Raw genomic sequence first — 576,716 nt, 5'->3', positions numbered from 1 at the left:
AGTTTTTTTTTCTTCCTGACTGTATAGTGCTTCTCCATCTTCAGCTGCAAAGAATATAATCAATCTAATTTCAGTATTGACTATCTGGTGATGTCCATGTGTAGAGTCATCTCTTGTGTTGTTTAAAGAGGGTGTTTTCTATGACCAGTGCGTTCTCTTGGCAAAACTCTGTTAGCCTTTGTCCTGCTTCATCTTGTACTCCAAGGCCAAACGTGCCTGTTACTCCAGGTATCTCTTGACTTCCCACTTTGCATTCTAGTTGCCTGTGATGAAAAGGATATCTTTTCTTGGTGTTAGTTCTAGAAAGTCTTGTAAGTCTTCATAGAACCATTCAATTTCAGCTTCTTTGGCATTAGTGGTTGGGGCATAGACTTGGATTGCTGTAATAGTGAATGGTTTGCCTTGGAAACAAGCTGAGATCATTCTGTTCTTTTGAGATTGCACCCAATAACTGCATTTTTCACTCCTGTTGACTATGAGTGCTACTCCATTTCTTCTAAGAGATTCTTGCCCACAGTAGTAGATATAATGGTTAACTGAATTAAATTCACCCATTCCCACCCATTTTAGTTCACTGATTCCTAAAATGCCAATGTTCACATTTGTGGAAGCGTCCTAATGAGAGGGACTGGCTGTGGGGAAAACTGGTCTTGCTTCTGTGGGCAGAGCCACGTTCAGTAAATTTTTAATCCAATTTTCTGCTGATGGGTGGGGCTAGGTTCCCTCTCTGCAGTTAAATCTGAGGCCAAACATGGTAGGGGTAATGGCAACCTCCTCCAAAAGGACTTACGTCAGCATGCTGTGCCTCCCAGGACTGCTGCAGTCAGTGTCCCTGACCCTGCGGCAGGCCACTGTTGACCCATGCCTCTGCCAGAGACTCCCAAACACTCACAGACAAGTCTGGTTCAGCCTCTTGTGGTGTCACTTATGATTATACTGTGGAAGTGAAAAATAGATTCAAGGGATTAGATCTGACAGAGTGCCTGAAGAACTATGGACAGAGGTTTGTAACACTGTACAGGAAGCAGTGATCAAAACCATCCCTAAGAAAAAGAAATGCAAAAAGCCAAAATAGTTGTCTGAGGAGGGCTTACAAATAGCTGAGAAAAAAGGAGAAATGAAAGGCATATGCAGAGTTCAAAAGAAGACAAAGAAGATATAAGAAAGCCTTCCTAAGTTAACAATGTAAATAAATAGAGGAAAACAATAGAATGGGAAAGACTAGCGATCTTTTCAAGAAAATTAGAGATAACAAGGAAACTTTTCATGCAAAGGTGGGCTCAATAAAGGACGGAAATTGTATGGACCTGGCAGAAGCAAAGATATTAAGAAGAGGTGGCAAGAATACACAGAAGAACTATACAAAAAAAGACCTTAATGACCCAGATAACCACAATGGTATGATCACTCACCTAGAGCCAGACATCCTGGAGGCAAAGTAAGTGGGCCTTAGGAAGGATCATTACAAACAAAACTAGTGGAGGTGATGGAATTCCAGCTGAGCTCTTTCAAATCCTAAAAGATGATGCTGTGAAAATGCTGCACAACTGGACACGGAACAACAGACTGGTTCCTAATTGGGAAAACGGGATGTCAAGGCTGTATATTGTCACCCTGCTTATTTAAAATTATATGCGGAGTACCTCATGCAAATGCTGGGCTGGATGAAAGTCAAGCTGGAATTAACACTGCCAGGAAGAATATCAATACCTTCAGATATGCAGATGACACCACACTTATGGCAGAAAGCAAAGAAGAATTAAAGAGCCTCTTGATGAAGGTGGAAGATGAGAGTGAAAAAGCTGGCTTAAAACTCAACATTTAAAAAGCGAAGATCATGCCATCACTTCATGGCAAATAGATAGGGCAGCAAGAGAAACAGTGACAGACTTTATTTTCTTGGGCTCCAAAATCACTGCAGACGGTGACTGCAGCCATGAAATTAAAAGACGCTTGCTCCTTAGAAGAAGAACTGTGACAAACCTAGACTGTATTAAAAAGCAGAGACATTACTTTGCCTACACAGGTCAGTATAGTCAAAGCTATGGTTTTTCCAGTAATCATGGATGGGTGTGAGAATTGGACCATAAATAAGGCTGAGCACCAAATATTTGATGCTTTCAAACTGATAAAACCAGTCAATTCTAAAGGAAACTAACCCTAAATTTTCACTGGAAGGACTGATACTAAAGTTGAAGCTCCAATACTTGGGCCATCTGATATGAAGAGCCAACTCATTGGAAAAGTCCCTGATGCTGAGAAAGATTGAAGGCAGGAGTAAGTGGCAACAGAAGATGGTTGGGTGGCATCATTGATTCAATGGACATGAGTTTAGCATCTTTACTCAATGGACAGAGCTCATGAGATGGTGAGGAAGAGGGAAACTTGGTGTGCTGCAGCCCATGGGGTTGCAAAGAATTGGATATGACTGAGTGACTGAATGACAAAAGTGGCCATTGACTAGATCCTGTTCATCTTTGTTTTACTGTTAGCACTATGACAGCAATGAAGCTCAAGAGAAATACTGTTACAGTGACCAAATCCCACTCCCAAACTTCCATGTCACTTAATGCCTAAGATACTGATCTGATACGCATATCCTTTAACATTATTCCGTAAATTCTTTAATAGCTATTCATATCTCCGTGGATAAAATTCTAACTTAGCTCAAGGAACAAAGCTTCCACTGATGTGGACTACCTAGGTCTCTGGCCCTATCCCAAGGTAGGATTCCAGTTCATGCCCTTCACCTCAGATGTGTCAAACTTATTCTGAGTTTCTTAAATGCTCTCTTTAGGCTCTTTAATATTCTGAGCCATTCTGTGTGCTGTTCCCTTGGTACAGAATATTTATTTCTTTCTAAATACTTTGTAAACTTTAAAGTTGATTGAAAGTTTTTCAAGAATGCCCTGCCTTGCCTAATGAATTTGGTTCCCTGTTGTAACACCCCAGGAGTTTCCCAGGTGGCACAGTGGTAATGAATCAGCCTACCAACGCAGCAGCCACAGGAGATGAGTTTGATCCCTGACTCTGGAAGGTTTTCTGGAGGAAGAAATGGTGAACCATTCTAGTATTCTTGCTGGGATAATCCCATGGACAGAGGAGTCTGGCAGGCTACAGTCCACAGGATGGAAAGAGTTGGACATGACTGAGCTACTGAGCGCGCGCACACACACACACACACACGGCATAGTCTTCCCTAGGAATTTCCTTTGTATGTATCTTCTGTCAGTATTTTGTAATATAATATAGTTGTTGGTTTCCATTATTATTTCTCCTAGTGGAATACAGAATTCTTGAAAAGTTTATGTAACCTGGTACTTAGCAGAGTATAGTCACATAATAGGTTCTTGATAAATAACATTGAATAAATAAAAACTGTATTTTGCATAAATCAAAACATAGCAGTCATTCAATAAGTAACTCTCAGAATAGTCAGAACACTATAATAGTATATGAAATGCCTTATAAACAGAATAATTATAGTAGTCAATCTAATTGTTTTTAGTGTAATATATGGGATTTGGGGAAGCAAGTTTATTGCTTTTAACTTAGCTTGAATGCTGGTACTGAAATCTTACAACTGTCATCTGCCTCCCTGCCACAGGACATGGGACCCAGAATAATGAACCACAAGGCAATGGCACCCCACTCCAGTACTCTTGCCTGGAAAATCCCATGGATGGAGGAGCCTCGTAGGCTGCAGTCCATGGGGTCGCTAAGAGTCGGACACGACTGAGCAACTTCCTTTTCACTTTTCACTTTCATGCATTGGAGAAGGAAATGGCAACCCACTCCAGTGTTCTTGCCTGGAGAATCCCAGGGACGAGGGAGCCTGGTGGGCTGCCGTCTATGGGGTCGCACAGAGTCGGACACGACTGTAGTGACTTAGCAGTAGCAGCAGTGTCTTGTTCTATGTGTATCTCCAGCACTATAGAACCTGGATCTTCATGTAATTCTCTTTTATTAGTTGTAAGATTTACTACTGTCTGGGCTATGGACTGAATTTGTGTTTCCCCCAAATTCATATGTTCAAAATTAAACTTCAATGTGATGTTATTTGGAGATAAGGCCTTTGGGATGTGATTAGGTCTTGAGGGTAGAGCCCTTATAACGAGATTAATGCCTTTACAGAAAAGACTCACAGAAATCCCTGGTTCTTTCACCATGTGTAGGACACTGGAAAAAAAAAAAAAAAAAAGTAGGTGGTGGGGGAGAGTCATCCATGAACCAGGAGGCAGGACCTTGTCTGTGTGTGCGCTCCGCTGTGTCCGACTCTTCGCGACCCCACCAGGGACTGTAGCCCGCCTGGCTCCTCTCTCCAAAGAATTTTCCAGGCATGAGTAATGGAGCGGGTTGCCATTGGCTCCTCCAGGGGAATCTTTCCGACCCAGGGATCTAACCCACGTCTCCTGTGTCTCCTGCACTGGCAGGTGGATTCTTTACCACTGCATCACCTGGGAAGCCCAGGGCAGGACCTTACTGGATACCAAAATCTGCTAGCTCCTTGATCTTGGACATCCCAGTATCCAGAACTGAGAGAAATATATGTTTGTTGTTTATAACCACACAGTCTAGGGTATTGTTATATTAGCCCAAATGGACTGAGATACTCTGACTGCCTTTATTTCTCTGATTCTCTGCTGAGAACAAGCTAGCTTTGTCAAGCTAGCTTGCCCATGAATAAAGTACTTAAGATTTGTTTAGCAGTTGATTGTTCATATAAGAATGGGAAATAAATACTATTTAGATTATCAAATAGTTAATACTAAAATTGAAAAATAAGATGTCGTTTTTAGCAAGAGCAGATGTTTGGGGCACATCTTTTTCAGTGCATCTGTTTATTAATGAGGGGTTAGCTAGAGTTTGTGAACATGCGGCTTTATTTATTTAAAAAAATATTTCACTGACTTTCAATTTACATCATAACAAAAGTGTGTATAATGTGGCAGAACTGTTTTATGTGATTAAAAACTGTTTATCCTGGATTTATAATTAATTTAATTGTAACATCTACAAGACTGCAATTTTGAAAAACTTTCAATCCTGATTGCCTATTATTCACATGACAACAGTGACATAAATTGACATCATGAAAAATGGAAACATAACAAGCAGTTGTCCTGATTTAATAACAATTTTGAAATAAAAATCTGTAAATTTTTAGTATAAATCATATTTATATTTAATACATATGAAGAAAATTATTTTGCCTTCAAATTTTGCATCAGAGCTAGAAAGTTCACAATTTAATAAATATCTTACAAATATACTTTCATTTAAAACCAGCTTGAGATATTTCATATCTTGATAAAAATAGAATGAGGAAAAGAACTAATTTAGTTGCTCCATCAAATGATTTCCTTAAACCCAGGTCCCATTTAAGGTCAGTGACACACCTTCATTTGTTTGAACTATGGTTTTTACCAAATTCAATCAAACATTAAAAGGAAGTACTTAATTAGTTATGCTGCACTAACAAAGAAAAATTATTACACCATACTAATCTATGTTATAGCAAAACCCTGACCCCACAAAAATGATTGGTGCTATTAAGCAGATTGATTGAAATACATAGGAATTATAATTCATAGAATTGGTGTAGAGAAAGCCATCAGATTCAGACTGCATTATTTTTCTACTCAAATGCTACACTAAGATTCCATATAAACTTGTTTCCAAACCTGAATTGCTTTGTAGAAAGTGTTAATAAGATGGTTATGGAGTAAATGTGTGGTTTCCACTTCCATTTAGTTAAATGCACTTCAAATAAATTATAGCCAGTAAGTAGTTTTTAATTCAAATATAACATCTTTGCCAGCTGAAATACTGAGATATAAAGATTTCTAAAACAAAAATCTGTTTGTGGGATAAACAAGATGAGATTCTGCCCAATTACACCATCAATGCCCAAATCCAAATTTTAATGTGATTGTTCTAGAATTATTTCAGGGAAATTTTAAAATTGGTAAAAGTGGGAAAGAACTTAAGGAAAACTCCACCCTCAAATAACTGGTATTCACATTTTTATATTTTCATCTCAACATTTTTTATGAAAGTGATTTTTATTATTGTTGTCTCTCCAAAAGATATTTTTATTAGACTTTGTCCTAAACATGTGAAATGCCTTGATCTTTCTTACACAAAAACGCTTTTGAGTTCTTAGTATTTGTACATTAGATCATAGTTATAGAAACTGGAAATTTCATGCAAAACAAGTAATGTACATACCATGTATCTATTTTTTATTAATCATTCTTTATTTTTCCCTAGATTAAAGTTTGTGATAGACCATAAATAAACTCTAACGACTAAGTGGCCATAATTCACATTATAGATTCTCCTCCTATGTCAGAGCATTCACAGAAGGTGAAAAAGTGTTTGAAAATATTTTGTTTTTCACCTGTGATAAATGATGAAAATACTTCTAAGTTTACATAGACTTTGAACATATGGTATTAAATATTGTACTATTATACAGGAAGTTCATGAGGTTAATACATAACATCTGAAAATCAGTGCAAGTAAACCTACCATGTGAGGTATACAATAAACCTATATATTATTCACTGATGGGGGTGCAGAAATTTAGAGAGCTTACATTACAGAATGCTGAATTATGCCTACCTCTTAGGTACAGTCTCTGATGTTACCTCTTTAGGTTTTCATACATGATTGTATTGGTATTTTTCTTTACAATTAAAATCAATTGACTCAAGTCTAGTGAAAATATAAATGAGGTTAAAGACTTGTAGCTTTTAGGCTACTAGTGGTTTCAAACTTTGATCAATTTTAATTTTATGAGGTCTTTTTCACGACTAAGATGTATTGACAGTATTAGCATTTCCATGATATAGTTACAGTTAAGGATGGAAATTGCATTCAATGCAAATAATTGTATAAATTCTGCTGCTCAAAAGTGGCAACAACCTATTTGATAAGGGCAAACGTTTCTTTTTGATAACTAAAAATAATCTACATATTAACTGGATTTTCAAAAATGAAAATTGTGCATGTGGCTTAGAGAAACGAATATAATTCTGAACGGTTCAAAATAAATTATATGAGTCAGAGACCATGGAATAGGTATGGTATAAGGATTTCAAAATCAGTCATACAAAAGTCAAAAGCCTTTGCGTTGGTAAATTTGTTACTTGGAGGGAGAAAGGATAGCTTGACAATTCAGGGTGTGGATTCAGCAGTTAAACTGCTTGTAAATAGGTGTTGGCTATTTTACCTCATGACTATGTGAACTGGGGTATTTCAATTAATTTCTCTACTGCTCAGTTTCCTTGTCTGTAAAATGGGAGTAATTACAAAATTTATCTCATAAGGAAGTGTTGAGGAATAAGTTATGCATAAAAAACATTCATGAGTGCTGAACACATGGTGAACACATCATAAGTGCTAGCTTATTATTATATGTGGTGAAATATTAGTCTTTCTGAATTCCTGTTTCATTATTCCAACTACTAGTTGTATGTGTATATATATATATATATATGTATATATATCTCCACATAAATCTGTGTGTATGTGTGTATGTGTGTATGCGTGTGTATACCAGACTACTTCATTAGCCTCCTGAGAAACCTGTATGCAGAACAAGAAGCAACACTTAGAACTGGACATGGAACAACGGTCTGGTTCCAAGTTAGGAAAGGAGCACATCAAGGCTGTATATTGTCACCCTGTTTATTTAACTTCTATGTAGAATACATCATGCAAAATGCCAAGCTGGATGAAGCTCAAGCTGAAATAAAAATTTCCAGGAGAAATATCAATAACCTCAGATATGCAGATGACACCACCCTTATGCAGAAAGCAAAAAGGAACCAAACAGCCTCTTGATGAAAGTGAAAGAGAAGAGTGAAGAAGCTGGCTTAAAACTCAACATTCAAAAAACAAAGATCATGGCATCCGGTCCAATCACTTCATGGCAAATAGATGGGGAAACAATGGAAACAGTGACAGACTTTATTTTTTTGGGCTCCAAAATCACTGCAGATGGTGACTGCAGCTATGAAATTATGAGACGCTTTCTTCTTGGAAGAAATGACAAATGTAGACTGTATTAAAAAGCAGAGACATTACTTTGCCAACAAAGGTCCATCTAGTCAAAGCTCTGGTTTTTCCAGTAGTCATGTATGGATGTGAGAGTTGGACTCTATCGTGTTGGAGAAGACTCTTGAGAGTCCCTTGGATTGCAAGGAGATCCAACCAGTCCATCCTAAAGGGAATCAGTTCTGAATATTCATTGGATGGACTGATAACTGAAGCTGAAACTCCAATACTCTGGCCACCTGATGTGAAGAACTGATTCATTGGAAAAGACCCTGATGCTGGGAAAGATTGAAGGCAGGAGGAGAAGGGGACGACAGGGAATGATATGGTTGGATGGCATCACCAACTTAATGGACATGAGTTTGAGCATGGGACTTGGCAATGGACAGGGAAGCCTGGCATACTGCAGTCCATGGGGTTGCAAAGAGTCAGACATGACTGAGTGACTGAACTGAACTGATGTGTGCGCATGAAATAAATCCCATGAGAGGATAGATGACATTTACTCATTTTACCTACTCATGTTCACAGTGGTTACAAGTTATGCATGTAAGTGTTTTTGCTGAATATTATGGAGGCATATTGAAGTCTAATATTTTCCTCCTGTGGAAACTCAGAAAATACCCATCTTCTATTAGAAAAACAAAATAAATTCTATCTCCCAGAAAAAAAAATTATTTTTAATCTCTGTAAGAGCTTCCTTAATATTGATATATCATAAAATTAATTAGGAAAGTATTTAAAAAGCAAAACCAAAATGGATCATTTCTCTTTACAATTACTAAATTTTATGTTGACAAAATGTCACTAAGCTTTTTGTTCTACAGTGAAGCCTACTTATTTATTTTCCTGTTTGCTCCCTTTGCTCACATAAAATTTACATGAGGCATTTAGTAGATGCTTAATAAATAAAAATCATTCTAAAGCCAACATGGGTTACAGCTTTTCTAAAATTAAAGTATTGTAAATAACTTAATCTTTCTCCACACTGAAAATAAAGATTATGGATGATTTTCTCAGAGAATTCTTCTGAAATTCCTATAGTGCTCATTGGAATTGGAGTGCATTAAGCTTGTGAAAGGACTGCAAGACCGTCAAAGCTTACCTTCTGTTAATATATGTAAACAGTTATCTCTAGCATCTAACCTTTACCAAAGTGTTCATCTTGCAGTGGTTTGGACATGTAGCGCTCCATATAGAGTCATTCATTGTCCACTACGTTAGTGGATGATGTATATTTTGTAGTTAATGGAGTTGAATAGATCTTCACATTTCACAGCTCAGTGAATGTGTACTCCATTTTCTCCCTGGCTTCTGCTGCTAGATTTTTTTTTCTAAGAAAGCAACTTTATACATTAAAGATAAATTCATGACTTTGAGAAATGAATAAAATCTGCTTGAAAATGATCATAGCAGACTGAAAAGTTATGATTAGAATCATATAATTATTTATGCTAACATAACCACTGAACCAAATTCCTTGACATTTTAAAATCATTTAATTATTTCTTAATTAGAAATGGTGTGTGAAGTGAAAATCCACAGTTTGCAATTATAAGGAATTGCATTATATTATGTGCTCATTATAAGGAATTCCTAAGTCACTGATGAAGAATAGAAGAATATAACATTAGCATACCAAGAAATCAAAGATGCCCCAGGTAGCCATCTAATATAAATTGAGCATGTATTTACTTCACCTTGATAAGATAGCATTTGGAAAATATCATCAGCTGCTAAATTTATGATTTCTGATATTTAAACTTTCCATTTCTAAGACCAATAGTTTAAGAACTTTGAATAATCACGTGGATTTGTTCACCAAAATAATTCTATGCTAACTTTACATAGTACTTCACAAGTGATAAAAATTTTTACATGTAGTAATTACATTTTCACAAAAGACAAAGAGGTAACATATTATCCTTACTCCACAAATAAGAAAATTAAGGCTAAGCATTTATATGAATTATAATAGGAGATTAAAGTACTTTAAGTGCATAGATTTAGAATAATAATCGGATATTTGTCCCAGATCAAAAAGGCTAGTACAATATGATTGGAAGTAACACAGGAAAAGAAGACCCGAGAGTTAGCAACCCATGAAAGGATGACCCCAAATTCAATCTCCCATCTGTTTTTCTAAATAAAGTTTTATTGAAACACAACAATGTCCATTCCTTTAGACATTGTCTGCAACTGCCTTCCTTCTATAATAGTAGAGTAGCTGCAACAGAGACCACACAGATTGCAAAACTGAAAATATTTACTATCTAGCTCTTTAACTTTCTGCTGCTGCTAAGTCACCTCAGTCGTGTCTGACTCTGTGCGACCCCATAGACGGAAGCCCACCAGGCTCCCCCTTCCCTGGGATTCTCTAGGCAAGAATACTGGAGTGGGTCGCCATTTCCTTCTCCAATGCATGAAGATGAAAAGTGAAAGTGAAGTCGCTCAGTCCTGTCCGACTCTTAGCGACCCCATGGTCTGCAGCCTACCAGGCTCCTCCGCCCATGGGATTTTCCAGGCAAGAGTACTGGAGTGGGGTGCCATTGCCTTCTCTGCTTTAACTTTCTAGAGTTTGACAATCCTTATTCTAAACCAGCGGGATTGTCTATACCATGGAATGTACTTGGGGGAAGAATCCAGAGACCCTGAGGAAGTCCTAAATATAAAATGAAAAAAATAGAACCATGTTGAAGTAGATGCATGATTGTCCCTAATACCTTTCAATAAATCATCATTTAGTGATACTATAGATCAGAGCTAAAGAGGGTACATAGAACTGGGAAGAAAAGCCAATGCAATCATTTTATCTCTCAGTTAACAAATATTTTTGGATTTCTGAAAAGTATAGAGTATTCTACTAGGCTTTAATCTATGAACAACCTTCCTAACTGGGTATTTTAATAATCTTCTAAGTACAGGTATTTGAAGATAAAAATAACATGAACAAACAAGTATTAAAACTATTGAGGAAATCTAAGGGCAAGAGGAGAAGGGGACAACAGAGGATGAAATGGTTGAATGGCATCACTGACTCAATGGACATGAGTTTGAGCAAACTCAGGGAGATACTGAAGGACAGGGAAGCCTGGCATATTGCAGTTCATGGGGTTGCAAAGAGTCAGACATGACTTAGCGACTAAAAAACAACAGCATGGATATAAAAAACCCCCATCAGTTGATATTAGTGTCTTTGCTTCCTTAGATAACCTCACTTTATTTCTTATCAAGCCAGTTATTGTTTCAGGCAAAGGAAAGAATCAGATAGAGTTGCTCTGCAAAATGGCTTCTAAACCTGTATACTAGTATTTCAAAGAGAAAGCCACAGTCCAACACGAAAGTCTCAAAGGAAGGAAAAAAAATGACTTAGCATATTAGATGCATTTATATATTTTTAACCAGATCCAAACTTCATGACTGAACTGAATGGAAGATAAATAGCTGGCAGATTGGGAGGACAATTTATAATCCTGAAAATGTATCGATGTTCACTAATTCTTTTTTAAAAAAACTTGTTTTCAACACCTCCCCTGTTTATGGTGCTTATCTGGCATTATGGAAAAAGAAATTCATGCCCTCGAGAATCACAAAATTTAAGGGAGAAGACAGACACCTATATAAATAACTATATTGTAACTCTTTCTATTACTGCTGGAGGTTGTGAATGGACATGAAGGCAGAAGAAAAATACATAACCATTGTGTGTAACTAACACTGTCTGGATTCAAGACACCATGTCTAAATGGCAGGATGCAGAAATCATTGGTGTAGTGTAGCCAAGGCAAGACAGAGTATTTTATAAATACATATAAAGTACTTCAGTGAAGGCTGTTCAGTCAAGAAATTCAATTTTAATTAGTGAAACGGTAATATTAGAAGTATTGAAATCAAAGAAGGACTCATGCATAGTTGTCTTGGGGCCCAAAATTAGAGTCTCTGGTTTCTTCTTCTGTTCTTCAATCCCAGAGTTTTGCATTGAACTATATTCCCTTCATTGACTTACATCAGATAAAATGCTACACCCCTTTTGATGGCAGCAGCTGAATCAGCAACTTGAGCTGAGCTTTTAGGCCATCGCTTTACATGGTTGAATTGTACAGACACAGTGGTTAGGGCTATGGTCTTGTTCTAAGTCATGAGTCTATTAATACATGAAAGTCACCTTTATGTTCTTTGCTAATAAACATAATGGAATGTGCTTAATATATGAAATTACTTGTTTAGAAACTCTGAGGACTGATTTTGTTTTAGTTAATTTGGTTGTACTGGGGTCTTGGTCGTAGCATGCAGGATTCTCACTGTGTCATGTGGAAGTTTTCGTTGCAGCACAGGACTCTCTAGTTGCCCCGTGTGGGCTTAGCTGCCTCTTGGCTTCTGGGAGCCTAGTTTTCTGACCAGAAATCAAACATGTGTTCTCTGCATTGCAAGGTGCATTCTTAACCACTGGACCAGCAGGGAAGTTCCTAAAAGACTAATTTTTAAAGAACTTACTTTCATAATTTTTCACCTTTAATTTCTATTGATTATATTAGCCTCAGTTTTCTATAGAATTGTTAAGTTGGATGAGGTGACCTATAGAATCCCTCTCAGCTCTACAAATATGTTTTTATACAACTTTCCTAAACAAACAAGTCTCTATTGAATTTAAATGTGACCTAATAGTCATGATTTCCTGTCCCAGAAGGTTAGTGACCCTGCTGATATCAATGGGTAGTTTGCTCTTATTAATTCATTTCATTTATACTAATTACATGTTCAATAACATTTGATAATGATAATCACGACAGTTGGTCAAGAGGATCTAATATCTAAAATAACTTGGAAATTCTTCAACTTGCTATTTCCTGAAATGGCAATATTTTCTAGGACCTCCTAAATGGAGAATGTTAAAGTATTAAGGTAATAGAATTATCTGAAATGTGATATCTTTAAGACCAATATGATTTGATCCTCTAATGATCCTTAATTAATTTAGATCAATTTCTTTTGATAGTAATATTGGAGTTAATTATTGGGCACAAAATATATGTTTAATTAATGAAGTAAAAAATTATCTGAAATTTCATTTTAGAGGAACAGACAACCCTACAATATTTGTATTTCATACCCTTCAGTAAATCAGATCACTGACATTGATGTTATAACTATTTTAGTTAGGAATTAAAAATGTGCAGAGCATTTATGACCATCAAGTTGTTTGCATGAAAAAAACAGCACTGTTTACTCACATGTGGATAAACTGAGTCAAGGGCTAATTGAGAAGGGGGCTAAGGCTAGAATTTAAATCAACGGGGCTCAGATTACTATTTCATTTGTTGAATCTTTATTAAAAAATGTAATGCACTGAAAATGCTTCACAAATTTAATTTTTCTCTCATCAATACATAGAACATTTGTGAACTGAATAACCTGCATGTTTAAATAGAGAGAAATAAATTAGTGTTAAAAAAAGAGAAAAAGCCAAGTTGCTAAAATGCACACTATATATTCATTTTTACTATCTCTTAACAAAATGAACATTTTAAATGTACCTTTTGTCTTTGACAGGGAAAAAGAGAAAGACAAGGAAATTAATATTTTTGTAATATAGATGTCATCTTATATTTCATGCCTGACTCATTTGAAAATGTAGATTAATTTGCAAACAATTTAGAAAGTTGGACTATTGAATTGGGTCCTCTAAGATTTAGGATTTGTCATCTTTTAAAGTTGACACCCAGTGAGAGCTTGTCAATTACAAAGAAGTGAAATGAAGTGAAAATAAGTCTAATCTTCATCTTCTTGTTATATGCTTGGTTGGTTATAGAGAGACACCATTTACAGGCTCAAAATAATTATTCAGAAAGTTACGCTTCACTTTATAGCCAAATTTAAGCAGGAAAAAAGTGCCATTCCATGATGGTTATTTTATTCAGTGGGTGGGGAGGCTATGTGGAGAGTAGGAAGTGCCATATGGCCTTGTAAGGCCAGTGTTTAGACCATCGCTTATGTTTTTCCACTTCTTTTCATATTGGTGATAAACAGAAATGACTCCAGATTATTGTTTTTAAAACAAACAATCCTACTTGAATACTGCTGTCTTACTGTTCAATGAAAGTAAGGATTTGGGAGAAATGTTATTTACATGTTTTATCAACATGTGAATTGAAACACTCATGGCAATTCCACTCCATCTCTGAAGTCACCTTTTAATTGCTTTTTATTCCACCTATACACACATATAGCACCTATACACACATATAGCACAACATCCTAATTATCTTGTTAAATTAAAAAAGATGAGTTATTTGTTGTAGTTAGTAGATACATTTACAAAGGCATACTTAAGTGAAACTATCTATGATCTAACTCCTGGCTTTGATCTCAAGATCTACTGCTAATAAGCAAGGTCGGTTACCTTGGGAAATGGATTAGTATTTAGTAAACATAGAACTCCAGCAGATGGTGATTGCAGCCATGAAATTAAAAGATGCTTACTCCTTGGAAGAAAAGTTATGACCAACCTAGATACCATATTCAAAAGCAGAGACACTACTTTGCCAACAAAGGTTTGTCTAGTCAAGGCTATGGTTTTTCCTGTGGTCATGTATGGATGTGAGAGTTGGACTGTGAAGAAAGCTGAGCACCAAAGAATTGACGCTTTTGAACTGTGGTGTTGGAGAAGACTCTTGAGAGTCCCTTGGACTGCAAGGAGATCCAGCCAGTCCATCCTGAAGGAGATCAGACCTGGGTGTTCATTGGAAGGACTGATGCTGAAGCTGAAACTCCAATATTTTGGCCACCTCATGTGAAGAGTTGACTCATTGGAAAAGACCCTGATGCTGGGAGGGATTGGGGGCAGGAGGAGAAGGGGACGACAGAGGATGAGATGGCTGGATGGCAATACCGACTCGATGGACATGAGTTTGAGTGAACTCCGGGAGTTGGTGATGGACAGGGAGGCCTGGTGTGCTGCGATTCATGGGGTCGCAAAGAGTCAGACATGATTGAGTGACTGAACTGAACTGAACTGAAATTCATTCTCAACTTTTGCTCAGCCCAGAAGACTCTAAGCTGACTTTGAATACCTATCTCTGAGAATGACTGGTAGGGATTAATAAAACCAAAGTATCACTTGAAGTTAGGAGGAGAAAGAAGTATGTTCTAATAGTATTTTCTTCCTGCACACTCTTAAGACCATTGAACCACACATGCTCTTCCTTCCTAGAGGAGAGGAGAGAAGGAGTGACTAGACTGTCAGAAAAGGTATGTAATAAAGTTAAGTCTTTCAGAATAAAGAATTGAGACTATATTTCTTCTCCACTGCCTCATCTTAAGTCCATGGGCTAATCTTAGTTCCATTATAGTGAGAGGACAAAGGTCCCAAGAGAATTATTTGATATGTAAACACTTGCTCCTTCTTTTTTTTAAAAAAATGATATATGATGTTTGACATCACTTCATAGATATATTTGGCAAAACCATAGACATGATTTGTTTGTTTTTCAAGGCCATACTTTATGGGTCCCTTGTAACAATGACAATGATTATTTTTTTGCTTTGTCTCAAAATCTAAGACATTGTTTATGGTACACTTTGGCACTTTTTTGGTCAGTTGTATGTTAATGCTTATTTAGAATAATTACAAAAGCAATAAAATAACATTGTGTTTGAACAATAGAGAAAAACATCATCATAATTCAATGCCCAAGTCCAATAACTATGATCAATTATGTAAAGATTTTCTTTTAATTTTTATAAGCTTATTTTTTATATATTTGCAAAAATACTCTTCATGCTGATTTTTACACAGAGCTTTTATTAAATATTAAGTCATAAGTATTCTCTACATCACAATAGTCTATGAGGACTTCTGGCTAATATTTCATTAAGTGGTTATATCAAGATTTATTTAACTATGAACTATTGCAATGCCATTAAACTATATACAATATTTTTATTATATTTCATGCCATTTCAGATATCTATATGATTATGACTTTTAAAATATTTAGATTATCTTTAAGACAAATTCACAGAAGGGAAATTACTGGCTCAAAAGATGTAAACATTAATAATGTAATAGAAAGACTATAAGCTTTAAAGCCATGAACCTGGATACAAATTTTAATTCACTCATTTATGTGGCCTTAAGGATATAATTTAATCTCTTTTAGACCCAGTTTCTTATTGCATAATACCACCTACTATGTATCATTTTTCTAAAGATTATATTAGAATTTAGCACAAAGCTGAATAAAGAGTGATCATTATTATGTCTTTCCAAAAGTATTAATTTAGAATGCTTCTAGCTATGTGTAAGAATGTCATTGTTTTCATAGGCTTGCTATTGAGATGTTGTGTATTTAACCAAGTTGGCTGAGATAAAAAGTGATACCATATTGTTTCAATTTGCAAGCGTTTGATTGCTAGAGTAACTATATACTTAGTAGTGAATTCTCACTTTGAATCATATGTTGATGATCTTTACTTATTTTGGATTGAAAGTTGTATCTTATTTAATCTTTATAACTTCTTAATATTTTTGTGACAAGGATTTAGATATTTGTATTTTTTTTTGTATTTAAATTGATCAGCTTTATTGAGGTACACAGTCTTGTATAATTTTAAGGTGTACAGCATAATGATTTGACTTACATACAGCATGAAGTAATTATCACAATAATTTTAGTAAACATCCACATCCATCATCTTATATAGACATACAATTTAAAAAAAACAGAAAAAATTTTTTCTTATGAGAGCTCTTGGGATTTGTTCCCTTAACAACTTTCATACATAATATGTGCTTAGTCACTTAGTCGTGTCCGACTCTTTTTGACCCCATGAACAGTAGCCCACCAGGCTCCTCTCTCCATGGGATTCTCCAGGCAAGGATACTGGAGTGGGTTGCCATTTCCTTCTCCACATATGTAACATAGGGTAGTGCTAATTGTACTCTCGTGGTATACATTACATCCGTAGTACTTTATCTTGTAACTGGAAGTTTGTACCTTTTGACTACCTTCATCTAACTCTCACTTCCTTGACTCCCCCACCTCTTGGTAACCACATGCTTGAGATCTTTTTCTATAATTTCATTTGTTTGTTGTTTGAAGTATAATGGACTTGCAACTCTATATTAGTTCCTAGTGCACAACATATCAGTATTGTATTTAAACTGTTTTAAATATGTTTATGAAGACCTGAAAAGAAGCATATACATTAAAATAACAGTTCATTTCAAAGTGAGTAAATATGGGTACATGTTTACTTTTTATCTCTACTGTTCCATGGATCCATATTTTCTAGAATGAACATTCTTATTTTTGTAATGAAAAAAATTGTTCAAAATGGAAAGTGAATGCAAAAAAAAATTCAGCTTTCTAATTCATGGTACAATAGTGTATTTGTAATAGTTGATACTCATGCTACTCGGCATATCTAGAATGTTACCAAGTTCCTGGAATTTGTGCTGTAGGTAGGCATAAAAAAGTGTCACATATGATTTCTGATGAGCAGTCTTTCTTTTTTGTTTTTGTTTTTGTTTTTTCTTTTTAAAATATGCATTTATTTTTATTTTTTAAATTTTATTTTATTTTTAAACTTTACATAATTGTATTAGTTTTGCCAAATATCAAAATGAATCCACCACAGGTATACATGTGTTCCCCATCCTGAACCCTCCTCCCTCCTCCCTCCCCATACCGTCCCTCTGGGTCGTCCCAGTGCACCAGCCCCAAGCATCCAGTATCGTGCATCGAACCTGGACTGGCATCTCATTTCATACATGATATTTTACATGTTTCAATGCCATTCTCCCAAATCTTCCCACCCTCTCCCTCTCCCACAGAGTCCATAAGACTGTTCTATACATCACTGTCTCTTTTGCTGTCTCGTACACAGGGTTATTGTTAGCATCTTTCTAAATTCCATATATATGCGTTAGTATACTGTATTGGTGTTTTTCCTTCTGGCTTACTTCACTCTGTATAATAGGCTCCAGTTTCATCCACCTCATTAGAACTGATTCAAATGTATTCTTTTCAATGGCTGAGTAATACTCCATTGTATATATGTACCACAGGTTTCTTATCCATTCATCTGCTGATGGACATCTAGGCTGCTTCCATGTCCTGGCTATTATAAACAGTGCTGCGATGAACATTGGGATACACGTGTCTCTTTCCCTTCTGGTTTTCTCAGTGTGTATGCTCAGCAGTGGGATTGCTGGATCATAAGGCAGTTCTTGTGATCCACAAGTCTACAAATAATAAATGCTGGAGAGGGTGTGGAGAAAAGGGAACCCTCTTACACGGTTGGTGGGAATGCGAACTAGTACAGCCACTATGGAGAACAGTGTGGAGATTCCTTAAAAAACTGGAAATAGATATTTGTATTTTTAATGTAACTGTGTACCTATATAGACTATATATGCATATACAAATATACTGATTTAAGTTCTGGTGCAATGCCATTTGCTTTTATTTTGTCATTTAAAATAACTTGCATAGTAAACTGCATGTTATAGGTACACAAAAAATATACATCTTAGATAGCAGATGATGTCATTCGGTTCTTTGAAAAATAAATGAAATTGGTTAGGTATATCCAATAATTTCCCCAAGATTACAGAAATTTTAAGATCCTAAAGTTGTTATTGTTATTTCAGGTCATAAGTTTCTGTTCCTGCTGAATTCTAGATCTCATTGGTATATTGCCCCTCAGAATAATTCTTTTTCCTTTGTTTTATGTCCACTAAAATGTCAAAGTCACTTCATTTTCTTCTCAAAACATTCATGTTTGGAAGAGACTCTGGTGAATGTTGGGAAGTTTTATATTGGAGTAATAATTTAGCAATGAGTATTAGTCATTCCTGATTCAGCAATATCATATTGCTACTGTACCATTCTCTGGCATGAAAGCAATATTTGTCCTTCAACATTTTCCATTTCTCAATTCTAGTATTTTATTATTCATAAATGTATGGTTCAGGCACATATATAAAGATGATCTTTTAATATAGGTGTTTCATTATATGTTTTATTAAATGTAAAATTCAATCAGTTGTATAATACACTATTATTTTATGTACCACTCAAAAAAGAAAAGAAAAAAAGTTGCCACTTAAACTATGATAATTTTTTCATTGTAAGAATGAAGTCATGAATGTTTATAAGAATACAAAAATATCCAGCACACACCATGGTAAAATTAACAATGTCTAGCATGTAATCAAAGACTGCCAGGCATGCAGAAACATATCAAGATAATATAACTTATAATGAGAAAAAAAAGATCAACTAACTGAAACAGAATTTATACAGATGTTTGAATTTGCAGACAAGAACATTAAAACAGTTACAACTACATTCTGTATTTTCCAAAAGGTAAGTAGACAAAAACAGTCAAAATGGTTTACAGACAGAGCTAAAACTATAAACTTCTTAGAAGAAAACAAGGAGTAAATTTTAACAATCTTAGTTAGGTGAAGATTTCTAACATAAAACACCAAAAGCAAAAGCTACAAAGGAAAAAATTTTTAAAAACTTGTCTTCATCAATAGTAAAAGCTTTGGCACTTTAAAGCATATCACTATAAAAGTAAAAAGGCAATCCAAAGACTTAGAAAAAATAAATTCATACATTCAATCAGGGACTTGTGTCCAAAATATAAAAAGAAACCTTATAACTCAAAATAATAAAAAAACATTAAAAATGAGCAAAAGATTTGAATGGATATCTCAAACATATACAAACAGCCAATAAGCACACACAGACTATAATAGAAAAAAAAATAAAAAGACAAACAATAACAAGTGTTGGTGAGTATATAGAAAGACTCATATTGCCGGTTGAAGTGTAGACTGGTGCAACCACTTTAAAAATAATTTAATAGTTTCTTAAATGTTAAGCATAGAATTATCTTTTAATCCAATAATTCCTCTCCTAGGCATCTTAACAAGAGAAATGAAAACGTAAGCCTATACAAAGTACTAAAAATGATTGAACTGTACTTTTAAAATAGGTGAACCTTATTGCATATAAATTATACCTCAAAACAAGCTGCTTAAAAAATAGAAATATGAAATATATAAGAAGACCTCAAAACATTGGGTGTAATTAAGGGCATATTAGATATTACAGATAAAAAGATGGGTGGACATGAAGCTATAGCAGAAGAAACTATCCATAATGAATAAAAAAGAAAAAGATTTTTAAATAAGTTGAATACTACTGGGCTATGGGACAACTTAAAGTAAACGTCATTGTTGTTGTTTAGTCAGTCAGGCATGTCTGACTCTTAGCAACCCATAGACTTAGCCCACCAGGTTCCTCTGTCCATGGGATTTCTTAGGCAAGAACACTGGAATGGGTTGCCATCTCCTTCTTCAGGGCATCTTCTCAACCCAGGGATCGAACCTGCGTATCCTGCATTGCATGTGGACTCTTTACTGCTGAGCTACCAGGGAAGCCCCAAAATAAACTGCTGTCTGTGTGACTGAAGTTCCCAAAGGATGTGTGTGTCAGTGGTGGGTGGAGGGATAGTAAAAGTCTTTGAAATCATGGTGCTCATTATTTCTTGTACAGATTTATATAAGAAATAATGAGGACCAAAAATGGTAACTATAAGGACAAATGTATCATATTTTTATGTTGTTCAAATTTTTTTTTAAGATAAGCTCTTAAATAAAGGGCTTCCCAGCAGCTCAGCTGGTAAAGAATCTGCCTGCAATGCGGGTGACTTGGGTTTGATCCCCAGGTTGGATGATCCCCTGGAGAAGGGAAAGGCTACCCACTCCAGTATTCTAGCCTGGAGAATTCCATGGACTGTATAGTCCATGGGGTCACAAAGAGTCGGACACAGCCAAGCGACTTGCACTTACTCACTCACTTAAATAAAATCACAAAATCACAATGTGTTTTGAGGTTCACTACATTTAAATAAAATCAGTCCTGAATATTACACCACATGTAAAGGAAATCGCATGTGGTTTACACCACATGTAAAGGAAATCAGTCCTGGATATTCATTGGAAGGACTGATGCTGAAGCTGAAACTCCAATACTTTGGCCACCTGATGCAAAGAACTGACTCATTGGAAAAGACCCTGATACTGGGAAAGACTGAAGGCAGGAGGAGAAGGGGATGACAGAGGATGAGATGGTTGGATGGCATCACCAACTCAATGGATGTGAGTTTGAGCAGGCTCTGGGAGTTGGTGATGGACAGGGAAGCCTGGCGTGTTGCAGTCCATGGGGTTGCAAACAGTTGGATATGACTGAGAGACTAAACTGAACTTAACATGTAAATAAGTAGAATATATCACAGCAATAATAAAAAAGCTGGGAGAGAAATACATATATACTATTGTAAAGTTCTTATTCTATATGTGAAGAAATATAACGCCACTTAAAGATAGACTGTGGGCTTCCCAGGTAGCACTAGTGGTAAAGAACCCGCCTGCCAATTCAGGAGACATGAGATGTGGGTTCAATCCCTGGACAGGAAGATCCTCTGGAGAAGGAAATGGCAACCCACTCCAATATTCTTGCCTGGAAAAATCCCATGTACAGAAGAGCCTGGTGGGCTATAGTCCACAGGGTTACAAACAGTTGGGCATGACTGAAGCAACTTAGCATGCATGCATAAAGATAGACTGTGATAAGTTAAAAGTGTGAGTTATTATCTATAAAATCAATATCAAAAATAAATGTTATAACTAATAAGCTAATAAATGAGATACAATTGAGTAATTAAAGATACTTGATTCATCAAAGAGAATTCAGTTAAAGAAGAATAGAATAAATAAAGGCAAATAACAAAATAGAGATTTAAACTTAATCATATCAATAATCACATTAAATATAAATTGTCTAAACATACAATTATAAGGCAGAGACTGTCAGATTGGATAACAAAGTAAGACAATTATATGTTACTTATCAGAAGCCTAGTTTACATATGGAGATAGAACTAAATTAAAAATTAAAGGATAGGAAAAGATATATCATCTCAATACTGTTAAAAGCTGAAGTGGCTGTACCAATACGAGAAAAAGTAGATTTCAGAGCCAAGAATATTGCCAGTGATAAAGAAGTCCATTTCATAGTGAAAAAAGTGTCAATTTATCAAGAGGACCTATGATCTTATATGTTTAATTAATGCTCTGTTGAGCATCACAATACATAAAATAAAACTTAAGGTGCTGTAAGAATAAATAGAAAACTCCACAGATATAATCAGGCTTTCAATAATCCTCTCTCAATAACTGGCCTGAGTGATGGATACAACAATGATACAGAAATTTGAGCAACACTATCAATCATTTTGACCTAACTGACCTCTATAGAACTCTCCAAACAACTGCAGAACAAACATAATTTTCAAAATTGACCAAGATACACTGTATTAAAGGGACACAACATGAATCTCAATAAAGTTTAAGGGATTTAAGTAGTACAAAGACTGTTTTCTGACTACGATGGAATTAAATCGGAGACTGTGCTGTGCTGGGCTTAGTTGTTCAGTCATGTCCAACTCTTTGTGACACCATGGACAGTAGCCTGCCAGGCTCCTCTGTCCATGGGATTTTCCAGGCAAGAATACTGGAGTGGGTCGCCATGACCTCCTCCAGAGGATCTTCCCAACCCAGGGATCAAACCCAGGCGTCCCGCATTGCGGGAGGATTCTTTACCATCTGAGCCACCAGGGAAGCCCAACGATGTTGTACACTATAAGCCAGTCAGGAGTTAGACTGGTCAGCAATATTAGAGACTAGTCAGAAATATTCAGAAAACTCCCAATTATTTGGAAACTAAATAGCATGACTTCTAAATAATCACTGGGTAAAAAAAAAAAAAAAATCCAAAGGGCAATTAAAAATTATTTTGAACTTGATGGAGAAGAAGACAGAATATCAGAATGTGTGAACTAGCTTTAACACAATATTTAGAGGGACATTTATAGCTCTATATACATATAATGAAAATAAATAAGGCTTTGAATAAATACCTCAGTTTCCAACTTAAGAAACTACATTGGATTAAAACCAAGCAGAAGACATGTAATCATAGAGAACAGAGTGGAAGTCAAGGAAATAGAAAATCAGTTGAGGAAATGAATGAAACTAAACCATGGTTCTTTGAAAAGACTTATATAATTGATAAACCTCTAACCAGACTGACTGGGAAAAAAACAGAGAAGACACAAATAAGGAGTGAGAGAGTTGGTAACACTACAGAATCTACAAATATTGTGAATGGTTTTATGCCAATAAATTTGACACTGTAAATAAGATAGTTCTTTCTTAAAAGACACAAATTATTAAAGCTCACTCACAAACAAATAGGTAACCTAAATAGTCATACATCTATTAAAGCAAGATTTCTCAAAGTTGACACTATTGATATTATGGGCCAGATAATTCTTTGTTGTAGGGACTATTCTACACATAGGATGTTTAGAAGCATTCTTGGCCTGTACTCATTCGATGCCTGTAGCAGTCCCCCTTGTGAAGACATAAAAATTGAAGCTAAATGGTATCAAGAGAGTCTCTGGTGAATATCCTAAGCTCTGAATGGACCTCCTAAAGAGATATACCTTAGTACTAAGGGAGTACCAGAGATAAACATAGCCTTAGGAAATCTTAAGTTTAATCTTGAGTCAAATTTCATTCAGTTCTGATGATTTGCCACTATTCTTTCAAAATGCCAGAGGATAGGTTAAGTCATCTCTTGAGATTAAATAAATCACCCAGATCTGCTACAGTTTTTCATGCCAGTTATGTGGCATTCAAATCAAAACTATGAGGCCCATAAGAAAACCAGGAATACGAGCAAAATCAGAAAATAGAACAATAGGTGGCTCTGACTCATAGCTACCAAATAACGAGTTTAACTATGTTAACGTTCTGAAGAAAACAGATGATTCAGTTGGATACAGTCATCAGAGACTGTGATTTAAAGGAAACATTTCTAGAATTGAAAGCATAATAATTAATAGTCATGAATATAGAATATGCATGCTCCGATCTGGCTTCTTTCCCTCATCTATGTTATTGTGCGTATCAATAGTTGCTGTTGTTGTTTAGTTGCTCAGTTGTGTCCAGCTCTTTGCAACCCCATGGACTGCAGCACAGCAGGCCTCCCTGTCCCTCACCATCTCCCAGAGTTTGCCCAAGTTCATGTGCATTGCATCAATGATGCCATCCAACCATCTCATCCTCTGATGCCCTCTTCTCCTTCTGCCCTCAATCTTTCCCAGCATCAAGGACTTTTCCAGTGAGTCGTCAGTTCGCATCAGATGACCAAAATACGCAAGCTTCAGCTTCAGCATCAATCCTTCCAGTGAATATGCAGGGTTGATCTCCCTTAAGATTGACTAGTTTGATGATCTTGCTGACCAAGGGACTTTCAGGAGTCTTCGCTAGTCTTCTCTAGCCTCACGATACAAAGGCATCAATTCTTTGGTGTTCTGCCTTCTTTACAGTCCAGCTCTCACAACCATACGAGACCACTGGGAAGACCATAGCCTTGACTATATAGACCTTTGTTGGCAGAGTAAAGGCTCTGCTTTTCAACACACTCTCTAGGTTTGTCATCGCTTCCCTGCCAAGAAGCAACTGTCTTTTGATTTCATGCCTGCAGTCACTGTCTGCAGTGATTTTGGAGGAAGAGGAAATCTTCTTATTTTAATGGATCAATAGTACATTACATTTTTATTGCTGAGTAGGATTCCCTTGTATGGATATACTTCAATTTGTTTATGTATTCCTTTGTTGATGTACATTTGAGTCATTTAGTTTGGGGGAATTACAAAAAACTTGTACAGGAATGCTTACAGCATTTCGAGGGGTACAATTCAGCTCAATAGAACTGCACCCATCTCACTTGCACTTAAAGTTATATTGGTTGATATACAATTCATGTAGACAGAACTAAATCATATGAAGATGACATTATACAAAGTGTTACTTCATAATCTTGACAATTTTGAGTCCTGATCATTTATTCTCCATGTTAATCCAGGAGCACTGAGGTCTCTCCCTACTTCAGATGGTAGCTTCTCCATTGGTAATACTATTTTTTCTTACCTAAGTATTCTAAAGAGTCTGGGGTTTTCTTCACTAAATAGCTTTACTGTAGTCATTCTGTCCTTCATTTCTCTCAGTCACCTGAAAATTCAAGTTATAGTCCACTTGATTAAAAGATGAAAAGATTCTGTGTTAGAGTATAGGAAGGGAGAAGTGTTGCAAGAAATCTGTCTTCCTTGTGCCATCCTGCCCTCCTCCAAGTTTCTAAGAAAAGAAAGGACCAGGCTTTATAGCTATCAGTAAATTTCATAACGAAGAATTGGACCCAGTTCACCAGGGAACAACAGAAGGCACTCGAAAACATAATCTTTTCTTTCACAAAGCTAGGGTACCCCATACTCTTCTCCACTTCTAACCTGGCTTACCTCCCTCATATTCTCAGGCTGGTCTACAACGTCCACTTTTTCAAGCATCTTGGGGCAATTTCCCACCATGAGGCAATTTGCATCCTTTATATCAATGAAATATCACATTTCTCTGGTCTTCTCCACCTGTAAGGGAGGCATTCTTGATAATTATTTTTGAATATCTGACTATTGAAGGTAAGTTGTCTCTCAAACATAAAAAAAAAAAATCAGAAAGAGTATACTATTTTTGAAGAAAAAATGATCTTACCCATCCTCAAGCAGACATTCTTACCCTTAGAGTCAATGGATCCCTATTGCCTTCTGAAGAGTATTTGGTCTTTTCTGCTCTAATAGAAAGCTTAGAAAATGAAGAACAGAAACTACTCTAGTTTGCAATGACTGATTTTTCTGTCATCCTTTGGATTGTGGCAATGTTTAATAAATGTTTCTATTTGTTTGAATAAATGTTTCTATTCACTGATTGCCTACCCCTACTCCATAGAGGGAGAGTGCAGTTAATTCTTCTTACTACATTATTTCTACAGTAATACCTAACTACTACATTATATACCTAATTGCATTATATTCTAACTCAAGATTTTACAAAGACAACAAAAGAATTTCACTTAAACTTTGAAAAGATACTGAATACACTTTATTCTACATGGACTTTAGCATGCTACCATTCAATAATGGGGTTCTATCACTTTCAGTTCCTTCATACCAAGGATCAGCCGGGGACCCCCTTCTCCAGGCACTCTCCTGATTATCTTGAAATTCCATGCATGTTGCACAGAACAGCATCCTACCAGTGTGCTGGGACTCTATTTTTGCATTTAAACCCCCTTATTACTAAGTTCATAAACCTTACATCCGCCATCACTCTAAATTCACTCCAAGCACAGGGTCACTGCCCTCTTACAGGATATTTTTTGGAAGGTTACTGGCTGCTCTACCGGCAGCTTTAAGAAGATTTCCTCTGAATCCAAGATCTCTATATGTATTCCTCTTGCTGGTCCATCTTCTGTTTGCTGTTGGTATTTTTCTAGTGTCTCTTTATGCTTATAAAACTAAATATCAACATATTCTTAATCTTAACCCTTTAATGTAAAAGACAGTGCACATCACACAAGGTCTGCACCTGGTGTTTTTTTTTTTTCAAGTAAGCAGAATGAATTGGGAAAAAATTCTCCATTTGTGCAGTGCTGTGACTTCCTGTAAATATTATGAAATGCTGTCCCTATTTACTTTACTTTCAATCATTGTGTGTCATCCATAATGTGGTATAATTATTTTAAATTAAATTTATGAAAAAAGATGTTTAAATGATTTACACAAAATATGTCAAAATTTAAAAATGGAAATAGAAAAGTCAAAGTAGATATCAGTACCATTAATGTGGGAAGAGTTCAAGGAAATTTCAAGTTAAAATCTCACTGTTCTGTTACTACTGAAAGTTAAAGTCTAAAATTAAATATCTTAATTCCCTAGGTTGTCTTTTGTTTCCCCATAAATAACCAATTTGCCATAATAGAAAGATTCTAATTCACCTGTTGAGAAATTTTGTAAGAGAAAAGTAATGTGTTTTGGGATAGGGAGTGCTTGTTTTTATTAAACATGTATGCCAACTATTGATTGAAAATTCTTTCCTTTGGAAAATCATGACATTAGCCTACTTTCTATCAGGAAAATTTTGTTCCCCACTAGCTGTATAAGAACAAAATTCTTTGTTGAAGGAGAAAAACTAGAAATCTCATGTTAATCTATTAAAATTCTTATAAACCAGCATTTTAAAAAGATGGCAAAATATATAAAATGAAAATCAACAACTATATATCATTACTTAGCCATAGTCCTGTTTATTTATATTTAGAATCTCATCCTTCCTATAAAATATTCCTTTCTGTGATTTTAACAAAATACCTGAAAGTGCTCTATTGGAAAAAAAAATGCTAAGAGGTTAGTTTTCTCTTGTTTCCCTTGCCTTTCTGATTTCATGACTTAGTACTATTACCTCCTACTTTAGGATCCTCACTGGCCTCAGATACAAAGTCATGTAATTGTTTGAGAGGCTTGGGAAAATATATTTTAATCTGTGAGATAAAATTGAATGGATATTTTTTAACTCCTCTATACACAATCTGGGGCTTTCCAGGTGGCACCAGCAGTAAAGAACCTGCCTGCCAATGTAGGAGACAGACGTAAGAGACGTGAGTTCGATCCATGGGTTGGGAAGATCCCCTGGAGTAGGAAATGGCAACCCACTCTAGTATTCTTGCCTGGAGAATCCAATGGACAGAGGAACTTGGTGGGCTACAGTCCATGGGGTCACAGAGTTGGGCATCCCAAAACCAACAGACACAATCCGAGGTTGGGTGGTCTTGAGATCACAATGCATGGTACACACCTTCTCTAGTACTTACTAAATCACTAACCATCACACACCCAACACCTTTCTCCTAACAGAATCATCCTCTGGGTTTCCTAATTTCTATCAGCTTTCCTAGGCTTCTTTGGCAACAAAAAAGCAACAACAAAATTTATAGTTCTACCTGCCTTTTGCTTTCTTTGCTACTAGGAAAAAGCTGGAAACAAAAATCAAATCCAAATTAACTAGCATTTTGGGTAAGAAAAACTCAGTGGGGAAGGGATAACTGTATATGTTCTATGTACAAAGCATGTTCCTCCATTTTACTTTGGAATAGTGAAATTCATTGTCTTTCTTGTGTTTCAAGCAACTCAAAAGAATAGCATTGCAAATGCACAGTCATCTGTGAATAACTGTGTCTATATTTGAGCACAATAGAGAATTATGAATCATTTCCACTCAGTGTTGTAAATTTAATTTTCAAAAATATTATAAAATGAAGTCATGATTATTATAAAGATGCTTTTAGATGACATTTAATTACAATGCAGGGTAATTTATATTACCAGCTAGAGTATCTTGGGCTAATTGCATTTATTTATGTTTTATGCTTTTGCCATCATAACAAACAACCTATCCTATATGTTCATTTCACTATTTTTTGCTCTCAAGAGATATTCTGGATTTTCCTCTAAATTTTGGTAATGCTTCTTAATTATAAGGGGAATATTTCTTTGCTCTTACACCTCCCTTGTGGAAGAATGCTTTGATCTCCCTGGAAGTTTAATTGCATTTCATGGAATAGTTCCTCTTTGCAATTAGGTCTAGGCTTGGATGCTGAGCCTGTTTTCTTTCATGTTTCTATTCAATCACTTGTGGCAAATTTTCTCTCTCACCAATATGTGCTTTCATCCCAGCCTCTGGGTAACAGTAACTTCTGAGTAGCCACATTCTTTCATCTGATAAATCTAGGCTCTCTGATCGCCCTTGCAGTGTTCTGGCAAGTTTGCCTTTGATTATTTTAATTATCCTTCCCTTTTACAGATAGTTAATGAATAGTTCTAGTTAAAATATTGTCATATCTCTTGTTGGGCCCACTCTACTAGGGAGGTGATCATCACTGATAAGGTAAATACAGTCTTAAGTCTCCCTGCTCATTAAATAAAATGCATTATTTAAATCTGAGTGGCATTATTCGGGTTCACTTCTCTGAAAAAAATGAAAATAAAACATTTTGTGGCAGTGGTCTATCCAGGGAGAAGGCAATGGCAACCCACTCCAGTACTCTTACTTGGAAAACTCCATGGATGGAGGAGCCTGGTAGGCTGCAGTCCATGGGGTTGCTAAGAGTCAGACACGACTGAGCAACTTCCCTTTCACGCATAGGAGAAGGAAATGGCAACCCACTCCAGTGTTCTTGCCTGGAGAATCCCAGGGACGGGGGAGCCTGGTGGGCTGCCATCTATGGGGTCGCACAGAGTCGGACACGACTGAAGCGACTTAGCAGCAGCAGCAGTAGGTCTGTCCAGATTTCTGCCCAAAGACTCAATAGTGAAGATCTATCCAAATGACAACCTCCTTCTTGGTTCTCTTTGTAAAATTTTTATTCTGTATTCCCCTAAGGACTCAGTTAACATTAGTGTCATAGTCCTCTCACACTAAGAAAGCAAAGGACCATATATCTCAAGAAAAGAAAGAAGCCAAATAAATAGCCCTGTGCACATTACTTTGTTCTCTTACAATATCAAATCGATTCTGTTCAGAAAGTGTGGCCAAATGGTTGTAGCTGAGCCAAGACTTTCTTTAGTTATTGTGAATAGAGAATGAATGACCCTAGGTGGAGAATACCAGCAATATTTGACAATCACTCGTATATCAGTCCATCTATCTGTAAAAACAAAAAAAGAAAATCAGAAATGTCCAAGTACCTTAGAAGTGCATAAACTGTCCCAAGTCTCAAATATATTTATTAAAAGGATATTATAATTTCCTGAAAATATCTTATTTAGTAAAGGTTTTAAACTGAATAAATGCTCAACCAGTAAAGTGCTTCAGTTCAGTTCAGTTCAGTCACTCAGTCGTGTCCGACTCTTTGCGACCCCATGGACTGTAGCATGCCAGGCCTCCATGTCCATCACCAAATCCCAGAGTTCACTCAAACTCATGTCCATCGAGTCGGTGATGCCATCCAACCATCTCATCCTCTATCGTCCCCTTCTCCTCCTGCCCTCAATCTTTCCCAGCATCAGGGTCTTTTCCAATGAGTCAGCTCTTTGCATCAGGTGGCCAAAGTATTGGAGTTTCAGCTTCAATATCAGTCCTTCCAATAAACACTGAGGACTGATCTCCTTTAGAATGGACTGGTTGGATCTTCTTGCAGTCCAAGGGACTCTCAAGAGTCTTCTCCAACACCACAGTTCAAAAGCATCAATTCTGGGGCACTCAGCTTTCTTTATAGTGCAACTCTCACATCCATACATGACTACTGGAAAAACTTTGACGAGACGGACCTTTGTTGACAAAGTAATGCCTCTGCTTTTCAATATGCTGTCTACGTTTGTCATAACTTTCCTTCCAATGAGTAAGCATCTTCTAATTTCATGGCTGCAATCGCCATCTGCAGTGATTTTGGAGCCCCAAAAAATAAAGTCAGACACTGTTTCCACTGACCAGATGCCATGATCTTAGTTTTCTGAATGTTGAACTTTAAGCCAACTTTTTCACTCTCCTCTTTCACTTTCATCAAGAGGCTCTTTAACTGTAGCTAATTTATTTAGTTGTTCTTTTATCTATTTATCCATTCATCTGTTCAAAAATGTTTGTTATACCCCATCTAAGTGCCTGAAATTATACAAGGCAATGTAAATACCGCAATGAATGAGGAAGCCAGAGTTTGTGCTCTAGTGTAGTCTGTATCATCATTGTGGTCTGCGGACAGAAAACATCTGAAAGGGTACGCGACAAGGGTGGGGAGAGGGATTTCTCTTTGGAGTAATGGTTAGGGAAGTACTTTCTAAGAGGTTAATGTTTGGGCTTATCAGAAGTAACAAAGATTGGTTCAGGCAGAAGAACATCAGCTATACGTCCCCTAGGGAAGGAAACCGCTTATTCAGTTTAAAAACAGAAAGAAGATCAAGGTGGTTCAAATGCAGTAAATGTGATAGAGTTTGAGAAGACATTTCAAAGTAGAAAGGAATGCATAACATGCATCTTAGAGAAAACAGTAGTGATTGCAGAATTATTCTAAATACAGTGGGATACTTTCATAGAGTTCGGCAAAGATGCATCACAGTCTGATTTGGTATCTTCTATGTAGACACTGAATTATAAAGACCCAGAATAGAAGCAAAGAGAACAGGTAGAAGACTACTAAAGCCATCTTCATGACCAGAGATGGCTGTAGTGGTTTTCTTAAAAAGTTTTTGGATTTGGGATACATTTGAGATAAAGTTCATGGTTTCATAATGGTTTAATTTGGGATTCAGATGTGAAAGAGAGAGGGCTCAAGATGACTTGCAGTTTTCTTGGTTTGAACAACTGAGTGGTGGTTGGCGACAATTCTCAGATAGGAAAGAAGAATTAGGAGAAGTTAGGGCTGTGCATCAGAGTCTAGTTTTACCCCTGTTAACTTGAAAGTTAACTAAAAAGCCTCTAGATGAAGGTGAAAGAGGAGAGTGAAAAAACTGGCTTAAAATTCAATATTCAGAAAACTAAGATTATGGATCTGATCCCATCACTTCATGGCAAACAGATGGGGAAAAAGTAGAAACAGTGAGACTTTATTTTCTTGGACTCCAAAATTACTATGGACAGTGATTGCAGCCATGAAATTAAAAGATGCTTGGTCCTTAGAAGAAAAGGTACAACAAACCTAGACAGTGTATTAAAAAGCAGAGACGTCGCTTTGCCAACAAAGATCTGTCTAGTCATCAGTTCACTTCAGTTCAGTCGCTCAGTCATGTCCGACTCTTTGCGACCCCATGAATCACAGCATGCCAGGCCTCCCTGTCCATCACCAACTCCTAGAGTTCACTCAGACTCACATCAATCGAGTCAGTGATGCCATCCAGCCATCTCATCCTCTTTCATCCCCTTCTCCTCCTGCCCCCAATCCCTCCCAGCATCAGAGTCTTTTCCAGTGAGTCAACTCTTTGCATTAGGTGGCCAAAGTATTGGAGTTTCAGCTTTAGCATCATTCCTTCCAAAGAAATCCCAGGGCTGATCTCCTTCAGAATGGACTGGTTGGATCTCCTTGCAGTCGAAGGGACTCTCAAGAGTCTTCTCCAACACCACAGTTCAAAAGCATCAATTCTTCAGCACTCAGCCTTCTTCACAGTCCAACTCTCACATCCATACATGACCACAGGAAAAACCATAGCCTTGACTAGACGGACCTTTGTTGGCAAAGTAATGTCTCTGCTTTTGAATATGGTATCTAGGTTGGTCATAACTTTTCTTCCAAGGAGTAAGCGTCTTTTAATTTGATGGCTGCAGTCACCATCTGCAGTGATTTTGGAACCCCAAAAATAAAGTCTGACACTGTTTCCACTGTTTCCCCATCTATTTCCCATGAAGTGATGGGTCTAGTCATAGCTATGTTTTTTCCTCAGTAGTCATGTATGGATGTGAGAGCTGGACCATAAAGAAGGCTAAGCACCAAAGAATTGATGCTTTTGAATTGTGGTGCCAAAGAAGACTCTGGAGAGTCCCTTGGAGAGCAAGGAGATCAAACCAGTCAATCCTAAAGGAAATCAACCCTGAATATTCATTGGAAGGACTGATGCTGAAGCTGAACCTCTAATACTTTGGCCACCTGATAATAATAATTAAATATTATTCAGTTCCTTTTCATGTACAAGGCACTGTCCTAGACTCTTGGACTTATCCTTATTGAAGAAGGCAAGCAAAAATCTTTTCGCTCAAGTATTAATAGGTTAGATTTTGGTGGGAGAAACAACAAAAAACCAGAAATAGTAAATAAGTATATTATGGTAGTCTAGAAGGTAATAAGTGCTTTAGAAAAATACTGGATGTAGAGCAGAGTAAGAGGGACCTGAAGTGCTGGGATTGCAATTTAAATAGTGTGGTCAGACTAGATCTCATTAAGATGATGACATTCTGAACAAAATAATTGAGGAAGGTGAGAGTTTAGTCAGGTGGCTATCTGAGACAGAGCATTCTCAGCAGGAAGATCCACTAGTGCAAAGGCCCTGATGCAGAGGTAAAGAAGAGAGAGACGAATACTCCAAAGTGAAGTGAATAAGAGGATCAATGCAGGAAAAGTGGTGAAAAGAGTGGCAGGGTCACCTTAGGGATATTTTACTCACTCTCAACAAAACAATGAGCAGTGAATTGCAGAGTTTTGAGAAGGGATCTGTCTCATAATAATTCAGCTGGAAGATGATGGTAGGAGTGGAAGTGGTGAGAAAAGATAGCTTCTGGAACTATTTTGAAAGCAGAACTAATGGGATTAATTCATGCATTTGGTGTCATATATGAGAGAAAGAGAAGAGTCAAAAATGACTACAGGGTTATTGGACTAAAATTTAAGATGCTCAAGTTGCCAACAGCAGTGATCCCTAAAGTGGGAGGTGAAGTGGTGAAGGAGGTTTAGGAGTAAAGGTTCATGATGTCTGAGATGAGATATTCAAGTAAAGACATCAAGTAGGCAGTGGATACACAAACCTGCAGTTTAGTACCTTGCACAGTTTCTGTTAAGAGCTTTCAGAATCATGATAAATTGATTAACACAATTTCTTCAGGTTAACTTAAAGACTATTCAGATAAGTCTTCCCAAACATACCAGATCAAATCCTATGGGGATGTCAGGGCAGACATATGGTAAGCACCAACAAATGTGTTTATAGACCAAGAAGATATCAACCCTGAATATTCATTGGAAGGACTGATGCTGAAGCTGAAGCTTCAATACTTTGGCCACCTGAAGCAAAGAGCTGACTCATTGGAAAACACCCCAATGCTGGGAAAGATTGAAGGCAGGAGAAGGGGATGACAGACGATGAGAGAGTTGGATGGCATCGCTGATTCAACAGACATGAGTTTGAGCAGACTCTGGGAGATTGTGAAGGACAGGGAAACCTGGCATGCTGCAGTCCATGGGGCTGCAAAGAGTCAGACATGAATGAGCAACAGAACAACAAAGACAACATGGGTGATGCTGATAACACTGCAGACTAATCAGCTGTATTTAATAGTTTCAATAACCCACACTAAATTTTATATAACTTTAAACCTCTCAGTTTGGATGTGTAGAATAATTGAAAGAAGCCTTTCCCCCATATAATCCCCACATCAAGCTCTGCATATTAAGTAAATGGCCATGAGAGAAAGGGTTTTCAATAAATAATAATATGTACTTAAACACTGGATACTGTATATCATATTCTGGCAATCCAAAGAAAGATGCCCTTGATCCAGTTTATCTTTGGCATATGTCTCTGTGTGTATGTGTCTTTCATAAAATATGATAAGGGCAAAGAGATAATGACTGGTACAGCCAACCCCTCAGAAAACTGCAAGTTTTAAAAAATAAAAAGGAAAATGGGCAATGACTAGACCTCTGATTTGAAATACCTGATGCAATTAGTGATTGTCATTACATGTTCCCTATTAGCCTGACTTTCCTAAGCACAAGGAAAAGTTCAGGGTCTAGGAGCTAATCAGGAAAAATATCATCAAGCTTTGGGGTCAGTTAATTAACAGTAAAGTCATATTTTTCACAGATTAAGTCAGACTCTTCCTTTTGACCTCATTTAATTGCGGCTTTTAAAGACCACTGGAATAGTAGTCTCTCACACAAAAATGTATTGAAATTCAGTGTTCTCCTGAGGTGTGATGAGTCCAGAACTTCCAAGCACTGGGGTGTGAATTTAAATTGGCACAATCTTTGTGGAAAGCAATAGATACTGTGTATTATGAGGCAATGTATATTATTGTGTAACTGTATATATGATAATACGTATTAAGTTGCAGATAAATATTGATACTTTTGCATACTCATAAAGTCTGTCCTACAGAAATGTGGATAATGATAAGTATATAAAGGTATTTATCATAGCATTATTTGTAACAGTAAAAACTTGGGGTCCTAAATGCCCCAAATCATTCAAATCAATTAAAACACTTTATCAGTTGTTTATATAACACTAACAAGGTGAAAATACAAGTGAATGACAACTTTTCTGATTTAGAGCTGAGGTTTATTAAAACAGCACATAAAATTTTACATTTGAATTATGTAAAAGCATTCATGCATGCTTCTTATGTATACAGAAATGAAATACTTTAATAATAATTATCTCCATATTATAGATTATGGTTAGAATTTGTGTACTGAGTATTTAATATTGTATTTTGATCGCAAATATATTTTAATTTCCATTTTATTTTATGAGAACAGTAAGGATTATGACTTTCTGTAATAGAGAAATGCAGAAATTTTTTGCCATCAATATTCAATCCTTATGACTCTTGCCTCCACCATGAAATATATGAAATAATTTCTCATCACATATAATTACTAAAAGATTAATAAAATTTAAATTTTGAAATAAATTAAGGTCCAGGAGTGTTAAACTATGAAGCTCTGAAATACATCTGCAGCTTCCAGTTTCAATGTGGTTTTTCTGCTCATTGGAATAAGATCAAATTATCAGAGCCTGTCACCAATTCTGCCTAGAAGCAAATACTTAAAAGTACCTGTTGACAGATGGAGCTGGCCTGATAAAATCTATCACACAAATATTTTTGCATAATATACCCGAAGAAAGAAGATGTTACCCTTTTTAGTAAGTGAAAGGGTAATTTTTCATTTCAAACAATGAGTATTTCTTTAATAATGTAAGTTAAGGAATACTTTAGCAAATATAAAATGGGCTCTCTCTGAGAGGGCTAATTTATATTTAGAAAAGGTATCTAAACTTATTTCTGTTTTCATAGTTAGCACTTAAAAAGAGACAAGGATTTTTAATGACCAATGACTGTGATATTATTATGTTAAACATTTTCATTGCTCCTTCCAATATGTAAATTATTTATTGATTTTTAAGGAGCTGAATGCCTGAGTTAGGCACTACAGTATTTTAAAATATTAAAAGCTCCAGTTAATCAAATCTTGCCTAGACAAAGTACTAACACTTATTAACTAGCTTGATCATAAGCTTACCAGCATTGCTGCCAATAATTGATCATCTGTAAAACTAGCAATCCCTACACAGGTATAGATAGTTCTGATTGGTGTCCATCTAAATGGAGGCATGTCTTTTTAACAATAATCTTCACGATCCTCTGAGAGATCTTGAACGCTCTCAGATTCTTGAGCCTCGCACTGTACATACTGAATTTGAATTTCTGGGCATCAGTACCTCTCATGCATGCCAGGTGATATTTATACATGCTAAATTAAGCAAAAGATAGTGAATCAATATTTGCATAGTTTTTAAAGAAATAAATAAACTAATTTTCCAAATAAGGGTGAATTACTTTACATATCTATATATCCATATATAATATGTTATATTGATATAATTTTATTTTGACTGACTACTAAAATCTATGTATATAATATGTTTTTAAATGATAATAATTTTAATAGTTATTAGTATATATTAATAAGTTTTTAAATGCTTTGAGATATAGAAACAGAATATACCCCTTTTTATGGGCAGATGAATCCCCAAAAGGTACTATGTTATAGACAAAGAAGATGCTCCTGGTAATTCTGACACCATCCACCAAGAAATTCCTGGACCAAAAACTCACCCCAGCTCCAGATGTATCAACAGTGCTAAGGATATTTTTTTGTCATAATATCTCTGTGCCTATGCTCACGTGCATATCCATTAAGGCTTTAAGATGTTATTTATTAGAACAAGGAAAGCCTAATGAAATATTAAGCCTACATTTCACTTTACATGGATATGAAAGATTTTCTGGGCAACTATGTAGTCTCCCTACTCATTTTCCTATTGCCTTAAGGCTATGCCAAATTTAATAAATAGAGGGAATAGAAAAGAAAAGCTTCCCCAAACAATAGAAAATTGAGATAGAAAACCATTTTTGAGCTAAGAGAGGTGGGCATTTTAGAAAACCTCTAAATCTCTATACCTACATCCCTGTGGCCTATTTTGGCAGGACCAGTCCTTACTGGTGCAATGTTCAATCTTAACCCTCTGAAGGCAGGCATTTAATAAGCATTTTTCAGATAAGAATACCACAAAGGACTATTTTGCACTATGACTTAACATTTCTTGTAGTTTAAAAATCACTGTTTTGTCTATAGGAACTTGGGAAATAGCACATCTCTACCTTTGGAGGCTTCCCTGGTGGCTCAGATGGTAAAGAACCCATCTGCAATGCGGGAGACCTGGGTTTGACCCCTAGGTTGGGAAGATCCATCCCCTGGAGGAGAGCATGGCAACCCACTCCAGTATTCTTGCCTGGAGAATCCCCATGGACTGTAGCCCCGCCTGTCCATTGGTCGCAAAGAGTCGGACACGACTGAGTGAAAAGCACAGCACAGCACACATTCACAAAGTACATAGTTGGTTAGTTCTTGTACCCTACTCTTCAATTTGCCTTTGGAAAATCCGATGCCCATATTTCCAAGCAAGTATTATTTACTTTTTGATAGAAAACATAAAGTCATTTCATTTTATGAACACTTTATTGTAATAAAACCTGGCATTTCTCATCACTACCATTTGCAGTCTACTCTTATAAAATGTAATGCATGTTAACACGTGCATGATCCGGAAAATAAGGAGACAAAGAAGAAACCTTCTGTTTATCCGTAAATGTCCTGAAGTGAGCTTATCAAGGCAAGAATTCTCATGATCTAGACCAGCTCTGTGGAATTTCGTAACCGTTAGCCATATGTGACCACCAAATTCTTGAAATGTCCAAATTCCAATGTGCTGTTAGTATAAAATACACATTGAATTTCGATATTGTGCACAGAACTGTAAAATAACACGCAATGTTATACTGGTTACATATTTAAATGATAATATCTTAGATATTGTGGGTTAAATAAAGTATATTAAAGTTGATTTCACTTCAGTGTTTTTTTTTTTTACTTTTTTATGATGTGGCTATTAGAAAAATTTTAATTATATATGTGACTCACAATACATTTCTACTGGAAAGCAGTGATCTAGATTAAGAAATGCACAGCTATTATTCCATATGGCAATTAGATCTGGCAATATAAGCATAATTTCATAATGTTACAAGTAGTAGGAGGGTTTTGATAGAAACTTCTATCCATTTGTTTTGGGTGGATTAACTGGCCTAATCAGATGTAAGCTGTTAAAAGGGCCCCCACAGGAGGCAGGGGAAAGAAATGTGGACTCGGACAAGCTTTCCAAGTCCTCAAGTCACACACTCCTGGTTGACTGGTTTGCTTAGCCAAGCTGAAACCGGTCTTATTGTCATGTTGGGCACATTAATTGGAGAGTAGACTAATTTGCAAGAATGCGTTAGTGCCCTTTAAAAGGTGATTTAAAATTCAAAATGATGGAAATGGCATAAAAGCATGCTTGTCTGATCACTCCTCGGAATCCATCTTGAAATCCCATTCTTCTGTTTCCATTGTTAGAATTCAAGCACACAGTAAAACACTTAACGATTCGCAAACATCACACTCTACATCTTAGCACAAATAATTATCCTGTTAAAGACAAACAGGGATTTCCTATCATCAGACACATGGGGATTATAAGTGAAAATACAATCTGTAGATTTAGTTAGGGTTCCACATACAGGAATGAAACATAAAAATCACAGTAGTATCACCAAACATTTTTGTAACTGAATGGAAGAAGTTCTGCCTCTAATCCATTAGAAGCTTCCAAAGAATTTGAGGAAGCACCTTCACCTTTAATTTAGCTGCAATAAGACTGATAACTTATATTTATAACCACTTTATAGCTACATATAATTTTACATCCATTAGCACATTTAATCCTCATGAACAAGAATGACACTATCATATCCATTTTGAAGACAAGGAAACAATCCAGACTCCTGAAATCAAACCTTCGGACTGTGCTTTTTCACTACATTGCAGGTAGGAACTAAACTCTGTATTGCCAGGTCAAAGACCAAACCTGGGCTTTTAGGCAAGCAAAGTAGAGAAGAATAATATGAAGGAGAAAAGTAAGCATAACAGCGCTTTTAGAGACAGTGAATTCAAAGAACATGAATTTACTTTTGGAATTTACAGAATGTAAAACTAAAAAGTCTTCCATTTTGTTACACATGCATGTATTTCTGATTATACAGTGTAACAAAAAACCTTTTACTATCATTTGATCAAGGGATCTGTGTTCATTTTAATTCGATAACCTTAGATCTTTGGCCCAAACCAGTAATAATGAAAGCAAGAGCTTTACATGTAACTTTCTAAAATAGTGATTGATCCAGGGTTCTCACACAAAATATATTCAACAACACACTCTTAGAAAGGGCTCAGAAATACTGAATAAAGAGGAATTGTTAGAGCTAAAGCAAAACATTATTTATGGAGTTTGTTTTGTGAAGAGATTTAGGTTTCTCACAGTGATATTGAGTTCCATGAAGATGCAGAAATGAAAACTTGCCTTTAGCAATAACTAGGAATTTTTTAAAAAGTGGAAGTCACCCATAAAAATTAATGAATGCTAACTGATACTTCTCTGGAAATCTATTCTTACCATAGCTCTAAGAAATAAAATTATAATCTAGATCAAATCTACACACTCAAAATATATATCAGCCTTAACATATTGGATTCAAATCCAACACAAATGGCTGTGTCTTTGTCACTCATGTGTTAATGTATTTTGTAAAATGTGGATTTTCAATAAGTTAAACCTTATTGAATGAATGGCTGAAAGGAAGAATGAATGGCTGAACTGTCCACTGGCAAACACAGGTACTTGGATATGTTTTCCAAGATAATAGCAATTGTGGCTGAGCCCTAACACATTTTTACCCTGAGTCTCCTTGAGATGGGCTGCTGACACTCAAGGAGTAGTACAGGATAAGGCTGAGCTTTCCTCTCTGCCAAACGGGGTTATCATTTCAAAGCTCAAGCTTAATTTTGGCTTCATGAACATCTTCAGTCTAAACCTGAAGAAGGACCCATCTCCCACATCAGAAAACATCAATGTCAGGAAGAATATTCTCCTTCAAAAGCCAAAGAAATAACATTGGTGTTAATGGTTCATCCCCCCAGTTCTATGTTTCACTAGCATGCTTTCTTGCCACCAGTGGGACATAATACCATAATGCTATGACCTTGGACTTGTGAATACATGGTAATATAACTCAGAAGCTGAGTGATACACCTGCTTTGTTTATATATATGTTTGATATTAGTATTAAATATGGAATACATACTAAAATAATTTATAAAATTATTTCTAAAAGTCATACTTGGACATGCTTGCTGATGAAGACAAAGTAAAAATATTCTCCCTCTTCCAGATCTATAAGGTATAGGGATTGAACCAGAATGAAAAGATACATCTGTTGAAGCCCTAGTTGACCAACATGCTTGGGGAATTCTGGGTCAATTCCTGACTCAGTTCCACTCAAAACTGAAAAAGAATGAGTTGATACAGCAAGTGGGCTCTAATTTCACAGAGTAATCAGCAGGGCACTCAGGATGCCATCATCTTTCCTTACTTGTTCCATTGAACACATGGATTTTAGGCTTAGTAGCTTCAGGGGGCTCTGTACTGCACTTGTTGCCCAGAAGTATGTCTCTTCCCAATCCTTTGCCCCTTAACAAAACCACCCAGTAAATGACTTGCATTTACTTTGATTTTTTTCTTTTGAAATTTGAAATGTATTTGATTCTTTTCTGCATAATCAGAATTGTTCTCCTATTATTTCCTACTTCGGTGTATGTCAGACTAACACTGTGTTTCTTCAGTTTTCATTTATGGAAAAGTTTTCATTTTTAGAAAAATAAGTAAACTCATCTTTTTTAAACAAAATTGGTGGTTTCATGCCTGTATTTATCAGGCATATAAAGTGCACTCAATTTGCTTACTAGCCTTTGGGCACATTAACACATATCTTAGAAAGAAAGACAAACTCTGCTATTATAGTTTTAACTTCAGAAGTCAATACAAAAACAAATCAGTCATAGACACCCCCTAGGAATCTTTATTTCTTTCCATCCATCACAATGTGAATGTCTATACCATAAACTCCATAATATGAACAGCAAATTCTGATTGCCTGGGGAAGGGGCCTTATTTATTGTTCCTTCAGGTGGAGATGAAGAGACAATGTCCTTCTCAGAGATGTAAATCTAGAAAAGAAGGCCGTGGCTTCAGCACACAAGACATGAATAGCCTAGCCCAGGATGGTATATGCTACATGTAAAACCACTACTGTTGTTGAGGATTCATTTTGGGCAAAAAGAACCTGCTCTCAGAAGACTTCTGACTCTATAATAATTTTTTGAATCAAAGATGCCATCAATTGTAAAATTCACTACTGAATTAAAAGCAGATAAATGACAAATATTAAAACAAAAACTATAATTAACACCAAATTTGAGGTTTGGATATCTAGTCCTTCATGTTATGTTATCTTCTCTATGAATTCAGTAAGTTTACATAATGGTACAATCTTAGAATTTCTGTGGTTCATTGACTAAAGCACCCATTTCAATGTAAACTATATAAATCCAAATAAATTTCATGTTACTTCCAACCCATAGACAAAAGCAAGAGAATGTAATCTCTTACTAATATTTTAACAATGATGTCCAATTTAAAACAACTGAAGAATGAGAAACTTTAATATAACACTTATAAATAAGCAGAGAAATAATACCAGACAGCAGATTACTAAATAGCCGCAGATTTCTGGTTACACTTCCTCATAGTCTTTCTCTTTTGTGACTGGGGAGACTCCTGCAGGCTCATGCCAGTTTCCTTCATTGATACCAATCCAGGTTCTTAGGGGTTTCAAAGCTCTAGTTCAATTCTCAAGGAATGAGCTTTAAGCCAGTTTACTGATCGATACTTCTCTGACCTTATCTAATAGTTTTATTAATGGTATGTTTACTCTCTTAGTAGTATCCCCTTTGATTAAGTCCTCATCTTATCCTTCCAAGCCTCAGTTTTAATAGAATCTATACAGTAGTCCAGTTGTCCTGCCTTAAGACACCGCTTTTGGTCTCTTTTCCCATGGACTAGAGTTCTGATGCTCAATCCAAGCCATGAAACTGTGCCCCCTTCTGTTATACTCCCAGTCCAGAGTCTTTATAAAGGGTCTTGTCCTTGATTTCCATAAGCAAACATATGCATTCTTGTGGGATCTTTATTTCCTATTCCCACTCCAGCTGAAACCTTGTTCCAGGGGTTGGTTTTTCTTCCACCTCTTAGGCTTGAGTAGTGTGGCAACCCACTCCAGTACTCTCGCCTGGAAAATCCCATGGACGGAGGAGCCTGGTAGGCTGCAGTCCATGGGGTCGCTAAGAGTCAGACATGACTGAGCGACTTCACTTTCACTTTTCCTTTCATGCATTGGAGGAGGAAATGGCAGCCCTCTCCAGTGTTCTTGCCTGGAGAATCCCAGGGACGGGGAGCCTGGTGGGCTGCCGTCTATGGGGTCGCACAGAGTCGGACATGACTGAAGCGACTTAGCAGCAGCAGCAGCAGCAGTGGTCAAGTGTGCTTGCTTAGTCGCACCAGAGTCTTTGCAACCCCATGGGCTGTTCCCAGGCAAGAATACTAGAGTGGGTTGTCATTCCTCCATCTCCTCCTCCAGGGGATCTTCCTGACCCAGGCAACAAACCCACATCTCCTGTATTGCAGGCAGATTCTTTACCTGCTGAGCCACTGGGGAAGCCCTTCCTCTAGCTAACCACTAAGCACTCCATGGAGCAGCTTTTCATACTCTGTGCTTGTCGCCATGATTGGCCCCCAGCGATATGAAGGGCAGCTACAAGTTTGTTTTCCTTGTGATTACAGGTTAGGATTAGCCAGACTATTAGAATTTGCAGGGTTAGATGAACTGAAGGAAAAGGTGTAGGTAGACAAAAGAGGCCCTAGAAGGGAAAGGGCATGCAAGTATTCAAAAATGTGAACTATACTGATACATGTGGACAAGTGTCTCCACTTTGGTAAGTGGTATCAAGTGAAGTAAGAAGGTAAACATGAGAGCTCTTCCATTAGGGAATTAGAAAAAGAAAAGTGTCATACTAAATCATCTTACCAGCTTTATCTATTAGAATTATTTTACTTTTTACCTTTTGTCTATTGTTGAGGACCAAATGTCTAAAATTCTCCACACATGGTACAACGAGAAAGATGTACATGGAAGAGATCAGAGAAAGAGATGAATATTGATTCATTTTCCTTAGAACCAGTGAACAACAAATCCTAACCTGCTAGTAAACATTTCTCTGATTCAGTCTTTTCTTCCACTAACCAGTAGCAATTCCTACACTAAATATTTTAGAAAGAAACTGCCAGAGAGTGAAAAATATATATTTGCCTGCACCACGTTTGGAGAAAGGCTGCTGTGTTCTCCCATTATTTTAAATACTGAAGTTATTCTTGCTCCAGGCAACCTGAACTTGCCTTTCCCTCCAGCTTCACACATGCTCTATCTTAGTTTTATATCGCTCACCTATTCAAAAAACTGCTTACCATGGCAACCCTTGTCTGTGTGACAGGCAGTTATAATTTGCTTGGAAAAACTGCAACAAGGTGTCATTTTTCATAAACTCTATACCAAAATGTTTTCTTTTTCAGTGATTTCCAGTGACTTTGTTGTGGTCTCGTGGTCTTTGCCAAAAGATCATTTATAAGTGAAAAACAGTATTAAGGAAACCCACGCATTGCTCAATATTAGTGATGGGTGGTGTTGGAATTGTTGCAACCTCTAAAAATAAGAAAATTATTGATTTTTTACTATCTCTTTGGTGCTACAGAAGCAGTAATCAAACAACACTTGCCTGAAACAAGAAGTTCTACATTTTATAAAACTGTGCTTTGGATTGATGGGCTCCGAGGTATGAGGGAAACAGGGAGTCAAAAATAAATGCAAACCAGTGTGAACCCTACTCTATGTCCCTGTGTATGTGTTTAATTCATAAAAACTCAAAAGATATTTCCAAAAACCCTGCTATGGCATTGTGTGGTGGGTGCTAACAATAGCAGTCAGGAGACTTTTCTGATCATGAACAATTATTTGCGTGAATACATTCACAGATTCACTGAATTGTCTGCCAAAAGGCAGTGAATGTCGGACAATACTGCCATATTTTAAATTCAAATATTGGTATTTCTGTGATATTTACTTCTGTGACACAAACATGTTTGGATCAATACGCTCCATGCCTCTGGATTTGTAATTCAAGCAACCCAAAAACAAGAACAATTGCAACTTCCCCAAACAATTGCTCACTATTTTCCAAATCAGATTATTAGTCCACTCTTGGCATTCAGTGAGAGCAAAATGAATTACACAAATGACCTTGGTGCTGCAGACTCAGAGTAGGAATGGAGTTAGTTTTAGGCTCAAGAGGAACCTGGCCATGAGCAAGTGATGAGGGAATATATGACCCAGAGTATTAATCATTCTTATGGTTCATGATGGATGCCCATCTTTACTTCACCCCTCAGTATAAAGGGCTTCCCTGGTAGCTCAGCTGGTAAAGAGTCCATCTGCAATGCAGGAGACCCCAGTTTGACTCATAGGTCGGGAAGATTTGCTGGAGAATGGATAGGCTACCCACTTGAGTATTCCTGGGCTTCCCTGGTGGCTCAGATGGTAAAGAATCCACCTGCAATGCAGGAGACCTGGGTTCGATCTCTGGGTTGGGAAGATCCCTTGGAGAAGAGAACAGCTACCCACTCCAGTATTCTGGCCTAGAGAATTCCATGGACAGAAGAAGCTGGCAGGCTACAGTCCATGGGATCAACAAAGAGCCAGACATGACTGAGTGACTTTCACTTTCAGTATAAAGAAGCTGGTGAAAAGACATCTCAAAGAGATTTAGAAAAAACAAGTTTTTTGATACTTTTACTTTTGTATCTTTTACATTTTGGTAATATTTGAAGTTTTCTTTGCTGTCATTTGTTTTTTAAGCTCAAGACATCATTTTAGTAAAAAAAAATATAAATTTAAATTACTATTTTTGTTACCTGTATCATATTTTGACAGAACTTTAAGATGGATTAGCAGCAAATGTTGGGCTGCCCTCCTAAATATATATATCCAAGGCAAAAATATCCTGTTAGCTTACCTTATGGAAAATTGAATCACCCTGTGTCCAGAGCAAAAAATGATTGAAAATAGATTTGAGAACTAAGCAGTTCATATCATTCTGCTACATATATGGTAATATATTTTGAAATGACCAAAAGAATGGCTTGGATCTAAACGCTTTTCAGTCCAGAGCAGTCAGGAGTAATATTTTCACTGATTACAAGTTAGATCTGATTCAGAATCCATGACCAAAAATGAATTTCAGTAGGTTAAAAAAATGGTTAATAGATTAGATAACCAAGTGAATGGGATTCCCAGGTGGCTCAGTAGTAAAGAACCTATCTGCCAAGGTAGGAGTTGCAGGAGATGGGGGTTCAATCCCTAGATCAGGAAGATCCCTTGGAGAAGGGCCTGGCAACCCATTCCAGTATTCTTGCCTGAGGCATCTCAGGGACAAAGGAGCCTGGCAGGCCACAGTCTATAGGGTTGCAAAGTGTCAGACACGACTGAAGTGACTTAGCACACACATACACAAGCAAGTGAATATTATAGACAAAAAAGTTAGACGAATTTTCAGGTTCAGTTCAGTTCAGTTCAGTCGCTCAGTCATGTCCAACTCTTTGCGACCCCATGAATCACAGCACACCAGGCCTCCCTGTCCATCACCAACTCCCAGAGTTCACTCAGACTCAAGTCCCTCCAGTCAGTGATGCCATCCAGCCATCTCATCCTCTGTCGTCCCCTTCTCCTCTTGCCCCCAATCCCTCCCAGCATCAGAGTCTTTTCCAATGAGTCAACTCTTCCCATGAGGGGGCCAAAGTACTAGAGTCTCAGCTTTAGCATCATTCCTTCCAAAGAAATCCTAGGGCTGATCTTCAGAATGGACTGGTTGGATCTCCTTGCAGTTCAAGGGACTCTCAAGAGTCTTCTCCAACACCACAGTTCAAAAGCATCAATTCTTTGGTGCTCAGATTTCTTCACAGTCCAACTCTCACATCCATACATGACCACTGGGAAAACCATAGCCTTGACTAGACGAACCTTTGCTGGCAAAGTAATGTCTCTGCTTTTCAACATGCTATCTAGGTTGGTCATAACTTTCCTTCCAAGGAGTAAGCGTCTTTTAATTTCATAGCTGCTGTCACCATCTGCAGTGATTTTGGAGCCCCCCAAAATAAAGTCTGACACTGTTTTCACTGTTTCCCTATCTATTTCCCATGAAGTGATGGGACCAGATGCCATGATCTTCGTTTTCTGAATGTTGAACTTTAAGCCAACTTTTTCACTCTCCTCTTTCACCTTCATCAAGAGGATTTTTAGTTCCTCTTCACTTTCTGTCATAAGGGTGGTGTCATCTGCATATCTGAGGTTATTGATACTTCTCCAGGCAATCTTGATTCCAGCTTGTGCTTCTTCCAGCCCAGCGTTTCTCATGATGTACTCTGCATATAAGTTAAATGAGCAGGGTGACAATATACAGCCTTGACGTACTCCTTTTCCTATTTGGAACCAGTCTGTTGTTCCATGTCCAGTTCTAACTGTTGCTTCCTGACCTGCATATAGGTTTCTCAAGAGGCAGGTCAAGTGGTCTGGTATTCCCATCTCTTTCAGAATTTTCCACAGTTTATTGTGATCCATTTTCAGGTTAGGATGTTCTTATTTCAGAAAGCAAAACAGAATAAAACCAGTGGCCACACTGGACACAGCCCCAAAATAAGAATATTTGGAGGTCAACTCTAGCCCTGCACATGCCTCACCATGAAATACTGCCTGAGGAGTTACACACCAAACAGGCCTAAAGACCTGATTCTTTGAAGATTTAACTTTCCTCTTTTTTGAAGTGTTATTGAGCTATAATTGATGCACAAAAAATATACATCTTTTATGCATGCAATGTGATGAGTTTGGGCATATACATATACCTGTGATACCATCACCACTATCAAGGTAAACATATCCATCATCTGGCAAAGTTACCTTGTATCTTTCCCCTTTTTTTGTTATAAAACACTTAACAGGAAGTCTACCCTCAAATTTTTAAATACAAAATACCTTATTGTTAACTATAGGCACTGTATTTGCACAGCAGATCTCTAGAACTTATTCATCCTGTAAAAATGTAACTTTACACCCACTGAATAAAAACTCTCCATTTACCCTTCCCTCCAGCCCCTAGCAACCACCATTTTGTTTTCTGCTTCTATAAGTTTGACTATTTTACTTATCTCACAACAGTGTAACCAGGAACTATTTGTCCTTCTGTGACACACATACTCACTTACCATAATGTCTTCCAAGTCCATTCATCTTGTTGCAAATGGTAGGATTTCCCTATTCTTGAAAGCTAAATAATATTACCTTGCCTGCATAAAGCACATTTTTTATCCATTCATCTGTTGATGGACATTTGGCTTGTTTCTCTATCTTGGCTATTAAAAAACAGAGCTACAATGAACATGGAGTGCAGATATTTCTTTGAGATCTTTATTTCAATTCTATTGGCTATATCCTGAGAAGTACAACTGCTGGATAATGTGGCAGTTCTATTTTTAACTTTTTTGAGGAATCTCCATACTGTTTTCCATGGTGGCTGCATCATTTTACATTCCCAGTGCATGAAGATTCCAATTTTTCTATATCCTTGCCAACAGTCATTATCTTTTATTGTTGTTGCTTAGTTGCTAAGTTGTGTCTGACTCTTTTGCAGGCCCATGGACGGTATCCCACCCGGCTCCTCTGTCCATGAGATTTTCCAGGCAAGAATACTGGAGTGAGTTGCCAGAGGATCTTCCTGACCCAGATATTGAACCTGTGTCTCCAGCATTGTCAGGAGAATTCTTTACCCCAAGCCATCAGAGAACTTTAGCTGTGTATTAAGTTAAAATTAGATTTTACAAAAGGTTACTGATTCAGAAAAAAGTGCATTCATTGTAATACTGTATATTTTGAAGACAGCAAAGCAAGATCATGACATTTTCAGAAATACTTTGTACATAATAAACAATCAACATACATTTGTGAAATGATATGAGTAATATCCTTCCCATAGAAAGACTACTAAATATTTGTTTCAGAAGTACCAGAACATATCATACAAGATGGCTGTTAGCCATTTTTTAGTCAGTAATCAAGTGATTAAAAAACAAGTAGCAGGGCATCCATCCCAGAAATGGGCAATAAAAGCCACTGAAGAGAAAACATAGTAAAGAATATGTTCTTATTAAATAATTTCATATTAATGTTATTTCTATCTTTGTAAAATGTGTATTGTTCTTAATTTTATAATATGTGCATTTAATTAATAGTTACATGGAATATGTGATCTGAAATATGTGATCCAACTTCTTTTCACCAATGGTATGTGTTTTCAAAAGAGTTTGAAGATTACACAAAATGGAAATCTCTTCATTCACCAACTGAATTCATGTACTTATTTTATATATTATTATTATTTTTTTTTTTTAGCTCTATTGTACCACTAAAAACTCCTAATCAATCACTCATTTTTTTTTACTTTTCCTTGGTACTTTTCTCTACATGGTAATTTGTCTTCACCAAATATGCATTGCTTTGGGATCAGATTTTCTGCTACGGAGAAATCCATCTTTATAGAGTTTAACACGGGCGCTGTGCTCTAGGTACACGGCCCTACCAGGCTGGGGAGCGGACATACACATCGGACTTGGATTCAGCACAGCCGGTGCGCGGACGCGAGGGACCCGACGCGGGAAGGATCCGCGGTTACTCTGCGCCCACAGGGACGCCGAGGGGCCGTCTCCCTCGCCACGAGCGCGCCAGGACGCAGGCGTGGTCCTAGGCGCCGAGGAGGAGCGGTGGGAGGCTTGTTTGCGAACATCTTCGCAGCCAGCTGACTTTACCCTAACAGTCCATTGGGACGGAACTCACGTCCCTGCCCAGGCCACACGGACGCGGTCTCGAGTGCCTATTTTATATATTATTAAGATTTATTTGCTAGGGGCTTCCCTGATGGCTCAAGTGGTAAAGAATCTGCCTGTAATGTGGGAGACCTGGATTCAATCCCTGGATCAGGAAGATCCCCTGGAGAAGGGCATGGCAACACACTCCAGTATTCTTGCCTGTAGAATCCCATGGATAGAGGAGCCTGTGGGCTCCAAAATCACTGCAGATGATGACTACAGCCATGAAATTAGAAGATGCTTGCTGTTTGGAAGAAGAGCTATGACAAACATAGACAGCATATTAAGATGTTACTTTGCCGACAAAGGTCCATATAGTCAAAGCTTTGGTTTTTCCAGTAGTCATGTATGGATGTGAGAGTTTGACCATAAAGAAGGCTGAGCACCAAAAAATTAATGCTTTTGAACTGTGGTACTGGAGAAGACTCTTGAGAGTCACTTGGACAGCAAGAGGAAGATCAAACCAGTCAATCCTAAAGGAAATCAACCCTGAATATTCACTGGAAGGACTGATGCTGAAGGTGAAACTCTAATACTTTGACCATCTGATGTGAACAGCCAACTGACTGGAAAAGACCCTGCTGCTGGGAAAGACTGAAGGCAAGAGGAGAAGGGGACGACAGAGGATGAGATGGTTGGATGGCATCACTGACTCAATGGACATGAGTTTGGGCAAACTCTTGGAGATAGTGAAGTACAGGGAAGCATGTGCTGCAGTCCATGGGGTCACAGAGAGTCAGACACGACTAAATGACTGAACAACAAGATTTATTTGCTGCATGTCTAAGTTTTATCAAATGTGGCTGCCATATGTATTATTAAGTTGGTGCAAAAGTAATTGTGATTTTACATTGTTGCACTTTGCTGTCTGATATTGGAATATATTCTTAAATAACTGTGTTTATGTTATACATCATTTTAATGTTCATTTCTCACTTTATGTTTTTTGGTGATAACTTATTACTTGCTGTGTATTTTATACTTATTTTAGACTAGGGAAATGGTTTTATACAAAAAGCAAATTTGAGTGATTTTCTTATTTGAGTTCAAAATGGGTCATACAGCAATGGAGACAACTTGCAACATCAGCAATGCATTTGGCCAAGGAACTGCTAATGAACGTACAGTGCAATGGTGATTCAAGAAGTTTTGCGAAGGCGATGAGAGCCTTGAAGATGAGGAGTGTAGTGGGCAGTCATGGGAAGTTGACAATGACCAACTGAGAGCCGTCATTAAAGCTGATCCTCTTACAGCTACAAGAGAAGTTGCCAAAGAAATCAACATCAGCCATTCTACGGCCATTCAGCATTTGAAGCAAATTGTAAAGGTGAAAAAGCTCGATAAATGGGTGCCTTATGAGCTGACCAAAATTTTTAAAAAATCATCATTTTGAAGTGTCATGTTCTCTTATTTTATGCAATAACAACAAACCATTTCTCAATCAGGTTGTGACATGTGATAAAAAGTGATTTTATATGACAACTGGCAATGACCAGCTCTCATTGGACTGAGAAGCAGCTCCAAAGCACTTTCCCAAAGTCAAACTTGCATGAAAGTAAGGTCACGGTCACTGTTTGGTTTGGTGGTCTACTGCCTGTTTGATCTGCTACAGCTTTCTGAATCCCGGTGAAATCATGCCTTCTGAGAATTATGCTCAGCAAACTGATGAGATGCACCGAAAACCCCAATGTCTGCAGCTGGCATTGGTTAACAGAATGTGCCCAATTCTTCTCCACAACAACATCAGACCACACGGCGTGCAACCAACGCTTCAAAAGTTAAACTAACTGGACTCTGCCATAGTCACCTCTTGCCAATCAGCTACCACTTTCTCAAGCATCTTGACAATTTTTTTTTTTTTTTTTGCAGAGAAAATGCTTCCACAGCCAGCAGGAGGCAGAAAATGCTTCCCAGGAGTTTGTTGAATCCTGAGGCAATTTTTATGCTACAGGATTAAACAAACTTGTTTCCCATTGGCAAAAAATGTGTTGATCTTAATGATTAATGAAGATGGGTTTGAGCCTGGTTATAATGATTTAAAATTCACAATCCAAAACCACAATTTCTTTTTCACCAAGCAGTATATATAGTAAAAGCTCCATGTATCTTGAGTAAGGAAACTGCTTTGTAATTACACACATTTCAGCTTCAAGTTTTAGCTAATGTTCATGGAGAGGAAAAATTTTAAAAAATAATGAATATGATAATTATATTTGCATTATCAGTTATCAGTGAAAGTCGCTCTGCTGTGTCCAACTCTTTGTGACCCCATGGACTGTATAGTCCTCCAGGCCAGAATACATTAGTGGGTAGCTTTCCCTTCTCCAGGGGAGCTTCCCAACTCAGGGATTGAACTCATGTCTCCCGCATTTCGGGAGGATTCTTTACCAGCTAAGCCACAAGGGAAGCCCAAGAATTCTGGAGTGGGTAGCCTATCCCTTCTCCAGCAGATCTTCCTGATCCAGGAGGTGAACTGGGGTTTCCTGCATTGCAGGTGAATTCTTTACCAACTGAGCTATGAGGAAAGCCCATTATCTTTATAGCTGTAAAGATTTTTACCCTGAGGGATGTAATGCACATATGTTAGGCAAATTTACAAACTTTCCAAAACCTAAGTTTTCACGTGTATAGTATGCAGATAATGCCTCACAGTAATTTTTTTTTTCAGGGGAGGGAAACAAAACTGAGAGACTGAGCTCAAGAACTAATTATTCATCATTTTGTATTCTGTATTGTATACAGAGGTCAATATTAATTCTATGATTTTTGTTTGTTTTCAGGTCTTATTAACCTCAGCTATAGTTTACAAGGTTACAAGGTTTTTTAATTTCCTACACTGTAAAAAGGACACATTTCAGAACTTTTCATTGATTTGTTTAAGAATCTCTCATTTTAAAAATGTTACATCTGTTTTCCATACATTTCATCTAGGGACGATTTCTTACCCTTACTTTTGCAAACTAATGTTTCATAAAGCAAATGGCTAATTGAAATAAATGATCTTGTTTTTAATCATTCCCTTCAGCATTGTTACCTACAAATGGTAGCAAATTAAAAACTGACTGATGAGGTTTCCAAGCAATTAATGGACTATACAAGTGCGTGCTCAGTCGTGTCAGTCTGACCCAACTCTTTAAGACCCCACCAGGCTCCTTGGTCCATGAGACTTCCTGGCAAGAATACTGGAGTGGGTTGCCATGCCCTCCTCCTGGGGATCTTCCTGACCCAGGGATTGAACCCGCGCCTCTTGTGTCTCCTGCATTACAGGCGAATCCTTTACTGCTGAGCCACTGGGCAAGCCAGTTACAAGAAACTGTTATTTAAAGCTCCGTAGGTAAGATTTGGGGGATTTAATCTTTTTTTCTATTTTCCCACTGAGATTCGGGTAGCACATTGGGAGGCTCACAAACTACCCTTTAGGAAGTGAGAGTTTCCAAATTAATGAAGAGAGAGGATACTTAACACACACTAAGAGAAACGGCTGGTCAACACTACGGAACACTGCTGTGGTCAGAAGCGGCTTCTCAGCCCCTGATGCTGACATATGTTTGAAAGATAACGATAACATTTTAAATTAAGGGCACAATCACAAATGCTTTATTAATATTTATTGAATTATTTCAAGATGTAACTGCATTCTTTAATAACTTTTTATAATACATGCTATAAAATGTATGACACATTCTTAATAAATGATGCCATAATAAGCCCCTATGATGTTGCTATAACACAGCTGTTGTTAATTAAAGCAATGCATGCACCTCCTTCATCCATTAATTTAGGTTATTAGTATATAAAGCATGTTAACATGACCAATATAATTTTTTAAATAATCATTATTTGGATGAGCCTTTATCATCAATATTTCCCTGGTGTTTCAGATGGTAAAGAATCTGCCTGTAATGTAAAAGGCCCAGGTTCAATCCCTGGGTCAGGAAGAGCCCCTAAAGAAGGGAATGGCTACTAACTCCAGTACTCTTGCCTGGAGAATTGCACAGACAGAGGAGCCTGGTGGGCTACTGTCCATGGGGTCACAAAGAGTCGGATACAACTGAGTGACTAACACCCTTTATATTCAATTATTTTTCTTTACTCTCATAGACTCCTGTATCCATTATATCTTAAAAACAAAACAAGCAAACAAACAAAAAACCTTAGGTCACAAAATGCTTGCAGGGTTCATAAGTTAATAAAATATGCCCATGGTTGGTTTTCTGCTCTATGCTAGACCTGCTTCCTAAACATATCACAGAGGGACATAGAAATTATTTCATGCCTATGTTTTTGCTCTTATTCTGCTTTCCTAAAGTCCAAGGAGTGCTCAACAATTATACACTCTAGTGTTTTCCTGATCTTGCAGAATATTATGCCATTTGAAGATATTAATTCATCTTCTTCCAAAAGACTATCCCTTTGATCAATCTAAAGTAGAAATAGCAGTAATATAATAACAAGTAAGGTGCTTGTTCTTTGTCCATACAATGCCATCTATTTTGGAAACCTATCACATAAAAATGATGAACTTTGTAGAAGGAAGAGCTTTATATTGTGTAAATTTCAGCTTTGATCTTACAAAACTGGTTCCTTCCTTCATTCATTCATTTCCATTACCATTGCATTTCAAGCAATGCTGTCAGTGGCATAAGCATAACAAGACCCAATTAACTTAGCATGAAAAAAAAATAGAAAATTTACTAATAAACTGATTAAAACAATAGTGCATTGATTGGTAGGTGTATTAGTCTGCTCAGGCTTCCCTAACAAAATGCTACAGATTGGATGACTTAAAGAACAAAAATATATTTTTTCATAGTTCTAGAGACTGGGAAGTCCACTATCAACTTACTAGCAAATTCAGTTTCTAGTGGAAGTTCTCAGCATGGCTTTCAGAAGGTGGTTTTTTCTTCATGCAGTAGAGAGAATGAGTCCTCTAGATGTCTTTTCCTATAAGGACACTAATCTTATTTGATTAGGGTCCCAGTTGTGAGACCTCACTTAAATTAATTAACTTCTAAAGGTCCTATCTCCAAATATGGTTACATTTGGGGTTAGAGTTTCAGTGTATGAATTTGGGGAGGGAGGCACACTATTCAGTTCATAGCAGTATGGTTATGATACAGAAGCAAATAAGACACATGAATATTCTCTTATTCCTAACACTTTCACATAAATATCTCTATGTCAAAGGGATTTTAAAAGCTCATGTTCTGAAAAACACACACTTTTATTAAAGAAAGCAAAAACTTTCCTATATTCCATGAGCAATAAATACCAGATTCATCAAAATTATACCCTGATGATGATTGAGCTCAGACCTCACCCTAGACAGATTTAGGGGCTTGGAATATGATGTTGAACAAGACAGAAACATTCCTGATTTCATGGAATTTACATTCTAGAGTAAAGAGTAGTGGTAATCTAATATATAAATACTTAAATAAGAAAACGTCTGATACTGGTAACTTCTACGAAGAGAAGATAGTGCAATGGAGACAGTGCCACGGGGCTACAGTAGATTGTGGTTTAGGGTGACTATCTGAGAAGGCCACAATGTGATGAGAAGAAGATGAAGAGCACCCCAAACACTTACAATAACCAAAAATGAGTAAAACTTGGAGATTTCTTTCATTTACTATCACATTAAAATGATTATTCACAAATAAAACCTATATCAGCCATCAAACCATTCTTATGTGTAAAGTGAGCAATCCAATAATTTCTCAAAGTTCTCTGTTGCTAATGATCCTAGAAACTCTTATTTAAAAGAATCTTAATTGAGCTGTTCTTTCCTACTCACTACTGCTACCTTTTAGCTGAACCAAGGAGAGAGTTTCTCTCTGTAACGCACCTGTATTGACATGTTTGTAATCAGTATACCCACGAAGGTGTCCACAGCTATAAAAGTTTGTGGAATGTTTGAAAGATGGCTTAATTCTCAGATTCATTAAAACAGAGACCATCAATATTCTACAATTTGCTTCCCTCTAAACAAAAATGAAATTGAGTTCTCGACTCAGTCTCACATCATTCTCCAGTTGGAAGTCTTTATTAGTGTTTGGCCATTTTTATTTGAACATTTAGCTTAAAATGTCTAGTAGGTGAATTAAATTCCAGGATGGGTTAGTGACAGCAGGTAGGAAATAGAAAACCTTAATAATCAAATCTGGACTTGCTTCATACAGTTAAAACGACTGAATCTTTTATTCTCTTTGGTAAGTGCCTGAGGAGAGCAGAAATCTTGAAAAGGCTCTCCAGATGCCCTGGGCTAAGAACAACCAGGTGATTATGAGTTGCATATGTTTCACATTTGCTAATAAAAAGGTGAAAATTACCCTTGTTTGCATTATTCTCATTTAAGGAATTTAAAGCACCAATGAAGGATTAAAATTAATTAAGCTATGACTCAATAAAAAAAGACAACTATTGAAAATATGTCTTCTGATAATATAGATATAATTGCACATTATATGGCAAAAAGATATAGAAAATTCAGTACACACACAAAACAGTCATATGAAGAAATGTACATAGTTAAAATGGCCAGGTCAAAACAGAGGTAAAGGAATCCAGGTGACCAGCTTATTTGCCTCTCAAAGACAGTAAAAATGAGGATGACTTCGTTATACCTCATGCTTTACTGTGTTTATGTTTTCTGTTATTTTCTTTTTCAAGTTCTATGAGTCTTCAGAATCTTGCATTTTCTAAAGTAGGCAATGCAAAGGCAGGGTAACATCCTCCTTCAAGTACCACTTACAACTCAGAAAGACAAAGTTTTTGCATTGCACCTGACAATTACTGTTTCTAGAACTATGCTTTCTAAATTAAATTCTTAGAATCATGCCAAGAGATTATGATTTCAAAACAGCATGGCTGTGATTGCTTATTCTACCATCTTTATTAGGGCAAAAAAGATGTGCCTTCATGCTATCATTCTCCCCAGCAAATATTTCAGATAAAATTACCTTCTCACACATTTGCTACATAACAGAAGTCTGGAGTGGGAAGTATATTTCAAATAGTGAGCTGGAGTATTGACATCCACAGTTAAAATTAACTCACTGCCATAGAAATCTAGGAGACATTTATTTAAACTCTTCTTAGGTATTATTTTGAGGTGGGCAGAATCACTTTCTATTTCTTACTCAGTTGACATCTTGAAACTGCTGTATGTCCTAAACAATCTTCCTTTCTCTGCTTTATTTATAAATTCACAAAAGTTTCCAATTCCTACAAAATGAAGGTGTATCTCATTAGCAACTTGCAATCTTGTTTCTCAAAATCTTTTAGATTCCTCTGCCTTGGAATCTCAACTACCTCTTTCCTTTCCTCATCTCTCAGTATGGTGCTACTTGTATTTTTCTAAACATGTGTTTTCGTATCAACTTACTTTTTTTTTTTAATTTATTTTATTTTTTAACTTTACACTATTGTATTGCTTTTGCCATATATCAACATGAATCCACCACGGGTATACACGTGTTCCCCATCCTGAACCCTCCTCCCTCCTCCCTCCCCGTACCATCCCTCTGGGTCGTCCCAGTGCACCAGCCCCAGGCATCCAGTATCGTGCATCGAACCTGGACTGGCAACTCGTTTCATACATGATATTATGCATGTTTCAATGCCATTCTCCCAAATCATCCCAACCACTCCTTCTCCCACAGAGTGCTGCCAGCCTGCCTGTAATATTCTTTCTTCTCTCTGCCTGCTCATCCAAAGCACTTCTCTACGTAAATGCTCTTTGTCTTCCAGACCCAGATCAAATGTGTCCTCTTCTTTGACATATTGCTGATTCTCCTAATAAAAAGTAGCTGTCCCTATCCTGTACTTTTACTACAGCACAGTGTGAATTACACTAGCGTTATCTGTGCACCTGTTTTCCTCCTTTGATAAACTACTTATTTGGGATTTCCCTGGTGGTCCAGTGGCTAAGACTTTGCACTCCCAATGCAGGAGTCCTGGGTTCCATCCCTGGTCCGGGAACTAGGTCCCACATGCTGAAACCAAGAGTTCACATACCACAACTAAGACCCAGTGCAGCCAAATAAAGAAAAAGGGGAATTTTAAAAACAAGCTCCATATACGTATATGTAACCCCTTTAGGGTCTATAAAGCTCCATATAGGTACATGTAACCCCTTCAGGGTAACTACCTGGCATGTAGTAGGCAGCTGAAAATCATTTAATTAAATTGGCTTTGAAGAGTTACTTATTTCTTTCGGCATTTAACTTGATCTCGAAAGCAATGGTTACCACACAGCCGAGACGCAATAGCACTGTTCTGAGAAAGTATTTCTAGACAACAGCCATTCAAATCTTTAGTAAGTAATCACAAATTCAAACAATATTGTGCTGCAGTATCAAGACAGGGCAGCTGAGCTTGGAGCTCTTGAAAAAAAGCCCTGAGAACACTCAGGGTGATGAACACAATGAAAAGTCTCCATTTGGAGAGAAGCAAGACTGCTTTGCTCTGTCATCAATCAACCAGCACAGCTACTTGTTGTTTAATGAAGCCACATTTCTTCCCTAATGGCAACAACACTAGGTTACATTTGGGAAAAGAGAATTGATTCTGACTGACTCAGACCCCACCCTCGCCCCCAACGTTCGCTGTCTCAAACATGTAGTTGGATGACTAATTGAACGGCTGGCCTCTCAATTGGAAGTGTCTAGACTCTTCACCTAAGCTACTTCATTAGGCAAGTACCATATTGGGAAGACAATCTTGTCTTGCTCTGAATTGATGGAGCTGTAGGTATGTTACGGTGCAGCATAGTCTAGTAAAATAACACTGGTTGGGAAGGTAGGAACATGGATGTAGTCCTGGGTCAGCCCCAGATTAATTTGGGACCTCTGAGAGCCTGTTGTAATGAACTTTGTCTTCAGACACACTTCTTGGGTTCTACTTCAGCTGCTGACTACCTCTCCTGGTGATTTGCTTCTTTGAGCCTAATTGTCTTTGGGAAGTCAATCAAGATTTCATTGAGATGCTATCCAGGGAAAAGTTTGACATAGTACTCAGGAGGAAAGCACTAAGTTCCAGTCTAAATAAACATTCTATAGGGGACTTCCTTGATGGGCAGTGGTTAAGAATCCACCTTTCAACGTGGGGGATGCGAGTTTGATCCCTAGTCAGGGAACTAAGATCTTACATGCCACAGGACAACTAAGCCCATGAGCTGCAACTACTGAGCCCATACACTCTGGAGCACTTGGGCCCCAGCAAGAGAAGCCTGCGGACCACAGCTAGAGAAGACCTGACCACCGCCAGTAGAGAAAGCCCGTGAGTTGCAACGAAGACCCAGCAGAGCCAAAATAAAAATAAATAAACAAATGTGAAATACATGTTTATTTCCACTCTTACCTAACCCTGTATTTTTGTTTCCTCGTCCATTCTGTGAGAATCAAATCCTGCCTCTCTCCATGTGGACAGGGTTGAGCAAGTGGGACTTACACTGGATAGCTGCACCTTCTTTAGAAGGCTTCCTTAAACACAGTCAGGGAAAGACTCAAGGTATTGAGAAAAACAGGACCAAGCACGAACCATTTAGGCAGAGGAAGCAAATTATTGGAACATAAAGTGCTCCTGGAGTGGCTCTCGTCTCCTACTACAGATGACAGTAGGAGGCGTGTGATGGAAGGAAGATGAGGAACTGTTCACACAAACAGTGAAGGATTTCCATGACCAGTTTCCTTACTTGCCCACATCTCAAGAACACACATTCATTAATACTGTATTACGCTCAGTGCGGAGAAGGCAATGGCACCCCACTCCAGTACTCTTGCTTGGAAAATCCCATGGACAGAGGAGCCTGGTAGGCTGCAGACCATGGGGTCGCTAAGAGTCAGACATGACTGAGCGACTTCACTTTCACCTTTCACTTTCATGCATTGGAGAAGGAAATGGCAACCCATTCCGGTGTTCTTGCCTGGAGAATCCCAGGGATGGCTGAGCCTGGCGGGCTGCAGTCTATGGGATCGCACAGAGTCGGACACGACTGAAGCGACTTAGCAGCAGCAGCAGCAGCAGCATGCACAGTGAGCTAAGATAGTTCATATAACGCTGTAAGACAACAGAATTTTTCTCTCACCAAGGAAATCTGCTGAAAGGGTCATTGATCACCTCGGTCCAAAAACAGGAATAACTGCTTAACACATTTTGCCTCCAATGGCTGATATAATAATTACATACATTTTGCAAAAACATTAAAAAGGGGTTACAAATAAACTCTCCAGATTTATATTTTAAAAGCCTCGATTCAGTGTGAGGCTTCCTAGTACTTTCAAATTTCCACATGTGGCAGACATTTGATAAATAACCCCATCACAGATAAAAAGAAATTGCTGCAGTAAATTCATTACTGAAAGTGCATCTGCAATTCTACTTTGCCAATTAATATCTATATTAAGCTTCCTTGATTAGAAATCAGTTAACTTTAAATGGCAGGTAGCTTTGATTCACAAAATCTTTTTTCAAGGCTCATTGCATTTAAGGTTATTGATGAATTTCATTTTTGGAAAGATAAGATACAAACAGAAGCCTTGTAAAAGTCTTTAGTTCTAGCAAAGACATTGAGTATTCATTCAATTCTCTACATTTTTTTTCACAAGATGTGCAATTTAGCTAACATATGCTGATTGTTCTCAGTAATTGAATACTGTGGAAGAATACCACTCCTTATCCAGTGTATTGAATCTCTCAATCACTAACTTGGGCTAGTTTCTATATTTAAATACTTCGTGAAAAATAAATCTTTGGATGGGGAATTTATACTAACAACCACTGGTTCCATCATCAGCTGATGGCTTAATCACCAATAGAATAGCCATTTAAATTAGCCTCCTGTGGATGATTAGACAATGTAGCCAATGAACCAGCGTGAGGCACCTGTGTAAAATGGGCAGTAAAAATCAGTAAAAACTCACTCTCAATTAATAAATGAATCAACAAAGCAATGACAATCTCATCAGAATATTGGATGACTGATTTCCCTTTATTGTGAGTAGTTCTCTTCCCTGTGGGGCAGCTAGTCCTGTTTCTCATGGTGAAAAGTGATTGGGTACGGGAGGACAGGGCTTTCCACATAGCATAGTAGCTAAGAACCTGCCTGCCAATGCAGGAAATGCAAGAGATGCAAGTTGGTCCCTGGGTCAGAAAGATTCCATGGAGAAGGAAATGGCAACCCACTCCAGTACTCTTGCCTGGAAAATTCCTTGGACAGAGAGCCTAGGGGGCTATACTATAGTCCTTGGGGTAGTAAAGAGTTGGACACGACTGGGCACACAAGAGAGGACAATTAGAGTAATTTCCCCATGTCCACATATTCCTTACAAAAAAAAAAAAATTTCAGTTGAAGGAGCAATGAGTTCTCTCACTGTTTTTCACACTAAAATCTGTCACCCATTAGCAAGTTTTGAAATCCACCTAAGGTACTGTGGTCTGAAAGTGTCATCCCAGATCCATTGCTTAAAGCTCAGCTCCCAAAGATGATAGCAGGAGATGGGCGGAGCCCTCATAAATGAGATTGGTGCCTTTCAAAAGAAGCTCCAGTGAGCTCCCTTACTCTCTCCACCATATGAAGACACAGCTAAATGACACTGGCTATGAACTAGGAAGACGGCTCCTACCTGACCCTGCTGATCTTGAACCTGATCTTGATCTTGAACTTTCCAGCTTCCAAAATTGCAAGAAATAAATTTGTTTCTATAAGCTACTCAGTCTGTGGTATTTTGTTACAGCAGCTCAAATGCAATAGGACAATAGGTTGGGACAAACATGTACCATGAATTCCTATGAGATGCATTAAAAAGATACTTGAAAGTCACTGAGTTATTTACATGTTGCATTAAATATTAGCATTAAATACTTTGTAGCCAGGTAAATTTACAACATGCCAGATTGCTGAGATAATTCAGAATCATGGATCATCTATCCTCTACTATTTTAAAAGGATCCACTTGTAATAGCTTCTAAAATGACCATTTACATTCTGAGGCAGTCTGATGTTAGTGATACAACCAGCCCTTCCCACTGGTACTAGCATCCAGAATGTTTTTCACTATAAAACAGATGATGCTGTTTTCTATTTGCAAAAAAAAAAAAAAACCCACAAAGAGCAAATAATGGAGGATCCAAGTTTTACGGGACCCAAATTTATAATTTTGGGAGCCCTCTATAAGGAAAATAATATCAAGTAGTATTAATAATACAAAATTAGGTACGAAAGGAAATATTTATATAGAATAAGAAAAGAAATTATAATGAATTCCTAGAGCATTTGAGTTTTATGTTTCTTTGGACAGTTTACTAGATAGATATGAAAATGAAAGTCACTCAGTTGTGTCCGAATCTTCACAACCCCATGGACTAATACAGTCTATGGAATTCTCCAAGCCAGAATACTGAATGGGTAGCTGTTCCCTTCTCCAGGGGATCTTCCCAAGTGAAGGATTGACCCCAGGTCTCCCGCATTGCAGGCGGATTCTTTACCAGCTGAGCCACAAGGGAAGCCCTAGATAGATATGCTTACATGTAAATGCTTCCTGCCTCTAAGCAGGCTTTCACTCTTCCTGGACCACTTTACAATTTCCAGTAATTCCCAATACTCACAGGGACGCTAAAGCTCAAAGCTTTGTGTATATCTGGCATAAAACCTAAAGAAATGAATTTAAGGGAGCATACCTGTTACTCAAAGATCAGGAACTCATCGGTGGGACTGAAACAGCACTTAGTGCTTATAGTAGGGTTTTGGACGTTGATCTATGGGGATGGCGCTTAGCTCTTCCATTTACTAATCTGTGACTGTGAGCAATTTACGTACTCTCACCACACCTCAATTTTCCCATTTGCAAAACAGAGACGTAGATATTTTCTGTCTTAACAGGCTACACATGGGACTCTACAGGTAAAGCTTTTAGGACAGTGCTAGGCACACAGTACATGCTGAGAGAATGTTTACCATTGTTTTACAAAACCCATAGTCAGACTCAGAGACAGATGATCCGGATTCTAAGCCTCACTCCCAAACTTTCCATCTTTTTTCCTGTATGATAATGTCTGTACATGCTCAGTCACTTCAGTCATGTCTGACTCTTTGTGACGCTATGGACTGTAGCCCTGCTGACTCCTCTCTCCATGGGATTCTCCAGGCAAGAATGCAGCAGTGGGTTGCTGTGCCCTCCTCCAGGAGATCCTCCCGATCCAGGGATTGAACCCATCTCTCCTCGGTCCCCTGTATTGCAGGTGGATTATTTACCCACTGAGCCACCTGGAAGCCCAAGATAATGTCTACCCCCTAGGAAAAAATTATATTATGAATGTTTGTGTGAAACATTTAGAGCTCCTAAAAAGAAAGATATCAATCTACCTATCTATTATAGGATGTAGTGGGTAAGTACAGGTAAAATTATAGCAATACTGACAACCACTAACTAGAGTATATTAATAAGATGACCATCTCATATACTGTAACAAAATGATCAGTTGCATAATTTCCATATAAAAACTGCATTTATTGAGAGGAAAGTAGAATGGCAGAGGAAAGCTGAATATGAAACAGCCTCTACTAAGTAGTCCTTAAAATAAAATAAGTTTTTAACAAACTCAGTTTACATGCAAGCAAATAAACAGTAGTATTGCTTGTAATTACCATACTGATTACCTGTAAATAAATTAACACCGAGTGGTTTTTAAAGTACCTGATGAAATTTCCTAAATGGGATAAATGCCTTTCCTTTGAAATATACTTTTAATGATGACTTTGCTTATAAAATATTTTTTCCATAGATAAAGCAAAGGTAAATCTCTCTCTTAAGTCATTTCAAGACCATAAGATATTGCAAATATAATAGAAGAATTAATAATATTTGCTGCATTTAAAAAAGATAAAATGTACAAACACTTAACATAAGTCTACTGCACTGGCATCTTTGCTCAATCTCCACTTGGAGACAGGGTTATGTAGTATCTTCACATATTTTTACATTTTGGTATCAACATAGGGTTTCTAGCAGTCTGTGGAAATGAGAGATAATGGTGTGGAGGGGAAAGAGACAGGGAGAGAAAGATTTTCTATTCTAGCTGGGAAGAAAAAAGTTTACTTCCATGTATTCTAGTTCTTTAATCTTGTGTTTCTCTTACTTCCTTAATGTACAACTTTCCAATCCCTCTTTTGAATTAAAAAAGCATCTAAATTAAAATGCTGCAGAAGTATTATCTTTCACATTTCACTTACAGGGAAAATACATATATATATATATATATATATATATATATGTATATACACACACACACACATGAAAATTGAAAACCATCTTTTTCTTGACTACCAGAAACACTGAAATCAAATTAATTCTTTGAAGTATTTTCTCTAAGATACCTTGTCCTAAACTAACAACAATTAAATTTTCTACAAGGTAAATATAATCAACTAAATTAAAATATACTCCATTAGAGACTCTCAGGCTTCCTTGGTGGCTCAGATGGTGAAGAATTGCCCCCAGTACAGGAGGCCTGGGTTTGAGGGTCAGGAAGATCCCCTGAAGAAGGGAATGGCTACCCACTCCAGTAATCTTGCCTGGAATATTCCATGGACAGAGAAACCTTGTGGGCTACAGTCTTTGGGGTTGCAAACAGTCAGACACAACTGAGCAAATGACACTTTTACTTCTTTTTTTTCAGAGGCTCTTGCCTATACAAAGAAACACAGAGAACGTGGGACCTTATCTTTGCAAATCCTAATAAATTCCTCTTGGGCCTGGAAAGCCTCATAGGCACCATCTGCACTGATGAAGGCCAAACTCAATAGGAAGAGATTCTGGAAGACTTTCCTGCCACAATTCTGTTCCCCTAACTAGATCTGATTCTAAAATTTCCATTTTAGAATGGAAGGGAGAAAGCTTATGTTCTAATTGCAATTTCTGCAGTTGCAAATGATGCTTGAAATTAGTATTCTTATCAGAAAGTGTCTGAGCTAAGAGGTATTCTTATCACATGAGGAACAGAGACCCAACAAACTCTGGACACACTCCTACTTTGGCAGAGTGGAGTCTACAGCTGGGACTACTGACTTTGGACCTAAAGTATTTCACATCACTTGACCTGACTTTCCACATGTTAGACTCAAGTTTATTCATGTGAAAAGGTCTTTCAATGAAATTCCTTTTTTTTTTTTTCTGATTAACTGATTAATTGAACACAGTGCTTATATTTAGAGCTTTAAGTTTAAAAGTTGTTGGCATGAGTGCTCAGTCATGCCCCACTTTTGCGATCCCATGGACTGCAGCCTGCCAGGCTGCTCTATCCATGGAATTCTCCAGGCAAGAATACATGAGTGGGTTGCCATGCCCTCCTCTGGGGGATCTTCCCAACCCAGGGATCAAACTTGAGTTTCTTGCATCTCCTGCATTGAAGGTGGACTTTTTTAAAAAAAAAAACAAAAACTAAAACAAACAAACACTGAGCCATTAGGGAAGTAAAAGAAGAGAAGTCAAAGTACTCTCTTTCTCTCTTAGCATTTTGGTAAAATATATGATCTGTTGGTATGAAACAGTTCAATGGCAAAATTCCCTTTTGTTGCCTCTGGGTAGGGGAGACTAACTTGGAGTCAAACAGAAAATAAACAGCATCTTTAGAGTGGTACTGAGGCTAGAATTTACATTCTTCTCACAATGGCACCCCACTCCAGTACTCTTGCCTGGAGAATCCCGTGGACAGAGGAGCCTGGTGGGCTGCAGTCCATGGGGTCACTAAGAGTCGGACATGACTGAGCGACTTCACTTTCACTTTTCACTTTCATGCATTGGAGAAGGAAATGGCAACCCACTCCAGTGTTCTTGCCTGGAGAGTCCCAGGGACGGGGAGCCTGGTGGGTTGCCGTCTATGGGGTCGCACAGAGTCGGACACGACTGAAGCGACTTAGCAGCAGCAGCAGCAGCCAACTGCACAGGAATCTAGGCAACCTGTCAACATCTAAACTGTAAGTTTCCCATACACAGGACTTGTGCCTCATCTAATCCTATGCCTTGAGCCTCAGAAAGTTGATACAGCAGATGGAGATTTGTGCGAACTGGTGGCAAGAGGAATAGGTGAAAGAGATGGTATCTATCTAAAAATTTATTTGTATTATTATTTTTCATGGTAGAAGTCCACCATTTACGTGTGTCTAGCCACATCTCTGTGAAGACAGAAAATCACTATTCTGGAGACCTTTTAGTTTTATAAAAATTATATGGTAATATAGTCAAATAAATATGAAGCAGTAGATAACTATTACTCTGAGAGGGAAGGTAAGGTATATTTTTGTGACCCAAAGGGCACTTAAGAAGGAAAGAGTTGAAAAGAATACATTTGAATCAGTTCTAATGAGGTGGATGAAACTGGAGCCTATTATACAGAGTGAAGTAAGCCAGAAGGAAAAACATAAATACAGTATACTAACGCACATATATGGAATTTAGAAAGATGGTAACAATAACCCGGTGTACGAGACAGCAAAAGAGACACTGATGTATAGAACAGTCTTATGGACTCTGTGGGAGAGGGAGAGGGTGGGAAGATTTGGGAGAATGGCAATGAAACATGTAAAATATCATGTAGGAAACGAGTTGCCAGACCAGGTTCGATGCATGATGCTGGATGCTTGGGGCTGGTGCACTGGGACGGCCCAGAGGGATGGTATGGGGAGGGAGGAGGGAGGAGGGTTCGGGATGGGGAACACATGTATACCTGTGGCGGATTCATTTTGATATTTGGCAAAACTAATACAATTATGTAAAGTTTAAAAATAAAATAAAATTGGAAGAATAAAAAAAAAAAAAAAAAAGAAGGAAAGAGTTAAGCGCATTTGTTTAGGACCCCAGGAAACTCCTGGGAAGGACATTTATCTGCTCTATTCTTTTACATGGATCAAATTCTAGTATGAATGGAAATATTCCCATATGTTTTCAAATTTAAACAAATGGTCACAAGAACACAATTTGAGAGACAAGAAAGCAATGAGCAGTGGAGTAAAAGTATTTAGGAAGATCCCTCCTTCCCCCAAACTAAGAATGGAGACAGAACACACTCTCGAAGTAAAATGAATCCAATGTTCATGGTTATTCAATTTATTTTTATCACTATTGTTATTTTAGAAAGTTTAAAGATGATTTGAGGCAGATGTGGATGAGGGGGTCATCAGTTCAGTTCAGTTCAGTCACTCAGTCATGTCCGACTCTTTGCGACCCCATGAATTGCAGCACACCAGGCCTCCCTGTCCATCACCAACTCCCGGGGTCCACCCAAACTCACGTGCATTCAGTCAGTGATGCCATCCAGCCATCTCATCGTCTGTCATCCCCTTCTCCTCCTGCCCCCAATCCCTCCCAGCATCAGGGTCTTTTCCAATGAGTCAACTCTTCACAAGAGGTGGCCAAGTATTGGAGTTTCAGCTTTAGCAGCAGTCCTTCCAATGAACACCCAGGGCTGATCTCCTTCAGAATGGACTGGTTGGATCTCCCTGTAGTCCAAGGGACTCTCAAGAGTCTTCTCCAACACCACAGTCCAAAAGCCTCAATTCTTCGTCACTCAGCTTTCTTCACAGTCCAATGTCACATCCGTACATGACCACTGGAAAACCCGTAGCCTTAACCTGCATTAAACACAACTGAAGAAGCTCACAGTGTGAAAAGATACTTTTATTGTGACTTGAAGAAAATCTAAGGAAATTTCACTTAACTAGATTTAAATTGGGACAATTTACCAAGCCTATATATTAAATGGCATATTTGCCCAATTTCTTTTATGACTGAATTCTGCATAATGCACAAAAAATACAGGGTGCAAATAAAATTAATAATAAACTCAAAGAGTCTTGAGATTTGATAGAATTATATCGTGTTCGACTCTGCGACCCCACCAACTATAGCCTGCCATGCTCCTCTGTCCACGGAATTTTGCAGGTAAAAATATTGGAGTGGTTTGCTGTTTGATCCTCTAGGGGATTTTCCCAACCCAGGGATCAAACGTGGGTCTCCTGCACTGCAGGCAGATTCTTTACCCTCTGAGCCACCAGAGGGGTGGGAAAATTATGATGGATGTTTTTATTTTCAGATTAATCAGGTATCCTCAAATGATATGATTTAAAAAGGATTTATTTGTAAACAACTTTATTGTTGCTTATATTGAAACAGTATTTATACCTCATAGTGGTTTTGATTTGCATTTCTCTGATAATGAGTGATGTTGAGCATCTTTTCATGTGTTTGTTAGCCATCTGTATGTCTTCTTTGGAGAAATGTCCATTTAGTTCTTTGGCCCATTTTTTGATTGGGTCAATTATTTTTCTGGAATTGAGCTGCAGGAGTTGCTTGTATATTTTTGAGATTAGTTGTCAGTTGCTTCGTTTGCTATTATTTTCTCCCATTCTGAAGGCTGTCTTTTCACCTTGCTTATAGTTTCCTTTGTTGTGCAGAAGCTTTTAAGTTTAATTAGGTCCCATTTGTTTATTTTTGCTTTTATTTCCAATATTCCGGGAGATGGGTCATAGAGAATCCTGCTGTGATGTATGTTGGAGAGTGTTTTGACTATGTTCTCCTCTAGGAGTTTTATAGTTTCTGGTCTTACGTTTAGATCTTTAATCCATTTTGAGTTTATTTTTGTATACTGTGATCCAAAAGTCTACAAGCAATAAATGCTGGAGAGGGTATGGAGAAAAGGGAACCCTCTTACACTGTTGGTGGGAATGCAAACTAGTACAGCCACTATGGAGAACAGTGTGGAGATTCCTTTAAAAACTGGAAATAGAACTGCCTTATGATCCAGCAATCCCACTGCTGGGCATACACACTGAGGAAACCAGAATTGAAAGAGACACGTGTACCCCAATGTTCATCGCAGCACTGTTTATAATAGCCAGGACATGGAAGCAACCTAGATGTCCATCAGCAGATGAATGGCTAAGAAAGCTGTGGTACATATACACAATGGAGTATTACTCAGCCATTAAAAAGAATACATTTGAATCAGTTCTAATGAGGTGGATGAAACTGGAGCCTATTATACAAAGTGAAGTAAGCCAGAAAGAAAAACACCAATACAGTATACTAATGCATATATATGGAATTTAGAAAGATGGTAACAATAACCCTGTATACAAGACAGCAAAAGAGACACTGATGTACAGAACAGTCTTTTGGACTCTGTGGAAGAGGGAGAGGGTGGGATGATGTGGGAGAATGGCAATGAAACATGTATAATATCATATATGAAATGAGTCGCTAGTCCAGGTTTGATGCACGATACTGGATGCTTGGGGCTGGTGCACTGGGACGACCCAGAGGGATGGTACAGGGAGGGAGGAGGGAGGAGGGTTCATGATGGGGAACACGTGTATACCTGTGGCAGATTCATGTTGATATATGGCAAAACCAATACAATATTGCAAAGTTAAATAATAAAATAAAATTAAAAAAAAAGAGTCTTATCAAAAAAAAAAAGAAACAGTATTTATAAAAAGAGATATAATCTTCCTCAATTTGTCATTGACTCCTCTTTCCTAAAGCTAACTGGATCTTCTTTAGATCCTTCCTGTACCTTCCCAAGAAAAAGAAGTCTTGGTTTATTCATTTCAATAACATTTATTCCTTTCTTTTCCCTCATCTTAGCGCATTAGGTTTTGAGTTTTTCATCAAGTGACTTCAGTCATGCCTGACTCTTTATGACCCCATGGACTGCAGCCCACCAGGCCTCCCTGTCCATCACCAACTCCCAGAGCTTACTCAAACTCATGTCCATCAAGTCATACCACCATCTCATCCTCTGTCGTCCCCTTCTCTTCCTGCCTTCAATCTTTCCCAACATCAGGGTCTTTTCCAGTGAATCAGTTCTTCTCATCAGGTGGTTAAAGTACTGGAGTTTCAGCTTCAACATCAGTCCTTCAGGACTGATTACCTTTAGGACTGACTGACTGGATCTCCTTGTAGTCCAAGAGACTCTCAAGAATCTTCTCCAACACTACAGTTCAAAAGCATCAGTTCTTCAGCACTCAGCTTTCTTTATAGTCCAACTCTCACATCCATACATGGCTACTGGAAGAACCATAGCTTTGACTAGATGAACCTTTGTTGGCAGAGTAATGTCTCTGCTTTTTAATGTGCTGTCTAGGTTGGTCATAGCTTGTCTTCCAGGGACCAACCGTCCTTTAATTTCATGGCTGCAGTCACCATCTGCAGTTATTTTGGAGCCCAAGAAAATAAAGTCTACCACTGTTTCCATGTTTCCCCATTTATTTGCCATTAAGTGATGGACTAGATGCCATGATCTTAGTTTTCTGAATGTTGAGCTTTAAGTCAACTTTTTCACTCTCCCATTTCACTTTCATCAAGAGGCTCTTTAGTTCTTCTTTGCTTTCTGCCATAAGGGTGGTGTCATCTGCCTATCTGAGGTTATTGATATTTCTCCCAGTGATCTTGATTCCAGCTTGTGCTTCATCCAGTCTGGCATTTCACAAGTACTCATCAAGTTAAATGTCATTTAAATTAAGACTTCCTTTTCTCAAGTTGTAATAAATTGCTTTCAGTTTAGGAATAGAGGAAGGTATTAATATGACTCTATGACTGTTTTTGTTCTTCTCTTAGAATATGAAGTATTTGACATCCATGACTATTGCAAGATTTGAATTAAATATAACATCTTAATATAATAACATTTAAATGCTACTTAGATTTTGATTACTTATAGACAATGAATATGGTAGGAAAAACTTTTAGAAGCATAAGAAGACCTGAAAATTTCTTTAAAGGGGTTTTTTGTTGCTTCTTAAATTTTTGATTTGTTGAGCAAATACTTTTCCAACTTTATATAGAATTATATAAGCAATTATTAAATCACATAAAATTCAAAACAAATTGCAAAGGAATGAATATTCTACAAAATAAGCATTAGTAGTGTTAGTCGCTCAGTTGTGTCCGACTCTTTGCCAACCCTATGGACTATAGCACACCAGGCTCCACTGTCCATGGGATTCTCCAGGTAAGAATACTAGAGTGGGTTGCCATTCCCTTCTCAGGGAATCTTCCTGACCCAGGGATCGAACCTTGCTCTCTCACATTACAGGAAGCTTCTTTACCATCTTAGCCACCAGGGAAGACCATTCAAAATAAAATTAATTGTAAATAGTTGTGGCTGTCAGGGAAAAAACAAAGAAACAAGGAGAAATTCTATCCTAAACAGAAATGGAATCAACAATTTTTATGTCTTTGTTTATGAAATATGAATGGAAGATCATTTTTTTATAGGGACAAGAAACAAGACAATCACCTACCTAGCTCAACAAAATCAGTGAATGATCAAGTTAAGTAGCAACTGAAATTAATATGTATTTAATAACATTCTGCTTCCTGAGCTTGGAAATTGTGTCCATCTCTCATGCTTAATAAATATTGATGATTTGCTGAAAGCAAACTCAACAAGTACTTAAGTTTCATTTCATTATGTTTACTAATCTTGTGTGAACTTGGCTTTCCTGATTATCAGGGTTTGTGATAATGCAGTATCAGAATCAAATCTGGATCTGCCTACCCCAATCTCATTTAAACTCATAATCTCTCCTCACATCTGTGGGGTGTCTAGATGATCATATAGACACTCATTTTAATACAGCAGTTCAATTAAAATATTTATTAGCAAGGACCCCATGGGAGAAGCCACATTGTGGAAAGACGTGGCTGAGAGGGGTAAAGAAATTAAGCCAAACTCATTAGCCCTAAAAACTAACATAACATTCTGCAAAACCATCAGAAATCAGCATGAACAGAGACTTAGTTGACAATGCCACATGTTGGGTCTATTTTCTAAATACTCAATGCATTTGTATCAGGAGTTTTGCTATACAAATGTATATGGTAATGATATGACATGTTAAAATATTTTCAAATGTCTAAAATAATACTGTTGTTACTAAACTCAGTAACAAAAACTTAGGAATTTATTTTATTTTGGAGCAGAAAATCAAATGCCCACAAAAGAATCAAAAAATAACATAAAGCAATAATAATGCCCTATACCATATAAAGGATTTGGTCAGAGGCAGTATGATTTAGTAGTCTGAATTAAAATCCCAAATTCATCAATCATTAATTGTTTGATCTTAGGATAGTTTATAGGTCTCAATTATTCCTATTTATAAAACAGTTTTAACAGTGATAATTTACCCATAGGCTTGTTTTAAGAATTAAATGAGATACTGGCATATCCGGTTTTATAGTGTTTCACTTTACTATCCTTCACAAATATTGTGTGTTTTATTTATTTATTTACCAAGCAAAGCTTTGTGGCAACCCTACTGCAAGCAAGGTTTCTGGGCCATTTGCCCAACTGCATTTGCTCACTTTGTATCTCTGCTACATTTTGGTAAGTCTTGCAAACACCTCAACTTTATTATTGTTATTATATATTTTATGGAGGTCTGTGAACCTTTGATGTTATTATTGCAATTGTTTTGGGGTGCTGAGAACCATGCTCATATTAGATAGCAAACAACTGATAAACATGTGGGCTCTGACTGCTCTACCAATTGGCCATTCCCCATCTCTCTCCCACTTTTGGGCCTCTTTATTCCCTGAAAAACAAAACATATAAAAATTATCCAATAAATAACTCTCAAATGGCCTCTAATTGTTCAAGTAAAAAGATAATTAGGTCTGTCACCTTAAATCAAAAGCTAAAAATGGGTTAATGAGGAAGGCATGTGAAAAGCCAAGACAGACCAAAAGCTAGGCCTCTTGCACCAAACAGTTAGCCAAGTCATGAATACAAAGGAAAAGTTCTTGAGTGAAGTTAAAAGCACTGCTCCAGTGAACACATAAACAATAAGGAAGCAAAACAGTCTTATTGCTGACATGGAGAACATTTTAGTGGTCTGGATAAGATCAAACCAGCCACAACATTTCCTTAAATTGAAGCCTAATCCAAAGAAGGGTCCTAACTCTCTTCAGTTCTAAGAAGGATGTGAGAGGTGAGGAAGCTGCAGAAGAAAAGTTTGAAGTTAGCAGGGGTTGGCTCATGGGGTTTAAGGAACAAAGCCATCTCTATAACAGAAGTACAATGTGTAGCAGCAAGTGCTGAGGTAGAAGCTGCAGCAAGTTATCTAGAAGATCCAGCTAAGATAATTAATGAAGGTGACTACACTAAACTATGGTTTGAACATAGATAAAACACCCTTCTATTGGAAGAAGATGTCATCTAGGACTTGCATAGCTCGAGAGAAGTCAATGCCTGATTTCAAAGCTTCAAACAGCAGGCTGACTCTCTTGTTAGGGGCTAATACAGCTGATGACTTTAAGTTGAAGCCAATACTCATTTACCATCCTGGAAATCCTAAGGCCCTTAAGAATTGTGTTATATCTACTCTGCCTGTGCTGTTTTCATGCTTGCAAACACAATATTCATTTGCAGCCCAAGGAGTAATCTTGACTTTCAAATCTTATTATTTAGGAAGTAATGAGCAAACACACACAGTCACCCAGTCATATCTGATTCTTTGCAACCCCATGGTCGCATGCCAGGCTTCCCTGTCCCCTACCATCTCCCGATCTCTGAAAAGATTGAAGGCAGGAGAAGAGGACAATAGAAGATGAGATGGTTGGATGCAACGGACATGAACGTGGGCAAGCTCCAGGAGATGGTGGGGGCATACATGTACAAGAGGGCCTTACACAAAGCACCATTTCCTTACCCTTGGCATTCCTTGAATTCTGAGGTACAATAGAAGACAAAAGAGCTAAGCTAAAATCTGTGGAAAGAGTGAAATATTCTATAGTTTCATGGGATTGAGAAAAACCAAGACTCATTAGGAGGAAGAAACATTTTAAAAAGGCAAGAAGAGACAAAATCTACAGATACTTTTAAGAATCTACAGATACTTTTTCCTAAGGAAACTTATGATGAAATATGGAAGGAGGTTCATGACATTGTACACGAGAAAGGGATCAAGACCATCCCCAAGAAAAAGAAATGCAAAAAAGCAAAATGGCTGTCTGAGGAAGCCTTACAAATAGCTGTGAAAAAAAGAGAAGCAAAAAGCAAAGGAGAAAAGGAAAGATATACCCATATGAATGCAGAGTTTTAAAGAATAGCAAGGAGAGATAAGAAAGCCTTCCTCAGTGATCAGTGCAAAGATGTAGAGGAAAACAATAGCATGGGAAAGACTAGAGATCTCTTCAAGAAAATTAGAGATACCAAGTGAACATTTCATGCACAGATGGGTTCAATAAAGGACAGAAATGGTATGGACCTAATAGAAGCAGAAGATATTAAGAAGAGGTAGCAACAATACACAGAGGAACTATACAAAGATCTTCATGAGCCAGTTAAGAATGATGGTGTGATCACTGACCTAGGGCCAGACATCCTGGAATGTGAAGTCAAGTGGGCCTTAGGAAGCATCACTACGAACAAAGCTAGTGGAGGCGATGGAATTCCAGGTGAGCTATCTCAAATCTTAAAAGATAATGCTGTGAAAGTGCTGCACACAATATGCCAACGAATCTGGAAAACTCAGCAGTGGCCACAGGACTGGAAAATGTCAGTTTTCATTCCAACCTCATAGAAAGGTAATGCCAAAGAATGCTCAAACTACCACACAATTGCACTCATTTCACACACTAGCAAAGTAATGCTCAAAATTTTCCAAGCCAGGCTTCAGCAATATGTGAACTGTGACTTCCAGATGTTCAAGTAGGTTTTAGCAAAGGCAGAGAACAAGAGATCAAATAGTCAATATCCACTGGATTATCGAAAAAGCAAGAGATTTCCAGAAAAAACATCTATTTCTGCTTTATTGACTACACCAAAGACATTGACTGTGTGGATCACAATAAACTGTGGAAAATTCTGAAAGAGATGGGAATATCAGACCACCTGACCTGCCTCTTGAGAAACCTACATGCAGCTCAGGAAGCAATAGTTAGAATTGGACATGGAACAACAGACTGGTTCCAAATAGGAAAAGGAGTATGTCAAGGCTGCAGGTTGTCATCCTGTTTATTTCACTTATATGCAGAGTACATCATGAGAAATGCTGGACTGGAAGAAGCAGAAGTTGGAATCAAGATTGCCTGGAGAAACGTCAATAACCTCAGATATGGAGATGACACCACCCTTATGGCAGAAAGTGAAGAAGAACGAAAGAGCCTCTTGATGAAAGTGAAAGAGGAGAGTGAAAAAGTTTGTTTAAAGCTCAACATTCAGAAAACTTAGATCATGGCATCTGGTCGCATCACTTCTTGACAAATAGATGGGGAAACAGTGGAAACAGTGGCAAACTTTATTTTTTGGGCTCCAAAGTCACTGCAGACAGTGACTACAGCCATGAAATTAAAAGATGCTTACTCCTTGGAAGGAAAGTTATGACCAACTCATCTCACATGCTAGTAAGCTAATGCTCAAAATTCTCCAAGCCAGGCTTCAGCAGTACGTGAACCGTGAACTTCCAGATGTTCAAACTGGTTTTAGAAAAGGCAGAGGAACCAGAGATCAAATTGCCAACATCTGCTGGATCATTGAAAAAGCAAGAGTGTTCCAGAAAAACATCTACTTCTGCTTTATTGACTATGCCAAAGCCTTTGACTGTGTGGATCACAATAAACTGGAAAATTCTGAAAGAGATGGGAATACCAGACCACCTGACGTGCCTCTTGAGAAACTTATATGCAGGTCAGGAAGCAAAAGTTTGAACTGGACATGGAACAACAGACTGGTTCCAAATAGGAAAAGGAGTACATCAAGGCTGTATATTGTCACCCTGCTTATTTAACTTATATGCAGAGTACATCATGAGAAACGCTGGGCGCGAAGAAGCAGAAGTTGGAATCAAGATTGCCTGGAGAAATGTCAATAACCTCAGATATGCAGATGACACCACCCTTATGACAGAAAGTGAAGAGGAACTAAAAAGCCTCAATGAAAGTGAAAGAGGAAAGTGAAAAAGTTGGCTTAAAGCTCAACATTCAGAAAACAAAGATCATGGCATCTGGTCCCATTACTTCATGGGAAATAGATGAGGAAACAGTGGAAACAGTGTCAGACTTTATTTTTGGGGGCTCCAAAATCACTGCAGATGGTGATTGCAGCCATGAAATTAAAAGACGCTTACTCCTTGGAAGGAAAGTTATGACCAACCTAGATAGTATATTCAAAAGCAGAGACATTACTTTGCCAACAAAGGTCCGTCTAGTCAAGGCTATGGTTTTTCCTGTGGTCATGTATGGATGTGAGAGTTGGACTGTGAAGAAAGCTGAGCGCCAAAGAATTGATGCTTTTGAACTGTGGTGTTGGAGAAGACTCTTGAGAGTCCCTTGGACTGCAAGGAGATCCAACCAATCCATCCTAAAGGAGATCAGTCCTGAGTGTTCATTGGCAGGACTGATGTTGAAGCTGAAACTCCAATACTTTGGCCACCTCATTTGAAGAGCTGATTCATTTGAAAAGACCCTGATGCTGGGAAAGATTGATGACCAGAGGAGAATGGGATGACAAAGGATGAGATGGTTGGATGGCATCACCGACTCAATGGACATGGGTTTGAGTAAACTCGGGGAGTTGGTGATGGACAGAGAGGCCTGGGATGCTGTGGTCCATGGGGTAGCGAAGAGTCGGACACAACTGAGTGACTGAACTGAACTGAACTGAACTGAACTGAAGGACACTTGTCAATGTTGAACATAACTGGACTCAGAATCAATCTTGGATCTGGCAGAGGCTGCTGCTGAGATACATTGAAAACATTGGATATACTTTGGCATTTGTATAGGGCTGGAATGATAAAAATGGAGACCTGAGGGCGTTAACCACAAGGTCAGGTTCCCTCTCAAGATCAAATTGTAAAGTTCCATAGAGGATGAGACCAAATAGCTAAAGTTAATCCTTTGATGTGTGGATATAGAAAAGACAAAGATTTACCAGTCTCTCACTTGAACTTCCTGGTGGTCATGCCCTAGGAATCAGGATGACCCACACTGATTAAATCTAATAAAAATTGCAACCTAGTCTCAACACAACCTAATCCATGATTGTGTTGAAATGATAAACCCTCCAATCTTATCCTACATTCTGTCTTCTTAACAGAGGAAATATTTAATGCTCTTGAGTGTAAGAGAATATCAGCCTGAGAGTATATGGATTTTGTATATACAATGCCTGGCAGATAATAAAATTATAGGCAATAGGAGCAGACTGATAAATAATCCACATTTTGAAGCAGTTGAGGCATACTTAAAAATTACTATGCATATGTCAAAGAAAATAGATGAAAATATAAAACTGAATAAAAATATTAGAAGCAAAATAATCAAGATTTAAATCTATATGAAAGAATCAAATGGCTATTCTACAACTGAAAATACAGTATCTGGATCAAGAATACAAAGATTTAGCAGACAAGACACAAATGAAGTCAGAATCAATGAGCTGAAGATAAGTCAATAGAAAATACTGAAGTTAAAATATAGAGAGAAGTAAAGACAGGCTTAAAAAAAGAAAAGAGCAAAAGAAAACGTAGAATATACTCAAAATTTCTAATGTGTAAAAGTGGAGTTCTGGAAAGACAAGATAGAGAAAATGAGGCAAAAGCATTACACAAGGAAAGCAGGAAAATTTTCCAAATCAATGGAAAAGATTTATTTACAGATGCAAGAAATTTAACCAAGCAGTATAAATACCCAAAAATAGAACATAACTGCTAACCACCTAAGATAATCAATAATCAAAAGACAGTTACAGAGAGATAGCGAGAAGACATTAACAATCAGATGGAAAGCTGATATTTCAACAGAAATAACATATACCAAATGGTAATGGAAAGAAATGTTTAAAGAAAATAGTTGCCAATTTAAAATTCCATATCAAACAAAAATCTTTCAACAATGAAGGTGAAATAAAGATGTTAACAAAACTAAAGCAATGGGTTTGCAAAAGACCTGTAATAACATACCCTAAAAGAGTTCTTCAAGCCAAAGAAAAGTGATCCCAAATGTAAACACGGAAATGCAGGAGGAAATAAACAACACTGGAAAATGTAAACATGTGGGTAAATATTTTTTAAAATGTACTGCAAAAGATATTAATAGTAATGTCCTTTGGAATTTAAAATACAGTGAAAATTAAAATTTCATGATAACAATGGTGCAAAAGGTCAGAGAAGAGTTAATGGAGGGTATATGTTCTACATTATTTTAAAAATATTAAAAGTAATAATATGTATTACATTTCAAAAGTCAATCATATATTTTATAATCTCCAAGATGTCCATTAAAAGAAGAATAAATAATGTATAATTAACAAGGTAACTCAAGAAAAATATGAAACAATACAATGAATAACTTCATGTGAAAGAACAGGAAACATTCAGTGGTGGAAAGGAAAAAGAAACAAAGCTAAAATGGTAAAACTGCATGGATAATAGCTCCGAGGAATGTCTGAATGGCATAAATTCTAATGGCTAGGCTCTGCAGAGTGTAACATCTACACAGATTGAGGAACATGATTTAGGACTCAGGTGAGGCCACAGGTAGGAATAGAGATTTTTGCATAAATCTTAGACTCTTTATGTGCTGGGCTCTCATGAGAAGAAGGATTATAAATACCCTATTCTCCAGCTCAGGAAAGTAACACCAAATCTTGCTTTTGCTTCAACTTTAAGACAAGTCAAAGTGGCTTTCTTTATAAAACCCAACTCTAAGCCTAAACTATGTGTGGAAGTTAGGAATTTGATTTTACATGGACAAAATGTAAAATCTTGTCCTGGACTAGTGAAACCTGAAATTTATCTAGGAAAAGAAATTCTAGCCATTTTTCAACAATTCAGTAGACACAGATCTCTTTAAAAATAGGCCAAATGTCAAAAATAAAAATATGAAAAGAAATAATCCACCATGAAATAAATTAAATATTCACAATAAACTAGAGGATTTGTCTCCAAGAAATTAAGATAATATTAATTAAACCACAAAATAATTATGCTTGAAGGATTGAAGACATATAGGTAGAAATAGCAAGCATAGTGAAAGAACAAAATAAAACCTAACACAAAAACAGAAGTTTCTTTAAAAAAACAAATAGAACTTATTTGTGTGGAAAAATAATCAAGAGAATTGAATATCCATGTATATTATCATCTAAAACAAAAATCCTATTTAAGATTATTTTAAAATAAAGACTGATAGATAGTTGGTGACTCCAGTTCAGTTCAGTTCAGTCGCTCAGTCATGTCCGACTCTTTGCGACACCATGAATCGCAGCTCGCCAGGCCTCCCTGTCCATCACCAGCTCCCAGAGTTCACCCAGACTCACGTCCATTGAGTCAGTGATGCCATCCAGCCATCTCATCCTCTGTCATCCCCTTCTCCTCCTGCCCCCAATCCCTCCCAGCATCAGAGTCTTTTCCAATGAGAACTCTTCGCATGAGGTGGCCAAAGTACTGGAGTTTCAGCTTTAGCATCATTCCTTCTAAAGAAATCCCAGGGCTGATCTCCTTCAGAATGGACTGGCTGGATCTCCTTGCAGTCCGAGGGACTCTCAAGAGTCTTCTCCAACACCACAGTTCAAAAGCATCAATTCTTTGGTGCTCAGATTTCTTAACAGTCCAACTCTCACATCCATACATGACCACAGGAAAAACCATAGCCTTGACTAGACGAACCTTTGTTGGCAAAGTAATGTCTCTGCTTTTGAATATACTATCTAGGTTGGTTATAACTTTCCTTCCAAGGAGTAAGCGTCTTTTAATTTCATGGCTGCAATCACCATCTGCGGTGATTTTGGAGCCCAGAAAAATAAAGTCTGACACTGTTTCCACTGTTTCCCCATCTATTTCTCATGAAGTGATGGGACCGGATGCCATGATCTTTGTTTTCTGAATGCTGAGCTTTAAGCCAACTTTTTCACTCTCCTCTTTCACTTTCATCGAGGCTTTTTAGTTCTTCTTCACTTTCTGCCATAAGGGTGGTGTCATCTGCATATCTGAGGTTATTGATATTTCTCCCAGCAATCTTGATTCCAGCTTGTGCTTCTTCCAGCCCAGTGTTTCTCATGATGTACTCTGCATATAAGTTAAATAAGCAGGGTGACAATATACAGCCTTGACGTACTCCTTTTCCTATTTCCAAGACCCTTGATAAAAGAGCTAAGTGATTTACATAGGGGAAAAAAAAAGTTGGCCTAAAGGAATAAACAGGATATAAAAAGCAATGGGGAGTAGAGAAATTGGAAAATATCTGTGTAAATTTATATTATTTCTGGCTTTTATATTTAAATAAACAAATGAACAATATGAATGACTAAATTTATACTTTTATTTACCCCTAGTTGAAAGTTCTCAGCTTCATTCTCTATATTATTATCATAGAAAAATATTTCCAAGAATTCTTCAGGTCAACTTATACTTTAAAGTGCTCTTCAAGTTCTTTAAAACTCATTTTAGGGTTTTGAAAAAGAGGTTTATCGCTTTTCTCCCATATGAACACAAGGTGAAATTTATTTTAATTTTTGGCTTAGGTATATAATTTTAAACTTGCCACAGTTGAGAAATTATATTTCCAACTGAAAAAGTTAAGATATAGATAGATACAGACATAGGCGTATGTACACAGATGCATACACACACATATGCCAGTTATAATTTTCATCTGATAAAGGATTATATTTCTATATATATTTATATATTTTAGGTTTTTTTGTAAATCAAAGATTTCAATAGAAGGTCCATCTTCTGTTGTATATAGTACTACTTTATATTATAAAAAAATTTTTTATAACTCCTGTTTTACCAAATTGGATAAACTATGTTTGCCAATGATATTCTTATTCATTTTACTGATGCTCCAACATATTAAGGGAAAATATTACAACAGCACATTAAGCACATTGATTTAGTTCACTTAAAGCTGATTCTCAATGCGTGCTAAGTCACTTCAGTCGTGTCCAACTCTTTGCAACCCAATGGACTGTAACCAGCAGGCTTCTCTGTCCATGGGGATTCTCCAGGCAAGAATACTGGAGTGGGTTGCCATGCCCTCCTCCACAAGATCTGCCTGACCCAGGGATTGAACCCACATCTCTTATGTCCCCTGTATTGGCAGGCATGTTCTTTACCACTGAGCCACCTGGGGAGCCCATGCTAATTCTAAGTAACCTGTAATATAACATAAAATTCACATGTGTTACAGATTGGTAATTGTTCCACAGGCCCCACTGTTTTCTCTCACAAACTGACCAGGGATGTTAGAAAATAACATAATGGTTTCTCCAATGTCCTACTTCTTTTTTATCTTCTCTTCCAGGTGGATGTTCTAATGAGCAGATTTACAAGGGAAAAAAAAAAAAAAGGTTAGCAGTAGCAAAAGATGTGACTAAATCCCCAAACTCAATAGTTGACATTAATTAAAAACTGTTGCTTTTTAAAATAGGTTTTGTAGCATGCTGAAATGGAGCATTTCCTAAGTTGTAAGATGTTTTGAGAAAAATACATCTGCAAGTTGGTTTTGGGTGTCATATTTTCTAGTGTCACATATTGAAGAAAACCTCACAACTTGTCAAATTCCCAACACCCATGTGACTCACCAGTATGCAATAATTTATATGGAAGAGCTGGATTAACCTTTCACTCAAATTCAACGTGAAATCAACCGCCTCCAAAAAAGCCAAGTCAGATTTTTTAAAAGGTCAACTAAATTGTATCTGTTATTACAAACATTCCACCGACCAATAAAGTTTAGGATGACAAAATATACCTTCAATTTCTATAGCTTACATAAAATAATGCCTAATCACATCTAGACTTCTGTGACTTAGGAAACTATTGAAATTAAATGTTGAAATAAAAATATGTTCTGAAATTATCAGAGAAGCTCATATGTTCTGAAATGTGTTTTTAAAAACCTGATAATCAATCCATAAATGGTTGAATCACTTTATATCAATGCTTTCTGTGCTATAACTCTTAACATGAAGAAGGTGAAGTATATCAGCACAGAATGAATTAATTCTAATTTAAGTGTCTTTAGGAAGGTATATTCCTGTTATCTCATGGCTGAGTTCTTAGCAAAAGATGGTTCATTAACCAAACCAATTCTAGAAAGGAAAAGGAAAAAGAAAGGCCATTATTGTGATTTGACATCCTTATTCTGCTAAATACGGTGGTTAAAACAATGCAAATAATGAAATATAACATAATCAAATTTTGTCCCTTATGGTCTAGGTCCACATTAAGGAATGTTGTGTATCAAAAATACAGATTATTATCATGTTATGCCTAGCTATCCACTTATATAAATGAGATAGGGTCATCTGGCCAGATTTCCTTCTGCACTAAACAAGTTCTTTTTCTTAGATACTTATGTCTCTTAGCTCTAAGTTTATATTTTCAACATACAGTTCACATTTCAATTTTTAATCATTCCTATTTCATAAAACAAAAGAATTTCATGTCATCACATTGATATAAATTTTTGCTTTCATTTAGGGATGACTAGGTATCCAAGCAAGGCTTCAGCAATACGTGAACTGTGAACTTCCAGATGTTCAAGCTGGTTTTAGAAAAGGCAGAGGAACCAGAGATCAAATTGCCAACTGCTGGATCATCGAAAAAGCAAGAGCGTTCCAGAAAAACATCTACTTCTGCTTTATTGACTATGCCAAAGCCTTTGTGTGGATCACAATAAACTGTAGAAAATTCTGAAAGAGATGGGAATACCAGACCACCTGACGTACCTCTTGAGAAACCTATATGCAGATCAGGAAGCAACAGTTAGAACTGGACATGGAACAACAGACTGGTTCCAAATAGGAAAAGGAGTACATCAAGGCTGTATATTGTCACCCTGCTTATTTAATTTATATGTACAGTACATCATGAGAAACGCTGGGCTGGAAGAAGCACAAGCTGGAATCAAGATTGCTAGGAGAAATATCAATCACCTCAGATACGCAGATGACTCCACCCTCATGGCAGAAAGTGAAGGGGAACTAAAAAGCCTCTTGATGAAAGTGAAAGAGGAGAGTGAAAAAATTGGCTTAAAGCTCAACATTCAGAAAACGAAGATCATGGCATCTGGTCCCATCACTTCATGGGAAATAGATGGGGAAACAGTGGAAAGAGTGTCAGACTTTATTTTTTGGGCTCCAAAATCACTGCAGATGGTGATTGCAGCCATGAAATTAAAAGACGCTTACTTGGAAGGAAAGTTATGACCAACCTAGATAGCATATTCAAAAGCAGAGACATTACTTTGCCAACAAAGGTCCATCTAGTCAAGGCTATGCTTTTTCCAGTGGTCACGTATGGATATAAGAGTTGGACTGTGAAGAAAGCTGAGTGCTGAAGAATTGATGCTTTTGAACTGTGGTGTTGGAGAAGACTCTTGAGAGTCCCTTGGACTGCAAAGAGATCCAACCAGTCCGTTCTGAAGGAGATCCGTCCTGGGATTTCTTTGGAAGGACTGATGCTAAAGCTGAAACTCCAGTACTTTGGCCACCTCATGCGAAGAGTTGACTCATTGGAAAAGACTCTGATGCTGGGAGGGATTGGGGGCAGGGGAAAAAGGGGATGACAGAGGAGGAGATGGGTGGATGGCATCACCGACTTGATGGACATGAGTTTGGGTAAACCCCGGGAGTTGGTGATGGACAAGGAGGCCTGGTGTGCTGCAATTCATGGGGTCACAAAGAGTCAGACACGACTGAGCAACTGAACTGAATTGAGGTTATATCTTTGAAATATATAATCCTACATGGGCAGTACTGACCAGAAAGAGGGCAATTCGGATTATGAAAGAAGAACAAAAAGCATAAAATTCAGTTAGTAGAAACAAAATTAGTTAAGATATATTCAGGAGAAACTGTAGAGGTCTATAAGAAATTATAGAGAGAAGGGAAAAAACACTGAGATGAATATAGATGAAACTGTGAAAGGTTAAGCATGTTTTGATCAAGAACCTGAAGTGAGCCAAAACACACTGGGAGCTTTACCAGAATAAGTTTCAGTAAAGATTGAACTGTTCGCAATCTTCTTCATGCCAGCCTAACTAAGGAGTTTCCACCAGGGATAATAACCTTTTAATGAGGAAAACACACATTCAAATGAGAGAAAAATAGTAATATGGACAGAACTACATGTGATCTATAAAATACTGACTTGAAGGAAGGCCTGCAAAACAGTCAGAGGAGTGGGGGTGTGCATCAGAGTTGCTGCTGGGTTAAGGAGGAGATTACACCATACAGGAGGAAGTCATGATAGAAAAAAGATTGAATTATATGTAAAAGAGACAAATTGAGCCTATGGAAGATCTTAAATTTAACACATATACAAATATTGGTTTGAAATGGAAAGATATTGGTTTAAGTGAGTATAAATGGGTGATTCTTAACTGAGGGTGATTTTAACCCCAGAAAATGTTTATCAATATTTGGATACAGGTTTGGATTTCATAACTAGAGGAAGGGAGCAAAGGAGTCTTGGTATCTAATGGCTCCATGCCAGCGATTCTCCTAAATATCTTCAATGCAGAGAAAAACTTCCCACAACAGAAATTATCCAGTCCGAACTATCAATGAAATCAATAGTGCCAAAGATGGCATCTGGTCCCATCGCTTCATGAGAAATAGATGGGGAAACAGTGGAAACAGTGTCAGACTTTATTCTGGGGGGCTCCAAAATCACTGCTGATGATGTTTGCAGCCATGAAATTAAAAGACTCTTACTCCTTGGAAGGAAAGTTATGACCAACCTAGATAGCATATTCAAAAGCAGAAACATTACTTTGCCAACAAAGGTCCGTCTAGTCAAGGCTATGGTTTTTCCTGTGGTCATGTATGGATGTGAGAGTTGGACTGTGAATAAAGCTGAGCGCCAAAGAATTGATGCTTTTGAACTGTGGTGTTGGAGAAGACTCTTGAGAGTCCCTTGGACTGCAAGGAGATCCAACCAGTCCATTCTTTGGAAGGAATGATGCTAAAGCTGAAACTCCAGTACTTTGGCCACCTCATGTAAAGAGTTGACTCATTGGAAAAGACTCTGATGCTGGGACGGATTGGGGGCAGGAGGAGAAGGGGACGACAGAGGATGAGATGGCTGGATGGCATCACCGACTCGATGGACATGAGTGTGAGTGAACTCTTGGAGTTGGTGATGGACAGGGAGGCCTGGCGTGCTGCAGTTCATGGGGTTGCAAAGAGTCAGACACGACTGAGTGACTGAACCGAACTGAACTAAGAAACTCTGGTGTAGATAATAAATAATACTGTTCCCTACAAATGTTGTCTCTTTGCTCTGTTTCCCAGCATTGTTGGCAAGATGACTGAGCAACTGAACAATAACAATTGTGAAATTATTACTCTTTTGGTAATCTAAGTTAAGTTGGAATTGTATAGAAAAATGAGCAGAAGATATGAGGAGACATTTCATCAAAAAGTATAAATAGATGCAAACATGCACATTAAAAGATATTCAGTGTCATTAGCTATGGTGGGCATGGGGCGCTTCTCAGGTGGTACTAGTGGTAAACAACCTGCCTGCAGGTTAGACATAAGAGACAGGGGTTCGATCACTGGGTCAGGAAAATCCCCTGGTGAAAGGCATTTGCCACAACCCACTCCAGTATTCTTGCCTGGAGAATCCCATGGACAGAGGAGCCTGGCAGGCTGCAGTCCATAGGGTCGCAGACAGTTGGATATGGCTGAAGTGACTTAGCATGCACACACACAGCCATCAGGGAAATGCAAACGAAGACCATGATGAGATATCACTATATACTTATTAGAATAGCTTCAATAGACAACAGTGATAACATCAAGTACTGGAGAGATTGTAGAGAAACTGGACCTTTCAGACAATGCTGGTGAGGGTGTAAATTGTAAAGCTGGCCTGGACAGGAAGACTTTGCTTCTGAGATTTGCAGTAGACATACTTTTCCCTGTTCCTTTCACTAAGTGAAAGTAAAAAGCCTGAACATGATATAGAAAACAAACATATGAAGTCTCTGAAATGTGGAGAGAAGATAGACATGCTAGAGTATTTAGCATGCAAAGAAAAACTTGGTGATGAATCTTCTGCTTTTTCTTTCAGCTTCATATATCCCATAGAAGAGAATCAGTGAACTTGAAGATAGAACAAGTATGCAATCTAAAAAACAGGGAGAAAATAGACTTCACAAAAATAGACAGAACAAACCCAATAAATAAATAAAATTATGGAGGGGAGATGTTGTCAACTTAGAAACCTTTACCAACAGGAATTTCCTTCTGGAATGAAAGGGAAATCAAGATATCCTAAGATTGAGGAAAACTAAGACAACTTGTTCACTTCAGATTTGCCCTAAAAGGATGGCTAAGGAAGTTCTCTAAACAGAAAGGAAACAATAAAGGAAGGATCTTAGAATATCTAGAAGGAAGAACAGAGTAAGCAAAAATATGAGTATATAAAATTAACTTTCCTTCTCATCTTCAGTTTTCTAAATTATATTTAACAGTTGAGATAAAAGTCAAAACAGTATCTCATGTACTTCCAAATGCAGGTAGATGATATATTTTATATTATTATGCTATAAAGGTAGAAAATAAAGGAATATGAAACTGATAAAATGATAATAACAGTAAACTGAAATTTTATAATGTATATTCTATAGAGATTCATCAAAAACAGTACAGATAGATGAATGTGTAATTATAAAATATATTCAGGTAACTCATAGGAAGGCAGTTAAAATAAAACAGCAATGAAGATTACAGAGAGCAAATATAACAAAAATAAAATGGCACACTTAGTTCCTTACATATCAATAATTATACCAAATGTTCATGGTCTAAACAAAACAATTAAAAGGCAAAAATTGGCAGACTAAATTAAGAAATATGGCCAACAATATTCAATCTATAGGCAATTTATTTTGAATATAACAATATAGGGAGGCTGAAAATAAAAGAATAGGCAAAGGTATATCATGTAAACATTAATCAATAGTAAACAGAATTCACTATATAAATGACAGATAAAATAGACATCAGAGCAAAAAAATTAGTGGATACAGAGAAGGACATTATATAATAATGAAAGCTTCAGTTTACTAAGAATACATAGTAATTCCAATTACACGTATTAAACAACAGAGCTAAAAAATATGTAAAGCAAAAACCATTATAACTGAAAGGAGAGATAAATCCTAAATTATAGAGATATCAACAATTCTTTCTCAACAATTGATGGAACTACTAGTCAGAAAGCCAGCAAGAATATAGAAGAACTCAACAATACCATCAGACGAAAAGATCTCATGAATATTTTTGGAATGTGTCACCCCAACACAGCAGAATACAACACCTCTTCAAATGTTAACAGAATATATACCAAGATAGAACATATCTTGGTCCATAAAACAAATCTCAAAATACAAAACAATGGAAATAGTATAGAGTATGTTCTTTGGTCACAATGGAATCAAACCAGAAATTAATAACAGAAAGATAACCAGAAAACCTTAAAATAATTGGATAACTCATATCTAAGCAATCTATGGGTCAAAGAGCAAGTCTCAAGGAAATTTTTAAAGATACATTGAATTTAATAAAATTAAAATAACAAAACTTGTTTTCAATACTAAATATTGAATTTAATAAAATTAAAAAACAAAACTTGTGGAACACAACTAAAGCATATTGAGGAAATTGAGGAAATTTATAACATTTAATAACGTTATAATAAATGTTATAAATACATATATTTATATATGTTATAAATATACAATTATAAATATAATTAATGTTCTAATAAAATGAATTTATTAGAAATGATAGAAAGTCTCAATAATCTTAACTTCCACCTTAAGAACTATAAAAATAAGAATAAAATAAACCCACAGTAAGCATAAAGAAGGAAACAATAAGGATATGAGCAGAAATCAATGAAACTGAATGCAGAAAAACAAGAGAAAAACCAATGAAACTGGTCTTTTGAAAATAGTAATAAAATTAACAAATCTCTAGCAAGACTGACACATCAGAAAAGAGATAGACACAAATCACCAGTATCATAAATGAAGCAGGGGATACCACTACAGACCTTGCAGACACAGAAAGAAAGAAAAGCCACAAACAACTCTATACACACGCATTTGAATCTTAAACAAAATGGACCAATTTCTAGAAACAGAAACTACCACAATATACACAATATAAAATTCATAACTTAAATATTTCTATAGTTATTAAGGATACAGAATTTGTAATTTAAAAATTCCCCCAAAAAACATATTTAGAAGAAGTCTACCAAACCTTTAGATTTAACATCATTTCTAGGCAATATTTGAGAAAAATCAACGAGGAAACATTTCTCAAATCATTTTGAAAGTGAAAGTGAAGTGAAAGTTGCTCAGTCATGTCCAGCTCTTTGCAACCTCATGGACTATATAGTCTATGGAATTCTCCAGGCCAGAATACTGGACTGTAGGCCTTTCCCTTCTCCAGGGATCTTCTCAACCCTGGGTTTGAACCCAGGTCTCCCGCACTGCAGGTGGATTCTTTCCCAGCTGAGCCACAAGGGAAGCCTAAGAATACTGGAGTGGGTAGTCTATCCCTTCTCCAGTGGATCTTCCCAGCCCAGCAAATGAACCAGGGTCTCCTGCATTGCAGGTTATCCTGATACTAAATTAAGCAAAGATAGTACAAAAGAAGAAAATTACAGATCCATATTCCTCATAAATATTTATACAACAATCCTTAACAAAGTATTAAAAAACAAAGTTTAGCAATATATAAAAATTATTATACATCATGAACATATGGAGTATATACCAGCAATGAAAGGGTGGCTTAATATTAAAAAATCAATCTATGTGATCACCATATTAAAAGCTAGGAAAGAAAAATTATATCAACTGATGCAGAATAAGAATTTCACAAAATTCAACCCGGATTCGGAATTTTTAAGTCTCAGAAAAGTATAAGTGGAATTCTTCAGCTTGATAAAGAGCATTTATATACACCCTATAGCTTACATTGTATTTAGTGGTGAAAGAGTTTTCTCTATAAGGTCAGGAAGGAAGGAAAAATATCCACTGCCACCACTCTTACTCAGCATAGTCCTAGAAGCTCTGACCAGTGAAATAAGGCCAGAAAAACCATATAAATCACAAAGGAAGAAATAACACTCTCCTTATTTCCTATGACATGATCTTATAAATAGGAAAATACCAAGAAATGTAAAAATCAAAATCAAAAATACCTGGAGCTAATAAATTATTTCAGTAAGGTCATGGGATACGAAATAAATGCACAAATACTAATTGCATTTTTTGACACTATCAGTGAACACATGGACACTAAAATTAATAATATAATGCCATTTATAATCACTCAAAAAAAAAGAAGAGGTATAAATATAACAAAACATACACAGAATTTGTATTCAGAAAAGTGCGAAATCATGAAAGAAATAAAAGACTTTAATAAATGGAGTGATATGCTACATTCACGGATTGGAAGATTCAACATTAAAAAAATGTCAATTCTTACAAATTTATTTTCAGATTTAATACAATTCCTCTCAGAATTCCAGAACTTTTAAAAAATATACAGGCAAGATTACTATGAAGTTTATATGGAAAGGCAAAGGAAATAGAATAGCTAATATAATCTTGAAAATGAAAAAAGGTGAGAGAATCTGTCTACTTGATTTCAGGACCTATTATATAGCTTCAATAATCCAAAAAAATAAATAAATAGAACAAAATATAGGATCCAGAATAACCCAACAGAACTTTGCCCAATTGATTTTCAACAGAGATGCAATCGCAATTTAATGAAGGAAGGAAAGACTTTTTAACAAATGGTGTAGAATGGCAGTTGCTGCTGCTGCTGCTGCTAAGTCGCTTCAGTCGTGTCCGACTCTGTGCGACCCCATAGACGGCAGCCCACCAGGCTCCCCCGTCCCTGGGATTCTCCAGGCAAGAACACTGGAGTGGGCTGCCATTTCCTTCTCCCATGCATGAAAATGAAAAGAGAAAGTGAAGTCGCTCAGTCATGTCTGACCCTCAGCAACCCCATGGACTGCAGCCTACCAGACTCCTCCATCCCTGGGATTTTCCAGGCAAGAGTACTGGAGTAGGGTGCTATTGCCCTCTCTGAGAATGGCAGTAAATATTTGTAAATCACATATCCTACAAAGGACGGTATCTAGAATAAATGAAGAACTCTCACAACTCTACAGTAAAAACCAAACAAACAAATAAAAACAGAAAAATGCCAATTACGATACAGGCAAAAGACAAAATAACATTTCATGAAATATATATACAGATAGCAAAGTGAAGTTGCTCAGTCGTGTCCAACTCTTTGCGACCCCGTGGACTATAGCCCACCAAGTTCCTCCATCCATGGGATTCTCCAGGCAAGAATACTGGAGTGGGTTGCCATTTCCTTCTCCAAGATAGCAAATAAGCACATAAAAAGTTCTTGAACATCAACATCACTTGCCATTGGGGAAATGCAAACACCATTCCTTTCTGCTAGTTTATCCGTTTCCCTACCACTGTAGATCTGTTTTTATTGTTTTTTTTAGTCTCTGAGACATGTCTGACTCTTTTTGACCACCAAGGACTGTAGCCTGTCAGGCTCCTCTGTCCATGGGATTTCCCAAGCAAGAATCCTGGGGTAGGTTGCATTTCCTTCTCTAGGGGATCTTCCTGACCCAGGGATCAAACCCATGTCTCCTGCACTGGCAGGTGGATTCTTTACCACGGAGTCACCAGGGAAGCTCCAGTAGATCTGTACATGAATCATTTTAGGAATGTTAGTTATCCAAAACAAATCTGAAAATAATTCAGTTTTAGGAGAGGAAATTCCATATGATCACTGTATAAATATTTAATCTCATTAGTATTAAACAATATCCTAACAATAATAAGATCTCAAAACTATGCCTTTATCTTTTAGAAAATTTTTATTCCTTGAATCTATCTACCTGAAATCATGAAGAAAAAAAAAAAAAAGATTAGCTTCACAGGTTTTAAACATGGGTTTACCCTCATTTATTATGTAAAATCAGCCAAAAGAGAGGCCTGTTGAGTGACTGAATCACAATTTCTCCTTCAAAATGATAACACTCCCAGGGGGAGATCAAGGTGGCAGAGTAGGAAAACATGTAGCTCAACTCCCCCATGAACACATCAAAAATACATCTTCATGTAGAGCGATTCTCACTGAAAATAAACTGAAGACTGACAGAAAGACTTACACAACCAAGCTGTGAGAAAGATCCACACAGAATTGGGTAGGAAGGGAAAAGAAGGGCCTGTGCTCCTGGAAAGTGATAAAAAGGAGGAAGGGTATTACACAGGGCCACAGATCCTCACTGGGGAGTGGGTAGTTTGATCTACACATTAAGTGCCTCAGCCTTAGGATCTGACACCAGGAAGACTAGATCCCTTTGCTAGTTTGAAAACCAGTGGGCCTGACTCTAGAACAGTAAGAAACCTAGATTTCTTTCATGAAGCACATGAACTGTGGTTTGTTCCCAATACAAGGCTGAGGAAGTAGATTGAAACTGACCAGAACTCTGGCCCATGTCACATGACCAGCCCAGCGTCTCCCAGGTGAAGTGAATGCCTGCTCTGGCCCTGTTTGCTCCTGTGAAACAGCTCCACACAGGCTAGGGCTGCTGATTCGGAGCTGATATGGCATCTCAAGTGGGAGTGGTCTGGAATCATGACTGCTGCCAAGATTGCCACAGGCCATGCCCTGACCCATGCTGGGTGTGTTCTCCAGCCCCTCTCGCTCCTCTGTGCAGCTCCATACTAGGGCAAGGCTGTCATGGCCAACGGGAACATGCAGTTGTAGGGAACAGAGCCAGCTTGGATCTCATAAATCTCTGAAGAGGGTGAGGGCAGCCATTGCTGATGCTCACAGAAGCAGTGGATTGGGAGTGGTCCAGAACTCTGAATGGTACCTGGGTCCTAACACACACTAAGTGCCCACTCTAGCCCTGTACCTCTCTGTGGAAAGAATGCCAGTGCTGAGAGAAGGGGAGAGAACATACACACATATATGGAATGGAGCAGGACAGACCTGAACCCTAAGGGTTTCTGCTTCAGCAACTTGGGACCCACTCTCATCCTCAGTAACATGGTATTGTCTGCTAAGCAGAGGAGAACCCTGGTTAACACAGGCATCTCTCTCTAGCCCCTCCATTTTCAGTCCCCCTCCTACCAAAGTGATAGTTGCCAGCACATCCTGAGGGAAGACATGACTTGTATTCACTTCAGACCCAAATCAAGCATCAAAGCCAGTGGGCTCATGCAGGCTGTGTACAGACAGTCTCATACAAGGACACCAATCACTAAAGACTAGGATAGGTAACTTTCATTTAATTTTGTACAGACAGAGATGTTTAAGTAAAATGAAAAAACACAGGAATTTGTTTGAAACAAAAGAACAAGAGAAAAACTCAGATAATCACAACTGCTGAAACAGAAATAAATAATTTACCAGATAAAGAGTTCAAAGCATTAGTAATAAGAATGATAATGGAACTAGGGAAGATATCACAGTGAGAATTTTGATAAAGAACTAGAAAATATAAAAAAGAACTGGTCAGAACTGAAGAACATAATAACTAAAATGGAAAATATTCTAGAAGGATTTAGCCTACTAGGTGATACAGAAAAACACATTAATGATCTAGAAGACAGAAAAATGGAAATCACCTAATCACAACAACAAAAAGAAAAACAAATTAAAAAATGAGAGCAGTTTAAGGAACATCTGGAACAATATCAAGTGTACCAATATTCACACTATAGGGGGCCCAGAAGGAGGAAACAGAAAGTGGTTGAAAATGTATTTGACGAAGTTATAGCTAAAAATTTCCCAAACTTGAAGAAGGAAAAGTCAGATACAGAAAGCACAGAGGGTTCCAAATAAGATGAACCCAAACAGACTCACAACAAGAAATATAACAATTAAAATGGTAAAATTAAAAGATAAAGATACTTGCAAATCAATCAATGTGATATACCACATTTTTTCAAGGAAGGATTAAAAAAATTCACATGATCATTTAAATAGATGCAGAAAAAGCATTTGACAAAACTCAACTTCATTCATGATTTTAAAAAAAAAAAACTGTCATCAAAGTGGATAGAGAGGGAACATATCTCAACACAATAGAGGCTATTTCTGACAAACCCACAGGTAACATCATACTCAACAGTGAAAATCTGAAAGCCCTTCCTCTAGAATCAGGAAAAAGAAGGATGCCAACTTCTACTTAACATAGTATTGGAAGTCCTAGTCAGCAATCACACAAGAAACAAAAGGAATCCAAATTGGAAGAGAAATAAAACGGTCACTATTTGCAGATGATATGATACTACATATAGAAAACCCTAAAAAGTCTCCACCAAAAAAAACCCTCTTGGAACTACTAAATGAATTCAGCAAAGTTGCAGGATACATGAAATCCATTGTTTTCTATACACTAATAATTAACTATTAGAAAGAGACAGCAAGCAAACAATCCTGTTTAAAATTGCATCAAAAAGAATAAAATATCTAGGAAAAAATTTAACCAAAGAAATAAAAGATCTATACTTTGAAAAATATAAAACTTTGGTGAAGGAAACCAAGATTGATACACAGAAATGGAAAGATAAACTTGTGTTCATGGAGTGGAAGAATTAATAGTTTTAAAATGTCCATACTACCCAAAGAAATCTACAGATTTAGTGTGATTCCTACTAAAACAGCCATGACATTTTCAATGAACTAGAACAAGTAATCCTAAAATATATATAAAACCACAAAAGACCCCAAATAATCAAAGTTATATTGAGAAAAATGATCAAAGTTGGAGGGATAATGCTCCCTTAATTCAGACTATACTACAAAGGTACAGTAATCAAAACAGTATGGTACTGTACACATCAAACTAATATAATATTGTAAAATACACATATTTCAATTAAAAAGTACAGTGTCACAAAATGAAAACTCCTAAATACTTTAAATATAATATTAATTGTAACTGAAATCAATTTAAGGATAAAACTCAGCCTTCTATAATTTTCTGAAATAAGAGTAATAATATTGTTGTTCAGTCTCAAAGTTGTGTCCGAATCTTTGCAACCCACAGACTGCAGCAAGCTAGGCTCCCTGTACTTCACTATCTCCCAGAGTTTGTTCAAATTCATGTCCATTGAGTTGGTGGTGCTATCTAACTATCTCATCCTCTGCCACCCCCTTCACCTTTTGTCTTCAGTCTTTCCCAGCATCAGGGTCTTTTCCAATGAGTCGGCTGTTCACATCAGTTGGCCAAAGTACTGGCACTTCAGCTTCAGCATGTCCTTCCAATGAATATTCAAGATTGATTTTCTTTAAGATTGAGTGGTTTCATCTTCTTACTGTTCAAGGGACTCTCAAGAGTCTTCTCTGGCACCACAGTTTGAAAGCATCAGTTCTTTGGCACTCAGTCTTCTTTATGGTCCAACTCTTACATCCGTACTTAATTACTGGAAAAACCATAGCTTTGAGAATACAAACCTATGTTGGCAAATTGCCAACATCCATTGAATCATAGAAAAAGCAAGGGAATTCCAACAAACATACCTACTTCCGCTTCACTGAGTATGCTAAAGCCTTTGACTGTGTGTATCACAACAAACTGTGGAATATTTTTAAAGAGATGGGAATACCAGACCACCTTACTTGCCTCCTGAGAAATTTGTACGCAGGTCAAGAAGCAACAGTAGAAATGGACATGGAACAAAGGATTGGTTCAAAATTGGGAAAGGAGTACATCAAGGCTGTATATTGTCACCATGCTTATTTAAATTATATGCAGAGTACATCATGAGAAATGCTGGGCTGGATGAAGCACAAGCTGGAATCAAGATAGCCAGGAAGAACATCAACAACCTCAGATATGCAGATAACACCACCCTTATGGCAGAAAGCGAAGAAGAACTAAAGAGCCTCTTGATGAAAGTGAAAGAAAAGAGTGAAAAAGCTGGCTTAAAACTCAACATTCAAAAAACTAAGATCATGGGATCTTGTCCTATCAGTTTGGTTCAGTTCAGTCACTCAGTCATGTCCAACTCTGAAACTCCACGGACTGCAGCATACCAGGTTTCCCTGTCCATCACGAACTCCCAGAGTTTACTCAAACTCATGTCCATTGAGTCAGTTATGCCATCCATCATCTCAACCTCTGTCGTCCCCTTCTCCTACTGCCTTCAATATTTCCCAGCATCAGGGTCTTTTCAAATAAGTCAGTTCTTTGCATCAGGTGGCCAGAGTATTGGAGTTTCAGCTTCAACATCAGTCCTTCCAATGAATATTCAGGACTGATTTCCTTTAGGATGGACTGGTTGTATCTCCTTGCAGTCCAAGGGACTCTCAAGAGTCTTCAACACCTCAGTTCAAAAGCATCAATTCTTTGGCCTTCATCTTTCTTTATAGTCCAACTCACATCCATACATGACTACTGGAAAAACCATAGCCATGACTAGACGGACCTTTGTTGGAAAAGTAATGTCTCTGCTTTTTAATATGCTGTCTAGGTTGGTCATAACTTTCCTTCCAAGGAATAAGTGTCTTTTAATTTCAAGGCTGCAGTCACCATCTGCAGTGATTTTGGAGCCCTAAAAAATAAAGTCTGCCATGGTTTCCACTTTTTCCCCATCTATTTGCCATGAAGTGATGGGACTGGATGTCATATTCTCAGTTTTCTGAATGTTGAGCTTTAAGCCAACTTTTTCACTCTCCTCTTTCATCAAGAGGCTCTTCAGTTCTTCTTTATTTTCTGCCATAAGGGTGGTGTTATCTGCATATCTGAGGTTATTGATATTTCTCCCAGCAATCTTGATTCCAGCTTGTGCTTCATCGAGCCCAGGGTTTCTCATGATGTACTCTGCATATAAGTTAAATAAGCAGGGTGACAATATACAGCTTCGATGTACTCCTTTTCCTATTTGGAACCAGTCTGTTGTTCCATGTCCTATTCTGTTACTTTCTCATCTACATATAGGTTTCTCAAGAGGCAGGTCAGGTGGTCTGGTATTCCCATCTCTTTCAGAATTTTCAACAGTTTGTGGTGATGCACACAGTCAAAAACTTTGGTATAGTCAATAAAGCAGAAATAGATGATTTTCTGGAACTCTCTTCCTTTTTCCATGATCCAATGGATGTTGGCAATATGATCTCTGGTTCCTCTGCCTTTTCTAAAACCAGCTTGAACATGTGGAATTTCATGGTTCATGTACTGTTGAAGCCTGGCTTGGCGAATTTTGAGCATTACTTTACTAGCGTGTGAGATGAGTACAATTGTGCAGCAGTTTGAGCATTCTTTGGCATTGCCTTTCTTTGGGATTGGAATGAAAACTGACCTTTTCCAGTCCTGTGGCCACTGCTGAGTTTTCCAAATTTTCTGGCATATTGCATGCAGCACTTTCACAGCATTATCTTTTAGGATTTGAGATAGCTCAACTGGAATTCCATCACCTCCACTAGCTTTGTTCTTAGTGAGCTTCCTAAGGCCCACTTGACTTTGTGTTCCACGATGCCTGGCCCTAGATGAGTGATCACACCATCATGGTTATCTGGGTCATGAAGATCTTTTTTGTATATTTCTCCTGTCTATTGTTGACTCCTCTTCTTAATATCTTCTGCTTCTGTTAAGTCCATACCATTTCTGTCCTTTATTGTGCCCCTTCTTTTCATGAAATATTCCCTTGATGTCTCTAATTTTCTTGAAGAGATCTCTAGTCTCCCCAGTTTTATTGTTTTCCTCTATTTCTTTGCACTGATCACTGAGGAAGGCTTTCTTATCTCTCCCTGCTATTCTTTGGAACTCTGCATTCAAATGGGTATATCTTTCCTTTTCTCCTTTGCCTTTAGCTTCTCTTCTTTTCTCAGCTGTTTGTAAGGTCTTCTCAGACAACCATTTTGCCTTTTTGCATTTCTTTATTGGGGATGGCCTTGATCACTGCCTCCTGTACAATGTCACAAACCTCTGTCCATATTTCTTCAGACACTCTATCAGATCTAATCCCTTGAGTCTATTTGTCACTTCCACTGTATAATCTTAAGGACTTTGATTTAGGTCATATCTGAATGGTATAGTGGTTTTCCCTACTTTCTTCAATTTAAATCTGAATTTGGCAATAAGGAGTTCATGATCTAAGCCACAGTTAGCTCCCAGTCTTGTTTTTGCTGCGTCCATAGGGCTTCTCCATCTTTGGCTGCAAATAATATAATCAATATGATTTCAGTATTGACCATATGGTGATGTCCATGTGTAGAGTCTTCTCTTGTGTTGTTGGTATAGGGTGTTTGCTATGACCAGTGCATTCTCTTGGTAAAACTCTGTTTGCCTTTGCCCTGCTTCATTTTGTACTCTAAGGCTAAATTTGCCTGTTACTCCAGGTATCTCTTGACCTCCTACATTTGCATTCCAGTCTCCTATAATGAAAAGGACATCTTTTTGTGGTGTTAGTTCTAGAAGGTCTTGTAGGTCTTCATAGAACCATTCAACTCAGCTTCTTCAGCATTACTGGTATACACAGTATTTGTTATATATATCTATATATGATATTATTACATTGTATACCCTAAATTTACACAATGTTTATGGTCAATTATATTTAAATGAAGCTGAAAGATAAAAAGAGAAATTGAAGTAATTCGTGTTCGATGAATGGAGGAATTCATTTGAATTATTACCATCTGCTCAAACATAGTTTTATTTGTAGCCCTTTTGATTTACTGTATTCGTCGTGAAGGTGTACATAATCTTAAAAGACAAACAGTTACTTAAGCATATTTGTATTTTTATCAAAATTGATTGCACATCAATCTCTGAACTCTCACTGCTTCTCTCCTTTTATTTCTCTTTTTTCTTTTTTTTTTTCTCTCTCTCCGTCTGTCTGCCTACTATTAGCCTTTATAGTTGTATTACTGAATATGTGAAAGCTAGCTGGAGAAGAGGAAAGAGAGAATGTCAATTTAATTCCAAAAGTAGATTAATTTGCTCTATGAATAGTTGAGCCATAAATGTGTATTGTATATTCAAAATTCAGATCTCACCAAAAATTTTCTCAGGCTAAGCATTCATCGTAAGGATATACCTTGCATAATTGTACACATAATATAAGAAAATGTCTCTTCTGCTCTTTACCTCTGGCCTGCCTTTTAATTCTCCCACTCTAGGCAGGAGAGGATTAAAGAGAGATAGAAACAATAGGATCTAATATCATGTCACTGTTGGACATAAAAGTCTATCTGAGTATAAAGTGTGGGTTTTATTCTCTACAAAGGCTCAACCTTAGTTTTGAGGTTGAGTTCTGTATATTTGAACATGCCATGTATGGGTAAGTATGACTTCTTTCCTAGACCAGCTCACCATCACTTAATGTGAACTGTTAATCAAGTCCTGTGGTACAGGTTGGTTATTTGCAGTATATTACAGACCTGCATAGATTAATTTCATAACTGGGATTCAGAATCAACCAGTTCAATCTTACGAACACTGTATATAACATGACTACTACAGCCAGACTTAAAACACGCAATCTTCTTTTCAATTCTAATTTTAATATTTTGTAATAGGCTATATGCATCTCATTTGTATTTATAAATGAGTTTTGTGTGAGCTGGAAATAAAACTGCAAGCACATGTTAATCATACATGTGAGACTCCAGTACTAGGCATAATAATATACCCATCTATGTCTGTGAGCCAAAAAGAAAAAAATACAAAGGAAATGGAGAGTCAGAGGTTCAGGCTACTCTCTTCTTTTATGATTTGAACTGAGATTAAATATACTTAGGATAACTTACAGTAGATTACTTCTAAAATTTAAGTCACATAAACCAAATTTTAACGTTAGTAAATAAATTATTTTTAACCCAGGGACAAGTATATTTTTATTTTAAAAAAAGAAAGACTGCAAATTGTTTCTACTTAACAGGCAAATATATACTCCCTCTTTGGGCTCCTAGGTCACAAAAGGTGGTTATCCTGTCACTATGGCTGATTTCTGAAAAGTGTGACATGCATTTAGTTGTCAGTTCCTATCAGCAGCATTCAGGAATCAACATTACATCAGCAGCAAGACACACCATTTTATGCTCTTTTTAAAGATAATTAGAGTTCCCTTTTGTTGCAAATAAGATGTAAAACAGCTATAACTGCTGGAGAACGTGATTAAAGTAACCTCTATAGAACCCCATTATTCTAGACAGATTCCTTCAGATGCATAATTTTCCCATTTTAAGAAAACATAATGCATGCATATAAAATTCAAATTGTCGAGACACCTCTAACAAAAATTAGTACTCTATTAAGGCATTCTTAGTAGCTGGTTAACACGTAAAACTCTTTAAGTGTATTTTACAATAATCAAGAAATAATAGTCTGTGTCACAAAAGGTAAACATTTTACCGTGAGAGGATTCTTCAGACAAGATCCATGTATTTAATTTTTTTAACTTTTAAAACTTTTGACAGATAATGTGTGAAAAGTTGTATCCCAAACATCCCAAGAACACTGAAATATGCATGCAGACTTTCATCATCGTGTGCTCCAATTCTAAGAAAGGTGGTTGTACATATAAACATACAAACCCACCCAAACTTGCATGCACATACACTTTCCTTATTTTTTAGGTGCTTGTGTCAATTTATTTGAAACACTAACACTCCAAGTATCATTTTTAGCAGGTACTCTACAAAAGCCAAATATATCTAATTCAAATAAAATAGCAGATGTGCACAAATATCATATTACAGTTTTTTCTTAATAATTGCTTTTAAAAATATATAATTTTCCAAATCCTGTAGTAAAACATGGCTTTAAAATAGATTTTAAGAAATATCTCTCATTGCAGGTCTTATCTGTTTCAAACACAACCTCGGACAGACACAGTCATCTAAGAGGCCCAATGTCCTACAAAATAACTCAGTGCCCACTTGTCCATGGGGTATTTCATTTATTTAATGAAATATAAATGCCGTTTGAAAAAGACATCTAAAGTGGCAATTAGTAAATTCCACCAAGACTATCCATGTGCTGACCATAACTTTTGCAGAATGGTTATAATTATAAAATCAAATTCTTGTTTGACTCTGCTGGGAACCTCAACATCTAACGAAAATGTTATTAAAGAAGCTTACAAGTGAATAACCATTCTCAACCGCTCACAGCAGCCTTCACAGCATGAAAGTGGGGAAAATGAGGAAAGTTTTAAGGTGGAGAACGGATGAGGATGACAACAATCTCTGTCAAGAGAATGTATTGTGCAAGACTTCTCAGGAGAAAAAATTTTCACCTGAAAAGAGACAGCGTTATGAACAGTGCAGAACCGTGGATCGTGGGACACTGATCTTATTAAAAACTAATGCTAATTTGCACACTGTCTCCTGCTGAACTGGAAGCAAGTTTACCACTGGGTTTGTTAATTTATCCAGGACACCATTATCTTTGGTTGGACTTAATGTATCAGAGTAGAGGTCATTAACTGCTGGGTTCATGATTATCCAGCATGAATTACCGACAGGATCACCAAAATAGATTTGTACTCAGACTTCATTTCCCTAGGTGCATTTTTTTTCTTCAGCTGTTATTTAATTTCTATCTCAAAACACTAATTATTATATTATATACATGCCTATGTGTATATTCATATGTTTCTCGTAGAGAACAGAGCACAAGCACCAACGTTACAATAGATTGCCATTTTGATTTGATTTCCTAGCATTTCAGAATAGTAATGTAATTACTATATAAACAAAGGATATGGCTTTCTCTTGCTGAGGTTGCAAATAAAGAACGGTATGGTCATGTGGAAATTTTTAATCATAATAAAATATATAATTATTATGGGAGCTTTCCTTTGACCATTAGAGTTTGCATTGACTTGGACTGTTAAATATTCAAAGTGATGTCGCCCTGAATCTGCTCGTTCTGCTTTTGCAGACATTTCATTTCAACCATCTATCAATCATAGCTCTAAAACTTAAGTTCTATCCCAAGTAAACACTTTGTTGAAAAAAAAAGAAACCCCTACAAAATCCCACTGGTACCTTTACTTTAGCTTACAGCTCAATAAAATCACTGTGACGATTCATAAAAAGAAATCTTAGAATTAAAAGTTAAATAGAAAAGGGAATTCTTAAAAATATTTGTGGTTTCTGGTTAGATAAACACATTTTCATAAGGCTGCATGTTCAATCTATTTTATATAAATGGAACAAATCAACCAAAAATTCATTTACAATTTTTATAGTCTGTACGAGCCCATTTCTAATAGCAGGGAACACTTTTGTGTCTCTGCATGATATCTGTGGAAAGAGGTGAATTTTCATTTATTTAATGCAAATATTCATGCAAGGTAAACTCTTCAGGCATATATGAAGCATGCTTCGTGGCAGCTATGTGGCAATAGGAAAATAACATGACATAATTGTACAATAAATGGAGAGCTGCCACCTCAAAATTACCTGCGGCACAGTGTCATGAATAAAGAGAGGAACACAAGAAGTCAGAGGTGTTTTTTTCTAGTTTCTAAGCTACTTTGCTTACAAATGATTTAATTCTGATCGTATAGAGCTGGACATTTATGACAATCTCATCTTTAGAACTGCAAAATTATTAAGATCTTTTTTTAAAGCTTTGAATAATGAAAAGTGCATTGTTATTTGATTGCTAAAGCTTTCAACTATACAATACACATTTAGATAACAATGTAAGACGGCAAAAGGGGTAAAAATGTTAGCTTCAGATTTACTGCACATAAAGAGTTGAGCTTTTCTATCTGTTACCGGCAGATGCATTGTCCAGACTCTTACTTTAATCATATTATTTTCCAGGTAAAATGAAATATCAACTTCTAAGGCAGAAGTATGATTTTTTATATTTTCCATGGAAAACTAGTGTTGACACAGTGACCCATCACAATATATTCTGTCACCGGTTTGAAAATACCCTTTGATGGTGGGTTTTTCAACGTAACAGGGTTTTCTCTATCAGGAATGGTAAGCAGTTTTACTGATAGAGTATATACAAATATTTATTAGAAAATAATGCTTTCAAGTTGGTGGAGAGATACATTTTATTCTGGGATTTGTTGTATTTCAGACTATTCACAGTGATGACTGATGGCCCCAAGTCTAAAATGGCTTCTACGTATTCCTTTTCAAGCTCATCTTCAGATATTAATATTTTCTAATAAATCCATTTGGGGACTTCAGTGGCAGAATGCAATCTAAATTTAGGCAGCCATCATGCTTAGAATAACATCGAAGTTCAGTGGCCCAACCTACAGTTAAAGTGAAAGAAAGTGAAGTCGCTCAGTCGTGTCTGACTCTTTGTGACCCAGTGGACTGTAGCCTATCAGGCTCCTCCATCCACAGGATTTTCCAGGCAAGAGTGCTGGAGCGGGTTGCCATTTGCTTCTCCAGGGGATCTTCCCGACCCAGGAATCGAACCCAGGTCTCCCGCATTGCAGGCAGATGCTTTACTGTCTGAGCCACCAGGGAAGCTACCTACAATTAAACCAACCTCCAAAACTGAAGACTCTCAAGTATTAGCAAGGAAAACAAAGTTTGAAATTATTCATCTTAAGAGGCTACTTCTATTACACTAGTGGGCATTCAATACAAAGAACCATATTGTAAGGCACTAACCATCCTCCTAAATTGGAAGCATTATTGCTATAATTCATAAAATTTATTGATTAAAATATTATTGGAATAATTATATTAATTCTTCCATAACATGTGTGTGTCCTGTGTGCTTAGTCACTCAGTCGTGTCCAACTCTTGTGACCCATAGACTGTAGCCTGCCAGGCTCCTCCATCCATGGGATTCTCCAGACAAGAATACTGGAGTGGGTTGCCATTTCCTTCTCCAGGGGATCTTCCTGACCCAGGGATTGAACCCAGGTCTCCTGCATTGCAGTCAGACTGTTTACTGACTGAGCTTATGACATAATACTCTAAAATCCAAGTATATGTTCTTAAAAATCAACTCTCAACTGAGTAATTTAAAAACAAAGAATATTATGTTATATATGTGTTGATAAGTCTATAATTGATATGAATTAAATCCTGGCAGGGTGAAACTTCAGAAAGAAACTAATTTCTCATTCATTCTCTTTCCTCTCTCCCTCCTGTCTGACTCCCCACATATTACAAACTCACTAAGAAATGTGTTTTAGTTCAGATATTCATATATTTTTCACTTTTCAACGGGATAGCATCCTCATAACTGGTTTTCAATGTCTTTAAACTCTAAACTGATGCCAGAGTAGTCATTTTAAAACACAACTTGATCTTGTAACCCTGGTTTAAAACCATTCAGAGACTCTATAACTTTCAGGATAAAGTTAACACTTCAGAGTTTAGCACATAAACCCATGCCCACATGGCCACTAACAACCTTAACTTCATGCTTTGTAGCTCCAAGTGGTCCCTTGAAACAGCATGTTATTTCATATTTCTGATTTTCATAAATATCTAGCAAAATCTTACTTGACCTCAAAACTCCAGTGACAGTGCCAACATTTGTTTAAGCTTGTTTCTCTCCTACCAGGTATAACACCTAAATATTTATGATCTTGAATTCTTTGCCCAGCATAGGTCCTAGAGCATACCATATGGCTAATACTTGTTTGTTGAATAAACAAATGTTACACAAATATTCTCTATCACCTCAAGAATTGTTCATGGGGTTCTCAACAAGAATGCTGAAGTGGGTTGCCATTCCCTTCTCAGTGGACCATGGTTTGTCAGATGCTTTCACACTGTGGTGTTGGAGAAGACTCTTGAAGGTCCCTTGGACTGCAAGGGGATCAAATCAGTTTCCTAAAGGAAATCAACTCTGAATATTCATTGGAAGGGCAGATGTTGAAGCTGAAGCTCCAATACTTTGGCCACCTGATGGAAAGAGCTGACTCATTGGAAAAGACTCTGACACGGAAAAATAGAAGGCAGGAGGAGAAGGGGACACCAGAGGATGAGATGGTTGGATGGCATCACTGACTCCATCGATATGAATTTGAGCAAACTCCAGGAGATGGTGAAACAGGGAAGCCTGGCATACTGCAGTCCATGCAGTCGCAAACAGACATGACTGAATGACTGAGCAACAACAACCTCAAGAGCAGCAGCATACCAAATACAATTGTTGTTGTTCAGTCGCCCAGTCACGTCCGATTCTTTTTTTTTTTTTTTTCCATGTCCGATTCTTGACAACACCATGAACTGTCCCTCACCATCTCCTGGAATTTGCCCAAGTTCATGTTCACTTCATTGGTGATGCCATCCAGCCATGTCATCCTCTGTTGCCCTCTTCTGCTACTGCCCTCAATCTTTCCCAGCATCAGGGAATTTTCCAGTGAGTCATCTGTTTGCATCAGTCTGTCAGTTTGTCACTTAGTCGTGACAGACTCTTTGTGACCCCATGGACTGCAGGCTTCCCTGCCCTTCACCAACTCCTGGAGCTTGCTCAAACTTTTGTCCATTGGATCAGTGATGCCATCCAACCATCTCAACCTCTGTCATCCCCTTCTCCTACTGCCTTCAATCTTTCCCTGCAACAGGGTATTTTCCAATGAGTCCTTTCTGCACATAAGGTGGCCAAAGTATTGGAGTTTCAGCTTCAGCATCAGTTCTTCCAATGAACATCCATGACTGACTTCCTTTTGGATTGACTGATCTGATCTCCTTGCAGTCCAAGGGACTCTCAAGAGTCTTCTCCAACACCACAGTTCAAAAGCAGCAATTCTTCTGTGCTCATCTTTCTTTATAGTCCAACTCTCACATCCATACATGACTACTGGAAACACCGTAGCTTTGATTAGATGGACCTTTGTTAGTAAAGTAATGTCTCTGCTTTTAATATGCTGTCTATGCTGTGAAAGTGGTGCACTCAATATGCCAGCAAATTTGGAAAACTCAGCAGTGGCTACAGGACTGGAAAAGGTCAGTTTCATTCCAATCCCAAAGAAAGGCAATGCCAAAGAATGCTCAAACTACCTCACAATTGCACTCATCTCACTCAGCTCAAAATTCTCCAAGCCAGGCTTCAGCAATACGTGAACCGTGAACTTCCACATGTTCAAGCTGGTTTTAGAAAAGGCAGAGGAACCAGAGATCAAATTGCCAACATCCGCTGGATCATGGAAAAAGCAAGAGAGTTCCAGAAAAACATCTATTTCTGCTTTATTGACTATGCCAAAGCCTTTGGCTGTATGGATCACAATAAACTGTGGAAAATTATTCAAGAGATGGGAATACCAGACCACCTGACCTGCCTCTTGAGAAACCTATATGCAGGTCAGGAAGCAATAGTTAGAACTGGACATGGAACATCAGACTGGTTCCAAATAGGAAAAGGAGTACGTCAAGGCTGTAGATTGTCACCCTGCTCATTTAATTTATATGCAGAGTACATCATGAGAAACGCTGGGCTGGAAGAAGCACAAGCTGGAATCAAGATTGCCAGGAGAAATATCAATAACCTCAGATATTTAGATGACACCACCCTTATGGCAGAAAGTGAAGAGGAACGAAAAAGCCTCTTGATGAAAGTGAAAGAGGAGAGTGAAAAAGTTGGCTTAAAGCTCAACATTCAGAAAACTAAGATCATCTGGTCCCATCACTTCATGGGAAATTGATGGGGTAACAGTGTCAGACTTTATTTTTGGGGGCTCCAAAATCACTGCAGGTGGTGACTGCAGCCATGAAATTAAAAGACGCTTACTCGTTGGAAGGAAAGTTTTGTCCAACCTAGATAGCATTCAAAAGCAGAGACATTACTTTGCCAACAAAGGTTCGTCTAGTCAAGGCTATGGTTTTTCCAGTGGTCATGTATGGATGTGAGAGTTGGACTGTGAAGAAAGCTGAGCGCTGAAGAATTGATACTTTTGAACTGTGGTGTTGGAGAAAACTCTTGAGAGTCCCTTGGACTGCAAGGAGATCCAACCAGTCCATTCTGAAGGAGATCAGCCCTGGGATTTCTTTGGAAGGAATGATGCTAAAGCTGAAACTCCAGTACTTTGGCCACCTCATGCGAAGAGTTGACTCATTGGAAAAGACTCTGATGCTGGGAGGGATTGGGGGCAGGAGGAGAAAGGGACAACAGAGGATGAGATGGCTGGATGGCATCACTGACTTGATGGATGTGAGTTTGAGTGAAGTCTGGGAGTTGGTGATGGACAGGGAGGCCTGGTGTTCTGCAATTCATGGGGTCACAAAGAGTCGGACACGACTGAGGGACTGAACTGAACTGAATGGGGCTAATGCCATGATTTTAGTTTTGGGTTTTTTTTTTTTTTTTAACTATTTAGTCTTAATCCAGCTCTTTCACTCTCCTTCACCCTCATCAAGAGGCTCTTTAGGCCCTTGTCGCTTTCTGACATCAGAGTGATGTCATCCACATACCTGAAGTTGTTGATTTTTCTCCCACCTATCTTGATTCTGGCTTGTAACTCATCCAGCCCAACATTTCTCATGATGTACTCAGTTTATAGGTTAGAAAAACATGACACTCAGTTGTTGATGTGTCTTGTGATAAAAGTAAAATCCGATGCTGCAAAGAACAATATTGCATAGGAACCTGGAATGTTATGTCCATGAATCAAGGAAAATTCAGTGCAGTTCAGTTCAATCACTCAGTCGTATCCAATTTTTGTGACCCCATGGACTGCAGATTGTCAGGCTTCCCTGTCCATCACCAACTCCTGAAGCTTGTTCAAACTCATGTCCATTGAGTCGGTGATGCAATCCACCATCTCACCCTTTGTCATCCCCTTCTCCTCCTGCCTTCAGTCTTTCCCAGCCACAGGGTCTTTTCCAAGGAGTCAGTTCTTCACATCAGGTAGCCAAAGTATTGGGACTTCAACTTCAGCATCAGTCCTTCCAATGAACATTCAGGACTGATTTCCTTTAGGATTGACTAATTGATCTCCTTGCTATCCAAGGGACTCTCAAGAGTTTTCTCCAACACTGGACATGGTCAAGCAGAAGATGGTAAGAGTAAATATCGACATCCTAGGAATCAGTGAACTATAATGGATGGAATGAGTGGATTTAATTCAGATGGCCATTATATCTACTACTTTAGGCAAGAATTCCATAGAAGAAATGGAGTAGCCCTTATAATTAACAAGAGTCTGAAATACAGTACTTGGGTGCAACCTCAAAACGGACAGAATGAGCTCGGTTTGTTTCAAGGCAAGCTATTCAACATCATAGTAATCCAAGTCTATGCCCCTACCACCAAGGCCAAAGAAGCTGAAGTTGATCAGTTCTGTGAAGACCTAGAAGTTCTAGAGACTTCCAAGAACTAACATCTACAAAATAAGTTCTATTCATCATCAGGGATTGGATTGCAAAAGTAGGAAGTCAAGAGATATCTGGAGTAACAGGCAAGTTTGGCCTTGAAGAACAAAATAAAGTAGGGCAAAGGCTAACTGAATTCTGCCTAGAGAACGCACTAGTCATAGCAAATACTCATTTTCAACAACATAAGAGACAACTTGACATCAAATGCAATAGAGTCCTTTTTATCTTATCAAACTGAAATCAATGATTCTACAGCTAAAGAAAGAAGTCCATTCAACTGGAGTCACACAAAACCTGAAAATTCAGTCTCCATGATTACCAGTTTAAATTGAATCAATCACTTAAGGATAACCATGCACTAACATCAGGTAAAATCTAGTTGAAAAACTTTTTTTTTTTCAATGTTTTACAATTGTTACATATCTTGATAGTAATTTTTAGTGGCTTGCTTTGTTGAGTCTTCAAAGCATTCAACTCAGAATCAAGAGCTCTCTTCTCTTATTTTTAGTTCCATAGTTTATACAATATTATTAAATTATGTAATTATAAGTACAAACAAAACCGACATAATCAGATTTTGGAGAAAACACCACTGGCTCTCGACAAACATACAACTTAACCAGTGGAAGAAGTACGTCAACATACTTGAAATAAGATTTTGGAAGCAGATGATACCAGTCAATGAGTTTTGCAAGAGATGTGGAGAAAATCAGTCCAGAGGTGATTACGTGGAATTAGTTTGCACAAAGGTCTGTAGAGTCAAATCTATGGTTTTTCCAGTAGCCAGGTATGGATGTAAGAGTCTGACCACAAAGGAGGCAGAGCACTGAAGAACTGATGCTTCTGAACTGTGGTGCTGGAGAAGACTCTTTAGAGTCTCCTGGACAGCAAGGAGATCAAACCAGTTAATCCTAAAGGAAATCGACTCTGAATATTCATTGGAAGGACTGATGCTGAAGCTGAAACTCCAATACTTTGGCCACCTGATATGAAGAGCCAACATACTGGGAAAGACCCTGAAGCTGGGAAAGATTGAGGGCAAGAGGAGAAGGGGATGACAGAGGACGAGATGGTTGGATGGCATCACTGACTAAATGGACATGAGTTTGAGCAAGCTTGGGGAGATGGTGAAGGACAGGGGAGTCTAGCGTGCTGCAGTCCACGGGGTCACAAAGAGTCGGACACAACTGAGCAACTGAACAAACACAAATGATCAGAGGACTTCTTCTGTGATAAATCTTTTGTTACTTATTTTAAGGTTCTACGGAGTCTTGAGGTCAGTATTCTGACCATGAATTCTTAATGTACAGAAGCAAAGTTCTAGATATGATAGGCACAGGAGATTGAGATGAACTGATTTTGACTCCAGAAGATAGACTGGACATCTCTCTCTTTTAATGTCTGATGTTTACTAATTCTTTCCTCCAACCAGTAGCATGCAGAAACAATGAGGGACTTAGTTTCTGGTAGTTTTAAATATTTTCCTTATCTCTTTCAATTTGAATAGACTGAATGATGAAGATTAATAATCAAGAACTCACTTTATTATTGACTTGCATTTTGGCAAACCAAAGAACTCATGAAATTATGTTGTTTTCATTTAGGGGAAAATGGGAATGCCCTTTAAAATCTTATGTTAATCTGAACAACTTTTAACCTGGATGACCTAATTACGTAGTTCAAAATAAGAGCAAATCAGGAGTTGGTGCACCAACTGCAGTTATAGAACACTGAGAACAGGCTATATAGAAAGAAGGAAACACACCTTTTTTGTCATGTGGTCATCACAAATTCATGAAAAACTAACCCTCCCAGAAAAGCAAAGAGAGGGGTTGGTTGTGGGGGATGGGAGGTGCTCTCTCCAGCACAGTAAATAGAGGAATAGATGTGTGGCAGCCAGATGTTTCTAGTAATTTCAACAATACCTTAGGTAAGCAGTTCCCTAAGTAATTTGAACAGCTGATTTTTAAAAACTGGCAGAATACTTTTCAAATAATAAGCCTATCTCTTATTACTATCTATCACTCAGTCTCAAGGTGGTGTAATCTTAGATATGTTCTTTTTAGTGTCGGGCATTCTCTATCCATAAGTAACAGCTCCCCTGAATCTGCTTTCTCTGGAAATTCATGAAGGGTTTAAGTATTGTCTTTAACTTTTAATAATGCATAAAATTGTGCATATTAGGGTATATTATATATGTCACAGGGCCTTCCCAGGTGGTACTAGTGATAAACAATCTGCTGCCAATGCAAGAGCTGCAAGAGACTCAGGTTCCATCCCTGGGTCAGGAAGAACCTCTGGAGGAGGAAAATGGCAACCCACCCACTCCAGTATTCTTGCCTGAAAAATTCCATGGACAAGAGGAGCCTGCTGGGCTACCATCCATAGGTCACAAAGAGTTGGACATGAATAGGCGACTGAACACATGTGCACACATGTATATATCATAATTCTTAATATATTACAGCCACTATAATATCTCTTATCTTAGAAAGTATAATTACCCTAAAGATAACAATGTATCAGTTGCCATCAATACATCCGAATTAGTTGGGGTTCCTAGGCCACCATTCCTCTCTTACCCATCATGTTAGCTTCCCTGGTGGCTCAGAGGTTAAAGCGTCTGCCTGCAATGCGGGAGACCTGGGTTCGATCCCTGGGTCGGGAAGATTCCCCTGGAGAAGGAAATGGCAACCCACTCCAGTATTCTTGCCTAGAGAATCCCATGGACAGAGGAACCTGGTGGGCTACAGTCCACAGGGTCACAAAGAGTCGGACATGACTGAGCGACTTCACTTTTCACTTTCACTTTCAGGCCACCAACAAAATTAAATCATTACTCTGTCACTCTCTGCTTCAGAATTTGTCACTCATGGACTTGAAATAAATGAATAAATGTCTTCAAATTGTCCTTTTGCCTTAGTCACTCTCTAAAAAGGATTACTGTCCTCCTCATGAAGGAAGTAGCTTGCTTATAGATTAAACTTTATACTTTCAATTACACTGCTTACAAAGAATGGCTTTTAGTTTATTCCTGTATTGCGTGTAGGGAATTGCATCTGAGTGTTTTTAGACAGTGGTTGGCATTTTGAGTACAGTTTTGTCAAACCCCAGCAAGGTAGGGTATCTGGAAGAAAAGCAGTCTTCTTTAACACACAGTTACTGATCTCCACGCAGGCTGTACCTACAGTATGCTGATGGGTTGTGAACACAAATGCAGAGAGAAACCTCCCAACATTTTCCTCTTTTTACCCTGCTTGAAGATTGCTGTTTCATCAAACCTCACTTTTTGACTCTCAGGCTTAGATATTTGACCCTTCCCTGTTTCCTCTCTTACCCATCATGTTATTTTGTCTTACAATGGGAAACACCTGGAAGACATTAGCATGGTGGTTAACAATAGAGAGACAGGTCAAGAGCTGACTCCAGATGAGATCAGAAACAAGAGTTTGAAGAAAAAAAGGAGCATGTAGAGGACAAAAGACAAGATGAGAGGAAGGAAAGGAAACATCTGAACACCTATGCTCTTTATGCTCCCCCACCCCTCAGCTTCCCTATTTGGTCACACCACGCTCATCTTTCATCTCCCCTTCTCCCACTTTCCCTCACCATCTCCAAACAACAGGGCTTCCAGACAAGATGCAAAGCCATAGCTTCTCCAGCCAGCTCCCCTGACAGCCTTGATTCAAGGACTGGCACTTGGCATCAGAAATGATTGTGACTGCAACCACTAGGATGCAAGACTCAACACCATATGCATTCCTGGAAATCTACCACCCCTCCAATTACCCACCAGAGAAGCAGCTGCTTGGGGTAAAAAAAGCAAGGCAAACATGGTCCCAGCCAAGCACCAGCCCCAAACTATAGGCCAAGAAACCACCATAGGAAGCTAAATAGATCTCCAGCACCATAATCACCAGGAAGCATTAGCCACACAGGATATCACCCTAGCAAAGGGGCTCATGGAATTGGATGCCAAGTTCTTTGTGGTCATCGGCAAGGTGAAGCATCAACCCAAGGGTGCTGTCATCTCTTATAAGCTGCCAAGCCACCAACATTTGTTGGGCCTTGAGTCATTGACCTAACAATATTTGGAGATGCTAACTTGACTTTCCTTGGGTTCAAAGAAATGATCTATCCCAGATGTGTGTGTAAAGAGTGACTAGAAAAATGGATAGTATAAAAACTTAAACTCAAATGAAATATGATATTGCAACAAAGGAGGATTAGGAAGGGAGGAGGTATTATTATGAAGGGCTTCCCTGGTGGCTCAGAGGTTTAAAGCATCTGCCTGCAATGCAGGAGACCTGGGTTCGATCCCTGGGTTGGGAAGATCCCCTGGAGAAGGAAATGGCTCATCACTGAAAAGTGTCAGAACTCAAGCCAAGCAATGCATCAGAAGACTGTTTCATCATCAGTGACACACCCCTTCCCTGAGGTGTCCGCTACCTGTGGTGGAAATCCTAGCAGCTGGGCAGGATGTATGTCCTGGAGGATGGAGAAGGAGAGCGGGGGCTATTCTGAAGTCAGAGGAGTATGAACAGAAAGAAAATCACCTCAACCTTGCCTCCAACAGACACACAGACACACACACACACACACACACACACACTCTCTATCTCCTATTTAGGTTTTTTCCTGTTGAGCTGTTCTCAACCTCCCTCTCCCCACCTTCTGCCACCCCTGCCGGGAGGAATTTCATGTACACCAACGAGGAGATATTAAACAAAGGAATTGGTTCCAGACGCCGTCACTAAATTGGGTATAAGTATCCACTTTTCTGACCCCATTCTGCATTTACCTAAGGAATAACAGGCTTAATTGCCCCAGTCCCATGGCTATGTTGACATATTTCCAAATGATTACATAACTTCCCCACATCCTTCGCTGGGAAGGAGTGTTTATCAAAAGTGTGGAAGCTGACAGGATGGCATTATTAGCACGGCTGAGAGCCGATCGCACTGCCGATTTGTTGAGGATGATCTTAACTCTAGTCACTTACAGATGGGTAGACTACATAATAAAGGCATGCAAATGGAATGATGGAGCGATTACAGCGACAGGAGCTACAGAGGGGGAGTTGGGACACATTCTGAAATTATTGTAGGGCTAATGATGAAAACATAATTTGGGGTTCACCTCCATTTGAGATTGTCTATTTACGATGCATATGTGAAACTGATGCATAAGGAGACTGAATTCCAATGACATGTCCTTTGGAGGCAAGAAAAATAATTTCAATGCAACTAAACAGTGATGGGGGAAAGAGGAAGGATTTTTGTGATTGCCAATCCTGACAAAGAGTTCAAAACCCTAGGAAGAGAGGCTGTATCTTTTATACACATAGAGGCACAAAATATTTGTATTCATTTGCGATATAACCTGTATTTCAGCCCCAAAATTCCAGTAACGTTGGATCAGCGCAAATAGACATAATCAGAAATGACTCTCAAAAGAGAGCACTAATACAATAGCAGGTGAGACTGGGGTGCATAGAACACAGCTGACTTGTCAGGTAAAGCTGGTTCTTCTTTCACTACCTTCTTAATGACTGACTTGGCCAAATCCTAACAGCTTCTCCATGACCTCGCAACAGTTCTTTGGCTAAAGAATTGAGGAAGTGAGGCCCGCACAGCAAGATGGGGATGCCTTTAATGCAGTACAGGCTCAGTGACCAGAGTATCAGATGTATCACGAAGGTGGTGGTGGGTAGTAAAGGAGTTGTGCCTGAAAGAACCAAGGGGAGTCAAGAGCTCTTTGCTCCTCACTTTCAGTTATAAAGGCTGTAAACTGATTTGTCTGAATTGGCCATAATCATGTGGAGAAGAGTCTACAGATCCCAGGGCATTGTTGGCATTTGGGCTTGCACTTTCCACCAGGGTCCAAGCCAGCTGGCCTCTGGTACTATAACTGCTCCCACATTCGATGTTCACATCTTCTGTGTCATCTCCAGCTTTTGATTCCTTTGCCAAAAAACTATTCATTGACTGTTTTACCTCCCCCTCCCATCCCTTCTGTTCCATTCTCCCTCCTTATAATGAAAAGAAGATAAAGATCTCCAGAGTCTTTGATTGAAGAATATGCTCCTGAAGACAAGGCTCATGTTACTCTGTAGTCCACAGCAGGAAGCCTAGATCTGGTTGGTGGTCTCCAGGCTGCCTAAGGAACAGGCCAGGGCTGAATGGCAACTGTTCTGGTGGCATCATAATCGTTTTTCACCATATAGTACTAATTACTCCTTCTATTTTAGATTTGCATTAATATTTTTTTCTAAAGAACCCGAAGCACATTTTTTTAAAAAATTGTTTTTTAATGATCATCAACTTTAAAAGCCATGCAAACGTCAAAGAACAAGAATACATAGTTTTAAAAAGAAGCATAAATAGCTTATAAACATAGGAAAAGATGCTTTAGCATTCATCACAAAGATATTCAAATTAAAACAGTAATGAGATTATTTTTCACATATTGAGATGGTAAATATCTGTATCAAAATTAATAGCACCCAGAGTTGGTGTGGGTGTGGGGAACCTGACACTCCCATACAATGTTAATTGAAAAATAAATTGGTATAATTTATTGGAGGTCAATTTGGCAGCTCGGATGCATTTTAGTGCATACTCCCTTTTTAATTAATAAACTTTATTTGTAGAGTAGTCCTAAGTTCACAATAAAGATGAGGAGAAAGTACAGTTTCCACTTCTTTCCTGCTCCCACATATGCATGGCCTCCCTCACTAACAACATCCTGTACCACAATGGCACATTTTTAAAATCTATGAGCATATGTTGATACATTACTGTTAACCAAGGACAATAGTTAATATTAGGGTTCACTCTAGGTGCTTCACATTCTATGGGTTTTTACCAATGATTATACTGACATGTATTCTCCATTGTAGCTTCATAAAGAATAATTTCAGTGCCCTAAAAATCCTATTCTCTGCCTATTCATCCCTCTTCACTAACTTCCGGCTACCACTGATCCTCTTATTGTCTTCATTGCATTGCCTTTTCCAGAATATCACATAGTTGGAATCATATAATATTTAGTCTTTTCATATTGGTTTCTCTCACACGAATACTCTTTTAGTAATATGCATTCAGGAGGATCTCTTGGAGGAGAGCATGGCAAGCCACTCCAGCATTCTTGCCTGGAGAATGCCATGAACAGAGGAGCCTGGCAAGCTACAGTCCATAGTGTTGCCCAGGGTCCAAAAGACTGAAACGACTTGGCACGCACTCACAATATGCATTTGTGTTTCTTCCGTGTTTTTCATGGCTTGATAGCTCATTTCCTTTAAGCACAGAATAATATTCCATTGTCTGGATGTGTCACAGTTTATTATTCATTGGTTGCTTCCAAGTTTTGGTAATTAGGAATAGAGCTGCTATAAACATCCATGTGTAGACTTTTGTGTGGACATATATTCAATTCATTTAAGTAAATACCAAGGACTATACATACAATCTATATGTACAATAGTATATACATACTATACATACAATTGCTAGATGGTAGGCTAAAAGTAGCTCAGATGATAAGAGTAGATGCAGGAAACCCAGGTTTAATCCCTGGGTCAGGAAGATCCCCTGGAGAAGGACATGGCAACCTACTCCAGTATTCTTGCTTGAAGAGTTCCATGGACAGAGGAGCCTGCCGGGACGTCCATGGGGTCGCAAAGAGTCAGACACAGCTGAGTGACTAACCCACACTCACACATGATAAGAGTGTGCATAGTTTTGTAAGAGACTGCCAAACTGTCTTACAGTGTGTTTGGAACATTTTACATCTGATGAGCAATGAAAGAGAGTTCTTGTTGCTCTACATCCTTACCAGCATTTAGTGTTGCTGGTGTTTTGGATTTTGACCATTCTAATAGGCTGGCAGCAGTGTCTTATTGTTGTTCTAATTTGCAATTCTGTAATGACATATGAGTTAGAACCACTTCTTATATACATTCATTAAACAAGTGATATTTTTGAGTGAAAAAAATAACTGGAAATATGATAAAGTGAAAAACAAAACAGACACATTTTGAAATAAGCAATCTTTCCATCAGGAATAAAGACATTGTTAAAATGTCCCCAAGAACATGATACATATACATACTGGTGAGTTTTTGTTCAATACCACCTAGATCAGTCATCTTCAAAAATCTTGGACAAATCTGTATATTTGTCCATATATATATATAACATATATAAATACCTATATACATATATAAACACACACAACTAAAATAAAATATTTACTATTCCTACATACGAGGTACTCAGTTTTATATTCAACTCTAAACCAACTTAATATACTCTTATTTATTTTATTTTTCAAACAATTGATTTACCATCTAAATAATCAAATCAAAAGAAATATATTTTTAAATGTGTAAGTTAATAATAACTCATAGGAAAACCTTTGAGACTGATTATGATAGTAAGCACTGGGGGCTAAACCTCCAAATTGTCCTTGATCAAGATTTTCCACTGAAAAATTAAAACATCAAGCCAATGCTCAGGATACGATTAGTTTCAAACTATTTAATTTTTAGTTTAAAAAGTGACCGAAATGTCCATCTGTAGTCTTCCATAGCCTCATCTTCACCAGACCTAAAAAGGAAAATCTGCCCTTGACTACCTATTAAATAGTACCACGTGTGGGCCTGCAAGATCAGGCGCTTCAGTCGTGCCGGACTCTCTGCGACCCTATGGACTGTAAGCCGCCACGCTCCTCTGTCCACAGGATTCTTCAGGAAAGAATACTAGTGTGGGGTTGTCGTGCCCTCCTCCAGGGGATCTTCCTGACCCAGGGATCAAATCCACGTCTCCTGCATCTCCTTCATTGCAGGCAGATTCTTTACCGCTGAGCCACCAGGGAAGCCCCAAATAATATCATATTTATATTTTAAATTTAACTTCAAAGTCTCTAAAAACAAGTTCCTACCTGGGACCTCTTGCTTTTACTGACTTTTACCTTCTTAAAATGTACATATCCCACCCGCCCCACCCCCGTCCCCCTATCCGTCGCTTCCTTGTTTAATTCTTTTCCTTTCTTTGTTTCACCGTCCCTTCCCATCTTGCCTTCTTTCTTTCCTTCCATGTCCTCCTCTTCTTTTATCCCTTCCTTCCTTTCTCTTTGTCCTTTTTTTTCTCTCTGTCCTTTTCCACTCCCTCATTTCTTTCCTACTTCTCTTTTTCTCTCTCCCATGTCCGTGTCTTTGCTACAACATCTATATCTAGTATTTTTTTTTCAATTCATTCCTAAAAAGTTTTCACTGTATTTTAAACATCTATCTCTCAAATCTACTTTTCTTTTTTTTTCTTTTCTTTTATTTTTTAACTTTACAATATTGTATTGGTTTTGCCATATATCAACATGAATCTACTTTTCAACTTACATTCTTACACCAGTGATTCTAAGTGAGGGATTATTTCCTCATATATAGTATTAGAAGGACAATAAAAAACTTCCTTACTTAAAGTTTGTGTGTGTGTGCATGTGTGTTTAAAGCAAAACCTGAATTCTCAGAATTTCAGAGAATGCTACCAATTTACTTCCTGAAAGTCAATTTGACAAGGAGAAAAAAGAGCAAGCATAGAACAATAGAAGAAAGGAGAAACACCCCAACCCCCCCCATCTCACCCCCAATACGAAGAAAGGGGGGAAATGAGGATACTTTGGCATTTGAGTCTGGCTCTGGTGAAAGAGTCATGTATTCCTTTCAAGAAGCTCAGCATCCTATGTGAAACACCAACAGTCTAAAAGCAAAGAATAGAAAGACAATTATGAGTTGACTACATAGTGTTATTTCACCACAAAAGCCAATTTCCTGTGTTACATCTTCCTAGAAAATCTTCCTAACCCAACTTTAAGCCCAGAGTCCTGGTTCCTAGAACTTAAAGATGAAATAGATTCAAGCAATATTACTGCTTTCTACTTCAAGTAAAATCTGTTTCTATTTCGGTTCTGCTCTGAGGTAGAAGAGACAGCATTCAGCTTCTCATGATAACAACTTTCAGCTTGGATTAAGTCATTTAACCTTCCTTCTGTATACATTACATAAAGTACCACCTCATGCAACTAGCACTTGGGGAAATTGGAAGGTTAAGTATGATATGAATGTGAAATGCTTTGAAAAATTTAACACAGATTTATAAATACACAGTTTTTATAAACCAATGAAAATACCTATCCTGGAAATATAATCACAGTCTACCTCCACGGTTTGTTACCCGGCAACAAATTGGGTATGTAAAAACTTAACAACTTGAAATATTTCATATGCAAGATCAAAACCTGCAAGTTTTCCACCCACCACCTGTACCCTACAACACCCACAGAAGAGATCACTTAGAAAGGAAGGGAAATTAATTTAGCACCATGAAGGTGCTAAGTGCTGTTCAGAATAATATATTCAAAATAACACATGGAAATAATAAAAATCCTCTCTTGCTTATTCCTCCCTGAGGCAAAAATTTGATTTGTTTTTTCTTTCTCCGAGTCTGTGTGCCCCATTGTTTACCAGGTATTTGCAATGTTTGATGTGCAGACAAATTTTTTCAATCTTTCAAAATTATAAAACATTGACATGAAGTTATTTTTTTTAAGTTGGTTTTATTTCCCCCTCTGGGGTTGGGGATGTGAGACTGCTTTGTTGGGCCGCTGGAGACAAGCTAAAATAGCTCACCAAAGGGAGGGGAAATCACAGAACAGAGGGAGTGGATTCTGAGGCAAGAAAAACTATTCAATAAGATACACCTCCAGGGCCACAGCGGAGGACAGGTAACCTGATCCCTGGTGGTAGCTATATCAGTTGCACCAAGTCCAATTGCATCTTTGTTTTACGTTCAGATTTCAAAACTTAAATCAGAATTATTAGCCAGTAAACAAAATATACAATAAGAAAAGATTCTGAATTCAGTCCTGCAGTAGGATACTGGAAATCAGCCTTAAGATGCAGCACCTCATTATTTATAAAGCAGAGGCCACTGGCAGGAGTTTATATGTTACATTTGTACACTCTGGTCAAGTGTGTATAGAAATCATTCATTTCTTCTTTCCATCTTTTCTCAAATACAAATTTATAGTCAGTTGGTGACCAGAAAATCACATCTAGAAACTACCTTTAATAAGTACAAGTTCTCCTGAATCAGAAATATGAATTTCATTCCTTTTTTAACCTGCTAACCCTTTCCCTAGTCCCTGGTTTCCCAACATGGTGTCAAAAGGAGACTAGATTTAACTTCAAAATACTTTAACAAACTCCAACAAAAAGCAGCACTGTACTGGGGCACTTAGAGCCTCCCTGACATATATTAATAGGATTTTTAGCTTAAAACATATGTTTACATTTTTTCAGCAAAAGAGAGAAAATATTTTTAGATGGAAAGCCTTAGTTAAGTAGCTACATGCATAATGACACATATGTCCTTCTGGCCCTGTGAATGAAATAAAAGCTCCAGCCAGCCATTCTATTTTTAACACCTCTGAAGACTTATTTGTAAATGTATGAGTTACATTATAAGGGCCATGTCAAATCACATTTTGATAATGAAGATTTGGATGCATTAGTTTTGCAATTATACCCAGCGAATATGCATTCATGCTCACCTGGCTTTGTTTTCTCAATTTTGTGTGTGCATGCATGTGTGTGTGTGTGTATTTCATATTTTTGAGTATAACTGCTACAAGAGTCCCTGATGCCTTGGTGTCATTGGAAGTTTTATTGTAGTTATATATTCTGTACAGGAGGGATGGGAAGATGGGGTTAGACACAGAAAATAAAATCCCAATCTTTAATTGCTGCTTTACAACTGGCTTCTTAGCCACCAAAGGTGATGGTATCGGCTGCCTGTTTCTCCTGCTACAGTGGCGATTTCATATCATGGACTTCTTTGTTGACAGACAGGTACATGCTGCTATTAGACACTGTGTCTGAGGGTTTTTTCCTGCAGGAAAGTAAAGAAAGTACATTAGGAGCATACCCAGCTCCTGCACCAAACCAACAACACTTCGGATAATGATATTTGTCACCGGCTTAAAGTAACAAGGAGTCATTCAGTTCCCATATGTTTATGTAAAATTTCTCATATAATGGACTGTTTTCCGGGCCAAGTTCATTTAACTTTACAAAACGTAGTTACTTCCAACTGGCAGATCTTGAAAACAGCCCCACAACTATTCAAACAAAACAGTGAACTTAGCGGGGAAGTTAGCAGGAAGGTGGAGGTTATGTCTATAAACACATACAAATGTACACATGTGTGTTAATATTTAACTGCTATTTCTGATGCATGATGTAGAATGACAAGTGTGGCTATAATTTGAGGTGAGATTTCACTCACTCTGCGTGTATCTTTTCTCCTGTTTAACTTTCAAAAGCCAGTTCAAGGACAGTGGAGGTGTTTCCTCTGCCTAATCCAGCCCTGGGTACAGGGCTGAGACCACCAGGCAGAATAGACAAGGCCCAGTATCAGTGCCAGGTGAAGAGCACCCTGCAGGGAACCACAGCACACCAACAGAGGCTGCATTTCCTTTCCATTTATGAAACGTCTCTCTGCTCTTGAATAAAGAAAAGGAAACAATTGCATTCCCCCTACTTCCTGCTCTCCTGTTAAATATTTCAGTCAGCGTTCCCTGGGACATTTTTGGCAGAGACTTTAATCTGTTGCTTTGGGTAGATGTTTGATACACCCTTACAAAATAACATTTTTGAGTTTTAAGATTTTTCCATCTCTCTGTGAAGGCTCCATCACGTCCCCTCAATCCTATAGATAGCAATAATAAAATATTAGACATGAAGGGGGCTCAGAGATCATCTAAAGAGTTTACCTTCTTCATTTTGCAAATGGGGAAACTGAATCCAAGAAAAGAAAGTTATAAGCCTACGATCTCACAGCCAATTTGTGGCAGAACAACAAAAATGACAGCCAGGTCTCACCGACTCCAAAGTCCGGATTGGTTTTCCATGAACGTTGCTTCTGGGGTGCCCTACATAAAGCAATCATACAATTACTTTGATTTGCTTTCTTTCATGATTTGCAAGGGCAAACCCATCTTTCATTTAGATATCATATGTACTTGAACAGGATTGCATATACCCAGCAGGTATTTAAGAAATGTTTGATAACATGAAGAAGTATCTAGTGTTCTCTGTGAAAAGTGTTTTTTTTTTCCTTAAATTTTTTTCAAATGATGAAAAAAATACAAAAAAAAAAAAAATTTTCAAGGAAAGGAAAGTAGAAAAGCTGTCCTTTGTAAAGTTAACCCTCTCTCCAAGCCTGGATGTTATGAACTTATGGTTAACCTTTTTAATGTTTTGCTTACCCTCTGAACTTGGTATCCTTTCACTACATTTAAGCCTGAAACATAAAATTTTGGTATCCCATTTGTAAGGGTGAAGGAGTTAGAAATAAAATGTTCTCAAAACTGCACAGCAAGTCACTGTCACCCATGTTGGGCATAGAACACGTAACCACTTCAGTTTATAAACATTTGTAGGACCGTGGGGTGTTGCTTTCCCTCTATTTAGGAATGTTTGATGCAATAGCAAAGCACTTCCTATCCTGCTGCTTTGGTGTGAAACTGTGCAGAAATATTGCCTGTTATGTATGGAATATAAGAGATTTTTCAAAATACAACATGGCAGTCAGAAGCATTTATCTTGTTTAGTCTGTGTGGCATTTAGAGGAAATTCCCATCAGGGAGACATTGTTTAAACGCAGATCATTCCCTTGAATTGGGAGCAAATGTTCACTCTATAAAACCATTGGGTAAAAAAGTCTGGATGTTTACTTTTAAGGATTTTAGTTAATATATACAAACCAGGATGACTACTATGAAAACAATCAGTATAAATGCAATTATTTTATTAATACTATGTAAAATATTTTCCTAGGCAAATATTTCCATAAAAGTTAAAGCATCATTTGAGAATTATGACAATTTTAAAAGCCCATAGAGGTAGGATATCTCCTTTTCTGTATTTTTCATTCAAATGCCAGATTTTTTTTCTTTTTCCTTTTAAGAAATCCCAGTTATTACCAAGGAAAGATGCAAGGGCACTTAATGACAAACATTTTAACTTCAAAGCCAAAAAGTAGACCAAAATAGAAAATAAATTGGGTTTCAATGAATCATTTCACCCACTAATACAAGCTCTGCTGAGGATACGTCAGTCCCTGGCTTGATAAAGGAAAACTTTGAAATAATCAATGTGACTGACACTCAAGGGTAACAAACCCTTCATTTTTCTTATAATTGAGAAATTTTTGATTGTCAAAAGAACATACTTCATGTGTTACTAAAAATAACACACAATACCTTACTGTAACATCCCAGAAGTTTGCTTCATTTTTATATGCTGCATGTATTAATCATATTATTAATATTAAAAATGAAATAAAACATAATCAAGGCTCCATTCCCAAAAAGTTATAATTAAATAAATGCCACATTCTTGATTGTGCTAAGGCCAATTAAATCTAATTTCTCTTCTGTTTCCATACACAGGCTGCAGCTGTATGTGCAATCCAGGGGTAATTAATTGCCACCAACTGCCTTCCTCTAAAATAGGGGTGTCTGAAATTGGTACACAATGTATGCCCCAGAGACCAAAACAGAGCCTAATGCTGTTTAGGATGTTCATGGTTCTTTAATGATCCAGAGTAAATTTTTTCCCTCCACAAGCTGCCGTCCATTTTGTCTGTCTCTTGTGCATAGAATGACTCAGGATTCTGGGTTTCATTAACCAATTCAGACTAGTAAGAAAGCCAGAGGCAAGGCAGGAAGGGTCACCCATTCAGGAATGGCAACCTCACTCTGAAAAGTCTATGCCAGGAGAAGAAACTCCAAGTGGGTCCAGTTTAAGTGAAGAATTTTCCAATTCTATCAGAAAATAATGTACCACTTGGAAAAGGTATTTGAGAAAGGCAAGGTACAGATTTTATTCTTTAGAATTAGACTTCAAAAGAGGCCTCAGAGTAGCCCAATAATTGTTAAAAAGTATATTCTAAGTGAAAATATTAGAAACTCCATTCAGGGATAGAAACTTGATCACGCATACATTCATACATTCTTACAGCTGGAAGAAACTACAAGAGATTAAGAATCTGCCTGCAATGCAAGAGACCTGAGTTTGATCCCTGAGTCAGGAAGATCCCCTGGAGTTAGGAAATGGTAACTCACTCCAGTATTCTTGCCTGGAGAATTCCCACAGACAGAGGAGCCTGGCAGGCTACAGTCCATAGTGAGGCAAAGAGTCAGATGTGACTGAGCAACTAACACCTTCACTTCCTCTTAAGGACAGGCTGCTTCTAGCCTATTCCTAACAAATGAAGATTGAATCTATTTTTAAAATCTGAGCAACAGAATATACCTTTCTTGCTACCTAACCTGACATTTAATGATCCTATTATAAAAAATAATGCATTGAATCTGAAATCATCCTGCTGGACCAGTTTACTGGGTGAGAAGGAACACAGTTTGTTTTCCATCTTCAGATAGTAACCCTTTAGAGGTACAGATTATTTTTCAGCCTCACCATTCTCTTCTGCAAGCTATATATCTCAATCCCTTAGGTTTTTTGGTCCAAATTCTCCACATCGCTCTTTATTTGTAGAAGCTAGATTAAGAGCCAATCAGAAGCTGAGCAGCACTGAACACAGAGATTGTTTTGTATCCCCTAAGCTAGACTATTTTAATACTTGCAGTATCTTGCTTGATTTAGACACTTATTCTCTGTTGCAGGGCTTCCCTGGTGGCTCAGCAGTTAAGAATCTGTCTACCAACACAGGAGACTCAGGTTCCATCCCTGGGTTGAGAAGAACTCCTAGAGAAGAAAATGGCAACCTACTCCAGTATTCTTGCCTGGGAAGTCCCATAGAATGAAGAGTCTGGCGGGTCACAAAGAGTCACACACAACTTGGTGACTAAACCACCACCATTCTGTGTTGCTGACAACTGGCTTACTACCCACAATGAAAGCTTTTTGTCACACCTCCAAAAATTTAGACAATCCCCATCCCCTCCATGCAAGCTTAGCTCTCTTACCCAAGGGGACCTCCTCTTTCTGAATCTTTCTATTTATCTCTGACAATGCCCTGCAGTTTATGAAAATTATCCTTAATTTGGTTGGTTGCTTTCAGGGTCATCCTCAAGCTTGGGGTCAATTTCTCTCTATTCTTTTCTTTTTGGATATTTATAAAAGTATTAGACAAAAATGGTACATGAGTTGGCCCCTAAAGTATTCCCCTAGCTTGAAGCTGAGTTACTAATAATCACTCTTCAAACAGACTCTGCATTTAACCTCTTCATGCTGATATTTTCTATTTCATCTGGATTTCCACATTACATATACCTTTACACCCTCGGTGAAACCCTGTGAGGATGTATTTATTATAAAACATGTGTATGTTTCTCTGTGGGAATATACAGTAAATTAAGATGTCCTTCTGAGATCAGTAAAGCTGTGCCCTGGAATGCTATAGCATTTAACCACAGGTTTGATCCAACCTCCTTTGTAAATCACCTTGGACATGTGCTTTCTGAAATATGAACATGAATTATTGCCTTATTTTCATACTGTGGGTATTGTTTATTATGGAAGGGCCATTAACCCTGTAAGATGCAGATAATCTTCCACTTGCTTGTCTACAGCAGAAGATCATTTACTGTCACCCTGATTAAATATATTATGACAGCAAAGCTAGTAATGCGCAAGGTATGGGCGAAGAAAGAACATGCTTCACACACTCTCTCTGCTGCTCTCTGCAGAACAGTTTCTGTATCTCATTTGGTACTTTTCAAATAAAGAACATCACATTACCAGAAGCCATTTTACCCTTATATGCTCATATACATTGGTCTCCAGAGAAAACCAGGACAACAGATTTCTATAAAAATTGTATTTACAAAGTAACAGTCCTGATTAAGTTTATTATTAGTGCCCAGAGTTTGTGTACTCCTGATGCCTCAAACACTGAACTCAAGGTTTCTCCTTTAGTACAAGCAATAAAACAAACCTCAGGCTGACCTTCCTCAAGACAAGCGCTAAAATAATGGTATTCCCCAACTTACTTTTAAACCCAAGCCTGAGAAAAAAGCTTGAACGTGATCCACGAGGGTACACGACAATGCATCTCACATACACATGTACATAAAGATACATTATAAATTATATTTCCCACATCCTGTCTCTATACACACACATAAGCTGCTATAATTTAGTTATTTACTATGTACTACTAGTGGTGTAAAATGTCATTTTCTAAGAATACATCCGAGGCTTAAGTCAGCAGTTTTATGATATCATCTGCGCTGGGAAAACATTAAAGGCTCAATATTTAATAAACATAATAAACATCCCCATGAAACAAATTGTTCATAAACTACCTGTTTAATTTTTCAGGGTTCCTGAACCACATATTTTCTTATTAGTTGTGAGCCTGCTGGGTTGGAGGATAGATAGGGCCTGTCAGGGATAGAATATAATGTAGCGGTTTTATGAATTATTTCTGTGAGGAAAAGCCTATTACAGCTGACAAGAGGGTGATGATATTAGCCCATCATCATTCAGATGGCACCACCCTTCCCCCTTTCATCCGTCAGGCCTCTTGTATGGGGGCTGTAAGCCACACCGTCTCAGCACAGCCAACACAAAGACAAATTCTACTCTTTTTCTGAGTCCATGAAACATTTAGTATTTCATTTTGAATCATGGCAGATGACAGAAACAAATGGCCTAATGAATCTCGCTTATTGTCCCTTGCAAATCTGAGGATGAGCTAAAAGTAAAATCTCTTATTTCTTTGCTCTTTTTTTTTATTTCTTTACTCCTTTTTTTTTTTTTCCTTTTTGATGGATTTCTTCTCCCCAGAAAAATCTCTGTTGCATTCTAAATAGATGAAGTTATATTATTTTCATAAACACGTTGCTTGATTTGGAAATCAATTGCACAGCTCCTTCATAATCCTTTTCTTTTTGATCATCTCTCGATAAGTAACTTTTGGGACAATCAATTTTCACCCATCCTGTGGCCTTATAAAATGTAAATACAACAGGAGGCAAGATGAAAACAAAAAATAACAAGTAAATACTTACTGTATTGGGGGAAAATGGCAATGACTCATCAATAAGAATTGATGACAATAAGAACTAATTACCTTTGTTTTATTTAAAGGAACATTCAGTCTGCAGCACCTATTTATACATTATTTGGCTGAACTTTACAGCTTTTGTGGTTACTTTTTCTAGGTGCATTTACTTTAAATATGACATTGAGGTTTGTAAGGGATTTTCTAGGTGGAGCTGCTCTGGGAAATAATGAAAAAGAAAGAAATGACTCTACTCACTAATGACATTATTTTCTTATTTGCTATTTGAAAACCTTCTGGGTAGAACTGAACACAAGGCAGTGCTGCTGTGGTAGTCTGAAAAATACCACCTGTTAAGAGATTTCCTTTATGCTCTTTGCTGCTCTGTTTAAAGAAGTCTTGTTCCTGGTGCTTGCTTCTCCTTCATCAGCATCAAACAGTACTGAATGCCATGTGTTCCCAGCAGACCACAGCATCAAGGCCACGTGTCTGTATCATATATGCATGCTTTCAACAAAATGCAAGAGCATCGTTGTTGAGAAACGTGCATTTAACTTTGCAAAAAAAAAAAAAAGGAAAAATTTCAGAGTTGGGCTAAAAATAGAATGGTAGAAGTTAGTAAGAGAAAAAGAGAAGAATTTCTCCTCCAGCTCCTTGCCATTCCTTAGTCTTTTTTTGCATTTTTCTCTGTGACTCTGTAATGGATTTTTAACAGCCATTGGAGCTGTCAAGTAAATTTTTCTTAGTTCAAGTATGTACAATTGATCCTGATAGATGTTAATAGCTCCCAAACTAAGGCAGAGTCTGCAGTCAACATACAGGAATAACAATTCTGTGGTTAGAAAAAGAGAAAGTTTGACAACTGAGGCTATAATATAGGCCAGAAGCACTCCAGGTCAAATTTCCTTAGTTTTGGGAGTAAAATTTCACCAGTGATACCCCTAAGTTTATAACATTAGTTATATTATGACTCAATTTTTTAACATGTAGGTTTAGGTACTTTCACAATAAGTTATTTCCAAAATATGAAATTCAGCAAGCCACTTTGGAAAAAAAAGGATATAAATATATCAATTTTTTATTTTTATAATTTCCTTTTAGAAAGAAAGCACTAAAGTTTGATTTTTAATACTAGTGTTACAAATTGTACTAGTTGAATTTTTGCTAGTTATCAAGATTATGACATTAAAAAGACTCAGAATTGCCAAAGCAATCCTGAAGAAAAAGAACAAAGCTGGAGGCATAATCCTCCCAGATTTCAATTAATATATAAAGCTACAGTAATCAAAACAGTGCAATATTGGTACAAAACAGACATATGGTTCAATGGAACAGAATAGAGAACCCAGAAATAGATCCACACACCTATGGTCAATTACCTTTGACAAAGAAGACAAGAATGCAAATGGGAAAAAGAGTCTCTTCAGAAGATGGCTCTGGGACAGTTGGACAGTTGCATGTAAACCAATGAAGTTAGAACATAACCTCACATCACATACAAAAATAACCTCAGAATGGTTTAAAGACTTAAATATAAAGACACCATAAAACTCCTAGAAGAGATTACAGGCAAAACACTCTCTGACACAAATCATACCAATGTTTTCTTGGGTCAGTGTCCTAAGGCAACAGAAATAAAAGCAAAAATAAACAAATGAGACCTAAGCAAACTTACAAACCTTTGCACAGCAAAGGAAACCATAAAAAAAGAAAGAAATGAGGCAACCTATGAAAAGGGAGAAAATATTTGCAAATGATGTGATTGACAAGGACTTAATGTCCAAAATACACAAAAAACTCATACAATTCAACAACAAAAAGGACAAACAACCCGACCAAAAACTGGACAGAAGACCTAAACAGATATTTTTTAAAGAAGACCGTATTTTCTAAAGATGGTCAATAAGCACTTGAAAATATGGTCAACTTTGCTAATTATTAGAGAAAGGCAAATCAAAACTACCGTGAGGTACCACCTCACATCAATCAGAATGGCCATCATTAAAAAGTCTATGAACAGCAAATGCTGGAAAGGGTGAGGATCCCATACTGTTGGTGGGAATGTAAGTTGGTATGGCCACTAAGTAAAACAGTATGGAAGTTCCTCAGAAAACTTAAAAAAAAAAAATATGATCTAGCAATCCCATTCCTGAGCATATATCTGGAGTAAAACACAGTTCAAAAATACACATGCACCCCAGTGTTCACAGAGCTGTTTACAATAGCCAAGATACGGAAGCAATCCAAATGTACATTGATGGATGAATGGATAAAGAAGATGTGGTACATACATACAAGAGAATACTATTCAGCCATACAAGGAATAAAATAATGTCATTTGCAGTCACATGGATGCAACCAGAGATTATCATACTAAGTGAAGTAAATCAGACAAAGACAAATGCCATATGATATCATCTACATATGGAATCTAAAAGAACCTATCTATGAAACAGACACACACTCACAGGAGTAGAAAATAGACTTGTGGTTGCCAAGGGGGAGGTGGGGGAGGGGAGGCATGAACTAGGAGTTTGGGGTTATTAGATGCAAACTATTACATATAGAATGGATAAACAACAAGCTCCAACTATATAGCATAGGGAACACTATTCCATATCCTGAGGCAAACCATGACAGCGAAGAATATAAAAAAGAATGTACATATGTATAAAACTGTCACTTATTTGTACAGCAAACATTAACATTATATTGTAAAACAAATATACTTCATGAAAATAAAACAAAATTTTAAATTTTAAAAAGATTATGACATTAGAAAATATAATATAAATGTACTTCAATTACTTTTATTATGCTCTTGAGTAGTTGATTTCAACAATACTTGCTTTTTCCAAAAGGAAACATTTTGTAACTAATGGTCATTTATTTCAAAAGTGTTTAACAAGAAGAGACCTTTATAATCTAAATATACCAGAGATTGAAATCTAGTGAAGAAAATCAGTTGTACAAACAGAACATTTGGAAATATTTGGGTCTAATAATTCAGTGCCATCATCTTCATCATTATCTAATACCCTTTTGGACTTTTTGTCAGTCTCTGAGCCTAGCCTAAGTACCAGGTAGAATTAAACATTTTTATTTGAAAAAAATCAATGAATACTTTATTTTTATTTTTATCTCCTGCATATTATCAGGCTAAGAGAAAAAAAAAAACATGATTTGCTAACCAAAATGTATACCAATTTATTTTCATACAGCAAAACGAGCAAAACCTAGAATTAAAAAGAAGTAAAAGAAATAGATTTGTTTCCATAAACTGACCTTGTTTCCTAAAAGACTGAACATATTAAGTGATGCTCAATGGTATCATAGTGAAAGAAATCTCCCAGGAACTAAGGTAGTGCCTCATCCTCTGGTTTCCATCATTTTACCATCAATGCAGATACGTTTGTTTCCAACTTTGATGTACTTTCTAGTTAATTAGTTCAGACCAAACTTTTAATGTTAGTAAAGGGCATCCTTATAAACTTCATAGAAACACATATGTTCAGGAAAATGGTAGCATATTTCTTGTTAAAAATAGATGTAATATTGAAAAATTACTAAGCAACTGAAGTTGAATTGAGGAAAATGAGAAGTGAGGCAGAGTATTTGTATATACTTACTATAAGTAAAAGGTCATTGGCCAGGTGATATTGAGTATAATCATATGAAACTACTGGTTTTTAGATCAGAAATGGTTGAATAATTGCAATTTTATACAGTCCAACCTAATTAGATTCATTTGTAATAAGCATAGATTGTGCATTTCCTTAAAAAAAAAAGAAGTACAAAAATTGGCCAATGGTACCTTGAAGAATGATGAGCTGTATGTGACAAGAAGGTTGAGAAAACAAACTGAAAATTCTACACAGTTAGAATAAGTAGAATTATAACAATAGCTTCTTAGAGCTGAGACAAGCAGTCAGTAACATATTCCTCAAGACAGAGTCAGCATTTGGATAGTCTTAAGGAAATCCCAAATTCTGAAACAGTTAATGCTTTGTGCATGATGTTTCCTTATATATATTGTTCCCTGTATCTAGAATGCCTGGCAAGGCTACTCATACTTCATGACTCAGTTCATTAGTTCCTTTTATACATCACCTTGGATTTTACACTATAATTATTCAAATGTTGATCTTTTTCACTGAATGGAAAGATCTCCAAGAGCAGGGTTGCTATCTTTTTTTTGTTTCTGCCCCTCTCATGAGTACTGTTCCTCATGTAGAGCGGATGGTCAACGCATGGTTGTTGAGCAGATAAGTTTTTTCACATTTTAAACTAAAGATTAGGACTATTGTCAGTCAATTTTTGCGTTTTCAATTATATAGAACTATACTGGGCTAATAAAATTAGAAACTGAAAAAAAAGCTAGAGATTATAATCAATGAGGACTTTATAAATTAACTATATAACTGAATGTATATATTATAAAATGTACCAGATATCCGAAAGGCATACAGATGTTAAAATGTACACTGATGTACCAAGACTAAGAAATAAAACATGACATATGGTTAAATGTCTTTGTTTTGTATCCCATTTTTCTCTTCCTTGGCCTTCTGAGTAATCACTGTGTTAAATATGGTTATTACTTCTATGCATACATTTGCTTATATATTCACTACATGCTTGCATTGAATATATAGATGGCTTTGGGTGGTAGGAATATTTTAACAAATTAATCTTTCCAATCCAATGACAAGGCAAATCTCATTTATTTGTACCTTTTTTTAATTTCCTACATTGTTTTATAGTATTCAGCAGACAGATCTTTCACTTCCTACATTAAATTTATTACAAATTATTGCAGTTTTTGATGCTATTATTAATACAGATAGATTTTCTTTATTTCTTTTTCAGATGGTGCATTGTTAGTGTATAAAAATGCAACTGATTTTTGTGTGTTGATCTTGTATCATGCAACTTTACTGAATTTTTTTACTAATTTTAACGGTTTTTCTCTTTTTCCTTAGTGGAGTCTTACTGATTTCTATGTATAAGATTATACCATCTGCAAATGGAAACAATTTTGCTTCATCTTTTCCAATTTGGATGTCTTTTATTTCTTTTTCTTGCCAAAGTGACCAGGCTAGGACATCCAGTACTATGTCTAATAGGAGTAGTGAGATTCGGTATCATGTTCTGCTCCTGATCTGAGAGGAAAACTTTCAACCTTTCACCACTGAGTATGTTAGCTGTGGGCTTTTATTATGTTGAGGCATGTTTCTTTCTTATGCAATTAACTGAGGTTTTTTTTAATCATGAAAGGGTGTTGTATCTTGTCAAATCCTTCCAATAAATCTATTGAGAGAATCGTAAGATGTTTTACCTTCATTTGTTATATTAATATAATGTATCATATTTATTGATTTCTCTATGTTGAACCATTCTTGCGTCTATGGGATGAATTCCACTTGATCATGGTCTGATCCTTCTATGTACTGCTGAATTTGGTTCGCTCGTATTTTGTTGACAATTTACCACGGATATTGACCTATTGTTATTGTTGTTGCATTTAATGTATTGTCTTTCTCTGGCTTATATAAAGCTAATGCTGGCCATATAATATGATTTTGGAATTACTCCTACCTCTTCAATTTTTGGGAAGAGTTTGAGGAAAACTGGCATTAATTCTTCCTTAGATGTTTTGAAGAATTAACCAGTGAAACCATCTGTTCCTGGGGTTTTATTTGGGGAGGTTTTTGATTACTGATTTCACCATCTTGCTACTGGTCTGATAACAGCTTTTCTTTTTCTTCAAGATTTAGTCTTAGTAGATTACATGTTTTAGGAATTTATCAATTTCTTCCAGGTTATCCAGTTTGTTGGCTTATAACTGTTCATGATAGTCTCTTATGAACCTTTTTATTTTTGTGCTATCAGTTGTAATCTCTTAGCTATCACTTCTGACTTTATTTACTTAAGACTTCCTTTTTTTTATTAGTCTAGCTGAATATTTGTCCATTTTGTCTGTCCTTTAAAAAAAAAGAGTTTTCTTGATCTTTTCTATTATTTGCTGATTTCTCATTTACTGCAGCTCTGATCTGTAATTTCTTGCTTCTGCTAACTCTGGCCTTGATTTTTTCTTCTTATCCAAGTCCTTGAGTATGGTTACACTGTTTATTTGAGATATTTATTAATGTAGTTGCTTACCACTATCAAATTCCCTCACAACTTTTGTTTATTGCAATTTGTAAGTTTTGTTGTGTTTCTATTTTCATTTGTCTCAAGATATTTTTGCTTTATTTTTTGATTTCCCCTTTAACCTATTGGTTGTTCAGGAGAGTATGTTTTCATATCCATGTATTTGTGAAATTTCCAGTTTTCCTCTTGTAATTTAGTTCTAGTTTTGCATCATTGTGGTCAGAAAAGATATTTGATATGATTTTAACCTTCTTAAATTTTCTAAGGTTTGTTCTGTGGCCTAACATATGATCTATCCTCAAGAATACTCCATGGGCACTTTAGGAAAAGAGTGTTGCTGCTGCTATATATCTGCTAAGCTCATTTGTTGTAAAGTAGAGTTTGAATTCAATGTTTCCTTCTTGATTTTTTGTCTGTATGATATTCTTGTTGTTGAAAAAGTGGTATTGAAGTCCCCTACTATTATTATATCATATTTTTACTTTCAGATATATCAATAATTTGCTTAACTTTAGAACAACTTATTTAAGGGTACTGAAGTTTGGTGGATGTGAAAGAGGAGAGTGAAAAAATGGCTTAAAACTCAACATTTGAAAAACTAAGATCATGGCATCCAGTCTCATCACTTCATGGCAAATGGATGGGGAAATAGTGGAAGCAGTGATAGATTTTATTTTCTTGGACTCCAAAATCACTGTGGATGGTGACTGCAACCATGAAATTAAAAGATGCTTGTTCCTTGAAAGAAAAACTGTGAAAAACCTAAACAACATGTTAAAAAGCAGAGACATCACCTACAAAAGTCTGCATAGTTAAAGATATAGTTTTTCCAGTAGTCAAGGTACAGATGTGAGAGGTCTACCATAATGAAGGCTGAGCGGTGAAGAATTGACATTTTTGGATTGGATGCTGGAGAAGACTCTTGAGAGTCCCTTGGAGAGCAAGGAGATCAAACCAGTAAATCTGAAAAGAAATCAACCCTGAATATTCATTGGAAGGACTGATGCTGAAGCTGAAGCTCCAATACTTTGGCCACCTGATGTGAAAAGCCAACTCACTGGAAAAGACGTTGATACTGGGAAAGAATGAAGGCAAAGGGAGAAGGGGGAGCAGAGGATGAGATGGTTACATGTATCACTGACTCAGTGGATACGAATTTGAGCAAATTCTGGGGGATAATGAAGGATAGGGAAGACTGCAGTGCTGCAGTCCATGGGGTTCCAAAGAGTTGGACACAACTTAGTGACAAGAACAGCAAAATATCAGATGCATATATATTTACAATTGTTATATCCCATTGATGAACTAATCCTTCATCATTATGTAATGATCTTCTTTGTCTCTTGTTACAGTTTTTTAATTTAAAGACTATTTTGTCTGATGTAAGTATAGCTGGCCCTGCTCTCTTCTAAATTTCATTTGCACAGAATATCTTTTTTAATACTTTCATTGAAACCGATTTGTGTTCTTAAAGCTAAAATGAGTTTCTGTTTGGCAGCATATGGTTGGATCTTGTTTCTTTATTCATTCAGCCACTGTATAATTTTTCATTGAGTAACTTAATAAATTTACATTTAAAGTAATTATTAATAGGTAAAGTACTAATGCCATCTTATTAGTTGTTTTCTGGCTATTTTGTAGTTCTAATCTTCCCTTCCTACAGTATTCCTCTATGAATTAATGAATTTCCATGATTTGAGGCTTAGATTTTTTTCTCATGTCTTTTATGTAGATTTTTACATTGTGGTTACCATGAGGGTTACATAAAACATGTCATAGATATAATAGTTTATTTTAAAGTTAACTTTGATAGCATATAAAACTCTACTCTTTTACTCTACTTCCCCATATTTTATGTTTTATTAATTTCAAAATTTTTATCTTTTTATATTTTGCATTCATTAATGAATTATTACAGCTATGCATGCATGAGTGCTAAGTCATTTCGGTCATGTCTGACTCTTTGAGACCCTTTGGACCACAACTCGCCAGGCTCCTCTGTCCATGGGGTTCTCCAGGCAAGAATACTGGAGTGGGTTGCCATGCCCTCCTTCAGGTGAGCTTCTCCACCCTGGGGTCAAAACCGTATCTCTTATGTCTCCTGCACTGGCAGGAGAGTTCTTTACCACTAGGGTCCCTGAGAAGCCCTATCACAGCTATAATAATAAGGCTTTTGTCCTTTAACATTTGTACTAGAGTTAAGTGATTAACATACCCAACATATTGCATTATTAGAGTATTCTGAATCTCACTATCACTAACCTTTACTAGTATATATTTCATATTTTTGTGTGTTTTCATGTTAATTAGCATCCTTTCATTTCTCCCCAAATAACATCTTTCATCACTTCTTATGGGGCAGGTCTAGTAGTGATGAAATTCCTTAACTTTTGTTTGTCTGGAAAAGTCTTTTTCTTGCCTTCATTTCTGAAGGACAACTTTTCCAGTTAAAGTATTCTTTTTGGTAGTTTTTTTTTTTTTTTTTTTCTCTTTCTTTCTGTACTTTTTTTTTTTTTTTTTAACTTTCATAACACTCTCTTTTGGCCTACAAGTTTCTGCTGAGAAATTCTCAGTTAGCCTTATGGGTGTTCCCTTGCATGTGAGGAATTTCTTTTTATATTGCTGCTTTTAAAATTCTTTATTTGCCTTTAATTCTAGACAGTTTTATCATAGTATGTCTCAGAGAAAATTTTTTGGGGACGAAATTGTTTGGGGACCTATTAGTTTCATGAACTTAGATACCTTAATCTCTCCCTAGATTTTGGAAGTTCTCAACTATTATCAACTTAAAGCTTCTTTGAGTAAACTTTCCTTCTCTTTCTCTCTCTCATCTCCTTTGGGGACTCTGATTTTGTATTTCATGTAACAGTACCCCATAGGCCCCAAAGACTTTCTTCACTCTTTTCATTTTTTTTCTGTATTCTCCTCTAACTAGATAATTTCAAATGACCTATCTTCTACCTCACAGATTCTTTCTTGTGCTTGATCAAGTCTGTTGTTCATGATTTCTATTGTGTTTGTTTTTCATTTTATTCATTGTATTCTTCAGTTCCAGAATTACCATTTGGTTCTTTTTTTGTGTGATTTCTTTCAGCTAAATTTCTTGTTTTGTTCATGTATTGTTTTTCTGATTTAATTAAACTGTCTCCCTGTGTTTTCCTGTAGACTATTGAACTTCCTTAAAACAACTATTTCGTATTCTTTATCAGGCAAATTTCAGATATTTGCTTCTTTGGGGTTGGTTACTGGAAAATTATTGTTCCTTTGGTGTGTCATGTTCCCCTGATTTTCTGTTTCCTAGAGTCTTGCATTGCCATCTCCATGACTGAAGAAGTCATCTCCTCCAGACTTTACTGACTAGCTTCAGGACAGAAATGTCTTACATCAACCCCCTTACAGACTCTGAGGTTTTCTTAGAACTTTTCTGTGGATACTCCTGCTCCCTATTTTGTGTTCCTTCTTGAGAGGGAATTCTTAAGATTGTATGCATTTTCTTGACTGTACACAGTGAGGCCAGGTGCTGGTTTGCTCTTCATAGGTGGTAAAGCTCATGTTCATGTGCTCTCTCCTAATCCTACAAAATCAGGCCTGCTTTCTACAGGTGCTCACTAGCCTGTAAAGTCTCATTCTTATCACCCTCAGGGGCATGTACAGGGATCTTGCCCCATGGAGTATGCAAACCTTTGCTGAGAGGGAATGTGTGGGTGAGGTGCAGAGTGTTGGGACCATCTATTGGCCAGTTGGGAGGATCTTAGGTGAGATGTTCCTTGTAGCTCATGGTTGGTCTCCTTGATTGAGTCTGCAGAGCAGTTAGAAGATTCTACATTTCTTTGAAATCCTCTCAGAGCCCTGGCTACTCTTCTCCTAGCTGCTTCCTGTCCCCTAATTGCACATCTCAGTATTCTGAATGTGGTAAAAAGAAAAAAAAATGTGGATCTCTCTACTGTTGTGGGAAAATTGTTTAAATCTTAATTATGTTGATTTGGTTCATGGTGATTTTCAGATCTACCATATCTTTCTACTTTTCTTTATATTCATTCTATTAAGTTTTGAGATTTTGATATTGAAGCTCCAACTAAAAATCTTAACTTACTGACTAAAAAGTTATTATAATATATAGTGAGACTATATGTAACTTTGTTCTGCATTTTCCAAGTCTCTTCTAAAAGTGTTATCATACTTTCATAATTTAAAAAATAAAAAGAAAGAGGGGGAAAAAAGTGGACCTCTTTGGTAGCATCCCACACAGCTGGGGAAGCTGGGAATTCACTCATACACTCTCCCTTTCCCCAGTGGGTGAAATTGCAGGCCAATGTCTCTCTTGACACTTAACTGTGCCAAGGGTGGAGGTGGGGGGAGTGACAGTGGTAAAGTAAAATATTTCTCTGCCCTCTTCCCTACCTAATCTCAGGGTTTTCTGCTCCAACAGTGTGCTGGAACTTCTCTGCTGAATTCTTGGACTTCCATAAAATCACTCCTATCAATTGGTGAGTGTCAAACATTGTGTTCTTTAAGGGGGAGACAATAGAAAACTCTTATTCTGCCATTTTAATGCCATCATTTCTTGGCAAAATTTTAAGATTAAAGTATACTTTTGAAGCTTGCTCCTTACCATTAGCATTACATTTTTGACAGTTATTCAGGATGAGACATACAGCACTGGCTCACTTACTGAAAGTTCTGTACCATGCTTAATTTTTAATATACTATTTTCTCTTGATAGACATCTTGATCTTTGTTTATTCTTATTACAATTAATGTTACTTTTAATATTCTAGTATTTTGTCTACATGTACAAGAGTTTTTCTTGTGTATGTACCTAAAGTTTTTAATTTTAGTGTATTCAAATTTATTAAATCTTCCTTTATACTTTTAACTTTTTCTCACTTGTTTAAGATGTTTTCCACCCTTTTGGTAAATATATCTAATTATCTTCCAAAATTTCAAAATTTTCTCTTTAACATTTGAATTTTTGATTCATTTTGGATTGCTTTTTTTGTATGGCATAATATAGTAAATAATTTTATATGGAAAATATATTTCCAGGAATATTTACTAAATATATTTTATTTTCTTCATTGATCTCAATGTAAATTTTGTTCATAAATATACATTTTTATATATGTATAGGTTTCCTGGCTCTCTGCTTAGTTATATTGATTAATTTTCCTTTATGAATTTTGCTATTTAATAGGAAAATTCTTTTTGCTTGATGATTTTTTTCTTAGAAGTGCTTTGGCAATTCTTGGCCTTTTATTCTTCCAAGTAAATTTTAGAATGAGTTTGTTATTTAGACCTGTGAATAAACTTATTAGGATTTAAAATAAGATTACTCTAAGTTAATAGATCAGTTTTGAAAGAATTGACATTTTTGTAAATATTGAGTGTTCTATTAATGAACATCTATGTATGTCTCCCCATGTTTCAATCTGTAAATCAATTAAATGTAATTTTCTTAACAGTTATACCATATATTTTATCAGATTTATATTTCTAGATTTTATATCTTTAGTAATTTAAATGACATTTCTTCAGGAGTTGCTGTCATTCAGTTGCTGAATTATGTCCTACTCTTTGCAGCACCATGGACTGCAGCATGCCAGGGATTCCCTGTCCTTCACTATCTCCAGTCTGCTCAAATCCATGTCCATTGAGCCAGTGATGCTATCTCACCATCTCATTCTCTCTGTCTTCTCCTTTTCCCTTCAATCTTTTCTAGCATCAGGCTCTTTCCCAGTGAGTAGGCTCTTCGCATCAGGTGGCCAAAATATTGGAGCTTCAGCATCAGTCCTTCCAATGAATATTCAAGGTTGATTTACTTCAGAATTGGTTTGATCTACTGCAGTTCAAGGGACTCTCAAGCATCTTCTTCAGCACCACAATTTGAAAGCATCAATTCTTCAGTGTTCAGTCTTCTTTTTTTTTTCCTCTTTAATTTTATTATTTAAATATGTAAAAATTGTCATGTTTCAGAACTCAGAAAAATATAAAAAACCACATTCAGATAAGTCTCCCATCTCAACCCCTGCCCCATCCCTTGATCTCCTGATAAACAGCACTTTTCAGTCTTCTTTATGATCTTTCACATCCATACATGACTACTGGAGAAACCATAGCTTTGACTATGAAGACATTTGTCAGTAAAGTGATATGTTTGTTTTTTAATACACTATTTAGGTTTGTCATAGTTTTTCCTCCAAGGAACAAGTATCTTTTAATTTCATGGCTGCAGTCACTATCCGCACTGACTTTAGAGCCCAAGAAAATAAAATCTGTCACTCCTTCCACTTTTCCAACCCTTCTATTTGCCATGAAGTGATCGGACCTGATGCCATGATCTTAGTTTTTTGAATGTTTAGCTTCATGCCAGCTTTTTTACTCTCCTCTTTCACCTTCAGCAAGAGGCTGTTTAGTTCCTCTTCACTTTCTGCCATTAGAGTGGTATCATCTGCATATCTGATATTGCTGATATTTCTTCCAGCAATCCTGATTCCAGGTTGTGATTCATTTAACCTAGTATTTCACATGATGTTCTCTGCATATAAGTAAAATAAGCAAGTCGACAATATACAACCTTGACATACTCCTTTCTTAAATTTGGAACTGGTCAGTTGTTCCATGTCCAGTTTTAACTGTTACTTCTTGACCCACATATAGGTTTCTCAGGAGACAGGTAAGGTTGTGTGATAGTCCCATCTCTTCAAGAATTTTCCACAGTTTGTTGTGACCCACACAGTCAAAAGCTTTAGAGTAATCAATGAAGCAGAAGTAAATGTTTTTCTCTTACTCTTGCTTTCTCCCTGATCCAACAAATGTTGGCAATTTAATCATGTATCTCTGCCTTTTCTAAACCTAGCTTGTACTTCTGGAAGTTCTCAATTCACATACTCTTGAAGCCTAACTTGAAGAATTTTGAGCATAACCTTGCCAGCATATGAAATGAGTGCAAGAGTACATTTTTTTAATTGTATGTTGCTTGCATGCAAAACTGTAATTGTCTTTTGCATACTGACCTAATATCTAGCAACTTTTGAATACTTTTTAAGTAATAAGTGAATAAAGGGCATTTAGGTTCTAGAATATGGCCAGGTTAGAGCACCAAAGGACCTTTTCACTCAACAATGATTGAAGTATAGAAAGCTATATTATCCGAGACATCTCAGGCTCACAAATGGCATAGGTTATCTCTGAGAATCCCTTTATTCTAAAATAATAACAAAAACAGAAAAGAAAATGAATAAAAATGTCAATGCTGACAAAATTGAGAATATGTTATAGTACTATTGGCAAGGATATAGAACAGTTTGAATTCTCATACACTTCTCTTAGAGGGCAAGATTTTAATTTAAATGTTCAAATTACCTTGGAAAACAATTAGATATTTTTCTCAAAGCTGACGTATTGACTATCCTGCAATCTGGAAATCCCTTTTCTTAGGTATATGCCTATGTTAGTTTTATGCTATGCTTATGTACCAGGAGATATATATGAATGCTGATAGCAACATTCATCATAAGAGTAAACAATCTGGAAAAAAAATTTTTAATTCCATCAAAATGGTATAGTCACATGATGGATTTTTTATATAGCAATAAATGAAATAAATATACATACAGAATGAGTGATAAGCTTTGAGAGCATTATGTTGAGTTAAAAAGCAAGTCTAAGAAGATAATGTATAGTATATTATCATTTTCTGCAACTCCCAAAACAGTAAAACTAAACAATATATTCTTAGGCATTTAATATTATGACCAAACCCCACATTTAAAAAAAACAATGAGGAAACAAACACAAAATGTAGGATATTTGTGTCTCTGAGGAAAGAATCAAAGAAATAAGACAAAGAAAGAACACATAGGTAAATGCAAATTACTGGAAATTCCTGTCTCTTGGGCTGAATGTTGGGTTTATGGATATGTTATACCATTATGCTCTACTAATGACATTTACACAACAAAACTTTTGCATGTGCTAAAACATAATAAAAGTAAAATAAAAGTAGAAAAGAATATAAAACATTTATCCTTTTATTTAGCATACAATTAAATACCTGGCCTGTGGGCTACAGTCGTGGGATCACAAAGAGTCAGACACAACTGAGTGACTAATAGTACTACTACCTCTACCAGTGCCAGATACAACTCTGGCTACAGGAATTAAACAATATCCAATGTCAATATTTAAAAAACAGGAAAAAAAATCTCTGTATTCTTGGAACATGCACTGAACAGGACTAAACTAAATGAATTTTATGAAATAGAACTTATTAAGATTAAATTACTTTATAAAGTTATGGAAATAAATGGAAAATAAAAAGGGTCAGTATTCTAATTTAAAAAAATCGAGTTTTGAGATTACCAACAATCTGACAAAAGAAGAATGATTAAAGTCCACTTAAGGAATCAAATCCCTCCATATTAATCTTATTTCATCCTTTCTAAGAACAACAGCCTCAATGATGGCCAAAGGGTTTGATTTGAGAGCAAACTGGGCGAAGCATTGTTTTAGGTTTCTGAGGAATTTCATTTCAATTTAATTATTCACAGAATGTTAAGACCAGTTGAACTTTTCTGCCCTAAATGTCCAGAGTGTGCTCAGTTGCTTTAGTCATGTCTGACTCTTTGCGACCCTGTGGAGTGTCCATGGGATCCTCTAGGCAAGAATACTGGAGTGGGTTGTCACACCCTCCTCCAGGGGATCTTCCTGACTCAGGGATGGAACCTGTGCCTCCTGCATCTAATTCACTGGGGCAGATTCTTTACCCACTGAGCCACCAGGGAAGCCCAAATGTTCAATACTCTGTGCTAAAGATTTGAAATAAGTATCTTTCAAACTGGTACAAATATGGACTAACTCTATCTTGAATACAAATACTAAACCTTTGCTGATCCCTTCAGAAACCCTACATGAACCTCCAGTCAAATAATCACTCCATACCCACCATAGTGAAACATCTAGACGGCCTCACTGATGCAATGGACGTGAACTTGGGCAAACTTTGGGAGATGGTGAGGGACAGGGAGGCCTAGTGTGCTGCTGTCCATGGGGTTGCAAAAAGTTGGATGTGACTGGGTGGCTAAACAACAGCAACAAGATTCACCATAGACTGTGCAAGAGTGAAGAATCTGGATGTAGTCGCATTCAGGGCATTGATGAATAAGCACTCCGTCAGCTCAGAACTGCAGAATTTTCCTACCAATCAGAAAAATTACTAATGAGGCTGCAAATTGTTCTACTCCCAGTTGCCGTACTAATGATCATTTCTAGATAGCAGGCTTTTCCTTCTACATACATAGGAGTGACCAGAGGGGAAAATGAATATAATTTAGTGTAAAAACTTCAAGTGACCCTTGAGTTTTGAATGTGAAAACAAAACAAGAAAAAAAATCAGTATTTACTGCCACCTGAGTTAAGATTTATTGTTCAATTTGGGGTTGAATTACAGCATTTATTGAGCTAGACCAAAAAGTTTGGGGCACTAATTCAAGAGAGCATATTTGACACTAAATTTTCTAAGATATGATTAAGAAACCAAAGACTTCTATTAAACTCAGTAAACATCCTGAAAATGGCAAAAGGAACTTTAAAAGATTAGTGGGTATGCCATCTAGATGTAATACTCCTAAAGTTTAATACATAGCCATTAGGTTTTTTTTTTTTTTTTCTTTTTTTACCTGAATTAATGAATAGAATTACACCATTCTTGGATGAATCTAAGCAGATTTCTAAAAATAACTGATCTCAGATAGACTGAGATCAAGAAATCCTATCCCCAAAAGAAAGCTACCAAGAGGGAGGACAAATTTTTTAATCATAAAAATTAATGAAGAGCAAAATGCACTGAAATTGTGCTAAAATATACATGAATTAAATAAGATTGCTGTTTTGGCAAAATAAAAACTTTCATCTGTGAAAACTGAGGCATAGACTCAAGGCAAAGTCAGTTATCCATCATGGTAGTTAGTTTAAAATTCTTTGGACATAAAGAACAAAGGAATAAAAATGTTCAAAGTGAAAAGTAAAAGTGTTAGTTGCGCAATTGTGTCCGACTCTTTGTGACTCTACAGACTGTAGCCTGCCAGGCTCCTCTGTCCATGGAATTTTCCAGGCAAGAATACTGGAGTGAGTAGCCATTCCCTTCTCCAGGGGATCTGCCCAACACAGGAATCGAACCAGGTATTTTGCATTGCAGGTGGATTCTTACCATCTGAGCCACTAGGGAAGCCCTAAAATGTTCAAAGCTAGAATTAAATAAAATACTATATGTGAAGAATAGTACCTGGCAAATAGTAATTATTCACTAAATGGATTTAGTGTTGAAGTACCAGTGCTATTGTTACTGGTTGATTTAAAATTAATAATCTTTCAGGCTTTCCTCATAGCTCAGTCAGTAAAGAATCTACCTACAATGCAGGAGACCTTGATTCTATTCCTGAGTTGGGAAGATCCCCTGGAGAAGGAAATAGCAACCCACTCCAGTGAGCAGAGTAGCCTGGCAGGCTGCAGTCCATGTGGTCACAAGAGTCAGACATGACTTAGCAACTAAATCACCACCAAGGTTACTGACATCCCTTCTTGATGTTCCTCAAATCACCAAACAATATTTAAGTTATAATATATTTGACCTGTGGGGTCTGACTTGTTATAATGAGTTCAGAACTGATTAATTTGAATAAGAGAGAAAAATAATATAAGTAAAACCTTCATTTGCACGTCATTGTCAAATGAATATGTAAATCAGGTAAAGAGATGCTTTGGAAATGCCCCAAGAAAGGGACTTTCAGGGGAAAAAATTAAGGGTCAAAGACATGGTAAAGTTTTCTAAAAGGAATCTACCTTTGATAATAAACTCTTTTCGATACTTAGGAAATCCTATCTTACTCCCATATGTTAATATCATCTTTGAATATAAAATCCAAATTAAAAACTAATTCTTAATAGAAAGCTTTTGTTAAAAGCAACATTTTGAAATGCTGTCAGTAACTATCATAAATATTTGAGAAGTTAATATTTTAATCTTCAACTATAGCACAGAAAACACTTTTAGTGACAGACAGCGCTTCATTAATGGAGTTCTGTGTGTCTAATTGCTTTAGGCACAGGGAGCTGCATTATTTTGACACATGACATGCAATTAGTACATGGTCACACGGCTAACGGGAGATTTTACACCTTTTTTTCCTTCTACATTCAGAGTGAATAATTAGCATATTTTTTCTGCTTAGAATAATAATCAGAGCCTTAGATCCAGAAATTGCCTAATGAGGTAAAATTCCAGTTGTTGACATTAATACATGTGACACATTTTTTCAGTTGTTGAAGTAAACCTTCAAGTAAACCTTGAAGCTACCATTTCATTTACCCTTTCCAAAGTGCCCCTAACCAGTTAGGAGTTATGTTATTCTTAGCATAACATTATTGAGAAGAAAGACCACAATAGATGTTTTATACCATTATTTCAGGGCTCCACACACAGTAGGTGTAAAATCAATACTGCTTACAAATTTTAAAAGGGTTCCTTTTGGTATCTTCTGTTGTCATTTAATGACTATCAGCATTCAAAACAGATATAAAACCATTTTAATTTATTTTGGAGAATTCTTAGAATAAAAACACAGATTATTTTAACAATTCAAAATTATATCAAAACAGTTGAAGTTTGCAAAGTGCTCTTAATTTTATTTAAAACATTTAACACTAAGGAAAAAAAAATCATCCAATATATTCCTAGAGCAGAGCCAAATTTTATGTAAAGTTAATAAAAATTAGGTTTCAGGGTCCATCAATTAAGTGACCCCATCCAAAGCAAACATGGTATTTCTAATAATTTTATCCTCCTAATTTTGCATTTTTTTCCTTAAAGAGTCCTCCACCCTAGTCATAAATGCTTCAGTCCCCACAAAACCTGAATCTGCCCCTGGTAAAATCACCATGCTAGGTTAATACAAACTCTTGGCTACTTCAAAGAGCTTTTTTTTTTTTTTCTTTTCTTTCTTGAAAATACTATCCTTTTTTTATTTTTTGTGAAGACCATAGTAACTTTGAGAGTTCTATCAGCAATGCTATAAACTAGTTAAAACGGCAGACTTTAAGGTACCACCCCTACAAAGAATTAAACTTTGCCCCCTTTGTCTATTACTTAATATGAACCTACAAAATTATTAAGCACTTACAAATTAAACTCAGTGAGCAAAATATTAACTTGGTATTGTGACCTGTGATGTATATTACATAGGAGCTATATATTGAAGATAGACCAAAAAGAGAAAAGCCATCAAGATAGAGCAGAGGTCCCCAAACTCCAGAATCTAATGCTTGATGACCTGAGGTGCAGCTAATGTATTATAATAATGACTGAAACAAAGTGCACAAGAAATGTAATGTACTTGAATCATCCTGAAACCATCCCACATCCTCTGGTCCATGGAAAAATTGTGTGCCATTTGAAACTAGTCCCTGGTGGCAAAAGGGTTGGGGACTGGTGGAGAAGAAAGGACAGGAAGCACTGACTAGGTTTTAGTTTCTTTTTTAAAATAAATATGTGCTGTGCCATGCTTAATTGCTGGAGAAGGCAATGGCACCCCACTCCAGCACTCTTGCCTGGAAAATCCCATGGATGGAGGAGCCTGGAAGGCTGCAGTCCATGGGGTCCCTGAGGGTCGGACATGACTGAGCAACTTCACTTTCACTTTTCACTTTCATTCATTGGAGAAGGAAATGGCAACCCACTCCAATGTTCTTGTCTGGAGAATCCCAGGGACTGGGGAGCCTGGTGGGCTCCTGTCTCTGGGGTCGCACAAAGTCGGACACCACTGAAGTGACTTAGCAGTAGCAGCATGCTTAATCACTCAGTCATGTCCAACTCTTTGTGACCCCATGGAGTGTAGCCTGCCAGACTCTTCTGTCCATGAGAATTCTCCAGGCAAGAATACTGGAGTGGTTTGCCATGCCATTCTTGAGGGGATATTCCCACCCCAGGGATCAAACCCAGGTCTCCTACATTGCCAGCAGATTCTTTACCATTTGAGCCACCTGGGAAGCCCAAAGTAAATATGTATAAGCCTAAATGTTTTCAAGGCATATTTAAGAAAATCGTGAAGAATTTCACTATTATCAGTTCTAAAAGTCTTGATTAATCAAAGAAATTATATTTTGAAATGTTGATTGTTAAATATATGAAAGAATATGTAAAGTCAATAATCCTGGGTTTTTATTACTGTCCTTTAGTGAATGACTTATATTGTTCCTATTGCTCTACCTGTATAAAAACACCACACAAAAGTTCCAGTACGCGATCTACAAACTTTAACAACTCTCATTTGGTACCAGATTACTTGTGAAGTAGGGAAAGACATGCACACATCATATCACTATGACTCCAAAGCTAAATTAATTAAATAATAGTTAAAATGAACTTTCAGTTTGTAATGTGTAAATAGGCAAGGGTATCAAAGATAATTATGACAAATGACAATGCCATGTGACTAGCTCTACAAGATGTTAAACTATTTCATTAAACTACAGTAATTAAAACAGTGTGCCATGGACTAATTTATATATATATATACTACACCATATATACACTATACTATATGTATGCATATATATGTACAGCATATCAATGAAATAAACATAACTCAGCTATAAACACTTTTCCCTTAATAAATAGAAAGAGTAGTGAAGTAGGAACTTGTTTTCTTTCAGTAAACATTAGCACAACTGATCAGAAACATCGAAGAAAAAAATGCCAAAACTAATTAAATCACTTACAAATTAAATTACTTTACATAGCTATAACCATATGCAAATAACCTATATGTAAATAGATGGGGAAACAGTGGAAACAGTGTCAGACTTTATTTTTTTGGGCTCCAAAATCACTGCAGATGGTGATTGCAGCCATGAAATTAAAAGACGCTTACTCCTTGAAAGAAAAGTCATGACCAACCTAGATAGCATATTCAAAAGCAGAGACGTTACTTTGCCAACAAAGGTCCATCTAGTCAAGGCTATGGTTTTTCCAGTGGTCATGTATGGATGTGAAAGTTGGACTGTGAAGAAGCCTGAGCGCCGAAGAATTGATGCTTTTGAACTGTGGTGTTGGAGAAGATTCTTGAGAGTCCCTTGGTCTGCAAGGAGATCCAACCAGTCTATTCTAAAGGATATCAGTCCTGGGTGTTCTTTGGAAGGAATGATGCTGAAGCTGAAATTCCAATACTTTGGCCACCGCATGTGAAGAGTTGACTCACTGGAAAAGACCCTGATGCTGGGTGGGATTGGGGGCAGGAGGAAAATGGAACAACAGAGGATGAGATGGCTGGATGACATCACCGACTCGATGGACATGAGTTTGAGTGAACTCCAGGAGTTGGTGATGGACAGGGAGGCCTGGCGTGCTGTGATTCATGGGGTCGCAAAGAGTTGGACATGACTGAGCAACTGAACTGAACTGAAACTACATACAAAATATAAGAAAATAACTTCTGTGTTTATAAACTCATGTAAGGGAAAGGACTTGATGAGCTTAGAAACAATGGAAGAAATTGCAAAGGAAAAGAGTGACAGATTTTATATCACGAAATGTACTGTTTATACTTTCTTTGGTAGAAAGAAAAGGAAAAAGATTATAAGAGTGAGAATTACAGACAAATGAAAATATTTACAGCAAATATAGCAACAGGGTTGCTTTTATTATATAAATCACCCTCCAAAATTCATAAGGCAATCATTAAAAGCCCATGATTAAGTGGACAAAAATATGATCAAAAAATTCACAAAAGAATTACAGACAGAAAGTAAACAGGATACAAATGTTAATTCTCCCTAGTAATCCTATATATGCAGATTTAAACAATAATAATATCACATTCCTACTTAGCAAATAAATCATATGCATGGCTGCATATTTTAATATTTTTATCAAATAATCCCAATTCCAGAAAGTGTTAGTAATAAAATCCCAAATACTAAACTCTCTGTGTAAAAAGGTTTAGCAATACCTGTGATAGCAAAATAAGCATAACCAATTAATCATGATATACTTAATGCATCAGATATACTTTATGAAATTATATGGAAAAGAGTGGCTATAAAGATTACATAATCACATGAAAAATCTTTTAACCATTCTCATTTTAAATAGAAAGATAAAGCTATTAAATATAGTATAAATACTATAATACAATATTTTTAAATAAAAAAAAATAGAATGGGAAAGAAGGCTAGACAGGAATACACAAAAATAACAATAAGAAGAAAGAAAAAAACTGACAATTAGTAACTGAATCCCAAAGTTCTTTTTGTGTTTTATGTATCATAAATAATTTATAGTTCCCAGGAATTCTACAATCCTTTGTCAAAATTCTGTTGAGGCTTAGAATTTGATGAGATTAATCTAGCATTTCCCATGAATATGCAACTCCTTCTATGGGTATTTTGTGGACCACTAAGTTCTACGTATTTTATTGTTTGACACACACTTGGCAAATTATTCCTCATTGTGTTGCTGGGCAGCTTGTTTTCTTCTCAAGTACTCTATTTCTGATGTTAATGCTATAATCTAGTACTTGTTCAAAAATTACTCTAATATACATTCAAAATCATATTTTGAATTATAGTCACTTTATTATTATTTCACTGTTTTTCTTCACTGTAAAATGCTAGAAATTGGTTAGCACAGATACATAATCAGAACATTAGAAAAACTGTATATATGAATAAAAGAGTTATTTCCACCTCCTCTCTGAACTCTGTTACATAAAAATAGGTATTCAGTAATTTAGTGATTTTCAGTTCTATTTCCTTGCCTTTCTTCCATTCTTTGATTACATTACTTGAAACTAATCTTTCCCCTTCATTTAAATATTTAAAATTGAATAATTTCAAAGGCTCTTCCATGTTTAAATAATTTTTATCCTAACATAAATCTGTAAAACAACTACCTGAAAGTTTAGGTTCTACTTATTATTTTGACTACATACAAATCAATGAGTCACATTTACAAATTTTGGTGGTGGTTTATTTGTTGAGTCATGCCCAACTCTTTCTGACCCTACGGACTATAGCCCACTAGGCTCCTCTGTCTGTGGAATTCTCCAGGCAAAAATACTGGAGAGGGTTGCCATTTCCTTCTCCAAGGGATCTTGCCAACCCAGGAATCAAACCCAGGTCTCCTGCATTGCAGGCAGATTCTTTACCAACAGCTACAAGGGAAGCCTTTACAAATTTTAACGGAGTGGATTAATCTATTCAGAGACCGCTGAATCTTAGGTTAGGTTTTGCATAATCTAAACGTATTTTTTAATATCATTCTAATCTTTTATTTTCACTATTCACTTGGATATAGAGTAAATAGTTCTTATATTAAGCATGCGATTGAGCATATCATTTTCACAATTTTGAAGCAACATAGTATGCAATAAAAGCAGTCCTATTGTAATATTTTCTGTAAATATTTGCACTAGAAAACAATGTTTCTTCCAAGAAAGGAAAAAAAATAGCTTTTATTCAACACTCTATTACTTTTACACCAAGATTATAAAGAAGATTCACTTCTCAATATTCACTCAAAGAAAGAGGGCTGTAGAATAATGTTTCACACATTTTACTTCAACTCTCTACACTCCATGAATATCATATCTACAAATCACCAGCTCCATAGAACCTATTCAATAGAGAGGATATCCCAGGGCAATAGAAACAGAGCTTTGAGTCAGTGTAAAAATGTCATAAACTCTAGGTCCTTTTAGTTTATCCATCTCTGTCTCCTTGAAAATGTAATTAATTTACTCAACAAATTTTATTGAATGACAATATACCGACTCTGGTATATTTCTTTCCTAGTGGTTCTACTCAATATGTTCCCGAAAATATAAATAAAGTTTTTCCTTTATATTTATTTGGTTATTTGTAAAATACACATGACACAAAATTTACCATCTTAACCAATTTTAACTGTGCAGTTTGTTATATTAAATATAGTCATATTGTTATGCAACCATCATCACCATCCATCTCCAGAACTCTTTTCATCTTGAAAAGATGAAACTTTATACTTGGTAAAAGATAACTACCCATTCTCCTCTCCTCTCAGCCCCTAGCAACCACCATTCTACTTTTTGTCTCTGATTTTTGACTATTCCAGATCCCTCAAAAAAGGAATCATGTAGTATTTATCTTTTTGTGACTGGTTTATTTCACTTAGCATAATGTCCTTGAGGCTCATCCATGTAGTAACATATGTCAGAATTTCTTCCTTTGAAAGCTGAATAAATTCCATTGTATGCATCTACCACATTTTGCTTATCCATTTGTCTGTTGATGGACTTGGGTTGCTTCCCTGTTTGCATTATTGTGAATAATGCTGCTATGAACATAGGTGTAAAAATATCTCTTCAAAACCCTGCTTTCAATTCTTTTGGGTACATGCCCAGAAGTGAAATTGCTGGATGATATGGTAAAACTATTTTTAATTTTTTGAATAACTAGCATACTGTTTTCAGACTTGCTATGCTATTTTATATTCCCACTGTAAGAGTGAAAAAGGGTGCTAAGGTCCTCGCCAACACTTGTTATTTTCTTTTATCTTTTTTTATAGTAGCTATCACAATGGGTTTGAGGTGAAATTTCACTGTGGCTTTGATTTGCATTTTATTCATGATTAGTGAAGTTGAGCATCTTTATATGCACTTATTGGACATTTGTATATCTTTCTCGGAGAAATGTCAATTCAACTCCATTTCAATCAGTTGTTCATTTTTTATTGTTTTTACCAATAGTCTTTTAAAATTAAACCATCCTTGTGTATGGTCCTTTTTGTATAGTGTTGGACTCTGCTAATATGTGGTTGAGGATTTTCACATCTATATTCATCAAAGATATTAGTCTCTACTATTTTTTGTTAAGTGTCTTGGTCTATTATTGGCTTCAGGATAATGGCAGCCTTGTAGAATGAATTTGAGAGTGTTGCAACCTTCTTTGGGGCTTCCCCAGTGGCTCATTGGTAGATTCTGCCTGCAAAGCAGGAGACTTAGGAGATATGGGTTCAATCCCTGGGTGAGGAAGATCCCCTGGAGGGTTTCATGGCAACCCACACCAGTATTCTTGCCTGGAGAATCCCATGAAGAGAGGAGCCCAGTGGGTCACAGTCCATAGCGCTGCAAAGAGTTGGACACAGCAGAAGCAACTGAGCATACACACATGCATGTATATGTCTCAATTTTTTTGAAATTATTTGAGAAGGATAGATATTAGTTCTTTTTATGTTTGGTATAAATCTCCTATGAAGCTATTGGTTCTGAACTTTAATTTTCTGGGAGTTTTTCTTAAATTACAAATTCAATTTTATTACTAGTGATTAGGCTGTTCAGATGGCCTGCTTCTTTCTGATTCAGTCTTGGCATATTGTTTGTTTCTACAAATATGTCCATTTCTTATAGATTGTCCAATTTTCTGACATATAATTCTTCATAGTATTATCATGGTTATTTTATATCTCTGTGGTATTGGTTGATATTTCTCCTCTTTTATTTCTTATTTTGATTATTTTGACTCTTTCTTTTTTTTTGATTAGTCTGGGTAAAGATTTATCAGTTATTTCCTCTCTGATCTTTATTATTTTCTTCTTTCTTATGGATTTGAACTTTATTTGTTCTCCTTCCAAGAATGCTAGGATGGTTCAATATTTGCAAATCAATCAACGTGACATACCACATTAACAAAAGGAAGGATAAAATTTACAAGATCATCTCAATGGATACAATAAAAGCATTTTAAAAAGTTCACATCCATTTGTGACTCAAAATTCTCATCAAAGTTTGTATAGAAGGAATATAGCTCAACAAAATAAAGGCCATTATGATAACCCCACAGCTAACATCATACTCATTGATGGAAAACTAAAAGCCTTTCCTCTAAAATCAGGAGTAAGAAAAGGAGGTCCAGTCTTGCAATTGCTATTAAACACAGCATTAGAAGACCTAGCCACAGCAATCAGATAAGAAAATAAAACAAAAGATATCCAAATTGGAAAGGAAGAACTAAATCTGTTACTAGTTGCTGATGACATGAGGTAGATAGATAAATACACACATTCACACACACATGAAGCAATAGTTAGAACTGGACATGGAACAACAGACTGGTTCCAAATTGGGAAAGAAGTATGTCAAGGCTATATATTGTCACCCTGCTTATTTAACTTATATGCAGAGTACATCAGGCAAAATGCCAGGCTGGATGAAGCACAAACTGGAACGAAGATTGCCAGGAGAAATATCCATAACCTCAGATACACATATGACACCACCCTTATGGCAGAAAGTGAAGAAGAACTGAAGAGCCTCTTGATGAAAGTGGAAGAAAAGAGTGAAAAATTTGGCTTAAAATTCAACATTCAGAAGACTAGGGTCATGGCATCTGGTGCCATCACTTCATGGAAAATAGGTGGCGAAACAATGGAAACAATGACAGACTTTATTTTCTTGGGCTCCAAAATCACTGCAGATGGTGACTGCAGCCATGAAATTAAAAGACAGTTGCTCCTTGGAAGAAAAGCTATTACCAACCTAGACAGCATATTAAAAAGCAGAGACATTACTTTGCTGACAAAGGTCCATCTAGTCAGAGCTTTGGTCTTTCCAGTAGTCATGTATGGATGTGAGGGTTGGACTGAAAGCTGAGCACTGAAGAATTGATGCTTTTGAACTGTGGTATTGGAGAAGACTCTTGAGAGTCCCTTGGACTGCAAGGAGATCAAACCAGTCTATCCTAAAGGAAATCAATCCTAAATATTCATTGGAAGGACTGGTGCTGAAGCTGAAACTCCAGTACTCTGGCCATCTGATGGAAAGAACTGACTCATTGGAAAAGACTCTGATGCTGGGAAAGATGGAAGGCAGGAGAGAAGGGGAATCAGAGGATGAAACGGTTGGATTGCATCACCAACTCGATGGATATGAGTTTCAGCAAGTGTCAGGAGTTGGTGATGAATAGGGAAGCCTGATGTGCTGCAGTCCATGGGGTCGCAAAGAGTCGGGATGTGATTGAGCGACTGAACTGAACTGAATATATACATGCACATGTATATGTGTGAGTGTGTATATATGTATATATACATATATATGAGCAATATATGCATCTCATACATATATATATATATATATATATATATATTGCTTATATATATAAAACCCAAAGGTCTTCACCATTGCTGGATACAAGATCAACATATAGAAATCTGTTGCTTTTGCAACACTAATAATGAACTATGAGAAAACAACAAAAAAACCCAAAACTCCTGTCTAAAATCACATCAAAAAATACATAGGATAAACTTAACTAGGAGATGAAATATCTATACTCTGAAAAGTATAAAACGTTGATGAAGGAAATTGAAGATAATACGAAAAATGCAAAGATATCCTGTGTTCATGGACTGGAAAAAATAACATTGTTAAAATGCTCATATGATGCAGAGAGGTCTATTTATTTAATGCAATCTCAATCAGAAAATACAAAAAAATATTTTTAAAGGAACTAGAACAAATAATCCTAAAATTTATATAAAATCACAAAAGATCTGAGGTAGCCAATGCAATCTTGAAGAAAAGAACAAATTGGTAAATTGGAGGTATCATGCTCCCTGACTTCAGACTACACTATAAAGCTACATTAACAAAACAGCATGGTACTGGCACCAGAAAAAAGACATATAAATCAATGGATCAGAATATAGAGTCCAGAAAAAAAAAACAAACATATTTTTATGGTTAATTAATCTACATCAAAGGGGACAAGAATATACAATGGGGAAAAGATAGTCTCTTCAATAAGTAATACTGGGAAACTTAGTATTTATGCCCCTAGTATTTATGATATGAGGCAAGATTAAAACATTGCCTCATATCATATACAAAATAAACTCAAAATGGATCAAAGACCTAAATCTAAGACCTGAAACCATGAAATCTCTAGAAGAGAACATAGGCAGAGCGTTCTTTGACATAAATTTTGGCCATATTTTTTTGGATCTGTCTTCTAAGGTAAAGTAGATAAAAGTAAAATAAACAAACAGGACCCAATTAAACTTAGAGCTTTTCCTAAGTAACACAAACCATCTACGAAACAAAAAGACAACACACTGAATGGGAGAAACTATTTGTAAATGATGTGGCTGACAAGGGGTTAATATACAAATATATATAAGCAGCTCATACAACTCAATATCAAAACAAAAAAACTTGATTAAAAAATGGGCATAAGATCTGAATAGACATCATTCCAAGGAACACATACAGATGGCTAGTGAAGTGAAAGTGTTAGTCGCTCAGTTGTGTCTAACTCTTTGCGATCCATGGACTGTAGCCCACCAGGCTCCTCTGTTCATGGTGTTCTCCAACAAGAACACTGAAGTGAGTAGCCTTTCCCTTCTCCAGGAGATCTTCCTGACCCAGGGGTTGAACTTGGGTCTCTTGCATTGCAGGCAGATTCTTTACCATCTGAGCCACCAACGAAGCCCCACAGATGGATAACAGGCACATAAAAAGATACTCACCATTGCTAATTATTAGAGAAATGCAAATCATAATGACTCAATTGCTTTAAAGCAACAATTTGGGATGTTACCTTTAGTTCCCCTTTAAAGTACCAGAGTCTCTGAGAACATCTCATATCCATCAACAAGTATATTTTAATCTATTCTCTGTGTCTGTATTGCCTCCACCATGGTGTCTCACCTAGACTATTTCTATCATCTTCTAACTGGTCTCATTCCTTCTCTGGTTGACTCCTACAATCCACTTCCCAGATCAGATCAGATCAGATCAGGTCAGTCGCTCAGTCTTGTCCGACTCTTTGCGACCCCATGAATCGCAGCACGCCAGGCCTCCCTGTCCATCACCAACTCCCGGAGTTCACTGAGACTCACGTCCATCGAGTCAGTGATACCATCCAGCCATCTCATCCTCAAACAGCAGATATTTATCACTTTAGAACTTAGATCATGTTACTCTCAGTTTACAAGCTGCCAGGGACTTCCCACTGCACTTAAAATCCATTTTCATACACTAGATTGAAAAGCCCTATATGTTGAGTCCTTGTTTACTTCTTTCTTCACTTTATGTCTTATTCCAATCTCTTTTTGTTTTGTTCTTTAGTCATCAGTTGTGTCCAACTCTTTTGTGACCCCTATGGACTATAGCCTGCCAGGTTCCTCTGTCCGTGGGATTCTCCCAGGCAAGAATACTGGAGTGGGTTGTCATTTCCTTCTCCAGGGGATCTTCCCAACTCAGGGATTAAACCCATGTCTCCTGCATTGGCAGGCAGACTCTTTACCATTGAACCACCTGGGAAGCTCCTTCTAGGCTTCTAATTTCTTGGACACATTGAGCTATTTCCTATCTCGGGACCCTTCCGTAAGTTGATTCTTCGACCTAAATTGCTCTTCACCATGATCTTTCACATCTGGCTCTTTCTTGTCATTCAGATCTTGCCTTAAACATCATCTCAGCTGAGATCTCCTCTTACTGACCACCCAGTCTAAAATAGAGAACTAGCTACTATAATATCATTAGCTATCTAAAGAGAATTTGTCACTAGCTATTTTTCTTGTTTATTTTATCTCTAACCTTAAGGAGAATATAAGCCCCATCACAACATTATCAACTGTGTTCACAATTGTACAATTAGCACATGGCACGTAAGAAGTATTCAACAAATAGTAGAAAAGGCAAAAAAAGCAAAGTGAATTTCTCAAAAAAATCCTCTAGAATCCTAGTATCTGGTTTCTCCACTAGCCTCTTTCGTGACCTTCCTTGAAAATGAATGCAAACTGTTTAGAAGATTGAATTATATAAGATTATATTGCTGCTGTTTAGTCACTAAGTCCTGTCCGACTCTTTTGCTTCCCCGTGAACTGTAGCCTGCTAGGCTCCTCTGTCCATAGGATTTCCTAAGCAAGAATACTGGAGTGGGAGATCTATCCAAACCCAAGTCTCCTGCTTGGTGGCCAGGTTCCTCTGTTCATGGAATTCTCCTGGCAAAAATACGGGAATGGGTAGCCATTCCTTTTTCCAGGGTATCTTCCTGACCCAGGGATCCAACCCAGTTTTCCTGCATTGCAGGCAGAATTTTTACCATTTGAACCACCAGGGAAGCCCATGGGAAGATTATATTATCAACGTCAAATACTTGTAAGAAAGAAAAATAACAATAACAAATAAATAACAAGAATCCAAATATCCAAATAGTACAATTTGGCCAGAAAGAGCTGAATTGAGTAATCTCAAAGTCAGAAATCTCATCTACTCTGCTACTAAAGAGGAGTCAATTCTTTTAAAAATATAAATTTTAGTTTCTCAGTAAACAGACTGCTAGCACCAAGAGGAGCCAGCTTAGGAAAATAGAGAACTATTTAGGCCCAATGTCATATTTGTTGTATAAACTTGATTTTGGTTTTTATCTTATCTAGCTTCTAAATCATTGAAATGTGACAAGATAGTTCAAGAAAGATGACCACACTTAAATACATAAAATAAAACTATTAACACATTAGATATAATGAGATTATTTTTGTAAGCTCAATTAAATTTCTTAGAAGAAGGCTTAAACATTACTGCTTAATTTTAATTGTGAGAAATTTACAACAAAGGATGTTAAATGAGATTCTTTATCTTATGTCAGTTTCAGAAGACACCCAGAGTCAAAAGCAGTCAGAGTTAAATATCTACAGCATGTAAGGAGGTGTGACCATCATTGCAAAAGTTGTAAAGATGTGGTCCAAATGATTCTCCAAGCATCAGTTCAACAATAACCTCTAATCTTTAAGAAGAATTCATCAAACTATAAAACTGGAGGACAAGGTAATCAGTATAACCTTTCCTATTATGACAACTCAAAAACCAAGACAAGGTATGAGGAAATAAAATCTGCTTCAAGTCTCAAAGAATAACAAAATGGTGAAGAATTACCAGGATAGCTTCTAGGGAACACAGAAGTTCAGAAAAGTGACATTTTCAAGAAAATATTATAAATTTGGGATTACTTTCCACATTGTCACTAATGACAATGAGTGTTCCTAAGAGTGTTCCTAAGTGGCTGAGAAGCTAAACCCTACTTTTGATGATTTCCATGGCGGCAACCCACTCCAGTACTCTTGCCTGGAAAATCCCATGGACGGAGGGACCTGGTAGGCTGGAGTCCATGGGGTCGCAAAGAGTCGGACACGACTGAGTGACTTCACTTTCACTTTTCACTTTCATGCATTGGAAAAGGAAATGGCAACCCACTCCAGTGTTCTTGCCTGGAAAATCCCAGGGATGGCAGAGCCTGGTGGGCTGCCGTCTATGGGGTCCCACAGAGTTGGACACGAGTGAAGCGACTTAGCAGCAGCATGGACTAGAAAGAAAAAGATCAAATTCTTTCACTATATTGTGCATTTGTCTATTCCATCTTGTACTTCTGTTGATCTTTTTTGCTTTATATATTTTGATAATAAATTATTAGAGGCATACAGATCTCTGTGGCACAGTACTCATCTCTAACTTTAGTAATGCTTTTGCCTTAAAATCAACTTTGACTTTAACAATACAGATAAATCCTTTTAGAAATGCTTAATTATAAAAGAAAATACATAGTGATTACTAAAAATTCAAATAATAACTATTTACATTATAATTCAGTTTTCAAGGCCTTTGCTGTTCTTCTTTAGTTATGTTCCACAGATGTACGGCTTACCAATGACCTCAGTATTTGTGTGAGTTCAGTAGAAAATGAGGGATGTCCTTCTCAACCTCTCTCATGCCCGAGTTTACTATCACACACTCTGGTTCTTAGGAGGTCCTTTTCCCGTTACTCTGGCTAGAAAGACTGGTTTCTTTCAATATTTAGCCTCCTGACCTTTTGTACAGTTTTAAGCAAATGGAGTAAGTGGCAAGGGAAAAAAGAGAGACAATGCTGGGGATTCCCCTACATTCTTCTATGACAGGAGCCCCTTTTCCCAGATTAACCAAGATCTCTGAGTCTTAGATGTCTATGTCACTGTGCATTTGGAACTGGTGTGTGGGCAACAGAAGGAGAATAAAAGGAAAAAAAAAAAAGGGAATTATGTAGCAGAATGTTTCATACAGGAAGGTATCTAAAGTCATCAAGGTGTTAGTGAATTTCACATTGTGTACCCAGTGCTGACCAATTTGTGTTCAGGAGAAAATGCAATCTCTTCAAGTTTCTGGTGTCTCTCACTAGTGTCACAGAAGTCCATTTTGTCTCCACAAATATTTACCCTCTACTGTACTCCTGGGGAGCCTCAGTCAACGATAATGAATGAGTGATAATAAAAAGGAGAAAATTTTTAAAATGAGATCTTCAACAAGAACAAAGTATCAACATTCCTTCTATCTGGATATTCTAGGTGGATATATGGAAATTACCTGACATTATCATGCTCAAAAAGGCCTGTAGAGACCTCCTATTTATCTCTGACATTCTCAGCAATTTAAAGAGAGAAAATAGCAACATTTCTGAGAAGACATTTCTGAGCAATAATAAAAGCCCACTAGAAATTAGGTAACTTTTTGCTGTTTCCCAAGAAGATATCATCTTTACCTAAGAATCAAAGGATCTTTCATTCAAATTCATCCAAGATATACCCATCACCTCCAATAGATTGGAAATTTGTCTATAACGAATGCAGGTTTATGAGAGTAATAGAGTTACGTTTTCATTTTATAGCTCTATCATTGCGGGGTGAGTTTTCTTTTAAAGAGGATTTTATTATTTCTATCACCTCCCTAATTGAAACCAAAGTATCATAAGTTTTCAAACCTTGCTGGTCCTTTAAACATTTGAGAGCTGAACATACTGATTTCTTTTGATTATCAGAAAGTTCATCTGGGAGCCCTGGATTCAATTTCTCTGTTACTAGTGGTAAGATAATGTGATAGTGAACTACTGCACCCTGAAGGAGAAAATAATAAAATATCTCTAATATTTTCAGTTGCACATCCCTGTCAATGTATTTTGGAATTGCATTGGAAAATGTGAAAGTTCTGATAAGCAAAAGCTTTTCTTGACAAATTTATAATTACAATAAAACGATAATGTTGAAATTTGATAGCAGGATACAGTTCTTTAAGCCAAGTCAATAGATTGCAAATATAAACTGATTATATTATGATAGCTGAATCTATCACAGCCTTGCTAAGCTGTTATCAGGAAGGTTAATATTAAAAAAATATTAAAAAAAGAAATTTAACTGTACTCCATGGTATATTGAAAAGTAAGAGAATATTTATCGTCATTATTGACTTAGCATATCTTGGGTGGGTAAAAGTTCCTATTAGAATTAGAAAGCCATGACTAAATTTCCTAAAGTCGGAAATATTTCAGAGTCTAAAGCTGTGCTATCTTACTACCTGAGAACTGCTGGAAGGATAAAACACACACCAGATTCTCAAAGACTTAGTTTCAGATAAAGAATGTAAAACATCTCATTAACAATTTTAAAATTGATTACATGTTAAATAATTATACTTTACATATATGTAGGGTTAAATATATTATTAAAATGCATTCCCTTTCTTTTTACTTTTTAAAGTGTGACTACTAGAAAATTTTAAAATACTTATATGGCTTCCATCAGTGGGTCACATTATACTTTATTTGGACAGTGCTGTTCTAAACCATAGATCATAATAATATTAAGATTGTGGGGTAGAATATCCTATTTATCACACTTAAAACACATCTCTCCACAGAATTTTATGGCATAGTGTTTCCGGTAACCTTATAGCAATTGTGCATGGTCCTCTTAGTTTAGGTGGGCTTCCCTAGTGGCTCAGATGGTAAAGAATACACCTGCAATGCAGAGACCTAAGTTGGATCCCTGGGTTGGGAAGATTTCCTGGAGAAAGGAACAGCTACCCACTCTAGTATTCTGGCCTGGAGAATCCTATGGACAGAGGAGCCTGGCAGGCTACAGTCCACAGGGTTGCAAAGAGTTGGGCACGACTGAGAAACTTTCACTTGGTTTAAGAATAAATTTTTATTCCTGTTTACTTGAGGTGTTGGCCTTGTTACATCTGGTATACATGTGTGGGTGTTGCAACCACTAATCTGCATGCCTGTTTTTCTTTTTATTGGACTGTGAGCTCCTTTAAAAAGAAAAGACTTAACAGCACACGTTTTTTAGTTCCTAAATCATGTCTGACTCTTTTGTAACCTCGTGAACTATAGTTTGCCAGGCTCCTCTGTCCATGGGATTCTCCAGGCAAGAATACTGGAGTGGGTTGCCATTTCCTTCTCCAGGGTATCTTCTCAACCTAGGAACTGAACTCCTGTCTCCTGCATTGGCAGGCAGATTTTTTACCACTGAGCCACCAGGGAAGCATCAGCACATAGTATACTATCAATAAAATTCATAGGATACATTTTTAACAATGAAGAAATTAATAATTCCCTTTATTCATATCATTTCTAGGGAGACTCTATCTTAATAGACAATAAATAAATGATGTTGCCTGGCTTATTTGACTAATCGGATTAGTTATAACACGGTAGAACTAATTGGCAAATTCTTATACACTATCTCCTTTAAACCAACCAGAGGGAAGATATAGATGGTATCATTTTAATTAGAACCACCAAAATACATTATTTTAGGATTTTTATTATTTTATTAAATATATAATCACTTCTTCCTGTTTTGTGTCTGACATGAGAATACAAAGATTAACGAAATTTTATTGCCTTCTGGCTCAGCTGGTAAAGAATCTGCCTGCAATGTGGGAGACCCGGGTTTGATTCCTGGGTTGGGAAGATTCCCTGGAGAAGGGAAAGGCTACCCACTCCAGTATTCTGGCCTGGAGTGGGGTCGCAAAGAGTCAGACATGACTGAGCAACTTTCACTTTCACTTTTCATTCCTATATTTAGGTAACTCACAGCCTAGATGAAGAGACAGATAAATATACAAAGTATTCTGTACTACAACTGAAGAAGGTGCAGTCTACCGCAATGGAGAAAGTCATCAGTTCTACCTGGCTTCATAAAGGAATTTAAGATTTAGCTGAGGCTATGAAATGTAAGTAGATGTTTATATGCTCAGTCATAGTGATTGGGGGAGAGTTCTAGAACAGTCCACAAAAAGAACAAAATAGAAATCTCAGCACTGAGGCATAAAAGAGCAAGCCATTCCATATAGAGTTAGGGAGTGGTGATGTGAAAAGTGGCAACAGGATCAGATAGTTTATTAATTTAATCTATTCAAGTAATATTTATTGAGGAAGCTGAGTGTACATTTTAGGAGACCTAACTGGAGATTTCAATTGCCTGAGATCAAGTTCTCTACCACTGCCTAATCATGTGATCTTGGGTAAAAAATTTTTTAACATATTTAAGTCCTGTTTTGCTTACATGCACACAGGGAAAGATAATAATAGCAACTACAATTTATAGAGTTGTTACTAGGATTGAATAAAATAATCCACTTAAGAGGCTGAGCATTGTAAGTGCTCTCCAGTCAAAGACAATCAGCAAATTACTTACAGTTGAACATGCAGGTGTTATTACTCATTACAGAAAAAATAGAACAAAAACACAGGGAGCTGTGTGTGTCTCAGGAAGAGATGTTCCTGAGAACACCTCTTCAATTCATTCAGTTCAGTTCAGTTCAGTTCAGTCGCTCAATCGTGTCCGACTCTTTGCAACCCTATGAATCGCAGCACACCAGGCCTCCCTGTCCATCACCATCTCCCGGAGTTCACTCAAACTCACGTCCATCAAGTCGGTGATGCCATCCAGCCATCTCATCCTCTGTCATCCCCTTCTCCTCTTGCCCCCAATCCTTCCCAGCATCAGAGTCTTTTCCAATGAGTCAACTCTTCCCATGAGGTGGCCAAAGTACTGGAGTTTCAGCTTTAGCATCATTCCTTCCAAAGAAATCCCAGGGCTGATCTCCTTCAGAATGGACTGGTTGGATCTCCTTGCAGTCCAAGGGACTCTCAAGAGTCTTCTCCAACACCACAGTTTAAAAGCATCAATTCTTTACATTTCAATAAATTGTAACCATAGAGAAGGCAGACTAGAGCAAGGCTTAAGGCTATAATTGTTAAAGAAGTAGCAGCCACTTACATTACCAGGAGAGAGAAGTGTTAGCTATTTTGCACAAATGTCTTGCTTTTGTAGGGCTTAAAGTTACAAATTGGCCTTGTTTTGTCTCATAGTTTCAGAGTGACCTTGCCTCATGTTAGTGAGATTATGTCCCACCAGAAGAATTACATGGTCCCGCCGTAAGTGTGAGACCAGTCTCTAGATGTCAGGACCTGCTTTAAAATTTCCCAGGACTGTGTCTAATGTACAATAAGCATCCAATAAGTATTTGAAGTTGCTTTTAGATGTCAAGTGCAGATGTCAAGCAAAAAGAGAGTTTAGGACTGGGCTCTGAGGAACCCCATCATTTAATGGTCAGGTAAAGGAGAAAGAGCGGCAAAGGAAAATAAATAATAATAATAATCAGAGAAATGGGAGGAAAACAAGGGGAATGTGATGTCACAGAGAGGAAGGGAATCTTTCAAGAAAGAAAACAAGGGGGTACAGTTGTCAGATATTGCTAAGAAGTCATGGAAGATGAATTCTGAACACTGGAATTAGAACAAGGATGTCACTGGCATCCTTGGTAAGAGGAGCTTCAGTGGAGTGATGGCAGGGAGAGTCAGGCTAGGCTGGGATGAGACCCGAGCAGGAGGCAAGGCTATTGAGTACAAAGAGGGTAGTACAATTAAATTTGTTGAAAGGCTACGAAAGGTCAAGGAGAATTTAAATTGTTTTAACATAGAAGTAATTTTCATATTTAAATTTTGATGGTATGATTCTAGTCAAGTGGAGGAGATTAAAGATACAGGAAAGAGAAAAACTGATAATGGGAGATTTTAGCAGAAGCTGACAGGAAGAGAATCCAAAAGAAATATGAATAGTCCTGGGATCCATTGAGGGGCATTTGGTTGTTCCTTGCTTTTTGCTTTATTCAAGGTATTAGCTATAACTGTCAGGAATTAAATCTAAACTGATAAATAGCATAATTAGATTTGTATTTGAGAAAGATAACAGCACGAAATGGAAGATGGGTTAGAGGATTTCAAAACTGGAGACATGACAACATTTTGGAGGTTAATCCAATAGTCCTAAAAAGGAAAGTTGATATTTGAAAAACAGCAATTACAGTTGGGATAGAAAAGAAGAAAGGACCATGAGAGGGCTCAGGAGAGGGTTGTGGTGCCAAGTGGTTATCAATGGCAATCTGAGGTCATAAGGTACATAAACAGAATGTAGAGGATATCTCCTAGACTTTAGACTCAAGTTACCAGGAAGAAGGTGATGCCATTCACTTTGTAAGAAAATAGAAGAGGAAAGCAGATTTGGGAGGACCATTGGGGAATGGGGAAGATAATGATTTTAACTCTTTTATTCATTCAACAAATTTCTTAAAAATATACTTTACGTCAGGAACCAAACCAAACTCTGAATAAACAGTCATGAACAAAAGAGCTGTGTTTCCTGCCCTACTGGAGCTTACATTAGGGCGATTTTTGAGTTTGAGAAACTATCAATATTTCTATATATTTAATAGATATATTAAATAAAGCAGTTGGATAAACTAATGTAAGGTTCAGAAGAAACGTCTAGGGTGAAAATAGAGAGGCAGAAAGAGAGCAACAGAAACACAATATTAACACTGATAATAGTTCTCTTAAAATAAGTATCCTGACTCCCAGACAGCCTGAACAAAGTAGAGGATAATTAAGGAAAGCCTAACCAGGTGGCCCAGTGGAAATAATTAACCTGCCAATGCAGGAGATGCAAGAGACATGGGTTCAATCTCTGGGTCAGGAAGACCCTACCTGCAATACTGTGTGGACTGTACTCCATAGTTCTTAACTTGGAGCATGTTAAAATCTTCCAGGAGGACCAATCTCTACACACACGCCTACAGCATTTTTTGATTTTTGTTTTTGTTTTGTTTTTTTTGTTTGTTTGTTTTTTGCTTAAATTGCACAAAGTCTTAGAAATCTAACTATATATCTTATAAGATAAAATACAAAGAAAATGAGAGATGGGTGGGGTCGATGCTATAATACACATATCTTAGTAAACTTAGCTTTCTTTAGAAAGAATGGATTCTCAAACTTCACTGTGCATTAACAAAGTGATTGACTCTAGGGAATATTCTAGAAGTATTTAGAGGGTTTTTTGTTGTTGTTGTTGTTCACGTGGAGAAATGGAGAAAATCACATTAAACTGCAATAAAGCATACAGGTATTTTAACCCTTTTTCCATCTGTCTTCTACCACATCTCTGGAAGCAGTGTAATCTCTTACCATTTCAATGCTTAATATCAATGGTGCAAAGAAATACATACATCTATTCAGCACTAGGTTTCTTTCTGGTCATAGATTTAAATCCTTTTAATACACAATCCCAAGGCTTTAGGAGAATTTGTAATAGTGGGATTTGACTACACATTGGTCTTTGGAGCTCAGTGGACTTTTCAGATGGGCTACATCAACTTTACCTAGAATTTAAGTGGTTTTACAATGTAGTAAATAAAAGGAAAAAAACCCATAGACTTTAGAATTAGACCTAATGCAAATAAACCCTCTGTATTAAGGCTCTCCATACATATAGAAATTGACTCACATCGTTATGGAGGCTGAGAAGTCCCATAGCCTGCTGTCTGCAAGCTGGAGAATCAGGAAATTAATTCAGTCTGAGTCCAAAGGCCTGTGAACTAAGGGGTGCCAAGAGTGAGAGAATAAGTCCCAGAATCTGAAGGCCTGAAAACCAGAAGCAGCAGTGTCAGGACAGCCAGTGTCCAGGCTCACGAAGAGAGAAAGCCTGCCCTTCCTTTTCCATTTGTTCTATTTGGGCCCTCAACAGATTAAACGATGCTTTTGAACTGTGATGTTGGAGAAGACTCTTGAGAGTCCCTTGGACTGCAAGGAGATCAAACCAATCCATCCTAAAGTAGATCAGTCCTGAATATTCATTGGAAGGACTGATGCTGAAGCTGAAACTCCAACACTTTGGCCACCTGACGGGAAGAACTGACACATTTGAAAAGACTCTGATGCTGGAAAATATTAAAGGAGGGAGGAGAAGGGGACAACAGAGGATGAGATGGTCAGATGGCATAACCGACTCAATGAACATGAGTTTGAGTAAGCTCCAGGAGTTGGTGATGGACAGGGAAGCCTGGCGTGCTGCAGTCCATGGGGTCGCAGAGTTGGATGCAACTGAGCAACTGAGCTGAACTATCTATATCAATGAAGGCAAATATTCTTTACTCAGTCTACTGAATCAAATACTAATCTTTTTCTAGAAACATCCTCACAGACACACTCAGAAATAATGTTTTATCCGGGCAGCTCTTGTCCCAGTCAAGCTGTCACATAAAGTTAATCATCATATCCTCTATCCCTAAACTTGTAATGATCAGTAAAAAATGTAATTTTTTTAATCTCTGGTTTCTTCATCTATAAAATGGTAAGAATAATATATTTGTAGAGTATTTAAGGATTTAAGTATTAAAAAATGTTTATATGCCTAATCATAGTAGATGTTCAGTATGTTAAAACCATTATATTTAATTACAGATATTATAGATTTCCAACAAAGGTAACCTCTGAGATGTAATGGTTGTGGGAAACAGCAATATTTCAAGTGTACTTCAATTTCAAATGGAGACTTGAGATTACCCTTTCAGTGCGTCATGAACAAAAAACAAAAGCAGTTTGGACAGCAGGAAAAATAATGTATACCAGTTTATAGGTTTTTATCTTTCTCCCTCAATCTGTAGTTTCCTAAACTACCTAAAATACAAATTTGTAACAGGTAGAATTTGGAGAATTTGGAGTTTCCACCTTTGTGCCATTCCCATGATTCACTTTTCTTCCATGGCAAGGGTAAAGGAAGCGTACAATGATGATGGAAGTCCCAGATCAGTTGACTTTAACTTAGTCTAAAGGGAGATTATCCTGGGTGAGTTTGACTCAGTCAAGTGAAGCCTTGCAAAACTGGGCTTAGGCCATCTATGATGTTTGATTCTCCTGCTGGTCTCAAAAAGCAGCTTCCTTATTGTGAGAGGTGTGTGAGAGGGTCAAAGGGCAAGAAACAGTGACCTCAAGGAACTGAGAGTGGCTCTTGGCTGGTAAAGAATCTGCCTGCAATGCAGGAGACCTGAGTTCGATCCTTAGGTTGGGAAGATCCCCTGGAGAAGGAACAACTACACACTCTAGTATTCTGGCCTGGAGAATTCCACAGACTGTAGAGTCCACGGGTGGCAAAGAGTAGGACAGCGCTGAGCAACTTTCACTTCACTTGGCTGCCTCCAGCACGAAGAAGATCTTAGTCCTACAACTAAAAAGAACAAAATTCTGCCCCAAATCATGGGAACCTGAAAGAGAAGTCAGAGCTTTAGAAAGGAACACAATCCAGCTAACCCCTTGATTGCAATCTGTGAATATTATGACTCACAGAAACTGAGATAGCATGTGTACTAAGTTTGTGGTAATTTGCTAAACAACAGTAGGAAACTAATACAACAGACATCTTTTCCTAGTCTTCCAACAGGCTATTCACATGGTGATTCAGGAGAAGATTCTGTCCAATGTCTTGAAAATCAGAGAAGAATGGGACTGGGATAAAATGGTCAGCATGCAGGTCATGTGAACCTGCTCAAAATTTTCAGATATTTAAGTAGAGTTAGTCAGAATGCATTATTGGGTCCAGGAAATATTTATTTTTAAAGGGGGAGAAGAAACTTCACTACCAATTCCATTAACAACTACTCACCTCTATCAATAACTAAGCCACCCAAATTACATTGGTTCTTAATTAAAGACACAGTAATTTGACAGCTACACTAGTAACTCAGTGGAAATGTTAGGAAACAATTTAATTAGAAGAAATGACTCTGTTTACCAGAAAAATTAATGAAAACAATCTCATAGTACTAATTATAAGTGATTGGAAGCACTTTAGAAGGTTAATAATGGATTAAATGGGAATTCTTGAGTTTGCCCAACTGTTTTAACATTAGAAGGTTTATTCTAGACTCAGTCCCACACATTTATGGGTTCCTAACATGACGTAAAAACTAAACAAAGAAATCACAATCTTTGGAAGAAAGGAAAATGAGCTCAAGGATTGCCGTAATGGCCTATTTGAAATCTGTATATCTTAAAATGAATTAAGTGAAATAGACCTATAATCACACATCTATTTTAAGTATAGGCCAATGATAAAAATGGGGCTCAGTATCTCAAAATCATCAAACAACAAAGCAAGTCATAGTCCAATGAATTTTTTTTATCACCCTTAAAGAAATATACTGGAAGCTCACAACTATGAATAAAAGTAGGTTAAAAACCCAGAAGCAAAAACGACTTCTAGAAAAGTGGCAGGAAATGAAAAACTACCAATGAGACACACACACTTTATTTCTTATGAGCCAAGAACATATTAGTCACTTCATAGCATTTATTTAAGAATATTTTATTCTTGAGGACTAGCAAATTCAAATCTGAATGTCTTTGAGTATGAATGTATGAATGAGAGTCTAGGTGTATATATGTGTGTGACTTTACAAATATGAATGGAAAGATAGAAAGGATATATAAAGAAAATCATCCAAGATTCTTTGCTCCTTACCTAAATAGAATTAAAAACTATGTCAAACCACATTTTTAAAAGCACAAATAAAAATTGATTTGTGGTTTTATGGAAGTAGGTAATTTAGTGTGAAGGTTATATTTCAAAGTCTCTTCACTCAGCTTGGTTCAGTCACTCAGTTGTGTCCAACTCTTTGTGACCCCATCGACTGCAGCATACCAGGCTTCCCTGTCCTTCACCATCCCCCGAAGCTTGCTCAAACTCATGTCCATCGAGTCGGTGATGCCATCCAACCATCTCATCCTCTGCCATCCCCTTCTCCTCCTGTCTTCAATCTTTCCCAGGATGAGGGTCTTTTCCAAAGTGTCATTTCTTTGCATCAGGTGGCCAAAGTATCGGAATTTCTGCTTCAGCATCAGTCCTTCCAATGAATATTCAGGACTGATTTCCTTTAGGATTGACTAGTTTGATCTCTTTGCAGTCCAAGGGACTCTCAAGAGTCTTCTCCAACACCACAGCTCAAAAGCATCAATTCTTCAGCACTCAGCTTTATTTATAATCCAACTCTCACATCCATACATGACTACTGGAAAAACCATAGCTCTGAATAGAAGGAACTTTGTTGGCAAAGTAATATCTCTGCTTTTTAATATGCTGTCTAGGTTGGTCATAACTTTTCTTCCAAGGAGCAAACATCTTTTAATTTCATGGCTGCAGTCACCATCTGCAGTGATTTTGGAGCCCAAAAAGATAGTCTCTCACTGTTCCCATTGTTTCCCCATCAATTTGCCATGAAGTGATGGGACTGGATGCCATGTTCTTAGTTTTCTGAGTGTTGAGTTTTAAGCCAGCTGTTTCACTCTCCTCTTTCACTTTCACTGCTGCTGCTAAGTTGCTTCAGTCGTGTCCGACTCTGTGTGACCCCAGAGACGGCAGCCCACCAGGCTCCCCCATCCCTGGGATTCTCCAGGCAAGAACACTGAAGTGGGTTGCCATTTCCTTCTCCAATGCATGAAAGTAAGAAGTGAAAGTGAAGTCGCTCAGTCGTGTCCGACTCTTAGCAACCCCATGGACTGCAGCCTACCATGCTCCTCTGTCCATGGGATTTTCCAGGCAAGAGTACTGGAGTGGGGTGCCATTGCCTTCTTCTTCTTCTTCACTTTCATTTTGCTTATCTGAGGTTATTGATATTTCTCCTGACAATCTTGATTCCAGCTTGTGCTTCATCCAGCCCAATGTTCTGCATGATGTACTCTGCATAGAAGTTAAATAAGCAGGTGACAATACACAGCCTTGACGTACTCTTTTCCCAATTTGGAACCAGTCTGTTGTTCCAGGTCCAGTTCTAACTGTTGCTTCTTGACCTTCATGCAGATTTTTTCAGGAGGCAGGTAAGGTGGTCTGATATTCCCATCTCTTTAAGAATTTTCCACAGTTTGTTGTGATCCACACAGTCAAAGGCTTTGGCATAGTCAATAAAGCAGAAGTAGATGTTTTCCTGGAACTCCCTTGCTTTTTTGATGATCCAGTGGATGTTGGCAATTTGATCTTTGGTTTCTCTGGAAGTTCGAGGTTCATGTACTGTTGAAGCCTGGCTTGGGGAATTTTGAGCATGACTTTAATAGTCTCTTCACTATTCTACCTTGTTCTCAATTCAGGTCTTTAAAATAACCAAAGGCTTATTGCTTATCAATACTTAGCTAGGGATTATAAGAGTCTAACAGATAATAAGTGAACTACATTTTCTGACTCTATCAAAAATTTGAAAACTGGTCCAGTCTACCCATGGTGTTGAGGGGGGCAAGGTGAGTATATTGATAGCTATTACTACTACTAACTCTGTCATCATTCTGAAATTTTGTATTTGGAGTCCATGAAAAAAAAATTTCCATCAGTGTTGAGCAAATAATATATATGGCTTCTCTGGATGATCAAGATAAAAGCTCATCTCCTAATATAGTATCTATTTTTCCTATTGCAAGGAAATAGCACAGGGATTAGCAGTACTTTCACCATCATTTTTTTCTATTGATCAATTAAAAAACTTAATTTATGTTTTTACTACATAAGAATACACGCTTATTGTAGAAAAATTAGAAGATACGGGTACATGATAAGAACAAAATTAAAAACATCCATAACTTTGTACCTCTTTTAGTAGGATATTCTCTCCTTTTGTCTAAGAAAAATATGGATCTATATGTATAAACATAGCCTTTAAAAATACAATAGTTAACATAAAAATTAAATGAAAAATCCTCTGGGTAACTAAACTACTCTGGGTTTTATGGCAAAATAAGTTGGAGGGTGCAGCCAAGAGCCCCCATGGGTCCTCTGAACTGCAAGGGCATGCTCATGATAGAGAGTAGATACAGGGACATTTATCAATAACAGTGTCAATGCTTTCGTAGACTTTAACAGTACACAATACATAATACTTGTCACATATTTAATAGGTTAAGTTTGTATCATAATCTACTGATACCACACTTGAATATAAGACTTGCTTCAGGGTGTAACTGCATTCAGCACTGGATAGCATGCTAATAAAAACTGTAGCAAAAACAGTTTTATGATCCTCCATTGACTAGTGTTTTACATTATATTATCTTACTGCAGACATTTGAATTAAAGGTTAACAAACTCTGGTTAATGGGTTGTCTGAATGAATGTACAGTGCATGAATACAAGCTTCTTGCATTTTTTAATCAGTTTTGATACTACACATGCTTTGTGATTTGGGTTAAGACAGGACTGTAAGTGGGTGGTGGCTCTTGACTGACTCTTAAATAATATGAAATAGCACATTTTGTTAGACTTCCTCCAATTAAGTGCATATCCCCCATTAAAGCAATCTGTCATCATTTTAACAATGTCATTAACATCTACAATATAACTCACAGGGGCTTTGTACTTCTTTCAAAATCAGTAGCACATACATTTATATAGAAAGCTTAAAGTTCAAAAACAGATTTAAGACGCCTTCAACTCTAAGCTATGCAAGTATTTTTAATGGGTTGTATAGAAGATATGACTTTACTAAGAAAGAAAAGCCCACAGAAATTATATATCCATTAAGCTAGACTAATGATATGAAATACAAATTTTTTCTTCTAACGTAGGTATCAAGAAACATGGTTTACTGTACTATGAAATGTATTTTTGGCTAGTGAAAATAATTTAAACTACTAGGTTATTGAAAGCAAAAATTATTATGTAAAATGTATGACTTTTATATAAATGATTATTTTCAGTCTAGAAATATTTTGGAAATTTTTAACAGATAAAAGTAACACATTAAATGCCTAATAAAAAGATAAAAATTTATTAGGATATTTAGATGGTAATATCCAACTTTAAATTGCTAAAATACATCTTATTTACTACTGTGGCTTCAATAAAAAGACTAAGATTCAATAAATAATAAATACAGGGAGAAAGCTTAAGTTTATAAAATAGAGTAAATGTTTGGCTCCAGGAAGAACATCTCTTTCCCTCAAAATACCTTTATCACAGGAAAGTATGTACTATTGTATAAATATAAGTTAGAACAGGAAATGTGTTTTTTTTAACCAAGTTTTCAATATGTATAAAAGTTCTCTTAGTTTAATTTGCATTACTCAGAATAATCTACTAAACTTTGCAATTAGTTGGAGTCATGTCTTTCATCCTTATTAGAATATAAATTCCTTAAAGTAAGAATTAATATTCTGTGTCCCTTCAAAACATTTACAGAGCTTAGCACAGCACTTTGCACATTACAAATACTAAATAAATAAATGCTCTGCAATTATCTTAAATATAACATGTCCAAAATTAATTAATTATCTCTACCTTAATAGCTCTTCCTTTTTTTAAGATTCCTTATTTCAATAAATTTGCTAACCATTGAGCCTCCCAAACAAAAACCTGGGAATCATCCTTGCCTGCTTTCTGATACATGCTCTGGGGTCTCAAGGTTTGTCAAAATTCTGTCTCTGCATTAAAATCCTAACATTTCTCATCTCTGGCTTCTCTTTTCTGTCCCCACATACACCATCTTTTGCTAGGTCCTCCTTTTCCTGGCATCTATTCCAACAGTTCAGTTGCTCAATATCCTTTTTGCTTTAATGTTTGGAATATATTTGAGTTCTGTTTCCTAGGTCCCAAAACACAATCCTCTATGGGTAACTTTTGTTCAGTCCATTCAGCACTTGGTATAAGTAGTTCCCAAATTTGTTTCACAGCAACTACTCTGCAATCTCCTTTATTTCTCATTTCTTATCATTTTTTCCCCTAATTATCTCATTCATGAGTGATTCACCAGTCATTTGTGATAGAACCAAAGTCCTTAATGTTGCTTAAAAGATAAATCTACGTCATTAAGATACATTAGATTAGACAAGGGCCAAAAAGATGCTAAATTTGGGAATAAAATGCTACGGACATAGAGGGGATAATCCTTTTTTGGATTTAAAATAATATCAATAAAGATCAAATGTCTGCTTCTTCAGTGGGAGTTTTAAGACACGGTTGATGCTATTCTGGAAAGCTTTTCTCTAAAAAGTGAGTGGTCCTCAACTCAAGTGAAGTCAATTATTTTACTTCATTTTCTGTACAAAATCCTTTTCCCTTAAAATAACCATCTTAGCAAAGCAAATACTGTCACAGTGGTGAATTATTATAGTGACCAAGCTGAGTAAACTGTTTCTGAGGCTCTTTCATCTTACATCTAGACAATCAAAATCATATAAGAGAACTACATAATGAATTGCCTCTTCTTTTGGAGAAAGACATAGTACATGCCACCAGAAATATTCCCCTAAAAGTCTAATGATAAATTCCCAATTTATTCCTTCCTTCAACCTACATTTTCTAACCTCACTGGGTGCACGCCAATGGACCAGACCTGGCCCACTTGCTTGCTCCTATACCTCATCAGTAGACAGAATCAGATTCTCAAACAAGAACAAAGGCAACCAGCATATTGGGTTTAGTGATCATGTGTTCATTTATGTGATCACATTGGATTCAAGTGAAGATTATTCATTAATCTCCATAGCAAGATAGCAGAAATGAAATATCACACAGCCTGAAATTAAAAGACAAGTCAATTTCATGTATTAGACTCACACTATTTGAATCTTTTAAAGTCACTCAACTCTCTGGCTTTAAGTTTTCTCATTGAGTAAGCACTAAGCATTTCTTTGAGTAAGCATTAAGTAAGATACTAATATCTAACACTTAATAAGTATTTCATACCTGCATGATACTCTGCACAATTGTTGCATCAATTCTCACAACAATCGTAAAAGACAATACTCCCAAGACTCAGGTATTATTACACCATTACATAGAAAAGATATCTGAGGTTCAGAGAAATAAAGACATTTGCTAAATTTCCAGTATACAGTAGGGTGGAGTTTAAACCTGCTACATCTGATTCAAGGGCCAGGTCCTTTCTACTACATTACTCACTTATGACATAGCAGAGGAGGAATCCCTACTACATTCAAGGTAAAAACCCAGCTCTGTAAGCCTGCCACTACTATAAATAAATGGTGCAAGAAAATGTACACTTGCTTAACAAAGAAAATGTCCTTATCCAGAACTAAATTATGGAGCTTCACTTAATTTATAACATTTGGGAAACAATAAAATCTTGATCTTCCTTACAATTGAAAACATTTTCAAATGACTACAGGAAAAATTACAAGAACCGGAATCCATTTATTTGAATTTTGAAAGCAAGGAGTAGACTATTTGAAGGAAAGGTGTAGACTCCATAATTGCATGAAATACTTTGCTAACTTAACATCATTAACTTTCTTATCTTCATATTAAAACTTATATCTAGAAAACAGCTCAATTCACAATTTTTTGTGTCAGTGGGTTGAGAGAATTAAAAATCTAAGTATACACATTTTTTTCATTATTTATGAAACAACCAACATAGTTCATTAGGTTGATTTTGTTAATTCACTGACTTTGAACTCAAAGCTATGGGTTTTAAAATTTAAATTATAAGTTTAGACAGCTTGTACCTGCCAATGTGCACAGTCATTTATGCATTCATTTACTTTTCTATTCCACAATAGCCTTTGAACATCTGCTATGGGCTGACCTCCCTGAGAAAGGTATAACAGATGTAGAAGAATGTATAAGGCCTGACCCTATACCATTCAGGGTATGGGAAAATGACATGGAGTGGGTGGTACTTCAGAAAGAATAAGCAAATTGTAAATGCTCTGATTTCCCATAGAGGTTTTGATGGATACAACTCATTAGACCCTCTCTAGAAGAATATAATCTTTAACTGCAGAAAAATATTTTGTGGATTTCAGTAGAATTGCCATTGTGTATACCGAAGCTATGCCTGAACAGCATTCTGAATTTTGAGTCTATAATAAACACATGGTCTTCAAACTGGGATTGAGCATAACTGTCAATATTAAGTGATTTATGATCACCTTTAGATAATCAGCAATCATGTTCTATTGATTGACATGCCAAGTCCTTGATAGCACCAGGTATTATGGCTAATGCAAATAATTATTTTTCCTGTGAGTTTAATTAAGGGTCTTCAGACCGATGTAATTAAAGCTGCAGTGGCATTTGAAATGCATCACCTAAATAAAGCACTCTAAGGTTTACCCTAGCAAGATTTGTAAGACATCTAAGTAATTGCAATTTGTGTTATTTTATTTATTTTATTCCACATGTTACTTCCCTGAAGGAATCAATGTCTCTGCATATGTAAATATATATATATATATATATATATATACACATATATATATATATACACACATATAGCCATATTATCAGCAAGTATTTCATTATTTTTATGAACAAAACTATTAACTAATTGTACATCAACATCAGATATAGGAGCAAATGCTTATTCATTATTTAAATTTAGGAATTCTCATGCCCATTATCTATCTATTAAGAGTTACAAGTTCCAAATTGAGAATTCCACGTTAATCGCATGCCTTATAATGAGATTATTTGTTATCCCTAGCCTTCTTCAACAGCACTGATTAAACCTCTCAGTATACTTGCTAAGTTGATATTTTTTACCTATTGTCTTCATACCTAGTTCAGTGTGGTATTAAACAGCAAACTAAAGAGTATAATTTATTGTTAATTTTGTCCTATAGATTTCCTTGGTGCTTAAAATTCTCTGACATGCAGAGGTATTCCACAGATGATAAAGAGAAAACATTAATGCCACAACATAGGAACCATTTAGCTCTCTGCAATCAAAATCAGATTATGCCTCCACACCAATCCTAGAACACATAAATGACTGTTAGGTATGCTATTGCTATACTTTATTATATTATTGAACTCATTTCAAACTTATCAATTTTTCATGTCATATATATATGTAAATTATATATATATATATAAAATTACCAATTCAGGTAATGTAGGTAACCTCCATTCTATTTAGGAAACCAAGGTTTAAATGGCTATATAATGATGATGTAGGACTCAAACCCAAACAAATGATCCAAACCCTGCAAAAATAATCTATATAACACAATCTCTCTGTTTAAGAGTTTGAGTTGAAAGTTTAAAAGTTTAAGAGTTGAATAGGAGTTACTTTAATGAAAGGTTAATTTTTCTAAATGAGTGCCAGAAGCAAAATTAAAATTAATAAGCCACCAAAATATTGTCTTGAGTTTCCCTAGGTTCTGATTAATTCCATTTATATTTCAAGAGATTTAAAGACAATAAAAACCAAATAGTGACTCTGAAACACTGTTTTATACCTGTGCTTACTAAAACTCTAGCAGTAAAGAAATATTTGTATCATAACATCATAGAAATATAGTAAACTCATCATAAGGTTGTTTTATTGAAGAAGCCATTTTTTCAAATTAAATAGATATGAAGGAACAGATGTACAATAAAAGGAAACCACACACTTTATTTGTTCCTATTCTGATTTCCCACATGATCTGCTACAAAAATACATAACTACTTCCTGTTCTGATTACCTTTGAGCATACCACTAAACAAAATTTTTATATCCAGTGGCTGTCTTTAATGTAGAAAATAAATATTGTATTCACAGAAAGAAATACAAGATTTCAATCCTCAACTCATTATCTTTTTGGTAGGATGTTCACAACTACCCAAATGCTCAATAATGATTTTTATTGTATTCAACATTCACTTCCCAATTTTTTTTCAAATCTACAGATGGAATTTATTTTAATGCCCTAGGAAGTCATTAAGATTATCCCCACTTTACAAATAGGGAAACAGAGTCAAAGGACTCTGTAACCCATTTAAGTGAACAGATTTACAAACACGATAGTACCTTACAAGTGATTATGTGCTCACTTTGCTTTCCAAATTGTCATTGAAGTAACTACCCATGCATAAAAATGATGCCCATATCAGCACTAGAAACTGTCCATGAGCACCTCACACATCAAAGTTCTTAAATTGTCTGCTAGCTGCAGACATTATTGGAATAAAGAGGGTCCAGCTCATTCTTTAACCACTGTGGAACATCTGAAAAGTTCGCAGGTGGAATCCCAACAGGAATCCAGAGAACATTCTAATTTGATTGGGTGAAGACAACTGGCAGCTTTATAGACTAGAGACCACCAACCACCAACAGAGCAGTGATCACATGGCAAGGCTTTTCTCCTGCTGTGCACATCCAAGAATGAAAGCATTGCATGGCTGGCTCCTGCTGAGAGTAGGTATAGTGAGTTTAAAACAGAACCTCCAAATTCTTTGCCACTCTTCCCATCAATTTGCAATTGCTCTGTTTAAATGTTGGTACATATTTTATTCCTTCATATTGATCTACTCAGAGTATCAACATGTTTTCCTATGCTAAGAGATATTCTTTGCTTTGTTTTTTATTTTGCTATCCTTACTGAGGGAGGTCTAGGCTTGTTAATGTTTAAAGACTGAATGGATTTTTTCTGAGAAAATGTGATTCTACCATTCAGGTCCAGATGAAGGGATAGGAGAAAGTTAATAGCTATAGTTTTACTTCACAGTTTCAGAAATTCAGTAACAGTATTGGGTACAGACAGTGGGGAGATTTACCTTCGTACTAAAAACACCATAAAATTGAGCCTGGAGCATTGCCCCATTATTTTTTGGGTTGGTTGTTCATGTGGTTACCCTCTGCTAGATAAGGGATATAGAAGGTGATAAAATACACAAGGATCCACACTCAGACAAAACAAAATAACACATAGGAATTTCCAAATTTAAAGATAAATAAAGAACAAAAAGAGCTGAATATAAGGAAGGAGGAGGAAGGAGAAGAAAAATGTTCTGACCTGAAGAAAGACCTGGGGTTAAAGGTAGAAATATATCAACAGTTAAAACTGTGAGTGGTAGGAGGCCCAGACCATCACAAAGGAGACAGAAGAATCAGGTAATGAGAAATAAAAGTATCAGTTGCTCAATAAAGCTGATTCAAGAACCTGTCTTAAATCACAGGCTACAGTAGTGTTCTTAGATCATTTGTGAATCTGCCAGCTATGCCCACATAGTCACTAGCACAGCCATGTGACTACAAACTTCCAACATAGAAACTGGCACTTACCCCAGAAAGTACACGCCCAGAAACACCAGCCATAGATCCTCCACACAGCAGGCTGCGTCTAAAAAAAGAGAGGAAGAGACAGAAATGTTCAGATGAGGCTGATCATCATGTACAAATTCACAAATCAGAAAAGTAACTTCTCCCAAGGAACTGGTTAGAGAATGGGATGAGGACTACTTCAAGGGGACCGAGAGTACTACCCAAGACCTCTGACAGCATGGTGAGACAAGGGAATAGCCTTTCCTCCCGCCCTGTAAACACATTAGGCAAAACAGATCGAAAAGATCTGTATGTTTGGATAACTCTTGCCATTACAATGATGAGGGAAAATTCATGCATCTATTCAGGCAGAAAACAAGCAAAAAACACACTATCTCTGAAAGGAAAAGGAAAATCAAGTTGTCCACAGTTTTTTTTTTTTTTTCTGTTAACTCTCTGGGATAAGTGGAATCAAAGCTATAGAGTTTTGAGGGAAAATATGATAGTGAGCCAAGATGCAACAAAAATACATTGCCAAGCATAAGAAAAATAGACATTGTCAGGAATGCAGAGCTGAAAAACTATCACCTGCATTATATTCTTTAAAAATTACTGAATAGCAATTCTCCAGCTGATGGAGAGATGAATCTAACACACTTAAAAACGTGAGCCATCGTACAATATTATAAAGGGACATTGGTAATAATAAAAGAATATTGGTAGCACACATGTTGTTTGAAAATTTCTTGTAATACGTCTATCAAACTTAATACAGCCAGTGATTCGGTGTCACTGAGTCACTGGCATCATTGACACTGAATCACCGACTCAATGGACATGAGTTGGAGCAAACTCTGGGAGATGGTGAAGGACAGGGAGGCCTGGCGTGCTGCAGTCCATGGGGTCGCAAAGAGTCAGACACAACTGAGCGAATGAACAACAACAAAATTTAATGCAAATATAATAAATATTGAAAGAGATAATATATACGCTCAAGTAAATAATAACAAAGATTTTTAAATCTAGAATTATTTTGTAGTCAACTATAAACTTCAGTGTAAGGAGGAGGAGGGGAAAGCAACTAAACAAAGGGCAAGTATCTAAAATTATTTTCTTAGAATCACTAAAAATTGCCTCATTTTTCATTTAATTACCAGAAAAATGTTTTTAATATCTTAGGGACTACTAATAGCATATATTTTCCCATATTTCCAAGGACCAAAGGATAAAAAGCTTAAACTACATGAATACTGAAAAAAAGAAAAAAATCTTTTGAGTTGTGGGTTTAAAAAGATAACCACAACTTAGATGATGGGCTATGTAAAAGTTAATAAAAATTAAAAACAGTATCTATAAATTAGGTAATTTAGAAAAACATATACTTACTATATGTATCAGTGTTTTTAATATAAAAAGAAAAAGAAAATAAAGAATTGAAAATTTAATGATAACAAGAATAACTTTAAAAAGTAGACAACAATAAAAGAGAATTCCATATAAAATAAACATTTTCTTTCAAAAAATGTAAAATTAAAAATTATGTCAAATCTATACAAATACAAAGAGAAAATAGAAAAATCAGAAATTATTTTAAATCATTAAAGAACTCTCAAGCAAAACTTTTGAAAAATCCAATGACATGGTAAATTTTCTAGGAAAATTTAAAATACCAAAATCAATTCATAGAAAAAGTAGATAATACTTTCCTAAGAAACTTTTATAAGTTGTCAAGACATTATATTCAAATACATCTTCATACTTGATATATTTATAGATTAAGCTTTCAAAGAAAAAATGGTTCTCATATCATATAAACAATTCCAAAAACTAGAAGAAAAATATCCATAATTCTTTCTTATATAGTTAGCATAATGAAAAATTGGCAAAGATTGTATATTAAAAAGCCACAGAGGCTGAGAGCTAAACTTAAGCTTACTCTTGAATATATAATAACATGCACGTGTGTGCGCTCACCAAACTTTATATATATATATATACACACATCCATACTCACACACATATCTGAGTCCTTTGGTTTCTTTGTTTTAAGCAAGTGTCATACTCATAGAATGCATCTGTAAGGATTTCAGGTAAATCTTTGATGAAGCTTCCAATGAATTTATAAATTATTGGTATGTTAATAATTTTATCTGTCAAGTTGTTCCATCTAAGAGTATGGACTCTTTGTATTTTCTACAATTTTTGCATCCTTTAATACAGTTTTATTCATTCCCCACAGAAATCTAAGGGCTGCTTTGTTTAAATATAGCATACACTTTACCTTTTCTTAATATTTTAAATGGAATTTTGTATCTGTTAAATTTTCTGGTTGCTTGTGATAATTGATTTTTTGTTGATTGTCACAAATCAGTCTTATATCTGGGAATAGTCTTCCCATCAATAATATTGGATAAATTTTTTTTAATGTGGAAAAAATGTAAAAAACTGAAAAAGGCATAATTCTGGATCTATGTCAGACAAAAGACATTGGAATATGAGAATGAAACAAAACATTCACCAATTACAGACTAACAAATATTTGTAAGTACTATGAATGTATGTAATTGGAACAGGAGAATGAGTTCAAGAGGAAACAGCAACAATTAACAAACTTTTAAAAATTCACTAGGCCTAAATAACTGGGTTTTTAAAAGATTTATTAATAACAACCTGGAAATAAAATTTTATATGCTATCAACATGAGAAGTGGGAAGTGAGGGGACAGGTGAGTGAAAAGGTATGCTACTGTTCTTGACTTACACAGGTGGAGAAAGGATATAATGACTAAATTATTATAGGCAAATATAAGCTCAAATATGTTTATTAAAAACCTATAGGTAGAAGCCGAGGAGTGAGCCAGCTGTGTTGACATATTCAGCATGACTGGCAAGAGAGTAAAATATTTAACATGCACTTTTGAAAACAATGTGAACATACACAAAATATGACCTAAATTCTACATCACATCCAAGATGAATCCTGCAGTTCACTCAATAAACATATCATGATCAAGATTTGTGAAATGCAACAAAGGAAAATCTAAAAATGTAAATTATATAATAGTTATGTAATAAAACTATGTAACATCCTAGTTTATACTGAAAATAATTTGGTAAATGGTAACATTATAATTGTAAGAATGACTCTTTGCAAACTAGAAATCCAAAGGGATGTTCTTGATTTAAAAGGTATGAACAAAAACCCATGGCAATCACTATATTCAATGCTAAAACACTACAAGCCTTCCAGTTAAAGTCAAGGATGTGATAAGGATGCCATAATCATTACTCTCTTGCTGTGTTCCTATGTATACAAAACTAGATGTTCTTTTCTAAACATTCAATAAGAAAAGGAAATCAGATAAAAATACTGGAAAGAAAGAGATAAGATTGTTATTATGTGTAGAATGTATAATTACCTACCTAGAAAACTAAAAATAATCACTTGTGAATTGCTAAGACTAATTTTGAACAAGGTGACTGGATAAAAGGTTAATATATAAAATCAACTGGCTTGCCAATATGCCACTGTGAAAGAAAAAGTTAGCTAAACTAAAGCAAAACATTTTATGATGGTGGTGGTGGTAGTAGAGAAAACCATATTATAAAATGTCTGTGACAGTAGAAAGAAAAAAAAAAAACACAACATGACTCTCAAAACCATAATAGCAAAGTGAGATTATGACATTTTTTTAAGAAAAAAATTATCTTTCAAAAACTTAGTTAACTCACTGTTGAGTCATTACCATTAGCTAATACCCTTTTTGAATCACTAATTTTCACAATAGCACATTTGTCTGCAAGTATATTATAGTTTTTAAAGAACTAAACCACATAATAGGACTTTCCTGGTGGCTCAGACCTTAAAGCATCTGCCTACAATGCCGGAGACAGGGGTTCGATCCCTGGGTCAGGAAGATACCCTGGAGAAGGAAATGGCAACTCACTCCAGTATTCTTGCCTGGAAAATCCCATGGATGGACGATCCTGGTAGGCTACAGCACATGCAGGCACAAAGAGTTGGACACGACTGAGCCACTTCACTTTCACTTTCAAACCACATAGTTTTTTTGTATGAAATAGGAGTTACTACAAAGGTTATTAAAAGTTGGAAAATTTGTATCTTCTACTGCAGGCAGACACAAATAGAAATGGATTTGTTTTTGAGATGTTATCTTAGCCTTTGAAATTAAGCTAGAAGTTGATTTCTATTTCTAGAAAAGAAATGTATACTTCTGATCTTAATGTCATCTTTGTGATGAAAGGCTTCTGTTATAGACTATTTGTGTTCTCTCAGCATTTCAGATATTGAAATCCTAACCTCAAAGCGATGCTTGTAAGAGCTGGGGCCTTTGAGTGGTGATTAGGTCAAGGGGGTGGAGCCCTTATAAATGGAATTAATGACCTTATGAAACATACTCCAGAATGCTCTATTGCTTTTTCTGCCATGCAAGGACACAACGAGAAGACAGCTGCTGTCTATGAACTCAGGAATCAGGTCCTTATCAGATACTGATTCTGCCCTTGCCTTGAACTTGGCCTTCTCGGTCTCCAGAACTGTGAGAAATAAATGTTTGTTGTTGAAGCCAACAGTATTTTTGTTATAGCAGCCTGACCTGCCTAAGACAATTTTCACATCCTTCTTCCCAACCAACAATAATCAGTTTGAGTATATAAAACAAATTCTATTCAGAAGGTTATAAAAAATATTATAAAGAAATTGGGAATAATATGTAAAACTTTTACAGAGAAAACTATACATATTTTACTGAAGAACATAAAAGAAGACTGGTTAAGGAAAACTACCATTTCCATTGAGGTGAATATTCCAAATTGCAAACAGGTCAGTTTTTCTCCAATTCAATCTATAAATTTAATATCTTCCAAAACAATATTTTGTGTGTGTGTGTGTATAAAATAGAAATACTGCATAGGGACCAGAATTCAATATGGTGATTCAAATGGACTTTAACCTAACTTTTAGTAATTTAATTAGACACAGAGAGGAGGTTCAGCTATTACATGTGTAATTCAGTTCAGTTAGGTTCAGTTACTCAGTCATGTCCGATTCTTTGCAACCCCATGGACTGCAGCACACCAGGCTTCCCTGTCCATCACCAACTCCCAGAGCTTGGTCAGACTCATGTCCATCGAGTTGGTGATGCCATCCAACCGTCTCATCCTCTGTCATCCCCTTCAATCTTTCCTGGCATCAGGGTCTTTCCAATGAGTCAGTTCTTCCCATCAGGTGGCCAAAGTATTGGAGTTTCAGCTTTAGCATCAGCCCTTCCAATGAATATTCAGTGTTGATTTCCTTTAGGATTGACTGATTGGATGTTCTTGCAGTCCAAGGGACTCTCAAGAGTCTTCTCCAACACCACAGTTCAAAAGCATCAATTCTTTGGCACTCAGCTTTCTTTACGGTCCTACTCTCACATCCATATATGACTACTGGAAAAACCAGACCTTTGTTGGCAAAGTAATATCTCTGCTTTTTAATATGCTGTCTAGGTTGGCCATAGCTTTTTTTCCAAGGAGCAAGCATCTTTTAATTTCATGGCAGCAGTCACCATCTGCAATGATTTTGGAGCCCAAGAAAATAAAGTCTGTCACTGTTGAAAGGCATTTTCTCCATTGTTAATAAGATTTTTCTCTATTTTTTTCATTTTATTCATCTCCCTTTTTATATTTCTTATAATAAACATGTAATTCTTTCATAATTATAAAAAATAAATGTATTATTTTAAAATATTATGAAAAGGGGAAAACCATCTGACTCAGCGAGAATTCTCTGAGGTAATATAATCTAGATTCATTCCACTAAAAATACAGATATATAGTGTGAAGGTCTTTTTTTTTAATAATTCACTTCAATAATTTCAAAGGGGAAATATATGCTAGTGGTCTAAAAATCTATAGTCCAGCTCTGTGCCATAAGTATCATCTTTTTATGAAGGCTTATATATATTCTTATCAAGCGTTCATGGTTGTTCTAGGGAGCCTTTGAAGATGATAGGAACCTATGGTTTTACATTCCTGAGAGCCTGATAGCCTAGAAATTCACTGAGAAGTCAGCATGTATTTACAGAGATTCAAGTTTTGATTAGCCAGCACCCCAAGTCACTTAGGATAAAAACAAACAATCTTTATCATCATTTTAGCATAATGTTCAGAAGTGATTTGAAGCACAGCAGTAAGGCAGCCTAGCAATTAATAGTGAGATTAAGATCATAGACACACAGTGGACGGTAAGGAATACAGACTGTATCAGATACACCCTGTCATAGTTTTTCCACTATTCAATTAAAACAATAATTAACAGATCAAAATCAAAATTAAAGTTTCCAAGGTGGTAAATGTTTAATAGTTTCAGTGCATACTTATATAAGATATACTTTTTAAAAAGCATGTTTCTGAATCATTTGAAAAATTGTTGTGACAATATCTCAATGAATCTAATGAAGAAATTATGTCCAGGCTGTATCAAATATAAAAAGTACTAATTATATCATAGAAACATCTCCTGAACCTTTCAAAATGTTTAGGAAAAGTTTGAAATGCTTCAAAATAAGAAGTTCTCTTTATAAAATTCAACGTGTGAAGTATTTGGTGGTTTTAAAGAAAAATAAAGTCCTACTTTGTAAAAGAATGGTGAGGGGACAGATTGATGGTTCAGTCCTTATTAAAATGTTATTATTTGTTCCTCTTTGTATCTTCATGTATTTATTTCAGAATTAGGGGCATTAATCATATTTCCTGAAAAGATTTGTATAGAGAATTCAGAGTAGTAGTAATAGTATAGATGCATTATATATATGTGGAAAGAGGTGGTTCTCCTCTCCATGATATTGCACTTCTTAATTTTATAAAGCACAGAGGAAAATGCTACCTTAAGTGACATAATATGTGGAATTGCCATAAACATTGTTTAGTTGTTAAGTCATGTTCAACTCTTTGCAGCCCCATAGTCTGTAGCCTACTAGGATCCTCTGTCCATGGGATTTTCCAGATAAGGATAATGGAATGGGTTGCCATTTGTTACTCCAGGGGATCTTCCTGACCCAGGGATCAAACCTGCCTCTCCTGTATTGGTTCACAGATTCTTTACCACTGAGCCATCAGGGAAGCCCTGCCACAAACACATACCTTTTCAAATGAGTTTTGTTAAGGAAGAAAAAGAAGTGAAGGCACCTAAGAGAGTTACTTCTGGTAACTCTGTTCAATATTTTATTAAAATATTGGGCAATATTCTGTCCAATATTTTATTGGACAGCATGACATTGAATTATCAGTGTCTATCAAAATTTTGTCAAATAATTGGGATTGTTTTGAAAATGATTTTCTCCCATCATCTATGAAATTGGTGAATCAAATATATTTAAAATCTAGATTGATAAGCTTCATCGAAATTATACTTAACATATGAGCTTTATTGCAAAGCAAGAAATAATGCGTAACAGAAATGAAAAGTTAAATTGTACTTCTGCAGTTGCTAGTAGTCCTTGAGGCAGACGTTCAAACAACTTCCCACCAGAATGTTTATGAAAACAAAACAAAACAATAAACTTCATACTAACACCCAAATCAAACCCCAACAGAGTTATTGTTAGCATATAGAAGAAACTTACCCTAGAGATAGGACTGACAAATAAGGAAAGCCTATTCAAAGTGAAAAAAGAAAATATAGAAAAGTTTCCTTCATCACCACCTTCTGGCTTAGGTAATTTGTAACTTTCAGAATTTCTGGGCCTCTTTCTTTACTCATCTATGTTGCTTTGGTAATAGACAAGGTAGATCTTCATCTTCCCACTCCCAGACCAGTTCTCTGAGAGAAGTATGGAGAAAGCAGGTCATAACTATTAAGTAACTGAACAAATCAATCTCTACTTTAATTTAGACCAGAAGTTCATAGGTAGAAAAGGACTGGTGTAGAACAATGCTTCTGTGAAGTTTAGCCTCAACCAAAAAAGCTTTTAGATCTAGATTACAGGAGTGGAGAGGACCTGGAATGGTGAGTATTAGAGAAACTGAAATGGGAATCAAGGAGTGTCTTCCCGCATCCACGCAAGGAGCCACATCAGAGATGCAACGACCTGACGCTGGATGCAGGGAACTGTGCCTGTGCTCTGACCTCCTGAGTCAACCTGCTCGCCTGCTGAAAAGGCAATTCTACCTGCTCCCACATGAACCGTGAGTAAAGCCAAGGAACAGCCCAATACCTTGGGTGTTTACCAACAATGGGGATTAGCTTATCGTGGATAAGAAACATAAAAGAAAACCAAGAACATGGAGTGGAGCCTGTGAAAAACACAATCATGGGAAAGGAACTTGTCACTATAAAACCCAGAGTTAAGTTCTCCTCTGAAAAGAATCTAGTATAAGAACTAGAACAAATTTGAAAATAGGCATCTAGAACCTTCAATAGCACTCAAAAGTTCAACACAGAAAAAAAAGGTCATGAAACGATAAAAAACTAAGACCAAAAAAAAAAAAAAAAGTGAGATGTAAAAATAATAAATTAGATGCCAAGGAAATGAGTTGCAACAACAGAAATATAAGCCACAATGGATATAAAAAAGTATTTGGATCAAGATGGTGAGCTTTGATCATATGACTCCTTTTCCTTCTGTCACAAATGCCATAAAATAACAAACTCAAAAATTTTTTTTCAAATAATTGATTTAAACAGTGCAGGAAGGGAATCTTTGGAATATGGAAAGGGGACAGTATTATATTTAAGAGAAATTAAAACCAAAGAAAATTATAGCTCTAGAAATATGGAAATAGATCATTATGGAGTAAGGGTTGCTTGGAAGGAAGAAGTTTCAAAAGCAACACTGAGTGGGTACAAGGTACCCTGCAACTTTCAAGAAGAAAGCTGCATTTGGAGAAATATACAAACTAAGACCCATCCTCACACAAACTACCTCCTAACAATATCCTGTATCTGTGCTTTTATAAGCAGAACACAGCAAAGAGTGGAGAAACTGGAGCCAAAGAGGCAAAGCGATGACCCAAGAAAGTAGTTTCTCCCGGAAAAGATGGGAAATGCCTTTAACTGTCCCAAACTCTTGGACAATTGCATGTGGCAGTGCAATCTACCCTCCCACTCATCTGAGGTAGGTTGCTATCAGCTAACAAGCAAATCAACAGGGATTCTCACATTCAAAGATGATCAAAAATTTTAAAAACCACAACATTTGAGATTCCTAATTATCTGAGAAAAACTAACACCATGAAGAAAAATATGCCACCAATAAAACCCAAAAGTACCATAAAACACATGAAGCAAATTGGGCAAACGACGTAAATTGGACATGTGTGTATGCTAAGTCGCTTCAGTCATGTCCAATTCTTTGTAAATCTATGGACTGTAGCCCGCCAGGCTCCTCTGTCCATGGGATTCTCCAGGCAAGAATACTGGAGTGGGTTGCGATGTCCTCTTCCAGGCAATCTTCCCAACTCACAGACTGAACGCGTGTCTCTTATGTCTCCTGCATTGGCAGGCAGGTTCTTTACCACTAGCACCAATGGGGCAGTCCATAACTGTCTTTAATGATCTCAGAGAAATTTAGGACTATATCCGTGAAAAATGACAAGCAACCAACAGGTCATTTCAAAACAAGTTTTTATTATGAAATATACTCAATATATTCAAAGAAGCAATATAAATAAATAAATATATATATATATACACACACACACACACACTTAATGTCCATGTTCCTCTCACCTACCTTCAACAACTATCAACTCATGGTTCATTGTATTTCAACTAAACTCCCACTTTTCCCTCTACCCCAATTTACTTGAAAGAAGTTCCACATATGATGCCCATTTCACTCATAAATATTTCAGAGATTTTTTTAAATTAAAATTTTAATAAGCAAAATTACAAATATCATAGATAGGCAACATTACCAAATAGAACTTAGTGACCTGGAAGATGGAACTAAGAAATTCACTAGGAACAAATTATAGAAAAATAAAAGATCATGTGATTCTACAGAAGAACCTGAGACAATTATTTGCCTGTAAGTGATTTGTCAAGGGGGTGCTCTCAGGGCAAACTTAAAAAGGAGTTGGGAAGCAGAAAAGAAAAGAGGAAGACATTAAAGAAGAATATGAGTTCAAATGATGTCTAGCCTCATTCTGTTTAGTTCACGGCACACTCAGAGAAAAATTGCACCAGACTTTGTCTCAACTTGAGGCAAAAGATTTAGGCTTTTATATCACCACATTGGTAGCCCTTGGACACTGCCCATTTCGCAAGAAAAGCAACTACAAGTGACCAAGAAGGTTCTCTAAAGAAGCTTATAGATAAGAATTGCTAGCAGAAGCAGAAATTCAGGTTGTTGTTTAGTTGTTAGGTCATGCCCAACTATTTTGTGACCCCATAGCCTGCCAGGCTCCTCTGTCCATGCAATTTTCCAGATAAGAATACTGGGGTGGGTTGCCATTTCTTACTACAGGGAATCTTCTCATCCTAGAGTTCGAACCTGTGTCTCTTGCACCTCCTGCATTGGCAGGAGAATTCTTTACCACTGTGCCACCTGGAAAGCCTGTGCTGAAGGTAAAGATCTAAATAAAAATTATAATCTAATTTTATGTCCAAGCATGGCAAAATCAATTACACTAAAGTCAATGATAGAAAAGGCTTAATATTTTCCTTCTGATTTTGAAGAGTTTATTTATATTAACTACCAATGTGAAAAAGTAAATTCAGGTAATAAAAAGCCAATTCACATAAGAATCCAACAGCACATTATGTATTGGGCACTTACTATGTCAGGCACCAAGCTATGTATATTAATGCTTTTCTTCTTAGTTCTCACATTAACACTATAAAATAAAGGCTAATATTATCACCATTTGCATTTGAGAAAACTGAGTTTTAGACATGAACTTTAGCTTTGCCCTTGCAAGTCTGGATTTGAACTAAAATTCATCCATATTTAGAGCTCAAGAATTTTACTAATATGTTCTATAAAGATCATGAAAATAATACAATACAGCAATGTTTTAATATTTTCAACCTAACCGCTAACTAAAGAAGTGGCTCATGAAAGAGCAATAATCAACTATCAAATTGATCATGATTAAAAAAAGAAATCCTCAAAGCTGATCAGGGTATGATATGGACATGTAAAATTTCACAGCCTTTCTGGAAAAGGATTTTTAAGTTTTTGATAGAGCTTCAACTCCTAGGAATTTCTATCAAAGATATAATCAGCAAAACTTTTAAATTCATAAATGGTGAAAAATATTATGGCACATTCTCAAGAATGACTTATACATTATTAACATCCAAGTGTAAGAAGAGTATAACTACAGAGGATATGGTAGTTACACAATATTAAGAACAAGGATTAGATACAAAATCAAATATAAAATATAAGCTCATTGCCAAATTTTGTAAGAAAAGTACATTCTATAAAGTACTGGCTATATGGAGCCTTGGCGGGCTACATTCCATGGGGTCTCAGGGTCGGATATGACTAAGCATGCGTACACACACACATATAATTATTTATAGATGGACATATATTTATAAACTTATAGGTATTTTTTAATATTAATAGTTATTTATATATTTAAGAAAGACCAAAATAGTACTGAATATACGTGCCTCCTAAGTCACTTCAGTCGTGTCTGACTCTGTGACTTGCCAGACTCCTCTGTCCATGGGATTTCCAGGCAAGGATCCTGGAGTGGGTTGCCATTTCCTCCTCCAGGGGGTCTTCCTGACCCAAAGATTGAACCCACGTCTCCCACATTGCAAGCGGATTCTTTACTGTCTGAGCCACCAGGGAAGGAAAATAATACTGGGGATTATTAAATTAGTGAAATAAATTTGGGGGAGAGATGTTCATTTTCCTCTTGAAACCTTTCTGTATTTCCTTAATTTTCTAAACATATGCAAAACATATGTATTACTTGGCTAATATAAATACATAAATATAACCAAAAGAAAAATAAATGGCTAAGAAAAATCCTATTGTCTTTCACAAAGAATCCAATTAAAGCTTCTAACTATACTAAAGCAGTGTTGCTAAGTCTTCATCTACTTTTATAACAGAAACAAAATGCTAATGAATTTATAGGTAATATTTAAGGTTTATTTTATGTACCATGTCAGCAGACACAGTTAAAAGAGAAAAGTGTGTTTTACAGTCCTATGAAGGTAATAAATGTCAGACACATGTAGATACAGTTATAACTTTATGAACACCCAGGGTAATTTGCACAAGGAAAGCCTTATACAAACACTAAATGAAAAGCCATGTTTTCCAAGCACAGGCAGGGGACTGTTTTTACCCCATGTGCGATATAGGTGAGATAGAAGGCTAAGGACTGCGGTGCAGTGGGCTGACAATAAACCCCCTGCAAGGGTGCCGTCTGATGGGGTGTTAATTGAGTAGCAGGTGAACATAAATAGAAAGTGCCAAGGGGAGTCTTTTTGTTGATGAGAGAACATAAAAATGTTGAGCTTGTAATAAGAAACAAAGACAGTCTGGAGTTTATTTCTCTGACTTCTTTCTACCCTCCATAGCATGTGCCTCTCTAGTTTAAAATGATTGCTAGGGAATAAAATGGCTTTTCAAATGTGTGGGTGATTATAGAATAAGTCAGATAGGTTACCAAAGCTTATGAAACCTAAGGGTTTGGTTTAGTTTTGTTTGTTTGCCTATGGCCTAAATACAATGTTTTGTATGATTGTTGCTGATTCTTGAAATTATTGACGCAGAATGTCTCAAGACATATAGAAGTCTAGGTCATTCAGCATCTAATGTGAAATTTCATTAGGATTTCATCAGGACATAAGAAAAAATTTAAAAAGTGGATAGAAACATGAAGAATGATTCAAACTTTCTAAAGTTCAAGATTTTTTTTTAAAGAAAAGAGATTTTTCTGTATAGTTTACCTAGACAGATTGTATGAGATTAAACAAATAAATCCTTGAATAAAATAATTTTTAAGTTCTAATGCTGACATTTCTTTTTTTGGGGAAACTGTCCTAACACAAATACATACAACCACCATATGAAAGACATTCTTTCTCTGAGAATTACTTTCAGTTGCTTATATAGTTATATAATCTCTAAAAATGTTGCTCCTTTGAAGAAATGAGGTCCCTGCACACTGCATTTTTACTTCTAACAAGTCATAAATGCATCCAAGATACATGGAAGACATTTTAAGCTATTAAGTTTCAACAATGGTAGCTAATATTTATGATGCATTTCCTGTACACTAGGAATTGTGCCAACCATACCACAAATAGCCATCTCATGTGAGCCTCATGACAATCTTAAGAGATAACTCAGTTCACATTGACAAGTGAAGATATCAATCTGTAGAAAAATAAAGCATATTTCCCATAGCCACATAACTAATTAGTTGGGAAGCCAGATTTGAATGTACATTAACTGCCTCCATGAAAGTGAAAGTGAAGTCGCTCAGTCGTGTCCGACTCTTTGCAACCCCATGAACTGTAGCCTACCAGGATCCTCCATCCATGGGATTTTCCAGGCAAGAGTACTGGAGTGGGTTGCCATTTCCTTCTCCAGGGGATATGCCTGACCCAAGGATTAAACCCAGGTCTCCCGCATTGTAGGCAGACGCTTTACAGTCTGAGCCACCAGGGAAGTCCAATTGCCTCTGTAGAGAGCACAAATCCTGATGTATACTCTTTCTTTACACTAACTCAAGTTCCTATAGAATATTCACCAAATGAATGCTTTGCTGTAATATAGTATCTGGTTGTTCTAAGAAAGTTAGGGTAGAATCACAAAATTTCACTTCTAATATGCAGATGACACCACTCTTATGGCAGAAAGTGAAGAGGAACTCAAAAGCCTCTTGATGAAAGTGAAAGAGGAGAGTGAAAAAGTTGGCTTAAAGCTCAACATTCAGAAAACTAAGATCATGGCATCTGGTCCCATCACTTCATGGCAAATAGATGGGGAAACAGTGGAAACAGTGTCAGACTTTATTTTGGGGGGCTCCAAAATCACTGCAGATGGTAATTGCAGCCATGAAATTAAAAGATGCTTACTCCTTGGAAGGAAAGTTATGACCAACCTAGATAGCATATTCAAAAGCAGAGACATTACTTTGCCAACAAAGGTCCATCTAGTCAAGGCTATGGTTTTTCCAGTGGTCATGTATGGATGTGAGAGTTGGACTATAAAGAAAGCTGAGCACCGAAGAACTGATGCTTTTGAACTGTAGTGTTGGAGAAGACTCTTGAGAGTCTTGAGAGTCCCTTAGACTGCAAGGAGATCCAATCAGTCCATCCTAAAGGAGACCAGTACTGGGTGTTATTTGGAAGGACTGATGCTGAGGCTGAAACTCCAATACTTTGGCCACCTCATGTGAAGAGTTAACTCATTGGGAAAGACCTTGATGCTAGGAGGGATTGGGGGCAGGAGGAGAAGCGGACGACAGAGGATGAGATGGTTGGATGGCATCACCAACTCGATGCACATGAGTTTAGGTGAACTCTGGGGGTTGGTGATGGACAGGGAGGCCTGGCATGCTGTGATTCATGGGGTCACAAAGAGGTGGACACAACTGAGCGACTGAACTGAACTGAACTGAACACGGTTTAGAGCAGTGATTCTCAGCCTTTAATGTTCAGAGAAATTACCTCAAGATCTTGTTAAAAGGCAAATATTGATTCAGTAGGTTGAGGTGGAATCTGAGGCTCTGCATTTGTAACAAGCCCCCGGATGATATCCTGCTACTTGAGTAGCAAGCATAGAGGATCTGTTGGAGATGGGTGAAAGGAACAGGAGTAAAGTTCCAGCTATTAGTTCCCAATTCCTTCTTTCCATTCTCTAATTTCTGAGAAGTCACAGTCTAGTCCAGACTACCCATCTCAACTTTCTGCCTCTTTCTACATCCATCTTCTTCTTCCTTCATCTTGAAGAAGACAACTGGAATGCTAATATAAATATAAATGTTATAATCAAATTCTGGCAGAGAGATAGCCAGTTCACATGTGCATTAAGGAAGAATAATCCTGTGTCTTCTTTGACTATTTGTGTAGATTACAGACTGTGTTTATAGAAGTTCTAAAATAAGTTTTATAACCAAATCCTATCACAGGATATAATCAGACAAAAGAATATCTCTGAAAGCACCATTTTGAGGAGTATTAGAACAACTCAGCAAGAACCAGAGTGTTAAGAAGTACAATGGGTAGTATCATAGGATTCACAGTATTGTCCAGAAACCTAAGATTTACCCTATCTCTGACCCAACCCCATTCTTCATATTCAACCATTAACCATACCCTGTAGATTTAACCTTGCAAACAGCATCTGCCACTGCCTCGGTTTAGTCCATCATCATTTCTCACTTTCCCACACTTAGTGGGATACAGGGAAGGAGGAAGGGTTCTGTCTACTCTCTGGACTACTTCAAGACCATTCTCTACACTGCTACCAGAGAAACCTTTCTGAATTAGTAATTTAATGTTAATTCCTTGCTTTACATCCTTCAACAGCTCCCTATAGCATTAAAGTTCCAATTTCCCGGTTTAGCACACATGGCTCATTGTGATTAAGCTCCATCTGTCTCAGTGGTTCACTCTTTCCATTACCTCATGTAAACCTTCTACTAGAGGCACACCAAACTGGAATATAGCTCCACTATTGCATCATGGTGTTTTACACCTTCATACTTTCTCACACGCTCTTTTTATTTGGAAATCTTTCTTTCTTTCTTTCCTACCCCCTTCTTTCCAGCCCAGCCCTCTACACACCTAGATGAGTTTTCAATGTTCAGTTCAAGTATTCTGAAACATCTGGAAAGCTGCATAATCTTCCCATTAAGATAGAGAAACTATAGTAGGAAAGACAAGACCCCATGGACTACATCTACAATAACACTAGGTTACAAGATCTACACATGAATTCAAAATATAATTGGGTGTGGCTATATAAAAACTAGTGGGAGACCTGGTTTTGATCCCTGGTTTGGGAAGACCCCCTGGAGAAGGGAAAGGCTACCCACTCAAGTTATGGCCTGCAGAATTCCATGGACAGAGGAGCCTGGCAGGCTACAGTTCATGGGGTCACAAAGAGTTGGACACAACTGAGTGACTTTCACTTTTTCAGATAAAATCTATGGGAAAGAAATCAGAGGAAAAGCAAAGGGACCGGTAATAATCCCAAGAGCTGGAAACTCCCAACCCATTATTAGGTATTCACTGGAAAGCACAGTGGGCCTTGCTCAGAAAAGTAAGAGAAAATGGAAGACGATTTTGAAAGTTTCAAATCAGTTGATGAGTCTAAGATGTCCAAAGCATGATTAATGGTGTTACAGCGTTTGGGAGTCTAAGGCCTACAGGCTCTCAAGACTGACAATATAACCCTCACACCATACAGCTTAGCACTGAGGAGAACCTGCTAGGATTACAAACCAAAGAGAGCAGAACAGGTGCTATGCGGGCAAGGAAAGGAGAAGAGAAAAAAACTGGGAGAGTGATAGCGTAGAAATATCTACGTTTAAGGCTATTTCTTCATTGAAGTGACAAAAGAGGTAGCTATCCTAGCTCACTCTTCTCATCCAAAACTACAGAAAAAAGTCACTTCACTTTAAAATGAACGACAGTCAAGTTTTGGAAAGTTGTACTTTTCTAAGAATTTGTCCATTTCTTCCACGTTGTCCATTTTATTGGCATATAATTGCTGATAGTAGTCTCTTATGATCCTTTGTATTTCTAACACTACAGAGTACACCACTGCTGCTGCTGCTGCTGCTGCTAAGTCGCTTCAGTCGTGTCCGACTCTGTGCGACCCCATAGACGGCAGCCCACCAGGCCCCGCCGTCCCTGGGATTCTCCAGGCAAGAACACTGGAGTGGGTTGCCATTTCCTTCTCCAATGAATGAAAGTGTGAAAGTGAAGTCGCTCAGTCATGTCCGGCTCTCAGCGACCCCATGGACTGCAGCCTACCAGGCTCCGCCGTCCATAGGATTTTCCAGGCAAGAGTACCGGAGTGGGGTGCCATTGCCTTCTCCGGAGTACACCACATACCACATAAAATCAGCATAAAAATGACTGACTAGAGAATGAAATAAACCCCTCAGATAATGGAAGCATATCAGAAAAATATGCCCACAAAATAGGTAAAATTTTATTGTTTCAAAATGAACTAAAAGTCATTAAGCAATTATTGAATCTATAAGGAACAACATAAATCAGAACATAAGATGACTGAGAAAAAGATTTACAAAAAAGTATTAAGGAAAGAATTAAAAATGACAGAAAAAAATGATCTTCAAAGTTAAGAAAACAAAAGCAAATGAACACAAAAGAACATGCTTTAAGAGGAACAGAATGGAAAATAGCAAAGTTTTATGGATATCAGAAACTAAGAACAAGATTTTTAAAAGTGTTCAAGAGTAATTGATGGATAAAGATCCAATATAAATATAATAGTCCTTTGAAGAAGAAAACCAAAGCAACCAACAGAATAAATACTAAAACTATAATTGAGGGAAACTTTTCTGAAATAATAAGAAGATTTAAAAATAAATATTTAAAAGGTATATCACATAACTGGGAAAACAATCTATAATGGCCAAAATAGACATATTTTTCCTAAATTATTGGACTTAAACAAAAAATAAATGTGTATATATAATGACATCCAGACAAAAATACCAAAGAAAAAATTCAATTGTCATCAGATCTTTCAGCAATAAATCTCTTGGTAGAACATAATGATATATTATATTTAAGTCACTTAATCAAAAAAGCATGAGCAAAGATGTAAACTGAACTTCATGTAGAAAAGCTACAAATTACTACAAACTTGCAAGTGCTCGGAGAGTATCATTTCCTTGATCTCTTCCTGAAGAATCTGTCATAGAAGAAGCTTCAAATAACTTGAGAGTTTCAAATAACTTGAGAAGCACAGAATATATTTTTTCTATACAATTAAGACTAATAGTCATTAAGAGTAAAATTGCTATGTACTGTAATAATATAGACATGGTACAAGCATCAAAAACAGAGAAGTACAATAAACTCACTGGCTGTTTATTAAGTATTTACTGTGTTTACAAGGATACTATATCAGCATTTGCTGGATGAGAGGCAGGAAAGAACAGTAGGCAGCTTGGTTCACTATATCTCACAGTAGGAAACAAGAGTCATAGTCAACAGCCAAAAAGAGGAAAGGGAGATGGATTTCATACAAAGGTAATGTTAGTTCAAAAGTAATCATTAAAACAAAATTATAAACCTTCCTAAATGCCAAAAGATATTTTAAAACATTTTAAATTTACTTTTAGAGGAGGGAAGGAAAGAATCAGAGTGATATAATCAGAGATAAAAGCTAGAATCCTTTGATTCTTCCTTGCTTTAAAGACTTAATTTTATAGATATTTTATATAATTATAAAACAAGTTTAATCTACCAAAATGTAAGCTTTAAAAATAAAAGTATAAAAATTACCTAATTGAAAAACCAGTGTGAAACACAGCTACACAGAAAGGAATTAGTTCAAGTGACTTCATATCACCTAATATAATTGTGTGTCCCTGGTGGGACATGTCCTAAAGATTAAAAGTGTAGCAAAATAATATCAATAACAAAACAGAAAATTAAACTGGTTTTGGAAATCAGTTGTTGGTGGACATATTGTTTTTATAAGATTGTAGTATGATTAGTATGGGATAAACAAATGGGAATCTTATTGGTGTTACTAAAAGCAGGGATTTTTCACAGTGAGAGAAATGAGATATTAATACTATTGCAACATGGATAAGGTTAAATGAAAGTCTTTACAGTCTTGAATGTGAATTGGAAGTATCTGTATGGACTCACGATTTACTTTGTTCAATATATGTCCTAACCCTATTCTCCAAAATGCCTATAAGCAATGAAAGGTCAACTAATGCGAGTGCCTACAATCCTCAGAAAGTGGCTCTAACTAGGATACCCCACTAAAAAGAACCAGGGCTCTTTGGAGAAGCAGCTGATTCCAGGTCTGAGATGGGAGGTGTTCAAGATGAATGAATGAGCTAACTGGAGCAATTCTCAGAAAGTGGTCATGAGGTCACAAGCATCAGCATCACCTGGGAACTTGTTAGGAATGCAGACTCCCTATCTTTCTTCAGAACTACTGAATCAGCAGCTCTAGGGGTGGGGCCCAGCAGTCTGGGTTTAACAAGCCTTCAAGTGATGTTGATGAATACTGAAATTTGAAAAACCACTGGCCTCAAGCCATTTATCAATGGCTTTTAACATCAAAAAAGAGAAACAACTTGACATTATATTCATTCTGACAGAAAAACATTGGCAATCTATGAAATAATCTTTCCCTCCACCAAAATAATTAAGCCTAAGTCAAATTAAGCTGTAGTTGTAACTATCAAGTTATGAGATATAGAGAGGAACATAAAACAATACAGGAAATACAATTAACAAATCCAGACTGAGGGAAATTCTCTAGGTCAAATAACCTGATTTTTCCAACAAAGAAACTGTAAGGGAAATATACATATACATATATGTGTGTGTGGGTGTGTGTGTATGTGTATGTATGTATATATATATATAGAGAGAGAGAGAGAGAGACCTATAAATTAGAAGAAACCAATTATAATATATGCCTTACTTGATTCCAATTCAAATATACTACAGAAAAAGCACATTTTTAGTACAACTAGATAGTTTTGAACTCTAATTATACTGAACTTTTATAATTGATTGTTTTGAGGATGATGATACAGTGCTTATGTTTTAGAGATATACGCTGAAATATTTAGAGGTAAACTTATATATTATCCAGAAATCACTTGGAAAATGATCCTAAGGAAGGGGTGGTGAAGCAGATGAAGGCAACTAATCTGACTATATGTTGATGGAGTTCTTGATTGTCGAAAATGGTATGATGTTACTTAGAAGTTTATTAAAATACTCTATTTTTCTATAATTGAATTTTTCAATAGCATAAATTTTCTGTCAAGCATCATCTCTTCCCCCAAAACACTTCCCTTAGCCTCACTGTCAACTGACATGAATAACCTTTTGCTGTATTTCCCCATCACTCTGTATATAACTCTTTCTCTGCTGTGATCAGTTCCTTGTGGGGAGGCCTGGGCTTCGTTTGCCCTTATAACACCAGTGCCTCAACACAGCATTTTTTTCAGTTCACAGTCCTCACAGAAAACAGAAAACATACTCAGAGTAATTGAGAGGGTTCATTAAAATTATTTACAAGGATGTTATCAGGGTTAAGGGTGGCTCAGTGGTAGAGAATCTGCCTGCCTACGCAAGAGACGCAAGCTCTGTTCCTGAGTCAGGAAGATCCCCTGAAAAAGGAAATGGCTACCCACTCCAGTATTCTTGCCTGGAAGAGGAGCCTGGTGAGCTACAGTCCCTAGGATGGCAAAGGAGTCAGACAAGACTTAGGGACAAAACACAGCAACAACAGTCACAGTTAAGAGAAACAGCCAGGGATGGTGAGCGCCTCGGCCTGGCAACAGCAAGGGGCCATTTCCTCCTCTTGCCTGCAGGGCAAGGGGTAGGGAGATCCACCTACAACCTAGTGAGAGCTGCAGCTTTAGTTCTGCAGGCCGATAAATCAGTACCTCAAAGTAACTCCAGATCTTGTTGATAACCCCCATTAGCCAAATCCAAATATGAGCAAGAGCCTGTTAACCAATGAGAACAAGAGTAGAAAGTGGATCTGGAGGGTGAGATGCGATGTCATAGAGACAAAAGACTTCTGATCATCCCTACAGATTTAGAAGGTTTCCAGGTATGATTCTCAAACTGTTTGCTGTATGTATACACACACGGGTACGTGAGTGCAGGTGTAGATGTGTGTGTGGAAGGAGGGACATTTGATGGCACATTTTTCAGATGGATTCTCTTGCTTTCAGTCCACAGAGCACAAGTTTAGGGAAAAAAATCAGCTCATTGTGGCAGATTATTAAAATAGCTACATTTTTCTATCAATTATTTTAAGGAATCTTTGCCTTTTCTGCCAGTTTCTCCTTTCTAATAAAGAAAATTTATTTGGATGCATACTGTATCACCTCCAGTAGTATTTAAAGCAACATGCTAATATCAGAATATCAGTGTAAATACACCTGCAATTGTCAGTTAACCTCACGCTATTATTTTTAGACTGCCTGCGGCAGTTCATCAGTACTGTCAGAAGGAAAAAAAAAATAACAGAGAATAAGGCATTTTCACATCCTTTTCCACAAGCCGAGACACAAAATGGGCTCATTATCAACATGTGGTTTCCTACAGTTCAGTATGAATATATCTTTAGCTCTCCAGTAACTTCTGTGGAGTTGTGTAATTTAGCAAAATGTAAACATGTGTTCCCCTAGGAATGATATGCTGCCAGGCAAATAGATTATTTCTTTCCCCTCAGTCCTTCCTTGAAATAAACTAATTAAGCCTGAAGATTCCAGAGCACAATTCTGAAGAAAATATTTTATTCTGAAGATCACAATGTTGCATCTATCCCATCGGTTCAAGCTGATGGCCTTGTTAAAAACATTCATATTAAGAAGAGGTTGTTTTGTTTTGTTTTCTTTGCCAGATTCTCATACAAATCTGAATATCTACTAACACCTGTGGGAACTACAAAAATCTTATTTTGAAAAATATTATAAATCTCTAGACTTTGGACTATATGAGCAATCATATCTCAAAGCACTTTCATTTACCTGGTGGCAGGGACTTATAGACTGTGTGTATTTAAGTTACAGTACCAGCTTTACAAATCCAAATAGTGAAGCATTACTATATATCACAATACATGACAACTATCTTTCATATGCAAAGATGGTTTAACCCTCTACCAGCAAAATGGAGAACATACACTCTTAGTCAAATAAAGGTGACCTATTTGTATTATATAGTACACAGATACCTTGTTCTTCTTGAAACTAAAGGAAATGTATTTGTGTTATAAGTGACTATGGCTTTTACTCTAAATAGCTACCAAAATACAAAAAAATCAAACCTGCTACTTATGCCACAGGGCCATGAAGCTCTAACCAGCTGAGTTCCCTAATGTGCCTGAGTCACTTGAAACAACTGTAAATTGGGGTGTTGTGGTTAATAGAGCACAAAATCTGCAGAGAGAAGCTTGTGGTTTTGGTTATTTCTGCCATTACAAAATGTGTGAATGTGTTGCAGGAAGGGGGACCCCTTCCAGGGCCCAAAACTGGGCTCTTGTCTAACACTCAGAAATGAATTGTCTGAGACACATGTGCTGACAAAGCAAGAGATTTTATTGGGAAAGGGCAGCCAGGTGGAGAGCAGTAGGGTAAGGGAACCCAGGAGAACAGTTCTGGCTCACAGTCTTGGGCTTTATGGTGATGGGATTAGTTTCTGGGTTGTCTTTAGCCAATCATTCTGACTCAGTGCACCCCTTGTTCAGTCAAGAAGGATGCCAGAGAGAAGGATTCTGGGAGGTGGTCGAACATGTGGTGTCTCCTTTTGACCTTTCCTGAACTCTTCTGGTTGGTGGTGGCTTATTAGTTCTGTGTTCCTCCTGTTGTAAAACAACGCATGCAAATGATTACTATGGCGCCTGGCCAGGGTGGGTGGTTTCAGTCAGTGTGTTTCCCTTAACAAACACGGGTAAGTAACTAAACTGTGATTTGAATCTCAGTTTTCTTATTTATAAACTATGTATAATCACTTTTCCCTACAAAGCTGTTGTGAAGATCAAATAATGTATGTGAATGGACTTTATAATTTTGCTGAGTGTCATATAAGGTAGTTCACTGGTCTTTGATTTGATTGTGTTATCTGATCTTTCAACTCTGAGATTTGCCAACATAGGATTTTTAGTTCTATTTCTGTGTTTATTTCCTTTTGTCTTTTGTTTTCCTTGCCTTTCTAGTCTTTCCATTCTTCTTGATTTAAAATACCAATCCCAATAAAAATCTCAAATCAAATATTTTGGAGAAAATATTTTAGCAAAACTCACACTTTCATGTTACCTTTAGAAGTAAATCTATTTCTAGCCCAGCTTTAGGGATTGAAGCCAGAGAGACCACCAATGTACGGTCAGGCCAAAAGACAGCCTCAGAAGTTGGGACACAAAGAGGCTGATGAGGAAAAAGGCCAGCCCAGAACAGACTCATGCAGAGTCAGAGAGAGTATGTCTCAGAAATGTGAGCTTGCAGCATCGGGGGTTGGGAGACTCCAACAGTGTGCACAGAGATGGCAAAAAGAGAAAAACAAAGCTACCTCAGAATATCTGGGTTTACCAGCAATTTCCTGGCTAGAGGTAGTTCGTAAAGAATTATAACTGGCTAAATGTTTTATCCTGGAGAAGGAAATGGCAACCCACTCTAGTACTCTTGCCTGGGAAATCCCATGGACAGAGGAGCCTGGTGGGCTACAGTCCATGAAGTCGCAAAAGAGTTGGAGACAGCTTAACGACTAAACAACAACAAAATGCTTTATCAGGAAAATCATCTGACTAACAGTAAGAACTAGGTTCCACTTTCTGTTTTGTCCCTAACTAGTTTAAGTCATTTGAACTGTCGAGGCTTCAGGTCCTCCAACTGTGAAAAGTCTAGATTATTTCTAAATTTTCTTCAAGCTCTATTACACTACAGTAGTCATAAGTAATTTATTTCTATTCTAATTTTTTTAACTATGCAAAACAAGGTACACTTGCCCAAAAAATTAAAATTAAGTGAAAAACAACCACAATCACTAAAATTGTGGTTGGTGTGGTTTCCCCATTCATTTGGGAAAATTCAAGGGTTTCAACAAGAGGCAAATTAATGTCATTTTTACCTACCTCCTCAGGATGACCCCTTAACTGGAATCCTGATGAACAATAATAGTTCCTGCCTGCAACAGCCAATCAAAATGTATTATTAGAGTAACATTCCATGGATTCTCACATCAATAAATCTTTGGTGTGCAGAATTGGTATTGTTTACATTTAGAGAAAATTATTATCCTTGGAATCTGAAAAATGATAATTAGAAAGTTCTCCTGTGCCACATTCCAGAATTCTTTCCTGTTTTGCAACACTGGCTACAGAAGAGGGAAGCACCAGTTCCCTATGGGAGTGTCCTTCACTTATTCTAAAACTCCAACTTAAAAGGCCTTTTTGTCTGCGGAAAAATCCTCTCTTCCCCACAGCATCTCTTTTCACGTTTCTTAACCTCTTTCTTGTACCCACAAAAATGTATCAGCTTTCCTATTTATAAACTATTAATGAAATAATAGCAGATAACTATTTTTGCTTTATTTTAATGCTGTAGTTTTAGTCCAGAAAAAACACTGAGTTGAGTTAGTGAAACAGGAATAAGAATGAATCTGACCTGATGAGGAATGGGGAAATGTTAAGCAAATGACAGGCTATGCAATGGGGAGTCAATAAATATTTTATGTCTATAAAATCAGGAGCAAGTTAGCTAATATATATGCACGCACTGATGGCTCAGCAGGTTAAGAATCCGCCTTCAATGAAGGAGACTTCTTCCCTAAGTCAGGAAGATCCCCTAGAGGAAGAAATGGCATCCTATTCCAGTGTTCTTGACTGGGTAATAGACGGACAGAGGAGCCTGGCAAGCTACAGTCCAAAGGGTCGCAAGGAGTTGGACATGACTAAACATGCACGCACTTCACCATAAAATATTAAAATACTACATAAATACTATTATTGTTATTACTATTTTAAGGAGAAAAACAAACGGAAAGGAGACAAAGATTACCTAAGAAAGTGATTCTTGCGAAGTGCTAGTGCTGCCTCCACCTAAAATGTGGTCAGGGCTGGAAGGCAGCCCTTTTGAGTTTCTTGTCTTCATATAATGCTATGACTCTTTGTTTTCTTCTGAGTTTCTTCATCTTCCCTTTCCCCTCTCCACTTTACATGATGCCTAGATAACACCAGTCTCAGCTACATACTCAGTTAAATGTGGGGGTCCACAGTTCTTAGATAGACTCATAAATGCACAGAAAGTAGTTCATATTTAATTGAAGATGCAAGGATCATTTAGAGGCATCTTCTTTAGCAATTGCAAAGAAGCAGTGCTTTCAGCTCAGCATCTCTGGAGCTCTGTTGAAAACCACAGAGTTTAGACACTCAAGTTCCAGCTCCTAATATTCTCTGGGGATAAGAAGGCAACTATGAGCCCATCAGCTTCTCTTTGACCCCTGACCATAGACTGTTCCACAGCCTTGTCCATCCATCTTGTGCATGTGTCTGCTTCGTCTCTAAGAACACCAGTGAGAAGATGATAGGGAAAATCCACAATCTCAACTCGCTAACAATAGAGAAAATCAGAAAGCATTTTCTGGAGATAGAGATGGAGCACCATTACCTCCCTGCATGTAAGACAATCTACCCATCATCCAAGGTAAGACAGTTGAATCACTATGCTGGTGCTTTGTCCACTGCTGCCCAGCCTGCTATTCCTGGTGTTATTATCATTAAAATAAAAAATCAAAATGCTGAATATTGGTTCCAGAAAATTTCAGCCTTTAAGAATTTTCCTGCTCTGCAAGTAGCCTTCCTCCCATATCTGCAAATAAAGGATTAAAGGGGCTTCCAAGGCCCCCAGAAAGCCCTTCCTAGTGTCTTGGCCCATCGTTAAATGTTAAGAGCTGTTGGGACTCTTTCTGCAGCACTCAATGCTTCAGAAACACAGATGTATTATTCTTAAAGCCCAGATAGAACACAGGCCTGTTGTGAATACCTGATGACTTTCCGCAGTTGGAGGACTATGGGGATTGGGGAAGACGAGGAAACAAAGGAGAGGAAACCTCTGACTCACAACAACAAATTTATGCCCATCTGAGGAAAGACAGTTCCAAATGCCTGAGTTCACTGCTAAGCTCTGAATAGAATTACCTATATGTCAGTCAGTCAAGGTAGTTTAAAATACCTGTGCTCCTAAAGCCAGGGTGTCATTATAGATTTAGCACTACCAGCAGCGTTCTCTTTGTCACACAATGAAGCAATATGGCTAATTAAAGCTCACTAGGGAGCCTGAAATAATGATGCCTCTCTCTTCCTAGAGCCAATTACCCCAAATATTCAGATTACCTACCTACTCTTTCACGGAAAGAAGTGTCTAGGACTTTTTTTATTATTATTATTTAATTCAGGCATTATGTATCATGCAACGTCACATTATGTGATGTTGTGTCACAGTCTGACAGCTTACAATGGGGGATACGCTGAATATACTGGGTAGTTAATACCTGCCTGAATTAACAAGACAACCGGCTTTCCAAAGAAAGAAAGTCTGAGAAATATCTGCTATACCTCCTGGGATATCTGGAGGGAGTTCATCTCTGATTCACTCCATCAACCACTGTGGGTCACTGTTGCTTTTTGTAAAGACACGTGAAAGAGTATTTGTCTGCAGAGATGGCACACACATCTGCATGTAAACTATAGAAGAGTCTGTACAGAATCCTTAAATGACTACTCATTCATAAAAATTCTACTTCAGTGCTGTTTAAAGGATTTCAGCCATGTAGGAATTAAGCATCAAAAGGCAGGATAATTATAATGGACAGGGTATGTACGGGTTTGGGTTTGAGCAAACCAGTTGAGAAACTGAAATATGTCCTTTCTTCCTTTACTCATATATTTATTCAGGAAATATTTATTGCATTCCTGTTCTTTACAACTATTTCTGTTAAGGGAAGATGGAATATGTTCCAGTTCCAATTTCTTTGCTGTTCCTACTCAAGTGAAGCATGGTCCTACCTCAGGGCCTTTGCACTGGCTGATAATACTACCTGTGATGCTTTAGCTCCAAGATATCTTCTTACCATCTTTAAAGTTTCCCAAATGTCAACTTAATGAGACCTTCCCCACCCAACTTATTTAAATTCCCTTCCGCCATTCACCCCCAGCTCTCCTGGTTATATTTTTCTATTTTTTACCCCGTAGAAAAAGAAATTTATACAGGGCTGTGGGAAAAATCCTCTTTGAAGAGACAGAAGCAGAAAGATAAACAATGGAAGATAGTCATCGCTGAGAGGAATGGAAAGAGATGGTTCACTTTTTCCTCTGTAAGCCAGGGATAAATACCCACCAACGCCAGTCTTCAGCAAAACGTGAACCATGAACATACAGATGTTCACACTGGTTTTAGGAAAGGCAGAGGAACCAGAGATCAAATTGCCAACATCCGCTGGATCATCAAAAAAGCAAGAGAGTTCCAGAAAAACAATAAAGCAGAAAGCTTTATTGACTATGCCAAAGCCTTTGACTGTGTGGATCACAATAAACTGTGGGATATTCTAAAAGAGATGGGAATACCAGACCACCTGATCTGCCTCTTGAGAAATCTGTATGCAGGTCAGGAAGCAACAGTTAGAACTGGACATGGAACAATAGACTGGTTCCAAATAGGAAAAGGAGTACGTCAAGGCTGTATATTGTCACTCTGCTTATTTAACTTATATGCAGAGTACATCATGAGAAACGCTGGGCTGGAAGAAGCACAGGCTGGAATCAAGATTGCCGGGAGAAATATCAATAACCTCAGATATGCAGATGACACCACCCTTATGGCAGAAAGTGAAGAGGAACTCAAAAGCTTCTTGATAAAAGTGAAAGAGGAGAGTGAAAAAGTTGGCTTAAAGCTCAACATTCAGAAAACAAAGATCATGGCATCTGGTCCCATCACTTCATGGGAAATAGATGGGGAAACAGTGGAAACGGTATCAGACTTTATTTTGGGGGGGCTCCAAAATCACTGCAGATGGTGACTGCAGCCATGAAATTAAAAGACGCTTACTCCTTGGAAGGAAAGTTGTGTCCAACCTAGATAGCATATTAAAAAGCAGAGACATTACTTTGCCAACAAAGGTCCATCTAGTCAAGGTTATGGTTTGTCCAGTGGTCATGTATGTATATGAGAGTTGGACTGTGAAGAGAGCTGAGTGCTGAAGAATTGATGCTTTTGAACTGTGGTGTTGGAGAAGACTCTTGAGAGTCCCTTGGACTGCAAGGAGATCCAACCAGTCCATTCTGAAGGAGATCAGCCCTGGGATTTCTTTGGAAGGAATGATGCTAAAGCTGAAACTCCAGTACTTTGGCCACCTCATGCAAAGAGTTCTCATTGGAAAAGACTCTGATGCTGGGAGGGATTGGGGGCAGGAGGAGAAGGGGAAGACAGAGGATGAGATGGCTGGATGGCATCACTGACTCAATGGACATATTTGGGTAAACTCCGGGAGTTGGTGATGGACAGGGAGGCCTGGTGTGCTGTGATTCATGGGGTTGCAAGGAATCAGGCACAACTGAGCGACTGAACTGAACTGGTAAGGAGAGGATTAAATGAGATAATATATATAAAGTGCCTAGAATGTACTTTCTCAACATTCTAATTATGCATTTCACTACTCACAATTTTCAATGGCTTCCCATTTTCTTCTGAAAAAAAAATCAAACTTTTAGATCAATATAAGATATTCCATTACCTCCATTTCCCAGTTCTAGTTTCTATTTCAAGCCACTTCCTTTCATCACCAACTTCCTCAGCTTCCACCAACATGTATGCACTCTCTCTCTTCAAGTCATATTCATTTAACTGCTTATGTAACTGAAGCACTAATTTCCTCTTTATACATTTCCACTGGCTGTCAATTCCTGGAATGGACAGCCTCCCATCAACAATCCTTTTCTAACCTTTCCAATGTGTTCTTAAAATGTCCCAAGCACCCTCTGTCTTTTTCTATTGTTCAGTTCAGTTCAGTTGCTCAGTCATGACCAACTCTTTGTGACCCCATGGACCGAAGCACACCAAGCCTCTCTGTCCATCACCAACTCCCAGAGCCTACTGAAACTCATGTCCATTGAGCCGGTGATGCCATCCAACCATCTCATCCTCTGTCATGCCCTTCTCCTTTCCCCTTCAATCTTTCCCAGCATCAGGGTCTTTTCAAATGAGTCAGTTCTTCGCATCAGGTGGCCAAAGTATTGGAGTTTCAGCTTCAACATCAGTCCTTCCAATGAATATTCAGAACTGATTTCCTTTAGGATGGACTGGTTGGACCTCCTTGCAGTCCAAGGGACTCTCAAGAGTCTTCTCCAACACCACAGTTAAAAGCATCAATTCTTTGGTTCTCAGCTTTCTTTATAGTCCAACTCTCGTATCCATACATGACTACTGGAAAAACCAAAGCCTTGACTAGATGGACCTTTGTTGGCAAAGTAATGACTCTGCTTTTTAATATGCCATCTATATTGGTCATAACTTTCCTTCCAAGGAGCAAGCATCTTTTCTCTATTGTGGAACCTATTATATAATATTTATGTTAGCATTTTTATTATCTTTTCCCCAAACTATACTGCAAGATTGTTGAGGTAGAACTGCATCTAGTCTTGCTATTAATAGCTGTCAATACAGAACCTGGGACATAGTAGTCCCACAATACATACATTTGAATTAGCATCTGAATCCTTCCAATAGGTAAGTACTAGATAAGTGCTTGGCACATAGTTTCTTCATAATAATGTTGGCAACTGTCCATCACACTCAACTGACTTATTTAAGTATAAATGTAAATATTCAGTTAGACTGTCTCAATGTACATTGGTTGCATGAACCTGTACTTATAATTATATATCACATTATATATCAGTTAATAAAATATTTTTGTTTAATGTGCAATAAATATACTTTAAAATGTTTTCTAAGCAGAAGAATGATATTACTTGGGAATGTAGTAGGCATAAGGTCATAAAAAATCTACGGTGATTGCCTGCAGAAACTTATAAGCCACTAAAGAAGACAGAGATATAGGAACAATTCATCAATATACGTTTGGGACAAAATGCAGTCATAACAGTGCATATAAGACATTATAAGGACTTCCTCGGGATGGTCCAGTGGTTAAGAGTTCACCTACCAGTGCAGGGGGCAGAGATTTGATCCCTGGTTGGGTAGCTAAGAGCCCATATACCTCATGGCCAAAAAACCAAAACATAAAACAGAAATGATATTGTAACAAATTCAATAAAGATTTTAAAAGTTGCATGCATCCAAAAAAAATCTAAAAAAAGAAAAAATAGGCAATGGGATTACAAAGCAATGAAAATGATAAAGAAATTGAAATTACAAAAGAAATAGAAAATAAGAAACTAAGATAAAGGAAATTTAAGGAAATGTTATGAGGGTGAGGCTGAAGTTTTAGGCACATTCAGTGGGTGGAGAGTCTGGATGTATGCAACATAGAGCTAAAATGGTAGATCAGAACTAGGCTGGAGAATCAGGGATAAGAGAGCTCACTGGTATGTTTATTCCAATATCCCAATGTTAAAGCATTTGGAGTTCATTTTGTAAGCACATAGGATTTCATATCTAAGTACATGGACCAATGTGTAGAGAACTGTTGATGTTGTGGTTGGAAAAGAGATGTGGGAAAAAATGACATCTTGAATTCAGGGAGGCATGTTAAAGTGAAAGTGGAAGTGAAGTTGCTCAGTCATCTCCGACTCCTTGGGATGCCATGGCCTGTAGCCTACCAGGCTTCTCGGTCCACGGGATTTTCCAGGCCAGAATACTAGAGTGGGTTACCATTTCCTTCTCCAGGATATCTTCCCGACCCAGGGATTGAACCCTGGTCTCCCGCATTGTAGGCAGATGCTTTACCATCTGAGCCACCAGCATGTTAGGAGGTTATTATAAAGTGTGAAAAAAAATGTGGAGAAGCAATAAATTAGAGCATGATGGTAACATATAGAAAAGAGTCTGCACAGAGGCAGAACTGAGTCTCTTTGGCAAATGACTGGTGGAGTCAAGAATTAATCCATACCTTGGAAAAAGGAAATGCACTGAGTATAATTCAGGAAGCAGTGGGAGGGGAATATTCCCTAATGATTACGCAGTCTTAAACATGATTGCTTGGGTATTAAGGACATTAGTATTCAGGAGACATCCAGGAGACCAAGGTCAAATAGAGCATGTAGTTAGTTATGAACTAGATTGAGATTTAATAAAGAGTATTATATTTTTGCTAATATAAGTAATGCTACAAAAAGCATTTACATGAAAATAGTTTTTTCTCTTTTGAATTATTTCCTTAAACACGCTTCCACAACTATACCACTTTGTCTATTACTAAGGCCTGTCCCAATCCTCTTATCCTTTCACTTCCAGACAGCAATATATTCAATTTCAGGACTTCCTTAGAAACTTTGATATTTGTTTTGCTTTTACTTTTGTCCCAACATCCCAAACAAATATACCACATTCTTTATGACAGCCCTCAGTAATATTAATATACAGCAATCACCTTAATATTTTTATGATATCAAGATAAGACCTCAGTGGTTCAGCCACTGCTTTGAGAACAGTTTCTAAGTCACTGTGATGATGTTGTTTCCCAAACATCATTAACATAAGCAGTTCTGTCCAAGGGTGAACCATAATGAAACACCTGATTTGTTGGACTAAATTCACAGCACTACCATATGCCGAAGAACTGATGCTTTTGAATTGTGGTGTTGGAGGAGACTCCTGAGAGTCCCTTGGACTGCAAGGAGATCCAACCAGTCCATTCTGAAGATCAGCCCTGGGTGTTCTTTGGAAGGAATTATACTAAAGCTGAAACTCCAATACTTTGGCCACCTCATGTGAAGAGTTGACTCATTGGAAAAGACTCTGATGCTGGGAGGGATTGGGGGCAGGAGGAGAAGGGGACGACAGAGGATGAGATGGCTGGATGGCATCACTGACTTGATGGACGTGAGTTTGGGTGAACACCGAGAGTTGGTGATAGACAGGGAGGCCTGGCGTGCTGCGATTCATGGGGTCACAAAGAGTCGGACACAACTGAGCGACTGAACTGACTGACTGACCATACTATTAACATATGAAGGCATGAATTACTAAGAATCAAGTTTGGATGTGGGATTTCTAAGTTTGTGTATGTCTGTTGAAAGCATAATACAAGCATAGAAGCCGTACATCATTTTTGCCTTCACAAACCCTGGTAAACCCAAGAAATATATCTCTGTATCTTCCTCTAGTTACTGTAAATGCAGCCCCTCATATTCTAAGGGGGTAATCAGTAAGTATAGAAAGTAATTTTATTTTCATTGGCTACACTGAAAATCTGAGAGAGATGTAACCATCTTTAGTTTTGTCTCTGATGAAGGCTTAAATTGTAAACGTGGATTCAATAAAAAAAAAAAAAAAACCCAAGTAAATTGTGTTAAATGCCTTACCTCTGCATGTTAAATCAGTCTGTTAAGAAATTATATTCTACATCATTTGAGCTTCTTTGTTCTTGGTTCATCATTTTTGTACTTTTTTAAATGTCTGGTTAAATTTGCTTTTGCAAAGCTTTCTAATTACTTCTAAAAAGACTAAATAAGAAATTATATTTTTCCCAGAATAAATGAAAGGATTCACTTTAGTTCAAAATTCCAAATCCAAAACATTTGGAGAGGTTTCACAAAGTGGCACAGCATGTTCTGTTGGCCTTATAGGAACAAGATGATCCAGGGAGAATAAACAGCTCAGACATCACCATCAGCATCCCCTGGCCACAGAAGGCTGCGAAGGAGCATCCTGCTCCAATACAACACTCCTTGGGTCTTTTTGTGATCTCTCGTCTTGCCTACAGATGAGAGTTATTGGAGTGCTTGCTCACCATGTGACAGCCACTATGCTCAAAACAAAATATAAAGCTAAGATACAGGTGATTTCATTAAGGGTTAATAGATAAGTTTACTCATATGCTGTCTTTTTTCTTCCTAACCATCTCTTCTCTTCCTTCAATATTCAGGTCAAATGTCACCGTCTCCGTGAAGCTTTGTTTTATGCTTTTCCACTCAGCCCAGAAAAAGTAATATCTTCCTCTTAAACCCTCCATAATTCTATCCATAAATGCATTAACTTATTCTACTTTTTAAAGTGTTTCTTTATATGAGTAAAACTCCTACTGTGTTGAGACTATATCTTACTTATTAAGAGGTAGGAAATAATAGGAAATAACAAATGCAGATTGGTAATAGGGTGAGAGGCAACACAGAAGTGGAAAGCTCAGAATACAGTGCTAGACTGCTTGGGTTCAAATTCAATCTGTGGAACTTATTAGTTACGTGACCTTGGTTTAAAAGAACATGAAAAAGAATAGATACATGTATACGCATAAATGAATCACTTTGCTATACACCTGAAACTAATACTGTAAGTCCACCATAATATAAAATAAAATTTTAAAAATAATAATCTCCTCATTGTTTGATACTTAGACAATAATTTTTGACAAACATCTTTATACTTACAATTTTCCATATATTATATAACACATTTCATAGCATTTTTATATCTTAAACTTACAATAATAGTGGGAAATAGGTCAAATGTTACAGTCTTTATAGGAAAGGAAACAAAGGATTATATTTTAAGTGATTTTCTTAGAAAGCATATGCTTAAATCAAGACCATAAGCTAAGCCTTCTAATTCAATTTTGTGCCCTTTCTCTTTTATATTTTATTATGTAAAAATGAAACTACAAAGCTATCATCAGTATAAAATGACTATGGTGTGTGTGTGTGTGTGTGTGTATTGATAGGTGTGTGCTTATCTACTCACACACTCCTTCATGATTCCCTTTGTGATCAATAGCAAATATATATGAAATGCCCCCAAGGAACCACAGCCTCCAACTTGTGCCTAAATCAGCACTGGGCTCTTATCCACTGAACCACTCAGTTTATTTCTGTGACAGAAATTAAACAGATATTAGCAACATTAAAGCCCCACTGAGAAATCAGTATGCAGGTCAGGAAGCAACAGTTAGAACTGGATATGGAACAACAGACTGGTTCCAAATAGGAAAAGGAGTACATCGAGGCTGTATATTCTGCTTATTTAACTTATATGCAGAGTACATCATGAAAGACGCTGGGCTGGAAGAAGCACAAGCTGGAATCAAGATTGCCAGGAGAAATATCAATAACCTCAGATATGCAGATGACACCACCCTTATGGCGGAAAGTGAAGAAGAATTAAAGAGCCTCTTAATGAAAGTGAAAGAGGAGAGTGAAAAAGTTTGCTTAAAGCTCAATATTCAGAAAACAAAGATCATGGCATCTGGTCCCATCACTTCATGGGAAATAGATGGGGAAACAGTGGAAACAGTGTCAGACTTTATTTTTCGGGGCTCCAAAATCACTACAGATAGTGACTGCAACCATGAAATTAAAAGACACTTACTCCTTGGAAGAAAAGTTATGACCAACCTAGACAGCATATTAAAAAGCAGAGATATTACTTTGCCAACAAAGGTCCCTCTAGTCAAGGCTATGGCTTTTCCAGTAGTCATGTATGGATGTGAGAGTTGGACTATAAAGAAAGCTGAGCACCGAGGAATTGATGCTTTTGAACTGTGGGGTTGGAGAAGACTCTTGAGAGTCCCTTGGACTGCAAGGAGATCCAACCAGTCCATCCTAAAGAAAATCAGTCCTGGGTGTTCATTGGAAGGACTGACGTTGAAGCTGAAACTCCAGTACTTTGGCCACCTGATGCGAACAGCTGACTCATTTGAAAAGACCCTGATGCTGGGAAAGATTGAAGGCGGGAGGAGAAGGGGACGACAGAGGATTAGATGGTTGGATGGCATCACCGACTCAACGGACATGAGTTTAAGTAAACTCCGGGAGTTGGTGATGGACAGGGAGGCCTGGCATGCTGCAGTGCATGGGGTCGCAAAGAGTTGGACACAACTGAGTGACTGAACTGAACTGAGGTGTAGAGAAGGAAAATCTCCAGTGGATAGAAATTTGAAAGGCATATCAGGTCATCCAGAGAAGGCAATGGCAAGCCACTCCAGTACTCTTGCCTAGAAAATCCCATGGATGGAGGAGCCTGGTAGGCTGCAGTCCATGGGGTCGCAAAGAGTCGGACACGACTGAGCGACTTCACTTTCACTTTCATGCATTGGAGAAGGAAATGGCAACCCACTCCAGTGTTCTTGCCTGGAGAATCCCAGGGACAGCGGAGCCTGATAGGCTGTCGTCTATGGGGTCGCACAGAGTCAGACATGACTGAAGAGACTTAGCAGCAGCAGTAGCATCAGGTGGTCTACTTTTCCTGGAAATAACTATGGAGGTAGGGATCTTTACTGATTTCTGGTCCATAGCTAACGATTTGCCTGGATGAGTCAGGACTGGAAGGAACAAGGTTAGAGCAGTGGTGGTATAAGCATCATAAGGTCAAGATTTGGTCAAGATTTTGCTCACTATTGTATCCCATGTGTTAAGAATAGTTTGACACACCACATACTCTCAAAAAATAATTTGGGGTGAAAATACAAGGAATTTAGAAGGGACAGAAGGATATGCCTCTCCAAATTGGCCCAGAATTTAAGAATATTTGTGTCCCTATGAATTTCCAGCCAAGAAATATAAAGGAGGAAAGGCCCTTTAAGTTAGAGTATGTTAAAACTTTCTCCACATCAGCTTTTCTCAACTACTCACGGGTGGTCCATGAACAAACTGGCCACAGTGGCAGGGCTTGGATGTTATTTACACATTCAACCATGAGGATTTACCTTTCCTTGCAATAGTAGAAAACAATGCGAAGCCTCTACTATGACCCCAATTCCTACTAACTGATAACACTGGATTCATTTCCCCCAAAAGCAGACAGAAATTACTGCTTACTAGAAGAGAACAGAAAGGATATGACTTTCTGGCCTGACCTGCATCTTTAAGCCCACATCCATAGTCTTATTTCATGGTATATTCATCATCACTATATCCTCTCGTTGTAATCAAAGAAATCACTATGCATAAAAAAGAAAGTGAAGCAGTGGATTGAGACTCATGGGACTCACTGATATACTCCATCATTTGGAATCAGCTGAACTTACAGAATTATGACATTGGTCTATTGTAGAGTTAACTGTAGATATCAGCTGGAGGATGACAACTTATAAGCTTAGCACTGACCTGTATGATGTGAAAGGTGCTCTAAATCTGCAATTACACATGATGCCTTTTCTCCCATAGTCAGAATGCATGTATTTGGAAGCCAAGAGGTAGAAGCATGTTTGTGATTATTTTTCACTACTATGTCTTACAATTCACTTGCAAAATGTTTACTCACCATCATTGCAACTTTGGGCTTTGCTGACTTCAAGGCATTAGTTTCTAAGTGAAGAGTGCTTTCACCACGGAGACATGTAAAAATGAACTGAAAGTTGAGACTGCCATTTTCATTTGCTATTGTCACTGAACAAATGGCAAAAAAGTAGGTTGATATATTGACCAAAGTAGTTGATCTTTGGAAAATGGAAGTGAAAAACATCAACTTTGCTAATAGTTTGGCCTTTGTTCCAATGAAAGAAAGTTATAGAGATGTTAGCCGTACCTAGAGCAGTGCTCTGACGTCTGACTCCTCATGAGAATTAGGACACATTTGCAGTGGTAGCAGTATCCTGATTGCTGCACCTTGGCTACGGCAGTGGACTCCTGAACACGGTTCCAGGGATTTCCTCTTGTATCTCAACACCCATGATTGCAGACTTGGTAGTGGGTCTCCCAGCATGTTATTTCAGTATCTTATTCCAGAGGTTATTCTTAGTCAACATTGAGTCTGCTTCTCTTTTACATCCAATAATTTTTATAGTTGCTAATGCCCCTTCTTAAAATATTTTTTGCTAGCTTGTGCAAATTTTGGTTTTTACAACTAAATCCTAATAGAACCTAACTTGCAATTAGCAGAGGGAGATCTCTGTCTTATATGCAAACAATGTTTATCTTGGTATATTTTGAAGCCAAATGGGAGGAAACAACCCAAACAGTCTTTCAGGTTCTCTTCTTTCATACTCAATTCTAATCCTATCCTAATAATCTCCGACAGTGGCACCATCATTATTCTACTCTCCTAACTTAACATCTGGGATCATACTTTCTTCATTTCTTTCATCTAAATCAGTCAATATATCTTGTTGAGTCTTCCTTTGAAAACCTTCATTGTCCTTTCTCCTGTGATCCAAATACTCTTCACTTCTCATCTTACTTCTAATATCACCTTCTAACTGGTTGCCTTGTCTCCTGTATTTCCACACCAAAAAAATAAAAGGCAAAGCCAGGTGGAAACCCATGGTTAAAGGTAGAAAACTTAGCACTCATTATTTTCCTCCAGTTGCTTTCCAAATATCACAAAAATCTGTGTAAATGGATTTTTAAGACATAAATGAAAAGGCAATAACAGAAACATGTTGAAAGCTAAAAAGGAAATAGAAGCATGACAGAGAAGATATAAAAAAGCTGAATTCTTAACCAGAAGTAGGGAAGCAAAAAAACGACCTGCTTAACAATGCAAAATTCTCCAAACATTCCAAATTCCATAATACAAGGGTCTCTGGAAATGGATTGAAGGTGGAGCCATAAATGATAGAATTAATAACAAATTGATAGAATTAATTAAAAATTTTGGCTAAGAAAAAATGAGGTGTCCAGATCTGTAAAGCTGGGCCACTGCCCTCCCTAATCCTGGAAGAGGACTAAAGGTTTGCTTTTGGAAAAAACAGCCAATTTTCACTGACTGAGATTTTCAGGTATTAATATATTATCCTGAAACTGGGGAGATTAAGACAGTGTGTATCCTAAAGGTTGAGACTCCCGTCTTTGTCAGATCTGTAAGTGTGGTCAGCCAGACTTAAACATATAAAGCATGAGATTTAAAGAGGCTTCCCTTCTAAAGCCCAGAGGAAAGCCATCCCCCACAACAAAAAATAAGTTTAGGTGTTAACTGTTAAGCAACCCAGCCAGATAATGCTAACTATCTAGATAATAGGCCACCCTATGAGCTCTGACTTCCCCCTAAAATTTTGTATTTCTTTTTCTTAAATCTGAGTTGACTACAAAGTCATTTTTTTAAAGCCTCTAATGGAAAAGCTGGAGACCAAGGAGTGCAGGTAACAGAAATGTGGAGAAAAAGAGAACTTCACAACTACAAATTATATCATCAGTTAGGTATGAAAAGATGTTACAGCTACAAAACAAGGAAAAGATGTTATCTTAAAAGGAAGTTTGAGGGTAAATAAAAGCTTTTGGAAATTAAAGCAAGAGAGCAGAGATGAAAAAAACAAAATTGGAAGGATCAAAGATAAAGCCACAGGAATCTCCCAGAAAGAAGAGAGAAAGGACAAAATATCTAAAATAGGCATGAAAATAAGAAAATTAGAGGAACATTTAAAATAACAAAGACCCAAGAAGAGAGAAAATAGGAGGAAGTCATCAAACACATAATTGCAGTATTTTTTCCAGAACTAGAATACATGTGATTCCTGCATAAATGATCTTCTTAGGGCCCAGCACAGTGTATGAAAATAGACCCACGCCAAGGCATATCTCTGTGAAAATTCAAAACAGCAGAACAAAGAGAAAAGCTTAGAGAGGAAAAATTGGTTTCAAATAACTACATTGGAAGGATAGGAAGACAGGAAGTGGGTGTCTGAAAATCAGAACATAGCATCTTATTTAGAGATAGGTAAACAAAAAGAATCTAAAGTTTAAAGTATGAACAAATATTTTTCTGAAGAAACAGCATAGAAGAAAGAGGGTGAGAGAATTAGTGTTTTTCATTGAAGCCTTGTGGAATGTTTGCCACTCTAAACGACGTTAATTTGATGAAATTAAAAACTCAGTTAGGAAAAAGAGAAAGAGAGTGACAGACAGCCAAAAACAAAATCCTCTTGTACTTTACCCTGCATAATACTTTTATTAAAATGCCACTTGCAGCATTTTGTTCCCTATTTTCCAGCTTTCAAAAACTCCCTTTTAGAATCTTTTTGCTAGTGTGTAAAGCCCTTGAAAATATGATTCTATCGCTTTTTCTGCGGTCTAAATCTTCTGTTCTGGTCTAAATGGTCTTCTTGCTTCTGCTGCTACTGCTGCTAAGTCGTTTCAGTCGTGTCCGACTCTGTGCGACCGCATAGACGGCAGCCCACCAGGCTCCCTCGTCCCTGGGATTCTCCAGGCAAGAACACTGGAGTGGGTTGCCATTTCCTTCTCCAATGCATGAAAGTGAACAAATACAGTGAAGTCGCTCAGTTGAGTCTGACTCCTAGCGACGCCATGGACTGCAGCCCACCAGGCCCCTCCATCCATGGGATTTTCTAGGCAAGAGTACTGGAGTGGGGTGCCATCGCCTTCTCCGAAGTGGTCTTATTAACCCTTAAATATAAGAAAGCATGCATCTTTAATTTTTCTCTCATCACAACATGGGTAGCCTCATTTTTCTTTCCTACAACACCCAACATACATGATTAGCTCTCTTGTTTGAACTCCTATGAATTTTAATTTAATGTGATTTATCATACTAGTATTAGCAAAAGATGAACTCCCCAGGTCAGTAGATGCCCAAAATGCTACTGCAGATCAGTCGAGAAATAACTCCAGAAAGAATGAAGGGACAGAACCAAAGCAAAAACAACACCCAGTTGAGGACTTGACTGATGATAGAAGCAAGGTCCGATGCTGTAAAGAGCAATATTGCATAGGAACCTGGAATGTTAGGTCCATGAATCAAGACAAAGTGGAAGTGGTCAAATAGGAGATGGCAAGAGTGAACATCGACATTCTAGGAATCAGTGAAATAAGATGGACTGGAATGGGTGAGTTTAACTCAGATGACCATTATATCTTTTACTGTGGGCAGGAATCCCTTAGAAGAAATGGAGTAGCCATCATAATCAACAAAAAAGTCTGAAATGCAGTACTTGGATGCAATCTCAAAAATGACAGAATGATCTCTGTTCATTTCCAAGGCAAACCATTCAATATCACAGTAATCCAAGTCTATGCCCCGACCAGTAATGCTGAAGAAGCTGAAGTTGAAGGGTTCTATGAAGATTTACAAGACCTTTTAGAACTAACACCCAAAAGAGATGTCCTTTTCATTATAGGGGACTGGAATGCAAAAGTAGGAAATCAAGAAACACCTGGAATAATAGGCAAGTTTGGCCTTGGAGTACAATATGAAGCAGCGCAAAGGCTAATAGAGTTTTGCCAAAAGAATGCACTGGTCATAGCAAACACCCTCTTTCAACAACACAAGAGAAGACTCTACATATGGACATCACCAGACAGTCAACACCAAAATCAGACTGATTATATTCTTTGCAGCCAAAGATGGAGAAGCTGTAGACAGTCAGCAAAAACAAGACTGGGAGCTGACTGTGGCTCAGATCATGAACTCCTTATTGCCAAATTCAGACTTAAATTGAAGAAAGTGGGGAAAACCATTAGACCATGCAGGTATTAGCTAAATCAAATCCCTTATGATTACAGTGGAAAGAAATAGATTTAAGGGACTAGATCTGATAGACTACCTGATGAACTATGGATGGAGGTTCGTGACTCTATACAGGAGACAGGGATCAAGACCTTCCAAGAAAAAGAAATACAAAAAATCAAAATGGCTGTCTGAGGAGACCTTACAAATAGCTGTGAAAAGAGAAGTGAAAAGTAAAGGAGAAAAGGAAAGATATACCCATTTGAATACAGAGTTCCAAAGAATAGCAAGGAGAGATAAGAAAGCCTTCCTCAGCGATCAATGCAAAGAAATAGAAGAAAACAATAGAATGGGAAAGACTAGAGATCTCTTCAAGAAAATTAGAGATACCAAGGGAACATTTCATGCAAAGATGGGCTCCATAAAGGACAGAAATGGTATGGACCTAACAGAAGCAGAAGATATTAAGAAGAGGTGGCAAGAATACACAGAAGAACTGTACAAAAAAGATCTTCATGACCCAGATAATCATGATGCTGTGATCACTCACCTAGAGCCAGACATCCTGGAATGTGAAGTCAAGTGAGCCTTAGGAAGCATCACTATGAACAAAGCTAGTGGAGGTGACGGAATTCCAGTTGAGCTATTTCAAATCCTGAAAGATGAAGCTGTGAAAGTGCTGCACTCAATATGTCAGCAAATTTGGAGAACTCAGCAGTGGACACAGGACTGGAAAAGTCAGTTTTCATTCCAATCCCAAAGAAAGGCAATGCCAAAGGATGCTCAAACTACCACACAATTGTATGCATCTCACACGCTAGTAAAGTAATGCTCAAAATTCTTCAAGCCAGACTTCAACAACACATGAATCGTGAACTTCCAGATGTTCAAGCTGGTTTTAGAAAAGGCAGAGGAACCAGAGATCAAATTGCCAACATCTGCTGGATCATGGAAAAAGTAAGAGAGTTCCAGAAAAACATCTACTTCTGCTTTATTGACTATGCCAAAGCCTTTGACTGTGTGGATCACAATAAACTGTGGAAAATTCCGAAAGAGATGGGAATACCAGATCACCTTACCTGCCTCTTGAGAAACCTGTATGCAGGTCAGGAAGCAACAGTTAGAACTGGATATGGAACAACAGACTGGTTCCAAATAGGAAAAGGAGTACGTCAAGGCTGTACATTGTCACCCTGCTTATTTCACTTATATGCAGAGTACATCATGAGAAATGCTGGGCTGGAGGAAGCACAAGCTGGAATCAAGATTGCCAGGAGAAATATCAGTAACCTCAGATGTGCAGATGACTCCACCCTTATGGCACAAGTGACGAAGAACTAAAGAGCCTCTTGATGAAAGTGAAAGAGGAGAGTGAAAAAGTTGGCTTAAAGTTCAACATTCAGAAAACTAAGATCATGCATCTAGTCCCATCACTTCATGGCAAATAGATGAGGAAACAGTGTCAGACTTTATTTTTGGGGGCTCCAAAATCACTACAGATGGTAATTGCAGCCATGAAATTAAAAGATGTTTATTCCTTGGAAAGAAAGATATGACCAACCTAGACAGCATATTAAAAAGTGTAGACATGAGTTTGTCAATGCTGGTCCATCTAGTCAAGGCTATGGTTTTTCCAGTAGTCATGTATGGATGTGAGAGTTGGACTATAAAGAAAGCTGAGCACCAAAGAACCGATGTTTTTGAATTGTGGTGTTGGAGAAGACTCTTGAGATTCCCTTTGACTGCAAGGAGATCCAACCAGTCCATCCTAAAGGAGATCAGTCCTGGGTGTTCATTGGAAGGACTGATGCTGAAGCTGAAACTCCAATACTTTGGCCACCTGATGCGAAGAGCTGACTCATTTGAAAAGACCCTGATGTTGGGAAAGATTGAAGGCGGGAAGAGAAGGGGATGGCATCACCAAGTCGATGGACATATTTGGGTGAACTCCGGGAGTTGGTGAAGGACAGGGAGGCCTGGCATGCTACAGTTTACGGGGTTGCAAAGAGTCGGACGCAACTGAGCAACTGAACTGAATTGAACTGAAGTTCTGCTCATGACTGCCAAGTAGATATATACTGCTGTGTCCAAACAGGATTTGAAACTATGCTAACACTAAATCCCAAAGCATTGTTTATGAATTACGAACAAAACGAAAGAATGAGTGAGTATATACATAACACTTTTGGGACTTCCCTGGTGGCTCAGACAGTAAAGAAACTGCCTGTAATGCAAGAGATCTGGATTCACTCCCTGAGTTGGGAATATCCCCTGGAGAAGGAAATGGCAACCCACTCCAGTATTCTTGCCTAGAGAATCCCATGGACAGAAGAATCTCATGGGCTACTGTCCATGGGGTCACAAAGAGTCAGACATGACTGAGCAACTAACACTCATAAATGTAAGAAGTTAATAAATAGTAAGCAAATGTTCAACTCAAACCTGAATTTAAAAAACATGATATACCATTCCAGCTTTAAAGAAAATATGTATTACCCACTAATTGCTACTTTCTTAAATCTTTAAGAACACATTCTCAAGGATTTGTAAGCATTTATTTTATGGACTGTATAGACTTAAGAAATGAGGAATCAGCATCCAATTGAAATTTCTAGAGTCATCTTCATCCACAATAATGAACCATAACAATCTTATGACCATGGATAATTCTTAAATATTGTCTAAATATTTTTCCTGGAATAAAATTTGCAATTGAGAAATAATTTCAACCACCATAACAAGTCATTTTTTTTAGCTGAGAAGAAAAATAGATGTATCTGCTATTATAAGTGCAGCAAGAGGCTGACAATTCCCAATCTTAGAGTATATACCAAAGTGTCTGTCTGTTGGAAAGGTCACTTTTAAGAGAATAATGGTTCACTTGGACTTGACAAACTGGTATCCTTTCCATTGCTATCCTTTCTAGTACTCTCTCTCTTCGCCAAACCACAAATACCCAGGCTCAATTACACATGCAGTCTTAGCCAATGATTATACTTCCCCACCTACAACAATCACACAAAAAAGTTAAAATATCATTCCTTCTCATGCTTGAAATTACACAAAACTCTCATCTGTATTTTCTGTCATCTGTACTTTGTTTTCTTTAAACATAAGGGTAAAAATTACTCTCTCGTATTTTCACCAACAAAACTGCCTCCAAATAAAACTCAGATTATTTAACAAGCAGAGTGGATCATAAACCACCAAAACTGGTGTGAACTAGAGTCAATGGATGTGAAAAATGTACAAATAATCAAAGCAGATTGATAAGAATATACAGTAAGGTGAGGAAGATAACACCTTCGAGGTTGGAAGGCTATCTGATGCAGGGGTAGTGCCCCTCAGAGACTCAGCCCCTTGTCAACCACTGTCCCTCTGGACTCCCTTGTGAAAGTCATGGAAACTCAAACTCAAATTCTTTACTGGAAATATAAATGTGATTAAGAAGTAATAACTACCATATATGCGGTCTATTTTTGTTTACTAAAAACTTTTCTAAGTGATGAATATTTTACCTTGTCTCATTCTTAAAGCAGACCTGGGAGTTATTCTACTTTGCAAACAAGGAAAATGGAAATCACAAAAATGCATCTATTTCCCTCAGATTTACAGATATCAAGTGAAGGAGGCAGAAATTCCACTTGGTTCCCTTTAATCCCATTCTATGTTATAATTATGGATATTTAAAAAGTGTTTTGAAAAGCTTTGAATACAATATTGTATTTTATTCTCAAGAACATAAAACAACTTTTGGGGTGGGATAAGCAGAATTTTTAAAGCCATGTTATTAATAACTCAAAGAGATTGTGCTTTGCCTAAAAACAATTGTTAACTGAACTAAGATAACAACCTGCCCTATTTAACTTCTAGTTAAAAACCATTGTACCAACGCTCACCACCAGAGATTGGAGATAACCTAATTCAACACTCTCATTACAAACTAGAAAGGACTGGCCTGAAATCTAGCCAACTTCCCAGCAGTTCATGTCTTACTGCTCGCAGAGGGCAATGCCTGTTACACACACACACACGTACAAACACTCACAAACACACACTACCCCACCTGTTCCTGGATGCTCTGATAGTGCTAAGATTCAGGATCTTGTGACTAAGGAAAATATTTATCTTTTAAGCTAAGAGGAGAAAATAGCATGACCATTTCTGTTTAAATTTCTACAGTTCAGGAAAGAGAATCTGACAGAGATTGACAGTGGCAGTACCACTACGATGACACAGATCTGTCAAGGATGAGATCAGAAAAGAGCCCGAAATATAAATATTCAGAATTTTGTGCTTCTAGACAATGCTTCTCACATGCCACTGCTGAGAGACACACTCCTTCTCCCAGCCATGGGCCCCTCCCGCCAGTCCCTAGTACTACTAATCTGGTTTAGCTTTTATTCTGAATTTCAAAAATAAAAGATTTGTACAATTTTTAAAATTTTTGCTGAGCCAATTAGAAAAACAGAGGGTGGAAGCCAGAGAAAGAAAAAAGAAAGTGGAGCTTTCTGTTCATGATAACAATAAAACCACATACTAATTTTCAGCCAATATGCTCTTATCCACAGTCAAGAGGGATGTACTACTTAGGGATCATGGAATTAACTACTAAAATACAGCAATCCCTGCAGTTAAACTCAGTGATCCCAATAAGCAAATAGCTTAAAAAGTTAACTTAAGGTGGGGAAAAAAAGAATAAGTGCTTAAGTCAGCCTAAACTGCCAAAGTACTGGCACAAGAGAACTTCAGTTCAGTCAGATAAATCATAAAGTCTTATACCTGGAAGAAATTTTAGGAAACAACTCCAATCTCTATGTTATCCACACAGGTAAACCAAGGCTGACAGAGGTTAAATACTTGACCCAAAAGTCACACAAAAAGTGTCAGGTCCAGAAACAAAACCCAGGTTTTTACATCCAACTAGAATAAATACGTCACAGTAAAGTAAACTTGGGAATAGTTAGGACCCATTACTCAGTCCTTTTCAAGAAAATTAGAGATACCAAGGGAACATTTCATGCAAAGATGGGCTCAATAAAGGACAGAAGTGGTATGGACCTAACAGAAGCAGAAGATATTAAGAAAAGGTGGCAAGAAAACACACAAGAACTGTACAAAAAAGATTTTCATGACCCAGATAATCACGATGGTGTGATCACTCACACTCACCTAGAGCCAGACATCCTGGAATGTGAAGTCAAGCGGGCCTTAGGAAGCATCACTATAAACAAAGCTAGTGGAGGTGATGGAATTTCAGTGGAGCTATTTCAAATCCTAAAAGATGAAGCTGTAAAAGTGCTGCACTCAATATGTCAGCAAATTTGGAAAACTCAACAGTGGCCACAGGACTGGAAAAGGCCAGTTTTCATTCCAATCTCAAAGAAAGGCAATGCCAAAGAATGCTCAAACTACCACACAATTGCACTCATCTCACACACTAGTAAAGTAAGCTCAAAATTCTCCAAGCCAGGTTTCAGCAATTCGTGAACTGTGAACTTCCAGATGTTCAAGCTGGTTTTAGAAAAGACAGAGGAACCAGAGATCAAATTGCCAACATCCGCTGGATCATGGAAAAAGCAAGAGAGTTCCAGAAAAACATCTACTTCTGCTTTATTGACTATGCCAAAGCCTTTGACTGTGTGGATCACAATAAACTGTAGAAAATTCCGAAAGAGATGGGAATACCAGACCACCTGACCTGCCTCTTGAGAAATCTGTATGCAGATCAGGAAGCAACAGTTAGAACTGGACATGGAACAACAGACTGGTTCCAAATAGGAAAAGGAGTATGTCAAGGCTGTACATTGTCACCCTGCTTATTTAACTTATATGCAGAGTACCTCATGAGAAACGCTGGGCTGGAGGAAGCACAAGCTGGAATCAAGATTGCCAGGGGAAATAATAACCTCAGATGTGCAGATGACACCACCCTTATGGCAGAAAGTGAAGAAGAACTAAAGAGCCTCTTGATGAAAGTGAAAGAGGAGAGTGAAAAAGTTGGCTTAAAGCTCAACGTTCAGAAAACTAAGATCATGGCATCCAGTCCCATCACTTCATGGCAAATAGATGGGGAAACAGTGAAAGCAGTGGCTGACCTTATTTTGGGGGGCTCCAAAATCACTGCAGATGGTGATTGCAGCCATGAAATTAAAAGACACTTATTCCTTGGAAGGAAAATTATGACCAACCTAGACAGCATATTAAAAAGCAGAGACATTAATTTGTCAACAATGGTCCGTCTAGTCAAGGCTATGGTTTTTCCAGTAGTCATGTATGGATGTGAGAGTTGGACTATAAAGAAAGCTGAGCACCAAAGAATTGACGCTTTTGAACTTGGTGTTGGAGAAGACTCTTGAGAGTCCCTTGGACTGCAAGGAGATCCAACCAGTCAATCTTAAAGAGATCAGTCCTGGGTGTTCATTGGAAGGACTGATGCTAAAGCTGAAACTCCAATATTTTGGCCACCTGATGCAAACAGCTGACTCATTTGAAAAGACCCTGATGCTGGGAAAGATTGAGGGCAAGAGGAGAAGGGGACGACAGAGGATGAGATGGTTGGATGGCATCACTGACTCAATGGGCATGGGTTTGGGTAGACTTCGGGAGTTGGTGATGGACAGGGAAGCCTGCCATGCTGCGGTTCATGGGGTCGCAAAGAGTCGGACACGACTGAGAGACTGAAGTGAACTGAACTCAGTCCTTTTATGCTGACAATAAGGAGAGTGAGACAATAAGCCCACCTCCACCTTAAGTCTCTTACTGCACAGTGAGAAACAGACTCTTCTGAGCTAGGTAGGGGGGCTGATGGAAGAGGAGGAGGAGGAGGAGATGGAACTCTTCATTTCCTAAAGCCTTGATATCACAGGGGCCAGAGGGCTAAAAGTGAAGCACCTGAAAAGGACAGGGATTGGACACAACTGCTTAAATATCTCGTGACCTCTTGACATTCCAGCACTATTAGGAATATGGTGACGACCAGAAGAGTCACCACACAAGCTTAGAGAGCTACTAGAAGAAAAGAAAAATGAATACAGAAGCCAGGAACTAGGTAGAGCAGTTTCATGTTGCTTCCTTGTTTAAACTTTACAATATCTCTGAGAAGTAGAGATAATGATCTCTATTTGTAGTGAACACTGTAAGGTGCCTATCTCTTCTTCTACCTTCTTACAAGACCATGACTTTTTTCACTTCTCAGCACTCAAAAAAATTTTCCCCTAGGTTCAAACATTCTAGAAAACAAATCACTCAAATCTTATACAAATTCTTCCATAGAAAATAAAGATACTCACTTATGCATTTATGAAGCTAGTACAGCCTTGATATTGAGACATAACATTAACAGAGCTAGAAAAGGAAAAGGTGTTATAAGCAAAGATGCAAAAATCCTAAATGAAATATTAGCAAAGTAAATTCAACAATGTATGAAAATATTAGCCTCATGACTAGACTTAACTACCACAAGATAATTCTAATCTTAAGGAAGGTTAAAGATGAGAAAACAAATCAATTAATTAATCTATTAAAATTAATTAAATAAATCACAAAATTCAACATTTATTTTTGATTTAGAAGAAAAATCTCTTAGCAGCCTAAAATAGAAGAGGACTTTCTTTTTATCTAAAAAAAAAAAAGTCATTGAAAATGTTGGTATACTGAAATTTATTCCCTCAATATTCAAAACAAGGAAATGATGTTCTCTGTATCCAAACTTTGGGGTCCTGGTCACTGCAAGTGGCAAGAAAAAAAGGTATAGGATTGAAATTAAAGAGATACAATAATTGTTATCAAAAATGCTATGGTTATGTACACTCAAAATATAAAAGATTTTAGGATAAAATTTAGACTATATTGAGAAAAAGCTTAGAAAATTTACTGGATATAAAATCATTATTTTTAAAATTTATTTTATTTCTATGCAAAGGCCCAAACAGAAAAATCAAAACTTTAAGAAAGCTATTATTTAGAGTACTTCCAAAATTACAAAGTGCATAGAAATAAATCTAAGAAAAATGCTTAAGGTGATCCTGGAGGAAATTATAAAACTCAACAGAAAAACACATAGCTCTATATATATGAATAGATATATTCATGAATTGAAAGACAATATTGTAAGGAAGTAAATTTTCATGAAGCTGACATGTAAATTCAATGTTGTATGGATAATAGTACAATATTATTTTTGGAGAAATTAAATTGATAATAGCACAATACTATTTTTGGAGAAATTTAATGTTAAAGTGTAAATCAAATTTCTCAAAGGACCAAGAAAAGCCAAGGTACCCTTGAAGAAAAAGAGCAAAGCAGAAGGACTTTCCCAACAGTTACTAAGTCTTACTATAAAGCTGCAGTAATCAGGACAATGTGGTATGGATGTTGGATTGATAAGTGGCACAGAAGTGTGTGTAGAAAGACCTACACATACAGTGGACATGGTATATGACAGGAACTGTTGCCAATCTGTGAGGAAAGAATAATTTTTTCCAAAAAGAAACTGTGCTAGGACTCTTACTTATCTGAAAAAGTGAGAATACAGATTCACTCATATATCTTTTTATATTTAAAAATTAAAGGATAAGCTATGAAATAACTAAAGTTTATACCAGAATGATGGAATAAAGTAAAGAAATAAGGATAGTCATTAGATTTCTTTATTTATTTTATTTTATAACTTTACAATATTGTATTGGTTTTGCCATATATCAAAATGAATCTGCCACAGGTATACATGTGTTCCCCATCCTGAACCCTCCTCCCTCCTCCCTCCCCATACCATCCCCCTGGGTCCGTCCCAGTGCACCAGCCCCAAGCATCCAGTATCGTGCATCGAACCTGGACTGGCGACTCGTTTCATATATGATATTATACATGTCTCAATGCCATTCTCCCAAATCATCCCACTCTTGCCCTCTCCCACAGAGTCCAAAAGACTGTTCTATACATCAGTGTCTCTTTTGCTGTCTCATATACAGGGTTATTGTTACCATCTTTCTAAATTCCATATATATGCATTAGTATACTGTATTGGTGTTTTTGTTTCTGGCTTACTTCACTCTGTATAATAGGCTCCAGTTTCATCCACCTCATTAGAACTGATTCAAATGTATTCTTTTAATGGCTGAGTAATACTCCATTGTGTATATGTACCACAGCTTTCTTATCCATTCGTCTGCTGATGGACATCTAGGTTGCTTCCATGCCCTGGCTATTATAAACAGTGCTGCAATGAACATTGGGGTACATGTGTCTCTTTCCCTTCTTGTTTCCTCAGTGTGTATGCCCAGCAGTGGGATTGCTGGATCATAAGGCAGTTCTATTTCCAGTTTATTAAGGAATCTCCACACTGTTCTCCATAGTGGCTATACTAGTTTGCACTCCCACCAACAGTGTAAGAGGGTTCCCTTTTCTCCACACCCTCTCCAGCATTTATTGCTTGTAGACTTTTGGATCGCAGCCATTCTGACTGGCGTGAAATGGTACCTCATAGTGGTTTTGATTTGCATTTCTCTGATAATGAGTGATGTTGAGCATCTTTTCATGTGTTTGTTAGCCATCTGTATGTCTTCTTTGGAGAAATGTCTATTTAGTTCTTTGGCCCATTTTTTGATTGGGTCGTTTATTTTTCTGGAATTGAGCTGCATGAGCTACTTGTATATTTTTGAGATTAGTTGTTTGTCAGTTGCTTCATTTGCTATTATTTTCTCCCATTCTGAAGGCTGTCTTTTCACCTTGCTTATAGTTTCCTTTGTTGTGCAGAAGCTTTTAAGTTTAATTAGGTTCCATTTGTTTATTTTTGCTTTTATTTCCAATATTCTGGGAGGTGGGTCATAGAGGATCCTGCTGTGATGTATGTCAGAGAGTGTTTTGCCTATGTTCTCCTCTAGGAGTTTTATAGTTTCTGGTCTTACGTTGAGATCTTTAATCCATTTTGAGTTTATTTTTGTGTATGGTGTTAGAAAGTGTTCTAGTTTCATTCTTTTACAAGTGGTTGACCAGTTTTCCCAGCATCACTTGTTAAAGAGATTGTCTTTAATCCATTGTATATTCTTGCCTCCTTTGTCAAAGATAAGGTGTCCATATGTGCGTGGATTTATCTCTGGGCTTTCTATTTTGTTCCATTGATCAATATTTCTGTCTTTGTGCCAGTACCATACTGTCTTGATGACTGTGGCTTTGTAGTAGAGCCTGAAGTCAGGCAGGTTGATTCCTCCAGTTCCATTTTTCTTTCTCAAGATTGCTGTGGCTATTCGAGGTTTTTTGTATTTCCATACAAATTGTGAAATTATTTGTTCTAGCTCTGTGAAGAATACCGTTGGTTGCTTGATAGGGATTGCATTGAATCTATAAATTGCTTTGGGTAGTATACTCATTTTCACTATATTGATTCTTCCAATCCATGAACATGGTATATTTCTGCATCTGTTAGTGTCCTCTTTGATTTCTTTCACCAGTGTTTTATAGTTTTCTATATATGGGTCTTTAGTTTCTTTAGGTAGATATATTCCTAAGTATTTTATTCTTTCCATTGCAATGGTGAATGGAATTGTTTCCTTCATTTCTCTTTCTGTTTTCTCATTATTAGTGTATAGGAATGCAAGGGATTTCTGTGTGTTGGTTTTATATCCTGCAACTTTACTATAGTCATTGATTAGTTCTAGTAATTTTCTGGTGGAGTCTTTAGGGTTTTCTATGTAGAGGATCATGTCATCTGCAAACAGTGAGAGTTTTACTTCTTTTCCAAGTTGGATTCCTTTTATTTCTTTTTCTGCTCTGATTGCTGTGGCCAAAACTTCCAAAACTATGTTGAATAGTAATGGTGAAAGTGGGCACCCTTGTCTTGTTCCTGACTTTAGAGGAAATGCTTTCAATTTTTCACCATTGAGGATAATGTTTCCTGTGGGTTTGTCATACATAGCTTTTATTATGTTGAGGTATGTTCCTTCTATTCCTGCTTTCTGGAGGGTTTTTATCATAAATGGGTATTGAATTTTGTCAAAGGCTTTCTCTGCATCTATTGAGATAATCATATGGTTTTTATTTTTCAATTTGTTACTGTGGTGTATTACATTGATTGATTTGCATATATTGAAGAATCCTTGCATCCCTGGAATAAAGCCCACTTGGTCATGATGTATGGTCTTTATAATGTGTTGTTGGATTCTGATTGCTAGAATTTTGTTAAGGATTTTTGCATCTATGTTCATCAGTGATATTGGCCTGTAGTTTTCTTTTTGTGTGGCATCTTTGTCAGGTTTTGGTATTAGGGTGATGGTGGCCTCATAGAATGAGTTTGGAAGTTTACCTTCCTCTGCAATTTTCTGGAAGAGTTTGAGCAGGATAAGTGTTAGCTCTTCTCTAAATTTTTGGTAGAATTCAGCTGTGAAGCCGTCTGGACCTGGGCTTTTGTTTGCTGGAAGATTTCTGATTACAGTTTCAATTTCTGTGCTTGTGATGGGTCTGTTAGATTTTCTATTTCTTCCTGGTCCAGTTTTGGAAAGTTGTACTTTTCTAAGAATTTGTCCATTTCTTCCACGTTGTCCATTTTATTGGCATATGATTGCTGATAGTAGTCTCTTATGATCCTTTGTATTTCTGTGTTGTCTGTTGTGATCTCTCCATTTTCATTTCTAATTTTATTGATTTGATTTTTCTCCCTTTGTTTCTTGATGAGTCTGGCTAATGGTTTGTCAATTTTATTTATCCTTTCAAAGAACCAGCTTTTGGCTTTGTTGATTTTTGCTATGGTCTCTTTTCTTTTGCATTTATTTCTGCCCTAATTTTAAGATTTCTTTCCTTCTACTAACCCTGGGGTTCTTCATTTCTTCCTTTTCTAGTTGCTTTAGGTGTAGAGTTAGGTTATTTATTTGACTTTTTTCTTGTTTCTTGAGATATGCCTGTATTACTATGAACTTTCCCCTTAGGACTGCTTTTACAGTGTCCCACAGGTTTTGGGTTGTTGTGTTTTCATTTTCATTCGTTTCTATGCAAATTTTGATTTCTTTTTTGATTTCTTCTGTGATTTGTTGGTTATTCAGCAGCGTGTTGTTCAGCCTCCATATGTTGGAATTTCTAATAGTTTTTCTCCTGTAATTGAGATCTAATCTTACTGCATTGTGGTCAGAAAAGATGCTTGGAATGATTTCAATTTTTTTGAATTTACCAAGGCTAGATTTATGGCCCAGGATGTGATCTATCCTGGAGAAGGTTCCATGTGCGCTTGAGAAAAAGGTGAAATTCATTGTTTTGGGATGAAATGTCCTATAGATATTAATTAGGTCTAACTGGTCTATTGCATCATTTAAAGTTTGTGTTTCCTTGTTAATTTTCTGTTTAGTTGATCTATCCATAGGTGTGAGTGGGATATTAAAGTCTCCCACAATTATTGTGTTATTGTTAATTTCTCCTTTCATACTGGTTAGCATTTGTCTTACATATTGCGGTGCTCCTATTTTAGGTGCATATATATTTATAATTGTTATATCTTCTTCTTGGATTGATCCTTTGATCATTATGTAGTGACCTTCTTTGTCTCTTTTCACAGCCTTTGTTTTAAAGTCTATTTTATCTGATATGAGTATTGCTACTCCTGCTTTCTTTTGGTCTCTATTTGCATGGAATATCTTTCCAGCCCTTCACTTTCAGTCTGTATGTGTCCCCTGTTTTGAGGTGGGTCTCTTGTAGACAACATATGTAGGGGTCTTGTTTTTTTATCCATTCAGCCAGTCTTTGTCTTTTGGTTGGAGCATTCAACTCATATACGTTTAAGGTAATTATTGATAAGTATGATCCCATTGCCATTTACTTTATTGTTTGGGGTTTGACTTTATACAGCCTTCTTGTGTTTCCTGTCTAGAGAATATCCTTTAGTATTTGTTGGAGAGCTGGTTTGGTGGTGCTGAATTCTCTCAGCTTTTGCTTGTCTGTAAAGCTTTTGATTTCTCCTTCATATTTGAATGAGATCCTTGCTGGGTACACCAATCTGGGCTGTAGGTTATTTTCTTTCATCACTTTAAGTATGTCCTGCCAGTCCCTCCTGGCTTGAAGAGTTTCTATTGAAAGATCAGCTGTTATCCTTATGGGAATCCCCTTGTGTGTTATTTGTTGTTTTTCCCTTGCTGCTTTTAATATTTGTTCTTTGTGTTTGATTTTTGTTATTTTGATTAATATGTGCCTTGGGGTGTTTTGCCTTGGGTTTATCCTATTTGGGACTCTCTGGGTTTCTTGGACTTGAGTGATTATTTCCTTCCCCATTTTAGGGAAGTTTTCAACTATTATCTCCTCAAGTATTTTCTCATGGTCTTTCTTTTTGCCTTCTTCTTCTGGGACTCCTATGATTCGAATGTTGTAGCGTTTAACATTGTCCTGGAGGTCTCTGAGATTGTCCTCATTTCTTTTAATTAGTTTTTCTTTTTTCCTCTCAGATTCATTTATTTCTACCATTCTATCTTCTACTTCACTAATCCTATCTTCTGCCTGTTATTGTACTATTTGTTGCCTCCAGAGTGTTTTTGATCTCATTTATTGCATTATTCATCCTGGAGGTCTCCGAGATTGTCCTCATTTCTTTTAATTAGTTTTTCTTTTTTCCTCTCAGATTCATTTATTTCTACCATTCTATCTTCTACTTCACCAATCCTATCTTCTGCCTGTTATTGTACTATTTGTTGCCTCCAGAGTGTTTTTGATCTCATTTATTGCATTATTCATCCTGGAGGTCTCCGAGATTGTCCTCATTTCTTTTAATTAGTTTTTCTTTTTTCCTCTCAGATTCATTTATTTCTACCATTCTATCTTCTACTTCACCCATCCTATCTTCTGCCTGTTATTGTACTATTTGTTGCCTCCAGAGTGTTTTTGATCTCATTTATTGCATTATTCATTATATATTGACTCTTTTTTTTCTTCTAGGTCCTTGTTAAACCTTTCTTGCATCTTCTCAATCCTTGTCTCCAGGCTATTTATCTGTGATTCCATTTTTATTTCAAGATTTTGGATCAATTTCACTATCATTATTTGGAATTCTTTATCAGGTAGATTCCCTATCTCTTCCTCTTTTGTTTGGTTTGATGGGCATTTATCCTATTCCTTTACCTGCTGGGTATTCCTCTGTCTCTTCATCTTGTTTATATTCCTGAGTTTGAGGTGTCCTTTCTGTATTCTGGCAGTTTGTGGAGTTCTCTTTATTGTGGCATTTCCTTGCTGTGTGTGGGTTTGTACAGGTGGCTTGTCAAGGTTTCTTGGTTAGGGAAGCTTGTGTCGGTGTTCTGGTGGATGGAGCTGGATTTCTTCTCTGGAGTGCAATGAAGTGTCCAGTAATGAGTTATGAGATGTCTATGGTTTTGGGGTGACTTTGGGCAGCCTGTATCTTGGAGCTCAGGGCTGTGTTCCTGTGTTGCTGGAGAATTTGCTTGGTATGTCTTGCCCTGGAACTTGTTGGCCCTTGTGTGGTGCTTGGTTTCAGTGTAGGTATGGAGGCATTTGATGAGCTCCTGTCAATTAATGTTCCCTGGAGTCAGGAGTTCCCTGGAGTCAGGGTTTGGACTTAAGCCTCCTGCTTCCAGTTATCAGTCTTATTTTTACAGTAGTCTCAAAACTTCTCCTTCTATACAGTGCCATTGATAAAATATCTAGGTTAAAGATGAAAAGTTTATCTACCGCGAGGGTCACCCAGAGAGGTTCACAGCATTACATGGAGAAGAGAAGAGGGAGAGGGAGTTAGAGGTGACCCGAATGAGATGAGATGGAATCAACAGAGGAGAGAGCAGGCTAACCAGTAATCCCTTCCTTATGTGCACTCTACAACTGGACTGCTCAGAGATGTTCACGGAGTTATACAGAGAAGAGAAGAGGGAGGAAGGAGACAGAGGTGGCCAGGAGGATAAAAGGAGGGAATGAAAAGGAGAGAGACAGATTCAGCCAGTAATCAGTTCCCTAAGTGTTCTCCACCGTCTGGAACACACAGAAATTCAGAGTTGGGTAGAGTAGAGAAGGGTTAGGGAGGAGACACAGGCGACCTGGTGGAAAAAAACGAGAGTCTGAAGGGGGAGAGAGCAGTCAAGCCAGTAATCTCACTCCCTAGTAAAAAATGGGTACTGAAGATTGGGTTCTTAAAGGTACAAAATTGGTAACAAATACCTAAAAGCAAAAATTAAAAATCTAGAGTAGAGTTTGGAATTTCAAAAATACAATGTTAAAGAAAAGAAGAAGGAAAAGAAAGAGAGAAAAAGAAAAAAAAAGTCACAAAAATTATAAATATAGGTACAAAATTGATAACAAATACCAAAAAGCATAAATTAAAAATCTAGAGTGGAGTTTGGAATTTCAGAAATACAATGTTAAAGAAAAGAAGAAAAAAAAAAGAGAGAGAGAGAGAAAAAGAAAAAAAAAAAACAAGGTCACAAAAATTATAAAAAATATATATATGAAGTTTGCTTTAAAAAAAAAATAGGGTCTTTTTTTTTTTTTGCAAAGTAATAGTAGGTTATAAAAGTGAAAATTAGAGGAGTAATAGAGGATTTCAAAATGTTTTAAAACTTTTAAAAAAAAGAAAGAATGATCGTAAAAATAGTAAAAATATATCTAGAACTTTCTCTGGTGTTGTTGTGGGTATTGTGGGGTCAGTTCATTTTCGGCTAGTTCCTTGGTCCGGCTTATATTTCTCAAGATCTATAGGCCCCTTCCTATGTAGTCGGTACTAACGACAGGGTTTTAATCTATTGCCTGTCGCTTCCAAGGTGATTCCCTCTGTTATAGCTTCTTCTGTTTGCTGGTCTCTTCAGTGTCTGATTTCTGCCCTGATACAAAGGGGGTGGTGGTGGACAACTTTTTTTTTTTAGGCTCACTTGTTCAGTCGCGCTGTGGGGAGGGAGGGACACTGCAAACAAATAACACTAGTGTGTGCTCACACTGCCTCAGCCACACTGGGCCTGCCCCCGCTCACGGCGCGTGTAGCCTCCCTGCCCACAGTGCTCAGGCTCTAGGTTGCTCTGCCACGAACCACCCGAGGCCGGCCCTGGGCTGCTTGCACCTCCCAGGTCTAAGCCGCTCAGGTTCAGGCACTCAGGTAGTCCTCAGAGGCGCAGACTCGGTTGGGCCTGCGTTTTGTGCCCTTCCCAGGTCCAGGCAGCTCAGGTGATGAGGTGTTTGGCGAGCGCGGTTGCTGCGACTTATCACCTCCCCGCCGCTTGGTTTTCTGGGTGTACAACTGGTACACCTTCTCAGGCGGATGTTGACCTTCCAGAACCCCAAGAAGTCTTAGTTAGCAAAGAAGCCTGCTTACACTTTTGTAGATAATGTCTCTCGGGCTGCGATTGCCCCCTTCCGGCTCTGGCTGCCTGTCACTGGAGAGAGATAGTCTGCAGCCGGCTATCTCTATTCAGTCCTTTGTTTGTGCGCGGGCCTGGCGGTGTCTTAGGTTAGGGCTGGCTTTTCACGTGGTAGTTATCCCAGTCTGGTTTGCTAGCCCAAATTATTTTGCTCAGATAGTGCTCGGGGCATTCAGGCCAGATCCTTACTTTAAGTGATGCAGCCGGCACCTCCCTGCCCAGCCCCCGCCTGCTAGTGGAGGGTGCAGGCGTCTGTGCTGCTTCTCCACTGGGGGAGTTACCATTGGGCTCATAATCTGTGGATTTTAATTGTTTATTTATTTTTCCTCCCTGTTATGTTGCCCTCTGAGCTTCCAAGGCTCGACACAGACTCGGCAGTGAGAGTGTTTCCTGGTGTTTGGAAACTTCTCTCTTTTTAAGACTCCCTTCCCGGGATGGAGCTCCATCCCTACCTCTTTTGTCTCTTTTTTTGTCTTTTATATTTTTTCCCATCTCCTTTCAAAGACAATGGGTTGCTTTTCTGGGTGCCTGATGTCCTCTGCTGGCATTCAGAAGTTGTTTTGTGGAATTTACTTGGCGTTTAAATGTTCTTTTGATGAATTTGTAGGGGAGAAAGTTGTTTCCCTATCCTATTCCTCCGCCATCTTAGCTCATCCTGGCATTAGACTTCTTTAAATATCCATTATTTTGTAAATTTGACCTTGGGACCCTAAATATTTTATAAAATTATAAAACCTAAGTTATTTTTAAAGTAATTCCTAACAACTAAAATCAGAAAGAGACAAACAAACCTAACAATATATCTAGCTGGTGACAGAACCACTGTCTAATGAAGAATTAACCTCGCCCTGCGGGAGAAGGCAATAGCACCCCACTCTAGTACTCTTGCCTGGAAAATCCCATGGACAGAGGAGCCTGGTGGGCTGCAGTCCATGGGGTTGCAAAGAGTCGGGCATGACTGAGTGACTTCACTTTCACTTTTCACCTTCATACATTGGAGAAGGAAATGGCAACCCACTCCAGTGTGCTTGCCTGGAGAATCCCAGGGATGGGGGAGCCTGGTGGGCTGCCATTTATGGGGGTCACACAGAGTCGGACATGACTGAAGTGACTTAGCAGCAGCAGCATATCTTTGTTTACCATAAGCATTCCTTCTTTTTATGTTTTTGTATTTTTAAGAGTTCACAGTCAATTCTGATGATCAACTGGAATGAAAAACCACTGTAGAGAAATGGTTGTTAGTTTTCATTATTTTAGTAGTCATTAGCAGTAGCAGCAAAGACAGGTCTGGCCTTTACCCTGTACTGCTGCTACTGCTAAGTCACTTCAGTTGTGTCCAACTCTGTGTGACCCCATAGACGGCAGCCCACTAGGCTCCTCTGTCCCTGGGATTCTCCAGGCAAGAACACTGGAGTGGGTTGCCATTTTCTTCTCCAATGCATGAAATTGAAAAGTGAAAGTAAAGTTGCTCAATCGTGCCCAACTCTTAGCGACCCCATGGACTGCAGCCTACCAGGCTCCTCCGTCCATGGGATTTTCCAGGCAAGAGTACTGGAGTGGGTTGCCATTGCCTGGGAAGTAACCTCTAGGCCCCTGCCATTTCCTGCCTGACTGTAGTGTCTTTGTTCTTTGGGGATTTTGGTCAACATTCAGTCTAACAATGTGATCCATGTTGTAAAGTCTGAATCATGACCTACCAGTTCTGGCCTCCAGGAGTGTAAGCCACAAGGGCAGTATGTGATTGAGTCTCCCAAAATACTCTAGATGCCAAAAGCTCAGGTGAGCTCCCAAAGATTTGATCTCTGGGTTGGGAAGATCCCCTGGAGAAGAAAATGGCAATCCACTCCCGTATTTTTGCCTGGGAAATTCCACGGACAGAGGAGCCTGGTGGGCTACAGTCCATGGGGTTCCAAGTGTCAGACACAACCTAGTGACTAAGCCACATATAATAAAACCGTAATTGTAAGCATAGCACTGTCTTGAGTCCTGACAATCATTCAACCTAAGTGTAGTCCTAGAAATGCTCACAGCTGATTTGAAATGAGGGTAACCCTGGGAGCTCTGAACTTGAGGCTGGTGTCAGAAGTGACGGAAGTCTTGAGGAGGGCTTCTCCTTCAGACTTTGAAGTCTGACTAAAAACCTTTGCAACCACATGGAGATGAACTACAGTAGTCCACCTTACTTTTGGGGGATACATTCCAAGACCCCCCAGCAGATGCCTGAAACCACAGATAGAACCAAGCCCTATATATACTGTTTTTTTTCCCCCTCATATATTCATACCATGAGAGTTTAATTTATAAACTAGGCACTATAAGAGACTAACAACTAATAATGAAACAGAACAATTATAATACATACTATAATAGAAATTACGTGGAATGTTACCTCTGTTAGTAAGAACTTTCACATTTTCACTTAAAGGAAGCCCTTTATGGCTTATCTGGGGCTTCCCTGGTGGCTCAGATGGTAAAGAATCCACTGCCAATGCAGAAGATGTGAGTTCAGTCCCTGGGCTGGGAAGATCTCTGGAGAAGGGAATGACTATCCACTCCAGTATTCTTGCTTGGAGAATCCCATGGACAGAGCTGCCTAGCAGACTACTGTCCATGGAGTTGCAAAGAGTCAGAAAAGAGTCGGACACAACTGAGCTACTAACACTTTCACTTTGGCTACTCTGAATTGCCAGCATCACTACTCTTGCTCTCTGAAGCCATTATTAAATAAAATAAGGGTACTTGAACATAAGCACTGTGGAACTATACCAGTGGATCTGATAACAGAGGTGACTACTAAGTGACTAAGGGGTGGGACAGATATACTGGAAAAGGAATAATTCATGTTGCTGGCAGGATATAGCAAGACGGTGCAAAATTTCATCATGCAACTCAGAACGGCATACAATTTAAAATGCATGAATTGCTTATTTCTGGACTTTTCTATTTAATATTTTTGTACTACTATTAGCACAGGCTATGGTTTTTCCAGTGATCATGTATGGATGTGAGAGTTGGACTGTGAAGAGAGCTGAGCGCTGAAAAATTGATGCTTTTGAACTGTGGTGTTGGAGAAGACTCTTGAGAGTCCCTTGGACTGCAAGGAGATCCAACCAGTCCATTCTGAAGGAGATCAGCCCTGGGATTTCTTTGGAGGGAATGATGTTGAAGCTGGAACTCCAATACTTTGGCCACCTCATGCGAAGAGTTGACTCATTGGAAAAGACTCTGATGCTGGGAGGGATTGGGGGCAGGAGGAGAAGGGGATGACAGAGGATGAGATGGCTGGATGGCATCACTGACTCGATGGATGTGAGTCTGAGTGAACTCCGGGAGTTGGTGATGGACAGGGAGGCCTGGCGTGCTGTGATTCATGGGGTCGCAAAGAGTCGGACACGACTGAGCGACTGAACTGAACTGACTGACTACCACAGGTAACTGAAATCATGAAAGGTGAATATGCAGAAAGTGAAACTGTGGATAAGTGGGGGGACTACTGTATTACAAATGATTTCAAAACATAATTATCACTAAAAGATTAAATGAATATATATATATATACAAATTTTAAAAATCTGTATTTAAATTGTATTGTTGGTTATAGTATTGATATTTTTATTCTTTAGTTGTTATGTGTGTTTTGTGGAATCAAAAAAAGTTACTAATGCTGTTGAAAACAGAAGTTTTAGGTATATGAAATGGATGTAGAATGGGAATTTTATAACTCTGTAGCCCAACATCTGATTTGGAATTTATTATGTATTTGTGTTTTAAAAATAATACATATTTCCTAGCTATGCATGCTAAAAAGTTAGCAACAATGACTAACCTAGAACCAGTGAATACCCCTAGCACCCAGACCGTGCTCCTCTTTAATTACCATTTTTCACTAAAAAGGAATCAGAGCTCCTTAAAAAATAGCTAAATCCAAGTCTGGGACAGAATACCTATAAAATGGGGCTGAAATATCTTTCCATATCAAAAATTCAAGAAAGCTATCAAAGGATGCAAGACTCCCATCAAATAGATTCAGGAGCTAAGTAAAGAAGCATATGAGCACAAGGAGCCACATTCAAGAATGCTCCTCACAGCTCTATTTGTATTGGCCAACGCTAGGGAGAAATTCAGTGGCTATCAATGGTAGAATGTATAAATAGCTTGTCATAAATTCAAGCAATGGAACATCACCTGAGAATATAAATACGTAAGCTAAATGAAGATGCATGCATTAGCATGGATGACCCTCATAAATGTTGAGTCAAAGACATAGGTACAGAAAATATGATTCTACGTATATAAACTTCAAAATAAACTAAACTAAACTTTCAGGAGAATTGTTTATTTACATATTTTTAGAGGCAGATGTTTTTTCCACCCCAACTTTTTTTTGGAGCATTTTCTGTTGACCATTTTTTAATCTTATTTTTTCCTTTTTCAACTTCCATTGGACAAATCTAGTTTGTTTGCTTGTTTGTGTTTCCTTGTTTAAAAGCTACTCATTCTATATCTATTCCATTATTGATTATCTTTACATTTGGAGCATGCAGTCTTGATTTACCAAGCCTAAAGTTAATCATTAGTTAATCATTTTCTATACTCTCCTTCAAAATAAATCTTACAGCAATTTACTTCTAATCACCACACTATTCTCTATGTAATTATTGCCCATTATCCAGTTCTTTTTTCAATGTTCATGAATAGTCATCAAAATTAATGCTATTATTTTTTCCACATGTTATTCGTTTAGTCTCACAATTATTTTTGCATTCCACTCTTTTCCTTCTGAATTCAATTCCCTTCCTCCTAACTTATATCTTGAGAATCATTTTTACTCCAAGTCTCTGAGAGATAAACATTCTTGATCCTTGTATTAAAAATACTTACTCCCCTTTATTCTTTATTGAATTTTACTGGGTATGGATTTCCAGTTTGAAGGTCACTTTTCCACAGCACTCCTAAGATTAGTATATTACTTTTTAGTCCTTATGTTTATCTGATAGGAGATTGATTATTACTCTTATTCTAATTGTTGTTGCTTTTTTCAGGAAACCTTGCTTTTCCTTCTGGAATACATATTATATGCACAAATACATATATATATATATATATGTATTTATATGTGTGTATATATATATATCAATCAACCTTTTTGTGTATTATATGCATATATATATATATATATCAACCTATATTTTCACCTTGTTTTCTGCTATTCTGCAGTTTTAGTAAAAAATTTAATAATTTATCTTACTTTGGATCCTAGGTGGTTTTTAACCTGAGAATTCATGCTTTATTGTGTGTCTCATTTTCTCTATTTTCTCCTTCTGAACTTTTTAAAAACATATCACAACTTTTGAAAACTATACTCAATGTCTCTTAATATCCTTATTTCTAATTATGTAATTACTGACTGCACTCCACAGAATTTTCTTAGATTTCTTTTCAAGCTCATTAGTTCTCTATTTACCTATGTCTAAACTGCCTTTAAAACTACACATTGAATTTTTAATTTCAATGTTTGTATATTTTATTTAGGTCTTTTTCAGATCTGCCTAATCTTTTTACATTATTTTATTTTAGTCGATTTTTATTCCTTTTTAAATTAAATACTAATTTTGTAGTTTTTCCAGATTTACTCTCGTCGCAAGTTCAAAGAATTTTTAATTTTCCTGAAGATTTTTTGTTTATTTGTTTGCTGGCTCCTCATCACGACTTTTTTGTTTCTCCCTGTGCTGTATAATTTCAATTGTGAACTCAAAATCATTGGGCATGACTTTTCACATATGCATCCCACACACTGTGAGCTGTGAAATTATCCCTGTGGTATGATTTTCAGCTTCAGACTTCTTCATTTCTGGTACATGTGGAGCATTTAAAGTATTTCACTATGAACTGTTTTACAAATAACTTCTAAATGTTTTGAATGAAATAGAGTGCTGAACCCACTTGATCTGCCATGTTGCTGAAAGCCAATTATTTCAGATAGATGTATCATACCACCATAGTCTTACTGCCTTTCTTGGCTATACATTTTCTCCCAACAGAAATCCAACTCCTTATCTTGACCTGTAAGATCTTCCAAGATAAGACCCATTCATTAGTGGTCTTGTTTTATTTAGGTTATAATTCTATGTCTAAAACTTCACCATGTGCTTCAATGCATAATAATAAACAGCACCAACCTGGCTAGATCCCAAGAAACAAATCTATGCACAAAATAAACCTCATGACGTTTATACAGATGTTCTGATAACAAATTTTAATAACAATAGTGATAATCATAATAATAGATAAGGTTTTGGAGTAATTGATATATAGCTGGCATTACAGGCTTTACATATATTATCACAATTAACTCTCACCAAAATGCTGTATTATTAATGTACTTAAGATTGTCTCATTACAGTATTACTCACTGATATCCTTGAGCTGACAGCATTTTCTAAAACACAAAATAACCAGTTTGTGCCACAGCCTAAACATCAAGCTTCTAGAAAAGCACTGAATTACGGCTCTAACACATGGCAAGTATTACTGATGCTCTTCTAAAGCTTTATTTTTTTCTGAACAGTATAAAGTGAAGAAAAAATATAAACAAACATGAAAAACAGAGTGAAGATGGTACATTCCAATATACAGCTCACAGTATCTCTACTGCCCTTTCCTTTTCTTTACCCCAGTCACACCATACATGAGAGTGAGAAATTCACATCATGTGAAGTGAAGCACAGCTCAAAGACTTTGTCCATTCTAAGTTATTTCAGTTTCTGAAACATTAATTTTTCTTTCCATAACTTTTATTTCATTGAGTGGATTATGTCAATGACTTGATCAACAGTAAGAAAAAAAATGTCAGGAATAGTAACAAAATACATATAAAAATAGCTCATCAGGGTCTGAAAACACGTATTGGATCTTACATGTTACAATTTAGATTGTTTTAGAGATTTTTTGTGGTTTAACAGATCGATCAATTGATCAATCAATAGAAGGAATAAATTTATATATTTGTAAGTTTATATAAGTTTGCATGTATGCTAAGTCGTTTCAGTCATGTCCCACTCTCTGCAACCCTATGGACCATAGCCTGCCAGGCTCCTCTGTCCATGGGATTCTCCAGGCAAGAATGCTGGGGTGGGTCACCATGCCCTCCTCCAAGGGATCTTTCCAACCCAGAGATCGAACCCGTGCCTCTTACATCTCCTGCATTGGCAGGCAAGTTCTTTAGCACTAGAATATCTAGGAAGCCCAGTGGGAATGTAAATGACTATGTCTTAGTATCTGATAGCTCAGACAGTAAAGAATCCGCCTGCAATGCAGGAGACCTAGGTTCAATCCCTGGGGCAGGAAGATTCCCTGGAGAAGGGAATGGCTACCCACTTCAGTATTCTTGTTGGAGAATTCCATAGACAGACTAGCCTGGCAAGCTACAGTCCTCTGGGTTGCAAAATGTTGGACACGACTAAGCAATTAACACTGCACTCCACACATCTTGCTACAGGGTCAGTTACATGTGCCTAATGATGAAACTGGAATTTCTATGTGTTCTTTTTTTTCCTATCGTAAGAAAATACTCATCAAAGACCCTTTTCTCAATTAAAAACAAAGACCTAAAGACTCACATGTTATGTACTTGATGATAAATCTGAAATTTTCATAAGATATGAGTGAATTAGATCTCATGAAACTTAAGTTTCTACATTAACTTAATTTAACTTTTAAATTTTAATTTCCATTCAACTATTTCAGGTAACATAAAACTATTCAGAGCAGTGGACCCCAACCTTTTTGGTGCCAGAGAACACATTTGTGGACAACAATTTTTCCACAGACTAGGGTGGGGAGTGGATGGTTTGGGAATGGTTCAAGTGCATTACATTTATTGTGTACTTTATTTCTGTTATTATTACATCAGCTCCACATCAGATCAATCAGGGATTAGACCCTGGTTTAGAGTCCCACTGTGTGGATGTTAATTGACGGAGTCTGCTAAACAAGTCAATGTAATCAGCTGCTTTCTATCATAAGGGTGAAAATGCACTCATTCTTTCCAGGGTTTTGCCCTTTACTGTGATACCTCATTTTCTCCAATGTCTTAAACACACACACACACACAAGATCAGTTACCTTTTCTGGCACTTTCTACCTGCTAAGCAATAATAATATTGATGTAATAATAATGATGAGAGTGGTAGCAAATATTTATGCTGCATTTACTATGGCTGGTGATTTGTAATTGCTATATATAGGTTATCTATTTAATATTTTCAGCAACTCCACTTGGTAGGTACTATAATTACATCCATTTTACATGAGAAAAGAATGTAGAGACAGGATTCTAACTCAGGCTCTCCAGGGCTCAACCTGTAGCCATAATGTTATACTGCATTCAACTATTTAGGAAACATTTTCCCAGTCACTTCTCATTCCATTATAAATTTGAAAGGATACAAATTATTACTCTATGGATATTCTAAGCCTTTCTTCTTTCCCCTTTTCTCGCTTGTTAGTAAGATTTCTAACCTCATTTACTTTGGCTTTTTGCTGTCTTTTGCCCTTGAAAGGGTTCCTTCCTCCCCAAGCATTTCTCAGGCCTTGTGAATGAGAGAAAGTAGAAAGGAAACAAGACAGTGTGAGGTTCCAATGCGTGGTCTGGAAGGGTTTATCTAAAAATTCTGAGGAGGAAGAAAAGGGAGCAATTATGATTTATGAGAAAGAAGCAAAAATTACTACACTACATCTCTTCATTTTATTCAATAAACACAAGGAGTATTCTTTGAAAATGTGGTTGCGTGGTACTTCCCTGGTGGTCCAGTGGCTGACTGCTCTCCCAATTCAGAGGGCCGGGGTTAGATCCCTGATCAGGAATCTAGATCCTGCATGCTACAACCAAAGACCTGGTGCAGCCAAAGAAATTTAAAAAGAAAGGCAGGAAAGAAGGAAGAAAAAAGAACGAAAGATACATGGTTGCTATGATTGCTCTTTGAACCACAGTAACACTGGGATGACAAACCTAGACAGCATATTAAAAAGCAGAGACATTCCTTTGCTGACAAAGGTCCATATAGTCTAGGCTATGGTTTTTCCAGTAGTCATGTAAGGATGTGAGACCTGGGCAACAAAAAAGGCTGAGTGCCAAAGAATTGATGCTTTTGAGCTGTGGTGCTGGAGAAGACTCTTAAGAGTCCCTTGAACTGCAAGGAGATCAAACCAGTCCATCCTAAAGGAAGTCAACCCTGAATATTCGTTGGAAGGACTGATGTTGAAGCTGAAACACCAATACTTTGGCCACCTGATGCAAAGAGCAGATTCATTGGGAAAAACCCTGATGCCAGGAAAGACTGAAGGCAGGAGGAGAAGGGGACAACAGAGAATGAGATGGTTGAATGGCATCACTGATTCAGTGGACATGAGCTTGAGCAAACTCCAGAAAATAGTGAAGGACAGGGAAGCCTGATGTGCTGCAGTCCATGGGGTCACAAACAGTTAGACACAACTGAGCAATTGAACAACACTGGGATACAACTGTGAGGGTTGGTGTTTTAAAAATAAATTTTTCTTAAAACAAGATTTTTCAAACCATTACTTTGTGTTAGTCGCTCAGTCACGTCAGATTCTTTACAACCCTGTGGAATGTAGCTTGCCAGGTTCCTCTGTTCATGGAATTTTCCAGGAAAGAATACTGGAGTGGGTATCCATTTCTTTCTCCAGGGGATCTTCCCAACCCAGGGACTGAAAACAGGTCTTCTGCATTACAAGCCGATTCTTTACCGTCTGAGCCAACAGGGAAGCCCACTGCTTTAAACAAACCTTATCTTTTCATACCTTGTGGTATACACCAAGAAAGTCAAGAAGCTAGCCACTGAGGTGGTATTCTGATTGAAGCTGCAATGGTTCCTGCTGGGGAGAGACCACCTTGGCCACCAGAGCAGGCTATTCATATCTTCAGTGTTGCCCCATCTATGCTCAGTTGCATATGCTGTTTCCAGTCAGCACTGTGACTGTGAAAATGCTTATTGCTTGGACACTTTTCTGCCACTTAGTGTAGCTAAACCCTCTTCAAATTGGCATGTCTTCATGTCCATAATCATTATAAAGTAGAGCAAAAGAATGAATTACTTATAAATACATTCTTTTATGCTACATATTAAAAAACTAGGTTTAACCCTAGTTTTTTAAACAGTTGTTTGCTGGGGTCCAGCCCGGGCTGATCCAGGGTATTCGAAGGGGAGTCGGCGTCGGCGACTTAATTTAAATATTCATCAAAGATATAAAGAGTAATAGAATGAGGATAGCTCAGTAGGAAAATTCAGTGGAGAAAAGAGGCTGAGTAGCTTGGTTTACGCGGGAGACCAATAAAATTTCAAGATAAGAAGTTTGCACCACTTACATAGGCCGCAGGCGTCCTTCCGTTCTCCCAAAGGAGAGTAGACACTGAGGCCTCCCCGGTCGGATCTTAGAAGCCCAGGCATAATTAGTAAGCATGGCGGGTTCCGCGCTCCAGATGGAGACTCAGCCAGAATTTGAGAGAGAGAGAGACACATGGGGAGACCAGTCTTTCGAGGAACTGATCCCAATTCTTTATTTTCCAGAGTCTGTTTTTATACAATGAGATGTTATACAAAAGTCACGTGGGGACAGCAGTCCTGACTTTTATTAAAGTCAGGTGCTTCATACAAATGTATACAGAGGTCTTAGGGGTGTTACATCATCTTCTGGCCAGGGGGCCCTGCTGACAATTTATGACCCTCTCCTTGTGACAGTGGTCAGTCAACCAGAACACTTTTTTCTCCAAGGGTGATTATTCTTAAAACAGACGCCACCCAAATAAAGTTACATTCCTATAGGGTGAGGGTATAGTGGGTTTTACTTAAGGAAAGAATTTACTTAGCCTAAGGTCTAACGTGATTTATATCAAAGGTTAATACTTATTTCTTCTATATATTCATTAATGTGTGTAAGTGCAGGGATGTGGAGTCTTAGCAACAAACATTGGCTCAACAAATGAAAAACTCTTCACCAATACAATTTCTAATCAGCCCACTATACTTATACTAATGGTTTTCTAACTTTTCTAAGGAACCTGTTTTTAGAAGGTTTAAAGCATCTTGTGCCTCTCATGGTTGGGAGGCTGCGAGCAATCACATGTGGCCGGACAAGCCTGTCAGGCAGGCTAGAGAAACTTCAGAGGAGTTTGTAGGTTGAAACACTCCTATCACGCCCAGGAATTATTATTAACTGGAGCTCTAAGTTAACTCCTTCTCCGAAAGAGGTGGTGGAGGACAGCCCCCCGTAAAGTCAGAGGTGTAGGGGAGAGCACAAAGTAGTAAAGTAGGCAGGCTCTGGTTATGGGGGTAGATGCTCAAGAATTTCCAGGGGGACTCCTGAGGCTCGATCCCGCCTTTGCATATGTCGAGCCTCTTTCCTCATGACCTTTGCCATGGGCAGAGTGCCTCACGCCGGCCCCTAACAGTTGTTCAGGGATAGATTTGGGCCACAATAAAATACATCATTTGAACAATCAGTAAGAGCCGTTTTTTCAGTCTAGCTGTTTCTTTGTGATACAAAACGGATTTGCCCAGGTCTACAACAGAGTATCAACACACTTTTCTCTGTCATTTGAGTTTCAGTCTTGGTGGTAATTCTGAAAGTGCCCTTGAAGGAGGCTTAAAGCAATTTTGTTGTTGTTTACAGTGAATGTAACTCTAGCAGATGCTGTGGGTACCTTCCTTCCTCTCAGGAGAAAGCAATCCTGCTGACACCTGGACCTCAGATTTCTAGCCTCCACAATTATGAGGTAATAAATTCCTGTCTTTTTAAGTTACCTAGTTTGTCATGCTTTGTTATGAGAGACCTAGGAAATTAAGAGAGCTCCCCAATGGAATCTATTTTTATTATTTCTTCAAAGAACATGGGGGAAAAACAAGTCCCATGTAGAGGCATCTAGAGACCTCTGTTACTAAGCCAGCTACAAGACCGTGGATATGTCATTTAATTCTTCCTGGTCTCAGTTCCTTTGTCTGAGAAGTGAGGATACCATCCGACTCAAAATCTCTAAGGTACCAACACAGGATTTTTCAAGACAGGATATTTGTTTATTCAATTGTGCTTCATCTGCTCTACAAAAATACACAATTAAAAAAAGAGTTAACAGATGACTATATACATTGGAAAAGAGGTTCTTAATATTAAAACTAGATTGAAGGCAACTTTTCTTTAATGGCTTGTTTCCTATCTCCTTCAAAGCACAATTCTATCTCCTGAAACTCAATTTAGTTCAGTTCAGTCGCTCATTCGTGTCCGACTCTTTGCAACCCCATGAATCACAGCACGCCAGGCCTCCCTGTCCATCACTAACTCCCGGAGTTCACTCAGACTCACATCCATCGAGTCAGTGATGCCATCCAGCCATCTCATCCTCTGTCGTCCCCTTCTCCTCCTGCCCCCGATCTCTCCCAGCATCAGAGTCTTTTCCAATGAGTCAACTCTTCACATGAGGTGGCCAAAGTACTGGAGTTTCAGCTTTAGCATCATTCCTTCCAAAGAAATCCAAGGGCTGATCTCCTTCAGAATGGACTGGTTGGATCTCCTTGCAGTCCAAGGGACTCTCAAGAGTCTTCTCCAACACCACAGTTCAAAAGCATCAATTTTTCAGCACTCAGCTCTCTTCACAGTCCAACTCTCACATCCATACATGACCACTGGAAAAACCATAGTCTTGACTAGATGGATCTTTGTTGGCAAAGTAATGTCTCTGCTTTTGAATATGCTATCTAGGTTGGTCATAACTTTCCTTCCAAGGAGTAAGCATCTTTTAATTTCATGGCTGCAATCACCGTCTGCAGTGATTTTGGAGCCCAAAAAGTAAAGTCTGACACTGTTTCCACTGTTTCCCCATCTATTTCCCATAAAGTGATGGGACCAGATGCCATGATCTTCGTTTTCTGAATGTTGAGCTTTAAGCCAACTTTTTCACTCTCCTCTTTCACTTTCATCAAGAGGCTTTTGAGTTCCTCTTCACTTTCTGCCATAAGCGTGGTGTCATCTGCATATCTGAGGTTATTGATATTTCTTCCAGCAATCTAGATTCCAGCTTGTGTTTCTTCCAGCCCAGCATTTCTCATGATGTACTCTGTGTATAAGTTAAATAAGCAGAGTTACAATATACAGCCTTGACATACTCCTTTTCCTATTTGAAACCAGTCTGTTGTTCCATGTCTGGTTCTAACTGTTGCTTCTTGACCTGCATACAGGTTTCTCAAGAGGCAGGTCAGGTGGTCTGGTATTCCCATCTCTTTCAGAATTTTCCACAGTTTATTGTGATCCACACAGTCAAAGGCTTTGGCATAATCAATAAAACAGAAATAGATGTTTTTCTGGAATTCTCTTGCTTTTTCCATGATCCAGCAGATGTTGGCAATTTGATCTCTGGTTCCTCTGCCTTTTCTAAAACCAGCTTGAACATCTGGAAGTTCACAGTTCATGTATTGCTGAAGCCTGGCATGGAGAATTTTGAGCATTTCTTTACTAGCATGTGAGATGAGTGCAATTGTGCGGTAGTTTGAGCATTCTTTGGCATTGCCTTTCTTTGGGATTGGAATGAAACTGACCTTTTCCAGTCCTGTGGCCATTGTTGAGTTCTCCAAATTTGCTGGCATATAGAGTGTAGCACTTTCACAGCATCATCTTTCAGGATTTGAAATAGCTCCACTGAAATTCCATCACCTCCACTAGCTTTGTTCGTAGTGAAGCTTCCTAAGGCCCACTTGACTTCGCATTCCAAGATATCTGGCTCTAGTTGAGTGATCACACCTTCATGATTATCTGGGTCGTGAAGATCTTTTTTGTACAGTTCTTCTGTGTATTCTTGCCACCTCTTAATATCTTCTGCTTCTGTTAGGTCCATACCATTTCTGTCCTTTATGGAGCCCATCTTTGCATGAAATGTTCCCTTGGTATCTCTAATTTTCTTGAAGAGATCTCTAGTCTTTCCCATTCTGTTGTTTTCCTCTATTTCTTTGCATTAATGGCTGAGGAAGGCTTTCTTATCTCTTCTTGCTATTCTTTGGAACTCTGCATTCAGATGCTTATATCTTTCCTTTTCTCCTTTGCTTTTCACTTCTCTTCTTTTCACAGCTATTTGTAAGCCCTCCTCAGACAGCCATTTTGCTTTTTTGCATTTCTTTTCCATGGGGATGGTCTTGATCCATCTACTGAAACTGGAGTTACACAAATCTTTTCTAAGTATCTCTTACAGTAAGTTACACCTGAATATAGTAGTAAAATTCATTCCCACTACTTTGGAAAGCAGTAATAGTCTGCAGAATAAGCCATAATGTATCTATTCCCAAATAATTTTCTATTACATTTTTTTTTTTACCATGGTGTCCAGATGAGTGGTGCTTAAGTGCTTTTTTGGAAAGAAAAAAAAAGTGTGAGGGAAGAAATGTTTTCTTGAAAAAGTTTCTCCATATGCAATCATCTTATCACATATGCCAGTTTAACTCTTGTTTTAGTCTAGGAATGAATAACTGTAATCTATGCCCAGGGTGTGGAGTCAGTACTGACATAGATATTCTGAGCCATCTTCAAGATGGTTTGGTGGTATAGGCCATAACCTTTAACTGCTCTAGAGATTAAATGATTAAGACAGGAATATCTAAATATAATGGGTTTGTTATTGAAAAGACAAGAGGAAAAAAATCTTACATCTTCAATCTCCATATCATTTGCTCAATGGTCATATATATTACACACAGTGGAGAGAGTCACTGTTTTCTTTACAAGCTCAGAAGACAGCTGACATTACCAAGAAGAGGAGACCTTGATGAGTGTGTGGAACTTTTCTTTCTTTCTGGGAACTGAAGTCTGTCCTTCAAGAAATAATAACAGAGTTATTATATATAATTCTCTGATTAAAGTGGGACTGAATCCCTGGCAATCACAACTGCACATTAATTAAAACCTCTTTAGGAGGAAAAAGGAAAGTTGAGGTGAGTACAACCATGAAATGGTTGCTAAATGAAAAGCAAATGAAGTCTTGCCCGCTTTAAGGCTGCGAGTGACTTGTCTGGCTAAGGGCTGCATATATTTAGTTCGGATAACTACTTCAGCTCGCCTGATCGTTGTTGTTTCAGTGTTTGGTCAAATAGCTTTTAATGTTGCAATCAAGTAATAGATACAAGATTGACAAGTAACAAAGAACAAGAGCTTTCAGTCAACATGGACTAAAATCCATTATTGTGGTGTGTACACTGTGCCGGGAACCTGTAAACATGTCTTCATTGATCTTGCAGAAAGATAGAAATATCTCCCCCTGTATGGCTCAATCAAGACCCTTTTCAGAAAGGTAAAGTGCAAACAATATTGAAGAGGCAGAAAGAGACTGACATTACAGTCAAACAGTAAATAATGGTTGAGCACAGGAAACCTATCTATAACATTTCAAATTCCTGTCAGCTCAAATGAAATGTATAACCTCTCTAGTGCAACCTCAGAAAGATCAGAATACGGGGACTGTGCATTCCTTTTTATTGTCATTCCTCTTTTACCAACCAACCAAATCAATCGGGGGAAAAAATCTCATTTACAGTTTTGCATTTTCATAGTTATCTCAGTGAACAAGCCTTTGAAAAAGATCTCATCTGTGAAGGTCAATAATTCACTCCTTCCCCTCTTCCATAATTAGGGTCTGCTGCCATTTATATGAACACTTTTTGCTGATTATAAAATAGAAAAAAAATTAACATGCAGTGGAAGTAGAACTGGGTCTTCTTGCCAATTTGAAGTTTTATTACAATTGCCCACTGCATCAATTCTAAACTTTCACTTTCATTTATGTTTAAATACTTGTAATTAGGAGAAGCTATTTGGGCACTGTAGACACCAACAGATAATTTGTATGGATTTCTAAAAAGGTTGGCAGGCTGGTCAGAAGTTCAGCGTAGTTTATAAACAGATTCATCTATTATGTAAATCTCCATCCATAATCATTATTTATCCATTATGGCTAATCAGCATTCCAAGAAAGGAAGAGTGAAAAGAACTGGTAATGTCTTTAAAACAATGCCTCTTATACCTACAGATTCCTTAAATTTAGCCATCAACCAACTAGACATATAATCTTTTGTTCCTCTTCTTAAAAAATGCCTAAGAGAAATCAATACTGCACATTTAAAAACAATGTTCTCATTAGATACAGAGTAAGCAAATAAGAAGCAAATTGAATTACCTTTTTATACCATTTATTAACCTGCCTCTTCCTTTTCCTCCTTTCCTTCCCAAACAAAATTCCAAAGAAAACAAAGACCCACTTAACTCAGGAAGAGGTATAAGTTATGCCTAAGTGTAGGGGAACAGACTTGACATGATACTTTCAATACCTGAGATTCTTGTGTAGGGAGCGTTAATGAGGTGCTAACACAGCTCCTGGCATGATCCTTTGATGTAGGCTTATAATCAGAATCCCAAGCAAATACTCAGCATAAGGCAATGTAGGATTCTATCTTCAGGACCCCAGGAAGAAATTTACTAGAATAAAATCAAACCCACTCATTAGTAAACTGAAACTTCACCCCAGTGTCCCATGCTTTTCTCTATATTTTAGAGAAGACTTGGGAACTTAGTATTGCTTTATAAACAGACGCTGTTATGTGTTAAGCACTGTGCTATCTAAGGTGGGCTTGTACTGGAAAACACCAGTTCAGACAATTGCTCAAATTTAAGTCTCGCTCTAGAATATGAGATGAATAATTTCTTTTTCAAGATCCAAGACCAAAGAAAAGGAATATGCACATTCAAGAATTGACATATAGTTAGCTGAAAATGTGGTAAAAATGTGCAATTGAATTCTATATTTACACAGTTTCTTCTGACTCTCTGACTCCATCGTCTGTTAGGTGAACATGTCCCCAGCCTTTATTCTCCCTGATCAACTTTCAGAATCCAACAATCCTCCAAAAGCCTGTTCACTCTAAGGTTTCTTTCCATAATTCTTCAGCCACAAATGCTCTTTTCTTCATGTGATATCCCATCAAGACTTGTTCCTGCTTCTGATGATAGATACAGTCATTGAACTGTATCTGTCATTGAACAAGCTTACTTTGACTCACAATTCACCTTCCCTACATGGCAGGAGCTGTGTTTTATTCTTCTTATTCCTACCCATAGCATTTAATAAGCTACCTTAAGCATAGTAGTTGTAAAATAAATACTGAACTGAATCATACATGTACAAATTCAATGCTAAACCAAAAAGAAAAGGGACTCCTTAATTTTAACTAAAGCTCAAAAGCACTAGCTCAAAAAGAGAAGGGATTTTTCTGAAAGATTATTTCAATAACAGTTTTTTAAATAGCAAATGACTAGCAAAATCACCCCAATTTGTTCTCAAATTTTCTAGCCAGAGTCTGATTCTGAATAGCTGAATTTTGAAGGAAGGTGAATTGAACTTAGAGATTTAAAGTTCTCTAATGTCAACCATTTGTGATGGTTTTTATCATGGGTTTTAAATAACTCTTTACAGAAATATTTATTGCCTATATGTATATATGTGTCATGGTTGAGAATCCAGCTCCATCCAAATTGGCCCTGGAGAATGGGATGAGTTTAACTTGAAAGTGAAGCCTAAATGGTCCCAATTTCAGAGAGAGCAGGAATTCAATAGCCAGAAACTATGCAGAGTCTCAAAACATAAATTCTATTTCATCACTTTTATCCTAAATGCAGCCTAAATAAATCTCTCAGCCAGCTACTGTCTCATTTTTTCCTTCCACTCCAACTTGTGTGCCTTGAACAGCATCCCAGGCCTGAAACATCCAGCCATTTGCTTTCCCTCAATATAAAACTGTTTTAAAGACCATCTTTAAGAAGCTTATTTCAATGAACTAGGTGGCCAACCACTAAAGATGATTTATGACACCTATTTCCCAGACTAGAAATACTTAAGATCGAAGAATTAAAGAGGATATAAAGAGATGATGGGTTGGCTAACTCTTTCCAGTACATAGTAAAAGCAGTGCAGTGACAAGCACTGTCTGTCATTCAGAGGACAGGGGCACTGATGTCATGCTGATGTCCCAATTACAGCTTGGGGTTCTCAGAGTAATAGTAAATTAATACAGTGTAAATTCAAAGAATAACTGGGCTTAAAATATTTGCTTTTGGTTTTGTTCTTTCTTTTTTAGTTCTTCCCAAACCTTCATGTCTTATGTTCAGGAAACAGTAGCCCTAAATAATATAAAACTTTGGCATTCATGTATTTAGCAAAGATTTTGACTACTGGTAAGAAACTCCAAAGACTCATGACATGTAGAAATAGGTAATTTTGCTAAAGACAAATCCCTTGACTAGTGAGTGAGTCTAGTTGACCTCGTGGCAACTGCATTCGTTTTCATGTAGCCAGATGTCTACTCATTATTTTGCAAAAATTTATGGGGCATATTTTATTCTACATTTTTGGTGTGATTTGGGAAAAAAATCATTCTTTCACATATTAGGTGATCATTTCTTATTTGCATTTAACAAATGATCTGCTAAATTTATAAGCTGACTAGAAATAACTAGTGCAGTCCATGGGATCGCAAAGAGTCAGATGAGACTGAGGGACTGAATTGAACTAAGTGCTAGGATGACATGTGTCACATGTTTCCTGATGCTTTTAAGATAGAATGCCATAAACAACATCTTTCCTCCTACCTCCTACAGTGTCTCCAAACATCTCAGGAAGAAGAGCTCAGCCACAAACCCATTTCAGACAACTGAAGTCTAATCTCTTAATTCCTTCTAGCACCTTTTCTCTAGAGTCAGAAGCTGCTTCCAGTATTTCTCATATTAACTCAACAGTCAAAGGCACTTCTGATTGGGTCTTCAAAAGCTTAAAAGGAAGCCTTGAAAATTCTATTTTGAGTCATTAAACTGTATCCAATAACAAAGTTTAGAACCATTTGAAAGTGAAAGTCAGTCACACAGTTGTGTCCAACTCTTTGTGACCCCATGGAACATAACCTACCTGGCTCCTCTTTCCATGGAATTCTCCAAGCAAAAGCACTGGAGTGGGTTGCCATTTCCTTCTCCAGGGGATCTTCCTGACCCAGGGATCAAACCTGCATCTCCTGCATTGCAGTCAGATCCTTTCCCAACTGAGCTACTAGGGAAACCCACAACTATTTACAGAAGTACAAAAATATCCAACACCCAACAGTGTAAAACTTTCAATGCTTGGTCTTCAAATCAAACCAAATCAAACCAGGCATGCAAAGAACTAAGAAAATATCATCTTAATAATCTAGTCAAAACCAACCCAGAACTGACATTGATGTAAAAATTAGTAGATAAAGACATTAAAATAGTATTTTATATTTCATATGTTCAAAAAGGTAGAGGAAAAGATGCTCAACCCAGTACTCTGTGACAACCTAAAGATGTGGGATATGGAGGAAGAGGGGAGGGGTTTAGGAGAGAGGGGACATATGTATACCTGTGACTGATTCATGTTGATGTGTGGTAGAAACCAATACAATATTGTAAAGCAATTACCCTCCAATTTAAAAAAAAAATTTAAAACATGTAAAAATAACAAGATCAAACTTCTGGAGATGAAAATAAAACTTTCTGAATTAAAGCAAATATGGCAAATGGAATTAGCAATAGATTAGACTCTATCAAAGAAAAACATTAGTGAACTTGAAGACACAACAAAGTAGAATCTATGCATGAAGAAAGAGAGGGGGTAAAAAGATAAAAGATCTAAAGAGATCAGTAACCTGTGGAATAACTTTGAGTAACTTAATGTACATTTAATTGGAATCACTGAAGGAAATGATGGGCAAAAGATAGATAAAAATATTTGAAGAAATAATGAGCAAAATGTTTTTCTTTTTTTTTTTTCTTTTTTTTTTTTAAATTTTTTAATTTCAGATACACACATGCTCCCCATCCTGAACCCTCCTCCCTCCCCCCTCCCCATACCATCCCCCTGGGCCTTCCCAGCGCACCAGCCCCAAGCATCCAGCATCGTGCACTGAACCTGGACTGGCATCTCGTTTCATACATGACATTTCATATGTTTCAATGCCATTCTTCCAAATCTTCCCACCCTCTCCCACAGAGTCCATAAGACTGTTCTATACATCAGTGTCTCTTTTGCTGTCTCGTATACAGGGTTATCGTTACCATCTTTCTAAATTCCATATATATGCATTAGTATACTGTATTTATGTTTTTCCTTCTGGCTTACTTCACTCTGTATAATAGGCTCCAATTTCATCCACCTCATTAGAACTGATTCAAATGTATTCTTTTTAATGGCTGAGTAATACTCCATTGTGTATATGTACCACAGCTTTCTTATCCATTCATCTGCTGATGGACATCTAGGTTGCTTCCATGTCCTGGCTATTATAAACAGTGCTGCGATGAACATTGGGGTACATGTGTCTCTTTCCCTTCTGGTTTCCTCAGTGTGTATGCCCAGCAGTGGGATTGCTGGATCATAAGGCAGTTCTATTTCCAGTTTTTTAAGGAATCTCCACACTGTTCTCCATAGTAGCTGTACTAGTTTGCATTCCCACCAACAGTGTAAGAGGGTTCCCTTTTCTCCACACCCTCTCCAGCATTTATTATTTGTAGACTTTTGGATCGCAGCCATTCTGACTGGTGTGAAATGGTACCTCATAGTGGTTTTGATTTGCATTTCTCTGATAAAGAGTGATGTTGAGCATCTTTTCAAGTGTTTGTTAGCCATCTGTATGTCTTCTTTGGAGAAATGTCTATTTAGATCTTTGGCCCATTTTTTGATTGGGTCATCTATTTTTCTGGAGTTGAGCTGTAGGAGTTGCTTGTATATTTTTGAGATTAGTTGTTTGTCGGTTGCTTCATTTGCTATTATTTTCTCCCATTCTGAAGGCTGTCTTTTCACCTTGCTAATAGTTTCCTTTGATGTGCAGAAGCTTTTAAGTTTAATTAGGTTCCATTTGTTTATTTTTGCTTTTATTTCCAATATTCTGGGAGGTGGGTCATAGAGGATCCTGCTGTGATGTATGTCAGAGAGTGTTTTGCCTATGTTCTCCTCTAGGAGTTTTATAGTTTCTGGTCTTATGTTGAGATCTTTAATCCATTTTGAGTTTATTTTTGTATATGGTGTTAGAAAGTGTTCTAGTTTCATTCTTTTACAAGTGGTTGACCAGATTTCCCAGCACCGCTTGTTAAAGAGATTGTCTTTAATCCACTGTATATTCTTGCCTCCTTTGTCAAAGATAAGGTGTCCATATGTGCGTGGATTTATCTCTGGGCTTTCTATTTTGTTCCATTGATCTATATTTCTGTCTTTGTGCCAGTACCATACTGTCTTGATAACTGTGGCTTTGTAGTAGAGCCTGAAGTCAGGTAGGTTGATTCCTCCAGTTCCATTCTTCTTTCTCAAGATCGCTTTGGCTATTCGAGGTTTTTTGTATTTCCATACAAATTGTGAAATTATTTGTTCTAGCTCTGTGAAGAATACTGTTGGTAGCTTGATAGGGATTGCATTGAATGTATAAATTGCTTTGGGTAGTATACTCATTTTCACTATATTGATTCTTCCAATCCATGAACATGGTATATTTCTCCAGCAAAATGTTTTTCTAGCTGTTTTTACATTTTTAAATCATTGACTTTAAAAAATTTAATTACATGAAAACTCACATTAAATATCAGCCAGAGCCTGAGGGAAAATGTCTGGAATAGCAGGGAGAATAATGTACTTTGAATTCTTTAAGACTGAGTAGGGCATGCCAGACTCCTGGGTGAGCAGCCCCTGGTCAGAGAAAGAATTGCTCCTCTTTCTCCAGGTCTTCTACTAGAAACTTCTAGCACAAACTTTGGGCTTCCCTGGTGGCTCAGATGGTAAAGCCATTGTTCGCAATGTGGGAGACCCAGGTTTGATCCCTGGGTTGGGAAGATCCCCTGGAGAAGGAAATGGCAGCCCACTCCAGTACTCTTGCCTGAAGAATCCCATGGATGGAGGAGCCTGATAGGCTACAGTCCATGGGGTCGCAAAGAGTCAGACACGACTGGGCGACTTCAGCTCAGCACAGCCCTAACATCCTTTGGAATGTTTGGGATTATTATCAAGATCTAATAACATCGGTTCATATTCCACATACATTTTGAATAAGCTACAGTCTCAAAGGATTTTAAGAAGCCTCACATCTTCTTTCTTTAGGTTTGTGTTAGTTTTTATTTTTTAATTGATTGTCTCATTCAATCCCACAATCCCAAGAGTGCCCTTCTTTTTAAAAAATATTTATTTACTTATTTGGCTGTGCCAGGTCTCAGTGGCCACATGTTTTTAGTTTCAGCATGTGGGATCTAGTTCCCTGATCCAGCATCGGACCTGAGCCCCCTGGATTTGGGACATGGTGTCTTAAGCCACTGAACCACCAGAATTCATTTTTTTAATTCTGAGAAACTGAGATGTGTTTGCCCCTTAAATTGGCATGCTAATACATTTAAAATAATGTTCTCATAAGCTCGAGTGTTAGAAGATTATCCAAAAAAGGCAACTACTCGATTATTTAAAAATATTAAAGTGGAGGAGTGGTCCTAAAATGGCAGAGGAAAAGGATGGGGAGACCACTTTCTCCCCCACAAATTCATCAAAAGAACATTTGAACACTGAGTAAATTCCACAAAATAACTTCTGAATGCCAGCAGAAGATTCAGGCACCCAGAAAAGCAGCCTATTGTCTTCAAAAGGAGGTAGGAAAAAATATAAAAGGTAAAAAGAGAGACAAAAGAGGTAAGGATGGAGATCCATCATGGGAAGGGAGTCTTTAAAAAGAGAGAAGTTTCCAAACACCAGGAAACACTCTCACTGACAAGTCTGTGGCAAGCCTTGCAACCCCAGAGGGCAACATAACTGCGAGGGAAAATAAATAAATAATTAAAACCCACAGATTATGTGCCCAATGGTAACTTCCAGCGGAGAAGCAGCGCAGATGCCTACATCCTCCACTAGCAAGCAGAGGCTGGACAGGGAGGCGAGGGCTGCATTGCTTAGGGTAATGACCAGGACAATACTCCAAGGCCATTCTGAGGGAACTAACTTGAGATAGCAAACCAGACTGTGGGATAGCTACCCTGCGAAAAGCCCTAACCGAAGACACTGACAGAGCATAAGATATTAAGAAGAGGTGCCAAGAATACACAGAAGAACTGTACAAAAAAGATCTTCATGACCAAGATAATCATGATGGTGTGATCACTCACCTGAGACAGACATCCTGGAATGTGAAGTGAAGTGGGCCTTAGAAAGCATCACTATGAACAAAGCTAGTGGAGGTGATGGAATTCCAGTTGAACTGTTTCAAGTCTTGGAAGATGATGCTGTGAAAGTGCTGCACTCAATATGTCAGCAAATTTGGAGAACTCAGCAGTGGCCACAGGACTGGAAAAGGTCAGTTTTCATTCTAATCCCAAAGAAAGGCAATGCCAAAGAATGCTCAAACTACCACACAATTGCACTCATCTCACACGCTAGTAATGTAATGCTCAAAATTCTCCAAGCCAGGCTTCAGCAATATGTGAACCGTGAACGTCCAGATGTTCAAGCTGGTTTTAGAAAAGGCAGAGGAACCAGAGATCAAATTGCCAACATCCGCTGGATCATCAAAAAAGCAAGAGAGTTCCAGGAAAACATCTATTTCTGCTTTATTGACTATGCCAAAGCCTTTGACTGTGTGGATCACAATAAACTGTGGAAAATTCTGAAAGAGATGGGCATACTAGACCACCTGACCTGCCTCTTGAGAAACCTATATGCAGGTCAGGAAGCAACAGTTAGAACTGGACATGGAACAACAGACTGGTTCCAAATAGGAAAAGGAGTACGTCAAGGCTGTATATTGTCACCCTGCTTATTTAACTTACACACAGAGTACATCATGAGAAACACTGGGCTGGAAGAAGCACAAGCTGCAATCAGGATTGCCGGGAGAAATATCAACAATCTCAGATATGCGTATGACACCACCCTTATGGCAGAAAGTGAAGAGGAACTAAAGAGCCTCTTAATGAAAGTGAAAGAGGAGAGTGAAAAAGTTGGCTTAAAACTCAACATTCAGAAAACGAAGATCACGGCATCTGGTCCCATCACTTCATGGGAAATAGATGGGAAACAACGGAAACAGTGTCAGACTTTATTTTGGGGGGCTCCAAAATCACTGCAGATGGTGGTTACAGCCATGAAATTAAAAGACGCTTACTCCTTGGAAGGAAAGTTATGACCAACCTAGATAGTATATTAAAAAGCAGATATATTACTTTGCCAACAAAGGTCTGTCTAGTCAAGACTATAGTTTTTCCGGTGGTCGTGTATGGATGTGAGAGTTGGACTGTGAAGAAAGCTGAGCCCCAAAGAATTGATGCTTTTGAACTGTGGTGTTGGAGAAGACTCCTGAGAGTCCCTTGGACTGCAAGGAGGTCCAACCAGACCATCCTAAAGGAGAACAGTCCTGGGTGTTAATTGGAAGGACTCATGCTGAAGCTGAAACTCCAATACTTTGGCCACCTCATGTGAAGAGTTGACTCATTGGAAAAGACCCTGATGCTGAGAGGGATTGGGTGCAGGAGGAGAAGGGGATGACAGAGGATGAGATGGGTGGATTTCATCACTGACTAGACGGACATAAGTTTGAGTGAACTCCGGGAGTTAGTGATGGACAGGGAGGCCTGGCATGCTGTGATTCATGGGGTCGCAAACAGTTGGACACAGCTGAGTGACTGTCAAACTGAACTGAACTGAGAACACTGCCAGGCCCGCTCATTGAACAAAGGACTGACTAGAGCTAGCTGGCTGTGGGCCGGCCCATCCCCCACCGGAGACAGGCAGGTGAGGACAGCCAGAGCCAGAAGGGGGCAATTGTGGCCCCAGAGAGGCATCATCTACCAAACTGCAAGCAGGCTTCATTGCTAACCAAGACTTCTTGGGATTCTGGACGGGCGACATCTGCCTGTCACCCAGAAAACCTAGCAGCAGGGACGGGGGAGGCGATAAGTCACAGCAACCGTGCTTGCCAAGCACCTGGTCACCTGAGCTGCTCGGACCTGGGAAGGGCACAAAACACAGGCCTGACCAAGTCTGCACCTTTGAGGAGTACCCAAGTACCTGAACCTGAGTGGCTTAGACCTGGGAAGTGCATACAACCCAGGGCCGGCCTCAGACATTTCCCGGCAGAGCAACCTAGAGCTTAAGCAGTGTAACAGGGAAATCACACACGCCGTGAGCAGGGGCAAACCCAGTGTGGACAAGACACCATGAGCACATGCCAGTGTTATTTGTTCACAGTGTTCCTCCCTCCCCACAGCACGACTGAACAAGTGAGCCTAAAAAAGTGTCCATCACCGCCCCCTTGTGTCAGGGCAGAAATTAGACACTGAAGAAACCAGCAAACAGAAGCTAAAACAGAGGGAACCGCTTTGGAAGTGACAGGTGCAATAGATTAAAACCCTGTAGTTAGCACCAACTACATAGGACGGGGCCTACAAATCTTGAGAAGTATAAGCCAGATCTAGGAAATATCTCAAAATGAACTGACCACACACTGTCCACAACAACACCAGAGAAAGTCCTAGATATATTTTTACTATTGTCATTCTTTACATTAAAAAATTTTTTTTATTTTTAAATCCTTTATTACTCCTTTAATTTTCATTTTATGTAACCTACTATTACTTTGCAAAAAAAAGACCCTATTTTTTAAAGCAAACTTCATATATATATATATATTATAATTTTTGTGACTTTGTTTTTTTTTTCCTTTAATATTGTATTTTTGAGAATCCAACCTCTACTCTAGATTTTTAAGCTTTGCTTTTTGGTATTTGTTATCATTTTGTACCCTTAAGAACCCAATCTTCAGTATCCATTTTGACTTGGGAGCGAGATTACTGGCTTGACTGCTCTCTCTCCCTTTGGACTCTCCTTTTTCTCCACCAGGCCGCCTCTATCTCCTCCCTCCCCCTTCTCTTCTCTACCCAATTATGTGAATCTCTTTGTGTGTTCCAGACTGTGGAGAACACTTTGGGAACTGATTACTGGCTGGGTCTGTCACTCTCCTTTTGATTCCTTCCTTTATCCTCCTGGCCACCTCTGTCACCTTCCTCCCTCTTCTCTTCTCTGTATAACTCCATGTACATCTCTGAGCGGTCCAGACTGTGGAGAGCACATAAGGAAGTGATTACTGGCTAGCTTGCTCTCTCCTCTTTTGATTCCCCCTCTTCTTCTCCTGGTCACCTGTATGTCTCTCCTCCCTCTTCTCTTCTCCATGTAACTCTGTGAACCTCTCTGGGTGTTCCTCACTGTGGAGAAACTTCTCATCTTTAACCTAGATGTTTTATCAACGGTGCTGTATAGATGGAGAAGTCTTGAGGCTACTGTAGAAATAAGACTGAAAACCAAAAGCAGGAGGCTTAAGTCCAAATCCAGAGAACACCAGACAACTCCTGAATCCAGGAAACATTAATCGATAGGAGCTCATCAAACGCCTCCATACCTACACTGAAACCAAGCACCACCCAAGAGCCAACAAGTTCCAGCGCAAGATATACCATGCAAATTCTCCAGCAACACAGGAACATAACCCTGAGCTTCAATATACAGGCTGCCCAAAGTCACTCCAATCCCATTGACATCTCATAATTCATTACTGGACACTTCCTTGCACTCCAGAGAGAAGAAATCCAGCTCCACCCACCAGAATACCAACACAAGCTTCTCTAACCAGGAAACCTTGACAAGCCACCCGTCCAACCCCACCCACAGTAGGGAAACTCCACAATAAAGAGAACTCCACAAACTGCTAAAATACGGAAAGACCACCCCAAACAAGATGAAGATGCAGATGAAGAGCTTTACCCAGCAGATAAAGGAACAGGATAAATGCCCACCAAACCAAACAAAAGAGGAAGAGATAGGGAATCTACCTGACAAAGAATGCTGAATAATGATAGTGAAAATGATCCAAAATCTTGAAAACAGTCAATATATAATGGATAATGCAATAAATGAGATAAAAAACACTGGAGGGAACCAACAGTAGAATAACAGAGGCAGAAGATAGGATAAGTGAGGTAGAAGATAGAATGGTAGAAATAAATGAAACAGAGAGGAAAAAGAAAAACGAATTAAGAGAAATGAGGACAATCTCAGAGACCTCCAGGACAGGGTTAAATGCCCCAACATTCGAATCATAGGAGTCCCAGAAGAAGAAGACAAAAAGAAAGACCATGAGAAAATACTTGAGGAGATATAGTTGAAAACTTCCCTAAACTGGGGAAGGAAATAATCACCCAAGTCCAAGAAACCCAGGGAGTCCCAAACAGGATAAACCCAAGGCAAAACACCCTAAGACACATATTAATCAAATTAACAAAAATCAAACACAAAGAACAAATATTAAAAGCAGCAAGGGAAAAACAACAAATAACACACAAGGGGATTCCCATAAGGATAACAGCTGATCTTTCAATAGAAACTCTTCAGGCCAGGAGGGAATGGCAGGAGATACTTAAAGTGATGAAAGAAAATAACCTACAGCCCAGATTACTGTACCCAGCAAGGGTCTCATTCAAATACGAAGGAGAAATCAAAAGCTTTACAGACAAGCAAAAGCTGAGAGAACTCAGCACCACCAAACCAGCTCTTCAACAAATGATAAAGGATCTTCTCTAGACAGGAAACACAGAATAAACTTGAACCCAAAACAATAAAGTAAATGGCAATGGGATCATACTTATCAATAATTACCTTAAATGTAAATGGGTTGAATGCCCCAACCAAAAGACAAAGACTGGCTGAATGAATACAAAAACAAGACCCTTATATATGTTGTCTGCAAGAGACCCACCTCAAAACAAGGGACACATACAGACTGAAAATGAAGGGCTGGAAAAAGATATTCCACGCAAATAGAGACCAAAAGAAAGCAGGAGTAGTAATACTCATATCAGATAAAATAGACTTTAAAACAAAGGCTGTGAAAAGAGACAAAGAAGGACACTACATAATGATGAAAGGATCAATCCAAGAAGAAGATATAACAATTATAAATATATATGCACCCAACATAGGAGCACCACAATATGTAAGACAAATGCTAACAAGTATGAAAGGGGAAATAAACAATAACATAATAATAGTGGGAGATTTTAATACTCCACTCACACGTATGGATAGATCAACTAAACAGAAAATTAACAAGAAAACAGAAACTTTAAATGATACATTAGACCAATTAGACCTAATGGATATCTATAGGACATTTCACCCCAAAACAATGAATTTCACCTTTTTCCCAAGTGCACACGGAACCTTCTCCAGGATAGATCACATCCTGGGCCACAAATAGAGCCTTGGTAAATTCAAAAAAATTGAAATAATTCCAAGCATCTTTTCTGACCACAATGCAGTAAGATTAGATCTCAATTTTACTCCTTGGAAGGAAAGTTATGACCAACCTAGATAGCATATTCAAAAGCAGAGACATTACTTTGCCAACAAAGGTCCATCTAGTCAAGGCTATGGTTTTTCCAGTGGTCATGTATGGATGTGAGAGTTGGACTGTGAAGAGAGCTGAGCACCAAAGAATTGATGCTTTTGAACTGTGGTGTTGGAAAAGACTCTTGAGAGTCCCTTGGACTGCAAGGAGATCCAACCAGTCCATTCTAAAGGAGATCAGTACTGGGTGTTCTTTGGAAGGAATGATGCTAAAGCTGAAACTCCAGTACTTTGGCCACCTCGTGCAAAGAGCTGACTTATTGGAAAAGACTCTGATGCTGGGAGGGATTGGGGGCAGGAGGAGAAGGGGACGACAGAGGATGAGATGGCTGGATGGCATCACTGACTAGATGGACATGAGTTTGAGTGAACTCTGGTCCTGGCGTGATGGACAGGGAGGTGATGAACAGGGAGGCCTGGTGTGCTGCAATTCTTGGGGTTGTAAAGAGTCGGACATGACTGAGCAACTGAACTGAACTGAACTGAAAAGGAGAAAAACTATTAAAAATTCCAACATATGGAAGGGAGGCCTGGCGTGCTGCGATGCATGGGGTTGTAAAGAGTCAGACGTGACTGAGCGACTGAACTGAACTGAACTGAACTGAAAAGGAGAAAAACTATTAAAAATTCCAACATATGGAAGCTGAACAACATGCTGCTGAATAACCAACAAATCACAGAGGAAATCAAAATATGCATAGAAACGAATGAAAATGAAAACACAAGAACCCAAAACCTCTGGGATACTGTAAAAGCAGTGCTAAGGGGAAAGTTCATAGCGCTACAGGCATACCTCAAGAAACAAGAAAAAAGTCAAATAAATAACCTAATTCTACACCTAAAGCAACTAGAAAAGGAAGAAATGACGAACCCCAGGGTTAGTAGAAGGAAAGAAATCTTAAAAATTAGGGCAGAAATAAATGCAAAATAAACAAAAAAGACCATAGCAAAAATCAACAAAGCCAAAAACTGGTTCTTTGAGAGGATAAATAAAATTGACAAACCATTAGCCAGACTCATCAAGAAACAAAGGGAGAAAAATCAAATCAATAAAATTAGAAATGAAAATGGAGAGATCATAACAGACAACACAGAAATACAAAGGATCATAAGAGACTACTATCAGCAATTATATGCCAATAAAATGGACAACGTGGAAAAAATGGACAAATTCTTAGAAGAGTACAACTTTCCAAAACTGAACCAAAAAGAAATAGAAAATCCTAACAGACCCATCATAAGCACAGAAATTGAAACTGTAATCAGAAATCTTCCAGCAAAAAAAAAAAAAAACAACCCCAGGTCCAGATGGCTTCACAGCTGAATTCTACCAAAAATTTAGAGAAGAGCTAACACTTATCCTACTCAAACTCTTCCAGAAAATTGCAGAGGAAGGTAAACTTCCAAACTCATTCTATGAGGCCACCATCACCCTAATACCAAAACCTGATAAAGATGCCACACAAAAAGAAAACAACAGGCCAATATCACTGATGAACATAGATGCAAAAATCCCTAACAAAATTCTAGCAATCAGAATCCAACAACACATTATAAAGACCATACATCATGACCAAGTAGGCTTTATTCCAGGGATGCAAGGATTCTTCAATACACGCAAATCAATCAATGTAATACACCACAGTAACAAATTTAAAAATAAAAGCCATATGATTATCTCAATAGATGCAGAGAAAGCCTTTGACAAAATTCAACATCCATTTATGATAAAAACCCTCCAGAAAGCAGGAATAGAAGGAACATACCTCAACATAATAAAAGCTATATATGACAAACCCACAGCAAACATTATCCTCAATGGTGAAAAATTGAAAGCATGTCCCCTAAAGTCAGGAACAAGACAAGGGTGCCCACTCTCACCACTACTATTTAATGTAGTTTTGGAAGTTTTGGCCACAGTAATAAGAGCAGAAAAAGAAATAAAAGGAATCCAACTTGGAAAAGAAGAAGTAAAACTCTCACTGTTTGCAGATGACATGATCCTCTACATAGAAAACCCTAAAGACTCCACCCGAAAATTACTAGGGGTAATCAATGAATATAGTAAAGTTGCAGTTTAAAAATCAACACACAGAAATCCTTTGCATTCCTATATATTAATAATGAGAAAATAGAAAGAGAAATTAAGGAAACAATTCCATTCACCATTGCAAGGGAAAGAATAAAATACTTAGGAATATATTTACCTAAAGAAACAAAATACCTATATATAGAAAACTATAAAACACTGGTGAAAGAAATCAAAGAGGACCCTAATAGATGGAGAACTATACCGTACTCATGGATCGTAAGAATCAACATAGTGAAAATGAGTATACTACCCACAGCAATCTATAGATTCAGTGCAAGCCCTATCAAGCTACCAACGGTATTTTTCAGAGAACTAGAACAAATAATTTCACAATTTGTATGGAAATACAAAAAACCTCGATAAGCCAAAGCAATCTTGAGAAAGAAGGATGGAACTGGAGGAATCAACCTGCCTGACTTCAGGCTCTATTACAAAGCCACAGTCATCAAGACAGTATGGTACTGGCACAAAGACAGAAATATAGATCAGTAGAACAGAATAAAAAGCCCAGAGATAAATCCACACACCTATGGACACCTTATTTTTGACAAAGGAGGCAAGAATATACAATGGAGAAAAGACAATCTCTTTAACAAATGGTGCTGGGAAAACTGGTCAACAACTTGTGAAAAATGAAACTAGAACACTTTTTAACACCATACACAAAAATAAACTCAAAATGGATTAAAGATCTAAACGTAAGAAACGTTAAAACTCCTAGAGGAGAACGTAGGCAAACACTCTCTGACATACATCACAGCAGGATCCTCTATGACTCATCTCCCAAAATATTGGAAATAAAAGCAAAAATTAGCAAATGGGACCTAATTAAAATTAAAAGCTTCTGCACAACGTAGGAAACTCTAAGAAAGGTGAAAAGGCAGCCTTCAAAATGGGAGAAAATAATAGCAAATGAAGCAACTGACAAATAATTAATCTCAAAAATATACAAGCAACTCCTGCAGCTCAATTCCAGAAAAATAAATGACCCAATCAAAAAATGGGCCAAAGAACGAAACAGACATTTCTCCAAAGAAGACATACAGATGGCTAACAAACACATGAAAAGATGCTCAACATTACTCATTATCAGAGAAATGCAAATCAAAACCACCATGAGGTACCATTTCACGCCAGTCAGAATGGCTGCGATCCAAAAGTCTACAAGCAATAAATGCTGGAGAGGGTGTGGAGAAAAGGGAACCCTCTTACACTGTTGGTGGGGATGCAAATTAGTACAGCCACTATGGAGAACAGTGTGGGGATTCCTTAAAAAACTGGAAATAGAACTGCCTTATGACCCAGCAATCCCACTGCTGGGCATACACACCGAGGAAACCAGAATTTAAAGAGACACGTGTACCCCAATGTTCATCACAGCACTGCTTATAATAGCCAGGACATGGAAGTAATCTAGATGTCCATCAGCAGACGAATGGAATAAGAAAGCTGTGGTACATATACACAATATTCAGTTCAGTTCAGTCACTCACTCATGTCCGACTCTTTGCGACCCCATGAATTGCAGCACGCCAGGCCTCCCTGTCCATCACCAACTCCCAGAGTTTACTCAAATTCATGTCCATTGACACGGTGACGCCATTCAGCCATCTCATCCTCTGTCATCCCCTTCTCCTCTTGCCCCCAATCTCTCCCAGCATCGGAGTCTTTTCCAATGAGTCAACTCTTCACATGAGGTGGCCAAAGTATTGGAGTTTCAGCTTTAGCATCATTCCCTCCAATGAACACCCAGTACTGATCTCCTTTAGAATGGACTGGTTGGATCTCCTTGCAGTCCAAGGGACTCTCAAGAGTCTTTTCCAACACCACAGTTCAAAAGCATCAATTCTTTGGTGCTCAGCTCTCTTCACAGTCCAACTCTCACATCCATACATGACCACTGGAAAAACCATAGCCTTGACTAGATGGACCTTTGTTGGCAAAGTAATGTCTCTGCTTTTGAATATGCTATCTAGGTTGGTCATAACTTTCCTTCCAAGGAGTAAGTGTCTTTTAATTTCATGGCTGCAATCACTATCTGCAGTGATTTTGGAGCCCCCCAAAATTAAGTCTGACACTGTTTCCACTGTTTACCCATCTATTTCCCATGAAGTGATGGGACCAGATGCCATGATCTTAGTTTTCTGAATGTTACTCAGCCATTAAAAAGAATACATTTGAATCAGTTCTAATGAGGTGGATGAAACTGGAGTCTATTATACAGAGTGAAGTAAGCCAGAAAGAAAAATACCAATACAGTATACTAACGCATATATATGGAATTTAGAAAGATGGTATCGATAACCCTGTATGCGAGACAGCAAAAGAGACACAAATGTATAGAACAGTGTTTTGGACCCTGTGAGAGAGGGCGAGAGTGGGATGATTTGGGAGAATGGCATTGAAACATGTATATTATCATATGTAAAACGAATTGCCAGTCTAGGTTTGATGCAGGATACAGGATGCTCGGGCCTGGTGCACTGGGATGACACAGAGGGATGGTATGGGGAGGGAGGAGGGAGGGGGGTTCAGGGTGGGGAACACATGTACACCCGTGGCAGATTCATGTCAGTGTATGGCAAAACCAATACAATAATGTAAAGTAATTAGCCTCCAATTAAAATAAACAAATTTATATTAAAAAATAAAAATATTAAAGCTAGTGTTAGTGTTTGGATTAGCTGTGGAGAACTTGCTGAAATACAAAAAACAGGTTGTCTTTAGACTAACCAGTTGAATAAAGTTCCAGCATACTCCTGCCATAGCTGCCTCCTAACTGTTCTATAAAGATCTCATGCATGCTCCCATCTCAACATTTTCCATGTGCCATTCTGTCTGGATCACTTGTTCTTCACTTCATTCAAGTGAGAAGATCCTTACTTACTTCTTCATTGGAAAGCTGTTCAAATGTCATAACTTTTCCAAGCAACCTATATCTAAAGTCTTTTATATGCACTATCCAACCCCTGCAAGTTCATTGAACTTATTAGTTCCTGACATTACATTATATATCTAGTTATTTATCTGTTACTCTGGAGCAAGAATTGGGAAACCAAGACCAAGAGCCCAATCCAGAATATGCAACAGAGCTCCTATCTGACTTTCATAGCTTAAAACATTTATTACTGATCCTTTCAAAGAGTGGTTTCCATCCTCTACCCTAGAGTGTGAATTTCACAGGGCAGGAACTTTGTTTTGCTCACTGTTATGGGCTGATATGTGTTCTTATAAATTCATATGCTTAAGTTCTAACCCCCATAACTCAGAATGTGACTGCATTTGGGGATAGAGTTTTAAAGAAGTAAAATAGGGTCATATGGGTGAGCTGTAATCTGACAGACTGATGTCCTTATAAAAAGAGTGAAGTTGGGCATAGACACAGAGAGAGAGAAGAACATGTGAAGACACTCAGAAAAGACAGCTAAGGAGAGTGACCTCAGAAGAAACCAACTCTGTATAAATAAGGCACTCACTACTGATTTTTTAATGAATCAGTTCAATTCAGTCACTCAGTCATGTCTGACTATTTGTGACTCCATGGACCAGAGCATGCCAGGCTTCCCTGTCCATCACCAATTCCCAGAGCCTACTCAAACTCATGTCCATCGTGCCAGTGATGCCATCCAACCATCTCATCCTCTGTTGTCCCCTTCCCCTCCCACTTTCAGTCTTTCCCAATATCAGGGTCTTTTCCAATGAGTCAATTCTTCGCATCAGGTGGCTGAAGTATTTGAGTTTCAGTTTCAGCATCAGTCCTGTCAATGAATATTCAGGACTGATTTCCTTTAGGATGGACTGGTTGGATCTCCTTGCAGTCCAAGGGGCTCTCACCACAGTTCAAAACCATCAATTCTTTGGAGTTCAGCTTTCTTTATAGTCCAACTCTCACATTCATATGTGACTACTGGAAAAACCATAGCTTTGACTAGATGGACTTTTGTTGGTAAAGTAATGTCTCTGCTTTTACTATACTGTCCAGGTTGGTCATAGCTTTTCTTCCAAGGAGCAAGTGTCTTTTAATTTCATGGCTGCAGTCACCATCTGCAGTGATTTTGGAGCCCCCCAAAATAATGTCTGACACTGTTTCCACTGTTTCCCCATCTATTTGCCATGAAGTGATGGGACCAGATGCCATGATCTTAGTTTTCTGAATGTTGAGCTTTAAGCCAACTTTTTCACTCTCCTCTTTCACTTTCATCAAGAGGCTCTTAGTTCTTCACTTTCTGCAATAAGGGTGGTGTCATCCAGGTATCTGATTTTATTTATATTTCTCCAAGCAACCTTGATTCCAACTTGTGCTTCATCCAGCCCAGAGTTTCTCATGATGTACTTTGCATATAAGTTAAATAAGCAGGGTGATGATGTACAGCCTTGACGTACTCTTTTTCCTATTTTGAACCAGTCCGTTGTTCCCTGTCCAGTTCTAACTGTTGCTTCCTGACCTACATACAGATTTCTCAGGAGGCAGGTATGGTGGTCTGGTATTCCTATCTTTTTAAGAATTTTCCACAGTTTGTTGTGATCCACACAGTCAAAGGCTTTGGCATAGTCAATAAAGCAGAAGTAGATGTTTTTCTGGAACTCTCTTGCTTTTTTGATAATCTAGTAGATGTTGGCACTTTGATCTCTGGTTCCTCTGTCTTTTCTAAATTCAGCTTGAACGTCTGGAAGTTCACAGTTCACCTACTGTTGAAGCCTGGCTTGGAGAATTTTGAACATTACTTTGCTAGCATGTGAGATGAGTGCAATTGTGTGGTAGTTTGAATATTCTTTGGCATTGCCTTTCTTTGGGACTGAATAAAAACTGACATTTTCCAGTCCTGTGGCCACTGCTGAGTTCTCCAAATTTGCTGACATATTGAGTGCAGCACTTTCACAGCTTCATCTTTTAGGATTTGAAATAGCTCCACTGGAATTCCATCACCTCCACTAGCTTTGTTCATAGTGATGCTTCCTAAGGCCCACCTGACTTTGCATTCCAGTATGTCTGGCTCTAGGTGAGTGATCACACCACCGTGGTTATGTTATCTGGGTCATGAAGATGTTTCTTATATAGTTCGTCTGTGTATTCTTACCACCTCCTCTTAATATCTTCTGCTTCTGTTAGGTCCACACCATTTCTGTCCTTTATTGTCCTCATCTTTGCATGAAATGTTCCCTTGTTATCTCTAATTTTCTTGGAGAGATCTCTAGTCTTTCCCATTCTACTGTTTTCCTCTATTTCTTTGCATTGATTGCTGAGGAAGGTTTTCTTATCTCTCCTTGCTCTGCATTCAAATGGGTATATCTTTCCTTTTCAACTTTGCCAATGGATTTAGCTCCAGAATCATTTTTTTTCCTCCAAAATAACATGCTCTTTGACTCAATGCAACCAACTTTCTCCGAGAAAATTATTTTAGAAATGTAGAAAATGTCTATTTTATCAATCTTGTAGATTTTTATGACTCTTGCATTATTACTGGTAGACTGGCACTAAGTTTAAAGAAAATACATTTTATTTTGACTCATCACCATCCCGTTACTCTAAAATACATATGAGCTTCCCATTTTAAAAAAATATTTAATCTTTTCTCATTCTCTAGTAAAGATGGGGAAGAAAGCTATTGAGAGACAAGTCTTTTTTATGGTCCATGGATTTAAATAAGCTGAAATAAAGTAAAAATTATGGTTGGTATATAATATTTCTAAAAATATCAGGGATAATTTTATGGCAATCATACATAGCAAACCTCAGTTCTGTGCATTGTATTTTAGTGATCATATTACCCCTGAAATACACAGAATTCCCAGGCTCATCATTAAGCACAAACCCTGGGTGTGAGCTCCAGGCATTGTCAGTATGCTCTTGTAATTTCTACAAAACTAGGGAAATGGATAGTGAAAAGATCAGAGCCTCAATGCTAAATTGATGAGTGGTTGTGGGAATGTTAGTGTGGAATTACTTTTTAAAAAGAAAATTTTAACCAAAGCAAAAGAGAATGAAAAACTTACTCTTTAAAACTCAACTTAGTTAAGAGAAGAAGACCCAATTCTAGAATGGAGCCATTTTGAGGAAACAAAAAGGGTCATTCCACCATGGCTTTTCATCAGTCTCTGCCCTTCTTAAACTCCATATAAATGTTCAAGAGTCTAATACTGCAAACACTCAGAATAATCCACTTACGTTTAATAAAAAGTGAATTTTCCAAAGGCAGCACTGTGACTTTTCTCTCCTCAGGTAATATTTATCTTATTACCCTATATGTGAGCAGTGCTGGGCACAAAGGATTCATTCAATAAATGGATGACTTTTACTCATGTTTCCCTCCAAACTCAGAGACCTGTAGTTCCTTTGTCCCTCTTCTCTCCAGCTATTATCCATTTCCTGCCTTTACTTTTTTCTCTTTCAACTAACAGCCCATCATCCAATACTTTCAGCACTCTTTGGCTGTTTTCCTCAAATCTCCTGCCATAGCAGTGATTTATTCCACTTTCTTGGAAAGCCTGAAAAGTTGAGAAAACTCAAGTATCACCAATTATGGCCTCCATTCTGGCCATTAAGTACAGCCAAAAAAAAAAAGCACAATCAAGTAATTGGTGCCAATATTAACATCCGGTCTTCAACTTAGCTGAACCCTCAGTACTGACCAACAGTACTCAGTCAACAGTTTCTCCAATTTTGCATAGAAATGGTTTCAAGCCTTTTCCACTTGCCTAAAACTTCTCACCCCACCACAGACCTGTTCTCTTTCAGCTGAAGACCTTACCTCATAGAAAGAAGTGCCCAAAATTTCACCAAACCTACAAATGTGACTGCACCTCTCCCTGCTGCTGCTGCTAAGTCATTTCAGTCGTGTCCGACTCTGTGCGACCCCATAGACAGCAGCCCACCGGGCTCCCCCATCCCTGGGATTCTCCAGGCAAGAGTACTGGAATGGGGTGCCACTGCCTTCTCCCTAGACTTCCTTTATTTCCCTCTGGTATAAAAGAAGAGAGGACGGTGTCTCCACCTGATCTCTGAAGCTCATTACCTTCAGTTGTCTCAGAGACACAGTTCAATGATTTCCTCTCTATCACCTCTATTTCAGATAGCTGAAGGTTTGTCCTTCAGAAGAAAGAAAATATGTATCCTCTGTTGTTTCATGGGACAGAACATGGATCAAAGTATTGAAGTTTCAGGGAGTCATATTTTTTACCTAGTAGAGAACCTATAACAAAAACTTAATATTGCATCACAATAAGTTCTATACTATGGGAGATATCAAAGAGAAGTTGGATGTGATAGAACAATAGCAACAGTTACTATTTGCTGAGTACCTCTAATGGGCTTCCCTGGTGGATCAGATGGTAAAGAATTTGCCTCCGATATGGGAGACCTGTGTTCAACCCCTGGGTTGGAAAGATCCCCTGGAGAAGGGAATGGCTACCCACTCCAGCATTCCTGCCTGGAGAATCCCATGGACAGAGGAGCCTGGTTGGCTACAGTCCATGGGGTCACAAGGAGTCAGACAGGGCTGAGTGACGTTGTCACTTTTTATAATATGCCAGACAATATGCTAGGCATTTGCATAAATATCTCATTTAATACCCACCACAATTCTGTGAAACTAGTATCATTATCCCTGTTTTTATAAACAAGCTGAAGTTCATAAAAAAGGTCACTCACCCAAGATCACATATGGGTAAAAGGCAGAGGTAGAATTTGAACCCAAGTGTTTCTGACTCTGGATTCTTTTTCACCCTAGTACTACCATCATTCTGTCCTTACAGCTATCCTCCATTCCAGTGGAAGGAGAAGTCCAAAGAAATGATATTTAAAGCTCCCTCTCAATTTTAATAATTTCTAATCATCATCCCATTAGTTCAAGAAGTTTAGGGGAATTTAATTATAAACATCCCACAGAAAGACAGCCTAGTGCGCTTGAATTCTGAATACTGACAGGTAAATAAAAACCATGTTCTCCACAGCAAACATAGTCGTCAGCATACAGCATCATAAGACTCATTTCTTTATAACTTCTTAAGAATGCTGACAAAATAAGACATATTATTTCCCATATTTTAATCATTTCTATCTCCTTTGTGTTTCTATACCCATCAACTTCTTTTTGCACAGAAAAAATTAATAAATTTTGTTTCAGATTGCTGAATGAAAGGAAGATTATAATTTGAAGAATTGATTAAATTTGAATTTATGATGTATTTTTCAGCCTATTAAAGTGATTATTTAATTCCATAAGAAATCCATAGGATTACACTAAAAGCAAGATGGTTTCCTGGATTACAAAAAGAAAGGTGGCATTTCCCTGGGATTTATCATCCTCAAAATAGGTTAAGACTTTCCTACTCAAGTTAAGTTCAGACTAAAAAATAATTACTAGTGAAGTGTTTTCTTAGAAAGTTCAATTACATGAATATGTCCTTATTATAATAGAGGGGTTAGCATTCAGATATTTTATTAACAATTTAGTTAGATTTTATATTGACAGAGCTTCCAAGACTTCTCTATAGTATATATATTCAACAACACCTCTCTTTACGTTGCAACAAGTTTGTTTCACCAGTGAAAAAAGTTTCACTTATCTTTCCAATTTATATATATTATTTTCTTATATTCTCTCTATTTATAATTTTTATATTCTTTCAGTATAAGACTTTCTTTCATTCTCTGTGCCTTCCTCCCAGATCATACCTCTTACCTCTTGTCTAAACAATGATTAACTTATAACTTATTTCCAGTCTCTGATATTACTCACCTTTCCAAATTACAGTTCTTGGCTTGTCATTTCCCCAGAAAAACAAAGTCATCAGCATACAGCATCATAAGACTCATTTCTTTATAACTTATTAAGAATGCTGACAAAATAAGACATATTATTTCCTATATTTTAATCATTTCTATCTCCTTTGTGTTTCTATACCCATTAACTTCTTTTTGTACAGAAAAAATTAATAAATTTTGTTTATTAATTTGTGTGGATTTATACTAACTACAAAATACTGTCTAAACTTTGAGGCAAAAAATAAGATGAAAGTTAAAGTCACTCAGTCATGTTTGATTCTTTGCGACCTCATGGACTATACAGTCCATGGAATTCTCCAGGCCAGAATGCTGGAGTAGGTAAGCCTTTCCATTCTCCAGGGGATCTTCCCAACCTAAAGACTGAATCCAGTCTTTAGGGTAGCCTATCCTAAAGCTGGAGTGGGTAGCCTATCCCTTCTCCAGCAAATCTTCCTGACCCAGGAATCCAACCAGGGTCTCCTGCATTGCAGGCAGATTCTTTACCAACAGAGCTATCAGGGAAGCCACTCCGCACCCCGCCCCCCAAAATAAGATACTGATAATCTAAAGATCTAAAAATTATACCTATGGCCCATTTCTGACAGTTTAGCAGACTAAATGCCCTGAATGACTTTCATAGCTAAAACAACTAAAATGCTAAATAAAATGCAAAAATACTATTTTGAAATTGTAGGCTCACATGAAAGAACATTTGAGGATCTAAAACATAAGTAACAGAGGGAATTCATGATGATCTTGAGTTCCTCTGTAATAGCTACATCATGCCTAAAAGCAGTAGGAAAAAACCATAGTCCTCACCTAGAAGGAAGGATGGATAACATCAACATACATTTAGGGCATTACACTTAGTGTAAGGATGCATAAGAAATAAGCAGGAGGAGAAAGCTGATAAATTTTTCTTAAAACTTATCCTGGTGCTAACATGGAGGGAGGGAAATCTGCCTTGAGAAGCACATGTGGTCTCCACTTATGGTTTTATAGGCCTGGATTCTTAATGCCTCTCTAGTCCAGAAGACTTCAAATGAACAGCTTACTTAAAGTCATCTTATGTTGGTAGTATCACCACACAACTCTCAAAAGTAAAAGCAAATTCTCTCTGGAAGAACTTATTTCATATCAGGCCTCAAAGAATTCCAAAAACCTGAATCACTCATAACCAAAAATCCAAAAGAGCACATCAAATTATCCTGAGTGGAAGTAAACAGAAATAATAGATAGCAGAGTTCAATAAATGCAAATTTCAGATACTGTAATGAGATAGATTTTGAAACACTGTGTTTAACCTGATAAAGAATACTTGAATCTTGAAAACAAAACAAAGAATAAAAACTGTAGATGCACAAAGCTGATTTTAAAAAGAAGAAATAGAACTTCTACACATAAAAATATAATTGAAATCAAATGATAATTTTCTAATCTCATCCATCAGATTTCTAATTATTCCCTAAATGTTTCCTGAACTTTCATACCTCTGTTCTTTTGCTCCCATCACTCTCCCATTCTAAATTATATTTTTCTCTCTCTGCACTTCGTACTCATGTCAACTGATTAAGGCTCAGTTCTAATGTCATTCTTCCATTTAGCCACAATAGACATCTCTCCAAATGAAATTATTCTTACGTGTTTCCATGCTTCATTTATACATTATGTGCGATACTTAGAATATCTGTCCTTTCTTTGCTTATTTCATTCTCATTAGGTATATTTGCCAAATAAGCTATAAACGAGGGAAAGGGGCCATGATATAAGCAAGTCTGTTTGTCCCAACACACCTGGCTGAGTATCTCACCCAGATTAGATAGTCAATATATGTTGACTTAACAGCATTAAAGTCAAAAAACATTTTCTTCCTTTAATGTATTCCCATTAAGTAGTCATAGAAATTTAGGCAATGAGTAACAGAAGACCTACTGGGGCTAATTCTCACTGCAGGTTATTTATGAAAGTGATTCTAAAATTGTATCCCCTGACTCCAGATCCTGCTGTCTTTCCACTGAGCCAGATTTACGATAGCAGGAGACCGATGTTCTTTCTTGCATCAAGTTTTGGCTTTTCTCAAGTTAAGATATTATTATGTAATAACTTGAAAATCTATTTAAGACAAATGCTGTCGAACATTTTAGTGGGCTTTTTAATTGAATTAGAACTGAAATTCCTTTTTTTGTACTTTTGGGGAGAGGTGAAGTGACACAAGGTAGATGGTAGGCATGCTGAGCACTAAAAAGAGGATAACTTGGGATGAGAGTCAGCTTGGGGAACCTGAGAGACTTTACAGTGTAGGTCGTCTGTCACTTGGACAATAATAGAGAAGGTATCAATCAAATAGAGAGGAAAGAGAGAGCTAAGTAGAAAACATGCATAATAATAAAAAATGAAATAGGGAGCATGGAAAGACACAATAGGAATTAAATATAGTGAATTTTTAGGGGAAAAAAGCATTCACTGAAAAACAATGTGGATAATCTTATAAACATCAAGTAAACATTCGACCATTCTTTATTACTCTCTTTCTCTTGGATAATACCAAAGTGGTTTCAATTTTTAAAAAGGAAATTTGGCATGAAAGGATTCTGTAACATGGCCTGCCCACTTATGGGATTTAGGGTAAAAAATGTAAACCAGCTGTGATATTGAGGTTTAAGAGTCATCTGTTGTCCATATTCAGTAGCTTTTCCCATGGAATTACAAAAAGAATTGTATGATGGATAGTCTATATCCTAATTATATAATTACACAGTATAAAGGAACAGCTGAAGAGGAGCCATTTCATCCTTGTGTCCAATGTCTGCATAATCTACGTTTCACATAATAGATGGAGCTCTTACTATATAGTAAACCATAATTTCATTTTGAAAGAATGAAATGTTGGTTTTCATATGGGATTAGAATACGTATGGTCAAGCTGGTAGACATAAAAGTAGACCTAATCTAAAGCTTCAACCTGAACATCAACCAAATCCAAAAGAATTATTATTAAAATTTTAATATATTTTTAGGGAAAAAATGTTCTTAACTTGCATTCCTCTGCTCTTTTCAAGTGCAGCTAGTCCCAGAGCAGGAATATAAGAGTGTATCCCAGCAGATAAAGATATTAAAGGACAGTGCCAACATTTTCCAGGTGTAAACCTCAGGGAAATTTCTGAACCTAATGGAAAATCCAAGTGCTGAGCTCAGTGTAGGTAATCAATCATGTATTTTAGCAACTTTGTCTGTGTGCCTGATGTCAAGAGAGGTTACATGTGCTGCATCTCTCAGAAAAGTCTCTCCCTTCTAGGTCACCAGAAAGCAATTCTAAGTGTGGAAAATGTTATCACTACTATTAGCTATTCAAGAATGATGAAATGTGAGGTCAAAGAAATAAGACCATTCAAAAGCTTGGCTACCCTGGAAATATGACATAATGGAAAGTATTATTTCCAAAGTGTTGGAAGTGAAGTATATTGGGGAAAATCTCACAAAGGAACCTGCAGAATCCTCACTGTGCAAACCAGTAGCAGGTGACTTTTCAAGAAAACTGTAGCAAAACCTTTGCTGACCTTAATTCCTAATCTTTATTAAAAGCATAATGAACTCTAGAGCTATGTGGTTCGTAGTGAACAGAGAAGGGGAAGCTGCCCAAAATAAACAGAAGTGAAATAACTATGGGCAAAATCTCCCCCTTCAACTTTCCCGGGTGAAAACATCCTGGGCCCTTCTCTGCTCAGCTTCCTGTTTGTGTTTTGGCCTTTCTCCATTGTGCGGGGTTTCTGGTCAGCCAGCAAAGCTCTCCTCACAGAGCCCGTGTCTTTGCTTACTACTGCAGCACGTCTTTCACTGCTACAACACGTGACATGCCTGGGTTTGGAAATGGATTCGGATTGGGCTACAGATACAAACTGCAGGGAACAGCTTGCTCCAACTCTGGGGGAAAGATGCTGACTTACAGTAATGGATAAGGTCATTCCTGCTGGATGATCTTCTAGTGAAGGAAAAGGAGCTACTCTGCTTAGGAGAGAACTGGGAACATAGTTTCAGAAAAATGGCTTCACATTTCACATGACATCCAAGAATTATATCACTCCCTGTAGTCCACCGTATAATAAGAAGTCTGTAGCTTTCATTCTGTAAAAATTATTAATCATTTGTGGCTGAAAAATGAATCAGTGAAGTTAACCTACATTGTCAGGTTTGATTTATCTGGAGGTAAACAACATTCTAAGAGGATTTAGTGGGCTGGTGTTTAGTAAAAGGGTATGTCCAGGTCGTGGCACTACATAGATTGAATGTCCAAACATTTAAAAGCTCCTTCATCACTGGGCTGAATAAGAAAATGACAGCCATCATTTGGTGACCTTAGAATGTCCCAGCTATTTGTAACAGACTTTCAGTAGTGAATCTAACCTCCCATCAGGCTGGGGTTAAATAAATGACAAGTTATTTTTCTGAGTTTAAGATTAATATTGAGGGGCCCTGTTATAAATATGTTCTTCTAAACAGAACATTAAATTATAATTATTTGAAGAGGTATGTGCGGGAGAAAAAAAGAGAGAAATGAATAAATTTTTTTGTTCTCTTTCACTTTATTTCATTTGGTTGGTATCTCTACATCCCATCATAATATTTTTCTGTCGATATAGTGACTGCTACAGCAACCACCTGTGCTAGACAAGCACCTGCCTTAAAAATGCAATTTTTAGCAAAGATTTAAATTGCAAACTAGAATTTCAAGGACCCCTGCCAAAATAAACTCACTCTTCTTTTGAAGAGTATGCTGTCTCCCAAGGAAGGTTTTCCTGTACTGCTCCCTGTATTTTGACTTAATAGTAAATCTCTCTTTTTTACTCTCTCACTAAATGTTTTTCTCTCTTGTCAGCTGGTTCAAGGCAATATCTTTACCAGGATCTCAAACAGCAAAACAAACTTCTCTCAGTTATTAGCTCACTTATGTTTGAGGGATTATTTTGTTTCTTATGGGGCTTCCCTGGTAGCTCAGACAATAATTTGTCTGCAATGAGGGAGACCTGGGTTCGATCCCTGGGTCAGGAAGATCCCTTGCAGAAAGGAATGGCAACCCACTCCAGTATTCTTGCCTGGAGAATTCCATGGACAGAGAAGCCTGGTGGGCTACAATCAATGGGGTCGTAAAGAGTCAGACACGACTGAGCAACTTTCTCTTTCACTCTTTACACTTTTGTTCCCTACACACATTCATAGCAACGACAATTTCCAAGAGAAATTTTGAATGTGACAAGCTCAGCAAATGAAGAATATTTGTTTATGTTGATCAAGCTTTTTTGGGGGGAGCATATGTATGCTTATTTTATAAACCGGCTCTGAAAAAGACTAAGAAGCCCTCTTCTCTACTTCCCAAGTCTCCTGGTTCCCAGGGTACAGTGATGCCAATGGAACGAGCCTAGGCTCTCAAAAGAGACCAGTTGGAATTTCTACGTGGTCAGAAGAAGCATCAACGCACCATACTACCTCTTTTGACATAAACCTATTAATTTAGGTAGCACTAAGACATGAAAATCAAATGTGACTTTTCCTAATGAAAACTCGTGGAGTTTTGGTGCTATTTCAATATGAGATATCAGAAAGTCAATGTCCTTTCTTAAGGAATCCTTTGGTTTCCCCATGAGCTTTCACTACGAAAAGTCATATTTAATTTTAGAAAAATGGTCAAGTGTTTTTAAGAGATGAAGCATATGGCAAGTGAAGATATCTCATTGGATTTGGTTGTAAGACAGACAGAAACCTTGCTTAACATTTCATAGGATTAGAATCCTTTAACACCATGATTACACCCATCATTAGGAGTTTCACAAATAGCTGGCAACAAAAAGAGTTAAAAGAGGGCTTCCCTGGTGGTCAAATGGTTAAGAAATCTGCCTTGTCATGCAAGGGGCACCGGCTAAATCCCTGGTCTGGGAAGATCTCACATGCCAAAGAACAATTAAGCCTGTGTGCCTAGAACCCCTGCTCCACAGCAAGAGAAGCCACTGTAATGAGAAGCCCACACTCACTGCAACTAGAGAAAGCCTGCATACAGCAACAAAGACTCACCACAGCCAAAAAATAAACAAATAAATCCTAAAAAAAGAACAATTAAAAGAAAAAGCAGTTGACTTTGACATGCACTAGGACTAAAATTCCTTAAATTATTAATAAGTCTCATCACTTGCCACTTTCCATCTTATGACTATTGAGGGACACTCCTCTGTAGGTCTCCTGTGTTTTTACATATTTTGCTGGGTATACCAAGAGAGCAAGGCCCTGACTGCTCTTTACAGGGGCCATTTCTCAGAACTGTACATATATCTGTATTGAAGGGATTCTCCAGGGCAAACTGAAAGTTTGCTTACTGTTTGTTATAATATAGTAGGTCCCATGGACTTCCCTGGTAGTCCAGTGGTTACGAATCCATGCTTTGGAGACTTCTTAAAAACTAGGAATAAAATTACCATATGATCCAGTAATCCCACTACTGGGCATATACCCTAAGAAAACCACAATTGTAAAAGATACATGTACCCCAGTGTTCATTGCAGCACTATTTACAATAGTCAGGACATGGAAGCAACCTAGATGTCCATCAACAGATGAATGGATAAAGAAGCTGTGGTACATATACATATGGTATATTCAGGTCAGATCAGATCAGATCAGTCACTCAGTCGTGTCCGACTCTTTGTGACCCCATGAATTGCAGCACACCAGGCCTCCCTGTCCATCACCAACTCCCGGAGTTCACTCAGACTCACATCCATCGAGTCAGTGATGCCATCCAGCCATCTCATCCTCTGTCATCCCCTTCTCCTCCTGCCCCCAATCCCTCCCAGCATCAGAGTCTTTTCCAATGAGTCAACTCTTCACATGAGGTGGCCAAAGTACTGGGGTTTCAGCTTTAGCATCATTCCTTCCAAAGAAATCCCAGGGCTGATCTCCTTCAGAATGGACTGGTTGGATCTCCTTGCAGTCCAAGGGACTCTCAAGAGTCTTCTCCAACACCACAGTTCAAAAGCATCAATTCTTCGGTGCTCAGCTTTCTTTATAGTCCAACTCTCACATCCATATATGACTACTGAAAAACCATAGCCTTGACTAGACGGACCTTTGTCAGCAAAGTAATGTCTCTGCTTCTTAAAATGCTGTCTAGGTTAGTCATAGTTTTTCTTCCAAGGAACAAGCATCCTTTAATAAGTTGGGTAAAATTAATCCCAGACTCAACAATGATGTATTTTGTGTCTCCGATGCCATGGACAGAAGGAGCCCAGCAGACACAGTCCATGGGGTCTCAGAGAGTCGGACAAAACTTAGTGCCTAAACAGCAGCAGCTGCAGCATGTAGCTGTAACCTTCTTGAAGGCAGTATTTGTTTCGTATTCACCTTTGTACCACCTGAACACAGTGCTTATATGGAATAAGCACTAATGACAATGCATTGCATAGTTAGATGGTTGATTTAAACTAACTTATTTATCAACATTACAATAGCAAATTTTGTGTTTAGGCCTACATGAAAGACCCTAGACTGACTCTAAAATAGACCCGGCATCAACTGGATAAGTAAGCTTAACTCTTATACCTGAATAGAAGATAACAATACCTTACATCTGAATAATAATTTGCATCTTCCAAAGTTCTTCCATAGTTCTTCTTTTGCACCTCAAAATACATAGGAGGGGGAGGCATTGTTATTATCCCCTAGTGGATTGAAATAGTGAGTTTATAAGACAAATCCAAGATTGTTCAACTGGTAAGTAGCTGAAAAAGTTCTGCAACTCAGATTTCCACTCTTCAGAGTTAGGGTTCATTCCAAAATGCAGCTTTATCAATAGTATCTTAATTTATCCATACTGCTGCTTCAGAAGGCTTCTATTCATACACTGATTAAATTCGATAGACATAGTCCTACAGATCTTTTCAAATCTATGTGTGTGTGTATGTGTGTGTGGTTGGGAAGGAATATAATTTCATTACTTAACAGAAAAAACAGACCTGCAAATCTTTTCAAGTCTGATCTGTTTTGAACATTATATTTTCTCACACCTCATACACCAAACTCAACAATGCAATGAAGCCAGAAGACTGAATAGATACACCTATTTCAGTGCAAATTTCAAAAGCTAGCCAATAAACTCAAGATTTTCATTTAAAGTAAAACATAAATCTCACAGTGTAGTATCTATTAAACCATATATTTAGTAACAGACTAATTTTTTATTGTTTTATTTGGGAACAGGGACAGCCTTGCACCACCATTAACACAAAACTTGTTAGTTCTAAATTTCCAAAATCCTCTTTCTAAATGCTCCATCATATGTAAACTTTTAAAGTACTGCTTTTTTGCACTAGTTTTCTGTATTTTAAAATCATCTTAACGTATGACAATATATGCTATTGCATCCTAAGTGGAGTAAATTGCCTAAAAGGCAAGCAAAATGCACTTAAGTGTTATACAAATCAGAAATCATTTGCATATTCATGTTTTTCCCAAAGAAAAACTATGAAATATAAGCAGTTGGAACTTTCCTTCAGGTCTCTGTGCCTCTCTACTCAGCACTATCTCCTCCAGAGAATTTGGGGCTTTTATCTGACATGTGAGAAAAAAACAACCAATGTTTGAATAACTGAGTAGTTCTGCTTTCAGTGATGTAGCTTGCTACAAAAATAACCAGCTTGATCTGTCAAGATCATATTTTGTAATTTCTAACTTCTGTGTAATTGATAAATTCTAAAATTTTAGACTGGCAAAAATAACACACTTTCATGTGTTATGGCACAAAAGGGAGAGACGAATGGGGTTATGAAAACTCTGCCCACACCAGGCTACCAAATGCTCTCAGTGGGCCCAGTGGTGGTGGAGCATCACTGCTTCAAGTTCTAATCCATTTTCAGTTTGATTTAGAATTCCCTGAAGAAGGTCATAAGTGACCCTGGATTCACCTGTTTCTAGTAAAACATTTTTCATGCATTATTCAATCATCCCTTGGCATCAGCAGGGCACTTGTTTCAGAACTTCCTTGGATATCCAAATAGAGGATGCCCAAGTCCCTTGTGCAAAATGTTGTAGTATCTGCATATAACCTATAAATATCTTCCCATCTCTGGGTTACTTATAATACCTCATACAATGTGAATGTTATGTCCGTCAGTTCAGTTCAGTCACTCAGTCATATCCAACTCTTTGCGACCCCATGGACTGCAGCATGCCAGGCCTCCCTGTCCATCACCAACTCCCAGAGCTTGCTCAAACTCATGTCCAAGAAAAGGTGATGCATCCATCCATCTCATCCTCTGTGGTCCCCTTCTCCTCCCACCATCAATCTTTCTCAGCATCAGGGTCTTTTCCAATGAGTCAGCTCTTCTCATCAGGTGGCCAAAGTATTGGAGTTTCAGCTTCAACATCAGTCTTTCCAATGAATATTCAGGACTGATTTCCTTTAGGATGGACTGGTTGAATCTCCTTGCAGTCCAAGGAACTCTCAAGAGTCTTCTCCAACACCACAGTTTAAAAGCATCAATTCTTCTGTGCTCAGCTTTCTTTATAGTCCAATTCTCATATCCATACATGACTACTGGAAAAACCATAGCCTTGACTAGATGGACTTTTGTTGACAAAGTAATGTCTTTACTTTTCAATATGCTGTCTAGGTTGATCATAACTTTCCTTTCAAGAAGTAAACGTCTTTTAATTTCATGGCTGCAGTCACTATCTGTAGTGATTTTGGAGCCCCCAAAAATAAAGTCTGACACTATTTCCCCATCTACTTGCCATGAAGTGATGGGACCAGATGCCATGATCTTTGTTTTCTGAATGTTGAGCTTTAAGCCAACTTTTTCACTCTCCTCTTTCACTTTCATCAAGAGGCTTTTTAGTTCCTCTTCACTTTCTGCCATAAGGGTGGTGTCATTTGCATATCTGAGGTTATTATTTCATCCGGCAATCTTGATTCCAGCTTGTGCTTCTTCCAGCCCAACATTTCTCATGTCATACTCTGCATATAAGTTAAATAAACAGGGTGACAATATATAGCCTTGACGTACTCCTTTTCCTATTTGGAACCAGTCTGTTGTTCCATGTCCAGTTCTAACTGTTGCTTCCTGACCTGCATATAGGTTTCTCAAGAGAACGCACTGGAATGTTATGTAAACAGTTGTAAATACAATGGAAGTGACATGTAAAGAATTGCTCGTGTGGGGCAAAGTCAAGTTTTACTTTCTGGAACTTTCTGGATTTAAAAAAAAATTACAATCCATAGTTTGTTTGAATCCATGAATGTGGGACCCACAGATACAGAGGGCTGACTGTATGTACAACTGACCAAATTTTTGGCCATGTGCATTTTTTTGTTGTCATCCTTAGCTGTATCACGTATCTAAAATAAGAAATACATATGAATTTATGCTATTTTACATTACCTGTAGACTAAAGGAAGATAATCTATGATAGAGGTAGTAATATACCAGTGATATATGGTAGTGAATTTTCTAAAGAAAGAAAAGGAAAGAAAAAAGAGGGAGAAAGTAAGAGAGTGAAGGAGCAAATGAAGGATAAAGTGAAAAGAGACAGAAAAATTCTCTTACAAGGTTGTCCAGCAAAATGACCTTGTGTTCTTATTTACCTCATGTTTCTGCTTCTGCTCAGTTCCAAGTTACTGGTTTGGTAGATAGATAACTGAATTAATGAACCTACCTATCTTTTACCTACCATATTGCCACACATGGCTTTATTTCAATTCTTATTAGAGCTACCACTCAATACACAAGCAATAAAATCAACCACATAGTGGTCCAATTTCAATTTCAGGCTAATCTTGAATGGCTTCTTAGGTATTCTCTTCATATTAATAAAGATCTAACTCATATCTGAGAAGGCATAATTAATTCCCCAAATTGCATTAAATCTAGCAAAATCCAATGGCAGAATTTTCTTAAGGGAAATATCACTTAAACAGTATCAACAAATAACAACATAGAGACCTCCAGAAAGGCTAAACCGGTCAAAAATAATGTATTTCCTACATCAAAGAAGACTTCTTTACACTCATTAATTTACCATTTATAATATCCTTGGAAGTCTACTTCTCTATTCCTAAGAATAAAGAGTTCTAAGAACATTGTAACACTGAATAATATGTAGCTACTTATCAACAGTCTTGTCATTTGATAGTGAAAGAGGGAGGAGGAACCAAATGAATGATGATTTTCCTCTTTCCAGGAACATGAGCAAGCAGAGCTTCACATATCATCTTTCCTGTGATATTACAGAACAGAACTGCAACTAGGAAATTTATGACTGTGAATGAGAGGAAAATAATCAAAATTAGTTGGTAACTTTGCTGTAATTCTGCTAATACCAAAAGTAAAGTAAACTCTGCTAAAGAATGCATCCAGAGTATAACATAACTACACTTCACTTGGTCTTGTAAACCAGAGTTATGAGTGTTAATCAAGAAACTGCTTCATATTGTGAATCCAGCTCCAAACAAGACGTTATGAGAAACCCAGATGAAATAGAAACCAGATTTCTATTACCAAAGACTTTAAAATCTTTTTGAAAGTGCTCGGTTCTGTTTCTTCTGTTTTTTCCCTCTCTTTCCTACACAGCCTTGTATGTGATGAACTCCTAGCTGAGTAGTCCTCTGTTTCCTCTCTCAGAATTAAAATAGAATCTTTTATGTTCTCAGCCACATCAAGAAAATAATTCTTTAAGTGAATGAGGAGGTACAATTTGAGTTGAGAAAAGGAAGAGGAACCAGAAATCAAATTGCCAACGTTTGTTGGATCATAGAGAAAGCAAGGGAATTACAGAAAAACATTTACTTCTGTTTCATTGACTATGCAAAAGCCTTTGACTGGGTGGATCACAACCAACTTTGAAAAATTCTTAGAGATGGGACTAGACCCACCTTACCTCTCTCCTGAGAAACTTGTATCCAGATCAAGAAGCAACAGTTAGAACCTTACATGGAACAACTGACTGATTCAAAACTGGGAAAGGAATAAGACAAGGCTGTATATTGTCCTGTTTATTTAAACTCTATGCACATGCATCATGCAAAATGCCTTGCTGAATGAATCGCAAGCTGGAATCAGGATTGCTTAGAGAAATATCAACAACCTCAGATACACAGATGATACCACTGTAATGACATAAAGTGGAAAGGAACTAAAGAGCCTTTCATAAGGATTAAAGAGGAGAGCTAAATAGCTGGCTTAAGAGTCAAAATTCAAAAAACAAATATCATGGCATCCAGTCCCACCACTTCACAGCAAAGAGAAGGGGGAAAGTGGAAGCAATTTTATAAATAAAAAAATGACAGATCTTTTTTTCTGTCATAAATAAAATGACAGATTTTATTTCCTTGGGTTCTAAAATCACTGCAGACAGTGACTGCAGCCATGAAATTAAAAGACACTTGCTTCTAAGAAGAAAGGCTATGACAAACCTAGATAGCGTATTAAAAAGCAAAGACATAACTTGGCCAACAAGGTGTACAGTCAAAGCTATGGTTTTTCCAGTAGTCATGTACGAATGTGAGAGCTGGACCATAAAGAAGGCTGAATGTTGAAGAATTGATGTTTTTGGACTGTGGTGTGGAGACGACTTTTGAGAGTTACTTGGATAGCAAGGAAATCAAACCAGCCAATCCTAAAGGAAATCAGTCTGGAATAATCATTAGAAAGACTGATGCTGAAGTTGAAGCTCCAATACTTTGGCCATCTGATGTGAAGAGCTGACTCAGTGAAAAAGACCCTGATGCTGGGAAAGAATGAAAGGAAAAGGAGAAGAGGACAGAGAAGATGAGATGGTTAGAGAGCATCACCGACTCAGTGGACATGAATTTGAGCAAATTCCCGAAGATATTGAAGGACAGGGAAGCCTGGTGTGTTGCAGTCCATGGGGTCACAAAGAATCTGAACAACAACAAAAGGCACTCTCCAACTGGCATCAGGCTCTCCCAAGCATCACAACAGAAAAACATCCTACAGTTTCAGGCCCTCCTTGCTTTTCTGATTTCGTGCCACTTACTGTGCTGATCTTAGGAGAGGAAATTCTCAGATATCCCTCTTTTTTTCCAGAAAAAAAATAAAAGATTTGAGGAACAGCAGCAGATTCAGGAGATATGACCAAAGTACAAGACGTTTTGCTCCTGAGAGTGAGTGGTAAAACCCATTTTCCTATGTAGACTGAAAGTATTTAAGACAAATGAGCTCTCAGTTTCCTATGGCATGAGCAAATGAAACACACAATAAGTGCCTAATAGGAACACGAACCGCTGAATACACGCACAGACTATCTGACTGCCTGTGTGTTCCCTTTTGGATGTCAAGTTCAACCAACAAACAAATACAAGCTTTTGTAGGCTTGTGACAAACTGGTTAAAAGTAATGGACATTTTTTCAAAAGATCTAACAACAATGTGTCAAAAATATTTACTCAAAATTTTCATTAATGTATTTCTTTCCAACACTGCTGAAAATGTAGCAGTGCATTAATGACAAATTAACTCCAAGTCCACAACTCAGTTGCCTAGATTTCACAATTAATAGGACCAAAATAGCATAGCAATTTCTGTAGGATGAGGAGAATTAACACTTAAAAACATTCCCCATTATTGATAAATGCATGGTTCATTTTCACAAAAGGAGTTTGTTTCAATTCTCAGCTGTTGGATGATGATTTGACTTGGAGCAAAGGCAATGTTATTGGGTAACAGCCAAGATGCGCTTGTTTGACTGGGGCTGAAAGATCCATTGCAGGATTTCGAAGAGTGTGAATTACAATTCCAGTGATATCAGAAGCAACTAATTCTGTTCTTTAGAAGTGCAGACATAAAAGAAGTTTGAGGTTTTCTTATTTCAAGCTTTAATTGAGGGCTAGGTTGTAATTCATTTTCATCCCTGAGTGAGTGGTAAAAACATACACAGCAGGTAATTCACACCACCTCAAAAACTGTTGGTGCAGTCAGAAGACTAATCAGGGTACGTTTCCAATAGCAAATTATCAGCTACAAATGAAAACCTTGCCTCATGCTTGCTAAAAGCAACCTTCCTTTTCACCAACACACACATGTGAATATTAGTAACTGTTGGATTGCAGCAAGATAGGAAAATTAGAGAACCTACCTACTTGCATTAAAGAGAAACTCAGAAAGGTGTGAAATAAACTAGACTTCAAACACTACTAAATTTTTGGCTTAAAAATGAAGAGTGATTGTAATCCCAGGTGGTGCAGTGTTTATTCTGAGAAGGGAGATTTAATGTCACACATAAATGAAACAGTAAGCTCATATTCTGAATAGAGTTTGAAACAGTTTGCATTTGGGTCATGGGTAAGCATCTTCTTGAACCATATTTCTCAAAATAAACATGAAAGACTGCTGACAACAATAGGGATTAATTAAATTCCTGATATTAATTAATATCAAAGAGGACTGTCAGACAGAAATTCTTTGATTTTTCAGGCTTCAAGCCATAACCTCAACGTAATCTAAAAGTATATTTTTAGCACTTAACCTTCTCCATAATGTTTGCTTAGATGATGTTGAAAATTGTTTCAAGAAAGCTGCAAAGTGGCAATGATAATACATAAAGAGTTCAAAATGGCTGCACATATCTGATAAATATATACACTATATACATAATTATGTTATTGGCTTAAATGACCATAATTGCACCTTTTGGACCGTAGATCCAGTTTTAGTTCTATTTCTGTCTGAACAAAGCTGCTACAAGAGTAAGAGAGTCATGGGAACACACGTAGTAAAAAATATGGCGCTTCACTTGAAATTATTTTTAAGATCGTTTTGATGTGGACTTTTTTTTAAGTGTTTATTGAATTTGTTACAATATTGCTTCTGTTTTATGTTTTTGGGCCACAAGTCATGTGGAATCTTAGCTTCCCAACCAGGGATTCCTGGCTTCCCACACCTCCTGCACTGGAAGGCCAAGTCTGAACCACTGGACAATCAGAAGTCCCTAAAGATCATTTTCAATCCCCGTAACCTGCACTAAAATAATTCAGAAAAAAAAAGAGAGAGAGAGAGTGAGACCTTGATGTGGATCAGAAACAGCAAACTTTCCTTTAAGAAAAATCATACCTTGTTTTCAGGGTTGTATGGACCCACAGCAAATCTCTGACCTGCCCAGCACTTTGTTTTTCAGTCAAGTGTCTGTCTCTAAAGAGTACCAAAGACACCTTTCTGAAAACCCAGATAAATTACTCAGGAGTTGCTGAGCTGACTTGCTGAATGTCAGATTTCAAGCCTGAAGCAAATTTAAACATTCTCATTGAAATCTCTGGAGTGGGCAAAGGAGGTGAAGTGGGGAGCAGAGGCTTAAAAATGGAAATCTGGAAACAGCCTTGTGTACCACTGTAACATTCTCATTCTAATCTGAAGCCTACAAGTCGTTCAAGCTGTAAAGGTTTGACGCAGGCTGAGCCGTGCTTGGTAATCATGAACATAGTCCTGGGTTCATCTTGAGAATCACTTCTATACAGGCACAGATATATTTCAGACTGGCTGCGTCATAAAACTTAGTGGTCTGTGTGTGTGTGTGTTAATTTATCAACATCTCTTCATTTGAGGCAAACTGATCATACATGAGGAAAGGTTGAGAGCTCTCAGGCTTTTTGCAGCAGATCCCCGTTTTCTGTGCAATAACTTTTTAAGACCTGTATGCTTTGTCCACAGCTATGCTGAAAGAAACAAGCATTTTCAAAGTTCTTCATCTAAGTCAGGCAGTTTACTCTGATGAGAGGATCTTCTTGGGAAATGGTATGTTTGTCAGGAGAATTTGTCCACATCTAATCATATTTGTGATGTCAATGTTCTCTTCCAAAGGAACTGGAGCCAGCCCGGTATCCCACGGTGAGGCATGAGCTGTGTAGCCACGCTCTCTCCAGACCAGGCATCCCTGTGCCCGCCAGCACAGTAACCGCCACTGCAGCCGAGCACCACTCTGGGGTTTGGACTCCACTTGGAAGCAGAAGACAAATTAAACCTGGAATTACCACCTATCTCATTTGAAAGGTCCCTAACATTTCTTGGAAGAGTTAAGTGATACATGAGTCTCATTAAATCTGAGATAACTGTTTGATCAGTTACTCAATAGATGAAACACAAAACTGTTCTTTAAAAAATCAGTTAAATTGCTTGAAGGAACAACAAATTCATATATCAGCCCCTTTATGCTCAAAAAGTGCAATTTATGGGGCTAAACGAAAGTAAATGTCATACCTTTAATTTCATAAAAAGTTATATACAAGTCTATTATTCCAAATAATCACATAACAGAGAACAGCTACCTTCCTGCTCAGTGGGGTGCCATTTTATAGACTTTAAAATTCGCTAAGTTCAAGCAGCTTTCGTTCTAAATAATACATGTGCTAAATATGTCACATTAAAAGTGCTTTTGGCATGTAAATGATCCGTTTTCTCATAGAAATGCTTTTAAAAGAATCTGAGCTCACTTTTTTTTTTTTTGGAAATTCTAAGTGCATTGAATTTCATTGTCCTACAGAACCGTGCAGAGTTGAGTGAAGTGAACTGCAGGGACAAACCAGCCGTTGTCAGCCTGTGTACTTATGTATCATTTGAACTGTCAGAAGTATATAGAGTTCTATTTGCTTCAACCTTATTTTCTGTTCCAATCCAAGGGAAATTTTCTCTTTCACTCTCTTTTTTTCCCCTTGGAACTCAGTGTTAGCAGGCAGTGCCAGGTCTAAAAAGTTAGCGATTAACTGTTAAAACATAAGGCACGTGTATGAACAAGTTTCCTGTGTATTCATTTAATTCTTCAAATTCTTTCCTATTTCTCTTTTCTTTAACAAGGAACAATAAAGTTGATATTTTCTGGGTGATTTAAGGTGCTTACCTACAAAAAAACTAATTCAAGATTCTTGTGCATAATATGAATAAAACTGAAAGCATAATCCCTCCCTCTTTTAGCTTTTATATTGCTGCATACAGAGAAGGCTTCCCAACCACACAGGCAGCCTGCTAAGGGAGAGTCTTTCAGAACCTCTGGATTGATTATTCTTTCTCCCTCTTTGCAATGCCATACAGTGCAATTTGATGATATCAGCTATCTTCTGCTTGTAGAGATCTTTTTACTCTGATGTATTAAAACAGAGCAATGTGAATGCAGCTGATATTCATTATGCAGTTTGTAGAAGTTATTTCTCATAGACTATTTAGCTTCAGGGTTCTCCTAGAATTTTAACTTCACCATCACTTTCCTATATAAAGCAAAAGAATGTCCCAAGAAATAACTCAAAAATAGTATGCATAAAAGGCCTGAGATCAGTTATAGGCAAAGGAGTTGATTTTAGGATAGGAAAATCCATAATATAACCATCCAATGTAAAATGAGTTTAGAATATGAGTGGAGTTGCCAGATTTAGCAAAAAATAATATGAGACAACCAGTCAAGTTTGAATTTCAGATGAACAACAAATTAAACTTTAATATGAGAACGCCCCATGCAAAATTTGGAACATATTTATACTACAGAAGTATTCAGTATTTATCTGAAATTCAAATTTAACTGGACATTCTATAATTTATTTGGCAACTCTAAATATGAACCTAGTAAAAAAAGTGTAACAAATAATGTAATATAAACCTTTCACATAAATAGATCTATTTATTTTTGTGATTTAGACAATGATTATCCATTACATCTATACACTTTACTGACTCTGATACCATGCATTCCCTAAGGAGTAAGTTCAAATGTTTTCATCTATTATGATTACCCAAGTATGCAGAGAAGCAGATACAGCAAACCAAGAGTGGCCTTTTATCTGTTTGATTGGAGTTTGAAAAACTGCATGCGAGTCTATTTTGTGGCGGCTTCCCAGGTGTCTCAGTGGTAAAGAATCTGCCTACCAATGCAGGAGATATGGGTTCAATCCCTGGATCAGGAAGATCTCTTGGAGAAGGAAATGGCAATCCACCCCAGGCAAGAACCTGGAAAATTCCATAGACAGAAGAGCCTGGCGGGCTGCAGTCAGGGGAGTTCACAAAAGAGTCAGATACAACTTGGCAACTAAACAACAACTGTTTTGTAGATATCAAAGTGATTCCTTCCCCTCAACAACTCTATTTGATCAGTTAAATACGTTTATCTCACTTTCCCTAAGTGTATGACTAGATGTCAATTTTCTAGTAAAATCATACTATTTTATTGATAAGAACTGCTTCTAGAAAGGGGGCTTACATTTATTGAGCATCTATATTAGCCAAAGGCTTTAATGTTTTAAACCTTATTATCATAAGACCCTAAAAGCTAGATACTAGAGTCCCTTGGACAGCAAGGAGATCAAATTAGTCAATCCTAAAGAAAATCAGTCCTGAATATTCAATGGAAGGTGAAGTTGATGCTGAAGCTGATCCATTCATTGATGCTGAAACTATAGTCTAGTGCAGTTTGGCTCCAGTACTTTGGCCACCTGATGTGAAAAACTGAATAACCAGAAAAGACCCTGATGCTGGGAAAGACTGAAGGCAGGAGGAGAAGGGGATGACAGAGGATGAGATGGTTAGATGGCATCACCGACTCAATGGACATGGGTTTGGGCAAGCTCCAGGAGTTGGTGATGGACAGGGAAGCCTGGCATGCTGCAGTCCATGGAGTCGCAAAGAGTCAGACATGATTGACTGAACTGAACTGAGTTAGTATCTTCATTCATATTATCTACAAAGGCAGCACAAGTTACAGAGCTCATATGGGCAGTGGTATGACTGGTAGCCAAGTCAGCTGAATGGCAAAGTCCATATTTTTGCCATTATGAAAAGCTACCTTTTCATAGTCAGAATAGTTGGCCGAGTCTTACTTCCTTTTGTCTTTTCAAGAAAAGATTAGACTTGGGAAACCCAAGATGATAAAATCAGGATATGACTCTTATACTAACTCAACACTATAAGGAGGAACACAATTTTCCTTTAACTATTCTTTTAGCAAACCTAAAATGAATCAGTTAATGAAAATTTTTCTATAACTAGGTCCTTGGAATGAGAACATTTCTTCCTACATTTTTTCTGCCCTTTAGATTCATTTCCATAACGTAGAATAGTAAGAATTAGGTACCCACAGAGCCCAATTTTAAAAGAAAAGTCTTAAACCACGTCTACATTAAGCCTGTAACTCGTTTGTAAGCCCCAGAAGCTACTTCTTTGGACCAGTCCCCTCAACAACCACTGGGAATTATTCATTAGCATTCACAGTGCGAAAAATGCATGAGTAACACCACTGCATTTTGTAAAATGCAATTTTTGGCAGGTTGACTAAAATCTTGGCAAGCATTACCATTTTCCCCAAATGTATTTGCATATAGGCTTACTGATTTTTATTACTCTATCTGGACTCTCTCCAAATTCTCCTTGTCCCTAAACTTAAATAGAGCACTTCAGTAAAGGTTTCTTATAAATTAAAAAGCCCTATTAGAACAGGTGGAAACATGAAACTAGCACTTTATGTATTATAAAAGAAAAGCCCTAAAATATATTCAGAGGCATTTATTTACTGTTTCTGAAGCTGCTTTTATTCTTGGTAAAGCAGAAGTGTTTAACAGGTTTCCAGGAAGAAAACCTTCCTAGGGAGCATTCTGAGATAAGAACACAAATCCTGAGAAAGTTGTGTGGGAGGAAAAACGAGGCCCTGTAACTTTAATTTTAGTATCACCACCAATCATTCAAATGTATGGGCACCTAATTCAAAAAGTTGATCTGAATACACACACACACACACACACACACAGAGTCAGCCCTCCATATCTGAGGTTCTGTATCCAAGGTTTCAACCAACTGCAGATGGAAAATATTTAGAAAAAAATTCCAGAAAGTTCCAAAAAGCATAACTTGAACTTGCCACATGACACTAACTCTTTACAGAAAACTTTATTGTAATAGATATTATAAGTAATCTAGAGATGATTTAAAGTATATGAAGGATATGCATTGGTTAGATGGAAATATTATGCCATTTGAAAAAGGGACTTAAGCATCTGTGAATTTTGGTGTCCTCAGATCCTGGGACTGGCCCCCTGCAGATACTGAGGGATGACTTTGTATATTCAGAGTTGGTCATGCCACTGGGCAAACAGATGTACAAAGGAAGCATCGACAAATAGGGAACATTTGCTCTTTCTCAACTACATTTACAAAAGCAAGTGACACTGAATGAGGACAATTTAAAAATAAGATTCCAAGTCTTTTCACACAAATCTTTTGATAATGTAGAGAGAAACAATGAACACAATCCACCAGGATGCCAGTCTTGCATCCCCAGGATGCCCTCCCCCTGCCATTGATGCCATCACATCAGCCACCTTGACGAGGACAGCTTTTGAGTAATGTAGAGAATATTTGAGAGGATTAATTGAATTGATGGTGTTGCTGACCTTACGAAAGGAAATGTTACAGCTCTCTGATGTGTCTGAAGATTTTAATTGCACAAAAACAATTCTTGTTTGACATAAAGAATTTCCAGATCCATTGTGAAATGATGGACATCTTTTCCTTTGTATAATTTATTTACAAAGCCATTTTTGCCAGGAGATAACAGTATAGAATCTCTGGATTTAAAATGTTTCTGTGTGTTTTCTTGAACAAAATATTGTACCTTTTATAATTTGTCTTTTGAAAATATTGTCTAATTTTTAATGCAGTCTTGCATAGATGTTTTCCATAATTCATTTTCTACTTTCAGACTCTGAGCAGGATTATATTTTTTAATTAAGAAAGATGGGTACAAAAATTAATTTAGTCTATTCTACAGTAATAGTAGGGCTTCCTAGGTGGCTCAGCGGAGAAGGCAATGGCACCCCACTCCAGTACTCTTGCCTGGAAAATCCCATGGACGGAGGAGCCTGGTGGGCTGCAGTCCATGGTGTCACTAGAGTCGGACACGACTGAGCGACTTCACTTTCACTTTTCACTTTCATGCATTGGAGAAGGAAATGGCAACCCACTTCAGTGTTCTTGCCTGGAGAATCCCAGGGACGGGGGAACCTGTTAAGCTGCCGTCTCTGGGGTCGCACAGAGTTGGACACAACTGAAGCAACTTAGCAGCAGCAGCAGCAGCAGGTGGCTCAGTGGTTAAAGAAACTACCGGCCAAACAGGAGATGCTGGTTCAATCCCTGGGTCAGAAAGATCCTCTGGAGAAGGAAATGGCAACCCACTCTAGTATTCTTGCCAGGGACATCCCATGGACAGAGGAACCTGGCACTACCATCTGTGGGGTCACAAAGAGTCAAGACATAATTTAGCAACTAAACAGTAGAGGCAGCAGACAAAGACAGTAAGAATTTAAGCAAAAGAATCATGAATTTTCAGAAAGACGGCTTTTTTTTTTTTTTACATTCTTGAGTGGTCAAGCTGTTCTCAAGTTTGAAGGTAGATTTTACCCGTCGCAGAATGTCTTAAGTGTACACATAAATAAAATGATACGTATAGTTTCTGTATATAAAATTAGAGCAGTTTGTTATAAGGAAAATTTAAGGTGACTCTTGGACTCCCCTGGCAGTACAGGGGTTATGAATTTGTGCTTGCACTGCAGGGGGCACAGGTTCAATCCCTGGTCTGGGGAACTAAGATCATGTAAGCTGTGTGATGAGGCCAAAAAAAAAAAAAAGACTGGTATTTGGAAGTTTGAACACCTAGGTGATTTTCTTTTGCAAAACTAAAACTAATCTAATATATATTATAATGAAGTTATAAAAATCTCAGCTTTATTTTACAAAGGGTGTTGCCCTTCATAAACAAAGATAGCATTTATTAAGCCTAAGAATCAACTGAAACTGCAGCAATAAGGACTCATACTAGATCTAAAGGAAAATCTTTTGCCAATGTGGTTATCAGTAGCTTATTGAGTGAGTTCAAAGTTTATCTTTATGGAAATTTTTATAACTTTTGCTGAGCACCACTGTTTGGGCAATCTTACCTTTAAGTGAAGAGATGACCAATGTGTCAAGTCCCTTTTAATCACATAATTTCAAAAATATTGTGTGAAAACAATGGAAAAAGAAGTTTCTTTTTATTCCTAAGAAACATAAGAGCTAGCCTGATCCCCAAATACGTTTTTCATGTAACTTCAAACAGTAACATTTCCAACCTGATCCTAGTTGACGTGACAAAAAATGCAAATAGAAAATAATCCTGCAAAATTATTTTTTTCTTTCCCTCCCTTAAAATATTTCAGAAAATAACTGGTAAACATTGCGAAAATGTCCAGGTTTTTCTGAACTTATTTCATGAACCTATCCCATGGTTGCCTAAATTAGGTGCTTAAGATAATATCTGTACAAGAAAAAGGAACGCTTACTAATTTCTGGCACTTAAATAAATGTAGGACTTGAACTCTGTCACCTCGTAGAGGATTTCAGGGCCTATATGAGATGAAGTATCATTTCATTTTTACTATTACATCAAGACAAGCTCTGTATAAGAAGATAACCTAGATTTCAATGGACTCATGGGTATTAAAGCAGTAAGAGCCAGGGCAAAAATGTAAACAAATTAAGTAGGCATGTATTATGAAGAAAGGCAATGTGGTAGAATGGAATAGAAGGCACTGGGTTAGCATCCTTTGCTAGTCATGTGACCTTGGATGTATTATTCCATTGCACTAAAGTTCAATTTCCTCACTAACAGAAAGAGAATATTGGAAGGTTTTGGTAAAATAAGTAAGAAAGTTAAGTAAATATCTGTGCCTTATTTGAAACTTGGAAGCCAATTTTTCTGAAAACTAAAAGTGGTTTGTAACTGATTTGGCGGCAACACAGACCTGAACTGATATGAGAATGTCTGCATTTTATTATAGATGCATCAATGCAATGATTACGGGTGCTGCCCCGATGCCACTAAATACATTAGCATAGTATACAATATTTATGCTCTGTACAGTTTCTAAAATCCAAAAATTGTGATTCTAGAATGGATACATGCATATGCATGGCTGAGCCCCTTTGCTGTCCACCTGAAACTATCACAACATTTGTTAATCAGCTATACTCCAATGTAAAATAAAAAGTTAAAAAAATAATAAAATAAAACACATGAGGTGCCCCGGAATTTAGATACAGGAATTCTGTGACCCTGTGGCTATTAACAAACAATTCCCCTTCCCTTGGCCTTTTAGGAAATTAAAATATTTAGGTCAAACTTTAGTAAATGGTTAGAGTGGCTGGATCTAACTTCACTTACATTGTCTGTTAAATTCTTCATTTCAAATGTAAGACCAGAAACTATAAAACTCTTAGAGGAAAACATAGGCAAAACACTCTCTGACGTAAATCACAGCAGGCTCCTCTATGACCCACCTCCCAGAGTAATGGAAATAAAAGCAAAAATAAACAAATGGGACCTAATTAAATGTAAAAGCTTTTGCACAATGAAGAAAACTATAAGCATGGTGAAAAGACAGCCTTCAGGATGAGAGAAAATAATAGCAAATGAAGCAACTGACAAATAATTAATCTCAAAACATATACAAGCAACTCCGGCAGCTCAATTCCAGAAAAATAAACGACCCAATCAAAAAATGGGCCAAAGAACTAAACAGACATTTCTCCAAAGAAGACAAACAGATGGCTAACAAACACATGAAAAGATGCTCAACATTACTCATTATCATAGAAATGCAAATCAAAATCACAATGAGGTACCATGGCTGCTATCAAAAAGTCTACAAACAATAAATGCTGGAGAGGGTGTGGAGGAAAGGAAACCTTCTTACACTGTTGGTGGGAATGCAAACTAGTACAGCCACTATGGAGAACAGTGTGGAGGTTCCTTAAAAAACTAGAAATAGAACTGCCTTATGACCCAGCAATCCCACTGCTGGGCATACACACCAAGGAAACCAGAATTGAAAGAGACATTTGTACCCCAATGTTCATTGCAGCACTGTTTACAATAGCTAGGACAAGGACGCAACCTAGATGGCCATCAGAAGATGAATGGATAAGAAAGCTGTGGTACATATACACAATGGAATACTACTCAGCTATTGAAAAGAATGCATTTGAATCAGTTCTAATGAGGTGGATGAAACTGGAGACTACTATACAGAGTGAAGTAAGCCAGAAAGAAAAACACCAATACAGTATAATAATGCATATATATGGAATTTAGAAAGATAGTAACAATGACCCTATATGTGAGACGGCAAAAGAGACACAGATGTACAGAACAGACTTTTGGACTCTGAGGGAGAAGGTGAGGGTGGATGATTTGAGAGAATAACACTGAAACATGTATATTCTCATATATACAATAGATCGCCAGCCCAGGTTTGATGCATGTGGCAGGGTGCTCAGGGCTGGTGCACTGGGACAACCCTGAGGGATGGGATTGGGGGGTGGGAGGGGGGCTTAAGGATGGGGAACACATGTGCACCCATGGCTGATTCATGTGAATGTGTGGCAAAACCACTACAATATTGTTAAGTAATTAGCCTCCAATTAAAATAAATAAATTAATTTACCAAAAAAAATTCTGTTAAATTCTTCCTTTCAAATGGCTTTACAATGGTTAGTCATAATCACTGTATGAAGAAGAATAAAATTGCTTGCATATGTGAACTTAAAGAAGCCTGAAAGTCAAAAACAGTCTAAATAAATTGCTGGGCAAACATGCCATGAAAAAAATCTAATCCTAGAACAAGAAAAATGTTCTAAGAGTAAAACTGGCAAGTCATTTGAGCACAGTGATAGGATTGTCTGGAAAGAAGAGAGGGCCAGACTTGTCAGAAAACAATCTCACCTTCAACCTGACTACAACAGGATTTGGATTTACTTATTCACTTAAAGTCCTTATCAACAAAACAGACCTACCAGCACTGATCATGGATTTTTTTCTACCCAGAGTGCTGTTAAGGATGAATGGATATGTGTAAGGGGTGGTGTATTAATAGCAAGAGTGTCCCTTTCTGCCCAGTCCTGAATAGGCTTTTACTCAGCTAGACAATTCCTATTTTTTAGCTAATGAGAATAACACAACTTGGCTTGAGACGAAACACAAAACAATGAAGGGTTTAGACACTTGCAGTCCCTGAGGTCTTGTAACAAAGGGCAGGGACTGTATCTCTTGGGTCCTGGCCTCATTCTTACATCAGTGATTATGTTCAACTTCCCCAAATCGCTTCAGCACCCCAGCTTCATTTCTTATTCTCAACTGTTGTGTCATGAGCATCTGCCAAGTTTCTCTTTAATTCCTCTTGGATGAATTTTCAGGCAGTTTCCGAAGTATCTCCCTTTTGTGATAAGGACTCTGCAATGCGTTTCAGGTGAGGTATTTAAAATCCCACTCATAATTGTTTGAAATCTTCCCTCATTCAAGCTGTCAGAGTTTGACAGCACCGGTTCTGTTGTTATGCACTATTAAATGGGAACTGCTCTCCAGCCTAGGGGTACCTCTCTTTTCAGTGGTGGGGAAATGGGTGAAGCTTATTGGGGATCCTTGGGGAGAGCAGCATTGTATTAATGGGAGTTTCAGCAAGAGGAATGAAAATAATAAGTCCCTTTCTGAAAGCTCAAACCTACAAAATTTTTAAGTTTGTTGACATTGCTGCATTTTGATGCTCCCATTTCTATTTCCAAGTTTCAAAATATCTTTAAAGCCTGCAATTTTATAGGTCAGAATATGAGAAAGGCACACAATATGTTGTTTGTGTTTTCAGTTTGGGGTTTTCTTTAAAAGCCGTAGAACAGTAAATGTTTTGAAGATACTAAATATTTTCTGCATTTAGGTTGGGGTAAAGAGAGGACGAAAAGATGCAATGGCCTTTCCATCTGATTTCTATTTCCGATAAATACCCTAATGACTTCTGCTGCAAGATTCAGAGGTCATTAGAAAGCAGTATGACTAATCTAGATGGAAACAAATTTCAATCTGGCCAGTAATATATCTTACAGCTCGTAAACACATTGTATCCAATTACCTTGATATGTTTTACATGATAAGAGCAATTACAAAGTATCTGGAAGAATTGATGTGCTGTGGGTAATTATTTTAATTTATTCACACCTAGATACTGAGTTAGGATATGAGGGATACTTCCATCAGCAGTTCTTTCTTCTGGAGATATGCATTCATTTATTTAATAAACACAGCATTAGTGTTTTTCACATATTGTGCTAGAAATAGGCACTATAGAACACACAACAAAGAAGTAAGTATAAACTCTAGTAAAGAGCTTGCACTCTTAGCAGAAGAGATAAGCATAAATAGTGGTAACAGTACAAAATGGAAAAAGTACTCTAGGAGGGGTACAAACTAAACTTTAAGAAAGCTATTTAAAACAAACAGAGCATTTCTAGGTAGAGAAAACTTCTGAGAAGAGGTTAAATTTGGGCTAGACCTTAACCGAGGACTTGGGTAGAAGTGGGCAAAGAAAGAAGGCTCTTTTGAATGTTAGAAAGCAATCCAGGCTAAGTAATGGTGTCAGCCAAGAAAAGAAGATGAGGAAGTACAGTGCTTATATAGGGAACAACCAGCAAGGCTGTAGTGTGAACCAACAATAGAGAATATAAAGTTGAGTTAATGGAGGGAGAGCTGGGAAGCTGGCAGACAGCCAGGTCATGGGGGAAGCTTGGCAAAGCACAAAGCTAAGGAGTTGGAACTTCATTAATAAGTACTGGGGAGCCACTGAAGGTATTTGAGAATGAAATGATATAAAGATGCTAAAAAATTAATCAGCAGTGTGATTTGCAGTCAGGAAAGGTGAAAGAACTGAGGCAGCAGAATAGCAAAAAAACCCAGTTGAGGTAAGAATAATGAAGTGATGAGCTAAAACAGTGGCAACAGGAGTGAACATGTTGGTAGCCGAGCTGAGAGGCAAGGACAAGGAAATGCTGAGATTCTTTCCCACAAAGAATGTATGGAGAAGAAATGAGTGATGCCTGAAGGAGGAGGGGCCAGAGCACAATGGGAACAGACTGGATTTCACAAGTGGGAGTGTTAGCAATCGGCTAAGAATGAGAAATGAGAGCACAGTCAGGGGTTTGACAGAGAAGGAAAAGGGTCTAGAACAACTAATGTGAAGATTAGATTAGACTCTAAGAGATGGATGTGTATACTGTCAGACAAATGTATATGCCTCACTCAAACTGGTAGCATGTGAAGTGGCGCTAAAAACTATAAGGAAAGTAGATAAATAAAACCCTGGTAGATTAGAAATTCCAACAAACATTTTATGGAATAAATATGGACAGCTCCACTTAGAGTGGCAACATGCTGAAAAAATTACTTGTTCTGACTTGTTCATAAGAAAGATGCCACAGGCAAAGGAAATGGCCAGTGGACAGCAGTAACGATACATTTATGAAACAGTCTCTGAAACCAACTGCTCAAAGAAAGATCTGGAAGGGAAATCTCCTCCTCCTCTTCACAGAGTTGACTAGTCTTCCAACTCCACAGGGAAAGGTACATCATTCATGTCCTCCTTGTTCATAGTGAAAAGAGCCGGGACCTTCATTTTTTCTCTGAATTTGGTATCTGCGGGTTTCTCCTCAAAAGGCAAACCCACCATATTACAGTCAGATGGAGAGAGAGCTTAGCCTTCCACTGCATACTTTTTGGAAGATGAGAATAAATGTGTTTTCAGGAAGACTTCAAATTTCATCAAGCATAATTATCTTTTTTTAAAAAAAGGATATAATGACTATGTATTTGTTTCCTAAGCATATATACATGGCATATTATATAATAGGTTGCAGTTTACTTCTGTGGAATGCAGATTTTTTAAGCTGCTAATATACAAATAGCTCTAAGCTGCAAAACTCTCAACTATACTTCTGTATCTTTCCTCTTTCCAGTCCCTACCATTTCCAGCACACATATACTTTTGAATTCAAGTTATAAGTCAACTGACATTGTTAAAAACTAGGAAAGAGAAAGAAAATCTTCACATTTCTCAGTGTTGACTGATAAAATATATAATGAAAATAATTTACACATTTTGAGTCAGGATGCATGGATCAGCCCACACACAGCAAAGAGTATTGTTACCATCAAAAAGCCCACAGAGATCTAGGCATTAATTTAATGGGATGGGCATGAATCCATGCTGCCCTAAAAAGACAGGTGCTGGAATACTGCTTCCTTGTCCTAGAATGTCTCACATACACACACACACACACACACACACACACACACACACGTGTATGTGTGTGCCCTGACACACACTGGTGGTTATTAGTCTTGAAATAAGAAGCAACGCTGATTAGCACAACAAGAATAGGAAGCCCAAGAACTGTAAATTGAGTTACACTTGAAGAGGAGATTAGGAGGAGAAGCCCCTATTAGAATCCTTGTTCTCACTCTAGAAAGTAAAGGGTTAACTTAGCAGCCCTGGGCTACTCAAACCCTGCACAGTTCCAGCATTTTCAGGACTAGCCCTTGGTCTCCCTCCTGGGAGACATCTGAGCCCTTGAAGTATCCTGCCTAATAAGAGTGTCTTTTGTATAAAAAACCTTCAGGCCATGGAAAATAGTTTGTGCTAACAACATGTTTTATGGTGAATGCCTGTTTTTTGGTGCCTAAGCTTTGGGACACCCTGTGTCAGTTTAACATCTGGGAGGCTGCAGACTGACTAGCTCAGGTCAATCATGCAGAAGCCACATGCTGATCGCTAATAAAAACCATGGACACCAAGACCTGGGTGAGCTTCCCTGTTGGAAACACTTTGCAAGTGTTGTCACACACTGCTGCTGAGAGAATTCAGCACCAGCCCTGTGATCTCCCCGCAACCCCCTGTAGTGGTGGTGGTGGTTTAGTTGCTAAGTCGTGTCCGACTCTTGCGACCCCATGGATTGTAGCCTGCCAGGCTCCTCTGTCCATGGGATTCTCCAGGCAAGAATACTGGAGTGGGCTGCCATTTCCTTCTCCAGGGGATCTTCCAGTCCCAGGGGTTGAACCCAGGTCTCCTGCATTGCAGGCAGATTCTTTATCAACTGAGCTATGAGGGAAGCCCCAAGCCCTCTGGGATAAGGCAAATGAAAGCTTGCTTCTGGTTCCTCTGTTTTCCTCTCGATGCACCTTTTTTTCTCTGATAATTTTAATTTGTGTTCTTTACCTATAATAAACCATAACTGTAAGTGTAACAGTTTTCTGAGCCCTGTGAGTCCTTCTGGTGAATCATAGAACCTGATGCTGGTCTCAGGGTGCTCCAACACACTCTCAACACTTTCTATTGCCTTTCTCCGCTTTATTTTCTCATCATAGCACTTTCAGTTCAGTTCAGTTCGGTTGCTCAGTCGTCTTCAACTCTTTGTGACACCATGGACTGCAGCACGCAAGGCTTCCCTGTCCATCACCAACTCCCAGAGCTTGCTCAAACTCATGTCCATTGAGTCAGTGATGCCATCCAACCATCTCATCCTCTGTCATCCCCTTCTCCTCCTGCCTTCAATCTTTCCCAGCATCAGGGTCTTTTCAAATGAGTCAGTTCTTCACATCAGGTAGCCAAAGTATTGGAGCTTCAGCTTCAGCATCAGTCCTTCCAAGGAACCTTCAGTGTTGATTTCCTTTAGGAAAGGTTTGCTCTCCTTGCAGTCCAAGGGACTCTCAAGAGTCTTCTCCAACACCATAGTTCAATACTATCAATTCTTAGGTGCTCAGCTTTCTTTATGGTCCAACTCTCACATCCATACATGACTACTGGAAAAACCATACCTTTGACTGCTGCTGCTAAATTGCTTCAGTTGTGTCCAACTCTGTGTGACCCCATAGACGGCAGCCCACCAGGCTCCCCCATCCCTGGGATTCTCCAGGCAAGAATACTGGAGTGGGTTGCCATTTCCCTCTCCAATGCGTGAAAGTGAAAAGTGAAAGTGAAGTCGCTCAGTTGTGTCTGACCTTCAGTGACCCCATGGACTGCAGCCTTCCAGGCTCCTCCATCCATGGGATTTTCCAGGCAAGAGTACTGGAATGGGGTGCCATTGCCTTCTCCGCACCTTTGACTAGATGTCGGCAAAGTAATATCTCTGTTTTTTAATATGCTGTCTAGGTTGGTCATAGCTTTCCTTCCAAGGAGTAAGCGCCTTTTAATTTCATGGCTGCAATCACCATCTGCAGTGATTTTGGAGCCCAGAAAAATAAAGTCTGACACTGTTTCCATAGTTTCCCCACCTATTTGCCATGAAGTGATGGGACTGGATGCCATGGTCTTAGTTTTCTGAATGTTGAGTCTTAAGCCAACTTTTTCACTCTCCTCTTTCACTTTCATCAATAGGCTCTTTAGTTTTTCTTTGCTTTCTGCCATAAGGGTGGTGTCATCTGCATATCTGAGGTTATTGACATTTCTCCCAGAAATCCTGATTCCAGATTGTGCTTCATCCTGTCCAGCATTTAGTATAACATACTCTGCATATAAGTTAAATAAACAGGGTGACAGCCTTGACGAACTCCTCCCCTGATTTGGAATGATATAGCACTTTTACTACTAAAATTATTCAATGACATTATGTATTATAATATGCCTTATCATACATTTTTTAATATTATATCAATTACATTCTCTCCTTCTGCCCACCCCTTTGAGGGTAGATACTTTGTCCTTTTCATTGTGAAATATCCAGTACTCAAAATATCATCTGGCATAAAATAGTAGTAAAACTTGTAAAATAAATTAATGAATTAATTAAAAAGAAATATATGATTAGAAATGAAAACAAAGATCATAGTCTACTCTACCTCTGTGTATAAAAGACCTCCATACTAGGAAAAGGTAAATTTCAATCTCTTAATGACTTCTAGCTTGGCTATTGGTAATTTTGACAACTTGTCACTTTACTTTATTTCTCTGTCCCAACAAAGAAAAGCCTACTCATAGTAGTTAGGTTAAATAAAATGGGGAGTGAATCTGCATTGTTTTGAATACTGAACAGTGTGAGAAAAGTTACTCTAATAATTATTTTTCTAACTATCATCTCTAGGTCAACTCAGTTAACTGCTCCATATTTACTACAAGTTTTGGATAAAAATTAAGTTGGGTACATAAGTAAAATTAAAGACTAAAGTCCTGTTTTGTGTTAAAAGAATAAACCCAAAGAATCAATCCTATAGTGTTGTTATTATTCATCTACTTCACCTTGTAAACCTCCAGTTACTCTTCAAGACCCAAATTGAAGCTCACCCCTGCCCACCTCACTGTGAGGTCTTCTACAGCTAAAATGTAGATGATGCTATCTAATCATTTCATCCTCCACCACCCACTTCTCCTTTTGCCTTCAATCTTTCCCCACAATCATGGTCTTTTCCAATGAGTTAGCTCTTCACATCATATGGTCAAAATACTGGAGCTTCAGCTTTAGCACCAGTCCTTCCAATGAATATTCAGGATTTATTTCCTTTCAGATTGACTAGTTTGATCTCCTTACAGTCCACAGGACTCTCAAGAGTCTTATCCAGCACCACAGTTCAAAAGCATCAATTCTTTGGCATTCAACTTTCTTTATGAAACAACTCTCAAATCTGTACATGACTACTAGAAAATTAAACCATAGCTTTGACTATACGGACCTTTGATGACAATGTGATGTCTCTGCTTTTTGATATGTTGTCCAAGTTTGTTATAGCTTTTCTTCCAAGGAGCAGCATCTTTTAATGCCGTGGCTGTGATTTTGGAAATCACTGTCGGCAGTGATTTTGGAGCCCAAGAAAATAAAATCTGTCACTATTAAACATCTTTAAAAATGGGATTCTCATATGAAATGGTTTAGGAAAACATACACAGGAAAAGAAAACAGACAGGGGAGCCAATTAAGTAGGAAGTCCTAGAGAATAGTAATATTATCAACTTGAGAAGCAAAAGGAGAGATTGAAAACAGAGGGAAATTATCTTTCATTGAATATAAGGTGTTACTGTAAGCCCTCATAAAGAAACTGAATTAATGAACTGATTTTGGTTATTATCATCTTCCTATAAACCTTTTCTTGGAGAAAAAATAAAGATGTGCAGAAAACAGGTAAAAGTAACACAAAAGTAGAGCATTAGTTTTAGTCCAACTTAGGCAACCCCTAATCTTCACAAAATGGCTTCTCTTCCCAGCATATTCTCCGTCCATTATCCTACTTAAATCTAATGAGAAAAAGCTATCATTCTGCCACTAGATGGTACTACCATGAATTGGAATGGACAGTACTCTGTGGACTCTAAACTTATAAATATAACAATTTGGAGAAAAAGCAATAAAGATTAAATATACACCAAAATGCAATAAATGTTAGAGTGATGCAGAGAACAGAGCAACAAACAAACAAAATATACTGAAGTAGTATCATCCTACTGGGACATCCATCACTAAAGATTCTTCTTTATGACTAGATACGCTAAGATATAATGTTATTTGTCCAACATATTTTGGTTCCCAATATTTTTCCTTTCAAGCTTTTGAAGTTAATATTTAACAAACACATTTTCTGCCAAGTTTTAATGTGATATCATCCTCTGAAGAAACAAAATCCAGAAATAATTTGTCTTTTTGGCAATATTTACTAGTATTTTTGCCACAAAACCTGAATTATTATTGAAAGTAAATAGGAAATCAGGGGCTCACATATTTTGAATTTTTTTTTCAGGTGCTCTCAAGGTTAACATGTACTCTGTGGCAATGAAAAGGCAGATAAATAAAGGCTATCTGGTGTCACATAATCTGTAATATTTCCTGTAACTGTGACTATTTTTTAAATAAAATTTTCTAGCCAACAAATTTAATTTCCCCTTTTAGTTTTGTTTATACACTGGAGTCCCTGATGTCATGGGACTGACTGTGCGTAAACTTAGGTGTGGTCAGTCTTTCCTTTCCCTTTTGATTTTTTATCTGTCATTTACAACTGTGAACTTCCCATAAGATCTTTTTATCATAAAAAATTATATACATATATATATACATATATGTGTATGTGTGTGTGTGTGTATATATATATATATATATTCTCCCCACTTTTTAAAAACTCTCAACTTGGTAACAAAAAAAAAACTCCCTTCAGGAAGTTTCTGAAACATCTACTGGAACAGCATGGGAGACAGCAAGTTCTGTCCCCACACAGCTGGCTGTGTTTAAAAGAACCACAGGAAATGAACCAGCTTCCAACCTGTCAGGCACTTCCAAAGGGCAAATGGCTGCAAGCCCTTGGGGACTGAGGGATCTCATTTGAGATGGCAGGCACATGGGTTTCAGCCTTGAATGAATATGTCTGTGAATGTATCTGTGTGTATTAAAAAAAAAAATACACAGAGAGAGCCAATACATGTGATAGGAACTCCCCAGATATTCTGGTTTAAATTTAAACAGGAAATAAAGTTAGGTCATTGTTATCTTTTTGTCAGGGCAAAGGTGACAGTCACAATAATTTTGCCAAACAGTTAAATGAGGAAACAGAAGGGTGCGAGGGGTTGATAGTCTACTAATACAGTTTAAAAAGTTGTTTCTAATAAACATCCCAGGCCCACAGAAAGTCTGTGAAACCTAGAGTGAATTTTTCTGTCCTCTAGCCGTGCCTTCATTGTGCAGGTCTGGACTTTAATTAGGACTCTTCTGAATGGGCAGTGGAGAGACCGTGAGCAGGGCTATTTGTGAGCATTTGCTGCTGTTCCAAAGGAAAAACAGTCCAGTCAGTCACTGAGAGTCTGACTCCTTCCAGAGCTTTACCATTTCTCCACAGTTGTTTGTTCTGAGAATACAGAGAGACCAAGGAAAATCTGAAACCCCACAGAAGCATTCCTTTCACAATGAGCCTCTACAGTGAAGGATATAGTATTTGACAGCCTTTTGTGAGTAGCAGAGTCCGTGGATTTTTTTCTCCAGCAATGATATCCTTTCACCTCATTATAAAATATAACCTGTCATAGCTAAATTGAGGAGTTTTTTCAACAGGGCTGGAAAACTCATCTTTAATTACTGTATAGGAGAATGCTTCTGAATTATCAACTATGCAGGAAAAGGCTGAAAGGCAATCTGATCACTATAAGAAACAGACGCTCCTTGATAAAGAAGCCATGTTGTTGGGTTTTAGTTTCTCAGGTGATGGTGCTTTGATATGGATGGCTTTGAAATCCATATATGATTTTTAAAAAAAGGAGCACTTTCATTAGTCTAACAGTATTGTGTGTACAACTAACTCTTTGTGCACAGATTGGTTTTAAGGATTTTATTGGGTCACCCATCTTAGATTATAAATATCTAGATGTGCTGTGTGCTGCTCTGTGCTTAGTCACTCAGTCATGTCCAACTCTTTGTAACCCATAGATTGTAGCCCGCCAGGCTCCCCTGTCCATGGGGATTCTCCAGGAAAGAATACTGGACTGGGTTGCCATGCCCTCCTCCAGGAAATCTTCCCAACTCAGGGATCGAACCTAGGTCTCCCACATTGCAGGCAGATTCTTTACCATCTGAGACACCAGGGAAGCCCATCTAGATGTGCATTTAAGACAATTTCTAAAGGAAATTTTCTTTATACCAGCGTAATGTGTTGGTTACTGTCTTAAGTTGTGATAGACCCAGTTCCAAATTCAAGTTCTGCCCCCAACCAGTTGATGACCATAGCAATTACTAACCCTTTCTAAGCTTCAGTTATCATATCTGCAAAAGGGATAGAATCATCATACCTACATCGAATGACTATTGAAAAGATGATTGAGACAATGAATGTGAAGAGTTTAGCAAAGTACTTAGCCCACTATAAATGATGAAAGTGAAAGTGAAAGTGAAGTCGTGTCCAACTCTTTGTGACCCCATGGACCATAGCCTACCAGGCTCCTCAGTCCATGGGATTTTCCAGGCAAGAATACTGGAGTGGGTTGCCATTTCCTTCTCCAGGGGATCTTCCCAACCCAGGGATCGAACCCAGGTCTCCCGCATTGTAGGCAGACACTTTACCGTCTGAGCTACCAGGGAAGCCCCTGTTATAAACGATAGCTATTATTATTATAAGCATGTGCACTGAATTTCTCATCATTTTGGCTGCGAGTGAAAACTATGTTTTCAAAACCAGACTGAGCACTAGATATAAGTGTCCCTTTTTTGCAGGGGTGTGTGCTTAGTCACTGTAGTGTCTGACTCTTGCGACCCCATTGATTATAACCAGGCTTCTCTGCCTATGGGATTTCCCAGGCAAGAATACTGGAGTGGGGTCATAAGACAAAAATATGTCAGCGTACATCTAGCAGGTGCAAAATTAGACAGAGGTTATAAAGGAGCTGAACCAACAGACTCTTGGGCATCTGGCACCCTGAGTCCTATTTTAAGTAACATTCCTTCAAAGTCAACATTTCTAGAAGAAGATTCTACAGAAGTCACTAAAAGTGAACATGAAAGTCGCTCAGTCGTATCCAACTCTTTGTGACCCTATGGACTATACAGTTCATAGAATTCTCTAGGCCAAAATTTTCTGGAGTGGGTGGCCTTTCCCTTCTCCAGGGGATCTTCCCAACCCAGGGATCGAACCAGGTCTGCCACATTGCAGGTGGAGTCTTTACCAGCTGAGCCACAAGGGAAGCCCAAGCATACTGGAGTGGGTAGCCTATCCCTTCTCCAGCAGATCTTCCTGACACAGGAATCCAACCAGGATCTCCTGCATTGCAGGCAGATTCTTTACCCACTGAGATATCAGGAAAGCCCCGCTACAGAAGTTACTAAAGCTATGGCGGATGCATGTTGATGTATGGCAAAACCAATACAATATTGTAAAGTAAAAAAAAAATAATAACAATAAAATTTAAAAAAAAAATTTTTTAAGCTATTTTCCAAAAAAAAGTTTCCTATGGAAAAATGACTCTGAACAATACTCCATATAACATTTCAGTCTTGGAAATTTACAGTGCATGTTTGCATATTATAAGCTTTAAGAAGTCCCACAGTAGAGAAACCATCTTTACTTTGATTGACAGTTTCCCCAAACCTATCTTATAATGCAATTCTTTGTTTTAATTCAATGACTATTATTGTAGTAATAATTCATTGAGTACTATTACATGCCAGCAACAGTGTCATGCATTTTATATGTGTTAACTCTTTAAATCACAATAACAATTCTATGAGAGATGTACCCCTAATAATCCTATTGTATTTGCCCAGGATTACTGAGCCAGTGAGTGATACCAGGATTCAAACCCCAACACTCTGACAGCAGGGTCACACTCCAAACCAGCACTTCCTACCTCTTCTTACAGAATGACTTGTCCTATGTCCATAGTTAGGATGCTTTCACTTAACAAACAACAGAAATCCAAATCAAAACTAATTTAACAAATAAAGGAACTTTATAGGTGCACTTAACTAAAAACTGAAGTGTGAGCTTACGGCACCAGGGCTATAGTTCCAGGCTCTCATCTTTGCCCTCCTCATTGTGTCAGCTTCAAGCGAGCTACCCTTACAGTAGTCTCTCCCAGATAGTCTTCATTACAGCCAAAGTGAAAAGGAAGCTTCTTCTGATTGCCCACTTGGGGCTATTTGCTATCCATGGAAACGTGATGTGCTGATTGGTTTAGGTTTCATTATTCCTTGGCTGATCAGGGTGGGTGGATTGCCTTACAGGACCACTGTGGGAGCTGGAAGTAAGGCTAATTCCAGGCAAACCATGTGACAGAGAAATAGACTCTTTCTAGGAAAAGGAAAGAGTAAGTGGAGTCCTATAGCTCATGCTTTGAATAACAAGTATATGGGTGCTCAGTTGTGTCTGACTCTTTTGCAACCTCATTAGCTGTAGCCCACCAGGCTCCTCTCTCCATGGAATTTTCCAGGTAAGAATACTAGGTTGCCATTTCCTTCTCCAGGGGATCTTCGTGACGCAGGGACTGAATCCATATCTTTTGTATCTCCTGCATTAGCAGGTGAATTCTTTACCACTGAGCCACCTGGGATTCCCACTCAAATCTAAGTGTTCTGTAGAATGTACCTTCAAAAATACCACCTTAAGCTTTTCTTATTCCTACACCTTCTTATGTCTCATGACCAAGTAGATAAAAGGATAATCAATAAAACTGAAATCACTGAAGAAAGACAGCAGATCCAAGTTTTGACTTTGCCATGAATCTGGATCTTCTATCCATCAATTTTGATCATACTTAGAACCAAAACAGACTGTAGAACTATTTTGACAATTTTTAGATGAAAAAGGAAGCAAAGAAAGCTTATTAGATATTTTCCAAACAAAAATGGCTCTGAAATATATTTGTTATCTTTATATAAAAATATCTAAGTATGTTCTCTATAGCTTATAAAAACCCAGAAGATATAGAAATATGGAGAGTAGAAGTCACCTGCTTCCTAGCCTGTTCTTTCTATAATCCTTGTCAGAGGTCTTCAACTTGATATATACACTCCCAAGCTTTGCCCTACTGTTATATATACACATGTATAAAAATATGTCTTTTGTGACACAAGTAGAAATATTTCATTCTTTTTTTCCATTCAAATATACACTGAAGAGTTCTTCAGCAGTGTGAAGAGATCTTCATTCGTTTTAACAGCCATACAGTATGCTGAAGTATAGGTGAACCATCATTTAAGTTTTTCCATTTGTTAACCTACAGACACTTAAGGGTTTCTAATGTTTCACCATGTTCAAGTGATCATCTTCGCATGTGCTACTTTGTGCACATGAGAAATTTTTTTCTCCATGATAGAAACCCACCAGTGAAACTACTTGGTTAAAGGGGTTTGAGCACTTTAAATTTTGCTAGAAGTTGCCAAATTGCCCTCCAAAAAGGCTGTTCCAATTTACACTCCCACCAACAGTGTCTGAGAGTACCTGTTTCCCCACTGGATATTAGCAATCTTTTTGCATTCAATTTCAAAGAGTAATCAACAGGGCTCCAGTCAGCTCTGTGATAAAAGTGGCTCCTAAGAGCTTTAAGAATGTTTCAGTAGACACGAAAGAAAACAATTATTTGATGTGAGCCCACTCTGTGATTGGTATTATAATAATAATAAAGAACACCCTCTTGATTCAACAGCTCCTTACCTTAGACCTTAAAGATACATCTGCCTTACAGGGTTTTTAAGAGGTCAATAAAGGTCACTTATCCCCATTCTGCAGATGCAAATTTTAAAGTATAAAAAGTAAGCAAAATTTTTTATCAGGCTGTGTACAAGAATAGAAAATAAGAATTCATTTCTTTTGAGTCCTTACTTTATATTCTGGTGATGAGGCAGCCTCGCAAATTCAGAAACAAAACTCTGGTCTGCATCCCTTTGAAGCCATCCAAAGTCCAGCTCCTTCCTTTAGAAATATATTTCAGCTTTAACTTCCACTTCAAGCTGGATGATGACTTAGAAATACAGTGGATTCCAAGTCAATGAAACTTCAAATTCAGTTCTCAGACACATGGTGGCCTTTGCTCTCTCCAGGAAAGACTACTAGTGTACTTTTATTGACTGACCTTGGTGGTCTGAAGGGAAATGAGCAGAAAATAAGACACCATATGCAGAATTCAATATTTACTTTTCTCTATACTCCTGGATGATTGCGAAAGAATTTATGGGCTTGCAAACTCGAAATGTCTGTACCATAGGTGGCAGAAACATTGGCAACTTACTCAGGGCTCTTTTGCGATCATCGCTTAGAGCTCAGCCCCAGTTACATGTCCCAGAGGGAAGCCATATGGGCTTTAATGCATGACTAGTTCCCTTGCAGAGAAGTCACAACTTACCCAAACACACTTGTTCACAGACAATGTAAGTGAAATCTCCAGATTGATGACAGCTGGCCCAGGAAACGCACAATACCCTGGAAGCTAGCTACTTGCACACTTTGAGATGAATACGTTTTTCTGACTACTCTTTTTTTTTTTTATTTCAATCTCAGGTCAATGAATTGTAATGGCATCAATACGAATATAAAGCAGTTGGAACGCTTGTGATAAAGTAGCTTTCCAGACCAGAAACAAAATTTTTCTTAAAGTAGTAGTGCTCAGCTTGTTTAACAGTAAATGTCAGCAACCTTATCTTTCTGCAAAGACTCCTTTTTCTCTCCTTCCAGCTTCTGTACCTTGACTTGGAGGCACAATTCTGCTATGCATCTACCCAGGGTCCATCAGTATCCAGTATTCCCTGTCTAAATTTGACACATTTGTCACAACAGCTAAGGTTGAGGCAAGGAGTTGAAACAATTTCATAAGGCTTGTTATGACTCACATGGCCCCTGTGTAGTCCTCTTAAGATCCTTTGTTCCCATCCTTCCAATAAAACATGAGCACCAGCTGCTTCACTTGCACAGTATGAGCCAGAAAGGCTGGAGCCTTTGAGCTCCGGCTCCAGTCTACAGATCATTAGAGCAGATGATATTGTTCTGTACATCAAACCTTTCATGCCAACTTCTAAATGAGGGTGAAAGACTGCAGTGATGACAATGATCTATCACTGTGTTCCTTCAAATAAAGATATTCCTTTTAATAAATATACTTCTTTTAGTAAATTTAAAGAGAATTTTGAGGTCTTAGGACCATGTAGAGAGGGATTTGGAGGTATAGCTGAAAAGGGAGAGGATGGCCAGAGAAAACAAGATGGGACAGGGAATAAGACTAATAAATATATATTTGGTTTCCTGGGTATAGTCTCCTGCTGCTCTGTCTCCCACTAAGATCTACAGATCTGCAGTTCTTTAGAAGTTGTCAGATAGCTCCAACTGTTTCCTGAAGTTTAAATATCACGAACTGATGGGTTCTGAGTTAAGATGGAAACATCTGTGGTTGAATGCGTCTATAAGGAACAAGCATAACAACAGGTTGCAGTTTCAGAGGGCTTTCTCTTACAATTCAAGACATTTGATAGATTTGATCTAATTATTCCTCTACAACATCTATGACATCTGGGAAGAAAGGAAGGAATGGGACAGTGAGTACTGTGGGAGTAAAGGTGTAAATACTATAGTTATTTTTTGCCTAGGGGAAATAAAACACAAAATGTTTACTAAAATGCCCTAAGTCAAGACTTAAAATATATATATATATATATATATTTTTTTTTAGCTGTTCTACCCTTTTATTCAAACAAAAAGTGATGTTGAACACCAATATAAAACACAAAAACAAGCCCCTCCCCTAAAACAATCACTGCTGAACTGCCCTTGCCAAAACTGTCTCAAGACCTGCCTGCCTAACCTTGTTCTCTAATGCACCCTATCCTGCAAACTTCCATAGAGTTCACAATTAAAAACAAAAGCACAGCTTTCCAAGGTGAGGCAAAAAAAGAAACTTTCAATGTAGAATATTAACCACTCTCCCAAATTCCACTCCAAACAGGAAATACAACTTCCCAAGAATGACAGAAAGCCAGCTTCTGTTTCTATATGTGGTTTAGTCGCTAAGTCATGTCCCGTGTCCGACTCTTGTGATCCCATGGACTGTAGCTTTCCAGGCTCCTCTGTCGGTGAGATTTCCCAGGCAAGAACACTGGAATGGGTTGCCATTTCCTTCTCCAGGGGGATCTTCCTGTCCCAGGGATCGAACCCAGGTCTCCTGCATTAACCAGCAGATTCTTTACCACTGAGCCACCAAGGAAGCCCATGTTTCTACATGGGGGAGGGGTGTCAAGTGGCTCTCCCAGGGACCATCATAACGTGGAGCCCTGCAGATCATCTTCTTAACACATTCCTGTTTGGGGAAAAATTTTATTGAAAAGCCTTTTAATGACTGCCAAATAGTAGTTCTAAGTTGCCAACCATGAAATTGTGACTCTGGTTATCCAGGGCTTTAAATAAATAAAACTGACCTTATTGACATGACTTATTATTACCATCTCTCACACAATCACCACAGACTCCAAAGACACCCATTTTTCTAAAGAGTATCTGCAAATATCATTTTTGGAATTTCAGATTTGATAAAGGGGAGCCCTATCCTTACTCCCACCCTGACTGAAATATTTGTCTCTTCTCCAGATGCTAAAGCAGCATTGGTAGTAGAAGCAAATACATGTGTGTATTTAAGGAGATATGAACTATAAATATGGTCTTGCCAGTCTGTTATGACCGAGCAGAACATGTCTTTCCAGGACAGCTAAGTGACATGACAGGCTGGAACGGAGCCCATGACCTTTCTTGGTGCCAGGGGAAGATTCATGCCCTAGAATGAAGTGATATGATAAAAATGTGCGAAATTCTGTGGGAAAATAATCCAAGTGTCCTCACGTATATTTTTCTGTCCTTTGTAATAGGATATTTAACCCTATCTGACATGTCTTCTGTATCCAGAGTACCTTCTAAATATGCATTTTAAGAAAAATACAGTAAGTCCCCTACATACAAATGAGTTCCATTCCAAGAGCATGTGTGTAAGTCCAATTTGTTCATAAATCTAACAAAGTTAGCCTAAGTACCCAACTAATAAAATGGCCTATATAGTACTGAACTGTAGTAGGTTTATAATGCTTTTCACACAAATAATCTGTAACAAACAAACACAAAAAAACGAACAGGCAAGACAAGTTACTGACTAGAAGAGGGAGAGGAGGTGGGAGATGGTAGAACTGAAGGATAGTCAGCAATAGGAGATGGAGGGTAAGCTGCAATCTTATCCACACCTGACACTGATGGCACTGGTCCTTGCTGGAACCAGATGCATGCTCACATCTTTGAAAGTACTCAAGTTGTATGTTCATAGGTATGTAGGGAACTCACTGTACACCAAAGCATAGGGGTTACATTAGCTTATGTTCTTGTCTTTTGCTATTCCTATCCGTACAAAATAATAAAAAATAAAATAAAAATTCTTTGTTGACAATAATGCCTTGCTTTTCTATGATTTTTGGTAAGAAGCTCAAAATGTCTTGCAGTCTAAAGTCATGCTCAAACTTAGACTGGAGTGTCACCACATTGACATTACAAAGGGAAGTTAGTGTGGAGAAAAGAATGAAAAGGATGAAGAGGAAGTGAATTTGAGAGAATCAGGTGCTCAGTAATGTGTCACAGTGGCCTACTAATCAGTGGTTATAGATCAGCAACCAAATGTTAGAAAAGGAGACCATTATTCTCTATCTACTCATCTATATGAAGAGAATTGGTGAGGTTATACTTTCACAAATCACAGTCATTATGAAACAACACCTTTTTATTACAAATTAAAAAAAAACAAAACATGAGACCAGTAACTTTGCAGGTTATAGCTAACATTTGTCCTATTGTTACTGACCTACTAATTTTTTTCATACCATTTCTGGTCCTCAAACCCATAACAAGTACATAATACAATTGGCAGCAGGTACACTAAAAGATGCTTAACATCACTAATAGAAAAATGCAAATCAAACTACAGTAAAGTACCACCTCTATAAGTAGGATAGGCAACCCTGACACAATGAAGATACTACTTGACAATTATCAGCTCCAGTGGCCCTAATGCTCTTATATATCTGACTTCCATTCTGCCCAAGACAGAAGATCTAATCAGGTCAGTGTATTAGAGTTCCTCAGAGACATAGAACCAATAGCACATGCTATAATAATATAAAAATCTATTTATATCTGCATCTATATGTGTATACATAATCTATAGATGCAGACATAAAGAGATTTATTAAAAGGAATTTGTTAATGTGATTATAGAAGCTGAGCAGTTCCAGATCTGAAACCTAGAGAATCAGGAGAACCAGTGGTGTAATTTTGATGATGAGAGGGCCAATGGTGTAAGTCCTAATCTGAGGACAGAAGACAGAAGTTCCAGCTCAAACAATCAGGCAGAGAGACAGCAAGTTCTCCCTTCCTGTGCCTTTTTGTTCTATTCAAACCCTCAAAAAGGATGGCTTTGGAAGATGCTGGATCTGCTAGATCATCGAAAAAGCAAGAGAGTTCCAGAAAAACATCTACTTCTGCTTTATTGACTATGCCAAAGCCTTTGTGTGGATCACAATAAACTGTGGAAAATTCTGAAAGAGATGGGAATACTAGACCACCTGGCCTGCCTCTTGAGAAACCTATATGCAGGTCAGGAAGCAACAGTTAGAACTGGACATGGAACAACAGACTGGTTCCAAATAGGAAAAGGAGTAAGTCAAGGCTATGTACTGTCACCCTGCTTATTTCACTTATATGCAGAGTACATCATGAGAAGCGCTGGGCTGGAGGAAGCACAAGCTGGAATCAAGATCGCTGGGAGAAATATCAATAACCTCAGATATGCAGATGACACCACCCTAATGGCAGAAAGTGAAGAGGAACTAAAAGGCCTCTTGATGAAAGTAAAAATGGAGAGTGAAAAAGTTGGCTTAAAGCTCAACATTCAGAAAACAAAGATTATGGCATCTGGTCCCATCACTTCATGGGAAATAGATGGGGAAACAGTGGCAAACTTTATTCTGGGGGCTGCAAAATCACTGCAGATGGTGACTGCAGCCATGAAATTAAAAGAGACTTACTCCTTGGAAGAAAAGTTATGACCAACCTAGATAGCATATTGAAAAGCAGAGACATTACTTTGCCAACAAAGGTCCATCTAGTCAAGGCTATGGTTTTTCCTGTGGTCATGTATGGATGTGAGAGTTGGACTGTGAAGAAGGCTGAGCGCCGAAGAATTGATGCTTTTGAACTGTGGTGTTGGAGAAGACTCTTGAGAGTCCCTTGGACCACAAGGAGATCCAACCAATCCATTCTGAAGGAGATCAGCCCTGGGATTTCTTTGGAAGGAATGATGCTAAAGCTGAAACTCCAGTACTTTGGCCACCTCATGCAAAGAGTTGACTCATTGGAAAACACTCTGATGCCGGGAGGGATTCGGGGCAGGAGGAGAAGGGGATGACAGAGGATGAGATGGCTGGATGGCATCACTGACTCGATGGACGTGAGTCTGAGTGAACTCCGGGAGTTGGTGATGGACAGGGAGGCCTGGCGTGCTGCGATTCATGGGGTTGCAAAGAGTCAGACACAACTGAGCAACTGAACTGAACTGAACTTGGAGGATGCACACCACAGTGCAAAAAGCAATCCACTTTACTTAGTCTACCGATGCAAATGCTAATCTCAACTAGAAACCCTCACAAGCACACCCCAAAATAATGTTTAGCTAAATATCTGGGCATCCCATGATTCAGTCAAGTTGACAAATAAAATTAACCATCACAGTCGGTGTTTCATCATACGCAATGGCAGGCAAGTTATTGCCTTGCTTACATCCAGTCTATAAATATTTGCATTGAGCACTACACTCTGGTCAAAGATGTGACCAAGCTAGCTGAGATGATCTGACTTGATGCACATAGCAGTGATAGATTGAAGGCCACTTTCTTCAAAAGTCCTGACAGTTATTTTGAATTTCAATAGCTACTTTAAAATAATATCACTGACCTACTCAAAGAACTGGAAGGACATCTGCACCACAGATTTTGTGTAGCTCACATGACAGTGCATTTGAAATGGAAATATAAAACTTTGTGTGTCTGTGACCACAAAAGACATTTAATAGTGTTAAACGAAAAGTATCAGGGTGTCTGTATCTTTAGTCAGGGAAATTCCTTTTCAACACAGATTATTCAACAGGTTGGTTTTCCAATGAAAAGTCAGAACTGAGTGCTACAGGTGAACAGAGATAAACAGCAGATACAGAGCACTGAGCATTAGATCAAAAACACAAAACAGACTTCAAGAAACTCACAAACACAGAGAAGCCATTCCCAGGACAATAATGAGTTGGTGGTAGACATTTTACAAAATGCATTAGAAGGAACCAAAACTTTGGAAATACAGTTAATTCATATTTCATATTAAATAAGGTCTGACTTTGAGAAACTTCCAACTATAAAGAAATTTCTTAATTAGAATTTAAAGTCATGATCCAAGGAAATTATTATTTTATAGGACAGTATAGGAAAAAAATGGAATCCTATGCAGAAAAAGAATTTAGGACAACACAAACAAAAGTGAATACCAGAATGGAGACATTTTCTTTATGTCCACAGAGTTAAGCATTCCATCAACTTTTAAAGAAGTAAAAACAACAGATGATAAAGAGCAGTGAGTACTTATGATTTGCATGTCTGTATTCATGATTAATTAAATCCTGTGCTAAATAGTGGGCTTCCCGGGCGGCTCAGATGGTAAAGAATCCACCTGCAATGCAGGAGACCTGGGTTTGATCCCTGGGTTGGGAAGATCCCCTGGAGAAGGAAATGGCAACCCACTCCAGTACTCTTGCCTGGAGAATCCCCATGGACAGAGGAGTCTGGTGGGCTACAGTCCATGGAGTCACAAAGAATCAGACACAACTAAGTGACTGAGCATATACACACATCCATTAAACCTTCTACTCAAATATAGCATAGTGATTTCCAGAAAATGCTGCCTCCCAAGGCTCTCTGTAAGCCCTAGCCAGTTGGCTCTGCTGGCACTCTCTTAGAGGTTGCTGTGCTCCCACTGTCTATGTGTGCTGCTTTCAAAGACTTTCAGAGAAGCTTTCCCATTGCTGCCACTCAATGTAAGCAAGCCAATGGCCATGGCTAGTGGATTGTTCGGAGAAGGCAATGGCAACCCACTCCAGTACTCTTGCCTGGAAAATCCCATGGATGGAGGAGCCTGGTGGGCTGCAGTCCATGGTGTCGCTAAGAGTCAGACACGACTGAGCGACTTCCCTTTCACTTTTCACTTTCATGCATTGGAGAAGGAAATGGCAACCCACTCCAGTGTTCTTGCCTGGAGAATCCCAGGGATGGGGGAGCCTGGTGGGCTGCCGTCTATGGGGTCGCACAGAGTCGGACACAACTGAAGCGACTTAGCAGCAGCAGCAGCAGCAGTGGATTGTTTCTGGTTTCACCCAGAACCATATCATTCTCCAGGAGATGATGGGTATGGTACACAAGCAGTGGAAAGGGTCTTCTTCACAACTGCATTCCAAACTTAGCTGCTTGGCCTAAAGCTGTCCCAGAAACCGTAGTCTTAGAAAATCTCTACTAAATAAGCACTTCAGCTACTGCCTCTAACACTCTCTATTATAATCAACCCAAAGAATTCGGTGTGGTGTTGACTTCCTCTTTCCCATCTCCAGATGTCCACCCCTACCAAATTCATCTCTCCTTCTCATTTATAGTACATGGAAAAAGAGATGACAAAAGAAGATACAGGCAGAAAGAAACTTATTAACTACACCTGCCAGCTGACAACCTTGCTAGCATTCACTAGAGGAATCAACTTTATTACCTACTGAAAAATTTTGTAGGTAGGGTTTCTTGAAAATCCCCAATTAAAAACCTTCTTTTGCTCATAATTTGGAAATAAATTGGAAATAAATTGGTCATATGTTTCCCATTTTCTTTTCCCACAGCTGAGTGAACATAAAAGTTCTTTAACTCAAAATGTGGAAAGATAAAACACATTTTTCTTAAAAGATAGAAAACCCTGATGATTGCCTGATGAACGGATCTCATCAGAGATTTTTCACTATATAAGCTGAAATTAGAATATATATTTGAACATCAACCTTAACTCTCAACAAAGAAACAAGTTTAGTGCTACTTCCAAGAGATCAAGGGTTCTTAACACACTAGATATTTACCTGAAATTTAATTGGAGGTTTTCACAAGAGTATCACTTAGTTTTTGTGCCTCCTTTCAATTCTGAACTGCATAAACTGAATAAATGTGGTTGATCATCTCTTCTGAAAGCAGCAATCATACCCCCATGATATATGTAGCTTTCTTCTACTTGAGAGTCAATCACATTAATAATATTTTAATAAGGGTATATGCAAATAAGATAATCACTGATCAGGATAAATTTTAACTACTCTTGAACTTACTGCAACTTAGATAAGTGTGTAGAATGTGATTAAAAGTTATACCTAGAATTTAAATATTTTACATTTTTCCTAAGCTTCATACATTAAGTTCAGATGCTCAATCTTCTCCAAGTGAATAAAGTACAATTATTTAGATTTGATGGTAGGAGAAATTCTACCATTTGGAGTTGTCATTATACCAAAAATTTTTAGTATAAAATATAATAATCTCTGTGTTTTATAATAATCTGTTGGTTTTCATTCTTAGATGTCCCTTCAAATTCCACACAGTTTCCTTTCTTTCAGCTTCTCTGAACTTTTCAGAGTTTAAGGTCCTAAATGTCTTACAAATACAACAATGAAATAGCATGGATAACTAGCTAAAATTGTGTTCCAAGGAAAAGAAAATCAAACTTTTATTGTTTCTCCCCTGGCCAAGAAAAATTTATTTCCTTGAATGAATATATGTCTAGTTTGTCTTTCATGCCATATTTGATGGCAAGCTTCCAGAATATGTTTTAAAATTTTAAGCTAAAGTTTCCTGAGAACCCCAAGAGCTATAGTTTAATATTCAACGATAATACATGTATAGTCTCAGGCCTTTGGCAATAACAATGAGATACCATTATTCTACAATGTATTAATTCTGAAATTTAGATAAATTTTGTATTATAAATATAACTACAAGTATAATATTTAATTTATACTTATTAACTTGAGTATAATTTAGTAAAATTATTTAATAAAATTATACTTAATTTCACTGATTGATATTTCCTTTCAAAATATTCTAATTTCTATGTCCAGCGGATTTTTTAAACCCACAATCCTTTAGTAAGTCCCAGATTACTCTTTGAAGTATTTCAAGTCTACTTTTTGCTTTTCCTAACAGTGTAACTAAGGGTACAGTTGATTGTGGCTAAAACAATGGACTCAGAGCTCTAAACATGATTTTACAATTCATCTTTTCATTCATCAATTTTATCCTAATGTCAACCATTGTTTATTTACTATCCTGTTAGAATGAATATACATAATTTTTTCATTAACTTAAATCCTTTTTAGAATAAGACAAAAGAAAAAGACAAACACACACACACAAAATACAGTTTTATGACTCTGATAACTAGGTCTAATTTCCCTTTGGTTGCAATGGATATATTAATATTTATTCATTAATTATTTGGCCAATTAGGCATTGCCTACTATAGATTAGACTTGGCAATATAAAAATGTAGAAATTTAGTTCTGTCAGTGAAGCACTTTCAGTCCAGAAATATAAAATAGGCATCTAAACTAATATAGTTAATGAGCTATTTTTACAGTACTCACAGATACAATTCGGCACAAAAGACTGACCGACCAGCTTCCCAGGGCTGGGGTGTTAGGGTGGAGAAAGTATTCTAGATGAAAGTGTTTAGGAAAGATGTGTGGAAGTTACAGTCCTGGAGAATCCTTACGACTGGAATTTCTTAGGCAAAGGGGTATTTTTGAAAGAAAATGCACGGCAATCTCTTATGACTGAATTTCTTAGGCAAAGGGGTATTTCTGAAAGAAAAGGCTGGGAGAGGACTGAGATCATGGCAGGCATTACCTGCACAACAAGAGTGGGCAAAAGGAAGCCACAGAAAGAAGCAAGGGAGTGATAGAACAAGTTAGTTCTGTACAAAGAGCATTCAGTAACAGTAGGAACTGGATAAAAGGCAGAGAAGTTCAAAAACTATTGCTGCAGTTCTGAGAAAAGATTTGGCTCCTTCCTTTTGGGAGTGTGGTGAGAATAAAGTGGTTACTATTAAGAAAATACCTTACTTAATTCCCCCCTGAAAGTAGAAAGAGGGCAAAATGAAAAATATCATATCAAAAAAAAGAATCACACTGGACCATTTGATGCATTTTCTACATTTGAGCACAGTAATAAAATTACTAAGGGCCTTGATTGCCCCAGTTGAGACCTGACCAGTACTTAATTGGGGGCCAACATATGGAATGGTAAGAGCAAGCACTGGAAACAATTTGCTTATAACTCTCCCCAACAGAAACTCAAAGTCTTAATTGTACATGTGCTGAAAATTAGCTCTTTGAAAAGGTCTAAAATGAACAACTAAAAGATATTAAAAGCCGGTATCTGTTCATCCAAACATTTCTGAGTGTGCCCAGACATCAAGAGTGTCTTTTGCTGGCATCCATGGAAGTTTAGAAAGATATAACATCACCATGATGATGAAATAATTTTACTGAAAGAAGATATAAAGGTCATCAGTACTGGTCATCAGTACTTGTTTTTATATAAGTACTCCAATCTGTTGGCATTTTGTTGTTATTCAGTTGCTAAGTGGTGCCCAACTCTTTGTGACCCCATGTACTGCAGCATGCCAGGCTTCCCTGTCCTTCACCATCTCCTGGAGTTTGCTCAGACTCATGTCCATTGAGTCAGTGATGCCATCCAACCATCTCATCCTCAAGCACTCTCTTCTCATCTTGCCGTCAATCTTACCCAGCACTAAGGTCTTTTCCAATGATTCAGCTCTTCACATCAGGGGGCCAAAGTATTGGAGCTTCGGCTTCAGCAGCAGTCCTTCCAATGGATCAGTCAGTCAGTCAGTTCAGTCGCTCAGTCATGTCTGACTCTGTGACACCATGGACTGCAGCACGCAAGGCCTCCCTGTCCATCACCAACTCCCGGAGCCAACTCAAAATCATGTCCATCGAGTCGGTAATGCCATCCAACCATCTCATCCTCTGTCGTCCCCTTCTCCTCCTGCCTTCAATCTTCCCCAGCATCAGGGTCTTTTCAAATGAGTCAGTTCTTCACATCAGGTAGCCAAAGTATTGGAGTTTCAGCTTCAACATCAGTCCTTTCAGTCAACATTCAGGGTTAATTTTCATTAGGACTGACTGGTTTGATCTCCTTGCTTTATAACTTTCAGAATCCCAGTGGCAAAATCATAGCTACTGTTGGTATTAAATTCTCATGTCCCTAAGCTTTTTCAGTTCTCATTTTATTAAACCAGTAGATGAAGTGATAAAATATGTAGTCACTTTATAGATGAATGGATAAATAAGATGTGGTACATATATATTCAATGGAATACTGCTCAGCCATAAAAAATAATGAAATAATGAAATCTGCAGCAACACGGATGCAACTAGAGAATATCACAAGAAGTGAAGCAAGTCAGAGAGAGAACAACAAATACCATATAATATCACATACATGGAATCTAAAATACGGCACAAACGAACCTATCTACAAAACAGAAATGGATTCACAGGTATAGAGAACAGACTTGTGGATGTCAAAGGGGAGTGGCATTGCAGGAGGGTTGGTAGATTCAAACTATTACATTTAGGATGGACAAGCAACAAGGTCCGACTGTATAGCATGGGAACTATATTCAATATCCTGGGGTAAACCATAATGGAAAATATTTTTTAAAAAAGAAATGAAATGTAGCAGTTAAAAGTACAGTGGGTAAGTATAACTATACCAGATAGAAATTTGTCCAAGTGGTATTGAAGATAAAAAATAAAAGAGGCTCCATAACTGTATTTATAGTCTAATTGCTTCTAAAACAAAACAAAACCAAAACATAATATTTATATATATAGGTATGGTTATGATGGCTATGTCTTGGAACTATAAATAAAAGTGAGATGAGAAAAAAAAAGAATATGTAGTCATTTTGGCCTTAAGCATAGGAAGGAAAGTCAAAAAGTAATTTTTCTATTCCTAGATAGATTGGGGGCAACAGAATCAGTCCAGAAAAGCGTGAAAAACAGGACAGATTTTGTTCTCAGTGACACTGTTGCACCCCAAATCTTAACACTAATTTCTCCATGGTTTATTTTCATTCAGTTGCCTTAGGGCAGTGTGTCCACTATCTGTGATAGCATATAGATGTGCCAATGCAAATTTATTAACTCACAAAATAGTCTACAGAGTATAAAAATGCAAAACAGCACAGATATAAATCAGGTATGGCAGCAGGCAATAACATACCCAATCTGTGAGGTGTGTATTATTTTCCTTAAGAGAAAGATTATACTCAAGGAAGATTATTTATAGTTTCCTTTTGAATGATGTTTAAAAATATTCATAAGGCCAAATTAAACTTGCATAAGTGATTCAGTGGTTTTCATTTCCACAGATATGCATTACCTTGGTTCATAAAGCTGGCTGTAGACTGTCAGGCAATTAAACCCAACAAATAAATACATAACCACTTCTTGTGTTGAAGACCAAGCCTAGCTGAGCTCCACTTGGTCTCTAACCCAGGATTATTTTACATGTGAAGATCAAGATCTTATAATGAAAAAGTTTTGTAAAGTCCTTCTATACATCACCTGTAAAGATGTTAAATGAATAAAACAACCTTATTTCTGGCACCAAGCCTTCAGAAATAGCAGCATGAAAGCCTTAAAGTAGGAGAGTTTCTATTATAGCTGGTAATGGTCCAAAATTAGAAATAATCTAAATATCCTTCTATAGAGAAGTGTATAAATATGTATTAGGTATAATCTATATGCATAAGTCTGGAAAGATGTTAGTGACATATTCCAAAGTAAATAAAAGCAAGTTATACAACAGTAAGGGCAGATTAACCTTTTTGTTGTTGTTGTTGTTAAAAAATGAAAAAAAAAAAAAAAGACAATTATTACTGGTTAACTCTAATGGTTGATGTATGGAACTTCCGGTTTTTACTTTATAAACTTTTATATTGTTTGATTTTTAAAACAAGAAAGTACTATTTTCATAATTTAAAAAAGAACTATCAAAGTCTTCTTTCTGCCTCTATGAAATATATCTCCTGAACACAAAATCTCCCTGGTACCTTTCAGCCATTTTGGATGAGTTTAGCTCTGAGAATACCAGCTAATACAAATCAGAATTTCTGATGACACTCAAGGGAAATGACCTCACATGACTAGGACTTCAAAAATAATTTGCATAAGTCTCTGTGGACTAAAAATATTAACTTTCACGCAGCTTTAGTGGCAAAGAAAGTCAGTAGAACTTTAAGATCTTCCTTAGACATGCTTGGATATCCCTTCATAAATCTTTCTCCAGCTACCCCTCTCTCTCTTTTATAAATGGATAAACTGGGAATGCAGAACAGACTGTAGCTTCTATAGGAGATTGACAGTGAGTTCTGATAACTTACATTTACTCAGAGATGACCTGGTATATTTAGCTCTTTTATCATTAGAACATCATTTTTAAAAGCAAATATTTTCTCTGACATATATATATATAAAGCTAAAAGGATTTTTTTAAACTTCACAGTCAACAGGATTTACCTAAACTGTTGATTAAAAAATAACCTTGGAAATATAATAGGCTTCACCTATATGCAGTGAGAGATTAATTCATATACCTCAAAATGTTTAGATATATCAATAAAGAAAAATCTCAATTCATTTCTAAGTGAAAAAATCTGTAAGGATTAAACATCATCTAGATGCAAAGAGAAGGCAGTGGCACCCCACTCCAGTACTCTTGCCTGGAAAATCCCATGGACGGAGGAGCCTCGTGGGCTACAGTCCATGGGGTCACTAAGAGTTGGACATGACTGAGCAACTTCCCTTTCACTTTCCACTTTCATGCATTGGAGAAGGAAATGGCAACCCGCTCCAGTGTTCTTGCCTGGAGAATCCCAGGGACAGGGGAGCCTGGTGGGCTGCCGTCTCTGGGGTCGCACAGAGTCGGACACAACTCAAGCAACTCAGCAGCAGCAGCAGATGCAAAGAAGCCATTTTATCCTATTTCTCATATTACAAAATGAAAATTAAGAAATTATAGAACTAATTTTCTCAAAATCTTATAAATCAGTACATGTCAAGATATTAAAGTCTTACCTGTCTCTATTTCAAAATCATCTTTGCTGGAGTCATAAATGCTCTTGTTCTAAGTAAGAATCCTTAAGCTATAATGAAAATAGGAAGCCTCAGAGTAAAGAAGAAGAAAGTACCTATCACTAAGAAAACTCTAGGACCTTGCAACTAGTTGGCACTCCAACAAGAGATTGTGAAATAAACCCTCAATATTATGTCCTCTTGCCCCATCACATTTTAATAGTTTTGTCTTTTTGAGACTGTATCCATCATACAATAACATTTGTAGGCAAGCGTCAAAAGCTTAGTGATCACCAAATGTTTTACAAACGCAGATTTCCCTTATGCCTGTAGTGAGTGCAAAGGGTACATTACATTCTTTCCTAAGTAGCTTACTAAAAATTCTCTTGGAAACCTGTCAATCTGGATATTTGCCAACATATATTTAAATAATCTTTCATGTGAAACTCATTATTTTGAAATTAAGAGTCAATTCCAAGTCAGGAATCAGAGGTCATTTCTGTAACAGACACATATATCCATTTTTAAAGGAGATAATGTGAAGAAAATCAGAATTCCATTTATTAAGTGTGTAAGTCCACAAACCAGCAAATTGTTATTGATTGGTAACTTAGGCAGAAACTTATGCTGAAAACACTAATAAAGTAGAGTATTACTAGGAATCAAGGACAAAAATATTTCAAGTAAACCACCAAATTCAACTTTTTTGCTTTATAGATGAGGAAACTGAAGGCCAGGATGTATTTGATTTAACTTTTTAGGACCCTACAAAATGGTTTTACATAAATACGTATTACAACAAGTGATATCTTTTAACGTTACGTTTTTGACATTTTTCTGGAAATTTAACTTTGTTTATAATTAGAAGCAATTATACTAGCAAAAAACTCAATACATGAGCCCTGAAGTCTTCTCATTACTTCTTCAACATATTGGGCTACCAGAAGGCTTTAGAAATTTAGGTCTAAAACTCTCCAGGACTGGAGAAAAAAATGTAAATCAAATGCTTATGAATGTTTATTAAAACCATCAGTGCATGTGAGGTAATCTGGTAGGAGTAAACAGAGTATAAAGTAAGCCAAGCTTCAGGCTACAACCTCCACAAGTTTTGGATTGTTTAATTCATCAATTTAAAAAATGAGGATGCATCATCAATATATTGTATTTACTTACTCTAAAATTATAACTCATCTTGAGCTAATTATTTAAATATTTGGACTTCAGTGCTTATAGAATTATAGTAAGAAGTAACCTAACATACACCTAGAATATAGTAAGACTCTAATAAACACTATTCATACACACACATATATATAACATACATATATACCATATGCATAATTTTCTAATGTAATATTTACATAATAAAACACACATAAGATAAACATTTGAAAACAAAGCTAAAATTAAGTATAATTTCTAATATACTACTTTCACACTCCAATAGATTATCTTGTAGAACCCATGGAATACATGCACTTCAACTTGGAAACCACACTTTCAGAGAACTCCTATTCTGAGGAGCAAGCTAATAAAAGAAGACAAAGAGTTGGTAGTATGCTGGAGCTGACTTAAATCAGTTGAAGACATAACTGTTTACATCTCTTCTCAATTCTGCATTCAGTGATTTTGTGTTGGTCATTTGAAATGAAACCATGGACCATGGTGAGAGTATCTGCACCACAGAAATCAGAAAACATTGCACATCAGAGGTTTTTATTTGTTTTTTCCCTTCAAGGATACGGTTGTTAGACATTCACCAGCAAGTTACTGTCAGCATTTCAGATATAGGAAGAGAACAGGGTGAAGGCATTGTGGAGTCAGAAAGTCAAAAGAGAGAAGAGCAAGAACAAGAAAGAGTGATGGTCAAAATTGTCAGAAGCTCTGCAGGAGTCACTGGGTTTGACAAGTAGGTCATTAGTGACTTTTGAAAAAAAAAAAAAAGAACAGTCTCTGTAAAGTGACTGGGTGGAATCATAAAACTGTGGGATGGAGAGGGAATGTGAGGCTAGGAAGAAAAAGCAGAAAATGAAGGCGACAAGCACACAGCAGCCACGGTCTGAAGAGAAAGTTGCTTCATGGAGGTGTTGGGGGAGAAAGCGCACAAAGATGTCCAAGCTGAAGCAGGGCGTGGAACAGTGGCTGAGTGAAGCCAAGAATGGCACTCAGAGCCACAGCAGCCATGTAGTCATGGGATGGAGACGTGTATGTGCTGCTGTGGAGGCGTCCATGTTCTTTGAGAGGTTAATTACAGGAAGGCAAGAGACCAGTTAGAGGGCACAGGCTGAGTCAAGCAAGTGCAAGCTGGAAAATTCTGCAGTGTGCTAAGTCGCTTCAGTTGTGTCCGACTCTTTGCGACCCCATGGACTGTAGCCTGCCAGGCCCCTCTGTTCATGGGATTTCCCTGGCAAGAATACAGGAGTGGGTTGCCATTTCTCCAGAGGATTTCTCCAGAGGATCTTCCCAACCCAGGGATCAAATCCATGTCTCATGTCTCCTGCATTTGTAGGTGGGTTCTTTACCACTAGCACCACCTGGTAAGCCCTTGGAAAACGCTATAAGGGAATGTAAATTAGGAAAGCAAGAATAAAAACCTCTGAATTCTAGATTCTATCTAGGCCACAAATCAGTTGAAAGAAATATATATGATATTCTAAGATTTTTGCTTCTGAATTTTTAAAGAGGCTAGAACTTCAACAAAAGCAATGATGCTTAATCATCTGAATGTGGTAACCTAACTATTATTTCCACAGTTAAGTTTTTCTGTTTCATTTTGTTGAGAGGAAAAAATTACCCTGATGAGGTTATTTTTATGCACCAAGTTTAAACCTCTGATTGGAGACCACTGAAAATTGTACATCTCATTTGTGTGCTTAGCACTTACAAATTCACTCTACCTGAGAGGCTGCTGAAAGCACAGGCAGAATATCACATTGATACCTTTGTAACTGAGACATAATCACCCTGCACAAATACATCTGCCACTTACAGTCAAAGACAAGCCTTTAATTAATTGGGTTTACAGTTTTGTTTTCTTTTTTTATTACTTCTCTTAACCTAATGTTCACTTTCCATGCCCCTAAAAGAGGAACATGTAAAGGCCAGGTGAAAAATAAACTTCCACAGGCAATATTTGCAGAGCTGTTTCAGGTAAACAGTCAAACTCTCCAGGCTCTTATATCACCATTTATTTGCACCTGTCTTTGAGCATGGGTTTTTGTGCTGCCATAAGCAATTCTTAATTTCCATCAATAACCTTTCATTTTAAGCATGGTCAATTTGTATTATGGGCATGAGAGCCGACAATCGTACTTTTTGAAGGCTGGAGAGTGAGGACTACAAAATGGGAGGATAATTTAAAGACTGGCCGAAATTCAACTATCACAGGTCAAATGGAGACTGATCAGTAATTTGGGTCATTAGGATCACTTTACTAGGGAGAAGTTGTTCTCAAGTCTGATGGGACTGCTACTGGAAAGCTTTCAAGGATGTAGTGTCCACCTGGAGTGACTTTTGCTCTTGATCACACTGTATATTTGATTCATCCTGTCAGTTATCCATCTAGAGCTAATTAGACCCCCTGACAAATGCCTGCGTGTGTGCATACGTGCTAAGTCACTTCAGTTGTGTCCGACTCTGCGACCCTATGGACTGTAGCTCACCAGGCTCCTCTGTCCATGGGATTTTCCAGGCAAGAATACTGGAGTGGGTTGTCATGCCCTCCTCCAGAGATCCTTTCTGATCCAGGGATCAAACATATGTCTTTTAAGTCTCCTGCATTGGCAGGTGGATTCTTTACCATAGTGACACCTGGAAGCTCAGACAAATGCCTCCTAAATGCTTATTAAAGCTGCAGGAATTACTCTGCTTCTAAGGAAAATCATGACTGGCTTCCCAATGTTTCAACTCTAAATAAGATGCTTAATATGGAGGTAAGTTAGAAGACTATATTAGTTCTGAATTTCTTGCAAGAGGCTGGAAGAATTCAGATTTGGTACAAACAGAGAGGAATGTGTTCAACTGGATCTAAAGACAATATTCTATTGATTGGTTGGATATCTTTATGATTTCAAAAATGTGTATCACCTAGACTTAGTACTACTTAGAACATTGTAATAGTTGTGCTCAAAGACTCCACAAAAAATCCTGCAACAGATTTTGGCAAACATAAGCATCTTGTAACTTCAAATATAACAGCTTAATTAACAAATTACTAAAAGGTGGTTCACAAATATTTTAAGCACATTCTTTTGGTGGAATCAGTCCCTTCCAAATCACTGATATTACAAAGTGACAGGAATTTATTATGCAGATTGTCCTTTCAAGACTGAGGCAAATCATATAAGAATCTCACCTACAGAGCAGCAGGAATTAGAATGCATTTGGATTGGGGTAAAGACAGGAGAGAGAGTACATAACCACGTGATCTGACACAGACTGCAAGAATGATGAAAGGTGGCAGGAAGACCTGAATCACTACCTGTGAAGAACCATGATGATGGCCACGAAGACCACCAGGGAGAAATCCAAGGCAGAAAGCAAGCAATGCCATTGGAAGCTGGGGAACTAGAAACAGGTGGTTGTGCAGAGAAAGGAAAGAGTAGGGTACAGAGATCAGATCTAAGCCAAGAATTCAGAACTCCATAAGGAACCAAAGTTTCCTTTTATGTATGGCCAAGTAAAGAGCAGTAAGTGTAGCACAAAGACTCTAAACCATGAGAGCTTTTGCCCAGCAAAGTCTTTCACCATTTCACCAAGTAGGTAACCATGGCAGCTTTCGGAGTATGTTTGATTTGAGACACTGTAATCCTTAACTTTCTACCTCTATTGCTGCTTATGCTTAGAGTTTAAAATGAGTAGGATCCCTTATTACCTAAAGTCTACTATCTTATTTTAAAATCTACTGCAATATTTTGAAGGACATAAAACAGAGAGGAGTAAGAAATTACTCTATAGCAGAAATAGAGAATGGATATAAGGAGGGGAAGAGGGAGTGGGAGGAACTGGGAAATTGGGATTGACATATATACACTGCTATGTATAAAATAGATAACTAATGAGAACCTGCTGTATAGCACACGAAACTACTCAAAGCTCTGCTGCTGCTGCTGCTGCTAAGTCGCTTCAGTCGTGTCCGACTCTGTGCGATCCCATAGATGGCAGCCCACCAGGCTCCCCTGTCCCTGGGATTCTCCAGGCAAGAACACTGGAGTGGGTTGCCATTTCCTTCTCCAATGCATGAAAGTGAAAAGTGAAAGTGAAGTCGCTCAGTCGTGTCCGACTCTCAGCAACCCCATGGACTGCAGCCCACCAGGCTCCTCCGTCCATGGGATTTTTCAGGCAAGAGTACTGGAGTGGGGTGCCATTGCCTTCTCCGACTCAAAGCTCTATGTAACCTAAATGAGAAGAAGATCCAATAAAGAGGGGATATATGTAATGATTTACTTTGCAGTACAGCAGAAATTAATACAACTTTGTTAAGTAACTATACTCCAATCAAAATTAATTGAAAAAAAGAAATGTGTCTTTGGTTAATATAGCAAAAAGAAACATCTGTTTATCTCTTTGGTTTTATTCTGTACTTTTTCATTATCTTCTGACATATTTGATTATTTGATTATGACATGTCATTTCATACCTGGGATAAGAGTCATGTTAGGGTATGTCAGTAAAACCCAGCTAATTATCATTTTAGTTGCTATTACTATTTAAGACATCTTCACCATTGCATTTTCTATATCAGGGAGCAATTTCAACATAGAGGAAAACATGAATTTTGTAGGAAATGCAACTCATTAACTCTTTGATAAGATACTTTATCATAAGTAGCCAAATCTAAAAGAGCCTGTTATGTCAAACATTTTTCAGAGTTTTCTAAAGTTCACAAATCTAGGCAATTGATCATTTCTTAGTGTGGTCCATCATCTTTTCTCCTCCTTTTTCCTAGCAGATGAGATAAAACAGGCACTGGAATAATGTGGGTTTTAATGCGATCATGGAAAGATCACACTCAGAAAATCCAACAGGAATGGACATTTCAGTGAGTGTGGAGTTGGGTCAAGAGATGGGCAGAACTGATGGAATTCTGCACACTAAGGAATCTAGGTAAGAGACAGAGAAACAATAGATGGCAACTCAGAATTCTCTCCTCACACTTGAAGTGAACCAAAGAGAAGCTGAGAGTAAAGGGCAACAGTCATCTTCCTTATTCTCCTTCGCTTCTCAACCTCAAACCTTTTCACTTTTGCGAAGCTGAACCACACTTGAACTCCAAGAATCACTTACTTTTACCTTCTTGTAATTTCCTTCACCTTTAACACCAACCCTGCTTCTCAAATTCCCATCAAAATTCATTTTGCAAATATCAATCCCAGAGTTAATCCAGATAGTTCAGTTCAGTCGCTCAGTCATGTCCGACTCTTTGCGACCCCATGAACCACAGCATGCCAGGCCTCCCTGTCCATCACCAACTCCCAGAGTTTACCCAAACTCATGTCCGTTGTGTCGGTGATACCATCCAACCATCTCATACTCTGTCCAGATAAGGAAAAGCAATTAAAAGATGTCTTTGTATTTAACTACAGTGAGTTGAGGAAATTAGAACTGTACTGAAAAAATGAGAGAAGAGGCATTAAACTTAGTCATTTTGTATCGTGAAATACCTAACAAGGGGATGTATAACTAGCTACCAGAGAGTTATTTTGTCATTATTTTCATTTATTCAAAAAACACAGAAAGGTGACTTCATTACCACAAATATTTTTCTAGTCCTTTATTTCTCCAGTTGCAAATCTTCTTACATGGTATCTTTACTGACCAGTTCAGGAAACACAGAACAAGAGCTTGTAAAGCTCAGCTTCTTCGATTTTCTTAGAATCAAGTTGTCAGAACTTGCCATTGTTGAGCTAGTCTCACCTGCCCAAATACCAACTTAAATAAACTATAATCTAACAACACCTGAAACAAAAGGAGTTTCAACCATGAGTGTTAAATAATCCCTCAAAATGTCAGATTGATGGCTATTGTTGCTTAGCCTCGTCAAACACTGAGATGTTATCATAAGCCTCCAGTTTGACTTTCAGTGAACTTATCTGAGTGTGGCGGTGAGGCAGTCTAGGTTAGGGGGTGGGGGAGAGCCTTTATTCCTCAAAACAGACTCTTCTGTTCTTGCACCCTCCTTTCTCACTGAACCTGGTGGGAAGTATTAAAAAAAAAAAAAAGAAAGAAAATGGCACAACTTCCTTTACTATCAGGTACTCCGGAAGAAATGTAAATTTGTGTCTGTCATAAAGTTATGGAGAATGAATGAGTCATTAATGCTAACATATTTTTCACAAAATGTAACACTTTCTCCAAAATAGAAACTCAATCAATATAATGCAATATATCAAACATGATTCAGTACAGAAAGTGACTGGTTTTCTGGTTCACTTTAAAGGGATTCAGGATAAGGCAGCAGAATAAGTTACTGCTTAACACGTTTTTCCACATTTTTCACTAAAAATAGATAAACTCTAATTTCAGGCTCAGAACAGAATGTGTCTTATTGCAATTTCCTTGAAAATTGCTGTTTCTTATGCACCTCTGAATATATGCTCTATGTGAATTAATTACCACTGGTTTCCTTAGCTTATAATCTAGTCACTGCAAAAAAATGAAACCTGTCTCCTTTGTCTTTCCAATGGAAAAAGGAAGGTAGTGCCTATTACATTAGCATGGTGTATGGCCCTAGAATCAGTGTGACACATGGAAAGTTTTTCTGTAAAACTGGGTTACATAGAACCATTATATCTTCTGTGATTGCATCTCTGAGATCTGCGATAACATTTGCGCAGTTTCTTTTGTTTCCCCTGTTAACATTTTCATTTCAGTGTTGCTGATAATTTTCTATTATCTCTGCCTTCTTTATGTTTCTCGTGTATTTCCCTTTCAGATAGTCTCGTTGAATTAACTGAAGAATAAAACTATATAATATAGTCTTATTATAAACGGAAGAAAATGAAGATGATCTGATGAGATAAATCACTGAAGGTTAATAGCTTTTTTAAAATCAATCTTCCTTCAAAGGAAAAGGCTAAATGGCTTAGTGGATGAAACGCTAGCCTCTCACCTCTGAGACCATAGTTCAAGTCTTCACTGTGAAACCTTAAGCGACATGTTTACTGGGCAGAGATCAGTCTCTAGTGGACAAAAATCTGCACTGCATGAGTTGGAGGCCACCCAATAACCATTGCCCCACGTATCATCGGCCCCTGTCAGTGGGACTGATGGGTTTTCATGTTTCCAGTCCATTCTGTCCCTTTGGAAATGATTCAGGTAGATGCTGACATCACTGTCAGGAAACTGTTTTCAGAGCAGCCTCTTCAAACAGCACGAGCGGTGTGAAGTCACTAGAGGCTGCTGCTTCACAATTCTGACCCCTCAGCTTCCACCCAAATAACCTGACCTTCCCTTCCTGTAAACTGAGTGACACCTTTTCCTGTCAGTTTAATAAAAAAAAAAAAAAGGGTAAACAGAACTAATCACTGGGCTGTTTCAGTGGATTCAACTAAGGACTCATTTCCCAGAGGGTGGTTACACATGTGGAAGGCAAACTTCAATAATTAAATATGACTAAATTCAGATAAAAGAGGGAGGCATAACAAGCATGTGTAATGTACTCATAAACATGTAGTCATGTTTGAACAGATATACAAGCTGGACCATTGGTTTTTCCACAGGGCTGGATAATCCTCCATTACTGGCTATTTTAAGGGCTTCTTTGAGTTCATCAAAGTGTTTTTCAGTTTCTGTCTTTAATAGCGTGTGTGCTTGCTTCAGTCATGTCTGACTCTGTGTGACCCTGTGAACTACAGCCTGCCAGGCTCCTCCGTCCATGGGATTCTCCAGGCAAGAATACTGGAGTGGGCTGTCATGCCCTCCTTCAAGTCATCTTCCCTACCCAGGGATCAAACCTGTGTCTCTTACATCTCCTGCACTGGCAGGCAGTTTCTTTACCAACAGTGCCAGCTGGGAAGCCCTCTTTAACAGTATGAGTGAGTGAAGTCACTCAGTCATGTCCGACTCTTTGGGACCTTATGGACTATAGCCTACCAGGCTCCTCCTGTCCATGGGATTTTCCAGGCAAGAGTACTGGAATGGATTGCCATTTCCTTCTCCAAGGGATCTTCCCTACCCAGGGATTGAACCTGGATCTCCCACATTGTAAGCAGACACTTTACTGTCTGAGCCACAAGGGAAGTCCTCTTTAATAGTATAGTGTACTGCATTTTGAGCCTCCCAAAGAGACACCCAAACTGTTTACAGAACACACATGTGGCACAAATAGCTGTTATTTAAGGCGATTGCAGTCAGTTGGATTTTATGAGCAGAGATGTGTATATTCAATAATCCAACTGTGGTGTCTACCTAAAATCAGCACTTTATTTCACAGTTTCATGGGAGATATATTTTCTCTCTGCTCTTTTATGCATAGTACAGTAACCCACTTGAAATGGAAGTAATGTCTAATTTGGAATCATTTAGACAAAGGATGATATTTGCATACAATGAAATAGTAAGAAAAGTTTAAGAAGCAGAATCATGTTAAAATGTTGATGCATCCAGTACATTTCCATATTCTTCCAAAATGATTTATTAATGATTGTTGTTTACTGCTAATTCAAACCACCTGCATGTCCCTTTGTTATGATTAAAGCAAGCCTCCCCCCATCCCCAGGCTGATAGATGGCTCTGTAATTTCAGGGAAATATGCTAAAGGTCATGAGTTAATACATCCTCTGGTACTTTCTCTTCCCATCCTTGCTTTCCCAAATGGGAAGAAAGCTGTGTTGTATTATTTCCATGTCTTTCTAATGTCCATTCAAAATGAAATTAGAGAGTGCATTAGAAAGAGAGCAACTGTGTGTACACACAGCAAAATCCACACATATTTTGTATAGTCTATTACTAAAATTATACAATTGCCTTTTGAGAAATTTCATACAAAAAATCTTTCTTTAATATCACTGTCTGATCAAGTACTATTATCCCTTTTAAAATTAAACTATCCACAAAACATGCATTTACTTTCTGCTATACAAAATGCTAATAATGCTTTTAGAATGGTCTTTAAAAAGTCTAATTATATCATTTAAAAACTGAGAGACCAAAGGGCAAGCTAAATTCTCCTAACATAAATCAGACTTTTTTTATTTCAATGACTTTAAAAACCTCAAATGCAGTAATTTTAATAGCAATGAAAGAATGAATAAGTCATAACTCCGCCTGATCACATAACTGTCTATAACTGTTATTAAATGCTCCAAAATAAGTGAACTCATTATGTTTCTGCACTGCTTTTAGCTAATCTAAGATTCTGCTCACTTAATCATGCAGAAAAGGCTTCAGTGCAGTTTTAGACCCTCAGCAAGGTCACTCCAATGCCTTTTTTTCTCTTCTATACTGATCATTTAAGAACAGCACTTTGACCTGAAACTGATGCTGTCTCATATAAGCTTGAATGTTTAACCCCCACAGAGCTGCATTTTAGACATACATTTGCACAGCCTATTGTCATATTTGCTGCAAACTGAGCTAGGTTCGCTTTTCAACAAAGAAGGAAATGCCAATCAAAATTTGTAAATGCCACATGCCCAGTGGAACTCCCTCTCATGATACCTATGGAGACAGAATCTGTGATTTTAAAAACATACTGTCCCTCTGTGAACACTTTATTAAGTTTTAATTGGTTTTTAACTGTGTGATTATTATGTATTTTTTACTATCTGTTTTTGTCAGACCACATGCAAACTTCATGTGGATAATTTACCTAGCAAAGCAATTCATTTGGATCCAGGTTTAGGTTCTCCATGCACTGGAGGATTAATGTCATGGTACTGACCTGGGCCAGGTTCTGGTTCTTTGCCAATGAAACAAATGCCAATTGCAAACTGGAATAATATTCCTTTATACCTATTAAGCCACAGTTATGACAATAAGTATTATAGGAAGGATCCTAACAGCTGTCCTAGAACCTAGAGAGCGTGTTTCATACGGTGAAACAAAAAAGGAGTCTGCAAATAAATAGAAATCAAGTGGGGCAGTGTTGAGCACAGATGAGAAGAAAAAGACAACAGCTGAAAGCAAAACAGAAGCAAGAAAGGGTGCAGAAGAGAATTTAAAAAGAGAGAAGAGGAGGAAGAGAAAGAAAAAAATAGAAGAGGGAAAAGATAAAGGAAAAATCCAAGGAAGATTTTTAAGATTCAAACAAGAGGTTTTGTTTATTTTTTAAGGATGATTCATATCTGGAAAACCAGTGAATTGAAAGAAATTTTGGTATCTTGTGAAGTCTCCCTGGAGGTTCCTAAAAAGAGATGGATATCCTTTGAATCTTGAACTTGAGGCATGGGTACTGGACTGCATGGCTTCTTTGGAGCTATTCTCTGGTGGCAGACACTTCAATTCAGTACAATCTCACCAGCTAAAAGATCAAGTATGACTGAGCTCATATCCCCCAACCTGACAATTTTGAGTGATCATTTCTCAGACCAGGAAACCAAGAACTGAATTCCAATCCTGAACCTTACTCATGATGCATTCAATATTTTTTGTTATGTCTCTTTGAGGAGTATACACCAAGGAAACAGAAATACTAAGCAGAAATGCACATGGAATACATATTGAGACACAGTGAGTGTGGAATAACCAGGTTCCAGTCGTTTCCAACCAGGTGTATTAAATCTGTTAAATATGTCATTTTTTTTCTCTTTTTGCTTAAGTATAAATTGTTCTCTTGGTTTGTATTAGTCCGTGGTCTAACTCTATACTGTACCACATGTATTAAGCAACTACTGTGCGTATTGTGATATACTGTGCAAGATGCCAGGGTAGGACCATAACTGGAACATGTATCCCTGCACTCAGGGCAGATAGAATATACCAGAATCTAGGGCTGGGAGTCAGAACACCAGAGTTCCTTTGTTGTTTCATGTTCTGACCCCCTTGGTGTACTGAAATTCAATTCTGGCTAACCACCTAGAGTCATCACAGACCCCGTAAGTTAAGGGTTAAGTGAAGTTGCGTTGCTCAGTCGTGTCCGACTCTTTGCAACTCCATGGACTGTAGCCTATCAGGCTCCTCCGTCTATGCTGGAGTGGATTGCCATTTCCTTCTCCAGGGGATCTTCCCAACCCAGGAATCAAACCCGGGTCTCCTGCATTGCAGGCAGACGCTTTACTGTCTGAGCCACCAGGGAAGCACAGACCCCGTAAGTTAACGGTTAAGTCCTCCATAAAACTGCTTCACTTCAAATACCAATCACATTTCAAAAGTCCCCAGGCCATCAGCATGCCAACAAACTGGCTACTAATTTTGGGGATTCCCATGGCTCCCTTAGGTCAATAATTCAATTCACTAGAATGACTCACAGAACCCAAGAGAGCACTACACTTATGACAATCTTGCCACTGAAATACAAATGAAGACCATCCAATTGAAGAGACACAGAGTAAGGTCTGGGAGGGTCCTGAATACAGATCTTCTGTTTTATGTTCTGATGGAATGAGGGCATGTCACCCACCTGGTACATCAATGTGTGCACCAACCAGGAAGCTCCACTGAGTTCCATGTCCAGAGTTTTTAATTGTGGTTTCACTACATAGACATAACTGATTGAATCATGAGCTACAGATTGAACTCAATCTCCAGCACTCTTCATCACCACAGAGGGTGGGAGGTCAGCTGATGTAAAGTGGCTCAGGGGGCTTCCCTGGTGGTTCAGTGGTAAAGAATCCATCTGCCAATGCAGAAGACACAGGGTCAATCCCTGATCTGGGAAGATCCCACACACAGCAGAGCAACTAAGCCCGTGTGCCACAGTTACGTGTTCTAGAGCCTGATGCTGCAACTACTGAGCTACGTGTCCCAGCTACTGAAGCCTCCACACCCTAGAACCCGTGCTTTACAACAAGAGAAGCCACCACAGTGAGAGGCCCACACACCACAACCGAAGAGGCCCTGCCTGCTAGAACCACAGAAAAGTCTGCACAGCAACAAGACCCAGCACAGCCAAAAACAAACTAATTAATTAATTGACTTAAAAAGTGGCTCAAAACTCCAACACACTAATCATATGGTTGGTCTTTCCAGCATGACCAGCCTCTATCCTGAAGCTTTCAGGGGTCCACCAGGAGGCATCTCATTAGCACAGGCTATCACTTATGACCCAAGGTGCTAGGAATTTGCCTAGGAACCAGAGATAAAAACCAGTCAATTTTTTTTTTATTATAAAAGTATTTATCTTCCCTGGTGGCTCAGAGGTTAAAGCATCTGCCTCCAATGTGGGAGACCTGGGTTCGATCCCTGGGTCGGGAAGATCCCCTGGAGAAGGAAATGGTAACCCACTCCAGTATTCTTGCCTGGAGAATCCCATGGACGGAGAAGCCTGGTAGGTTACAGTCCCTGGGGTCACAAAGAGTCGGACACGACTGAGCGACTTCCCTCACTTCACTTATTTATTGATTGATGCATAGAATCTACTTGGGATTTCCAAGGTGTCTCAGTGGTAAAGAATCCACCTGCCAATGCAGGAACGGCAAGAGAACCAGGTTCAATCCTTGGGTAGGAAAGATCTCCTGAAGGAGGAAATGGCAATGCACTCCAATATTCTTGCCTGGACAATCTCACTGACAGAAGAGTCTGGGAGACTACAATCCATGTGGTCACAGTCAGACACAACTGAGCAACTGAGCAGGTATGCATAGCACCTACTTGGCAAGCATGTCTTCAAGCCTTTAAGACAGGATTTCTCACAGTTTTGTAGAACCTGGTAGCTCAGTGAGATGTTTCCTTAACAAAGGGGTTTCCCATGATCAAAAATTTTAGAAGATATAGCATACCTATATATGTGCCTGTAAGATAAGTATTTCACAATTCTACAGTAAGAGGCATGTTTAACTGTTGAACCTAGTTTTTCCCAAATGATTATTCTCTTGCAAAAAACTTGGATAACGTTTCAGCAAGCCTGCTTTAATTGATAAGAATTTTACCCCCTCTCTCAGGTTCTTGAAGGAGGTATATTTGGAAGTAGATATTCTATATTAAACCACTTAAAAAATAACAAAGCAGAATACAAAGAATTATTGTTATTATTATTACTTGAAAAGAAGATTCAGGTATAACTAATGAATAATTCTGCAAGGAGATCCAACCAGTCCATTCTGAAGGAGATCAGCCCTGGGATTTCTTTGGAAGGAATGATGCTAAAGCTGGAACTCCAGTACTTTGGCCACCTCATGTGAAGAGTTGACTCATTGGAAAAGACTCTGATGCTGGGAGGGATTGGGGGCAGGAGGAGAAGGGGATGACAGAGGATGAGATGGCTGGATGGCATCACTGACTCGATGGATGTGAGTCTGAGTGAACTCCAGGAGTTGGTGATGGACAAGGAGGCCTGGCGTGCTGCGATTTATGGGGTTGCAAAGAGTCGGACACGACTGAGCGACTGAACTGAACTGAAGCTAATTACTAATAATGTTGCTATTATTCAGTCACTAACTCATGTTCTACTCTTTGCAACCCCATGGACTGCAGTACACCAGGCTCCTCTCTCCCCCAGTATCTCCCAGAGTTTGCTCAAATTCCTGTCCATTGAGGTGGTGATGCTGTCTAACCATCTCATCTTCTGCCTCCCCCTTCTCCTTTTGTCTTCAATCTCTCCCAGCATCAGGGTCTTTTCCAATGAGTCAGCTCTTTGCATCAGGTAGTCAAAGTATTGGAGCTTCAGCTTAATTATTATTATTAATACTAATAATAATTAGTAGTAGTAATAATTGCTATAATTATTACTATATAATATAAATACATTATAATATGTTAATATTATATAATAGTAGTTATTACTATTATTACTATAATTATTATGATTAGTATTACTAATAACTAATGGCTATTGTTAACTAATGATTAATAATAATAGGATAATCCTATTCATGAAGCATTATTAGTATTTATTACCATTACTACTAAAAATATGTCTTTTTTATAAGCTATAAAGTGTCCACAATTAACAGAAAAATGTAATTGAGGAGGAAAAAATACTACAGTCACATAACCATACCCCGTGTTTGATCCTATCCCTGTCTTCAAACACATCTTCTATTTGCATCTGATTAAAGCTGTAGCTAGGGATGCGTTGGATATGTCTGCTCAGTTCCACTGGAAACACAACTTAGACTCAAATATAGTCCTTGCCCTCAAGGAGTTCATAGGATAGGGGAGGGAAAAGATAAAGATGATGTCCACACCATCTGGATAGAGATACTTTAGAGAAAAGAATAAAGACGGGAGTGTAATAATCCACAAAGAGAAATTAGCAAGATTTAGGACTCAGAGGGGAGAAATTGTTGCACAATGCAGGGGACTGCCTTTGGGGCACTGGTGGTGAACAGTGGAGAGAGGGGAGCCTGAAGATACTGTATGTGTCACTTCATGAATGAGTTTATATGCTATGCTTAAGCTACTTCTCTATTCTCTAGAATTGTTTCACCAAAGGGATGTGCAATGGTCCTTTGAATATTAGGAAGAAAATCAAATTTCTGCTTTGTGCTTTCAAAATTTTTTATTTATCTGTTTTTTCAAGCACTTAATACCTTAATACTTTATATATGCATATTATTTACAGCTAAATAAATACACATATATTGGAGTAGGGAAATTCTTGAACTTTTTTCTTTAATGAAAAGAGTGTGATCAAATAGGTTGAAGACCATTTTCTAGGCAATATGGAGCATATGAAGAGTTTTAAATATGGGAGTTAATTCACATATTAAGTTTTAAATATGGAAGTCAGATTCATATTTTTGATAGACAAAAGTTTATTTTATGGATTCACTGGAACCCCTCTCATTCATTATTCATTAAGAAACAATATTTAATACAAAGGTGTTTTGTGCTTAGCTTCTATTCCCTCCCTCCTTATACATCTTCAATACTATCAGTGGAATGAACGTTCCAAATGCAGATGTTATGTAAATTACCCTGTTTAAAATCCTTCAATAGATCCCCATCACCTTTAAGAGAAAATTCAAATTCCTTAAAAGAAAATATCATTTAGTCTCATCTCTGAACTTGTACACTTAACATACTTTAGGGATGGAAAGAGAGTCACATCCTTTTTTGAATGACTTTGGCCCCTGCTCTGGCCCTCTGCCCTTGGGCTAAGTTCTGCAGAGAAGATAGCAGTAATAATCAGATGTTTCATGCACATCCATAGTCTCTACCTCCCAGTCTCCAGCTCCCACGAGGACAAAGTATGTATGCTCTTTTGAAGATGTGAGAAGGGACAGTCATGCCTCCAAAGAATGTCCAGACCCTTACTGGGCTTTGGAACTGGGCTGGCTTGCCTGACCAGTAATGGCAGAAGCAAGTCTTCTTAGGTTTTGAAAAAGCAGGCATCCACTGAGATCTATTTCAAGGAGCTGTTCCATTCATCAGGACACAGTCCCAGGTTACTGCCACTAGTGTCTTCTCTTGAGTTAAAGTGATGGACTTTCTGATGACCAGCTATCTTGGGCACAGGGAGTTAGTTTTGGGGCATGAGCTGTAGGAATTCTGATCAGGCCAAGGAAAAGGGTTCAAGTGATCATTTTAAGGCATGCTCTACTGCTGCTGCTGCTAAGTCACTTCAGTCGTGTCTGACCCTGTGTAACCCCATAGACAGCAGTCCACCAGGCTCCCCCATCCCTGGGATTCTCCAGGCAAGAATACTGGAGTGGGTTGCCATTTCCTTCTCCAACGCATGAAAGTGAAAAGTAAAAGTGAAGTCGCGCAGTCGTGTCCGACTCTTAGCGACCCCATGGACTGCAGCCTACCAGGCTCCTCCATCCATGGGATTTTCCAGGCAACAGAACTGGAGTGGGTTGCCACTGCCTTCTCTGAGACATCCTCTAAACAGCTGTAAATCTTAACAGCTGATGTTTACTTTAATAACACTCCCCATTGCTCTCTTAATGACTTACAAAGCTGACCTTATATATCTTTTTCATATATTCTAGCTCCAGTGTCTTTTTTGCACTACTGAATGATCCGTAATATTACATTTAATTCATATGTGTATTTAACATTTCCACAAACCAATTGAGCAGGTACCAGACCCATGACATGGCTTCCTTTTTACTGAGAGAGTCCTTGAAGTGGATGGGAATTCTCCTATACAAGCAGGAATTTTCAGTATGAAAATCCCAGTGAAACCTTTAAGATTACTCAGAGATGTCTCTTCTCCCCTTTGGTGAAGCATTCCTTAACTAAACCCTCTAAAGTCCTTCCTTAACTAAACCCTCTAAAGTCCTTCCTTAACTAAACCCTCTAAAGTCCTTCAGTTGCCATAGAGCACCCTAGATCTGGGTCATTTCTCCCCTAGCACTTACTTTCCACTGGTTCATATATTTCCCTCCCACAAGGTATTAAAGATTCTTGGAACTGAACAGTCTGAAAGTTGACAGGGTGCTCGGGGAATGCTGGGTGACTGAGTAGCTGGCCCAGTCTAAAGATGTTAATGGTTGCTGTGATATTTGATGCATTGCATAATATGAGTTGTATTTCAGGCTTCCCTGGTGGCTCAGATGGTAAAAGAATCTGCCTGCAATGCAAGAGACCTGGGTCAGGAAGATCTCCTAGAGAAGGGAATGGCTACCCACTCCAGTATTCTTGCCTGGAGAATCCCATGGACAGAGGAGCCTGGTGCACCACAGTTTACGGGGTCACAAAGAGTCAGACATGACTGAAAGAGTAACACACTTTTCACTTTTTTTTCAACAATTATATGTATCTGGTTTTTGTCCCTATATCTGGTCCTCCTAAAATCTTTGGAATTTCCCAAGCAATGAGGGGGATAAACGAATCTTTTACTATGAATTTGAGGTGACTTTTGGAAAGCTTTTAAGGCAAGGGCCAATGGCCAGTGGAACTAACCTTGTGATTAGAGAGCCTGAGCTTTCAGTTCTACCACCAACCTCTGGGGACGGGAAAGGGACTATAAGTTGAATCAGCCATCAATGACCAATAAGTTAATCAGTCATGCCTATGTAATGAAGCCTCCACAACATCCCAAAAGAATAGGGCTCAGAGGGCTTCCAGGTAGTGAGTACATGAAGATGCTGAGAGAGTGAGGAGACTGGAGGGTGCATGAAGCTCCATGCCCTTTCCCCATGCCTTGCCCTGTGTATCTCTTCCATTTGACTGTTCCTGAGTTACATGTTTTTATGATAAACTGGTCATCTAGTAAGTAATGTTTCTCTCAGTTCTTTCTGCGAACTGCTCTAGCAAATGATCAAACCCAAGGAGGGGGGTCTTGGGAACTTCTGATTTATAGCCAGTTGCTCAGAAGCACAGGTAACAACCTAGACTTGCAACTGGCTTCTGAAGTCCAAGGAAGAAGCAGTCTTGTAGGACTGAGCCCTTAACAACCAATGGGATTAGATGATGCCTCCAATCAGCAGACAGTGCAAGAACTAAGTTGAATTATCAGGCACCCAGTTGGTATCACAGAGAATTGCTTGGTGTAAAAACCTCCACACATTTGGTGATCAGAAGTGTCAGGAGTGTTTCTAAATGAGTAGGAGGCTCACTGGAAAGAAACACACAGTCAGGAAGAACTGGGCTTTTCCCTTACACAGGATATAAAAAAGGCTGAACTCTTCCTTTAGAAATGCTAACAAAGGAAGCCACCTCCATTATTAAGCAGTTCTTTGACATAAACCCCTAAGGCAACAGGACAGGTAAGGTACATACAGTGATCCTAAAACAGGAAAGGGGTAAGAATCACTCGGCAAGTTTTTTTTTTTTTTTTTTCCCCCAAACCACATCCCAATTACTTTCCTCCACAGCACCCTGCCCACTCCAGCCATGTAAATCCATGTTAGAAAGGCATTTGGAGAGATTCAAAGGGACCAAGTTACCAAAGGTTCAGGACCTACGTAGCTGACTAGAGTTTAGCAAGCATTTTTAAAAATTTATTCCTGAAGCTGCACATAGGCCTCCCCAAAATAGGCTTAAGTTAAGTGGGTTATCTGAGGTTAACCCACCATTTTCTGCATTGTATCTCTCTAACTTTCCGATTGGTGATTCTCAGAGTTGGTCCCTGGAACAGCAGCATCAGCATCACCTGGAAACTTGTCAGAATTAGAACCACAAACTCTCAAGCACCACCTCACCTCAGACCTACTGAATCAGAAATTCTGGGCGGGGGAGGCAGCAATCAGTGATCCTCATGGGCTATATCCTCATAGTGATCCTAACATCTATCTTCTAGAGGGAACCATCTCTGTCCCATTCTCCAGCCACCTGAAAGTACCACTTCTCAGACTTGATGCCTCATTCACAGTATTTCACTGAAACACATTGCCCATTCCACACGCTATATTTGCTTTAATGGTAATTTAACCTATGGTATATTTCCACATGGTAAATTGCTTGAATCAAAAGTGCAAATGAGTTCCACTGAAGACTAACCTTAAAAAAAAAAAAGAGAATGACCAAAATTGAGACCATCTGCCCCTCTTACCACCCCACATGATAAACATACAGGCTGTTGTTAGCAAGACAGGTTTTATCTCATGGCAATACCATGCAAGGTAGTCAAACAGTATGACTGTATATTCAAATACAGGAGCTTCCAAAGATTAAAGATACAAATGGTATAAATTTACATTATAAGTGATACATTTTAATATAAAGTATGTTTGGCTTAAAATAATCGATCTTAGTAAAAAAAAATAAGATTCTTACAGAAAGGATTCAAGGATATATTGATATTAATGCCAACTGTGCAGTAGCCATCATAAATGAATCACCAACACATATTTAAAAAAATTTTTTTAAATCCTATAATGGATTCTCTTGAGCAACACTGTGATTTCCATGAAAACACTCTTGAAATGTACCACCACCTTTTAAATACATGAATTCATTATCACTTTCCCCTATGTTTTCCACTCCTTTTTCCTGGAAGGTATTAAAACCATGAATCATATTTTTCAGATAATTTTCATCTCTTTAAAGTACATTGTTGGGCTGTATATGTTTTTCTAAATATATTACCATTACTGATATATTACATCATTTTGCTCAATATTCTGCTAAATATTGTTTATCTTTAAAATGACACATACAAAAAGTTGCTATTCCCTGAAGTACTTTGAGACCAAACATTTCACAGATCAAATGCATTCAACTCTCGGCTCATTGCTCAAATTTCCTGTCTATTGAGAATTACTAAGAGGCTTTCAGTTTTACTCCTACAAAACTATTAAAAGAGTAAGAGATGTTAAAGAACTTAATTAATTTTTTTGCTATAAAAGGATTCCAAGACCTTGGGGAACAGGCACCAAACAAAGGACAAACACTGTGAAGACAGAGAGAATTTAAATGACTATTAAAATTAAGATATGTGACAAATAGGTGAAATTAATCTACATTATTAGAGGCCACGATCGTGGTACCCTTGGTAGAGAGTTACCTAATTATGGCAAGGGAGCACGAGTGGGTTTCTTGGGTGCTGGTTATGCTCTTTTTCTTGATGTGGGTGGTAGTCACACAGCTGCACAGTTTGTAAAAATCAGCACTTATGGTTTATACATTTTTCTGAAACTTAATATTTCATTAAAACTTCAATTAAAGAAATATAGATCCTTTAGTAAAATTCAGAAGTAATAAAGGTGCAGGTATATTTACTTCTATTTTAATCTTCAAACCAGTATCTATAAATTCTGTGCTTCCAAGAATACACACAATATACATGGCCAGAGGTAAGGTGTGGGTTCACTTAATTCTGAAAAAACACGTACATATATGTACGTATACATATATGTGTGTGTGTATCTACTAGAGAGTAAACAGGCCAAAATAGACTGAGCCAATCACATATTCCTTCTCTCAGCAAAAGCTCCCTGTGTATTTATTCTGCAGCTGGCTCCATTATAGCTGCGTTTACAGAGAAACAAGCCCGTCTTCGATAGTTTACATTCCCCTGAAGGAGGCCAGCAACCAAGAGATACCAAGTAAAGCATAAATCCATGCTAGGACGTGAGGGAGGGACAAGTTCTGGGAAGAAAACCAAGGCAAGGTGAGGGAGCAGAGTGGCGCAGTGGAGATAGGATGGTCAGGGAGAGCCATAAGGCCTCTGCAGAGGAGATGACACCGGACAGAGACCTGAAAGAAGTGAGGAAGCAGGCTCTGCACAGATCTGTGGGAAAGAGCTCAAGCACAGGAAAGCAAATACAAAGGCCTGGATGTTCCTCATGTTGTGGGAACTTTCACAAAGGCCAGAATGCCTAAAGTCAAGTGGACTAAGTAAGCGATAGCTGAGGAGTGGTGAAATCACACAGGCAGAGTACAGCATCCTGTAAAGACTAGATTTTATTTTTCAAGTATTGGGAAGCCATTGGAGAATATTGCACAAGAGAGTGAAAGAAAAAGTGAAAGTGAAGTCGCTCAGTCACGTCCGACTCTTTGCGACCCCATGGACTGTAACCTACCTGGCTTCTCCATCCATGGGATCTTCCAGACAAGAGTACCAGAGTGGGTTGCCATTTCCTTCTCCAAGGGATCTTCCTGACCCAGAGATCGAACCCAGGCCTCCCGCATTGCAGGCCAATGCTTTACTCTCTGAGCCACCAGGGAAGCCCCACGCATCATGCACAGGAGAGTAGCATGATGCAATTAGAAGCCAGAAGTTTATTTTCTGCTCACAGGGCTGTGATGGTATATAATCAAGTTTTCATTTTTCTTTTTTTTTTTAAGTATATACTAATTATGCTACATAAATCCTTGTGATTTGATCTAACTGCTGCTGCTGCTGCTAAGTCATATCAGTTGTGTCCCACTCTGTGCAACCCCATAGACGGCAGCCCACCAGGCTCTTCCATCCCTGGGATTCTCCAGGCAAGAACACTGGAGTGGGTCGCCATTTCCTTCTCCAATGATGCATGAAAGTGAAAAGTGAAAGTGAAGTCGCTCAGCCGTGTCCAACTCTTCGCAACCCCATGGACTGCAGCCCACCAGGCTCCTCCGTCCATGGGATTCTCCAGGCAAGAGTACTGGAGTGGGGTGCCATTGCCTTCTCATTTAACCATTTTTAGTTAGCGTGCTGAAAGACTAAACAGGATTTGAGTCCTGAGTTCAAATGTGACCTCTACCAGTTCCTAAAGTTTCTTAACTATATCAGAAGTGGTGTGCAGGTCGGGGGTGGGGGGTGGGGCACTTAACAGAAACTAGATGCTCAATAAATGATATTTAGTGCATTTTTCAAAGGTGAAAGAAATCCAGAAGTATATTTTTAAAACATACTCTTTGTTAATAAATGATGTTCTATAGCAAGAGAGAGTCATTTCAGGCTGCTATAACAAAATATCACAAATTAGGTAGCTTATAAACAACAGAAATTTATGTTGTATAGTTCTGGAGGCTGGGAAGTCTAAGGTCAGGGCAACAGCATGGTCACCTTCTGGTTAGAGCCTTCTTCCTTGTTAGTGGCATCTTCTAGCTGTGTGTTCACACTGTGGAAGGGGTAAGGGAGCTCTGTGGAGTCTCTTTTGTAGGAGCACTGGTCCTGTTCATGTGGGTGCCACTCTCAGGACCTAAACACCTCCCCAAATCCCACCTTCTCATACCATCATCTTTGGGGTTACGATTGCAACATAAGAATGTGGGGTGCACATTCAGACCATAGCATAGGCCAAATCATACAGTTCCCTGAAAGGTACAGCAAATAATGATGATGTTCTGATCCTGCAGGTGGCTTGACTATATTTTATTCACTGGAAAAATAAAGTATTCAGAGAAATTGGGGTTTCTATTTTAGATTTTGAAAAACAAATTCTAAATGTTTGGAAAACAAAAATGCCTGTTTTAAAAAATTGGACATAACATAGCTTCATTCCCTAGGAGAATGATCAATTTATGCCCACCATAGAATACTATCAGTTCAGTTCAGTCGCTCAGTCATGTCCAACTCTTTGCAACCCCATGAATCACAGCACGCCAGGCCTCCCTGCTGCTGCTGCTGCTAAGTCACTTCAGTCGTGTCCGACTCTGCGCGACCCCATAGACCCTGTCCATCACCAACTCCCAGAGTTCACTCAGACTCACGTCCATCGAGTCAGTGATGCCATCCAGCCATCTCATCCTCTGTCGTCTCCTTCTCCTCCTGCCCCCAATCCCTCCCAGCATCAGAGTCTTTTCCAATGAGTCAACTCTTCGCATGAGGTGGCCAAAGTATTGGAGTTTCAGCTTTAGCATCATTCCTTCCAAAGAAATCCCAGGGCTGATCTCCTTCAGAATGGACTGGTTGGATCTCCTTGCAGTCCAAGGGACTCTCAAGAGTCTTCTCCAACACCACAGTTCAAAAGCATCAATTCTTCGGCATTCAGCTTTCTTCACAGTCCAGCTCTCACATCCATACATGACCACTGGAAAAACCATAGCCTTGACTACATTGACCTTTGTTGGCAAAGTAATGTCTCTGCTTTTCAATATGCTATTTAGGTTGGTCATAACTTTCCTTCCAAGGAGTAAGCGTCTTTTAATTTCATGGCTGCAGTTACCATCGGCAGTGATTTTGGAGCCCAAAAAAATAAAGTCTGACACTGTTTCCACTGTTTCCCCATCTATTTGCCACGAAGTGATGGGACCAGATGCCATGATCTTCGTTTTCCGAATGTTGAGTTTTAAGCCAACTTTTTCACTCTCCTCTTTCACCTTCATCAAGAGGCTTTTTAGTTCCTCTTCACTTTCTGCCATAAGGGTGGTGTCATCTGCATATCTGAGGTTATTGATATTTCTCCCAGCAATCTATGCAGCAGGTTAAAAGAGCAAAGTAGATCCAGTGAACCTGTGAAACTATATAAAAAGCAGTCTTCCCTCAATATCCACAAGGAGATTGATTCCAGGAGCTTCCACAAATACCAAAATCCCCAGATGTATCAAACTGGTATTGTCTCTTTGTATCCATTGGTTGAATCTACAAATGCAAAGCTTGAGGATTCTGAGGTTCAACTATAAAATTTTGTAAGTAAAAATCATGTGATATGCATCTAAGAGATACTTTGTAAAAGAGTTCTTGATTTGTTCACTTTTTTCTTTCTTTTTCATCTTTATACTTCTATGCCATTTTAAATACTTTTCAACTAACAAGTATCTAAAACAAAAAAATCTTCAATATTTTTAAGTATATCCTCAAGAAAATTAAGGTCCATATAACTGTTGTTAAGAATACAAATCCTCTGAAATAGTTAAAAATAAAACAACATTTCAGCAATGAACATATATATGTGTCAGATAGCATACCAACTGCATTAGCTTTATTTATTTCTCACACCTTAAAGTGGGCACTATTCTCTAGATAGGTAAGTCATGGGGCAATAAATAACTTGTCCAGGCTACATGCCAGGCCTAAATTCCATCCAGGTCCATTTGTTTCCAAAGAATATTCTTTACCCATAATGGCTTCCAAATATAATGGAAATAAGGCTAAATTTACAGGATCATTAACTTTGCAAATTCCAAGCTCTAACTTGCTGGCTAATCTGCACTTTTACTAGTGACAGTGACTGATTCATTTTAGGTACTGATATAAACTGTGACCTGAAATTCTGTCACCCCAGAATTACTATCATCTTAAACTGTAACCCTATGGAGGGTAAGGATTGTATATAATAGAAACAGACTTAAACATTTCAGATGATAATTGCAATGCTACTGATATAAGATCCCCTATTAAAAACTGCTTATTAAATTAACAACAAATACAACTTATAATATTTAGTTTATACCACAAATCAACTTTACCAAATTAAGTATAGTCTTTAAGTTGACTGCTTACTTGTCATTCTGTCCTTTTGTCCTATGACAGTTCTTAGAGGATTTTACTGAATTTAAGCAAATATCTTTAGTGAACTGAGTGATTCAGTTAATCTTTATAAACAAAATGGTGGCCAGGAACACTTTTCAAATGGGCACATCTTCTGTGTTTTTAAGAGAGTGCATGCAATGTAGAGGATATAGAGAGAAAATGTTTCAGACGAAAAAGAAAGTTAACATTTACATCTGAAAACTGTCTCCTTGCCATGCAGCTTGACAAGTGATATGGATAATTTTATCCTTTAGTGAGGTTTACAATTTGCAGAACTAGTAGCTTTGTTGATCTCATCAGAACCAAGTGAAAAAGAGTAGACATTACCTAAATATCATGCCTAAGATGGAAATAATCCATATGGCAAATAGATTCCATTTTTTTGTCAGGAAATTTTTTTTACTCCAGAGATTCTGCAGGAGCTTGATTGGTTCCTAGGATTCTCTCTTCCGAGAGAGAATTCTTTCTCTATTTGTACAAGTCTTTCCCCATGATAATCACAAACATTCCTTGGGTCATGGCTAGCTGGTTAGAAGGATGGTGGTATAGGCAGTGGTTCTGTGGAGTATATCAGACATTGTGTTAAGTAGGAAATCCGTTTTGTAAATATGTGTCTATGTCCCAAAGAAGAAATAATTTAGCCCTAAAACTTATACCTTAAAAATCAGATTTTATATATATCATCATCATTACACTTAACATTAAATCTATCTTATAAAAACCATTTAGAAGGTTCATGAGAACAGTGACCCCCAGTATAACTTTTATTGTTTCATTCTGTGTCACATACTCTGGCTCCCACCTTGAGCTGCAAGTCAGGATAGATGCCACGTATCTCAGTACTTTCAATGCACCACTCTTCCACTCAGTGACAGCAACTAACAAGGCTGTAACATAGTCCAGTTAACCAACAATGGTTTGTGTTTCTCCTAACTGATATTCACAAAAACCTTCTGCATCTTTTTTTTCATCATTAAACAAGACAACTCAGAACATTTTCACATGTGTGAGAGTATGTGCCTACATGCTAGCATCTGCCTACATGCTATTAGGCAAATGTTTTGCCAGCATTTCCCCCCATATTAATTATTTATTAATCTGAGGGTTACCAACTACAGCCTCTCACTTATGTGGTAGAGCCATCCTCATATCCAGTTTCATCCCCAACATTCTAAAACACTGAGGCACAGACAGATTCTACTACGTCCTCACTGGATTCACACCAGTATTTTTCTAGACTGCTCAAGTTCCTGTCTTAAGACATGAGTTGGCCAACTCTCTTAAACCTTCCATCCCTTCACCTTTTAGGACTTTCTCTTCCTTGATCCCTGGACCAGACTCAATGGACATGTGCAATTGCTTGAAAAAAGTGAATGTATTAATCACTCAGCTGTGTCCAACTCTTTGCGACTTTATGGACTATAGCCTCTGACCATGGAATTCTCCAGGTAAGAGTGGGTAGCCCTTCCCTCCTCCAGGGAAATCTTCCTGACTAAGGGATCTACCCTGGAAGTAACCAGATCATTTTTAAAATCAGAAATATTTTCACTATTACTATATTTAAAATTAATTAAATCAATCAGTGTAAAATCAATGGAAACTTACTGATCACCTAACATCATGGTTCTCAAATCTGTGAGGGACACAGCAAGGCTGTTGGTTAGTTTCTTGGGACCTACAACCTGGAACTATGCTAACAATATCTACATGCGACTATTTAACACTTGAATGTGTCTGGAACAACCAAGGGGAGTGAATTTTTAATTTCTGTAACTTTAAATTTACATGCCCACATGTACTTAGTGGCTCCATGTGGGATAGTATAGACATCAATCATTTTCATTAACTCAGTGGCACCCTGGCAAGTTCAGTTCAGAAGATCTAGAATTTAGCTCTAGAATCCATGTTTTTAGAAACTCCACGGGTACTTCTGGAGTAGAACCAGATTTGAGAACCATGGAAATCAGTGGTGGAGAAGCATAAACAGAATTGGAGGAAATTGGAAAGACAACTGAGAACTGTGTCAGAACTCTCTTTGTGCCAAATCCACACAGAAAATTAGTCTATAGTAGCCACATTAAGAGGAGCTAAAGTTTTTAATAAGCAGATCAAAAGAACAGAGAGATCTAAAAATAAGATCAGGAACCAGGGTCTCAACAGGTAAGCTGTTCCAAAGCAGATGAAAGTCAAATGCAAGGACTAGAAAAAGCACAAGATTTAGCGCTAGGTCTGTGAAGTAGAGAGCACCAGTGTTACTTGATGCTTTGTTGCAAGACAGGAGCAGCAAGTTGAAGGGTGCATGCAAGGGAAAAGATAGGAAAAAGGAAAAGAGGAGATGTTAAGTGAAATAAAAAGCAGTATAAAAATATAGCAAAGAAAAGACCAGTAACAATGGTCTGAGCTGTCACTTAGTAGTATCAAAGTCAACTGCTGCTCTATCTTAGCCTTACAGTTTAGCCAGGGAGAATCCCTTCCCATATATGGCATCAACTAAACATCTGTTATTTCATGGATCTGTAATCTTTATATGATTTTCAATATAAAATCTATATTTGAACCCAATAAAAAGTATACATAGTAATAGCAAGTTATTGCTTTTCATAGTCACTGAACATCATAACAAAAGATATGGAGAGTAGTTCTCAAATGTGTCTCTGTGTCTATCAGTTTCTAAATTATGTTAAATTCCAGCACCAGGATGAAGTACCAGTGCCTCCACAGTGTGCTTCTATTAGCAAATATAAATGGAAAGCTGCAAACTGGGAACTGTTCATCTTTTAAGCCACTAAATGTATTGGCCATCTAGCTCATTGTCTAAAACATTATACATGTTCAAAAGTATTTGATAAATGAGTGAGTGAGTAAATGAATGAATTTCTTCCCAATCATATTAATTAGTGGTTATCAATCAAGAGATATAACCTAGAATCACATGGGAGTTTATTTTTGTTGTTTGGTTGATTGTTTAAAATAGGCACATTTAAGTTTCTCTGAAATTCTCATATACCTTAAAGAGTAGAGGAAGGTGGGAGAAGAATTAGGATTAATAAGGGCAAAATAAATATTTTGAAAAATCTTCCTGGATCATTCTAATATGTTCTCTTCTCCCCATCCCTTATTCTGCTGAGAAGTACAGTTATATGAAGAAACTAAACTGATATGCAGTAGTACTAATAACCACAGTAATAATATTCATAAAATCTGTTTCTACTTACAATTATGCCTGTTTATAGATTTGTCAAAAAAACTTCATCCCACTAGTTATAAAAACCTCCAATAGCAGGATTAACATGAGTATGCTAATAGTGGTCAAACAAGAAATGGCAAGAGTGAATGTCGACATTCTAGGAATCAGTGAACTGAAATGGACTGGAATGGGTGAATTTAACTCAGATGACCATTATATCTACTACTGCAGGCCGGAATCCCTCAGAAGAAATGGAGTAGCCATCATGGTCAACAAAAGAGTCCGAAATGCAGTACTTGGATGCAATCTCAAAAATGACAGAATGATCTCTGTTCGTTTCCAAGGCAAACCATTCAATATCATAGTAATCCAAGTCTATGCCCCAACCAGTAATGCTGAAGAAGCTGAAGTTGAACGGTTCTATGAAGACCTGTAAGACCTTTTAGAACTAACACCCAAAAAAGATATCCTTTTCATTATAGGGGACTGGAATGCAAAAGTAGGAAGTCAAGAAACACCTGGAGTAACAGGCAAATTTGGCCTTGGAATATGGAATGAAGCAGGGCAAAGACTAATAGAGTTTTGCCAAGAAAAAGCACTGGTCATAACAAACACCGTCTTCCAACAACACAAGAGAAGACTCTATACATGGACATCACCAGATGGTCAACACCGAAATCAGATTGATTACATTCTTTGCAGCCAAAGATGGAGAAGCTCTATACAGTCAGCAAAAACAAGACCAGGAACTGACTGTGGCTCAGATCATGAACTCCTTATTGCCAAATTCAGACTTAAGTTGAAGAAAGTAGGGAAAACCACTAGACCATTCAGGTATGATCTAAATCAAATCCCTTATGATTATACAATGGAAGTGAGAAATAGATTTAAGGGCCTAGATCTGATAGATAGAGTGCCTGATGAACTATGGAATGAGGTTCGTGACACTGTACAGGAGACAGGGATCAAGACCATCCCCATGGAAAAGAAATGCAAAAAAGCAAAATGGCTGTCTGGGGAGGTCTTACAAATAGCTGTGAAAAGAAGAGAAGCGAAAAGCAAAGGAGAATAGGAACGATATAAACATCTGAATGCAGAGTTCCAATGAATAGCAAGAAGAGATAAGAAAGGCTTCTTCAGTGATGAATGCAAAGAAATAGAGGAAAACAACAGAATGGGAAAGACTAGAGATCTCTTCAAGAAAATCAGAGATACCAAAGGAACATTTCATGCAAAGATGAGCTCGATAAAGGACAGAAATGGTATGGACCGAACAGAAGCAAAAGATATTAAGAAGAGGTGGCAAGAATACACAGAAGAACTGTACAAAAAAGATCTTCACGACCCAGATAATCACAACAGTATGAACACTCACCTAGAGCCAGACATCCTGGAATGTGAAGTCAAGTGGGCCTTAGAAAGCATCACTATGAACAAAGCTAGTGCAGGTGATAGAATTCCAGTTGAGCTATTTCAAATCCTGAAATATGATGCTGTGAAAGTGCTGCACTCAATATGCCAGCTAATTTGGAAAACTCAGCAGTGGCCACAGGACTGGAAAAGGTCAGTTTTCATTCCAATCCCAAAGAAAGGCAATGCCAAAGAATGCTCAAACTACCACACAATTGCACTCATCTCACATGCTAGTAAAGTAATGCTCAAAATTCTCCAAGCCAGGCATCAACAATATGTGAACCATGAACTTCCTGATGTTCAAGCTGGTCTTAGAAAAGGCAGAGGAACCAGAGATCAAATTGCCAACATCCGCTGGATCATGGAAAAAGCAAGAGAGTTCCAGAAAAAAATCTACTTCTGCTTTATTGACTATGCCAAAGGCTTTGACTGTGTGGATCACAATAAACTGTGGAAAATTCTGAAAGAGATGGGAATACCAGACCACCTGATTTGCCTCTTGAGAAATTTGTATGCAGGTCAGGAAGCAACAGTTAGAACTGGACATGGAACAACAGACTGGTTCCAAATAGGAAAAGGAGTACATCAAGGCATTATATTGTCACCTTGTTTATTTAACTTATATGCAGAGTACATCATGAGAAATGCTGGACTGGAAGAAACACAAGCTGGAATCAAGATTGCCGGGAGAAATATCAATAACCTCAGATATGCAGATGACATCACCCTTATGGCAGAAAGTGAAGAGGAACTCAAAAGCCTCTTGATGAAAGTCAAAGTGGAGAGTGAAAAAGTTGGCTTAAAGCTCAACATTCAGAAAACGAAGATCATGGCATCTGGTCCCATCACTTCGTGGCAAATAGATGGGGAAACAGTGGAAACAGTGTCAAACTTTATTTTTTTGGGCTCCAAAATCACTGCAGATGGTGACTGCAACCAGGAAATTAAAAGACGCTTACTCCTTAGAAGGAAAGTTATGACCAACCTAGATAGCATATTGAAAAGCAGAGACATTACTTTGCCAACAAAGGTCAATGTAGTCAAGGCTATGGTTTTTCCTGTGGTCATGTATGGATGTGAGAGTTGGACTGTGAAGAAGGCTGAGCACCGAAGAATTGATGCTTTTGAACTGTGGTGTTGGAGAAGACTCTTGAGAGTCCCTTGGACTGCAAGGAGATCCAACCAGTCCATTCTGAAGGAGATCAGCCCTGGGATTTCTTTGGAAGGAATGATGCTAAAGCTGAAACTCCAATACTTTGGCCACCTCATGCGAAGAGTTGACTCATTGGAAAAGACTCTGATGCTGGGAGGGATTGGTGGCAGGAGGAGAAGGGGACGACAGAGGATGAGATGGCTGGATGGCATCACTGACTTGATGGACGTGAGTCTGGGTGAACTCCGGGAGTTGGTGATGGACAGGGATGCCTGGCGTGCTGTGATTCATGGGGTTGCAAAGAGTTGGACACGACTGAGCGACTGATCTGATCTGAGTATTTTCAAAGAAACTTGAACTCATAAAGCACAGAAAATGAGGAAATGGAAAATTGGGTTACTGAAAAAAATTAAAGCTAAGGGACTTAAAAAAAGACCTTGAATATTATCATATTTCAACAATAGCATTTTTGCTACTTCTATCATTACTAACAGCTTTTGCTGTTAGTATTATTACTGACTTTCTCCTTCCGCTGAAAACATGCTTGAATTAGATGTTGAGAAATAAATTCAAGTCTTCATTCCACCACTGTGGAATATATACAGTTCATCTTTTGGAGTTAAGGCAATAAAATTTTCCACCTAAAAACTAAAATGTTTAGTTCAGTCACCCTCTCTGAACTTCAATTTCCTGATTTATAAAATGGGAATAATTATATACCTGCCTTGTTGTTGCTGTTGTTATTGTTTAGTTGCTAAGTCATGTCTGACTCTTTTGTGACCCCATGGATCCACCCAGGCTCCGCTGTCCATGAGATTTCCCAGGCAAGTATACTGGAATGGGTAGGCATTTCCTTCTCCAAGGGATCTTCCTGATCCAGGGATCAAACCCATGTCTCCTGCATGAGCAGGCAGATTCTTTACTACTAAGTCGCCAGGGAAGCATAAACCTGCCTGACCTACTGAAGCCCACACTAAGAATCCTCTACCTCAGAGGAAGTCTATCTTGCCTTACAATGCAGCCAGAGAGAATCCGTTGTCGTATATTAGTACTGAATATACTGAAGCCCACACTAAGAACTGAGTCTACTGAAGCCCACACTAAGAATCCTCTTCCTCAGAAGAAGCTGCCCTTAGTTATGCTCACAGCCCAAGACTCCACTGATGACGTACCTAGAGTTGTCAGCTATAATCCCAAGTATAACAGCTAGAGATTCCCTAAGTAATTCTTCTCAGTCAAGGAATGTCTTGTCATCTTCTAAGTAAAGCTCCAGTGTCACTGATGATCTTTTCCAAAGGAGCACACACATCGATCTCTGGTGTTTATCCATTACCAGGTGGGTGACAACACAGCTTTATTTCATTTTTCCCCTCTCAAGCTAAAGCATAAACTATCTTTTAATTCTGACACATTTATCCATTCAGGAGACAGTATGAAAAACAGTTGATGATCACCTAGTCATCTATCACCTTGGACTTTTCAGGCCAAAATGGGGTCTCATTTATAAATCAGGGCAATAAAGGTGATTCCAGGTAGATGGGTTAAAAATGGAAAAGCCAAGCTCTTCAACAGTGGAATCTGATGTTCTGCCTTGTACAGGCTAGTCCATAAGCCTCTCTGCACAGGGCAACAGAAGTCCAAGGGAAGTAAAAGAGGTACCACATAACAGCTAAAGTCTAAGCCCATATCTGTCTGAAAGAGAAAGTGTTAGTTGCTCAGTCACATCTGACTCTTTGCAACTCCATGGACTGTAGCTCACCAGGTTCCTCTGTCCATGGGATTCTCCAGGCAAGAATACTGCAGTGGGTAGCCATTCCCTTCTCCAGGAGATCTTCCTGACCCAAGATCGAACCCGAGTCTCCTATATTACAGGCAGATTCTTTACTGTCTGAGCCACCAGGGAATATGTGCTAACAAGTGCCACAATCCAATGTATGTATGGCTCCAAAATGTAGTTATGTGACTGTCTTTTTCTTGGAAAAACAAAAATGATTCTATGCAGGCCCCATTTTTGCTTCCCCTTTAAAAATTCCCATGAACGTCTCTAAATCTGTTCTTTACTACCACAGAACAAAACAGGTAATGGAACTCCAAATTATCTTTATCCTTACCCATTTTGTTGGTAACTTCATCTACAACAAGATCTCCAGAAGGGTCTGGAGAAAAAAAAAAAAAGCTTCCAGAGTATGTTCAAAGGGACCCTCATCATTTCAGAGGGTTTCTAATGTGAACAAATTCCACATCTCAGTACCAATAAGAGAATAGAAAGTATGACTTAGAAGTTTGTTTAGAGATCACCGAGGTGGTAAAGAACCCACCTGCCAATGAAAGAGACATAAGAGATGCGGCTTCCATCCCTGGGTCAGCAAGATCTCCTGGAGGATGGTGTGGCAACCCACTCCAGAACTCTTTTCTGGAGAATGCAATGGACAGAGGAGCCTGGCGGGCTACAGTCCATGGGGTCGCGAAGAGTCAGACAGCACATATGCAGCACATACAAGGTCAGTCTTCTAGCAAAGCTATCTACTATTATTTGACTTCCAGTGTCTGAAATTCTTTGACATTTCACTACCATTCAGTGAAAACAAAATTCCCAACCAGTTTAGCAAGTCATAACTTTGATTCCATAACTTTGAAATCTACCCAAAGCTAAAATATAGGTGATCCTTGAACCCTTGTGCAGAAGCTTTTGATGAAATCACAATTAATTTTCTCCCCTGAAGTACACAGTAGTCAGAAGCTGCTTTTTAATCATCACTCTTTCTCTATTTTGTATGAATACCAATGAATTGTGCAGTACTGTTTTAAAAAACATTTAGAAGGAAAACTCATCACCGGTTGCACATTATTTTTTTTATAAATGTCATTCTACATTTATACCGGCAACTGTAGCAATCTATGCAAACCAGATTTGAATGGTTAGCAAAGCAGAGTATTTACAAACACCTTGGATACTTTAGCATTCACACTCTTTCTTCCTGCCACAGTGAATTTGAATTGGATACCACAGCTGCTGTCAGATCCAAACACGGGTGCATCCTTCAGCTGCCGCCCCCTACCAAGAACGCCAGGCAAAATCTGCCCATCTTTCATCCACATCTCCTACCCCGTAGCTCACAATTAGTATTTTCAGTGGAAAAGGAAAAATCAAAGGACACCAGAAGTACAGCTTCCTCCCCATCACTGATGGACATGAGAGCTGTCAGAGGCCTCAACTAAACAATCCATCCTTACAATGCTGAACCTCTCCTGAACTAGCACTTGTCCCCCTGCAACCACCACCACTATCATTTTGGCTTGCAATATATAATCAACAGAACCCATTGGGAATCACTACATTTCAATGATTAGAACAATATCTATAAACCTTTGTGTGAAGCACTTTCCCCATCAGGCCTATAGCTAAACCTCTAAAGACCAGGATATCACAGTATGACACAGTAGATGGTGTTTAAAAGCTATAAAATAAAACCAAAGCCTGTGTTCTTCTTTCCTCTACTCAGAAATCAAAAAATTATTTGCCTTTACTAGTGAGAGATTAGCACACTGCATTATTCATCCACATATCTCCTGCACCTATTTTAATCTAAACCTGAGTGTGTTGAGGGAGACTTTTAATAACTTTCTTTTCAGAGCAACTCATTATAACAGAGATTTTAATATCTCTTGTTGCCCATTTTTCTGCTGGTAGCAGGCAGCACTAGAACTGCGTGCACCAAAGTAGGCTTTAATGAAACCTAATGTTCATTCAAATGAATCTCTCATGGCTAAATAGGTAATACTGAAACACAAATATTTTTGTATTTGAAGCAGTTTCTCTAGAGAAAGTCACAGGCAATGGAAGTAATGAGTGACAGTTTCTTAAAGGTTAATATCTTCTTTAATCTATTTCTATAACAGAAAGAGAAAATACTGTATTAGGCATTGGGTATACTTTGGGGATTACAGAAACAATTTAAACTATTATGTATATGTTAAACCATAGGGAAACAAAGAACCCTACACATACATTTTATTTCATAAAAGCAGAAGTGCTTTAAATGTATATTTTATTTTTTATTAAAGCAATGCTTTAGTTGCATGGCAGCATGTATATGTGTGTGCAAAAAAGAAGAGAAATAAAACCGCCCTCAGAACTGGACCAGGAACTGTGATTGTCACATCAGGTAATGAAACCATTAAATGCACAGTATTAAGAAGAGACAAGATGCAATTAGCCAAGAAATTACTCTGATCTCAGTGACATTTTCAAAAAATCATAATACAATATACATCGGAAGATGTGATTGACAGCCTAATCCAGTTTTGATAGGACGTAGTCCACATACTGTGAGTAAAGCAGTGCATGTCCAGATAAAGCTCACAGCTGTGCATCTCTGATATGTCCTTACAGTCTCGTCACCCAGGAAATTCCTCAGGTTTAAAAGATGATGAAAGTATCGACCATTAATGACAGGATCATCTCCTACCCTGAAATAAAATGTACTAATCCCTTTTGCTAGGTCTATGAATTCCTAATATAAATTATATAAACTCTAGTAATTCATCTCTGTTAGCACAGTTGTGTTTGGAAATTGTACAGCAGTCTTTGCCCTATTTGAAATGCTAGATGAAAGCAAGACATGTTCGTTTAAGCTGCAGCATAAAGTAATTTAACAGAAGGGACAGAATAACTTCTGGATAATGAGAACTACAGATGTAAAAGAAGGGAAGTTTAAAAGTTCTAAGGTGGCTTGATGGATTTATGTTTCATCTTAGCAAAGAGGACAGAAATACAAATGTATAATGTTCTAATTAAGCATAGGTCCCTTAACTTTGAATAGCAAAGTAAATGACAGCCAACGACTGTTTGTGACTAACAAATAATTATATATGGAATTAGCAATTATTAATCAAAGACCTTAGAATTTTCAAATAAACAGAGTATTAATGAATATCTAACACAAGATAATTTTCCCCAGTTTTATAATTGTATGTGATTATGTTAATGAAATATTTCAGTGTATCTACACATAGACATTCTGCATTAGATAAGAGACAATGCCTGTTTTGAGAAATCTATGCACAAAAACACAGCGAAAAGAGTACAGAAAGGACCTTTGATCTTTCAAAATCTGCAATTATTCCACGGTAACACAGCACTTAAAAAGGAAGTATTGTGTTATCAATGTATGCATAATCTGGTTAATATTACATTAATCATATTTCCTGACTTTTTTAATTTGAATGCTAAATACTACTTTATCTATCAAAGTATTATTCAAGGAGAAGTGCAGACCGACTAAACTTTGCTCTCTGAAACATAACTTGGAAAAAATGGAATGCGTACCTCAGGATAAGACTAAATACTAGTCAGATTTGTTCTTTAAACATACTGTAACAGATTTCATCTATGTGGAGAATAATTAAATTATAAAGAAATTTCCATTACTCAAAAGATGTGGATAACTGACTTTAGAAATTCCTTCAGGATAATTGGTAAGTCATATGAATTTCTCCTATAATCATACTTATTTTTAATAATAACCAATACTTATATACTTTATCAGCCTTATCAACTAGACTTCAAATGACTTTGTTCTGTTCTCTAACCTAAAGCTATCTTCAATTGCTAAGATCTGCCATCATTAATATTCTTTAGCAAATTTTTATAGTACTATTTTCCTTGATAGCTAAGAAGTAGACATAATCCAATTATCTATCACTTGGTGAACAGATAAACAAAGGTTAGTATAAAAACAAATACACACACAAACAAAAAACCTTGGTATAGCCATCCGTACAATGGAATACCACTCAGTAATGAAAAAAGGATCAGCTACTGAGAAATACTGCAACATGGATGGATCTCAAAAACATTATATTAAGTGAAAAATCAAGACATTAAAAAAAAATACTTATTGTATGATTCTACTTGTACAAAATGTCCAGAAAAAGAAAATCTATACTAGCAGAAAACAAATTAGAGGTTGCCTGGGGCAAGGGGTGGAAACGGATTGATTTCAATGGGTATGAGGTTGTTTTTTGAGGTAATGGAAATGTTTTAAAATTAGGCTTTGGTGCTGGTTACACAACTCTGTAAATTACTAACACTTATTGAATAGTACTCTTAAAATGCCTGAATGTTATGGTATGTAAATTATACCTCAATAAAGCTCTTTTAAAAAGAAAAAAAATTAGTTTTTTTTTTTAAAGCAAGAACAATTTTAAACAAAATATGAGGGCAGATTATACAGAAGGCCTTTGAAAAACTAACATTACTAACACTTCCTAAAGGTTATTGTTGATGGGAACAATATTAATTTGAAATAACAGTCATTACATTTTAGTCAGCCCACAAGTGTGTGGCCATATGGATGGTTATATTGCCTTGAACAGCTTACTAATAGTTACTATTGCCCTGAAATGCAGTCTCAACCCAAGTAAAACACAGAACAATTTTCAAATCAACTAACAATCAGAGAGCTTATTTGAAAAGGAAAGCAAAGACAGTTGTTTTTCACCAATAGCCTGTTCATCTTGCCATAACGTTCCAGCAGGAATCATTAGCACACATATGCCTCTTCTTCCGTCCATGCAGATTTACCTTCACAAAGCCCACCCCTAACTTCAGAGCTCATATGTCTGACTGGCAAGCAAGTTGTAGTCAAAAACATTGTCATAAGATCAAACACAAACAATATAGTAACAATACATAAATTCCCACTACTTTCAGGGTTTAAAGATACCCCACAGGTGTGATGGGTTACATCTGGTTCAAGTTCCTCAAACTTCAGCAGGTTTCAGCAAACTTTAAATTTAAGCCAAACCAGATTTTATGTGGGAAAAGAGGAAGGGGAAATGACCTATTTTATGTTAGTTACTTGAAATGTTTAAATATGTGCAGAGTGGTGTCAGGCTATAAAGTAGAAGCAAATCAACTTTAAAAGTCACATACAAAGTGGGGGTGGGGGCGGTAATGGATTATGCCACTTATGACTCAGTTTTACAAAATACTGCAATTCCACTGCTTTAAATGGCTTTAAATTTATTCAAGATGGGTGGAACCGTGGGTGTTAACATGCTCCGCAACCTGTTAATGTTAAGAAGGTGCCTGTTCTAGAATCATTATTTGCGTTTGAATGTTTAATACATTGGATTTTAAACCTTGTAGTATTTTCTTTGCATTCCAAACTCCAGCATCTTTTAAAATTACCCACAAATTGTGTTCTGTTTACAATTCTTGCGGCAACTTTTGTTGTACTTTGAAATAGCAACTTCCATTACTCTCTGCTTTTTTTCCTAGAAAAGCACTTTTAAAGAAAAAACAAAGATTAAACTTCTTAAAGTTGTTATCAAGTTTAAATAGCAAAGAAAAGGAAAAAAAAAAACTTTTATGCAGAGACAAGAAAAAATACAGCTACAAAAGGGCATTTAAAAATAAAGTTTCTGTGAAACTCCTGGTAACCACTATTCTCAATTTTTTATCCACTTGTTTGTTTATAAACATTGATCATATGGTAAAGAGAAACACTGAGAATGTATTAATTTTTTTCTTTGTCTTCAGTTTGGAACAAAGTTCCTAGGCACCTTGACAATGAAAGAAAGTATACATAATTTTCCTAAATTTTTATATATGGCATTTTTTTCACTATGGAAAATCACAATTGTATTTTATGTGTGACTAAGTATGATTGTTTCTTTATTTAAGGTAACTAAAGATCATTGACCTAAATTGTTTTGAATTGCTTTATATTATTCACACTTTAATCCATAAGAGCACAAATCATTGGAGTTTAGACTTTTTCTTAAAATATAATCTTTAGTATATTTTGTGTTATTTAGAGAAATATAGCATAACTTAAAAAGATGATTCTAACTGAAAATGGATCAAAAAGTAAACAAATCTGCTTAAAATTGTGTGGCAAAATTCATACGGATAGAGCTAGCAGTTGAGTATTTTTTAGGAGGTTTTATCAATTTGTCATTTATAGTCCATTTCTGGGCAATCAGCTATACATTTGGTATTGTATTCTAAAGCAGAAACTGTCTACCGAACTGAGAAGCAACCTCCCAACTTCCCACTTGGGTTGGTATTACCATCTACATAATACGAGGGGTTAAATGGACACAAAGAATAAACTGTTTCAGGGCCATTAACATTTCTAACTTTACAAATGAGTGCCTTTCTGGTATGTACCGATTATGAAATGCCTTTTGTTAAAAATAAGCAATCTGAGCAAAAACATTGCATGCTTACTCTTGTCATTAGACTTTAACGATTCACCTGACATTTCTCTTTTAACATAAAAAAACATTTGCAAAAAATACTTCCACAAGCAAAGACCAACTTCTGTTTCTCCCTTTGCCACAAGCAGACCTGGATAGACAAATAAAAATAAATAAAATATAGGAAAACCTTTGGAAATACATTTTAATTTCTAGAATAGTGGGTCAGAGTTGTTACATAGAAGATGGTCATCTTCCTTTCCGTGCCAATCAGAAATAAAGCACACGACATAGTCCTTTCATAAGGGACGTTCATCACTGGTGTTTCATTCCAAAGGGCTGTATCTCACATATGCCACCCAGACCTAGTTTAATCTTTAAGGGAAAAAAATTAATATAGTAGTAAATTACTATTTTAGGAGGAAGGAAGAAAAGAAGAAAGGGGACCCTCCTGCTCCCATGCACTCTGAATCACTACGTAAGTGACCAAAAGTATATCATACCTACTTTCTGGTGTTATCTCTATAGGGGCAAATTTACACACCTAGAGCTTTTAAAAAAAAAAAAAAAAACCTGCATCTAAAAGCATCATAGAATATAAATTAAAAAAACCTGGAAATTAATTTAAATGCTACTTATCATGTAATTAAGAGAGAGAAGTAATAGGAAAGCTCATAAAAATAGAATTGCTTCTGAATTCTCTGAGCTAGATGATTTTTGTTTTCCCTTTAACACAAATGTTAAAATTTTTTTCTGTCAAAATCCTAAATAGCTTTTTGACAGGTTTGTTATGGTTAATTAATTACTTTCGTTTGCACTAAGTTGTATACTTGAAGATGAATAATACAAGATAACAAGGCCAGCCTCTGCAAGGGAGACCTTTGGTGGTCTATGCAGTCTGCTGCCTCATTACAGGACTAGCTATCTGCAGGAAGCCCGACTTTGAAAGGTACGGCACATCCCATAACACCCTCCCCTAACTGAGATGATTGTAGCTTCTTCCGAAAAGTGATGATTAGGAGAGAGAAAAGCAAAACGGAATGCTGTATGAATATTTCATGTAAATGAAAGCAGGCACTTAGCGACATGCATCTTGATTGATGCTAGAGTGCCTCTAAACGTCTTGACATTGAAGGGTTCCGACTCCCCTTCCCTCGATGACTGCTTCAAGAGCTGCAGTTAATAGTGGAATATGGCCATAGTTAGCTGAAGGGCTCTTTATTACTGGCTGATACTAAATAAGACCACAGGCCTCCGGTGAGCATAAGTGAATTCTAGCTAAAAGAGCTTCCGAGGGAACCCTAAATGAGATACGATAGTTATGTTTTATTTGGATCTTTATTTTTTTCCCCTCCCTGGAGCATAATTGTTTATTTCACTGTTAACCCCGCTCAAGAAAAAGCCAAAGGTCTCAAATTGCTCTACAGAAAGAGGCCAAATAAATAAAACTGGTGTGGAATGTACATAGATGCAAATGATCTCCAGCCCATTTTAAGTAAGTAGTAGTAGTAAATAAGAGAAAAACCCTTATCATGGGAGTTTTAGAAATATAATTATTTTAGAGGTAAGTAGCATTTTTCTAAATTTGTACATCAGTCCTTTACCCACCTACCCACCCACCTCCATCTATGCAAGGTTTATCTTCCTATCAAGTAGACTTAAGTTAAGGATAAGAATAATTTCACAATGCAAATTCAGTTCATTTGGGTGAGCTAGAAGCTTTAGAAACACTGCTCTATGGCAGGAGTATGAGGGGTGACGGTGATAGGTCTGATGATATCATCACAACTCCCTCCCCACAATGTCAGAGACTTGGGTCATTTTCCCCCAGAAAATGCTTGGGTAACTGCCACTTGCTTAGGCCAGGATTTCCACCTCCATTGGCTCTTCATGAACCATCTGTCACTGAAAGGTAAATAAACTCTCCAGGAGCGGTGACCACCAGAGAGTTTTCTTCCCAAGGCTCGCCCAGGACAAGGAGCCCAGAGAGCATCACTGGCAGTGTCTCAGCATGCCAGAAGCCCCCAGCCTCAGACGCCACAGCTCTTCTGCAAGTCATTTAAAGACAGAAAAAACAGCAATGGAGAAAGCTCAGGAAATAACTCAGAAGCTCTGAAGTCACTTAGATACTTTCTGTTGCATTTAAAATATTCAATTGATGGGTTACACAAAACCCAATAACCTGTTTTGTACTTTCCCAATATGCCTTTTCTTCTGACTGCCACTCTGTAAGTCCCAAGCCTCCTTTAAGAGGAAATGTAATATTTCACACACAGAGAGTATACACCTCTGAGATGTACAGAAATATATGCATATGGATTTAAGAATGGAAAACTTGATATGCTTTTGAGTCTGCTCAGATCTGCGTCACTGGATCACAGAACTGAAAAAGACTTTTCAAGGCCACTTAGCCCAGTCTCCTGATCAAAAGAGGCAAAGACAGGGACTTGCCAAAAATCACATACTTACGGAACAGCACAGCCTGTGCTAGGTTTTAGATCTCATGAGTCTCCATTTTTTTTTTTTTAATGTCACCAAAATTATTTTATCATTAATGTATCATTCGTGCTTGAATTTACATGGTGTCTTTCTTTCAAAAACCCAATTGATAATAATTTATCTTTTGTCTTATCATATTCTAGACTCTTTTATACTTAAACATTAATCCATGGGTAGTGATTTCATTACAGAATAATAATACATCACATATATTTATACAGGTTTGCAAAGCACTTTTGCATTAGTTATCCAATTTAGCCCATCCAGAAGTCTTGGAAAGCAGTTATTTCCTCTGCTTTCAAGAAGTCATTGAGACTGAGTTCCCTGTCTTATCTAACGGAGACTGTAAATAGAGCAGAGTCTTATACGCACATCTTCTGGTTCCAAGATCATTGCTCATTATCCTTCATCCTTCATTATTATTATTCAATAAATATTTATTCAGCATCTACTATGTAACAGGCTTCTGATTCAATCCTGGGATCATCTATTACAACTTAGAGACTGTTTCATATGTGCCTGACGTTAGAATACAGTCTTCCCATATTTGTCCATCAAGTTTTGTCTAATACCCAGCTAGAGATAGGTGGTTGAAGAGGTGACCTTATGCACACTTAATTTTTATCTACTGTGTTACCTCTGCTTTTCACAGAAGCCCTGTATGGTACACATATGACTTTGAAGTGAGGTCTTTATGTAATACTTTATGTACAAGGATGCACTGACTTTTCAAATGGCATTAGTTACTATAAGACAGAACAAAGAAATCTGCAGTCCTGTCGGCTTTTAGTGAGTTACAAAGCCTGACAGAAACACATGCAGCTTTAAGGGCCACAGGCAGCAGGCATGAAAAAAGCTACACACAGCGTTTGGAAAATGACAAGCTGTGGATCCCGCATACCATTACTATTATTATTAAAATTAAACAGGGATTTAATCTAACATTCTATGGGCAGTTATGCGACTGACTTTAACGATTGTAAACTGAGGCATACATTGTACTGCACTGAACCTAATGCTTTAATTAAGCTTCGATGCAGCCAGTGACGATGGCCAGGGCGCACACAGGGGCTGCAAGCTGCAGGCCATTCTCCGTCTGCTGGAGCACAGTTTCTAGGAGCAGCAGCCACTGATGTCACAGTTAGATATTTATGAAAGAGATGCTCTGAATTTTATCACAGTGGTATAGATCAATTTTCAGGACAGAGTCCTTAACAGTATATTCGGAGGCTAGGTACAAAACCAATTTTATCTGCTTCAGTGATGTGTGAACTGTATGAGGAAAGACATCTCCCAACTCTCTGATAGCTTATCTTCCCTGGTGACCATTTATGCAAGCTCTTGTAAATATACATATTTTACAAGGGAAGGGAGGGGGAGAGGAATGCTCTCTCAACTCTCCTTTGAGATGACCTTGAAGTAGGAGCATTTGAATCTTCCAGGAAATTAGCAGCCAAGTATATTTCAATAATGATGGGTGGGTGGGAAGTGCCACTCAGGGAATTGGCAATACCCTGGGTTGTGGGTGCTTGACCAGGATGTCTTTCCCACCGAGGCTTTTTCTTCAAGGAGACAGAGAAAAGCAGAGCTGCTTGGACCCATAAGTCGAGTCCTTCCCCCTATACTGGAGGGTTTAGCCTATAAAGAGGGTATTACAAAGAAAGTAGCAATGAAACTGATGTTGATTTGGTATTTTTTCAGGCATGTGACTCTAATGAACACTGAAAGAGAAGTGAAAAAGCCCTTCCAGCAAGTGTACAGGTAATCAGTTGTTCTCTCAAAAAAGCAAAATAATAGCTATGAAAATTAACCTTTGCTTTGGTTGTTACACCAAGACAATGGAGTCCACATGTAAGCCAGAGGATGGAAGCCTGTTTCCTGTTTTCTGTTTTCAGGCTGTCTGTATATAGGATGTCACTTTAAATCTTACACTGTGCTTTTCAGCTGTCTCCCTTCTCCACTTTTCCATTCACATCTGAAGAGTGACTCCTCTCCTACCTCCAACACTTGGGCTCAGATATCTAGTGGACAGATTTTTATACGCATTGCCAGATACCTTCAAATAAGTACCTCTTTACTAGACCAGGGGCACACAAATTTTTCTATAAAGGGCCAGATAATAAATAATTGAGTCCTTAAGGGCCATGTGGTCTCTGTCATTACTATTCAACTCAGTCATCATAGCATGAAAGTGGCCAGAGACTATACATAAATATATTAATGTAGCTGTGTTTCAATAAAACTTTATTTATGGACACTGAAAAATGAATTTCATGCAATTATTGTATTTCAAAACATATTATTATCATTATTATTTTCAACCACTTAACATGTTTGAAAACCATTCTTAGTTTGCAAGTCATACAAAAAATGTCAGCAGGTAGAATTTGGACCATAGTCTATAATCTGGCAACCCTTAACCTAAAGAAAGCATAGTCAGAATTACATAAGCTACCATCCTTAGACTATTAAAGATATTTTATGTGGGCATTTTCTTTAAAGCACATGCACCATTTTACAGCTATCAGCTAATATAACTTTTTACTGTTGTTTTTTGTTCAGTTGCTGAGTTGCATCGGACTCTGTGACCCCATGGACAATAGCAGGCCAGGCACCTCTGTCCTCCACTATTTAATCTAAATTTTAAAACACTGTTAAGAGGCAAATAATGGTCAAAGCATACATCCACCTGGCTTGTGGTAGAAGGCTGCTGTGTGAAACCCCAGGCCCAAAGATAATTAAGTGAGGTGACCTAAGGCAAAAGAAGCAAAAGCAAAAATAAATAAATGGGACCTAATCAAACTTAAAAACTTTAGCAGAGCAAAAGAAAACCACTGACAAAACAAAAAAGACAACCTACTGAATGGGAGAAGATATTTGCAAATACTATGCCAAGTCAGGGGTTAATATCCAAACTATATAAACAGCTCGTACAACATGATACCAACGTGCTTAGTCATTCAGTCGTGTCCAACTCTTGGCAACCCTGTAATTACAGAAACTAAAATCTTCCTGTAATGCAGGAGACTCAGTTTCAATCCCTGGGTTGGGAAGATTCCCCTGGAGAAGGAAATGGCAACCCACTCCAGTATTCTTGCCTGGAAAATCCTATGGACACAGGATCCTGGTGGGCTACAATCCATGGGGTCACAAAGAGTTGGACACAACTTAGCAACTAAACAATAACAAAATCTTGCTTACTTTGGAATTCTAACTCTATAATTACAGTCACTAAAATGTCCCTGCAATGTAGGAGACATGGGTTCAATCCCTACTTCAGGAAGATCACCTGGACAAGGAAATGGAAACCCATTCCAGTATTCTTGCCTGGGAAATTCCATGGAGTCTGGTGTGCTACCGTCCATGGAGTTGCAAAGTCAGACACAACTTAGTGACTAAACAACAACAAAACCTTGTTTTCTTTGGAATCATAACTCTATAATTACAGTCACTAAAATCTGTCTGCACTGCAGGAGTCGTGGGTTCTATTCCTGGCTCAGGAAGATCCCCTGGAGAAGGAAATGGCAACCCAGTCCAGTATTCTTGCCTGGAAAATCCCATGGACAGAGGAGCCTGGTGGTCTACAGTCCATAGGATGGCAAAGAGTTGGATATAACTTAGCAACTAAACAACAACAACAACATATTTGATTAACAATGTTTTGTTAGTTTCAGGTGTACAACAAAGTGATTCATTCTTTTTTAAATTCTTTTCCCAACTAGTTTGTTACAGAATATTGAGCAGCATTCCCTGGTCCTTGTTGGTTATCCATTTATATATAGAAGTATGTACATGTCCATCCCCAAATCCCTAACTATTCCTTCCCTTCCCCTTCCCCTCTGGTACCTACAAATTTGTCTTTAAGTCTGTGAGTCTGCACAGACTTAAATAAGTTCATTTGTATCATTTTTGTTTTTTAGATTCGGCATATAAGGGATATCATACAATATTTATCTTTGTCTGACTCCTTCACTCAGTATGACAATCTCTAAGTCCGTCTATGTTGTTGCAAATGCATTATTTCGTTCTTTTTAATGGCTGAGTAATATTCCATTGCATTCATTATATACCTATCACATCTTCTTTATCGGACACTTAGGTTGCTTCCAAGTCTTGGCTACTGTAAATAGCACTGCAATGAATATTGGAATGCATGTATCCTTTTGAACCATGTTTTTCTGTGCATGTATGCCCAGGAGTGGGATTGCTGTATCATATGGTAGCTCTATTTTTAGTTTTTTTTTTTTGAGGAACCTTCATACTGTTCTCAGGGGCTTCCCAGGTGACAATAATGGTAAAGAATCCACCTGCAATGGAGGAGACACAAGAGATGCAGGTTCCTTCCCTGGGTCAGGAAGATCCCCTGGAGGAGGGCATACCAACCCACTCCAGTATTTTTGTCTGTAGAATCCCATGGACAGAGGAGCATAGGGTCCTACAGTCTGGCTACAGTCCATAGGGTCACAAAGAGTTGGACACGGATGAAGTGATTTAGCACATATTGTTCTCCATAGTGGCTGCACCAATTTACATTCCCACCAACAGTGTAGGAGGTTTCCCTTATCTACACACCCCCTCCAGCATTTACTGTTTGTGAATTTTTTGATGATGGCCATTCTGTCTGGTGTAAGATGATATTTCATTCTAGTTTTGGTTTGCATTTCTCTATTAGCGATGTTGAACATCTTTTCATGTGCCTCTTGACCACCTGTATGTCTTCTTTGGAGAAATGTCTATTTAGCTTTTCTGCCCATTTTTAGACTATTTCAGGGCTTCCCTAGTGGCTTTCCCTGGTAAAGAATTCACCTGCAATGCAGGAGACCTGGGTTCAATCCCTGGGTTGGGAAGATCCCTTGAAGGAGGGCATGGCAATCCACTCCAGTACTCTTGCCTGGAGAATCTCCATGGATTCCCAAGAAAACAAGTTTATATACCAACTATAATCAACAATAATCCAATATAAAATAAAAAGTTAAAAAATAAATAAATACAAAAATATATTTAATGCATGGATTTTTGTGAGCAAAAGATAACACAGATAAAGCTGGGCTCTCGAGAAATGCTCAGTCTTCATACCCATTTCCTTTTCCAAGATATCCTCAGAAAACAAAGTGAAGGCCACTGTAAAGTGATGAGCTAGCATCCTTGTTTTTTTTTTTTTTTTTTTTTTCAGATTCATGACTCTGCAATTCCACACTCACCTGCTACAGTTTTTTGAGAGGACATTTCTCCCATTTATTCCTATACAGTCCATAGAAGGAAGCTGATGCTAACTCAACTTTACTTCTCCTTTCATCCAGGTTCATTCCCAGGACTTAAAAAAAAAGAGTTTCCAAATGCAACACATTTTCTTTCATGAGTCCATTTGTCATATCACCTTGGTGGTGCCAATTCCAGGATTAAATCGCCTGTTCACAAGCGGGCATCATTATAGTTTCAATGGTAATGGCATTTTCAGCTCTATAGAAAGCCAGTAAATTGTGATTCCTCAACTGACCAATTTGAATAATGAGAAGAATCTCCATTCTGGGCAGGAACCTGAAACAGTCTATGACACCATGGATTATTTCACATGAATGCTGGATGCAATTGCTCTTTCCATTACTTGCTTCAGTCCACCCAGACCCTGTTCTCAGCCCTGAGAACAGGAAAATCAGCAAGCTGGTCCCTGTCCTCACTGCTTCTCAGCCTAGTGGTAGGGACAGATGCACTTGGAGACAACAGCACTAGTGATAAGGGTGTGTGAACGCCTGGAAGGGCTGTGCAACACTGGCTGACTGTAAGAGTCAGGGAGAACTTCACCAAGGGGAGTAAACTTGGGTCTCCGCTGTAAAAGATGGCGTGTGCCAAGGATGGATAACATCCCACACAGAACAAACAGAGAAGGCCAGGTAAAGAATTCTCCAGAGCAGCAAGTCTCCAGATACCTATCAAGCTGAGGTTAGCACACTCTCTTGCAGGCCACTGAACCTCATTAAATCCTCCATTTCAGAATTAATTACACGACACTCCTTTTTTGCCTCCCCACTAAGCTGTAATAGACTCCCCAGAGGCAACATGTATTGATCTAATGAAAAGAAGATAATCAAATATTTACTTCAAAGATGAACAAAAATGTAGAACGTGATCAATTTTAACCTTAAACGTACTGCCAAAAAAAAGTTACAGAGACCAATAATTTAAAACCAATAAAGTTTACCTATAAATATTTGTGAGTTCTGCCATAAGAATTAGTTTAAAAGGCATACATTAAATGATGATTCAATGTGTGTGATGTGAGTGAATGAATCAAAAACATTAGATGAAAACCTATTCAGGCCTTTTCAAATATTAGTCCATATCAAAATAACTAAAGTTACAAGATCTGACACCTTAAGAGGAAATCTGGAATTCTGTCCTGAGTAGAAGAAACCTTCCCTCTCTCCCTGCCCAATTCAGCTTCATACATTCAGAGCCTCCAGCAATACCAGCCCCACTGGCAGGTGACATCTGGAATCGGGCCCGCTGATCCAAAGTCAAAGTGAAAGTCGCCCAGTCGTGTCCAACTCTTTGCAACCCCATGGACTATACAATCCATGGAATTCTCTCAGCCCAGAATACTGGAGTGGGGAGCCTTTCCCTTCTCCAGGGGATCTTCCCAACCCAGGGATCGAACCCAGGTCTCCCACATGGCAGGCGGATTCTTTACCATCTGAGCCACAAGGGAAGCCCAAGAATACTAGAGTGGGCAGCCTATCCCTTCTCCAGCAGATCTTCCCAACCCAGGAATCAAACTAGGGTCTTCTGCATTACTGGCAGACTCTTTACCAACTGAGCTATCAGGGAAGCCCGCTGATGCAAAGCAGATGTGAATCTTAGTTGAGGTAAATCTGTTGAGCTGCTGCTAACTCCTTGCATGGTGTATCATTCATGACCAGACTTCTACTCAGAGGTCTGAGTTCATGATTGGGATTATATTATATTTTTGCTTAGCTAAAAACTTGACATCATACTTAGACCTCTCTAAAAGCCAGGCTATGTCTCTAAAACCCCCAACTACACAAAAACTATGGTTCTAGACTAAGCTGTACGGAACACTCGAAATAGCAGTGATGACAGACAGCCTCCCATCTCCTTATCTTCTTTATCAAGAGCCCTTTCCTGCTTCACTACACCAATTACTTTATTTCATTCTTGTCTACATCAGACAGCCAAGATGGGCAAGTATTTGCCTCTCCACTGCCGCAGACACTGACATTTGGATTCCTGACTCCAGAGGTTTGGGACTCAGAACCATCTCAACATTCCACTACCCGCATCTGAATCTCAGGACTCTCCTTGCCTAGAGGCAGAACTCAGTGAAGCCAGCCCATGGCAGAACACTTATAGGTGTGTTGTTTTCCACTGAAGATCTGTTGAAAAATTCAGGAGATGGATGATGGTGAGAGTTGTACAACGTGAATGTACTTAGTGCCACTGAAATGTCCAGTTAAATACGGTTAAAAGATTACATTTTATATTATGTGACTTTTACCACAACAACAACAAGAAATTTTTTTAACCCACAAAGTATCCAAAGGTGTTTTTAAAAAATAATGGAAGTGACAATTTCTGCTGATGCAAGTTATGTCTCAAACCTCTATAAACTAGCAGTGAATACTGCCTCATTGTGAGACTGAGATTCAGGTTCAGAATTTATTAAATTATTGACTTTACAGTACAAGTCTTCACTAAACTTTTGCACCCTGCATAACTTAAAGGCATAGCAAAGTTACTTCTATTTCCATCCTTATTTTTAAGGTATGGTATCTTTTTATCTCATTTTGCATGTTCATTTCCCCATTCTTTTAGCAAAATCTATGTAGCAATCAGGTGAATAGTAAGTACATGAAAGAAAATAACCCTAAAATAAACTCTAGGGAATATATCTTCACATGTAAAGAGAAAATAGGTTTTAATATCAAGACATTTTTAGTATTCTAGAGTGAAAAGTCTGAGTTTAATAGATAATTGTTTTCTTCTTTGAAGCATAATTCACATTTATCAGCTTAGAGATTCCTTTCATTACGAACGATCATAACCCCCAAACCCAGCCAACCTTTTATGTACATTTAACAATTGTTCTCATTTTAGAAATCAAAATAGGTTCATTAAAATTATAAGCGCTTTTCTAATCTTAAGAGCTGAGGTTTAAGAAAAAACCTTTAGTGTGTTGAGATTGTCACTTACTTTTTATACCCAATTTTCTGTCTTCACTAGTTAGACAATTAACCAGTATTCAAGTTTGTGAAATACTGAGAAGCATGAAATTTACATAAATAAAATAAATTAACACAGTTAAACAATACAATATTGCCTCCTGACATCTCCATTTTCAGATGTCATCAACAAATAATCAAGATACCAAGTCAGGGTAGGCATTGTTCCTAAATAATTGCTTAGATTATCATAGATTCACTAATCATTACAATATTATTCAGAAATTTGTTTTTAATCCAGTGAACATATTGCTAATGACTGAAACATCTAACAGCATCATCTTTTCTAACAGCAGCAAAATGCCAGGGAATTGATTTTAATTAGGTTTTAGAAAAAGAATTATGTGGAATTCAAATATGTCATTCAATTTGTATGTCAAGGAGACTCTCAAGAAGGATTATGTGGTTAACCGGACTTTGCGATAAAGGGAGGTCTGTGTTTGGAATCCTTCAGTTCATTTTGAAAGCTCTTCTATACACACACGTACTGCTGCTGCATGTCTTAGCCCTTCTGCATTTTCCAACAGGTTGCTTTCTCTCCTCCTCCCACAGCAGTAACCACCAAGGCAGATCATTGCAATGGTTCAGTATCAAGAAAAGTAATCACTTTCCCATATCTTTTTTTTTTTTTAACGTAACCACAAAGGGCTCAGGCTTTCATTTAGTAAGGCAGTACAGAATTTTGAATCAAGAATTTATTTAATGTAGTTTAGATTAAACAAAGCCTTCCAAGCAGGTAGAATAGAAGGGAGACCAGGAAAATGCCACTATCATTAAAAATGAACTATTTTGAGATGGCTAAATGGGGGAAGGGGTGTACAATTAGATATGTCCTCATCCTGTAAAATTCTAGCAGCCCACAAGCCTGATTACTTTAGAAGATACTTCTGGAGATGTCAACAGTATTGTTTCTTGTTCACTCTAGGTATCTTTGCTGCATCGGGACCTATAAGGCGGGTAAGACCCATTCAGTAAGATCCATTAAAGCTCTCTGGGCTTCTCAAAGGAAAATTTCCTAAATCAACAATACATCAAAGGATGAATAAAACATGTTATAAATGTTTTCAATTACTCTTCTGAAAACCAATTCCACCTTCATAAATATATTCTACTAAACAAACTAACAAAATGACAAAAAACCTGTAAAGAAATTTTAACCCCAGTCAGAGATTTGAGCTCCAAAATTCCCTCAAATCCTTTGGAAACAATCCATATTTGGGGTTAAAAATCCTTAGAAATTCCCTCTGACTTATAAGTGACTACATTTTCAGTTACTGCATATGTCATTTACACCACAAGATTTTTAAAATTAATGTCCAAAGCTGATAATGCTTCCACAAAGAAAGGTTATATCTCTCATTATTTATTCATTTCTTCTTTCATTCATTTATCCATCCTTCCACCCAATTAATCACTTAAGATTTCTGAATGCCTACAATCCTATCTACACTACTCCCTAGCAGAGGAATAGTTCTCTCCTGACCTCAGAAAAAGCCAGGATATTCATGCAAGAATCTTGCAAGAGGGTAAACAAACGCAGTAGGCAAAGTAAAACATTCTAGAGAATATAGCCAAGCTTCACAAATGGTACAGGAATTTTTCATATTCTTTAAGCAACAGATTTTCACTACAAGGATTTTACATTTTACTACATCCTGTAGTACCATCAGGACTACACCTACTTCTTCAAATATGGTATTTAGTATTCACCTGGTCCTAAAGATGATATAAGAAGAATAAAAGTAGTTGCTCAGTCTCTCAGTCATGTCTGACTCTTTGTGACCCCATGAACTGTAACCCGCTAGGCTCTTCTGTCCATGGAATTCTCCAGGCAAAAATAGTGGAGTGACAGATAACTAGAAAAAATATAATTTACCAAAACCTACAAAAAAGAAACCAAAATCCTGAAAAGCCTGATATTCACCTTGAAAGCAGCAAGTAATATCATTTATCTACAGCTGGCATCCATTTGATCAATCAGGTGTCTACTCTGGTTGGCCTATGCCTGTTCCCTAATGTCAAAAATATGAAATATCATCCTGAACTATATTCATAAAATAATTGAATTAAAATAAACTTCCTGCAAAAAAAAACTCCAAATCCAAATGGCTTCACTATTTAGATATACCAAACATTCAAGGGAAAAAAAAATTATTTTAAACATATGCACATCATTCTAGAAACGGAAAAAAAGAACTACTCTCTACCTCATTTCAAGAGATTAACATAACCTTGATAACAAAACCTGACAAAGAGTGTACAAGAAAGGAGAATTAAAAGACCTTAGTCATTACAGTCCATAGAGTCTGCAAGAGTTGGACCTGACTGAAGAACTGAACACAACATGCACAAGAAATGTTAGGTTGCTCTAATATTAGAAAACCAATTGATGCAATTATCATATTAGTAGATTAAAGGAAAATAATGATATCATCATATCAATAAATACAGAAAAAGGCAGTTGATAAAATTCCACATCTTTTCTTTTCAGCATTGGTCTGGAGGTCTTACCTAGCACAAAAAAAGGTGGGTGTGGGAAGAGTTATTATTAGCAGATAATATAATTGTGTAAACCAAAAAAACTATGCATATATATTTTAGTATTTATTAGAGTTTAACAAGTTGTCAGAATATAGGGTCAATATTTAAAAGATAAATTGCTATTATTTTCTCCCATTCTGAAGGCTGCCTTTTCACCTTGCTAATAGTTTCCTTTGTTGTGCAGAAGCCTTTAAGTTTAATTAGGTCCCATTTGTTTATTTTTGCTTTTATTTCCAATATTCTGGGAGGTGGGTCATAGAGGATCCTGCTGTGATGTATGTCGGAGAGTGTTTTGCCTATGTTCTCCTCTAGGAGTTTTATAGTTTCTGGTCTTACATTGAGATCTTTAATCCATTTTGAGTTTATTTTTGTGTATGGTGTTAGAAAGTGTTCTAGTTTCATTCTTTTACAAGTGGTTGACCAGTTTTCCCAGCACCACTTGTTAAAGAGATTGTCTTTAATCCATTGTATATTCTTGCCTCCTTTGTCAAAGATAAGGTGTCCATATGTGCGTGGATTTATCTCTGGGCTTTCTATTTTGTTCCATTGATCAATATTTCTGTCTTTGTGCCAATACCATACTGTCTTGATAACTGTGGCTTTGTAATAGAGCCTGAAGTCAGGTAGGTTGATTCCTCCAGTTCCATTCTTCTTTCTCAAGATAGCTTTGGCTATTCGAGGTTTTTTGTATTTCCATACAAATTGTGAAATTATTTGTTCTAGCTCTGTGAAGAATACCGTTGGTAGCTTGATAGGGATTGCATTGAATCTATAAATTGCTTTGGGTAGTATACTCATTTTCACTATATTGATTCTTCCAATCCATGAACATGGCATATTTCTCCATCTATTAGTGTCCTCTTTGATTTCTTTCACCAGTGTTTTATAGTTTTCTATATATAGGTCTTTAGTTTCTTTAGGTAGAAATAATAGCAAATGAAGCAACAGACAAACAACTAATCTCAAAAATATACAAGCAACTCCTACAGCTCAACTCCAGAAAAATAAATGACCCAATCAAAAAATGGGCCAAAGAACTAAATAGACATTTCTCCAAAGAAGACATACAGATGGCTAACAAACACAAGAAAAGATGCTCAACATCACTCATTATCAGAGAAATGCAAATCAAAACCACTATGAGGTACCATTTCACGCCAGTCAGAATGGCTGCAATCCAAAAGTCTACAAGCAATAAATGCTGGAGAGGGTGTGGAGAAAAGGGAACCCTCTTACACTGTTGGTGGGAACGCAAACTAGTACAGCCACTATGGAGAACAGTGTGGAGATTCCTTAAAAAACTGGAAATAGAACTGCCTTATGATCCAGCAATCCCACTGCTGGGCATACACACTGAGGAAACCAGAAGGGAAAGAGACACGTGTACCCCAATGTTCATCGCAGCACTGTTTATAATAGCCAGGACATGGAAGCAACCTAGATGCCCATCAGCAGATGAATGGATAAGAAAGCTGTGGTACATATACACAATGGAGTATTACTCAGCCATTAAAAAGAATACATTTGAATCAGTTCTAATGAGATGGATGAAACTGGAACCTATTATACAGAGTGAAGTAAGCCAGAAAGAACAACACCAATACAGTATACTAACGCATATATATGGAATTTAGAAAGATGGTAACAATAACCCTGTGTACAAGACAGCAAAAGAGACACCGATGTATAGATCAGTCTTATGGACTCTGTGGGAGAGGGAGAGGGTGGGGAGATTTGGGAGAATAGCATTGAAACATGTATAATATCATGTATGAAATGAGTCGCCAGTCCAGGTTCGATGCACGGTACTGGATGCTTGGGGCTGGTGCACTGGGACGACCCAGAGGGAGGGGAGGGGAGGGAGGAGGGAGGAGGGTTCAGGATGGGGAACGCAGGTATACCTGTGGCGGATTCATTTCGATATTTGGCAAAACTAATACAATATTGTAAAGTTTAAAAATAAAATAAAATTTAAAAAAATAAATAAAAGATAAATTGTATTTCCATACACCAGAAAAAAATCATAAAATGAAATAAAATTTTAAACACAATTTACTATAGTATCAAATATATGAAATACCTAAAAATAGACATAACAAAAGATTCCAAGAATTTGTCTTTCCCCTTAGGAAAGAGGAAAATAATTAAGTATACTGAAAAACTTTGATCATGACCTAAATGAATGGAGGGATATTCAATCTTATGTATTAGAAGACTATTATAAGTTCTTTAATTCTCCCAAATTAACCTACAAATTCAAAGCAATCCCAATAAAAACCTCAAGATGTTTCTTATATAAAGTAGCAATCTGATTCTAATATTTAAATGGAAATTCACTGGTAAATAACCAAAATACTCTGAAAGATATGTACAAGGTGAGAAGACATGCTATACCAAATGTGATGAGTTATTTCAAAATATAGTAATTAACATATTGACCAAACAAACTGCCTAAAGTAGAACCATAAAACATCTTTATATATGTATAGGGACTTGATTTATAACTGAGATGATATTTCAGAGCATTAGAATATGCTATAACATGAGATATACATATGGGGATTCATATCTCACGGTGAGCACAAAAATTAATTCTAAATGTGAACAATAAAACTCTAGAGTTTAGAATGTAATATAACTGAATATCTTTATATCCTCAGAGTTTGGGAGGGATTTCTCAAATAAGACATCAAAAAGCTCTAATACTGACACAAAACCAGATGAGTAGATCAACGGAATAGAACAGAGAACCCAGAAACAAACCCACGCACCTATGGTCAATCGACCTACAACAAAAGGGGCGAGAATATACAATGGAGAAAAAACAGTCTCTTCAATAAGTGGTGCTGGGAAACCTGGAAAGCCATGTGTAAAACAATGAGTAGAACATTTCCTCATACCATATACAGAAATAAACACAAAATGGACGAAAGACCTAAATTTAAGACCTAAAACCATAAAGATCTCAGAAGAGAACATAGGCAGAACACTCTGACACAAACAGTAGGAATATTTTTTCTTGGATCTGTCTACTAAGGCAAAAGAAACAGAGCAAAAATAAATAAATGGGACCTAATTATTAAATAAACTTAAAAGCTTTGGCACAGCAAAAGAAACCACTGACAAATCAAAAAGACAATCTACTGAATGGGAGAATATATTCACAAATAAAATGAGTTGATATCCAAAATACATAAGGAGTTAATATCCAAAATATATAAACAGCTCATACAACTCAATATATTAAAAAAAACAGATTAAAAATGGACAGAAGACCCAAATAGACATTTTTCTAAAGAAGACATACAGACATGATAATAGGCACATGAAAATATGATCAACATTGTTAATCATTAGCAAAATGCAAAGCAAAGGAACAATGAGATATCACCTCACGAACCTGTCAGAATGGCTATCATCAAAAAGTCTACAAATAACAAATGTTGGCAAGGATGTAGAGGAAAGGGAAACTTGCACACTATAGGTAGAAATGTAAATTGGTGCAGCTACCATGGAAAACAGTATGGGGATTTCTCAAAAAACTAAAAAAGAACTATCATATTATCCATCAATTCCACTTCTGGATATATATTCAAAGAAAATGAAAGCACTGATTCAAACAATACACACACCCCAATGTTCTTAGCAGCATCATTTTCTTTTCTTTTTTTTTTTTTTTGGTGTTTTTCTTTTATTATTATTATTATTATTATTACTTTACAATATTGTATTGGTTTTGCCATACATCAGCATGCATCCGCTACGGGTGTACACATGTTCTCCATCCTGAACCCCCCTCCCACCTCCCTCTCCATACCATCCCTCTGGGTCATTCCAGTGCACCAGCCCCAAGCTTCCTATTTCCTGCATCTAACCTGGACTGGCGATTTGTTTCTTATATGATATTATACATGTTTTAATGCCATTCTCCCAAATCATCCCCCCCCTCTCCCACAGAATCCAAAAGACTGTTTTATACATCTGTGTCTCTTTTGCTGTCTCGCATACAGGGTTGTCACTACCATCTTTCTAAATTCCATATATATGTGTTAGTGTACTGTATTGGTGTTTTTCTTTCTGGCTTACTTCACTCTGTATAATAGGCTCCAGTTTCATCCACCTCATTAGAACTGATTCAAATGTATTCTTTTTAATGGCTGAGTAATACTCCATTGTGTATATGTACCACAGCTTTCTTATCCATTCATCTGCTGATGGGCATCTAGGTTGCTTCCATGTCCTGGCTATTATAAACAGTGCTGCAGTGAACATTGGGGTACACATGTCTCTTTCACTTCTGGTTTCCTCAGTGTGTATGCCCAGCAGTGGGATTGCTGGGTCATATGGCAGTTACAGCCACTATGGAGAACAGTGTGGAGAGTCCTTAAAAAGCTGGAAATAGAACTGCTGTACGACCCAGCATCATTTTCAATATCCAAGATAATAGAAGCAACCTAAGTGTCCATCAACAGATGAATGGGTAAAGAAGATGCACGTGTGTATACATGTATATACATATAAATACACACAATGGAATATTACTCAGCAATAAAAAAGAATGAAATTCATCCATTTGCAACAGCATGGATAGGCGTACAGAGTATTATAAGTCAGACAGAAAAAGGCAAATACTCTATGTTATCATTTATATTTGGAATCTAAAAAGTAAAACAAATCAATGTATATAACAAAACGAAAACAGACTCATAGAGAATTAGTGATTACCAGTGGGGAAAGGGACTGGGGAGAGGGGCAAAACAGGAGTGTGGAATTAAAAGATACAAACTACTATGTATGGAATAGATAAGCAACAAGGGTATATGGTACAGGAAAGGGAAATATAGCCATTGTTTTGTGATGATGTGAAATGGAGTACAAGCTATTAAATACTGACTCACTATGTAGTACATCTGAAAAAACATATTGTAAGTCAACCAAACTTCAATTTAAAAAGTACTAACCTGAAAGGAAAAGATTGATATATTAGAGTACATTAAAATTCAGACATTTTTCTTTCATGAAAAATCCCATAGAACATTAAAGACATCCCAGAGATTAGGAAAAGTTATTTACAAAGCACCTACCTCAAGGACCAGCATCTAGAATATACAACGAGTTTCTACAGTTAAGACAGACAGACAATTCAACAGAAGAATAGGCCAAAAAAGAACAGATACTTCACAAAACAAGAAATCCAAACACAGATGTACTTCATGTGCACCATGTTATATCTTCGTGGCCTTAAAACTGTCTCCATGGCCTCTAGACACTTGTTTCAGTACCAGCCAACTTTGAGGAGTTGTGATTAACTTCAGCCAGATACACTCCAACACCACCTAGCTTCAGACCCATGCCAAGCACTTCTCACCTCTTTCCCCGGACTTCTTGGTTGATGGTCAGAATCCCTTAACATCCATATATGCAGAGTTATAAATGTATGTGGAATATGTCCCATGGGATCAATCAGTCTTTGACTAGTAAAAGGTAGGAGTCAATGAACAAATTCTTCTCTCTTTATAACCAACCAATTGGCATGAGAAATAACCCTTTACACAGCTTCTCAGAAGGTACTTCCATGAGACTGACAGTCATTTGAATTTGATAAGAGAAGTGAATAGTTGAAAACATATGCTTGCTTTAGCCATTTCTCCTTCTCTGCCTTATTCCCTGCACTCTCTGTACTGCTCCTTTGGGTTACACCCTTGATTAAAGCAACAGCAATAGCACATAAGCCTTTACTGCAAGCTCTGCTTTTCAGGGAATCCAAGCTAAAGCAATATGAAAAGTTGCTCAGTTTCATTTGCAATCAGTGACTTACCACAAGGAGATGCCAAAGACACCTATCAGAGTAACAAAACTTTTGAATTCTGACAGACCAAATGTTAACAAGAATGTGGAAAAACAGAAGCTCATAAACTATTAGTAGGAGTGCAAATTGGTCCAACACTTTGGAATAGTATTTGGCATTATCTCCTAAAGGTAAATATTGCCTGTCCTCAAATTTAGTATTTCAACTCCTTATTATACACCCTAGAGACACAGCAGATTTACCATGTCGTGAATCAAATGCCTTTCAATGCCATGGGGCCCCTGCAAGTCTTGGTACTTAATTTGTGTGTGCTTGTGTGTATGTGTGCATGTATATGTTTTAAAGCAAGTCTCCAAACTGCATGAGCTTAAGATTTCAAAAATGCTGGATCCACCCTTGCCTGGTTAGAGTTGTTCAGGCTACAGTTACAAGAACCAACATTGTTCCTAATATCCCCAAACTGGAAACAACCCAAATGACCATCAGATGTTGAATGACTGATTGAATGACTCTGTCAGGGAAGTCTGCCTGGGAAAATAGATTTATTGCAGGAATTCAATCTTTTACTATTGTGAGACAAGCTAGGGAAATAAAGGTCCAGAAGGGGGAGTTGGAGGATCAGAGAAGGAGTTACTACTTAGGTAATGTTAAAAGCCAGTCTAAAGTGGATGGAGGAAGAGGAAAGCTCACAGAGGTGTCTTTAGTGAACTACTGCCTTTAGGTCATCACCTCTCTGGACCCATAACCAAGGGTATATAGAGGTTCTGCTAGTCAGCAGAGTCAACAGTCAAGAACAAATGGACAAAGAGAAGAGTGTGGACAAGCTAGGGTCCTGGGTAGCTCCGTGTCCATCTTCACTGCCATAAAGACTTTCAGAGGATGATAGTTGTTTCTTTATTGCTGCCTTCCAAGTGTCAAGCATGCTATCCTTTTGGCCAGCTCTAACTCAGAACCCCACGAGGAAGGGAATTCTGGAAAATATAGTTTATGGTTTACCCAAATCAGCACATCACAGTTCAGCATAAATGGACACATTGTGTAATACACATGTAATGGAATTCTATATGGCACTAATTATGAATAAAATTCAGCTATACCCACACACAACATGAATGAATCTTACAATGTTAAGAGAAAGAAGACACTATGAATCCAAGTAAGAATTCAGAGTATGATTCCATTTATACAAGCCTCAAGAAGAGGCTAAACTAAACCACACTGATTGATGATATATGCATAGGTGATAAAACTAATGAGAAAAGAAAGGAATTAATTATCACCAAATCAGGATAATGACTGCCTTTGGGGGAACAGGGAGGTTATGTTCTAAGAGGGATTCTGGAAAGCTGGCATTATTCTATTTGTCCAGGGTGTTTGTTACACAGCTTTTGCTTTGTAATTATTCATTAATTTTACATTTCCATCTTTGCATATATATTTCATAAAAATAAGGAAAAATAGCATTTTATAAGCTAATTTCCACCACTCTCTTCTTCAGTCTTTGTGGACCAGGAAACCACATATCCCACTGAGTCCTGGAGGAATATGAAGGGAAGAGATGGAGGATTCCCTTGCAGAAGGTCTAGTAGAGGGGTTCTCACTCATGGGTCTGATCTCAGCCATTATGCTGCTGCTGCTGCTGCTAAGTCGCTTCAGTTGTGTCTGACTCTGTGCGACCTGACAGATGGCAGCCCACCAGGCTCCCCCGTCCCTGGGACTCTCCAGGCAAGAACACTGGAGTGGGTTGCCATTTCCTTCTCCAATGCATGAAAGTAAAAAGTGAAAGTGAAGTCGCTTAGTCGTGTCCGACTCTTTGCGACCCCATGGACTGCAGCCCACCAGGCTCCCCCGTCCCTGGGATTCTCCAGGCAAGAACACTGGAGTGGGTTGCCATTTCCTTCTCCAATGCATGAAAGTGAAAAGTGAAAGTGAAGTCGTTCAGTCGTGTCCGACTCTTTGCGACCCCATGGACTGTAGCCCACCAGACTCCTCCGTCCATGGGATTTTCCAGGCAAGAGTACTGGAGTGGGGTGCCATCTAATTACAAGACACATGCACCTTAATGTTCATTGCAGCAGTATTTACAATAGAATGCACTTTCTGACATGTTAGGGAAAGATCTACAAGGATCTCCAGAACAATTTTTTTCTCTTCATGTATGGCATGATTTAGTGAGACCTTGCATATCTGTACTTGATTAACATATGCCCAAAGAGTCTGACCTATTTTAATTTTTAAATTAAAATACAACTGAAAGAAAAGACCTTCTTTTGGTTGGTTGAACTTGCAGATGCAGAAGTAGTGGAAATGGAGGGCCAACAGTACCACTCTATTTTAAATAAGAGACCTGAGCATCTTAATGTTAGCATCTGCTGGGATCCGGAAACCAATCTCCAGCATATACCAAGGGATGACTGTGTGCTGAAAAGGTACTGAAGTCCACTCATGATGATGGAAATGTTTCAACAAGAGCCATCACTGTGCAAGAATCAGACTGGCAAAAATATGAAAAAGCAGTAATACCTATTTTAGGTTAGATTCAAGGAAAGGAACGCTTGAATATACTATTGATGGGACTAAATGAAGTGTTTTAAGCAAATAAGGGAGTAAACAAGATTTTAAAAACCTAAGCCAACTTCAAATTTTGCCAACCAGGATCTGACTATGGACTCTTTAAAGGGATAAGGTGAATTTTACACAACGATGGCAGTTTTAAGAACAAATAGAAAGCAATTTTCAACATGGACAGATTTTCCCCGTTTTCAAACAGGATAGAAAAAAAAAAAAAAAAACGATGGCCTGATAAGTAACAGATTTCACTATATGTGTCAGTGGTACACAAGAAAATTAAGGGGTTTTGGTGTCTAAGAGTCCTAAATTTAGCAACTCATTAGTAACTTGGAAGGTTTTTTAACCTCTATCATCTTAGTTTCCTCATCTCTAAAATATTATAGTCCTAACTTGTTGGATTATTGTTAGTACCTAACACAGTATGATGCTGTGGGTGCTCAATGGATGTCATATCTTTCTGAGGCCAGAGGGTGGTGACCCCTTTTTATTATATCTAGCTAGCAATTAGGTCTCATATCTCTCTAAAGAAGAACTAAGGTTATTTTAGGTCATTTCTGACCCCAGTCATGGAGAAGTAAATCTATTCTTTCATTGATACACATGAATAACTAACAGTGATTCATGTTAAAGTGAGTTAAGTGTCTCATCTTCTCTCTAGGACCTGCACAATATCCTGTCTTTATACTGCCCATTTTCTTCCAGAACAGAGACTATTCACCCCTACCAATTCAGTGAATTTAACCACCCTTGACGTTCAATAATAAACCTAAAAATAATTGATCTATAATTTCAGTTTAAATGATCTGACATAGCCAAGCTACTTTTAAATGACAGCAAATGGGATTTTTTAATGGAAATATTGATAGGCCCTTAAGTGTATTGGGGAGTCGAGGACAATGACAATGATACTGCACTAATAAAACTAATGCCATGGAGATTGTCTTTTTTTAAAATGTGTCTTTTCTTTATCACAACATAATACCTAGCTTGACAACAGAAATGTCAACAGTTAGGGCTCTATTCTTCAAACCGTCATGCTCTATTAATGCTGTTTTTCAGTGGGATTTACTTTGTCAAGGAAGGAAGGGCCAAAGAGGAAAGTCTGTGGTCTTCCTATTCACTAAATCCCTCTTCTCACTGATGCACAAATGACTAACTACCCCCAGTGCCACAGAAAGAATGAGAGTTGAAAACAGGCCAAAATCATCTAGGGAACAGGCACAAAAAGCTGGCCTTGTATAAGCAAAGTCATGCTTAGACAAGAAGAAAATAAAACAGAGTAGGTGATAGGAATGCCAAGGGGTGCTCCCCTTGCTGTGTGTATGCTCTTTCAGTTACGGGGAGCAGTAGAAAAGGGCTTTACCATGCAAATAAAAGTGAGCCCTACTGGCTGGGGCTGAGAATAGTGTCTTAACTGGGTTCCAAAAAAGTCTATGCAGCTTAACCCCCTTAATCCAAACAAGAGGAGGAAAGTAAACTAGTTGGCTGGCAGAGACACACAGGGATGTAAAATAAGGCTAAGAAGGGGTTAAAAGGATTACAGATTGGGACTCTTCATTGTAATCAGGGGGCCTCAAGAGCAACAAGACAGCAGAAAGGAGGCAGGACGGGGCTTTGTTTAGCTTGGATTCATTGTGGAATTTGAGTCTAGAAGCAATTTTGGTTTACCCTTTATATTTAGAGGATCATCTGATAAACACTGATAGAGAATAGCCAGATAAACAAGTTCTAAATAAGGATCCAGAGCTCCGAAACTCCTTGAAGCTTTAAATATCTGAATCAGAAAATCTGCTGTGTCACCCCCTATTTAGTGACTTTCTGTCCCCAAGCTATGTTTGCACATAGTATCTTTTTCAATTTTCACACAACTCCCAGGAGTTACGCACAGCGGGGTTTGTCCTCTCCATTTCACATGTGATGACAACTGAGGGTCACTGAGGGTAAAGACTTCCCCAGAGTGACACAACCAAAAAGGATTTCCTGTGACCATCTGGTGTCAGGCTCTATGTCTATGCCTAAGAATCTCCCTACAGGACACACTTTTTTCCAAAAAGCTTTTAAAAATTATTTTGCATTGAGGAAACCCAGATGCCAAGGCAGAAAACTCCCCTACTAATGTTTAATTTGGTGAAAAACAATATTCTACCCTAATTCTAGAATTCACCTAACTTCTTTCCCAAAGTGTTGTAGGAAAGAATCATAAAAGTTAGAATTTTTTCTTAGCAAGTTGCTGTAGAAGCATAAAACTATCCTTGTGCTAATTTTATTATGTCTTCTTTTCCTGTACAAATGACTGGGCATATTATGCTTTTTTTTCTATCTCCCTTTTATGACTGATGATTAGGAAATGTCCAGAAAGCATTTGAATTATTGCTACAGTGGCCAAATCCCAATATCTGTGTTTTTGAATATGCACTTATGAATAATATCATTAGAAATTCACACAAGATATCTAGGTATTTTTCAACATTCTAATGCAAAGTTATGTTCATAAAATGAAGAGCCATGAAACTTTTACTCCCAGCTAAGATCAAATACCTAATGAGGTAACCAGGGCTTAAGGGACAATAATCCAAGAGAGAAGAATATTTCACTGAGGTAAACCCATATTCCTCATGCTGCTTTTATCTCCTTAGGGAGTTTGCCAGTTCTTTGCTCAGAGAGGATAAGAAGTAAAATAGAAGATCCAAGGTTTAGCAGCAGAGAAGCCAACAGAACTTTCGGCAGTCTCATGGGGCTGGGGTTGAAGGGAGGCTGAAAGTAAGCCCAGCCTCCTGCACAGGTTTTTCCCCTTCCCCATTCCCCATCACTCCCTACCCAAGGAATTTGCTGATCAAATGGGCAAGACAGGAAGCTAAGAACCAAAAAAGAAAACAACTAAAAGGCAGAGTGAAATTTCTATAAAACTCAGTGTACAGAAAACAAAATAAGAAATCAAGGCTAAACAATGAGAAAGAACTCCAGCAAAGTCCCTGGGTTCTCAATTACTACATTCTGGGGGTCAGTGTGAACTTGAAGTAAAACCGAGTCTTGCTGCTGCTGCTGCTGCTGCTGCTGCTGCTGCTAAGTCGCTTCAGTCATGTCTGACTCTGTGCAACCACATAGACGGCAGCCCACTAGGCTCCTCTGTCCCTGGGATTCTCCAGACAAGAACACTGGAGTGGGTTGCCATTTCCATCTCCAATGCATAAAAGTGAAAAGTGAAAGTGAAGTCGCTCAGTTGTGCCCGACTCATAGTGACCCCATGGACTGCACCCCACCAGTATACTTGAATTAAATTTGTCCCTCTTTGGGTTCTGATGATGGCTTGCACTTTTGCTGCCTGCCAGGGCAAAGGATGAATGTACTCTAGAGAAAGAAAACATTCAAAGTCTATAAAAGTTGTCACTCAAAATGCCCAGCATTCCATCAAAAATAACCAAGCCTGCTAAGAAATAGGATGGAGGTAGAAAAAAGAAAGACAATAAAAATAAACTGAATATCATCAAACAAGGATTTTTCTATAATTATGATTAAGTAAAAAAAAATAATAAAGATAACAAAAATATAAATTTTCACCAAAGAACTGGAATATATAAAAGTAATCTAGTGAAATTTTTAGAACCAGAAAAATATAACTGAAAATAAGAATTCAATAAATGGATTTAAAATCAGATTGGACTCAGCTCAGAAATGAATTAATTAACTAGAACATAGGTCAATAGCATAGAGAACAAAAAATGTCAAAAAGATAGGAAATGTTGAAAGGGATACAAATTTGTGTGATACTGGGGGAATCTGTAAATGTATAATTGGAATCTAAGGAGAAGAAAAAAAGACTAGCATAAAGCTAGATGTCAAAAGAGAAAATAATAACTATAAGAATTCCAATTATTTATAAATTAAACAATATAATTATACTGTATATCGCTCATGGTCAAAGAAATTACAATGGGAACTGGAAAACTACCTGAACTGAATGAACTTAGGATGAGGCTAAAGCTATACTTAGAGGAAAATTTAAAGCCTTACAATGTATATTTTTAAAAAGAAGGCTGATATCAATGTACTAAGTATACAACTCTAAAAAAGAGCAGCAAGTCAAACCAAAAGATGAAAGCAGATATTAATGAAGTTGAAAATAAACTTAAAATGCAGAAAAATCAACAAAACCTACATTTGATTCTTTGAGAGGATAAAAATTATTAAACCCTCTAAAGACACTGCTCAAGGAAAGAGACAATACACTGTTTATCAAAGTCAGAGGCTTGAAAAGAGATGCTATGACTAGATTCTGCTGCTAAGTCGCTTCAGTCGTGTCCGACTCTCTGCGACTCCATGGACTGCAGCCTACCAGGCTTCTCTGTCCATGGGATTCTCCAGGCAAGAACACTGGAGTGGGTTGTCATTTCCTTCTCCAATGCATGAAAGTGGAAAGTGAAAGTGAAGTCGCTCAGTTGTATCCAACTCTTAGTGACCCCATGGACTGCAGCCTACTAGGCTCCTCTGTCCATGGGATTTTCCAGGCAACAGTACTGGAGTGGGATGCCATTGCCTTCTCCCATGACTAGATTCTACGATATTAAAAATAATATAAATAATATTCTGAACTATTTTGTGTCAGTTAATTTGATAATTTGAATGAAATGGGCAAACCCTGAGGAAACACAATTTCCAAAAATGACACAGGAAGAAATTTAAAAAATAAATAAATAAAAATAATACTTTTTGTATCTAAAAATAATACTAAATTAAATATTTAATTAAAGACATACCTACAAGAGAATCCAACTTCACTGGTGAATTCTGTAACACATTTAAAGATAAAATAGAACCAAATTTATACAAACACTTCTATAGAAGAACAAAAAAAAAGGTGACACTTTTTAAGTTATTTTATGTCTAGAATAACCTTAATTGAAAAGCCTGACAAGGACAGTACAAAAAAGGAAAATTACAAATAACTTTTGTTAATAAATATAAATATTTAATCTAAACAAAACATTAGCAAGTTGAATCCAGTAAGATTCTTTTAAAATTTTATGACCAAGTGGGTTTATTCAGGAACATAAGGCTATTTCTCATTTTGAAAAATTACTGTAGTTAACCAACATAAATGAAAAGTAAAGGAAAAAAATGTTATCATTCTCAAAATAAAACATCTGATAGAATTTGTCATCCATTCATGATAAAAAGTCACAAAACTTTTAAATCTGATTAAAAAGAAATGAGGGAAATTTTCTTTTAACTACTGAAAAGTTTATTTTATAATTTACCATTGTAATTGTCACTCAGATCAGATGAATTCTAACTTTATATTTGCATACATATGTATAACAGATTTTATTTTGGGGAGAAGTTTTATGTCACAACAAACCTAAGCAGGAAGTACAGAGACTTCTCATATACCTCTGCTCCTACACAAACACAGCCTCCCTCACGACCAACAAACACCATTAGAGGGGTACATCTGTTAAAACTGATTAACCTATATTAACACAGAATTACCACCTAAAGTCCTTAGCTTCTACTAGGGTTCACTCTTAGCATCGTGTAGTCTATAGATTTTAACAAAATGTATCCACCACTATACTATCATAGAGAATGATTTCATTGCCCTAAAAAATCCTCTCCACTCTATTATTCTGTCTATCTCTGTTGTTGTTGTTGGTCAGTTGTTCAGTCATGTCTGACTCTTTGTGACCCCATGGACTGTAGCACAACAGGCTTCCCATCCTTCACCATCTCCCAGAGCTTGCTCAAACTCACGTCCATTGAATCAATGACGCCTATCCCTGTTAACTCCTGGAAAACATTAATTTTTTTTCCTGTTTCCACCCTTTTCCAGTATGTCATATAGTTGGAATCATCGTATGTGGCCTTTTTAGATTGGTTTATTTCACTTAATAAGATGCATTTAAGGTTCTTCCATGTTGATATGGAAGACTTGATAGCTCATTTCTTTTTAGCATCAAACAATAATCCATTGTCTAGATGTACCACCATTTATCTATTTATTTGGTAAAGTACATCTTAGTTGCTTCCAAGTTTTGAAAAATAATAAATCTGCTAAAATATCTTTTGCTGATTTTTGCATAGATATAAGTTTTTAATTCTTTGAATAAATACCAAGGAGCATAATTGCCGGATTTGATGGTAAAAGCACGTGTGGTTTTATGAGAAACTATCAAACTGTCTTCCAAAGTGATTGTACCATGTTGCATTCCTACCAGCAATGAACTGGAATTTCTGTTGTTCCACATCCTCACCAGTATTTAATATTTTAAAGTTTAAAATTTTTACATTTATGGGTGTATAGTGGTATTCAATTTTTGTTTGTTTTAACTTATAATTTCCTAGTGAAGTTGATGACATATAATGTTGAGCATAAAAGGGAATTTTTAATATTATAAAGAGTAGCTACAAAAACCATACAGCAAATGTAATAATGGCAACTATTGAAATCTTCCCTCCTAATATTGGGAACAAGATGAAGATGTCAGCTATCACTAATTCTACTAAAATTTTATTAAAAATCCCAGCAGTCAATATAGCAAGAAAAAACAAGATATAAGAAATGGAGAGGAAGATATAAAACTATAATTATTTAAAGACCACAAGAATTCCAAAAGAATCTACATTTAAACTGTCAGAATTCCCAATTAAACTTAGCAAGATGCCTGATTCAGTGTCAACACATAAAAATTCATTATATTTCCTTATAGCAGTAATAAGAATTACTGGAAACATTATTTAAAAATCTAAATAGTTAAGATACATAATGTTGAAGGATTGAAAGGCTTAATATTGAAAAAGTGTCAATGCTCCTAAAGTTGATGTGAGAGTTATTGTTACTTCAAACAACTCCTTAGAAATTCCTGCATGTGTTTATATGACTCGATATGCTGATTCTAAAATATATACAGATGTACAAAGAATCAAGAATAGTGAAAACAATCTTACAAAATAAGAACAAAATTGAAGGACTTACATTTACATATCTCAAAAAATATTATAAAACTATAGTAATTAAGAATTCTGATATTGGTCCCCAAAATATTAATAGACTAGTGGAACATATGATAGAATTCAGAAAAATCCATATATATGTGTTTATTTATGTCAAAGATGGTATTGAAGGTAATGGGAAAGGATGGTCTTTTGAATAAGTATTGTTGGGTCAACTGAACGTCTGTATGGAATAAAATATTGATCCCTACCTCACACTATACATAAAAATGAATTCCAGATGGAACATAGATTTAAACACGAAAGTGAAAACATTATGGCTTTTAGAAGAAAACAGGCTATCTCGTGAATGGCAAATATTTTTTTTAATAGTATATAAAATTTAGTTATAGAGAATAAATTGATAAATTGGACTACATGAAAAGTAAGAATTTCTATTCATTAAAAGACATTATTTCAAAGAGGCAAGTCACAGAGTACAAGTATTTGCAATACATATATGACAAAGAGCTTATATCCAACATACATAACTCTAACACATTGATAAGAAAATAAAAGCTAACAGGAAAAAAAAAGGGGGGGTGGCAAAACAGGCACTTCACAAAGAATACCAAAATGGCTAGTAAATTTATTTTAAACAGTTCAACATCTTTAGTCACTAGGAAAAGAAGATTCAAAACACAATCATAAAAGGCTAAAATTTAAAAGCTAAGTATACCAAGTGTTGAAGAGACTATGGAACAACAGACTTGCTCATAAATTGGTGGCATTCCTTTGGAGAATTTTTTCCCAATATCTGCTGAAGCTGAACACAGTCCATGACTCAACAATTCCTCTCCTAGACATATACCCAACAGATATGCATGCATATATGCATCAGAAAACATTTCCAAATGGTTATCATAGCACTAAATAGCCCAAACAAAACAACCCAAAAGTCTATCAACAGTTGAATGGACAGATAAAGTGTATATGGTATGTAGTGCAATACTATACGGCATTGAAAATGAACAAAATTTTGCTACTCCAAACAATATGGGTGCAGGAATATATCTCTCGGGAACTATGTTCAGAAGGGAAAAATAGCATAGCCTGTATAATTCCATTTACATACAGCTAAAGACAAGTAGAACAAATTAATTATGACATCAGAAAGCTTCTATTTACCTGCAGAAGTGTATAGTGAGGATAGAGAAAGGGGAGTATATTGAGGAATGCTGATAACTATTTCCTGAACTGGGTGGTGACTGCATGGATGTGTTTATTTTGTGACAATTTATCACCTGATAGTTGTTCGGTATGTATATTGCACTTCAGTATAAACTTCACTTTCAAAAAGTCAGAATAGGCTCAAAGGGACATTTAGTTATAAGTAGGAAGCTAATTTAGATTATAAAGAAAAGTGAAAGTGAAGTAGCTCAGTCGTGTCTGACTCTTTGTGACCACATGGACTGTAGCCTAGCAGGCTCCTCTGCCCGTGGAATTTTCCAGGCAAGAGTACTGGAGTGGGTTGTCATTACTTTCTCCAGGGGATCTTCCCAACTCGGGGATCGAACCTGGGTCTCCTGCATTGAAGGCACACGCTTTACCATCTGAGACACCAGGGGCCCTTCTTAGATTATGAAGTGAAGTCGCTCAGCGACCCCACGGACTGCAGCCCACCAGGCTCCTCCGTCCATGGGGTTTTCCAGGCAAGAGTACTGGAATGGGTTGCCATTGCCTTCTCCGATTTATCTGCTAGGGATGCAGAAAATTAAAGTGTTAGTCTCTCAGTTGTAGATTATAAAGGAGAGGGTTAAATAAACTCTTTAAATGGATAAGTTTAACTTGAAAATTTCTAAGGACCAAAGCCAAGGTATGTTTATAAATAATCTAAATGAGAGAGTATCTAATGAAATTCCCAGACTTTTTGACAATACTGATATCTTTTAGGTTGTAGAAAACCCAGTCAATGGGATAAACTGCAGGAAGATTGAAAAGACTTTGAAAGCAAGCAGAATAGAGGTAAATGTGTTTTTCTGTGGTCAGCTAAACAGTAATACAGGGAATAAAAAATATATAAAGATGTCTTATTCAACTTTATATATGCATCAGAACATATAGGAGACAGCATTTTGCATAGCACTAAAAATCATTATTGATGAATGAAGGATTAAATGAATGAATAAATAATGGACTGGACTAAGCCATCAGTTCGAACTCAAGAAAATGTCAAAAGCTAGGGGTTATTACAGACTACAACAGAGATCAAACTAGTCAGTCTTAAGGAAAATCAACCCTGAATACTCATTGGAAGGACTGATGCTGAAGCTGAAACTCCAATATTTTGGTCATCTGTTTCGAACAGCTGACTCACTGGAAAAGTCCCTGATGCTGGGAAAGATTGAGGGCAGAAGAAGAAGAGGGCATCAGAGGATGAGACGGCTGGATGGCATCACCAATGCAACGGACATGAACCTGGGAAAACATTGGGAGATGGTGAGGGACAGAGAGACCTGGCATGCTGCAGTCCGTAGGGTCACAGAGTCGGACACAAGTGGTAACTGAACAACAACCATAGACTATTCCCTGAAGAAACAGATGTAACGTGCTAGTGAAGTGGGGGTAATATTCCCAACAGCAAGGAAGATTTTAAATGTAAAATTAGAGAACCTCATTCAGCTAAAATTCTTAAAATATGCAATTTGTTGTTGTTCAGTCACTCAGTCACGTCCGACTCTTGAGAGTCCCTTGGACTGCAAGGAGATCCAGCCAGTCCATCCTAAAGGAGATCAGTCCTGGGTGTTCACTGGAAGCACTGATGTTGAAGCTGAAACTCCAATACTTTGGCTACCTCATGTGAAGAGCTGACTCATCGGAAAAGACCCTGATGCTGGGAAAGATTGAGGGCAGGAGAAGAAGGGGACGACAGAGGATAAGATGGTTGGATGGCATCACCGACTAGATGGACATGGGTTTGGGTGGACTCCAGGAGTTGGTGATGGACAGGGAGGCCTGGCATGCTGCAGTTCATGGGGTCACAAAGAGTCAGACACGATTGAGCAACTGAACTGAACTGAACTGGACTGTAACATGCCAGGCTTAGGACCACCAAAATACAGAAATAGTCCCTCAAAGAGAAGAGTGGGTAGAAAGATCTGAACTAGAAAGATGAAGGTTGGTCAGAAATATAACTGGAGACCATACAAGTACTGCTACTATAAATCATCTGAAAATGGTAATAGTTAACCTTCTGATAAACAATGAGGATTATGCAACAAAACAGTAGGCCAGAGTCTATTGTCTTAAGAACTTTTTCTCTGAATCATGTAATTCCCCTGTAAATTAATCTACAACTTGTCATCAAAAAATCCTACTAGTCATCCTCCTCCCTGGTCCATCAGCCTGACACTGTGTTTTAGGGACCTTCTCTTTAACACAGAGAAGAGTCCTCCTCATACTTTCGTTCATCTAAGTCTGGCCCTCACACTCTTGTTCATCAAAAGAAAACCAAAGTTCTCTCATTAAAAACAATCTTTGCCCAGAACCACAGGCCTCTCCCTTAAATTGTTTAAGAGAAATAAACATCCTAGTGTGGAGAACTGGCCTTCAGATTTTTTTTTAACCAATGTCAAAAACAGTCAACGTCAAGCTCATGACTTTGACGTTTGTGGCTTAAACAAGGGATTTGTCCAAAGCAACCCCTGGCAGAATGAAGAAAGCCTCTCCCTACCTGCCCCTCAAATTAACTCCTGCTCTGCTCTTAGAACCAAATGGAAGCAGGTTTCTGGATATGGGGATAGCCACTTCATCTTCTTGGCTGGTCATCAGAGGTTTAGGAATAGTCAACTCTGGTGGTTAATTAATCACTCCTTAAAGAAGCAAGTAGCCAGAAATTACAAAGATTAGCTGCTATCAGGCAGTTATTTTTTCTGAAGCCTATATATACTAAATTGGGTTTTCTATAGTGGCCATTAACCCCCAAATAAGAGTATTTTAGGGGCTGAGTCAGGGAGGCCCTGAACTAAAAATGTTGGTGTATTTTTACTGCCAAGGGAGGAAAAGGATGGAAAACAAAGTATAAATGAACTTTTCCCCACCTCTCCTCAGGTTCTCCCATAATTATCCAAGATTTGAATCACTGAGAACTCTTTTCTGTCAACTGATAAATGGTTTGAGTAATAGCTGCATGTTGCTAATGGCTAAAGTGACATTTCTTTCAAAGATAAAATATGATGAAGAACTTTATCCTCTGCTTGTCCCACCACCTTTGCCATTGTTTCCCAATGGCCAGTTATGCTGTGGCAACACCCCAGGTTAAATATGTCCCTTCTAGCATCAGTCTTAATATTTTGCTCTCCAGCCCCCAAGTCCAGCCAGATGTACCAATGGACAATTCAGCGCCCGAGATAGTCACAGTAGATAACTGTTGTCCCACTGTGGCCAACAGATAAGAATGGGTTCATCTGGATTATGAAGCAGGCAAGAAAATATGCATAAGATACAGAACTCGGATACATATAGGAAACAGAATTTCCACTCATGTGGAAAAGTATTTGCAAACATAAAATGAATAGACAACAGTACAATTACATGAAAATCTCACTAAATAAGAGACTCTATCCATTAATCAATCAAGAAGCATTTCTTGTGTAATTTTCCTAATGTATCACAGCACATGCTGTGAGGAATGAAGAACATGCTTAAAGAACTAACATGAAATAAGTACTCAGCTATGCAGCTGACTACATGTTTAACAGCATTTCAGAGACAGTGAAACAGCTCTTGTCTCTCTCAGCTACATCCCCTCAGCTACATTTCCCTCCCCTAGCCCAGCAGAGACTGCTGGTGATAGGTAAAGTGTTCCAGCAAATACTTTAACTTTCACCTATTTGGGACACTGATTTCAGCTTGCTCATTACTGGCTATTATTCATTCTCTAGGCCCAAGTCTTCCAGTTTTTTTTACATCACCTGCTGCCAGATCTCCCTTTTTGGATTCTGATTCTATTCTGTCCACTGGAGAGCACTCCCTTGGACAGAAAACTCAGAAAAGACCTCACTCATCTCCATGTGTTTGAATTCCTATGCTTTCCTCATCCATCAAGACTCAATCCTACGATTGAGAATCAGATTTTATGCCAATAGCCCCTCATCCCTGGGGCACTCAAAACAGTGGAATATATACGTAGGTGAGTGTGCCAAATGTTCTAGTTCTCTAGATTAAAGCTCTGCTCAGATGACTTCTTCTGGGTGAAAATAGCCAGACCCCTTTGGGGACATCTGGGCACATTTCGGTGTGGTTGGCTAATATACATACACATAACTCACTTTTGCCAACAAGGTACATCTGGCCACACTTCCAACAACTACACTTAAACTGTTTTTAGAAGATCTGGATGTGCTGCCTCAGTTTCTAATTTATTTGGACAGTTTTATGGCAGGCTCAATTCCCAGTTGAATCAGAACAAGAAGTATTTTTGATACTGCTGCAACATTTCCAAGGGCTCAGGCCTTAATGAGACTGTATCTGCAACTGGTATAATATACATCCTCACAGGACAATAAATGGACAACCACACAATCAGATCAGATCAGATCAGATCAGTCGCTCAGTTGTGTCCGACTCTTTGCGACCCCATGAATCGCAGCATGCCAGGCCTCCCTGTCCATCACCAACTCCCTATTTGTCACATTCAGCCCTCTAGTTTTCCCAATGTCCAGACATGCTCCAGTACCTACTGAAGAATGATCTTAACAGTCTCTTGCAGAAGATGGTGAGGAATGGGATGTGGTTCCTGGACCTGAGGTTTATATCCATAATTCATTCACAGGACCTAACCTCCAGAATCTTTTGGCAGAGATAGACCTAAGTCAATAGCAGTATGTTATTTGGTATAAAATCAAGTTGCTTCATTTTTGAGTGACCCACCAATGTATTCCTGGACTATTATCCTTTTCCCTTAAGACATGTGGATAATGCCAAGAAAAGTGATCATAGTGCAGAAGCTGAGGCTCACATTACCTTTCCACACACAATCCACTTCCAGACCTTCGGTAACAAGGTATTGGGTCCCATGGCTAGACTCTAACCACTTCTGATGAGAGGTGATGGGGCCAGAGAAATCTTTGGTCCAGGTTCCCACAGCTCAAAGGTCAGCCAGAATTCTCAAGAACTCTGAAGCTTGAAATATAAAACTATAGGCAGGTAATGGATGGGAGCAGAAGTTGAGAAAGAATAAAGCCATCTCTATTAATGGATCACTTGCCAACTGAAGTTTAATGGAATTGACAAAGAGAAAAAACATGCAGATTTTCAAAAAACAACAAGGTTATTGGAAGTAGGAGAGAAAGACACAGACCCAAGTCAGGTTCAGTCACAATAAATCAAGGAACATTAGAGTAAATAAATACCAAGTACCCTGTTGATGGAACCCCTATCAACTCCTTGAAACCAAGACCATATCCACTAGATTCTTTTTTCCTGAATTTCTGTGAGATAGACATTTGTTCTTTACATCCAGAAAACTGAACATACAGGACATGTTTCTTGTTGTTTGTTTGATTGTTTTAATTCATTCGGTTGCGCTGGGTCTTCATTGCTGCACGCGAGTTTTCTCTAGTTGTGGTGCACAGGCCTCTCTCTGCAGTGGCTTCTCTCGTTGTGGAGGACAGGCTCTAAGTGTGTAGGCTTCAGTGGTTGCAGCACATGGGTTCAGTAGTTGTGGCTCACAGGCTCTAGAACACAGGCTCAGTAGTTACGGCACACAAGTTTAATTTCCCTGCAGCACACAGAATCTTGTAGGACCAAGGATCAAACCCATGTCTCCTGCATTGTCAGGGGGATTTTTAACCACTGGGCCACCAGGGAAGTTCCAGGCCATGTTTTTGAAATGATAGGTCCCTCAGCTATTACATATCTCCCTTGATTTCATGCTTCAGCGGTTTCTCATACCTGTTTATCACATATGTTGCAAATCTAGCCTTCTTGCTGACAATTCACCTGTATTAGTCTGTTAGGACTGCCACAACAAAATACCACAGAACGGGTGACTTAAATAACAGAAATGTCTTTTTTCACAGCTCTGGAGGCTAGAAGTGCAAGATAAGATGTTGTCAGGTTTTGTCTCTCCTGAGGCCTCTCTCCTTTGCTTACAGAGGGCCATCTTCTTGCCGTGTCTTCACATAGCCTTTCCTCTGTGCGGATCCCCTCCTGATGTCACTTTCTCTTAGAAGTACACCAGTCTTCACTTATGGCTTGGCTTAACCTTAACTATCTCCTCATAGGCTTTATCTCCAAATACAGTCACACTGGGAATTAGGGCTTCAGCATGTGAGTTGGGGTCAGATACAATTCATTCCATAATAGCACCTATAGGGAGACACTGGGTTCATCTGGATTCCAGGAAGGGCAGAATGTTTAAGAAGCAGAAGGTGCTATATACCTTTATTCCAAGTTCTCTAGTATCTTAAATCAGTTTATAGTAGACTTGTGATTCCAAAGTTAGAGTGGCAACTGCTTTATCTCAAAAAAAAAAAAAAAAAAAAAAACTCCCAGAAAAGGGTCTTACTGCAACATGCTTATTTTTGGCCAGCAAGGCGACTTTTGAATCTCTATACAGCACCATAAAGAGATTTTCTGATTAAACCACTGAAGTCCAAGTATCTGTGGGTTTCCTAAGAGTTTGGTGCTCTTGCATCCTCTACTATTTGGCTGACAGCTTGCAGATTCTAGGGTTCCAGATCACTGTCCCAGCCCCTTGCCTGGAAGGCACAGTCCTGGAGACCATATTTTCCATGGGTTCTGTCAGGAGAATTTCTCAGTCACGCCATTCCAGTCAGATCTACTAAGTTTCATCTGATTTACTCAACAGTGTTCTGACACCTCAGTTAGTAATACTTGGTGGAGTTTCAGGACAGTGCCTGGCACACTGTAAGTACTCAACACATCCTTGAATAAATAAGTGAATAAACCTAATCCATTTGGATGTCTGGTGGCACACTATCAAAGGAAAGTGTTGCATAAATACTCTGTGTCAGTGGTTTAGAGTTGTGTTCATTCTGACGGGCAGACCTCAGGGCCAGTAAGTTGGTGGGTGTGTTTGTGTGTGTGTGTGTTAGTCATTCAGTTGGGTCCAATTCTTTGTGACCCCATGGACTATAGCCTGCCAGGTTCTACTCTCCATGGAATTTTCCAGGTAAGAATACTGAAGATTCCCTTCTCCAGGGGATCTTCCCAACCCAGGGATCAAACCCAGGTCTCCTGCATTGCAGACAGATTCTTTACCATCTGAGCTACCAAGGAAGATCCAATAAGTTGAAAAGTACTTCTAATATCACTGCTGTGTTATTTCTGAGGTCGGAGGCAGGAGTGGTGGAATCTAGGTTATCTATGTTGAGTTCAAGAACTTCAGAACTGATCAAAGACAGGACTATAAGATGGCAGTATTTCACAATAAACCTTATCAGGCAGAACTTGAAGAGGCTGAGTGAGGAAGCCCTCTTCCTTCCAAGAGGAGTAAAAAGCTTTCCAGAGATAGCAGTGCAGGGCCAACACCCAGAAGGGGAAGAGGGCAAGAAAACTCCAAGGTGGGGGAGAGAAATCAATGACTGATTTCAATGATGTGTCTGGGTGATGTCACTCTGAAGTCTCTGGGCCAGAAAACTCTAAAGGGCGGCAATAGTTTGGGATCTTTCATAGCTACAGGGTCTGTCTTACATATGGTTGGCGGATATTGGATGTAATTTGTGTGTGGGGGGGGGGGGTGTGCTCTAAATGGGCTTCTCTGATGGCTCAGTGGTAAAGAATCCTCCTGCCATGCAGGAGACGCAGATGTGAGTTCAAACCCTGGGTCAGGAAGATGCCCTGGAGGAGGAAATGGCAACCTACTCCAGTATTCTTGCCTGAAAAATTCCATGGACATAGGAGCCTGGCTGTCTATAGTCCCTAGGGTCGCAAAGAGTCAGACACGACTGAGCACACATAAGCGTACTCTAAATGGTTTAAAATATGTTTATTTGAGTGATATTTAAAGCAACTGGATATGTAAGATTTTGAGGTTTGTACTTGCAGGCTTTGAGCTAACTGTCCTAGCCTGGTAAAAAGAAATAAACAAATAGGGGCCAATATACAGGAGCCATCTTCAGACTATACAGTAGTGTCCTAGAAAACTTAGAAGTGTCACATTTCTCAGAACCTTTGCAGAGAGATCTTTCCCCCACTTTCCAAAAAGAGTTAGACACCAGAGGAAGAGAGGGTTTCTCTGCAAGCTGGAGAGACAAGCAAGCCCTGGCAATCAGTTGGAGATGGTGAGGAAATTTTGACAGCACTAGTGGAGAGTACCTGGATCATCTTATTGCTGTGTGAGATATACTGGTCCTATGATCTGTTTTCACCAAGAATCCATCTATATTTTCTATATCTTAGTTTTATATGGGCCTTTTTAGAGCAGTTCATGACAAGAGCCACTTCTTCCTTGAATAGCACCAATATTACACCAATATTAGCCAGATGAAATGTATATACTGTGCATTGCGAAAGCACCTCTGATGCAGTTTTTCTCCTTCTTACAAATGTCTCCTCAAGTCAGGGCTAGCTTAATCTAATCATATATGATTCCATTTGTAATATAACATTTCATTGAAATCATGGATTTCACACACATGCAAAACCAGTGTTTCCCTGCTTTTATCCACCACTCCTACTTCAAATACAAAACACCTCAAGAAGTCTTAGTCTACACAGGAGGACTTTCGGATTTTCTTCTGATAAGTTATACAGATTTTAAGTTTATACATACCAAACTTTACATTCTAGGGGAAATCGTTCAGACATCAGCCCATCATAGTGAAACCACAGGAGTGCATCAACTTAAAATCAAGTTCCTGAGCCAGGGAATCTATCTGCTTCAGTATCTACATTTCACCCATCCATCTCTGTGCCCCATTGCTTTCTGCTATACCCAGGCTGGAAGGAAACAGCTTTGTTCATCATGGATTTGGGGTCTGCCTCAGTGATTAGGGAGGAGGAGCCAAAATACTCTTGTGGGTCATCCTATACTCTCAGTTTAGTGGACATTTATTGGTATGTTCATAATGGAATCTTCCTTCTTTTGAGCAATTAGCCACAGGAATCCTTTGCTTGGTGAGTTCATTAAATTTAGTTTAAGCTTGCTTGAGTTGCATTTCTGTTACTTACAATTAAGAGTCATGATTAATTTGCCCAGAAACAAAGGCCTATAACTTGTAGAATTAATGATCCATGGACCTTGGAGAATATATGGAAGCCTCTACTATCACAAGTATATTCTCAACTAATAGAAATTTAGCCTTTCACTATGACCTAAAAAACCTTAGTCTAGCCTTGTTGGTAGGGGCGATAGAAAACTGGTTAACAATTTCTGGGATGTCAACTCTTAGTCCCCCAAGAGACACTAGACTACAGGTAAAAGACACACTCCAGCAGATCTTAGCAATCATGCAATTAGACCCCATTTGCCCACATACAACTTTCTCTGGTTTTTGGTTTATCAACTGTCCCTAATTTTCTTCTACTTCCTGCTTGATAATTGATCACTTCTCATTTTTCAAAATTTGGCTTTGTTTTCTGGACCTCTTTGTAAATAATTATTCTATATACTCACATTCCTCGGACCTCCAACATGAGACTTATGATATCAAGTTACATATATAAAGCATAATTCAGTCCCAAGGGTAACCACTAAATTTTTTTTTTTTTTTTTTTGCCTTTAGCAATGACAGAAGTTTTAGTGGAAGAGCTGGGCTTGGAACCGGCTTTTTAAAAAGTAATAAATCAAAGACAGGAGAGGAGGAGGAGGAAGGAAGAAAACCCAAGATAAAGAACAATATAAACAAAGATTCTAAGCTCAGAATGCACTGCTCAACAAGATCAGAGACTGTAGGTATGAAGGAAGTTCACAGAGAGAGACTAAATTACAGAGATGCATAGAAGCAAAGGAGTTCAATGGAAGAGTCACTGAAAGTTCTTATCCCAGGGATACTGTGGAAATTTTATTTGGCATTAAATCATGGACAAAGGACATTACATAACTTTACCTCAACTTCCAGAGAATGCTAGATAAATTAAGTTCATATCCAGGTACATAGACACTAAAACATGCAAAAGCTTGGGCCACCTGTAAAAGGTCTTAGTTCCAGAGGTCTTTTCTTAAGAAAGATGCTTGGGAATGCATTATCCCTGATAGAGTATTACCCCCTACAGAGAATCTAAGCTTGAGAAAATTTAAGCTAGCCTTTGAATTGCATCAGCCAATTTTTTTAAGTTTTTAACATTAGTATTACTTCAATGCCAAAAATCTAGATGATATTTGGAAAATTATATTTAGGGTCCAGCAATTCCTAGACCACTTTTCAGACAGTTTCAAATTAAAGCTCAATTGAAAACCACAGTCATGCATTCCAAATTTCAGTGATCTAATGGGCCATGGGTAAAGCAATATGTCTTTATTTTTACAGTGATAGAAAAGAAATAGACGTTTTGAAACCCTTTCATTTTCTTCATTTTGAACTCTTTCTCTAGAACTGGACATTTGCAAATTTCAAAATGGCCAGAGACTATTCTTTTCAAATACGTGGAAGAAATATTGGGATATAACATTTTTTGTGTCAGCACTCCCTGGCTTCTTATTACACACAGGGAGAGGTGAAGTCTAGACATTTTGTAAGAATGTTACAGAGAAAAATCACTGAGGACAGAGGAAAAGGATGCTCACCTTACATGACTTTACACAGAGACCCTATAAAAGAGGAGAACAACTAGGATAAAGGGTCAAGTGGAGAACAAAAAAGTAATGGATTTTTATTAAAAATAAAATTCTGGACAAAGAAGCATCCTTAACCAGTTTTAAGCAGAATAAACTAGGTTATGGTATGGTTATAAATAACTCTGAAACCCCAAAGACTTAATTCAACAAAAGTTAATGTTTTCCTCATGGAAAATCCAGTGCAGGTATTGGTGCCTCTCCAGAAGCATCTCCAAATAATTGACTGCTTAGTTTTAATCCTACCATTACAACTCAAAGTCTCCTTCAAATTTTTCAAGGCAATTAGAAGAAGTAAATAGAGGGGTGCATAATAACTTCCCAATTCTTCAACAGAGAAGGGACACACTCCATTAGACAGAACTAGTCATAAAGCTCTGTTCAACTGCCAGGAGGTCTGGAAATGCAGGACACCAACATTGTCCAAATAAGAGGGGTCAGTAGACAGCCAAAGACAGAAGAGAAAGGGAAAACGGAACTTACAGAAGAAGGAGGCAGAAAAGAAATGATTTAATTCAACCACAGATTAGAACCAAATGTCTCTAAGTTCTGAGTTCTAATCTCAGTGCTACCCCAGTCTTGTGCATTTAGGTTTTCTGAGCCTTAGGATCCTTAGCTGTGAAGAAAATTTAAGATACATGTAAAAGGCAACTTGGAAAAATTACTAGAGAGTGAAGTTCTCTGAAAAGAGAATTTGGCAAAATATACACATATATATAAGCCAGGAACCTAAGAGTTAGATGCTAAAAGCCTCACAGAAATGTAAAATACTCTGTATTTTATACATAGAAGACAGAAAGAAACTTGAAATTTTCATCTGTATTTTCACCTCTAGGCATCAAAACATTCTAAAGAACTTCTCTCCTCAAGAAACTACAAATCTAATACAGACATCTTGATAAAGAAGAAGCCAAGAGCCAAGGTTAAGACTCAAGTCTGCCAGTCTGCGATAGTAATATAGCCCAATCACTAACTCTGTCAGCTCTGTAACTCAATTTTCTCACGTATAAAAGAGAACTAATACCAGCATCATCTACCTGCAATTAGAAAAATTTCTGAAGATACATAAACCCAGTTTTCATGGCAGCTCTGAGTAGAATAGCTAAGACATAGAAGCAATCTAAATGTCCATAAAGAGATGAATGGATAAAGATGTTGTATACGTGTGTGTGTGTGTGTGTGTGTGTGTGTGATGGAATACTACTCAGCCAAGAAAATGAAATAATGCCATTTGTAGGAACATGGATACAACTAGAGAATATTATGTTAAGTGACATAGTCAGACAGAGAAATGTAAATATTTACCATATGGTATCACTTATATGTGGAATCTAAAATACAATACCAATGAACTTATTTTTTAAACAGACTCAAAGACATAGAAAACAAACTTATGGTTACCTAAAAGGAGTTAAGTTAGGAGTACATAAAATTAGGAGTTCAGGATTATTAGATACAAATTACTATATAAATAATAAACAACAAAGTCCCACTGTATAGCACAGGGAACTATATTTAATATACTGTAATAAAACATAATAGAAAAGAAAAAATAAGGAAGTTATCTGAAAGATTTAGAGTGTTCTATAAAATAAGCACTAGCCAGAAATTTGTCATATCCCCAAGGTGGCAGTGGCACCTAGAGGTTCTTTCAAACTCTTGTTTCTAGGAGAATTTTTTAGGTCATGTGGTCATAAAACCATTTAATTTTTTGGTATTATTTCCTTCCTAACTTGGGACCAATCTGACATCATGTGCTCCCTATTTGGAAACACAATATATATCTTTAGAGAGTGTTTCTGTTTTACTGAATTCTGAGCTTCTCTTCCTTTAAAAAAAAAAAAAAGCATGTTTATTTACATGCTTAAGTGTTTGCATTGGGCTTTCCTGGTGGCTCAGATGGTAAAGATCTGCCTATAATGCAAGAGATCCAGTTTCCATTATGCTTGCCTAGAGAATTCCATGGACAGAGGAGCCTGGCAGTCTAGAGTCAGACATGTATATATACATGTATATATGTTTGCATGCATACATGTATGTAAACATTTGTTGCTGGTGTATATGTTTGCATGTATGCGCTTGTCTCTCTCTGTGTTCCCCTCATTTGCCTCTTCACTAGAATCCAGCCTAGGAGACATGCAGAACGAACACTGGCCATCTGAATTCAGCAGCCTCATGTATTTGGATGCTCAACAGCAGCAGTCATCTATCAAAGGAAGTGTATTGGACCTAAATGGAGAGATTTTTAATAAGAGGCAAGGGGGTGCACTTTACCTAATAAAAAGAGCATAGAGAGACCCCGGCTGTGGCTAATGTGCATAAAAAATTCAGCCTGTCAGATCCTCACTTTTCTAATTCAGTAATCTAAATAATTTATTTGACATTTTAGCTCAAGATGACCTTTCTTAGGAAAAAATTACTGTTTTAAACTTTTAGCAAGTGCAACCCCAGCCACAGAATCCCTATTGAAGTCTGCATTTTCCCAAATGAGCAAAGGTTAATCTCGCAATGCTCAAACACATTGCTGACCCTTTTAAACAGCTCACAAAATGTCATTTAATTTTTTAATCTAATTTCAATTATATTGTAATATTTAGGTTGAGTATTTGGTGGGGATGGGGGTGGAAATGTGAGATTCCAGTCAGGTCCTACTTAGAGAAGTTTAGGCAAATGATCCATTATAAATAAAGCAGGTATCACACAAGGCCATGCATCCTTGTATGGACTGAATATATATGAAATAAAATAATGAACAATATGTAATAATACTGTATACAATCCCCCAAAGGATTAATGAATAGGGATTAAGGTAGGTGATTCTTGTGAGAAACAATATGAAAATCCAAGGTTCACAGAGGTGCTATATGATTAAGGCAATTAGTCTTTAAGCCAAGCCACTCCACTCCAAGGAAACTCGTGCCCTAAGCCACACAGAGTCCAATTTATCCTCAGTTCCCCTTCTAGGACAAGTCTGAATCAACCTAGGAGATCAGCAGGGTGATCAGTGTCATGGGCATGTCACCCTGTAATCCATTCCACAAGCAATTTGTGAAATCATAAACTTTTCTTTCAAAAATCCACACCTTAGCTTGCTAGCAGGTCAGAAAAACAAACAAATGAAAGAAGGTATAATTGTTAATCTGAGGATAATTGGATCTTCCACTCTGCACAATAAACTACCATTTCATTGAGAGGAGATTGAGGAGATTATTGAGATATTATTGATATTAAGGAGATTGAGAGATGTTGTACCACTTTGTTAAACCGACTTTCCTCCTACCCACACTGAGGGATAATAGAATTTGATCCTCTAATTTGACAAACATCCCATTTTCTGCAAAATTGTTCACTGTCACTTTTTAAACAATGCCCTCATGGCAACACTGGGTGGCTTAAGCTTCTCAGTTATTTGCAAATCCAAAATATCATCACTGGTAGCTGTGCCAACAGTCTGAGTAGATGAACTGATGTGAACATCAAATTAAGAAATGAAAACTCAGCTCCATACTCTCTTCTCATTATCCCCTCTCTTGATACAAGCGTCCCCCAGAGATTCTGTGGCTCCTTATTTTCCTTATCCTGAAATATCATATTTACCTTAATCAAAAATGCCTATGGACCACACTCTTACAGAGGTCACCTCAAAAAGGGGAGTTTTGTACCCAAGAACCTACATGAAGATGAGCCAGTCTCCTGCCGCTCCCCTTCCTCTACTTCCAGTGCCAAATCTGTTTAGATGTAAGCCACAGACACAAACAAGGATGTTTGCTAATCACTTTCATCTTAAACTCTACATTCTTCTTGGCACTATCATCCAGGAGAACTGTGTGAAGCAAGCACACCATGCTGTTTCATAAATGAAAAATAATACATGTCTGTTATTTTAATTATATCCATCCCAAGGGTTGTCAACTCAAGGTCTGTACCAGAATCACCCAGAAGCATTGCTGCAAAAAAACACAAGCTGGGGAGCCCCTCCCAAATCTTAATGAATTGGAATCTATGGATGTGGGCCCAGGCTCATTTTCTTGTAAATAGCTCTACAGAGTTGTTTATGCCTACTTATCCCTGGTTAAAAATCACTAACCAGGTAAGTAAGTTTTCACATGAGTTATCTGGTATAATTAAAATAGTGAATGAATATGTGACCTGAAAAAGAGAATTTCCCCCCATAACTTAGTTAAGAGATAATCATTAAGAACTTAGTTAAGAGATAATCATTAATAATACCTGAAAGACTTAAATCATGTTCAACACAAAATTTCTCTTTAAAAAATACTCACAATGACACTTTCTTATGATTTTTGTTTATAATTATAAAATATATCATGCCCCCTGGCCCTAATCATAGTTTGAAGCATTTGCTATAGAAATTTTTGTGTGTTAAAAAATTCAAAAATTTTTAAAAAATTGCTGGCACTTATTTAATAAAAATACACCACCACTCTCTGGTATTAAAAAAAAAAAAAACATTATACAGCACCACACTGCCATGCCACTCAGAAGAGTCACGTAAGGAATTTTGCCTAGGAGTTACCATTGAATTTCTCCACTCCAAATTTCCTGGTTATGATTGAAGTGTAAATGGAATGAATATACTGGAATCGTGTTGGAGAGGAAGCACAGATTACCAAAAGCTAAGTCCTAAAATCTCCCTAGTCTTTTTCTTTTCTCAGTTCTCTAAAAGATTTCAGAGGATTCTTTCCACTTTGACATCTCAGATCCCAAGAGTCATAGTCATCCCATGTCTTCCTAGAAACAAATTTCCCAAAGCTTGATCCATGAAACACAAGTTCTGCAGTAATTATGAAACAGAATATTGCTAGAATCAGGTAAGTTTGGGAGAGCCAAATGCACATTAGCATAGTAAGTTTCTGGGAAATTCTTACACAGAAATAAAACCTCTTGAACGAGGCTTTTCCAGCCTGTGAGATAAGGATTCTTATTATATATGATGCATTAACATCCAAGAGAAGCTCCACAAAACCTACTTTAAGAAACATAGTAACAGTTGTGAACCAACCAAGATTGCTGTCCTTTTCTACCATGTCATTTTTTTTTAATTAAGTGAAATTAAAAGAGGTAGCAAGTGAAAGTCGCTCAGTTGTGTTCTACTCTTTGCAACCCCAATGAACTATATATTCCATGGAATTCCAGGCCAGAATAATGGAGTGGGTAGCCATTCCCTTCTCCAAGGGATCTTCCCAACCCAGAGATCAAACCCAGGTCTCCCACATTTCAGGCAGATTCTTTACCAGCTGAGCCACCAGGGAAAGCCCAGAATACTGCTGTGGTTAGCCTATCCCTTCTCCAGCAGATCTTCCTGACCTAGGAATCAAACTGGGGTCTCCTGCAGTGCAGGCAGATTCTTTACCAGCTGAGCTACCAGGGAAGCCCAAAAGAGGTAGCAGAGTTGATAGTAAATTAATATATCTGTACATTCCTTTAGAATGTTACAAATCAGCTTGAAAACAGAATTAATGAAACTGCAGAAAGAAGAAGAGAGAAGAATACGTGCCTGCACAAAATATGCTATAGACTGGAAATATAAATCCAGGAATGCTTTTGCTTTTGAAAGCTCAGCAGCGTTCCAATATAATTAACTGTTGCTTCTTTCTTCTTTACTTTGAATAAACTTGCTAATTATACTTAAGCATAAGTTGGGAAATAATTTAATCGCAATGTTCAAGTTTGTCCAACCTATGACATAAACATAGCCAATAAAAATAACATACAGATTTCAGTGTCTCCAAGTTCCATTCACTCAGGTGCACCCCAAAAGCCAAAAACAAAGTGCTATAACCTTCAGTGAACTACTCATTATGGAGAGCTTTATTGCCAGATGTTACTGTGCTAACATTTTTACCTACATTGTCTGAGAGATTTAAAATAAGTCCTTAGAACTGTCCAAGGAGATAGAAATCATATAATCATCATTTTTCAAAGGAGAAACTGAGGTTTGGGGAAGTTCAATAACTTTCCCCAGTAACTGGGAAAGCTGTGATTGGAATTCAGAACTGTGTGGCTTGTAAATGCTCTACTCCACAGCTGGAGAAACATAATGGTTGTTCTCAATGTTTTCATGGATTGGCCCAGTCTGACCAAAGATCAGACTGTCCTGTCTAGAATAATGAAGGCTGGTACTCCATTACCAACCCATTCAATAAACCTGCCACAGTCACAACCACCACCACACAGCATGGCCTGGGTATTGTTTCTGTAGACAGTCCAGTGATACTTTGTAAAATAAGAACGCTGCCTTCTTCCTTGCTTCTCTGTGATGACAAGTTGGAGCTTCATCACAGCCCCAGTGTTCCAGATCCCTATGACACAGATTGTTTTTTTCACTCAGACAAGCCTGCCGCCAGCCAAGCTGTAGCTGCCATCTCATCACCCATCAAAATGGAATCCAATACACTCTGTGCCCACCAAAAGACAGAAGCAGAAAAGCTACACTCTGCCTTTGGTGTGGAAAAAGGAGGGAGAAAGAAGACCCCTTCCCTATCATTGTGTATTGACAGCTCCAGAAGGGGGCTATGTGCCTTTGTCCCAAAATATTCCACATTTTTAGAAAGTGTTCTTTCAATAGATACACATACCTGATGGGAGGATGGGTTACAACAATTCCATGAAAGCTAATACACTGCCCCCCAAAACCGCATTTAGCCCCAAGGCCTTGCTGCTAAGTTAGGCTTATGTCAGACTCCATCTCCTACCATGAATATAGTCCCTTTCTTTTCTCTCATCTTTCTGCTAAAACGTAACTTCCATTCAGCCCCTCTTCCCATCTCTGCTCTTTCCCATTAGAACATAGTTCCCCTTTAATAGGTCTTTTAAATAGGCCCTTCCCCACCCAATCCCTAGCCTCTATCACCCAAGTCTTCCCCAGACTCCTACCAGGAATGTCCACAAAATGTCTTCAGATAAAATTATTGACTACAAAGGGAAAGATTTCTCCTCCATTCATATGCCTATTGAGGCTCTATCATGCCTGAGACTGCCTCACCACATATACTCTAGATTCCATCTTTCCCTGGGAACTCACTCCATGTCATCAACCTAGTCCTCTTTTCCAGCTTCTTCCCCTTAGCCTACTAAGATCCAGGTAAAAGACCAAGGTTCATTATGTCCTCGGGATTCCCTGGTGGCTCAGACAGTAAAGCATCTGCCCGCAATGCGGGAGACCTGATTTCGATCCCCGGGTCAGAATGATCCCCTGAAGAAGGAAATGGCAACCCACTCCAGTACTCTTGCCTAGAAAATTCCATGGATGGAGGAGCCGGGTAGGCTATAGTCCATAGGGTCGCAAAGAGTTGGACACGACTGAGCGACTTTTCACTCACTCACTCACTCATTATTATGCCCTTGGTCTTTTACCTGGATCTTGTGAATACCTTATCTCTCACCTTCCTTTCATTTTTGAACTCCATCCTCCATCTTTCCTCCAAACCATTCATTCACTCATGCAGTTTGTGCATTCAGGCTTCTAAAATTGGCCTTAATCCAATCCCAATTCTTCATATCTGGTATCCCCAATGACTACTTTTCAGTTATTAATTTTCTTGACCTCCAAGCAGTTGACCATTCCCTATCTTTTTTTCTGTTAGGTAAAAAGTGGATTTATTTAGAGAGAAACACAGTCCACAGACAGAGTGTGGGCCAACTCAGGAAGTAAGAGCAGTCCCAAAATACAGCATGGTTAGTTTTCATGGTAACTTCACAGACTAATGAGTAGGAGGATTATTCCAACTATTTCAGGGAAGGGGTGGGGATTCCAGGAATTGGGCCACCATTCACTTTTTGGTCTTTGACGGTTGGCCTCAGAATTGTCACGGCATCTATGATTGTGTCATTTAGCTTGTTGTTGTGTAAGGCAATGGCACCCCACTCCAGTACTCTTGCCTGGAAAATCCCATGGGCGGAGGAGCCTGGTAGGCTGCAGTCCATGGGGTCTCGAGGAGTCGGACACGACTGAGCAACTTCACTTTCACTTTCACTTTCATGCATTGGAGAAGGAAATGGCAACCCACTCCAGTGTTCTTGCCTGGAGAATCCCAGGGGCGGGGGAGCCTGGTGGGCTGCCGTCTATGGGGTCGCACAGAGTCAGACATGACTGAAGCGACTTAGCAGCAGCAGTGTTATGATGAGCATATACTGAGGTTCAAGATTTAGTGGAAGTCCACTCATCCACCATCTTAGATCTATTTGGTTCTAATCAGTTTATGTCCTGTCCTTGGGTTATGTCCCTTTTTTAAAGTTTGTGCCCAAGTCCCTTCCCTCCTCTTTCATTCCCTTCTCAGAGATTTTACTCCCATACTCTTATGGGATGCAGAGGGGCTTCCCTTCAATGACATAAAGCTTTTTCACCTGATTATTTTCTTGCTCCTTGGACAAATGTTCCCTCTATTTTGTTTGCAGGCTCCTTTCCCTCTGCCTACTTCTGAAGCACTGGGCCTTCACCTTCATATCCCTCTCCTCTATTTCATGGTTTTACTTCCCATCTACATGTTGATGATGCCCAATCTTCACCTCCCACTCAGTTGTCTCCCTTGTCCAGAACAAAACAAAATCTCTCCTACCCTTTATACACTTTCTGTCCACAGGGGGAGAAGTATGAAACACTGTCATCTCTTCAGTCACCCAAGAAAGAAAACAGAGTCCTTCTTCAATTTCCATATCACTATCCCATTAATCTCATTTCCTATCTCTCAAATATGTTCTTTCTGCTATTCTCACATTTCAGGTACTAATCATTCACATTTAAACAGCATCCATCTGCAAGTAACATCCAAAATATCTATTCTGAACTGAGTTCGGTTCCTTAGTGCTTCATTTTCTTTAGCGCTTCAATGACTTCACCCGTTCTTCCCTTTTATTTAAGATATCTTCCTTCTCCTTGTTCATCTGGCAAAATCCTATTTACCCACAAAAACTTCAAAGGGTAAAGTCATCCGTGACTTTACTCTCAAGAGTTCTGTCTTCTTCCTTCATGCCGCCATAGCTCACTGGATACACACTCCCACGAATAGCAGAGTCCTCACTGGCTTGAAACTTGCTTTTCACGTGTCTCCCACTGTAGACAGAGAGTATCTCAAGGACAGGGAGAAAGTGTGCTCTGTTCATCTTCACATCTCCCAAATTTAACACAGTGATTGAGTCACAGTGAGTTTTTAATGACTGCTGAATGAACAAACTCGTCTGTTGTGCTCTAAAAGAAGAGATGGAAATCAATATTAAGAGAGAAGGGCAGAGCTTTCCAGTCAGGGGAGCAGCAGGGAAGAGTATGGAAAGAATTCTGGATGGGGAGGTAGTGAGGCACTTGAGTTCTCTCGTCCAAGCGCTGCCATTACCTGTGCAACCTAGATTAAGTCAATTGCTGCCTCAGAGTCTCAACTTAATCGCTGAAAAAGGAAACAAATGCATACAGAATTCAGTTACCTCCAAGATTCCCCTCATCTCTGTTTTAAATACAAACGAGAGTTGGCCAGAAAAGAAAGGGAAACTAAAAGACAATCTGGTGTAACACTAAGGTCTGGTTCAAAGCCTGGCTCTGCCACTTACCAGCTATAACCTTGAGGAAACTGACTTCTCTAAAATAACCCATGGGGACTTCCCTGCTGGTCCAGTGCCTAAGATTCCACGCTCCCAGTGCAAGGGGCCCAGGTTTGATCCCTGGTCTGGGAACTAGCTCCTGCATTCCACAATTAAGAGTCAGCATGTCACAGCTAGAGATCCTGTATGCCATGATGAAGATCAAAGGTCTCATGAGCTTCGACTAAGACCTGGTGCAGCCAAATTAAATAAATAAATATTTAAAAAAACAAAAACCAGCCCATATTTCTCCATCACGGGACTATGGGAGAATTAAAAACAGTCAATACATATACAGCATTAAAACGATACCCAATATGCAAAGCACTTAACAGAGGACAGACCAAGACTGAACCTAGATTTAACTACTCAGCTGTTAATGGAAGGCTGACCAGCTGTGACTTTGGGACTCCCCACATCTCACAAGTCAATCCACCTGTGAGTACAAAGCTAGTCTGTATGTTATGTCTCAGATCTGTTGTTTCTGCTGAAGAACCAGCCATTCTTCCATACTAGTGATACAAAGAAATCTGGCATCGCATGAAACAGGATTTTCGTGAAAAACATGTGTTTCCAGAAGTCTGTCTTGACATTTTTCCTCTGCCAACCCCAGAGATGCCAACAATCAGTTTCCCTCAATTCTGGGGAGAGAAGGCAGAAGATCAGAAGTCACTGGGAGAAAGAAGTTGATGCCTTCTAAGCTGTTAGGATGGATGCTGAAGCTAAAACTCCAATACTTTGGCCACCTGATGAGAAGAGCCAACTCATTAGAAAAGACCCTGATGCTGGGAGAGATTGAAGAAAGGAGAAGAAGGGGGCAACAGAGGACGAGATAGTTGGATGGCATTACTAACTCTATGGACATGAGTTTGAGCAAGCTCTGGGAGTTGATGATGGATAGGGAAGACTGGCGTGCTGCAGTCCATGGGGTCTCAAAGAGTCAGACACAACTGAGCAACTGAACAACAAAAAAAAGCTTCTTCTAGAGAGTAGTGGGATATGTCATAAACCTGCTGTTTCTCAGGAGCTAAAAGTGAAAAGGAGTAGCACCAAGGAAACACATTTTAGGCCATCATTTTGACTAGTGATACCATCTTCTCCATCAATCTCCTTCCTTTTCTCCCAAGCCAATCTCTTCTAGTGAACTTTCTAAGAAGAATCTTCCCCTCAGTCTTAACAGACCAACAAGTAACAGAAATGGGGGGGCAGGTAACTGATTTCCTCTTGCTGGATCAGATTGCGAGAAGCTCCCATCCCCATCCAAAGGCTAACTCACCCTTCGAAGAAACTATAAAATTATCCACACACACATCATAGTAATACCCCTGTAACTTAATCCTTCCCTATACTGAGTGGCAGAACACATAGAGGAGAAACACAGCACTCTGTTCAGAATGCCTTGAGAACAAGCCATGCAGCTGGCAACGGGATCCCCTAACCATTGCTAAGAGAAGAAAAGCAGATGGGGGCTTTTAACATGTGCAAGCCCTGGCTACAGCATTACAGTCACTGACAAAGAAAAAGCCAGGGCCGGAGATTTTGGCTACAGGTTGCCACTGGTCCAAATTAGTAATAGAGAACTTGGAAGAATCCAGAGCAATGCTATTAGTCCTAGCTGCCCTCATTATTTTTAATATGCCTCTGTTCACTTTCATTTCCCTCTAAGAATGGGGGGAAAAATCCTTGTAAGAATTCATGATTTTCTATCCTAATCTGCCTATCTATAAAGCAGTACCCCTGAGATGGCTTTGCCTCACAAGACACTTGGCTCCTGCACGAGCAGACTCTGCCAGGTGAGTCACTGCTCCTCCGAGTCCGACAGGAACACTGGGAGAGGGCTAGAAGTTGGCAGCTCTCACCTGACCACAATGGTACAACCTCTAAAAGGAGAAGCAAGCAGCCTAATTTCTTTTTTTTTTCCCTCAAGGCAATGGTGAGGGGTTTTGATCTTTCCTGGGTTTGTTACTCAGCCAGCCCTCTTCCTTTGTCTCGCCCCTTTCAATGAGGTTCTGCAGTTTTATTTTTTTCTAACCAGAAAATGAAGTGTGATTCTGTAAATGTTTTCTTGCTGTTGTACTTTGCAGACTATTTTCTTCCTTGTTTTTTGGGGGCCTGAATCTGCCTTTGGTCACACTATCTGCTCCTCTATGGTCACCTCGGAGAAGATTAACCCTTTCATTAAAAAAGCCTGGCCAGGGTCAAACTACCGCCTGGCTAGGGACTCTTACATCCCTTTGATCTCCCAGCTATGGAGAAATTATTAGCAAATTCTAAGCCTTCCCATGTGATTTGTTTTTGTAAATTTGTAGAAATTATTCCTAATCCTATTACGTGGCCTAGGGCAAACCTGCATTAAATATAGGAGACTTTTTGTTATGTGGCAGATGGATAATAAAGGAATGCTGAATGCAGCTCCATTCCAAGTTATGGGAATCTGGACACTTCATCAGCATTCTCTTAATCCTCTGCCATGGCTCCGCCTTTGATGAATGCTCTCATTTATGACCACTGATGCCGCTCACTTAATTTCAGAGAAGAAAAATAATACCTAGCTGTTAATGTGAATATTTGAGTTTATGGCTGTACAATGAATAATTGTGACATTATCAAAGGAACATCTCCTTATACATTATTCAGTTGTATAGACCACATTAACCAGAGATTGGAAACTTGCAATTTTGCATCTTCCATCTTCTTTGGAACGGAGACACCACGCAGACAAAAGTCAGTGTCTCAAACCAAATTCTACCTGACAATGCGTATCAGCCTGCACTATATTTTGCTCATTGTGGTGCCAATCTCCTATCTTACCAATGACATTTTTTCAAAGAAAGAGGGGATTTCCTAGAGACTCGACCCCATGCAACTTCCATAGCTTATTATCGAATAGGAAAATGTAGTCCTGGTTCCTGCTTTAATACTGATGCCATGGAGGATGTCTTGAGGGTTAGACTGAAAATTAAGACAGCACACCTTTGCTGCTTATACTTTATATATAAACTGAGGATCTTTTCAATGTATGTTTTCACTTAGAAAGCAAGGGAGAATGTTTGCAAGTCATCCATGAATCATTGGGTCTTTGTTGGGTTCAGCCAGGCAGAGATTGTGCTGGTACCATTAGGAACAGACATGCAGTATCACTCACTTCTCCGTTACAGAGATAGATGTGTCTCAGCTGCTTCAGCATTTATGCCTTTGTTTCTGGGGAGGTACGGGGTGAGGCACCAGGAAAGGAGGTAAAGAACAGGATGGAACATTTTCATTGTTAAAAACTCATTGAGCAGTATTTTTAACTAAGACCTATGTATAGGATGTGCACAGACCTGTCATTTAAAAATACCAGGAATATTTTATAAAATAGCATATTTTATTTTATAAGACAGCAAATATCTTTGTCAGACTAGGAATGGCACTCTTGGGCTATTGACTTTTTTAAAATGCATCCATTTTCATTTAACTTCAATAATGCTTGGTAAATAAACTTTAGGGTTAAGATCAGATTTCCCTAAAGATGCTTTTCTGACTCACTATTTGGGTAATCCTTAGATCAGTTATGTTCGTTGATGGCAAAACACCTGCAAATCAATCTGTGAAACTTGGGACATACACTCAGGTTGATGAAATCAGTAGTATGTGTCATTTTTCCAGTTTTGTAAGCCATAAGCTGAACATTTTCATATCCTACTAGTTTCTACATGATAGTCAACTTATGGGCACAAATCACTAACTGGAAGACTGTAGGAAAAAGTATCTTAGCCCATTTTCAAAAAATTTATTATAGAAGTATACTATCCTGGTGCCTCAGATGGTGAAGAATCTGCCTGCAATGTGTGAGACCTGGGTTTGATCACTGGGTTGGGAAGATCCTCTGGAGGAGGGCACGGCAACCCTCTCCAGTATTCTTGCCTGGTGAATCCCCATGGATAGAGGAGCCTGACAGAATACAGTCCATGGGGCTGCAAAGAGTGGGACACGACTAAGCGACTTTCACTTTTTTCACTTTCATAGCATATATGATTGCTCAATGCCAGAAAGAGGTATAAACAAGGCATTAATAGTCCTATTAAAACTGGATATGATTTAGTAATATATGATGCAAGCAATACACAAGACTTCTAGGCAGTTAAAAGAGGGGCTGTAGTTGGTCTTAATTTTAATATTATATAAAATTAATGAACAGAATACCAAATTTGAACTTACTAAGCAAACAAGGGGCTTCTCTGGTGGCTCAGATGGTAACAAATCCGCCTGCAATGCAGGAGACCTGGGTTCAATCCCTGAGTCAGGAAGACCGCTGAAGAAGGAAATGGCTACCCACTCCAGTATTCTTGCTAGAGAATTCCACGGACAGAGGAGCCTGGCGGGCTACAGTCCACAGGGTCCCAAAGAGTCAGACCTGATTGAGCAACACACACACACACACACATACACACAAACACAAGCAAGGCTTCCTCACCGAGGTCCCCTAAGACTGATAACAACACTAATAAGAATCAGGTGTGGACTCTCAGAACCTCTGAGAATGATACACATTAAGCCAAATACCATCCATGAGGAAATTACAAAGTATTTCTATAATGGTGATTTGGCAAATCTCCTCAACCCACAGGTCAACATTTTGTTTGTGTTATCGTCATCAGATAAAATTATCTCTAAAAACAATTCTACCAGCCATTCTACCAGCATATATTAGTGTTCATTCTGAATTATATATCCCAGGAAAATGGATGGAAAAAAAAAAGGAAACTTAAACAGAACAGCCTAGCAGCTATATTAAGGACCAATAAATACTGCATCTGATACCAACTTAATACAAATGTCTTCTGTTTTATCAGAACTGTCTTATTACTAACTGGAATAGAGAGAGGGCCCGTCTATGCCAATGGCTGTCAATGCTGGGCATCAGAAACCTGTGGTCTTCCAAAAACTACCAGTGCCAATTCCCCACCCTATATCTATTAAATTAGATTTTCAGAAGTGGAAATCGAGCACTGGAATTTTTTTAAAGTTTCACAATGACTCTTCTGATCCACAGCCATGGCTGATAATCACTCCTGTATAATAATAAATGATGCCACGTTTAGCTTTACTTCAAAGGCATTGGAGTAGAGGGGAAAGGCATCAGCTTTGAAGCCAGACAGCCCTAGATTCACATCCTGGCACACCTCTCACTGGCTGTGTGCTCTTGGACAAGGTATTTTTGCTCTTCAAGTCTCAGTCTCCACATCTGCAAAATGGGGATAATCCCACTTACTTCACAGAGCTACTCCAAACTACTAATAAGACACTCTGGGACAGAGTAGGGACTCAACAACTGTGGTGTTTATGTGAAGTTGGGCTAGCTCCCCATTGCACAAGGAGGAAGATGAAGAGAATAGGAAGGAAGAGGGATCAAGGTTGCCGAGGCTTTCTTCATTGAAAACGAGTAAACTGGGAATTCCCTGGTGGTCCCGTGGTTAGGACTCTTATGTCCCACTGCCAGGAGCCTGGGTTTGATCTCTGGTCAGGGAACTATGATCCCACAAGCCAAGTGGTACAGCCAAAATTTAAAAGAAAGAAAGAAACTTTACTGTCCAAATAATTCAGTGTTCACTTGTATTCTGAAAACAGAACAGCTTTTCAGGATAGTCCCAATTTTTTTTCCCTAAAAACAAAAAAAAAGACACCTTTAAATAAACTTGCTAAATTAGAATCTGTCTTTATTGTCATTTAGACTGGCCAGGGAAGAGAGGGGGAAAGAAACCATCCTATCAGTTAATCTAAGACCTTTATCTCCTTTAGATGAAAATCTAGAAGGATAAGACAAAGCCAAATGAGACATCAGAGACTAAACTGCATGGATATATTTTCTTTCATATGGGAAATGAAAGAAGAAAATGCCATGTGAAATGGAATTAAGATTGCATGCTAAAATCAGAGGAGCTTGCCTGGGCAAAAATACAGAGAGAGACATACAAATGGACAGACAGACACAAACACATAAAAACATACATACATACAAACAAACACGACACAGTAATAGTGAAAAATGCACTCCTCCCCCTTTGAAGCTAGCACCTGTATTATTTGGGATTTTGACATCAAATAAAGCCAACCTCTTGGCCCCACTGAAGTTTTTTAAAGGCAGAACAACCACTCCAGGATTTCAGAACTACAGACTAAAATTTCCTACTTCACTCCAATATGCCTAGTGTCAGTTTTCTTTTGTGCAAACATATCCACGGCAAATGGGTTGGGAAGCTCACCATCTATATCATATGCAATAAATTATACTTTCCTGAAATGTTGCTGTGCTAAAATATGCTAAGAAAGCTGTGAACAATATTTACAAATAGTTCAGATGTCACAACAAAACACCCACCACTCATGCATTCTTACATTTCACTATAATAAGTGTGGTAATAAAGGATACCGCTCTTAAACATTAGAAAAGTATTCTTTATAGAGACATAATTGGGATAAATTCTTTAAATTTATACAAAACCCCGGGGTTTTTCCCCTTCCTGAAGAGTCTGCTCTCTCAACTGTCAAGACAGCAGCCTCAATTTCACTGCCTTCAGCATCTCATCACACAGCAGGCTGTTAGTACTTATTTTTATTTCAGTACATGGTTAATTCTCTGACAGAGCAGAAAACTTTGTTTTTTGCTATTGTATACTATTGACGTTCTTTAAACTATTGACGTTCTTTAAAATTGATGCAAACTAACAAACGCTATGTCATTTCAGGGAAGGAGAAAAGAGTTGCCTTCCATATAAGCCCAACGACTTGATTCTGTTTTAATCTGGAAGGCAAGTGATAGGTAGGGTCATTGGAAAAAGCCTGAGCACAGTGAAGTGTGTCTAAAGGCTTAACAAGTAAGAAGAGCCTATATTATAACTCAGTGTGCTTGACTCTAGAACCCATATTATTTCAAAGCGAGACAAGCATGAAAAGGAGCTTTCAAAGTAAATACAGGATACTAGTGGGAGATGCTATTTTGAAAACAGCTGAAACAATCCACAATGAGAAAGATATCAAAAGATATATGAATATCAGGCATTCTTACAGTGAAAGAGATCCTTCTATGACATATGAGAGATATCAGGAAAAAGTGTTACACCAAAGTACAAAAAGTTTTCCAATTTGACTATTCTTGATGTTGTTCACAAACCCACACTGGATCTCAGTATTGTGGTGCTTAAAAAATGTGTAGTTCAGCTACTAATATTATTTTTCTCTACACTGGAGAATCAGCCACGTGTTATGTTGGTATTTTTTAATGAGAAGTGATGCACATATAAAGGGAATCACTTTTTTTAATCAGGAAATCAAATAATTTTTAAAATAAAGCATCTGGTTCATCAATTCATTTGCAGCTACTTTGCTATTTAATGACAAAAACCTCCTTTACTTCTTTACTCTCACTTCTAAACTCCACCATTGAGTATTTTGTCCCTTTTAATTAAATTAACCCTGCGTTTGTATTCTAAAGGTGGTCCTTGAGAGAGAAAACCCTCAATTCTTAATTCCCACCAATGTAAGCACCATTCTGTCAGCTGCCTTTTTGGCATTGTAAGTACAGAAAACAGAATCAGATGAAAAATAAATGTGTTTACCTACCATCAAAACACCTTTCAAGTCCAATACACATTTTTGTTCTATTAATGCCAACACGAATATGCAGGCGTGGTGGTAAGGGGTGCTTTAAAATATAGCTAGACAGACCGATTAAAACGCATTGCTCTCTCCCTGCCAAATTTCTGCCTATGGGGAGCAATTAAATGTGCTGTCCACACATTCAAATACCGAATAAGAAGTGAATCTTGTATCTCTGCCACTTAGAAAAGTATAATTCCAATGGAAAGATTTATCAACAACTCGTAGGCAATTTGGGGTTTGGTTTTGTTTGTCAAACTGCACAAGCCCTCACACTGCATCTGGACTCTGTTACAAAGTCACACAGGGACAGGAACCACAGGAGAAGGGCACTCATTTTGGCTGACGAACAAGCAAATAAACCCAAACATCAAGGAGGCAGCTTTGAACAAATAAACCACTCTGCCCTAGACTGAACACACATAACATTAGCCAGGAATATAACTAAACAACAGAAGAGCTACTTTATTGTGGCTTCTCTGCCGTTAGAGAAGTCAAATGTAATTGCAGAAGCCCGTAATTGAAATTTTTTTTAGTGTGAATTCATCCCACCAATGCCAGATGAAATCACCAAAGGTTTCCTGTATGATGAAAGACGCCAGCATTTAAGGGTAGTTGAAAATAATAACAGGATAACAAATTAGTCAGAAACAAAATGAATCTAGAACAAGGGCGCTGACTTCTTTTTTTATTTTTAGGTTTAAATTTTTTTTTCTGCTCCATTGATTATTTCATGTGTGTCGGTGTGTGATTGCCAGAGAGATAAATGGTTGACGGCTGTTATTACACTGCCCCAGTTACGACACTTCCACCCCGAGTGCCTGCCTTCAGTGATCTTTGAGAGATGACATTTCAGCTTTGGCCTGGGTCCTCGTCAGCCTCTGAGGCAGAGTCCAGGCAATGATCTTTCTGCGGACCTGACTAAAAGCCTAGTTAACTACAAGGTTGCTCACACTGGAGCGGGTCACAAAGAAACATTCAAGCTCCCAGATGTCTTTCTTCTTGCCTCAAACAAAGCAGATGTCTTAGATTTTGCAAGGCTGTGTGTAATCTATTTTGGCTTTGCAATTAAGAAACTATATATTTACCATGTCTTTGGACATTTTGTCCTTGTTATTTCAAGGGGAATTTCTCTTTCAAGTGCATATAAATCAAATAACATTTGAAACTTTGCAAGCAACGTAAGCTTCTTCACATAGATTTAGTATAAAACATGGGAGGGCAAACTGTTTTCTACTTTACTGATCTGTTTATTCAGATCACCGATATCATAAGATTCTTAAGCATTGTGTTTTTAATAAAAGGCAAATCTGTTAATACTACTGAAATCACTGAGGATTTCTATTTGGATATTTACTTTTGAGACTTACATGCAGATGAATTCACAGTAGACTGAGAACTGGCAGACAGATTAATATTCCAGAGCTTTGTTCTTAATGAATTTTGATGTTTCTGTTTCAATATATAAAAACAGTTTCACATGACCATAAAAGAAATATCTTAGTTTCCTGGGAACAAAAAACTAAATAAATAAACAATAAATAGGTACCTTAATTTGACATTAAAAATATTGGAATAAAACTCCATAGTTATATAGGTTTTATGTATATATATAATACATATGACAAATATATAAATATGGGTATCACATTCTAAAAGGAGTTCTATCATTTCAACTAATTTGATCCGTCTTCACAGAATCTATTCAAAACACACTTAGAAGTTTTCTAAATATGTTTTTTCATTTCATTCTTTATGGTTCCAAACATCACAGCCTAGCCGTTAAGTAACCACTGTCTTTAAAGCATTATAAATATTCATTTTTAGACAATAAAGTCTTTAAAAATCCTCTCAAAGAATTTCAAGCTATTGCAACTGGATAAATCACTACATACCTAAGTCTGTATTTGCATAGTTAAATTATGTATTGTAACTGTGGCGTCTTTTACTTCTATTATATTGAGGCACGCACAGATATGTTTCCATGAATCTTTCCTTTAGGGACTGCAGCATTATCATAATAAAGTTAAATATCCAATATGTTATTATAGGTGCTCCATTTTCACCTGGGAGGGCTCAGACAGAAAAAACAAAATGTACCAGCCCGGGAGTCTGAATTCCTTCCACTTTGGTGCTTTATGTCATCTTCTTTGTAGTAATAGAATTGCTCTTGTTCTATGGATTAATTCTAGCAAACTTTCTCTTATTGCCATAGAGGCAAAATTAAAAGTACTTTTGAAATATATATTATGGTATCATCAATTTCTGTTCTAGTTTTGTTTCCCTCTCTTTTTTTTTTTCTTTCTAAAAGTGCACAGAAGTGCTTTAAAGCTTTTTCTAGACTGTAAATTGCACGATAAAGTTTTAATAAAGAGAAGTTATGCCGCCCTAATGTGTCAACCACAAGGGCTACAGTCATTCTTCTTTAAATTTAAAATACTACTGAAACACAAGCTTATTAAAAGTTAAGATTTTAGCCAGTTTTTGTGAATTCATGTATATTTATGAGATTTACTTTTAGGGGTGGAGTTGTCTTTAATCTGAGGCAATCACTAAAGCATCAGCTGAGATTTCTGGTTGTCTTCATAAATGTCTAATATTGTAATAGGCTGCTAGAAGAAACAAAATTTCCATCTAAAGAATTTGTATAAAATAACAAGTTTGTATAAAATATCAAATTTCTAAAAGATAAAATAATCCATAGACCATAGTTGTCCTTAAACATAATATATTTGGATTTTTGTTAAATTATTAGTGTGAAGCACTTTTTTCTATTTTTATATTTATTACTTTGTTTTTGTTTGGTTTCTGTTTTTATTTTTATTTTGTCTTTAAGTAAATGCATGGGAGGAATTTTGCATTTTACCTGACTACAGACTTGATTTTTACTTCTGGTATTCTAAGAAATCAAAGGCGATTCAGAGCATAATAAAGAATAAAAATGTGATCAATTGAATAAAGTATTTCTGTGAAGTCTGAACAAAGTCGAAATCTGAATTGCAGCCCCAAGTATTTAAATAAGCTATTACAAAAGGAGTGCTAGAAACCATTATATTGTGTGATTTCCTGTGAATAATAGAAATGCTCTCTATCATGTATTTTTGTTTAAATGGAATAAATGTTTGAGAGAGATGATGTTCAGACACTGTAACCTTCCATAGCACTAGTATTAGTACTGTTATAACTTCATCTTTTGAAAAGGATACATACACTAAAAAGAAATTCACAAAGTTAAAAAAGAAACACAATTTAAACCTATCCTCCATCTCCATCGTTTGCAAGTGGATCATTTTTCCTATAAGGACACTGATGATGACTTTCAAGCATCCTTACTCTGAGGATTCTCCTGCCAGAGCTAAACAACATTACAGTACTCTTTTCGGATAATATATCTTCTCCAATTCAGAACGCCATTCACTGACAGTGCTCTCAGAAGTTCTTAAAGAAATTAAAGATAGGTTTACTATAAATAGACTGCCAATGCCTTTTTATTAATTGAGTTTGCCATCTCTCAAAGACCCTTTGGAATGGTTAGCTAAAGGGTAATACAATTTGACCATTATCCACTTAAAGTAAGTTAAATACAATCTGTGTTGCATAGAATTAAAATCGTATTTTGGTGACAATATTCATCAATAAGGACTATACCTAATCACACTGGATTGCTCCCAATTTCTCATTTGTAAATAACATTTCCATCTAGGGTGGGAGGAGGCTCCCCTCTGGTTAAGGGGCTGGTGGAAGTCCTGAATCACCACTGTGTGTGTCCAGACAAATCCTAGCATGTCTGTGGATGATCTAGAAGGCTCTCTACTCTCCTTCAGTGACATGTCCTACCTAAGTAAACTTGGATAGGAGGACCTTTCCAAAAAAAAATGTGGAATATAAGCAGAGAGAATGTCGTTATACAGCAGATCTTTAGAAATAGTGCTTTCCCAAGTCAGTGTGGCTCAGCCAGATCCCAATTTTGCTATCATATAAAAGGTTAAACATGCAAAGTTTTAATCAAAGTGAACAGAAAAATACAAGGATATTTAAGATTATTTTGATATTTAACCAAAACATTGCCATTTTTAATTTATTATATTTTAAATAACTTCTAAAAGAAATTCTGCACAATTGCTTAGAGGACTTGTAGGGCTAAAACCATCCTCAGAAAATAACAGACAAATAAAAAGAGTCTTTTTGTTGTTGTCATTGGTGTTTGAGTATTTTCGGTCCAAAACATAAAGTAAGTAATTGACAGGAATCTAAGTATCAACAGGAATCTCTTCTGAAGACCATAGTTAAGATCCAAAAACTTTTCTACCAGTGCTTTTTATTTGACTGCGTGGTGGTAAAATGCTAGCTACTGTTTACAGAGAATTTATGTGATCATTCCCAGGATATGAATTATAAGAGAGAAGTAGTAAATGCATTATATGAGAGAAGTATTAAATTCTACTCACTAGCTAAGGGAATACCTGATTTCTGGTGGTTTATTCCTCTACTCACTATACCTGAAAAATTAGAGTATGGGAACACAAGCAGTTTCACCCTCTGTGGGACAAGGGGATCACAGTTGCCAAAGGATAGAACTTGACTTCACACCGCAAGCTTCTTTTCCTTCTTGTTAATTCTCCAGTTGCTGCCAAGAACCGTAAACCTCCTGCAGCAACTCACAGCATTTTCTTGAAAATAGTGATGCTATTAGAACACAATAAACATAAACAAATCAATAAAGGCAAAATGACGAGTTTTGAATCATCATGTCTAGATCGCAGAAAAAATGATCTCGTCCTCAAAACATATAAAACTATTTGAAGTTTGCAGGAAGAATTTTTTAGTTTTCTTTGAATTCTTGTTACGTAAAATTCTCTCAATAATGAAATTTATTAAAGATCAACATACATTCAGACAGAGTGGACAAATGTAAAACTGGAAAAACTGGAAAACTTCCTCATCCTTGTTAACCTTTATTATATCTGTGCATCCATACATCTTGCAACTAAATACAAGTTTAAAATTTTCTGACAAACATACATTATGGTTAAAATTATCCCATATATTATTATTTTGTGAAAATCTGAAAATTAACTACAAGATGCATCAGGTTTCTCTCCCTAATTATGCATGCAATGTTGCCTGTTTAGCATGCAGTGGCTGCTTGATCCAAACTTTCCAGTAGATTTCAAATGACTCTGTCAGCTACGCAACCAAGCTAGTTCAAAGAGACCAAGAAGCACTTGCATCCAAATGAAATCTATATTTGGTAATTCTTAAAATACCATTTTTCCAAGGCTCATAGGGCACATTGCTTACTCAGATAATGTGCGTGCCTTTCCTGTGAGGTACTTTTTTGAAATGTGATCATGGGTCACTTTATGTTAAACTTACTTACTCCACATATAGGATGAGTAGTGCCAGATAAAGTGCTGTCATTAAAAGCATTTTTATTAAGGGGATTGGGAGAGAAACCCTTTAAGCAGTGTTATCGAGCTCTTTGTTGAACCAGGTGGGATATTCATATGAATAGAATCTCTTCAAACCTAGACCTCAGCCATAGCACACCTGGCCTATGTTTGAAAAAGAAAGTCACTCTTGTTTGGCTACAGAGTCGGCTACAAAGAGCCAAGACAACCTTAATTTATCCATTAAGAATAGAGGCCCATATTTAAGAGTCATCAGCAATAAAGGAAAATACACTGGATCATTTCAAGTGCATGCTAATCATTTAATGTAATAAATGGAGCAACTCTAATTATCTCCCAAGGAAATGATTTCACACTAAAACAATGGGAATGAAGAGGTTACTTCAGGAGCATAATACAGAGCTGAAAATTACTCATGTGAATCTGGAGAAGATTTCTCTTGCATTTAAAAAAGAAAGAGAGAACTTTCCCCCCACATACTCCTAATTCAGTACCTCTCTAATTCTGTGGATATAGTAAATAGGGTTAAACCAACCCCGTGGTGTTCTTGTTTTATAACCCCAAAGCTCCCACCAGGCTCAAGATCAGTGTCCATCAAAACTGCTTTGAAGGCTGCTCCCTAATAAGAGGGTATCTGACTCAAATATAACAAAACAAATAAATTAGTCTACAGGCCACTCTACCCTCACCACTTTCTGGTCCTCTCCCCCGTGAAAATCATCAATTTGCCATTACACTAACCATTACAAAAGGATATCCAGTGAGTTGCTTAAAATTGTTTTTCTTTTTTTTGTTCTTTCGATCTGTTGTGATTAATTTTTTAAAAAAACAGATTTTTTTAAAGTTATTTCTGTTTACGTATATGTTTCACTTTCTTTTACCATTGCAAAACTGAGGTTAAAAATGTAACAGAGGATCTGTGGAAGAATAAAAGGTTTAATGATGTGATCCGGTCCCTTGCAAAAGCCGAGTTTCACCATAAGCTTTAAATGGCTTGCTAAATTCCATATTTCTGTCACCTCATTGTTCTGCTTCTTCTGATGAGACAAACAAAATGAGCACTATCTTTTTAGATACTTAAAAAACATATTCACATTAAAGAGAATAACTGCAGTGGATGGACATACAACCCCTCAACACTGGGTAACAATGATTTTGATGTCTTTCAAATCCTTCCCTTCAGTAGTCACAATTTAAAAAACAACAAAAATAGATAACAAGGACATGATTTTTGAATAATTCTTCCCTCAATCCCCCACTGCTTTGATTTAGGGAATAAAGAGCAGATTAGAAAAATTCTTTGAATTTTTCTAAATTCCTCTTCAGAAATAGCAAAGAATTAGGGAACTATATCTAAGTTCTGCATATAACCTAGATACGTAATTCTAAAGTACATATTTATCAATGTGAGAGTAGTAAGTATAAATAAATTCACAAAATGTATTTCTGTTTTGGTTATATTCAAAGCATGTTGAATAATCAAATCACTGTTAGATTGAAATTAGTAAACAAATTACAGAACATAAAAAAACTACACAAAATAGAAAACAACCCAATGCCAAGCTGATTAATTCTCTAATCAGTGTAAAAAGGATAAGTGGAAATCATAATTTTGAGGGAACAGATTTGCATTTATTTAAAACTGACATCTATGTTTCATAAAAGGGAACGCTTTGGCTTTCTTTTTTACCTTAGGATCACTGCTCTCTGTGTACATGAAAACAATTGATATCAGATATGAAGTTAATTGGAATCAACTGCACCAGTCTTTACAGGCACACACCGGAATGTGTACCTCTCAGGCTCGGCTTACCATAATATTCTCTACGGAATAGTTGACCACAGGATTCTCATTCACAAACAGCCAGGTTAAACAGTTAAATGCTAGCAAATCCTGCATAGCCCTGTGGGAAATTTCACTTTAATCCCAAACTTATAAGAGGACAATCAAAGCCCAAAGCCTGGTAACAAATCTGATCCTCTGTTGCAATCTGCGTCCTCATGGGAAGGAGAGAGGTGCTCTCTGTACAAGCCCGAGATGGATAAATACCTAAATGATGAGATAGATGGGGAATGCAGAAGAGGCGTCTGGCCTCAGCCATTCGCTTCCAATTCCATATTACACTGTGAGAGGCAATTCTTGTGCAGCTCAGGAGCAGCCAGTCCTGATTACTAGAAGTTGAAGTGTGGCTTAAGGAATGATTAATGACAGTGTCGGGAGAAAAACAAAGCACAATGAGAGTTATCTCTAATCCACCTGCTTGCAGATGCTCTAGTAAGGGAATGAAAATGGCCCCGGTGAGCCCTGATGATAAAAAAATCAAACTAGAAAGGTGCAAAGCTGTAGATATGTATTAATCTGATATATAAAAACTAGGTCTTAGCTTGAATAAAAGCATTAGGCATGAATGGAGCCCCATAGGTGATAGATACTGGGCCATAGTGGACTCCACATTGTCTGTATTTTTTAAATCAAACACAACTGTTCCCTTCAGTATTGCCTCTGACATTAATAGGTTGGTATTTGAAAAGTCACAGTTCACTAGATGAGCAGGCTTGTGAGTGCAAGCTCATTAAACAAACCCCCTTTTCTTGTTGTTCTTAAAAATACAGTGACACCATACCACCATCTTGTGGTTGGTCTATGCATGTACATGCCATCCCACAGAGAGAGGTCTAAAATTCAATCACATTTTCCAAACATATAAATCCAGGTGGAATGTAATTATAAGATCGATGGCATATTTTATAAGCAAGCTCATTTATGAGCAGCTTTCACCTAAGACAACACACTGCCGATAATATCACTGGAGTTTCATAATGCATTTTTGAATGCAATATGAGGTCTCAGCCTGGTCATTTCAATTATGTCTATTCTAATTTCAGGCCACCAGTGCAAAGATCAGGAGATATCAAATATCCATCTGAACAGAATGAATAAAAGCCTTTTACCTACTTGTTCCCCTCCAAGTAGCCACTGATTCCCGAAATTTGACTTAGCTAAGTAACAATGACATTTAAGCTTTTCATAATTTCTCTAGGTGTGGAAAAGACTGTAGAAAAATTAAATGCATACATGCTTTATTCTAAAACAAAGGCTGTTTTTTGTTCACATCCCCAGATAGATATTAATAGAACTCTAAGGATCTTTATAAGCTGAATTTTCATATTCAGACATTTTGGTGGTTTACCATGCATTAGCCTTTTGCTAGGAACTTAATTCCATGGATGTGATAGCATTTAGTAATTCCATTTGGGATGTAGTCACTCTTGTTAGAAGGTAATGATGGATGATTCCCTGATCTGTGAGGCCTCTAGAGACCAACTTACTCCTGGATTTGGGAAAATTGATTCTGCTTTTGTCCAAAATGCTAAATGCCTATTGCATTCTCTCCCCTTTAATCTAACTAGCAACAAGTTAAATGTTAATTCATATTTCATGCAAGTTTTTTAATATTGAAAGTCTAATGAAGATTTAGTGTTCCGTTTTTTAACAAGGCTGACATTACTGTTGAAAGAAAGCAAATACATTATTTTAATTAATATCAATTCATAAGTGCTCCTGATTTATATATTAAACAAAGAGAGAAAGTGTCTTGTCATACACTACAATTGATCCTGGATTCACCCATCATTTACTCAGAGCCCATTTCCCCCCTTCTTCCATGGGAAATGCATGATGGAAGCTGCCATGTAGAACTGTGTGTCTCTCACATGCAGTTAATGCTGTGCTGTGATCAGCTCGCCCCTTATTTTCTTATGACGAGCTTCGAGTCAGCTCTAGCCAACTGTGCTTGTCTCCCCCTGACATCTCCTACTATCAAATAAGCAGCTTCTATTGTTTTAAGCTTAATGCCTTTGTGTACGGCATAGCCTTCCAATAATCGCAGAGAGCCTGACAATACATGTGTTATAAAGGCATAATGTTAGGCCAAAGGAGGTAATTAATAATAGCAGTTTTATGCAGCTGGGAACAAGAATTGCCTTACACAACCAAAACATCTTCAGCCATTTAGCCAAGTACAGAATTAGCAAGATGACAAGGGCCTGAATAGAGAAACAAATATCCTGCCATACATATAAGGACACAGTTGGCAGTTGGGAAGATTCCAGAATTTTGGAAGATGTTCTAATCCCATCAGAACATCATTAAATTGAGCAATTATCTAATAGCTAAGTTCTGTAGGATTTTTGTCTTCTTCCCTTTAGTTCTCTCGATTGCCACAAACGGTCTTTTCAAAATCATGTTTTCCTCCTGTGAAATTCTGCCCCAAAGTGCAAGGCTCTCACCTTACTTACTTATGTCTCCCCAGTCCCACACCCACATATGCACCCTGAAAGTTACTTTGTCAATTTCTAGAGAAACATAATTTTTTTTTTAATGTAGGAGACACTAAGGCATTTTACATTCTCTGCTTTGAATAAAAAATATTTTTCTCTGAGATATACTGCTACTTGCCTGCCCCAGAAAGACCCCAGAGATAAAGACAGAGTTCAGAAAATATGCTGTGGGTGGGCCAGTGGGAGGGGGAGGAGCCCCAGTACTTAAGTAGAAATGTTTTTAAGCCAAAGAAAGGATTTTATTTCTTCTTAATTGTTGGGCTGCAGTACAATCCAGTAATTATTTTGTCCCCAGTACCTCGACAAAAAAACACTTCCCTTACTGCTTTATGCCTGAATCATGCCAACCCATAATGCTGGCTCCTGTTTCTGGGGAGAAAACATTTCAAAGCCCCAAGTCAAGATATTAATCCCACTCCATTTTAAGAGAAAAATAAATCATTTGCCAAGAGCAAGACAATTGGGACCATGAGAGAGGACCTGACCCAGAATACCAGCCAAATTCCTCTCCAGTTAAACCAGTTCCTTCATTCAGTCAGTTTAAGTCTCAAAGTATATTTGTCTTTCTGGACGGTATTGAGGCTCCATCTCTGGCAATGGAATGGCTTCCTCCCCAAACTTCCTAAAGGTAAAAATGGCCTGAATGTGCCATGCAAGCATGTGTCACTCTCCAGGGTCAGCTAGAACTTCTAAAGCATGCTTCAGAAACCAACATGCAAACTGAAGTCCACCCCAACAGGAACACAAGTTACCTTTATGCTTTATAAAATCAGACCTCTCCCAAATTGTTTACCCTGGCACTATTTATTTATCCGGCTTTATACTGCAGCAGCGACCCAGAGAATTGCTTTGTAGTTACTCTGTCACCACTCTTCTTTTGAGTAACTCTATAAATAACTTGTGTCACTATTCGATGTCCCATTTCCAGATGGAAGATAAGATATTATTTCTACTTCAGTGCGAAATCTTAACAGCTAATGTAAGGAGGTGTTCAGATTCCTATCTAAATTACATGCCAAACATTCTGCATTAGCATTGTTAGGCGGAATATTTATCTACAACCTGAATATATTTCCAGGATATCAAATGATGACTTATAAGCTATCTCCTATGATGTGATATGCAAGCCTACAGCAATATAAGAAAAATTTTAAAACCACTTCCACAAAAGATCTAAGCTTAGAAAAACAGTTTCAACATTATTTTATTTACCTTAACTAGAACAAATCCTAGTCGTATGTGTTATAACACTGTGTTAGTGACTACATGAAATAGTTATGAAGCTGCCTACAAGGCCACTGGGTATGCAAGGAAAACTACACAGTCATTACTACCCAATAGAGGGCTAACACATTGTATTTTATTGCTAATTTGGACCAAATCCCTGTAATTTGGTGTTTAAAGATTGTACATGGGTTATGAGAATACAGTTGTTGAATAAATGTACCATAGTATGTTTTTAGCATCTGTGGATGCTTTAACTGAATAATAGTCTCTTTTTTTATAGCTTAATGAAATGGATTTTGTATTTGGGAATTTGAACAAGGTATAATATTTGGATAAGAAATCACAAAAGAATTTGCTCATACTGTCTAGAACTCCCATACCTTGCTAGCAACTGGAAGAGGGGAAAATTAAAACAAAAAGACTACATTCAGGTGGATAAATGCTTTTTGTTTTTTGTTTTTCATCTGATCTTCAGCCTCCCTTTGTTAAGAACGGCGCTCTAAGCCTCCTCCACCCTACTCCAAGGTTGTCTCTCTCCCCGAGTAGAAGGTAGTTTGGGCCAGTATGTTGTGTTATTCCATTAGTTTATGTTTTAAGACTAAGAAGAGATATTTCTGCGTTATAAATTATTTATAAACACAAGAACAAAGGGAGGCTGTCAGAGTTGCTGCTACTTTGAGAAAATAAAAAAGAAATGATGAATTTATGGAGAATCCAATTTGATAAAGAGGGAGGAGATGCAACTGCTAATTATTAACATCCATCTGCAGGCAGAGACCTGAGAGCAGAGAATTAGAAGGATACATTTACATCTGTCTATCACCAAAAGAAATCTCACTAATGGTATTCCTCACTGTCACCAAACTCTCCCCCTCCAGCTTAGAGAGCCTTGGAAACATGTGAAGATATTTTAATCAACAGCAGAGCAAGGAGGAGAGGTGAAGAACTTCAGAAGTGGACATTCAAAAACAACTTCCTTCTGTACTCTTTGTTCCTTTCTCAAAAGCAGAAAATAAAAAAAAAAAAAAAATTTAAGTGGCACAGCCTTTATCTTTGTACCTAGTTGATATGGGAGCCAGTAAGTTTTGAAAACTTTTCTGTTTAAGCAGCTGCAAGCCACACCCCCACTGATCTCAAGCACAATGGGACAGCAAAGGCATAATGAAGAATGTCCAGCAAAACAAAAAAAAGGTTGATGATGTGAGAAATATATATATTTTCATTTATTTTGTCACTGAGCCTACCTCTTGCTTGTCTCCTGGACATTGCTTTCATCAGCAGGAGGGAACTGAAAATGGGATCTTTTTTGATGATCTTGGGCTGATGCCTTCCTTTCTTGAAAGGACAAGAGGGGAAGGATAAATATATTAAGAATTCGTCAGAGAAAAAGAAATGCTCTGTGGCTGTGTGTAGCTTGCTGATGAGGAGGGAATCAGCTCTTTTTCTTGAACATTAGCTTAAGTCTATAGATTCTTGAAACGGGTTGCAATTTCAACTTCGCCCCTGTCGTCTTATTTTCAGTAGCAAGGTCATCTATACTGGGAGGTTTCAAATCACCTTTGAAAAATTTAGGGCACTATTTTTATCTGTCACCCTTCTACACACAAGCCTTGGGCCAGTTCCCATATCTGCTATTCATAGATTTGGCCGTTTTCAGCCTGGATTTTTGATCTGTTGTCCATCATGTGATTTTTCCCAGTTGGTCTGAATTAGCCAGACAGGGTATGGGAAGAGGGTTTTTTCCAATTCTCTTCCTTTGTCACATATTTTTAAATCGGGCAGGAGGAAAGAGTAGTGTGACTATTTTCAAAATTTTGGAGATGCTACTGTATTTATAGTTTTTTTGCACTGAGGAGACTTTTATAAAGGAAGACTTTTCTGACAAAATCACACAGCTATTAGCGAAAACCAGATTTTGTTTTTTTCTTTAAACATGATTGTGCTTTTTAATTAAAATTTTACTAGTTAACAAAGCTGTTAGAAATTTTTATGAGCTTAGTTAAAAATTTGGGAAACATGAATTTAAGAAAATTAGAAAAGCTATCATTCCTAAAACTTCTGTAAATGTTTCATTCAGTGTTTTGTGCTGGAAGTAAATATCCACAGGAAGCAAAACTAATATCAGAGACAAAGAAAAAAAAAAAAAAAAGCTGACCATAACTGTGTCCTTTCCACATGGACACTACCCAAAAAATGGGACAGGTAGACAAACTGGAATATATTTTGCAGTTATCTACAAAATTAATTTTGATCAAGTTTTCAAACATTTTGTAATAATCTATAAGATAGAGATGTTTTAAAAGTATTTTCCTTCGTGTTCAATTATCATTAAAGTCATTTGTTTTTACCAGGGAAGCTAAATGCTGGCAACAAGCCTGCAAAGCTTTATAGACTCCTATACAACGGAAAGCTGGCCATGAATTTAATGGGGTCACATGTGGTGAAATGGAATAGATGGGCCTGTTTCTAATAGCAATTTTGTTAGAAAGGTACAGAGAGGTCAGCCAATAAATCAATCTAAAGGAAACTTTTGAGAATTGTTCATTTCTAATTTTTCCCAAATACTTTTTCTTTATTATCTGGAATGTATACAGGGATGCATAGAAGCAGCTTTTCCTACACGGTTTACCAAATGTCAGAGTAAGACCAGAAAGCTTGGGGACCAGAGGTTCATGAAATGCTGCAGAATGGAGGGACCAGTGTAGGAATACACGGGCTAGGGAAGAGGCTCACGAAGGGAGATCTATTCATGTCTGGAATACAAACTCTGTCTTCCAAAGGAGCACAGTCCCTGTTCTCTAAACTTGTGAACATTTGACAAAGAAGGAGAAAATAACTGAGATATGGGGGAGTTGGGCAAGAAATAAAAGGAACAAAAGTAGCTTAATAGATGAGCACTGAAGAAGGAAGAAAATGACTCTGTAGGTCCATGCCCTGAAACATGGCAATTGAATCCGGTATCCCTTTATCTAGAAAGCAAATGTCCAGAGGCATATCTCCGGCTCTCATGTGAAATTCAGATACTGGAGTTCTGAAATTACCTCCTTAAGCTTAAAGACAAGCAAGAGATACTGATGAAAAAGAAGCGATGCTGAATTGAGAAGGAAGAAACTTGCTTCCCTCACTAAACTGGCTTGTGACTTGAGCAAAAAAGTTCACATTTCTGTGCCTCCATTTCTTTATCATGTGTGTAAAAAATTGTAATAACGGGTCTTATTATTGAGGGATGCATTCAGGTGTTGAAGCAAGAAAGTGAAGAAAAATCAACAGCATTAGCTCTTAAATTTTTATATTCTTAGGATTTAGATTCTCTCTATATACACATGTACACTTGAAAAATAACCCACACAGACTTCTTTTTGCTACTATTTATACTATGTATTCAGAGAAGGCAATGGCAACCCACTCCAGTACTCTTGGCTGGAAAATCCCATGGACGGAGGAGCCTGATAGGCTGCAGTCCATGGGGTCGCTGAGGGTCGGACATGACTGAGTGACTTCACTTTCACTTTTCACTTTCATGCATTGGAGAAGGAAATGGAAATCCACTCCAGTGTTCTTTCCTGGAGAATCCCAGGGACAAGGGAGCCTGGGATAATAATACTATGTATTACAGAAAGGTAATTTTTCAGTGTTTCTTGTTTTTTCTCATATAGGTACATTTCACAAAATAAAATCACAAAGATTGACAATAAACAAATACTTTATCAAGTCTCCTTCATCTAATTTTGAGAGTCCCAATCAGTTTTTTCAAAAATTAAACTGTAGGTCTGCAGAAGGCACTGAATTCTCAGTATAATAGCACAATAGATGCTTGATGAAGGCATCTTGAGTCCTGACAATGGGAATGATAGAAAGGGAAATGTACGTTCTTGTAAAGACTGATTTTTCAAATTTATGGGAACATTAAGATAATAAGTTTGCTAAGCCTTCTATCCGAGTTAAATTCACCCATTCCAGTCCATTTTAGTTTGCTGATTCCTAGAATGTCGACATTCACTCTTGCCATCTCTTGTTTGACCACTTCCAATTTGCCTTGATTCATGGACCTGACATTCCAGGTTCCTATGCAATATTGTTCTTTACAGCAACAGACCTTGCTTCTATCACCAGTCAGATCCACAGCTGGGTATTCTTTTTGCTTTGGCTCCATTCTTTCATTCTTTCTGGAGTTATTTCTCCACTGATCTCCAGCAGCATATTGGGCGTCTACCAACCTGGGGAGTTCCTCTTTCAGTATCCTATCATTTTGCCTTTTCATATTGTTCATGGTGTTCTCAAGGCAAGAATACTGAAGTGGTTTGCCATTCCCTTCTCCAGTGGACCACATTCTGTCAGATCTCTCCACCATGACCCGCCCATCTTGGGTTGCCCCATGGGCATGGCTTAGTTTCACCGAGTTAGACAAGGCTGTGGTCCTAGTGTGATTAGGTTGACTAATTTTCTGTGAGTATGGTTTCAGTGTGTCTACCCTCTGATGCCCTCTTGCAACACCTACCGTCTTACTTGCATTTCTCTTACCTTAATCCCTCAGAAGAAATGGAGTAGTCATCATGGTCAACAAAAGAGTCCGAAATGCAGTACTTGGATGCAATCTCAAAAATGACAGAATGATCTCTGTTCGTTTCCAAGGCAAACCATTCAATATCATAGTAATCCAAGTCTATGCCCCAACCAGTAACGCTGAAGAAACTGAAGTTGAACGGTTCTATGAAGACCTATAAGACCTTTTAGAACTAACACCCAAAAAAGATGTCCTTTTCATTATAGGGGACTGGAATGCAAAAGTAGGAAGTCAAGAAACACCTGGAGTAACAGGCAAATTTGGCCTTGGAATATGGAATGAAGCAGGGCAAAGACTAATAGAGTTTTGCCAAGAAAATGCACTGGTCATAGCAAACACCCTCTTCCAACAACACAAGAGAAGACTCTACACATGGACATCACCAGATGGTCAACACTGAAATCACACTGATTATATTCTTTGCAGCCAAAGATGGAGAAGCTCTATACAGTCAGCAAAAACAAGACCTGGAGCTGACTGTGGCTCAGACCATGAACTCCTTATTGCCAAATTCAGACTTAAATTGAAGAAAGAGGGGAAACCACTAGACCATTCAGGTATGACCTAAATCAAATCCCTTTATGATTACACAGTGGAAGTGAGAAATAGATTTAAGGGCCTAGATCTGATAGATAGAGTGCTTGATGAACTATGGAATGAGGTTCATGACATTGTACAGGAGACAGGGATCAAGACTATCCCCATGGAAAAGAAATGCAAAAAAGCAAAATGGCTCCTGGGGAGGCCTTACAAATAGCTGTGAAAAGAAGAGAAGCGAAAAGCAAAGGAGAAAAGGAAAGATATTCCCATTTGAATGCAGAGTTCCAAAGAATAGCAAGAAGAGATAAGAAAGCCTTCTTCAGTGATGAATGCAAAGAAATAGAGGAAAACAACAGAATGGGAAAGATTAGAGATCTCTTCAAGAAAATTAGAGATACCAAGGGAACATTTCATGCAAAGATGGACTCCATAAAGGACAGAAATGGTATGGACCTAACAGAAGCAGAAGATATTAAGAAGAGATGGCAAGAATACACAGAAGAACTGTACAAAAAAGATCTTCATGACCAAGATAATCACAATGGTGTGATCACTCACCTAGAGCCAGACATCCTGGAATGTGAAGTCAAGTAGGCCTTAGAAAGCATCACTACAAACAAAGCTAGTGGAGGTGATGGAATTCCAGTTGAACTATTCCAAATCCTGAAAGATGATGCTGTGAAAGTGCTGCACTCAATATGCCAGTAGATTTGGAAAACTCAGCAGTGGCCACAGGACTGGAAAAGGTCAGTTTTCATTCCAATCCCAAAGAAAGGCAATGCCAAAGAATGCTCAAACTACCACACAATTGCACTCATCTCACATGCTAGTAAAGTAATGCTCAAAATTCTCCAAGCCAGGCTTCAGCAATATGTGAACCGTGAACTTCCAGATGTTCAAGCTGGTTTTAGAAAAGGCAGAGGAACCAGAGATCAAATTTCCAACATCCGCTGGATCATGGAAAAAGCAAGAGAGTTCCAGAAAAACATCTATTTCTGCTTTATTGACTATGCCAAAGCCTTTGACTGTGTGGATCACAATAAACTGTGGAAAATTCTGAAAGAGATGGGAATACCAGACCACCTGATCTGCCTCTTGAAAAATCTGTATGCAGGTCAGGAAGCAACAGTTAGAACTAGATATGAAACAACAGACTGGTTACAAATAGGAAAAGGAGTACGTCAAGGCTGTATATTGTCACCCGGCTTATTTAACTTATACACAGAGTACATCATGAGAAATGCTGGACTGGAAGAAGCACAAACTGGAGTCAAGATTGCCGGGAGAAATATCAATAACCTCAGATATGCAGATGACACCACCCTTATGGCAGAAAGTGAAGAGGAACTCAAAAGCCTCTTGATGAAAGTGAAAGTGCAGAGTGAAAAAGTTGGCTTAAGCTCAACATTCAGAAAACGAAGATCATGGCATCCGGTCCCATCACTTCATGGGAAATAGATGGGGAAACAGTGGAAACAATGTCAGACTTTATTTTTCTGGGCTCCAAAATCACTACAGATGGTGACTGCAGCCATGAAATTAAAAGATGCTTACTCCTTGGAAGGAAAGTTATGACCAACCTAGATAGCATATTGAAAAGCAGAGACATTACTTTGCCAACAAAGGTTCGTCTAGTCAAGGCTATGGTTTTTCCAGTGGTCATGTATGGATGTAAGAGTTGGACTGTGAAGAAGGCTGAGCGCTGAAGAATTGATGCTTTTGAACTGTGGTGTTGGAGAAGACTCTTGAGAGTCCCTTGGACTGCAAGGAGATCCAACCAGTCCATTCTGAAGGAGATCAGCCCTGGGATTTCTTTGGAAGGACTGATGCTAAAGCTGAAACTCCAGTACTTTGGCCACCTCATGCGAAGAGTTGACTCATTGGAAAAGACTCTGATGCTGGGAGGGATTGGGGGCAGGAGGAGAAGGGGACAACAGAGGACGAGATGGCTGGATGGCGTCACTGACTCGATGGACGTGAGTCTGGGTGAACTCCGGGAGTTGGTAATGGACAGGGAGGCCTGGCTTGCTGTGATTCATGGGGTCGCAAAGAGTCGGACACGACTGAGCAACTGAACTGAACTGAAGCCTTCTATCTAAAATCCTTATTCAACAATTATCACCTTATCTTTACATATGTTTCTCTCACAGGCCACACATTGAGGTTGTTTGCTCCATATGTCCAGCATCCATTTTCTTTGTTCACATATTCCCCGCACCTATAATATTTTTTATTCATTCTCCTCTTCCCCACACCCAGATCAATTCGTCCCTCACGATCAGCTCCCACAGAGGGTAAACATATCTCTCATTTCTCCTATAACAGTTCTGCTGCTGCTAAGTCACTTCAGTTGTGTCCAACTCTGTGCGACCCCATAGACGGCAGCCCACCAGGCTCCTCCGTCCCTGGGATTCTCCAGGAAAAAACACTGGAGTGGGTTGCCATGTCCTTCTCCAATGCATGAAAGTGAAAAGTGAAAGTGAAGTCTCTCAGTCGTGTCCAACTCTTAGCGACCTCATGGACTGCAGCCTACCAGGCTCCTCCGTCCGTGGGATTTTCCAGGCCAGAGTACTGGAGTGGGTTGCCATTGCCTTCTCTGTTTGGCTCAGTACAACCATTAACAGATCTCCCTTTTGCTTTCTATTTTAGACAATAAAATATGACTATTTTAGTCACAGTGTCAGTTATCAACTTATTGCTTTTTGGCTCCAAATACACCCTTCTTTGCTCTAATTTGTGATACTGGACCTGGACCCCGTAAATGTTCTTATTTGCCAGACGCATCAGTATTTGGCCTTGTCATTATAAGACTCTAGAGAGACAAGTTCTAATGACTGCTCTTCCTGATTCTGGTTTTCTCCTTTCTCCCACCACAGGGGCTTTCTGGTCAGTGGTGTGCAGCACTCAGAAGCAGACACCCTCCAGCAGACTCCATCCATATCCAGGCAGGCGGCTTCTTCGTGAGTTTTGCTGGTACCCAAGACACTGTTTCCTGTTCACCAACACCTCCGAAAACCTCTGCCATCCAGGTGAGCAAAAGATGAGTTCACAAATGTAGTTTCTCGCTCTTACCAAAAAAGCCTAAATTTAGCACAGTAGAGTAACTCCTAACAACTCCCACCCTAGAAAACCTGTTCTGGGGTTGAAAACGGTAAAGAAAAATTTTAACATACAATATTATAAAACGACATATTAACAGGAAAACACACCTTGGGCTCAGGAAATATAAGGTGTGTGGTTTTTTTTTTTTTTAAGATAAATGTTTCTAATGATACAAAAACTAGAATATAAAATCAAAGCTATCTAATAAACTTAAGGAGAAAAAGTTTTCTAGAGTGTGGCCTTATAAATGCATATGTTTATTTGGCTAATTGATTGTACAGTGGACCCCCTTATCCTCAGGGAATATGTTTCAACACCCCCAGTGGATTCCTAAAACCACAGAGAGTATCAAACCCTCTATATATAATATTATATTCTATGTTTTTTCCTATATACACATACCTATGAAAAAGTTTAATCTATAAATCAGGCACAGTAATAAAGTAACAATAACAATAAAATAGAACAATTATAACAATATACTGTAAAAAAAAAAAAAAGGCTACATAAATGTAGTCTCTCTAGATACAGCTGATCCTTTAGCAACATGGGTTTGAACTGCATGGGTCTATTTATACACTGATTTTTTCAATAAATATACTGGCAAATTTTTGGAGATTTTCATCAATTTGCACAAACTCACAGATGAACCACCTAGTCTAAAAATACTTTAAAAAATCAAGAAAAATGAGGTCATCATAAATACATAAAATGTCTGTGTATATAACATATAAAATGTGCATTAATCAACAGTTTATATTATCAGTAAGGCTTTTGTCAACAGTAAGCTATTAACAGTTAAGTTTGGAAGGACTCAAAAGTTACATGTGAATTTTCAACTGCAAGGCAGGGGTCAGCACCCCTAACTCCCGTGTTGTTCAAGTGTTGACTGTATCTTGTACAAACTTAATGTCTCTTCTGTCTTAACTAAGCATTTATCACACACTGTGGCCATAATTTCTGAAGTCTGAGGTGCAACATCAATACTAACACAAATTTCTTTTTTTTTCCTCATAATTTTATGAATAGAAGACTCATTCCTACTGTAGATCTTAGTAACTTCAGCATATGATTTCTTTTATTTTCTTAAAATTATTTTCTTTTTACTTTCATCTTTTCACTTATAGGAAGCATTTCATGGTTTCTCTTTAGTATGTCTGAATTGCCAGCATTATGACCCTTGTACTTTGGGGGTCATTATTAAGTAAAATAAGGGTGACTAAAATACAAGTACTAAATACCAGGACAGACAACTTGATAACTGAAAGGGCTACTTAGTGACTAATGGGTGGGTTACAATGGACAAAAGGATGATTCACATCCTGGGCAGGACAGATTGGGACAATGAGGTTTTATCACCCTACTCAGAACATCATGCAATTTAAAACTTATGAATTTTCCATTTTCAGACCATGGTTGACAGTAACTGAAACCACAGAAAGTGAAACCATGCATAAGGGAGACTACAATACATGTTTTTACATCATGGTATTGTAATTTCCCTTAAGATAGAGCTGCCATTTTTAGCTTGATGATTTGCACCCAGTATTTGATAAGAAAATATTGATTGAATACGAGGCATGCCAAATAGCACTAAAATTTTGTAAGAGGGAAATCTTTCAGTTTTCAATCTGAAACTATTTTCGTAAAGTCAAATTTGTACTGATAAATGGATAAGAAGTACAAAGTCTAACGGTTCTTTGAAGAAAGACAACATGCTTGACTATGTGACTTGCTTGGGATACATGTAGGTAAGTAGGAATAAAGTATCATTTGCAAGCCAAGACAAGCCTTTCAGAGTGTCTGGCTGGTCATTCCTTCTTTTCCTGTACCATAAAACTGACCACATATCCACTCTAGATGTGCCTTCATCCTGGTTCCCAAAGTGAGACAACATGCAACAGTCATCCCACAATGGACATAAAAATTTGTGGTCATAAGCCATGAAAAATTTCAAGTTATTACCACAGCACTTATTCTAACTAATTTCAAACAGCACTTAAATAACTGTAATTGAGGTTAAAAAGAAGAAGAAACACTTAAATAAACAGATAAATACCCTGAATGACAGGGAGAAGAGTGGAACCCAGGAAGATCATTGCTCTTTGCCAAGAACATCTTCACAACACAAGTCGAGGCACCCTTTTTTTGAATGAATGATTTTACCCTGGCTTATAAATTGCTATTTTAATTACATATTTGATAACCTCCATTAATTAGAGTTAATTAAAGCATGAAATATTTTATATTCTGTATATGCATATAAATCAAATATGTGAGGGACAGATATACATTAACAAAAGAATTAAGGCTATTGATATAAAATCCAATAGAAAATATGAAAATGTGATGGTATGCTCATATTCACCAATACCTGAGGAAGGCAAGGTAAGGTATGTTTTACCTTTGTCCATAAAATTTATATATGTTAATAGGAATTTATATTTGAGTCTAAAAATTATGGCATATTGATTATATTGGACAAGTCACAAATACATCTCCCTCATCTGTAAAGTGAGAAGATTATTAAACTCTTTAACACATGCAAAATATTATTGTAAATACATGTAAGAAAACAGAACACATTTGGTGCAACAAGGTACAGAGTGCATAAACTAATCAAGATGTCAGCGTTCTACAGTTTGTCAGTTTTGAAGGAATTATAAAACAAAACAAAATGGAAAAAATTACTCAGTACCAAAACTATGTTGAATACAATTCAGTTTTGTGAAGATTCACCACATGACATCACAGGATCTAGCAATGGTTCATAATCGTCATTTATTATAACCCTACTAACAGTGGAAAAGGAAATGGCAACCCACTCCACTGTTCTTGCCTGGAGAATCCCAGGGACGGGGGAGCCTGGTGGGCTTCCGTCTGTGGTGTCGCACAGAGTCGGACACGACTGAAGTGACTTAGCAGCAGCAGCAGCAGCAACAGTGGAAAGATGCAGAAATCATATCCTTTGAGAGTATAGTGTATTGAACATAAAGTCAGAAGACCTAGATACAAGTCTTCACTTCGTCACTTATTAATAACACTATTTTCTGAGACCAGTTCCATTTAGTGCTGTTGAACTGGCATATTATTAATGCTATTCTCTCTTAATCACAAATCCATCCCAGCTAAACAACAAATGATGGTCTCCTGACTTACATCTGACCTTACAAAGCCATTTAAAATATTACAACTCTGGTTTCCTCAACTATAGATCTTAGGATAAAATTGAGATAATATACATAAAGGAGATTTTCAAGCTATTGCTATTAAGGCCATCATCATCATTATTGGAAATGTTCTGTCTATAAAATATAAAATAATAAGATATGCAAAAAGAATGAAGGAAGGAAATATCTCTTATACAACCAAAGCTGCAAGAAAGATCCCCATGTAACCAAGTAGCACATAAAAAAAGCAAAGCTACAGGATCAACAGCTCCCTCCCTTAGAGAGAACTATGAAAGAAGAACCATACACAAGGGTGGCCTCTCATCCTGGGAACCCCCTTCACAGGCTAGGTCTGTCAGGATGGATAGAGGAGACATTCATGGGTGGTGCATAGGTTTACTGTGACCACACAGGCCTTGCTTGCTTCAGCAAACATATCCTTGGGGATAGAGCACACACTCAAAGGTAATAAAGCCTTATCAAATCTAACCATCAGAACTTCCACTCCAACTTCCTGACAAAGGTGTGACAGCCACAGAGCAAAGAAGCCCTGCCCAATATGCAGTGTTGTGATCACCACACCACCCCAATCACAACTAGCATCCATACCAAAAGCAGCCCTTGCACCAAAAATATTAGTTTCATATAGTCTACACATATATACTTCCACATTAAAAAAAAAATTTCAAGACCACAGTAGATAGCTATTTCTCCTATATTCATAGAGACAGAAATTTAAGTGAAATGGAAAAAAAAAGAGGAACTACTCCCAATTAAAGGAAAAAGAGAAATCCCCTGAAAGAACAAAAAAATGAAACAGACCCTTTCAGTCTACTAGACTCAAATTCAAAAGAGGGGATAATAAAAATGCTAAAACGATATAAAAGAGTATCAATAGAAATGCAGATCAGTGTAACAAGGAACTAGAAGCTACAAAGAGGAACCAATCAAAATTAGACAACACAATTGCTGAGATAAAAGTGATGAAGAGCAGACTAAATAATGCAGAAGAACAAATAAGTGATCTAAGAGATAGAATAATGGAAATCACCCAATCAGAAAAGCAGATAGAAATACCAGTGAAAAAAAAATGAAAGCAACATAAGAGATCTATGGGATAATCTAAAGTATGCCAACTTGTGCATAATAGGGTCTCCAGAAGGAGAAGACAGAGAGAAGGATCAAAATTTATTTAAAGAAATTATGGCTGAAAACATCCCAAACCCAAAGTAGGAATCAGATATTCAGATACAGGAAACACAGAGGGTCCCAAACAAGAGAACCCAAACAGATTCACATCATATCATAATTAAACCATCATAATTAAAATGACAAAAGTTAAAAAGAGGGTCTAAAGGCAGAAAGAGAAAAACAAATAGTCAATTACAAGAGAACCCCCATACGGCTATCAGCTGATTTCCCTACAGAAACTTTCCAGGGCTGGAGGGAGTAGTATGATATATTCAAAGCTTGAAAAACCTGCAACCTAGGGTACTCTACCCAATAAGACTGTTATTTAAAATAAAAGAAGAGACAAAGAATTCCTCAGATAAGCAAAACCCTAAAGAATACAGCAACAGTAAACCTAACTTAAAAGAAATACTGATTCATTAAATAGAAAAGAAGCAAGAATACATAGGAAAAGAAAGAACACAACAGAAAGGGCAAATATATAAAAAGATTGAAGATGACTTAAACAAACCAGTATGTAGATTAAAAAACAGTAAAAAAATTTTTGAAAAAAAATTTTTTTGAAAAAGTGATTATAACTACAATTAACAGCAAAAGGATAGACATGAAGATGTAAAATAGGACCTCAAAATCACAAAACGTGAAGAAAGGTAGTAAAAAAATATAGATTTTTTAGAATGTTTCAACTTATATGACTATCAGTCTAAAGCAAGTAGAGATAGTTATGGGTTGCTGCTAAGTCGCTTCAGTCGTGTCCGATTCTGTGCAACCCCATGGACTGCAGCCTACCAGGCTTCTCCATCCATGGGATTCTCCAGGCAAGAACACTGGAGTGGGTTGCCATTTCCTTCTCCTAGTTATGGGTTAACATACATGAAAACTAGAATTACCATTCACCAAAAAAAAAAAGAAAGAAAGGAACTCAAGCATAATATAAAAGAAAACCATCAAACTGCAAAAGGAAAGACAAAATAAGAAGAAAGGAATAAAAAAAGAACTATGAAATCAACTGGAAAACACTGTTTACAAAGGCAACAATTACATACTTATCAATAATTACTTTAAACATCAATGGACTAACTCTGATCGAAAGACATATAGTGAAAGATTAGATTAAAAACAAGAACCTATAATATATTGCCTATAAGAGATTTACATTAGAGCAAAAAACACATAGATTGAAAGTGAAGGGACAGAAAAAGATATTTTATGCAAATGAAACAGCAAGAAAATGGAGATAGCAATATTCATGTCAGACTAAATATACTTTATTTTTTTATGATATATGCAATTTATTTTCTGTTTTTTATCTTACCAGATTTCCATCATTTTTATTGCTTTTTCAAAAATCTAGTTTTTGATTGTCTTGATTTTTCTCAAAACTGTATCTTTCTTTTCCATATTATCAATTCCTGATCATATTTTAATTATCTCATTTCTCCCTTTTTTTTTTGCATTTTTTTAAAATTTTTATTTTATTTTTTAAACTTTACAATATTGTATTAGTTTTGCCAAATATCAAAATGAATCCGCCACAGGTATACCTGTGTTCCCCATCCTGAACCCTCCTCCCTCCCCTACCCTCCCTCTGGGTCGTCCCAGTGCACCAGCCCCAAGCATCCAGTATCGTGCATCGAACCTGGACTGGTGACTCATTTCATACATGATATTATACATGTTTCAATGCCATTCTCCCAAATCTCCCCACCCTCTCCCTCTCCCACAGAGTCCATAAGACTGATCTATACATCACTGTCTCTTTTGCTGTCTCGTACACAGGGTTATTGTTACCATCTTTCTAAATTCCATATATATGCATCACTTTCTAACACCATACACAAAAATAAACTCAAAATGGATTAAAGATCTCAGCATAAGACCAGAAACTATAAAACTCCTAGAGGAAAACATAGGCAAAACACTCTCCGACATACATCACAGCAGGATCCTCTATGACCCACCTCCCAGAATATTGGAAATAAAAGCAAACTAAATATACTTTAAAACAAAGTCCACAAAGAAAGACGAATAAGAACACTATATAATGATAAAAGGATCAATAACAAGAAGAGGATATTACACTCATTAACATGTATGCACCCAATATAGGAGCACCTAAATATATAATACAAATACTAACAGACATAAAGGAAGCAAGTGACAGAAATACAATAACAGCAGGAGACACTAACACTCCATTGACATTAATGGACATGTCTAACAGAAAGCAATAAGACAACAGAGGCCCTACATGTTACAGTAGAACATTTGGACTTAATTGACAGCAGTCGGAACCTACATCCAATATTAAGGGGGAAAAAACAGAACACACATTCTTTTCAAGCACGCATGGAACACTTTCCAGGACAGAACACATACTAGGACACAAAACAATCCTCAACAAATTTAGGAAGACAAAATATTTCAAGAGTCTTTTCTGACTACAACACTATGAAACTAGAAGTTAACCACAGGAAGAAAAACAGGAAAAAAAAATTACATGTGTGCTAAAAAAGTGGTTATAAAAAAGTCAGTGATAAAATAAAAGAAATCAGAAAATACCTTAAGACAAACTACAATGAAAACATGGCCTGACAAAATGTGGTATGCAACAAAAGTAATCCTAAGTTCATAGTGATACAAGCCTTCCTCAAGAAATGAGAAAAATCTCAAATAACCTAACCTACCATCTAAAAGAATTGAACAACAACAACGACAAAAGAGTCAAAGTAAACAGAAAGAAGGCAATAATAAAGATCACAGGGGAAATAAATAAAACAGAGGCCAAAAAATGGAAAAAATTCATAAAGCCAAGAACTGGTTTACTGAAGACTTTTAAAAATCATCATACCTCTAGCCAGAATCACCAAGAAGAAAAGAGAGAGGACACAAATAAACAAAATAAGAAATAAGAGAAAACAATAACAATACTGCAGAAATACAAAAAGAAAATCATAAGGAAATACTATAAACAGTTATATCCCAATAAATTGGACGACCTAGAAGAAGTGAACAGGTTTCTATAATCACACACAATTCCAAAATTGAGTCAAGAAACAGATAATTTGAACACATCAATCACTAGAAGAGAAATAGAATCTGTAATTAAAAAAAAAAAAACAAACACACCTCCCTGCAAACAAAAGTCTAGGATCATATGACTTCACTGGGGAATTCAACCCAACATATAAAAACTTAAACCAACACTTCCCAAACTATTCGAAAAGACTGAAGAGTAGGGAACACTTCCAAAGTCATTCTATGCAAGACTAATACCCTGATGCCAAAACCAGGCAAAGGTACAACCAAAAAAGAAAATTACAGGTCAATATCATTGATAAGTACAGATGAAAAAATCCTCAACAAAACATTGGCAAACTGAACCCAATAATACAAAGAAAGGAGCATACACCATGATCAAGTTGGATTTATTCCAAGGTCACAAGGATGGTTCAAATATGCAAATCAATCAATGTGATGAACCACATTAACAAAAGATAAAAGTCACATGATCATCTCAATAGATGCAGACAAAGCATCTGATAAAATTCGCCATCCATTCATGATAAAAACTCTCACCAGGGACTTTCCTGGTGGTCCAGTGGTTATGAATCTGCCTTGCAAGATAGGGGACAAAGGTTAATCCCTGTTTGGGGAACTAAGATTCCCATATGCAGAGGAGCAACTAAGCCCACACACCACAACTAGAGAGTCTGTGCACTGTAATAAAAGATCCTGCCTGATGCAACAAAGATCCCAAGTGCTACAACTGAGACCCAACACAGTCAAATAATAAATAAATATTTTTAAAAGCTCTCACTAAAGTGGGTGTAGAGGAAACATATCTCAACATAAAAGTGGCTGTTTATGACAAACCCAAAGCCAACATAATACTCAGTAATGAAAAAAATGAAAGCCTTCCAGCTAAATTCTGGAATAAGACAAGGACACCCATTCTCACCACTTCTATTCAACATAGTATATTGGAAGTCCTAGTCACAACAATCTAACAATTTCAAAAAAGAGAAAGGTATCCAAATTGGAAGGGAAGAAATAAAATTGTCATTATTTGCAGATGACATGATACTTTTATACAGAAAACCATAAAGACTCCACACAAAAGCTGTTAGAAATAATAAATAAATTCAGCTAATACAAGATTAACATACATTTCTTTACACTGATGGTAAAATATAAAAAAAATGCAATCCTGTTTAAAAATCACATTAAAAATAAAATACCTAGAACTAAACCTAACTAAGGAAGTGAAAGACCTATATGCTGAAAACTATAAACCATTGTTAAAGAAAACTGAAGATAATTCAAAGATAAGGAAACTTATTCCATACTCTTGCATTAGAAGAATATTATTTTTAATAAATGGTCATATTACCAAAAGCAATCTTTAGATTTAATAGGATCCCTATCAAAACACCCATGACATTTTTCATAGAACTAGAACAAACAATCCTAAAGTTTATGTGGAACTATAAAAGACACAGAATTGTCAAAGCAATGCTAAAGAAAAAAAACAAAGCTAGAGGTACAACCCTCTCAGACATCAGAAACACTGCAAAACTTCCAGGAATCAAAACAGCATGGCATTGGCATAAAAACAGATATATGAATCAATGGAATATAATAGTGAGCCAAGAAATAAATCCACACACGTATGGTCAATCTATGACAAAGGAGGTAAGAATATACAATGGAGAAAAGATAATCTCTTCAGTGGTATTGGGAAAGCTGGACAGTCTCACGTAATACAAGGAATTTAGAACACAACACTCCTCCTCATTATACACAAAATCATAAGCTCAAAATGGTTTAAAGACTTAAATACAAGGTATGGTACCATAAAAATCCTAGAAGAGAATATAAGCAAAACATTCTCAGACAAAAATCGTAGCAATATTTTCTTAGAACAGTCTGCCAAGGCAAAAGAAATAAAAGCAAAAATAAACAGATGAGACCTAATCAAACTTAAAAGATTTTGTAGCCAAGGAAAGCATAAACATAAACAAAACAAAAAGACAATCTACAGAATCAGAGAAAATATTTGCAAAGGATGTGACCAACAGGGGGTTAATATCCAAAATATATAAATAGCTCATATAACTCAATATGAAAGAAAAATTCAATCTAAAACTGGGTAGAAGACTAAACAGACATTTCTCCAAAGACATATAGATGGCCAACAGGCACATGAAAAGATGCTCATCAGTAAACATTAGGGAAACGCAAATCAAAACCATAATGAGGTATCACCCTACATCAACCAGAATGGCTATCATCAAAACGTACACAAATAATAAACACTGCGGATGAGAGGCAGAGGATGCAAAGGATGAGACGATTGGACGGCATCACCGACTTGACGGACATGAGCGTGAGTAAGCTCCAGGAGCTGGTGATGGACAGGGAAGCCTGGCGTGCTGCAGTCCACGGGGTCACAAAGAGTCAGACACAATTGAGTGACTGAACTGAACTGAATAAATGCCGAAAGGGTGTGGACAAAAGGGAACCCTCCTACACTGTCAGCGGGAATGTAAACTGGTGCAGCCACTATGGAAAACAGAATGGAGGTTCCTTACAAAACTAGAGTTACTGTATGATCCAGTAATCCCACTCCTGGAAAAGATGAAAACTCTAATTCAAAAAGATACATGCAATCGAATGTTCACAGCAGCACTATTTACAATAGCCAAGAGATGGAAATGACCCCAAATGCCCATCAACGGAAAACTGGTTTAAGAAAATGTGATATATGTGATTGAGATATATATACAATGGAATATTATTTAGCTATAACAAGAATGAAATACTGCCATTTGCAGCAACATGGATAACCTAGAGAATATCATACTAAGTCAGATAAAGACAAATACTATATGATATCACTTATATGAGCAATATAAAAAATAATACAAATGAATCTATCTATGAAACAGAAACAGATTCACAGAGAAGATAGACTTAGGGTTACCAAAGAGGAAAGAGGGTACATAAATTAAGAGTATGGGATTAACCAATACAAACTACTATATGTAAAATCAATAAGCAACAAGGATTTATTGTGCAACACAAGGAACTATAATCAATATCTTATAACAATGTATAATGGAAAATAATCTGAAAAAATATATATATATATGACTTTGCAGTACACCTGACACTAACACAATATTGTAAATCAACTAGGTCAATTAAAAAAAACAGGCTTTACTTGTCCACAAATTTTATATTAATGCCTCTGTAAAAATTAATTGTTGGAAAAATCCAAATGAATAAAGGAAAATCTATTTTTTCCAAATAATTGGGGAGACAACTAATTGCAAAAAGGCAAACTTTTCAGATCACTCTGCAACTCAGTCCATTTTGGATAGAAGCTAAAATTCAAGAATCCTAGTTCACATCCATGCTCTAGTCAGCCCATTACTTTGTTTTTAAAGGATTAATGGAAATTCCTATAGTGTCCTTGATCTTACCTCAAGAGATCTCCTAGTTCATCTTGGCCTCTAGGCAGGATTGCCCTTAAAGGCAAAACAAAAATAAGGCTAATCCTTGCAACTGTGAACAAACTTGGTCAGTCATGTTTATACTGACTCCACAAACCAATCTTCAAGATGCTATTTTCAAGCTTTATGGCCTCATCTTCAGAATTTTATGAGCTGCTGTAGTCCTATAGATCTCAAAACAGTCTAACATTCTTGGTTAAGAAATGGAGGACTTTGAAGGGAAATAAAAGGAAGAAGGGAAGTCTTCCATAATTAAAAGTCCAAGCAAATCACAACTGAGCATTTTTGGCAAAGGATCTATGAAGGTAAGTTTTGGGGCTGAATATAAATATTAGTCTTTTTCTGCTACATGCTGCAGCTATCAAAACAGAAGCTCCTTTGGATACTACTATATTACTATACTATGAATAGAAAGTGCATATTACTATACTATGACTAAACCAGGGCTTCCCTTGTGGCTCAGTCGGTAAAGAATCCACCTGCAATGCAGGAGACTCAGGTTCAATCCCTGGGTGGGGAAGATCCCCTGGAGAAGGAAATGGCAACCCACTCCAGTATTCTTGCCTGGAAAACCCCATGAACAGAGGAGCCTGATAGGCCATGGGGTTGCAAAAAGTCAGACATGACTTAGCAACTAAACCACCACGAATACAAGGGGAATAAGATTTTGAATCACTAATATTATACACACCTAAATAAATATGTATCTTCTGCTTAAAAAGACCAGGTAAGATCTTAATCAACTCTGTCTTTCACATCCCTTCCAGGTTCCCAAACCATATTTTAATTAGATTTATTCTATGAGAGTCAGAAAACATCCAGACAAATTTAAGTCAAATGCCTGTCCTGATGCAACTATAATGCACTCAGAGTGCTCCAAGTGCCCTCTTATGGCCTGAAGAGAGAATTGCAGCCCCCTTCTATTGTCAAACGAACACTTTGGAAAAAGAATGTGTTTACAACAAAACCCTTTACTTATGGGCAAACCACAATGATGACTAGACAAGTGGAAGTTGCCTCTAGTCAAAGCATTTCTGCTTTCTGAAAACCTCATTAAATGAGTTTCATTTTACACTCCTCTCAACCCTGGTTGGCAAACACTGCTCATTCTTAACCCTCAGTTGAATACTAGATTTTAACAGCAATTTGTCAGGGAACACATGGTTCTCTGTTTTATAAGCTGCCTCTGAGGACAGTTTGTGGCCATCAGTTATCTGTCCTCTTTTTCTCTCCATTCGGCACGTCTTTCATCCTATCCTACACTACAGTGAGCTATTTACAAAATAGCTTGTCAATTCCATGAGGAAAAGTAAATTTGTGAGTAGCTTTCCTTCTAGGACTTTTGGAACTTGAACACAGCAATAGGGACCCAATGTTAGTAGATGGCCTAAGTGTTTCAAAGGCAAGAAGAGATATTCAAAGTTTTATGGTCCCTTCCTAGGTCTCCGCCTTTAAAAAATCTGCAGAAAATGTAATGTGATGTCAGTTGCAACACTGAGTATTCTGCCTTGCCAAAGAGATATACATTTGGTTGTTCACTGGTAACAAATTCAAAACCTACCAGGTCAACATGAAAACTTACAACATATTGTCATAGAAAGCATCCATAGTTTGAAAGATATCCTTGAGCAAATCTTACGATATCTTGAGCAATATCCTAAACTAAATATTTTCCCAGGCAATATACCCATCAACTTCTCCAACTATAGCATGAACAGTGCTATACCTGAGTAAAGTGGATGTTTGGAGATGCCTACTTAATAGGCTACAGTGAAAGTTTTTAATGTGACATATATATCAGATGTTATGTCACATATTTACTAAATATGGGCTTTCTGAAATTCCAAAAGACAAAGTTGTCTGTATTCCATATACAGCCTAAATCACAGCACAAGTCCATAATAATCACCTATATGACCAAATTAAGTTTTATTACCAGTTACCTCAAAAAATGTTTTTGAACTATGATGTTAGAGAAGGCTCTTAAGAGTCCGTTGGACTGAAAGGAGATCAAACCAGTCAATCCTAAAGGAAATCAGTCCTGAATATTCATTGGAAGGACTGATACTGAAACTGAAGCTCCAATACTTTGGCCACCTAACGCGAAGAACTGACTCAATGGAAAAGATCCTGAGGCTGGGAAAGATTGAAGTCAGGAGGAGAAGGGGATGACAGAGGAGGAGATGGTTGGATGGCATCATCAACTCGATGGACATGAGTTTGAGCAAGCTCTAGGAGTTGGTGATAGACAGGGAGGCCTGGCATGCTGCAGTCCATGGGGTCACAAAGAGTCAGACATGACTGAGCGACTTACTGAACTGAACTGACTGACCTCAAAAGAGATTTGAAGATGTATTAGGTGCACTTTGGTCAGAGAGTGTCATTTTTATTATGAATTGGAATTTACTGAGTACCTACCAGATCCAGGACAACTTGGCAGCTACTTGGCTAGAACAGCCACATAATCCACCAAGGACCATGGTCCCCAACAAAAAGGACTCAGTCCACTTAACTGGCTGAGTGGCTGACATTTACAGAAAGTAGTTGAAACACAAACCCAATTCGAGACACCCAATATAATAAATGAATAGAATAAAACCCATTAGAGCAAGATGGTAATAGATGGCACACTCAAGTCTACTTGATACCTGCCAAGAAAAAATATATGACAAAAGAGTGAATCTTTTGAATGATTATTTGTTAGAAGGGGTATAAAGAAGGTATAAATCATCCCTGCATTCCCTTAGTCCAAGAAGGCTTAATAAGGTAAATAAAATAGAAGCCTTGCTTTCAATTAAAAGCTGTGGCAAAGGATCAAGACTAAAGTGTCAATGGATCTTAAAAAAAATAGTGTAGGATACAAAGAGAACAAATATCTTTGCCAGAAATAAACAATCTGACAAGTAAATTTAAAATCTAAAATTGTACCTCTTTTTAAAACTAATATTTATGACTAATATCATGACATTTTTGAGGAAATGTGACATAGTAATACAATCTAATGGGACAAAGTAATTAGTGAAGATTTTTATAAATTTCATAAATTTGTTTCTAAAACCTCAATAGATAAGAAGTAGAGAGATTTGTAAATAGAGATTACGAGTCTTTAAGGCAATGAGCCATTTCCATTTTTAAGTCTTAGCTCTAAAATATATCACTAATAGAAACAACTCTGCACAGTTGATAAAACCTTGATATCTACCTATACCCGTGTGTGTGCACATAAATATAGACCTGTATGTATAAATGTGCATACACACACACATACATAATCACAAAACACAGTTGCTTGAAGGAAATATTCAAATCAAGGTACAAACTCATAAATTTCTTTTACAGAAACTATTTGCTAGCATTTCCCCTAAACATATATTCAACAAAGAAAATATGATATGTGCTGTATTTATTAACATTTCCAATTTTGTTCCAGGTTTATAAATTTTATCTCTGGGCTGAAGCATTCTGTATATGATTATTATGTATAACCATTTAGTTAATCAGAAAAAGAGGTTTTGGGGAAAATGTGTTCAGTCCTAGAGCTATTTGGCAACCAGTTAAGAGCATCATTGCTGCTGGATCATCCACTGCTTCATAAAGACCTGGTGGTGGTGGTATCTACTATCCTTACAGCTATCATTTTAGATCTAATTCAGATCATTGCCTAGTCCAGGGCTTCATAACTTTTTTGGGTTCCTTTGATGATCTAGGGAGATCTGTGGATACCTTCTTAAATAATATTTTTAAATGTGTATAACAAAATACACTTTATAACAAAGAAACCAATTATATTTAAGCATATTAAAATGTTTTAAATTTTAAAGTTATGATTAAGTAATATACATGTTTCTTTAACTTATTAAACCTCAATATCTAGTGGTAGATTTAATAACAACTATAGGCTCGCAAAGAGGCAGATATAACAGCATGAGCGCACACACACATAATTTCATATAGTGATATATAAATGACATTTTGAGATATCCACAACAACTCTGCTGCTGCTGCTGTTGCTAAGTCGCTTCAGTCGTGTCCGACTCTGTGCGACCCCATAGACAACTCTAGTATGCTATAATAATATCTGTGCTATCTCTTGGTTACAAGTTCACAAGTGTTGATAAAAACTAATATGCTTTATTGCTTACATTGATAATTGAGAGAAATGCTGTCTCTGTGAGACATCAGTGAAAAGAAAGATGTAATTTTCTTCCGTATCTATGCTTAGAGACTCCAGTATCTTAAAAATCACCTGATGTAGGCTTACAGTACTTACACACAGATCTTTAATGTCTGATTTGGGTAAAGCAATAGTAATACATACTTTTATTTAGGAGTGAAATGTGTGTCTATATTCCCTCCTATGTTATTGATACAACTTACATAAATCTCAATAACGCTGAATTTAGAAAAAGTTATACTTAATGTCATACACTTTAAGATTATTAATGGAACTGTCAAGATATGCGACGACACCACCCTTATGGCAGAAAGCAAAGAGGAACTAAGAGCCTCTTGATGAAGGTGAAAGAGGAGAGTGAAAAAGCTGGCTTAAAACTCAACATTCAAAAAACGAAGATCATGGCATCCGTTCCCATCACTTCATGGCAAATAGATGGAGAAACAATGGAAACAGTGACAGACTTTATTTTCTTGGGCTCCAAAATCACTGCAGATGGTGTCTGCAGCCATGAAATTAAAAGACACTTGCTCCTTGGAAGAAAAGCTATGTATGACAAACCTAGACAGCATGTTAAAAAGCAGAGACATGACTTTGCTGACAAAGGTCTGTCTAATCAAAGTTATGGTCTTTTCCATAGTCATGTATGGATGTGAGGGTTGGACTATAAAGACGGCTGAGTGTCAAAGAATTGAAGCTTTTGAGCTGTGTGTTGTAGAAGACTCTTGAGAGTCCCTTGAACTACAAGGAGATCAAACCAGTCAATACTAAAGGAAATTAACCCTGAATATTCATTCATTGGAAGGACTGATGCTGAAGCTGAAGCTCCAATACTTTGGCCACCTGATGCAAAGAGCCAACTCATTAGAAAAGACCCTCATGCTGGGAAAGATTGAAAGCAGGAGGAGAAGGAGACAACAGAGGACAAGATGGTTAGATGGCATCTCTGATTCAATGTACATGAGTTTGAGCAAGCTCCAGAAGATGGTGAAGGACAGGAAAGCCTGGCATGCTGCAGTCCATGAGGTCGCAAAGAGTCAGACACAACTGAGCGACTGAACAACAACAAATCAGTAAATCACTGAACAGTTTTTAGATCTCATGATACAGAGGAAGAATATTAGAGAATTAAATGACAAAAAGGTTAAAAAAAAAATGGAGATCAAAGGTATCTGGGTATTTTAATTGATGAGTGAAAGCTTAAACTCAATGGGCATTAAGTGAGGGTCTGGAGATTTCGTATACAAAGGTGTTCATTAACCACTGCTCCCAAAAGTTCTATGGCTGCAGTGTTGGGATTGAAGAGCATGCACTACAGAGCTAGATGTAGATAGGGCTTGAAAACACTAACTGAAATAAACATTAAATAGAATAGAGAGAAAGCAGTGCAAGGAGCCTGGCTTGAGAAAAGAATTAGGGAGTGAAATAGGGACAGGATGATGATAGTAAGGAGTGGAGTTAAGTGCAAGAAGAAATAAGGTTTGAAAATCTGAAACAAAATTGAGGTTTCCCATTGTCACCAAATCTACTGTCCTCTGAGTGGCATCTGAGACTCTGCAGTACACTCCTGACCTTGAAGCTAAACTATTCACTGTTCTCTAAGCTTGTTAGTGCACTTTCTCATCAACATTCCACATCTTCGTTAGTGCTCTCATCATCTCTAGTTGTAAAAATCTCACTCATTCTTCAAGATTAAGCTCAAATGTCAATACCTTGAAATCTTTTTAAATGAACCCTCTAGTTAAAATTCATCTCTACTTGAGTCTTTCATCATTCTACTATACCACATCATGCACTTCATTGGGTTAGTTCTATAAATGACTGGTTAGAAAGACTAGATTTTTATGGCAAAGGATTGTAAGTTCCTCGTGTTTGATGTTCTTCATAGCATTTACGATCATGATTGGATTATAATAGGTATTTAGTAAATGTTTACATATTATCAGAGATATCAACAAGAACCAAATTCAACAAGTCTGTACTATTCATGGAGTCATGCTGCTCCTGCAGGAGAAATGCTCAGAATGAAAACATAATTGTTTACCCTTTAGATACCAGCTTCAGAAATGACTTTACCAGCCATACACTACTTTTGCTATCATTTAGTCACTCAGTCATGTCTGACTCTGCAATCCTATGGATGGTAGCCCGCCAGACACCTCCGTCTGTGGTATTTTTCAGGTAAGAATACTGGAGTGGGTCACCATTTCCTTCTCTAATATACTGCTTTGCTGGGTTTTAATGATGACAAAATTAAAGTCCAGAAATGCTTATTACTGAATATCACAGAGCATAAAAAAAATAATGTGAATTTCCACATCCAGTCCACCAATCTTTTGGCTTTACCCTATGATATATTAAGAAGAGAAGACAACAGGAGCTCTGATTTAAAAGGCCATAAATCTCAGCATATTGAATTTAGCTCAGGACAGGGCAGTTTGTGTTTTCCCAGTTTGGTTTGCTTTTTAGTAACTTTCAAATGAAAAATAAATGAAAAAGTAAACAATATGGCAAATACTATGTCACAGGAAAAACAGGGACAGTTCTGAACTTGAAGGTGAAAGATATCAGTGAACAAGCTATAAAGAGCTGAAGGCAGAAGAAGCAATATGCTGGTAGGAGCTGAAAGCTCCAAACCAAGCTCAGACCAAAAGCCTTGGGGTCATCTCTTGCTCTCTTTTTTCTTACCTCTTCATTTCCTCACCTCCTTATCAGCACATCCCTTTGGCTCTAGCTTCAACATATAGCCAGAATTTGACCATTTCTCACCACTTCCACTGTCATCTCTTGTCTGGACTCTTGCAATAACCACCTAAATGATCCCTACTTCTGCCTTTGTGGTCTATTCTCAGCATAGCCATTAGAGTAACACTGCTAAAATGTTGGTGAGATCACATCACTTCTCTGCTCAAAGCACTGCAATGGCTCTCCTTTGGCCTCAAAATAAGAGTCAATGTTTTTACTGTGACCTACAAGGCATCACCAACTTGATGGACGTGAGTCTGAGTGAACTCTGGGAGTTGGTGATGGACAGGGAGGCCTGGCGTGCTGCGATTCATGGGGTCACAAAGAGTCGGACACAACTGAGCAACTGAACTGAACTGAACTGAACTGAACAAGCCTCATAAGATCACCCCTCACTCCCTGTTAATTCTAACCTCATCTTCATTAACATCCTCACTCACTCAGTTCTGGCCACACTGGCCTCTTCGCTAGCCTCTCTAATCCAGACCCACATTGCTTCAATGCCTTTGAACTTGCTCTTCTGGGAAAAGGAAAAGCCTGGCCACAGACTAGTTCAAAAGTCACATACCTATATAAACTGAACTCCCCTTCCCCTGTGATTCATTTGCCCTGACTGTTCTTTTAAATTCTTTTATTTCCTAGCACTGAATTTTACTTAATTGTTTTGTTTACAGTCCAATGTCCAAATAAAATGCTAGTTCAATTAGGGACTTTTCCTTTTTTTTAAATCACTGATACATTCCTAGTATCTAGAATATTGACTGACAGCTAGTTGGTACCAAGTAAATATTTGTTGAATAAACTAAGGAATAAATGCACAAAACACACTCTGCTCTTAATAGGTTGTTAATATATTAAGCCTTGCACCTACCTAAAGGAAAACTTTATCCACACTCTAAAATCATTTAAAACTAAACAAATTCTCAAAAACGTAATAAAGATATTTTTATTTCAGAGAAAAATTAGACAATTTTCTTATTGACTAAAGAACTCCCTACTTTATCATTGGAATTTACTAAGCATAACGAATTCTCAGATTGCACATTAGAGGAGGGGTGTGTGTGTGTGTACACACATATACACACAGGAAAGGGGACGAAAGAGACACGTATTTGGAGACTGACTAATGTCCTTCAGGCAGCAACCTGGGTTTAATCCAAGTCACAGCATCGTCAAAGCAGTGGTTTCCCAGGTGGCTAGTGAGTAGAGAATCCGCCTGCCAATGCAGCAGGTGGAGGAGACGCAGGTTTGATCCCTGGGTCGGGAAGATCCCCTGGAGAAAAGCATGGCAACCCACTCCAGTATTCTTGCCTGGAGAACCCCACGGACAGAGGAGCTTGGAAGGCTATAGGGTCGCAAAGAGTCAGACACTACTAAAGCAACTTAGTATGCAGTGTCCTTCAGATCTAAAGATTGGTAAATACATGACTGGTGGGCACCAAATTATCTGGTTACTGAGAAACCAGAATAAAGAGTTATGAACACTTTTGCCAAAACTGGAATATGAATTTGAAAAATCTCCAGGAAGGACAGAAGCTACTATCTGGAACTCAGAAGTTGTCATTCTGAGTCTTTGGAACTTAGGGTATAATTCTCATTCTAAAAATCAGTTCCATGATGTTTCATACTATTCATTTCAGAAATTCTCTGTAAATTTCAGGCATCTTTATGATCCAAACTTGGTGAAAGTGTGCTAAGAATAGGTGGCACCTAGAACCTAGAATATATTTTATAAATTTGATTAACTAATATTGAATAGAATTTTACTGTTCACAAGTCATATTAATGTATAATTTTGAAGTACATGGACTACATTTCTACATTTTACCCCCTCCCAAACTTTATTACCCACTGTATTTGTATTCTCCCTGATCATGAATTTCATCTATTTTTTTAATCTTTAAATCATATATGGAACAAGGTAAAAAGAGCAAACAAGGTAAATATAGAGAATGTGTTAGTGCAAGGTTTCATCATCCATATTTTGCAGGTAAGGAAACTGAAACTCAGAGAGTTTAAGTGAATATGTCCAGGGCCACATACCTCACTAATTACAGAGCTGAGATGCATACAGAGATGATATGACCCATGCTTTGTCTACCAACACATTCTTCCTTTCTGTGATATACCAGCCAAGCTAGTTCAATGCATTGTACAAAACACTAATCTAGTATCAAATATCACCCTGTATTGTGATCACTTATACAAAGCTGTACTTCCAGCTGCAGTATGAACTCTTCAAGTTTTCATATATAAGTACGGAATGCCTCGTCCGATTGGCCTCTCTGCACTTAGACCTGGACTAAGTCCGATGCCTGGCACACTGGTATTCATCTCGGCTGAGAGCATGACCTTGTGATGCACATCCACTGAATATCTCTACCTCGTGCTCTGCCCATTGTCTAGTCTTCACCCAAGGTCCACTCATAAGCATATCCAGCTATTATCTGAAGGAATTTGTTGAACATAAATTAAGGACTCTGGGGCTCTCTTATCCCCAAGCAGTATAGTGGCATATAGTGGCATATAGTGGCTATTCAGTAAGAGAAGTTTAATTGCTTAAAATAATTGAAATGTTTAAAACAAGGGATATACGTGACTTCCCTGGTGGTCCTGTGGTTAAGATTCCATGATTCCATTGCAGGGGACACAGGTTCGATCCCTGGTTGGGGAACTAAGATCCTGCATGTCAAGTGGCACACCCAAAAAATATAAAAATAAAGATAAAATGAGGGATATACATATTAGAACATGGACATTTATATTATACCCAATATTTGTGGCATTCTGGTCATAATAACACCCCTAGCAAGATTTGATCAATAATGACATCATTAAACTTATTATAAAATCCCAGTGCATTAGGATATTTCCCACCATAACCATTAGGTCAAATGAGGGAAGCTTCAGGAAAGTCTCTCAGAGGGCTTGACATGCAACCCAGGGAGTCTGAAGGACACAGAGCCTGGTGGCTGACTCTAGTTTAGAAAGAGTCCAAAAATATGAAGCTTGCAGGAACTGTTCCCTTTTTTGGCCAAGGAGAAGGGAGGGCTATGGTGGGAGCAGCCTGCACTTCAAGAAGTTTATGGGACAAAAGAGCCAAATGTTTCCTTTGAACCAGAATGGATGCCGAGGAAAGTAGCAGGACTTGAGCTGCCATCAAAGGGCCATGTCCAGGTGGTCACCCTCCAGAGTCAGGTGACTCCAACAGCAAGGATCAGAACCAGGGTCAGCCAGAGGATGCATCTCCTTTGCCAGGGAACAGTGCTACAAAAAATACATCCCGTGTGCCATGCAGAGGGCTACAAAGTCATATGACCACTTTAGTAATTAACTTTACTCCTTCTCTTCCTCTTCCCTCACCTCACTGTGACCCTAAGAAGTGAGTAAGACAAGATGGAATATAGAAAGCAAAACTACAGCATATATTCTCTTCCCAGTGCAGGTTTCTGAGCCTGTTTCAGGCTGGGAATTATGGGGTAGAGATGAGGAAAGGATCTTAAAACTGAATTAGAGATTGAATATTTGACATTCCAAATTCTGAGCTTCCCAGATGAGTACAATTTCTGTGCATTGTGCTGTTTACTCATGGCAACTTCCTGTTTTCATATATCCATTGTTCCAAGTTCAAAAATCAGTAGCATGTATTTAATGTTTCATACGGAAACACCAAGTTTAATATTTAAAGATACTAAATAAAGCAGCACTCAAAAAGAAAAATTTTAGTTATCAACATTAATAACTCAAAACACATGATTTTTACACTATCATGGGAAGTTGGCTCAAGTGATCACCCAAAAATCATGCCTAGCTGAACCACACCTAGCCAAATACCTAAGCAGTGTGTCCCTTTTGGTAGTAATTTATTGCCACTTACATCTGAATCTATGGTTTTCAGCCTCACTGTACCTAAGAGTCACCTGGGAAACTTAAAAAATTTTGATAACTAAAAGTGAAAGTGTTAGTTGCTCAGTTGTGTCTGATTCTTTGCAACTCATGGACTGTAGCCCACCAGGCTCCTCTGTCCATGGAGTTCTCCAGGCAAGAATACTGGAGTGGGTTGCCATTTCCTTCTCCAGGGGATCTTTCCAACCCAGGGATCAAACCCGGGTCTCCTACACTGCAGGCAAATTGTTTACTGTCTGAGCCACAAGGGAAGCCCCTTTGATGGCCAAACGCCACCCTAAATCATTTTAGTCAGAATGTTTGTATATGGGTTCTCTGGGTATTAGTGTTAATTTCCTTATTTCACCATACGTATGCTACAGTAGCTATGGAGAATCAAAACCAAACACAAATGCTATACAGGTGATTTTAAGCCATGATTGAGAACCATTGCTCTATTCTAGATGAGTGTGAACTCCAGTAGGCATAGGTTAGTAAAATCAACTTCTCTCTCAATATTTTGAGAAACCCCAACTTGACCCTATTCTACTCCATGGAATCATTTTGTTCCAACATGAATATGAACCAGAATATGTACATTATATTAATTCCACCTATATATAGACAGTCAAGTGATTTCAACACTGGAAGGAAAAGTTCAGCTCTTGCTACCTTGGAAAATGCCCAACAATCTGTCCTACAAAAAGGGTGAAATGTCAAATGACGTTGCTTCCTACAAAACTGAATTAGAGCATGACCTCAAATGTTAATATATTCAGATCTTTCCTCTGCCCTTAGAAGGTCAAATATTCACAAGAGTCATAAAATCCACACTGCCCTATCCTCCCATGATTTCTGAAGCTGCAGTAACACATTATAAAATAAAGAAAAAGAAATCCCCTATTAAAGGAAAGCTATAGCCTAAGAAAAAGTACAACTTCATGAAGTTGCAGCTAAACAGAGAAACATATCATCAATTCCATGTTAATACTTAATAGTTATGCCATGTTATACAACTTACAAAACTCTTTTGTATCTGTCAATTGATTTGATCCTCATAACAGTTGTATTTGATGACCATTACTCATGTTTCTATTTTATATAAAATAGAAATTACAAGCAGTTAAGTGACCTGTATAAAGTTAACAGCACAGAATAAATTTAGGTCTTATTCAGGAAACCTTGAGTCCTTTCAACTGTCTTTCTCTATATATGGGAATGTGTCAACATTTCTTAAACCCATTTTCCTGTTACACACTACCCAAAATAAAAACTTCCTTCCCAGAACAAGTACATGCAAAATCTGTTTTAAATTTTATTAATATATTATACCACCCAGCAGTCAGAAAGGATACATTCATTCATTAAAACAGTATTTTTCATCAAAGATTACTAGAAATTTTTCAATTTTATATTCTCATTAACAATGATTTAAAACCAACAGTTTCATCATAGGGCCATTTTGCAGCAGAGTCCCTAAGTGCTTTTTCAAAACTATTTTTTTTTTTCAGTATTTAGCGCTCATGTAAGTTATATAGTGTAATAATAAAGAAAAACCTAACCAAACAGACATGAATGCAATTATCCCTAGGAGACAATTCTGAGTCTAATGAAAAGGCACAAGAGTTAAAGAAGAAAGAGCTCTCTACCATTTCACCTAAAAATCTGATCTGACAAACAATGCAGTAATGGCAACCCACATAAAAGGCAGTACTGTGAGTCACAGGATGAATTTGAAATCCAGTCAAAGCTCCATTTTAAATAACATCTGCGGCTCTTTGTAACCAATAATAGTAAAATGATTCTCTTTAGTTTGTGTTCTTATGTAGAGGTTTAGGGGAAAACAGTCCTCAGAGTAACAGGATGGCAGGGACACCCTCACCCTTCATGTTATTCCCCCAAATACCAGCCAATCATTACAGAATCAAACAGCCAAGTGAAAACTGGACAGAATAAGAGACCAAGGGCAAGAGAAAAACAGATGCTTTGGCGAGAAGGCAGACTATAAATGTTGGTTTCCCAGGATTCTGATAGCAGGAGTGTTTATCTTATTGAAAGCAGAGTCTAATTGAATAAAAGAGTTTTTAAAATACTGAGCCATTAATTAGGCGGCATGGGGTAAAGCACAGATTCAGTAATGTATGAGGCTTCTGGGAGGCTTCAGGCTGCACTCATCGATTCTGTCAGGGTGCCAGAGAAACAAGAGAGCCGAATGTTTTGCCTCTTCTGGAAACCTACCTGATCCATTTGGAAGTGGCTTCCCCATGCATTGCCTCTGCTCAAATCATCCCATAATTACTCTGGCACTGTACACTGCGAACTTGGCGGGCTCTGAGAGATATCAGATGTTTTTCTCATGCTTGCTGAACCTCTCTTAGACAAATTTTGCATTGTTTTTTGTGTCAGTTTTATCGTGAAACATCGTGTTGCCATCTGGGAAGAAAAACAACATGGTAGAGGAGCAGCTGGTGAATGGCAATGGCCAAATAAACATTGGCAGGCACCCGCCATTAGGTGAGATAAGAGGGATGGGCGGCTGCCAACACCGACAATCCCTCACCGCTGGAGCATCTTTCACACTCCCCTTCTCTCTTATCTTCACTCAAATTCACGGCAGTTTTTCATTCAGAGACTCCAGCTCTACAAGTGTCAGGTGTTGGGCTTTCCCTGCTCTGTCCTGGAGGAACTAGATAGATCTATAAGGTGCCCCACCAATTGAATTTCTCTCCTGGGCAGGACAACAGACTTCTTGAAGCAATGGGTAAGTTTCTGATACCTTAATAGGAAGCCTCCCCTGAGAGGATACCAAGACCCTTACCAAGCTTTTCAACCAGTTTGATGGCCCTTATTTTGGCCATCACTCAAACAACGTCAGAATTTGTGGCTCTCAAACCCTTAAATAATTTAAAGGCCATATGTATGATAGTTCAGTTCAGTGGCTCAGTCGTGTCCAACTCTTTGCGATAGACTGCAGCATGCCAGGCTTCCCTGTCTGTCACCAACTCTCGGAGCTTACTCAAATTCATGTCCATTGAGTTGGTGACGCCATCCAACCATTTCATCCTCTGTTGTCCCCTTCTCCTCCCACTTTCAATCTTTCCCAGCATCAGGGTCTTTTCCAATGAGTCAGTTCTTTGCATCAGGTTGCCAAAGTATTGGAGTTTCAGCTTTATGTATGATAAACCATCTAAATAATACCATCATGCCTTTGGAAGCAGGGAAGTGAGGGGAAGTAAGTTACACCTGATTTAAAAAGTTATACCCTACACTTTCTTGTTTATAAGATAAAAAATTTTCTATTACAACACTTCTAAAACTGAGATTCATAGAATAGATTCTAAAAAAGTATCTGACAATCTCCAGGCAGCAGAATAAATTGTGAAGTGCCAATAGTCATCATTGCCTGCACATGTGCAAACTGGTGAATATTTGAAAGTAAACATTTATCCAATAACCTCAACATGGCTGAATTTTTAACTTAAATTTGGACTCTGAGTTTTGGCTTAAAATATCCTCAAACTATTACATTGTAGTGTAGCACTTTTTTACTGGTTCAGTTTGCAAAAATTTGTTTCACAGAGACAGTGTGATCAGAGGCAATAGATATTGCTGAACCACTCAAAATAACTCAAACAAATTAAAGCTAATAGAGGTTGGAATGATCAGCACATGTGTCATGGAGATTGACATTCAAGCTGGTACATCTACCTGGCAAAACCCTCCAACTTTCAATATATAGTTCAATTATATATAGTCATTAAATATTATACTCACTAAATTATATATTCAATATATTAAATTCAATATACATTATAATCAATATATGTTCAATACATGTTACAGTAAATATATACTCAATATATTTTACACTCAACATACAATTCAATGTATGTATTGAAATGTATGTATTGAAATATAATTGACATACATATAAAATTTCCCTTAATTGAATTATACATTTAATATAATATAGACTCTTGAGAGTCCCTTGGACTGCAAGGAGATCCAACCAGTCCATTCTGAAGGAGATCAGCCCTGGGATTTCTTTGGAAGGAATGATGCTAAAGCTGAAACTCCAGTACTTTGGCCACCTCATGCGAAGAGTTGACTCATTGGAAAAGACCCTGGTGCTGGGAGGAATTGGGGGCAGAAGGAGAAGGGGACAATAGAGGATGAGATGGCTGGATGGCATCACTGACTCAATGGACGTGAGTCTGAGCGAACTCTGGGAGTTGGTGATGGACAGGGAGGCCTGGAGTGCTGCGATTCATGGGGTCGCAAAGAGTCGGACATGACTGAGCGACTGAACTGAACTGAACTGATATTGAACATATATTACATATAATTTTTAATATGTATGAATTTAATCAAAAATGAAATGGAAATACAAACTAAACCCTGGAACTCTTGACAAGATTTTGCTCTAGTCTCTAAATGGATGAGGTTACAAGAAAAAAGCAGTGCACCATGCCATGCTATTTACAAAGGCCAATGGCTAACTCCAAACTTTGAATGCTGGAGTATAAGAGGCTTAAATACAGATTTCACTTGTGAAAGTTATGAAAATGGCCTGAAATTGTATGCATCATTGATTATTAAAAAATCCAACACAAAACTTATGCACAGTTAATATATTGATAAATTTAATTTTAAAAAAACAAAAATTAACATGATATAGGAAATATGCTAACTTTCAGAATCACCTAATTCATCCCTTTGTTTTAAAAAATAAAATCCTAAGGTCCCACAGCTCACTTGCAACAGAATTCAAAATAAAATTGTGAACTAAGCAGGCAGATGTGAAAGGGAGAATGGAAGAGCATGAAACAACAGGCTTTGAACTAAAGGACAGGTCAAATTAGGACCTGCCAGGAATCCTCCTTAAACAACATTAGAACAAGTTCTCTGGAAAAATTCCTGCTCTTAGATCAATGGTCACTTATACAACTATGACTGAACACAATCAACAAGATTGCAGGGAAAATCTAAGAGAAACTAAAGCATAAGGAAAACTTCCTAAATGTCTATTTAGATTCATTTCAATATTATTCATGAAAAAAGTCAGTCACTCTGAATGTTTCAATAAATAATTTATGTGTAGCCATATTCTTTTGTCAATGTGCTATTCATTCTTTTGATACCTGTCAGGTAAGTATGTAACAAATGCTATTACCCTCATTTGAGCTCCAGTGAAATTAACTGAATGAGTCTCTCATTATACTGTTAATTCAGAAGTTTTGAAGCTGTAATTCATTAGTCCACAATCCTTAATCCATAAACTCAATAAAATTTTGCCTACAGACCACTCAATCAACATTTATAAGAAACTTGATCCTAAAACAGCAAGGAAATACTTTCTAAAATAAACCCATCATTGGAAAAAAAGAAACTGCAAATACTTTCTCCTCCTTTCTCAAGCATCTACTTTGAAACACTAGATGGACCCTGTAGCGATGTCAAGAAAGGTCATTCTTGGCCCCATTTTACAGATGAAGAAACTGAAGGCGACAAATGGTAAATAACTTAAACAACTTGCCCAAGTTAAAACAGCTTGAAAATCCAGAAAATCTGTCTCTAAGACCTATAACCTTGACTGCTATGCTATGATGCAAGGTGTTCAATAATTAAATACTAAATTAGTAGTGTGTAACTGATAGTGTGACTTTGAAGTAAGTTAAAGTAGTTCAGATGGCTGCAAAAAAAATAGGGTCTTGAAGGATAAATAAGCTTGATAAAAGTAGGTTTTGTCAGAATCAGCAAATAAACAAAACTACTGGACAACAAGAAAGGGAAACTCCAAAGGGAACAGTTGGAATCTTGTAGAAGGCCTGCAGGGGAAGAAGCTGAAATTAGAATTACACGTTGGCCAAGGCAGTGCACATCAATTTGTAAACGATGGATGTCCCTTTGGAAGGCTTCCAGGGAGACACGGCAGTACGGACAGGAAGTAGCCCCCTCTTGATGAGTAAGTCAGTGCCTTCCTGAGAAGGGTAATAGCCTCACCTTTCAGAGGGGCCCAGATGACAGAATGCAAGAAGACGACAGAGCTAATATGATCATTGCATTATAAATTAAAGCATTTAACCACATGGGTATTTTTCACCCCAGAAGACAGGATCTTGTCACTTAACAGGATCAATGAAGAAAGAAGCATATTCCTGGCCACAGAGACGCACCCACAGCTGCTGCCTCTCTGCCTTGTTGAGAGTAAGATGGTTTGGCACAGCTACAAGCTCATCTTCTGACCTACCAGAAGATTTTTGTTAACAAGAAAATTTCTTCTGGAAATAGAAAAAAATGTAATCGTTAAGTAAACCAACCTCTGAAAATGCAACAGTAGGGGTATGTAAGTTAAAGCTCAGGGTTTGAAGAGCACAAATTTGTGACATCCAGGGTAGAAAAATCTTGTAACACCAACATTAGCAAAAGGGGCACACAGAGTTTTAAAAACTAAATAAAGTATACTGTCACAAACAGAAAGCAAAAAATAAAACTCTCTAACATTGCACACTTTGCAATATTAGACAAAACAAAGCCAGGCATGGGGTGAGGGATGAAGTAAGTATTGGGAGGAGAGGTGGAAGTCCTTTCCACAAGTGGGCATAGGTAATCCTAAAACCTACAGAATCTGTTTAAATATGGAAGGCAATTTATTCTGACCTCTAAATGGACCACTTGGAACAATGTCAAGTACTTCAGGTTCTCAGAGTGGGAGCCTGAACTTTGGGGAAGTGAATGCCAAGAACTCAGAACTATTGGACCTGACACTGAACTCCTTAAAGAAGGGGATATTATTTTATTTACATTAGAATTTCCAGTACAAAGCACAATGCCTAGAAAATACTAAGAGTCTAACAAACATTTGATGGCTAAACAGAGGTATGATGTCCCTTCTAAGAGTCTGTGAACTATAGATGATACAGAATAAGCCTCACCCTGGGATAAAATGGACATCACGTAGATGATGTTATCTGAGAAGAGCAGAGGGCCCCTTCTTTCACTGCACATCTCCAACAGCCTTCATGGCAGGCTCAAATGTGACCATTAGAGGGGCAATTCTCAGTGTTAGGCATTGCCCTCTCCCCTAGAAGAATGACCCTGGGAGCAGCAAGCTCATGAAGAACAGTACTAACATCTAACTGATCTTGCTCTCTGATGCACAGGCAGTATCAATAGCCTTACTGGGAGATACCAAAAGCATGTCAAAAAACAGCTTTAGAATGTGTGGGAAAGAGAATTTTCCTTCACTGGGGTGACTGAAAGGGCTGAAGCTCTGCATGGTCACTTTATCACCAAGAGAAAACCAATCTGAATTAAGTCAACCCAGAGGAAATATGAGCTGAGAGATGCAGAGGTTCTGAGTCTGGATGATGCTATTAAGTCCCTGGACTGAGCTCTACCCAAAGGAAGTTCTCTGGAGCCTTCAGTGAGCCAGTACATTCCCATTTTTGCTAGGCTAATTTGAAGTGGCTTTCTGTCTCTGGATTAAAGCAGTATATCAAGTGGAAATTTTCAATTTCCCCAGTATTACACTAAGATCAAAGCTGAAAACTAAGGTATGCTAAGATCCTCATACTCTAATATATAGGAATTTACTAACGGTCTTCCTTGGTGGCTCAGATGATAAAGAATCTGCCTGTAATTCAGGAGATGGTTCGGTTCAATCCCTGGGTCAGGAAGATCCCCTGGAGGAGGCCACGGCAACCCACTCCAGTATTCTTGCCTGGAGAATTCCATGGACAGAGGAGCCTGATGAGCTACAGTCCATGGGGTCACAGAGTTGGACATGACTGAGAGAATTTCAGGCATCAGTTTAGAACAAGCCTTACTACCAATCATTACCATCTCTCCCTGGGCAATATAATAACTTAGAGGGCAGTGAGGAAGGGAGCTGCTTTAAGTGACATTATTCCATGAAGGAGAAAGAAAACGGGTTATCTTGTTACCAAGGGAAGAGGGTTCAAAGGGAATTCATGTTGAGAACATGGAGTGATTACATGAAAGGAATATGGGCAGTTCATTTTCCAATTTTGGCAATCTGGCCAACACACCTCAGTTACCTAAGCCAAGGAACAGAGAATTAAAGAACAAGATGAGGCTGGGCAAAGAGGTAGCCAAGAAGCTATCTACCCCATTATTTGACATGTCATGGGTGGATGAATTGCCTGAGGGTTAATAAATGAGGAGACAATTTTCTGAATTCTGTCTTCCCAGACTTCACCAAGAGGACTGATCACTAGGAAAAGAGATCTCAATTTTGGGGTGGGCACCTTTTGGAGGGACTAAGGGAGTGGAAAATGTAAAGTCAGGAAATATGCATTAGGAAGGCAAGGACTTTGGGGATACTCAACAGAACTCACAGGTGAGAGGACCAGCAACTACATCCCTGCAACACAGAAGATATTAATGATTACCTTGAGCCAAACCAATGAGAACAGCTAGCCAAACAGATTGGAGAAGGAAATGGCAACCCACTCCAGTGTTCTTGCCTGGAGAATCCCAGGGACAGCAAAGCCTGGTCGGCTGCCGTCTATGGGGTCGCACAGAGTCGGACATTACTGAAGCAACTTAGCAGCAGCAGCCAAACAGAGAACTCAACCTCCCCACGGGCAGTTAAATAAGGTGTTTGCTCTATCCCTCTTCTTCCATGTTGCATGAACATGATAAAAGATAGAGGACGGAGGAGGGAGTCAGTTTTTTGTAGAATGAAGAGAGGAAAAGAACTTGAGTTTAATTTAAAACTTAACAACACAAGACTATTCTAATAATTAAAAGTGACTGGAACATTCTGAAATCTAGCCAACACATTATTAAGGTACCTGTTATTAACTGACTGCCTATAATGAGGTAGTGTGGTACTTAACTGTACCATCAGTTCAGTTCAGTTCAGTCACTCAGTCGTGTCCGACTCTTTGTGACCCCATGAACTGCAGCACGCCAGGCCTCCCTGTCCATCACCAACTCCCGGAGTTCACTCAAACTCATGTCCATCGAGTCAGTGATGCCATCCAGCCATCTCATCCTCTGTCATCCCCTTCTCCTGCCCCCAATCCCTCCCAGCATCAGGGTCTTTTGCAATGAGTCAACTCTTCACATGAGGCGGCATAGTCCAAAAAAAAAAAAAAAAAAAAGCAGTAATTGGGAGCGTAAACTCAAGGGAAATGAAACTCTTCAAAAAATGTATTTAGTTATATCGTCCCATGCTTTCATCCTCCTTTAGAAAGAGGACAGCAGACTGCCATTTGCTGTTCTCTCCGTTTTGCTCTCTTGTCAGGATTACATTCTGGTTGGACATTTAGGATACTTATGCCTTTTGGTATCTCTTGTGTGTGTGCTCAATTGTGCCCATGTCTCTGCGACCCCATGGACTGTAGCCCACCAGGCTTCTCTGTCTATGGTTTTCCCAGGCAAGAATACCAGAGTGGGTTGCCATTTCCTTCTCCATTTGATATCTCTTACAAAGCGCAACAACAATGACTCAAAAAAAAAATCTAAAATGAGAGTTCTCAAAGGGTCTCTATTCTACTAGTTCAATGCAAAAGTTCAAATATGCCAGTGGGCTTATTTGTGGACTATGCCGGATGATTACAGAGCCTTTGTCGACAAGAAATGACCACATGGGGTGAAGATGGTCACATAAACCTTCTCCTAAAGGGCCTTGGCATTCCATGGCTGTGTGAAATATGGAGGGAATTCATCTCAATAGGAGATTCAAGATGCCTATTTCTATAGAAGACCAGTGGTTAGTTTTACAGGTCACCACAAGCAACATTATTTGTACTATCTCCCAACCCCATTCCCATAATAACTCACACCAAATTCCACTAGAAGAGGTGATGAAGTCAAAGGGGTGGAGAGGGGAATTAGTAAAGTAAAATGAGTTATAATCAACAAGCACACAAAGGAAATTAAACTCAAAATCAGATCATTGTATAAAAATTACATAGTTGGCATCATCAGAGTACCACAGTCCAATAGGGTAACATTAATTTCAAGAGTTGTGCCACCATAAGGCCATGACAAATCCTGTGACCTGCATGAAAGTTCACTCACCTCACCAGGAATGCCAGCCTAAAGAAGAGAGCTAGAAGGAAAGAGAGCACAGATTGGCATCAAAAACATTTTTAATAAATAGTTACTAAAAGGAGAATAAATGATGAAATACAAGGACTTTTAGGAAGCCTAGAGAATATGAACTACTTTGAAGATTCTGCCAATAAAAGGGATTTCGCAGATTATACTGATAAGGATTTGAAAAAAAAAAGAGTACTTTCATAATACTTCCCTTTAATCCCTATTAATCTTAATATTTTGCTTATATTGAATCCCAGGCTAATTGTGATCTGGAAAATTTAATAACCTAAAATGAAGATAAGTATCAATGGTTAAAAACTTAGCATTTGTATTTTAAGTGGGCTTTTCAATATCTTAGACCAAACTCATATATAACATGGAAATGTCAGGTAGCACTACAGGGAGAAGAGGAGCCTTTTGAGAATAGACTTCGAATTTATAAAATTCCTAACAATATTGGCAGCCTGTAACTATACCTTGATGTGCCATTCTACAAAGCTGATGTTTCTGACCAATGTTATCAGGGAAATGTTTTGGCATTTTTCCTGCTTTTTATAGTAACTGGTGATGAACTTGAGCTGATCTAATACACGGATCAAACTTCCTTGTGACCACTGAGTCAAGGAAACTGTATCCTCATGATGCTGATATTGTTCTGCTTTTGTGTGTGTATTACATGAAATTTCCTACAGCCAATGAATAAAACAAATTGGCAAGTGCTGTTTCTGACTAGAGCAGCTGAATATTTCATATCCAACTATTTGTTATGAAGCCCTGAAGTGATCATGGAAACCTAAAGTGATTACTTCTCCACTCTGAATGCTTTGCTTGGGAAAAAAATGAAAGTGAATCTGCTGCTACAGGAGTAATATGAAGTTGAAACTTCCAGCATTCAAAACTCAGCATTACTTATTAGTTAAGAATTCAAAATATCTCTGAGTCATGGTATTTTTGGAAATTGAAGAAGCAATTGGACAAGGATGCCATATCTAGCTTGACTAGAAACAGCACAACTGCAAAGCAAATAATGTGCACTTTCACCCCCAGTGACCTGGAAATAAGCACAAACAAAATATCCAAGAGCTTAAATTTTAGCTGTGGGAAATTTACTGCAGCTAAATAGAGAAGAAAATAGCTGATCCCAGGGGAAGCAAGTAGATGGCAATGTAGGAGGCGATTAAAAGCAGTGGCAAAGTCATTCACCATTACTATGTGCTTAATCCAGTCACTCTGGCAAAGGGAGCTGCAATGAGGAGCTGTACTCTCTACTCAGTATCTGGGGAATCTAGAGGTTTCCAGCACAAAGACCCATCAGTTGAAGGGCGATGTGACAGAGGATTCAGGGAGATTGGTTGGCTAATGGACAGGGGAATAAATTTTCCCAGAACGCTCCCTGTTCAAACCATTGGAAATGGAGTCACCCTTCAGATCATCTGTATGCCTGTTTCTTTTTTCCATTTTCAATTTATAATAACAATAACGACCTAGACATAGGACATTTCCTGGGCTTTAATGACTGTCTGAGGTTAATGGCCCTCAACTACACCTCAGGCCATCAACCCCTCCCAGCTGGTCATTAATCTCCAGGAAATATCCTGTTCCAGGGTCATTATTGTTTCAATATCAACTATACCTTAAAAGCTTTATGGATTCTGCAAATATACATCACTTGCCAATAGAGGTTATAAAACCTGTTTAGAATTCTGAAATTATCTGGAGTTTGACCTCTCAGAGATGTTTTGTTCAAAACTAAAATTGGCTTAAGAAAACATTCAACTTCAGACTGTGTTTCTAGTCTAAGACAGAAAGAACACAAAGTTAGAAGAATTAAGAAGGGATTATAAAACTACTCTTGCCTGAAAAATTCCATGGACAGAGGAGCCTGGCGGGCTGTCCATGGGGCCTCAAAGAGTCAGACATGACTGAGCAACTGAACATATGCACACACGTAAAACTGTATCAGGGAATTCTCCAGCAGTCCAATGGTTCCCTGGACTCTGTGCTCCCGCTTCAAGGAGCACGCGTTTGATCCCTGTTTGGGGAACTAAATCTGCCAAGATGTGTAGCATGACAAAAAAAAACAAAACAAAAAAACTACACCAAATTTCAGTGTAAATTTTTTATGAAAGTTTGAGTGCTAGTTACCCTTTTTAGGAATCCTCCACTTAATGATCACTTTCTAATTGTAAACTTTTAATTAAAGTTAGAGAAGCAAATTTAAAATAAAATGCAGGGTGATCAGAGACCAAGCATTGGTTACCTTAAAAGAAACGACTTCACTGAAAACAAAAATGATGCCACTAAGATGTGGGTTACACTGCATCAATACTCCATAATACCAGTTCCATATTATAGCTGAGGAAATACTCTCTTCCTACTGTCCTTTCCCAGGCTCACTGCAGAATGAACCAGAAAATGTTGAGGGATATGGGCTCAGATATAGGAGTTTTTTTTAATCTTTTAATCCCAGCAAGATGTTTAATCCCTCTTGTCCTTGTCTTCTTATCTGTAGAACATAAAGCAGTTGACTCATATGCTTGGGGCTGGTGCACTGGGACGACCTAGAGGGATGGTGTGGGGAGGGAGGAGGGAGGGGGGTTCAGGATGGGGAACACATGTATACCTGTGGTGGATTCATTTTGATTTTTGGCAAAACTAATACAATTATGTAAAGTTTAAAAATAAAATAAAATTAATTAAAAAAAAAAAGACAAAAATAGTGAAAAATAGAAGTATATATTTTTAATATTTTGCTTAGACCTGAAAAATATAATAACTACACAAGTGTTCTTTAAATTGCTTTTTTATTGAAGGTGAGAAACAATAAACGTTTCATAAATTTGGTCACAGGTAAACATTTATTGAGTATCTTATACAAATTGTGTTCCCCCAAAACTCATATGTGGAAACCCTAATTCCTAGTATCTGAGAATGTAGCTTTGTTTATAGATAGGACCTTTAAAGAAGTAATTCATTTAAAATGAGGTCATTAGGGTGGGCTGCAGTCCTCTATGAATTCTGTCCTTATAAGAGGCAGTTGGGACACCAGCACACAGAAGAATGACCATGTGAGGACACAGACAACACAGCCTTCTGTAGGCCTCAGGAGGAATCAACTCCACCAACCCTGATCAGGACACAGCCTCCAGAATTGTGAGAAAATAAATTTATCTTGTTTAAGCCACCCAATCTGTACTACTTTGTTATATGGAAACCCTAGAAAATACAGAGGAAATACAGGCATTCTCCTGGCCCTCCAGAGGAGACAAATAAATAAACAGTTTGGTGAAAAGGGTATGGTGAAGTAAATTTTGCATATTATCAACTCAGCAGAATTTTACGCAGTGATTAAAATGACAATTATAGAGAGTATGTAACAACCTAGGAAAACATCTATAAAAAATATTAACTGAAAAGGCAAAACACTGCAATACAGCTACTCTGATTACTATAAGAGATGGTTTACTAATAGACCAAAAAATAGAAGAAAACTTGGAAAACCAGAGTTTTTGCTGATGTGAATCCTTGATGAACTTTTCATTTTTTATTTCTTTATAGCTGTTATAATAGCAATGATGCAATAGATTTTTAAATATTTAATTTTAATGGTACATTCTCCCTCTTTTTTTTTTTCCTTTGCCTTCATATTTGAGTTCAAGTTTCCGCTTTTGAGAAAGTTACTCTGAAAGAAAATTCAAAAATATTTTAGGAACCTAAAGATTATACAGAACACAGAGATATATATATCTTTTTGAATTCGTATTTTTGTTTCCTTCAGATAAATATCTAGAAGTGGAATTACTAGATCATATGATAGTTCTATTAAGTTTCTGAGGAACCTCCATGCCATTTTCCATAGTGGCTGCACCAATTTACATTCTCACCAACAGTGCACTGCTGCTGCTAAGTCACTCCAGCCGTGTCCGACTCTGTGCAACCCCATAGATGGCAGACCACCAGGCTCCCCCATCCCTGGGATTCTCCAAGCAAGAACACTGGAGTGAGTTGCCATTTCCTTCTCCAGTGCATGAAAGTGAAAAGTGAAAGTGAAGACGCTCAGTCGTGTCCGACTCCTAGCGACCCCATGGACTGTAACTCACCAGGCTCCTCCATCCATGGGATTTTCCAGGCAAGAGTACTGGAGTCGGGTGCCATTGCCTTCTCCAAACAGTACACTAGGGTTCCCTTTTCTCCACATCCTCACCGACACTTGTTACTTCTTGTCTTTTTGTTAATAGCCATCCTGACAGGTGTGAGATGGTATCTCATTATGGTTTTGACTGCATTTCCCTGATGATTAATGATGTTGAGCATCTTTTCACGAGACTGCTGGGCATCTTTGTGCCTCCTTCTTCTGCCTATTTTTCAATTGGATTGTTTGGGAAGGGGGTTGATACCGAGTTGTATAAGTTCTTTGTATATTTCGGATATTAGCACTGTTAGTGGAAATAGCCATTAAAAGTAAGGAAGGACTTAAGGAAAATAGCATACTTGATTCTGTATTAAAAAAATAATGAATGATCTAAAATGGGATTCTAGAGCCTTGCCTGGATATGAGCTTCAAAACCAAGCTCATTTATAAGACATATCCAAAGATTTTGCCATAGTAAAAGTGAGGACAAGTGAGGTGAACAGAAGGAAAAGCTATCCATCCCTGTGAAGCAGCAGGAAGGGCCAGGGAGAGTCTGGGCAGCTCCATTCAGGACTTTCAGGCAGCTGGTCAGACTCCCTGTGGCAGAAGGGTGAGACCCAGCACACAGAGCCTGAGTGCCCAGAATGGAAAAGAGCACGTGTTTTCACAACAGACTTCCACACAAAGGCCATTGCATTTCTAACAGCAATGCAGCAAACCTCACATGTCTCTCAGCAGCTCTTCTGCATGGGGCAGGGCACAGCACAGAAACGTTAGCAAGGTGATAACTGCTGCCCTAAAGCTGCACGAGGCATTAATCAAGCCACCTCCTAAAGAGCCAGGATTATACCAAGGACCTTAATTTGCCCCCAAGGCTCTGTTTTTACCTTAATTTAGCAGTTCTCCCTATAGCAATCTGTTGTCCTCATCCCACACGGGCCCCAAGCTTGGGGTTCTGTTGCTTCTACAGGCTTGCCTTTGGTAACCCCTCAAGGAGAAAAGCTCCCCAGGAAGGAGATAGAGCTTTATTTTTATCTCAAAGTCCCTATCCAATCCATTAATAGTTACAATAACCTTGGTCCAGGGCATTTCCTGGAGAAGCCATAACTAGCTGGGGTTAATGAACTCTCTCTACCATTAATCCCTGGGAGAGGCCATTGGCCTGAATTGTTACTTAATTACTCTTCTGTGTACAGCTTCATAAAGCAACGAAATGCCTTCTTTCAGGAAGAAGGGAGATGGTAATGGGGGTCATCAGAGGCCATTAATTTTACAAATAGTTTATTAGAAACTACAGTATGTTAAGAAGTCACTCTGGCCCACAAATCAACTCAATGTGGTCCTTATTAAGTCGAGATCCAAAACTTCCTACGTTTCCATGATTCACACACACAAAGTTACAAATGGTGCAGAATCTGGTCAAAATGTACATACCCAGGTGTGCAGAGTTATATTCTTTATATTCTGCAAATGATCTTATCTTCCCCTTTAGCTCTGACTCCTTAAGTTGGCAGAAAAGACTCAATGGGACCAATTCAAGATACCATAGACTTTTCCTGGTTAAAAATCTCTTTCAGGTAATTTCTCAGTCTTGGGAGATTCTTCTCTAGAGCTCTCTTCTTTCCCTGGAGAGTGGCAGGTGCAGGGGAAAGCTGTGTATCCTTGAGGTGGATTGAAGGGGGAGCTTTGGGTCTTCATACCTCTGCTTGTTGCTCTTGGGTCTGCTGGTCTTTCAGGATGCATGCTAGCCCATGCTCCTGATGACCATGACCTTTGCTATTGCCCATGTCGGGTCTCTGGGTTCTGTGTCCACTCCAGCACAACCTAAGGTCTCCCATTCACTAGCCCTCTTAATGCAGCTGCATCCACACTTCCAGGTCTAGGGGTACTCAGCTGCTCCACCCTATTTACAACTGCAACCACTTCCCTCCCACACACATAAACACACTACAATCCTTCATCCCCTTCACCCAGTTATGTTTCCTTCCAGCACTCTTCTCTTTTGTCATACCAAATAAAATTCCTTTACTCATTTATTTTGTTTGTGTTATTTGTTGTTTGTTTGTGTTATTACCCCCCCAACCCCCGTCCTAGAACAGCAGTCCCCAAAACTTCTGATACCAGGAACCAGTTCACAGAAGACAATTTTTCTACGGACAAGGGTGGGGCAAATGGTTTCAGGATGACTCAAGGCATTACATTTATTGTGCACTTTATTCCTATTATTATTACATCAGCTCTACCTCAGATCGTCAGGCATTACATCCCAGAGGCTGGGGACCCCTGCCCTAGAATGTAAACTCCATGAGGGCAAGTGTCTTGACTGTTTAGTGTACTCTGTCTCTCTAATGCTTAGAACAGTGCCTGGAATACAAAGGGGCTCCTTCAACAGCTTCAGTGTTTATCAAATGAATGAGTAGTTAGCTGGCTACATGATGGGATTAGACTGCTGGCCTGAGGACTCAGACTTTCTATATTAGTTACACATGGGCAGTGAGACAGCACAATCTACCAGAGAAGTAAAAAACAGGGGCTACCCCATTCATATGGCCGAGAAATCAGATCCATTCAACTATTGCTGCCAAAGGGAAGACATGGCCATGAAACACACACACCCAGCTAGGTTCTTAAGTCTCCATAGATGGTGAGAAACCGTTGCCACCCAAACCACTGTGACATGCTGCTCCGCCCTCCCCGTGTCAACAGCAGAGTCATGAAGGTTCTGAGAATCTATTGCACAGTTCCACTGGGGAAAGATTTGACGCTTCAGCAGCTAACTGCCTAGGGCAGAAGCAGGAAGACCATACACATCAGAAGGGAGGTGGAGTTTACGGAAGAAATGGAGATAAAGGGGAAACCAAGGAGGCACAGCAAGCCAAATTATTTACTTCTGCTTGGTTTTACTGAGACCTATTTAATACTAAGATCTTAATATCTGGAGACTCTTACAGACACCAGGCTAGAGAGCGCAGAGATTACTTTTCAGAGAAGTTATACACCTACACCCATGTCCATAAGCTCTTTAAGAAAGCTACTGGGCCTGGAGCAGAAAGGGACTTAAGAACAATTGATAACTATTGATTCTTATTGCAGCATATAAATTCCAAAGGATTTTGTGTAGGTGAACTATCTCTGAATATATCTGTAGCAGGATATATGCTGAAATATCAAGTACATACTGTATCCTCACTGCCTCCTTACTGAGGCATAATCAGATCATGAGCAGAAAACTAAAAGGCTGAATTTTGTCACGGCCAAAACATGAAGTTGGTGGGAAGAAACCAGTTAATTTTGTTTCTGTATTTGGGGGCTCTAAGCTAGTTACTCTGTTTCATAACTGGACCCATTTCCCCGGTTCATTAGATACATCTCTGTGACATTTTAGGAAAATCTACAATGGAAGAACAAAAGGAAGATCAACTAGGTTACGAGTAAGTAATCGTAATTATACAAAGCCACATGCAAGGACCAACGTATGAAGAAGGCCCGCTGTTGATGCCTTCCTTCATGTCCTAGTCTTCTCTCTCCCCATCTACTATCTAATCATCCCCCACTGCATTCCACCCCGAGCACTTCGTGCCCTCCTGAAGGGTAGCATTTATAAATTTTCCCTTCTAAGCGATAGTTATTGTAAAGTCCTTCCAAGGTAGGACTATCTTTTCCAAAATCATCCCTCATTCTTACTCAAAAATCTCTCTGCCTCACTAACTTGTTTGTGGCTAATTATTTAAAAAGCAAACTACTTAACTGATACAAGAAAAAGAAAAGTTTACTGAGAGCTTCCCATGTGCCAGGTACCCTTTCTAGACCACTCTAGTGTTAACCTTTATTTTATTCAAATTTACTTCAAAAAGATGTTTGCATTCTTGAAAGCGTATGCATGGATCACATCTGTTAACTTAATGGAGCGATTGTCATGGTACATTTTCAAGCTTTGTAGCCGGCACTGGGGCAGAAGTTTTGAGATAAGGAGGAAGGGAAAGACTAAAGCCCTCCCTGCCAGTGGAAATCACTTGTGCCTCTGCATGAGGCCGGGCCCAATCATTAGGAATGTGCCAGCTACCTGGATAAAAGTACTCAATAAAAGTGGATTGCATGAGCAGATTCTGTGAACAATTTGTCTGAGAAACCAGTGCAGAGGGCTGTTTAAGGAAGCAAGACTTCTCCTGGAACTAAAGTAGAGGTGCACTAGTATATCAAACACTTTGGCTGAGAAAGCCAAGAAAAACCTCCCTAACCGAGTTGAGACTTACTGAAACAAACTGTAGAGCATGATTAAGAAATATAATTTCCTAAGAATGAAAATGGAAAACTATGTTCCCAGAAACAGCCAGGTTAATGAATTTAATGCCTTTTAGATATGCCCTTTAGTCCAAAGATTACTGACCTTAAAATAACTGGCCCTTGTTCATTTTGGGGACTGAGTCTATAGGTCAGAGAAAATGGAAATCTTAAGATTGGCCCAGTCAAAGAAGAACATTAACAGTTTGAATATGGACCTTGAAAGGGATATGCAGAGAATAGATGAAGCAAATCAGGACCTTCTTGTCAAAATCCACAAGAAAGAAGATGAGATTCAGAGGTGAGTGTTGGGGTTCCATGTGGAAAGTACTCAGTCCAGAGGATGGGATGGGAAAAAAGAGACAAAATTGAATTTTCCAGTTTGTTCTAGATATCTAAATCTTGTACAGCAAAGTTTCTCCTTCATTCTTCGGCATTTCTCTACAGCTCAAACCTGAACTACGGCAAGTTTCAAGGAGATTCCTAAAAAATAGGGTGATATTTACCTGAGTTGAAAGAACATTGAGGTATTTGACTTGGGAATTAGAGGAATCTTACTTTTCCTGCTTTGAAAGTGATTCTGAGTCTAAGAATCCAGGAAAGAAGGGCTTCCAACTTGAGATTCATATTTATGGTCACTGAGGTACCCTTGAAACTGATATATGTGTTTTATCAGTTTTGAAACTGAGTTCCTTACTGTGTGCTTGTGTCATCCAGGTTGGAAAATGAGATTACTCAGACCAGAGACCTGGCAGAGGATGAGGAGTTGGAGAAGGAGAACAGCACCACGATGGAAAGGGAAAGAGCCTTGCAGGAGATGGAAGAAGAAACTGCCAGACTGGTGAGCAAGAAACTGGGAAGTGCTATTCAACAGGTTATATTCATCATCCTGTCTCTCATCAACCGTCAGATAAGTTGCTGTTGTTGTCGAGTTGCTCAGTCATGTCTGATTCTTTTTGACTCCATGAATTGCAGCACTCCAGGCTTCCCTGTTCTTCACTATCTCCAGGAGTTTGCTCAGACTCATGTCCATTGAGTTGGTGATTCCATGCAACCATCCCATCCTCTGTTGCCCCCTACTCCCCTTGCCCTTAATCTTTCCCAGCATCAACGTCTTTTCCAATGAGTCATCTCTTAACATCAGGGGGCCACAGTATTGGAGCTTCAGTTTTACTGTCAGTCCTTCCAAAGAATGAGACAGTCTCTCCTTTTTACATACACTGTGTAGTCAACTCAAAAGTCGTGGCAGGATGTGACCATGCTTGGAAAGGAATGTGTGGAGGTTAGGGTTTCTTAGGTAATATTTAGTACCAGAAAGCCCTGTGTGTGGGCATCTCTGTCCCTGGTAAGTTGGCACGTATATATTGAGATCAAACCACAGGTTCCTAACCTGACATTATGTAGTAAGATAGAGTTCTTGCAGGAAAAATCACTGGAGTGAAATGGAGAACAATCAACTGGAAAAAAAAGAAAACAGATGATGATGTGCACATGCCCACTTACACTCTGCTTCTTTCTCTCAACAGGAAAGGAAGAATGAGACCCTGGTCCACAGCATAGCAGAACTTGAAAGACAGGTGGGATAGGGCTCTTGTGTTCCCCAGTGTTCCCGCTGCACGCACAGTCATCAGAGAGGCAAGGGAGCAAAAGTGATCATAGGGGATTCCACATGTCAGACCAGCCTGTGCTGGGGTGGGAACGACTCTCCTGAGACTTAGCCCGATAACATAAATAAATTCCACAGATCTTCCCTACAAGTATCAGATGAAAGAAATGGGTGGGGTATTCAGGATATTCAGTGATATGATGGGTTCTTCATTGCATTATAAGGAAAAGGATTTCAGTAGACATTTTGGAAGTGATTGGCTGGCAACTTTGTAGTGAGAATTTATTTTACTTTCAACAGAGACTTTTAAAAATATTTAATTCTTAAGGATTCCCTTTTCTTCATCTAGACATTCCCTTTATCTTAACTCCTGCTCAGAATACAGTGGGCTTCCTATGTTTATTGTGCTTTCTGACCCAGGTCTGCAGCCCTGAGTAACCCAGCATGGATTAGGAGTTTGGAAAAGTACCCCTGTCTTGAGCAGATCTAGCTTTGATGACCAAGACTAGTGGGAAGAAATTGGAAGCAGAATAAAAATGTTTTCAAGGGTACCGAGTATCCACCAAAGGACCATCTCCTGACAGCTTTTATCAAGGCCAAATTACCAGCCCACACACACCAGAGAATATCTTTGTCTTTTTTGGGGGGAGGATGTATTTTTTGTTTGTAATTGAATTTTTTAATTTGAAACTGTAGCTTACAAGGAAATCTCAAAAAGCAACAAAGTGTGAACAAGACAATCTAAAGGGAACCCCAGAAGAGTCAAAGGTAAATGGAAAAGCAATCTTGAATGGGTTTGGACTATGTGAACAGGAAACAAGCCTTCAAGTTGAAACAACTGTCAAAGTTGAGATAAATTCTTTGTAGTTTTACCCATGTCAGGCATAAGCCTGGGCCATTGAGTGCTGAATTTTCCTCTGCTCTTAGTCAGGAATTTTGCTCTGAAGCCATATATTTTGTTCTTTCTTCCATGAGGAAGAGCATAAACACAAATACATATTTAACACTGGAGGCAGCTGAAGTCCCTAATTTAAATCCTGGCCCCAGTACTTCGTGTGGTATATGAAGGGCAATTTAATCAGTCCCTCCCAACCTCAGTTTGAAAATTGAGTGAAATTGTGTATATAAACTATTCTTTCCCTTTTCTGGACTGCTAAAACCTGAAATCACATAATTTTAAAGTGACTATTTGAGTCTGGCTAAGCAATGGCACCCCACTCCAGTACTCTTGCCTGGAAAATCCATGGATGGAGGGGCCTGGTGGGCTGCAGTCCATGGGGTCACTAAGAGTCGGACACAACTGAGCGACTTCACTTTCACTTTTCACTTTCATGCATTGGAGGAGGAAATGGCAACCCACTCCAGTGTTCTTGCCTGGAGAATCCCAGGGACGGGGGAGCCTGGTAGGCTGCCATCTACGGGGTCGCACAGAATCGGACACGACTGAAGCGACGCAGCAGCAGCAGCAGCAAGATATGTGTATGAATTCATAGAGACAGAGCTGCTGATACTGCTGCTGCTAAGTCACTTCAGTCATGTCCAACTCTGTGCAACCCCAGAGACAGCAGCCACTAGGCTCTTCTGTCCCTGGGATTCTCCAGGCAAGAATACTGGAGTGGGTTTCCATTTCCTTCTCCAATGCGTGAAAGTGAAGTCATTCAGTTGTGCCCGACTCTTAGTGACCCCATGGACTGCAGCCCACCAGGCTCCTCTGTCCATGGGATTTTCCAGGCAAGAGTACTGGAGTGGGTTGTCATTGCCTTCTCCGAGAGACAGAGCTAGGATCTGTAAATCTACTGTATGCTGGGAAATTTACATATCCTCTCATGGGATCCAGTCTAGGAAAAGAATAGTGAGTTTTACCTGCTAAGTAAGGTGATTACATGCGTGCTAAGTCGCTTCAGTTGTGTCTGACTCTTTGCAACATATGGACAGCCACATAACTTCCTCATCTACATCAAAGTTCACAGTCTTGGCCCTTGTTGTAACCTCTGCATGGAACATATTTCCTCCAGATCTCCATTTGGCTAATATTTATCATTTAGACTTCAACTCAAGTATCATCAAAGAGGCCTTCACAAACCACCTATAATAGCTCTTACTCCATCACTCACTCTCAGCACATTTCTGTGCTTTTATTTCTTTCACAGCACTTATCATTATCAGGTTGACTTATTTGTTATGTCCCCCACCTAGAATGTCAACTCTGTGAGGCAGAGAGCCTATCAATCCTGCTCATCACTGTATCCTCAGTACTCCCCTTGCCCTTTCCCTGTCATTCCAGTAGAGTGGCCAATATAAAATGGCTTTCATCAAATATTCAAGGAAGGAAAAGAGGAATACAGGGAGGAAAAAAGGAGTAATGAATATATAAATGCAAAGGGAATAGTGACGTTTTCAAGAGTGATTTTTTCTAAGAGAAATAGCTAAGGAAGAAGGAAGCTAAGAATTGAAGTTTAAGGGCAAAGGGAGCACTAATGAATGCTCAGCGGATTCACCAGGCAGCTGACAGGATGGTTTGACTGCTCTCCAACAAAGAGATATCTGAAATGTGCCTGACGCACTTCAACCACCTGTGAGATAAACTTTGTGATAGCATTTCAGAATGAAATTCTGTTTTTGCCTTGCTGAGTTACCAGCCTCCTTTCCTGTCTATAGGTTAAGTTACAACAACTGGAAGCCTCCTGTGCAGACCAAGAGAAGGAGCTGGCCAAGGTAACCACAAACTTCAATGTTTCTTCTCCCAAAGGAAGGGAAATGTGATTCTTGGTCCAACAATCTAACACATTCTTCAGATGATTGAGTTTTAATAATGTTCTACTTCTAAAACTACATGGGATCAGGAGGAGAAGAAGGAAAGGAGGATGAATACAGTATTCTAGGTTACCTACTATTTAACATTTCTACAGGATACATTCCATAATGTCTATTTTCCACAAATTAGTATCTATTCTTCTCCCAACTGTCCCCAAATAATCCCCATGGGACTATAAAGTATATCCTCAGAAAATGAGTTTATATGTACAAAAAACATATTTAGAAAAACTAGAAGCGTACATTTAGGGTCTGGTACACAGGAGGAAACAAGTATACTATTGTTCTTGTAGAAATTCCCTGAGAAAATTTAAGACTAATAAATTTTGCTTCCCAGGTAATAGAAGACTATGCATTCGTGGCCCAGCTCTGTGAAGATCAAGCTCTCTGCATAAAGGTACAGCCTCTCAGTAAATAGATAGCAAAGGGTTTGTTCAGGTACACAGTGAAATGGAAATAGGTTTTTCAGCAAAGACCACCTGGAATAATTTTAACTCTTCAAGGTGTCACTCCAAAGGGACTTTAAAGTCTTTGACACTCTACTACCAATATCATTCTTTTACTTGCCTCGTCTCCCAGCCCCTAGTGCCTTTAACTTAATGATGAACACTTGTCCTATTTATAACCCCAATTATTCCCAGGGGCCTGTCCAACGGTGAAACGTAGTGAGAGATCAGTACTGATGGAGTGAAGGCTAGGAAGGAGGAAAAGTGGCAGTGGGAACATCAAACATTTATGTTACGATGTAATAATGTGTGTTTATTATGATTAGGAAAAGCACAGGGCTTTAATTAGTAACTGTGCTTTCCTTTATTTCTCTTTGAAGAAGTACCAGGAAACTTTGAAGAAAATACAAGAAGAACTAGAAACTCGGTTCCTTGAGAGAGAAGTGTGAGCTTTAGCAAACAAAGGAACATCCTGGTTTTAGTGGTAACTCCATCTCAGCCTGGGTCAGAGCAAACATCTCTCTGACTAATTCCAATTTGGAATTGCATAAGCCCTGACACCACATATCTTTCCCCTCCATAGTGATCAGGTCAACTCCCCCTACACTGCACCAACTTTATTTTTTTTTAAGGCAAGATAAATGAATTCTTATACTGTTATTGTATAAATACACAATTTTTTTAACAGCACCATTTTCAAGTGTATACACAATATGATTATAATAAACCAAATCTAAAATGCAGGTCCTTTTCCCAGCTTTCTTAAAAGACTCTAGAAATGCATTTCCCTTCCTAACTTTATCATATTACCAATTATTTGGGTTTATATTAAGGCCAGGAACATGTGCCTTAAAAAGGACTAGTGGTCAGGCACCTTGATAAGCACAGCATGCCTTATATTTCACAGAAAAGGCCTTATAATAATACCATCTTCACTTACCCCAAATATACAGAAATTAAACCATATGGGATAGGCATGACACTAACCTCCAGACACCTGCAAAGACTATCATATTATGAAACTCAAACTGTATACTATTATACTATATTAAACATAAATAAAAGAAAAGCCTCCCCCACCCCAAAAAAAAGATGCCTTGAGTTTGTCAGAAGAGTTCAACTCTTTTGCGGTGGTCGTTTAGTCGCTAAGTTGTGTCCGACTCTTCTGAGATTCTATAGACTGTAGCCCTCGAGGTCCCTCTGTTCATGGGATTTCCCAGGCAAGAATACTGAAGTGGATTTCCATTTCCTCCTCCAGGGTATCTTCCCAGCCCAGGGATCAAACCTATGTCTCCTGCATTGGCAGGTAGATTCTTAACCACTGAGCTACCTGGGATACACTTAAATTCTTTAGTTTAAATCAAAAACTTCAATTTTTTGACCCTCTTTAGAAGTTAAATCTTAATTCAATCAAGAAGTATCTCTATTTATTAAATATTTTGGAATCTTAGGATGAAGAGAAAGAGACCCAAACTGCATAAAGCCTCTAACTAAGCAGGCACACATGGTGGCCTGGTGTCCAAGGCACCGGGACCTGGAGGCTCTCACCCTTAAAGGACACCTTCAAGTCTCCCAAAATCCTTCCTGAGTACTAGGTATGGCTTGACTGCTAAGCTAAGTTTCTAAACCAAGACTATTCAACAAAAATTTATATGCTATCTGTTAAGTATCCACTAAGCCATTTACTGAGTACTTGAAAAACAGGTAATATGACTGAGGAAATTATTTTTTAATTAATTTAAATAGCTGCATGTAGCAAATGGCTACAATAGTGGACAACATAGCATTAGAACATAAAACTATTTTAAAATAACCACCATATAGTATGAATCTCCGTGTGTAATTTATCCAACCTCTGTCTTGGTTCTTTTATCCCTAGGTCAAAAGTTATGTGCATGAACTCCACAAGCAAAGAGTATAACAGCCAAAATAACAAGGTAACTACCCACTCCATCTTTAGCTTCTTCAGCATCATTGCTTTTCAAAGGAGTTTCCAAAATCACTATAAGCCACCAAACATCTAACAATCTTCCCAGGTGCATTTTCCAAGAACAGTACTAGATGTAATTTCTAAGCATTTCAACCTTAAACCAAGAGGACACTAGGAACAACTGTTTTCCCTCCTACAGTCATGCAAATGATGTGCTCTCAAAGAAACCAGTCCAAGAGCAGAGAGAGTTTAGAATGGAAGCAAGAAGGAACAGTAGCTGAGGATGCACTCTATGGACAAAAGCTCTGCACCAATCACAGCACTCTTTCCTGATGATCCCAGCATGGTCCTGAATCTTTCACTGCACAGAATGCCAAGGGCATCTATCACTGTCTAGCTAGAGTTGGCCTATGAGTGAAAACATAGGAAGCAATTGTTTCTTTATGACACAGCTTCCATGTTTGTATGTCTTTAACATCATGATGTTACCAGCACATATGCAAAGGTCTGAAGGAAACCGATGTGGACATAGGGCACCAGACCTCTGGGCCTATTTGGTGTCTTACGGCAGCAAGTACATAGATAAATCTTACTGGACTTGAGTTGTAATTTATATTTCCTTTAGAACCAAGGCTGACATTAATCCAGAATTTTATATTGTTGAGATATACAGTCTTTATAATCATAGAAAGGAGAAGTCATCTCTTCTTTAAAAGCACATATCAACAATTGACTATTATCCTTAAAGTCCTCCAGATGTTTGAATATTTATTAGACTGTATGACTGTAGTTCTCACTGTTCTGAACAGGTTATTCTGGTGCCAAGCTTATATATTCCATTCAGCAAGCAAAACTCCTGAAATAAATGAAATCCACCTCTCTAGAACCAAGCTTGGCATGCTCCCCAATGTGTCCCATCATCTAATCCCAGTGGCTCATTAAATTATTCCTTGTGGCCACCTATCAGAGAAACAACAGGGTGTATTCATCAAAATTATGAGAGTACCATGAGATGGTTCAATTACCTATGAGGTTTGAGCAATCCCTGTGGAGAGGCTACCTGAGCAGGTGACCAGCTAGCATGCCACTTCATCTCACTCAAGCTATAGAATCAAATTTGTAACCCAGAAAGCTACTTTCTAATTCCAGTTCTGCAAGCCTCATTTCCACAGTTTTAAAATGTGATCATAATTTCTCTTCCTTTTTATCTCACAAGGAAGTTAAAAGGAAAATAACTGAGAAAACATTTGGAAGAGAAATGTCATAGAAATCCAGAGTATATCCTCATCTTTACATTTTTATATCTTTCAAGTTTTATCTCTAGAATATGTCTGTGTGGTTTGTATAGCCTACAAACTTCTCAAAGGGTCACTGGCTAATCCAAAGGTAGGGTATAGTTGAGAGAGCCCAGAAAGTAGACTCAGAGGATCTGGGATCCAGGCCTGGTCCTGCCACTTACTAGCTGTATGACCTTCCCTTTCTATGTCTTCTTTCTTATCAGAATATTAAAAGGTGATGCAGTTACACATATATGTGTACCGTGTATATATTTATATGGGTTTCCCAGGTGGCTCAGTGGTAAAGAATTCACCTGCCAATGCAGGAGATACAAATTCAATCCCTGGGTCAGGAAGATCCCCTGGAGGAGGAAATGGCAACCCACTCCTGTATCCTTGCCTGAAAAATCCCATGCACAGAGAGACTGGCGGGCTGCAGTCCACGGGGTCGCAAAGAGTCAGACATGACTGAAGGACTGGGTGCATATACACACATCCATAGATACACACATATATCTGGCTTTGAAAATTTCATCTCCTTATGCATATGAAAAAAATCTGTAAAATTTTATCTAAAATAACATTTAATTAACAGCTCAATGAATATTATTTGGCAGTGATAATAGCCTCCAGATATTGTTTATTTATCACTGTCCTTTCTTCTCCTAGGATAACTCTCTCCAAAAGAAGAAAGCAGGGTTCTGTAAAAGGTAAGTAAATATCGTTGAGTAAACTTCCCAGAAAATTAGGAGTTCTACTTAGCTACTCTGGCAGAGAGCAAAGTCTAGCCACACAACCACACACACACATAGAGTCAAGTCAACAATGACTGCGTTTCTCAGTCAATGTTATGACTTCCTTCTCTGAAGGTGATTACCAATCTCAACTTTCCAGTATTAGAAGCCAGTGGCCTAGCAGTAATTAGAAACAGGAATCTTATTACCTAGAAGAGATGTGGTAAGTCTCTTCTTACTCCTTTTTCCCTTTAACACTTTCAACTAGTTTGATGTGTCTGGTTTTCCAGTAACATCAGTAGATTAGAAATGGCGAGATCCTTCTGTGGTTCATAAGCATGATGATTGGGTTTTTATACTATTGCGCAAGATATGCCTCCCTCAAACTTTGCTACATCAGCATACTACCTCTTAATGTGAAAAATAAAAATAGGGAGAGAATTTATAAATGCAAGGATACCACTGCCTAACAACAGATAAAAGGGAGAGAAAATGTGAAAAAGAGATAGCACCTAACAGTATCCAGCACACAATAGCTGCTCAAAAATCTTAATACAAATAAGAAATCAAAATTCAAACAACTGAGTCAATATTAGCCCTTAGGGAATCAATGTCATTGCAAAGTAAAATTAGTATCGAAGCCCTTTCATTTTTAAGAAAAGGTCAAATTACGTTCAATATGTTTAAGAAGGCATCAGTTCGGTTCAGTTCAGTCACTCAGTCGTGTCTGACTCTTTGCGACCCCATGAATCGCAGCACGCCAGGCCTCCCTGTCCATCACCAACTCCCGGAGTTCACTCAGACTCACGTCCATCGAGTCAGTGATGCCATCCAGCCATCTCATCCTCTGTCGTCCCCTTCTCCTCCTGCCCCCAATCCCTCCCAGCATCAGAGTCTTTTCCAATGAGTCAACTCTTCGCATGAGGTGGCCAAAATACTGGAATCTCAGCTTTAGCATCATTCCTTCCAAAGAAATCCCAGGGCTGATCTCCTTCAGAATGGACTGGTTGGATCTCCTTGCAGTCCAAGGGACTCTCAAGAGTCTTCTCTAACACCACAGTTCAAAAGCATCAATTCTTTGGTGCTCAGCCTTCTTCACAGTCCAACTCTCACATCCATACATGACCACATAGAGAAAGATAAAGTTAAAGTGGTATGACATGTGATTTAGAAAGAGTCCCATCAAAATGGTTAACATAAAATTATTGGTGCTTAAAGTCCAGCTCCAATTGTCTGGAAAATTTGCTTAAGAGGGATACTCCTTCATACCAGATAAGTGAAGTATTACATATTCCAATATCCCTAAATGCATGTTCCCAGAACAACCAGAAGAATTTTCCCTAGAACTCCTAGGCCACCTTCACCAATAATTCAGAAACCAGTGTCCAGCATGGAATTGCCCACGTGAACTCCTAGGATAAAAATTGTCTGCCTTAAAGAGAGTTAGTAGCCTAAAGAAAAGTTAGTAGCCTAAAGTCCAGCCTAAAGTCTTTCCTCTTGTCCTGATCCACATCCTTGGGACACTGGTATATGTGTGCTAATAAGAAAGCAAGGTTGTTCCTGAGATTGTCCCTAGGCATGTCCTTCCAGAGATGTCACCCCAGACCCTTCTCATGAATATGGTATCCAACATTGAGGAGAGTGGTGGGAAGAGGATGGTAAACAGCTTTTGATTCTCATTTTGACCAAGATCCTGTACTAGAACGGATCTTGTCACCAAGATTAACTCTACAGGAAAACTTCAGAAAACTGGAGGGGAAGGGCTGTTTTGACTGGTGACTGGAGTTGAACAGTGAACTTGTCGTGGGGCAGAATGCAGCCTGCCACACCTTGATGAGGGTAATATAGCAAAGGAAACAGGGGAGGCTTGCTCATGTCAATCATATTAAAACCACAAGTGCAAAACAATTAATCAGTTAAAAAAGAAATCAAGAGTACCATAAGGAAATTTACAGCAATGTATTAGGAAATATTAAAGGTAACATGAATGAAAGAAGAAAATACTAAGATCATGGATAGCAGGCCTTAATATCATAAATATATCAATGGTCTCCAAATAATGAATAAAATCAATTTAATTCCAAACTCCCCAAAAGATTTTTCATGAAATTGAATAAAATGATAATAAAATATAGCATATATGGGAGAGTAAAGGGTCAAATAATGACCTGGGCAATTTTAAAGGAGAGTTAAGGAGTGAGAAACATGTCCTTTGAGATATCAAGATTTACTAGGAAGCTACAGTAATTATGATGGTGTGGTGTTATGACAGGAATAGAAAAGTCAACCAATGGAATAGAACAAAGAGCTCAGAAACAGTGTATGTACAGAAACTTGATATATGGCAGGGATTATATGTCAGAGGGGAAAGAAAGGATTGATTGTTCAATAAATATGGTGGGAAAAAAATGGTTATCTAAATGAGAAAAAATAAGATTGAATCACTACTATATAGTATAACAAAAATCAAGCCCAGATAATTAAAGATGTAAATGTCAATTTTTAAAAGCTTATAAAACTCAGTATTAGTCATCTATTGCTACATAACAAATTGACCCCAAATTCAGTGACTGCAAACAGCAAACATTTTATCAACTCACATTTTCTGTGTGTCAGAAATCTGTGAGCTACTCAGCTGGGTGGTTCTAGTTCAGGGTCTGTTATGAGGATGCAGTTAAGATGTTGGCTGAAATTACAGTCATTAGAAGGCCTGGCTGAAGCCAGGGGATCTATTTCCAAAGGAGCTTACTCACACAGCTGGTTGTTGGCAGGAGGTCTCAGTTCCTCATAACAAGGACCTCTCCAGCAGACTGCCTGTGTGTCCTCACAAACTCACAGCTGGCTTCCTCCTGAAAGTAAGGAGGAAGCTTCAGTGCTTTTAGTACATAGCCTAGGAAATCACATGCTGTCACTTCCGTGATATGCTGTTCTGTAGAAGCAAGTCAGTCAAGTCTATTCCATACTCCAATGGAAAGAAAGCTCTCAAAAGGAGGAGTAACAAAGAATTTGTGGATGTATTTTTAAACTACCATAAAGATTTAATAGAAAATAGTATCTTTTAGGCCTAGGGGTAGAGAATGACTTTTCAAACAAGATACAAAAAGCATTCATTCTAATTAAAGGAAAGGTTGATAAATTAGACTTTATTAAAAATAAATTTTGAAAAAAAAACTTTTGTTCTTAAAGCAGGTGAAAGTTATAAACTAGAGGGGAAATATTCCAAATATACACAACGGCAAATGACTGATATCAAGAATATACAAAGTTTTCCTACAAATTAATAAGAAAGGCCCAAACAGCATAATAGATAAATAGGCAAGAGGAATCACATAAGACCAATAAACATATGGACAAATGTTCAGCTCCATCATTCGTCAGGGAAATGCAAGCTAAGACCATAGTGATATATTACTTTATACACATTTGATGGGCAAAAGCTTTAAAATCTGACAATACCAGATGTTGAAGAAGCTGTGGAGCTGCAGAAACACACCCTGCTAATAGAACATAAATTGGAGCAAAAACAATTTTCCAAAATAAAAACAAACAAAACAAGATACCTTTAAATAGTGATAATGCTGAAAGATAATTAAACATGGTGATGAGAGACAGAGTAGCTGGCAGACCAGCAGAGGGGAAGAGGTTGCCTTTAAAAGGGGTTGTTAGGAATAGAGACATTTGAATATCAAAGAATCAGACATGCATTTACGTATGACTGTTTCGTTCCAGGTTTTCTAACCTCTAGTTAACAGTTTCTCGGCTTTCTCTTTCCAGGATTTTTCAATATTTCTTTTTCACTACCCTGTTTCTCATCAGACTGCTGGGCTACTTGTTATTCCATATAAGCTTCATAAATCCAGATCTCTTTGTCAACATATTGCCCAAGATACTGAGCAGGAACGTCTTGTGGAAGCTAAGATGTTTCCTCTTTCCATCTCTCACGCTTGAGACAGAGGACATGTTGCCCCACTGATCCCCAAGAAATATCCTTGAGCAAAAGAAGACAAGTAGCATCTGAGCCATAGACTAGGAGACGCAGAACTTGTGGAGGGAAGAGGTTTTCTTCAGTTTTTCCCTTGAGGTTTGCCTACTTCATTACCATCCCACCTTGCACTGTCTTTCCAAGATTAACCTTGTCCAGTAAAGAGCTCTGTCAATGGATTTCTGTGGCTATGTGCATGAGCTAAATAGAACCAGAGAGTAAATAGAGTAGACAATTCTTAGAATAATATCATAGATGCTGAACAAAATTAGAGTTGATCACTTCTTCTGGTGAATCTTAAAAATTTAAGACACTGGATCCCTGCAAAGCAGAAGATTGTTCATTATTTATATTAGAACTCTTTGGTTAAAAATTGCCTTAGTTTAAGTTAATGTATAAATCGATAGCACACAAAAAAGTATTGCCTCATGGAACTAAAAATCTGGGACTCCAGGCGTGGCTGGATCCAGAAGTTGAAAGCAATGTCAGTGGAGCTTCACCTCTCTCTCTTGTCATTGAATGGGCATTTTCCATTTAGCAAGAAGATGGTACCAACAGCCTAAGCCTCATATTACAAGAGTTGCATCCTTAGCAGAATGAAACCATCTTTCTAATAGCTCCAGCAGAAAAGTTCAGATAAACTTAGTTGGGATCAACTGTCTACCCCTGTCACACAATCAGTATAGCCAAATGGATGGGAATACTCTAATTAGTCAAGCACAAATCCATGAACCATATGTCCAACCTCTTGAAAGGAACAAGGTAGGCAAGGGGACAAGAAAGAGATAAGGAATCAGCCCCATGTAAGCTATATGGAATGTGTTTCCCAAAGGAAACGGGGCACTGAATTTCAGAGAAGGGGAAAAGGATACTGGAGGCAAAAGCAGACGTTGACTTAATCACTAGTTTTAGCCTTACACATAAACACACAACTTTGGCAATTAAACTCAAAGCTGTAGCTCACTTCATGTGTCTTCCTAACAGTAAAAACTATAGCTTTTCAAGATCATAATTTGAGATCAACTATTGCAAAGAGCTCAATACAAATATGTGAAAACCCAGATCTCCAAAGCTGAAGTAAGCAAGGATGCTATAAAGTAAATAGTGCATGGCATATTAACTGCTTCACAAACTTGGGATTACCTAAATATGGTCAAGTCGTGCTCAGTAGCTTCAGTCATGTCTGACTCTTTGCAACCCTATGGACTGTAGCCCACCGGACTCCTCTGTCCATGGGATTTTTCTAGGCAAGAATACTGGAGTGGGTTGCCATTTCCTCCTCCAGGGGATCTTCCCAACCCCGGAATCAAACTCATATCTCCTGCATTGCAGGCAGATTCTTTACCATGGAGCCACCACTTCCAATTAATTGTTGAACCATGTACATGCCTTATTGACAGGATATACTTAAGCTTCCTCTTGAACTTCCCCACCCTCCTAAATGATCAGGAGCCTTGACAGTTCTGAAGTCCAAGAGCACAAAGGGGTCACTGACTTCCACACCAGCAGGGAATGAACTTTAACTCTTTGGTTCACTGTCATTGCTTCTTGAGGCCACACGATGTCACTGTTGGAAATGTGTCCTACACAGGTTGACTAAGTAATTAATTATCTCAATGGAGACATATCTGATAATAGGAAAGGATACTCTTAAGAATTATGTCAGGACAAGAGAAATCAGACAGGACTGTCTCAGCAAACCAGGTTGTATGGTTGTGCGCTTAGTCACTCAGTCGTGTCCAACTCTTGTAACCTGCTAGATTCCTTTGTCCATGGGATTCTCCAGGCAAGAATACTGGAGTGGGTTGCCATTTCCTTCTCCAGGGGATCTTCCTGACCCAGGAATTGAACCCAGGTCTCCTGCATTGCAGGCAGATTCTTTACCAACTAAGCTACAAGGGAAGCCTAGGATGCATGGTTATATATATATAATCTAAAATCTTGTTGACATGGTATATTTTGCTAACAGTTACATCTCATTTTTCAGTGTCAAGGGTGACCATGCTTAGGACCTGGTGCCAGAGCTCAAGCTGCACCTCTTGTACCTTTCATACTTTGTACCTTTCTTGTTCCTTTCAAGTATCCAGACATACTTCCAAGGTTAAGTTCCTAGAGGATTAAGATTGATTCCAGTTTCTGCTACCATCAGCCTTACTTCCATCCCTGCAGTCTGGGAAGTGAGCCTACTCTTAGGAAATCCACCTATCTGGAGGTCAGGAGGTTGTTCTGAAGACTCAACCCTCAAAACACAAGGGCTCAGTGACACACTCCAAAGGAGGCTTCAAGGTGCATAACTTCCCTTCCAAGCACTTTCCAGACTTTTCTGCAACTTCTGCCCCTTGAGAAGAGAAACATTCTACCAGAAGCCTTAAGATATCTCAGCAGACTCAGAAAGAGTTTGTCATGACATTTACTCAGCCCCTTTATAACAGACATGATGTTCATGATCATGAATTCCTTATTAAGTACTTATTATGTACAAGGCCCCTTACTAAGTATTTCATGAACATCACTGTATTAAATACAACCTACCTAGTTTACAAATAGCCAGTTTTGAGAGCAAACAGAAAAACCAGAGTTTTGAGTTGAAAAAAAAACAGAATTTGCGCCTGTGTCTGGACCCAAAGTTTGGCCTCTAATACCTCTGTTGTTTCTAACAGCAGACATTGACCTGACAGCTGGCCGATGAAAGGCTAAGGCATAGTCCAGCATGGTGGGATGTTCACCCACCTGTGAAGTGGGAAATCCCAGCCATGGCTACATTTATGGAAGAATCTGGGAGACTCTCAGACAAATTACGGATTTATAAAATTGGCAAGGAATTTAGGAATTAGTCATTCCGACTCAGTGAGGCACTTTACCCAAAATCACATAACTAGTTAGTGACAGAATCAGGATAAAACTAGATCTCTTGAGCATTTTTCAGTGGCCCTTCTGGGAAACTAGCATTTCCCAACTCTTTACAGTCAGGAAATAATATAGTGAAGATGCTGCTGCAATTGTTGTTTAAAATCAAAATCAACTGTACCCTCCAGTCTTGTAAGGTAAAAGCATAATTCTTAGCTCTGGCGAAATTAACTGCCATATTTCTCTCCCTGCTCCTATCAGGGAAAGTGGAAAGAAGAAAGGGTGACACTTGGTATGCATGAACCTTTTTTTAGCAGGGCACATTAATAAACCCTGAGTTATGCAAAGTGTGAATTGTGAGGGAGTGATAAGTGCTAAAACTGAAATGCTTTTCATAATAATACACGAATTTTTTGTCACATCTGAGAGAAGAAGAAGCAAGGAGAGAAAGCTGAACAAAATGATGAGACACTGAAATCCAACCAAGCTGGTGGAAATGGACCAAGGGACTATCAGAAGAGAAGAAAAGTTGATATTCAATTTTAGAGCATTTTCTAATAAGTGGTGCTGCAATATTTGCTCTTACATGCTTACTTCACTGGCCAGTAAACGCTACCAGATATGGTTATAGATATTTGCCTGTACAAGTTGCCTTTTGTTAACCCTTACAAGTGAATTTTGGCAGAAAAGAAGCTGTTATCTCTTCAGTTTGAGTCAATGCTGAGTCAGAAACAAAGAAGCAGCCATAAATTATAGAATAAAGAAGTAGGAGAAAACATTTGCAGAAATCCTCAGAAAAATAACTAAAACATAGAACATGAAACGTGGAGGATGGTAGGAAAAGCAATCTAAGCCAGCATCAAAGATAGTGGTGGCTCCTGGTGACATCTAGATTGTAGAAGAAACTTCTACCTCTCTTCTTTCCTCAAGGTTCTCTCCAAAGAGATTAATATCAAGGAGATTTCTTCATATATTTTCTTCTTAGAGTTTTATAATTTCATGTTTTCTTCTATGAATTCAATAGTTTTATGTTTAGGTCTTTGATCCATTTTGATTTAATTTTGCTTATGATGCTAGGTAAGGGTCCACCTTCATTCTTTTCCATGTGGATAAGTAGTTTTCACAGTACCATTTGTTGAAAAGACTGAACTTCCCCACTGAATGGTTTTAACATCCATGTTGAAGATCATTTGAGTATATAAGGAAGGGTTTATTTCAGGAATCTCTATTCTGGTGCATTGGTATATATGCATGTCTCCATGCCGGTACCACACCGTTTTGAATACCATAACTTTGTGTAAGTCTTCACATCAGGAGGTGTGAGTCCTTCAACTACGTTCTTCTTTTTTCAAGATTGTTCTGGCTATTCACTGTACCTTGAAATTCCACATGAATTTCAGGATGAGTCTTTGAATATTTTTACTCCTAAAAGAAAATCACTCACTAGGGTTTTGCTAGGGGTTTCAATGAAGTTATGAATGGCATTTTCTTATATTGCCTTTGTCTGGCTTTTTGATATCAGGGGAAAGCTGGCCTCATAGAATGAGTTAGGACTTTTCCCTCCTCCTCAATTTTTGGAAAAGTTTGAGAAGGATTAGCATTCATTCTTCTTCAAGTATTTGTTAAAATTCAACAGTGAAACCATCAGATCCAGGCCTCTTCCTTTTTGGGAGATTTTTGATTACTGATTCAGTCTCCTTACTTGTTAAAGATCTATTCTAAGAACAGGTTTTTTATTTCTTCATGATTCAGTCTTGATAGGTTTTATGTTTCTAGAATTTGTCCATTTCATCCAGACTATCCAATTTGTTGGCATACAATTGTTAATAGTATCCTCTTATAATACTTTTTATTTCTGTAGCATCAGTGGTAATATCAGCAATTATCTGTTCCCTTTTTTTTTTTTTTCAGTCATCTAACTAAAAGTTTGTCAATTTTGTTGACCTTTCTAAAGAACTAACTTTTTATTTCATTGATTTTTCTATTTTTCTATTCTCTAATTAATTTATCTCTGTTCTAATCTTAATGTGAACCTAAATCTGCACTTTACATATCAGCTAGCCCACCCAGCTTCCTGGTCATACTTAAGTTTGAAAAATGGCTTTCTACAGAGGAAAGTTCCATAACATGTCCCTTGAAAGCCCCCACCAGACTGGCATTAATCCATACTCAGCCACAAGAAGCTGTTTCAATCTGAAATCCCAGATATATTAATGTTTACAGCTGTAGGAGCCAGGTCAGTTATGGAAAAGAGTAAAAGAGAGATACGGGTTTCCCAGGTGGCTCAGTGGTAAAGAATCCACCTGCCAATGCAGGAGATGCAAGAAGCTCAGGTTCGATCCTTGGGATGCAAAGATCCTCTGGAGTAGGAAATGGCAACCCACTCCAGTATTCTTGTCTGAGAAATCCTATGCACAGAGGAGTCTGGTGGGCTATAGTCCAGGGGGTGGCAAAGAGTTGGACACAACTGTACAACTGAGTATACACCAAAGGGGATATATAAAGGCAATAGTGAGTGGTGGGTGGCAAGGACAGTTCTATACATTTCCTATCACTTTAATAGTTCATCGAAGACAGGAATGTTAGCATATCCTGATTGTTTTTCTTGACTCCCTGAAATTTCTACAATCACAACTCCCCATTTTAAGTGTTAGTAAAATTTTTCTCTTTGGAGTTGGGAAACTAAACAAAGAAAAAGACTGGAAGGGTGATCTATTAGGAGTTAAATGGGGCTAGTTCTTTATAAGCAACTGCTTTCCCTACCTTTATCTGTTAGACCCCAATCCCAACACACACATACAAGTCAATTTGGAAATGAAGAAACAACCCCTCAGGGAGCAGCAGGCCTCCAGGGACCTTGGTGCCAGCACACAGGAAAGGCCGCTATGGAGGTATACATCTTTCTCCTCTCTTTGCCAGCCACTCCCACCCTGCTTGCAGGACTTAAAGCCACAGTCAGTAGAACTGCTCTGTATTCTTCTCTCCTCTTCATTCTACCATAAGAGTCAGGAGAGGAGCTGCACCTCATGTTCTCATCCAAGAGGCAAACCACTGTGGTTTGGTAAAATTCTTTTGTATCCCACCACCAAATTTTATGTCTTCTCCTTTCCTCTGATTCAGTCTGCCCCTCTTGGGTAATAAATGTCAGAAAGTTGCCTCAGAACAGACCCTGGTGTTTCTTACAGAGTCCAAATTGGCACCATCCACTTTAGAGTCCAGTGGCTAATCCCAAACTAGGGGTCTAATTTACACTCTGCCTGATACAAATCTGCTCTATGAATCTTTTCTGTCATCTTCCTGCAAGTTCAGTCACTTTGTGGAAGCACAGAATCCTGAGAGTTCAGCACTGTATAACACTGCTGCAAAAAATATCCCTATCACTATGCTGTTCTGTGATGACTCAGAAGAGATGGAATAGGAGAGAAGATACCAGATCATGTTGCCAGAGGCACAGTGCTGGCCTGTTACACAAGCCAAAGATGTCTGCATCCCCTTTATCCACACGGTGGTGCTAGCCTCAAAAGAATTACCCGAAAGGAAATGAAACAGTTCCCACTTCCCTATCATTAGTGATAGAGCTGTACACAGTGCTCAAAACATTACTCGTGGAAGGAGACTATATATTAATGCTGCAAATAAGCATGTAAAATAAATGAGTTTGTCCTCATCCTTATCCTCAACCTACTTCCCAGGGGGAATAAAAGAAATCAAATCACTGTTCTGTTTTTTTTTTCCTCAACTCACTGATTCAATCTTAACCGACCCTGGGGCAAAAGAATGACTCACGCTGGGCTGTTGGATGTGTACAATCCTGGCAAAAAACCTTATTATTCCTGAGAGGGAGCTGGGGTAGAGAGCTGGTCAACTAGCCATCTGAGGCGCTCGCTCATTGGATTCTTGTTAAGTGCTGCTGGCAGTCTAAGAAGATGGGAACAGCAGACATTTCACTGGTTTCACTGAATAAAACTTGGTGGGTTTAATGTGGGTGCCTTCTAGGCCAATGGGCAGAGAAGAACAGAAAGTCTGGTTTGGGCTTCTAAACCTCAAAATATCCCCTCCACCTGTCATATGACCAAGTCTCACCAGCTGCCTCTTCTATTTGTGCAATCTAAATCTTCCACTTAAATGTTTTAAAAGCTCAGGGGGATCTTATTAAGCATGCTGCTGCTGCTGCTGCTAAGTCACTTCAGTCGTGTCTGACTCTGTGCGACCCCTGAGACAGCAGCCCACCAGGCTCCCCCATCCCTGGGATTCTCCAGGCAAGATCACTGGAGTGGGTTGCCATTTCCTTCTCCAATGCATGAAAGTGAAAAGTGAAAGTGAAGTCGCTCAGTCGTGTCCGACTCTGAGCGACCCCATAGACTGCAGCCTACCAGGCTCCTCCATCCATGGGATTTTCCAGGCAAGAGGACTGGAGTGGGGTGCCATTGAGCATGCTGCTGCTGCTAATTCGCTTCAGTCATGTCCGACTCTGTGCAACCCCATAGACGGCAGCCCACCAGGCTCCCCCGTCCCTGGGATTCTCCAGGCAAGAACACTGGAGTGGGTTGCCATTTCCTTCTCCAATGCATGAAAGTGAAAAGTGAAAGTGAAGTCGCTCAGTCGTGTCCGACTCCTAGGGACCCCATGAACTGCAGCCCACCAGGTTCCTCCGTCCATGGGATTTTCCAGCAAGAGTACTGGAGTGGGGTGCCATTGCCTTCTCCGATTACTAGGTGCATACACAAACAACCTTCAAAAACACAGTGCCTATCAACAGCAGAAGCACCCTTAACTTTAAGGGAGAACTGACAAAAGTTGGTTAACGGTCCTCTGTAAGTCAGCCCATACCTGATGCTGATACTGATAAAAGGCAACCACAGGCACAATGATGCAAGTCCAGATTATTTTCAGACCTGGCCCTGGACACTGACAGCTTGCTAATACCTGTGATTAGGGAGGTAACACAAAGTACCACTTACCATTGTGCCTATATATCCCCCTCTGGCTGACTATGGACTTCTGACCCTTTTACATGTTTAAAATCCTCAATTATAGAAAAGAGCTACAAGAATATTATCCCTATAATTTCATTCATAAAACATACATCTTAATGGAGAAGGAAGGAAGGATCCTAGCAAAAGTGCCTGTTAGAATGAATGAGGTCATTAGATTGCCTGATTTACCCTTGAAATAGCAAGGAGCTGGATCCTAGGATCTCATGGCATATGAGACAAGTGTTGACAAAAGCTAAGAGTTCAGCAGTCATAGGTTCCGGGTCCAGTGACTTAGTTGAAGCAAGAATGAGTCTGGAATGAGTCTGGAAGGATTTTCCCATTTATCACAGATCAAACATAGCAAAGTGATGGCTCACAGGCCCATTCAAATTGAGTTGCATTTCATTTGACTCAAACTTTTTTTTTTTCCCTCTCATTTTCACGTATTGTAAATTCTAGAGATGCCATCTAAAATTCTAGATTTGGGACTTCTCTTTGAAAAGTTTTGTCACCACTGGACAGAATTCTCATGTGACAGTAATTGCTCAAAGGTGAGAAATAAGAGCTGAGTCAATGGCATGTGGCCCTTTGTTCACCGTAGTCCCCATCACCCCGATTGTGTCATACCTGGTCTAGTTTACTCATCTGTGCCACCAGGACACCCCTATAAGTCCTAACTGACCTTGATTTCTGAGGGCGACACAGGAGAGAGAATCCCTGAAAGAAAGATGACAACACCCACAGTGATAGGAGCTACCAAAAGACAAACAACTTTCTGGAAAAAACAGAATCAATCATACCTGACATAACTAAAGTAAGCACTTAAAAAATATATATAGCACAGCTCATACCAGGCTAAGTAGGAAAGCCTAGTGTTTCCAGGACTCAGAGCAGTGTAAGGAGGAAAGACGAATGCAAAACCATATAATGTGATGAGAAAGTGTTTCTTAATCTAAGCTTTTGATTTATGAGGCAGCAAACCACAGACTTACCAATAAGTCATATGAACTTTAGAAATAGCCAAAGGCTCCCTGTGTGGCAAGGATGCAGCCTATGTGCTCACTTTCCTACAGCTCATGGATGAGGAGCAATGGAACTGAGCTGCAATAAAGAAAGACTGGCTTAGGCTGAATATCAGGAACAAATCATGTTCTAGAATTATATATACATTAAACTCTGAGATAACCACACAGAATTATACGTTATTTGTGCTTAAGCAATTTGTGCACAAGTCTTAATTTATAAAGGTGATTGAGTAATGATACAGAAAGGTCCATGTCACTGAAAAAGAGTTTCTTGTTACAATTCCCCAGAAATGAGAGGCACATGGGGAAACACCAGCGGGTACAAGCAGGAAGGAGAGGAAAACGTAGCCTAGAGCCTTGATTGTGTTTTCTATGGGAAAGGCAAGGCAGGGAAGGGGGAAATGGTCTAAAATTGGCTAGTTTTCATAATATTGGTGCCCTCTGCTCTATAGGGGTGGTCTCTAGTTGCCTGGTGCCTGGCCTTAGGCAATATGGCAGGAGAATTCTTGGATTTGTGTGAGATTTAGATAAAGGAAGTAGCTGGGGAATGGACTCGAGATTCACTGGAAAGTTTATAATATGATTTTTGCACACCTGTGAAAGCTGTGTCGTAGGGGAGATGTCACAACTGTGACCGTGAGTCTAGCACAGTGATTAATGGATCCGGAATAGACAAACTAAGAGAAAATAGATTATTAGGGGATTTAAGAACTCTTCGGTCTAGTCCCTTCATTTCATAAATGAGGAAATGGATGTTTAAATATGTGTTGTCATTTGTCCAAAATCCAACAAGGCTTGTTAAGAACACCGCACAGAACAGGATTCTCACCCACAACTCACAACTCTGACCTCTCCACTACGTTCTATTAATTTATGCCTGTGTGCACGCTGACATCTGCAATTCTCTTCATCATGTCCTGAGAAGCTAAAACAGGAACTGGAAAATTTTTTCTGCAGAGAATCAGATAGTAAATATCTCAGGCTTGTGGGTTAGACCATCTGTGTCACAACTACTCACCTCTGCCATTGTAGCAGTAAAACAGCTGTTGGTTTAGTGACATAAACCAAAGGATGTGCCCATATTCCAATAAAACTTTATAGATATTGAAGTTAGAATTTTATATTAATTTTCATTATCATGAAATAGTATTTTCAAAAATTTTTCAACCACTTAAAAATGTTAATAGCGGTTCTTAGCCTGTAGGCTGTACAAAAACAGGCTGCAGGCTGAGTTGTGCCCATAAGCTAGTTTACTAAACTTTGGGCTAGATAATTTGCACATGTCCTATGAAATTGCAGATGACTGAGCCAAATGACAGCCCATCACCCTCGGTCTTATTTTCTCTCTTGATAAAATGAGTTAAATAGACTCTAAGGTCCCTTGTAGACCTGTGACCTTGAGGCTTCTGCCAAGGGGACTCAAGACAAAAATGAACTGTAAAAAGGAATCTGTGGGCTCCTTCAAGGGCCACTATTAAGCAATACCTCTCTGAGATATCTCCAGCAGCCAAATTCAGGAATGATATTGCAAAAAAATTAGATACACAGAATTTTAGAGTTAAAAAAAATGTGGAATGGAATGGCAAGTTTAGGGAACAGGACTAAATAAATTTCTCTACTCAAAAACCTCTCAAACTGGATATGCATAGGACTATCCAGAGGTGCAGTCTTCCAAAAGCAGACTCTCAGATAAGGACTTGAGTGTAGGTAGTTTGTGTCAGAGACAGAAATAGGAAACACAAATGAGACAGGGAAAAATGAAATAGGGAAATGGGAAACACCATGCAGCTTATGTTAGTAGGTCACTGCTCTGAGCATTTGCTCTGTTTAGAGCTCAGTTCTGCTGGAAACTCTCTAAGAAACTATGATGTGGCTTCAGAATTATTCTGCAGAGGGTGGGTTGGTTTGGGGCATTTATCAAGTCCAACTTCCCAAAGATGGAGGGCTGAGGACGTGAACACTCCCATGGCTTCTGAGTATCACCTGCAAGGAACCCAGGGAAGCTCCCAGAGTGCTGAAAATTACTTCAGGCCAAGAGGAGAGCTGACTTAAGGGGAGAACCTATCAGCACGCCAGAAACACCCACTAGGGCTATATTCAGGGAGGTGCAGAAAAGAAGGTGTAGTTAACAACACGCTGGCTACAGAGGTGATGGGGGGAGGAAAGGAATCAACATTTTCTAACTGCATTTGCCCTTTCTTCCATAATTTGACTCTGGAACTCCTTTTTTTCATGAAGCATCTGTCCTTGGAGAGAAAACCAGATGAAGGTTAATAGAAGAGTGCCGGTGACTAGGTAATCTCGGTAAAACTAGAAGATCTCTTCAGGTTCTGTTCTAAAAATCAATATGAAAGAGGACACAGTAAATACTAATAGGCCTCTATCATCTCTGGAGCAGAATCTAGGCCAATACATTTCACACAGTGCCAGGTATGAGGTCAACTCGAACACACACACACACACACACAAACAGCAAAGAACAATTCACCTCCAAATGAGGTTACCACCTGAAGTGATGCATGTCAGAGGAGGGACAGAATGTTCAAAGTGTAGTTGGAACCATGACAAGGCACCACCATCTGCCACCTGAGTCCCATCCCCCTAGTCCTTTAACCATCTGCACACCTGCTCAAGCATGTCACACAGGGGAAGGGATGGCCCTGCCATCATTAGTGCAGTGGCAATAAAAACAAAAGCTCAAGAAATAGCTTCAAAGCCTCTGACAGCATTACTTCCTTAAATGTGGAATCTCCTTCCAAGAAGAGCTCTGTAGAAAAGAGAGTCACAGCCTAAACTTTAAATCTACACAGAGCTGAAGTGCCTGTGTGATTTGAATTTTTAGACTAACAGGAAATACACACACAAAAAAATCAGTAAATTGTTAAAGGCACAGCATAGTAAATGCTAAGCAGAACCTAATTTGGTATACATTACACATTCTCATTCTGAACTTTGATCAACACAAGAATCACTTCTCTCTATATTCATTTAAATTTCGTCTCTAGATGCACTTTTCCAAAGAAAGCTAAAATAAATCCATCCAAAACTGGTTATGAAGAAGTGCCTCTAAGCACTCAAAGCAATCAGTTCTCCTAGAGCGGGGCACATAGGATGGTTGTTGTTGTTTGGTCAATAAGTTGTGTCTGGCTAGAGAACCCATGGACTGTAGCCTGGCAGGCCCCTCTGTCCATGGGATTCTCCAGGCAAGAATACTGTAGTGGGTTGCCATTTCCTTCTCCAGGGGATCTTCCTGACCCAGAATAGAACTCGTGTCTCCTGAGTAGGCAGGCAGAGTCTTTACCACTGAGCCACCAGGGAATTCCCTGGCACACAGGGTACAGTTTGGCTATTCCAGCTCTTCAGAGCCCCCACATCAGAGACTGGGTTTATGTAAATGTGGCATACCAAAGAGGAATAGACCCCGTCTGGGATCCATTCTCTAAGGAAGGCTATTTATTTGGTCTATATTCTCTAGGCAAAAGATCTTGATTCTAAATGTTAGATAAGGTCCTCCCAGTTTAACTGTCTTTCCTTAAAAATAACTGAAAATTCCAAAATAACCAAAATTCTTTTAACTTGAGAATTAAAATGATATCACAAAACACACCATTAATAAGAACTCACTGAACATATTATATGCCATGAAATGAATATACCCTTTCCTAATTATTCAGGTTAAAGAAATGGCAACCCACTCCAGTATCCTTGCCTGGGAAATCCCATGGACACAGTCTGAGTGTGGTGGGCTACTGTCCACAGAGTCGCAAAGAGTCAGACATGATGGCAACTGAGCACACAGAAATACATATGAAACTATGGAGAGGTAATACAACATACCATTAGATAGATGAGCTCCGATCTCAGACTGCACGGTTCACTCTGGCTTCATCACTTGCTGGCTGTATGACCTGAGACAAGTCATCTAAACTCTCTGAGACTCAGTTTCTTTGTATATAAAAAGAGTAGTGATAATTCGTATAGATGAAAATACATGTAAAGTGTTTACCATAGTTATCTAGAGCAAAATAAGTGTTTTAAAATGTTAGCTATTTGTGGCAGGCTGAAAAATGTTCCCCCAAGCAGGAAAGGGTGAGACAAATTGAGAAAGTAGCATTGAAATATGTACATTATCATATGTAAAATATTAATAGATAGTAATGGGAAGTTGGTGTATAATGCAGGGAGTTCAACCTGGTGTTCTATGACAAACTAGAGGGGTGGGATGGAGTGGGAGGTGAGAAGGAGTTTTAAGAGGGAGGGGACATATGTATACCTATGGTTGATCCATGTTGATGCATGGCAGAAACCAACACAACATTGTACAGCAATCATCCTTCAATTTAAAATAAATAAATTTTTAAATAGTATTCCCTTGAAAGATATCCACATCTGAAAACCTGGAACCTGTAAACATTATCCTTCTGTGGTAAATCTTGAGATGGGGAGTTCATCTAGATTATCTAAATGCAGGCAAAGGTATCCTTATAAGAAGGAGGCAGAGAGAAATTTCACACACACACATACACACTTACAGAGTGGGAACGAGGAGAAGCCAATATGAAGATGGAGCAGAGAGACTTACAGGTGCTGGCCTTGAAGACTGGAGTGATGTGGTCATAAGGCAAAGAATGTCAGCAGCTGTCAGAAGCCGGAAGAGGCAGGAGAGGATTCTCCTCTAGAGCCTCCAGAGAGAGTGCAGCCCTACTAACACCTTGAGTTCAGCCCAGGGACTAAGACTTTGACTCTGGACCTCCAGAATTTTGAGAGAACAAATTTCAGTTGTTTTAAGCCACCAAGTTGGTGGTAACTTATTAGCGCAGCCATAGGAATGTAACACTTCTTATCTATTTATGTTGATTCCCCACTGCTATGTAACAAAACTATTACATAATAGTTTGGGGGGCTTATTTATTTATTAAACAATATATACTAAATAATATATTAATAACAAATTAATAATGAATTAAATACCATTTAATAAATGTTATTAGTTCACAGTTTCTGTGAGTGTGGAACATGGGAACAGCTTAACTAGGTATCTGCCACAGTCTATGCTTCAAGGCTATGCTCAAGGTATGGGCTATGGTCTCATCTTAAGACTTGAAGGAAGCATCCAAGGGGGATTCAGTCCTTGGTGAGGTACTAAATTGAGGGCCTTAGATTCTCACTGAATGATGAGAGGCTGCCCTCAGTTCTTTTCACATGTGCCTCTCTGTAACGCAGCTCACAACACGCAGCTGACGTCATCAGAGTAAGCAAGAGACAGCTGGAGAAGGAGGGAGCTCAAGTTGACATCCTTGTTAACCCAATCTCAGAAGTGATATCCCATCACTTTTGCTGCATCATTTTTCTTAAAACTGATTCAGCTAGGTCTAAGACCTTTCACTACCCAGAATGGTTACTGCACATGGTAAATACATGCCTGTTCCAGGAAGGTGACACATGTCAATGCATGGGAACAGAAGCTCCTGTGCTGAGGATCCTTCCAGACCTTGCTCTGGGTACCTCTTTATCTGCCTGTTCATTACTATGTGTTAGAATGTCCCCTGTAATAAATAATAGTGGTAGTAAAGTGCTTTCTTGAGCTCTGTGAGCCATTCCATCAAATTATTGAACCTGGCAAGGGGGTCACAAGAATCCACAATTTATAGTCAGCTTGTCTGAAGTACTGGTAGCTCCGACTTGAGACTGGTGTCTGGAGTTGGAGTAGTCTTGTTGGTGTGAACCCTTACCCCGTGGGGTATGTACTAACTCTGGGTAGTGTCAGAACGGAACTAAACTGTAAAGAAATGCAAAAAAGCAAAATGGCTCTCTGAGGAGGCTTTACAAATAGCTGTGAAAAGAAGAGAAGTGAAAAGCAAAGGAGAAAAGGAAAGATATTCCCATTTGAATGCAGAGTTCTAAAGAATACCAAGGAGAGATAAGAAAGCCTTCCTCGGCAATCAATGAAAAGAAACAGAGGAAACAACAGAATGGGAAAGACTAGAGATCTCTTCAAGAAAATTAGAGATACCAAGTGAAGATTTCATGCAAAGATAGGCTCAATAAAGGACAGAAATGGTATGGACTTAACAGATGCAGAAGATATTAAGAAGAGATGGCAAGAATATACAGAGAACTGCACAAAAAAGATCTTCACGACCCAGATAATCACGATGGTGTGATCACTGACCTAGAGCCAGACATCCTGGAATGTGAAGTCAAGTGAGCCTTAGAAAGCATCATTACGAACAAAGCTAGTGGAGGTGATGGAATTCCAGTGGAGCTATTTCAAATCCTGAAAGATGATGCTGCGAAAGTGCTGCACTCAAAATGCCAGCAGATTTGGAAAACTCAGCAGTGGCCACAGGACTGGAAAAGGTCAGTTTTCATTCCAATCCCAAAGAAAGGTAATGCCAAAGAATGCTCAAACTACCGCACAATTGCACTCATCTCACATGCTAGTAAAGTAATGCTCAAAATTCTCCAAGCCAGGCTTCAGCAATACGTGAACTGTGAACTTCCAGATGTTCAAGCTGGTATTAGAAAAGGCAAAGGAACCAGAGATCAAATTTCCAACATCCGCTGGATCATGGAAAAAGCAAGAGAGTTCCAGAAAAACATCTATTTCTGCTTTATTGACTATGCCAAAGCCTTTGACTGTGTGGATCACAATAAACTGTGGAAAATTCTGAAAGAGATGGGAATCCCAGACCACCTGATCTGCCTCTTGAGAAATTTGTATGCAGGTCAGGAAGCAACAGTTAGAAGTGGACATGGAACAATAGACTGGTTCCAAATAGGAAAAGGAGTACGTCAAGGCTGTATATTGTCACCCTGCTTATTTAACTTCTATGCAGAGTACATCATGAGAAACGCTGGGCTGGAAGGAGCACAGCTGGAATCAAGACTGTCAGGAGAAATATCAATATCCTCAGATATGCAGATGACACCACCCTTATGGCAGAAAATGAAGAGGAACTAAAAAGCCTCTTATTGAAAGTAAAAGAGGAGAGTGAAAAAGTTGGCTTAAAGCTCAACATTCAGAAAATGAAGATCATGGCATCTGGTCCCATCACCTCATGGGAAATAGATGGGGAAACAGTGGAAACAGTGTCAGACTATATTTTGGGGTTCCAATATCACTGCAGATGGTGACTGCAGCCATGAAATTAAAAGACGCTTACTCCTTGGAAGGAAAGTTATGACCAACCTAGATAGCATATTCAAAAGCAGAGATATTATTTTGCCGACAAAGGTTCTAGTCAAGGCTATGGTTTTCCAGTGGTCATGTATGGACTGTGAAGAAAGCTGAGCACCGAAGAATTGATGCTTTTGAACTGTGGTGTTGGAGAAGACTCTTGAGAGCCCCTTGGACTGCAAGGAGATCCAACCAGTCCATCCTAAAGGAGATCAGTCCTGGGTGATCATTGGAAGGACTAATGCTGAGGCTGAAACTCCAATACTTCGGCCACCTCATTCGAAGAACTGATTCATTGGAAAAGACCCTGAAAAGACCCTGTCCCCAATCCTGGGAGGGATTGGGGGCAGGAGGAGAAGGGGACGACAGAGGATGAGTGGCTGGATGGCATCACCGACTCGATGGACATGAGTTTGGGTGAACTCCGGGAGTTGGTGATGGACAGGGAGGCCTGGTGTGCTGCGATTCATGGGGTCACAAAGAGTCAGACACAACTGAGCGACTGAACTGAACTGAACTGTGGGACACTCAGTTGGTGTCCACAGAAAATTGGAGAATTGCTTGGCTTAGAAAACCCACACGTTTGGTGACAGAAATGTTGTGGGTAAAAACCGCCCATTACTGGCTGTAACAAATTACCACAAACTTAGTGGTTTAAAATAATATAAATTTATTCACTTACAGTTCTGCTGGCCAAAAGTCTAAAAGGAATCTTCTAGGCTGCATTCATTCTCTGTGCTCTGTGGGAGAATCCATTCTTTTTTCTAGCTTCTAGAGGTAAGCTGTATTCCTTGGCTGCTGACCCCTTCCTCTACCTTCAAAGCCAGCAGTGTTATTTTCTCCCTGACCTTGCTCTTGTCCTTACATCTTCTGTCTGATATGTCCTACCTGCCTCCCTTTACAAGGACCCTGTGATAACATTGGACCCACAAGGATAGTCTAGGCTATCTCGCTACCTGGATATCCTTGATTTAATCACATCCACAAAATCTCTTGCCATGAAAAATAATATATTCACAAGTTCTAGAGATTAAAGTAGGTATCTATGGAAGGCCATTATTTTTTCTATCATACAATCCTTCCTAAAATTAAAGTCTCTTGACTATTACCTGGTTTTTGCTTCATGTGTATTTTCTTATACAAAAGGATCTCAAAACCTACCTAACCAGTTTCCAAGATGTCCAAATGAGCCACCAGATTACCCTTGGGTTTTTCTTAAGTCTCATAGTTTTAATTCATTTTCACCCTTAAATAATAAAATAGACAATAATTCTGCTTCTTAGTACATGGCAGTAGAGAAAGTAGAATACATAATTAATTCTAGGGCATTTAAAGATTCTCAAGGCAAAGATAGCTTTCAACTAGAACGCAGAGTATCAAAATGGAATTAGGGAACAACAGTGAGATATCTCTACACAGCTATTAGAATGGTCAAAATCTAAAACACTGGCATGCTGAATGCTGATGAGGATGTGAAACAACAGGTGCTCCAGTTCACTGTTGGTGGAAATGCAAAATGGTACAGTCATTTCAGAAGACAGTTTGGGAGTTTGTTACCAGATTAAACAAATGACTATCAAATTGTAGAATTATCAACGCAGAAAACCCAAAGCACTAATTAGGGTAGGTTAAGCTGCTGTACGGAGAAAGCAATGGCACCCCACTCCAGTACTTTTGCCTGGAGAATCCCATGGACGGAGGAGCCTGGTGGGCTGCAGTCCATGGGGCTGCTAAGGGTCGGACACGACTGAGCGACTTCACTTTCATGCATTGGAGAAGGAAATGGCAACCCATTCCCGTGTTCTTGCCTGGAGAATCCCAGGGACGGGAGCCTGGTGGGCTGCTGTCTATGGGGTCACACAGAGTTGGACACGACTGAAGTGACTTAGCAGCAGCAGCCACCCTTAGACCCATGCAAAATGGGTTCCCACCAGTATTGTACCTGTCATTTAGATGGCCCCTCTCTGACCATCTTTGGGGCTGTGCCTCTTTTAAAGGGCAAGAAGTTCACGGGGACATGACAGTCTGGTGCCCATGCCCTCTCATTAGACTACAGTCTAGGTACCCAGAACCTTTGAATTCCCTGAGAATAGCCATGGGCTCATTCCAGGGCCTGCCTGGACTGCTCAGGACAGATCTCCTGAGCAAGAACTGGGCCAACAGTTTCCTACCCACTGGGCCAGAATAGCAGCCAAAGGCAGCTGTCAGGATTTAATGGACAAGGATGAGATGTGTGGACTGGGGATTCCCCAGGACACTGCCTGGTGCAGAGCAAAACCAGGACGGAGAGGACAAGGGGGAAAACACAGGCTGGGGGCCTCAATTCATCTTTTTGCTTCAGGTTTCACAAAGGTCAAGAGTGGCCAGCCTGAACTTAACCATATCAACTTTCTCTACCAAAGCCCAAGTCTTTCAGACACTGGAAATTTTTTCCAATCGTGTGTTGGCTTAACCGCACTTCCCATCCTTTGGATTGGACTTCTCTGAAGCAGAAACCAATTGCTTTCTGAAGGCTACAGTCCACTGACCAGAACACAAACAACAAATGTCATCCTGTCTCAGACACCACCAGGGCCTAATGGTTCTGCCAGTCTAATAGATGTTTGACAATAGAAATCCAGTCAGCATCTTGAGGCCAGTTACTTCACCCATGCCTGTCACCGACCGTCATCCTTCACCACTACACAACATGCAAACCCCTCTGATCACATGTCCTTTCTTCTATGCTCACCTCCGTTCAACTGTTCAGTTCCTCAGTGCTTGCCCCCAATATCCACCTACTATCCTTCCATTACTGACATGTCCATCAGCCCCTTCTCACGTCACTATCTGGGATTCTCATTCTTTATACCTATCATCCCCCCATTACTGACATATCAATCAGCCCTTCTCAAGTTACTCTCTGGATTCCCACTCTTTATAAACTATCCTTGATTATATCTACCTTTCTCCCAACACTCCATCTGCTTGTTTGTCCCCACCTCCCAGTCCTAGGTTGCTCACTGTCTCACCGCTCACATAAAGAGAGAAGGGACACACATCATATGTTTCTTGCTTTACACTGCCACCTTCAGATAACTATCCCTCCTCCTTTATATAAATATACTTCCACTGAGGGTTATATCATCTGCTATAACCCCGACTCTTTCCCTTGTTGTTGACTTTCTAGGTGCTATTCACATTTATTACAGAACAGAGCATCTGGATCACACTTATCACCTTCCACTCTAGTGCTGTCACCATTCTAGGTCCCAGGTGAATCTAATGTTCATGTGCACAATGTATCTGACATCACAGTTCCTCAATGTTCCACTCTATTGCAGCAATTTACCCTTCTTCCAAATCCAGTTCTTTGCCATTTACTAATATCATTCCACTTCTTGGACTAAAATCTTGATCAGTTCAGATCAGTTCAATTGCTCTGTCATGTCGCACTCTTTGTGACCCCATGAATCGCAGCACACCAGGCCTCCCTGTCCATCACCAACTCCCAGAGTTCACCCAAACTCACGTCCATCGAGTCAGTGATGCCATCCAGCCATCTCATCCTCTGTCATCCCCTTCTCCTCCTGCCCCCAATCCCTCCCAGCATCAGAGTCTTTCCCAATGAGTCAACTCTTTGCATGAGGTGGCCAAAGTACTGGAGTTTCAGCCTCAGCATCAGTCCTTCCAATGAACACCCAGGACTGATCTCCTTTAGGATGGAGTGGTTGGATCTCCCTGCAGTCCAAGGGACTCTCAAGAGTCTTCTCCAACACCACAGTTCAAAAGCATCAATTCTCCGGCGCTCAGCTTTCTTCACAGTCCAAGTCTCACATCCATACATGACCACTGGAAAAACCATAGCCTTGACTAGACGGACCTTTGTTGGCAAAGTAATGTCTCTGCTTTTGAAAATGCTATCTAGGTTGGTCATAACTTTCCTTCCAAGGAGTAAGCATCTTTTAATTTCATGGCTGCAGTCACCATCTGCAGTGATTTTGGAGCCCCAAAAATGAAGTCTGACACTGTTTCCACTGTTTCCCCATTTCCCATGAAGTGATGGGACCAGATGCCATGATCTGAATGTTGAACTTTAAGCCAACTTTTTCACTCTCCACTTTCACTTTCATCAAGAGGTTTTGTAGTTCCTCTTCACTTTCTGCCATAAGGGTGATGTCATCTGCATATCTGAGGATATTGATATTTCTCCCGGCAATCTTGATTCCAGCTTGTGCTTCTTCCAGCCCAGCATTTCTCATGATGTACTCTGCATATAAGTTAAATAAGCAGGGTGACAATATACAGCCTTGACATACTCCTTTTCCTATTTGGAACCAGTCTGTTGTTCCATGCCCAGTTCTAACTGTTGCCTCCTGACCTGCATATAGGTTTCTCAAGAGGCAGGTCAGGTCATCTGGTATTCCCATCTCTTTCAGAATTTTCCACAGTTTATTGCGATCCACACAGTCAAAGGCTTTGGCATAGTCAATAAAGCAGAAATAATAGATGTTTTCTGGAACTCTCTTGCTTTTTCCATGATCCAGAGGATGTTGGCAATTTGATCTCTGGTTCCTTTGCCTTTTCTAATACCAGCTTGAACATCTGGAAGTTCACGGTTCACGTATTGCTGAAGCCTGGTTTGCAGAATTTTGAGCATTACTTTTCTAGCATGTGAGATGAGTGCAATTGTGTGGTAGTTTGAGCATTCTTTGGCATTGCCTTGCTTTGGGATTGGAATGAAAACTGACCTTTTCCAGTCCTGTGGCCACTGCTGAGTTTTCCAAATCTGCTGGCATTTTGAGTGCAGCACTTTCGCAGCATCATCTTTCAGGATTTGAAATAGCTCCACTGGAATTCCATCACCTCCACTAGCTTTGTTCGTACTGATGCTTTCTAAGGTCCACTTGACTTCACATTCCAGGATGTCTGGCTCTAGGTCAGTGATCATAGGTCAGATAATCAATCGTGATTATCTGGTTCGTGAAGATCTTTTTTTTGTACAGTTCTTTCGTGTATTCTTGCCACCTCTTTTATAGCTACCCCCAAATCGCATCTTCCCACCTTTTCTTAATTTTCATCTTCAGTATCCCTATTCTTACACCTCATCAGTATCTCTAAAATTTTAATTCCACATTTCTCCCAGCCTGCTTTCCACTTTCTATTGATCCAACTTCCTGTAAGCCAGTGATCCCTAACCTTCAAGATCTAATTCCTGATGATCTGAGGTGAAGCTGATGTAATAATAGTAATAGAAATTAAAGTGCACAATAAGTGTATGCACCTGAATCATCCTGAAACCATCCCCCACACTCTAGTTTGTGGAAAAACTGTCTTCCACGAAACTGATCCCTGGTGCCAAAATGGTTGGGAACTACTGCTTAATCCTCCAGTCATCACTGTAAACAAAATCCTGACTGTGCTGTCCTACTTAAAATTCTTCAAAGATTCTTTTTAAGTTTCAGAAATTTCAGATTCCTTAAATGATGTCTTTTATAATTTGGCCTTGACTGATCACTCCAGCCTTATTCACCACCCAACATGCATCCTGCACTCCAGTTTTATTTGGCTGAGTTTCAGTTCCATTTGTTCATCTACCTAGAATGCCCTTCTCTACTATTGCCTCTCAACTAACTCAACCTTAAAAACAGTTTAATTTTTAAACTTTTTACTTTAAGATAATATAGATTCACATGCAGTTGTACGACATAATACAGAGATAACCCATGTACCTTTTACCCAGTTTCCCCCAATGCTAACATCTTGAATAACTATTGTATAATATCAGAACCAAGACACTAATGTTGCTACAATCAAGACAGTAAATAGAGAACAGTTTCATCACCACAAAGATCCCTCACATAGCCCCATAATAATCACATTAACTTTCCTCTCATCCCTTTGCCTTTCTTAACCCCTTACAATCACTAAGCTACTCTCCCTTTCTATAATTTTGTCACTTCAAGAATACACCATAATGATATTAATATTATACAGTTTGTAACCTTTTGAGATTGGCTTATTTCACTCACTGTATTTTTTGGAGACTCATCCACAGTGTTGCATGTATCAGTGTGTGTGTGTGTGTGTGTGTGTGTGTGTGTGTGTGTGTGCACGCGCACGGGTGCGCCCTCATGTGTGCTTAGTTGCTCAGCTGTGTCCAATTCTTTGTGACCCCATGGGCTGTAGCCCGCCAGGATCCTCTGTCCATGGGGATTCTCCAAGCAAGAATACTGGAGTGGGTAGCCATTTCCTTCTCCACGGGATCTTCCCGACCCAGGGATTGAACCCAGGTCATCCTCATTGCAGGCAGATTCTTTACAGTCTGAGCCACCAGGGAAGCCCTCATGGATCAGTGGTCATTCCTAATTATTGTTGAATAGTATTACATGGAGTGGATGCACCTGTTTATCCATCAATCCATTTAAACCACCTGAGTTGTTTAAAGTTTTTTTTTTTTCCTATTACAAATAAAACTGCTAAAAAATATTTATGGAAAGGTTTTTGTGTAAGTTTTCATTTCTTTGGGATAAATACCCAGGAGTGTAATTGCTGGATCATAGGTCATTATATGTTTTGTTTTTGTTTTTTAAGAAACTGCCAAAATGTTTTCCAGAGAGGCTATGACATTTCACATTCCAGCAATTTATGAGTTATCCAGCTTCTCTACATCCTCACCGGCATTTAGTGGTATTATTTTTTTTTTAATTTTAGTCATTCTGATAGATGTAAGTGATACCTCTTTGTGATTATAACTTGCATTTCCCTATGGCTAATGATGCTGAGCATCTTTTCATGAGTTTACTTACCTAAATATTCTCTTTAGTAAAATGCCTCTTCATGGATTTTTCCAATTGTTTTTTTTTTTAAACTGTTGAGTTTTAAACTTAAACCTCTTAATTCTATATATATTCTAGACATGTGGTTTGTAACTGTTTTCTCCCAGCCTCAAACTTGGCTATTCATTGTATTAACTGAATCTTCCATGGAGAAAAGGTTTCAATTTTGATTAATTCCAATTTTCAAACTTTCCTTTTATGGATTGCACATTTAAAATCAAGTCTAAGAACTTTTTATCTCATCTTAAATCCAAAAGATGTTTCTCTTAAAGCTTTTTTTTCTTAAAGTTCTATAGTTTTACATTTTCTATTTAACTTCATGATCCATTTTGAGGAGATTTTTGTATAACGTAAGTTTCCTCCATTGAATTGATTTTTCACCATAGTCAAAAATAAGCTGGACACATTTGTGAATATTTATTTCTGGGTTCTCAATTCTGTTCCATTGATTTTGTGCTTATTCCTCCATCAATACTGCACAATCTTGATTACTGTAGCTAAACAATGTCTTGAAATCAAGAATACTGATTTCTCCAACTTATTTTGCCTTTATCAAAATCATTTTATCTATTCTGGTCCTTCTGCCTTTCTGTGAAAATTTTAGAATAATCTTTTCTATATCTACAAAAACATCTTGCTAGGATTTTGATAGGGAGTACATTAAATCTGCATATCAACTTATAGAGAATGACATTTTTATTTTTGTTGAGTCTGCTAATCCATAAAGATAGTATGTCACTCCATATAGTCAATTTCTCTGATTACTTCCATCAGCATTTTATAAGTTTTAGAAAACAAGTACTACATAAGTTTTGTTAGATTTGTACCTTCAGTTTTTATTTTTTGAGTGATTATAAATAGCACAGTATTTTTAATTTAGTGTTCACATGTTCATGGCTAGTATATAGAAATACAATTGATTTTTATATGTTGATCTTGTACCTACTACCAAGATGAATTCACTTATTAGTTCTAGCAAATATTTTTTCATAGATTCCTTGAAATTTCCTACATAGAAAATCACGTCATCCGCAAATAGGTACAATTTTATTTCTTCCTTTTTGATCTGTATACCTTCTTTTTTCTTGCCCCACTGCACTGGTTAAAACTTCAGCTACTATGTTGAATAAGAGAAGTGACAGCAGATATCTTCATCTTATTCCTGATCTTTGAAAGAAAGCATTCAGCCTTCCACCATTAAGTATAATGTGAGCTATAAGTTTCTTTACAGATGTTCTTTAACAAGTTGAGGAAATTACCCCCAGTCCTATTTTTCTGAGAATTTTTATCCTTAGTGAGTGTTGAATTTTGTCAAATGACTTTTCTGCATTTGTTGATATAAGATTTTTCTCCTTCATCTTGTTGACATGATGGATACTGCTTGATTTTTTAAAATACTGAACACAATTTTGCATGCCTAGAATAGACACAACCTGGAAATGGTATGTAATTCTTTTCTACTTGGGCTTAAAAATGACTGCTGGTGGTAACTTCAGCCAGAAAATTAAAAGATGCTTGCTCCTTGGAAGAAAAGCTATGATAAACCTAGACAGTGTATTAAAAAGCAGAGACATCACTTTGCCAACAAAGGTCCATATAGTCAAAGCTATCTATGGTTTTTCCAGTAGTAGTGTACAGATATGAGTGTTGGACCATAAAGAAGGGTGACCACTGAAGAACTGATGCCTTTGAACTGTGGTGCTGGAGAAGACTCTTGAGAGCCCCTTGAACAAGAAGGAGATCAAACCAGTCAATCCTAAAAGAAGGCAACCCTGAATACTCATTGGAAGGACTGATGCTGAAGCTCCAATCCTTTAGCTACTTGATGCAAAGAGCCAATTTACTGGAAAAGATCCTGATGCTGGGAAAGATTGAGGGCAGGAGGAGAAGGGGATGACAGAGGATGAGACAGTTGGATGGCATCATCGACCCAATGGACACGAGTTTGAGCAGACTCCCAGAGATAGTGAAGGATAGGGAAGCCTGGTGTGCTGTAGTCCATGGGGTCACAAAGAGTTGGGCACAACTGAGTGAGTGAACAACAACTTGTCAATATACTGTTAAGAATTTTTGCATCTATATTCTTTCTGTATTCTTAAGGGACATTCACTGTAGCTTTCTTCTTTTTTCACCATCTTTGTCCAGTTTTAGAATCAGGGTAATTCTAGCTTCCTAAAATGAATTAAGAAACACTCCTTCCCCTACTTTTTTTTTTTCAAACTTCAAACTTTTTATTTTGTATTAGGATATAACCAGTTAATAATATTGTGGTAGTTTCAGGTGAACAGAGAAGGAATTCAGCCATACTCCTCTTCTGTTTTTTGGAAAAAATAATGTAGAATATATTATCTTTAGATATCTATAGAATATAATCTATAATATTATAATACAATTATATTATTTATAATATCTATAGAATATAGAATATTATCTATAGAATATGATGCTAATTCTTCTTTAAAAGTAAAATTCTCCACTGAAAACAGCTGGGCCTGGAAATTTTTGTATGGAGAGTCTTTTCATTAAACATTCTATTTCCTTAATAGTTATTTGGCCTTGGAATACAAAATGAAGAAGGGCAAAGGCTAATAGAGTACTGCCAAGAGAACGCACTGGTTATAGCAAACACCCTTTTCCAACAACACAAGAGAAGACTCTACACATGTACATCACCAGATGGTCAACACTGAAATCAGATTGATTATATTCTTTACAGCCAAAGGTGGAGAAGCTCTATACAGCCAGCAAAAACAAGACCAGGAGCCGACTGTGACTCAGATCATGAACTCCTTATTACCAAAATCAGATTTAAATTGAAGAAAGTAGGGAAAGTATGTCAAGGCTGTATACTGTCACCCTGCTTATTTAACTTATATGCAGAGTACATCATGAGAAACACTGGGCTGGAGGAAGCACAAGCTGGAATCAAGATTGTCGGGAGAAATATCAATAACAATCAAGATTGTCGGGAATCAAGATTGTCGGGAGAAAATCAGATATGCAGATGACACCACCCTTATGGCAGAAATCGGAGAGGGCAATGGCACCCCACTCCAGTACTCTTGCCTGGAAAATCCCATGGACAGAGGAGCCTGGTGGGCTGCAGTCCATGGGGTCACTAAGAGTCGGACACGACTGAGTGACTTCACTTTCACTTTTCACTTTCATGCATTGGAGAAGGAAATGGCAACCCACTCCAGTGTTCTTGCCTGGAGAATCCCAGGGACGGGGGAGCCTGGTGGGCTGCCGTTTCTGGGGTCACAGAGAGTCAGACACGACTCAAGCGACTTAGCAGTAGCAGTAGCAGTATGGCAGAAAGTGAAGAGGAACTCAAAAGCCTCTTATTGAAAGTAAAAGAGGAGAGTGAAAAAGTTGGCTTAAAACTCAACATTCAGAAAACTAAGATCATGGCATCTGGTCCCATCACTTCATGGCAAATAGATGGGGAAACAGTGGAAACAGTGTCAGACTTTATTTTTTGGGCTCCAAAATCACTGCAGATGGTGACTGCAGCCATGAAATTAAAAGACGCTTACTCCTTGGAAGGAAAGTTATGACCAACCTAGATAGCATATTCAAAAGCAGAGACATTACTTGACCAACAAAAGTTCATCTAGTCAAGGCTATGGTTTTTCCAGTTGTCATGTATGGATGTGAGAGTTGGACTGTGAAGAAAGCTGAGCACCAAAGAATTGATGCTTTTGAACTGTGGTGTTGGAGAAGACTCTTGAGAGTCCCTTGGACTGCAAGGAGATCCAACCAGTCCATCCTAAAGGACATCAGTCCTGGGTGTTCATTGGAAGGACTGATGCTGAGGCTGAAAATCCAGTACTTTAGCCACCTCATGCGAAGAGCTGACTCATTGGAAAAGACCCTGATGCTGGGAGGGATTGAGGGCAGGAGGAGAAGGGGAGGACAGAGGATGAGATGGCTGGATGGCATCACGGACTTGATGCACATGAGTTTGGGTGAACTCTAGGAGTTGGTGATGGACAGGGAGGCCTGGCATGCTGCGATTCATGGGGTCGCAGAGTCGGACACAACTGAGCGACTGAACTGAACTGAATAGTTAGCTAATGTAATTAACTATTCCATATTGGATGGAATTTGTTTTTTGAGGAATTGTTCCATTTTGTATAAGTTTTCCGTTTATATTTGTTCAGTTTTATTATCCTTTTGATATTTGCAGGATCTGTAGTGATATTGCCTGTCTCATTTCTGATGTTGGTAATTTATTCTTCTCTCATTATTTCTTAAACAGTTTTAATGGAAATTTGTCAATTTTATGGATCTTTTCAAAGAACTAGCCTATATTAAAATGGTTTTCTCCATTGTTTTATGCTTTCAGTTTCATTGAACTCATTTCTGCTCTTATTTTTATTATTTTCTTTGTTTTGCTTGTTTGGGGTTCATTTTGTTCTTTTTCTCCAGTTCTTCAGCTGGAATCTTGACTAATTTCCTTAAGACCTAACTTCCTTTTCTAATAAGCATTTAATGATATAAATTTCCCTCGGCACTGCTTTGGCTGTACTTCATAAATTTTTATTTTATTAATATTTCCATTTTCATTTAGTTCTATATTTACTTTTATTCAGCTCAATTTTTTCTGTTTTTCCCTTATTATCTGTCGTTTAATTGATGCATTTGAATTTGCATTTGGTGTAATTATTGATATTGTTGTTGTTGTTTAGTTGCTAAGTTGTGTCTGACTCTTTGCAGCCCCATGGACTGTAGCCCGCCAGGTTCCTCTGTCCATGGGATTTCCCAGGCAAGAATACTGGAGTGGGTTGCCATTTCCTTCTCCAGGGGATCTTCCTGACCCAGGGATCAAACCTGCATCTCCTGCATTGGCAGGCAGGTTATTTATCACTAAGCCAAGAGGGAAGCCCTGTTATTGATGTATTAGGGCTTAAATCTGTTAACATCATGCATTTTTTGTTTTCTGTTTGTTCTGTTTTTCCATTTCTGTTTTCTTTTTCTCACATTCCTATGGATTGTTTGAACATTTTTTTTAAGAATTCCATTCTGATTTTTCTATAATATTTTTGAGTATATATCTCTTCATATAGATTTTTTATTTTTTGCTCTATGTATTATTACATTATATATATATATATATAATGTGTCATAGTCTACTTAGTCCTTTTATCTGTTTAAGTAAGGTGTATAGTCCTTTCCACATTTACATTCTTTTACCTCCTTTGTTTATAATTACCTTAAATAACTCCTCTATGTACACTGAGAACAATACCATCAGTGTTACAATTTTTGCTTCAACCATCAAATCTAACTTAGGAAACTCCAGAGGAAGAGGGAAGGCTATTGTATTTACCTATATTTTTGCTTACTGTGTTCTTTTTTCCTTCCTGATATTCAAAGATTCCTTATTATTTCTGTGACAGGAAGAAAGAAAAGATGGCTAAAACATCAAATTCCCTTAGCTTTTCTTAATCCCCAAACATCTTGATTTCCCCTTCATTCGTGAAGGACATGAAGGATATTTTGCTGGTTAGAGGATTCTGGGCTGACAGTTCTTTCCATTCAGCACGACAAAAAACTGTTATGTCAATTCCTTCTGTCTACACGATTTCTGATAAATAAGTGCTATCATTCAAATCATTTTTCCCCATAGGTCAGGTGTAATTTCCCTTTCACTGCTTTCGAGTTTTCTCTGTCTTTAGTTTTCATATTTGATAATGATGTATCTTAGCATGTTTTTTGGTTTAGGGTTAGCTCAGCTTCTTGGATCTATAACTTTATTATTTTTTACCATATTTAGGAATTTCTCAGCCCTTTTTTCTTCAGGTAATTTTTATACACGTCCCTCTTTCTCCTTCCCTTCCAGGACCCTGATGACACATATTTTACAGTCCCACATGTTCCTGAGGCCCTGTTAATTTTTTTCAGTCTATATTTTCTCTGTTGTTCAGATTAGGTAACTTTTATTGTTCTATTTTCTAGTTCCCTGATTGTTTTCTCTGTCTTCCCTCCCCTTCATATATTGAGTCCATTACCTGAGCTTTTCATTTCAATGACTATACTTTTTAGTTGTATAATTTTCATTTAGTTCCTCTTTATATCTTCTATTTCTCTGTCCTGAGAGGCTTTTTTTTTTTTTTTTTAATTTCATGCACGCTCATAATTGCTCATTGAAGGATTTTTATGATGATTCTTTTAAAGCTTTTACTGGATCATTCTAATATTTGTGCCATCTCATTGTTTATCTTTTTCCTCTTCAAGATGTTAGTTCACAATATCTATTGTCTTTTTTCATTCAGTAAGAGATCTTCCTGGTTGTTGATATGACAGGTGATTTTTCAATTAAAATCTGAATATCTGAAGTATAATGTTGAGACTCTGAATCTCAAACTTTCTGTTTTACCTGATTTATTCTGACAACACTCCAACAGAAGAGGCTGGAGAGGGTAGGAGTAGGTATCACCAGCTCATTACTGCTAGGTGTACAACTTCTCTGTTGTCTTGGCAATAGTTTGATGATAAAATATGTATTATTTTTTCAATCAGAGAAAGTAAAATATACATTTTGAAAGACTTAGTTCTTTCTTCCAGAAACTTAGCATCAATCTCAGGTTAGGGTGCTCCCTCTATCTGTTCCCAGGTCCATGTACACTTGTCTCATTATAGAATTGCCATACTATTTTGTAGATGCCTGTCTACTTGTCTGTCTCCATTAAGCTGCAAGCTTAGTAATGGCACAGATACTGTCTTCTCTGATATTTAATCCCTACACTAAAATAGTGTCTGATACATAATTGTCACTCAATAAGTATATTTTGGGAAGCTATCATTTTGCTGTCCAAAATCTTCAAAACCTTATTAGTAACTTTAAAAGGAAAGTTCACACTCAGTTGGTTATTGAAGACTTTGCAGTCAGGCTCTACTTACTTTTAGAAAGGAAGCTCTCACCATGACCCTAAGTAAGTTCTTTCTTTGACCAAAATGCTTACCTGTCTCTAGAACCCTCCTACCAGCCTCATTTCTACCTATCAGTCTGGAAGATAGTATAGTTGAAGGATCTTATCTGATGTCTTATCACCTTTTTCTTTTGCTAACCACACTGACACATTTTCATACTATTTGTGCATTGGAAGTATCTTTGACATATTCTGACTCATTTTATTTCTTTCCAAGTATATCATTATTCCCAGGAACTTCACATTACAAGGTCCACGCAAGTAAGATCTTGTCTTTTAACTGTAACATATGGTATAGAATCTTTCATCTCTTGAAAATAAGTACTCAATAAATTTTTTTGTTGAAGAAAAAGAAAAATTAAAATTTACAGTACTTTAAGAAGATCCAATATTAAGCCACAATTTAAGAAAATTGGCTTCTCCATCTAACTCAGTTCCTTACTCAGTGTAGCATAGTTCCTAGGTCCAGTCACTTAACCCCTTATTCATTTTCTTTATCAGTAAAATGGGAATAAAACTTGATAAGATACAGACACTTTGATTTTTATTTTTTGATATAGACACTTTGAAAGATATTTGAAGTTTGAGACCAAGTCAGTTAGTTCAGTCGCTCAGTCGTGTCCGACTCTTTTCGACCCCATGAATTGCAGCACACCAGGCCTCCCTGTCCATCACCACCTTCCAGAGTTCACGCAAACTCACGTCCATCGAGTTGGTGATGCCATCCAGCCATCTCATCCTCTGTTGTCTCCTTTTCCTCCTGCCCCCAATCCCTCCCAGCATCAGTCTTTTCCAATGAGTCAACTCTTCGCATGAGGTGGCCAAAGTACTGGAGTTTCAGCTTTAGCATCATTCCTTCCAAAGATTTGAAGTTTGAGACCAAGTAGTGTTCAACAGAATTGTTTTGTCTGTGTATTTGTTAAAGATAGCTCCAATAATCAGTTTTATAGGTAACAGGCTGAGCAAGTGAGTTCAAGAGTTCAGAAGTGAATTGCTAGCTCCACATTAATTCAGCCTGTTTCAAGCCTCATTATGTGACAGCTGCAGCATGGGATAAGCCTCTGACTTGAGTGACTGGCTCAGGCAGTGCTGATGTTCCATTCAATATTCTCAGAAAATGCCATCTTCCTGTGCAAACACACTTTTGCTCACAGGTTAACTTCTCTATGAATTGTCTCAAACACAAATATTTTGCAAGAGGGTACAGCACAGGATCTGTTTGCAGAATCACTTTTGGGGGGAAAATACTCAAGATAATTGTGGTTATATAAATGGTTTCTTCCAAAGGGACAGAAAATCAAGCATTAACAATCAGTGAGGGATGGAGTGTACAGAACAGCAATGAAAGGTGAGAGGCAAGGGACAAGGCAGTAAATATCTTGAGAAAACTGCTTATGCTGCTCGGAAAGGGTCTTGAGCTCATCTGGTACAAAATGATGAGCCCTAGTGGACTCCAAAATTTCTTCCACAAGCTCACAGAGTGGACCACAAAGGAATTCTTCAACACGAACAGAAAGTAAAACAAGAAAGTCAGAAAAATCACCCAAAATGGAGATTTATCTTTGAGCCTATACTCCCTGGAACTTAAAAGTAGAACCTAGGATTCTAGAGAAAGACTGTTATACTGTTCAATAGGAAATAATTTTAGCAGTCTCTGTAGGAGGAAAGGAGGAAAGAGAAGCAGATGAATCAGACTAGCTTGGGTATATCAAAGGACCAGTGGGAGTAGTAATGATCTGGAATAAAGTGGAGAGAAGAGGGAGCCAAATGGAGAGTTATTTGGCTCTTCATGTTTGACATAATTTTAACTCTTGACCCCCAATGCCAAATAGGTCTCATTTAGGACTGCTGTTTTATATATATATTATCTACATATACACACACAGAGTGGTTCTCGCTGATTGTTCACTATTCCAAGAAGTGTAATTCAGGAAGTTGGTACAGTAAAGCAGATTTCATCACTAATTCAATTCTCTCAGAACTGAGAAGCTTAAAGAAAAAAGTACTGAATAACTGACGTGTACTTATAAACAAGAGGCTTTTATACCGGTTGGGGGCAGGGGGAATGTAGTTTCCTACCGGAGGCAAATTTGCTGCTACAGAACATTTTGGCTTAAAATATCTCAGGTAAGAATTGACTTTTCCTTTGCCACCATATAAAACCTCCTGGAATTCACTCCATTGTCTTCTGGAGCACGTAAGAACTCATTACTGGTTTGCCCTTGAGTTAGAGGGAATCTTTATAAATCTTAGAACTTACTTCCTGTTCATCAACCTCCACAGAAAAAAGGAGCTATGCTACATTTCCAGACTCCCCTCTCCCCAGGGTCTGTGACTTAATTATCAGAAGATTTAGAACAAAGTCGACCTTAAAAAAAGAGTGTACTTCTACCCCTATAGTGGAATCCCAGTAACTGGATCAGGGAGACCCAACCCAGAACTTTTACCTCATTTCTGATCATCACATCCCTTCCTGCCTTCTTTTGTGCCTGTCAGTAACAGATGATCAAGTCATAATCTTGGGCATCACTCTAAATTCCTCCTCCTTATCTTCTAACTAATAATTATCAGATTCTATTAGTAGCATCTTTAGCTCTTAAATATCTCTTGAGTTCAATTCTCACTGACCACAGTTTGTGCTGCCATCAAATTGTACCTGTATTATTATCGTGGCCTCTCAATTTCTTTCTCAGCTTCCACATTTGCTGATATCAAATTATTTCCCAAGTGCAGCCAGAGTAATCATTCGTAAGTGTGCATTCTCTCCTTAGAGCCCTTGAGTAACTTCCTCTTGCTCCCGAAGTAAAGGTCAAACTTCTTAACAAGAAAAAGGGGCTCATCCTGATACTGGACTGACTTTGTGTTGCTCACCCCTCCACCCACATCCACCTCCAAGCTAGACTCCAGACACACTGAATTACTTTCAGTTCCCCAAACACACCATTCTCTTCATCATTTCCCAGCCTATGTTCATGTTTGAATCATTACCCTTTGTCTACTCACTTTAGGTCCCTGCTTAGATGGCAAGTCCTCCAGAAGTCCTGTCCTGACTCTCCCAGATGAATTATGTGTCCTCCTAATGTTCTCATAGAAACCTCTACTTTGCCCTATTGTAGAAGGCAATGGCACCCCACTCCAGTACTCTTGCCTGGAAAATCCCATGGACAGAGGAGCCTGGTAGGCTGCAGTCCATGGGGTCACTAAGAGTTGGACACGACTGAGCGACTTCACTTTCACTTTTCACTTTCATGCATTGGAGAAGGAAATGGCAACCCACTCCAGTGTTCTTGCCTGGAGAATCCCAGGGACGGGGGAGCCTGGTGGGCTGCCGTCTATGGGGTTGCACAGAGTCGGACACAACTGAAGTGATACAGCAGCAGCAGACGGTATTATGCTAGAATGTAACTGCCCACTTACTCATTTCTATGTCCCCTTGAACTGTAAGCTGCAGGAGGTTAGACTATAGTAGGTCTTCTTACCTTTGCATTCTCCCATCTGGTACATATCGTAGTACATCCAAGCTTCCTGGTAAAAAATGGCTGAATGAACTAATGCACACCCAGGCCCTAGGAATGAGGTCATGCCTCCAGTAGTCTTGTGGCCCAACTGCCTGAAACCTTTCCAAGTCTTCTTATTGTTCCTAGAATAAAGTCTAAAACCCTTGATATGGGCTGAAAACTCTATTCTATCTAGTCTTGAGGTAAGCAACTTCCAAGATGGCCCCAGTGACCCCAGCCTCCTGGTATTCACACTCTTGTGTAGTCTACCCCACACTGTATCAGTATTGGTTTGTGTGAACAACAGCATACAGTACATGCGATGAATACAACTTCTTAGGCTAGATCATAAAAGTCGTTGCATCTTCTGCCTCTCTCTCTTTCTCCTGTGAATTGCTTACTCTGGAGAGAGTTGCTGCCATGTTGTGAGAAATCCTATGGAGAGACCCACATGGTGAAGAACCAAGGTCTCTGGTCTAAAGCTAGGGAAGAATTAAAGACTCCACCCAATAGCCAAATATTAGAGTCTCTTGGAAGCAAAGGCGCCAACTCCAGTCAGTCCTTCAGATAACTATACTTCCAACCAATATTTTGATTACAACTCCATGACAGAGACTGAGCCAAATCACTGTCTAAGCCACTCCTCAATACCTGACCCACAGAAACTATGAGATCATTAGATTTGTTGTTTTGAGGCCCTAAGTTTGTTATACAGAGTCATTTGTTATACAGCAACAGACAACTAGCATAACACTTGCCCCACCACTGCCCTCTGCCGCATGCTAGACTTCCACCACTTCCAGAACCATGACAGGCTCCCTCTTGCCTTTAGGTCTGCTCACATGCTGTTCCTTTGCCTTTTGTCACCATGACAATTCTTTTTTATATCGACCTAAATAGCATTTCCCCTGGAGCTTTCCCTGTCCCCTAGACCAGGTTAGGTCATCTTACATGATTTCAGGAGAGCAGGGGTCAGCCCTTTAGCCCTTTAAACATATATCATTCAGTAACTATTTGGGAATCACCAACTATTTGCCAAATGCTGTACTATGTAAGAAACAAAACAAGCATTACCCTGCCCTCATAAAGTTCATAATCTAGAATTCTTCACTTAATTATTCACGTAATTGTGTATCTAATTATATAAATTTGGTATTTACAATTACTTGTTAATTTCTGCCTTTTCTACTGGCATACAATCCCATGGGGGATTATGCTTTGCTCTTTTCCAAGAGTGCCCCAGCATCTAGCCATGCTTTCATTCATTCAGATCCTGATCAGAGCACTGCACAGCAAACCAAGAGTAGAACTGTTAGGAAATCACATCAAAAAACTCACTCTCCCTTACTTTTCTAATAGATTTCTTTGTCACACTTTCATGTGCTTATTGAACCCACATCTCCTGTGTCTCCTGCATTGGCAGGCAAGTTCTCTACCACCAGTGCCACCTGGGAAGCCCTTTCATCTACATACATATGTTCTATCAGCCTATCATGTAACTATTCTGTTTTAGGACTTCCACTGCCCCCCACTGCTATAAAACAAGTCAGGTGCAATATCTATCTCTCTCCCCAAGGTTCCCCATGCCCAGCTCATCTCCCAGAGCCCATCTCTCTCTTTCTCTCTCTCTCTACCCCTAACACCCCCCAGGGACCGCTCTCTCTCTCACACACAGACACACACACACACAGCCTACATTCCAATCACTCTCCATCTTTGGAAGTCTTTCCAGGTCAGGAATATATTCTTAGTTCCCAGCACAGTGGTTGGCACAAAACAAAGTGATATGATTGTTAGATGAGTGCAAGAATGAGTGGCTCTGAGTAAAACAAGAACAACTGGGGCATGCACTACCTTGGTACTTGCTTCTAAGTAGAAACTAGAAACTACACGCTTCTAGTTTAAAAGACACTTGAGCAGAGACACTTAAGAGGGGAATTCAGAAGGAAAAGAGTGCTAAACAGAATCTAACGCCTGTAGAGGCTTGAGAGTTGAAGGAGACTGAAAACCAGCTAAGTCATTGGTATTTTTTATGGAAGCAGCAAGGAGGTGTTAATGTGGTATTTAACATGAACAACAAGTAATAACAAAGAATGAATGGGAGTAGGCAGGGCTAACGCTGTGAAAATTACCTAGCAAAGTTTCTACTTAGGAGGAAGAGAAAAACAAATGTTCAGAGTCAGCTCTGTCTCATATTAATCCTCATGTATGCCCTTTACACATTTATTTAGAACCCTGCTTTTCAATTTGTAATTGCAATGTAAAATTAGCTAATTTCTGTTTGGGTCCAAGTTAACAAGTATATGCCTTAGTTAAACGGATCTGTGAAACATTGGTAAGTCGCTTCAGTCGTGTCCAACTCTGTGAGACCCCATAGACAGCAGCCCACCAGGCTCCCCCGTCCCTGGGATTCTCCAGGCAAGAACACTGGAGTGGGTTGCCATTTCCTTCTCCAATGCATGAAAGTAAAAAGTGAAAGTGAAATCGCTCAGTACTGGAGTGGGGTGCCATTGCCTTCTCCATTAGGAATTACAATTGCAGAGCCTGGGGGTTGACAGCATGATATACCCAACTTAAGAGGGCCAAGGATTCAGACACTAGAAAAGGCAACCGAGATAGTACTTGTCATCCAGAAAATTTCCACCCGCCACCAAAAGGAGTAAGAGCAGAACAGCAAGTAGAGACTCAAGGACTTCTATTGTGCAGTTGGAGAGACGAGCAATGGAATGGAGAACTAGGGCAACATGACATTGTAAGGCCCCAGAAAATTGTCCAAAGTCAATGGAATCAGCTATGTAAACATAAACATCATTCCTATTGTTCTGCAAGCACTTTTTAAAAATCAATATAGAAAATGAAAACAAGAAAAGTGGTGAGAACCTATTCATGGAAGGAGTTACCCACCCCCCCATCCTGTCCAAGTAATCTTGTTTCCTAGAAAACTTGTTCTATGATGTACATCACCTAAAAAATGATTCCATCCATCCTATCTCTACTACCTATGACCGCAATATGGATGGCACTATTGTGAACGGATTTCCCTGGTGGCTCATACGGTAAAGCATCTGTCTACAATGTGGGAGGCCCGGGTTCGAGCCCTGGGTTGGGAAGATCCCCTGGAGAAGGAAATGGCAATCCACTCCAATGGAAAATCCCATGGACAGAGGAGCCTGGTAGGCTACAGTCTATGGGGTCGCAAAGAGTCGGACACGAGTGAGTGACTTCACTTTCACTGTGAACATAAGGAGAAACACAGTTGATTCCACTCCTAGCAAAATAATGTATTACTTTTTGTTTTTTAATGTGACAATTGGTATGAGACATGGAGAGATAGAAATGCTGATAACTCTGCTGAGTTATCAGACGTTCATTTTCCATTAGTTTCAACAGCTCTTTTCCCCTAACTAGGAAACTTCCAAGTCATCTGAGGTAAGTCAGTGTAGTTATAAGCTGTGTGACTTTCATTTCAGTTACTGCACATTGAGTCATCTAGATAGTGCTTGAAATTAAAATTGGATCACAATGGAAGTAAAAAAGGTATTTCACATGGGTCTCTGGTGCTACAGGATAAAATCCAGCTCACTCTCCTCACTTACGTCCATCAAGAATTAAATATAACAAAACAAAATGGTATGACAAAGACAGTCAAAAGATTCACATCATCAGCTGTCCCCTTCTATTTGAGGGTAGGTATGAAAGAACACAGGCTTTCACTGAAGAGTAAGGGATTTATGTGAGCTATAAGTTAAAATTTCTGAGTGTAAGAGTTGTTAAATATAGAAATGGATGACTAAGAAAGATGGAATAGTTCTAGGTGCTTTCTAAAATTAGAAGTGCTGTTCACCATGCTGAGACAGACTGGTTATTAAGTGGCTAATGAAGTGCAAGGGGAAAGCTAGTATCAAGTTCAAGCTTATGTCTGCAAAGAGGACCAGGCAAATTAGAACTATTCCATGGCTCTGTTAGGGCATGGCATCAAGTTCATGCCTACTCTCTCATGCCTATGATCCCTAATAAATACTAGTACTCATTATATAAAGTAATATTACTCTGATTATTGTTTCTTCCTGGAACAGAGTTTGTAGAGATGCATGTGTTCCCCATAAGTCAAGCAGGCAGAGTGCTTGACTTCTTACTTCAGCCATTCTTTTCCCCATACTAGAAATTATAGCCCAGGTATGAATTGCTTCATAGTCACCAAGCACATAACTGAAATTATATGACAGTTTAACCATTATGATAATCACACTGATAAAGAGGACATTTGCCTTGACAAGTTAACTCAGTGGTACCCAGCTCAGATTATACAATGGAACCAAATTCTAGACTTCTGAATTAATGTTCTAATGCTGCCTACAAATTATGACACACTTAGCTGCATGGAACACTACATATATATGATCTTGGTTTCCATGTATCAGGCCCATCTTAGCTGGATCCTCTGCTCAGCATTTCACAGGCTGCCATCAGGGTATTAGTTGAGCGGCGTTCTCATCAAAGGCTTAACTGGGGAAGAATTTACTTCCAAGTTCATTCAACTTGTTGGCAGAATTCATATCCTTGCAGATGAATTCATTTCATTTTGGTAACTGTGGTTCTCAGGTCCTAGGGCCACCAATATTTCCTTAATACATGGGTTTCTCAAACCTTGTTGTTTACTTCATCAAGCCCTCATGGAGAGTCTCCAGTCTGCTAAAATGAACTTTTCCGTAATACAACATTTCACCAAAATGACATCTCATCACCACTGTCATATTCTATTGGTTAAAAGCAAGTCACAGGTCCCACCAAACTCAAAGAGAGGAAATTACACAAAGACGTGACTACCAGAAGGCAAGGATAACTAGGGGTCACCTTAGGGTCTGTCTGCCACAACGGTGTCTTGAGGACCTGTTCACGCATGCTCAGTTGTGTCCAACTCTCTGTGACCTCATGGACTGTAGCCCACCAGGCTCCTATGTCCATGGGATTCTCCTGGCAAGAATAATGGAGTGGGTTGGCACTTCCTCCTTCAAGGGATCTTCCTGAACCAGGGGTCAAACCCGTGTCTCTTGTGTCTCCTGCACTGGCAGGTGGGTTCTTTACCTCCATGCCACCTGGGACAGGGGCTATATAACCACTGAAGAGTTCACCAGGCTACAGCTTCTGGCATTTTCTAGGAATCATAATCCTACTACCCTCCGAGCAAATGGAGTTACCATATGACCAGCAAGTCCACTGCTAGGTGTATTCCCAAGAGAAATAAAAAAACATGTCCACACAAAACCTTATATGTGAATATTCATAGCAGCATTTTCATAATATCAAAAAGTGGAAACAACACAAATGTCCTTCAACTGACAAATGCAAAAATAAAATGAGGGACAGCCATACAATGGAATACTACTCAGAAATAAAAAGGAATTAAGTACTGAAACATGCTATAACATGGATGAACCTCAAACACATTGTTTAGAGAAAGAAGCCAGGCACAAAAGACCACATACTGTATAATTCCATGCATATGAAACAGGTAAATCTATAGAGAAAAGAAATAGATCCATGTTTACCAGCAGCTGGAGGGAGGAGAGCATGGTGTATGACTGCTAAAGGATTTCTTTACAGGATGATGTTTTAAAGTAAGGTTGCAATAATGGCTGCACAACTCTGTGAATATACTAAACACTTTTTGTGCATAAATAATATAGTATGTGAGTCATATCTCAATAAAGCCACTTTTTTAAAAAGGCCCAGAAGAGTATTATTTTTTTAAAAATCTAAGATATATTATTTAGATTCTAAAACATAGAATGTTAGCATTTCTCTGGCATCTAAGTGATTTATTGGCATTATAAATATTCAAAATTGGGCCCATCTCAGAAAAATGCTGTAATAAGATCTTTCCATAGTATCAGCATAGAAAGGTAAAAGCAAGGCATATGGATGGTAAGTGGTTTTCCCAACAGCCCTGCAAAAGTAAGTTAGATTTCCAGAGCTTATGCCAGAATTCATTTCCATATTATTTGGTGAAAATCTCCATTCTCCTTTGTTAACTCAAATATTAAATAAACGCTCATATAGTTTAAGAAAAATAACAATTTCCCAAAATATATTTTTCTGTGTTTCAAAATACAGAAATTCAAGTGATATATATCAAAACATCAAGTTTTACAAGAGTGGGGAGAAGGAAGGGGGCTGGGTGAGATAAGATACTGCTGCTAAGTCACTTCAGTCATGTCTGACTCTGTGTGACCCCAGAGACGCTCCCCCATCCCCACCAGGCTCCCCCGTCCCTGGGATTCTCCAGGCAAGAACACTGGAGTGGGCTGCCATTTCCTTCTCCAATGCATGAAAGTGAAAAGTGAAAGTGAAGTCACTCAGTTGTGTCCAACTCTTAGCGTAGGGGTTTAAGAGATACAAACTAATAAATAAGCCACAAAGCTATATTGTACAACACAGGGAATAAAGCTAAGATTTTATAACTTTAAATTGAGTATGACTTTTTAAAATTGTGAATCACTATGTTGTACATCCAAAACATACAATACTGTACATCAACTATATCTCAATAAAAAAATAATAATAATTTATAAAAACACATCTTTCAGGCTTGTTGAGAGGGTTAAGTGAGGTTTTAAAAAAAGAAACACAAAAAATCAAGCTTTACAACTTAAATACACACAATTTTTATTTGTCAATAATATACAATAAAAGAAAATTCAAGAGAACAGTCAAGCAATAGTACTAAGGTTATCCCCTCCTCATCTGGAATAACAAAATCTCCAGAGAGTCCCTTTAAGGATAAAGTGTAACTAGTTTCCGAGATGACATTTTCAGCAAGGATACAGAGAACTAACTGCGTGCTATTGTTTAGTGGCTAGGTTGTGTCTGACTCTTTTGTGACCCCATGGACTGTAGCCCTCCAGGATCCTCTGTCCATGGGATTTTCCCAGGTAAGAATACTGGAGTGGGTTGCCATTTCTTTCTTCAGAGACTCTTCCTGACCTAGGGATCAAACCCATATCTCCTGCTTGGCAGCAAATTCTTTACCATTGAGCCACCTGGCCTTCAAACGGGTGGAAAGTGAACGCCTATTCTTTTCAGATTTCATGAAACATTCAATTGGAATTTTGCCAGTCTTCAAGTGTTTTTAAAATTCCTAAAGATAAAACCAAATTTTTATAGGATCCTCTTCATAATCCTTCAGCATAACCTTATTTAATCACACACACATATTCTCCTGGTATAGACCATTAGAAGTGCCTAGATTTGACATGCAAGAGGAAACAGTGAGGAGGAGGGGCGCAGGAGAGGAGCTGGGGCCCAGAGGAGGCATCTACCAGAGCCTAGAAATCAGAATTGCAAAACACAGTTCATCAAAGCCCCCTGAAGGGATCACTGCAACCCCCGAAGCTCTAAAAGCACCCGCATTCCCACTCCTCAGTAGCCCCAAGCTCTGGGAATGATTGCATTACACGGTCTCAGGGAATCTCAGCCCCGACATGCTGTCTCCTGTTCCGCTTTATTGTTCCTCTCAGGCCAGCTGCTTACAAAATTATGTTTGTCCTCCCACTTCCTTTGTCACTACTTCCTCCAGGAGCCAAAACAAACATGCAGCCTTACAGAAGCACACCAACCCCAGCACCAGAAAAAAAGACACAGAAAAAAAAACATCACAGCACACAAGAGACACAGGAACACAAACACTCAGTTTTGGGGCGAAAAGAGACAACAGCTATCCTCTCTACCTGTTTTTCTCCCCTTCTTCCCCACCCTCATCTTCCTTCCCCATACCACATGGATAAACCCAGAGGGTTTCTTCAGCTGGGATCCTGGCCAGAGGGTCAAGGACACTAGATGTTCCAGGCTCACAGTCCTTCCGGCCCTGCTCCATCAGTCGCTTATGTTCCGGTGGGGCTGGGCGGTTGGGAGGCGGGCTCAAGGTTGGCCACACCAGAGCCTGTGTATGTCCTGGTGCTGGAAGCACTGCACTGAGGCTTCCAGGAGCCTCACTTGTCCAAGGTTTGATCTTTCCTCACAATGGCTCCACTGACTGGACTTAAGAAATGGTGATATGCTGCTTGCAGAGGAACACTCTGTGCTAGGAAAATGCTCTTCACTGGGAGGGAGTTGACCTCAATTCTGACCAGTATCCTGCATCACTGGTTTGCTCTCCACCCCAGCGTGGGTGAAGTTGGGCCACTCATTTAAGCCAGCAGGCCTTTGTAGAATGGAGAAAACAAATACTGGCCAGACTAAAAGGAAAGCCAGGGCTCCATGAATCTTGAGGTCCTTCTGGCTCCAGCATCAATGACTCCTTCACAGCCTAACCCAGGGATGGCAAATTCAATTGCCAAGGGACAGGTGACACAAATAGGTGATACCAACTGGAGAATGAGCCTGTGTCTAAAGGGGCAGCCACTATTTAACTCCAGCTGAATTTTGGCATTTAAGAATGTAGGCTTTGTTTCACCAGAAATTCTGTATTTTAAGAGGAGGCAGAAATATTTTTTTCCCATGAAATATTCTGATTTAAAATTTTTAACACCTACTTTAAAACTCACAATTCTGTGAAGCCCAGCAAAACATATGTTCTACACTTTCTACTCTCCACCAGTTTATAAGCACCTATGTAGAAAGTGGGGCTTCCCAGGTGGCTCAGTGGGTAAAGAATTTACTTGCAATGCAGGAAATGTAGGCAGACACAAGTTCAATCCTCAGGTGAGGATGATCCCCTGGAGGAGGGCATGGCAACCCACTCCAGTATTCTTGCCTGGAGAATCCCATGGACAGAGGATCCTGGCAGGCTACAGTCCATTGGGTTGCAAAGAGTCAGACATGACTGAAGCGACTGAGCACGCCCACACATGTAGAAAGTGATTCTCAATTAGGTATGATCCAGTTGGGGGTAATATGGGGCAGCTTTGTATCAAAATCTCCATGAGGGGCTTTTTCAACTAACCACTCACAATCTATTTTGAGGCTCCTACACCCTCTCCCCAATGCTTGCTTTTGCCCTTAAAATTTATTGAATGACATGATGGGAGTATATTATGCATGTGAATGTTGTGGAAACATAAAAATATTGACAATTATCAGAAAGAAAGTGCTATGTGCATTTGGACAATGCAGCTTTACAAAGTGTTTTCATGTACCTTTGCTCATTGTCATCCCTTTTAAAAAAAATTGAAGGAGAGAAAAGAAAAAAAAAGGAAATTATAGCCCACGGTAATTAAGTCACTTGCCCAAGGTCACAGGGTTGACAAATCATAAACATGGAACTTGATCCAAGGTCTTCCAACTTGGAACTCTTGAGCAGCCCTTAGTACCTACCAATGGACCTCTAACTGACAGTCCTGGTCCATGCTCCCTTCTTCTAGACCCTGGCCTGGCCTTACTACACTCATGTTCTTCTCAACCCTGATGTAACTCCTTATCTTCCAGAATGTCTGGCGCTCATAACAGTACTACCTTGACCACAGTTGACTGAAAGAATATGTATCATTGCCAGACCATTACATTTTGAGAGGATAATGGTTTGTCAAATGAAATTAATGCTCCCATGAATGATCATCCTGAGATGAAAGGGGTTTAGGAGAGAAGAATCAGATTTTGGACATGCAGTTCAGTTCAGTTCAGTTCAGTCGCTCAGTCGTGTCCAACTGTTTGCAGCCCCATGAACTGCAGCATGCCAGGCCTCCCTGTCCATCACTAACTCCTGGAGTTTACCCAAACTCACGTCCATTGAATTGGCGATACCATCCAACCATCTCATCCTCTGTCATCCCCTTCTCCTCCTGCCCTCAATCTTTCCCAGCATCAGGGTCTTTTCAAATGAGTCAGCTCTTTGCATGAGGTGGCCAAAGTATCGGAGTTTCAGCTTCAACATTAGTCCTTCCAATGAACATCCAGGACTGATCTCCTTTAGGATGGACTGGTTGGATCTCCTTGAAGTCCAAGGGACTCTCAAGAGTCTTCTCCAACACCACAGTTCAAAAGCATCAATTCTTCGGCACACAGCTTTCTTCACAATCCAACTCTCACATCCATACATGACTACTGGAAAATCCATAGCCTTGACTAGATGGACCTTTGTTGACAAAGTAATGTCTCTGCTTTTGAACATGCTATCTAGGTTGGTCATAACTTTCCTTCCAAGGAATAAGCGTCTTTTAATTTCATGGCTGCAGTCACCATCTGCAGTGATTTTGGAGCCCAGAAAAATAAAGTCAGCCACTGTTTCCTTATCTATTTACCATGAAGTGATGGGACCAGATGCCATCGTTTTCTGAATATTGAGCTTTAAGCCAACTTTTTCTCTCTCCACTTTCACCTTCATCAAGAAGCTCTTTAGTTCCTCTTCACTTTCTGCCATAAGGGTGGTGTCATCTGCATATCTGAGGTTATTGATATTTCTCCCGGCAATCTTGATTCCAGCTTGTGCTTCATCCAGCCCAGCGTTTCTCAGGATGTACTCTGCATATAAGTTAAATAAGCAGGGTGACAATATACAGCCTTGAAGTACTCCTTTTCCTATTTGGAACCAGTCTGTTGTTCCATGTCCAGTTCCAACTCTTGCTTCCTGACCTGCATATACAGGAAGGGATCAAAGAAACTACCACTAGGATGAGGTGAACTGGCCCTTTCAACATGACGCTGCCAGTGCAGAGGTTGAAGGAAGACAATGAGAAACCACCTGCAAAAGGCAGTCAATGGGCTCAGGATTTGGGGGGGGTGGGGGACAGCAGACAGTTGAGTGACTATTCTAAGGTTGTTTAACATTTGCATTTTTCTCATTGTAAATCCCTCTTATCCTCAGGCTTTCAGTAAAATATTTTAAATGACATGTTGTTGATCAGCCACTAAGTGGTGCCTGACTCTTTCCAACCCCATAGACTGCAGCATGCCAGGCTCCCATGCCCTTCACTATCTCCAGGAGTTTGCTCAAACTTGTGGCCATTGAGTTGGTGATGCTATCTAACTATCTCATTCTCTGCTGCCCCCTTCTCCTGCCCTCAATCTTTCCCAGCATCAGGGTCTTTTCCAATGAGTTGGCTCTTCGCATCAGGTGGCCAAATTATTGGAGCTTCAGCTTCAGCATCAGTCCTTCCAATGAATATTCAGAGTTTATTTCCTTTAGAATTGACTGGTTGGATCCCCTTGCAATCCAAGTGACTCTCAAGAGTCTTCTCCAACACCATAGATGGAAAGAATCAATTCTTAAGCACTCAGCCTTCTTTATGGTCCAACTCACATGACTACTGGAAAAACCATAGCTTTGACTATATAGACCTCTGTCTGCAAAGTGATGTCTCTGCTCTTCAATACAGCATCTAGGTTTTTCATGGCTGCAGTCACCATCCACAGTGATTTTGGATCCCCTCAAAATAAAATCTGTCACTGCTTCCACTTTAAATGTCATCATCTGGCCTTAATTACATAATTTACATTTTTAGAAATTACAGGAGGGGTACTGTCTACACTTAAAATGAAGTAATTCAAGGAAAATGAAAAACTCAATGCTGGGTGTCTTCTGACTGCCCCTCCAGATTTCATCTCCATCCTCCTCTACCCTCTGTGCCCTGTGAGACTGAGCTGCATAGACTGTATATATGGGCTTTCTTACTCCCAGGCTTCTGGTTGGGTTTTCCGAGGAGAAGATCAGAGAGACGGGAAGATGAATCTGAGATTAGAGCATTTGTTCCCCAAGTTCTCTCATCATGGGGTTCAGATGTACTGGCTACATCACTTGACCAAAGATCCCAGCTTCTGACAAAATCTCCATTTGGCACATTTGGATCCATCACATCTGGTAACCACTCTCTTCCTTTGCCTCTTCCTTATAACAGTTCTAAGGAACTCAGGATACAGTGCTGGGGTACTACACCCTACTGACACTTTTTTTAAGTTGACCCTGTATTAAACTCTCTTCAAATCACCAAAATGAGTGTAAATCTGTTTCCTGTTAGGACCCTGACTGTCACAATCACTTTGTTGCTGTTGTTTTATTGTTGATGCTAACCAATCAACAATCCATCCTAAAGGAGACCAGTCCTGGGTGTTCATTGGAAGGACTGATGCTGAGGCTGAAACTCCAATACTTCGGCCACCTCATGCAAAGAATTGACTCACTGGAAAAGACCCTGATGCTGGGAGGGATTGGGGGCAGAAGAAGAAGGGGACGACAGAGGATGAGATGGCTGGATGGCATCACTGACTCAATGGACATGAGCAACTGAACTGAACTGAACCAATCACATTTAGGAATAAATTCCATAGATAAAAACACACAGATTTTGAGTCCACTTCAGTAAACACAGACAGTGTAACTAACATTCCAGTGAAGATAAACTTCCATCACTCAAAAAGTACCCTCATGTTCCTATCAGGGCTACCTCCTCCGACTCTAAAGAGGCAATCACTGGATGAAACCACTTTTCAAAAAATGGAAAGAGAAAGAGAAAGAACAAATTTTGCCAGATTAAAATAGATATGTAACAATAGAAAGGATTCATATCTGAAGAGTAAGTATTCTTCAGTTCAGTTCAGTCACTCAGTCGTGTCCAACTCTTTGCGACCCCATGAACTGCGGCAGGCCAGGCCTCCCTGTCCATCACCAACTTCCGGAATTCACCCAAACTCATGTGCATCAAGTCAGTGATGCCATCCAGCCATCTCATCCTCTGTCGTCCCCTTCTCCTCCTGCCCCCAATCCCTCCCAGCATCAGGGTCTTTTCCAATGAGTCAACTCTTCGCATGAGGTGGCTAAAGTATTGGAGTTTCAGCCTCAGCATCAGTCCTTCCAATGAACATCCAGGACTGATCTCCTTTAGGATGGACTGGTTGGATTTCCTTGCAGTCCAAGGGACTCTCAAGAGTCTTTTCCAACACTACAGTTCAAAAGCATCAATTCTTCGGTGCTCAGCTTTCTTCACAGTCCAACTCTCACATCCATACACGACTACTGGAAAAACCATAGCCTTGGCTAGATGGACCTTTGTTGGCAAAGTAATATCTCTGCTTTTTAATATTCTTCAGAGGGGACCACAAAAACTAGAGAAGAGAAGCTGATGATTTGGCTTTCTAAGATCATCTGGAACGCAAGGCTCAGGCTTTTTTCTAGTTGGGCTTAACAGGTTAGAGTAAACTCAAAGGCTGAAAAACTTTAGGTTACATGACTGATACACGGAACATATGTTGTTTATCACAGAATTCTGTCATTATGCAGACAGACAGATGATTGAATTAGAGAAAGGAGCCTACTATAAAGTGTGCATGTATAATAATTAGTGATCTATACGCTGGTCTGGCCTGGGGCCTCTAACCAGTGAAGGCTCCTAATCATGGAAGGGCCCTGGAAGGTCAACTCAAATATATATACTTTCACGGGGATTTCAAAAAGAAGTCTTCTGATCAATTCAGATATCAGAAAGATACACAGACTTTAAGGCAGCAGAACCTATGACGACTAAACAGAAGCCATGGGATAGGTAGTAGAGAAAGAGATTATATGGAAGAGAAGCAGAATTATTGGGCTAGCCAATAAGTTCATTTGGGCTCATCTGTGAGATGTTATGGAAAACCCAAATGAACTTTTTTGGCCAACCCAATAGAAAATGGCTCAGTTACCACAATGGTCAAGAACTAGGCTAAGAACATCAGACGCCTATTTCTAAAAAAAATGAAATTCAGAAATCACTGCAGAATCACCCCAGCTATTGTTGTATTATTAGAATTACTGCCACTAATTTGTCCAGAACAACACTTCCATTCTCTGTGAGGCCTCAGGAGGTGGAGAGACTTTTTTTTTCTTATCATTACAATAAACTCCCAGTAATTTATGAAACTTGTTTTATCTCTATTCTATACCAACTGAAAGAGCCTAGAAAACTATAAGCAAGGTTTATAACACAGAGAGCTCATAAGACAGAGGCCAGGAGTCATCAACTCTGTGTGGAAGGAACTGGGTTTATTTCCCTAAGATCTTCAAATAAGTCTGGGTAGGGAGGAAACTCCAATGAAAAGATTGCTAGATATTGGTTAGTCATGGTTTCTAACCATGACTCCCTTCCAAATGAGAACGCTTGGGAGCCTTGGAAGGTGTTCCAGGAGGTTCACAGTTAGGGCCAGGATCTATGCCTAAGATTGGAGTGTGGGTAGTCATATCAGTAATTTAAAAAGGGAAACATACTGAATTTTTAAGAGAGAAGGTGATACAGGTCAGAAACAAGATTTGAAAGGCAGACAAATTATCTTAAGCACTTAAAAGAAGTCATTCATTCAATAAACACAGTTGACCCTTGAATAACACAGGTTTGAACAATGAAGGTCTACTTACATGCAAACTTTTTCAATAAATATACAGTCAGCCATCATATCTGTGGAGGCAGAATCCATGGATATGGGGAATAACTGTGGGACTTTTGCACCCACGGGTTTTGGTATCCTTGGTGAGTCTGAATCCAATCCCCCAAGAATACTGAGAGACAACTGTACTGAGAGACAACTGTACTGACAAATACTGTATTATGTTTGTCAAACCAAAAAAAAGAGAAGAGTGGCACATGGTTCCTGCTCTTGGGGAGCTCACAAGGTAATCTGACAATTCTGCACTGATTTTACTATTAATAATGATTGCAGTAATAACCTGTGTGTGTGTGTGTGTGTATATGTGTGAATTAGATAATCTATTAAACATCCATGGCACGTAAGTACTTCCTGCATGATTTCATGCTAAGTCACTTCAGTTGTGTCCAACTCTTTTCAATCCCAGACTGAAACCCACCAGGGTCCTCTCTCCATGGGCTTCTCCACATAAGAATACTGGAGTGGGTTGCCATGCACTCCTCCAGGAGATCTTCCTGAACCAGGGATTGAAACGGTGTCTCTTATGTCTCCTGCTTTGACAGGCAAGTTCTTTACCACTAGCACCACTTGGAAAGCAAGTACTTAGTAAATAGTTCAGTTCAGTTCAGTCATTCAGTCATGTCTGACTCTTTGCGACCCCATGGACTGCAGCACGCAAGGCATCCCTGTACATCACCAACTCCCGGAGTTTACCCAAACTCATGTCCATTGAGTTAGTGATGCCATCCAACCATCTCATTCTCTGTCGTCCCCTTCTCCTGCCCTCAATCTTTCCCAGCATCAGGGTCTTTTCAAATGAGTCAGCTCTTCGCATCAGGTGGCCAAGTATTGGAGTTTCAGCCTCAGCATCAGTCCTTCCAATGAACACCCAGGACTGATGTCCTTTAGGATGGACTGGTTGGATCTCCTTGCAGTCCAAGGGACTCTCAACAGTCTTCTCCAACACTACAGTTCAAAAGCATCAATTCTTAGGCACTCAGCTTTCTTCACAGTCCAACTCTCACATCCATACATAACTACTGTAAAAACCATAGCTTTGACTAGATGGACCTTTGTTGGTAAATGGTAAAGACTATTAATATATTACTATTAATATATTAATACTATTAATATAGTAATATATTACTACTTAAATAGTAGCTAAAAAGTTACTATTTTATTATAGGACCATTTTGGTTTTTGCTGTTCCTCTGTCCCTGTCACCTTGAGAGAATGCCCCTGTGATAAACATCACTGGCTGCCTGCACAATAGCCATCCCTTTCTCCCTTCTGAGCTAACAGAAGCCTGATTTAGTCTGGGACAGCAATATATTAAGGCATCTTCCAAAGCAAAGCCCTCATAGCCATTCTTCTCTTTGCAACTTTTCCATTTCCCAAGATCCTCTGCAGCTAGGAGTTACCATGTGACCCAAATCTGGTCAATGAGATATCAGGGCATGTCTGTCAGGGGAAATTGAGAGACTTGAGAAAACAATATTTGCTCTTTCCCGTTCCAGATATTAGGGTTTGAAATCAGAGGCTACCACAGGACATGAGTTAGTGCCTGAGCAAAAACAAATAGACATTTTATGATTCTGAGATGACAAACACAAAGAAGGGAAGTCAGCATGCTGAGGAAGACCCATGAGGTAAATTCGTTACCAAGTCCAAGCTTGCGCTGCTCACTGAATGACAGGCCAATGAATTGGAGATGAAGTGTTGAGGCAAGGAATACAACTTTATTCAAAAAGTCAGCTGACGGAGAAGATGGCAGACTAATACCTCAAAATAACCATCTTGTCTGTGTCTGGATGTCAGGTTCTTTTATAGAACAGAGTGGTGGAGGAGATGAAGAATCAAAGTAAAAAGTCTTGCAAATCTTGCAAATATCGATGGAATGGCAAGCCTTGGGGAAGAAATGTGTTAATTTCTTCCTTCCTATAGCCATCCACAGGTGGACAGGGTCCATAAAAAAGGGACTTCGGTTTAATATTCAGGCAGAGGGGCAGGGTTCCCCAAGGCACATTATGTATAAACAGTATCCTTTTAGTGAATAATAGCAATGGGAAGCAAAGGTTAAAGTAAAAGAGATCTAACATGGAGTCATTTCTTTCCTATAACAAAACGCTGGACAGATCTGGATCCCTGATGACATTTTTAGTTCTCTGAACAACCATCTACCTCCAATATCCTTGTTAAGTAAAAAAATAAACAAACAAAAAAAAATACCTTCACATTGAAGCCTTCTTTAATAAGTTATTCTGTCATTATAGCTGATAACAAATTTGTGTGATTTTCAAGAGTATCCCTGCATTGTATCTTTCATCTAGAGCTGCACTATTCAATCCAGCAGGCATAAGACAGATATGGCCACTGAGCATTTGAAATAAACTTAGCCCAAACTGAGATGTTCTAAAACTATAAAACATATGCCTAGTTTCAAAGACTTAATTTTAAAAAGTTCTGAAATACTTTGCTAATAATTTGATATTAATGAAATATTTGGATGTATTGGATTAATACCTGTTTCTTTTTGCTTTTTTAATGCAGCTACTAAAAACGTAAACAGCATGTATGTGGCTCATTATATTTCTATCAGACAACACTGTCTAGTATAAACACAGGGCCACAAGAGTATTTAGCTATGTTGGGAAAGTAGAAATAGAGGAAGAAACAGATTTTAGGACACAATAGTGTGACTTGCTCTATGAGATGAGACCAGTGAAGCTTCTTTGTATTTTCTGTATTTCTATATTGACTTTTATTTCTATGCATTGGGAGAAACAATAAAGTCAGAACTTGTACTTCATAATGCATATAACTGATCTGTCTCACTTTGGCTCTTTCTATCACTTTACCAACATTTTCAATAATTTTCCTCTCAGTAGTTAAAAGGACATATGACCACACTTCTTTGTAAATTCTACATCTTGACACTACATTAAGTCACAGATCAGAGCTACACCAAATGAGAAAACGGAGATTCTACCGATGTCTGCCTCCCTCACTCTCCTCCTTGTTCTCCTGACGCTCTCTGCATTCCTGGAGACCTGCAATGTCCTACCCTGGGCTTGACTCCACATCAAGTTCCAAGTTTATTTCATCAGAATGTTATCTCTTTACTGCAGCTGATTTCAGTTAAGTATACAAAAAAGATAATCAATCTGAAGTTGCTTTAAGGTACTAACTCCCCCTCAGGCATGTTTGGACTTTGCATTTTTAAAACAGATTTCCAGCTAACCCAAATGATTTGCTCATTGTTCATTTCAGAGCTAAAGCAGATACAGGCAGTAGGGTGGAAATGTTTTGACACAGAAGGTCACTTCCATCAGCTGAAAGGAGCCTAGGTAAGCTTTTATCTACTGGGCCTATGCATGATGAGGTTTCTGCTAATGAAACTGAGCACGTTTGTGCCCAGTTGTGTCCACTCTTTGTGATCCCATGGACTGTAGCTCACTGGGCTCTTCTGTCCATGGGATTTTTCAGGAAAGAGTACTGGGGTGGGCAGCCATTTCCTTCTCCAGGGGATCTTCCTGACCCAGGGATCAAACCCGCGTCTCCTGTGTTTCCTGCATTGGCAGGTGGATTCTTTACCACTTGAGTCACATGGAAAGCCTATGAAGATGAATGCAGACACTAATTACCCTCTGTCTTAGTCCATTCTAGGTGCTTCAACAATACTACAGACTGTTGCTACTGCTAAGTCGCTTCAGTTGTGCCCGACTCTGTGTAACCCCATAGACAGCAGCCCACCAGGCTCCTCTGTCCATGGGATTCTCCAGGCAAGAACACTGGAGTGGGTTGCCAGTAGTACAGCTTATAAACAACACAGATCTCTTACAGTTCTGGAGGCTAGGAAGTCCAAGGTGCCAGCAGATTCAGTATCTAATGGGTGCCTGTTCTCTAGTTCATAGACAGCCATCTTTTTATCATGCCCTCACACGGCAGAAGGGCAAGGGGGCTCCCTGAAGTCACTTTTACAAGGGCACTAATCCCATTCAGATCAAATTGCCAACATCCGCTGGATCATCCAAAAAGCAAGAAAGTTCCAGAAAAATATCTATTTCTGCTTTATTGACTATGCCAAAGCCTTTGACTGTGTGGATCACAATAAACTGTGGAAATTTCTGAAAGAGATGGGAATAGCAGACCACCTGACTTGCCTCTTGAGAAATCTGTATGCAAGTCAGGAAGCAACAGTTAGAACTGGACATGGAACAACAGACTGGTTCCAAATAGGAAAAGGAGTATGTCAAGGCTGTATATTGTCACCCTGCTTATTTAACTTATATGCAGAGGACATCATGAGAAACACTGGGCTGGAAGAAGCACAAGCTGGAATCAAGATTGCTGGGAGAAATATCGATAACCTCAGATATGCAGATGACACCACCCTGCTGGCAGAAAGTGAGGAACTAAAGAGCCTCTTGATGAAAGTGAAAGAGGAAAGTGAAAAAGTTGGCTTAAAGCTCAACATTCAGAAAACTAAGATCATGGCATCCGGTCCCATCACTTCATGGCAAACAGATGGGGAAACAGTGGCTGACTTTATTTTTCTGGGCTCCAAAATCACTGCAGATGGTGACTGCAGCCATGAAATTAAAAGATGTTTACTCCTTGGAAGGAAAGTTATGGCCAACCTGCTGCTGCTAAGTCACATCAGTCATGTCCGACTCTGTGCAACCCCATAGATGGCAGCCCACCAGGCTCCCCCGTCCCTGGGATTCTCCAGGCAAGAACACTGGAGTGGGTTGTCATTTCCTTCTCCAATGCATGAAGTTAAAAAGTGAAAGTGAAGTCGCTCGGTCGTGTCCAACTCTTAGTGACCCCATGGACTGCAGCCCACCAGGCTCCTCCATCCATGGGATTTTCCAGGCAAGAGTACTGGAGTGGGGTGCCATTGCCTTCTCCATGACCAACCCAGACAGCATATTAAAAAATAGAGACATTACTTTGCCAACAAAGGTCCATCTAGTCAAGGCTATGGTTTTTCCAGTGGTCATGTATACATGTGAGAGTTGGACTATAAAGAAAGCTGAGCACAGAAGAATTGATGCTTTTGAACTTTGGTGTTGGACAAAACTCTTGAGAGCCCCTTGGACTGCAAGGTGATCCAACCAGTCCATCCTAAAGGAGATCAGTCCTGGGTGTTCATGGGAAGGACTGATGTTGAAGCTGAAACTCCAATACTTTGGCCACCTGATGCGAAGAGCTGACTCATTTGAAAAGATCCTGATGCTGGGAGGGATTGAGGGCAGGAGGAGAAGGGGACGACAGAGGATGAGATGGTTGGATGGCATTACCAACTCAATGGACATAGGTTTGGGTGGACTGGGTTTTGGTGACGGACAGGGAAGCCTGGCGTACTGCGGTTCATGGGGTTGCAAAGAGTTGGACACGACTGAGCAATTGAACTGAACTGAATCCCATTCATGAGGGCTTCATCCTCATGACCTAATCCCATACCAAAGGCCCCATCTCTAGATAGTATCACACTGGGGATGAAATTTCAACATATGAATTTGTTGGGACAAGAACTTTAGTCCACAGCACCTTCCCAAGACACAAGCTTATTTGACAAAAGAGTAAGTTCTGGCCCTTTTTATACCATTCAGATCAATTAACAATCTCCAATCCTGACCTATACACACAGAAAAATAAGTTGCATATATTTTCTAAAATGTAGGGTGAACTGAGAAAGCAGCTGAAAACTAGGTTTCAGCTTGGAATCTGAAAAACATCAAATCTAGTATCTTCCTAAGAAGGACCAGGAGGCATCAAATGGGAGTGAAATTCTTCCAAAGGACTAGAGAGATACAGATAATGTTCAGTTTTAGATCTTGTGCTGTTCCTATCAACAACATGAAATCCAGTTGACTATTTCAGCAGCATATACAATTCAGCTAATCAGAAAAATATGCAAGCCACTGAGCAGCTGTCTTCTAGACACACTTTAATATATGGATCTGGAAATCATCCCAAATTCTGGGGCAAAACCAAATCAATCAAAAAGCCATTAGGGTTATCTTAGTACATGTCAACAAGGCAGTGCTATTTTCAAAAGTAACATCTTTTGGATCCAAAAGGAGGTCTCTGGAGTTTCCCTTTATTGCAAGAGAAAAGCTATTTTTCTTGACTCCCTTCTGTTTCACTAATTCCATGGTCTTGAAAAAATCATTTCACTCTTCCAAAAGACCAAATATATCCAAAGTCTCATTTAACTCTAATATTTGATGATTTGATTTTCCTGATTAGTTTTTTAACTTGTACTAATAGCTATTCATTTAAATTTGGGTAGCTCAGATGGTAAAGAATCCGCCTGCAATACAAGAGACCCAGGTTTGATTCCCTGGGTTGGGAAGATTCTGTGGAGAAGGAAATGGCAACCCACTCTGGTATTCTTGCCTGGAGAATTCCATGGACAGAGGAGCCTGGTAGGCTACGATCCATGGGGTCACAAAGAGTTGGACATGACTGAGCGACTAACACTTTTCAACTTTTCAACAGCTATTCATTTAAATTTGGGGAGGAATTAAGAAAAGGTGAGTTAACATTTGTATGCCTAACCTATGAAAGATCCAGAAAGATCTATACCAAAATGTTTAAAGTGTTTTCATCTAGTTTCTGGGATTGAGGATGGATTTTTCTCCTTTACACGTGTGAAGAACTCCCTACTTAAGGATGGGATAACGAAAGGGATTTGTATCTGTCTAGTAAAGAATTTGACCTTGCTCAAAGAAAACATCAACCTAAGCCCTCAGCTTATGGGAGGAAATCTCTGGGCCCTCCAGATAGGAGTGTCTTTGTTTGGGATCCTTGGGTCATATTGGACAGTCTAATAATGTGATTTTGGGGAGGCCCGGTCACCCCATACAGTCTGGAGGAAAAGAGAGGAGCTGACAAAAACTAAATGTGATTTAGGATTGAAGACTTTGGGTTATGCAGGATCAGTCACCTGGAGACTGAGATCAACCATGTGGGCAGCAATGAATCATACCTATGTAATAAAATCCCCATTAAAAAAACTGGACACTGAGGCTGAGGTGTGCTTTTCTGGTTGGCAACATTTTGGGCATACTGCCGCCCACTGATGCCAGCAGAATGATGTGATGTCCTCTTCCTGACTCCACAGGGCAAGGACAACAAAAGCTCTGTCTGTGGTACTTCTCCTGGACTCTGCCATAGGAAAGCTTCTTTCCTTTACCAATTTTAATCTATATCCTTTCCCTGTAATAATTCATAACCATGAGTATAAAAACTCTGAGTGAGTTCTGTGAGTCCTTCTTGGGAATTATCAAACCGGAGGATAGCTTTGGGACCATCTAAACTTGGAGTTGCTACCAGATATAAAGACTATGCTCTCTATTTTGCTGTTAACCTAAATTCTATGCAATATTACAGTGATGAAAAAAAAAATTTAATATTCTTCCTAAAAATCCAGTAGCCTTTGACCATTTCCCACAAATCATGTTGTTCCCTCCCAACATGCTCTTTATTTACTCTTCTTCTTTCTTTCTCTTCTCTTTATCACTCTCCCATGTCTCTCTTCTACTCTTCTCTTCCAAAGAAGTTCCTATTTTTAATGAAAGCCACCTTTCCTATTTCTCTTTATTTTTGAATCTTACTTTTCCATCTTGGAATTTTACTTTCCTATTAACAGCTACCTTTGTTTATTCTAATTGTTTATGTGTATATTCAAAATTTCCTACCTACCTATATATATATATATGTATATATACACATACATATATATATATAGTAATATTGCATAGAATTTAGGCCAACAGCAAAATAGAGAACATAGTCTTTAGTAAAAATAATCTCCTCCAAACCAAACCCACATATTTTTCCAATCCTGACACATATTCACACACAAAAATATAACTCTCCAGCAATAACAACTGATTGAAAGCAATTTATATATGATAGCTTTTAAAATTCTCTTTTACAATTTTCAACACACCAATATAGTTTACATTCCAACTTCTAATCCCCCCAAATTTTTTCTCCTCTCTCAGAATTTGCTTGAAACTTGTCCTAAGCTCTTTGGTCTTTCTACCTCTTCCTCTCTTCCTTTCATTTACTGTCTTCTTTTCTACCAGTTATTCTCTGCTGCTGCTACTGCTGCTAAGTCACTTCAGTCATGTCCGACTCTGTGCAACCCCATGGACTGCAGCCCACCAGGCTCCTCTGTCCGTGGGATTTTCCAGGCAAGAGTACTGGAGTGGGGTGCCATTGCCTTCTCCGAGTTATTCTCTAACGTTTTCTAAATAAATCCTGATATCCTATTTACATTTTCCTCTTCTTCTCATAATATGCCTCCAGTATATCTTATAAATGAGGACCAAAATCATTTACATCCACACTGATTACTGACCATAATAAGATAACTTTACTATTTCAATGTGTTTCTCAATATAACTTTATTATTCCAAGAAACCTGCCCCTGCCCAAATGAAAGTTACAAATGACTTTCTGAAAGGACAATCCAGTGACTTTCTGAAAGGACGATAGATTTTTCAATAGAAACTATTAAAGGAGAGTATACACATGAAAACTCCCGGAATCCATCTTCAAAATTCCCACCTTGTTATATTCACAAATCCTAGACTATTATATCTAATCCTAACCAAACCCCTGCACTGAAAGTCCCACCTTCATCTAGGTAGGTCTTTAAAATCTCAAAAAATATCCTGATCTTGCCCTACCATTTTAATTAAGATTTATGTTCTTGCCTGGAGAATCCCAGGGATGGCAGAGCCTGGTGGGCTGCTGTCTATGGGGTCGCCCAGAGTTGGACACGACTGAAGCGACTTAGCAGCAGCAGCAGCAAAGACTATATATGGTCTCCCTTACCATGGTAAGAACAAACTCAGCTTTGTGCTATCAAAGGTAGTTTTGGTGACATTTTTGGGAGCCAGGAGTATTCAACATAAGGACCAGGAGTAAAGATAAAGTAGTAAACTATGGTTTTACTTTGGGACTGAATGTTTTTATATGGGACTTTGGTGGAGGGGCCACTGGGGAAAGGTAGGGAGGAGAAAAAACTGTACAGTTGAATGCTACTTTAAAATTATAAGAGACTGTCACAACCAATACCGCATTTGATCCTTATGACAATGCTTTGTGGTAGACGGAGCATATATTATGGACCTTATTTAAAGATGGACACACTCGACTTACAGAGGTTAAGTGTGTTTAAGATTTGGGACACATAACATGAAACAGCTAGAGGAAAATTTTAAAGCAGAGGTCAGCATACTGTATTCTGTAGGCCAAACCTGGCCCCATGGCCTGTTTATATAAGGAAAATTGTGTTGGAACACAGCCATGTCCATTTCTTTGCATAACTGTCTATGACTGCTTCAGTGCTACAACAGCATCGGCGAATGATTCTGACAGAGACCATATGGCCCGCCAAGCCTAAAATATTTACTATCTGGCCCTTCACAGAAAAGGTTTACCAGCCTCTATTCTAAAACAACATGTCACAAAGTTAATTCCCAAATAAATGAGATAAAATGATTAAACACTAAAGGTTTGAAGAAATCAATCAGATAATTCATCATCGGGCAAAGGGACAGTTGATGATATGAAGTGATAAACTGCCAGTTTCTAAGGTTTCTACTGGCGTCCCAGTGGCTCAGTGGTAAAGAATCTGCTGGCAATGCAGGAGACCCTGGTTTGATCCCGGGGTCAGGAAGATCCCCTGGAGGCGGAAATAGCAACACAACTCCAGTATTCTTGCCTGAGAAATTCTATGGACAGAGGAACCTGGTGACCTACAATCCATGGGGTCACAAAGAATTGGACACGACATAACTATTAAATACATACACACACAAGGTTTCTATACCATAGGAAAGAATCCTCCTGTGTAGTTCTCAACCCAGGAAAAAAAGTATGTTGATATGAATTGCAATTGTGTTGGAAAAGAATGATTAACTGGTCAGCACTGCAGGCATCCATGCAACAGAAACTAGGAACACAAATAGATACAGTAATAAAAATATTGTTTATGAAATTCAAACTTTAGAGACTTTGAGCATCAGAAAAATATTAGGAGACTGTCCTCTAATCGCTGAATCAGCAAGAGCTGAGAAAGGAAACCAGTCTGACATGAGCAGGCATGAATTATCAGGAAATACAACAATAGCTTAGTGGGTAATAGAGTCAGCTTTCTGGGAACTTTACAAGGGTTATGTCTCCTTTTTTACTTTCTGTTTGTAACCTGAACTTCAGCCTCTGCACAGATCCCCCTGCTTCCAGGGTTGCAGCCCTATCATCTATTCTCCAAACAAAATGGTCCTTTTTCAACAGCACTTAGATAATGTTACTGCTTTGCTAGAAGCCCTCCAACAGCTTCACATTTCACCAGAGGAAGGTTTTCGTTGAAGCTAATAAAGCTGCAGATTCAGGAACCTCACTTGCACAGGGCCCTTTGGAGGAGGCCCTCATAGTGTATTCACATAGCCTTTTTTCTTTTTTAATTTGTAATTGTGAGGTATTTTAACCACAACTGTCTAATTTTGAATTTCCTTCTGTCACAATTCTCTGAGTCAAGTGGAGCTAGAATAGACACAGACACTTTGTGATCTAGTTAAGGCTTTCCTAGTGACTCAGATGGTAAACCCACTCCAGTGTTCTTGCCTAGAGAATCTCAGGGACGGGGGAGCCTGGTGGGCTGCTGTCTATGGGGTCGCAGAGAGTCGGACACAACTGAAGCGACTTAGCAGCAGCAGAAGCAGCAGCAGATGGTAAAGAATCTGCCTGCAAGGCAGGAGACCTGGGTTCTATCCCTGGGTTGGGAAGATCCCCTGGAGAAGGGAATAGCTTCCCCTGGAGAAGGAAATGACAACCCACTCCAGTATTCTTGCCTGGAGAATCCCATGGACGGAGGAGCCTGATGGGCTACAGTCCACAGGGTCGCAGAGTCAGACACGACTGAGCGACTTCACTTCACTTCACTTCACTTCAGTATTCTTGCCCACTTTTGCCTGGAGAGTTCAATGGACAGAGGAGCCTGGCAGGCTACAGTCCATGGGATTGCAAAGAGTTGAACACAACTGAGTGGGGTTAACACTAAGGAGAACACAAAGGAGAAGCTGAGTTAGAAAAGCATTTAGTTTGAATTGGTGGGATATTTTACAGAAGTTCAAGGTTACTGTAATGTAAAGCTTTCATTGATATAGGAATGGCTTCTAGGAATACATCTACTATCCTCAGTGTCAACTTACACTGTGACATTAAAGCTCAGGCCTAGGAATCATAAGATAGGAACCTGTCTTCATCACACAAAAAATATGTGGCTGGTGAAGGAGAAAAGGAACTTGAAACACGGAGCCAGCAGCTAGTCTGTGAAAAACTCTTACAAATCTTACAGCAGTTCATGTGAAAAAAGAAATCTGAAAAAACCTTTCCCAAATTTAACAACCATTCTAGAAATGTACACAGCATTACCCATAATGTGTTATGAAAACAAATTTTTCTACACTACAAATAAAAAATTTTGACCAAATAAGATAAAAGATTCAATTATCTTCCTATTCTTCCTCTAGAAAATGCTATTACAAAATAATATGTAAAGAGTAATCAAAGAGGTTTTAGCCAGAAATAATGAAGGGAAATTATGTAAGACAGAGGGATGTCAGTTAATTAGTAAAATTATTATGGGTTTGTTTTGTTTAGTTTAATTTTGTGTCATGTGTGGTATAGGGGAAGGGGAAAAAAAAAACCTTTTTCCTTCACCCTCCCAGGTTCTGCATCTGAGGCCCTGGGGAATAAACTGACAAAAGACAGATTAACAGGGGAAAATAAGTAGAGTTTATTAACAAAAGTAATGCGCAGACACACAGAAGAAACTAAGTAATGAGTAACTCAAAGGGGTAGTTAGAATGCAGGGCTTATATACTATCTTACTAAAGAATAATAAATTTGTATAGAAATGGCAAGACAAAAGAAAAGGGATTTGGCATTTAGGGACAGCAAACAGGGAAGGTAAATATACGGGGGAAATGAATCGAAGATAAGGGTCGTTTTAGTGGTTTGTTATAAAGATTCCTCCCTATCTCTGGGCTGATAAGCGTCTCTAATGATTAAGAGTCCTTTTGCCCTTCCTGGTGTGATATGATAGTGAGGAAGACAGATCTTTTTTCTTTTTTGGCTGCGTCACATACCACAGGTGATCTTAGTTCCTCCACCTGCAGTGGAAGGGAGGCATCTTAACCACTGGACTGCCACGGAAGTCCTGACAAGAGCTTTTTTGCATCTGCTGTTCCTTACTGTCTTCAGCTTACAACAACAAACCTTATGCCAAAGCAGTATATTTGAAGGGTGGCATATTTTAAAAACTGATGATTTCTTGTAGGTTTTTTTTTTTCCATTCCAAGTAAGTATTCAGGTTTGTGCCTAATTTTGTATTCATTTATATTTACCAGGCCTTAGGGACTAAAATTCCAAAAGGCACAACTCCTGGATACACCCTTAAATCTCAGAACTAAATACAATGCCCTCATAATTAGCCTGGCAAGGCTTGCATGACAGGCCTGCTCTCCTCTCCAACATTCCCCACTACTCGCGTCCTACTCAAACTGATGTCTCCAGGTTGTTTCCGAGTCAGACGCAGAACATTCCCACCACAGGACTTCTGCACTCACGGTTTCCTCTGTCTAAAATGCTCTTCCCCCAGATATCACTATGACATTCTCTTACTTTCCTAAGATCTGTGTTAAAGCATTGCCTTAACAGAACAGACTTCCCTGATTACCTTTGTAAAATAGCACTGCCCTCCAGCACCCATCATTTTCTATCATCTTTCCTTGCCTTATTTTCCTCCTTAACAATTAGCACCATTTAAAGCTCTAAACTGGAGAGGGAAATGACAAACCACTCTAGTATCCTTGCCTGGGGAATCTCATGTGCAGAGGAGCCTGGAGGCTGCAGTCCGTGGGGTCACAAAGAGTCAGACATGACTGAGCAACTCAACAACGACAAAAACTCTAAATAGGTGGGGATATTTTTTAATCAATTTCCCCAAGTAGAGTGTAAGCCTCAAGGAGGCAGAGACTCCTGTTCTTTGTTGTATCTCCAGCACCTAGAGAAATTTATGGCTCATAATTGGGTCTTTCAAATTATTTGTTAAATGAATGAACAAAAGAATAAATGAGTGAGTAAAATTATGAATACCTGAATTTAAAAGGATTAATAAGTGTAAGACTAAGTTATGTGCGTGTGTGCATGCTAAGTCGCTTCAGTTGCGTCCTCCTCTTTGCGACCCTATGGACTGTAGCCTGCCAGGCTCCTCTGTCCATGGGATTCTCCAGCTAAGAATATTGGAGTGGGTTGCCATTCCCTTCTCCAGGGGATCTTCCCGACTCAGGGATCAAACCCAGGTCTCCTGCATTGCAGGTAGATTCTTTACCATCTGAGCCACCACGGAAGCCCACATAGTTGCAAATAAAAGGCCAAAGTAAAGAACTTTTTCAAGTGTTACTAAGGAAAAATAATTAAACTGCATGGACAGAGTTATGACTCTTTCTGAGAAGGTAAACCAGGCAAGCAATATTTTTTCCAAATAGCACCTGTTGGAGGCCCACTCCTACTGATTAATAACATTCCTTTCACAGTATCTTATACAAACTGTCTTTTCAAAATGTTTTTAAAACTGTGACTTATTTCTCATAAAATTAAACATAAGACCTCACATCCTACAAGCTGGAAGAAGTTCAGAGATTACTGGGCCTGGTGGTTCCCAAGCCAGCTGTGTATTAGGATGACCTTGGGAGTATGTTTTAAAAGAGAGAGAGAGATTTCCAAGCCCAAAAGCTAGTATATCAATCTGGCTGTGGAGTGTGCTGAGCTACATTTTTTTAAAACAGGCTCTCCTCCAACTGTTATCCAGACTTCTTGACTCAGTATTTGGAAACTACTGAATTTGTTTGCTCCTCTTGTTTACTGTATCTCACCAAGTGTATGTAAACCTTGAATAGGAAATACAAAAAAAAAATTCAAAGTGTGGTTCTCAATCTGACTAAACAAGTAGAGTCACCCAGAAAGCTTTCATCCCATGGGCTAGGCTCTCCCCAAGGCTTACTGTATCCAGATCTCTGGGTGAGAACTATGGTGTTGCTGTTTTAAAAGCTTCACAGTGAGTCTAATGCGTAGCCAAGGATGAGGAGCCCTAATCTAGAAGAAAATAATTTCAAAAAACAGAGAAACTATTCTTATTTTCTTCTTAGGCACTTTCTACTTCCTGAGTTTGCAAATCATACTGCCAAAAATCAACTTGGAAACATTCCATTCAACTGATGTTTTTATAGTTGAGGATCTTGAAGTCCAGAAACTTGCCCAAAGTCAAATCATTAGTTAGAAGCTGATTTAGAACCTGAATCCAGGTATCTCTTTTGAAAGCTGGTGTCATTTTTACTACAACAAAATTTTCTGGTCCAATGTACTTCATTCTGTAAACAAGCCTACAATGACCTGATGAAATCTTATTCAATCTCCTAGTCTTACTAGGGCTTTATTTCTGCAGTGAATCACAGACAGGAACCAGTTACAGATCAGATTAAATGGCAGGCTAGCTAAGCAGTTCCAAGATATCAATCTCTAACAGTATTTTCCAAACTTGGCTGGTCAAAAAATTCATGTGAGGAAACTGTTAATAATACAACCTCCCAAGGCTCTACACTGAAGAGTGTGACTCAGTAACTCAGCACAAGACATCAGAATATGTAAATTTAACAAGGGTTGCAGCTCATTCATATTCTATGCAAGTTTGGAAAAGACTATGCTAAAATATTATAGGAATAAATGATATTTTTATCTCACTTAATTCTGATTATCTCATATGACTCTTTAAATGAGGAGTCAGAAAACTTTTTCCATAATGGGTCAGTTAGAAATAGTTTAGATTTTGCAAGCCATGTGGTCTTATTTGCAACTATTCAACTTGCTCTTATAATATGAATGCAGCCATAGATGATATAAACGAATGGGAGTGGCTACATTCCAATACAACTAATTACAAAAACATGGTTTTTGTCTTTTTCTCTGGTTCTTTTCTCTATAAGATATGGGGAGCTGGATTTGACCCATACACTATAATTTGGTAACCTTCTGGATTAGATAACTACCAAAACGTAAGTTTATAATTGTATCATTTAGAATTCGTGCCTACGAGGGTTTATCTCATATAACAAATTTTGACCCAAGTGTTTAGTAATATTAGTTTAGCAATTTAATAATATCTTTGAAGTGCCAGCATCTACCTCCAGAAACCTCTAGAAAACATCTCCTTATGTATCACTGGTAGATTTGGATTGCATACCTATATAAGGTCTTTGACTAAACTCACTATCTCTGAAACCAAGGGAATTCTACCTAAAACGTGTGTGTTGGGTGGAAAGAGAGGGTACAGAGACCTATTAACAAGGAATAAAGCTGGCTAAGTAGTGCTTTTTGGTAGTCACTAATAGTGCTCACCACTGTCCACCCCTTTGGCAATCTAATTTCCACATACATATCCTTTTTCCAACACAAACAGTTCATAGAGGTGTATTCACATCCCTATAAGATATTCTTTAATCACTATTTTTAATACCAATAGCTGAGATGGGCATTCAGGAGAAAGTTCTTTTCTAATGTTAGCAACCTCCACATGTTTGTACAAGTTCAGACACCTCAGGATTGCCTTGTAGGTTCAACAATTATATGCAGTTGTTGGTGGGCCTTACTTTATCTTTAACAATAAAGTCCCTCTAAAAAACTTAGTAGATTCAGTCTGCTTACTTCTGGTCAATTCCTTGCCTTAGTAACCACAGCTAAATATTTTTGTCTAGATATAGACTTTGAGGCTAAGAACTCCCGTTTCCCTGCTGCTTGATCCTGTACTCTTTCAAATCTTCCTGCATTTAACACACAGAGTCAGTTCTTTGTGGTAAGAAGCTCCAGTTTTATTAGTCTTAAAGGTGCCACTTTCTCACCTCTGTTTGTATTAACTGTTTTAACTTGGGGTACAGAAGACACCATCTATAACCCTGCAAGGCTATAGATTATGAGACTCTGTTCAGTTAGATTGGCAATCATAGTCAGAGTACCTTTGTTTGCAAAGTCATTCCTTCTTTGCTCTCTGCTTCAAGATTAGCTATTTAGCTTAAGTTTGCCTCTCCTAATAGGACTTCCTTGCTAACAGAACCCCATCCAGTATCTGAACCCAATTCACCCTCTACATTGTTCCTCATGTATCTCCAGGGAAACTGGAGAGATCCTTGCAGCATAGTTAGAAAAATCATAGATTAAAAACACACAACCATTTACAAGTAAATTACCTGAAATTAGACCCCATGTAATTTACTTATTTTGACTGGCAACTGGGTAGTATGAGGGACAGCTAGGAGGGTTTTGTCAATGTCATCTCAGGTCCAACACTCCTTATCGTTTGCCCAAGTGACATGGAAATAAGAGTGACCAGTACTTGAGAAAACCAATCAATATATTTAGCATAAATTTAAGAAAATCTGCAGTAAAATACTTCAGTTGTTTTTCTTTTTCAAAGCAAGTGAAGATAAATCTGAGAAGAAAAAAATAAGTCCAAACTTTCCCTGATGGCCACATTTACTTTTTTATGCTGTTGAATAATACATGTGTATTTATACATGTGTGTATATTTGCAAATTCTTTTTGGAAAGAGGTGAGAAACAGCGTAGAAAAGGAGGGGTTCTGGTTCATGATGGTGACATAAAGGGTTCTGAATTCAACTCCTCCCACAAACACACCAGATCCACAGATATATACGGAACAGGGTCCTATGGCGGGAGGGGTTGGGGCGGGGGTGGGAAACCTGAAAGCTGGCTGAACAACTCCTACACGTCAGGCCACTCAGAGAAAGCCCACATTAAAAGGGTAGGAGAGGCTGAGACATAACCCCACACTGGGAACAGCAACCCACATAGCGTGGGAACTCAAACCGGAGCTTCTCCCTGAAGAGCAAGGGGCTGGATCAGCCACAAAGGGCATTTTAAGACCTGCACCTGAGAGACATGCCTCCCAAATGCCTAGTGTTGAAAATCAACAGGGCTCTGCGCCCAGGAGACCCACGGCTAAGGGGATCTGAGAATGGGCTCCTGCTTGGACTCACCTCCCCAGGGTCCAGCACGGAAGCAGCGGATCCAGGGCCACCCAGAAGGTGTAAAAGAAACTCATTTGCTTTGTGCTTGTCCTAGAGCTTCAGCCTGAGGGGCAGACAGCAGATCTGACACACACCCTGGGGTCCTGCAGCTCACCCTCCAGTTCGGAGACACAGGCGCCATCTTTACGCTCTGCACGCCGCGCTCCATGCCAGGTTCTGTGGGGGAGGGGCGGGAGGAGCTTTTTCACGTGGCAGGTGCACCAATCTCTGCAGCTGCTGCCCAGAGAACAGCCCGCTGATCACCTGTGTCTGGAAGCTGAGGGGGCTGAAGGGGCTGACAGGCTTATCTTGGGTATAGAGTTGCTCACTTTATTTTTTTTTTTTTTATTTTTAAACTTTACAAAATTGTATTAGTTTTGCCAAATATCGAAATGAATCCGCCACAGTTATACATGTGTTCCCCATCCTGAACCCTCCTCCCTCCTCCCTCCCCATACCATCCCTCTGGGTCGTCCCAGTGCACCAGTCCCAAGCATCCAGTATGGTGCATCGAACCTGGACTGGCAACTCGTTTCATACATGATATTATACATGTTTCAATGCCATTCTCCCAAATCTCCCCACCCTCTCCCTCTCCAACAGAGTCCATAAGATGTTCTATACATCAGTGTCTCTTTTGCTGTCTCGTACACAGGGTTATTGTTACCATCTTTCTAAATTCCAAGCTGTTGCCTGAGGAGCCAGCTTCCAGTCAGCCCAAATCTAGAACCCTACTCCTTTGGGACATTGTCAGGTCTTGCTCCCGCTCACCCCTCAACTCCGGGGACCGTTAAAAGGAAAATAGGTTGCTTGGGCACTCACAAGTGTTTCAAAGACAACCGAAAGCTGAGGCAGGGTTAAGCGATAAATTTAAATTCCTACACAAAGCCACTCCTTCAAGACTGGGAGAGGTAAGTGACTTTTCCCTCCTGCGTAGAAGCCAATACAGAGAGTCAAGCAAAAATAAAGAAACAGGGAAGGGGGGAGGCAAGACAATGCAATGGCAAGATGGAAAAAGAAAAGCTATGTGTGACAGAACAGATCAAGGTCCAAGGGTCAAAACGGATAGATTCAGCCACTCAGTATCTATTTATTAAATAATAATTTTATTCTGGGCTTTCCTGGTAGCCCAGATGGTAATGAATCTGCCTACAATGCAGAAAAAAGATTCGACCCCTAAGTCAGGAAGATCTCCTGGAGAAGAGAATAGCAACCCACTCCAGTATTCTTCCGGGGAGAATCCCATGGACAGAGGAGCCTTGTGGGCTGTGGTCCAAAAGGTCGCAAAGAGTTGAACATGATGGAAGTGACTTAGCATACCGGCACATACCCTAATCTTGAGTTTACTACTAATCCCTTTAAATTCAGGTATCCATAATTCTACTTGTTGGGACCTCATGCCAGGTGCTAGAAGTACAAAGATGGAAGTGCTGCCCTGGTTGTGCCTACAAGATGATGGAGACTGGGCTGTGGTGTTGCAGAATTTCAGAAAATGCCCTCTCAAGGCATACAGTAAGGTGGTCTTGGGTGGGCACACTAGACTTGAAAAATGAAATAAGTCCTGTATGAGTCAAACTCTGGGAGCAAAAAGGCAGTTATTAAGACGGTCTAGATGAATTAGGGAAAGACTTATATAGAAGGTGATAGCTGAGCTAACTTCAGAAAATGAGTGGAGGATTGCCAGGCAGAGAAAGGAGAAGGGTCTGCCAAGCACTGGATAAGATAAACATGTGTCAGAAATATAACACTTTTCTGACACCTAAAATCTCTGTGTTCCATAGGATACCTGTATTAAAAACAAACAACCTAGTGTGTAAGGAACTTTTAAAGTCACACAGTTCGTGAAAACTCATTTGAATCAAGACTTAAAATGTTCTGCTTTTTTCTTTCTGTAATAAGACCAACCAACTTGGGAGCCCTCTCTGAATTACCTGCCCCTCTCAACATTCAGAAACATCAAATTCTGTATGAAAACACTAGACCTTTTCAGTCCCTCCATTGTACCCAACTTTTCTTCCCTTCTTAACAGTACAAAGAAGGCAAAAGAAGTCACTAGGACAAGTCAACAATTCTGCAGCATTTGATGCAGGTTGTAGTGACTCTACGAGGTAAGAAACATTTAGATAATAATTACTCTGACCTACTCAATGGTAGGACATGAAATGCAGAGCGCTTGTTCTACAAAAAGGTCATCTGGTTTACAAGCAACCTTAGGATCCAGAATTTGCTGTTCTGCCTTCCCTAATAGGAACACTGGACAGAAGAAAAGTCACCTCTTATTTTAACTGCTCAGCATGAAAAGTAATTTGCCTTTAAGACCAAAACAACTGTAAAGACTCAATTTACATTTAAACCTAAGAAGAAAAAAACAAATGGAAGGCTCTAGATTCTGATGTTTTAACCCTTCTTCAGCTATTCAAACAACTGAAAAGGTTGTTTCCAAGGGGCAGCATTTTCTTAACTCCCATGATTTATTATCTGGAACAGATAATAAATAAAATCAGATTTATTATCTGATAAATAAGCCAAATATGCTCAAAACATCCATTTTATCATTTAAATCTCTTTAAATACATTTTAAGAAGTATATGAGATTTCCCATGAGAAATATATCATTGTTGCTAAATCTATGGTCTCTGAAATCAGACCTCCTTCGTTTAACTTCTAGCTTCACCCCACCTCCCAGTATAACTTTGGCAAATCACTCTGTCTCTCTAAACCAAAGTCTACTCAACTGCAGAATGAGGCTAATGAAACAGCAGCTTCATGTGGCTGTTGTGAGGATTAAAGGAAATGATCTGTACAAACAACCTACCATACCTTACTCAATAAATCCAGTATTTCTCCTCATTTCATTCCTAGTATTTTCCCTTTAAATTGATGATGGAAATAGAGATTTATGAGAATGCTTGGGTTTGTTTTGTTTTGGGGTGTTTTTTGTTTGTTTGTTGGGTTTGGGGTTTTGATTTTTTACTGAGGTATAGTTGACTTGAAATATTATATTAGTTTCAGGTGTATATCATAGTGATCCAAAATTTTTCTAGATTATATTCCACTTAAAATCATTAGAGAGTGCTTGGGTTTTAATGCACTTGCACTCTGGATTTCTTTTGGGCTGCCCATATTAATAGCTAGAATATATCTTTCTTCTTTTACTTCTCATGTTAGAAAGCCTTAAGCAATGAATTGCAGTAGGGACAGCAAGCATAAAGTGAATGTATACAAGAATATTTGAGAGAAGGAATAAAAAAAGGAAATGAAGATCGAAGGGATTTACAAAATCATTTAAAAGTGGCAATTGTATTTAGGACAATCTTTCAGTAGAAGGAAGAATCAGTTGGCCAGTACAGCCCCAGATCTTAGTCTCCTTGCCTCTCCACAGATTTTAAGTACACTGAAATCACAAATTGATGTGTATTGAAGTCCCCTTTATTGAATCAGAATCAGGTCCTGAAGCTTATCATCAGTGACAAGGACCTGAGTTCACTTGGATCTCCACAAGGCCACCTAACTCACCTTGGCAGACAAGATGAGTCTAGGCAGGGAATAGCTGCATTAAGGGTTTTTTGTTGTTATTTTGTTTTGTTTTAAAGGGGAGGTATTAGTTTTGAGGGGAGCGGAGAAGTAAATAGAAATTTAAACTCCTATTTCCAAGCCTCAGTTAATGGTAAACACTTGGCTCCTGCTCACTGTCCTTGATTTCAACTTCTTTTCTTTTCCAGTAAGAAAAGATTCCCCTGATGCAGAAATGACTTATGACATAGAAAAAAATGCTTGATTAGTAACCAATCTATCTGTCTCCAGCTGTGTAGCAGACTCATCTTAAAAACGTTTGGAAGGTTCTACTTGAAGCTGTGGGTTCATTTCAAAGGAATCCAAAAAGCGGGGGTGGAGGAGTGGGATATAATACAGGAAAATCTCTTCCCTTTGTCTTCTGTACTCTTCTAGAAGGAGAGCACAAAAAGAAAATACACAAGTAAAGGAGGTTCAAATATAGTAAGAATCAGTTTCTAAACGATAGTGAGAGGTCAGTGATTTGAGAGTCAAGAAACTCATGTCTAATGTTTACTTCAGCTGTGACTCATTATGAAATGTTGGCGAGGGTCACAGAAACCTCCGGCTCTTGGTTTCCCCATCCATAAAATGAAGACTTGAATAACTGGCCAACCCACATTACATCTGATATATTTTCAGAGACTAAGAATGACAGTCATGAGCATGTATTAATACAAAGACAGGAGATCCCCTTCTGAGAAAGACTAGACTAGCAAAACATAAAATTCACATTTGGATGCTAATTGGATGTCCCAGATAAAAGTAATTGAGTAAAAATTAGTGGGAAGAAAAATCTGTGGTTTGGTGATAAAGAGAGAAGATTTCTATAAGAAGAGATAGACAAAATCATAGAGATTCCATGTCTCTCATTTACTTGGAAGAATTAAAATGCTTCCCCTTCATCCTATAAGGGAAATCCTTGAGAAGTTTGCGGACTGTCACCATCTGTTCAGCAAAACATGTATCAACATAATATTTTCCACATGTTACATTGTTTTTTTAAAATTTTGAAAACAGAAATTAATCTTTTCCTAGCCAAATGTTTTACTATAACCATTGTCAAGGAAAATTAAATAGAAGCTCTCTGTTTTGATTCCTGTCTTCTCCCTACCCACACCCACCAGCAAATCAATTCTATGCATTTTCTATGGCAATGTATGGCTTAAAGCTACAAAGAAGCTCGTAATTAGACTTTTTTTCAAAACATAACAATTCTATATTTCCTGAGTCTGTGGAACTGCTCTGAAGCCTATCTTTCATGTAGTTGTAAAGGCCAAGCTCTCCATTTTCCTTCTCAGAACCCCATAGTGACATCCATCAATGAATTGACCAAGACCAAGTTTACCGTCACCACCTGAGTATCCACTCTTGGCTGTACCATGGCAGCCAACCACCCCAGTCCCCTACCACCGCTCCTCCGACTGATGCACTCAGGACCAGGCCTGGAAGTCAATACAGTCAGCCAGCTGGTGCTGACCAAGGCCCAGCTCCATGCCCAGCACCAGGCAAGGGACAAAAGGACATGGATGAACAATGCTAGACATACTTTCTATCCACAAACTTGTTGGGAAGAAGAGAGAACTAGTAGAAGATAAGACAATAAAAAACATCCTGTGTGACATGGTAAAAATGATGACAACAATGATGATGGTGATGACATAAGGATCGGGCAGGATCTCCAAGTTAACTACTTTTTTCATCTGTGACCTCTCTTCTAAGTTTCTTGACATTGGTTGGCTAGAGGAAAATGAACTTTTAATCTGGTTTAACATCTATTCTGCTCTAATAAGTTTGGTAGTCCCTTTAGGTAAGATTCAGTTGTGTATGCTCATTTTCCAAAATGTTAAAATCTTAGAAAACATTTGTCCTGTCCATTTAGCTGGTTTTGTGTAGCTCTGAGCAAATCTTGTTCCATCTATGACATTTGATGATATTACTGTCTCCCTAAAAAGTAGATTTATTTCTACCTAGCAGCAATTCCCATAAAGATAATAAACAGTGATGTGCTTATGAAAGACATGTAGAACAGGCATTATTGCTTTTAAACAAGTAAACTGAGACCCAAAAAGTTTAACAATACTTCAGAATAATTGATACGGGCTGAGTGTGTCCCCCCAAAATTCATATATTAAAGTCCCAACTCCAAGAAGCTCAGAATGTGACTGTATTTGGAGAGTGTCTTTAAAGAGGTGATCAAGATGAGATTATTCAGATGGACTCTCACCACTGTCAATGTGTCCTTCTAAGAAAAGAATATTTGAAGGATATATTGAACACTGACCAGCACAAAGGGAGGACCATGTTAAGACACAGGGATAAGGCAGGCCATTCCACAAGATAAGAACAGAAACCTCAGAAGAAACCGACTGTGGTGACACCTTTATCTCAGATGTCTGATCTCCGAAATTGTGTTTAAGCCACTTAGTCTGTGGCCCTTTGTCATGGCAGCCCTGGCAAACTAATACAATAAGCAGCCTCTAAAAACAGCTCTCTTTGAACAGCACAACAAAAAGATAGTTTTTTCAGTCTGTTTTTCACTGGTATTAGCTCTTTTACATACTTCAATAGTGTCTGGCACAATAGATTTTAAATAACATTTGTTAGATTGATGAGTGAACATTATCCTTTTAGCTAATTCAAGATGTAATTTTACCAACCAAAATAGAAAATTAAACTGAAAAAGTAACTTCCTAATCTTAAAATTTTCTACATATATATGCTAGGTAATTTCTAATGATTGTTTAAAAAGGTTCTTTTAAGGTCGAGATAGTAACAAGCTCAGTTCAATTCAGTTCAGTCGCTCAGTCGTGTCCAACTCTTTGCGACCCCACGAATCGCATTATTTCTGTAAATGTTAATGAGTTACTTTCTTGGGGTAAAAGCCTCAAATTATGGAGAAGTAACTAATAAAAGTCTTTTATTTGAATTTTCATGTATGTTTCTATAGTCAGAGTCCTCATCAGATTCAGTGCCTTGTTACCTTTTCTTTCTATCATCTCACTGATCTCTTCCAAATCCTGGTAAAGTTGTCAGTACAATTTGTAGTGAGAAAGTAAACCGGCAAGCCAAGTCTTCAATACTGCACAGCAGGTTTATAGGGAAGGCAGTTAAACCAGATGAAAACAGTGAAACATACGTACTTGGTAGAAGAAGAGGAGAGAAGGAAGGGGAAGGAACTGAGGAGGAACACAGTCTTTTCCTCCATCTCCACCCATGAGTTTGATCATGTATATCTGAAAAGCAAGTGACAGTTGCTCAGCCATGTCTGACTCTTCACGACCCCGTGGATTGTAGCCTGCCAGGCTCCTCTGTCCACGGAGTTCTCCAGGCAAGAATACTGGGGTGGGTTGCCATTCCCTTCTCTAGGGGATCTTCTCGACCCAGGGATCCAACCCAGGTCTCTTGTATTGCATGTGCAATTTAGACTCAAAAGGATTTGGTTCCAGAAGTATCTCCAGGATCTAATTGCAAGTCCTTGACCTCTATGCCGGAGAAGGCGATGGCACCCCACTCCAGTACTCTTGCCTGGAAAATCCCATGGATGGAGGAGCCTGGTGGGCTGCAGTCCATGGGGTCGAGAAGAGTCGGACACAACTGAGCAACTTCACTTTCACTTTTCACTTTCACGCATTGGAGAAGGAAATGGCAACCCACTCCAGTGTTCTTGCCTGGAGAATCCCAGGGGTGGGGGAGCCTGGTGGGCTGCCGTCTATGGGGTCGCACAGAGTCGGACACGACTGAATCGACTTAGCAGCAGCAGCAGCAGCGGACCTCTATGCAAGCAGCCCCATTCATTCATTCATTCCGTAACTACTCATTGAACATCTACTATGTGTAAGACACACTATTAGGCTTTCATGTACACTGTCTTGTAGTGAACAAAACACCAAAACATCCCTGCCATCACAGGGCTTACATTCCAGGGGTGAAGACAAAAAAATAAAAATGATAAATACGTAAAACATGTAACATGCTAGAGAGTATTAGGTGCTAAAGAAAAAAATAAAAGTGGGATGAAGGGTAAAATGTGATGCTGGATTGAAATATTAAGTTAGACAGGATAGGTCTCGTGAAGATGTGTTAGGAGACTGACTGCACCAGTAAACACTGAAACACTTTCTTACCTTCTCAAACAGTATCCTGAATTTAGATTCAAACAGCCTGACTTCCACTCACAGCTTTGCTCTCTCTTTATGTATGAAATCTGAGCAAATTTCCCAAGTTTTCTGGATCTCAATTACTTTATCCGTAAAATGAAAATTACCTTACAGAATTGTTGTTGTTTAGTCACTAAGTCGTGTCTGACTCCTTGTAACCCCATGGACTGCAACATGCCAGGCTCCTCTGTCCTCCACATCTCCCAGACTTTGCTCAAATTCATGTCTGTTGAGTTGGTGATGCTATATGTAATTCAACTTGTAGAATTATAAGGAGTTAATGTAATATATATTTCATTAGGTACAAATGTAAATACAGATATAGATATATACCTTTCAAGTCCTTAAAACAGTGCCTGACATATAAAAACTCAGTGAATAGTAGGTTTTGTAATTGCGTTTTTATTAGTGGTCTTCCTATGACTTGATTTCAACATTGTAAAAACAAGACTAGATACAGACCACCTCACTGAATTATTGTGGAAATCAGATGAAAGAAGACATAGAAGGAGCTCTCGTAACCTGGATCACATGAGTTTGTGCTCAGTTGGCTTCTGTCATGTCCAGCTCTTTGTGACCCTATGGACTGTAACCCACCAGGCTCCCCTGTCCATGGGATTCTCCAGGCAAGAATACTGGAGTGAGTTTCCATGCCCTCCTCCGGGGGATCTTCCCAACCCAGGGATTAAACCCACATCTCTGGTATCTCCTACATTGCAGGTGGATTCTTTACCCACTGAGCCACCTGGGAAGCTTCAATCCGGATCACTGCTGCTGCTGCTGCTGCGTCGCTTCAGTCATGTCCGACTCTGTGCGACCCCATAGACAGCAGCCAACCAGGCTTCCTGTCCCTGGGATTCTCCAGGCAAGAACACTGGAATGGGTTGCCATTTCCTTCTCCAAAGCATGAAAGTGAAAAGTGAAAGTGAAGTCGCTCAGTCGTGTCCGACTCTAGCGACCCCATGAACTGCAGCCCACCAGGCGCCTCCGTCCATGGGATTCTCCAGGCAAAAGTACTGGAGTGGGGTGCCATTGCCTTCTCCGATCTGGATCACAGTGAGTGCTAAATATATTCCTCTTACTCTTGTTATGGTTGTAACCAGGTAAAAGTTTTATTTTTGTAACAATTGCAACAGCTTTTCTCTCAGAAAAATAGCCTTTGGGAATAGAAAGTGAGATCCTAGGGGCATGGATATGTGTCTACAATAATTAAAGCTAAAAAGAAAGGAGAGCTAGTTAAGCTGCTCTGCACTTGAAAACGAGACAGTGGGGGTGAGGAGCAAAAGGGGAGGAAGGAGGGAGGATCCAAGGAGTTGTTCTGAGGCTAGGGATTTTACCAGGTAGGGGCACTGGACGTGATCTCTAAGGAGGCAGTGGTGCAGAAACATGTTGCTCATAGGGATGCATGAGATTCAACTAGAAACTGTTCTGTTGCAACATGAACCCTTCTTCAGCCTGTTCATGCCACCAAATCTGTAATAAAACCAATTATACTCACAAGTGCTTTATATGAATAAGTAAGTCTTTTGTACAAATTGGGAAGGGTTTGGTGAGCCAGAAGTGATCATGAAAATATAAGTGCTGCAAGAATTCGGAGTAATCTTAGAGAGAAATTTGCACTTCTATAGGGAATGGATGAGGCCTTTAAGACAATCCTACCTAGTTCTCCGACATCTGGATGATAGTATTAATGATAATGACCATGGCATTAGAATGTGTGGTGGGGGGAGGGGAGGGTGTTGATGGTGGAGGGAAGTGGTCATTATAGGAACCTTACACAATGGTGCGTGCTAAGTTGCTTCACTCATGTCTGACTCTTTGTGACCCTATAGACTGTAGCTCTCCAGGCCCCTCTGTCCATGGCATTCTCCAGGCAAGAATACTGGGGTGGGTTGGATGTCCTCCTCCAGAGGATCTTCCAGACCCAGGGATGGAACCGGTGTCTCTTGTGTCTCTTCCATTGACAGGTGGGTTCTTTACCATTAGTGCCACCTGGGAAGCCCTACACAATGGTGGAAGCTAAACAGTCTCTGTTCGGAGAAGGCAATGGCACCCCACTCCAGTTCTCTTGCCTGGAAAATCCCATGGACAGAGGAGCCTGGTAGGCTGCAGTCCATGGGGTCGCTAAGAGTCGGGCACAACTGAGCAACTTCACTTTCACTTTTCACTTTCCTGCATTGGAGAAGGAAATGGCAACCCACTCCAGTGTTCTTGTCTGGAGAATCCCAGGGACAGAGGAGCCTAGTGGGCTGCCATCTATGGGGTCGCACAGAGTCAGACACGACTGAAACAACTTTGCAGTAGCAGCAGCCAACAGTCTCTGTTAGTCTTTTTTTTCCTAAGGCTGGAGCTTGAAGTCCATAGGGCAGGTCATCAGAATAAGCAGGTAATAGATAATGTTGGGGTAAGCAAGTACAGTTTGGGACCCACAGGCCAGGACAGACTGGAACCACTGTCAGTGATAGCTGTCTCAGACTCTGATGATGTGGACCTTCTGCTTGAAGAATCCAGGGCCCTTTGTCACAGAACTAAAAAAACATGTGTCCCAAGAGATAGAGAACTTTACAGAGGATCTCCAGGAAGGTGGCTGCTGCCTGGTGCCAATCAGGTGAGCCAACAGATAGCAACAATGCCTGCCAATGTGAGTTACCAGAGTGCCTGCTATGACCTTCTGTTTCACTTTCAACCTCCAAACCTATTTGCAAACATGTCTTTTGTGGCTCATCCCAAACAAACACATTCAGAGAAGGGAATTCTCAGAAACATAATTCAACCTGCATGCCTACATGCCAAGTTGCTTCAGTTGTATCTGACTCTCTGCAACCCTATGGACTATAACCCACCAGGCTCCTCTGTCCATGGGATTTCTCAGGCAAGAATCCTGGAGTGGGTTGCCATTTCCTTCTCCAGGGGATCTTTCTGACCCAGGGATCGAGCCAGCATCTGTTATGTCTCCGATAATGGCAGGCAGGTTCTTTACCACTAGCACCATGTGGGAAGCCCCAGTTCAACCTACTGACATGTTAATGTATGACAGAGCTGCAACACTAATAATTCTCACTACAATCCATCTCCATTTTCAACTGTGAAAGATGAGGTTTGGGTGAGGGTCCCTGAGTTGCCTGAAGTCACAGAACTAGTAAATGGCAGAGCCAAAATTCCAAATGCCTCTAATTGCTAATTAGACATATTAAGTAATTATGGTCCAAATGGAAATAGTGATTTCATAGGTATCCCAAAAGGAAGTCTCCAGTATTGTACATTTTTATGATAATAATCCCTTATAACTGTAAAGCACTGTACTTTTCAATATGGTCTCTTACAAACTTTTCCTCTGGATCCTCAGAATACCACTGTGAAAAAGGTATATATTTATCACCTACATTATACTGATGAGCAGATTAATTCTTATTTAGACATTCCCTAAACCATACAGCCAGTGGCAGAGCCAACTCTGCAATCCAAGTCTCCTGAGTTAACCTATTATTCCAGAGCCCTCATCATGTCAAAGTAGCTGACCAGAGTTGACAAATGACACAAGAAGGAAAGGAAAAGATGATAAAAGACCATAAACAGTAGTAGACCTTGTGGCAATTCTGTTAAAAATTTTTAAAAACTTGGCCACGGAGCTGTTCCTTATCTAGCAAATGAATTTACCCACTTCCTCCTTACCCTCATCTCTGTTCCAGTAATAGTAAGAACCAAACAACTGCCCATGACCTGACGTGGGTTGCAATGTTCCAGCACTAGGTTCTGAGTCTCTCTGGGTTCTCAGGGTAGGAGGTGGGCACACAGTCCATCCAGTTTAGGAAGAATCAATGGTGTCATCTGTGAAAGGAGTAAAACTCCCTTCTGTATATTACTAAAAACAAAACAAAACAAAAAACTGTAGTTCTTTCTTGTCCAGACTTCAAAAGAAGTTCAACTGTGGTTATATGTTGTAGCTAGATTTTATTCATTCCTTCTACAAACATGTGTGGAATTTCTATCATAGGTAAAGCAGAAGGTAAGGAACTCCGCATACATAACATGAATCAAACATAGATTCCACCCTGAAGGAACTTACGGGAAATAAATGGGAAGACAGAAAATAAATGGGGAGGCATGGGCATGAATCTGTGTACCATTGAAATAATATAAGAAAAACTGTAGATCAAGTGCTTTGGGAGTTCAGTTAGAGAAACTCCTGGTTGGGGATAAAAAGGGAGACTTTGTGGGGTTTGAACTTGAAGATAGTTTCTGAAGAAAGCAGCTTTAAAAATGTGGAGTCTTTTAGATTGGCATGTGAGGATAAGTGAGAAACACAGTTAGAAGAGAGGGAAATAAAGTTAGAAGGGTAAGTTGGAGCCAGATTGTGGTGGGCCTTGAAAATCTAGATAAGGAATTTGGAAGTTAAGTGTGAGAGTTGAAGTTCTCAAAGAGTTCTGAGAAAACTTGAAACACTTAGGTGAACTCTAGTTTGCAAAGTTTGAGGAAAAGCAAATCTCAACTTATTTACATTCAACCATTTTCTGTTCTACTGAAGGGTCATGGAATAAATAAAGATGATTAATTCTTTTTAATCTAAAGTAATGTATTAACTCTGGCAATGATCCCTTCTGACTAGTCCCTTACCCTCAATGATGAATGTCTGGCTTTGGATAGAGATGTCAGGAGAGGCAAAGGAAGGGAAAATGTCCTGTTGGTGACTATATCCAATCCTCAGTTTAACTTGCTCAAACCCCAGGATAATACTGCTTTGTATTCAATTATTGTTTTCTATAAGCTGATGGCCCTTCACTGGAAGAGGAATCCTTAGTCCATCTGTAAGTTCTAGTACAGGGAAAATAAAAACAGGCAAATTAGTACCTAATTTTCTGATGGAAAGAATCCATTATAAGGATGGTTGCCTCTGGAAGTATCTCAGCAGGAGTCCCATCAAGTCTTTTCATTCCAGTGACTAGGAAAATGAATAAACTTAGGCGAGACAGCTCATGAAATTATCCATCCCTGCATCATCCAGCAGTCATATGATAATGTCCCAAGCTATGGTGACTGTATAATACTCATGTGAAACTTCATTCTCATAGGGGAGAGGAAATCAAGTCATTATACTGTCACTGTTTCCTAAGAAATATTTCACAGCCTGAGACTGTGAAAGAATAGGGGAAACTTTAAAAATTGTTCCTTAAATATACATTTTTATGTGTACAAATATACAAGTACATTAAACATATTAACATTATTTAATATCATTTTATTTTATTATGTTTAATTAAAATAGCAAATGTTCTTCTTGAAAAGTGAAAATTACCCATTCCCAATAACATGTTCCACAGACTAAAGGTCACATATTCAGTTATCCTAACTGCCCATTTTTTTAGAAAATATAGTTTACAACAGTCAGTTACAATATAATTATGATAATGATATACACATTTTTCACACATTTAGTTATACATTTTGGCTAAAACTACTTTATAAATACCACTGTCTTTGATGGGCATAAAAAGGCAAAGAACTCCAAGTACTGGTAGCCTGGAAAATTCCCCAAGTGAGGAAGGAAGGCAAGGAGAACAAGCAGAGGCGAGAACTCTGGACCAGCCCGGCCAGCAACCAGGGAATACTGGAGGGTTCCACCCACCCCACTCCTCACCACCTTTACCCCCTCTCAATTTACCTTTCAAGTTTTTGTTTAGTCTTTTATTATTATTTTCCTAATATGAATACTATTCTCTCTAATGAATCCTTCCTAGCATACGAGTAAAACTAACAATTCAGAGAACAATCAAAAGAAAACACAAGTCGCCCTCTAGCAAAACTGTTGAAAACACATTCCTTTAAGGTTAAAATTAAACAGTCTCCTCTGATTTTTTTTTCCCCTTGACAGCAAACCCTGGGTAGGTCTCATGCCTTCTCACACCTTCCCCGACCACCCTGCACATTTATACCAGCTCAGAGACCTCCAAGAGGCAGGTAGCAAGGCGAATTAAAAAGGAGCAAATGATCCCCAGATCTAGTGCTTTGTTTCCAGGAGCAAGTGGTGTCCACTTCCAGAATCTCTGAGGCTAGAATGATAGGGGAACTGTGCGGTCCAGAAGAAATTACGTGTGGACCTGAATGTCTTGGCATTATTAAATTTCCCTACTGGGCCAACATACTGCCTCCTGGCAGTGTACCAAAATTTGCCTAACCTCGTCCACATTTAAAAGTCTATGGAAAAACAGGAAGACCTTTCAGGGGCAAATTCATTCATGTTTGGATTCAGGCAGACTGAGGAACCTTTAATAGCACTGTCATTATCCTGCAGGGCACACCACAGAGCAACCAGCGAGCTCTCCCTCAATGGACATAAAATTTCCTCTGGAATTTACAGAGCAGAAACCTTAAACACACATCGCCATAAGAACCAGATTACATAATGTCTCCATCACCCTCCTGACAGCTACAATTATGAGTCAATCCCTGGTTTAAATATGAAACCGGAAGCTCCGTGTTTCCCCTCTGACTATGTGGCAGGCTAAGTGGAGCTCTCCGGGCCTGTCAGTTTGGAGATCTGAGCTGCTCCCACAGTCACTAATTTAGCATGAGACCAAATGATTGGGGTAATTAAAAGCAGCACTGCAGAGACCCACTCCAGGTCCAGATGTTCTCCTTGTTTAACCATTGCCCACATAAGGAACAGAAATAGTGCCCACCCCCCTCTTTAATTTTTCCTTTTTTTTTTTATCCTCCCCAGCTAATTTCCGGCTTCTGATCTTTCAATCCCACAAAATAAAATAAAAATAAAAGCCCCATTACCAAAAGATGACATGTTATTGAACACACGCCTGTAAGTTGTAATGTGACCTGTAGCCTCTTCTTTGTACTTCTTGAAGCCTTCCAGCTCAGAAGACTTAAGTTGCCCTGGCAACCTCACAGGACCAACAACTCTAGAGAGCCCCACCTAGCTGCAAGAACGTGAATTTGAGTCAACACAGGCATTCTGGCACTTAGTGGCCCAGAGACTAGCAAATAACACTGCTTTTTGTTTTATTTTAGGAGCCAAAAACTGGCTGAATGAGGCATCACCTCCCCTTTTATTGCCAAAAACAGGACATATAAATGTCTCCACCCAAACTTCTAGAATGCATTGGCTAAGATGGCCACGGATCATCTGGTAAATAAAGGAGAGGTCTTTTCTTCATTTTTCTGGCTACTGGACAAATAACAAGACAGAAAAAAAAGGAAGTTGAGCTAATAAGTTAAATCTTTCAAAAAGGGAACGGCAGTAGGTAATATAGCTAGTCCAGTCTTGCAAATTAGGTGAACTAGCTTTCTTTTCATATGTCCTTTGGGATCCAGGATCTGGTCATCTTCTAAACTGCAGGCTTCCCTGGCATTAAAATACCAGAGATTGTAACGACTCTCTTGCAAATCAAGAGAATAGAGATGCAATTATAATTCCCCAGTTTCTGACCATAGACAAGCCACTTTTACCTCTGTGAAGTAATGCGTTGATCTGCAGTGGGGAATGATAGCTTTTGCTTACTTCTTTTTGGGTTCTTATCTCTGCAAACGTCAACCTCACCAACTACTTCTAGGCATGTGCAGTTCTAGTTTTTAAAATAGAAGGTATTACCAAATCCTGAGGACATCCAAAAAAATAGGTATATAGTCCTTTAAAAGCTAAATACATCTAAATGCCTGAGACATGATTGTTTACATGGTATTTTTGACTCCATATCAGTGTTATAAGAACCTTCCATTCTGGCCTTCAACGATCCATTTGGATCATTAATTATTTGGGAGAGTCAAGTAGGTTGATCCAAGTCATTCCCTATTAATGACCCAATCTGAAATAAGCATAAAACTGCTCTGAAAGAAATACTGTAAATCGGAAGGAAACAAATACTCAATAATTTGGAGACAATTCAGGAGTTCTGTAAAGTGAGGGACACTGCTACTGATGCTGTATATAACTTTTGTTCTATCAGATAATCATTTTATATGTGGGGTCTGATGTGGGATGTGCTGACTCATTGAAAAAGATCCTGATGCTGGGAAAGAGTGAAAGCAAAAGGAGAATGGGGTGGGAGAGGATGAGATGCTTGGATAGCATCACTGACTCAATTGACATGAATTTGAGCAAACTGCGGGAGATAGTAGAGGACAGAGGAGCCTGGCATGCTACAGTCCATGGGGTCACCGAGTGGGACACAACTTAGTGACTGAACAACAACAGTGCCCACCTGGCTAAATAGACAGGAAGGAACAATTTGAAGAGTTTCAACTCTCAGGGATGATATCCACATCAAGACAAAAATGCAACTCAGAATAACACCCAACCAGGGCCACATGATAAGAAATAAAGTTGAGGACAATTGTATGTTGGGCATACTGTACCCTGACACAAACATCTTTAAACTGGACTTTATATTTCTCAATACCTAACTCTGTGTGTGTGTGTGTGTGTGTGTGTGTTTAGGAAGTTGAGGGCAACATCCATTTGTTTACGTCAACGTCGCTTCAGAGGTGTTTCCTGCAGATACCTGGAGATGTATTTGAAATAGGATGTTCTCCACTGTCTCATTTATGAGCGTCCTCATTTTGGTGACAAAAATTTACTGGGTTTTATTGAATGGTGAAAAAGTCAGGTATTCAAGCCCTCAGAGGAAAACACTCAAATTACAGGTCTAAACAAAGCCCCAAATAACAAGAATCATGGAGCTATATTTAGATCAATATATAAGAAACATGATACTCATCATACATAGCCAGTGTGTCTTACTGTCCCACATCCATGGGATGTTCAAAGAATGAATGAAGAATCAGCTATGCACACTCCTTGCAAATATAAAATGTGATTCAAGCTTGCCAGTACTAACCATCCACTGGGGGAAAAAGAATGCCTCCTCCACCTCAGTGCCCGGCTCTGCTTGGGTCACTTCAGGAAACACTTCAGGAAAATGTTTTCCTGCTCCTTCTTTCAAACTTCTACCTAGCCAAGGGTCCCCAATACCCACCAAACTTCTATTTCTTGTTTACATTGTAAGTGACAGAAAATGGCATCAAGTTAGTATTAATTCTTTATATTCCATGTATGTGTTGCCCACTCATGTTGGTCAGGCAATGCTCTGGGGACAGGGGATGCCAGAATAAAAGACAGGTTCCTGTTCTCAAGAAGGATATTCTTAGTGGAAACTGACATTAGACTATTAGCCCTAGTTTTAATTGGTGCAAAGTCAACAAAAAACTCTGTGATCCTTTTACATTGACGTTTACTGCAGATTCAGGCCCATACATCTTAAGCAAGTGCTCACCTCCAATTTAGAAAGAATCCCGCCAGCACCCAGAGCTTTATGGTATCAGTTATCTGGCCTTTTGTTATTCATTTTAATAGATGAAAAATATTAAACTCAGGCTACCTGGGTTTTCCCGGGGCCACACAGTTGTCTCAATGGAGGAAAACAGGGAAATCTTAGAGAATAATCATAGCACTAAAATAGCAGTCGCATCCAAGAACGTCAACGTTTTCAGGTTACATAGTTTTACATCTACATTTTACATTTTACTGTAACCAATTCTGGACCTGCGACATAGCCCACTCCACCTCTGAGAAAATGGAAAAGCGGGAGCAATGACCTCAAAAACAACTTCCTCCTTCAAACGCAATTTCTTGTCCGTCTAAACCTTTACAGCAGGGCAGGTGGTGTGAGTTTTACCAAAGAGTCTTTCAAAGCAGGAACTCTGGCCTGCAGGTCAGCCTGGATGTTGTTCAAATTGGGTTCCACCCACGGTGAAAACCAATCTGTTTATGGGTGCTTCTTTACGATGTTACAGAATGTCTGCGAGAGACGGGGCTCCAGTTCCCGCCTGCTCTCTAAGTCGCCCGCCCCACAAAGGTGCACACACTAACACGCTCGAGACAGAAAAAAAGCTGGATGGGCCTTCCCTCCTCCCAGGCCTGCAATGAAATGCGCTTTAATTGCATCAAAGGGCTCTTCTCAATGGGGTTTCAGAGCCGCGAGAGCAGCGTTCCCGGCGAGGGCTCCTTTCCGGCTTGCCAGCATTCCTCTGCTCGGCGAAGGGAAGGGGACGGGGCTCCTTCGGGAGGCCCGCAGGCTTATTTCCATTCCGCTCGCATACAGCCTCCGTTGTGCGATCTGGGCCTGCCGAGGGCAGCTTTGGCTGCCCGCGAACAAAGCCCCATTCATCGCCAGGGCCGGCTTCCTCCCGGCCGCGCGGCCGCAGATGGGCTGCGCCAGCACGCCATCCAGAGACCCGGGCGCGCGGCCCGGTTGGGCGCGCACAGGCCCGGATTCAGGAGGCCGGCTCTCGCCAGGGCCACCCCGGCTTCTATTTCGGCAGACTCTGCAGTGAGGATCTGCCGAACCCCGTTTCCACTTCAGGGCGGGGGATCTGCGGACACTGAGTCTTTTCAGCGTGGAAATTCTCAGTTTACTCACGGCTGGTTCAGAACCGAGCTGTCAGTTGCCACGGCCCTCCCCGCCCCCACTCCCCCCACCCCCGGCTCCGCCACCCCTGCCCCTCGGGATGGTACGGCCCAAAGTTCCCCGAGTTGTGAGAGGACTTTGTTTCTCGTCCGCGGCCTCTGAAATCCCGACGAAAGGGTCACTTCCTGACTTTTGTGTCTCTTCAATCCAGCGCCTGGAACGTTCTTACCCTCTTGTTGTGACTAGAAGTACATCATTGCAGGACTTCGTTCACTTTTTTTCAGAACTTAAACATTCCTCTAGGCTGAAGTTTGGAACTATGGCTTCACAACAAAGACCACTGTTTTTCCTCCCCCGTCTCACCCCTGGAAAAAAGGAAAACAGAAGAGAAAACGCACTTGTTCACTACCCCTGTTTACAGCTGCGAAGCACATTTCCTCTGTCCCACACATTAGACCAGCAACAGGTTAATGCCACGGAGAGCTCTACCGTCAACTAAAAGGGTTACAAGCCTCTTTTCCCTTTAATTCCCAGGGTGTGGTGGGGGAGGGCGATGGGGGAGCTGGGGCTTGATTCCTAGTCCACAATCTAAAGCACAAACAGGCTCCAGATCCACATTCCTATGGAGTAGATGAAACGGGATGGCAGAATCAAAGAACACCAGGTATAGGAAGACTTATCAACTCTAATCCATTCATCTCCCAGATAAAAGGCAGATAAGATCTGGGAGGGGAAATGAAGCGCCCACACTCAAAAGGAAGCTGGTTCATTTTAGTAAAAATTGCCCTCAACCAAACTTGCAAAATAACCCTAAAAATAATTTTCAACAAGAAAATTTCCAAGAAAGATTATTGTTCAAAAAGATGTATTTGATGTCTTTTTTTCCCTCTGTATCAGAAAAGGCCTCCCCTCGTGTTGGTGGAGGAAAGGTGAGAACCTGGGATTGAAATGAGGTTCAGAAGAGAATCTTCACGTGTTTTCAGAAAGAATGCTTCCTGTTTTTTTTTTTCTTCCTGCATTTTGAATACTGCTGACCTCCCTCAATAAAATAAAATATTGCATCCTTGATGTGGTTAAAAAAACACAACAAAATAAAAACTGGTTACTCACCACTTTAAGACTTATTCTCTTGCTGGAAAAAAACCTTCAGCACGTTCAAATGGTGATAGGGTTACTTTGCAGTGGTGGTTTGTGAAGGTACAAAGGAATCAGGATACGAGAGAGAGAGAAACACGCTTGTGGTGTTCCAGGCACTGTTCTAAGCACTTGACATACATTACCTCATTTGATCCTCACAGTGACCTCTGAGGTTTGCTATTAACCTTATTTGAATTTTACAGAAAAAGAAATCAAGGCTGAGAGAGTAACTTTAACAAGATCTCAAGGATGTTAAGTGTCCAAGCAGGGCAGTCTGTCACCTGAGCCTGATCTCTTGCACAAGAGGCTTTACTTAAACTTTATGCACAAACATGCAAGAATACACCCTAAAAAGGTACAAAGATCTGGAGTTCGGAGCCTCAGAAACTCTAGCCAGACGTAGGTCTTTGTGTTTTTCAAAGAGGTGACGCTACAGGCCTGAAGACTACAAGAGGAAGAAGCTGTTTCATCCAGTCCCACCTGGAAAGAAACCATTTGAGGATTTCCTAATGTCACACTGAAACTACCCTTTCAGAATACAAAATAGTGGAAGTTAATTGTCACTGCCTATTCTGAGCAGCCTTGATATTTTATCTTTTAAGCAATATTCTGTAAACTTACAAGAGTGTCTCAGTGTGCTGAGTCAAACAAAACTTGGGCTCAAGTCCAGATCTGCTATTTCCAAGAGATGAGACTTTGGAAAATTTATTAT

General features: G+C 38.3%; 1 protein-coding gene, 1 long non-coding RNA gene and 1 other non-coding gene across 8 annotated transcripts; 2 read left to right on the top strand and 1 right to left on the bottom strand.

Annotated features, from left to right (window-relative positions):
- Nucleotides 1–118,095: 118,095 nt before the first annotated feature.
- Nucleotides 118,096–556,924, bottom strand: LOC147364790 (uncharacterized). Of its 6 annotated transcripts, none has more exons than XR_015133714.1 (4): nt 556,711–556,924; nt 490,742–490,837; nt 174,869–174,926; nt 118,096–118,343 (listed from the first exon to the last, which is right to left on the bottom strand). It is a non-coding gene; the product is annotated as an uncharacterized LOC147364790 (long non-coding RNA). The 6 variants fall into 6 exon arrangements; XR_015133716.1 differs by lacking the exon at nt 556,711–556,924 and adding an exon at nt 500,786–500,892; XR_015133717.1 differs by lacking the exon at nt 118,096–118,343 and adding an exon at nt 119,249–119,385.
- TMCO5A (transmembrane and coiled-coil domains 5A) lies at nt 479,343–492,149 on the top strand. The gene is made up of 10 exons (XM_086318980.1): nt 479,343–479,482; nt 479,899–480,022; nt 480,708–480,758; nt 481,484–481,555; nt 483,446–483,502; nt 483,939–483,998; nt 484,428–484,492; nt 485,927–485,984; nt 487,924–487,964; nt 491,763–492,149. Exons 1-10 carry the CDS (start codon nt 479,343–479,345, stop codon nt 491,959–491,961), a joined length of 867 nt encoding a protein of 288 aa, XP_086175106.1. The 3' UTR covers nt 491,962–492,149.
- Nucleotides 488,306–488,410, top strand: LOC147364792 (small nucleolar RNA U13). The gene has a single exon (XR_015135639.1). It is a non-coding gene; the product is annotated as a small nucleolar RNA U13 (small nucleolar RNA).
- Nucleotides 556,925–576,716: the final 19,792 nt, after the last annotated feature.

This window comes from Bos grunniens, chromosome 10 (genome assembly GCF_055505025.1).
Source record: "Bos grunniens cultivar Pamir isolate PY7600 chromosome 10, Bosgru_T2T1.0, whole genome shotgun sequence".
NCBI lineage: Eukaryota > Metazoa > Chordata > Mammalia > Artiodactyla > Bovidae > Bos > Bos grunniens.
Note: the sequence above shows the minus strand (reverse complement) of the source record. Positions and strands in the feature narration are given on the sequence as shown.

Coding starts and splice junctions, on each gene's coding strand:
- TMCO5A (XM_086318980.1), top strand. CDS start 479,343: ATGGAAATCTTAAGATTGGCCCAGTCAAAGAAGAACATTAACAGTTTG. Junction 484,493..485,926: donor CGGTTCCTTGAGAGAGAAGT/GTGAGCTTTAGC, acceptor TTTTATCCCTAG/GTCAAAAGTTATGTGCATGA. Junction 487,965..491,762: donor AAAGCAGGGTTCTGTAAAAG/GTAAGTAAATAT, acceptor TTCTCTTTCCAG/GATTTTTCAATATTTCTTTT.